Raw genomic sequence first — 549,436 nt, forward strand, 5'->3', positions numbered from 1 at the left:
AGGCAAACTGGAGTTAACTAGGTAATTAAGGTTTGAAGAGGTGTAACCGGGGTCCCAGTGGGAGCCAGCTGAGATCACTCAATTAGGGTGAACTGAAAAGAATGGGGCAGATAATCCCCAAAGCTGGTGGATATTTTCAATACTTAGATTTACCAAGACAGCATAAAACAGCTTCTTTATTACCTCGCTGGTTGCCCAATAACACAGTTCCCTTGAAGTAGCCCAGCCTCAGGCCTCCATCCAGGTACCCAAGTCAAATATGAAGATTTCTGAAAATCTTATTTCATCATATAAAAGAAAAGGTTCTACAAATCACAAAGGATCGGACACATTGCCTCCCAGGTTAATGAATATTCCAGATCTTACCCAAATACACACTACGGCCTATTCTTATTAACTAAACTAAAATCTATTAAAAAAGAAACAAGAGAAAGTATGGTTAAAAGATCAATGTGCATACAGACATGAGTTCAATTCTTGAGGTTCAGATACACAGCAGAGATGGTGAGCTTTGTAGTTGCAAAGAGTTCTTTCAGAAATAGTCCATAGGTTAGATTTCAAATCTTTATATTTCCAGTCAGAACTGGGATCTCAGTCCTTGTGGCTTAGGCTTCCCCTGCGTGAAAGCTCCAGCAGATCTGAGATAAATAGGATCAGGATCTTTTATATAATTTCAGGTTTTCTTTGACAAGTTGGAGTTCCTTGGGGAACAATAGATAATCAGGGCATCTTTTGAAATGGGTCCATCACCGGTACTTAGCTATATGAATTAACATAAGACAATTGCTTGTTCCTCCACCATTCACCGATGATTTGCTATACATTTCAAAGAGAGATGAATACTGAGATATTGCATGTTTAAAATTCATTTAAATGCTAGGATGTTCTTTTGATCTCTGAATGATCAGAATCAGCATAGACAGGGATTGTTGACTACTACCCACATATATGTAAATACACAAAAACACAAACATTATCTCCCCACATGTCTTTAAGGGTTGAATTTGAGTCATTTATTTTGCAGGATGTTTAAACCTTTTCTGACCATGCATCACAAGCGGATATTGGAAATTGATCGGCACCTCCACTTACGATGTCCCATAGCGTGAACAAGTCCTCAATGGGTGAAGCTAATGAGAGCTGCTCAGATAGGCTGGTAGGAGCAATGTAAGAACCTAGAAAGAGGAACTCAAAGTCATTCAGAACAAAGAACAACCCCTCAGACTGTATAGTTGGCCTGCGGAGTCCACTCCTGCAGGAGGTGGAGTCAGATACTGTAGCTGGATTGAAAGGCTGGCTATTGCTGTCCTCCCTCTCCTTCCCTTTTTTTAGATCTGGAAAACTCCCACATACTGACTCTGTTTTCCCTGTAACCCTGCTTTGCAGGCAAGGGCTGTGAATGCAGCTCTGATGACATCTGGGAGCAGAAGTGATTAAGAGAGTGCCCAGGGGTAAAGCAGTCAGGGGAGTACCAGCTGTTGCTAGGGTGGAACACTGTTTGTGGGAAGTTACAAGGTCTCTGCTTCCTTCACCTCCAAAGCAGCCAGTGCGGTGAAGTGGGGGGACTTCTGCAGCCCAGCTGCTGCCAGAGCCCACTCCTCGTCTCATCTCCAAGTTTATCATGGTACTTTGGATGGTTGGTTGCCTGCCTCTGAGGTACAGTGATACTCTGAAGTTTCAGACATACAGCTGGCTATAGGAGGCAGGACACCAAATCGGATGGACCATTCATCTCAACTAAGTTGTCAAATCCTGTGTTCCTTATGAATGGTACAGAGCACAGAACCCTGGTTCTAACACATTGTGCGCACATGACTAGCTGAGATGGTGCATGCTCACCTTGAATTTGTAGGGCGATGGGGTTAGTAGCCTGCCTGCCCGTGGACAGAGGCAGCAGGTTTGATGAGAAGCAATTAACATCTTCAAACTGTTGTGCAGTTAACTAAGCCTTGCTTCACCCTGGTGAGATAATGGAGCACCACTAGCCCCATTGTACGGATGGGGAAACCAAAGATACAGAGAAGTTAAATTTTCTACCCAAAGTCACACAGAGTCAGTGGCAAAAACAGTGCTAGAATTCAGGAGTTCCTTTCTCCCAAGATCACATCATAATCCTTAGATTTGCTTCCTCTATGGATTTTTTTTCTTCTTGTAACCTTACACTTCTGGTTTTTCTTCCTAGATTTCGTTAATTATTTGAAGTGTTTGATTATGCATTTGTTTCAAAGAAATGCAGTCAATTTTAAAAATTTCATCCTGCTGTTGATTTAATTTACCATTTGCAGTATTAAGACTGCTTCATTAAAGTGATTTATAAGTGTCTCTTTCAGAATCCAGATTCAGCAACCGATCATCTTGTAAAGTTTAAACTTAAAACCCTAAAGAATGGTTTAAAATAAAACGAAACTGCCAGGAAATTGAAATTGCCCATGAAAACAAACTTGATTAATGAACGTAAGAACATCTAATCTATTGTGAGATCTTGGGCAAGGCACCTATGGTCTCTTGGCTTCAGAGAGTCTGCATGGCACAGGCAGGAATTAAACCTGGATTTCCTGATTCTTACTCCTGTGCTTCAAAGGGACACTCTCAATGTGAATATTTTCAAATTGACTGTTTTTTTAATACTCCATGTTTTGAGCAAGCAATATATAAATAGTATGTCCTGGCGATTAAAAATCAACCAACCAACCTATGTAAGGATTTTAATTGCTTCCCTGTAAATGTTTATAAGGATCTGTTCAGTGAGGGACAAACTGATAAAAGTAACTAATTACAAAGAAGAAACAAGTGGCCTTAATTTTCAAAAGTGACGAATGATCTTGAATGCCTTCGGTTTTGGGTGCCCAACCTGAGACACTCAAAAAGAGACCTGATTTTCAGAAAGCGTGGTGCAAACAACCTCTGAAAATCAGTCCCCTCTTTAGGTGTCTCCTGTTGGGCACCCAAGATCACTAGTCACCTCTGAAATTTTAGGGCCCTGACTAGTCACAATGCGCTGCCAAATGCACAAATAAACAGACTGTTTCTCCATTCAGTCTTTTGCAAACTGCTTTAAGTTAGTTGTGTTGGCTGTTACTTGCAACTACAGCAGGTATAACATTTTCACACCGAAATGTGACATTTCAAGTTGACCGTGTCCTTTGACAACAAGGCTGTTTTTCCTCCATATAAATATATTGCTCACGAAAGCCCACTTACTTCACCACCTTTTGACAGAGTCCAGATCTGTTGACCATCAGGCTGTGCTGCAAAGCCTCTCTATTTATCCAGGTTTTTGTGGAGGGGAGTGGGTTAAAGAGGGATTGTCTTTCTTAGGTCTGATTCTGCAAACACTTGTGCATGTGCATAAATTGACTCAGGTGCACAGTCCCATTCAGTAGAATAGGACTACTCACTTGAGTAAAATTAATCATGTGCATAACTCTGGCAGGATCGGGACCTTAGTGTTTGAGGAGTCTGGACATAACCTTATTACCAGTAGGTGAATATTGGAAATTTTTTTGCCTGAGATTGTGAAGGCTCAGTGCTGTTGGGCAGGCTAATTTTTTATAAATTGATCACAGATAAGAATAGAGGGTCCTCCCCCCTCCACCCCAAGTTACTTTAATCTAACAAAAATATTTACCAACCCAGGCAATAAGCTGAATGTAAGTTGACTTTATTACCTTTAGTGACGTGAAATGATTGGTTGCTGGGTGACCTTGCTTCTGATTTTATGGTCTAGACTAGCTCTAAGAGCAGAGGGGTGTGGCTACACTCTTGAATTAGTACTGAGTTGTCAAGTTTCTCTTGAAGTGACCAGCGGTCCAGTGTCAGTGCTGTGGGAGTACTGGAGGAGCAATAATCTGATGATAAGCATTTCCCATTTGTTATGAGAGAGATCTTACTTGCAGCTCAAGGCTGAGGAGATAAATACCTGACAACAGGAGCTGTCAAATCCTGAGAAAGAAAAGGCCGTGCTTCCCTGCCCCTTAGCAAACCTGTGAAAACCTGCAAGGAACCATGATCTGAAATCTTGGATTACACCAAGTGAACATAAAAAGCTTGTGTGCTACTTACTGAAATGCTTTCCCAGACTGGAACACCATAGTCTGAATGGAGTGGTTTGGTTTTGTGCAGAGGGTTATTTGAAGTGTTTTCGGTGGAAATCAAAGCTTGTCAACTAAGAAGACATGGAAGAGAATGAAGAAGTGGGTACTTTGAAAAGCAGCTCTGTCTCTAATGGTCCTTGGTGCAAGGTGAGGAAAATAACTTATTTGTTTAATTAAAGAAAATACTCTATCCTTGTGGTGTTTACAAGTGACTTCAGCAGACCAATACCATTTAAATTAAACACACAACCTCTGTACTGGCCATTCTAAACAACTGGGAAAAAAATTCCTTGGAGGAAGGCTGTGCTAAACTTTAGAAATACAAATTAAATGGTGAAGTTTGTTGTTACACTGGAAGCTTCAAATATCTGAGTACCTGTTTTTGTGCTACAGAAATTAATGAAACTGTTTTTCCAGGTGTCTGAACTCCAGGAAGCTCTCACAATTATAGCAAAGCTGCTCTTTGGCACTTGCAGGTCAAATACGTTAAGTAAAATCCCAGAGAGCATAAAGTAACATATGCATTACTAATGCAAACAAGTCGACTACTTAACTTCATGTCTGAGAGCAAACTTCTAATATTCTACCAAAGTTCCCTAGACACAATTAACTTTACTGGTGAGAACAGCTGGGCTTCTTGTCAAATCTTGTACAAAGACATTCTGAGATTGTGTTGTTTGGTTGTATTTGTAATTTGATAGCATGTAACAACATTGTCCTCAGTTCACATATAACCATAGCAGTAATGTTGACATCCTGCTTTGCTCCTTTATATTTAAAAAAAAAAAAAAAAAAAGAAAAGTCTTGTTTCCTGTGTTTGAAATTTGACAGATTTCCAATTTGGACAGGTGAATGCATTTATATTAATCTCATCCTGTTCCATGAGATTCAAAGATTAAGGCTTCAGGCGCTGGGCATTCAATCTTGATTCTGGTTTCCTGTAAAATATTGATTTTGTCGTCATCGTTGTTGCCGTCCTTTAAGAGTCTTCAGGGGGCTAAATATGCTTGGAGTGACTCATGGTTGAGCAGGGAAAAAATATGAGCTTAGGGTATTGACTTGTTAGGAAGTCACAGCCCAATGCATTCACAGGGTGTGAGATGGGGGGGATCGGTGACGTAGTGTCGCTGCAATTTTTTGAGAAAATATTAACTAGTGTGACACTCATTCTTGCATAGTCCTATATATCTAGTTTTGACTCCAGTGCAAAATGGCATCAAGATACTTTTCCTGGTGGTAGTATTAAAGATTTTGAGAGAATGTATCTGGGAAGCTTGGACCCCAAAGAGTATTTTTGGTATTTGATACCGCCTTCAAAATGTTCGTATTGAAAACAGAAGCTGACTTTTAAAAGGAAAGGTCTCACTTCTACACCTGGTCAAATAGTTAAGAAACAGTATTGACATACATTCATTCCCATTCTGAACAGCTGTTTGATTTGATCATCTTGTGTGTGTGTGTGTGTCTGTATGCAGTCTTCAGGTTTTTGTTCTCATGAGTTTTTAAGGAATGACTGCTCTTCAGGAGAATCCCCATATTTACGTGCAAACAAGTATTTGTTGTTGTTGCCATTTACTGCTCATTATTCCTTACTTTCCTGTTTAAACAGCTTGATATCCAATTAGGGAGCAGAAACAAAACTATGTGACTTAGGAGACCAGTCACAAACTACAAACAGAGAATAGGGACTAATCAAAGTGAGCAATATTCAAACACACAGCTGAAAATTGTTCATCCGAACTATTTGGCAAACAAGTTACAGATAAAAATATGTTCACAGAAATTGGGATCGGTTTGCAAACAGAAAAAAGTCTGTATTCAGTGGATAACTTATTCACCAGCACTCCTGATATCTAAAGAAAATCTTAGGGTAATAAATGAATTAACTATTTTGAAGGCAACCTAATAGGTCATTCTGCATCTGTCCCTCTTTCTCAGTAAGATTTTTTTTGCGTACGCTCTTAGACTATCGGGAGCCTTTTAGGAAGGAAAAATTGAGTGCCTGGGAGCCTCAGCTAGATGCAAGATTGCAGTAGGAGTGAATATACTGAATAGTAATAGAGTGTTTTACAGGTCTGCAAGTTTGGAAAGCAGGTCAAGTTTTACATACTCCTATTTGTGACCTTTAAAATATGACAGTCCCCTCTAAAAGTTATGGATTTTTATACATTTCCATGAAAAATAAATGAGAAAAACCTAGATGACGTTTTCAACTCTAGTTAAGATGTACTATGGTCTTATTAATTTTTCATAAATGTTACCGCACATTTTCTAACTAAACGTTGACCTTACTAGCTCTTTAAGACCTGATTTTCAGTTCTAGCCTTCACCTGTAGGGGCAATTTTGCACCTGCAAATAACGGTCTGCAAATTGTTACTAATTAGACATCTACTTGTTTGTAACCCAAAGTCAAGTAGTTAAAGATCTGTCTACTAAATTTTCACCCACAATTCATTATGGTTGCAAAAATGAATACAAGTGTTTTATAGGCACAAAATTGCACCCTGGAAACTGGAGGCTGGGTTATGGCCCGATGTAAAACATGCCCCTGTATCTGCCAGTGTGCTCGTCACTGTATAAGATGCTCCGAAAGATGCTCTCAGGAGCTGATAGTCTAAAACATTGATTGAACAAGATGCACTGGGAGACGGTACATATTCCCTTTCCTCCCAGTTCATATACTGTTAGTGCAGGGAGGCCATTTTGATTCCTGTTTGTGGGCCTTGCACAGAAATGAGTCTTGAGGGGTAATTTGAATGACAAACTCGGACTGGAAAGTTGTTTCATGGTATGGAGGAGCTATTGAGTCTGGCATTACAAGGCAGATGAAAGAAGATGATCTGACACGTAGGTTGAGAAGATTAAGATGGGCCCGGGGAAACCAGTGAAGTGATTCTAAAGAGGGGGGTGCTGTGGTCTGATCAGGCAAGGGTAGTAGATCACACACTTTAATATTGCCAATGGATACATTTCATGGAGCTAGATATGATCAGAGAGGTAAGGATCATGATATTTTCATGAACTGGCCTTTTGGCTTTGGAGACAGAAGTTCAAATCCTGTTTCAAGTCACAAGTGAAAATCAGTGTGTTGGTCTTTTACTGGTCCTTATTTGTGCTTATTGTAAGACCATCAGATAATCAGGTAAACTGTCAATCTCCGCTCCAGAGAGATTTAGGGGAAGGGTTTTTGCAAGCTTGAATGGCTGTGATTTGGACCGCATGCATGGAGAAGCGTACACAGTATCTGGCTCAAGCCGGTGTTGTTAGTACCTCCATTTTATACATACTAAATGCACTTGCAGATTTTTAAATAAAAAGAAGCTGGCCATTTATTAACTCACTGAAATATCTGATTTTTAGGGAACAACAGATTACAAAACAAACTGGATTTTCAGTCTACTCAAGGGTGAACAGCAAGCTTGTTTTCAGGCATAGTTAACTTTCTTGTTACATCTCATTGCAGGGTGTTTGGGCCATAGTTCACTTAATTTTGTTTTCACCTTTAAATACTTCAAATGCACATTAATTAATACTTTGGAGTGAGTGTTAATTTGACACAAGTACACAATGGTCTTGGCAACATAGCTGAAGGCTGGAAAGATTAGCTTGCTAAACACCTTGCACATGCTCTTGAGGAAACTCTTCAAACATGAGCTCTGGTGCTTAATTAAATACTTACACTTTGCCATTCTGTCTCAGCTCAGATGGAAGCAATAGCACCTACTGTGTTAGCTGCTTCACAGAATATCTTCCATATGAAACTGGTATAGTAGAAAAAACTTTGTGGGGGAAATGATTGTTTTCTCTCCCTGTTGTTGTTAATGAAGAATAAATGTGCATAGTAATGTTGTTCCTGTAAGCTGCTAGACTGAAAAAGTAACTACGTAACATGATTGTCCACTGGGCAGCACTACTAAACAGATGTTTACCACACCACTGTAATTCCCTTTCCTGTGGCATTCATGGTGCTCCTGACACTTAGAAGGGAAACCCATTTTTGAGGGTCGTATGACAAATATTCCAACCCCATGCAGTATCTTCGGGGGAATGTGCGATTGTGTTGTTCTCCATGGGGGAGGGTTCTCACAGCTCCTCCAGGAACTAAAAGCAGTGGGGGATGAGCTAGGCTAGTTGCTGAAACTCTAAACAATTCCAGAGAGCGAGATCCCCTGCCCTGGGTGATTTGCATATACTGGTTCAAACTGGGTTTCCCAGAGACTAACAGACAAAGGCCTTTTGGTATAAAAAGCATGAGTTTACACTGACGCTGAGCTTTCTTATCTAGCAAACGGATCCAAGGCAGCCCCAATCCTGCTGAAGTGTTGGAAGGAATTTGGCCTACTAGGACCCCATAAGATGATGGATGTTTCCATGTACCTTTAGTGTGCATTTAAATCTGTTTATTGTTGGGGGGGAGGTTACATGTTTTCTCTCTAATGCTTTTACCTTAAATAAAGGTACTGCTGAGAAACCTGTGTGGTGGCTTGTAGTGGCTGGCACACGCTGTTCATAGCTATGGGAGAGAAAGCAGCACACAGGTGCTAGCCATTAGGGAGATTGGCTTGCTGGGGATATCTCAGTGTATGATAGGGAGCTGCACAGCTTTAAACCCCCTGGTCAGAAGGGAGTGGGACAAGGATCCCTATCCAGAGACAAGTAATGGCTGGAGGCCTGAGATCCGACTGGGTGGTCCTGGAGTGGACGAATACAGAGGCAGTTTACCCTGCAGGGATTTTCAGTACTGCTCACTGTTGGTCTAACTCTGCTCCCATTGACTTAAATCAGGCTTACATTGATTTCAGTGGAAGCAATAGCAATGCTGAGTGCTATTGAAAATTCCATCCTAGGAGTCTGATCTGTGAGGTGCCGAGCAGCCTCCCCTCCAACCACTTCCTAGGTGCCCAGTGACTGGCAGGATCAAATCCTCACTTACTGGTGGTGTTAAATATCCCAGGTTTAACGGCGCCCTTTGTCACAGTAAGAAAATACTCAGTTCTGATGATAGCTCTGTTCCTTGTAATGCTGAATTGAAGTCACTACACTCAATCCAAGCTGCCATTCTATGGGAATTCGGTTTTGGACCTGTACTAACAGTCATGAGTAAGAAAAGTGAAGGAGTTTTGGGGACCTGACATGAAATCCTAACTAGAATGGAGGAGTTCTTGTTTTGCCAGCTCCATTGGAGATGGGGATGGTCGGTCATATAAAGGACTCTGGTCTTGCAACTAGGGTGTGCATTGAGCTTATACAGGCTGTGCCATCAAGAAGCCACCTGAGAGAGGAGCTGGCTTGTTCTCCAGAATCAAAAAGTTCACTCTTTTCAATGAAAGCCTCTAGCTGTTCGGGGTGTTGAGAGAGCCTTGAACGCATGCACTGAGTGTAACTGATGCAGCGACATCTCTCTCACTCTCTCTCACACACACACACACACACACACACACACACACACACACACGTACGTCACCTGCCCAGTCAAGAAGGAGCCAAACCCAATGAGTCTATCGGAGTTCATCAGATCATCTGAGGCCCCTCCCCTCCCAAAGGGGAGCCAAGTTCAAAAAGTCAAACTCCAGGAGCCCAGCAGAGCCCATGGGTGCATTTGAACCTGGAGGAGAAGCTGAGCCAGTGGCTCTGGGACACTTTTTATAGTTGCGGGGAGGGGGTGCTGAGAGCCAGCTAATGAAAATTGTAAACCAGCTGTGTTCAAAAGCAATGGGGAAAAACGCAATTCCCGCTCGCACCACACGGGTGCAGCATAGCTCCCGGTTTCTCAAGAATTGCAAAATAATGTTAGCTTTGTTCTGATGGCACCAGCAAACATTTCACAGTAAAGCCTAGGGGGTGCTGCAGCACCCCCTGCACCCCTAGTTCCCATGCCTATGAGGTGAGCCCAGACAGCAGGTGTGATTATATTTTGAAATCTCTACAATCTGCTGAGGGTGGTCTCATGGGTGGGGCTTATTTTGTAGGTGGAGTTTGGAAAAGTACCATACTTCTCTCCCCCGCATCCCAATCTTTGCCACTATATAAAACAAGTTTAAATTGGAAGTTACAGTATCATCTGCAGCATAGCCACTTGCCTTTCCTCACCAGTCAGCGGCCAGAGCCCAGATATTCCTTATGGTCCTTTCAGTCATTCATGTCATTTTAAAATGAGAGCAAGTGAAACCCCATCCCTTCTGAAGAGAGACAGCTCCTCCCTTCAAACAGTTGGTAGATAAGTGTGGCATGACACCTTCAGGTTTATTGAAAACTACTGGCAGAAACACTGAAGCCCTGCACCAGGGGTCTAACTTTACAGCTTAAGAGGGAGAATTTCCTTGTGCTTAGCTCTTGCCGTGAATCCTCTGTGGAAGGACAGGCAACTTCCAATGTACACATGTGTATTAGACATAAATAGCCATATGCAGAGAAGCTGGTGGAGTCTGACCAAGTGTCTACTCCAGGGGTGGGTAAACTTTTTGGGCTGAGGGCCACATTGGCAAATAAAAATTGTATGCTCAGAAAAATTAGGGTTGGGGTGTGGGAGGGGGTGAGGGCTCTGGTTGGGGGTGTGGGCTCAGGGGTCGGGCTGGGGATGAGGAGTTTGGGGTGTAGGAGGGTGCTCTGGGATGGGACCGAGGGGTTCAGAGGGTGGGAGGGGGATCAGGGCTGGGGCAGGGGTGTGGGAAGGGGTGCAGGTTCTGGCTGGGGGTGCAGGCTTTGGGGTGGGGCTGGGCATGAGTTTTGGGGTGCAGGAGGGTGCTCTGTGCTGGGATCGAGGGGTTTGGAGAGCGGGAGGGGGTCAGGGCTGGGGTAGGGGGTTGGGGCATGGGGAGAGGCTCAGGGGTGCAAGTTCAGAGCAGTGCTTACCTCAAGTGGCTCCCGGACACAGTGGCATGTTCCTTCTCTGGCTCCTATGCGTGGAGTGGCCGCTGACCCTGCTGGCACCGGAGTGGGGCCATGCGGCTGCTTCCGGGAACCCCGTGGTGCGGCCCCAACCTGGCGCCCCAGCCGCATGGTGCAGCCCCCGACCCGGCGCCCTGGCTGGAGCACCGGAGCGGGACAAGCCCCAGACCCTGCTCCCCAGCGTGAGCTCACGCGCCAGCTTAAAATGGCTCTTGGGCCATAGTTTGCCCACCCCGATCTACTCTAAAGATAGAATTCAGCTCCAGGTATGGGGCAGCTAGTTCTTTAGACTGTGAGAGAAGGGAGCAAAATATATATTGCCCAGAACATGCCTTTCTCTGCACTGGACCTGAGCAAAGCACTTCCACGTGTGCCTAGCTTGATGCATCTGAGTACTTCTGTTGAAGTCAATGGCCCTACTCATGTGCTTACATTCTTTGCTGGACTGGGGTCTGGTTCTATCCGCCCATAAGCAGTAGTGACAGCTCTGATGTAATCTCATCAGTGCTGAGGCCACTTTAAATTCCCTTACTGGGAGAGGTGGGCCTGAGCTATAAAATTTGGATTTGAACTTTCCCAAAGCTTTGTTGGGTCTGGATTGGGCCCATCTCTCAAGGCTGTGCATCCCTCAATGCATTTACCTGCACTGTTGTGTACGCCATAAAATCTTCCCAACACACTAATATTTGACAAATGCATAAGCCCAGGCCCTATCCAGAGGTCTATATTCAGGTAAAGTTCTCCGAGACAGCCAAGAGATTTTTGCCTGAGCAAGGATTGCAGGATTGGGCCCCCATCAAGAAAGCAGCACCACAGACAGATGTTTCTTTATCTGGGTAATGCATCTTCTGACTAGGTGGAGAAAATGCTCTCTATCTTCTCCCCTGTACTTCATCTCTGAAGTCAATAGGAGCCGGTATGCAGCACTCTGAAAACCAGGCACAAGTTGTCTCGCATTGAGCGCGCAAAATCTGTGGCCACTTGTCACTTCATCCCCCGTGCCTCAGTTTCCTTGTCTGTACAACAGGCACAATGAGGCTTACCTGCTTTGTAAAGCTCTTTGAGATCTACAAATGAAAAGTGCTATATTAGAGTTGGGGATTCTTAATATTAGATTTTAATGTGAATTTTAGCTGCGTTAGCCCTTCGGTGTCACGAGATTTTCTTTTCCCACCCATTGAAATCTCTCTCTCCAAGGGCTTGGCAGTAAAATAATAAAGACTTAAAAACAACATTCTTATAAATTCAAAATATGCAACTACATGACCTCATCCAATTAAAAATATTAGAGCAGAAACTGTGCACTTAGTCATACAATGTTACGCACAACTATGGAGAGCTATTAATCTCACAGGCAAGACAGGGCTGTCAAAATGAATGATAGAACCTAGTGTAAATAACTCTTCCTGCTTGTCAAGGTCTTTCTTACAGTATCTGCATTTCTCTTATCCCTTGTAATTCCACCACATTCACTACAGGAGGGGCTTCTGCACTGCTGACTGTCGACATCCGGCTGGGAGACTGACTCACATGAAAGCCTTGCCTAATCAGCAACTAGGCGAGGAGGGTACAAAAGTAGCTGGTTTCATTCCCTTTCTTGATAGCAGCCACTGGTTTTCTCCTTGAAAATAAGCAAGGAACCCTTTTACAATTACTCTTGTTTCATAAAGCCAGGCAGGGATTCACAGATGTATACTTTTAATGCATCTCTTACCAGATTTGACAGATAAAACGTTCATCACTTTTTATGATGGGTGTTTATGCAAAGGCATAGAAAGGAACAGAAGTTTCATTTATAACAAGGTGGTCTGTATTTCTTTCACTGCTTCAATATCCTAGAGATGTGACTTGAGACAAATAGTCATTACTAAACCAAATGCACTTAATAGCTTTAGATAAAACCCAGACTGTAATTAATTTCCTGCACGGTCATATTTCTGCCATTGGCTACTGTGTTCACAAATTTGTATCTGCCAAATTTTAGCAAAAATAGATATAACCATTGAGAAATGAGCCAAGAACATATTAAACTGGACTTTAAAAAAGACTAAAGCTCCATGGAGTCACTATCTGTCTTGCTGACTTCGAGTCTTGGCTGACTTGGTCAGTAATCTCTCCACAGACACCTGTTGAACAGGCCAGCAATGTAATGTAAGATCTGACCATGCTGGCAGTCGTCATACCAGTCTCTTTTTTTCCCCTTTCTTTCTTACTTAAATAGTGCCTTCATCCTCTGTGGGTGCAGACTGGCGCATTACCTGATATGGTCTGGGAGGATCAAGATATTTCTGTAGTGCCAATAGAGAAGTGGGAAAAGACTAGAGCTAAGTAACAGATTAACAGAAGAGCTAGGGAAGAAGTGAAGCATAGGGGATGGGGTGGAGAGAAGGGGACGGGGGGAGAAGAAATATAGTGAGAATCCAGCTGAAAGATCTGATCAGATATCCACACTCTCTCTCTGCATTGAGTGTATGAAGTGGTTGAATTGCTGCCAGGCCTGTCATAATTTTTTTAAATTAAAAATCAGCCTTCAGGGAGTAAATCCTTCTTTCTGACCATAGTTAGGCCCAGATCCTCAAAGATACATCCATGTTGCTCTGCTCAGTGCTGCAACACCTAACCCAAATGGACTGATGCCTAGTAGAAGTCTCAGCCCTGAGGGAGGCAGCCAGGTTCCCCTATAATGCATGGGGAGAGTTCAGAACCTAAGGCAGGGATTTTTCAGAAGCCAGCAAGCTGAGCAGGGAGCCACCTAAACTAGCCAGGAACAAAATGCTGAGGGGGGCCCTCAGGTGCCTAAGCAGCTGACCTGGTGCATTTGGATGATGGGGCACTTATGGGCTTAGACAACAGCTAAAATGTCAGTGGCAACTAAATATTGTTTGTGGATCTAAGCCATAGTTCTGGGAAAGGGTTACTTGGCTCAAGGAGGTGGTGGGGATGGTACTAACGTGGGTGTTTATGTAACTTGAGGTAGAGATGAAGGCTCGCAGTCATAACTGCTAGAAGAAGGCATTAGGATCATTCAGCCTAGGCCCTAGTTACATATACAGTCAGTCACCCATCCATCTTCAAGTAGGAATATTTATATCCATGACTGGTTAGATCTGTGCCTATGGTTTCCCAGATGGCTCTGGATTACCTGTAATTGTTTATGTACATTCAGATCTTTCAAACGTTTGATCATAATTTAGGGGGGTTAATATCATTACTTTTAAATTTATCCCCTGTAATAAAACTGTGCCTATTCAAGGCACCCATCCCTTACTGAAATTCAGCTCAAACTGTGCATCTAACTCGTCCGAGCACCTCTGAAAACCCCACCCCAAAATCCCATCCACTAACTTTTTGAGGTTGGAAATTGTGCTTCATGAAACTTGTTGCTCTGTATAACTCTACAAAATCTGGTTCTCATGTTTAAGATAAACTGATCGCCCAGAGGGAGCTGGACTGCTGCCGTGTTTGAGCTGTGGGATGTTGCTGTCATCACTTAAGGGAAAAACATTTCAAAAATGCAAGATTCCTGTTGATCCAAACCAATAAACTGACGTATTCTGAACTGGCCTTGCAAGATATGGGGAACTTCTAAACATCCAGCTATCAGCCTGCCCATTCCATTCCACTCTACAGTAGCACACAAGTCTTTCTGCAAGTATATGGGCACCAGGATATCACAAAAAGAAAAGGAGTACTTGTGGCACCTTAGAGACTAACCAATTTATTTGAGCATGAGCTTTCGTGAGCTACAGCTCACATACATCTGATGAAGTGAGCTGTAGCTCACGAAAGCTCATGCTCAAATAAATTGGTTAGTCTCTAAGGTGCCACAAGTACTCCTTTTCTTTTTGCGAATACAGACTAACACGGCTGTTCCTCTGAAACAGGATATCACAGCTCTTCTGTTTTGTGGGGAATCCTGACTGTGCAGCATCTGTGAATGTTACAGCTGTGTATTGCTGAAGATGTGTAAAGTAGCACAAGTAACACATTTAGCAGAAAATGGAGCATAAGGCGGTCTGATGACTTCAGCACTCAGTGGTGGTTTCACAGCCAAAGATGGCCATAGGATGTCCCGATTATCACTAGCTATTGCACCAGTCTTGATTGCTGTAGTTAGACAAGGAGTTCTACTTGATTCCTAGTAACGTTCCATGCAAAACCTAGCAATAGCGCTGAACTGGAGTCCCGAATCTGATCATTCTCAAATCTGCATCTGAATTTCATAGTTAAGGGATGGCTCTACAATGAGCAAAATTTAAATACAAATCTGAAAATCTCTGGATTATGGGGTAGAGGCTTTTTGGAATCGAGACTGGAATTCAGATCAAAATTTTGTGATTAGGCCCTAGATGCTAACAGGCCAAAGTGGAACCTTGAATTGAACACACTGAGCTCTGTGATGTGTGGGATTCATGATCTGAATCTGTTTTGTCACATTAACTAATGTCTAGGCAAAACTATGTTTATGGCTGGACGCTTAACTGCTGTAAAGTCAGTACATTCTGAGTTATGGTTTCCACAGTGGTCTTAACTTGGCACGATGTGTGTCTGTTTATGTATTTATATTATATATAGGTGTAAAATATATATTATAAAATAACTTCTGTGTTTGGATTTAAGTTTAATGCTCACATGAAGTATGGCTAAGTAATGGTTGCTGTGGAAATCATAACTCTGAATTTTCTAACTCTTGCATGATTAAAATGAAAAGGAGTACTTGTGGCACCTTAGAGACTAACCAATTTAAAATAAATTGGTTAGTCTCTAAGGTGCCACAAGTACTCCTTTTCTTTTTGCGAATACAGACTAACACAGCTGTTACTCTGAAACCTATGATTAAAATGCTGACCTTAATTTTGCATTAATCTTTTTTTTTATTTCCTTGTTTTTATAGAATGAGTAAAGGATAAAGCCATGTATTTCACTAGCTTGCATGTTGTATTTCTATGCATCGGCATTTTGAATATTCAATCCTCAAAAAGATTCACTTTTTTTTTAAATGGTATGATGAACAGCACACGAGTCTGAGAGATGACATGTCTGAGAGCTATGTGAGTCACTTGGACTTACAACTGGATTCTTTGGAACTGAGTCCCCACTGCATAGTTCCCATGGTCAATGCTCCTTTTGATTTTACTTGGGCTTTGTTCATGGGGCCTAATCCTGAGGGAGCAGCCCCATCTCTGAAGGGTGAAGCCCAGGCTGCCCTTATTCAAAACAAAACCCCCAAACCCAACCCTACGGTAATCTATACTAATAGCCCCAACTCCTGCAATGTCACAATGGCAATCTGTGACCTTAGAAGTGGAGGAGAACAGGATCTTAGGGCTGTGGGAGCAGACTGGCCCTTGGATGGACAATCGATCCATTAGGCTACCATCATTGTCTGATTTTTGTAGCTGGGGATCTCAGGAGCCTTTTCCACCTCCAGGGCAATGGTGGTGTCCGCTGGCAAAGGTTATAGATTTATACTGTCTAGATTTTAAGATCCTCAAAGTAGTGACTGCCTTTTTATTGAGTTCATAGAGTGCCCAGCACAATGGGACCCTGATTAGAGTCCCTGTGCACTTCCACAGCATGAATAAAAATGGTAAAGGCAGACAGTCAAACTGTCTACTGGATACTCCTTTTGAAAATCTCAAAAAGAATCTGGTGGGTTCTTGGAGCTACTAGCGCTCAGCACTTCCATAATAAGACCCATAGAAAGAGTTTTATGGGAGTTTCAAGGTCTGTACTATGCTGATAGCCATTTTCCCCACATCTTAACAAACCATGTGGCCCAGGTTCCGAAACCCCAGTCTTCCAGAAAACAACATAAAATAATATTGAAATGGCAACCACAAGCTATAAAAACATACCCCTGGCTGGGACGTAAAATGAATAAGTAGCTGTTACATGCAAAGTGAAAAGATATAAAAGGACAGTGGAAGACTTTTTGCTTTTTAGTCTAAAGTGTTCTATAAATAAAATTAGGTTGCTAGGTATTGACAAAACTGGTCACCCCTAATTTAAGCCATATCCTCGGCAAAGGAATAAGCGGCCTGTAGATCTGACTAATGTGGATGGAAATAGAGAGTAATTTGGGGACGTCATGATATAATGTTGTGCTTGTCACTGCAGAGCCTGCTAGCTGCACGTCCGTTCATGCTGTCAGTTCAATAGCACTTTCCTCCAATAGCCATGTGTGGTGATTAAAGTTGATTATCTGACACTGTTTACTGTGAGGTCACGATAATTAAAGCTAGAGTGTCATCCATGTTGTAATTAATGTGCCTCAGTGCCTAATTCATTGTGACAGCATAGATTAATGATGGTAAATGGTCAAAAAGATTTTATCATGAGATGACTTTCTGCATGACAAGCGGCCTCAGACAATTACAGGAAGCAATTGTTAAGTTTAGGCTATTGTCATGGTGTAATGTGCATGCTAACTCATAGCTTTGTGTGTTGGAGTAAAGCTAATCTAAAAGGCTCAATAAAGACTTGGTTATGGCCCCTAAGGGTACATCTACACACATCTGGGAGCCAGCCTTCCAGCCCAGGTGGACAGACTTATGTAGCCAAGCTCGCACTTGCATGCTAGAAATAGCTGTGTAGACATTGCCTGAGCCACACCAGTAAGAGGGAAGCAAATACAATGCCCAGGCAGCAGTGCTGGAAGCGTTGTTGCCCTGATGATTTTTTTCCAAAGATACTAAGTGCTCACACAGCGCCTGTCGAGGTCAATAGGAGCTGGGATCGTTCAGCTTTTCTGGAAATCAGAGCAATGGTGCCTTTGTAAGACAAAAGGCTGTCAGAAGCTCAGCTGTGCAGTGAGACTTGCTGTACCATAGAAATGGTGTAACCGATACTTGCCCCATGCTCTTTGGGGCCAAATAACAACGTTGGCAGCTAACCACCTTGCTTCTGTGCTCCTGAGTGCAGTCACCAGTGTTATAGTGGCCTCCTACCTTTGTGTTCTGGGAAGGAATGAACTCGCTGCACTCTCCTTTCTCTCAAGTGCCTCTGTGTAGGACCCACGATAATGTAACCCTAAGGGTACACCTGCACTGCAATGAAAGACCCATGGCATGGCCATGGTTGGCCCAGGTCAGCTGACTCAGGCTCATGGGGCTAAGGGTATGGGGGGTATAAAATTGCAGGGTAGATGTTTGGGCTCAGGCTGGAGTCTAAACGCTGAGACCCTATGAGGGGGGTGGGTCTCAGAGTCCAGGCTCCAGCCCAAGCCTGAACGTCTCACAGTGCTGTATTTAGCCCTGCAGCCCGAGCCCTGCAATCCCAAGTCAGCTGACTCTCTCTCTTGTTGCAAGATTTGTGGATCTAAATGACCTCAAACAATGTCTACAAAGACTGGTCTTTAAACTTGATCCAGCACTAAAACCAACGAATAACCAATAAAACCAGTTCAAAATGCTCCCAAGAAACTGTAGATCTGAGAACAGTCTGAGCTTAGAAGCAAGAAGATATTTTTTCCAGAGTCTTTGACTCTCCAGGACCACATAGGTAATCTTGACTTTCAAGCTAAACAGGTCCATGCTAGCTAGACAATAACATGTCCTACTGCACAAACAGCAATGATCAATGTTACAAATGCAGTTAAATTTTCCAAAACACACCTGACACTCAAATCTTTGGTTAGTTCTTGCAAAATGTAATTTCATCATCCTCTTACTTATAATAGCTTCCTTGTGTATGTAAGTACTTAACCGGGCTTATTGAAACTGCGTCACATATTGCTGCAAGACTGCTTGATTAACTGAGATGTTGAAAATGTACAGTGCCTTGTGTCAGGCAACAGGAATTAATATGCAGTAGTATAGTCCAAAAAAGTCTGATTAGAGTGCAAATTTAGTCTCTTTTCCTTGAATTTTGATGTGTGAATAAATAAGGATTAATAGTGGAACCCCGGTTCTATTCTCTGCTCCTCCACAGAGTTGCTGTGTATGACTTTGGGCAGGCCTTTTTCTCCCTATCCTGTTTTTCCCCATTGGATGATGAGATTGCTGACATATCTCACAGGGTTGTTGTGAAGTTTAAATTTTTTGAGATCATTAGATAGAAGCTGTAGCAGTCAGTTGGTGGTGGTAGTGGTATCATACAAGTACACATCAAACATGTTTTAATGCCAGCAGGTACTTGATAAGACGAAGGATTGGAGGACCCTTTTGCTGAACAATTTACAGGTTATATCCTGAGAGTCCTGATGGAAATCAACCCTGGAAGCCGGAACTGGACATTAGTCATATTCTGGTTAAGACCATTAATAAGGATTGGCAAAAAGGTCCGATGAAGTGGGTTTTAACCCACGAAAGCTTATGCTCAAATATATTTGTTAGTGTCTAAGGTGCCACAAGTACTCCTGTTCTTTTTGTGGATACAGACTAACACAGCTGCTACTCTGAAATAAGGATTGGGGCATCTCAGTTTGGGTTGATCACACAGACAAGCAGAAATGTTTTCCTATTGCCTCTACTCACAGCAGAGAGCCATGTACCAGCTTGGTTCTCCTTGTAGCATAGACGGGCTGTAAGTCATCTAGCATTCTTATTTCTAGAAGCTTTAGGTGTCGAACTCGTCTCATTGCTCTTGGGGCAACATGCAGACCAAACATCACCCACTCCAATGTGGCAGCAATCTGTTCCAGTGTGGATACTGAGGAAACATTTTGCTAAACTCTATTTCACCAACAGGAGGCTCTGTTACCTGCTTGTCAGAATGTCCATGTGGAACAGCTGGGCAACTATTAACTAACTTAGCAGTTTTAGATTTCAACTGGGAGAATAACTCTTTATGGCCCCCATTAAAGTCACTTTGATTGTGTTACAGATAACACATGCCTAATTGATGTCCATCCATGGAGTACCATGCAGCTGAACTAAAAAGGCACCTTTGTCTTTGAGAGGCGCATGTAGTATATTTTGCCAAAAAATGTGAAATTATTTTTAAAATCTTTTTTTCAGAATTTCTCAAATAAAATCATTCTGGTGGGGGAGATAAACCACTTTCACTTTTTAACCTCTCCCCCTCCATTTATTCCCCCCACACATACACCCAGGAAAGGAAGGGAGTGGGTTTTTTAAAAAAAGTGAATGGGATTTTTCTCACCAAAACAAAATGAGAATTTTTGAGTTTGAAATTTTCTTTGAAAATGATTTTTTTTTTTGACAAAATGGAAAATTGCTTGCAAAAATGTCAATTTTGGTTGGAAAAAACCCACATTTTTTTATCGACCAAATGGCTGGATGAAAATATTTGGACCAGTTGTAGTTGCAAGTGATTGAAATAGCAAGCACAGGTGCTTGAACTAGGGGTGCTGAGGATACTGTCACACCCCCTGGTTTGAAGTGGTTTCCATTATATATATAGCTTACAGTTTGGTTGAATGGCTCTCAGCACCCCTTCTCCCCCCCCACCCGGCCTCATAAAAATTGTTCCAGCACCCCTGATGGCAAGGGCAGGCTGAGGACCCAAGCTAGCAACTCCAGAGGCACTGTCTCCTAGGGCTTTAAATATCTGAACTTGCAAACCTGTATTCCACATCTGCTTACCTTTGAGAGAGATCTGGCATGGAGGTGGAGCTTTACGTTGAGAGAAGTTTGGGCTGATTGATAAGTGAGAGACCATTTCAGAGTCTCTCAGGGCTCCTGGACTCATCTTTATTTAAGAAGTAAGTTTTAAAGAAGTGAATCTTTGGGCAGCACTGGAACTTGCATCTCCATGATCCCAAATGTGCTCTGCGTTTGTGTGTGTGTAATATGACAGATTTATCTGCCTGTCCCCACACTCTTTATTGCAGTGGATACATCGTACTATTTCCAGATCTATGGGTGTTAACCTGGAGAGGACCTCCGAACACAATGGCCTGCATGGACCCATGTTGTCTAAGTGCATAGAAGTATGGCAACATAAGTCTAGTTGCACAGAACATGTGTGTGTTCATGTTCTTCTCCTAACCGCTACTCCAGGAAGAAGAGCATTATTTCTCTCTGAACTTCCAGCCTTTGATCTTACCACTGGCAATGCCACAACAGACCAGAGGGAAGGGTTTGACTGAACAGGCTTAAACTAGCAGTAGGCCAGTGTTATAAAGACCAGGCACTGGTGATTAACTACTTAGCTAACTTCCCTTCCATTCATGCAGGTGGTGAGTAAATCAGATCTGTTATTTGCCTATGACTGTTGCAGGTGAAAGTTTTGGGGAACCGTTTGAAAAAGAATCAGAGTATCCCCGGTGTCTGCTTAGACCTCTGGCAGGATTGATTAAGGAATGGTTTTTGCCAGTGGTGGTTGCAAGTGCATTTCAGACTGGAGTTTATCTATTTTAAATGGATTCTAGTTATTCCCTGGGATGTGTGCTCTGCCAGTGACATGTACAATAGATCACTGGGCCAGTATCAACCCGGGGAATGGGCCATTAATTCAAGGTCTCTTTCAGAGAGCCTTCTTTGCTCCACTTCCTCCACTGCTGCACTGAGACATTAACTTTGTCCTGGCTGCTGATGAATTGGGCATGATGTATGCCATGTTACGTCTACTTTGTAATGGGTTCATAGCAACGATCATACAGGGTTATGAATAAGTAGCTGAGAATGGGCCACAAAGACAAAGTGAAATGGAGGGAAAAGAAGGAGCAGAAAACCCATTTTTAGCATCCAATCTGTTCAAGAGAGGGCATATCTGAGCTATCGAGCACCTTTTCCCAACTTCGGAGAATCAACTCCATGTGTTTTGAGTCTTAGGCAGATTTGGATGGGGAGGAGGATGTGGCTGAGGGGGAGTTGCTCTCTGGGGCGTCATTCCCTAGTAAAAGGATTTTCTTGTCACACCAGTGTTGATCCTACAAATTTTATTTGCATGGACTCAACCTCTGGCCCTTCAAACCTCCCAAAGGAGCCGGGATGGGATGGGCCAGCACGGTAGGCAATTTAAAGTCTGTGCAATGTTTCCCTTGTGGAGCAAAGAACATCCACAGGTTGGGAGTCCCACATCCTCTCCCTGCTAGGGTGGCTTCTCTACCCCCTCAGCTCCCCAATTGTAGATACCTCAACTTTCCAGTGTTTTTTTCAAAGTATCTTGCCTTCCCCTTTTCATAGACATGCCCCTCCCAAGAGGACAATTTCTGGCCCTATATCTGCATGTTACTGTAGATTTCTTGCCCATGACCTGAAAAATTTTAGACACTCATGGAGGTAATAACGCAATGTTTGTTATGGAAACTGGGAATATGCTGTCTGCTTGGCTTCCAACTTGCTTCCCTAAATAACAGGATAGTTGTCTTATGTCTGCCAATAATTTGCGAAAGGGATGAGATAATGAATCTGTCATTTACATAGTAACTTTTTTGGCTGAGTAAAAAATTCTGATGTGAGATGTAGAGCAGCTGGTGACCAACAAACATTAATTACTGGGATCTCTCTGGTTTTAGGCTTGGATATGCCTAGAGGTTTATGCCATGGGTGTTTTAATTAAAAAGGCTGCATTGGGAAAGTAGACTCAGTGGTGACCCAGACAAGCTTGTTATTGTGCAGAATGTGGTTTGTACTGCAATACACTTACACTAGAAGGCAGTTTTAATATCCTAGAATCATAGAATATCAGGGTTGGAAGGGACCTCAGGAGGTCATCTAGTCCAAACCCCTGCTCAAAGCAGGGCCAATCCCCAATTTTTGCCCCCTTCAGGATTGAACTCACAACCCTGGGTTTAGCAGGCCAATGCTTGAACCACTGAGCTATGCCTCCCCCGCTGTGTCCATGCTGCTAGTTACCAAACTGCTTATTTTTTATGGTAACTGGCATTATTTGCACATCAGCTCTTTGTATTACTAAATATGACATGGGCAGTAAAATTGGTTTTGATAAGTTTATAACCCTGAGGCTTTACAGACTGGCTTGAGCAGTGGTTTTACTTCTAGCCAATTTGAGTGCACCGATGTAAAAGTCAAAATCTGCTCATGCTCTAAAGCACAGCTGACTCCTTGTTTGATTTGGCCTTGCTGGAAGAGCATAAAAACAATGTTTCTTAAAAAAACAAAAACAAAAACCATCCCACTTTATTTTGGAGTTCTCCAACAAAGTTTGTTTTTTCTTATAATTGATACAAATAGGGCATAACTCAGGTCCGGATCTTCAAGAGAGCTCAGCTGCTAACTAGGCACCTGAATGACAGGGCCAGATTTTCGTAAATGCTCCAGCCACTTCATTGAGGTGCAGAAGTGGAGCAGAGCTCTTTCGTAAACCTGATCCTAAGAATATATCTGAGCACAGTGCATTTTGGTACAGTTTGGAAGATCCAACATTCTCTCATTATTGTGCAGCCACTAGTTCTCGAGGTTTTCTAATTTCTCACCTCAAAAATTAATCTCTCTTTAGTTAAAATAGCAACAGTTTCCAACTGCTTTGTTCTATTTTTGTCACCTGTTCTCTCTTCTTCTTCCCCTGTGTGACTGTTTATCTTCTTTGCCTCCGCTTGAAGCAATTTATTCTTCCATCCATCCATTTTCTCCTACCCTGATGTCTTTATTTCCCTGACAGATTGCTTTATGAATGTCATATATTGAAGGAACTCTGTTATCTGCAGTCTCCTGTGTTGGGAAGTGTGTTGTATCAAATCAGCACAAGGCAATTTGGCACTTACCATCCAGTTTTCCTATACTAATCTCCACATCCTTTCATCATGTTCATTATCTATAGCTGCTACTACTAAACACTAAGGTTTTTTTTGTTTAAATTAGCATAAACTCAGGTTGCCAAATTAACTCATTTAAAGTGCATGGTGACTATGTAAAAATGGTACTTTCCTCACCAGATCTGCTCCTAGTGTCTATTTGGAGTCCTAGCATTTTAGTGACAAAAATAAGTTTTCATAGAATATTAGGGTTGGAAGAGACCGCAGGAGGTCCAATCCCTTGCTCAAAGCAGGACCAACACCAACTAAATCATCCCAGCCAGGGCTTTGTCAAGCCAGGCCTTAAAAACCTCTAAGGATGGAGATTCCACCCCCTATTCCAGTGCTTTACCACCCTCCTGGTGAAATAGTGTTTCCTAATATCCAGCCTAGACCTCCCCGCACTGCAACTTGAGACCATTGATTCTTGTTCTGTAATCTGCCAACACTGAGAACAGCCTAGCTCCATCCTCTTTGGAACCCCCCTTCAGGTAGTTGAAGGCTGCTATCAAATCCCCCCTCACTCTTCTCTTCTGCAGACTAAATAACTGCAGTTCTCTCAGCCTCTCCTCATAAGTCATGTCCCCCAGCCCCCTAATCATTTTCGTTGCCCTCCGCTGGACTCTCTCCAACTTGTCCCCATCCCTTCTGTAGTGGGAAAACTGGACACAATACTCCAGATGTGGCCTCACCAGTGCCGAATAGAATTTTACTGCTTTTTATTCCTGTCAGCTTTGTAGGATTGTATTTTGCCATTTACAGTTGCCTGGATTTGTATCTTTTTATCGCATACACACTACTGCTACATAATCTTGTTTTGTACATCTTTAGTTGAACCAAATTTATTCAGCCTTTGATCCCTTCCCCTATACAAGATTCACACACCGATCACATTTTTGATCAGTGTATACAGGAGATGCACATTATTATTATTTGACACATGCAAGAGCTCAAAAAGGGCTGAATGGATATTGCTGAAACTTGTCCAGAAAAATTTACCTCTGGGCGGAGACCAAGAATGGAAAATTTCAGCCTAAAAAGACTATGCTTGAGACAAATACAAGTAATTTAATAAGTGAGGTTATACTGGAAACTGCCTTCCAACCTTAGCTGGAGTAGTCACTTCTGCTGTAGTTCATACTGTGCTTTGTGAGAGGAGAAGGGCTTGCCAGTAGCCCCAAAGCTGTAAACATTTTTGTCCAGAAGTCGGATGCATAAAACTACATTTTCCCCAGAATCCATGCCAAACGACTAATCTTGGACTCTTTCAGGCATTTCAGCACGTCTGGTGAATGGTTACTGTCAGGTTTCCTTCCCCACTCTGGGGTACAGATGTGGGGACCTGCATGAAAGACCCCCTCAGCTTATTCTTACCAGCTTAGGTTAAAAACTTCCCCAAGGTACAAACTTTGCCTTGTCCTTGAACAGTATGCTGCCACCACCAAGCGTTTTAAACAAAGAACAGGGAAAGAGAACACTTGGAGATGTCTTCCCCCCAAGCCCTACATACCCCCTTTCCTGGGGAGGCTTGAGAATAATATCCTAACCAATTGGTTACAAAATCATCAAAGACCCAAACCCCTGGATCTTGGAACAATGGAAAAATCAGTCAGGTTCTTAAAAGAAGAATTTTATTAAAAAAAAGAAAGCTAAAAATTATCTCTGTAAAATCAGGATGGAAAATACTTTACAGGGTATTCAGATTCAAAACACAGAGGATCTGCCTCTTGGCAAAACCTTAAAGTTTCAGAAATCAGGAATAAACCTCCCTCTTAACACAGGGAAAAGTCACATAAAGCAAAAGATAAATGAATCCGCCTTGCCTGGCTTACCTATGCTGGTTGCAGTATTGGAGACTTGGATTAGGATGGGTTGGAGAAGATGGATTTCTGTCTGACCTCTGTCAGTCCCAAGAGAGAACAACCAAGTAATCAAAGAGCACAAAACAAAAGCCTCCCCCCACGCCCAAGATTTGAAAGTATATTGTCCTCTTATTGGTCCTTTGGGTCAGGTGCCAGGCAGGTTAGCTGAGCTTCTTAACCCTTTACAGGTAGCAGGGTGTTGCCTCTGGCCAGGAGGGATTTTATAGCACTGTATACAGAAAGGTGGTTACCCTTCCCTTTATATTTATGACAGTTACTCACTAGCCATCCCTAACGGGTTTTGAGGAACCAAATATTTTGAACATTAAAGCAAGGTTCATGTTATGCAGAGGGAGTGTCTACTGCATTTCAGTAGAGTTACTAGCCAGGATGCAGTGGTTTTATACCTAGGATAGCTTTATAAAGAAAGAGCATTGCATGTGTATTTACAGGCAGAGTTGTAGGTAAATTATATACCATTTGATCTCTTCTTTAGAGGTTACTAAAGGGTTGGGCTGAAAGGAAGATTTTTTTTTCAGCATTGAGTGAATTAGGCCATGACTACACATACACTGTACCGATGCAGCTACGCCGCTGCAGTGTGTGTGGTGAAGACGCTCTCCCATCAGCAGAGCGCTCGCCCATCGGCATAATAAAGCCGCCTCCGCGAGTGGCAGAAGCTATGTTGGCAGGAGAAGCTCTCCCGCCAACATAGTACTGTGCACATGAGCTCTTATGCTGGTGAAACTTATTTCCCTCAGGGAGGTGGTTTCTTCACCTCTCCCACCCCCCCCGAGTGACATAAATTATGCTGGCATAAGCTGTAGTGTAGACATAGCCTTAGTTAATTCATTAACTTCAGGTTTTCTTTTCCATGTAAGGCCAGGGCTACATCTAAAACATAGGTCTCTGGGGATGTGAAAAATTCACATCCCTGAGAGTGGCAGTGAAGCTGACCTAACCCCCAGGGTAGATCCTGCTAGGTCGAGAGAAGAACATCCCCTCTGGAGGGGGCGGATTTACTACAGTGATTGGAAAAAAAACCCTTCCATCACAGTAGCAAGTATCTAAGCTACTGAGGTGTAGCTGCAGCTGTGCCACTGTAACACTTGTGTTTGTAAACATACCCAAAGTGATGACCTGTTATACTCCATAAGCTAACCAGACTCTAAGCTGTAGTAAGCCGCTTCTCAGATAAGTATCAAACTACTTCCAGTAAAAAAGAGCTTGCAACAGCCTGGATGAGCCTGATGAAGGGGAAGGGAACTTGGTAAGTGTGTTTATATTTAAAGATGGCACCCAGCCCATCCCCAAGTGGCCATGACACAGGTACCCACTTTTCATTGTTTTACTTGTATGAGAAGAGGTAGAGGTAAAACAAATAGAGGTAGAGTTGGCATCTGCTTTTCATTCCCCAGGTTGGTGGGGGGCATGCAGAGCACTTTGTTTATGTATGTTGGGATGTCCCTTGTATCCTCCTGAGAGATCTCGAGGAAAATTTCATGGAGGTACTCTACAGTCCTCTCCCAAAGGTCTCTAGGGATGGCTGTTTTATTTCTTCCTCTCTGCAATGAGTTCGACTGGCACCATTGCAATAAACTGGCTACTGGCATAAAGGTTTGGGAGAGTTCAGGATGCCCATAGCAGCTGTGCTCTCTGTGCCTTTGTTATTCTCAGGAGTGAGATATTATCAGGACACAACAGGGAGCTATAAGCATTGGGATATTTTTTTCTCACTGACATCCAATCTGGTAAGTAAACACCACCAGCATCCCTTCAATCTATCAAAAGCACATTCAACTGTCATCCTGCACATGCTGAGCCAGAAGTGCTGTCAAGATGGCCAGCATATGGCTTCATGAGCCACGGGTGGGCTAGGTCCCCCAGAATCACTATTGTCATTTAGTCGTTGCCAATGGTATTCCCTAAGTCAGGAAAGACTGTCCCTGTTTGCCACTTTCTGGACAGCCCTGTGTTCTTAATGATGTGAGTGTCATGCATCTTCCCTGACCAGTTCATACTGATACTGGCGAAGTGTCCCCAGTGATCCACCAACACTTGCATAACCATAGAAAAGTAGCCCTTTCTGTTAAGGTACTCGGTGGCAAGGTGCCAAAATAGGGGTATGTGTGCCCTCTGTCACCCTGCTGCAATTCAGGAACTCCATTGCTGGAAGTCCATCCACTATGTCCTGCATGTTGCTCAGAGTCACAGTCTTGCATAGCAGGAGACAAGTAATGGCCCTACACACTTGAATGACAACAGCCCCCACTGGGAATTTTCTGTGGGTTTCTGTAGTGTAGTGGTTATCAGGTTCACCTAACACATGAAAAGATCCTGGTTCGAAACCAGGCAGAAACACATGCCATGGCTTTTGCCAAGATGGTCAAGGATATAACCCCATGCTCCTGGTGTCCCTAATCCTCCAACTGCTAGAAGCTGAGAATGGATGACAGGAAATGGATCACTCAAAATTTCCCTGTTCTGTTCATTCCTCTGAAGCATCTGGCACTGGCCATTGTCAGAAGATGGGATACGGGGCTAGATGGGCCATTGGTCTGACCCCGTATGGCCGTTCTTACGCTCATATGGATTTTCCAGCTACCAAATGATTCCTTGCTGGCTGGTAGCAATCCAGTGTTTCAAACTTCCAGAGTGCGATCGCTACTTGCTTCTCCACTGTCAATGCAGTTCTCATTCTGGTGTCCATGCACTGGAGGGCTGCAGTGAGCTCGGCACACAGATCCAGGATTCTAGCCTTTCAAATCCAAAAATTATGCAGCCACTGCTCATCATCCCAACCCTGCATTATGATACGATCCCACCAGTCAGTGCTCATTTCTCAGGCTCAGAAACAGCGCTCCACCATCTGCAGCTGTTATGTGAATGCCACCAACAATCTTTAAATTGCTGGCGGACATAGTGAAAAAACAAATTGTCCTCCAATAAATCATCATCCATTTTAAATTTTATCAAAATTGGTTGATAAATAAAGTAGATATGGGGAAAAGAAGATTCTCTCTAAATATAGACATTTTCGTTCAAATATGACAAAAATACAGTATACACATCTGGCTACACAAATACCCTTCCACTACCCTCACCCTTCACTAATTGTTCATTATTGACAGGCGGGAGGCCAGGGCTGAGAAAAAAAATGATAAATTGCACTTGTAAAATTAGTATTTCTACGAGTAAGTCTGCTATCAGTCTCCTAAAGCAGTGTCTTGTTGCCCAGATGCCACTGGTAAAATTCTGACCGTGCCTTCGTGATTCATTTAAACAAATAAATAATCTCACTGCTGATAAAATTGGGGGAAAATATGAGGTCGGAGACGGCAGTGTTGTGAAGCAATCCTGCCAAGCTTATACTCGTATGTTAGTGTGTTTTCTTCTTTTGACCTGTACATACGTACAACTGTGTATTTTATTGTTCATGCCGCTTTCAGCTTCATATGCTATCCATGCTTCACATGATTGAGTTTGCAGGTGATCAATCATCTTACGGACTTGGGTCGAGTGGATCTTGAGGAGAATAAATTTATGTTGGCTTCCCTCCGTCAGTTTCGGGAACCTTCACAGTAAACAGAGAATGCTGACGAAAGGGTAAATAGAGGGTTTTGAGAGAAGTGAAGGAAGATATACAGATGTAAGCAGAGTCAGGATGAGCTCTACCCTGACATCTGGTGGCGAGTCATGGTGGGTTGTGGAAAAGAACTTCAGGGGCTGATCTCAGTTGCATAGGCACACCCATCCTGCCTAGATGGTCACTTTGGCTGCTGTGGGAGCCCCAGTTTCTCTGTTATTGGGGCATTGGGCCATCTCCACCCAGGTTGGGAGGTAAAACTCTGCAGATAAACTTTTGAACTCTGGGGCTGCCCTGACCAGGGACAGAGACTTTTGAGTTGTTGGACTTTTGGGACCTCAGGTGATTTTGGGTTGCTGGATTCAAGAACCAAAGGGAAAGGACACACCCCAATTTGCTTGGGGTGGGTTTTTTTGCTCATGGGTTGTGTTATGAATCCTGTTGGTGGTGTTTCCCCAACATAATGCCACATTGTTTCTCTCTGTTATTAAAAGGCTTTTTGCTACACTCAGACTCTGTGCTTGCGAGAGGGGAAGTATTGCCTCTTGGAGGCGCCCAGCGGGGGTGGTACATATTTGTCCCAGGTCACTGAGTGGGGGCTCGAGCTGGTTTTGCATTGTGTTATTGGAATGGAACCCCTAGATACTGAACCCGGCCCTTGTTGCTGCCAACTCTGACGGGCAGAAGGGTTACACATATATATCAAAATATTCTGAGTACTTATGGTGAGCAAGTTATTGCAAACTATGTGCATATATGATTTATAGGCTATTAAAGCCTATAATATTCATTATATTTGCTTGAGTATAGTTAATTTTTCTCACTTTCTCAATACCAGTCAAGAGATTACCAGTCTTTTTTCTGGTAAATTATTTCTTTCTCTTTCATGCATATAGCTTGTTGTCACTCTGTATGTCCGAGGTGTTTACTCTAGATTAATTAGTGGTCCTGGGGGAGACAGAGGATAGAGAAGCAAATACAAAGAGAGATGTTTGCCTAGAAAAACGACTGGTGGTTTCTCCTCGGTGGGTTTGGAGCGCACAAGATAATATTTTATTATAGGTAGTATGCTATGTAAAAATTCCTATATAGACTTATAAATCTCATATCATATGTATAATACATTGTGTTTATATAGTATGGCAAACGAAAAATCCCAACAATTCATTGTTTCACAGCAAAAATTAAATCGGAATAAACATTTTTAAATATATTTTAATTATAGTCTGGATAAACGCTGTATTTCCCTAACAAAATTAATCAAACATTTTTTCCTTTATTCATATGAAAAGAAGGATAATTTTCCTTTTTCATGGTGTAAAAAAAAATTAGATATCCTCTCTTGTTTTCCTTTGAGAACACAGACAAAATAGCACTAACTTTCACAGAAATATCCTGGTAAAATAACACCTATTTTTGGCACACATATATATTAATAAAATATTATTTGTTGTATCGATATATAAATCTCAATATTTATAACATAAAATTAAATTTTTTACTGGTTTCAAAAAACCTTTCTGCTACTAATTTTAGTACCAATATTAAGTAATTCAGCATAACCTTCTATAAAAACAAAACAAATCATTTTATTGGAAAAATACAACCTGCATACAATTTTCTGATGGTTTGCTTATTACCTGGGGGTAATTCATAGCAATATAACTAATAGTTGAGCTTTAAGCTTGTGGGTTATCCGCATCCTATATCCTCTATTGCCTCTTGTATCCTCTATTGCCATCTTATATCCTCTAAGAGTCCCATTGCATATTCAGACAAGGAATTCCACAATTTAGATGCCCCAACAGAGAAGAAAAATGCCCTGAGAACTTTTCTAGTAAATTGTATTATTTACTGTAAATTTTTTTGTTTTGTATTTTTTATATTGTATTTACTTACTTACATATGCAATTAGTTCAAAGAATTTGTCTAAAATTTGTTTCTGTCATGATGTCATTACAGAGACGGCTGCTGAAAATGAAGATTGTTATTCTATTTTTACAACTTCGCCTTTGTATATATGCAGATATAAAGCTTTGGTGTTTATATATTCAATATCCTTTCTGTGAAAGTAATAAATTCATTTTTTTAGGCTATCGGGCCTCTTACACTTGACATAATTAGGGCCTCAGAATGTCATAATCCAGCCCTGGTTATAACGCTGTAGTGCTCAAATATTGTTATAGCACAGGTTAATCTTGCCTGCATAGATAGCACCAAATCTTGTTATAACTATATTATTTAAGTTTTCAGCTTATAACAAAAAGAAAAGGAGTACTCTGAAACCAGCTTATAACAGTTTTTGATCCCTGCTACACAGGAAATAATGTGTTACACCAGGATCAGGGGTTACTTTCATGTTATAACGTGATCCCCCTAACATGGTATATTTTCCCATATAGAAAGATCCCTACAAGGCCTTTAAACTCTGTTGTAAATCCCATCTACACTGGCTGGTTAAATCAGTAACTGATTTAGTGTGAAATGGTCTTAAAGTGTTTTCTTAAAGCCAGATCAGTTAACACAGGGTTTAAAGGGGGCCTAAATATCTGAGTGTCCACAGCCAGATTTCTTACTATCTATCCTGAATTTGTAAGGATTGAGAATCCTCTCTGAAAGGGGTAAAACTGCATGTATTAAAACTAGCTTCTGCAGCCACGCAGAGAGCCTTTCTGGTCCACTTTGAATTGGGCAACATTGTGTGTGTGTCACCACCACAAGCATTCTGCTGCAGGAGGGGGGAGGGGAGCATTCTAATGTAATATCCGCCCCTTTTGTCTCCCCGCAGGAGGCCCTTGAAGTATAGAGCAAAATAAATTCCCTCAACCCTAGCAATTTTCTCCACAGTAGATTAGCAGGCTGCAGACCTATGTTCTCTGGCTTTCTTTGGGCTTGTGCAAGCACACTGAGTTGCATAACATTTTGGATGACTATATTCTGAAGACATGACTCTGTCATTTTGCTGTGCCCACAAAGTGAAATCTGAAAGATGTATCAGAAGGCCAGATTCATCCCCGGTGGCTTCTGTAGAGTTGCATTTGATTACAGGAGTGCTCAGCAAATCCCACTGCAGGGAGTTTTTTATTCTCAGTCCACTAGACCAGCCAGTTTCTCATGCTGTTGAGCTGACTTTCCAAGTGAAAAACAGGCACGCTGGCTGTTCAGCAGAGAAGCCTTCTCTTCCCAGCAGCAATAAGCAAGCTGGGAGGGAACTTGTGGTGGCTCAAGGGCCATCGGGGGCACCCTGGGCAACACTCCTGCTCCTGTGCCCCTTCAATACCATTGATCTAACCCAAAGTCAAGGGGCATGTGTCCATGTCTTTCACAGATGGTCAAAGGCCACAGATGGTCAAAGGCCAGTTATGGTTGAACATAAGGGAGACCATGAATACATCTTCCAAAGTCCCCTCCATAAGAAAAGGGCTAGAAATGTACTTTTTCTTAAATAAAAGCCTGAGATTCTCCCTTAAATTTTGAGGCTCACCAAACTAAGAGGAACCTCTGGCCATAGGTTTCACAGGCTTCAAATGCCAGCTTCACATCCAGCAGATCTCTTATGGGGTCTCTGGATGTATATACCCACTATTTTTGTGTCCATTCCTCCTCCCCCATAAATACAGCTGTTTCCTTCTCTCTTTCTTTAGAAAAAGATTCTAGCTTTTATCTTGATCGCAAAACCAACCAAACAAAAATATAAAATCTTTAAAACCAGCACAGTTAAGAAAATAAACAGAGATAGGAAATTTTTCCTGGTACAATGCTGGTCAGCTTCACAGTAGGTTTGAAATTCCTCTGAACTGTTGGCTTATACAGGTATATCCTAAATAAGAATCTGGCTACAGGTCTACATGGACTATAGAATAGCCACTCCAATAACTCTAAAACAGTAGGATATTCCTTTGTGGTAGTTACACTATTACACTGGCACTTTGCTTCCCCCCCCCCTCATTAAATATTACTTTGATATTTGAAGGTTTTAGTGGGTTAACCTCAAAAGACGTGTAGTTTCAAATAACTACCCGATGGTTCTGCTCTTTATAGCTTATTCAGTTATTATCAGACTGATTAAGCAATTGGAAATATGTTGGTTTATATCTTTTTTGATGCCAGCCATTTTGTGAAACCAACTCAGAAATTCTTCGTATATAGCTGAGCTGTAGCCACATTTCTGTAATGGATGCATTATCCTATGCGAAAAATACAATAAAAAGTTCAGAATGGGGCAAGTACCTTTTTAACCATTTTAAACATTTTATTTGCTTAGACACATCTATAGTTTACAAAGGATGATCTTGTGTTTAAAGGACTAGGTAGAACTGGATTCAATTCCTTCCCATGCCAAAGACCTCCTAGATGACCTAGGACAAGTCACTTAATTTATATGGGCCTCATTTCCCTTTTATGAATTGTAAAGTAATCAATGTTTCTGATGTGTTCTGTTCTGACTGGGGAGGGGCATATAGGTACCTAGATGGGTAAATGGCTTTCTAGTTCATTTTTGCTTGTACATGCTATTCACAAGTAACCCGTTACTATGACTTGTAGAAAAGGAATATAGCAACAGCTTGATCCACTTTTCTAGAAGAAACTCAGGGTTTCTATAATATACATTTTGAAACTTTTCTATCAAATTGGTTAATAAGGCCTGGATGGCACAGGCATATTGTAACTGTAATGTGTATAATTCAGTACAGCAGTTAACATTCTTTTAATTATGTGGCTGCCGCTCGTCTGTTTTTGTACAGGTTGTTTTTTCCCCCCACAGCTCAACTGCATGGTTGTTCCTTTTAGCCACAGTCACCTAAGGTCAAGCTGTACCCTGCTAGGGAGATGAATTGCAAACAAGTCTGGCTAAACCATGTGACTTCAATTTGTCCCTGTTATTAATCCTCCAAAGTTCTGGGTCTGGAGTCTGGCAGTGCGCATAACAGTAAACTTTATATCTCATAAGTTCATGTTCTCCCCAGCTGGAGGATGAGCGTCTGGTTAACCCCTGCTATCTCTTAGGAGAATATAATATAGAAGCCACATAAGATTTATTTGCATGATGCAAGGCTGCAACCTTCTGTAGAAGACTGACTGACTGACTGTTTTCTGCAAACCTTAATTTAAGCTGATTGAATTCCAGTACTTGTAATGAAAGGTTCTTCATTTTACTCTTATTAATAGATACTATTTCTGTCACAATTAGTATTGGCATGGGCCTGATTTTGCTCTCTTAAGTCTCTGAGAATTTTGCTGGTGTACTTGCAAATTTTTCTTTGGTAGGCAACTGGTCTGGTTCTCCAGGAGCGGGGGGAGTCGGGTGGTGTCTGAAATCTATCAACTATCTGAAGAATGTTTATTCTTGTTTCAGTCTCTGCTTCTAGTTAATTTTCTTCCTCTCCCTCTTACATTTTCACAACACTCAGCTTCTATATTGGCCTGCTGTTGGTAAACTACACTGGATGGAAGCAGGGTACGGCAAATTCAGATAACCCAGTTGGAACCAAAAGAAATGTAGATAAAAACAAACTCTGGCTTCAGTTCTGCAATCTGATCCATACAGGCAGATCCCTACACCAGTGTGAAACCCCCACTGACTGCAGGCGGACTCCATGTGGACATAAAGGTCTGCCATGCAGCTTCCCACGGAAATCAATGAGGGCGGGACTCAGAGTCTGCCTGTGTAGATCAGAAGGCAGAATCAGATAGGGCCTCAGATGGGAAAATGCAATATGATTATTAATGTATTGATGCTACACACTTACATTTGTCATTTAATGCTTCATAATTGCACAGTATCAATATAATGAAACTGGACACAGATAGTCATGTTACAGTGAGGGTGACAAAACCAGCTCATTATCACGGATTCTATTCTTGGTAATGCAGCTCTTTCATTCTATTGTTTTACAAACACTTTTGAATAGGGGAAGTTTTAAATAGATCTCCTTCCTGACAGGGCTATGTGTCTTTGCTATAGTAAAATCCCCATGAACGATTTAATACATAACAAAGCCACTGGGGTGGACAAAGTACAGCTGTGAAACAAACTTACTTAAAAAAAAACTAGCAAAATTTCATCTTTTATAGCAAATGTAAAACTGATTCCAAAAAATGGTCTGGAAATGCTTGATTTACAGCTGAAAGATGCCTGTCAGTTATTTTTGAAGGAGGGGAATGGGACGAGGTATTGAAATAGGATTTATTTTATTTTTTGCCTGAAAACAGGAAGCTCCGATGAATATTTCTGATTAATTTTTTTTCTGCACAGTACTGGTAGTTGTCTCTCAGATTGTATGTAACTCAAGTGTCTAGGAGCATGCATCTCTTAGCAGATCAAGAGTGTTAACCTCCCACATTTTGTTACCGAGAACTGCAAAAATAACTGGTTCTCTTGCCTTAAAAACCTGAACTGACTTTTAAACCCCCCTAATGTTACATTATTTGGATATTCTGTCTCTCTTGTTGCGATCTTTTTTCTCATTAGAACATTTATAAATAAATTATTTGTGAAAAAGAAGGCAAACAAACATGTTAATAAGATCAGCCCTAGTCCATAGCAGATAAATGTTTTAAAATATCCATTCCCACCCTCCCGCTTTCATTACTGCAGATGTATAGTCTAGCTGCCATTTATTTGTGTGTATATTTGTAAGAGTACAAATCTCAACCTGGGAGGATGACACTCCTGTATCTATTGACATATGTGACTTTTCCTCTGCTCACTTTACAGGGAAGACGTGTTTCAAAACAGTCACTCATATTAAATGTAAACAAATGAAACGCTTAGTGAAACTGGCAGCAATAAAAACCCCCAAAGTCAAGAAATTCAGAAGTTATTGTTTGCATGGAAACATTAGCTTGGCTGTATTGGACATCTTGCACAATTATGGTAGACATTTAATAACACAAACAATAGCATATTAAGCTACACAGAGAGAAAACCAGGAATAAATACTACCACACAAGTGCAGTGTGGACAAGCTACGGTTGCACTGGAAACCTTAACTCTTGCATTTTCTGTCCTTCAGTCAGTGCAACATTAATTTTACCCTAACTCCTTCTGCATTTTATCTTTCTTTTAAAGATAAGAGGAAACCCACAGGCATGCACTTTAGGAGACAGAACTATGTTTCCTGTAACTTTCACACTGATACCTCTATGAAGCACATGCTCCTTTAACTAGATTAATACATATGCACATGAACATGTGTGTACTTAATAGACACTGGGGCAGTATTTACAAAAACCACCCCAGCAGAGATAGATTAAGGTTTCCCAGGGCCCTGTGCCAGAGAAAGTGGGAGGGCCCCTCCCCAGCCCTTCCGCCTGCAGACCCGCCCCATTCATAACTTCAGGCCAGATCATCTTCTCCCATGGAATAACTTGGGGGGATGAGGGGAGAGGAGGGGCAGTAGAACTCTGGAGGGCTCCTTGTGGAGTTTCCTGCTCAGCATTCCCTGAAGGAGGAGAGGTCTGAGGAGGGCATCTGAGTTTCCAGGAGTCAAAGCTTCCCAGCCATGGGGAATGCTGACAATCCATGCAGAAGAAAACCCCTCCCAGATCCCCTGAGCAGATCCTGATTGCAGAGACAGCTCTGGTCTTTGTGCTGCTCTGCTGCTCAGCTCCAGCACAGCCATTGGCTGAGCCCCATGGGGCTGCTTAGGTGCAGACCCAGACTTTTATAAATGTAAAACGGATTCCAAAGGAAGCTTTTAAAGCACTATTACCTCCCTCCTGGATTTCCTTGCAGAAATGTAGGAACTGAGCAGGGAATGGTATTGTGAATACAGCCAGTCCCTTGCTCTACCACTTGCTGCCCTAACTCTGCCCTCCCAATCAGCTCTCCTGCCCCCTGCACCTCCTTCCCTATGGAGGCACAGCAGAGGCCCTTCCATGGAGTCCTCAGAAGGGGAGGAGCAGTAAGGGAGAACAGTCCCTTAGAACAGCAGAATCCCCTTCCATGTAGACAAGGAGAGATTGACCACAAACGGTCCCCTACTTGTGCATACGTTGTCACCTGTGGGTGATCGCTATAACACAGTACAAGTTGTTGCCCTAGGGGATCTTTCCTACTGCCTTTTCCCTAGGAGTGCTTAATAATTTTTACAAATAATCACTTTGTATTTATGTTAGTGTCAATAGGCCCCAGCTGAGATTGTAGGCACTGTACATACACATAATAAGAGACAAGCTCTGGCCCAAAGAGATTACAATCTAGACAAGAGGTGACACACAGGAAGACAGATGTGAAGTGACTTGTCCGCATGACAGCAAGTCAGCATAGGAGATGGGAATGGAACATGCTTCCTGACTCTCAGGAGCCTTGATCATTGGATCATGCTGCTTCCTAGGAGGGAAAAAAAGAGAGGCTAATGTGTACCTAATTACATGAGATGACTCAGCTTTTCAAATTGGCTTTTATAGTTTAACACCACAAAAGCCATAATGGAAACACATCTCAAGTCAGAACAGATCCTATAGGCCCCAACTGAGAGTTACAGGCAAACCATATTTTCCAAACAACTTTCTAAAAAGGGATATTATAATAATCAAGTATTTGAATGTAAATTAGTAATGTCCAAAACCAAATAGAAAAGACCAGTGTTTGTCCACCAGTGAGAGAGGAGGCTGAAGAAAGCACCTACTGTAGACTAGAGGTATGACAGCTAGATACAGTGGTGCACAGCCCACGACATCTCAGTTGCTTAGAAATTCCCACACCACCGTTCATCTGCAAGAAAAAGACATCTAAATATAATTTCCAAAGCCGTCTTCATACCTAACTGGTTTTCCACGAGCACTTACATTGCTCTCCTCCACTTTAATGAACAAGAATCACAAGATTCATAGAAACATAGATTCAGAAATTTTTAAAAAGTGTAAAAGAATCCCAAACATGCCACTCTTGTATGTAAACTGAATATCGCATCCTTGTGCTAAGGCATGAGAACCCCAAAGTGAAACTGATTAGAAAATAATCAGTAAACAAAAGTGACTAGTCCAAATTAATTGTCCACACTGAGGAAAATCCAAAAACGAAATCAGCAGTTAGAGAATAAGAAGTAAATTAGATTTTTGAATAATTTCAGTTTTAATCATTATTGTTTGTAACACGCACAAGGAAATATTAAAAGAGCTACTGGGTGATAACCTGACTCCCTTGACGTCAATGGTACAGCGTATTGACTTCAGTGGGAGCAAGAATTTTACCTGTTATTTTTATCTTGGCCGTGGTGCTGTAAGCATCCCAGAATCCCACACTGATGCCTATCCAGCCCTGCTTTGGATCCATCATCACTGTTGCCTACTTTGATTTCCTCCAGTAAACACAGCTGAGTTGTTATCCCCAACAATATTCAGACGTTTACATTTTCCAACTTTGTTTCCTGATGATTTATAAACATGGGTACAACATCCCCTAGAAAACTGGGAAGCAAGACAAAATGGGTGGGATTATTTGGTGTTCAAGGTTTTAAAAAGAGTAAAAAATAGAGCTGATTAGGAAAAAATAGGGTTTTTTTTAATGGAAAACATATTTTTGTGAAGCAGTGTCCCTCTGTTTAACCAGCTCTAAAAATGTGTAAATTATGGAGGACTTGATCCAGCAAATTGCTGGGAACTCCTGTGAGGATGATAAGCACCCTCCACTCCGTTAATGTTCATGGGAGTAAAGGATCTCAGCACCTTGCAGAAGCAAGTCCTGAGGTCTTAATCCTGCACCGGGATCTGCCAGTGAAGACCTCTGCACCGGTTTGGAGTCCTGACTGGCGTCATGGATCCCTGTGCCCAAGTAGAGTTTCACTGACTACTGAAGAAGATCCTGATGCAAGATTGGAGTTAATCATGGTGCAAGGTAATTTACATCTCACTAAGTCAGTTTTCAGTGACAATTTCTTCCTCACACAACACTAGAAGATTTAAGTGGCAATCATTGCAGTGTGCCAGCATAAAAAAGATGTGCTATAAAAAGATAATAGAAATGAGAATTCTAGCTGTGTGTGTGTGTGAGAGAGAGGCCTTTATCAGGGTAAGTAATGTTGCATGTAACCCTCTTAGAAATGTTTGTCTTTGAACTGCTGCTACAGGTTAAAAGAAAAGGAGTACTTGTGGCACCTTAGAGACTAACCAATTTATTTGAGCATAAGCTTGTAGCTCACGAAAGCTTATGCTCAAATAAATTGGTTAGTCTCTAAGGTGCCACAAGTCCTCCTTTTCTTTTTGTGAATACAGACTAACACGGCTGTTACTCTGAAACCTGCTACAGGTTAGTATCTTTTATTTAATTGATATGTGCACAGCACATTTTGTACCTGTTGAAGAAAATGTACATTTCTCTCCCTCTCTCTTTCCATTCCTCTCTCCAATTCATATTTTTTAATAGTCCTTTATGGACAAAGTTGGGATATTTCAACTACACTCTAAGCCCGTTGTCTGTATGTGTGTGTGTATATCTAGCTAGCTAGCTATAATAGGTATTTCCTAGTGTAGTGTTTCTAAACAGTCCTAACATGCCTATTTGTATATATTGAGTCTAATACTGATAAAAACCTGCATACAAATGCTGTGAGGAGTGGGATTTGGTTTTCTTGCCTTTTGTTTGGCTGAGTTTTTGGGTTGGGTTTTTTGTTGTTGTTTTTTTGGTGAAGAGAAATCTTTACCACACAATTAGGGTTATAGTTTCTATTGGAAGACGACTCCAGCTATTTGAAGTCTCTTACCAGCTTATTGGTAACGTCCTCTTGGGTTGTGGCAAAAGGCTGAGGAAATCAGTAATTTTTAAAAAGAGAAATGGAAATCTTGTGCAACAATGAGACCTGATGCTACATCCTTCCATTGAAGACTATGGAAACTTAGAGTTGCAGGAAAATCGAGTTTGGGTTCCTTGTTACTGAGTTAAATATTGCCTAAAAGTCCTCTAAATCTAGAGAGCTGGATTGTCTCTATTGTGCTGGGGGTTGGTGGAACCAATGGAAATGTTATGCGTTATATGCAGATTATGCCAGGTTCAAGTCCTGCTTAATCTGTCACTGAAGTGGTGAAAATCCTCTCTAAGGAAAACCCTCAGGCAAAGCCAAGAATTTCCCAGTATTTGTCTCATACAGCTTTCTGGAAAGCCTTACCTTGATGGACAGGGGAGTGCCAGTATTGGGGGGGCTCGCCCTTTGGGGAGATCCAGAGCAATATGTGAGCTGGTTGTTGTGGTTGAGTGTGGAATTGTTTCACCTTTTGGGTGTCTTGTTTGGGTTATTATTTTAAGTACATTTATCATATTAACATGTGGGGCCCTCTCCAGCATTCCTGATGTACTCAGAACTTCCAGTGAAGTCAACCCAGCATGGCTGCACATGGCAACACGCTCTGCTGAGAGTTACTCCTGTAGTGGCGGGGGGGGGGGGGGAAAGCTGGTCCTCCCAACATTAACTCCCATGGTTCTTTGACATGGAATTTTCTTGTGAGCCCCAATGGTTCAGGCCATATAAGGTAGATGCTAACATATCTGCTCTTAATTTCTGAGCCCAACCTTGCAGAGGGCTTAAGGAGGCTCAGGGCAGGGAGAAGCATATGACAGACCTATGCTGTGTAACTCATGCAACCCCCACCCAATTTGCATCTGCTTTTGCCCTGTTTGCCAGTGCAGGTGGATGTGAGCATCAGGCCCAGGAAGAGTTCTGCCACCCAAACTCCTGATGAATAGTATCTGCCTCCATTGGGACTGCTTATGAAGTGAATGAGTAAGATTGGCAGGATCTGGCTCTAAAGGAGATGGGTTATATATTTAAGCATTGAACGCAATCTAGTATTCATAACTCAATAGCTATTTTGTTATTGTGGGGGAACGAAAATCAGAGATTGACTCCAGGCTACTGAAAGGCAGTGGTGCAGATCATTGCGGCAGGTCATAGTATTGTGCCACGCTGCCCGCAAATCTGGCTTTATTGACAAAAAATTAGAGGTTATGTGTATATCATGTCCGCACCACACAAGGGAGATTATTCTTTGTCACTCTGTGGCGTAATGAGTCCTGCAAGAGCTTCTTGCATAACTGTTTCATGTACAAGTTCGACCTGCTCTGGGTAGGATTAATTTAGGCAGTTGAGTCTTGCCAGCTTTTTTCTTCCATACCTGTACTTTGTCCCCAGTGAAAGCTCACTAACTCTACCGGGACTTCCTATCCCTCTGGAAAGCAAGTACGGCTGTGCTGGGAGAAGGCCTTGTTAAGGACATTATTCGGAGCATTTTAATAAGGCTGTTATGTACTAGCACTTCTTAAAAATGCCCAGCAGGCTTCTTCCAAGTAAACCAATAGAAATCTGTAGCAATATATAGCCATCCCTTTTAAAAGATGGCTAGTCCCTTAGGGTCAGATTCCAAGTGCTCAGCGCCCAGCAACTCTTTTTTATGGCCAGATTCTTAGGTGCTCAGCACCCAATGCCTTGAGCTCTTTGGAAAATCTGGCCACTTGGTGTCCAAATGGAAGCTGAGCTTTTTTTGAAAATCTGCCCCTTCCTGTACGGCAGGAGGTCCTGTAACACCATGATGCCAATACTAATGTGGAATTTCAGAATGCAGAGGGCACCATTGCCATGATTATAGTCTTTATGAGTGATGATTAAATAAACCTTAACAAGTATATTTCACCCCCATTTATGCTGTTTACTTTCTAGTTTCACTGGTATTTATAAAGAGCTTTACTTTTTCTGCTTCTACTGACTTAGCACAGTGCCACATGCTGGTCTTTGAACTTCCAGCACATCAGAGAAATATTTAAATCTCCATCTCTTGGCTTCCCTCCCCACATGCCAGCAGAACTACCATCATGGTTTGTCTTTATCCTGGCAAGAGATGGGACCTAGAAATTGTGTTGGACCAGATCTACTATTGGGTGCAGGGTTACTATTTTTCACCATGCCACCTGCAGGTGCTGGGTATAGAATGTTCATGTTTCTCTGACGGTGTAGTGCCAGGTTCCTGTGCCACCCTCCTCCCTTCTGCCAGCACAGGGGGCGTGGCCAGGAAGCACTTATGCAGTACTAGTTCCCTGCTCTGACTCTCCTTAAAGGGGACTAGTAGGGTTGCCAATGGTCCTGCATTATAATGGATGTCCCTTATTTAAGTAAAATATTATCTGTCCCATACTAAATCAGTGCAGGACACCTTTCATCCCATATTTCAACCAGGGTAGTACCACTGGTTGGCAACTTGACCTGTTGCACAGGGTTGCACTGCCGCTCAGTTTTGGCCCAGCCACCCCTCCATCATGCCTAAGTGGCCCCTGAACCTCTGGGTTTCTCTCGTAGTTTTGAATTACAGTGCTGGCAACCCTAGGGGCTAGCCACAGGGGCAGATGTAGCCTCCTGATTCAAAAGGATCAGGGGATGGGGGGGTTTCAGAGCACCCAGGCCTGTGAGGTCACTGCCATCCCCTGGCAGCAAAGCTTGTTAAATAAGAACTATAGTCACATAAAAATTGTGTTCACTTAATTTTGCTTCCTCCTGGCAGTGTACTCCTCTCTGCCAATAATCTCTTAAAATGAGAGAGAGAGCGAGAGCGCGTGTGCATGTGTGTGTGAATTAAGCAAGTAACTGTGCTATGAGGATGTTAAGTGTAAAAATACTTTGTAATGGAATAATTTTTTGAAATTTGACATTCTCAAAAGTCAAGAAGCTCGCATTTATGTTTCCCACAGCCACCATAAATTGCCCCTTTGTGCGTACGTATCACTTTCTATAACTGTTCCCGGCAATCACTTTTCTATTCTAAAGGTATCCTTCAAAGAGCTGGCGATGGTATTTAGTTTAGTTTTATAATCCTATCATTATAGGTTGGCCCATCATATACATTATTCTGAATTTACTTTTTTAAAACCATGTCATGCAATTAAAAAGCAAATTGCCTCTTATGTGAGCTTCTGTGGGAAGGTGAGATAAGTGCCCAGAAATCAGCAAGGAATATGATATTCCTTAATGTGCATGCACAGTATGTTAATTCCACTGGCTAAATTCCATAGCATCTTTCATATGTGCCCCATGAGCAGTAAATAAATGATTCAGGGGTCCCAGTAACTCTATTCCCCTCATCTGCTTACAAGACCGTTAAAAGTTGTATCTGGTCTAAAGCCTTGAACAGCCCAGGGTTTTAACTTTGTTGCCAGCATATGGGTAATGTCCTGTGTCTACTGTGACTTTCCCTGTGTTTATAACAAGAACTACTGACACAGATGCAGCACAAGGAATTCCTCACTGAGAACTAGGACTGCCAAGTCTGAACTATAAATAGGCTTGGAAGAATCAGACTTTTATCAGTAAATATCTATTTCTCTATTTACATCCACAAACCTATGAAAGAATATTTCCATTGATAACTGAAACGTACAGATAGGCAAAGAAAGAAAAATGCTGCTTGAGAACGTTAGAGTTTGATTTAAGGATATTTACTTTGTATATTTTGACAATTTGTGTTTTAATGGTTAGGTCTTGAATCTGAACATCATTAAATAATTATTGGGTGACATCCCCCCATAATCTCTCAAGTGTGAAAACCTAGAGATAAAAATTGGGAAAAAATGCTTAAAAATAAACATTTGATGTTATATGTTGACATGATAAAGAAATAAAACTCTGATTCTGCCAAGCCTCACTATAAAGCAATATCAGAGCACCAAGAGCCCAGCTTTGGGAGGTGCTAGGTACCCAACTCTAATTGGCACCCTTGGGAGCCCAGCACCTCACTATATTGGGTCCTCTCTTTGGGCCCCACCCTAGGAGGAGGTTTGAGGCTAGAGGAAATCTCTGGTAGCAATAGCTGCTTCTTTTCAGTGCCTCACACAGCTCAGCCCCTCTCACTTCTTGGTCACACTGCAGCCAGTTTCTGCAGGCGCCTGTTTCTGCCTAACCCTGGATTGAGGCATAGTTTGCTGCTTTCTGTGCCCAGCCCAGTGAGGCATTGCTGCGGTTGCAGTTGCCCTAGCCTCAGTGGCTAAAGTATGCTGAAACAGGAGAGGGAGCTCTCCTCATGCCAACCAAACAGGAGAGTGATGTGTGCAGAAGCACGGCTTACCTCAGCCAGGGAGAGAAAAGGAAGGTTCCCTCTGCTGTAAGCAAAGGAGCGGGATCTATGCTCCCCCTGAACCTCTGCATAACCTCCTGGGGATGAAGGAGTGAATGTGCTTGTTCCATGACCCTGGAAGGAGATGGGAATTGCAAGCATGTGTAAATATTGGGGTGGAGTTGGGATGAGCCTTCCTAGCCAACACTGGCTGGGTTTTTTTAAGAAACACCCAAACTTATTTTTAAGTCTGTCCACACTAAGGATGAAAACCACTTTTGAATTCTGTTCTTCCCAAACCACACGGATGGGGAATTCTTGAAGATAATTTTGGCTAACCTGGCTGTATATTACAAAGCCCTGAAAACTGCTGGAGCATCAAACTGTGCTAAATACAACTATATTTAAAAATACTACACACGCTATTCTGCTTAATATCATAAACACTTACTTGAGAACCAGTCTGCAGTATAGCTAGCATGGTTTAGAGGAGTGGTGCCAATGTGGACAGAGATGTGGGTTAGCTCCTGCACATCATCTATAATCAGAAGACTGACTTCACACACATCCTGAGATAGCTATAAAAATGGAGATTCTCCCCATCATACATTTTATATGATCTTGCACCTCCACCTAATCTGAACGTGTTCTCTCCTTATCCCTCGCCCAAGCTGTCCTCTTCTTTTGCAGTTCTTATATTGCTCTTCCTGCTGCTCGGCTCCATGCGCTGACAGCTGAGAGAGGAAATTAACAAGAATCATGATCTGTGAGTGCTCTGCCATGGCACTTGAGAGGTCAGGATTCTTGTAAATTTCTCTTTACAGCTGTCAGCACATGGAGCAAAGTGCAGTCCAGTGGCAGAGAGAGTAACTTCTCTGGCGGCCGCTATTGTATCTGAAATAAAATGTGAATAATCATGTGAATCACAAATGGACTTTACTAGCAAAGCGTGACTCCACTGAAAGAAATACCTGGACCTGAAACGTTACTTGGATTTTTTTTTTTTTTTTTTTTAAATAAGAACAACGCTAGCTCAATTGTCTCTGGCTTATCTGGTTGATGGTAGGATACACCTCTCTGGGACAATACCCATTTAATTAAATGCACAGCTTCTGATATTCAACATGAGTAAGGGTAGTGCCTTATTCCACAAGAAGTCCTAAAATCAAAGGGACTATCTGAGTAAGAAGCTGTGAACTGTGAGTAAGCATATAAGAATCTGGCCCAAAGTTAAGCAATTCACCTCAGAATCTGGTCATTGGTTAATAAGTATATGGCCTAATCCTGCCATCTTTACTTTCACATATGCATGTAGGGTGGGATTTTCAAAGTATCTAAGTGACATTTCGGGTATATAAGTAGGCATTTGGGGCTGTATAAGTAAGAGCATTGCCAGCAGATCGAGGGACGTGATCATTCCCCTATATTTGGCATTGGTGAGGCCTCATCTGGAGTACTGTGTCCAGTTTTGGGCCCCACACTACAAGAAGGATGTGGAAAAATTGGAAAGAGTCCAGCGGAGGGCAATAAAAATGATTAGGGGGCTGGAGCACATGACTTGTGGGGAGAGGCGGAGGGAACTGGGATTATTTACTCTGCAGAAGAGAAGAATGAGGGGGGATTTGATAGCTGCTTTCAAGTACCTGAAGGGGGGTTCCAAATAGGATGGAGCTAGGTTGTTCTTAGTGGTAGCAGATGACAGAACAAGGAGTAATGGTCTCAAGTTGCAGTGGGGGAGGTTTAGGTTGGATATTAGGAAAACCTTTTTCACTAGGAGGGTGGTGAAGCACTGGAGTGGGTTACCTAGGGAGGTGGTGGAATCTCCTTCCTTAGAGGTTTTTAAGGTCAGGCTTGACAAAGCCCTGGATGGGATGATTTAGTTGGGGATTGGTCCCGCTTTGAGTCGGGGTTGGACTAGATGACCTCCTGGGGTCCCTTCCAACCCTGATATTCTATGATTCTATGACATAGGTGCACAAGTCCCATTGAAAGTAAATGGGATTAGTGCTCCTATGTTCATAGTAAGTTACTATTCAGCAGAAGTAAGGTTGGAAGGATCTGGCCCTTAATCATTAACTTCAGCAACTGATGAGGGCCCACTGTCCCACAGGGACCAACCCTGTCCTTAAAAGTAGTTTTGGAGAGCTTTTGAGTTTCTTAATGCTGACATGTTACCTACATTAATTTCTATTGCCACCGAGCTGAGTGTGTGTCTGATTCTGTTCTGTTCCACTTTAATTTTGCATCTCTCCAAGCTGGCACAAGATAGCCGTGGGGTCCTGTTTGTATAAATTGATTTACAATAATCAGGGTAACCCAACATAATGGTGTGTATATATAAAATTCCCTTTTATAAACATTAAAGGAACAGAACTAATGTGGCCAAAAAATGGATAAATCAAAAGCAGCTGAAAAACATATAAAATGTAACCCCAGCTTTCTCGGACAGAGGGTCTCAAATTGCGGTGCATGTAGCCGCAGTCAGAGTAGCGAGGCTGGTTTACTTGGGGGGGATGGGAGGGGAATCTTTGATAATTGGCTCCATAAATCAAACATGTCCAGTCATGCAGAAAGGACAGGCCCATGAGGGGCTCCACATACTGAATTAAGGATAGGTTGGTATCGAGTCAATAGGAGGAGAGCAGGGGAAACTCACCAACATTAACAGAGAATTAATCCTCCGTGATCATAAGTGGCTGCATGGAATCATGGAGCAATATAGACAAAGCTGCCTTTGAAACACTGTTGTAATTATAGGAGTTGGGGGTGGGCGGGGGGAGACAACACTGACTTTGGTCTTTCCCCTCCCCACAAACGTTTGGCTGGCTGAAGGAGAGGGCTAGGCCAGTGGCTCTCAACCCTTGGCTCTCTTGCAGCCCAATCAGCACCCAGCTGTGGCCCATGTGACATCCTCAGGGCCATAGAGGTAGTGTATATATATATTGTGTGGATGCGGCCCACATAACACATACCATTGTGCCCAAAATGGTAAATAGGTTGAGAACCACTGGGCTGGGCAAAGAGAACAGTCGGAGGCTGCTTTGGGCCTCCTTAGTGCGGCTGATCAGCAGTTGGGCTGAGTAGTCAGGTAGAGAGGAGGCAGCTGCAGCGTAGTTTCCTGTCTCTAGAGAATGCTCTGGCCCGCAGCTGGGCAGGTAGGAGGCTGTACCTGGATCTTCTGTCTGGAACTGGCAGGGATAGGTATGTGGAGGTCTAGTTGCTGGCCTCCCGTAGCTGATCTCCTGGGAGGGGAGGGGATCTGGGAGACAGAGGGAAGACAGCAGGACCTTGAATGTGGTGCGGGTTCCTCTTTGCTAGGTTGTTCCAGACCCCGGGGAGGCAGGAATCACACCAGAATCAGGTCAGTGCACAGAGCTATTCTATGCACTCACTGGAAAGAGAGTTAATGAGAGTAAAACACAATCTCAGGATGGTGAAAAGGAACCGTAGCTCCATTGGTGACATGGTCTCGACTGCCCCTCCAGACTCTGTCTCTCAACTCTAGCTTCAGCCACCTCCTTCCCTTTGGGTGGTGGCCAGTCCTTACATGTGGTGAAAGCTCACAGCAACCACACCTTCACACTGCCCCCTGGGCCTATCTCCCTCCCCTGAATATTAGTTCCACTGAGGCCTGCTGTGTCTCAGCAACTGCAGCCTGCACCTAGGGTTGCCAACTCTGACTGAAGCTATTCTGGGAGATTCCCCCCAGCCCCCAACATGACCTGATGTCATTTTCTTAAAATATCCTATTAAAATTTCCTGGATTGCTTTCAATAGTCATCGGGAGATCGATTCTGATTCTGTGAGATTCCGGGCCAATCCTGGAGGGTTGGCAACCCTACCTCTGCATCCCAGGGTAAGTGGTTTCCAGAGCCAACAAAGGCTGCAGAGTAGAGAGACCTGCTCCTCCTCCCCTTCCTATCCCCTAACTGATCAGGGCTCCAGGGCAGGATTGGCTTTCACACCACTGGTGCTGGCCTGTGGCATGAGGGGTTCCACAAAAGGCAGAGAGGAGGAATGGGGACCTGGTCAGGAATGGATGAGGGGGATGTGGATGCAAGCTTTAGAGAGGCCCTGGGACAGAGGAATAGTGGAGGATGCAGAAAGGGATTGATGGGGGAGGGGCCTTGGAAGAGCACAGAGAAGAGGGATTACTGGGGGGTTCTCAGGGGACAAAAGAGAAGAGAATGGGGTTGGTACAGCTGGAGGAATGAGTCAGGAGTGTGGGGGAGGGAAAACAAGTGTTGGAGGAGTGAGTGGGGAGAGAGAAATTCTGAGGAAAGGGTTTGGGAGAAGCAGGAGACACTGAAATCTGGAAAGAGAGGGAGAAATGTTTGAGGAAAGGGAGGGTTTGGGAGAAGAGGGACTCAGAAAATCTGGAGGCAGGAGAGAAAAGAAGGCAGAGAACTATGGAGAGTGAAGGGGTTTTGAAGGAGGGAAAAGAGGAGAAGAGATGGCACTGAGTGGAGACTGGGGTGAGTGAGGATGCTAGAGAAGAGAGGTAGGAGAGACTGATAAATTTGGTGGGGAGTGGAGGAGGAGGTGAGGGTAGAGAAGGGGTGACATTGTGTAGTTGTGCTCATAGAATCAGGTGTCTCCATCCCAATGATCATTTTGTGGTTTGGTGAGTGTACTATGTAAATTATATTGCATCAAGAATCTATTCTAACTGCACCAATTAAACTGATGAAGGTGGTGCATACAACAAGTATTTTTATGTTTTCGATATAGGACTTTAGGTACTAAAGTCTGAAAATTGCTGATCTACTCTCTCTTCTGTAGCCCTCTTGGATTCTCTAGCAGTAGAGATAATTGTCTGACTCTTGCAGCAGCTACTAGTGAGCCTACAGGCCAGACTTTCAAATCAGGGTGATTTCAATTTTTAAGGCCACAGAGGAGTTATGAGATACAAAAATCTACAGTTTCTTTTATTGGGGGTTGGGGAAGGGGTGTTTTTAGGAGATCATTCTCTGAGCGGAGGACAAATCTCTGCCAGAGAAGGCTGTTTCTACCACGGTTTCAGGTCACCTCCCAGTTCCCTATTCTAGAATACTTCTACCCTGAAGTATGCAGGAATGCAACTTGAGGAACAGAGGTAGATCAGAGTAGGGTGGTATAAGGTAGTATAATCTTTTGCAAAGATCATGCGGGGAGGGGATGTCATTCTAAAGTAGATTTTGAGATGGCTTGGAAGCTGACAGAGGACAGGCAAGAAAAAACAAGACTAGACACATAGGTAACAAAAAAAACTGATTTTAATGTTTTGAAATGTAATTGCACTTTTAAATTTTAAACCTACATGTATAGTCTGTAAATGATTTGGAATGTGTTACAGCTCCCACCCATCCAGGGGTCAAACTGTTCACTTAATCATTTCAAGTTCCTTCATTGCCCTCTCTTGTACCCGGCAATCCATGATCACTCCCTCCCTCGTGAAATTCAACTTTGTGCTCTGTAAACAACCTGCCTTGTTCACCTGTCATCCCTTAAAACTAGTGAACCTCTGAGTTCTATCAACAGAACAATCTCTCCTGACTCCTCATTTACTGAGTCTATATGGACCTTATACTTTCCCCCAGTCCATTTGTCAGTGCCTACATTATATTTTCCTCTGCTCTTTTGCACTCTTTCATTCTCTCTTAAATAGCAAGGTCCACAGTTTCCTCAACTGCACTGCAGCAAGTAAACGAAAACAAGCCCCTCCCCTTCCAAAACAAAATCATCATGACACAAGGTGAAATAGCTGTGCTGTAACAGGCTAGTTCAGACAATTTTGAAACTTTTACCCATATTGTTGCAGATTCTAGATCTTGAATAGTTTTGTATTTTAAAAGCTTTGCAATTCACAACAGAGAAATTCTTAATTTATGCAAGAACAGCTGTAACAACTGTCATTGCTGTGTCTAGTACAATATCATAACACTCTGGGAACAGCAGGGAATGCTATTTCTGATATATCAGCAGCAGTTTTTTAAATAAAAATGGGAAACATGGCATGGCCACAGGTAACAAGTGCCTGAAAACCAATGCCCATGCCAATGTCTTTTGTTTAAAAAAAATATTTCCCCTCTTAGTTGGATTTTCATTGGTGCAGCGCTGCCTCAGTAGGGTTTTTCCACTCACTTTTAAAATATTAAGGTCCTAGTCATGCATTCCATGTGCATCCCAAACTCCTATTGAAAGCAAAGAGAATTCTTCTATGAAGGGCTTTTAGGGTTGGGCACTAATGTGGGAGACTTATCTTAAAAATACCTGGATTTTTTTTTTTTTTATGTAGTGCCATGGTGGGAAAAGCTTTGGAGAAAGTGGGATACTGCTGTGCTTGTGTGTGTGTCCATTTGTGTCTGTGTATATAAAGTTTGATATTCTATTGTTGTCTGTATAAATGATTCTCCTCTCCCCCCCCCCATGTTTAGGGCCCTACCAAATTCATGGTCCATTTTGGTCAATTTCGTGATCATAGGATTTTTAAAAAATCATTAATTTCATTATTTCAGCTATTTACATCTGAAATGTCATGATGTTGTAACTGTAGGGGTCCTGACCCAAAAAGCAGTTTTGTGGGGATGGCAAGGTTATTATAGGGGGCGGGGGTTGTGGTTCTGCTACCCTCACTTCTGCGCTCCAGATGGCAGTGGCGCTGCCTTCAGAGCTGGGCAGCTGGAGAGCGCTGGCTGCTGGCCGGCAGCCCAGCTCTGAAGGGAGAACCGCCATCAGCAGCAGTGCAGAAGTAGGGATGGCCTGGCATGGTCTTGCCACCCATACTTCTGTGCTGCTGCTGGTGTGGCGCTGCCTTTAGAGCTGGGTGCCCAGGCAACAGCCTCTGCCCTCTGGCTGCCCAGCTCTGAAGACAGTGCAGAAATAAGGATGGCAATATCATAACCCTCCTAAAATAACCTTGTGACCCCCCCCCCACAAACCCCTTTTGGGTCAGGACCCCCAATTTGAGAAACGCTGGTCTCCCCCATTATATCTGTGTAGTATAGGGTAAAGGCACACAAAAGACCAGATTTCACAAGGGGAGACCAGATTTCATAGTCCGTGACGCTTGTTTCATGGCCGTGAATTTGGTAGGGTCCTACCTATATTTGTCTGATTTGGACAGGCCGAGCCATCAATTCAGTAGCATTTTTCTGCTGGCAACTAAAAAAGGGCGAGCAAAGATCTATTTTTCATGTTAAAAAATCTAAGATTTTTAACTTTAAAGTCGATATAGTCAGAAAAATGACACCATGGATTTCTGCACTTATTCGATCTGTAACTTCCAGATCAAACCTGGTCAATTTATTAGTAAGAAAGTTTCACTCTAGGTGTCACCACTGCAAACTGAACTTGGATCTCTGAAAATTGTTGTGCTCCTTGTCTCCACCACCACCAGTAATAAAGATACAGTAGAAATTTAGCTGAAGGTTTTTGGTGATACATGAGAATAGAGTCTCTCTCGCTCTGCCATGACTATGGTTGTTCTGCAGTGCTAAGGGCACTAACAACTTGTTAGTAGAGCTAGCAATTACATCGTCATCTTCAAGTCCCTCTTACAACAAGACTTCAGTACATTTTAACCAATGGGACACTGTGTGTGCTAAGTTGGAGGTGGAAGAACAATGAGGACAAGATATTTCTAAAGCCCATAGATAGTTTTTGAAACGAGTACTTTTTGCCTGATCCTCAGTTATCGCTATCTGGCATCTTTGTTTGTAGAGATGCTAAAAGTCTGAATGAGCATGAAGACAGATCATCTGGCTCTAAGATGTCATAGATCAATGGTGTGGAAGAAGCTTATGCTACCACTGTGAGTGCTTGAACCTGATCTGTAAGGAAAAAAGAGAGAACTTCATTCTCCATAGATGTACGTCCGGCACCAATAAATAAATAACAGCTATTTAACCATGCAAGTAATGTAGTTATACTGGAAAGCCACACTTCTTGAAAGTGTTGACCATCAGCTTTGTGCCTCATAACCCCTCTGTCTCTGTTATAAACACATACATGCAATTGTATGTTGTTACTTACATAAATATATCAAGAGCTTTTGATTGAATTAATATATTTGCTGTTATGTTCGCCACATGCACACGCATTTTGGATTGTCTTGAAGTTTGCTGTGCCTCTTGGGGGTGCAGGATAGGGTTAGTGGTCCAAATTTGGGGTCATCTGAGCAAAGGGTTCCTCAGATACTACCTCCCTATAAAACCCCCACCCATTGACAAAATCGCCTGATTCTTCTAACTTTTTTTGTGCAGATCTGGGGCTCGAACTATGGCGCTGGTCCTCCCCAAACAATATCGACCCTTGGGATTCATCTCAGCTAGTGCACAGCACTTTGGGGAACCAATGCTGAAAAAATTGAGGGTTGGCAAGAGCTAACCTGACGTGCCTAAGAGGGTGAAATGTTCATATGCAGCAAGTTAACAGCTTGCAATCTGTTGTCACTATATAAGTGCAGGGCTGAAGGGGACATGCTGTGGTCATCGGACCTGAGCTGCACCCGTGCACTGTGAGGTGAAGCCCTGCCCGTGGCAGTTTTCAGAGAATGCTTCATGTCAGTGCTGAGTTCTGTCATTGTGTCAGTAATGGACACAATGGGTCTTCTTGCCATGGGGATTGTCAGCAGTCTGGTGGCATACATGACTGATTTCTAGGGCTTGGTGCTGGGGAAGTAAAAGCAATCTGTAGGACTCCTCAAGGCGTGGGTGAAGAGGTGGTAACATTTTACAGGTCTGGGATGACTTTTGTGGAGTAGGTTCAGTTGCTCCTGTTTGCTATACCTGACCTAAACCTACATTTTGCCTTATAATGTGAAGGTGTTAATCTTTGTCTGACAGTGCTAATCTGCTTTGTTCGCAGAGTGTTCTGTAATATCTGTAAGGGCAGAGTGCTCGTCTGTGTATTATGGGTGTGCTGGGGTATCACTTGAAGAGGTCAGAGTTAAGGTTGTGTTGTGGGGGTGATGCGTCTTTCAACTCCAGATTTCCTGGTTTTCAGAAGTTTGTTTGTATTACCCGCCTTCTCAGTTTCTTGTCTACAGAGGTTTGAGCGTAGCTGAACTCAGTGCCCTTAACGCTGCATTGACAACGTTTTGAAGGCAGTTATAGGTTCTATTTTCTGTGGCTGAAGTGTTTGTTGTTGGTTAAATAATTTTTAGGTAGTGGGTATTGGCTGTGCTGACACTTAATACTCTCCATTAGAGACAGTTGCTCTCAAGCATTTGTAGTGTGTTCTGAAACTGTCTAGCATTTGTACTGTCATAATTCACACATTGGTACCAGGTTAGTTGAACATCTGTGACCTTAAGAGAATTCTTAGAAGTTTGCATTACACTCATATAACACTTCCTTTTTTTTGTATTTAGTTACATCTATTACTTGATAAAGAGCATTTAAGCAGTTAACATTGTCTATAACATAGAATAGTACAAACATCTCAAGTTACTGCAACATTTTTTAATATGCTTAAATGCATGACATTGGTGCTCTTGGATTCATTGCCTACTTCATAGAGCCCTCCCACCACTAACAGATGTTCACAGACAGAAACTAACATTAAGATAAAGTAAGGCTGAAAGTATATATTGTAAATATAGTATAGTTAAAGGTATAAAGCATTACAGGGATTTTGTAATAATCCCCAAACCAAGCATTACAAATCCAAGAAATTCAGAATTAAGGTTAAAAAAAAATCCAAACATTTCAAGGGTATGGAAATTCATAGTTAAGGCATCTAAACAAGCTTAACTCTGCTTTATAGTGATGCCATGTGATAATTACACAATTATGATTAGTGCATACTAGTATCTAGGTTCTACATTAGATTATTGTTCTTTAAAGACACTATTCCTCTTTCCCCTCCCCTCCACCAACTCATTACCACTACCAGGCAGGGAAGGAGTGGAAGGGGCAGAGGGAAGCAAGTTTGTGGTGGTCCTCAGACAGAGGAAGTCTTGGGGGAAGAGAGCTCTTAGGAAGACAAATACTACAGAAATTGAAGAACTGGGATAGAGAGTTTAGTCCCTGAGTTAACACTTATGCTTTAAGGGCTCCTTGTATGCTCCTGTCTCAGCTCCCATGGCTGTGCTGCTTTTGGTGCGCAGTGGAGCCTTTCAAACACTGATTCCCAAGAGAGCTTGTGGCCACAAAACCTTTGATGAGCAGTGACAGTCAACTGGGCTAAGCAATGTAACAATGAGAACCTTTGACATGAGTCCTTCCTCAGGCACTGACTCATTATAACCAATAGAATTGAAACATACAAATTACTGTAGAGGAAAAGAGTTATTTCAACTGTCACCAGGGCTTCAGTTATGTCAAATCAATGACCTAAGCTCTTGGACCTCTCCATGATCATAGCTACTAGTTAAAATAGTCACTAATAACATGAGCTTTATTTCAAGTGAATTTCTTCAAATGTGCCCTATGCATGAGATTTCAGTGGGTTAATTATCTGGAAAGTTTGAAGAGTCTTAATTCCTTACTGAGATTATTCAAGACATAAAAAGATATGACACAGAGTGCTACATTTCAAAAAGACCCATTTTTAAACTAACTCAACTAGATTTAGATGTAAATTCTTAGAAAATTCTGTATGCAGCATAAGTGCTGCAATTTGGGGGAGGATATGCCATATTCTTCATATACAATATGGAGGCGGAATCCCTTCTTTAAGTACAAAACCTCAGTTTACCAGCACTCCATAATGAAGGGAGCAGACCTGGGCCAGGTCTGTCTTATTTGGCAGATTAGTTTAAAGAATCCCCCTTGTTGCTACTTAAGGAGTTTAGGGTGTTTTAATGAGACATCTGAAATCTCAATTAACAAACAAAACTGTTTTTAAATCAAGGACTCTCAGCTTGACAAAATAAAACTACACATTAGAGCAGGTGCAGAGAATAATGTATATAACAGAGCAGCTTCCATAGGGGTGGTGGTGTGTCATCCACAACGGTACTTGCGATTTACCTAGCCCCTGCCCTTAGGACAGTGGTTTTCAACCTGTGATCCACACACCCCGGTGGGTCCACAGGCTATGTCCAAGATTTCTAAAGCGGTCCATGCCACCATTTGAAATTTTGTAAGGGTCTGCAAATGAAAAAAGGTTGCAAAGCTCTGCCTTGGGTTAAGACCTTGAACCAAACAACCCCCCCTTTGGGGTAGGTGAGCGTCATCATCTCCAGTTTACAGATGAGGAGATTGAGGCCCAGCTAGGTGAAGCCCAGGTATGGGCAGACAGCTGCAGAGCTGGAAATGGAGCCAGTCGTAGCTCCCAGCCGCCCCAGGTGCAACAATGGGAAAATGCCAGGGTCCCCTTACTCTAGCCCTCAAAGGGGCTCGCACCAGGTGGCGCCGCAGCTTCCCCCCGTGAAGCTACGCCTGCTTGGTTCGCTGGCCCTGGCGTGCAGAGCCGGGAGCCAGCCCCGAGCGCGCTGCGTGCGCTAGCGGGACCAGCCCGCGGTGGGTGCGCAGGGGCTCGGCGGCGGCGGGACGAGTTTGAAATTCGCTCCCTCGCGCGGGGCCGCCTGGCTCCGGCCGTGCCGCAGCAGATTGGCCCTCGCCGGCTCATTTGCATTGACGCCAATAAAGGCTGGAGGTCAGCGCTCGCGGGTGCTTGTATTGGCTCCGCCGCGCCGCCGCCGCTGTCAAACACCGGGGCAGAATTGCAAGGGGAAGCCTGGCAAGCGGGCAGCTTTGGAGGGCGGGGAAGAGGGGGATTGCTGCTGCTGCGAAGCATCAATAAGAACAGCATCCCCAGGCACGGAGCAAGGAAAGGAGACGCCGAGGAGAGGCATTCCTCCTGCCCAGCCTCAGCTGCAGGGAGAGCAAATGCCTGGGAATTAAACCTCTCGCCATTTTAATGCATACCATGGAGATGGGACTCTAGGATAATTTTTTTTTTATGTGTGTGTGCAACGTTTTGCATCTTTTCTGTGACCACAAAACATGGAGGAGGCCCTTTGATGCCTCCGCCAGCTGAGCCGGCTCCTCCTCTGGGTCTCAGCAGCCCCCCTCCGAGTTATGCAGTATTTTTGTTAGGGTGGCTCTTCTTCTTGCCCACCCCCACCTTGCCCGACTCAACCTCTGAGCTTGCTTCCCCCGTGCCTCCCACCCAGCCGCCCCTTGCCAGGCGGCGGCGGCGGCTGCCGCTGGGCTGGTGCAGTGCAGCCGGCAGCTCGGGCTGGCTCGCCCCGCGGCGGGAGCGGTGCCCGCGGCATGGAATGTTCTGCTGGATAGAGCCCCCCTGTTTCCGAAGGGGGGAATCTTCCTTCCGAAGCCCTTGCCAAGAGGAGGCTAGCCTGTGAATGTCAATAGCCAGCCTGCGCGGCGGCGGCGGCGGCGGCTGCTGGGAAGGAGGAGGACGGAGAGGAACATGAATCGGACGGGAGCGTGATCGAGGAACATACTCTAGCTCCGGAGGGGAGTGTGGTTCCCCCCCCCCCAACAAAAAAAAAAAAAAAGAGAAGGAGAGAGGCCAGGCAACTAACAGGGTCGGTTCTTGATCTTGGTGAGCGGGATAAATCGATACGCAGCGCCCGGTGGGGGCTGTGGGAGACAAGGTGTGTGGGGGGAGAATTCCTCCCCTCCCCCCGCCTCCCGGCCCCCAAGGTTAATTTGTAACACTCCGCAAACCCGAGTGGAAAATAGTCGGTTCTGTGGGCTAGTGCTGAGAGGGAACTGTTCCAATGTTCAGGGCTCTGAGCGCTTAGTCCAAGGAGACGCTGGTGTGGCTGCCCTCCCCCCCCATCCACCCCGGTCCCTTTCCCCGGGCTGACGGAAAATCCTACCGCGATTTTGAGATGGCTTCGTCTGAAAGAGAGAACCGGTGAAAGCATGAACTCGACCAGTTCTTGAACCCCCTCCCCGCCCCGCTGCTGAGCTTGAGCTCCAAGGAGCCCTGTTTCCTGGAGGAGGAAGAGAACACACGGTTCTGGGGGGCGGGGGGTAGAAAGGACCGATGACAATGCTCCCGAGCGTGGCAGAGAAGCAGGAAGGAGATTCAACCTGTTAACAAACAAACAAACAAACAAAATTATAATAATAATAATCAAAGGGAAGAGACCCACTGGAAGGAAAAAAAATTAGAAAACGTCCCAAAGCGGTCACAAAGCATGGGCTGTGCTCCAAGCATCCACATCTCTGACAGCAGGGTGGTTTATCACAGTAGTAAAGAGTCCGAGGAGTCCAATTCCCCTCACCAGACCAACACAACCATGTCTCAGCAACAGCAAGGCAACTCCGTCCCGGGATTATTCATTAAATCCTCCAACACATCCACTTATAAGGTGAGGACTAATTCCTCCAAGAAAGACAAGAGGGCGAACAGCCAGAGCATGGAGCCAGACACCCAGACCAGCAGATCCAGCTTGAAGGTAAAAAGAGTGCTAAACATATTAGCACTATTTCTCTCAGAACAGAAGTTGTCTCCAGTGATTTGACCCAAGGAGGCTATCTGAGTAATAGATTGTTGGAAAGCTTTAATGGCTTGAGCAATTAGTTTACAAACTAATCAGTCTCATGAAACTACTTTGTCGATGTTCCCAAACCTGTTTCTTCATTCCACAGGAAGAGTTTTTGGTGTAGTGGAAAAGGAGAGCTGTTTAAATGTCCTTGTCAATCATTAGAGCAAGGCAAGCAGATAGGCCCTGTGCATTCAGCAGCAGAGAGGTATCGATGGTGGGACAGGCTTGTGTGAGCCTGTACTGCAACTAACATGTATTTATCTACATCTGTTGTTATTGACTTATCAGATATTGCTATTTGTGCTTGTCTTTTTGGGCGCAAAATACCAATGCCATATAAAACTATCTGGTAGATGGGCTAGTCACTTTAAACCCTTTCTTCCCATCAGAAAGCTGGAACAAGAGTGACAGGAATTTTTGGATAGGGTTCTGATTTACATTAACCACTTGTTGACTTTGCTTGCTTTTCTAGACAAGGTATTTTGTAGAGTATTAGTGTGTGTATACTTACATATGGCATAATGCCAGTATGCCTCACAGAAAGACACATACTGAAAAAATAAAAAAAATTGTGATTTTTAAAAAAGGTAAAATAAGTTAGGAGAACTGAAGAATTGCATTTATATTTACTTTCTGTGAGTGGCTTATATTTGTTAAGTTGCTAATATAGTTTTTGTGGTAGAGTGTTTTCTCTGTTTTTTTGCAGCATGCTGCATTTTGTAGAAATAAATAATTACAAATGAAAAGACAAGTTATGGGATGCACAGAAGCTATTATATAACATGGCTGATCCCTGGCTTACCGTGATATCGGTTAAGAGATACACATGCTGTAAATCTAAGATATAGGTATGACATACAGGAAGGAACTAACAAAAGGTCACAACATTTTGCAGCTTGCAATACCTATAATCATTTGTACAGTTTTCTGAACCTTTTACAATCTATATTAAGAATGTGTCTAGGTTATTGATTGTGAACTCCAGCAAATTGTTTCTGTGATGTGGGTGATTCTCTTAAATTACTTTCCCCCAAATATAGCAATGTCACTTCATAGAGTTGAAAAAATGTGGGATGCAAGAAGAAACTATATAGGTAATAGGATGAATAACTAAAGCAATTATATGCCAAATTAACATTTTTATTTGTGTTATAAATAAGACACAAGAAACTGAGCTATAGGGCTGCATATACACCAAGGCATACTGGTGAAATCATGGTAACCACAATAAAGAAATACAGGTTATTTATGTTGTCATCAGAACTCTGAGATTTGTTTGTGTAGCTTTTTTTTTCTTTCCGATTTTTAAGTATCTGCTTGAAGGATCTCACAGCATTTTAAACAAGGAAATACTATAATATTCACATTAAAGATGCCTTAGTCTTCTATGTGTTTACTATGTTAAATAATACCTATTGTTAGAGAATGCAGGGAAGAAGAAAACAGATTTATTTTTGTGAATACATTGCTCATTAGTGGGACTGGGACATCAGAGGTAACTCAGCTAGACATGCAGTTGATCTTAGTTCACATTCATCCTCTAATCTTGTTGATAATTGTATATAGGCTTTTCTCACAAAAAGTCGTATTTCATAGCTGTGATGCTAGGTTCCCTCTGACAACACTGCAGCAAAATGATTGTTTTTCCTAAATGGGAGTGGGTTTTTTGCAAGATCAATTTAATACTAAATGTGATTTCACCTCCATGGCTTTTTCTGTTTAAAATCCTGTGCTATCCTTCAGATATGTAAAACAGCATAGAACTGTACTTTCTCTCCTGTTTGTTATTAGCCTGTATGTTATCACATTTACTACCCTTGCTATGTTAGTTTACAACTATATTGTCACTGAAATTGTATTGTGTATGAAAGTGAATTGTACTATTGCTGTGTCACCTACTCTCAGTGATACAGTAAAGTTATTTTACAAAGAAACGAAGTACAGGAAAATTGAGACTAAGGGGCCCAGTCCTGCTTCTGTTTGGGAGTATGGTTTGCTGCAAGGGCATACAATTATACAGCTTTGAAGTTAGTAGGACTCTGACTTGAGGAGGAACTGTGGGAATGAGCATGGTACCACAAACCGTTAAACATTTGCTAAGGGCTGAGAACTTTCTCTGAAGTGCTTGGACACCTTCAGTGGCACTCAGCACTGTGCAGAAGATGGTCAGCTTCTCATGAGCTTGAGCCAATGATTATCATGTGATACTGTAGTTGGAACACCTCTCATTGTGTGTATAGCAAAGTTACCTGCCTGAGTGACATTTTTTCTCTGTCTCACAGCAATATTCACACCTGGGCCAAACTCTCCTCTGTTACATATGGAAGTCAGGAAAATCACAGTTATACAGAAGAACAAAATTTGGCCCACAGTGTGTGCATCATCTGTTTTCACTAGTATTTGTAAAAACGTTTATGATGATGTAATCCCTTTTCTTGGACCAGTATGTTGGTTATAATACATAAGATTTTCAAGTCAAAAAGCATCATACAAAAAACCAACCAAATCCAAGCTGTAAAAGAAGACTCTCTCTCCTGCTAGCTGATACTGAGATTTACTCTATATCTATTCTAGAGTGTTGTCAGATATCCATTATGATCAGATGGCAGGGAATCACTAAATGTAAAGTGTCTTCCCACTGTATTTTGTGACTCCCATCATCCATGAAATATGGCTACAAAGATTAACATTTCTTTCTTAATAAGGAAAAAAATCAAACCTTTTCCAAAGTAATCTAGCAGAATTGTTTGCGTAGTATGTGTAGGCACACATGTATGTAGCAATATTTGTATCTGGCATATATGGTTGTGGTGATATCCATGTAATAAGCCAAGAAATCGTATCATAAATAGAATTTGGTGGCTTCACCTGTCCCCATTTAACATTGCTAATCTCTGAGCAGCTTCAAATAAGTGTCACATCTTAAAAAAAAAAAAAAAAGAGAAGAAAGAACCTGCCACAAAAAACCTGCCTTTTTGCCCCCCAAATATAGAATTTTCAGTCCAAAATTATATTGGTCTGTGGGCAGGCTCTGCAATATTTAGCCCTAGAACAGTGACAAGTTTAAGGTCTGATTATCACACAACCCATCCAAACTAGCAAATGGAGCTTTATAGAGTACTATTGGAAAGCACAGATTTACAGGGTACCAATGGGATAGCACTTGCTTTTTAGCCCCAAAAGGTCCCAAGATCTTGGACTTTAAGGATGTGATCCTTAAACATACATTTTAAATGTACCAGCTGTATTTTTTCTCTCCCTCAGAAGTTTATATAATTGGACTTATGGTATGAAAATACCTGGCTTTACAGAAAGGAGGATTTTTAAAAATCCCATAAGTTTAAAAAAACTCTCTCTAAAACATTGTTAATATATTTGCTCAGTTAAAAATGTGGCATAAGCAGAGCAAATGTTGATATGGTGTAAATGTTTACTTGCACTTGTGAAGAATGACTTGCAGAGCTTGCTCATGGCATTGCTGTTTGTGAGCAATATGCTGTCCAAACATCATGTCAACGAACCCTTGTACTTCACCATGCTCTCATGCATTTGCTCTGTATTTCATGCCGCAGTTAATTTACTTGTGTAATATTTTCTTTTTCTTGTATGGCTCTTGACAAGATGTATTTTCAACAATATACGCATGCCAAGGGGTGTGTTTGTGGAACGGCCAGTAAACCAAAGGTTCTGGCATTTTAAGATAGAAGCAGATCACTTTGTAAAAGGCTGTTTGATTTATCTGCTGGTTGGGGAACAGCAGATGAAATCGAAGGCATTTAAAAACACTAAGCATTCTTAGGTCAAAATCTGTTGAACTGTCCTTTCCTGGGTTTAACAAACATGAAATAACATCTATAATAGTCCGTTAATTAATGGCTCTGTAATACTACAATATACACTGACTTTCTCATTTAATCAGATATAATCTATACGTATTTAATCACACATGATTGAGGCTACCATGCTCTCCTGCTCCTGCCCTACTTGGGCTGGGCATTCCCTCCCCTGGGAACACACGGCGGGCTCTCCCTCTCTTTGAAACTCCCACATGTAGTGTCCCCACTCCCACTGAGTCCATCCAACTCTCTTCTGATTCCTCTCTGCTCCTTCCAAAGCCAGTTCTCAATCATTCCCGTGACAACCCTCCCCACTGTCATTTCCCTCCCACTTTCACTGACATCAGCCCTCCTGTATAGAGATCCTTGCTCCCACTGAGATGATCCTTCCCACGCTGAGACACTCTAACCTTTCTCACTCCCTGCGGCTGCCAGACTCCCAGGCTGCCTTTTGATTCTGTTGTTGCAAAGGACAAACCCTTTCTTTGCCCGTGGACTGTGGATTCCTTTTGAGTTGATATGAAGCAAACTTAAATAATTAGGCCTTTGATGCGATGAGAGGTATGTTCAGTTTTAACTACAGTCAGTTTTCAGCCTTGCATGCTGACATCGAAGTGGGGGTTTTTTTTTTTTTTGATTTGATTTGATTTTGGTTTGAATAGAAGGTGGAAGAGCACCAATTCAAAGAGCAGTCCTGAGGCCACTCACAATGTATAAATTGCTCTGCTGGGAACATATCATGAGGTGTGTTGTTTTTTTTTTTTTTAAATCATTCAGACTAGCCAGAGGAGTTTGACGTAGAATAGGAACATACAAAAATTGTATCTCTGAACTTCAGTGCAGCTTCTTGTGTGGCGGAGGCAAGCAGGATTTGGCCCCGAATGTTTGGAGTGGATAATGTTAACTCCATAATGATTCTTTTCAGCTTATACCTTACTGACAGAAGTGAAACGCTCTTTTCTCTGTGCCTCCTGCAGCCATGTCCCTCATCCTCTCTGGCTGGAACTTCCTGTGTGTCCGTCTCCTGCTGGTTTCAGGCTTTGTGGCAAGTTTCTTAGCTCTTTCTCTCCTTACACCTGTGTGTGTTGATGTGGAAAGTGTTGAAAATAAACATTTATTTCCATTCTCTTTGCAGTATGTCATTTCGCTTAACACACGGTGCCTGTTGTTTTCTTAAAATCTTAGTTAACAGAGGGATGTGTAAACATATTTGGATAAATCTACAGTAAGAAACATCCTAGTGATACAATACACTTGCTCACATTTTTTTTAACCTTCCCCCAAACCCCCAATTCATCAGTAAGTTCATTATATAGTATCTTTCCCTCGCCCGCCCTCCCTCCCCAGTATTGTATGGTATGAAATTATAGTTCAAGGCACCGGTCTCCTTAGTATTTAAGGTGTCAACAGTTCAGTTTTTAAAATTTGAAGTGATAAGCACAAGTAGTAAATAATGATCATTGCTGTGAAACAGTCCCACCAGATGTAGATACTTGCTCCTGGATCATGTTCAATGACAACATTATTTCACACTATAAGCTTACAAACAATATGACTATGAAGGGCATATTGTTTCCAGCTTTTTATGTAACCAAATATTTTTTTTAAACGTTGCTCATAGCTTATTTGAAGCTATTCCATTTAGAAACCATTTTACTTTCATACGTTGCTTATGTTTTTAATAGCCATTCTTGTTCAAGTAATTATCCATATTCAGAAAACCAAGTCAGAACCTTACAGCATTACCGACTGCAATTTTTATAATATTCCGAACAGGAGTATAATAATACTTTACACTTCTAAAGTATTGTGCAGCCCAGGGCAGGGAGGAGAAGGGGCCATGTTAGTCTTCAGTGCTAAGGACTGTTTACCAGAGTAAGGGCTGTATAATTGGCCCCATTAACAATAATAATTAAGTGCCTGGATTGGTACTTTTCGTGGGCTCAAACATCCCATTGACTTCAAAATTGGCCCTCGGCTAGGAAATAAACACAATGGATAGAGAAACACAAAGCCCTTGTTTGCATCCAAAGAATAATGGAAGAAACCTAAAGCAAATATGATGAGCAGATTGAGTTCTAAACAGAATTATTTCAACAGAAATTTTTCATAAGTTTGTCGTCTGTCCCTCCCACCCCATCCCCCATTTTTTGAAGATGATCTAGTCCTATGTACTTAATAGAGTCAAATTGTAAACATATTTATTAAATATAAGTGGAGTTAAAATGTTGATAGTAAAGTTTAGAAGAGTCTTCATTAAATGTGATTTCTTGTTATCTGTCCAATTTTGAATTTTCTGTATGAATTGCATCCAGTGCTTTATAAGCCAAATTCATCCATAACTTTAATGGAGTTTGACCAAGGATTAATTTGCCTCTATGACATTCTGTATGTAACTATCTCTGGTGTAAAATAATTAGATATCATGGTTTAACCATAACTGAAACTGGTAAGGGTGACAAGATGCATACTGAATTTTTAAATATGTTTTCTAAATAATCTGACCACTCAACAAGAAAGGCTGTGATTTTTTTTTTTCTAAAGGCACCCAAGGAGGTTGTACACTCAAATCCCCTTGACTTTCAGTGAGATCTGGGCACCTAACTGCCTTAGGATCCTTTTGAAAATGCCCGCCTGAAAGCACAGTAAGTGATGTTGATCGGGTCATTACAGAAGGGGACGAAATTAAACAGTGAAGTCTCTGATGTCTGCATTCTTCCAGCTCATCCCCTTCTGCTGTGGGCTGAACTGTTGACCCTGAATCAAACTCCCAGGCCCTTTTCTCCTTTTCCTTGTAAAATCTGTAAATATGTCACTCAACATTCCATAAAAGTTTAGTGTTTTATAAACCAGTAGTTGCAGCTTCCACATGTATGTATGCCTTTCCAGAGAAAGGAAAAGTGTTAGAAAGTGACTTTTTTAATTAATTGAAATTACATCATGCTCACTACTCTCCTGTTTCAGTGTGGTTTACAAATTAATTTGAAATTCTTCTTTTTAAATAATGTTTTTAATATTGTATGTCTGTGTATTGGCACCTTTTCAACATCTAAAGACTAACAATGTGATGAGCTGCCCTTAACAAAGCAAAATATTTTGGAACAAATTGTTGTAGGATTATCAAGATTTAAAGGCAGTATTTGGGATAAAATGATGTTGCCAATTTAAAAAACAACAATAACAGAACCCCATATCTTCCATGTATGGACCCAAGAGATGCACTGGAGGATCTCAATGTTGGACTGGGCCCAGAGGAAATATGAATTTGTTTTAGTTAATTTTTATTAATTTTTATTCATTAGCTGCTACATCTTAAAGATCCTTTGTGGAGTTTTAGCTACTCAGCTCCTATTTGGCCTGATCCCATCAAAGCCAATGAGAGTTCTGTAACTAATGTCAGTAGGATCAGGATAGGGTCCATTAATTTTAATGGATGTCATTTGGCTATTAGACCCTGAATTTGGATTTTGGTTTCTTGAGTACATGTGAGAGAACACCTTAAAGATGAACGGCAAATGATTCTTGTCCCCTAAATTGGATTTGTGCCCTTTTTCATGTGTGAGAATTTGCTTGGTTTGTTCTTTAGCAATATCAGGAAGATAAAATTTGCTTTCTTTTCCCCTACTTTTATTGAAGGAACTCCTGGGTGTTTTGGACCATGGCTTGTTTCCTTTCATATTTTAGTGGAAGGGTAGAGGGTACTGAATCTCTAACAAATTTTTTTTCTTCAAAATGTCAGTGATCAAAATTAAATAGGTGTTAACAAAAATGAATGAAGTTATTATTTAAACGCTCTGAGTAAAAGTCTTTTCCCCATTCCAACTTTCACTTTCAGCTGTTGAAAGGGCCTATTTTTGCTTTTGCAGATCACCTGTATTGCTGCAGGACCTGATACTTTGAGGTGCTAAGCATTTCCTGTTAGCTGCAGAGCATTTTCAACTCCTGTTCACATAGTGGGATGTGAGGACAAAAGCAGTGTTAATATTAGCTCTTACATGAGGAGCCAGACTATAGTGTCCCCACACCGCCCCAGCACATGGGGCAAAAAATCTGCTAGGGTAGTGTGGCAGCATATGAGTTAATAAGCCTTCTGGTCCCAGGCCCTGCCCTCCCTACCTGGACAAGTGTAAACTTCAGAGTTTATGGAGGTATGGGGAACAGTCTGCAAGCCTACACCCTGCCTGGGTGCGCCTCTTCCCATGTGTACATGTGTATCAGAGGCAGCTTAATTTGACCCCTAAAAATGAGAGTGACACATTTTTGCTGGCTTAATAGCAATCATCGAATTGTTCAGATGTATATTTCATTCCTGTATGAATTTATCAGTTGTACATTTCAAATAAGTTTTTTGTTTGTTGGTATTTTGAGCTATATATAAATGGATAACTTTAAGCTGCTTTGATTTAAGTTGAGTTTTATTGTCTGTTCTTTTGTTAATAAGGAGGGGAATTCACTCTTTTAGTACAAACAAAATAACTTTAAAATGAAAGTGACAATTTTCTGGAAAATGTTTGTTTTTTACATACTTGGAAAGTTCAAACCTTTTGAAGTAACAAATATTTTTCTTTATACATTAAAACATTTTATAAAGTGGAATGAACTGATTTCTGATGAGGGGTCGGGGGGAGGAGGAACAAGGCAGCCTTGAAATCACTTCATTGTTTGTTAGAGTTCCCAGTTTCCTAAATAAATTCATACAAAGAAAACACAGAATCACTGGGCAAATATAAAAGAATGACATCCTCTACTTCCCATTGTTTTTAATTTTGAGTTAGCAGTGACCTTTAACTCCCTACTGGGGCAGTGGAAACTTTGAGGCCCTATTTTACTTGCCACTAGAAGACAATGTATTTTTAATGTTGCATATTTGCCATAACTTTCTATCTTTAACTTTGGGCTGTATCATGCTTAATAAAATTCCATCAGAGAAATAGACTTTAAAAGGACATTGCAACATAAACCTAGTTTATAAGAATTTTATTTGGGAAAAGCTATGCTTATGCTTTGTTTTTAAAAAGCAAAACAAAAGAACTCCAATTTGCTTTGGATATCATCTTTCCTATATTAAGAAGCAGATAGGAGAGTTGCCTCATCATTGAGAACACAGTTTTTACGTGTACCAAGTACCAGATACTCTCCTTTTCTGACACTTCTCAGTAGTAGCACAGAATTTCCAAATGTATGGCTTTAGTTTTAAGTTTCTAAATTGGGGTGGGCAAACTTTTTGGCCTGAGGGCCACACCTGGGTATGGAAATTGTATGGCAGGCCATGAATGCTCACAAAATTGGGGTTGGGGTACAGGAGGGGGTGAGGGCTCTGGCTGGGGGTGCAGGCTCTGGGGTGGGGCCAAAAATGAGGAGTTCAGGGTACGGGAGGGGGCAGGGGTTGGAGTGCGGTGGGGGGGGTGAGGTCTCTGGGGTGCGGCTGGGGATTTGGGGTAGAAGAGGGTGGTCCTGGCTGGGACCGAGCAGTTCAGAGGGTGGGAGGGGGATCAGGGCTGGGGCAGAGGGTTGGGGCATGGGGGGAGGTGAGGGCTCGGGCGGGGGGTGTGGGCTCTGGGGTGGGGCCAGAAATGAGGAGTTCAGGGAGTGGGAGGGGCCTCCGGGATGGGGCATGGGGTTGAGGTGCGGTGGGAGAGTTGGGGACTCCGGCTGGTGGTGCAGGCTCTGGGGTGGGGCTGGGGATGAGAGGTTCGGAGGGCGGGACGGGGATCAGGGCTGGGGCAGGGGGTTGGGGCACAGGAGGGGCTAAGCGGGGTAGGCTCTGGGTGGCGCATACCTCAAGCAGCTCCCAGAAGCAGCAGCATGTCCCCCCTCTGGCTCCTACACAGAGGCATGGCCAGGTGGCTCTCCACGCTGCCCTGTCTGCATGTGCCACCCCTGCAGCTCCCATTGGCTGCAGTTCCCAGCCAATGGGAGCTGTGGGGGCAGCGCACGGAGCCCTCTGGCTGCCTCTAAACGTAGAAGCCGGAGGTGGGACATGCCACTGCTTCCAGGAGCTGCGCAGAGCCACGCAGAGTGGCCCCCGACCTCAGGGGCGACGAGTTGTATGGGCCTGTAGTGCCCGAGCTCCAGCAATATTCAGGGCCCTGGGGCCCGGCTCCACCAATGTTTGGGGCCGGGTCTCTCAGCCAGCCCTATCTGCCACCCCCATACACCTCTCCTGAGTGTCCCCCGACCTCCACTTGCTGCCCCCCGCGCACCTTCCCTGGCCCCCCGGCGTATCCCTGCCTTTCCCCTGCAGCTCCACTCCGCTCTACTGGCTCCCAGCATCAACTGCCGCCACAAGGTCCTAGTGCTCCCTATACACTAGTGGCAGGGCAGGCTGCCCTTACTCTGCCCTTCCCCCTCAGACCCTTTCATTTTCTGGCAGGACCCTCCACCAGCACAGGGGGCCCCCCCGCCCGCAGTCACCGCTCCTGCCCCACGCTGGACAAGGGGTAGCCTCACCCCCCGTGAGGCTACTGTGAGGGGCAGCAGCAGGGGAGGATGCACACATGTGATGGCAGCCCCCCTTCTGCCCTGCACCCACCACAGGGGAGGTGAGGGGCCTTCCTGGACCTGAGAGGGGCCCTGGGAGCATGTGCAGTGACAATGGTGCGGGGTGGGTGTGCTTCTGGGGGGAAGAGGGGGCCCCCTCCCCCAGAGCTCACTGCTGCCGGCGGGGAGAGGGCTGGGGCGAGTCCTCCTCTCTGGCCCCAGCCCTGGGTCAGACTGCCTGCACCCCAAACTCATCCCCAACCCTGCCCCACCCCAGAGCCCGCACTCCCAACCAGAGCCTCACCCCCGCACCCCAACCCTCTGCCCTAGCCCTGAGCCTCTCCGACACTCCAAACCGCTCACCCCCTCCCTCCGCACCCCTTCCCAACCCCAGTCTCCCTCCCAGAGCCTGCACCCCTCACCCGCTCCTACACCCACACCCCCAGCCCAGAGCCTGCACCCAAACTCTGTCCCAGAACCTGCACCCCACCCCCTTCCCACACACCCTCTCCTGCCTCCAAACTCCTTCCCAGAGCCTGCACCCCTCACCCTCTCCTGCACTCCCCACCCCCTACCCCAGCCCGGAGCCTGCACCCCAGACCCCCTCTCACCCAAACTCCCTCCCAGAGCCCAACCTCTCACCCCTTTTGCACCCAAACTCCCTCCCAGAGCCTACACCTCTCCTGTACCCCAATCCCCTGCCCCAGCCCAGGGCCTGCATCCCAGACCTCCTCCCCCCACCCAAAGCCTTAGGCAGGTGGGGAGTGGAGTTTGGGGGAGCGGGTTCTGGGCACCACCAAAATTTCTACAAACCTGCCACCCCTGCCTGGCCCCGCTTCCTGGCTGGAGCATGGGAGCAGGGCAAGCCTCAGACCCTGCTCCCCAGTGGGAGCCCAAGGGCCAGATTAAATCACCTGGTGAACCAGATGTGGCCCACAGGCCATAGTTTGTCCACCCCTGTTCTAAATGCATAGTTTAACTGGTGCTTGATATATATGCATCCCCCTCAGGAACTTAGAGTTTGTATTCATGTGTGAGTCTTTTTTTTTCTAGACAACTGTCCATCTAGGCTTGTATGCAGTTTCCTTTCAGTATTCAGTATTTTTTTCCCCCCAAAAAAGTTGTTAGAAAGTGCACAGCTGGCTGAGGAACATCACCCATGATACTTTGGTAACTTGAAGCGGAAATACATTCCCTTTTACACTTGTATAGTTTAATTGGCTGATAAAATTGCCCTTTTTCACAAACAAGAAGCTCACCATAAATGAGCACAGTACTTAGAATAAACATGAGGGCCCAATTCTGAAGTCACTGAAAGTCCATCAAAGGTCTACCACTCACTTCTGTGATAGCAGATTGGACCTGGGTTCTGAACAATGCCTGTGTTTTTATTTGATTTTGCAAAACAAATAATACTTTTAAAATACTGAAGAGTTTTGTTGCTGTGCCACATTCTCTCTCTAGTTACAACCCCCCAGTTTACAGTAGAAGCCCATGGAAGTCACTGAGCTGTCTGGGTGTAGCTGAGGGCAGAACTTGGTCTGCGTTTGAATTTTGATGTTATATATGCTGTAGGAATTACATGTTGTTAATAGTGCAAAATGCTACATTTGTGTACTTACGTTGATAAAGATGAATCTGAAGACAAAAAATATTAGTCTTACAGGAGGAGTAGAATTGAGGGGGAATGTGTATTTTCATACTATTATATTATGCTAGCAGAGGTATTAATCTGAGCAGTCAGTATATAAGAATGGATACGTTGTTGTGACTTCAGGTCATAGGTTACATCCAAGAATTTATTGCAAATCCAGAGAAAATTGCCTTTAAAAGGCAAACTATTACTTCCTAATAGACCAGAGGAATTTTACCTCTGGATGTTCAGATATTCATAATCCTCAAGCTATACCTGTTTTTATTATTTGTCAAACTGTGTGTTACATTGCCCAGTGGTTTGTGATCATTTAAAAGACCATATTGTAACTCTGTCATTGTGGGAGGCAGCATAATCTAGTTTACAGGGTTAATGTCAGGAAAGCTGGGTTTTGTTCCTGGTTCTGCCACTGACCTGCTGTGTCACCTTGGACAAGTCACTGCATTGCTCTACTCATTGCTTAATATTAATTGTGGCTGTAAATACAGGATAAGGGCATTAATCTGTTTAGGAACTGAGGAAATGCCAGGCTGGATCAGACCCAGGGTCCACCGAGTCCAGTATTGTGTCCCCATGTTGGCCAGTACTGCCTGTTTTAGAGGAAGGGGCAGGAAATTGTATAGGTTAAAGGTTTGTTATTCCTTAATTGCTTGTCTAATTGATTTAATGTGGGCATATCCATTTAATTCTTCTTTATCACAGAGTTGAAGGTAACTTTGTCTAACAATTTTGGCATATAATATCATTTTATTAATAAAGCTCTATCTCTGTCAAGACACAGTGGGGGTGCTGCACAGATATATGCCATACAAGAATAAGACAACACTGAATGGAATTTTTTTAGTGGAGAAATTGTTTACAAATAGTGGTGTTATTGCTTGCAGTAATATCTACTGCTGGGGGAGGCATTGGGGATGTGTAGATGACCCCAATTCTGCAAACACTGTTGGCAGTGGCCGAGAATAACCCGTGATAGTTTTAAAAAGAAAACTAGTGGAACAAATTTGCTATCCTAGTAATCAATTTACAGTTAAAGAGGATCTTTATGGCCCAAAGGGCTAGACACTTACTTTATGTATAAGAAATATATACTATGTATAAAGAAGCTGAGGGTAACATTGATAGTCAGGGAGTCAAAAAAATAATAATTGGTGAACCTGTCAACGTAGGCTTTGCAAATTCAAAGAGCTGCTTTTAAAATGCTGCTGTTGATCTCCCATATGTCTGTTTGGGTCCAAGAAAAACTAGTAATGCGTAAAATAGAGTAAGACAAGCTGCTTTCATCTTACAGTGTATGGGCGTATTCTGGCTCCCACATAAGTCATTTTCAAAACTCCCATTCACTTTAGTGGTGCAGCATCAGGCCCCACTGAAGTCAATGAGAATTTTGTAAGTGACTATGTATTGTGACAAAAAGAAAAGGAGTACTTGTGGCACCTTAGAGACTAACCAATTTATTTGAGCATAAGCTTGTAGCTCACGAAAGCTTATGCTCAAGTAAATTGGTTAGTCTCTAAGGTGCCACAAGTACTCCTTTTCTTTTTGCGAATACAGACTAACACGGCTGTTACTCTGAATCCTGTTATTGTGACAAAGTTCCTCCTCTACCTTGGTGGTCTTGCGCTTATTGGCGGATTTGCTTGCCTTGGAGCTTCACGGCAGCCCTCAGTTTGGCCGTTTTCGTGAACCCACAGTCCAGGTCAACTCCTCCTGTGTCTGACCAGGAGTTGGGAGGTTTGGGGGAAACCCGGGCCCGCCCTCTACTCCGGGTTCAAGCCCAGGGCCCTGTGGAATGCAGCTGTCTAGAGTGCCTCCTGGAACAGCTGGGCGACAGCTACAACTCCCTGGGCTACTTCCCCATGGCCTCCTCCCAACACCTTCTTTATCCTCACCATAGGACCTTCCTCCTGGTGTCTGGTAATGCTTGTACTCCTCAGTCTTCCAACAGTATGCGTTCTCACTGTCAGCTCCGAGCGCCTCTTGCTCCCAGCTCCTTACATGCGCACCACAAACCGAAGTGCCCTGATTAGCCTGCGTTAATTGATTCTAGCAGCTTCTTGATTGGCTGCAGGTGTTCTAATCAGCCTGTCTGTCTTAATTGTCTCCAGAAGGTTCCTGATTGTTCTGGAACCTTCCCTGTTACCTTACTCAGAGAAAAGGGACCTACTTAACCTGGGGCTAATATATCCGCCTTCTATTACTCTCCTGTAGCCATCCGGCCCGACCCTGTCACAGTATGAACTCAGATCCTGCTATCTATTTCTTATGACTCTGTAACTTTTAATTTAATTAGCGCATCGCCCCCTTCCCCAATCCCCCGGTCACTGTTTTCACACAATCTCATTTTCTCTGTGGAAATGATACTCTTTCTGCAGAGTTGCAGATAATAGGCAGCCCTGCTTATCTAGCCTCCTTAGTTTTGTTATCGTACTTCTTCACCCTCCAGCTGTACTAGAAATGATGAGACAGTTCTTTGCCTCTTTATGCTGTGAATCTGAAACCTGTCACTAAAACAGTCCGGTCAAATTCAGTGCTGATCAGTGGTGCAAGGAGTGTGAATCAGAGCCCCCAACCCCATAGGATCAGTCCTGTGTTTCTCCCCCCTTTCCTGATGAATTATTAGCATTTGGCCTTCATCAAAGAATGGAACACTCTATTTTGGAGAGGTTATTTACTTCATTTTCATAAATATCATGGTTTGTTACAGATTTTTGAAACCAGTGTATGTGTACTAATGAATGCTAAAGGATTAGCTTGCTGGGAACTGAGCTTTCCGTTCATAAGCCAGAAAAGAGCGTGCTGCAGCCTTCTCACAGTATACTGCTGCTGGCCTTGGCATTGACCATCAACGACCAGCTTCTCAAGGGATAAGAAAGGATTTAGTTTTTATGGACCTTGTTAATAATAATAAAAAAGAAAGAACAAACTTTTTAAAAACTGGCTGAGTGTCAAGAGAACGTCACTCTCTCCATGCAAAAGAAGTTTCAAATGACTTTTGGCATTAACTGCAACTCTCTTCTCTGTTTTGAAGTTGACACATCCTTCTCACACCTGGCTTGGGTGGGAGAGGAAGGGCAGTGACTGCTCCGAAGGGCAGTCATGAGCTACAACATATTCTCTAGCTAGCAAATGTAAAATAGGCTTTTTCATTTTAAAAGAGTCTGTTTTTTTTATGTTGGTTCATAAGACTAAATGTTTATGTATTAGCTCATGATTTTTACTGAGCACCATAAATCTGCTATCACAGTTCATGTTTACAATAGTTGAAAGTAATGGGTTTTTTACCTTTGCTTTATAAAAGCACAAAATTTAGATGTTACAGATTGAAAGCTGAAGGGAAGAAGCATTGTCTAGTGGTTAGAATAAGGTATGAGGAAGTATGGAAGGCTTGAGTCCTAATCCTGGATTTGCCGCTCACTGGATTTGCAGTCACATGATGCCAAATTTTCAAAGGCGCTCAGGGCCAGACTTTCGAGTGCTCATGATTGAGGCCAGACCAGCAGCACCCACTGTGACATCTGCAGCTGGATTATCAAAAAAACTCAACACCCCATATGCTGATATCTGGCCATGTATTTCAGTGACTGGCGTGGAGCATACACTTTTCAAAATCTGGCCCTGATCTGTGAGCCATTGGAAGAGATATCTTTGGCACAAGACTGAGAAGTGTTGTGGGAAGTGGAATCTTTGTACACCTCCCTGCCCTGGGCCAGCCAAATGACCGTTTAGCCCTGACTGGAGGTTAGGGGAGCCTGAAGGCTAGTCCTAACTTGGTCTTGGATGTTGTGACTTCTAGGAGCTGTTGCAAGGTTCTGTCCCTGCCCTGTTAGGGTCATGGTACACTGCCAGCCAGCTGCTATGCCTCACTGGAGTTCTGGGGCACAGTTCCCTGTGCTCAGGTGATGAAGTTCATTTCACCCGCATAAACCTGAGGCAACAGGTACAGTTGCCATGACTATGGAAAGAAAATCAACATTACCACAACATGGGGCCAAGGCCTGGGATTGCAGTGCAGCTCTCTCCCTCATTTACTACTATTACAGCCTTTCAGCTGCAACTCCAGCCCATAGGCTTTCAGATACTACAGTGCTGGAAGGTAGGTAAATTCAATTCTCTGCTCCCCTTGCATAGAATATTAGGACTAATAGATCAACATATAGGTGGATCTCTCCTCTGATCTACTGAACTGCTCCGTCATTGCTCTCTAAGCCAACCTGTGTGGATCAAACATTGTAGACCAGTGCAGGGCTCAAGTAATGCAGAAGGGTCACATGCCGTCTGGCCCTGTGTTGACATAGGGAATGATTTTGCAGAGTAGTCTCGATTGCCCCCAGGCAAGGGAGACACCAGGAAGATCTGCACAGCAGTGTACCCTCAGTCTTACCCTTTTCCTGGGCCCACCCGTGCCCCAAGAACACCAGCGGTGTTGCTCCATTGCATTCAGTCCCCTCTACGCAGCAGAACCACACCAACTTTGCTACAGGGCTCCTTTCCAGCCAGGAAAGAGTGGCCCTAATTTGTCCTAAAATGTTGAGAAACCTCCTCAAATCTCCCTTGACTGATATGGAGATGGAGACTATCTCAGTCAGTTGTTTTTGGAAGTCTGTGTGTTTAATGATCAGGCCATCTGGCCTCTTGCTGCCTCTCCACGACTTGCTTGCAGAATTTGCTCAGGAAAGCCTGATCCTTTCAGGATGTGATCCCTTAAAAATTCTTCCCCAGCTGACTTACATTACAGCTGACAGGGTCTGAGAAGTACCCTTGAAGCAGCCGTGTTAGGACTCGCTGTGCTGGTGACATCCCTATCAATACAAATGCATTAAGAAGTTATGGTCTGTTTATCAGATCTCACCACAAAGGGGATACGTGCCCTTCTCAAAAGAGAACAGCCTCTTTGGCTGCAAAGGTTCAGCCTGACTGGCTCAAGACCCAAGCTTTTTTTTCATTGCAAACAAACCAGGCCATGTACACATATGAAATATTATCTGAGGATCTCTAAGTGTTTGACTACATTCATTTAGCCTTGCATCTCTTTGTAAGAGTTCCAGCAGTCTGCAAGGTAGCTCTGAGTATTATTACTCATGTTTTACAGAGGAACAGAAGGCCCAATTCACTCCAGCCCTCTTGGCTTTTTGCATTGGCTCTGCCAGAATAAAGGGGCCATAAAGCCAGCAGATCCAGCCCTCAGAAAGTCCCCCAAGTACGGGCTGCCTCCAGCAAGTCCAGAGTTAATATAAAGTCTCTAAGCTATCTTGCATGGCGGAGTCTAGGGGGTATTTTCAGCCTAGAAGGCGTGGCTGGAGTACCATGTCTGCTATTGTGGGCTGATTCAACAGCTGCTAGGGGCTGTGGTAGCCTGGGTCAAGTTAGGGAAGCATTTACACTGAGGTCCACTCTAGTGTAGGGATGAATTGGTCCCAGTGTTAAGGGTTTGCTTATTCTAGAGTTCTTAAACTCAGGTTCGTTGTTTGCCGCAACTCAGTTTGACTGTTGTAAGTACTTGTGTCCTGGACCAAATGTTTGTAGAGTGTCCAGTATAGCAAGTACAAATGTTTGCCAGTTAGGGTGAATTAGCTAGCAATTACTTTTAGTTTAAAAACCCATCCATATACCCGCAGGCTTTATCTAGGCTAAACTCTTAGGTTTGATGATAGCACATGCTAGCTAATATGTACTAAGGAATGGACATGTTTTAAAGTCTAGGCAAGGCACACAGTCTTTAACATGTGCTAAAATGGTGGAATTAAAAATGGGGGGGAAAAGGGAGGCTAAGTAATTTGCACTTTGTCATACATGAATGCTTGGCAGGAAGCGTAGGGCTGGGATGGTACGTTGCTGTTCTATCTGAAGCAATTTTAAGGAGCATAGATTTCCTCATCTTGCACTCTGCTATATGGCAGCTAGCAGATTTGTTCATGAAATAAAGCTGTGCATGTCCTGAGCCTGCTTCTTTGCACAAAATTATCAAACTATGACTGTTAACGAACTTTGGCTTAATTCAGCTGACAAGTTTCACAGCTGATTTGAACAATTCATTAATTGTGGGCTACAGCTTCTTTGCTGCCAAGGCCCCTCAATGCAGTATAGGAAATCCACTGATGGGCAGATGCAAGTTCCACCTTGGGCTTTGTGAGATCAGGATTGTTGCTTTTCATTACTGAAGTCGTGTTGTTACTGAAACCTAAATATTTCCTCCAGCTTAGTCCTCCTCCTCTCCATCACAGATCTTGAAAATATCTTGGTCTTTAACTCAGTGGGAATTTCTTTGCCTTTGGAAAGTCGATGGATTTTTCCAGCTGTGGAGAAATGTACACACCGCTTCACAGATTAAGGATGTGACCATTATGCTGCTAAATCAAAAGGGGGTGTTTGAAAGATCTGATCACAATGGCTGAGATAATTGCAAGCCTGATTTTATGGACTGTGGCTGCTGCCGTTGATACGGAGTCCACTGTGTGGGTGTGTGCATGGCTTTTTTTTTTTTTTTTTTTTTTTTTAGTTTTAATGATCCTATAAGTGCACTTTCTCGTTATTCAGGTTTTTTTAAAAATACAACATAGTCTAGTTCCTTTTATTCCCCTTATAAATGAATTAATCCTTTTTTAGTCTTCCTCCCTTTCTCCAGTGTATCATCTTGTTTCTGAAACATATCCTTCTTACCCTATCCTCCTTTTATGCTCCTGTATGTTGGTCCATTCCCTCTCCCCACTTTTATTCTCTGTGGTGCAAATTAAGCCTTGGCAACTGTTGGTACAAGTCCCACTGAAGTCAGTAGGAGCTGCACTTGCAGGCTGTATTTGGCTCTATGGTTCTACAAGGCTTGATGAAAAGCAAATACTTCAAAAGACACATGAGACTTTTACTGTGCTTAATAGTCTGTGCTGCTCAATAGCCCAGTCCTGAGAGATCCCAGGTGCTCAGTATCTCTCAGAAGAGACTCAGCACCTCATAGGATCAGGCACTCAACTGTTGTCATGTATGCCAACATCTGAATAATTAAGGCCTGCGTCTACATGTTACAGTTTTGCAACCGTAGCTGTGTCAGTTAGGGGTTCGATTTCTTATGGATGTGGCTATGCTGGTAAAAGCCCTCATGTAGATGAAGTCTTACTGGAATAACTGTGTTTCTATTGGTATAGCTTATGCTGGCCTCAAGAACTGGTATAAGCACTTTCATATGGCGATAACTACACTAAAAGGCTATGCCAGTTTAGCTAGAAGGGTGCAACTATCTCTGCAAAACCTCCTAGTGTAGACAAGGCCGTACTAAATCAAGGCCAAGTCTGCACTAGACACCTGTGCTGGGAAAGTAATGTCAGTTAGGGGTGGGTTTTTACAACTTTTTTTAATACCAACCAAAATCCTGGTGTAGATGCAGTTATAATAGCAGAAGAGCACTTTACTGGTATAGCTTATTTTGTTCATTATAAGCTGTCTCTACACCAGGAAGTTTTGCCAGTACAGTTATACAAGGATATCTTTTCTAGTGTAGGCTAGGCACAACTGTATAGTTCTTGAATTAGGAGAAACAAAGGGTTTTGTTCTCAATCTCCCTTGAAGTGTTATTGTGCCTTTCACTTTAGGAAAAGTTGCTTTTCAGACTTTTCCGTGCTAACCTGACTCATTGTTCTGTGAAATAACTTAAAATATTAGAGCAAAGTTGACATCTCAGTTGATGAGCTGCATCATTTTAAATATCCAATATAAAATTCATAATCAGATGAAACTTGTCTAAATCTTTATTTGAATCTAGAGTAAATTACCAGTTGTGAGAAAATCCTCGCCTAGGGCTCGTAGGGGCTATGGTTAATACAGATACTAGTAGATATGGTTTTGTGACACTGTGCAGGTAACACGGAGTTGGAATACTTTGTTCACATTTTAAAATTATACACTGGTTATGGTGGCGTTACTGCTCTCCTCTGTAACTATTGGCCTTTTGGCTGGTGCTGGTTCCTTCTCCTTGACTTGGTACTTGGTTAGACTTCATTGGCAGCCATTCTTCTAGTATTTGGTTCTGCTTTTGCATTTCCTTTCTGAACCCTCTCCTCTGAGATGTAGCCTTTACAATTAAAATATCAGGCCACTGCTCTTTTTTGTCTATGGTACCTCCCTTGTCCTGTTTCCAATATCTTTTACCCTTAACAACCATTTTTCTCCTCCTGTACATATTTTTCAACATGGTAAATAGTTTCTTCCTGCTCTTTCACTCAGCCTGTCTTGATAACCTTCATCTCACCTTCCCTCAACTAAAATCTTTGTATTTTTTGTTTTTGTTTTTTGTTTTAAATGGAAGTGCCTCTCTTGGGCAAAGGGAACATCTTCAAACAGAACTCCATCAACTCTAGCTTCCTCCAAAGCAACTTGCTTAAAACAATATATCCTTAACATGCCATGTTTTGTTTCTGAAGAGTCATAGCTGGTAAACATATCTTACATTTTAATTCTTTATTTAGCGCGCACAGTGCATTTGATGCCAAGGTCAATAGCCTTCAAAACACTGTTGTTACAGATCAATCTAATAGTAAAAAATAAACTATTTTGGTAAAAAATATAAACAAAATCATAGAAGCCAAAAGTCCATTTCACTCTAATGGCTGCTAAATACAGTAAATCTATTTCTAGGTTTAAAGCCCCGCAAATCCACGGATATCTGCTTTATATCTGTCAACCATTTTTGTGGATTGCGGATGGATGTGGATCCAAATTTTATATCTAAAGCCCTGCAAATCTGAGGATATCCGCAGATAGTTTTTGCTGATCGCGGATTGGCTGTGGATAGAAATTTTGTGTCCGTGCAAGGCTCTATCTGTGTTGTCATTTTAGAACACATTTTTTCATTGGTTTTCATAATTGTAGTGTTTTTTCCTTACTTCTAGAGTTTTTGTTTTTAAGTTTTTCTTATTGACCCTTCAGACTGTAATTTGTTCTTGTGTTGTTTTACCAGAATAAAATAAGAACCTATATTTTGAGGAAAATCTTTTGCATAGGGTAAAACAAAAATAATCAGATGGTGTGTAAACCTTGTGTTCCTTAATTACCATTTGTGTATGTGGCATTTACTTGATTTAATTATGTCATCAGTGACATTAAACATGACTCTTGGTGTTGTATTAGACAACTGATGCTGACAGATTTCGTAAAGAAAGCTTAGAGTATTAATTTGTAACATTCATCTGTCTTGCAGCCCTGGATACCTGTTGCACTAACCAGTATAATTGTGTATATATTTTTGATCAAAATTCTTAATATTGATGGGAAATGGCAAATGCCCATTATATGCGCATGGCTTTGAATTCTTCATGGCAAAATGATAATAGCTCATACACTCCTCCCATATCGATCTTTGTTTTATAGAATTTAGAATTTCCTTTGTCTGCAAAATGTTATGGTTCTTGTAGACATTGCCAGAAAACACCTAAAGCCTCACTTCGTATGTGTGGTGGATTTTTTTGGCAATTACATCTATTACAGGGACCAAAAGGTAGAAATGGGATAAAATATATAAAGGTAGAGAATAGAATCTAAGATTTAAAACACCTCTCTCACCACCACCTCTTCCCAAACACTCTTCTCAATCTCTTCTCTTTTTTGAAAAGGGCCATACTCATCAAGGCCCTTTTTCATCAACTTAATCGTTTCTCCATCTCTTTAAATTACCTCTCTGGCTTCCTCCTCTTTGATGCACTTGTACAGAGCTGTAATGTATTCAATTATTGAAAAACAGTTTACAATCTTCCACTTATTCACAGGGAGCTTCTAGGTGCTGCCCCACAGTATGTATCGTATGTCTGCTAGTCTTTAAGGTGCCACCGGACTCCTTGTTGTTTTTACTGTATGTTGTGTCATCAACCATCTCCCTTTGGTTTCTGAGAAGAATGCATGTGGGGATCTTTTTTACTGGGCCTTTCAGGAATGCTAGAGTAAATCAGGGCTTTGGTGCCATACTGTGTATGTGTTGAAGTATAAAATGTTTACAACTGTAGTAACTCTTTGGCCTTTTGCAGCTCAGCCTGTAGTCATACTAGAGCATGGATTGGTAAAAACTGTTAACTCTATACTAAACTAGCACAGAAGAACATGTTTCAACGTATTGACAAAATATCTGTCTCTTTAGACTGGAAATCCTTTTATCCGGTCACTTGTTTTGTGGATGAGACTTTTGTTGATCCACCTGTCTTATTCTTTTTGTTAAATATTTTTATTGCTATATTATGTTCTCTGCTTACATTCTACTCCGACTTTGAGATCTTCCTGTTCATCCCAAATAAAGTGAATCTAAATTATTGGCCATTTACTTTTTGTTTCCCATGACATTTGTACACCTTCCTTCAAGCCCCCTTCTTCTTCGTTTATCTAGTCGGGGTATTTTCCTTGAGCATTAGATTGTTCAGTTCTCTCTGACACCAATATCAGTGTTTTCCCACAGATTAGCTGGCAGGGGGATCTGTGAATTGCAGGGCAAACACCTTCCAACTAGAAACTGGTTGCTCCCTGTGGTGCACTCAGTCCTCATATGCCCTAGTCTGCTTTCATGCCACTCACATGATGCAAGTATCCTAGCAAGAGTCTGTTTTCATGCCACTCGCATGATGTTGCCTTACACTCAGGGTACGTCAGTGGCTCAGCACTTTTGTTTTTAAAAAAATACTTCTCTTCTAAGAAAAAGCAATTGCTGGATTCTGGCTGCCCTGATTAAAATCACAGCTTTGTCGATGTGGGCCGTGGTTAGCTATTTCTAAACTTTTCTGTTCCTCTGCTGGCCGAAACTAGCACACTAGGATTAGAAATTGCACAGCAGAAAGAAATTTATATTACAACAGCAAACATTGCACAGATAAACCAGGAGACCTGCCTATTATATGAAGTACAGAAAATATCTTTAGTGCTTTTAGCTATTCCTTTACAACCATCCAATTCCTCTTAAAACAACTTGAAATTGATTGCATTTTGCATCTATAGAAATGTTACTGCTATAAAGTGGTATTTTTTGTTAGTGCTTTGTGGGTTCACATTGTTCAGGCATAAAGATAAGATGTAAAATACAACAATGTTAACTGTTGAGTGATGTATAATGGTTAGTCAAGGCCATCCTATAGCTTGTCTGCTCAGTGAAAGATAAGTTATAGTGCAAGGACTACTTCCATTTGTTAGTTTGCAAATTCATGTCTAGCTTTGTCTAAATTAAATGAACTTTTTTTCTTTGACTAGACAGTTACTCAGGGGTTTTTTTGTTTTTTGTTTTACCTTTTATTCTGAGTACAGGGGATTTTCAATCTTGTTTCCGACAAGTACTACTCAAAGCATAATTAATGTAGTATTTAAAAGAAATGAGGACTATGTACTAGGAAAAAAGTTCTGGAAACCATTTCACATTCCAGTAGCTTGAGAATTTCAGATGTCTGTAGAAATGTTCAAGAATGAACTAACTGTACATTTAGTGCAAAATGTTGTTGTTATACATGTATAAAGCATTGTTGGAGGGGACGGAGGACAGTGGCGACTGGTTGGTGGAGGATCCCTGAGCTGGGATCAGACTGAGAAAAAAATTGTCACAGTATCTTTTTTCAGAGTAGCAGCCATGTTAGTCTGTATCCGCAAAAAGAAAAGGAGTACACTTGCAATAGCATACTTAATGGTATGATTGTCCCTCTTCTTTCTTTCCTGCTTTGATCAGAAGTGACCAGTTAATGGTGCTAAGATGTAAATAGATATTGTTTCACTAAAATGCTAACAAGAAATCTCCACACCATTTTAGATTGTCACCTCATTGGGCCAGGGACTATATTTTCCTCTATGTTTGTATTGTGTCTAGCACAGGTTGGAACTACCAGAACACACACAATGTAAAAAAGCCCAAAACCCAGTCCCAATAATGTTACCAGGAAATTAATGTCCTCTGTTTCTTTTAAGCTATATTATAAAATACATTCTCTTTATGGATAAATAAGAATTAACAGTTGTATGTGCGGTTAGAAGTCATTTAGGTCAGTGAAAGATGACTTGCTCCTCCATTGGCATGATTAATTACTTAATTAGTAGTTTCCCATTTACTGATGGTAAAAGAGAATTTAAAATTAAAATCACCAGATTCAACACGGGAAGGGAAAAAGAAGAGAAGGGTGACAGCTTGCTGCAAAAGTATGCTTTTCTCACTGATCGTGTGTGTGTGTTTTTTTGACTTTGTTTGGATTGACTGATGAATTTTTAATTTCTGGTGCCTTAAAGTGAGAGTCCAGATTATTAAGACACCCCAAATGTACTGAAGAGTATTATATTTTGAGGACCTGATTCTCAAACCTAAGTGGTACTTTTTCTCTGTGAGCAGTCCCATCTGAAATCAATGTGTATTACTTAATGCGAGTACGGCTGACACAGTTGCGATTGAGGATACATAAATGGGCCCTAATAAATTCACGGTCCATTTTGGTCAATTTCATGGGCATAGGATTTTAAAAATAGTAAATATCACGATTTCAGCTATTTAAATCTGAAAATTAAGGGTATTGTAATTGTAGGGGTCCTGACCCAAAAAAGGAGGTGGGGGGGCGGGGAAAGGGGTCATAAACGTTTATTGTAGGGGATGTTGCAGTTCTGCTACCCTTATTTTTGCACTGCTGCTGGCGGCGGCAGCGCTGCCTTCAGAGTGGGCAGCTGGAGCGCAGCGGCTGCTGGCCGGGATCCCAGCTCTGAAGGCAGAGCCGCCACCAGCAACAGCGCAGAAGTAAGGATGCCATGGCATACTCTTGCCACCCTTATTTCTGTGCTGCTGGATGCAGAGTCAGGTCCTCAGTCAGCAGTTTCTGGCTGGCCAGCTCTGAAGGCAGCAATGCAGAAGTAAGGGTGGCATGGCATGGTATTGCCACCCTTACTTCTGTGCTGCTGCTGGCGGGGTGCCGCCTTCAGAGCTGGGTGCCCGGCCATCAGCTGATGCTCTCTGGCCACCCAGCTCTGAAGGCAGCAGTGCAGAAGTAAGGGTGGCCATACCGGAGCCCCCCTAAAATAACCTTGCGACCCACCCCCCCAGCAACTCCCTTTTGGGTCAGAACCCCCAATTTGAGAAACACTGGCCTCCCCCATGAAATCTGTATAGTATAGGGTAAAAGCATGCAAAAGACCAGATTTCACAGTGGGAGACCAGATTTCACTGTCCATGACACTTTTTTCATGACCGTGAATTTGGTAGGACCCTGTACATAAACCACTCTATTAACAGAGAACTGATAGCTCAAAGGTCTTCTAGGTAGATGAGTTTATCCCTTTATTATTGTATAGTTGGGAATTTGTGACGTTGTGGCATTAAATCACAGGGGAATGAAAAGCTCTACAAAAACAAACATTCTGACGTCTGAAACTAAGGCCTTGTTTACACTATGTGGGTAAGTCTACCTAAGTTATGCAACTCCAGCTATGTGAATAATGTAGCTGGTGTCGATGTAATTTAGGTCGACTTACTGCGGTGTCTACACCACGCTGGGTCAAAGGAAGACACTCTCCTGTCTACTTATCTTACTCTTCTTGTTCCGGTGGAGTCAACGGGATAGTGATCTGCGGTCAATTTAGTGGGTCTTCACTAGACTCACTAAATCGACCCCCTCTGCATCCATCACTGCAGTGTTGATCCCCAGTAAGTGTAGACATGTCCTAAAGCTGGGGTGCTTTGGATTTTTTTGCTCCTTTAGGAGGCCCATACGTCTCCTGTGGCAGCATGAAAAGCTAAACAAAGGCTGGGTTGAAGAAGCTGACTAATTTTCCTGAAAAACCAAAACCTGGGGAACAAAACAGTGAAAAAAGTGTAAGACTGTGCTCTTTTGACACAGCTTCTGAAGCAGCTTTCCCATAATCAGCTACATGCCTTTGTGGGGCACAGCCTAATCCTCCCCCTTCCTCAATGCAATCATCCAGCTCTGCTGGTTAGTACATGTGGGGGGAGCCATTGCTTTGCTGATTCTCTGTCCATTGGGATGTATTGGGCATACAGCTCCTGCTTTCTTTGCCCCATGCCTGGAACCACAATCTGGGAAGGTCTAATGCAACTGTAGAAGCTTTGTTAGTCCACATTATGGCTATGGTTCCTAGCCATAGTTTAGCCCTTAATATTGAAGTTTGTAACAAAATTGCAACCTCCCCTTATTTATATTTTCTACTTTGATTTCTGCTCAAGTCGTCGTAGGAGATTTCAGTATACACTTCCTCCTTTAGGGTATGTAGTTCAGGAAGTACTCCCCCAGTGGACGCCAGATTCACAGAATGCAACAAGGCAAGACTGGTGGATCTAGGGAGAATGTTGTACCCCACAACATGGCAAAAATATTTCTTGTTGTAGAGACACAAGTCTAAGCCCTGGTCTACGCTACAAGTTTAGGTAGAATTTAGCAGCATTAGATCAATTTAACCCTGCACCTGTCCATATGACAAGCCATTTTTGTCGACTTAAAGGGCTCTTAAATCGATTTCTGTACTCTTCCCCAATAAGGGGATTAGTGCTGAAATCGACCTTGCTGGGTCGAATTTGGGGTAGTGTGGATGCAATTCGATGGTATTGGCCTCTGGAAGCTATCCCAGAGTGCTCAGTTGTGACCACTCTGGTCAGCACTTTAAACTCAGATGCACTAGCCAGGTACACAGGAAAAGCCCCGGGAACTTTTGAATTTCATTTCCTGTTTGGCCAGCATGGCAAGCTCATTAGCACAGGTGACCATGCAGTCCCAGAATCGCAAAAGAGCTCCAGCATGGACCGAACAGGAGGTATTGGATCTGAGTGCTATATGGGGAGATGAGTCCGTGCTATCAGAACTCCATTCCAAAAGATGAAATGCCAATATATTTGCTAAAATCTCCAAGGGCATGATGGACAGAGGCTACAACAGGGACCCGCAGCAGTGCCATGTGAAAATTAAGGCGCTCAGGCAAGCCTACCAAAAAACCAAAGAGGCAAACGGCTGTTCTGGGTCAGAGCCCCAGACATGCTGCTTCTATGATGAGCTGCATGCAATTCTAGGGGGTGCCTCTACAACTACCCCACCCCTGTCCATGGACGCCTGCAAGGGGGAAGTCTCATGCAACAAGCATGAGAATTTTGGGGACGAGGAAGATGATGATGAGGATAGTGCACAGCAGACAAGCGGAAAAACCATTCTCCCCGACAGCCAGGAACTGTTTATCACCCTGGAGTCAATGCCCTCCCAACCCTCCCAAGTCGGGCTCCCGGACCGTGAAGCCAGAGAAGGCACCTCTGGTGAGTGTACCTTTGTAAATATAATATGTGGTTTAAAAGCAAGCATGTTTAATGATTGATTTGCCCTGAAGACTTGGGATACATTAGCGGCCAGTACAGCTCCTCCTTTTAAATGGCCAACCCAACGGGTGCTTGGTATGGGAAAGGAGAGCGCTGCTGTTTGAAACCATTTCCACATGTTATGTTGAAGAAGCTGAAAGACTGTGGCTTACCGTGGCTGCCTGCAAGCCGAATTCTGTTGCCCAGCCCTGCATGTTTGATCTCTCATACCAAACCGGCAGGCCCTCAATATAAGAGGCAAAATCCAACCTTATACTGAAAGCACATGTGCTATGTAATGTTAACAGCTTGGTTCACCATGAAAGAGTCTACCCACTGATCTCTAAAATATGTCTTTTTAAATACTACTCTCCCTTTTTTTCCTCCCACAGCTGCAAATGTTTCAACGCTCCCCCTATCATCTCCGTCCCAGAGGCTAGCGCAGATAAGAAGGTGAAAAAAACGCACTCATGATGAAATGTTCTCTGAGCTCATGCAATCCTCCCGCACTGAAAGAGCTCAGCAGAATGTGTGGACGCAAACAATGTCAGAGTCCAGGAAAGCAGAAACTGAACCTGAGGACAGGAGGGACAAGCAAGATGAGAGGTGGTAGCAGCGCGATGAGAGGAGGCAGGATGCAATGCTGAGGCTACTGGGGGATCAAACTGATATGCTCTGGTGTCTGGTGGAGCCGCAGGAAAGGCAGCAGGAGCACAGACTGCCGCTGCAGCTTCTGTGTAACCGCCCACCCTCCTCCCCAAGTTCCATAGCCTCCTCACCCTCACAGGTTGGGGGAGGCTCCGAGCACCCAAGCAGTCCACCCCAGAGGACAGCCCAAGCGGTGAACGAAAGGGGGAGGGCGCTTGGCTTATAGGGAAGTAGAGTGAACCAAGGGGGCGGTTTTCATCAAGGAGAAATGAACAGAACTGTCACACCATAGCCTGGCAAGTCATGAAACTGGTTTTCAAAACTTCTCTGATGCACAGCGCGCCCTGCTGTGCTCTTCTCATTGCCCTGGTGACTGGCTGCGCGTAATCAGCAGCCGGGTGATTTGCCTCAACCTCCCACCCCGCCATAAATGTCTCCCCATTACTCTCACAGATATTGTGGAGCACACAGCAAGCAGCAATAACAATGGGAATATTGGTTTTGCTGAGGTCTAACCGAGTCAGTAAACTGCGCCAGCGTGCTTTTAAATGTCCAAATGCACATTCTGCCACCATTCTGCACTTGCTCAGCCTATAGTTGAACAGCTCCTGACTACTGTCCAGGCTGCCATGGCATTAAGGGGTAGGCTGGGTCCCCAAGGATAACTATAGGCATTTCAATATCCCCAACAGTTATTTTCTGGTCTGGGAAGTAAGTCCCTTGCTGCAGCTGTTCAAACAGACCAGAGATCCTGAAGATGCGAGCATCATGTACCTTTCCCGGCCATCCCATGTTGATGTCAGTGAAACAACCCTTGTGATCCACCAGTGCTTGCAGCACCACTGAAAAGTACCCCTTGCGGTTTATGTACTGGCTACCAAGGTGGTCCGGTCCCAAGATAGGGATATGCATTCCGTCTATCACCCCACCACAGTTAGGGAGTGCCATTGCAGCGAAGCCATCCACTATGACCTGCACATTTCCCAAATTCACTACCCTTGATAGCAGCAGCTCAGTGATTGCATTGGCTACTTGGATCACAGCAGCCCCCACAGTAGATTTGCCCACTCCAAATTGATTCCCGACTGACCGGTAGCTGTCTGGCGTTGCAAGTTTCCAGAGGGCTGTCGCCATTCACTTGTGAACTGTGAGGGCTGCTCTCATCTTGGTATTCTTGTGCTTCAGGGCAGGGGAAAGCAAGTCACAAAGTTCCATGAAAGTGCCCTTACGCATGCGAAAGTTTTGCAGCCACTTGGAATCATCCCAGACCTGCAACACTATGCAGTCCCACCAGTCTGTGCTTGTTTCCCGGGCCCAGAATCGGCATTCCATGGCATGAGCCTGCCCCATTGCCACCAGGATGTCCAAATTGCCCGTGGTTTGAGAGAAGTCTGTTTCCATGTCCTCATCACTCTCATCACCACGCTGCTGTCGCTTCCTCGCCTGCTTTTGCAGTTTCTGGTTCTGCACATACTGCAGGATAATGTGCGAGATGTTTAGAATGCTCGTAACTGCCGTGGTGATCTGAGCGGGCTCCATGCTTGCTGTGGTCTGGCGACTGCAGGAGAGCAGAGTTGCAGTGGAAGCGGTGGCTAAAGATGGATGCCACGAGAATAGATATTTATACAGAATGACGAGAGGACCTGTGAGGTGGATTCATGAGAGCAGGAGAGCAGAGTTGCAGCAGAAGCGGTGGAGGACGACAGTTAGCACCATGCACGTTTCCTGAGGAAGAACACACATACCCGGGATCTCATGACAGACAACATGGAGAAATTCGCTATTGAGACAATAGCAGCAGAGCAGAGCTGCAGTGGAAGCGGTGGATGATGACAGTTAGCAGCACCCAGGAAGACCAGAACAGATCCCCTGAGCTGCAGGAGAGCAGAGTTGAAGCGGAAGCGGTGGATGACGATGGTTAGCAGACCTACTGCACCGTCTGCTGCCAGCAGCACCCAGGACACAACAGCGGCGGTGTCGGTGAGCTGAGCCGAGCGGGCTGCACACTTGCCGTGGTATGGCCTCTGTGAGGAAAAAAGCACGAAACGATGGTCTGCCGTTGCTTTCACGGAGTGAGGGGCGACTGACAACATGTACCCAAAACCACCCACGACAATGTTTTTGCCCCATCAGGCATTGGGAGCTTAACCCAGAATTCCAATGGGTGGTGGAGACTGCGAGAACTGTGGGATACCTACCCACAGTGCACCGCTCCTTAAATCGATGCTAGCCACTGTAGTGAGGACGCACTCCGCCGACTTAATGCGCTTTGTGTGGACATATGCAATTGACTGTTCTAAAAATCGACTTCTATAATATTGACCTAATTTCGTAGTGTAGACACCCTTATGAATCAATTGTTGGGCGTTTGTGTGTGTGTTTTTTTGGGGTAGATGAAAGTCTTACTTCCATAACTAAAACTGTGATTTAGTAATCCTAATCTTACTTGACCATGCTTTGGTCAATTTTGAGCTAACTGTTACCAACTATATAACAAGCAAGATAGGCTGGTCTAAGAGCTACCTACTTCTCAAAAATCCTCTGAGCCAGAAGGAATGTAAAAGAACATTTACAGATTTTCTGGGGAGAAGGTTGAAGTGACAAGAATCTTAAAACTCAGGAGCAAGGGGAATTTGATAGCAATGAATGAAATAAAAAACTCTCTATGTTGCTAAACTATTATTTTTATTTAAAAAGGGAAGCAATACATATGAAGCACTGGTAAGATTAAGAGAACCTCTATTCCAGTAATTCTGATGATAGCAAGAGTTGGAAGCATAGAACTGAACTCTCATAATCAAAGTTCTTACATTTTTGTAGAAATCTGAATGCTTCTGAGGCAGCTTTAGCAGTTAGGAAATAAACCACCTTTTAAATTCCCTGCAACTTCCTAGATAAGATTCTGGATCTAGAGTCTGATTCTAAAATCAGAAGTTCAAGAAGGAGATAAAGGAGAAGGTAGTAGATCCTGATGGTATAGCAGCCAATAATATGACTGCCACACTTACAAAGTAGATGTTTAACTTCTCTTAAGAATCTTTCCCTTCCCAGCTGAGTGTACGAAGTCAACATCTGTTCTAAAGAATGTAGTCCCCAAAGATGTTGGGCAATTTCCTTTGTAAAAGCTGACTTTAAGATGCCCTAATGTCCTGGTATGATAAAAACTTTTGCAATGATTGATCCACAGGGATTAAGTTGGATTTGTAAGTGGCTGTGGTGAATTGAATGTTCTCTACTCAACGCAGTCAAATGCTGCACATGAAACAAATCGTTGAACCAAATGGCATTGCCACCAGGGAACCATTGGCTGTGGGAGAGATTTTTGCCTTGGATTTGGACACACTGGGTCTTCTCCATAATAGAAGTTGCATTTATAGTACCATCCATCTTCTCAGGGACCTGTAGCAGTCTCCTCATGGATCTGAAGTCCATGTGTGTGTTGGGAGGCAGACTGGTTAGTTGGGGAAGGAGTAGGCAAACGAGCACCAAAGCTGGTGAGAATGCACACCTTTCCCCTTCATGCTCCATGTATCTTAGCTAGAAAAGAGACCATGATTATGAGTGTAGTATAAGTACCTGAACAAAATGCAGTGTCCTGGAGGCAGCTGCAGTTTAGGGGAGTCCCTGGTAGTGCAGGTAGGTCACCAGAGGCCAGAGCTAATGTGGGAGCACAGCGCTCCCATATATTCCCCTAGATACATATAGATCCCTTGGAATCATCTAGGTTTGGGGTGGGAACACACTGAGGAGCTCAGCAACTTTTTGTGATGGAGTCTCTGTATATGTGCAAATTTTTGGTCTTGCACGGTGGGTACACGATGTATCATTAATAGGGTAGCAGCACATCCAGAGTACATGACCATGCAAGGTTTGTGCATTCTAGAAAGCTTTATACCTTTTCTTTCCTTTTCTTCTGGACAGAGCCCTGTATCTTCTGATCTCTTTGGTTGTTCCCATATGATTCTGTTGTATCTTATTTAAGGCCTGGAGTTCTGTAGAGCTTTTTAACTTAGTCTGCCTGTCACTCACAGTTATGCATGCATCTGTTACACATGGACTGCCTGCTTCTGTAACGAAAGCAGGTAGTCATTACCCCAATGGTGGAGAAGTTTCCAAAAGTAACTCTGTAAAAATGACAACATGGGGTTCCATATTTGTTCTCTCTCAACTACTTTCAGGTCAAACTTGCTTAGTTTACAAGTCAAAAGGTGATTTTTTTCCCCTAACAGCCAATACTGCTGTCTCTCACATCAGGACTAGAATCAAGCTGCTTTCTGCCTGCATCTTACTTCATTTCCAGTAATAAAAATTCCAGCTCATGCAACCATAGCTGTATTGGTGTTGCAGGGCTAACCATAGTAAAAGCTGGTTTTTGTCACTACATGTGGCAAACAGGTCTCAAAGAGACAACACAGACAGCAGATGTATGGGAAAGTGCTCTTTTTCTAGCGAGCCTCCCAGCTGATATCACACTGTTGAAACAAACAAGCATCTGCTGTACCTTCCATCACTCTGCATTCCCTTCCCTGGCTAAAGGGTATAGCCCATCCTTGGGAAGACTTGTAAGGCTTTATTCCAGGGGTGGGCATACTTTTTGGCCTGAGGGCCATATCGGGGAATAGAAATTGTATGCCAAGCCATGAATGCTCACAAAATTGGGGTTTGGGTGTGGGAGGGGGTGAGGGCTCTGGTTGGGGGTGTGGGCTCTGGGGTGGGGCTGGGGGCGAGGAGTTTGGGGTGTAAGAGGGTGTTCTGGGTTGGGACTAAGGGGGATCAGGGCTGGGGCGGGGCATTGGAAGGGATGCGGGAAGGGCTGCAGGTTCCGGCTCGGGGTGCGGGTCTGGGCATAAGGGGTTTGGGGTGCAGGAGGGTGCTCCAGGCTGGGATTGACGGGTTTAGAGAGCAGGAGGGGAATCAGGGCTGGGGCAGGGGTTGGGGCATGGGTAGAGGCTCAGGGGTGCAGGCTCTGAGCGGCACTTACCTCAAGCAGCTACCGGAAGCAATGGCAAGTCCCTTCTCTGGCTCCTAGGCATGGAGCAACACACGGCCCTCGGAGTGGGGCCATGTTGCAGCTTCCAGAAGCTGCAGGGTGTGGCCCCCGACCCAGCGCCCCAGCTGGAGCGCCAAAGCAGGGCTGAGCCGCGTGGTATGGCCCCCAACCCGGTGCTCTGGCTGGAGCGCTAGAGCTGGGCCGAGTTGCATAGTGCGCCCCGGCTGGAGCAGGCCAAGCCGTGTGGTGTGGCCCCTAACCCAGCTCCCCAGCGGGAGCTCAGAGTGGCTTAAAATGGCTTTCGGGCCATAGTTTGCCCACCCCTGCTTTATTCTAATCATTACCTTTGTGGTCTGTTGGCGCTCTTACTGTTGGTGAACCTACTGTCATTCCTAAAACAGCTTTCCTCTTCTTTCTTAGCTTCAGGAGCATAACTTGAACCTTTTTGCAGTTAACCAGTTTAGTATCAGCAGGAATTTTTCTCAGTCAATTTTTATGCAGAATTAACCATTGTAGCCAGCAAAGATTTTGTTTAAAACAGATGACCTGATATAGTCCATTCTTTATCATTATTTCTTTACTATGAGAACCTTATACGTTTTCTGTTGTAGTTTATTTATTAAAGCGAAGGCTTTCTTTTAAAGGAGGAAAAATGCATCTGTGTATTTCTATGTTTGTTACTTTGCATTCTGTCATCAGAATTAACCTTCTGTCTTCCCAATCCCCTGTTGTTTATTTTCCGGCCTTTATGGAGGTTGTATCAAATGCCCTTTGAACTGGGAAAATCATTTAAAAATCCACTCTGTAACACTCCTGTTAACATTAACATGTTTTCTTCTCTCTTTTCACCATTAACTTTCAAATGTGAATATTAATAAGGCAAGTATTTTCCTATAAAACACAGTCGGTCATTGATTGCTATCAGATACAATCATTTAGTATTTGAGACCTTGGTTATTTGAAGATTCAGTACAAAGTTCATCAGTAGTGTAAGGGGATGCAACTGCAATAAGTTGGCAGAGTTGCATTGGCTTCAGTAGTGACTTTGGCACTTTATATTCCTGGTCCATTGATAGCAATGGTGTGGGGAGTGCTAGTGCAGACCAGCCCTTTGCATGTTAACCAGTATGTTGCATAGCAGGTGTGCCCTGGAGACAGCATCTCTACTCCAGAACCAAATTGCCCAGCTGCAGTTAGAGAATGCCTCCCTCCAAATGCAGGTCTGGTCCGCTCTGGGACCCTTGGACTCACCTATAGCAGCAGCATTGCAGCATGGTCCAAAAATCCCCTTGCCAGAGTGGTTTAATGGCGACCACCCCAAGTTTTGAGGGTTTATTAACCAACACTGCTTGCTGTTCCTGATGCAGCCATCCTTGTACCCAGATGGTCAGACGAAGGTGGGACTGGTTATCTGGAGAAGTCCTAGATGGAGCGTCACCAATCCTGGAACAGGCTGACTCAATGCTTGGCTGCTTTGAGGACTTCATCCACTCCTTCTCGTTAACATTTGATGACCTCAGCAGAATCAGCACTGCCAGAGCAACCCTACAGTTTCTCACCGAGGTTTCACAATCTATCTCCACCTATGCAGCTCCATTCCAGCTCCTGGCTGCCTATATGGTGTCACCACTTGGAAGGCGTGTATTTCCCTGTCTAGGTATTTACCGACCACAAAAACTTGGATCACCTGCTATCTGCAAGGGCCCTCAACCAGCGCCAGATCCCCTGGTCTGTGTTTTTTTTGAGTTAATGCTACATTGTCGGCCTGGAAGCTGCAATAGCAGGCCTGACATGCTCTTCCACCAGGGGGGGTGCTTTGATAGCCCGGAAGGAGTATTGGAACCCTCCACTATCCCGAAGCCCATGGGCTAGTGAACAACAGACCTGTTAGCCCTAATGAAATCCTCTCTACCGAGCGACCAATTTGTGATTCAACAGATGTCACTTAATGCTGAACGTGACCCAGGCTTCTCTGTCAGAAATGAGAAAGACATTCTCATTTCTTCTGTTCAAAGACTGTGTTTATGCCCCCAAATCCCCACCCCCAGCTGTACCATGATTCACCTCTGGCTGGCCAGTTGGGATATTTGAAGGCCATAAAACTGATCATGTGACATTTCTTGTGCCCCAGGTTGCATACCTCCATGAGTTCATACATCGACTCATGCAAAGTATGTTGCCATATGATGGTCCCCCATATCAAACCTTGATCCCCCTACCTACTCCTTCCTGATGACCACTCCAGCCACCTGACTGTCTAGAACCCAGAGCCTGACACATTGGTAGTAACAATGGTAGTAAATTTTGGAGAAGAAGGCTCCATTGTTTTATTTCTCAATGACTCTGAATTGCGTATCTCTGAGCTTGCAGTGTGGAAGAGTTGGAGTAGGATTACAGTAGATCTCCACAGTTTTTACTGTGTCTTGTGTTCTCTAGTCAATCTTTATTCAATGTATTGCTAGTTCAAGATCAACTGGTTTTTGGACCAGACAAAATCTCTAGACTGAAAACATGAAGATCTACGATTATTCTTGGATCTCAATAAAAGTCTAATCTAGTGTCTTTGATTTGTCTCAAGAGCATGAGACAGTTCTGAGACCTTCTGACTTGCTGATTGTTGAGTCCCTGGGTATAACAATATCTCACTTTTAGAGGCAGGGTATTTGTAGGTAATGGAAAGTCTGTGTGCAAAGTTGAAATCTGTTGTAGGCACACTAGCAAAAAAAAGATGTACAATATATTGTGCGAACAATTGTTTTATGATTACTTTTTGTGCATGTCATGCTCCATGGCACCGGTGTCTGGACATGGTTTGATGATGTGGCCTCTACCTTAAAGGCTTACTCTACATATGAAAGAAAGATCACCATCTATGAAGGAAAGAGTCAAGGCTCTTGATTAGGCCTATTGTGACGTATCGTTCATTGGTTACATTTCATAACTTATTTCTCCTTTGGTGGCCCTAGCTTAAGGGTTGTCTTCTAACATCTGCCTATAGTGTCTCTCAATAACTTCTGTCTATAACGGAGTACATGGGGATCCACTAGGTAACCGAAATTAAGTGTGTGATGAAGGAGTTGGTTGTTAATTTGGTGCAAGGGTAGAAGTTTCAGGAACAGGGTTTTGTTCTCCATTTGAGGTTCCTGCTAGAGCCATTAGTACCTCCATGCTATTCTTTTGTAGTCTCCCTGAGTCTAAGAATGAGGGATTCTAGATCTCTTCTTTTGGTGGGGGATACAGTACCTCCCCCCCCCAACTGGCCTTTGGTTTGGCCCCCAAGCATCTGTCATATCTGAGCTACCTCTTCTACATCTTTACTGGAGAGCAGGCACCAGTGTATTGTTTTGGAGGCAGCATATCAATTCATTAGTGAGATATGGTAACAGTCAATTGAGGGATAAGCAACTCCTGAAGGATTATTTCAAACGTGTCTTTTTCCTGACCCTCCTCCCCACAGTCTGTTTGTTCCATTAAGAACCCGTCACCTCTTTACGAGGCTTGTGTGACATCTACTAACACTGCACATTCCGCTTGACTATCATAACTACTCTGTCCAACTGCTTATGTGAGGAAAATAAATTACAATAGACACTTATCTGTGACAGGAACTTGCTCTGAGCTGACTTTGAAACCACTTCCCAACTGCCCTCTCTTGGATCCAACTGTCTCTTTTAATTTGGAAGAAGAAGCATCACCCTGAGATTATTTTGCCCATGAAGTCTTTATTAGAGACGGTGTATCAATGTTTGCTGTTGATCCTGAACCCTGTCTGGATCAATAGAGAATACAGAAGCATAAACAAAAACCAAGTGAGATGCTGGCAGTTTGTGGTTTTTCCCCTTGTGGTTTATAGGCTCAAGCGGTGAATCAAGGGGATTTTGTTACCACAGCGATCTCCTAACCAGTCAGAAGTGTGTAATTTCTTCGACTCAACGTGGCAATTTTTGCAAGTTTGGTGAAAGAAAATTATTTGCACTGATCTAACATTGCTAGTTTCTTCTCTTTAAGATATCAGTTGAAAAGTCTCCATTTTTAGAGTTCTGAGGGAGATTTTTATTTCCCCTTGGACCAAATTCATGCAGGCACCAAGTATGATATTTCTGGATGGATAATGTGACATTTTTCTTAAGCCCGCACAAAGCAGATTCTGCCCTCGACAGTCTTCCTTTTAGAGACTCTGTTTGTTACACACAGTCGCTTTCAGTTTACATTTGTTCCATGCTTCGCAGTAAAGGCTGTTACTCTTAGTCTTCTGATATGTTTGTTTATTCCCACATATTTCTGGCATAGTTCAGTTAAAGCCTGGAGTTCAGTGAAACTCTCTGGCTCAGGCTGTGTTGTACTGTTGTGTGCGTAATCATTCCATGACTCTCACTTGGACTGACTGCCCCTCCCTTGAAAGGAAGGGGACATTGTCTGTAAGACTCTTCAGTGGTTAAAGAAACAGCCACCCGTTACCCCCTTCCTAAATCATTACAAAGTGCTTATGCTTGTAGAAGCTTCACAGGCTCCCACATCTTATGAAATAGAACAAAATCCTAATTTATAGGGTGTACCATGATCTGGACCAGTCCACTCAAGGTCATTTGACTTTTATTGAGTTAAATGTGCAGCTCCTAATGCTGATTCAGGAGATAAAATTGTCTGTGTAAAGCTGCAGCAAACTGCCAGTCTGGTGTTTCAGACCAGTTTATGTATATGCTTGTGTGGATACTTTAGAGCTGCCTTTCCAGGGGTACAGAGGTTGCCCTTAAAATGGTTTTAAGTGTCTTGGGGGAGTTAAGGCCCTCTACAGCTGACTGACAGAAAGCTAATTGATGACTGCCATCTTCAGGATCTGAAGTCATGGTGACTTCAAAGTTGCTTAAAACCTGAAGTATAGAGTGAAAAGAAAAGGAGTACTTGTGGCACCTTAGAGACTAACCAATTTATTTGAGCATGAGCTTTCGTGAGCTACAGCTCACTTCATTGGATGCATACTGTGGAAACTGCAGAAGATATTATATACACAGAGACCATGAAACAATACCTCCTCCCACCCCACTCTCCTGTGGTTTCCAGCACAAATACAGGTTTTCTCACCCCCCCACCCCCTTTTTTCAAAAAAACACACACGAAAACCTGTATTTGTGCTGGAGATGGCCCACCTTGATTATCATACACATTGTGAGGAGAATGGTCACTTTGGATAAGCTATTACCAGCAGGAGAGTGAGTTTGTGTGTGTGGTTTTTGGAGGGGGGTGGGGGGGTGAAAAACCTGGATTTGTGCTGGAAATGGCCCACCTTGATTATCATACACATTTTAAAGAGAGTGGTCACTTTGGATGGGCTATTACGAGCAGGAGAGTGAGTGTGTGTGTGTGGGGGGGGGGGGGGGCGGGGCGGAGGGTGAGAAAACCTGGATTTGTGCTGGAAATGGCCCAACTTGATGATCACTTTAGATAAGCTATTACCAGCAGGAGAGTGGGGTGGGAGGGGGTATTGTTTCATGGTCATAGAATCATAGAATATAAGGGTTGGAAGGGACCCCAGAAGGTCATCTAGTCCAACCCCCTGCTCGAAGCAGGACCAATTCCCAGTTAAATCATCCCAGCCAGGGCTTTGTCAAGCCTGACCTTAAAAACCTCTAAGGAAGGAGATTCTACCACCTCCCTAGGTAACGCATTCCAGTGTTTCACCACCCTCTTAGTGAAAAAGTTTTTCCTAATATCCAATCTAAACCTCCCCCACTGCAGCTTGAGACCATTACTCCTCGTTCTGTCATCTGATACCATTGAGAACAGTCTAGAGCCATCCTCTTTGGAACCCCCTTTCAGGTAGTTGAAAGCAGCTATCAAATCCCCCCTCATTCTTCTCTTCTGCAGGCTAAACAATCCCAGCTCCCTCAGCCTCTCCTCATAACTCATGTGTTCCAGACCCCTAATCATTTTTGTTGCCCTTCGCTGGACTCTCTCCAATTTATCCACATCCTTCTTGAAGTGTGGGGCCCAAAACTGGACACAGTACTCCAGATGAGGCCTCACCAATGTCGAATAGAGGGGAACGATCACGTCCCTCGATCTGCTCGCTATGCCCCTACTTATACATCCCAAAATGCCATTGTCCTTCTTGGCAACAAGGGCACACTGCTGACTCATATCCAGCTTCTCGTCCACTGTCACCCCTAGGTCCTTTTCCGCAGAACTGCTGCCTAGCCATTCGGTCCCTAGTCTGTAGCTGTGCATTGGGTTCTTCCGTCCTAAGTGCAGGACCCTGCACTTATCCTTATTGAACCTCATCAGATTTCTTTTGGCCCAATCCTCCAATTTGTCTAGGTCCTTCTGTATCCTATCCCTCCCCTCCAGCGTATCTACCACTCCTCCCAGTTTAGTATCATCCGCAAATTTGCTGAGAGTGCAATCCACACCATCCTCCAGATCATTTATGAAGATATTGAACAAAACCGGCCCCAGGACCGACCCTTGGGGCACTCCACTTGATACCGGCTGCCAACTAGACATGGAGCCATTGATAACTACCCGTTGAGCCCGACAATCTAGCCAGCTTTCTACCCACCTTATAGTGCATTCATCCAGCCCATACTTCCTTAACTTGCTGACAAGAATACTGTGGGAGACCGTGTCAAAAGCTTTGCTAAAGTCAAGAAACAATACATCCACTGCTTTCCCTTCATCCACAGAACCAGTAATCTCATCATAGAAGACGATTAGATTAGTCAGGCATGACCTTCCCTTGGTGAATCCATGCTGGCTGTTCCTGATCACTTTCCTCTCATGCAAGTGCTTCAGGATTGATTCTTTGAGGACCTGCTCCATGATTTTTCCAGGGACTGAAATGAGGCTGACTGGCCTGTAGTTCCCAGGATCCTCCTTCTTCCCTTTTTTAAAGATTGGCACTACATTAGCCTTTTTCCAGTCATCCGGGACTTCCCCGGTTCGCCACGAGTTTTCAAAGATAATGGCCAATGGCTCTGCAATCACAGCCGCCAGTTCCTTCAGCACTCTCGGATGCAACTCGTCCGGCCCCATGGACTTGTGCACGTCCAGCTTTTCTAAATAGTCCCTAACCACCTCTATCTCCACAGAGGGCTGTCCATCTCTTCCCCATTTTGTGATGCCCAGCGTAGCAGTCTGGGAGCTAACCTTGTTAGTGAAAACAGAGGCAAAAAAAGCATTGAGTACATTAGCTTTTTCCACATCCTCTGTCACTAGTTTGCCTCCCTCATTCAGTAAGGGGCCCACACATTCCTTGGCTTTCTTCTTGTTGCCAACATACCTGAAGAAACCCTTCTTGTTACTCTTGACATCTCTGGCTAGCTGCAGCTCCAGGTGCGATTTGGCCCTCCTGATAACATTCCTACATGCCCGAGCAATATTTTTATACTCTTCCCTGGTCATATGTCCAACCTTCCACTTCTTGTAAGCTTCTTTTTTATGTTTAAGATCCGCTAAGATTTCACCATTAAGCCAAGCTGGTCGCCTGTGTGTATATAATGTCTACTGCAGTTTCCACGGTATGCATCCGATGAAGTGAGCTGTAGCTCACGAAAGCTCATGCTCAAATAAATTGGTTAGTCTCTAAGGTGCCACTAGTACTCCTTTTCTTTTTGCGAATACAGACTAACACGGCTGTTACTCTGAAAAGTATAGAGTGAGTTGTACTATAGAACCAGTTTTTCTTGATCAAACAGAGATGAATGCTGGGCATAAAAATAAGCTGTTTTTTGTAAATGAAAGTTTCCTGCATGTTTCTAGTCACGGACATAAACATGGTTTCTGATTACATTTTAAAAAAGTCAACATTCCGGACATGGAAAAACTAATTTCTGACCCTTTTAAAGTGGACAAACTTCTGTGGTTTGTGTATGGAGCTGATTAGCATGATCCCTCTACCCATGATTGCCGGTCTGTGTCAAGCACATGTGGCTCTAAAGAAAAATGACATTCTGCAGCCAAGTCCAGCTTCTGATGAGTCACTTGGCTGGGTGTGGAGCCAAGATATGTACCCTTCAGCTATATGAAAACCACAGCCCTTTTGTGGCAAGTAGGGCCCTTTTCCTTTATGTACAGGGAGGGGAACAAAGAGGGTTTGCAAGAGTGGTATGTTTTCTAGAAAAGTGAATTTGCTTTTCAAAAATGGGCCCTGAAGAAAAAGGATTCTACTTTTAAAGAAACGTCACTGAGAAAAACTAAGGAATCTTTAGGTAACTCCAGTCTGGTTAAGTATTGGTGTACACACAAAGGAGATGAGAAATGTCAGAACATATGGTATAGCAAGGATTGATTGAAAACATTTAACTTGTATGAAAACAGGCAAAGTTGGAAAAGCCAAGCTCAGTTGTTCCAAGATAAGAAACATGTTTCCTAGTCATTGACTTTTAAAACATATAAAACGTCAATTTCAACATGGCCAAATTGATGGGGATTCATTTTATTTGTTGCAGTTAGATCTAAATAACACTATAGATGTTAAAATGATAAACTCCTGGAAAAATCAGTAAGTTGTCCTCAAAAATGACAATCTCCATCCATTTCAAAATTATATTTCTAATAATAAGCGAAGTAGGGCATCATAATATGCCAACCCTGGGGTTTGAAACAAATCCATTTTTAAATTTTCTGAGTTTGGAATAACACAAGCATCTTACACTAAAAAAAAGTATCGGGTTTTTCACAGCCCTTCAAGTTGTAAAGTGGGTGAACCAATCTAATCTTGATGAAATATTTTTTTCTGTTGTAAAACAAGAATGGAAAGCTTCACTGGAGAGGAGTACCAGTACGTTTGCGAAAAATAACTGGTTGAAAATGGAGTTTTGAACAATAATCCTTTCTTGGTCTTAACTATAGTCTAGCTAGAGCAATATGATGCAGCAGTACTGAGATGTAATAATTGACTCTTGGCCCTTTCCTGCTCTCAGTGAAATCAGTAGGAGTTTTGACTTTGATTTCAGAGGAGTGGGCCCACTGGAGTGGAGCTTTTATTTTGCAGAGTAGGAGCTCAGTGCAGCAAGAGGTGCTTGTGAGGTGCTGATTGGCTTAACTAATTTGAAATCAGTGGGAGCTGAAAGTGCTCAATGCCTCAAAGGATTGCCTGTTCTGTTCATTCCTTCTGAAGCACCTGGCACTGGCCACTGTTGGAGACAGGATACTGAGCTAGGTGGACCATTGGTTTGACCCAGTATGACCTTTCTTATAAGGCGATCAGCACCTTTCAGGATCAGGCTGTCATTTAGCAAATATGCACCCTTAATTTTATAACTAATAACCAAGTCATGGGAATCAATGTCTATCTACAGAGTGAAGCAGTATGGTCTTGGAGATCATTCGAAGTGTTTCCAGCAGCAATTACCTTTAAATTTTATGAAGATTAAATAATTAGGGAGAGTACAAATAATTTATTTTTATACAGGTTACTGAGTATTTGTGACAATTTTACCCTGAGGAGCTTTCGTTAGTTATCTTGTAGGTATATCCATAAACCAGACCTTTTAAAATTGATTTTTCCCCTTCTTATTGTGCAATAGCAATGTTAGTTTAAAAATTAAACTAGAAACAGAAGCTAATGCTACCTGCATGCAAATTACATTTTTAAATTGTAGTTTGTTTTCCTGTTGTTTCTATCTAAAGATTTGTTTTTTTTTCTTTTGTTCCATTTTTTTTCTATTTTGTACTCTTACATATTCCTATACAATCTCAACACCTTTTTCTTACTCATCTTCTGAACTATCACCAAAAAAGGTTTAAGGGCTTTCAATGAGGGTTTAAGTGGCTGGATTTAACTCTGTCTTGTTCTCTCTCTCTTTTTTTTTTTATCCAGTTGATTCTGTAATATAGGGCTTTTGGGTGCTTCATAGCAAACCCACAAACTCCCTTTTTTCTTTTAACAACAACAAAACATTTTTGAAATTGCAAATATCAAAGTTGAGTCAACATAGTGTGCTGTTTGACTTGTAGACACTTGATGATATTCTAACTCTGACCTAAGAATCTCACGGAGGTGCCAGAACTATAGTTGTTACATGTGAACTAAAAATATAATTTTATTTTTTAAAATACCCAGTTTGCAATATCACTAATATGAAGAATCCTCTTTTTTTCCCCCTCCCAATATTTTGAACCAGTCTCCACAATGAATTGGGGAGAGGAAGAGAATCTGGGATTATAGGATCCCAGAGGAGAGGGTGGGAGACGGGGACTGGCTGGGCATGGGGACTGGAAGCCGGAGAAGGATGCTTAGAGTGGGAGCTGAGGGAGAGATTGCAACTGGCTGGGCCAGGGGACTGGGAGCTGGGGCTGAGGGAGGGAAAGCGGAGATGAACTGAGATAGGATAAAGATATGAGGGTGGAGACCGGGACTGGGAGGACAAAAGGACTGGCACCGAGAGCCAGTAGGGTGAAGGAAGGAGATGTGCGGGGGAGGTGAGATAGATCTGACAGGGGTTGGGGTGTGGGAGGAGAACTGAGACTGGCTGGGCAAAGATACTCACAAGGAGCCTGAGGCACAACACAACAATTGGGTGAGGAGCTGGGGGAGGAAGATTGGAGCTGGGAGCCAGAGGGGATGGGGAACTTGGGAAGGGGGGGGGTGATAGGAGGCCAGGGGGGGGCAATTAGTTGGGTAAGGAGAAGTGGAGCATAGGACTGTCGAGGTGAGAAGATTGCAGCTGGGAGTGAGCAGCCCAGGGGTGGAAAAGAGGCAGGAGTGGGAGAGGGAAGGTAGGAAGAGATGGGCAGAAGAGTCTGTGCCCAATAGTGCACACTCCTTTCCAGAGTCTGGAACGGAATGCAACACTCCTGAGTCTCACCATTGCTTTGCTGTTAGCAGATATCTGTGAAACCCCACTGGCGAAGTGTCCCATCCCCTCTCTAATGCTAGTCCACATAGAGGGTGACAACCTACTAGTGCTATCAATTACTCCGTTAGCTCAAGTGGCGGAGGTCTGTGCAGTGGATCTAAAAGTTTCAATCTTGCTGATGAACAATATAGGGACAAGATCATACCACAAGATGGAATTTGTTTTTTTTTCAGTTTGCTTTTTAAAAAACCTATGAAATCTCGCACACAAAAATTACATTAAGAGAACATTAAAGATTGCAAACTCAAGCACTCAAAAGTTAGGAAGTGCCAGAATTAAGATTGCCTGTGCAACCTTCATTCGGTCCCCTTGTGCATGTGCATTATCATAGCCATTTGTTACATTATTTTTTTCCCACAGGACCACTGTCTCATACAGTGCATAGATGCACGGTGCTCGCTTAATTAGCAGCTCTTCAATATTTTCCTTTTTTCTTGTTCAATGTGTGCCCCCCCGACCTTATTTTCTGCACTTTAGTCACACCCTGGTTTGAATGTAGAATTATTAATTTCCTCACAGGCTTTTCTATGGTGCTCATCACTATAGTATCTGAGTGCTTCACAAGCATTAATTAATTTATTTTAACAACACCCCTGTGAGGTGAAATGGTATTATTATGGGAAACTGAAGTACAGAGTGACTAAAGTAAAAAGTATCCACTAATTTTGGGTGTCCCACTTAAGCAGCTTCGGACCTGATTTTTCAGAGTACTGAGCAATGTATCAAACCTTATATGTTCAAAGCAGAGCTCCCATTGACTTCAGCTGTGAATGCCCAGCACTTCTGCAAATCTGAATCCATGGTATCAAGTCAGGCACACAAAAAATGAGGAACACACAGCTAGTGACTCTTGCGAAATGTTGGTTTAAGTGACTTGCCCACCATCACGTAAGAACTCTTGTTGCAGAGGCAGCGACAGAATCTAGTTCTCCGGGGCAGCATTCCGCTGCCTTGAGCTGAGACTATCTGTTCTTTTTCTGCAGTCCCCTGCCTCATTCACTATGCACCTTCTGAGTTCTGCAGCAAATGAAGCAGGGGACCTAAAGAACAGTCTCCTTCACTGTACAACTCTGATTCATCCCCAGAATACTGTCTGTTCTATGTGTTGAATGAGGCTGGGGGTCCTGTGGGGAAAAAATGTGAACATGTAATTAAAGGTTGTATCAAAATGCATAGGCACAAGGGGGCCTAATTAAGGCTGCACAGGCAGCTTAAATGCTGGCATGTCCTAACTTTTAAAAGGCACTTTACTTTGCAAACTTAATGTTCTTTTAACATAACTTCTTGTATACTTGTAACAGTATCTGCTTTGATAGGACATCTATTTACTATCTATTTACTATTTTATGGGAACGGTACAAAAGAGTTGGGTACAAGTCAAGAAGGATTCGACTAGCCTGCAAAATGCATACACATTTTCTACTTTGCTGTGTTGCCTTTGATTGATTGTGTCCTTTTAAAACTCATACTGAAGTAAGACCATGGTAAGTGTCCAATTTCACGTTATATTAAGGAATAATTTTATCTTGATGAGTAGTTCTCTTTGTTAGAGTTTTAAAAAATGTAAATCTTTCCACATCTCTTCTTGTTAACAAGTGTCTTGGAAAATGGGGGGCAGGGAAGGTGGGGAAGCAATGTTAAGTACTGCAGTAGTAGGAGAAATGCTAAATTAGATTATTTTGTTAAAGAGGAAGTTGCTACATACTATACATTTCAGGAAATCCCAAATGGTACGTGGGTAGAAAGAAGAAAAGGAAAAAATAATTTAAAGAAACCAAGTTCATATCAGTTTTCACTAGTCTCTGCAGCTGGTGTGCACCATATAATTACAAAAGGGTAATATTTTAAATAATAAGTGTCTAACATAATTTCCATGATTTTGCTCAGCTTTGCATTGCAGTTAATAAAGCAATCTGAACTACTACATGTTGCATTATATAAATGTGCATTTAGAGATATTTAGTGCTACTGTATTTTCAAAGTACATTAAAAATTGCCTTTAAACAGAAAGTGATCTTTAAACATTACTAAGTCCCATGTTTTCATTGCTTAAAATTACCAAAAGAAGTTGGCTTTGCACTCCACGCTACTGGCTTATACATTTTGCTGTCTAATGCTTCCAATTTATTTTAATTGGAAGAATTAAAAATGCTGGTGTAGGATCTGACCCTTCAGTCCTTACTCAGGGTAAATGCTTAGATTTTTTTCCAAGAGTTATAAATTTCTAAAATCCTGAGTTTGTAATAGAAAGGCTGAAAGTCATTTTAAATGTAGGCTGATAATAATAATACATGATACCATCATGGATCTGTGGACTGCTTTTATCAAAAGTATGCCCATCTGGTTAAGAAAATACCAACTGGATTTATTAAAAATATTATGACTCTATTCCAGATATCATTCAACTTAAATTGGCTAACTATATTATGGAAAACTGAGCAATGACTCAGCCAGATAATCAGCTATTCTTCATATATACAGTATTTTCAGGAATGTATCTCTCCCATCCCCTCTGCTGAAAGCTACAATATGTGAAGCATTGAACTATGGAACAGTAACAGAAAGCATTGCAGCCTAGGATAAATGAAATACCTTACATCATAGTTAGTTTATTTAGAGGGGATAAACTGACTAGCATGTCACAATGAGTAGTATCTTGTTTTTGGCTGGATCCACTGTTTACCATGAACTTGTGAACTAACTACAGTGTCTTTCTTTTTAAAAAGTCAAATTCAGAAGTTTTCTGAGCTTGTGCTCCGAGAGAAAAGAGCAGTAACATTTCTAAGACCTGTTAGGCTGAAAAGAATTTGGGTGCATTCCTGCTCTCATTGCAGTTTTGCCATATACTTAAATAGGAACAGCATTTGGCCCTTATAACTTTATGCCACATGTAGCAGGCCACACTCCAGGATTCAGCTCGTAGGCCACAACCCTGTAAGGTAGTCCATTCGCGGTAGTCAAATCAGTGGGGCTCTGAGCGAGTGCAGGAGTTCATGCTAGTGGATCGCATGTAAGATTGGGGCCATAGTGAACTCAAAGAACAGACTGAGTGGTGAGGTGGGGAAGGGTGGTTCTTTCATATTTCCCTCCTCCTTGTTAATATCTTTCTTCAGATCACTTGAACATTTTAGTGAAGACCTTACAGTCTGGGTGGGACAGCAACTCCATTGAAAAATGGAGTAATAGTTGCTCTGTGGATTGGTCAGCATAAGAGCTGACATCATTCTGCATGGTTGTCTTTTCAGCATAAATATGCAGAATTTCATCTCCTATCAATTACTCCTTGCCAGAGCCCAAGGCATGGGGAGGAGAGTGATAGTTTCAGATAATACATTTTCATCTAGAACATCTGAAGTGATGCAATTTAATGAAAGGGGAGGGGGGGAAGACTTATGAGGAGAGGCTGAGGGAACTGGGATTGTTTAGTCTGCAGAAGAGAAGAATGAGGGGGGGATTTGATAGCTGCTTTCAACTACCTGAGAGGTAGTTCCAGAGAGGATGGTTCTAGAGTATTCTCAGTGGTAGAAGAGGACAGGACAAGGAGTAATGGTCTCAAGTTGCAGTGGGGGAGGTTTAGGTTGGATATTAGGAAAAACTTTTTCACTAGGAGGGTGGTGAAACACTGGAATGCGTTGCCTAGGGAGGTGGTGGAATCTCCTTCCTTAGAAGTTTTTAAGGTCAGACTTGACAAAGCCCTGGCTGGGATGATTTAATTGGGGATTGGTCCTGCTTTTGAGCAGGGGGTTGGACTAGATGACCTCCTGAGGTCCCTTCCAACCCTGATATTCTATGATTCTATGATAAGAGAGCGAGAGCATCATAATATGGCATTATTACAGTTCTTAAATTCACCCTTACTTTTTAACAAACTATTAATTTGCCTCTTACCTATGAATACAATATTTTTATTATCAGAGTTTTTGGGAAAGAATTGAGAGCAAAGAAAGTCCACAAGAACTTTTAAATTTTTTTTAAAATGTGGTGTTAATGGAAGATGCGAGTGAGATGGTAAAGGAGACTGAAGTCCTCCTCTTATGCACAGAATTGACATTACGCTGGCAGCAATGCAAGCTTCCCTTCTACTGCCCATCAGTGTTCCTCAGTTCTGTTCTGGAGTGACTAATCTCTAAGGGCCAGAAAATAGTTCCACCTCCTTTCTCATTCCATACCTGACCTCTCTGAGGAGATGTCGAGCAAGGGTGCCAGTTGTGATGGCACAGGATAGGACTGTTGTATCTCTTTAAAGGTGAATGCAAAAACTGCTGGCAAGCAGGGGGGAGGGGGAAATGTTGACAATGGTTGTTTCAGTTTAATTGGAATGATGTCTGAGTACTCAGTTGAAAAGACTAACACGTTCTCTAAAGACTAAAAATCCCTCTATTCTGACTACCATAATAGTTCTGAAAATTAAAATATCATTAATGAAAGATTTTAAACTATAAAAATCACTTGCATTATTGTGAGTGTTTGAGCTGGATCCAGGGGTGGAATTATCACATCTGTATTTTTCAGTCTTTCTATTTAAAAACGGGTTGCTTTTTTCTGATAGTTGCCATACTTATATAGTTATTAAGTAACTGACAGGATTGTGTTTGCGTTTTAGACTAAATTATTTGGATTTAGTGTAGCTGGGGATGGGATATTTTCACACAGATTAGTCCCTAACACTTAAAAAAAAAATAGTTTCAAAGGCCAGTCTTTTTTTACTGTTGACCTTTACCTTCTTAATCTCTAGGGAGAGGGAGGTTGGAAAAGCAGAGCTGACTTTTGCAGCTACGATAAACAGGCATTTATCAATAGTAGTCTGCTCAGACGCTGGATTGTGGAAGCCCACAGCATCAGATTTCAGGTGAATAGAGCCCTTGCTGAGGGCTCTATCCACCAGAAAATATTTGAGGTCTTTCAGGCTGTTGAAGCCCTGGAAGGTTGCAGATCTTAGTGCCATAGGAGGCTGATTTATGTAGGGAAAACTGTCCAGTTGTAGAAGCCCAAAAGCCCTAATCCATCAGACTGTCAACTCACTCACATTTGGATAGTGACCCCCTCAAATTCATTCCGTCAACAAAACGCTTGCCAAAATTCCCTTATCACTTGCATTTGAAAGTTACTTGGGTTTACCAGATAAAGTGGTGGATAGAAATGGAGGGAAGAGAGCCTGGGACAGACACAGGAAAGGAGGAGGGAGGGGAAAATGTTGTGGATATAAACAGAGCAAAAAAAATCAAAAAAGGCAAAATGCCTTGCAGGAAAGCCAGAAAGTGTTCTAAAGAGAAGAAAAATGAAAAGATTAGTGTCAAAGTGGATAAATCAGGACACTGGACAAGAATGATTTAAAAAAAATTAGGATACTGCAGGAAAAGTGAGGACTGGTAAGAGAAAAAGGAAGGTAGGGGAAAATCTGTGTGTGTGAGAGAGAGAGTAAATATTATATACACACTAATATTTTATAGACTGTGACTTCTAAAACCTACATAACTAGATGAGGATTTGTCTGTTTCTAGAAATAAATCTGAGTGTTTCTGGCTTTTGGTCAGGGAGGAGACCTCAGAACCTGTTTCCTTTGAATGCTACAGATCACACTCATTCTCTCTGAAGATTTGCCATGGTCAGCCCCTTTCCTCCATGTTGGCAGCTATGGAGATTCATTTTAAGATGGATTGAGACCTTAGGAAACATGCCTATAAACATGGATGATATTTATTTTAATTCTTCTAAATCTGCTTGAGTGGAATAATAGTAAAACAGACTCCTTGATTCAGAGATATATTGTTCTGTTTTGCCAAGGCTGAAAGTTATTCTAAGTTAAAGAACCGAGTTATCTAATAAGAGCAGTTGGAAAAAAGTTCAAGAAATATTTCTGGGTAGGAGTAAGAAATCTGTTTAAGAGGTGGATGGAATGAAACAGATTCAAATCAAGTACAGAATAAAAGTGCAATTACATTGCAAGTTTCTAATCACATCATAAACTGCCCAAATGAAGCATCAGTGATTAATGTGAATAGTCTTGAGAAGAATTACAACCAAGTGGTATATCAGCCTTCAAAAGTCTCATAAAAATATATGGTCTGAGCAAAAATTCTACACTCCTGCTCTTTACCGTGGTGATTGATAATGGCGAAAAAAAACTATCGATGATTTCCTTTCATGTCAAAAAAGTAACTCGCCCAAGGCGAGTGGGAAAGTAGGATTTTGCCAGGCTGCAGTATGTGCACAATTCTGGGTGAGATTTTTTTAGGAAGGTTTTTATTGTAGTTACAGGTGGTGGAGGCAGCATTTAATTTCTTTTGTTTTTCTAAATCAGAATCCAGGAGCTCATGATTTCCATGGTAGCACTATCCTCCTAGGAGGAGATACAAATAAGTAATGTGTTGCCAGGAATGTTAAAGCAAGTGTCTTGGGCTGAATATTTTGACTAAACAAAGATTAGATTGTAAGCTTCGCAGGGGAAAGGCTGTCTGTTCTGTGTTTGTGCAGCGCCTAGCACAAAAGCGTCTGGGCTGTGGCTGAAGTCCATAGGCATTGCCACAGAACAAATGACTAGTTAATAAAGTGATGATGGAGTGGGTTGGTTGCCCTGTGAGATCTCAACTCCTCTTTTGTGGATCTCGGTGTTGGAATTTCCTTGACATAAAAGCTTCTAAATGAAATACCTTTGTTTTCCTTGAGGGATTCCACTTCAGTTGCTTACAGTATCTAAGGTCTTGATCCTACAAAAGCTAAGCACAAGTGAGGGTGTTTACAGGCTCTGTGCCCGTAAGTTAATATTGACATGGTTGTCACTAACCTAAATAAAAATCCATTGCTGACTGACATCAGGTTTAAAACTTTTTCTATACTGTATATCTGCGTGGTTTTGACTATTTCTTTTTCTGGCACCTGTAAGGTTATACCTACCTTTTATTACAGTATTTTTGAACAACTCTACTTAACTCCGATGAAGTGAGCTGTAGCTCACGAAAGCTCATGCTCAAATAAATTGGTTAGTCTCTAAGGTGCCACAAGTACTCCCTTTCTTTTTGCGAATACAGACTAACACGGCTGTTACTCTGAAACCTCTACTTAACATATAAAGAAAAGGAGTACTTGTGGCACCTTAGAGACTAACCAATTTATTTGAGCATGAGCTTTCGTGAGCTACAGCTCACTTCATCAGATGTTTACCATGGAAACTGCAGCAGACTTTATATACACACAGAGAATATGAAACAATACCTCCTCCCACCCCACTGTCCTGCTGGTAATAGCTTATCTAAAGTGATCAACAGGTGGGCCATTTCCAGCACAAATCCAGGTTTTCTCACCCTCCACCCCCCCACACAAATTCACTCTCCTGCTGGTGCTAGCCCATCCAAAGTGACAACTCTTTACATAATCAAGTCGGGCTATTTCCTGCACAAATCCAGGTTTTCTCACATCCCCCCCCACCCCCATACACACACAAACTCACTCTCCTGCTGGTAATAGCTCATCTAAACTGACCACTCTCCAAGTTTAAATCCAAGTTAAACCAGAACATCTGGGGGGGGGGGGGTAGGAAAAAACAAGAGGAAACAGGCTACCTTGCATAATGACTTAGCCACTCCCAGTCTCTATTTAAGCCTAAATTAATAGTATCCAATTTGCAAATGAATTCCAATTCAGCAGTTTCTCGCTGGAGTCTGGATTTCAAATGTATGGGGGTGGGGGGGATGTGAGAAAACCTTGATCTATGCAGGAAATAGCCCGACTTGATTATGTAAAGAGTTGTCACTTTGGATGGACTAGCACCAGCAGGAGAGTGAATTTGTGTGGGGGGGTGGAGGGTGAGAAAACCTGGATTTGTGCTGGAAATGGCCCACCTGTTGATCACTTTAGATAAGCTATTACCAGCAGGACAGTGGGGTGGGAGGAGGTATTGTTTCATATTCTCTGTGTGTATATAAAGTCTGCTGCAGTTTCCATGGTAAACATCTGATGAAGTGAGCTGTAGCTCACGAAAGCTCATGCTCAAATAAATTGGTTAGTCTCTAAGGTGCCACAAGTACTCCTTTTCTTTTTGCGAATACAGACTAACACGGCTGTTCCTCTGATACTTAACATATGTTAACCCAAGCACATGCTGCCTGGTAAGAATGAAAAATGAGGACATATTTTGCTCAGCTGTGCAAAATACCCCCCAAAACCGGGCTTGTACAAGGGAGAACAATTTTGCATTCCTGTTATTACAGGTGAATGCTCTGAGCCTGCAAACACTTAATAGGTGCTTAATTTGTGTAGCACATGTGTAGTCCTTTGTAGTTAATCGTGTGCTTAAAGTTAAGCACCTACTAAGTGTTTGCATGGTCAGTGCTAACTTATTTAATTGCAAAGCTCTCTGATTTTATGTTCCCTGCAGTTTACTAAATCTCTCAATACATGTTCTACAAAATGAAAGAGATTTAGGAGTTCTGTGGTAAAGAAGCATTGATGATCAGGTGAAAGTATCTTGACATAAACTCCATAGTCTACATGGGAACATAGGAGTTGCCATACTGGGTCAGACCCAAGGTCCATCTAGTCCAGTACCCTGACAGTGGCCAGCACCAGATGCTGCAGAGGGAGGTTGTAAGAACCATGCAATAGGAAGATATGGAATAATCTGCCCCCCACATTAGGTTTTATTCTTATATTTAATAGTTAGAGATTGTATTATGCTCTGAAGCATGAGGTTTAATATGCCTTCCATAAAATCCATCATTAATTATACTCCTGGATATTCTTGATAGTCATTTGAATCCCTTCTTGGAGCAGATTGTTTTTGGCTTCAGCAGCTTCATGTGGCAATGAGTTCTACAGTCTAATCACACAGTGTCTGCACAAGTATTTCCTTTTATTAGTTTTTAATTTCATTGCCCTAGTTCTTTTGTTAGGAGACAAGGAGAATAGAAATTCTCAAGTCTTCTTTCTCTATAGACCACACGTGATTTGATATGCTTTTATCATGTCCCCTCATATTAATCACCTTTCTAAGGTGAACAATGCCAAACTTTTCAATCTCTCTTCATATGACAGTTTTTTTTTCCAGGCCCTTGATCATTCTCGTTGCCCTTCTTTGAAACCCCCTCCCCCCACACACACATTTCTTTTTTGAGATGAGGTGACAAGTATTGCATTCCCTATTCCAGGTGATGGCCAAGCCATTGACTTAAATAAATGCACAACAGTCCACATATTACTTGTCATTCCATTTGTATGCAACCCTAACACTTTTTCTTTTTTTGGGAGGCAGCTGCACATCAAGCAGAGGTCTTCACCAAGCTATCTGCCAGGACCCCTTTTTTGAATCAGTACAGTTATTTTAGACCCTTGGTAAGGCATATGAATAATTTATTTTTTCTCCCCCATGTGCCTTTATGATGATTTGGGGAATCTCTTGTTTATTTTTACACTTTTAGCTATTTGAGATCTATTTTAGTCCATCTATTTTCCCTCTTATTTATTGCCTGATCTATAACCTGCTGAAGTAAATGGGAGTATTTCTATTCACTTCGGTGGTTTATGGATCAGGCCCTTAATCCCTAGGTTAATTGATACTGCTTTCTAGGTTACTGGATATTGCTCCAGTGGAGTTAAACCAGGGAGGAATTTTTTGGCCCACGTATCTGAGAGTATTTCAGAATAAGTTCTACTGCTAGATGGATTTTTTTCTTTTTTACGAACAATATCTTCTCCCTCCCTTCCCAGACTAGGATACTGGTGTAAAAACATAATAAGACTAATGCCCAGGTTGTGTATGGGAAAACTTAACTGTATTTCTTAAGGATAGGAGTACTTGTGGCACCTTAGAGACTAACCAATTTATTTGAGCATGAGCTTTCGTGAGCTACAGCTCACTTCATCAGATGTTTGAAGTGAGCTGTAGCTCACGAAAGCTCATGCTCAAATAAATTGGTTAGTCTCTAAGGTGCCACAAGTACTCCTTTTCTTTTTGCGAATACAGACTAACACGGCTGTTCCTCTGAAACCTGTTCTTAAGGATAGGCTTTTACACTAAGTGCAGAGTTTGCCCCAAGCTTTGGGAAAGGGAAAAAGGGCACGTCTAGAGTGCCTGTCTTAAAAATTAAGAGACGTTTGGACATTTTAAAAGACAAAAGGCCTCCAAGTTACTTGTTTTGGAATTATTGCAGGATTAGGTAAATGTGGGGAAAACACTGCCAGAATGGAATGCCAGGGAGTAGAGACTGAAAAGCATGGTGGGGCCAACAACCTGTAACTCTTTGGAAGCAATGCTGCTGTGTTGTTCTGAGCTTCCTACACATTGTAAGGAGAGTGATCACTTTACATAAGCTATTACCAGCAGGAGAGTGGGGTGGGGGGAGAGAAAACCTTTTGTAGTAATAATCACCCATTTTTTCATGGTTCGTGTGTATAAAAACGTCTTCGGTACTTTCCACAGTATACATCCGATGAAGTGAGCTGTAGCTCACGAAAGCTCATGCTCAAATAAATTGGTTAGTCTCTAAGGTGCCACAAGTATTCCTTTTCTTTTTGCAAATACAGACTAACACGGCTGTTACTCTGAAACCTGTACACATTGTTATGTTTCTTAGGGATCTTTCTAACTGCATTAATACAAGCCATTGGTGGTATCTGAATGCTGTTGCAACCTTTTCCCCGTTCCAATGCAGCCTGTGATCATTGAAATAATTAATTTCCAAGTTGGTACATTATGCTATTCACTTCTAAATGTGGAATGCATTTTGACAGAAATAGGCACTAAATTCATGCTGAATGTGAACTCTAAATTCCATTATAATCTGGACATCATAGTCCCTCGTTGAGAATTAAACTAGATAATTAGAGAGGGTATTGTTCCTAATCAAAATGGCCATTTGCGTTCTATTCCAAGAAAATTAGAGACTTTCACAAGTACAGCACTTCTTACTCAACAAGGAGTTGTAAAATGTCAGTGTCTGAAATGCTCCAGGTTTTGTACTAGGAGTCTTTGTCTGATCTGTAATCAACATTTTAGGTTAAGGAAGGATAAGTGTTTGCTCTGGATAGTTAGGCCGCCTAGCCCCAGTGCAGAGTTCAAGAGAGACATTCATGAGGCAGAAGAATTTATATATGATGACTTCATTTGTTCTGGACTTTCGGAAGAGAATCCTAAGGTCAAATCTATTTTGAGTCTGAGAAATCTCTTCTCTTTAAGTGCTGGATCCTGCAGAGTGCTGAATGCCTCCTGTGGTGTGCCAAGTAACCTCATCTCTAGCACCTCTTAAAGAGGCACTCAGCATCCTGATGGGTCACTCCTGTGTCTGTTGCAGGAACTGTTTCCTCTTTCATTCTGTAGTCTGTGATTCTTGTTTTGTTTTCTCCTGCCTGCTGTACTTGTAGGACGATAACACCCTGATTGATGTACTGATAAGAGCAAAAGGGAAGTGTTGCTTCCTTCAAACTGATTTTCTCTGAGCTCTACTTCACACTTTTTCCTTTCTTGAATGGGAAGAAAATATGTGAAGGGTGCCATTCAGTGTTTGAATTTTTTCTGCTTTTGAGATCTCTTCCAGAGGGATTAAACCCGCAATGGTGCTAGGACTGCCTGCCTGGAGTAGTTAATTTATAAGTGAGAAAATGCCTTTTTGTTCATTTTGTGCCATAGCTTTGGAAGACAGGATTATGTTTCATCTTCACCAGGTTACAAAAGGCAGACTATAGGTGCTGTTCCAGACACCAAGTTCTCACTAATTCTGGGGAAAGAAGGGAGTGGGGATCGGATGGGTATGGGCAAAGAGGATCATACAATATGATCCCATTCGGGGAGGGCGGTAGGATTTATTGTCATCTTTTTCCACCCAAACACCAGCACTGGCATATCTTCTACATCCTGCAACAAGGTAATGTCAGGTTTCAGAGGAACAGCCGTGTTAGTCTGTATTCGCAAAAAGAAAAGGAGTACTTGTGGCACCTTAGAGACTAACCAATTTATTTGAGCATGAGCTTTCGTGAGCTACAGCTCACTTCATCAGATGTATACCGTGGAAACTGCAGCAGACTTTATATACACACAGAGAATATGAAACAATACCTCCTCCCACCCCACTGTCCTGCATATTACCAGCAGGACAGTGGGGTGGGAGGAGGTATTGTTTCATATTCTCTGTGTGTATATAAAGTCTGCTGCAGTTTCCACGGTAAACATCTGATGAAGTGAGCTGTAGCTCACGAAAGCTCATGCTCAAATAAATTGGTTAGTCTCTAAGGTGCCACAAGTACTCCTTTTCTTTAAGGTAATGTCAGTACTGCTTATTTCATGTTATAATCCTGGCCTCATAAATGAGTGGGAGTTTTGCCATTGATTTAAATGGGAACAGGCTGTCCCTTAAGGGAGAACTTGGAAGAACCATATTTTGATTAGAGGTCTAAAACACTTGAGTAGTGTGTTTTTAGGCAATCAATCACAAGATCATAGATATGGACTCAAAAATAATAGCGTCTAGGCTCATAACTTTTTTTTTTTAAGTGGTAGCTGGAGATTAGCATGTGGTGGAGGAAGCAGCTTTAAGTCAGAAAATTCTTTTAAGTTAGAAAATGTTGCCAGTTCTGTTGGAATTTTATTTACGCTGTACTTGATAGATGTTCTGATTGTCAAAAAAGAGTATGCTGAACACAGAGACAAGGTAATAAAAACAATCTAAGAGCTAGAGACGAATAGAAAATACCAATAAAAATATTTGAAATGCTCTTTAAACAAACAAAAGCCAAACAAGCTGCATTGCCACATAGTACAGTGTCTCGCTGATCTCTTCAGTCCAGCGATATAATGATAAATTATGGAGCGTCTGTGCCCAAAGGCCACTTCAAAGACACCCTATTCATGTTTAAAATGCTAGTGTATTTGCAGTCTACTCTGCTCCTCATCACTTTAGTTTTGGCAGAATAGCAAAGAATTGCCTGCAAACAGCCCTCACAAGATGTCACAGCAATCAGAATGTAGAGGGAAAAAACAGTAAGAAAGGAGTATTTTGGATGGAACATAAATGTGGGAAAATATATCTAATTACAGAGCACTCTTGGTTGCTGTACATTTTAAACAGCTACGACCACTGTGAGTTCTTTCCTACATTGTAAAAGCAGTTACTTAACTCGTTCCATTAACTCCCTCTCTTCCCAGACAAACTAATCAGGGTAAATGTCTTCCCCAAAATTATATTCCAGCAGGAACAGTCTCACTGGTTCTGGCTCAAACTACTGAGGGCCTGGCCTTTGTGTTTTGAAAACCTGGAAGCTCTGACGTCATGCACACCGTGAATTGCTTTGACTAAACAATCTTATTAAAAAAACGCAAAGGTAACTGAAAGCAAATCTTTTCTTTGAAGAAGCCCGATCAGTTAAGTGCTCATTTCCTTTTAAGCCTTACATTCAAGGGGCAAAGACAGGTGGTCTGATAAGAGTGAGATAAGACTTGTTGAGTCAGTTTACCAACTGATTTGGCAAAAAAGCAGTGCCTTGTTTCATGCAATTTTCCGAGCTTATATCATTTATTTTTGTTGTACGAGAGATTGGGTATATAATTATCTAATGTAATCATGAACTGGTTTTGTATGCACATGGTAAATTGATATATTTACATATTTTCCATGAATTGTAATATCACTAAGGTAAGATCTCCTCACCTACATAAACTGCTCCTGCTCATTCTAATGCTGTGTCGCAATGTAAATGGACCTCTCTTGTAATGAAAGTGAATCGAAAAAAAAGCTGCAGCTGATTTTCCAGATGTGGCAGTAGTCTATATGTTGATATTATCATAAATCATTTGTATTGCAGCAATGCCTAGGAGTCCCAGTCATAGGTCAGAACCCCAACGTGCCAGAAGTTGTACAAACACAGTACAAAAAGACGGTTGCTATGCAGTGATATACAAATAATTTTTCAGTATGTTTGCTACCATACAAATTTCTCACATTTTCTTAAGATAAATACTTGGGTAGGGCCATGTTATTGGCTTGAAGCTCCTGCATGTAGCATTAAAAACTAATTACATTGTCTCAAGAATAGGTGGCACACATCTGTCTGCTGATGAGGTACAACAATTACCTGTGTTCTCAATCCTGGCCTCCAGTTTTCTGGGAGAATTTGTATTTTGAACTGACCTTTGAAAGATGCCAAACATTCCACATGTACCCCAGGGAGAACACACCTTCTCTGCAGGTGGATGTATCGTTTTGTGTGGAAATTCCACAGACATCAGTGGAATGCTAATAGAGTGATGATGCCAGAGCTGATTAAGGAGTTAATAAAAGCGGCTACTTATTAACTCCTTAGCATATCATTTGTAGTTCAGGCCAAAATGCAGAAAACTTTTGCAATGACCAGATTTAGTGGTTACTTGAAACCCTTATAATTCAGTCACTTTCTCTGCATTTCCTACCCAGCTCATCTTGAGAGACGTTTAAATGCAATATTCTGGTTGAGAAAACAACCATGCAGCTGTCAGGAAAACAAACACTTAAGAGTCCTACAGCAGCATTATCTTGGGTATGTTGTATGTATTGGGCTAGTGTAGCAAAGCGATGACACACCAGCGCAGCACCTCCTGCTGTTTGTCTTGGGAATTAGCTCTTTTCCAGCATACAGAGCACCCTCTGCAGGCTGGTATCTTGCCTGCCATGTCCCTCCCAGACCTGATGCCCCTTTACCTTAGGGTGCTGCCCCCTGGTAGTGACCCCACACAATCTGGGTCTCCCCTCCCGCCAACCCTCTATCCCCACTTTGCCTCAGTAGCTACTGCCAGTCATCATCTAGCCCCCGCTCACTGGGGCAGACTGCAGTCTGTAAACCACTCATCACTGGCAAGGGGGGTTTTGGACCTGCTGCCTTTCCCTGCAGCCAAGTACCTCTCTTTAGGCCTTGAACAAGGCCTGCAGCCTGGGGAGTTGCCAGGCTGGAGTTCCCCAGCTCCTCTTGCCTTTCCCCAGCACTTCTCTACCCCTGGTACCCTGCTCCCAGGCAGCTAGGTACTTCTCTCTCCACTACTAGAGAGAGACTGACTCAGCTTCTGGCTCACAGCCCTTTTATAGGGCCAGCTGTGGCCTGATTGGGGCATGGCCCCAGCTGTGGCTGTTTCCCCAATCAGCCTAGCTTTTCACAGGAGCGGGGTAACTGCCCCACTACACCTAGATTCCTATGGTTCCACCCATCTGAAGACTGTAGTGGGGTTGCATGAATGTAACTGTAATTAATGATATGAAATATATATATTGTGATGTATTGGTCTGATCCTATACCTGGAAAGCCTGTCATTGATTTGACTTTAATGAGCTTTAGATAAAGCCCTAAATATACAAGACACTTTACAAAGCATAGAAAAACTATACTTAATTTTTCTGGCAAGGCCTACACCCTCAAAAAAAACCCTCCCCCAATGTTAAGACTATTAAGACTCCAAAGAAATAAAAGCAATCTGAGAGTTCACCTCCCTAACTGAGCTTTTTGTAACTGGTCAACCACAGTGCAGTACACTTGAAAGAAATATGAGGTACTGTACCATCTTCACTTGGAAAAACATGGGAGCATCTATTCCCACCCCCTCAAGCTTTCCCACCTAATTTGTGGACATGACACCTTTTTATCCCAAGAAGTCCGGAATCACCTGATTATGATAAACACCTCTAAAATCCTGGCCAAAAATCTGAAACAGCTTCAAAACTTTCCCTTACCTCCCATTTTAGAGAACTCCCAGGATTTTCTGTCGGTCAATATGACTCCAACTTTAGAAGATGGGAACAAGAAGGATCCCAACACATCCATATTTTTTTTTCATGAGAAAATAATGAGCTTTCATGAATTTAAGGATAAGTTTAAGTTTCCTTCTAGAGACTTCTGCATATATTTGCAAATGAGACAATTCTGATGTCAGTTCAGGAAAAATCTCCCCCACAAATGGAAAAAAATCTTTCCTACACTAGTAAACTTTCCTACACTGTCTACAATAGGGTAACTTTCTAAAATGTTATCAGCATTGCTAATACCATTTCCACTGGTGTTGGCAGGGTTGGGCACTGGTTTAGAAGGGGCATCCACTGTCACAGGTGTTAACACTATCTTGAGATTCTGCTCAGAGCAGGAGTAAGGGCAAAATTCTGGCCCCATTGAAGTCAAGTAGGAGTTCTGTGATTGACTTCAATGAGGTCAGGATTTCACCTTGAAGGTTACAATTACAAATCAGCTGCCTCTTCACACTAGAGCTCCCAGTGTTGCTAATGAAATTTCATACCAAAAAGTATTACATACTAATAGCCTTAGTTCCCCCCCCCTGCAAATACTATGCTATTGATACTAACTGTTGCACCAGCTTCTGTACAAAATGTGCGTCATTAAATTCAGTACTGGACTATGATGGATACAAATAAAAATGTGCAGAATCGGAAATGATTTCCTCTTTTAACAGTCTTTCTTTGTAAGATTCATTAGCAAAATATGTGCAGCACCAACCATTTCCTCTTACTTTACATGCTTCCTAGAGTGTGAAAAAATGAAATAGTAATTCACTACCTAAAACATTTTAAACTAGCATAAATATTCAAATTATTTTTCTTTTTATCATAACCATCAGGACTTGATAAGGTCATTCAACACCACCTATCCTGAGGACTAAGCCTAGTAGCCAGGTTCTAAGGTTGTGGTACTGCCACATGCCCTGCAGTTTAAAGGAATTAAACAGTTGTACAGTGTTTATTGTGTACTCCATTGTAACACTGTCAAATTGTAACTTTTGCACCTGTTCCTGTGCTATATTTTTTCATTTCACTCCTTTTTCTTCCGTTTTTTCATTCCTTATAATAGATCAGGTTGTATACAAGTCCCCCCTTTCCTCCCAAACCACCACCACCTTTTACTTTTGGCAGCTGTGGGGGAAAGAGAGGGTGTTTGGACCATCACCAAATGCTGATGCTGAACCCTGTGGAGGGCTTCATTTTTTTTTTTTTTTTTTAGTCTGGCTGTTAGGTGTCTGATAAACTTGAAGCCTCCATTGTTTCTTGGCTGCTAGATGGGAGTAGGAGTATTCTCCTGCCCCTACTTCCCACCTGTCTGCTGTGAAGATGGTGGCATTAGGTTTTAATTACCATACCCCCTTCTGGGCTCCATGTTTGGGCTTTCCTCTCCAATGAATAGATTTCAATACCTGTTTCTGCTACTGATCTTCAGAACTTTTCCCAGCCAGCAATGAAATTAAATCCGTAGTGGTGGTTGTGAGTTTCACCACTGTGACCAGTGTTACTAGTGATAACTGACAAGATCCTGGTCATTGTTTACTCTGTTGCAACTTGTGGGGAGAAAAGCTATGAGAAGCAGCAGAGGCTCTGGAGATTTTTGTTCACAGATTTAGGAAGCCAGCACTGCATCAGACTATGCTCAGTTTACATTTGGAAGGTTATCTTTATAACCGTAAGGGCTAGACCCGAGAGAGAGAGAGAGAGACCTTAGTTTCTGCAGTAGTTGATGGCACTCTCTAGGAAAGCTCCTACTTGTCCCCAGTGAATGGGCAAGTGGATTATCTAAGCCCTGAGATTCACTGTTTCACTTTTTGCATCACTTTTGGAATGCTCTTTCTGAACCCTAACCCTGTAACACATCACTAGAGCTGCACATTTCTCTTCTCTCTTCAAAAAGTTTCTAAATGTTCACACAAGGTTTAATATTGTTGATTTTCCTTTGTAGCTTAGTACAATCCTGGCTTTCTTCAGGGATATCTAGACGACGCAGTGGCCCTGAAATGTTGATTAAACTAAGCTACAAAGGAAAATACACACCTGTGTGAATACTTATAATCTACTTGGAATGCAGTGGATGGACATGCAGCTCCACTGGTACTTTTTAAAATAAAACAGGGACATTATTAATATTATGAGGAGGAGGCTGATGTGGTAATGGATCTCCAATGTCTTGGTTACTAGGAAATGGAATGCATGTATGCAAGTTTCTTCCTCAATCCTTTCCCCAGAAGTTGTGGACTAAGCCTGATAACTTATACTGAATTATATGCAGGTCCCATGTCTCCCACGCAGAAAGTGATTCTGAGATGCCTCCTCAACCCTGTTAGCATCCCTTTCCTTCCCTTCCAAAGCTGCCTGAAGTGTTTTCTGCTGGGTTGGAATCCACGTGATGGGGCAGAGCAGGGTGGGGGTAGGTCAAGCACATCATCCCCCACTAGCTCTGCAGAAATTCACTGGAAAGGTAGTAAAGGCTGGATTTGAATGAGTTATCCCTTCCCCCATCAGAGGGGGTCTTTAGAGATTGCTATGTCCAGCAGAGGCCATGGTAGAGCCTGTGTCAGGATGTGTGTGGGGAGGAAGGGCCCAGAGCTGGTTCAGAAGCACGCTCTTCCTTTGGGGCACCTCTGGGAATTTTGGGGACTGGGACCCACCACTGTGTGGTTCCAATCCCTGCCCATCAACAGAACAATGTTGGGGAATTTCCAGGAGGGGGAACCTAGGGAATTTTTCCTTCCTCCTTACCACCCTCCTGCAGGGTTTTATTGCTAGGAGGGATAATCAAGTCCTATCTATCTACACCTCTTCTAGGCACTTATCTCAGCCCATCACCATAACATGAGCAGCTCCCAAATATTTAAAGATACTTTCTCTTTTCCCAGCTGGCAGGAGAAATAGTTTAATGGCTGTGTGTCCATGTAAAGAGTTTATTGAGGAAAGACATGAGTATGTCATTTAGCTCTAACAGTGGGAGAGCCGGGGTGATTTCTATTTCTTGTAGGAGTGATAGCCATAGTGTAGGTCAGCGCTTCTCAGATGTGACCACTGGGGGCTTTTCTTGCAGCCCCAGGTGTCTCTCCTCTTGTGACAGTTCCTTCTCTTGCTCTCCCAAGCCACCTCATATATGGGTTCTCACATTTAAGATTCTAATGGAAAGTAGCTGATCTGGTAGGTCGTGGATGCAGAGGTGATTTTTGAGATAGTTAGGGCAAATCTCATGGAAGGAGTTGGGTATCAGGACAGAGATCGTGTATGAGACTTTATTTAATAGACAGGTTGCGTGTCAATGGAGCACTGAGGCGATGTGGTCATGGAGACTGTGTTGCTAAGCAGACTGGCTGTTGCCTTTTGTGGTGGCTGGAGCCGTTTGGAGTGTGTAGATTCATTCCTAGCTGTGTCTATGCATTGCAGTAACCAGCTCTGGAAGTCATGAATGTGTGGATCAGCAGGGCCATTTTGGGCTCTGATAGGTTGGGGGCTCACTCCTCTGGCTAGCTGGGATGAACTGGGTGTGTTCTGCTGCCTGGGAGTATCTGGCAGTCTAGTAGCATTGAGGAATCCAAAGGACTCCAAGGCTGCAGGCTGACTTCATCAGAAGACAGAAGCCCGTGGTAGTGAGGGGTGTTATAGAAGAGGCAAGTTCTCTGAAATGTCTACAATTTCCAACCAGTATCACCACCGCTTTGCCTGGGTTCAGCTTTAGCCAGCTGTTCTTCATTTAGGTGCTCATGTCAGCTAGGCATGGAGAGAGCTGGGAGATGGTGCTGATAACATTTGATGTAAAGGAAGTGTAGAGCTAGGTGTCTCTTATGTCCTGTTGGCTTGTCGGCCAGTTTTGACTCCACAGTTTCCCAATGGACTGAGTCAGGACTTCAAGATTTGGCTAATGGTTAAAGATTTTCAGGAAGAATAGATATCTACAATAGTATGTGATTCTCTTCATCGCCACAGTATGCATCCGATGAAGTGAGCTGTAGCTCACGAAAGCTTATGCTCAAATAAATTGGTTAGTCTCTAAGGTGCCACAAGTCCTCCTTTTCTTCTTTGTCAGTAGTTCTGTGTTCCATAGAACTGTTCTGACAGTGATGCTATCAGATTAGCAATATGTTCATCCCTGTATGCTTTAAACATGTATGTTTCTTGATCATAACTATTGTAGGTCATCTTTCGGGATATTTGCTATTTTGTACTTTCTGGCATAGTGGAAAGCTGAGGTTTTGATTCCTGTAGCTTATGGTGTATTTTGTCCTAAAATGAAATTTATTGAAAAGCAACATAATAGGAGGAGAAAAATGGTGAGATTTTTTCCGCCTCCCCCCTGCCCTAGTCTTTTCCCTATAAAAAGGAGGCAGAGGACTCTGGCTAAAAATATTCTGAAGTTTGCAGGTATCTCAGCATATTCACACACTGGAATCTTTGTCAATGAACCAGATCTTTTGCTCAATGCTGTGAAAAGAGTTTGTGTCCTATGGAATGTTTGCTACATACTGTAAATCTATGCCATCCGGTACTGGTTACATTTAGTGTTGATGGGAGGGCTTTTGTACACACACCTAGGTTTTCTTTGTGAAACAGGAGGAGACTTCACGCCTTCTGAACTTTATAAACTCCTAGTGTTATTTTTAAGTCCTAGCAAGTTTCTTTGATTTAAAAAAAAATCTTAATATCAATAGATGACCCAAAACAAATATTTTAGTTTTAAAAACTCTATACCTCCTGCATAGTAAACAAGTTATTCCTTTCCATAAAACTACTACCATCCCTGTATTGTCTTAAAACAAAAACAAACAAAAAAAACCCTTACAGATAGATTCCATAAAAATATTAGCGTAGTTAGTGGTGTTTTGCATCTTAAAATAGTTTTCACTGAGGTCATTTACTATACTATAAATATGGCAAATGAGGCGTACTCACTTTAAAGGGCCGTTCTATCATGTTGATCGAATAAGTGTTCTACTATTTACAATGCTGTATTCAGTAGGATAAAATCAGAAGCTGTTTTGTTTATTTTTCCCTCAAGGTTAAAGCTTTGAATCATGGGATAATGTGTGATAGCTCTAAGGCTTATTGAAACAGTTCAAGAACACCACGAGAGACTGTGGTTTGTGCGATATTTGCGTGGAATTTAACACCGTGTTCTTTTGGCTTACGACCAAAGATGAAGATATCAAGGAAACAGACTAACAGGGCTGCTACTCTGAAACCTGTCATTAAACTTCCCTGTGTTTTAGAACTGTAGCATAAATTATACCTCCCCAAAAGAGCTATTTTTATAATATGCTAGCTACTTTCACACCATTTTTCTCTGTACTGACTTTCCCTTACTCATGCACATCACACAGATAAAAGGAATTGAGGAAAATGCTCTTCAAGTTTAAAAACTTTCCATTCTTCAGCTAAAATTAATTATTTAAAGCAAAAAGATATTTGCAAGTGAGTTATACTGTGGAAAGTTATAATATTTAAACTGGAAAATCTTTTTCTCGTTTTAAATTATTGGATATTTAAACTGAAATCATTATTTCAATGTTTTTAATGAAAGCTGTAGATGGTTGCAGTCATTAATATGTATTGATAAAATATAAGCTTCTTGTTTTTTCAGCTCAAATGACCCATGATGAGCTATTAAGGTGAAGTTCTGCAATGTGAATTAAGCTTGTCCCCATGCTAATTACTATTTCTTGTTAAATTGCTGGATATAAGATCATACAAGTCTCCTCATACTTTTCATTAGCAAGCAAGTTAGATTTGTACTATTTAGTTTCACAGCAATATTTGATAATCTACATTTATCCCCTATTCATTTCAACTGTGTTCAGCATAATGGTAATTTTCACAGTATTCCAATGTGAATGTGATCTTATGTATCGGATTTGACTGATGGGAAGTATTTAAGGAGGAGTTGTTGTACTGGTAAGGTAAAAGAATTTAATAAAACAAACACACACACACACTCTCACTCTCTCTCTGTCTTATAAATTTGGATGTATCTGTTAATGTGATCAGTATCCACACAAGACCACTAGATTATTCTGCAGCAGCATCCAGTTGTTACAGGTCTTGTATGCAATGCCTTATATATTTAAGCACATTTGTGCCATTGGCATAAAAACAGCCAAATTTCCCATAAAGCAGTGGGGTTTACATTTGTAAGAACATTCCATTTTAAGTTCTAGGGCTAGATACTTGGCTCCACCACAGCTCCTTATGTTTCTTAATTTTTGTCATTGCTTAAATGTTCATTGTCCTTTGCTCTTAAGATAAATGTATTAATCTTGCCATTATTGCAGTTTTATTTGTTGCCTTTTAATTATTTCTGCATCTGATAAATTTGCTAGTTCTAGATATTTTAGCTACTTCTATATCTCCCATTACCATAGAACCTGAGCACCTCATAATCTTAAAGGTACTTATCCTCACAACACCCAAGTGATGCAGGGAAGTGCTATAATCTCCATTCTTCAGATGGGGAATTGAGAGAGTAAGTGACTGGCCAAGAGTTACACTGGAAGTCTGGGATCGAGCAGGACTTGATCCCTGGTTTTCCAACTCCTAGGCTAGTACCCTAATCACTGGGTGGGCCAACCGTCCTCTAATTACTGCTATGTATCAGATCACATGAGTGTCACTAAATGCATGTTGTGTTATTGGGAAGGAATTTGTTTTATAAAAATGAATATTTAGGATATATTCTGGCTGGATTAACATAGCACTGGAACCTACATATCATGTATTTAACTCTTCACTAGGTGGTGTGAGTACCTTAGGCAGACCCCATAATCCTCATCATTTCCATATCACTTTGGTTAATGGATGAAGAGCTAACTGACAAACCCAGCCTTCCTTGTCACACAATCAGGAAATTGAATTTTGGAGCATTTTAATATTCCTTCCTGACTTCCTTTTTGTTCTGCTAATTTTCTCTGTTAAAAATACACTCATAATAAAAAGAAAAGGAGTATTAGTGGCACCTTAGAGACTAAAATTTATTTGAGCATAAGCTTTTGTGCACTACAGCTCACTTCATCGGATGCATTCAGTGGAAAATACAGTGGGGAGATTTATATACATAGAGAACACGAAACAATGGGTGTTACCATACACAGTGTAACAAGAGTGATCACTTAAGGTGAGCTATTACCAGTAGGAGAGCAGGGGGAGGGGGGAACCTTTTATAGTGATAATCAAGGTGGGCCATTTCCAGAAGTTGAGAAGAACATCTGAGGAAGCCGGGAGGGGTGGGGGAGGGGGGGAAATAAACATGGGAAAATAGTTTTACTTTGTGGAATGACCCATCCACTCCCAGTCTTTATTCAAGCCTAAGTTAATTGTATCCAGTTTACAAATTAATTCCAATTCAGCAGTCTCTCGTTGGAATCTCTTTTTGAAGTTTTTTTGTTGAAGAATTGCAATGTTTAGGTCTGTAATCGAGTGACCAAAGAGATTGAAGTGTTCTCCGACTGGTTGTTGAATGTTATAATTCTTGACATCTGATTTGTGTCCATTTATTCTTTTACATAGAGACTGTCCAGTTTGACCAATGTACATGGCAGAGGGGGCATTGCTGGCATATGATGGCACATATCACATTGGTAGATGTGCAGGTGACCGAGCCTCAGATAGTGTGGCTGATGTGATTAGGCCCTATGATGGTGTCCCCTGCATAGATATGTGGACACAGCTGGCAACGGGCTTTGTTGCAAGGATAGGTTCCTGGGTTAGTGGTTCTGTTGTGTGGTGTGTGGTTGCTGGTGAGTATTTGCTTCAGGTTGGCGGGCTGTCTGTAAGCAAGGACTGGCCTGTCTCCCAAGATCTGTGAGAGTGATGGGTCGTCCTTCAGGATAGGTTGTAGATTGTTGATGATGTGTTGGAGAGGTTTTAGTTGGGGGTTGAAGGTGATGGCTAGTGGCGTTCTGTTATTTTCTTTGTTGGGCCTGTCCTGTAGTAGGTGACTTCTGGGTACTCTTCTGGCTCTGTCAATCTGTTTCTTCACTTCAGCAGGTGGGTATTGTAGTTGTAAGAATGCTTGATAGAGATCTTGTAGGTGTTTGTCTCTGTCTGAGGGGTTGGAGCAAATGAGGTTGTATCATAGAGCTTGGCTGTAGACACTGAATCGTGTGGTGTGGTCTGGATGAAAGCTGGAGGCATGTAGGTAGGAATAGCGGTCAGTAGGTTTCCGGTATAGGGTGGTGTTTATGTGACCATCGCTTATTAGCACCGTAGTGTTCAGGAAGTGGATCTCTTGTGTGGACTGGTCCAGGCTGAGGTTGATGTGGGATGGAAATTGTTGAAATCATGGTGGAATTCCTCAAGGGCTTCTTTTCCATGGGTCCAGATGATGAAGATGTCATCAATATAGCGCAAGCAGAGTAGGGGCGTTAGGGGAAGAGAGCTGAGGAAGCGTTGTTCTAAGTCAGCCATAAAAATGTTGGCATACTGTGGGGCCATGCGGGTACCCATAGCAGTGCTGCTGGTTTGAAGGTATACATTGTCCCCAAATGTGAAATACTTATGGGTGAGGACAACGTCACAAAGGTGAGCCACCAGGTTTGCCATGACATTATCGGGGATACTGTTCCTGACGGCTTGTAGTCCATCTTTGTGTGGAATGTTGGTGTAGAGGGCTTCTACATCCATAGTGGCCAAGATGGTGTTTTCAGGAAGATCACTGATAGATTGTAGTTTCCTCAGGAAGTCAGTGGTGTCTCGAAGGTAGCTGGGAGTGCTGGTAGCATAGGGCCTGAGGAGGGAGTCTACATAGCCAGACAATCCTGCTGTCAGGGTGCCAGTGCCTGAGATGATGAGGTGCCCAGGATTTCCAGGTTTGTGGATCTTGGGTAGCAGATAGAATACCCCACGTCGGAGTTCCAGGGGTGTGTCTGTGCGGATTTGTTCTTGTGCTTTGCTCTCCTCCTCCACCTTCCACTGTTCCTCAGACATTCTTGTCAACTGCTGGAAATGGTCCACCTTGATTATCACTACAAAAGCCCCCCCTCCTCCCCTTCCCTGCTCTCCTGCTGGTAATAGCTCATCTTAAGTGATAACTCTGGTTACAGTGTGTATGGTAACACCCATTGTTTCATGTTCTCTATGTATCTAAATCTCCCCACTATATTTTCCACTGAATGCATCCGATGAAGTGAGCCGTAGCTCACGAAAGCTTATGTTCAGATAAATTTGTTAGTCTCTAAGGTGCCACTAGTACTCCTTTTCTTTTTGCGAATGCAGACTAACACGGCTGCTACTCTGAAACCACTCATAATAAAGTTGCTGTTCTCATTGGTATCCCTTCTTACCCATTCGAAGACTGTCACAGGACATTTTCTGAGTGCTGGAGAGTTGTACTGGCTTACGAAGCACTGGAAACTGAAGTCCTTTATCCCTGTAACAGGCACAACATGGCTGGCAGCGTCGCAAACTTCCTCTCATTGTCAGGACAATGTGCCTCAACTCTGGCCAGAAGGGACCACACCCAGGCATGAGAGGGTCTTTCGGCCTCAGAGACTGTTCAGTCCTTGGCCTCTCATCTGAGATTGCCAACAAGGTTCCAGTGATGTTGGGAGATTTCATAATGGGAGCATGCATCTACTAAGAGCTCAACTATGACCATCAACTTAATTAGAAAAGTTACTGTGAACAGTCAGCTTCAGTCACTACCAGCTTGAGCTCAATATGAGCCAGTGATTGGCTTCATATCCATTGCCATTACCAGTCACCTTTTCTACCCCTTCCATTTCAAGAGAATGGGTGAGGTGCAATTTGGAGTAAATGATTTCTGAGATGTAAGATTCAGTACACTAGGCTGCAGAGAGAATTTAGCAATACTCTGAAGAGCAGTTCCTCAGCTGGTATAGATTGTCATAGTTCCTTTGACTTCAGTCAAAGATTATTGCTCTGGTTTTACTGCAGTTATATGACATAATTTTATATACACTCTTTCTTTATTTAAATTGTTTCAGTTAGAAAAGATCTTGTTTGAACCACTGCTAATCTCTTCTGGAAAGGCATCCAGTCATTGATCCTCACTCTAATTTGATCTTGAATTTTATAATGGATGTGAAGAAATTTGCATAATATTCTGTGTTGTTGACAGGGAATGTTTTATATATAAACTTGACATTATTGTATTAAAATGCGTTTACTACCACTCTGCACCATGTCAGGAAACCAAGGACTTCTGATACATTGAGTGACTGATACGTAGATGGAGGTCTCTCTTTCATCCTTTTGACACTACAAGTGGTGAGAGGTCAAGTGAAATATTTTGATGTTGTTTCTCTCTGGGTTTGAATTCTTTCCTTTGCAAAAACAATGTGATATTTCACAAATGTAGAAAACAAAGATAATTTTGGAAATGTGTGTTTCTAACATGTAAGAAATTATGGCTGTTTATTCTTAGATTGAGTAAAAATCAAAGTACTGTTTCTGATCTCCTGGATCCCTTTTTAGAATGCTGTCAATGTTTTCAGTGGATTTAATATACATTTGCGAGTGACAGCATGGTATTCTTAGTGATTCAATAGTTTCGTTACAGTCTTGTTGTTGTCCAAGTTAGTTTTTAAATATTTTGAAAGTTTTTTTAAAATCTTAAAATATTCTCTAGTCTCTATATACATGGATGATCAAATGAAGCCTATGATGATTAATTCTTCTAGGGTTTTTTAATGTTAGCTTATTACAACCTCCCTATTTATGAGCTGCCAGTTGTTCAAAATGCTGCATCATTCTTATTATTTTACAGTCATTTTACAACCTTGTTGTGGATAATCTTTATTGGCTCTCTTTGCCAGTGGATTGATTGTATGGTTTTACTGTTTGTTTTATATTGTTTTTTCTGGTTGTTTTTTCCCGTTAGTGATTTACTTTAGATTTAAAATAGGGCAACTTAGTATCAAGCAACTCTACTTTATTCACAATGTGTTTTTGATGTCGGAGGAGGCTGCAGAAAAACCCTAGAAATACTCTTAAAAATTCTCAGCTGTGGTAAATTGTCAAAGCTCCATTGACTTTAATAGGACTGTAACAGTTTACACCAGCTGCAGATCTGCTCCTTTTGGAAGACAGAGCAGAATGCTCCTCTGCTACTAACCTTTGCAGCTTGAATTTTTGTCTAGCTCTTTAGAAGGAGGTAGGATTTTCTAATGAAATAATAGTCTTGTTAAAAACAGAAAAGCAGATGATGAGAACGAGACATTTTATGAGGTAGCCACAGTGTGGCAAAACCCACCTACAGATAAACTGTTCTTCCCTGCTGTTCTACAGTTGGGATATAGTGCTATAATAAATTCTAAGGCCTAAAGTCCTGTACTGTTCACGTACTTAAAAAAATAACCACCTCCTCCACTTTCTTAGGACCAAATAAGGAATGTAACATAGTCTGTTGTGTTTCCAGACTATTCTGATTTCTTCATATGACTGATGAAGCATTTTTGGAATCTTCTGCTTTGCTTTGGGCCTGTATGGTAATTTTGATCACTTTAAACAATGGAGCATCAAAGTTGGTATAATTTATCCAGTGAAAGACCCTTGAGTTTTGTAGATTGACAATGAAGAGCTAATTTGAAACTAGGAATATCAGAACTTATAGCATCTCTCGTTCACAATGAGATTGTATAATGCAGGGATCGGCAACCTTTGGCACATGTCCTGCCAGGGAAAGCCCCTGGTGGGCTGGGCCGGTTTGTTTACCTGCAATGTCTGCAGGTTCGGCCAATCACAGCTCCCACTGGCCGCGGTTCGCCTTCTCAGGCTAGTGGGGGCTGCGGGAAGGGCGGCCAGCACATCCCTCGACCTGCGCCACTTCCCACAGACTCCATTGGCCTGGAGCAGCAATGTAATGCAGTCTTTATCATGAAAGTCGAACTTACAAATGTAGAATTATGTACCAAAAAACTGCATTCAAAAATAAAACAATGTAAAATTTTAGAGCCTGCAAGTCCATTCAGCCAATCACTCAGACAAACAAGTTTTTTTACATTTGCAGGAGATAATGCTGCCTGCTTCTTGTTTACGATGTCACCTGAAAGTGAGAACAAGCGTTCTCTTGGCACTGTTGTAGCCGGTGTTGCAAGATATTTACATATCAGATGTGCTAAAGATTCATATGTCCCTTCATGCTTCAGTCATCATTCCAGGGGACATGCGTCCATTCTGATTGCTGGTTCTGTTCGATAACAATCCAAAGCAGAGCGGACTGATGCATGTTGATTTTCATCATCTGAGTCAGATGCCACCAGCAGAAGGTTGATTTTCTTTTTTTGGTGGTTCGGGTTCTGTAGTTTCCACATCAGAGTGTTGCTCTTTTAGGACTTCTGAAAGCATTCTCCACACCTCGTCCCTCTCAGATTTTGGAAGGCATGAAGGGGCATGTGAATGTTTAGCATATCTGGCACATAAACAGCTTTCAATGCTGGCTACAAAAGTGCCATGCAGATGCCTGTTCTCACTTTCTGGTGACGTAAATAAGAAGAGGGCAGCATTATCCCCTGTAAATGTAAACAAACTTGTTTGTCTTAGCGATTGGCTGAACAAGTAGTAGGACTGAGTGGACTTGTAGGCTCTGAAGTTTTACATTGTTTTGTTTTTGAGTGCAGTTATATAACAAAAAAATCTACATTTGTAAGTTGCACTTTCATGACAAAGAGATTGCACTACAGTAATTGTATGAGATGAATTGACAAATACTGCTTTTCTTGTTCATCATTTTTACAATGCAAATATTTGTAATAAAAATATACACTTTGATTTCAGTTACAACACAGAATACAGTATATATATGAAAATGAAGAAAATAATCCAAAATATGTAATAAATTTCAATTGATATTTTATTGTTTAACAGTGCGATTAAAATGGTGATTAATTGTGATTGATTTTTTTTATTTAATCACATGAGTTAACTGTGATTAATTGACAGCCCTAATAAAAATACATCCACATGCAATTCCCCTTCTTCCCATACTATGTGAGTCTTGCCTCTACACAAGTAACTGACTCTATCTAAGGTACTTATATGGACTCCATCGCTTTAGGATCTGAGGGCCTGGGCCTCAGAATCTTTAATGTATTTGTCTTTGTGACACCCCTGTGAAGCAGGGAAGTACTGTAGTCCCCATTTTACAGATGTGGATCTAAGGCGCCAAGAATCTTGCCCAAGCTCACGTAGCAAGGCTGTGTCAGAGCAGGGACTTAAACCCAGGTCTCCCAAGTCTAGGCTAGTGCCCTAACCCCAGGACCAGCCTTTCTCTCTTGTATGTATAATTAGACTTATGCTGGTAAATTTTCCATGCCTCAGTCGGAGAATACACCCCAAAGATCTTTCAAACTGTATGTATTATTAAAAGACTACACTAACATGGCACTCTAGAAGAATCAAGTAAGATCTGTCCCTTTCCTTGAAGAGTTAAAACTTAATATAGACAAGACAAACAGAACCAAGACAAGAGAAAGTAGTTAAGGAAAGGGAGCTGGAGCAGCTTGTGAGGGAGGAGGTGAAGGAAGTAAGGTTTCCTGCAGGGAATGGACTTAAGATGAGTTTGAGAGAGAGGATGCTTGATGAAGAAGAACTCAAGAGACTGTTTCCAAGAGCAGGCCACAGCATGATGGGAAGCACAAAGCTGAGAATGTGGCAGTAAGCAGAGAGGACGGGGAAGAGTGAAGGGGGTACAGAGATGTAGGTGAGGCCAAGAGATTGCAGGATTTATAACTGTAGGAAAGGGACCAGAATGTGAAGTGGTAAGTGACTGGAAATCAATTGAGGTATTCAGGGACTGAAGTAATATGGGGGAGAAGAAGATGATTTTAGCAGCTGCTTTTTGAACTGAATGAAGGAGAAACAGTTGAGAAACAGGGAAATCAGACCACAAAGGTTTAAAGTAATTGAGATGAGAGTCAGTGGGCCAATGGAGAAGGGTTTTAGCTGTGAGGAAAGCGTAGAAGTGACATTAAAGATAAAGACATTAAAGAGGAAGAAGTGACAGGACACAGTTGGAGATTGGATATGGGGAAAGAAGAAAGGAGGGAAAGATTGCAACTTAGAGGCTTTAAGGATTCTGTTGCTGTTCATGGAGATATAGAAAGGAGGTGGAGAAGAGACAAGAAATTGAATTTTGGAAGGACTGAGTGAGAAATGGCAGTGGGATGTCTAAAAGAAAATGTCAGCGAGGCAATTGGACAGAGGTAGAGATGGTAGAGTAGGGAGAGAAACAGATTAGGGGATTATCTGCTTAGAGGAAGTAGCTGAACCATGGGAGCAGATGAGGTTGCCAAGAGGGAGAGTACAGAGGAGAGAATCCTGAGCAGTGTCAACAGATTGAAGGATGAGTCACAACTAAAGCAGAAATCAGAGAAGCAGTCAGGAAGGCAGCTGAAAACCCTAATTGCAACAATGAAGTCAGTGGAACTTTAGCTATTGACTTCAATGGGAGTGGATCAGGTCCCAAGTGAGCACAATTACAGAAGCCAAGATAGGAGAGAGGGAGAGTGCACAAGAGTACCAAAGGCAGAGGACTGATCAAGAAGAGTAAGGAGAGAGAAAAGTCCCTTTGATTTGTCTTGGAGAAGGTCAGGGTGTTTCTGATGGAGTAGAGAGGATGGAGGTCATCACTGGTAAGAAGTGATAGCAGTGTGAATAAACTATACTAATTGGTATGCTGGAGGCAAATGGGAGGAGGGAAAAGGGGACAAGAGTTAAAGACAGAAGCGGCTTCAAGCGAAGGGGGAAATACATAAATGTGTTTGAAGGCTCAGGGAAATGAAATGCAAAAGAGGGGGTGATTAAGTACCCAGAGATGATAGGAGGCCTGAAAGAATGGAGGAAAAGGGGTAGTATGAGAAATTAGTCATATGCTTTTGAAAATTCACTTATATTAGCAAATCCCTGCAATAGCCTTCAATTCTAAATAGCATTGTATCAGGAGTGAGAGGTTACAGTTTTACAAAAAACAAGTTAAAATACACATAATTTAGTACTGTGTAAAATACTAATGTCTCTTTTCCTAGATGCGTAAAATTAAAGTAGCTTACATGTGTGATAGTGTCAAAAGTGGATCAAACTCTTTGAACTGATCATATCTTAGATATAACAGCAATTTCATGAGTCTAGGATGGTCAGAGGTATACACAGAGCAAAGGAATTGCTTGCAAAATCTTTTTATTTAGGGCAATTTTTAGAGGTTACTGATTCATGTGCTAGATGACAGTAGAACAGTAGGTCATTAACAGTCAGCTGTAAATTTCGCTATTATTCTTTGCAATACAGAGAAGGTAAACACCACAAAGGTTGTAGTTTCATCTTCTAATCATAATAAAAAGCTTGTTTGGTTTTAGTGTCAAAATTGTAAAATCTCACTTCTTCTGAAGAAGCCCTAAATTCCCAGCCTGACCAAGTTAAGCCTGGTTTAAGAGTTAAAATCAATATATTTTAAAAGAAACTTTGCTTATTTTCTGTCATGGTCTAGGACATTGCTGAATGAAATCCAGCTAGATCATACAGAAGACTTCAGTCCTGCACACAGGTCTTCAGGAAATTTGTGCAAATATTCAGAATTATAAGAAACCATTTCTCACATTGTAAGCTAAAGTCACATATGGTTTCTGTAGATTTCCCTCCAGTTATGTAATTGTGTGCAAGTGACTGAAGAGAAGCAACACTATCGTACTAACAGGTTTCAGAGGAACAGCCGTGTTAGTCTGTATTCGCAAAAAGAAAAGGAGTACTTGTGGCACCTTAGAGACTAACCAATTTATTTGAGCATGAGCTTTCGTGAGCTACAGCTCACTTGAGCTGTAGCTCACGAAAGCTCATGCTCAAATAAATTGGTTAGTCTCTAAGGTGCCACAAGTACTCCTTTTCTTTCTATCGTACTAGATTTAGAGATTCAAATGGCCAGCCCAGCAACTAGGCAACAATGTAATGTTTGTTGACTCAGTAAAGCTGAGTACAGGAACCAACTCAAGTTTCTCATCCTGTAGAAACACTTGTGTTCAGAGGGAGAAAAGGGTACCACCTGCTAGAAAAAGGACATTATGAGAGGGGAGTATTTAGAGGGTAAAAAATGGCAGCTTGTTGGAATGGAGGCCCTAGTCAGAACACATTTAGGTTAGCCTTTCCTGGAATGCACATGGATAGGGGGACACAAATCGCTCCAAATGCCAGTGATTGTGCACATATCTCAGCACCTCTAAATAAATAAATAAATAAATAAATACAGTTTAAAAAAAAATAACCAAGATCAGTTATTTCAAAATGTAGACATTATGTTCAATAATCCACTCGATCCAACCAGATCTTGTCTTCTGAGCTCTGCACTACTGAGAGACGTGCCTTCTCCTTTAGAGCTCACTAGAAAACCAAAGTAAGCAGGGCAGACAAAAAATTGCCATTATTTGCCAAACTAGAGAGGCTCAAATTTTCAAAAGTGTCTGCCAATTTTGGAAGTCCAACCTAAGTCACCTAGGACATGTTTTTCAGAGGTGCTGAGCACCCACTTTGACTTCTTTTGGAGTCAGGGGCACTCAGCACTTCCAAAAGTCAGGCTCCAGACCTTCCAAAAATAAAGGCACCCCAAACAGTGGACCCCTTTGAAAACTGGTATCCATACTTTTTCCTGTATCAGCCATCAGGCCATTGTTACAAGTAAAACTCAAATTAATTGGATACAAATTAAGTAGACAGATTGCTTGGCCCATTGCTTCTCACTCAAGACTGTTTCTTAGTTTAGAAATATTGTAGTGTACATGAGGGCAGAAATATATATCTTTAATTTATCTGTAAATTTCCGTTCTAGAACTACTCGTGTACTTTGAACTAATTGCCTTCCTTATGATACTTCTCTCTGCTAGCAAGTTGCTTGAGAATGCGTGTGTTTTTTGGACTCCATTTAATAAAGTGGGGGGAACTCTCAACTCTGAGATTTTGAGACTGAGATGTGATGTCATCTGTTGGAATGAAGAGGTCGTAACCCAAAGAGCCGAAATGGCTGCTGTCTGAGAATTCAAAACAAAGAAATAGACTTCTTTTTTAAAAATATATCTTTACTCATTGCCTCCAGTTTTCTACCCTAGATCTCAGGTCTAAGAATTATGCTTTTAGAACATTAGCCAGGGCTATGGCTTCTCCTCATTAACTTAATATTTTTCTATTCTACTCTGAAGGGTCTTGACAGTTGCAATGAGTCATCAGGAACTGGGCAGCACCACTGCAGGATTCTAATATTCACTGTTGGGGCTGGTCAAGAGAAGAACCCCAGCACACTGTACAGCAGGCATCGGCAAACTTTGGCACGCAGCCCATCAGACAACTCCTGCTTTGTACAATGGAGTTCTTTGAGGAGGGTCAACAAGCAGGTGGACAAGGGGGATCCAGTGTATATAGTATATTTAGATTTTCAGAAATCCTTTGACAAGGTCCTTCACCAAAGGCTCTTAAGCAAAGTAAGCAGTCATGGGATAAGAGGGAAGGTCCTTTCATGGATTGGTAACTGGTTAAAAGATAGGAAACAAAGGGAAGGAATAAATGGTCAGTTTTCAGAATGGAGAGAGGTAAATAGTTGTGTCCTCCAGGGGTCTGTACTGGGACCAGTCCTATTCAACATATTCATTAATGATCTGGAAAAAGGGGTAAACAGTGAGGTGGCAAAATTTGCAGATGATACAAAACTACTCAAGATAGTTAAGTCCCAGGGAGACTGCGAAGAGCTACAAAAGGCTCTCTCAAAACTGGGTGACTGGGCAACAAAATGGCAGATGAAATTCAATGTTGATAAATGCAAAGTAATGCACGTGGGAAAACACAATCCCAACTATACATGTGAAATGATGGGGTCTAAATTAGCTGTTACTACCCAAGAAAGAGATCTTGGAGTCATTGTGGATAGTTCTCTGAAAACATCCACTCAATGTGTAGCAGCAGTTAAAAAAGTTAACAGAATGTTGGGAATCATTAAGAAAGGGATAGATAATAAGAAAATATCATGTTGCCTCTGTATAAATCTATGATATGCCCACATCTTGAATACTGTGTTCAGATGTGGTCACCCCATCTCAAAAAGATTATTGGAATTGAAAAAGGTTCAGAAAAGGGCAACAAAAATGATTAGGGGCATGTAGTGTCTCCCATATGAGGAGAGATTAATAAGATTGGGACTTTTCAGCTTGGAAAAAAGACAACTAAGGGGGGATATGATAGAGGTCTATAAAATCATGACTGGTTTGGAGAAAGTAAATAAGGAGGTGTTATTTACTCCTTCTCATAACACAAGAACTAGGGGGTCACCAAATGAAATTAATAGGCAGCAGGTTTAAAACAAACAAAAGGAAGTATTTTTTTCACACAATGCACAGTCAACCTGTGGAACTCTTTGCCAGAGGATGTTGTGAAGGCCAAGACTGTAACAGGATTCAAAAAAGAATTAGATAAATTCATGGAGGATAGGTCCATCAATGGCTATTAGCCAGGATGGGTGATGATGGTGTCCCTATTTCCCAGAAGCTGGGAATGGGCGACAGGGGATGGATCACTTGATGATTACCCGTTCTTTTCATTCCCTCTGGGGCACCTGGCATTGGCCACTTTGTTGGAAGACAGGATACTGGCATTGGCCATCTGTTGGAAGACAGGATACTGGGCTAGATGGACCTTTGGTCTTACCCAGTATGGCCGTTCTTGTGTTCTTGAGCTGATGGGAAGGACTCGCTGACAGATTTTAAAATAGAACTAAACATATTTCAGAAATGTTAACCAGAGTGTGCCATAAGATATTGCTGTTCTTATGACAGGCAGAGAATTCTATCTCTGGATACCAGGCCTTATTCGCCTCTCGTTTGACTGATGTCAATAGAATTCCTTCTTTGGGTTTTTTAATGTATAAGTTTCAATTAGGATTTTCATCATCAGAGAACAAGAAAAGGATTTCAGTCAGTTGAAACACAGAAATCAAACATCCTTTCTCCAATTACATTTTAATGCTTGGAGGCACTAAGGTCCAGATATTGAAAGGTATTTAGATGCCTAAAATGCAGGTGGAGACCTAATAGGAATTTTCAAAAGTGCCTATCTGGTACATAGGCACCGCCCATGGGATTTAGGTGCTTAGGCACTTTTTAAAATGTCTTTCTACGCTTAAATGCCTTTAAAAGTCTGGCCCTATATATGTTCAGTTAGGTCATTCCAGTTATATGGCTTAGATGTTATTCACTTTTGAATCAGCCCTAAATTCACCTAAGCCTTGAATCTAATGTCATGTCTGTACTGCAGCTGGGAGCAAGCCTCCCAGCCTGTGTATACACATGGTAGCTCTGATCAAGCTAGTGTGCTAAAAATAGCAGCGTGGATGGTACAGACTAGCTGCCTGAATACAAGCCCACCCAACCCCTGGTGCCCATGCTCAGGCAGCTGGCCTGCCCTTGCTGAGGTCCCCACTGCTATTTTTTTAGCACGCTAATGTGTGTGTGTCTACAGTGCAGTGTAGTGCAGTACACTGTACAGTGCAGTACAGCTGCAGTGTAGACATATCCTAAGCTAACATCAGTACAAATTCTGAGTAAACAACAAAGACAATTCAGGCGTTGGTAGGACAAAAACAGTTCTTTCTCTTGAGTGTTATGTTTTACTGAGTCATCTTCTGTATTGTCATACATGGTACATAGGAATTTCAACTATGATTTTTTTCTTGCAATAGTTTGTGGTGTTTTTAATAACTGTAACAATCACTTAATATTTCTTATACGCTATCAAGGACATTAATCATTAAATAACTCCACTTTATCCACAAAGGGGATTGGTGGGATTGTATACAATTGGTGCTTGTACAGAATATATAGCCACGGTCACTGCAAAGTTAAGATGTCAAGAGGTACAGGTAGTTTAATAGCTGGAGTACAAGCTTCTGAAAAACACAGTAAGAGGAGTCTCTTCACCAAGCCGAGATGCTAGTTAATAGTGGTAGAGCCTGGGATTTGTTGTGGCCAGGTTAAAATCATTCTTCTCATTATGAAAGAGCTCCAAGTGCTGGGTTTTTGTTGTGTGTCTGGAAGGAACTTTCATGGCTTCAGAGGTTCCAAGCACTTCACCGTCAAACTGAGTATAGCAGCCTTTACCATCCGTTTTGTCATGTCACTTTTTCACTCCAAATATCAGGGAGGATTTCCAGTTCATCACTGCCTGTGAATCATAGAATCATAGAATATCAGGGTTGGAAGGGACCTCAGGAGGTCATCTAGTCCAACCCCCTGCTCAAAGCAGGACCGATCCCCAACTAAATCATCCCAGCCAGGGCTTTGTCAAGCCTGACCTTAAAAACTTCTAAGGAAGGAGATTCCACCACCTCCCTAGGTAACGCATTCCAGTGTTTCACCACCCTCCTAGTGAAAAAGTTTTTCCTAATATCCAACCTAAACCTCCCCCACTGCAACTTGAGACCATTACTCCTCGTTCTGTCATCTGCTACCATTGAGAACAGTCTAGAGCCATCCTCTTTGGAACCCCCTTTCAGGTAGTTGAAAGCAGCTATCAAATCCCCCCTCATTCTTCTCTTCTGTAGACTAAACATCCCCAGTTCCCTCAGCCTCTCCTCATAAGTCATGCGTTCCAGTCCCCTAATAATTTTTGTTGCCCTCCGCTGGACTCTCTCCAATTTATCCACATCCTTCTTGAAGTGTGGGGCCCAAAACTGGACACAGTACTCCAGATGAGGCCTCACCAATGCTGAATGTAGGGGAATGATCACGTCCCTCGATCTGCTGGCAATGCCCCTACTTATACATCCCAAAATGCTATTGGCCTTCTTGGCAACAAGGGCACACTGTTGACTCATATCCAACTTCTCGTCCACTGGAACCCCTAGGTCCTTTTCTGCAGAACTGCTGCCTAGCCATTCGGTCCCTAGTCTGTAGCGGTGCATGGGATTCTTTCATCCTAAGTGCAGGACGCTGCACTTGTCCTTGTTGAACCTCATCAGATTTCTTTTGGCCCAATCCTCCAATTTGTCTAGGTCCCTCTGTATCCTATCCCTACCCTCCAGCGTATCTACCACTCCTTCCAGTTTAGTGTCATCCGCAAACTTGCTGAGGGTGCAATCCACACCATCCTCCAGATCATTTATGAAGATATTGAACAAAACCGGCCCCAGGACTGACCTTTGGGGCACTCCACTTGATACCGGCTGCCAACTAGACATGGAGCCATTGATCACTACCCGTTGAGCCCGACAATCTAGCCAGCTTTCTATCCACCTTATAGTCCATTCATCCAGCCCATACTTCTTTAACTTGCTGGCAAGAATACTGTGGGAGACCGTGTCAAAAGCTTTGCTAAAGTCAAGGAACAACATGTCCACTGCTTTCCCTTCATCCACAGAACCAGTTATCTCGTCATAGAAGGCAATTAGATTAGTCAGGCATGACTTGCCCTTGGTGAATCCATGCTGACTGTTCCTGATCACTTTCCTCTCCTACAAGTGCTTCAGAATTGACTCCTTGAGGACATGCTCCATGATTTTTCCAGGTACTGAGGTGAGGCTGACTGGTCTGTAGTTCCCAGGATCCTCCTTCTTCCCTTTTTTAAAGATTGGCACTACATTAGCCTTTTTCCAGTCATCTGGGACCTCCCCCGATCGCCATGAGTTTTCAAAGATAATGGCCAATGGCTCTGCAATCACATCTGCCAACTCCTTTAGCACTCTTGGATGCAACGCATCCGGCCCCATGGACTTGTGCATGTCCAGCTTTTCTAAATAGTCCTGAACCACTTCTTTCTTCAGAGAGGGCTGGTCACCTCCTCCCCATGCTGTGCTGCCCAGTGCAGCAGTCTGGGAGCTGACCTTGTTTGTGAAGACAGAGGCAAAAAAAGCATTGAGTACATTAGCTTTTTCCACATCCTCTGTCACTAGGTTGCCTCCCTCATTCAGTAAGGGGCCCACACTTTCCTTGACTTTCTTCTTGTTGCTAACATACCTGAAGAAACCCTTCTTGTTACTCTTAACATCTCTTGCTAGCTGCAACTCCAGGTGCAATTTGGCCTTCCTGATTTCACTCCTGCAAGCCCAAGCAATATTTTTATACTCATCCCTGGTCATTTGTCCAATCTTCCACTTCTTGTAAGCTTCTTTTTTGTATTTAAGAGCAGCAAGGATTTCACTGTTAAGCCAAGCTGGTCGCCTGCCATATTTTCTATTCTTTCTACACATCGGGATGGTTTGTCCCTGTAACCTCAATAAGGATTCTTTAAAATACAGCCAGCTCTCCTGGACCCCTTTCCCCCTCATGTTATTCTCCCAGGGGATCTTGCCCATCAGTTCCCTGAGGGAGTCAAAGTCTGCTTTTCTGAAGTCCAGGGTCTGTATTCTGCTGCTCTCCTTTCTTCCTTGTTTTTAGGATCCTGAACTCGACCATTTCATGGTGACTGCCTCCCAGGTTCCCATCCACTTTTGCTTCTCCTACTAATTCTTCCCGGTTTGTGAGCAGCAGGTCAAGCAGCAGGTCTGCCCCTAGTTGGTTCCTCCAGCACTTGCACCAGGAAATTGTCCCCTACATTTTCCAAACACTTCCTGGATTGCCTTTGCACTGCTGTATTGCTTTCCCAGCAGATATCAGGGTGATTGAAGTCTCCCGTGAGAACCAGGGCTTGCGATCTAGTAACTTCTGCGAGTTGCCGGAAGAAAGCCTCGTCCACCTCATCCCCCTGGTCTGGTGGTCTATAGTAGACTCCCACCACGACATCACCCTTGTTTCTCACACTTCTAAACTTAATCCAGAGACTCTCAGGTTTTTCTGCAGTTTCATACTTGAGCTCTGAGCAGTCATACTGCTCTCTTACATATAGTGCAACTCCCCCACCTTTTCTGCCCTTCCTGTCCTTCCTGAACAGCTTATATCCATCCATGACAGTACTCCAGTCATGTGAGTTATCCCACCAAGTCTCTGTTATTCCAATCACATCATAATTCCTTGACTGTGCCAGGACTTCCAGTTCTCTCTGCTTGTTTCCCAGGCTTCGTGCATTTGTATATAGGCACTTGAGGTAACCTGCTGATCGCCCCTCTTTCTCAATATGAGGCAGGAGCCCTCCCCTCTCATGCGCTCCTGCTTGTGCCTCCTCCCGGTATCCCACTTCCCCACTTACCTCAGGGCTTTGGTCTCCTTCCCCCGGTGAACCTAGTTTAAAGCCCTCCTCACTAGGTTAGCCAGCCTGCTTGCGAAGATGCTCTTCCCCCTCTTCGTTAGGTGGAGCTCGTCTCTGCCTAGCACTCCTGTGTGTCACTCAAAGTCCATATCCAGCTACTGGCTGGTTTTCTCAAGCTTTTCCTCTTTTACCTTTTCTACCTTCAGCCGTGTCAGGCTGTGGGAGTGTGTGTGTGTGTGTTCGGGGTTTTGTTTGTTTGTTTTTGAAGCAGTAGTCTGCTGTCACATAATACAGGTTGGATTCAGTGATTCATGAAGCCTTAATTTACCCTCCGTGGTTTTACAATGAGCCCTGAGCAAGGGTATTGTGATGGTGTGTTGTCCCTGGAGCAGAGTAGGAAGCAGATGGTGATGCAGAGTCACTAATGTTTTGAATGGGGACATGTTCCATATGGCCGTCTTTGACACACCTCTGAATACAAAGTTCATAATAAACTGCACTCAAGCTGTGGTGATGACTGATGCCTTCTCCATTTCCCCAAGGAAGGACTTTTGTGCATACCTTTCCCTCATTCCCTCTGCTATCCTTGATCCTAAGAGTCTCTTATTGCCTGAGGCATATCTGACTCTTGTTGGAGGTGGCAGTGGCTAAATCCAACACTGAGGGTCTCATTGCATTTGCATCATACAGCTCCGGAGCACCTTTAGGCCCAGATCTTGGGAATTGTTTGCTTTCAGAATGGCTTCTGCAATAGCAGATCTGGTCAGAACATTTCCATCCAAATGAAATTTCAATGAATATAAGAAAAATAATTATGAACAATCTCCTGAAACCTTTTTCAAACTCCAGTAATGATCAAGAGGTGGTGGTGGTGGTAGCTGTGACATTCTGCACTGCAGAAGTATGTAGTATTCCGAGTCTTCCTCGATGTTCAGGAAAGATATAGAACTGTAAATGTTAAAGGTTTGTTGTCTGTTGCCCAGGTAGCTCCTTTCACTTGTTCCATACACAAACATCATAACTACCTTCTTCTCCTATCTCTGTCTGTCTTACTAACGTCATCCTTCAGAATTCATTTGGCTGCTAATTTATCTTGGCTTCTCATGAACATGAAGGTAGACTGGCTTCTGCTCAACCCTGAAAATCAGGTTAACGAAAGCGATCCCTTTCCTCTTCATGAAGAAGCCCCTAGTTTAATAGGATGTTAATGTAGAACTAATGAAGTTGATAAAAACGTCCTCTTAACCTCAGATTTCTTCCATGGAAGGTGTTTCTGGGAGTGAATGAGCTCAAGGCTCTAAGGTTAATTAACCCTACATTGAGGTTTTTTGAGGGTGGGGTGGTCACCCTACCTAAGAAAACTTCCTATTCTGCATAAACATGCTGTCTGAATTCCGCCTTATTTAATTAATCATCTTGTAAATTTTTGATCCTTTGGCTTTTTGACAGAGCAGTTGGAGGATCTTAAGAATAGAACTATGCAAAATTTTCATGCAAATAATTTTTTAACTGAAAAATGCAGATTTTGGTTGACTGAAACAGTTTGTGACTTTGGTCAAATAATAATTTTTTTAAATTGCTAATGTTGAAATTGTTTGCTTTGGCATTACTGAAATGAAACATTTACACTTAATTTCAGAAAGAGGTTTTGTTTAGAAATTTCCTTAAATGTTGTTTTTTAAAAAAAATAAATAAAAAAAACCCCTTAAATGAATTGTCGGTTTTTCCCCTGATTATATTGGTTGGGCCACTAAACCGAAAAACTTATTATTTGTACAGTTCTCCTTAGGAGGTGCAGAGCTAGTTTTTAAATCACTAGTCAGGGAGACTCGATTTAATCATGGTTTTCCACATAAAACTACATTCTTGTTGTTATAACCTTAATACATGTTCTTCTCAACTCAGAGATAGATGTAGGTTTCATTTTTAGAAGGTACACACTATATATTTTTAAACAGTGATTTATTTTGAAAACTTTTCAGATTAGTTTTACAGCTATATCAGAAAATGAATGATTGGTTATTTCATTTACCAAAGGTAATTGAAGCAGATATTTATGAAGTCATTGGGAGGTGAACTATCTCCAATTCAACAGGTTAATAATTAATATTTGGAGGATTTTCTTGCCATGCTGTATTAGGAGGAGAGCATCACCAGACAGACATTTAAATTGTTTTATTTAATTAAAACGACAACGTTAAGTATTTTGGATTTTTTTCTTCAACGGCAAACATATAATATTTTAACAAAAAAGCATATGTCCTTCGCTTCTTACATTTATCTCCAGACTTCTTCTCCTTGTCCAGATCTGTTCCGCCCCCAACAATCTCCTATTCATTGAACTTTTTGAAACTTTGCACTTTTAGAGAGAGGTAAGGTATTGACTCTGTGTACACAAATTTGCAGAGGGACAATAGAGTTGAGGTCTGTTGTGTCTCACCTCTATATAATTATTTATTTAAAACATTTTTGCTGTTAACAAGCATGTTACCTCTGGAGACACAAATCCACAGTTTGAGAACTGCGAAACTAAGCATCTCTGATGGTATCTTCTAGACTGAGCACTGAGTCCCAGTGGGTAGATAGAAAGATTAACCTAAATAATCTATACAGAAGCCCCTGGAACCCTATAAAACTGGGTCCCTAATCCATGAACTATTGCAACTTATTTACAAAACTTTTCTTAAACATTACATGAATATATTGTCTCATACTATAGAATTAGAATTTATAATCCCTATTCCATAATGAGATATCTTTGAGCTATAAAGTATCTTAATTAAAACTATGGTTTAGATAGGTTTTTTCCTCAAAAAGCATTTTATCAAAAAATCCAATTTAAATTAAAAAAATCAATTTTTTTAAATCATTGATTTTTATCTACCCTGAAACCGGTGCTAGGCATAAACCAACTAAGCAATTGCTTAGGTCCCCAAGCAGCTCAAGGGGGGCTCCCTATTCGCTTTTTATTATCAGCACTTGCCTATTTTAGATGGGGAGAGGGCAAATATTCCTGCTTAGGGTCTCCAATGGGCTAGCACCGGCTCTGGAGGTGCATCTAGCTTTGTTTCTTTTGACCCTGGTAGCTTGAGCTACTGTATCTCCAAAGAAGCTGTTTAAATGGCTGGCTGAATACCTTTCTCAGTGTTTCTCTATTGGTGCAGGACTGCAGCTTCAAAGTCATACTAATGCACACACTATCGGTGTAACATACAGTGGTATGCTGGCATCTGTTGCCAGCCTCAGACCTTTTTTTTTCATTCAGGAGATTAGCAGGGTAATAATATGGGGTTCCTAACACATCTTTACAAAGGGCTGCTACTTGTAATATAAGTTTGAAGTGTGAATCAACTTTTGTCTAAATGGTGTTTGAAAACTTCTTTCCGGGTTGAGTGTGCCCCAGCTCTCCTTCAAACTAGATAATTAATTTTTGTCTAGGTTGACTTTATACTCATTTATTGGTTTGTGATATTTTTACTCCTCATAGATTTCAAAACAAAAAGGTTGTAGCTTAGTTACCTCTTCAGTGTGGTAGTTTCTCACCATTTTGCTACTCTGTAATCTGATCGTTGCATTTGTTATTTTTACTCACTAGTCTTTTATACAGACACTCTTGGAATATTTTACTCTCCAGGAGTGGGGAATATGAGTACTGTTTCTTTAAAAATATAGCAGGAAGGCAGGTCAGAGAGGGGCTGTGGAAAGTTTTAAATAGAAGCTGTACAGTGAAGCAGAGCAATGGGTTGCCATAGGTTTAGGGATAATGGTATTATTCTGATAAAATCCCTTGCTCAGTGTGAAAGTCGTTTTCTGTGGTTCTTCACCATTGTCCTGCGACATGGTGTCAGAAGTCAACTCCTTTGAACCAGTATAAAGAGGAGGAAAAGCAAATGACAAACACCAATCCTCTGCAAGACATTTAGTTTGGGAAGCCCAAGACTGACATGAGCGGAAGGAGCTTTACCAGATTTTGAACGGCAATGACACTTACTCCAGAGAGCAGCAAAATACAGGTCAGCTTATTTATTCATGTGGTGAGGAATGAGGCTGAAAAGATTTATAAATCATTTGTCTTAAGGGAAGAGAAGACATCCTCCATGTGTGTGGCTCCTAGCTCTACCCGTTTTGCACTGCACCCACAGCATAAAGGCAGAAGGAAAGCTGCTTTAACAGGGAATTTCCTTGCATGGGGAAATCCCCAGATGTATATGGTCAGTATAGATGATTCTGTGTCATCCATTCCCACCTCTGGCTTCCTGTGGAAGTAATGTGCCAGAGGTGGGGGGAGGGGGAGAGAGAGATATAGCCAGAGCATGCTACATTGTGGTAATCTTGGGCCAATGCTCAGGGTAGTGCAAATTAGAGCAGCCCTATGGTTGCACTGGCCAAACTGGCTTTCCATTGCTTCTTGATCGAAGGGGTGGAAAGTTGGGGACTGTTCCCTCTTTCAGGCCTGCCAAGCAGATATGAGCCTATCTGGGTCTCTAACCCACAGTCTCTAACTTAACTGGCGCAGCAATATTCTTGTCACTGGGTGCAGCTAGTGGATTATGGCAAGTTCCACTCCATCCTGCCAGTACTATACTGACAACTTTTAGCCACAAGACCTTCTAGCATTGTTCGGGAAATCAATATAGGTTTCCCAGAAGTATGTTGCTTGAGAATACTTATTTTGTATTACTAAAATGATCACAGCAGCTCACGTTATCCATCTTTCCTAGCTGTCTCGTTTCCCCTGCCACTCTGAATGTGGTCTTCTTGAGACCCACCCTTTATGTGTGCAAAAATTCTGCCTCTTTATCTTTTTTTTTTTTTTTAAATTCCTAGTCAGAGGGGTTGGGGAACTCAGGTAATTAATTTGATTAATGGAAGGTGCTGTCTTTAGATCATTGCTTTAGATCCAGCTCAGTTTAGGAGTACATTATCGCCTGATTCGTATAGCATATGTGCAATAAATCAGACCAGTTCCTATAAGGCAGGTCATCCACCATCAGCATTAGCTCTGTTGAGTCTCCGCATAGAGGTCCATGGTTGACTGTCTGGGAACTGAGCAACCCTCTCATCTCTAGAGGTGGCCCCTATGGGGCTGGGTTGCGGCACATTGCCAGAGCAGTGCTGGGAAGCGTGCACTGCCAACACTCATACTGTACTGGCTGTGTGGATCAATAGAAAATGTCAGTCTCTCTTCTGTCAAACTGGAAATGTAAATGAGTACTTAATTTCCTTTAAATGAACAGAATATATCCATGTCTGAACATTAGATTCTGATGGAACGTTATCTATGAACATTTATGATGTCTATGTATTATTTGTAGTATACATAATCTATATATGATCTAGTTTTTCCCCCTTGACTCTACATTTGTACATCAAAAAAAAAAACCAAAAAAACCCCCAAAACTGAAAAGGCTGCACGAGCTGATAACTCTCTCTGGGAAGAAAGAAATCTGAATGGATTCCAAGAACAAGAGACCCTCCACCCAAAAAATGGATGAGAGGGAAGAGGTGGGCATGACCAACCCTTCTTCTCCTCATCACCCCTCCGGCAGCAATGTCAACATTTCACTCCTCCCCGTTTCGAATGAGATTTTAATGAATCAAAGCTATAGAGAAGAATTGAGCCAGAGCCAAGGCCAGGCTCTGGCTTGAATCCACTAGCTAAAAATGAGCAAAGCTTTTGAGTCTGACTGGAATCTCTCTTAAAAAAACAAACAAACAAAAATCCTTCCCAAAATTCTTTTTATTTTTTTTTTAACCATCCCTTTCTTTATTTCCAGTTTTTCTAGGCTTTCTTTCTCTCCTTTTCATTCTGATCCTTTTTTTCTTTTAGATGTTTTCAGTCAGTTGTGGAAAGTGTTCCTTTTTGTGGTGTTTTCCTTGAGACAATCAGGGGCAATGTTCTTGTGGCAGTGCCAGGTCTAATACCACAGGAAGAACTGTGTCCGCTGGAAATACCACAGAAAGTACAGAACCCGCAGTATTTTCTAAAAACACAAAATGGTTTTGAAAGCAAGTCGAATACTGCAAGGTCAGCTTAAATTAATATTTTGCTTTGTTTTGTCTGTTTGTTTGTTTGTTTTTGATGGGTGCTGGGGAATCTCAGTTACATTTTAACCAGATATTGCTGTTGTACCTTTTTATTTGCAAACACTTCTGTATGTTAGTGGAAATGTAGTTTGTGCATCATCTCATACTCCTTTAGTGACATATAGTTCAACCAATAACTGACAGGAGTCAATCGAACTTGAGCTTTTGTTGACACTGTGACTTCTCATTTTCGCAACTTATATATTCCAAAGGCATCTTATATCTATGTCTCTGGTCCTGCGTGTGAGGTAGTTGTACTAAAATAAATAGGGCTGCTCACATATGTAAGTGTTTGCAGGATCAGGGCCATCGAATATAATCAAGTATGCCAAGATCAGAATGGTTACAATAATCTTGAATGTTTTTCAGTGGGGTAATGAAGATGTACAGTAAATAAGAGAGCACTTATTCCAAATATGTATATAGTGTGGCTGTTTTTTTAACTTTCCTGGCCACTGTGATCAGAGTTCAGGAAAGACTGATTTTATACTTTTACCAATCCAGAGTATTTTGTTTTTGCTAAGACTATTAAAAAGCCATAAACAAGCCTATTGAGAACTAGAAACAGATTTCACCCCTCTTTTTAAATCACAAATAGAATAGATTGGAAGGCAAGTGGTAGAGTAATCAATCTTTGGAAACACTCTTATGTTTAAGGACCAATTTTCTTTTTGCCCAGTGATGATAGCCAGCTAAAGATATTATTAAGTAAATGATTTCCCAGTGACAATGAGTTAACAATGGCTGTTACACAAAGGATAACAGATGTCCCCTGGAGTGGATACACTCATGGGCCTGGGCTGACGTTGTAAACTATGAGTGTGGCTAAAGTGGTTTGTGAACAGCATCAGAACTGCCGTGGCCAGTGCTTGTTATTGGTGAGACAGGGTACACAAACTGAACTCTCAGACATCTAGCTTTGAATGCTCAACTTTAAAATTAACTTGAACCATTTAATTTTCACTGTAAATTTTACTACCTTTGCTGATGCCAACAACATGTTATTACTGGATTATATTTAATAGAGGTTTGAATTCTGCTCTTGTTAAGTGGTCAAATACTGTCATATCCACGGACATGGCATTAGATCTATCCTTTGTATTACAGCTTGGGAGAAATCTTTAAAGAAACAGGACCTCACTTTAGAATATGTACGGCCCTCCCACGCCCTTCCACTGAAAAACACACTCATGAAGGGGACATTTTTACAATTTACTGCATGCTGTTTCTAAGGCATCATTCCCTTAGGGGAGAGGTTTGTAGCCATATTGAAAGGATAGAGGCCAAAATAACAATTGCATAAATGTCCCAAGACTTGGGGAAATCTGGATCCATCCTCCCTGTGGTTGGGACATCTGTGCAGAGAACTAATCCCCCTGCTCCTCTCCTTAAATTTGACAGGATGGCTCTCTCAGGCTGGGCTCCCATTGGCTCTCTGGAATTTGCTGGTGGATCGCTAGCCCTCCCCAGGGACATCCGTTATGGACTGGAAGTCATTGCTGCTCTTTCTGTCAATGGCCTCTGATGGGAACTGCACCCAGAATAGTGCAGATTTCCCAGGGAGCAGTGACACGTTAAGTGGCTGTTCCCTGGCTCTGACGGTCTAGCCCATCAGTCCCGCCCAGACCCCACAGGAGTCCACCGTGCTATGTTCTCACAAAGGACCCTCTGCAGGCATGGGGACTGTGCTCACTAGCTATATCTGGCCAGTATTTGTACTCATTTGATCCTGTGCTCCTTGGCGGAAGGGATGATTAGTCTCTTTAATATTTTATTAAAACCCCATTTAGCTGTCATGTATTTTCTCCACATTTTCATTCCCATAATCACTGATTAGCAAGACGCGTGTACAAGCAGCTTCTTCCTTTCTAATTAGCTTATTCCTAATGCTGGTTGATTCACTGTCATAATCCAGTTTTATGTGACCTCGCAGTCTGCTCTCTCTCTCTTTTGCCCAGCTGCTACATTGTGACCACTCCAGACAAAAAACATGAATAATGCTGTTCGCAAAACTGCATTTATTATAGATTTCAAGTTGACCTCATGTCTGCAATAAGTAACCCCCTCCCCTCCTTCTTCCCAAGGCACAGAAAATAAGACATTCTCCACTCCACCCTGCCTACCCCACCCCTCAGAGAGTCTGAGAAAACAGGCCCTGCAACCTGCCCTGAGGGTCAACGAAACAGGTTCTGCTGGACAAATTAAACCGAATGGCAGAGGTTTTCAGAATCCATATGCTAGGGAGCAGAGACAGTCTGAATGTGTGAAAATAGGCCATGCATTTCTGATGCAGCTTTCTTCAGATACCCAGGGTTTATAGATAATTATTGCTGTTTATGATTTTCTAAATAAATCCATAAACAGTGAGGCAAAGTTAGCTAAGTGAAATCAGGTTATCATGTGGCAATTTGTGAAAGTGCTAGGCAGTGAAAAAAGACCCAGTGTGCTAAGTCACAGCTTAGTCTGACTTCATAGTGGTTATTTACCACTGTGACACCACAAGTACTTTGTGCCACCAGAGCAAAGCTCCCTTTGTCTCAGTGACTTGAATCGAGGGCCCCCAGAACAAATGTGATCTAGATATGGAGAAAACTGGAAAGCTGTAGCATTCAGCCAGACTGGAATTTCATGTTTAACCTAAACAGAGAGAGTTCTCAATCTAGATCCATTTTCTATTATTAGCCTCAAATCTTTTAGGATTTCAGTGTAGTCCACAGCATCCAAGATACAAGGTGAAAATGTTGTTGCTTGTGTTTAATTCTTCCATAACAAATCCCAGCATTCATATCTTTCAAGGAGGAAAAAACACAACCCTTTGCTTTGGTAGGTTGCAGAAAATATTTTTTATTGAAAATTTAGTTATAATGATAGGAGCAATGTTTCGTTCACATTATCCTGTGTTCATTCCTGTTAAAGAAAAAGACCAAAGAGTCAATTGAAGAGCTATGAAACATTTCTGTGATTGTGGAGCCTGGGGACTGTACAAATATCAATAATAATGTATAGGCTGTTAAAAATGATTTATAATGTATTAAAAGTTTTAAGGTAGAGATGTAAGCTTTACACCAGTTTGGGTATATACGCGAAATGGTATTGTTTGTTATTCCCAGAGGCAGAGATGCTGTTTAGCTCTCAAGCAGAGGGATTATAAATAGAGGGCCAAATCATGCTGAAAGGAACAGAAAATGGGGGCAGTTATATAGCTATCGTGTCAGTGGCAGTCTGCTGCCGATCAGACAGGGGGAATCCCCGGTAAACTCTGTCTGGCTTTGCAAACAGTCAGACCCCACCTGTGCACTTCTAACCTCTGCCCTGCCCTGTGGCACTTCTCTTGTCTCATCAGAACTCCCCTGATTGCAGGCGTTCCCTCTGCAATATGGGGAGTGGGGGCATGGGGACATGCATGGAGCGGGAGTTAGGACTACTCCTAAGTTGTGGTAATGTAATGCACCATGCTAAATAATGGAAGTCTTACAAGTCTCTGTGGATGGATAACTAAAATGCTTTGTAAGTCACAACAGGCTTTGAAGGGAGCATGCCGTGAAGGCCAGCTCTTCCTGATTCTTCAAGCTGACTACATTCTCCTCAGTATGCGCTGGTGAGCTCCACAGCCATCAGGGATTGGGGGCAAAGGTGACTGTCGATGTTATAGAATAACTTTAAGGACCACCCCATGGGTAGTCAGAAACTCTTGGCAGTCCTGTGAGCGGAAAGCCTGCAGGCTACTCAGCTGGACCACTACTAGCTACAGGTCCAGCCTGGACTTTCATCCATCCTTCTGTCCAGCTCTCATCTGCCCCAGGTGGGTGCTGACTGCAGTAGGGCAGAGAGGGAGTATGGGAACAAAAGGGAGCAAAGAGTGGAAATGAAGAACTATGAGGAATGAATAAGTGAGGCAGAGAGCCTCAGGGGGAGATAAGAAGGTGAGAGCAAGGGAGGGAAGATGAAAGGAGGAAGAAGATTGAAGCACGAGGCAGGAAAAGGGAGAAAAGGTCAGAGGCAGTGAGGAAAAGAGGAAACTTAAGTATAGACCACAATGAGAGGGAGGAGTGGTCATTCTGATTTCACTCCTTGGGCCTGCTAAAAAAGTCCTCTCTGACCCCCATCAAAACAGCTCCCAATGATCTGCTCCCAATGAACCGAGGACAAAAATGAGCACAAGATATCTGCCTTCTCACTTTGACTATTCCACTCCCTCTGTCTCAGTATGTGCAGGGGTGTGAGGGCTGCCAAGACAGTCAGCATTCCATGGCCGCATACTTCCTTTTTCTTTCTTAAAGAACCAACCTCTCACCTCGTGACAGTGCTTTAGGATTTCTCATGTGTCAGTTTCCTGTGTTCTACAATTTAAAAATGGTCAAATCCTTTGGATTAAAGCTTAGGTTGTTTGTTTTTTCATAAAATGGAAATGATAGGTGTGGCTTAGGTTGCTGAAAAATGATCCGGGGGACTATATATGTGTCAAATATATAGTCTGTAGAGCATCACGCTCAGTAAACAAGCACATACGTACAAAAGGCCACGCTCATCCCTGCTGTGACCCCCTTGAGTGCACTGGAGTTAGGTGTGAATTGGATCCAAAGAACTTGCTTTTCAAATATTGAAACTGGTTTCCATGGCTTTAAAAGATTTTGCAAGAGGTTTTAGAGTCCATAGGCATTAGAAAGTTCGCAACCTCCCTGTATGCTTATGTCAGTTTCCTCCCATTTGTCTTTTGGCCTTGGGAAAGGTTCTGGCAGCATGGACTTTGCTGGGATTGCTATTGGCTCTTCTCCTTACCCTGGCTGGCTCTGGAGAATTCCCCCTCCTTCCCCCATATTTCAACACACTGGTTTCCCATTGTCAGTGGGGCTTGCAGGACCATGGCTCTGACTGACGACCTTTCATCATTAACTTTTCAAAGCTGGACCCCACAGCACATGCCTGTGTCTCCCATGGGCTTGTCTTGACCTCAGAATACACGGTTGTTCTTATTTCTGATACCTTATTAGCTCTGCAGCCTCCAGGGAAAGGACTCCACGTGCACGTCTTGAAAATGTGACCCTTCGAACACCAAACCTTCATGTTAGTTAGTTAGTTAAAGAGGTGTAACCTCCACTATGCTCAGTGCCTGGGCACTTGAGTGCCTTTTGCCAATTAAAACTACCACTGTGTTTAACAAAAAAGTCTTTCAAAATAAAATCCAATAACAAACTGCCCCTTGCTTCCTGCTCATTAAAAATAATCTAATAGTCCATTGAAAGCTTGGCTAAACAATAACATAATCTATGTAAAACTGCAACGTGGCGCTCTGTCCATACTTTGCCAGAGACTATTAATTGGGTGTCTGTTTCTGACCAGTGAGGAAGTAGGAGAGTCCTGTATGGCGTTATCTGTATGGCCTGCTGTTTGTATCACACAATCAGGTTTTCTTTAGATTCTAGAGACTTCAGTGTTTAACTTATGCTGCAGTAAAGGGAATTTCATCCTCCACTGTAAATTAGTTTCCAGCACTAAACTAGGAACACACTTTCTGTAGGGACACAGTATTTGGACTGTATGCTGCTGACCTGGGGAACAGTTCCTCGTTTTAAATACTACTAATAATAATTAATAATGCAAGAGGGTAAAGATAACCAGCTTTGAGTCAACTTGATTAAAGTGAATAGAGATACGGAGTTATTCAGACCCAAGAAAGGGTGAAAAAGCAGCACAAACTGTACCTAAGCCTCTGAGTTATCTCTCCTCTGCTGGCAAGGAATCTTTAACCCTTTAGCAGATTTAGCAGAAAATCAGTTTTCAGGTGGGACAAAATCAAGAGGAAGGTAAGCCCTTTGGGGCTGTCTAGGTGGATTGGGTGGGGAGGGAAGCATTTAAAGGGCTAATAGGGAGAGTTCCGCTGTGGTAGATTGGATGCTGAGTGAAACTTCTCCAAAGCTAGAGTGGGAGAAAAGAAGCAATGGGTCTGGGGGACCTTGTTTTTAATGGCTTGGGGTCAGAGTGCTGCTAGGACTAGAGGAGTTTAAAGCAACACAAACTATACACACATAAGAGTGCAATGGCCTACAGGAGAGACATTAGTGGATTTGGAGAATCAAAAGAGAGAATATTAATTTTTATTATTATTTGTGTTGCAGTAGCGCTTGGGGGCCCCTACCAACATCAGAGCCCCATTGTGCTAGGTGTTGCACATACACATAGGCCTGGTCTACACTACGAGTTTAGGTCGAATTTAGCAGCGTTCTCTCGATTTAACCCCGCACCCGTCCACACGACAAAGCCCTTTTTTTCGACTTAAAGGACTCTTAAAATCGATGTCTTTACTCCACCACTGACGAGGGGATTAGTGCTGAAATCGGCCTTGCCGGGTCGAATTTGGGGTACTGTGGACGCAATTCGACAGTATTGGCCTCCGGGAGCTATCCCAGAGTGCTCTATTGTGACCGCTCTGGACAGCACTCTCAACTCAGATGCACTGGCCAGGTAGACAGGAAAAGGCCTGCAAACTTTTGAATCTCATTTCCTGTCTGGCCAGCATGGCAAGCTCACCAGCACAGGTCACCGTGCAGAGCTCATCATCACAGGAGACCATGCAGTCCCAGAATCACTGAAGAGCTCCAGCATGGACTGAACGGGAGGTACGGGATCTGATCGCTGCATGGGGAGACGAATCCGTGCTGGCAGAACTCCATTCAAAAAGATGAAATGCCAAAATATTTGAAAAAATCTCCAATGGCATGAAGGACAGAGGCTATAACAGGGACCCGCAGCAGTGCTGCATGAAAATTAAGGAGCTCAGGCAAGCCTACCAAAAAAAAAAAAAAAAAAGCCAAAAAGCCGCTTCTATGATGAGCTGCATGTCATTCTAGGGGGTGCAGCCACCACTACCCCAACCCTGTGCTTTGACTCCGTCCAAGGAGTGGGAGGCAACATGGAAGCGGGTTTTGGGGGCAAGGAAGATGATGATAGCTCACATCAAGGAAGTGGAGAAACCGGTTTCCCCAACAGCCAGGATCTGTTTATCATCCTGGACCTGGACCCAGTACCCCCCGAACCCACCCAAGGTGGGCTCCCGGACCCTGAAGGCGGAGAAGGGACCTCTGGTGAGTGTACCTTTGTAAATCTTATACATGGTTTAAAAGCAAGCATGTTTAATGATTAATTTGCCCTGGCATTTGCGGCCAGTACAGCTACTGGAAAAGTCTGTTAATGTGTCTGGGGATGGAGCGGAAATCCTCCAGGGACATCTCCATAAAGCTCTCCTGGATGTACTCCCAAAGCCTTTGCAAAAGGTTTCTGGGGAGGGCAGCCTTATTCTGTCCTCCATGATAGGACACTTTTTACCACGCCAGGCCAGGAGCACATAGTCGGGAAGCATTGCAGAACGAAGCATTGCAGCGTATGGTCCCGGTGTTTGCTGGCATTCAAACAACATCTGTTCTTTATCTCTCTGTGTTACCCTCAGGAGAGTGATATCATTCATGGTCCCCTGGTTGAAATAGGGTGGTTTTAGTAAGCAGACATTCAGAGGTGTCCGTTCCTGCTGGGCTGTTTGCCTGCGGCTGAACAGAAATCTTCCCCGCTGTTAGCCACACGGGGAGGGGAAGGGGTGAAGCCATCATCCCAGGGAATTGTGTGTGTGCGCGTGGGGGGGAGTATTTGGGTTTCTGCTGCACGTGAACCCGGAAACTGCAGCCCCTCCTTTTAAATTGCCAACCCATTTTTAATGGCTAACCCAACGGCTACTTTGTATAGGAAATGATGGCGCTGCTGTTTGAAACCATTCCCACATGTTATGAAGGTTAAAGAAGCCAAAAGACTGGCTTACCATGGCTGCCTGCAAGCCAAATTCTGCTGCCTGGCCTTGCGTGAGTGATCTCTCACACCAAACCAGCATACCCTCAATAAGAGGCAAAATGCAACCTTGTAATGAAAGCACCTGTGCTATGTAATGTTAACAGTAAGGTTTACCGTGAAAGAGTGTACCCATTGTTCTATAAAATGTGTCTTTTTAACTACCACTCTCCCTTTCTTTTCCCTCCACCAACTGCATATGTTTCTCCTTCCCAGGGCAAAGGAGATTAGAAGGCGAAAAAAATGCACTCGTGATGAAATGTTCTCTGACCTCATGCTGTCCTCCCACACTGACAGAGCACAGTAAAATACGTGGAGGCAGACAATCTCAGAGTGCAGGAAAACACAATATGATTGTGCGGAGAGGTGGCGGGCTGAAGATGGAAGGTGGCGTCAGCTTGCTGAAAAAAGGCAGGAGTCAGTGCTCGGGCTGCTGGAGGATCAAACTCATATGCTCCACTGTAAGGTTGAGCTGCAGGAAAGGCAGCAGGAGCACAGACCGCCGCTACAGCCCCTGTGTAACCAACCACCCTCCTCCCCAAGTTCCATAGCCTCCTCACCCAGACGCCCAAGAACGCAGTGTGGGGGCCTCTGGCCACCCAGCCACTCCACCCCAGAGCAACAGAAGGCTGGCATTCAATAAGTTTTAAAGTTTTAAAGTGCTGTCTGGCCTTGTCCTTTCCTCCTCCACCACCCCTACCGGGCTACGTTGGCAGTTATCCCCCTATTTGTGTGATGAATAAATAAAGAATGCATGAATGTGAAGCAACAATGACTTTGTTGCCTCTGCAAGCAGTGATTGAAGGGGGGAGGGGAGGGTGCTTAGCTAACAGGAAAGTAGAGTGAAACCGGCAGGGAGGGGAGTTTCCATCAAGGAGAAACAAACAGAACTTTCACACCATAGCCTGGCCATTCCTGAAACTGGTTTTCAAAGCTTCTCTGATGCACACCATGCCCTCCTGTGCTCTTCTAACCGCCCTGGTGTCTGGCTGCATGTAATCAGCGGCCAGGTGATTTGCCTCAACCTCCTACCCCACCATAAACGTGTCTCCCTTACTCTCACAGATATTGTGGAGCGCACAGCAAGCAGGAATAACAATGGGAATATTGGTTTTGCTGAGGTCTAACCGAATCAGTAAACTGCGCAGCGTGCTTTTAAGCGCCCAAATGCACATTCTATCACCATTCTGCACTTGCTCAGCCTATAGTTGAACAGCTCCTGTCTATTGTCCAGGGTTCCTGGGTACGGCTTCATGAGCCTAGGCATCTGCCAGCACCTCGGTCCCCAAGGATAACTATAGGCATTTCAACATCCCCAACAGGTTATTTTCTGGTCTGGAAAGTAAGTCCCTTGCTGCAGCTGTTCAAACAGATGAGAGATCCTGAAGATGCAAGTGTCATGTACCTTTCCCGGCCATCCCACGTTGATGTTAGTGAAACGTCCCTTGTGATCCACCAGTGCTTGCAGCACCATTGAAAAGTACCCCTTGCGGTTTATGTACTCGCCAGCTTGGTGCTCCGGTGCCAAGATAGGGATATGGGTTCCGTCTATCGCTCCACCACAGTTAGGGAATCCCATTGCAGCAAAGCCATCCACTATGACCTGCACATTTTCCAGAGTCACTACCCTTGATATCAGTAGCTCAGTGATCGCGTTGGCTACTTGGATCACAGCAGCCCCCAAAGTAGATTTGCCCACTCCAAATTGATTCCCGACTGACCGGTAGCTGTCTGGCATTGCAAGCTTCCACAGGGCTATTGCCACTCACTTCTGAACTGTGAGGGCTGCTCTCATCTTGGTATTCTTGTGCTTCAGGGCAGGGGAAAGCAAGTCACAAAGTTCCATGAAATTGTCCTTACGCATGTGAAAGTTTCGTAGCCACTAGGAATCGTCCCAGACCTGCAACACTATGCGGTCCCACCAGTCTGTGCTTGTTTCCTGGGCCCAGAATTGGCGTTCCACGCCATGAACCTGCCCAATTGACACCATGATGTGCACATTGCAAGGGCCTGTACTTTGTGAGAAGTCTATGTCCACGTCCTCATCACTCTCGTCACCGCGCTGCAGTTGCCTCCTCCTCGCCTGGTTTCACTTTTCTTGCAGGTTATGGTTCTGCATATCCTGCTGGATAATGCACGCAGTGTTTATAATGCTCATAATTGCTGCGGTGATCTGAGTGGGCTCCATGTTCCCAGTGCTATGGCATCTGCACTGAAAAAAGGCATGAAACGATTGTCTGCCGTTGCTCTGATGGAGGGAGGAGTGACTGACAACATGGCTTACAGGGTTGGCTTACAGTGAATTAAAATCAAGATAGGGGGTGGCTTTGCGTCAAGGAGAAACAGAATGGCCCCCTCAAGGATAGAACTCAAAACCCTAGGTTTAGCAGGCCGTTGATTTCACGGAGGAAGGGAGGAGAAAATGAATACAAAACAACTCTGGTCTGTTTCTTGTTTTGATCCACTTCATCTATCTTTATACATCTTGCTGGCAGCAGACGGTGCATTACGACTGCTGACCATCGTCATCTTCAGGGTGCTCGGCAGAAGACGGTGCAGTATGACTGCTGGCCATCGTCGTCTCCTGGCTTCTCATTAGAAGATGGTGCAGTAGGACTGCTGGCAGGACTGAATCGCCATGAGACGAAACTTAAAAGGGAAATGACCTGGTTGAGTCACTCCCATGTTTGCCAAGGCGCCCCTGACCGACCTCACCGAGGTTGGTTAAAAGAGCACCCTGGAGTATGTCAACGATGGCTACCAGTCATACTGCACTGTCTGCTGCCAAAAGACAATGCAATACCGCATCTGCCAGCACCCAGGAGACATACGGTGACAGTGAGCTGAGCGGGCTCCATGCTTGCCGTGGTATAGCGTGTGCACGGGTAACCCAGGAAAAAAGGCATGAAACGATTGTCTGCCATTGCTTTCACGGAGAAAGGGAGGGAAGGGGGTGCCTGATGATATGTACCCAGAACCACCCGTGATAATGTTTTTGCCCCATCAGGCATTGGGATTTCTACCCAGAATTTAAATGGGTGGCGGAGACTGCGGGAACTGTGGGATAGCTACCCACAGTGCAACGCTCCGGAAGTCGGCGGTTGCCTCGGTACTGTGGATGCACTCCGCCGACTAAATGCACTTAGAGAATTTCTGTGGGAACACACACAATTGACAGTATAAAAACGCTTTCTACAAAACCGACTTCTGTAAATTTGATCTAATTTCGTAGTGTAGACATAGCCTATATAGTAAGAAACAGCTCCTTCCCTGAAGATCTTACAACCTAGATATATACAAGACAGACGAAGGGTATATGACAAAGAAGAAGAAGGTTGAGAAGTGAGTCACAGAGATTTAGTACCTCAGTCAGAGTCCCACTGGGAGTTTGTGACAGAGTCTGGAATTGAACCCACGTGTAGTGCGTCCCAGTTCAAGATTTTCTTGAAGTACAGTTTCTGAGGAACCAATAATTTCGTTTAGAAAGGATTCCTTTTCCTTCATTCCTAGCCTGAGGTGCTAAGAGCTGGCTGTAGTATTAGGGTGGTGCATAAGATATCTTGTCTTCATTTAGCCATAATTTAAATATGCTATGCAAGGCATAATGTGCACTGAGGGGTTTTTCACCCTTCTCTGAAATGTCAGGTATTTGCTACCACTGGAGACAGGATACCTGACTAGATGGAGCTCTGCTTGGCTGTGGTATGATCATGCACATGTTCCAAACGTGAGGGTGCATGACAAAAAAAATGTCCACAATCTTAATTGTCCATATTCTCCTCAGCAAAGCACTGTTATCGGTAGTTCCACTACTTCAACTTATTGCACTAAAATGTTGATTATTAATTCATATGAATGTTTGTTTATATCTGTGCTTAGTAAAAACCAAATGTTTCAGTGCTTTTCTATGTTGATAATAAATGAATGCCTTTGATGTGGTAACACTGTGATAAGGTTAATGTAATTATATTTATACAGTTACAAAGAAAGAATTGCATGGATGGGTATCGTTGCCAAATGTATTGCTTCATTTTCTTAGTCATTTTATAGTCTGGGTAATAACGCTCAGAAAGACACAAGAAAATAACATTCAAGGTAAAGAGTGATTTTTTTCATAATTAAAGTTAAATTAAATTTAATGGAAAACACCTTTAAAATCCCAAATCACAAACTAAATTGGGAACTACATGTAGGCTGAAGGTCAGAAATGTATTTGGATTTTAAAGTATTTGAAAATCAGTTCCTTTTCCCCTTACCTGCCAAAAGTCCAAGTTCTCTTGCACAAGAGGAGATCACAAATCCCTGAACCGGAGCAGAGAGTTGCATGGCCCTGTGTAGGTGACACGTCCAAAGAGGGTTGCTAGATAAACGACAGTGTTTTTTTAAAAAAAGACCAAAATTTTCAAAACTGGATGCCCACAGGAAAGCTCCTAATTGCATATTTAGTTGCATAGGTACACATTTTTAAAGCACACTAAGTCAAGACTTTCCCTGGGACTTAGGCTGCTGAGTGAATTAGGTGCTTTTGAAAATGGGACTAAGGCACTTTTCTGAAAATTTTACCCATAAATAATTTGGTCTGATTTTCAGAGGTGCTGAGTACCCACATTCCCACTGACATCAATGGAAACCTGGGTACTTATCACCTTTGAAAATCAACTCACTCTTAGTTGAGTGCCTAAATATGGATTTTGGAGCCTAACTTTGGGCACTTGGGTTTGAAATGTTATATAATACTCACTTGCTAGTTATAAACAGGAAGCTTTCCGTGGTAAATGAAAGGCCCAAAGTCATCAACTTCTGCAGAATCTAAATCCCATGATGCAGCACCGTGAAAAGCGACCAGATTCTTGTCCACTTTCACTGCAGCTGTTGAGTACCCCGGAGACAGGGACATTTACAAGGATCACAACAATTTTAGTCTGTTGTGTGGGTGAGCAGCAAACAGTAGGTGCACAACATCTTTGAAAATCAAGCTTTAATTGTGCACGTTGGGTACCCAAACACCAAGGGACCAAGAATTAAAGGTCATCTTCAAAAATGTGTCCCCTAATGCCTAACTAATCACTTCCGTTCTTCTAAGCCACTGGTGGGCAAACTTTTTGGGCCAAGGACCACATCTGGGTTGCGCAACTGTATGGAGGGCCAGGTAGGGAAGGCTGTGCCTCACCAAACAGCCTGGCCCCCACCCCGTATACACCCCTTCCCACTTCCCGCCCCCCCCCCCTCAGAACCCCCAACCCATCCAATGCTCCTTGTCCCCGGCCCGGCCCAACCTTCCCAGGACCCTGGTCCCTAACCACCCCCAAGGATCCCACCCCCTATCCAACGCCCCCCGCTCCCTGTCCCTCGACTGCCACGACCCCTATCCACACCCCCGCCCCTAACCGCCACCCAGGACCCCACCCCCTGTCCAGCTCCCCCTGTTCCCTGATTCCAACCGCCCCCTGTCCCCTGACTGCCCTTCGGGGCCCCCTTACCATACCAGAGCCAACTACACTGCCGCACTGCCCGACAGGAGCAGTGGGCCAGAGCGCTTCCCGCTTGGTGGTGTGATTGCAGGGAAGGGGGAACAGTGGGGGAGGGACGGGGGCTAGCCTCCCTGGCGGGAGCTCAGGGGCTAAGCAGGACAGTCCTGGAGGCTGGTTGGGGCCCGCGGGCCATAGTTTGCCCACCTCTGTTCTAAGCTCACCTTTCAGTATAGCCCTGAACTCTGCATTTGTTAGGGAAAGAGAATTAGAAAAAGCAGAACTGTAAAAACTCAGTTCTGTAAAAACTGTAGGTGATTTGTCCTTTCCCTACATTTTTGCACATACAACTCTGAGACCATAGTGCCGGCTGACACTTGTCTACTATTTTACTGAAAATCAACCCCCCCCCCCACACCTTGTGATTGCAAACTCTTTGCTTTTCTGTACAGAATGCAGACGTGTGAGAGAGGAGAGAAACTACAGTACCATGCTGTGCTTCAAGGTATGCACCTTTTCTGGGGAAAGTAGTCACTTTTTTCAAGGCCCAAAACTCACATGTAGACTTTTGAGACTGCCTTTCAGTCCAGGCATGTTTGTAATTATTTTTAATGTATTAAAGGCCTAAAGAGCCAAAGTCAATAACTTTTATGACCTGTTTAATGCCAAACATGAAACCAGAAGACTTGATTCTTCAATCACTCTTGCATTTGTTTTGATTCTGAGTTAGGAATCGTAGAATAAGAAAGTTAAACTGCACATTAGTTTTGATATCCTGACTTCTAGATTTTTTTATTAAATACTTTTTTTAGTGTACTAATACTTTTTCATGAAGTCTATCCGGCTACCCCACTGGCTAATTATAGAAAAGAAGAAGCTGAAGACACACACTCATGCAAAGGAAAAACAAAATGGGCTTTTTTTGCTTCTTTATGATATATAAAGAAGATCTGAAAGTTTTTCCCCTCTTTTTTTAATACCTTCTCTCCCCAGACAAGAGTTATTTTTTCAAATTAGAAATTCACATTTGGATTGCCACTGGGGACTCCATGCTAGGAGTGGTTTTATCCACCCTAGACAATTTTTTTTTCTGATTTTTTTTCCCCAGTGATGCTATTATTGGTGCAGTTCCACTGGTGGTAGGAATGCTAGACAAACTTGACAGTGGTGAGGCAGCTAGTGTGCTGAGTCCCCTGCCTATCATACTGACCGGTATCTTCCCATTGTTTTCTTGTATCCCCATCTGTCTTTCTCCATCTCTTGTCTTACGCTTAGTTTAGAAGCTTTGTGGGCAGGAATCATCTTTTTATTTGTACAACGCCTACCTCAGTCGGGTCCTGGTCCGTGGCAGGTGCTGTTAGGTGCTACTGCAATACAAATAATAAATAATAATAATAATAAATACCAGTGGTGTGCGAGCTGGTGTGGACAAGGTGCTCAGAGGAAGTCTACATGCTATGGTGATACGAAAGCCAGTGGCTGCTGACTCTAGGAGAGCTAGTGTTCCCAGTGTTGATACCAATGATGTGGTTGCACTATATTTTCAGAGTAAAGCCGCCTGTGGACAAGGCATTAGATGACAGGAGCACTAGTGGAATGATGACATCACAAGAGAGAAGTGACAAAGCTGGACAGCTAAGGAATGGAGGGATTTTTAGATAGATTGTTTAAAACACTTTGGTTTTGTTGTATTTTTGTTAACACGCATTTAACTTCAGTGTCCAATTAACAGTTTGGAGAGCAAACTTCTTTGTTATCATTTTAATTGCCCCATCCTTTCAATTAAGGTTAAACATTCAATTACATATGCTTTGAAACTTCTAGTAAAATGAGGGAAGACCAGGTTTGACATTCCTGATATTTGAAAAAACCTACCAGGTCTTCTTTATATATTGGAAACAGGAATAAAGAGCACAATACCAATCTTGGAAAATCCTTTGCTGATTACCATTAAGACAGAATCTTCTTCTGGATCTTCTGTGTTAACTGTCTCTTTGGGGCTTGATCTTGTGATCCTTACTTGTAGTTTCAGTGGGACTACTTGGGTGAATAAGGATTGCAGGACTGTAGACTGCAGAATCATTGTGACAGGGACTGGGTTTTCTGTAGTTTGTACACAGCATCAGCACTTAACAAATGAATATGTTACAAGAGTAATGAATAATAATAGTCACCTTGTTCAGGTCATCTTTCCTGTATGTGTTTTACGTTGTACCAGACCAGTCAATTTTCTCATCAGTTACCAGCTAGCTGATAGTAATGATTAAATAGTAATGATTAAAATAGTAATGATTAAAAACTGTCCAATCATCATGCAGTTACAAGTTTGGTTTCCACCCTTCTCCCCTCCACACAAACCATTGTTTAATTGAGTAAGTACTTTTTCAGGTCAACAGACTTCATTGATTTATTTCATGCAAGTTCATTTTTAACTGTCTGCATTATTACTATGGCAACAAAAATATAAACAGTATAAATGAGCAATAACCATAAGGAATTGTTACAGAGAACACATTTTGACTCTGTGTAAGTTTGTTGTTGAAACAAAAGAAAGGGAGGGATTCCTTCTTTCACAGAACAATGTCCAGGAAGAGATATACCGTACGAGCAAGAGGATGGGTCACCTCAGTGGCAGCCTTAGTCTCATGTATCCTGTGTAAAAGCATTGGGGCCTTGCAAAGAACTATGCAAAATTTTGGAATAAAGACCCAGAAGTGATCAGAATTAGCCTCTTTTGTAGTCTGAGCTTCTTTGCCCAACAAGCAGCCTTTCACTAGGAATTGTTTGTCTTCTGTGAAATTTTTGCTGGAATTTAACTCCCTAATTCTGTTTACCTGATTAATTTCCCTCGCTGCTCCACTGCCCTGAGAGATTCAGTGCCCCAGTAGCTTTTTCAAGCTCTCATTCTGAGGTTGTTACACTCCTCCAACCAAGACCAGAAACAATACAATGAGACTAATCACAGTCAAACCATACAGTTCACTACTGGTGAACTCTCTAATACCCACACATTCACAATCAATCCACAGAGTAAGCACTTTGGGGCAGGGACTTTCATTTATACAGTGTACAGTTTGTACAGTGCCTCACACAATGGGACCTCAACCTGTTTGGCCTCTGCAATATAAATGTTAAATAATAAGAGTTTAAAAAAGAACACCTTATGGAGTGAGTGCTAGAGGAGCCAACTAGGGGGGGCGCTTTTCTTGACCTGCTGCTCACAAACCGGGTAGAATTAGTGGGGGAAGCAAAAGTGGATGGGAATTTGGGAGACAGTGACCATGAGTTGGTTGAGTTCAGGATCCTGACGCAGGGAAGAAACCTAAGCAGCAGGATACGGACCCTGGACTTCAGGAAAGCAGACTTCGACTCCCTCAGGGAACGGATGGCCAGGATCCCCTGGGGGACTAACATGAAGGGGAAAGGAGTCCAGGAGAGCTGGCTGTATTTCAAGGAATCCCTGTTGAGGTTACAGGGACAAACCATCCCGATGAGTCGAAAGAATAGTAAATATGGCAGGCGACCAGCTTGGCTTAATGGTGAAATCCTAGCGGATCTTAAACATAAAAAAGAAGCTTACAAGAAGTGGAAGGTTGGACATATGACCAGGGAAGAGTATAAAAATATTGCTCGGGCATGTAGGAATGATATCAGGAGGGCCAAATCGCACCTGGAGCTGCAGCTAGCAAGAGATGTCAAGAGTATCAAGAAGGGTTTCTTCAGGTATGTTGGCAACAAGAAGAAAGCCAAGGAAAATGTGGGCCCCTTACTGAATGAGGGAGGCAACCTAGTGACAGAGGATGTGGAAAAAGCTAATGTACTCAATGCTTTTTTTGCCTCTGTCTTCTCCCAGGTCAGCTCCCAGACTGCTGCGCTGGGCATCACAAAATGGGGAAGAGATGGCCAGCCCTCTGTGGAGATAGAGGTGGTTAGGGACTATTTAGAAAAGCTGGACATGCACAAGTCCATGGGGCCGGACGAGTTGCATCCGAGAGTGCTGAAGGAATTGGCGGCTGTGATTGCAGAGCCATTGGCCATTATCTTTGAAAACTCGTGGTGAACGGGGGAAGTCCCGGATGACTGGAAAAAGGCTAATGTAGTGCCAATCTTTAAAAAATGGAAGAAGGAGGATCCTGGGAACTACAGGCCAGTCAGCCTCACCTCAGTCCCTGGAAAAATCATGGAGCAGGTCCTCAAAGAATCAATCCTGAAGCACTTGTATGAGAGGAAAGTGATCAGGAACAGCCAGCATGGATTCACCAAGGGAAGGTCATGCCTGAGTAATCTAATTGCCTTTTATGATGAGATTACTGGTTCTGTGGATGAAGGGAAAGCAGTGGATGTATTGTTTCTTGACTTTAGCAAAGCTTTTGACACGGTCTCCCACAGTATTCTTGTCAGCAAGTTAAGGAAGTATGGGCTGGATGAATGCACTATAAGGTGGGTAGAAAGCTGGCTAGATTGTCGGGCTCAACGGATAGTGATCAATGGCTCCATGTCTAGTTGGCAGCCGGTGTCAAGTGGAGTGCCCCAGGGGTCGGTCCTGGGGCCGGTTTTGTTCAATATCTTCATAAATGATCTGGAGGATGGTGTAGATTGCACTCTCAGCAAATTTGCGGATGATACTAAACTGGGAGGAGTGGTAGATACGTTGGAGGGGAGGGATAGGATACAGAAGGACCTAGACAAATTGGAGGATTGGGCCAAAAGAAATCTGATGAGGTTCAATAAGGATAAGTGCAGGGTCCTGCACTTAGGATGGAAGAATCCCATGCACCGCTACAGACTAGGGGCCGAATGGCTAGGCAGCAGTTCTGCGGAAAAGGACCTGTGGTGACAGTGGATGAGAAGCTGGATATGAGTCAGCAGTGTGCCCTTGTTGCCAAGAAGGCCAATGGCATTTTGGGATGTATAAGTAGGGGCATAGCGAGCAGATCGAGGGACGTGATCGTTCCCCTCTATTCGACATTGGTGAGGCCTCATCTGGAGTACTGTGTCCAGTTTTGGGCCCCACACTACAAGAAGGATGTGGCTAAATTGGAGAGAGTCCAGCGAAGGGCAACAAAAATGATTAGGGGTGTAGAACACATGACTTATGAGGAGAGGCTGAGGGAGCTGGGATTGTTTAGCCTGCAGAAGAGAAGAATGAGGGGGGATTTGATAGCTGCTTTCAACTACCTGAAAGGGGGTTCCAAAGAGGATGGCTCTAGACTGTTCTCAATGGTAGCAGATGACAGAACGAGGAGTAATGGTCTCAAGTTGCAGTGGGGGAGATTTAGATTGGATATTAGGAAAAACTTTTTCACTATGAGGGTGGTGAAACACTGGAATGCGTTACCTAGGGAGGTGGTAGAATCTCCTTCCTTAGAGGTTTTTAAGGTCAGGCTTGACAAAGCCCTGGCTGGGATGATTTAACTGGGAATTGGTCCTGCTTCGAGCAGGGGGTTGGACTAGATGACCTTCTGGGGTCCCTTCCAACCCTGATATTCTATGATTCTATGAAAATAAGAAAATGTGCCCACAGACATCTTCGATGAACAGAAAAGGATGCTAAATACATAAGGGCAGAACCTCTGCTGGTGTAAATCAGTGCAGCTTGATTGACTTCAGTGCCTCTACACTAAGAATCTGATTCCTAGAATAAGTTGTTTGCCTAGTTCCGCCAGACATTGTCAATAGTTTGTGGGAAATGCTTGGGAAATCTATTGAGATGGGTGTTGTTTTAATTCCTTCTATGAGAACCTTGAACTATTGGATAGGAATTTATTTGGTTTTCTAATACACCTACAGAGATGTGGGCAATGGAATTTATTCAAATAAGCACTGCTGGGAAAATTGTAACTCTCTATGGAATAGAACATAAAGGGCCAGCTTTTCAGTTGGTGCCAACTGACTTAGATCCATTCCAGAGGAGCAACGCTGGTTTCCACCAGCTGAGGATCTGGCCCATAACGTGATACTGGCTCCGGATACTGGCCATTTGGATTAAGGTAATAACAGAAAGTAACTTCTGGTGTATCTACAATTTACTATCTGTAAGAGATGACACTGAGATTAAATTATCCAGAAATTCAAGATAACAAGACTTAAAAGCCCCTTAAGATGGTATTCTTGGGAGGCAAATATACAATTTTAAGAGCCTGGACGTAACCCACTACCTTCCACCTTTAATAACTGGTTCCTTAATACATGGTATAATGTTAAAATGGAAAAATTAGCATCGTCTTTCCAAATAAATGGTCTGTTTTTAACAGTATAGACTATAGTGCAAATTCATCATTGGTGGAAAGAGTGCATCTGTCACTGAAGTTTGTGGGAGTGGTGCCTGTTGATGCCAGGACTGAATGTGGCTCTTTGTTTCTGGATTATCCATTTGAACACCTGAAGAAGCTGCCAAGAGAAACAATCTATGTACCAAATCTCCTGAGTGAGGTTGAGGCTAATAAGCCCCTTCTCCACAGACTTTCATGTTCCATATATTCATGCACATGTATGTGCAGAAACTTGAGGTGATTTAAAAGATGCTTACCATGGCATCTTCCCCACACTCCTCCAACCAATACACTTTTGTTGAGTTAGGGCAGAATTTTGAGCTGCCTTTATAAGAGAGGAAGGTGCTGGCAAAATATTGCCCAGGAGGATCTCTCAACTTTAGATTTCACTTGGTAGGAAATAGCCCATGTTTGCTGGCCTTCAGGATGTGCGAAAAGGCCCATGTATTTCAGCAGTTGAGGGGGATGGGGTTGTGATAAGTGAGATGGGAAGCTTTTATTTATTTATTTTAAAATTCAATTTAGGGTCTCAGTGGGGTTTAGTAGTTCTGTGGTATCTGAGATTGGGTGGTTTTGGTTATAAGACCAGACACTAGTTGTTTTGCTGGTGAGGTTTGGTCTCTGGTCTGTTGTTGCTACTGTTTTTATGGGCTGTGATTTCAGTCCCATCTCTTAGGGCATCTTGAGCCATTGGGTAGGAATTTTTGTTTCATGGTCTTATTGTGTGTTCAAAGTGAAATTAATAAATGGTTTGTTTAAACAACAATTAAGAAAATAACTTTTTTTCTGTATGGAATTTTATAGTGTGAATTTTAAAAACAACAAAGTTGCCATGATTGTGTTTACTATAATCCCTATTTCCTTATTAATGCAACAGATTTGCTATTGCATGGAAAGCAAGAGAGAAAGGAGATGGCATATGAATTTGCAGTTATCAAAGTTGCTTTTGCTCTGTTAGTTTCCTAGTCCCATTAGGACACTGACTCTGATTCCCTTGACTTACTTGAAAGTAAACAAGATTTAATACACAGTTAATTACTTTTGTGCCACAATGTTAAGCCCACAGCTTTCCACCAGAAAAGGAAATTCTGTTTTCAGAATGGTTAACGGCTTAGCTGATATTGTACAGTATGTGCACAAAGCTTTTAAAATGTTTAGTTGACTATGGGCCTAATTTGCTATTTAAGCTGTGTCATACTATGAGCCATGCCCCTGTAACAAGCCAAGATAAAAGGAGAAGCAGTTTTCCATTCTAAGCAATCATTAGGCATTACACAACAATTTCCTTTTTGCTTTTTGGTCTGCCAGAGCCTCATTCAAGTTAAATAAAATAAGTGCAGCTAGTTTATTGTTTTCTTTTCAGTTCTGAAGTAAACATTTTTTTTCTTTTGCTAATCTTTGCAAACTTCTTTAACAAGCTTATATTCTCTAGAGGTATCACTAAGGGTTGGTTTTGACTTGTGTTTCATGCTCTCCTATCCATGTGGAATATAATTATACAGAAACCCTCTCGTCCTCAGATCTCTGGTGTCTCTAATACAGTATTTAGTTAATACAAACTAAACCTATATTTCAATTCTCTTTTAAAGGCTGTCTGTCAAAGCCAGTCCTACTGTTGTCTTAAAGGCGAGATGTACTCCTATAAACCTGAGCTGATTTTACTAAATATGAATATGTAGTATCATCCTTGTGGCACATAAGCTCCAACTGAGAAAAGCACTTAAGCATATACTTAACTTTTAACTTTTTACAGATCTTGGTATTTTCTCATTCATTTATCTGGGAGTTTATATCACACACACGCAGTATTCTGTAAGCACCTCACAAGTAGTTTATAACCATACCCTGCTGCATGGCAACTGAATTATATGTGCACACAGTGCTATGTGTATGCAAAAATTCCAACGTGGACACACACATCAGGATATGTGTGTGCCTAAGAGCTTGTCTACACTACCCACTGGATTGGCGGGCAGCGATCGATCCCGCGGGGTAGTGTAGACGCGATAAATTGACCGCCGATTGCTGTCCCGTCGACTCTGGTACTCCACCAGAATGAGGAGTGCAAGCGGAGTTGAAGGGAGAACGTTAGCTCTTGACTTACCTCAGTAAAGACACCGCAGTAAATTACGCTATTCACGTAACTGAAGTTGCGTATCTTAGATCGACCCCACGTGGTAGTGTAGACAAGCCCTAAATTTGGGACATATTTGAAGATTTGGCCTATATGTTTTGAGGGATTAAAACTGCTCTCCAGCCCTTAAGATCTTCTTTGGATTCCTTAACAATAATTTAATAAGTAAAAGCTTGTTAAATCCATGAATTGCGTATAAAACATCTCAAGAAATGGGAATACATTTTCTCACACACGCGTGTGCAGTGGTCTTTCCTCGTAGGAAATGGAGACAGCTGCAGACCTGTCACTCATAGTACTCATCACAAGACAGACTTCCCAATATTTTAGAAGTTCTGCTTCTCTTTATAAGATGTCTTTGCCTTCCATATTTGGCTGTTTGAAATTTTGCTACCTAGGCAGCATTCTTGCACTGGAAGGAACAAAGTAGTCACTCTTAAGAATCAGTTTAGACCAAGAAGAATCTTATCGAGAATTGCATCGGGTCTCTCCTTAACACCCGTAAAAACAAGTGTGCATTATTTTGTGTGATCCTTTGATTACGTTAACACTGTTACTTGGTTCATGATTCTTTGCTGATTATGAAATGTAAGTTTCATAAGTTTCGTTGTTTCATTAATGATTTTCCATTCCCTCCTTTCCTTCTTCAGTTTTCTGCATTCCTCTCATAATCTGGGGTAATTCTCCCCATTTATCTAGATGTTTCCATCCCCACCTTCAGATAACCTACAATTATTTCCTAATAGGCAATTCTATCCACCCAGCCAGTAGAAATACACTGCATTGTTTTCAACATTTCCAAGCACTTCTGAAATGAAGTATTTCAAAGTATACATTCTTATTTTATGACCTCTTTGGCTATACGGTGATTATTAATCATTACAGAAGCAAGAAAGAGGAAATGACATCAGTAGATAAGATGAACTATGCAATAGCAGAAGCTTTATTCACATTGAATACACTATTCATTTACACAAAAAGATCATTTCTCAATTCAAAGAGGAATATTCTAATTTAAGGTCTAACTTCGGCCATATGTCAAAATCTCTATGGAAACAAAGCTTACTACTGTGTAGTGATCCCATAAGAAACACATTCCCCTTTGTAGATGGGCTAGTAGTAGGTGCATCTAATCTTTGGAGCTTTAGATTTATTTTTTTCCAGACAAGTACTTTTTTTTTTTTAACATCAGAAAACATTCTTTTCCTTTTTAATTTGTTTTTACGATGGTAAAGCTGAGATTTTTGGTTTTGGCCAGTTGGCTAATCTAATGTAATATGATCTAAGAATGTGTAATTTTTTAAAAAACAACAACACAAAATATTCATTTTCCTCCAGATTGGTGGATGGCTTTATGAAACTTCATCTTAGATTCTCTCTGATTATTTAAATCCATTACATGGACAAGCAATGAAACCTGTAAAGATTTCAGAATAATCAATGAAATAAAATATTTGTATATAAAATTTTCAAAATAATATAAGTGAGAATGACAAACATCTATATATAATAAATTAGAAAAGAGGAATCCATAATAGCCTATTTGGAAATAAGATGTGGGGAGATATAGCAATCTTGTTTACAACGTGTATCTCACTGCTCTGCTACTGTACAGAAAATTGGAAAATGCTTGACCATGTGCTTTTCATTTTATATCGCATCTTCAGCCAAGGATTTCAAAGTGCCTTAGAAACGTTAAATCAGCCTCACAACACCGCTGTACGTGGGTAGGTGTGTGTTCCCACCATTTTACAGATCTTAGTCTGAGGCTAAAAATGGTCGAGTGACATGCTCAAGGTCACAAAACAAGTAACTGTCAGAGCCTGTCTAGGAATAGAACCTTGGCACAGTTTCCTCTTCTCCCACCACTGGATCGCAACATCTACAATACCAGCGCTCAAGAAAAAGGATTTTTTTTTTTCTTAAGTGGAAGGGAAAATTTGAAAGCCGTTTTCCAGGAACTTTCCTCTGATTATAGCTATCTCCACTCCTTCAACTGAGATGCTTCTATAAGGGTTCAGTTTGCAGAAATTTAAAGAGGGGAGGTGGGGGAAGGAAGGTCCCTCATAATAGTTCTGACAAGAAATATTAAAAATAAAAGAGTAAACTCTTATCAACAGATTGGTCAACCCAGCCACCCACCCTTCCTTTGCTATGCTGGCCTTTGTGCTGTCAAACAATAGGATTCAGCAGCTTCCCTCATATTTAAGGTGATACACTGCCTGGCCGTAGTCACCATGTGCAACGGCCATTGAAATAAATTAGAGTTTGGTGGTTGCTAAGAGACAATGGAAGGCCCTAAATAAATACACAAAAATAGATAAGAGATCTATGGTCATCTAAAATCCAGTAGTTTTATAAAGCCATCAGATCAGAGCACAACTTCTTTCACTATCCATATATTAAAACACCAGGGCTTAAAGGCCTGAAAATAAAAGGACTATGCTAGCAAAGAATGGTGATAAGATGGCAGATACAAAAGTTTTGCAAAAAGTCAGACTTCTGATAAAACAGATTAATTTATTAGACTGGTTGACACACCCACATTAATATTATTCTCTGGTAAATATTTTGTAGTTTCTCCAGGATAATCTGCTTATTATTGGAAGATCAGCTAGCAATATTTTGTGGAATTTTATGATGTCTCCAAAGTGAAAGGAGGGTTTAGGGCACTCAACATGTCATGAGAGCATGCCCTTAATTTAGAGTGCTCTTTCTTTGTTATACTCAAAAAGATAAATGAGAGCTAACTCCACATTTGATGTAAACTGATAGAACTCAGAAGACTTTAGTGGAGCTATGTTAATTTATACCGGGGATCTTAAACTTCATTGCACTGTGACTCCCCTTCTGACAATAAAGTTATTACATGACCCCTGGGGTGTGTGTGTGTTTGGGGGGGGTCATAGCCTGAGCCCTGCTGCCCTGGGAGTGGGGAGAGGGTGCTGCAGTCTGATCCCCATTACCCCAGGTGGGGGCGAAGCTCAGGCTCAGCCCTGGGTCCCAGCAAGTCTAATGCTGGCCCTGGCGACCTCATTAAAATGTGGTCACGACCCACAGTTTGAGAATCACTGATTTATACCATCAGAGGATTTTGGCCTTGAGAATGTTATGTTTATACATACAGATGTCCATGTCATACTTAAGATTTAGCTCCACCAATGAAACTAATATGGGCTTTTTGTTACATAGCCCACACAGACTTTATTACCCACCCTCAAATATGGGAGAATTCTTGCATTTTTAATAAAATTGGAAAAAACATCAACACAAGAACAACATGCCTGGCATTTCCAGCTTTATATATGAGGCCTGTGTTAAATTCAGGGATTTTTTAAAAATCAGTGATGCTATTATTGCTGTTAGAAACTAACATCTGGGTATGACTGAGAGAAAATATGAAAACAGAGCCTGAATCGTCTCCCACTTACATGTCTAGGTCCTCTTCAGATCTGACCCAGCTCAGTAGTAGCCAAAACTTTTTTCTGTTTGACTATTCAGTGCTCAATATAAAATGCGTTGGGGGTTCTTGTTCTGATTCATAGTAAATTATTGCCCCGCTGTAGCATCAAACTTCTACCTTGGTTTGCATGAAACAGCCAGCACCCTTGTTAGCAGACTCGGCAGAGAAGCTAAGGCCTTGTCTACGCTACAGAGTTTTGTCAGTGCAAGTTATGCCCACAATCAAAAACCGGTATAATTACATCGCTTGTGCATGTTCACATAACACGTCTTCTGTCAGCAGGACACGTCCACAGTTTGTGCTCTAGCACAGGGGTTCTCACGACAAATTTTTGGTGGCCTCAGAGTGCGGCCACCAACACTTGCTGGTGGCCGCTCTGACAATTTTTCCTAAAATACTTAATTAAATTTAGGAAAAACAAATAAATATGCACAGATACATTGTAATCTATCTATGTAGGGATTTTTTCCAGACTCAGTAATATATATAGTGTACAGTTGTCTCTATTGTTTATTGGACCTAAACAGAATAGAAACACAAATAAAGTGCTTTTCATTTTTCTTATTGTTTCTTTTGCTGTTTCTGGTTGTTTTTTTAAAGACTTGCTAGCTAGTAAGTTTGCTGTGAAAAGTGATATTAACAAACATACAAGTATCACTTTTCACCACAGACTTACTCAGTCCTGGCAAGCCCCAGAGACAAATTAAGCCCTGGATGGGGAGGTAGATACAGAGACAGCAGGGGCCAGTGGTGATAGGGCACTGGGGGAGACAGTAGGGGGCAGAGGTGATGGCGGGGTGGGCTTGGGGCCAGAGCCCGTCACCATGGAGCCAGGGAATGGAGCTTGAAGCCCCACACCCAGGGGACAGAGCTCAAAGCCCCGTGGCTGGAGCCTGTCACCCAAGGGCTGAAGCCTGATCCCACTGCCCCCGGAAAGGTAGGGAACTCACTGGCTGCCTGCTCCTCCAGCTTGTCTCTCTCCAGAGGGGGTCAAGGTCCAACCACTCCTGGTCGCCCCTGGGGAGGGGCTGCTGCTTTGCCCCCCCACCCCATCACCGCCTAGGAGGCTGTGGCCGCAAGAAAAGCCCCTGGTGGCTGCATGCGGGCACAGTGGCCGCATTTGAGAAACGCTGCTCTAGCATTGACGTCGTCATTGTGGGTAGTTATCCCACTGTGCTACTCGCTACCTTCTGCAGCTAGGAGTTGTGGGAAGACAGAGTGGATTGCAGTGCATCCTGGGTGCAGGCTCAACATCCCATGATGCAGTTTTTTCTACCCCATCATTCCATGGGCTTCTGACTGTGTTTCTTGGCATTTTTCTATGGCCCGTGTTTACTGTGTGCCCATCATCTGAAAGGGTGGATCCCTCACTGTTCTCTACTGTTGTGGCCACTGTTATGAGCATGTGATAGCTGGTCATGCAGTATATCATGAAATCCCAATCTGAACAGAAATCAGAGTTGCCTGACCTGCTGTGCACCCTGGAAAGAAACAACACCAGATTACTTTTGGCATTCATAGAGCAGCTGGACACGGTGGACCGTTGCTTTTGAGCTCTGAGTGGTAGGATCGCATTGTTCTGCAGGTCTGGGATGACAAACGGTGGACGACTGGTGAAGGAAAGTTTCCTACAATGCGGGAAGGAACAAAGCAGCTTTTCCAAGGAACCTTCGGCAGAGGATTTGCGAGTACTGTACCTGCAGGAAAGTTTCCTAGAAATCTCTCTGAAGGATTCCTGTGAAATCTTGGTGTGCAGTAACACACTGTTCCGCTGCACCGCTTAGCTGCACAGGGCAATGTGGAGCACACACAAACACAGCTGGTCTTGTACCTTTCTATCCCTTCACCCACTTCTGCAATATACAGAGCAAAGGACAGCTCTGCCTCATGACCGAGCAGCATCAACTCAAAAAGTTCGCTTACCAGGGCTCTCCTCTCCTGCATCATGTGTGCCAGAGACTGGCTAGATCCCTTTGGAGTGGAAAATAGGTCCTGACTCTCTGTGCCACCGGATGACCCTGCCGTGTGCTCCACATCATCCTCCAACTTGACCTCCTCGTCCATGACTTTGTCCTCAGGCTTGAGTCCACTGTCTGTCGTCTCCAGCCCTGCAGAAGTATCCACGGAGTTCTTGGTGGTACAGGTGGGGTCGCCGCTGTGGATAGTGTCCAGCTCCTTATAGAAGCGGCACGTCTTCGGCGCAGCACCAGAGCAACGGTTTGCCTCCCCTGCCTTCTGGTATGCCTACCTCAGCTCCTTTATCTTTGCACAGCACTGATGTGTCCCCCATTCGTAGCCCTTCTCCAGCGTGCCACGAGAAATCAGACCGTAGGTATCTCAGTTCCTACAGCTGGAGCGGAGCTGAGACTGCTCAGCCTCCTCTCCCCAGCGCCAGCAGATACGACAACTCAGGTGTGCTCCAAGCAGAGAGTGCTTGCTGCATGGAGCTGCCGTGGTCAGCTGGGGAGATGCGATGTGAGCTGTCCATGCCGAGCAAACAGGAAGTGGAATTTCAAAAATTCCCGGGCCTTTAATGGTGGAGGGGTAGATGCTTGTGTACCTGGGTGCAGGGCAGCAGAGTTCAAACTGCTGACCAGAGTGTTCAGGATGGGCATTGTGGGACACCTCCTGGAGGCCATTTGCAGGGACATAACCAAGCACGGTGCCTACACTGACACTTTGTCGATATAACTTTGCTGCAAAAACTCTACACCTCTTGTCGAGGTGGTTTTATTTTGTTGACAAAGCAGGACAGTTTTGTCGGCAGAAGGAGCATTTTAGTATGTACACCTCTACTGTTTTGTCAACAAAACTGTGTAGTGTAGACAAGACCTAAGACTTGAATGAGTATAGAATTAAACTACCTCCAGAGCAGGTTGGATGGTGTGAGGAAGCTTAAACATCTGCAATCTGGTTAGAACATACCATGTTGTCAGAGGTCTTCTAACTTGGCTCCCAAGCCAGCACATTTCCCAAATACTTCTGTGAAGCTTCCCTGGTGCCCCCACTCTCCTTACTGTTGGTTGCTACATAGCATCTAGGGAGGAGAGCTAGCAAGACTGAATTGTGCTTGAACTATTGTGTTAACTCCAGATCTGAATAGGGTGACCAGATAGCAACTGTGAAAAAATGGGACAGGGGGTGGGGGGGAAACAGGTGCCTATATAAGAAAAAGTCCCAAAAAACTGGATTGTCCCTATAAAAAACAGGACATCCGGTCACCCTAGGTCTGAATGCCAAATAGGTATCCAAATGGTCTGCAGGAGAGCAATCTTCCACAGCTTCCCCCACATCCTGCCCCAGCCTCCAAATTCAGATGGAGCCATGAACTCATAGTATATCTTCCTATGCTGGTGTGTTGGATTGTAGAAGTGGATGGGGGAGGCATAATCTTCCCTCCCTCTTAATCTGGCAAAACATCTATTTTTATTGGTGGTGTAACTCCATTGAAACCACAAATTAATGGAAATAAGATAATTCCAAGGGGGGGGGGGGAGGTAAAGGATGAGTGGCAATTTGTATTTATTTATTTGTGAAGGGGCAGGCATATGTTGGTCTTTGGGTGTTCTTATTGTCTAGCTATTTGTTGTCCTGTAGCTGCTTGCCAGCATTAAGAAGAACAAAGTAAATTGAAGTCACTAGAGTTACATCAAAGATGCTTTGGGCCCAATGTGTTTGCCTTGTTGCTTGAATGCAGTGTTAACATGGCTGTTGGACTGTTTTTCTCCCTAGATCTTATATTACATTTTTCCTCTCTCGGTGGAGGAAGAGTTTGGCCAGGAGATCTGAAGAGCATCTGGCTCTTTCCTGTTGTTCCCTTTTCTTTTATTAAAAGTAAGATGATTTTCTGGACTGTTCCAAATTTAGCTGCTGATTTTTGTCTTAATTAAGCGTTTGTTCTCCTTAGACTGTGGCTATGAGCAGGCCTGTCGAGAGAAATTTAAGGCCCTGGTATATCGTGTTCACTGCCCCTACATTTCACCGCAGTTACAGATGTTTGTGTGGGAGGTCCCTTTCCTCATTCTTGTCAGCACTGGCTAAAAGGAATACCTAGATGACAGGAGAGGCCTGAAATTGTACTCACTGAATCCTTAGCCTTTTGGGAAAGGTCCCTAGGTGTTTGCTCTGAGATTCCCAAAGAGATCATAGCTTCCAGGTCTGTATCAGTTTGACAGATTAAATCTTATAACAAATAGTCAATCACTTCTCTATATTTGTTGGGCAGATATAGCTCAGTGGTAGCTAACAAGGCAGAAGAAAGGACTAGATCCAGCAACCTCTTTACCGACCATTAGCTTGTTTTGCAGGGCAAAGGAAGAGATAGGAGGATGCTGCCTTTGTTCAAAGGGGGGCGCCTTTTATTGAAACATGACGCTTGGGAAGCGGGAATAAAGCTCTGTCTTTATGCTCAATTTTTACTCTTTACAGTTACACGTTGTCTAAGCTGCTTTGACAAGTGCAGCCTGGCGTTCCATTGGAACAAAAATTCTGTACTACATATTGCCTCTGCCTGCCTAGCAGAACCTGGATTTGAGTCATCCCAACGTCTAGTTAACAGGTTATTTTTTCAGGGCCTATCTGTCATTTGCCTACAGCTGAAAGATATTAAAGCAGATTTTACAAAACAAACATTGGAATCCAGAGAGAAATCGTTCTGACCTGCTGCACTATCGCACAGTCACAGTGCTGGTCTTGTTTGATATTAAAATATTTTACTGTCATATTTTTTAAGATTGACACTATATGATGTGATCGTATTGAAATGAAACCTACATTCCTGGCATTGCTATACGTGCACTGATTGGAATTTACAATTAAATCACTTTCTAGTCAAATGAAATGTATTTGTTTAAAATTAAATATTTGGGGCTGGCTCCTCCAGCAGTGTAAATCAGCTTAGCTTCACTGATTTCAGTGGAGCTGCTCCAGTTTACACAGGCTGAGGATCTAGCCTTATATCACTGAGACACAAATTTTCATGCAAAACACACCAGACATCACAGAATTCCAGTAGTTCCGGGCCATTTGTCTGCTGCTGCTAGGAAGTTGTTTACTCTTTGTATCACTCTCTGCTGACGTCTGCTCACTGAACAATGTCATCAAATTTCCTGTTTTTTGGCCTGTGGAAAGTAGCTCCCCCACCTTATGCGAAGGCTTTGCTGCATGGAGATCCATGGAGCCGGATGCACCCAGCAGACAGGATGTAAGGTTAAATGCAGCATAGCTAAGTAAATAAAGTAGGTGTTCAGATGTGAACTATAGTTGTCTGCTTACCATGAGGATAAAACTGACAGCTTTAAACATTGAACCGGGTCATAAAAAACCCACGTTTGTTTCATTGATTTTTTTTTAAATCAGAAATATAAACTGCTTCTGTTTTTCTTTTATTGATGAAGTTTCTCTTTAAATCTTGTCAGCAGATTTCTTTCTAATATAATTTGGAATACATTACAGTTTGGTTTTGTATAATGTCACCTATATCAAGGCATTACAGAAATACTGGAAGTGCCATAGTTTTGTAGACAATGGGATTTTGTTGACAGTGGAACAGCCATATTGCAGTAATCAATATCTCACGCCCTGACTTGAACAATAGAGCCTGTCGTACTGAGAGTGGGAACGCTGGAACATTGCCTGGGGTCTTATCCCCCTCTTTTTTTTTTTGGCCAATGCCATGCGATTATTAACTTCCTCTTGGTTAGCAACCAGGAATGAGCAGAACAGACTTTGGTTCAACGTGTTCTCCAAAAGAGAATGTGGCAGCAACCCCACATCAGTAATATTAACAATGTCATCGTATTAGCCCTCTGAAATCCACCATGAAAGGCAGTTCCTTTTGGAAAAATACCCTTCTGCAAAAATAAAGCACTCAATAGACTCGACTGTGGATCTGGTTCATGCGTCCCTGTCTCTGCTGCACATGTCTTTTGCTCAAGCCAGCTCTTCCCCCACCGTTACTCTGCCCTCCCATATCCTGTTTTCTCCTTCCTCCAAAACAGCTTCTGTATTCTGCTCAGAGCAGCTCATCACTTCATGAAAGCAGTTTTTGTGAGGAGTATTTTAAAGCCCTTTCTATAAAAAGAAAAAAAGACCAAAAAAATGTTTGAAATACGTGAAGTTGCCCTGAGTTGCAGTAAGAAAGTAATTGGAGTGCAGATGAGGATTAGGCCAACGCTACTTTAAGTGGCATGAGGGAGTTGAACCGTCCTCAGCATTTTAGAGACTGTACATTAGTCATGTTTGTTTTTTCTTGTTTTGCTTAATTCTGTGTTAAGGAATAGAAAGAGCAGCTCATGGAAAACTAACATGTTGGTTTTCTTCTCCTCTTCTCTGCCTACTTCTTCTAGACTTACAACTATGTCACATTGACTCAGTAGTGGTTTTAGTGAGTGGGATTTTCAGCATTAGTGAATTACAGACTGAGCCTGAAGTATGTTCTAAAATCCCCTGAGTACCTTTCCCAGATCTGAGGAAGAGTGCTATGTAAGCTCAAAGGTCATCTCTTTCACCCACAGAAGATATTACCTCACCCACACTGTCTCTCTAAAATCTTGTGGTGTTCACCTCACTGTAATGATGGACTAACCCTTTCATTTGGATGAGGCAGAGACAGAAAACGTTGATTCCCTTTGACTAGCCCCCTCCCAAGGGAAGAAAATAAATTAACTGGCCCCCTTCCCCTTTAGGCTTCCTGGACTACTTGCACCCAATTTGGCAAGCACACAAGAATGTACTTGGCACAATATCCAAGAGATCACAGGCATCCATAGGCCACAGAGAAACACATGGCCAAGTCAAATCAGAACAAAAATGGGAAAACTTTATTGCTCCTCATTTTCTGTTGCTTTTGATCTTCATCTATGCCTCTATGCACAAGTAAATATGGTGTTGTTTCATAACTATCATTCAGTAGACTCTCTTCATTAAGGGCCTTATACAAAGCCCATTGATATCAAGGAGTATGTCCACTGATTTCAATAAGCTTTGGATCAATCCCTACATGGAATGCTCTCTGATATAGGCTGCCTGGCTAAAGCTTGGTTCTTCAGAGAAATTCAACTTAGTGTAATTAATTAAAATTATACTAGGATACCTTGCATAGGTCACAAGTGAAAATATGCTGGATGATCTAACCCTAGTTCCTAGTGGATATCTGTCTGTACCACAGAACCTTACCTTTTGCCTTGCATTTTGGAGAGATTGCGGTATTTTTTTCCCTTCTCCATATTTTTCTTCTTCTTCTTCCCTGTGGCTTCTCCCATCAGATAACAGGGTGGGGTGGGAGGTGATTCTTTTTTCCTGTGCTGGACAGCTCTCCCCTTTTGTCTGCTGTGATTCCCCATTTCTGTTCTTGTTCCACCTCTTCTGCTGTAGCTTGAGTATTTGAGTATTTCACTTTTGTATTTTTTTAAAAAAGAACTTATGGCTAGATTTTGCCCCTGTGTGTCAGCGTGGAGGATAAAGCTCCCTCTTCACCCCACCAGACAAGGGACATGGGGGTCAAAAGTTGTCTCACAACTCCCCATGAGTGAGGGGATGGGAAGTGAGCTGAGCCAGAGCTATTTTACCCCACCCTCCACTGGTCAGCAGAGCTGGCTGTACAAAATGCTGAGCCCCACAAGGGCTGAGACAACATACTTCCCTCCTCCATTGGAAAAGGGGTGCTCTGGACTGTGTCTTTGAGGTACAGTCCCTACGGGGACCCCATTGCCTAAATGCTCAATTTAGCCCTTATAATTAAATTTATTCACAACCTGACCTCATGGAAGAGATTCATATATACACAAGTGCATACTAAAATTGTTAAAAAGAGATGGTTTATTTTATTTCTGACAAATACCTTCTAAATGTTGTCCTCTGTATACTGGAGCTGCCAAATAACACTTGAGGCTATAGTTGTTCAATCTTGTGCTAGACGACAGAGTAGAGAGTAAAATGAAGAATACCACTACCACTGGTAACCAGCAGTCAAAGGAACACAGTTGAAAGAGTAGGCCTGTTTTTGCCCAACCTGGTAAAATATAGACTGTGGGAGTCATCTGTCAAGAAAATAGTCCATTCATATTGCAGTGTGAGGGGACAGGGAGAACTAAGTTAGAAAGAGTAAAAATATACTCACATCTTATGTTAGAAATAATGGATCGTGTCATAATGAAAAATGTAGAATAATGTACTTTTAAAAAATGGGTCTGTACTTTTTAGAGTTTGGTTTCCTGTACTACTTCTGAGTTGGAGTACTTTACCTTGAATAGAGTTAATTATCTAAAAATCTAGATGAGAATTTAGTTGTCAAATTCTGAGCAACAAAACACATTTTTTCATTAGTTTCAGACCGATTTATTTTTAGTTTTATGGTGCTTATTTTTTACAATGCTAATTCTACTTTAATTCTTAATTTAAAAAATCATGAAGCCATAAATCCTATACTCACTAATCCAATATTTTATCAGAAGGATGGGCTGAAAATAAAAAACAGAATCTTTGATTGTTCAAATTATTAATTGATCATAACATGAGAAATTGTAATATCATACACTGTACATAGTGGACATATAAAAACATTGCTATGTTTTACTTTTTGTTTAAATGTAAAATTAACTTTTTGGTATATGAATAGAGATCCTATATGTCTATATTATGGTATCAAAAATATTCTCAAACTTAGGATGTGATTTTTTAAAATATAAAAATCAGTCTTAACTGGCATAAACTATATTAATTTAGGACCCATCTCTGCCCCCCTCACATTGCGTAATACCTTATTCCATGGTAGCAGGATTGCATAATGAGAAGGGTCCGTGAGATGGAAATACCTAACACACCTGGTATCCAAAATCCATTTCATGTTTTAGTACTTCCAGTTACCTGAAAAAATTACCCATTTATGGCTTGTTGATTCAGCATTCAAAACCAGTTTTACAGAATGGAGACTATAAACTCAGAGTGGTGATGGAAGGAAATGTGCAGCCAAATTCGCTTAGGGTCTTTTTCAACATTTTTTATTTTGACTAAGCTAAGGAAAAGGAGGATGAACACATGGAGACAGAATTATTGCACGAAGTGCTCTTGATAATCTCTCTGGTCCATGGCTGCTAAGTAGCCTTGCAAAAGAATGAAATGGTTGAACATATGGCAAAACCACAGAAAACCATACTTGCTTCAGCCAGAAAGTATTTCTGCAGACACCCTTATTATATGGCCTGCAGATTTTGTTGATTTGTTTTGTTAAGAACACCATGTAAGCAAGTTGTGTGTAATGGGTGGTTATTTGGTGCCACCCCTAATTTTTTCTACAATCTTACAGGAGGTCGTGTATTTAAACAAGCCATTCATTGCTTTTTAACAAATTTACATTACAGAGAATAACTGGATGAAATGATGCATTTCATAACATATTTTGAAGTCACCCAGAGTATGACATATTGGCTCTAATTAAACAGGAAAAATGAAAAAGTAGTAAAAGTGCAGAGAACGTCCAAATCCCAAACTCTCAGTCAATTTGTGCTCAATGCAAATGTCTGTTGTTCCTAAAGTTTCAGGGCAGCTGTGTAGACCATACACATTACTGATTCTAATAGTTAGTCAAAATATCTGCCTGATGCAATGTAGCACTACAGAACGGAAAACAAAACCGTTCAGCAGTCCACCATCTGTTTTGTCTTGGGTAAGAAGGACAGAGAGATCAAGAAAAAACTGCCAATATCATTGGGGTCAGGACATTTCTCCTGGCTCAAAGAAACATACAAGTGCATAAAACATATTAAATGAAATTTCCTGTGATTGAAAAAAAAAAACTTTCACAACCAAAACACTGTTTCTCTCCTCTGGCTGTGATAACTATTACAGCCTTATGTTTAAAACTCCTAGCAGCAGAAGAAAAAGAGATGAGCTGGTGACCTATCTAAGCAGAATAACTTCCTAAGAGTCTCATCTAGGTAATTCCTCAACAGGTTTGTAGATACATTTTTCTTTTAATTCTTCAAAACAGCACGGGAGCTGGGCAGCCTCAACCCTTATTGGAACTGGTGATAGACTCCTTAGTCTGTCCCAGTTTTTCTGTTCCTTGACTTGTGACATTGGACTTCATTCAAGAAAGAAAACTCTTTATTTCTCCCTGATATCTGGGTAGTTCTTTCATGTTATAATTACCGTTTCCCGCAGGCTTCTTTTCCCATTAAATTGGCTTATAGGAATGCAGTAATATTTTTACTAAAACTAATGTACACTAATGGGCCTCCTTTTCTATATCCAGCTGAAGAAATGTCACATTAGGTTTTGCAGTTGTCAGGGTTCCCTCCCCACTCTGAACTCTAGGGTACAGATGTGGGGACCCGCATGAAAGACCCCCTAAGCTTATTTCTAGCAGCTTAGGTTAAAACTTCCCCAAGGCACAAATTCTTTGCCCTTGGAGGGTACGCTGCCACCACCAAGTGATTTAACAAAGAATCAGGGAAAGGACCACTTGGAGTTCCTATTCCCCCAAAATATCCCCCCAAGCCTTTACACCCCCTTTCCTGGGGAGGCTTGAGAATAATATCCTAACCAATGGGTTACAAAGTGATCACATACCCAAACCCCTGGGTCTTAGGACAATAGAGAAATCAGTCAGGTTCTTAAAAGAAGGATTTTATTTAATTAAAAAAAAAAGGTAAAAATCACCTCTGTAAAATCAGGATGGAAAATAACTTTATAGGGTAACAAAAGATTCAAAAACACAGCAGAACTTCCTCTAGACTTAGTTTCAAAATTACAAAAACCAGGAATAAACCTCCCTCCAGCAGAGAAAAAATTCACAAGCAGAACAAAAGATAATCTCACACGCCTTGCCTGGCTTTTACTTACAATTTTTGTAATATGAGAGACTTTTAGGATGGTTTATAGGAGAAGAAGTTTTCTGACCTGATGCTTCTCTGCTTCCCAAGAGAACACACACAACAAAACCTCCCCCCAAGATTTGAAAGTATCTTCTTTCCCCATTGGTCCTTTTGGTCAGGTGCCAGCCAGATTATTTGAGCTTCTTAACCCCTTACAGGTAAGGAGGAATTGTAGGCTACCCTTAGCTGTATGGTTATAACAGCAGTATGTGAAATCAGGTCTAATTCTTCATTACCCAAGAGAACTCCAATAGCCTGGATATTTTGGGAACAGAATTGCTGTAATATACCATTGCTTTAAAAGACAGAAATCAGTACAGCTGTTATCTTACTCAGCATTGCTAGAGAGAGATCTGAAAGTTTCTCCTTTTGTTGCAGGCAGATGTGAGCTGCTTTGAGTCTCCTATGTTCAGTTGGGCAGATATAACTTCTGTCTTGCCCAAGGGAAGACACTGAGGCTTTCAGTGAAACGTTTCCTGCTAAAATTTCTGGTAAAAGCTCCCTTCCAAAGCTATCAGCAGTCTGGATCACTGTCTAGGAAGAAACACTTGGTGCAGGGGAGGAAGGAGGAAATGGTGCCTGTGAACTTGTTAATGGTGTCACCAGACGGGACTTTAAAGTCTATTTTCTCTTGTTTATTCTCATACTTTGGTGTCATTCTTTCCCACTTCCAGTAGTATTCTTAGACCCACTGCATCCTGACTTTGAAAAAAATCAGCAAAGTGAGACAGTAATGATCAGTTTGGAAAAATATTTTGGATTGTCTCACAACTGATTCAAAGTTCTTCCATCTTATCAGAATATGTGCCTCAAAGGAGATGGTTGCTGGGCAGTGGCCCTCTGTCGCCGAAGCTAGACATGCATTGCATGTGTTATGTTAGCACCATTTTATGATACTCTGTGTGCTGAAGCCTCTCTTTCTCTCTAATGGCTTCTTCTCCTCCTCATTTACCATTATTTGTGCTAATTAAAACTTCATTGTTAGGCTACATGGTAGTATGGAGTTCTTTAGGACATGACAGAATTGCATAGACTTTTCCTAGCACATTGTTAAATCTGCAGTGTGAACTCTGCAGTGTGTGAGTTCTTCAGGTTTTTTAGCTATTGCATGCAAAGGAGCTTGCTTCCAAAGTCTCCTATTATGTAAAAACAGCATAAGACCCAACTTTGCAAATTTAGTAAAAGTGGTCATGAATTTTTTGTCAAAATGTTATAGTTTTAGTCAGAAAATGCTGATTTGTCAAAACTGAAACTTTTCACAGACACATTGGTTTTGACTAAACTTTAGTAGGGAAGGTTTCTCAGGTCCAGGAGGCAGTTTCTGGTCAGAGAGAGAGCTTGAACTCAGAATGGCCAGTTGTTTAGGGCACTCACTTGGGATGAGGGTTGTATTCCCCACTCCGAATCAGGCAGAGTAAAGAAATGAATGTGGTTCCACCTCCCAGGTGAGTGCCCTAAGCACTGGGCCGTTTGTTATTCTGGGGCAAATAGCTTTCTCTTTCTTGTTTTGTTGCAAAAAAAATTCAAAAGGTCTCACTTTCATCCTGATGTGGAATGAAAACAAATTCCAAAACCTTGAACTTTTTCACAGAACAGAATTCTTGTTTCTCAGCAAATGATCTTATGGACAAGATTGACAAAATTGTGCTGGTTTCAGAGTAGCAGCCCTGTCAGTCTGTATCCGCAAAAAGAACAGGCGGATTTGTGGCACCTTAGAGACTAACACATTTATCTGAGCATAGGCTTTCGTGAGCTACAGCTCACTTCATCGGATGCATGCCGTGGAAGATTGTGCTGAAAGCAGTAGGTAGTAATAACTTTAAAAAGCTGCCTTGCTGCACAAGTTTAGTCTAGGCAACGACAAGTACAAATATTACGGCCCTCCCACGGGGACAGAAAAGGCCCATTTTATAAAAATGAACAGTGTGTAGGATTTAACTCAGCCAGTTTGTTTTGAAAAGAACCTCTGGATGGTTCAGGTGGACTCACAGCTTGGAAAAGCTGATAAAGTACCTGAAGGAACCATTTCAAATGTAGCTGTGTAAATTACACAAATGGATCTTGCATTTACCTGGCTACCCTGCACACAAACACATGCTAGATATTTTGCACACCTGTATGCCTGTGCAGTTTACATGAATGCAACTAAAAATCTCTAAATTCAGTAATCCATACAATCAGTTCATCCCAGTGAAGATGCTCTACACTTCTTCATGTGCAGGGCCTGTGGCAGGTTTCTGCACCCTCTTGTTTTATTTTATTTCCTTTAACATTTTTGAATGGGATCTTCCCACCTGCACCAAGAGTCTTTATGAAGGTTCTGGCCCCACACTAGAGGCAGTCCTGAAGGTATAATGGGTGGTTATATAAGCATCTCTTCAGTAGAGATACCTCCAAATTATTCAGGCTGGAAAACTGACCTCTCTTTCCTTCATGCCTCAATGTGATGTTATATAATGGTGTAGCTGATAAGTTATATCAGTAGCGTTCAGCATATCTATATTATTTATACACTTATTGCATGTATTTACCACGGAAAACACAGCAGTAACACGTACAACAAGAAGAAAGCCAAGGAATGTGTGGGCCCCTTACTGAATGAGGGAGGCAAACTAGTGACAGAGGATGTGGAAAAAGCTAATGTACTCAATGCTTTTTTTGCCTCTGTTTTCACTAACAAGGTCAGCTCCCAGACTGCTACGCTGGGCATCACAAAATGGGGAAGAGATGGCCAGCCCTCTGTGGAGATAGAGGTGGTTAGGGACTTTTTAGAAAAGCTGGACGTGCACAAGTCCATGGGGCCGGACGAGTTGCATCCGAGAGTGCTGAAGGAACTGGCGGCTGTGATTGCAGAGCCATTGGCCATTATCTTTGAAAACTCGTGGCGAACCGGGGAAGTCCCGGATGACTGGAAAAAGGCTAATGTAGTGCCAATCTTTAAAAAAGGGAAGAAGGAGGATCCTGGGAACTACAGGCCAGTGAGCCTCACTTCAGTCCCTGGAAAAATCATGGAGCAGGTCCTCAAAGAATCAATCCTGAAGCACTTGCATGAGAGGAAAGTGATCAGGAACAGCCAGCATGGATTCACCAAGGGAAGGTCATGCCTGACTAATCTAATCGCCTTCTATGATGAGATTACTGGTTCTGTGGATGAAGGGAAAGCAGTGGATGTATTGTTTCTTGACTTTAGCAAAGCTTTTGACACGGTCTCCCACAGTATTCTTGTCAGCAAGTTAAGGAAGTATGGGCTGGATGAATACACTACAAGGTGGGTAGAAAGCTGGCTAGATTGTCGGGCTCAACGGGTAGTGATCAATGGCTCCATGTCTAGTTGGCAGCCGGTATCAAGTGGTGTGCCCCAAGGGTCGGTCCTGGGGCCGGTTTTGTTCAATATCTTCATAAATGATCTGGAGGATGGTGTGGATTGCACTCTCAGCAAATTTGCGGATGATACTAAACTGGGAGGAGTGGTAGATACGCTGGAGGGGAGGGATAGGATACAGAGGGACCTAGACAAATTGGAGGATTGGGCCAAAAGAAATCTGATGAGGTTCAATAAGGATAAGTGCAGGGTCCTGCACTTAGGACGGAAGAACCCAATGCACAGCTACAGACTAGGGACCGAATGGCTAGGCAGCAGTTCTGCGGAAAAGGACCTAGGGGTGACAGTGGACGAGAAGCTGGATATGAGTCAGCAGTGTGCCCTTGTTGCCAAGAAGGTCAATGGCATTTTGGGATGTATAAGTAGGGGCATAGCGAGCAGATCGAGGGACGTGATCGTTCCCCTCTATTCGACATTGGTGAGGCCTCATCTGGAGTACTGTGTCCAGTTTTGGGCCCCACACTTCAAGAAGGATGTGGATAAATTGGAGAGAGTCCAGCGAAGGGCAACAAAAATGATTAGGGGTCTGGAACATATGAGTTATGAGGAGAGGCTGAGGGAGCTGGGATTGTTTAGCCTGCAGAAGAGAAGAATGAGGGGGGATTTGATAGCTGTTTTCAACTACCTGAAAGGGGGTTCCAAAGAGGATGGCTCTAGACTGTTCTCAATGGTATCAGATGACAGAACGAGGAGTAATGGTCTCAAGTTACAGTGGGGGAGGTTTAGATTGGATATTAGGAAAAACTTTTTCACTATGAGGGTGGTGAAACACTGGAATGCGTTACCTAGGGAGGTGGTAGAATCTCCTTCCTTAGAGGTTTTTAAGGTCAGGCTTGACAAAGCCCTGGCTGGGATGATTTAACTGGGAATTGGTCCTGCTTTGAGCAGGGGGTTGGACTAGATGACCTTCTGGGGTCCCTTCCAACCCTTATATTCTATGATTCTATGATTCTATGACGTATAGGGGAAATCCTGGTCCTATTGCAGTCAATGGAAGTTTTGCTATTAATCAATGGTGCCAGTATTTCACCCATAATCTTTACTGATGTCTATTTGGTACTATTCAATCTTATTAGCTGAACTTGTTTTTCGGAGTACCAGTATGTAGTGTTTTAAGTTGCTGATGACTTGTTTAGTAGAAGGAGCGGTCTAGAGGGAAACTAAGTCTGCTGAGAGCTGAGTTGTTATAGATACAAGTCCTTCTGTGAGGCTTCACCAGGAGGATGGTAACATATTGGCCAGGTAGGAATTTCTGTTTATTAGAAAGAAACATGCTGAATAATGCATCATCTTACATGAATAGCCACTTCTTCTGCGGAGCCAGCAATTTTTTTGTACCAGAACATCTCTTGTATACAGAATGTACATAAACTAGTTAAGAGTCAAAAGCTACATAGCTAAAGCATTTCTTCAGCAAAGACTTTTTTAGTTTAAAAGTAGAGCATGCCTACGACAAACTCGAATAGAGTAAAATTCTGTTTATAAGAGCAGTAGAAGGAAAATCTCAAGTTGCTTTAATGTATTGAACTATGCTGACTGCAATTCTAATTATAGTGAACCTTCCCTTAAAGTGCAGGAGGATTGACATAACTGAAAATGGTATCATTATACTTTACTGAAGGTTTTGATCCCATTTATTCAGAGTGTAATATTTAACCAGCTCTGTGGGCTGGCAGAGGCATTGTGTGCTACTGTATCAGACTTGAGTACAAGACCAGTGTCCTGTTTCAAACTCCCCTGTAGTCCACAGAAATGAACAAGCATCTGCATAAGGTGAAGCTAGTAACTCAGACACAGATTTTTAAAGGTATTTAGGCATTGCTGTGCTCAACATTGTAATGCTGAACTGATGTAGCCTGCTACATCAGTAAGGCATTGCCATACTGAGTTTGGCAATGCCTAAATACCTTTAAAAATCTGACCTCTTTCCCCTGGTTAGAGAATGAGCTTCTAGCCATTCAAGGGAAGAAGAGATCCCTGTCTATCTTCTTTCTAACAACAATGCCCCATCTGGATTTGCCTGTGGTAGAACAACACTGCTGCAAACAGAAAAGATCTGCCTATTTTTGAATGAAAGGACAATTCAGAAGTACAAATAATTCTCAACTTTTTATTATATGCTTCTTTAAAAAGTCGTAGTTCTAGAGGATAATAAATCTATTCTTTAAAGTATTCTTTATTTTCCAAAGTAAATAAGCAATTATATGTTGTGCTTAGGACAGAAAAGGTAGGGTTTAATTAAACAAAAATACTGAATTTTTAAGTGTTTATTATCGCTATTTAACATTTGTATTGTGGTAGTACCTAGAGGCCAAGGAGATCTGGGCTCTGTTTGGTTAGGTGTTTTACATGCACAGCTGACAATCCCTGCCCTAAGGAGCTTACAGTTTAAAAGTCAAGGTATAGGTGGGTGAGACAAAACAAGTGAGCCAGCGAGGGAGGTAACAATATTCATAGGTTTTGTGCTGTTCTCAGCCAGTCAGGACCAGCGATCTCAGCAAGCCACCTGCCTGGCTATTAGCAGATTACAGTTTGCAGCAGGCCTTTACCAATTGGTCAGAAAATGAATTCTGTTCCCAAAGCTGTGGCCTTATGGTGCCATATACCATCATGTAGAAAACATTCAGGTTTAGACATTGGCCCGGATTGTGTCCTCCCACAGTCAAAGCCTCAGGAGGTGAATTTTTATGAAGAAATTTTCAAAGATTTCCTCATGGTGATTCCCCATGAAGTATTGTCAGGGGTGTACAGATCCCCTGGCCACCAGTGCCATCTGATCAGCGGCCCGCAAGCCCCACAAGAGCTCTGGCCCCAATAGTCCCCCACCTGGGGCAGTTTGTGTTAGACCTGTTTTTTCTATATATGGACATACCTATGTTTTTTTTTAAATGTACTGTTTACCTGCTTTTCAGATATGCCAAGTACCCATTTACTTCAATGGGTACTCAGCACCTTGGGAATCAGGTTTGTTCCTTAAATAAGAAAAGCTTCCTAGTTTAGGACAAACTAAAAAACAGCAAAAGAGCCTGGCTGACTCACAGTCAGCTTTGACCAGTATTTGCTATTTCTGCGTAGGAGCTATGTCTATCTTTCTTTCTTTTTCCTGGTTCATTTATGATTATTGCACTATTGATGCATTAAGGCATGAAAAATACACCTGGCATAGAAAAATAACTGTAAATTTCCCTCATAGACTTGAAAATGTCTTTTGTAGTCAGTGAAGCCCATTCAAGTACAAGTGCTATGACAGTGAATGCCATAGAAATGCATATAAAAATTAATAAATGAATACCTTAAAACTCACCAGGATGGTAGCAGAGGCCTTTTGTATCCTGGCAGCTCTGTGATCACCTTCAAAACAGAGCTAGCAAGTGGTCCCCAGTAGAAAGAAGAAATATAGTAGGTGGATCTGAAACAAATTAGATCTTGTTGTTGTACTCCAGGATCTTTAGGCATCTGCAGAATTACAAGAGGATAAACAGGTTTAATACTATTAAACAATAGAACTACTGTGACATATTTAAACCTCCCAGAGTGCAGTGCAGTGCAACTGTTAAAATGCAAGCAGCAAGAATTTTCCTCAGGGCCAAAAGAATGTACTGTTTGTACTGAGGGTCTGCAAAAGAAGAAGGAAAGGGCAGTTCTCAATCTGCCTGTAAAATTAATACACCTAAGGCAGTGGAAGGTGAATGAAAAGTACTGTTCCAGTTAGACAAAAGTTGAGAAAGCTCTCACTGGATTTATTCTCCACTGTTCAGAATGCCATGGTCCCAAACATCTTTAATACCCTATATTTAAAGGTTTCTTGGTTCATCACCAGCCAAAACTAAACACTAATCTCTCTTCAGTCTTCTATTCCTGTCCAGATAGTTGGGTATAGTTCCTCCTCGCCAGCAGATGGAGACAGAAGGACAGTATTTTGAAACTTTTTAGTGATGTCATCCTCCATATATAAGGGTTTGCTAGCTTCCAGAGCTCAGTTATGTGTGTCTTCACCTAGTGGGAGCCTTGAGCAGCTCTAGCCTTGTCAGATGAGGAGGAAAAAGAGAGAAGGAAGTAGGCCTTAGATGCCTATGGGAATTTCTAGCCACACACCGTTATCCAGCTGCCTCTGAAGCATTGTGTGACACTCAGACAGCTGGAGAGCTCTTGATCCAGCATGCAAAGAAAAAAACAGAGAAGGGCTCTGAGTTCCGGGAAAATAAGAGAATAGAGTTCTCAGAGAGCTAGGCAGGTTTTCCAGCGAGACACTGGTATGCAGCTTGTAAAAGATGACCTCATGATAACGGTCAACAGCTATGATTTGCTCCTGCAAGCAGCCCCTATTCACCAAAGATGCCTAGATGCTATGGAGATGAGCACGATTATAAAATAGAACTAATCTGGCGCATTCCTATCTGGCATTCTTTCAATGTGATCTAAATAAGGGGCAGGCACTCCTTCCCATAAATGTCCTTTTCTCATTTAAAATAATTACATTTCTATGTAGTGTGCATTGTTTGTTCATGTTGCCCTTACAGCTTTCTAGAGTCTTCAGAGATATTTCTTCAGAAGTTATACCCTGAAGTGTACTTGACTTTGCAGAACTCTGTAGAGCTAAAAGTGTCCTTAAGGCTGTTTTTGCATTGATAGTGACAGCTATTTCTGCAGCCTATGTATAGAAAACCATTATTATAGGGTTTTAAATTTTCTTCTAAAATACAAGACAGGTCATTGAGCTGCTGTTTCTCTCTTTAGTGCAGGATTTAACTCCAAATGCTTTTCAGCGTGGCCTGACCACATAGAAATATGTGGCCACGGTATACTAAGTATTCCAGGGATCCAGAATGTACAAAGTTCACACCCCTGTGTGTGTGTGTGTGTCTCTCTCTCTCTCACACACACACACACTTCTCAGTGGGATCCTGAATTAAGACCCCAAACTTTTGGGTTGTTCAGATCCAGATCTGAATGTTGCATGTCATGCCTGTTTCTACTTTAAATGCAACAATGTTAACTTAGAATCATAGAATATCAGGGTTGGAAGGTACCCCTGAAGGTCATCTAGTCCAACCCCCTGCTCAAAGCAGGACCAATTCCCAACTAAATCATCCCAGCCAGGGCTTTGTCAAGCCTGACCTTAAAAACCTCTAAGGAAGGAGATTCTACCACCTCCCTAGGTAACGCATTCCAGTGTTTCACCACCCTCATAGTGAAAAAGTTTTTCCTAATATCCAATCTAAACCTCCCCCACTGCAACTTGAGACCATTACTCCTTGTTCTGTCATCTGCTACCACTGAGAACAGTCTAGAGCCATCCTCTTTGGAACCCCCTTTCAGGTAGTTGAAAGCAGCTATCAAATCCCCCCTCATTCTTCTCTTCTGCAGGCTAAACAATCCCAGCTCCCTCAGCCTCTCCTCATAAGTCATGTGTTCTAGACCCCTAATCATTTTTGTTGCCCTTCGCTGGACTCTCTCCAATTTATCCACATCCTTCTTGTAGTGTGGGGCCCAAAACTGGACACAGTACTCCAGATGAGGCCTCACCAATGTCGAATAGAGGGGAACGATCACGTCCCTCGATCTGCTTGCTATGCCCCTACTTATACATCCCAAAATGCCACTGGCCTTCTTGGCAACAAGGGCACACTGCTGACTCATATCCAGCTTCTCATCCACTGTCACCCCTAGGTCCTTTTCCGCAGAACTGCTGCCTAGCCATTCGGTCCCTAGTCTGTAGCGGTGCATTGGATTCTTCCATCCTAAGTGCAGGACCCTGCACTTATCCTTATTGAACCTCATCAGATTTCTTTTGGCCCAATCCTCCAATTTGTCTAGGTCCTTCTGTATCCTATCCCTCCCCTCCAGCGTATCTACCATTCCTCCAAGTTTAGTATCATCCGCAAATTTGCTGAGAGTGCAATCCACACCATCCTCCAGATCATTTATGAAGATATTGAACAAAACCGGCCCAAGGACCGACCCTTGGGGCACTCCACTTGATACCGGCTGCCAACTAGACATGGAGCCATTGATCACTACCCGTTGAGCCCGACAATCTAGCCAGCTTTCTACCCACCTTATAGTGCATTCATCCAGCCCATACTTCCTTAACTTGCTGACAAGAATACTGTGGGCGACAGTGTCAAAAGCTTTGCTAAAGTCAAGATACAATACATCCACTGCTTTCCCTTCATCCACAGAACCAGTAATCTCATCCTAAAAGGCAATTAGATTAGTCAGGCATGACCTTCCCTTGGTGAATCCATGCTGGCTGTTCCTGATCACTTTCCTCTCATGCAAGTGCTTCAGGATTGATTCTTTGAGGACCTGCTCCATGATTTTTCCTGACCACTTGCCTAAGAAGGCAGCCCAAAAGATGGTCAGATCTCTAGAAGTGTGATCTAGCTTTTGTTTCATGTTTCTCTTGCTTTAAATTCAAAGTGCTAATGTTTAGTGGAGTGTTGTATACAGATCAGTAAAGGGCTTCCAGGTTGGGCAGATGTTGAAGCAAATCCAATATTTGATTTGAACGCTGCTTTTTGCAAGCATGCTATTCGCTGCTCAACATCCTTGCTGTTATATAGAGAGAAAATCAATGTTATTCCTTAGGGCTACCTTGTGGCTTTGGCTACATGCCCACATATAGTAAGGGAGAGTCAGAATTCCCACCAGTGTTGTGTGGGCTACCTGGATCTTGGGTCCTGGAGCACAGGAGTAAGCAGTGCTGTGTGCCTGCTTAACCGTCACTGGAGCAGAAATGTGGAAAGGAGCAGGTCCATGGCTGCACGCCCTCAATTTACTAGACTCCTGAGCTGAGTCCGTGCAGGGGATGTCATAATTTGTGGTATAGGTCAGCAGCACCATTCCAAGGGGGAAACCGGGAGGGAACTAGGAGTCTGATGGCACCTTAAAGACTAACAGGGAGGGAACTGTGCTTCCCCAGGGCATTCTGTGCACCACCCCCTTGGGCAAGGCTGAGGCTAAAAGCACAGTGTAACCCTTCGAGTTTGAAAGCACAGTGATACAGCAACTATCTTCTCAGACTTTCTGTGGAGTTTAAGAATATGGCTAAGGTGAATAATAACTCAAAGGTGGGGTTTCCATTTGAATAACCTCTCAAATAAAGGCTTGTGGTGGAAAGGGAGGTGCAGTTGATCAGACAAGTGCCTGTCAGATTTTCACTTAGATTTATTAATGGATGATTTTTTCTGGCTTGTACATTATGAATAATTATTCCATCCATGGGGTACATTAGCATGAAAGAGACCTAGTCACCTTGCTACAGGACAAATACCTAGTTACAACAGAAACATTTTGGTGATGCTGTGTATAGACACATAAATATCATCTGTGACATCTATGGATAAAGAGTGCTGTAGAGGTGCTAAGTGTTCTTTTGTTGCATTTTATTTTATGAAGTATTCTGCTGCACAACTTTACAAGTAATTGGCTTTCTAGAAACCTTCTAGCCTGCTTTGTGAAACAGTTCTTACCTTTAAATAATAAACTTTGACTGTCTTTATGAAGCGTGTCTGGTCAGCACCTAGCATAATGAGCCATTGATCCATGACTGGGACCCTAAGTGCTATCACATTACAAATAATAAGTCAGTTTGGATAGCATAATTAACTTTTCCTGACAAAAATGGAATGATTCATTTCTATTAGCTCCAAGCTTACAATGCTATAAAGAGAAAGTTCCTGAATCCACACGGAGGAAATGTATAGGGAACAAATTCAGCATTCTCAGTTTCCCAAAAGTGTACAAGAAGTGTACAAGACCCTGATTTACCATTGCATGACTCCAGCTTTGGGCTACTGTAACACTGCTGATCTCATTGGAGTGACACTGGTGTTAAACTGGAGTAGTGCAACCTGGAATCAGTCACAGAATATTTAAAAACAAACAGAAAACTTATAATAGTTAGAATGCATAAAATGCTTTACATATGGAACGTGATGTACAAGCATTGACTTACTAAAGACTTTCAATTGGACTGTCCACAATTTATTAATAAATATCTGTTAAATAGGCTTCTTAAATCATTTAGGGCCAAATTCTTGCCTCATATCCATGCACATGACTCCCACTCAGTATTCCCTCTTGGGACATTCAACAAAGCTCTGTTTCTGTTTGCCATATCACTTACTGTTAATGATGTACTAGTGTGTTGATCTGAGGCCAGACTTTGGCCCTCTTGATCTATACAAAACTAAAAGGGTCTCTGAATTGTACATAACATTTTAAAAATGGAGTAAGTGAACAGTAGTGAAAATTAAATCAAGGGCTTGTCTACACACGAAAATTAATCTGGAATAAGGTATGTATTATTTTAAAGTGGATTAACTATTTCTGATTAACTCCATGTGTGGACACTCTTATTCCAGAATAAGAGTGCCTTATTCCAAATTAGCTTAATCCACGCTGAATGTCCACACACACAGTTAATCAGGAATAGTTAATTGGGAATAACTCCTCATCTAGGCCCATATTATTCAGTTGGCTCATGCATCACCCTGCCTACATTGTCGTTTATGTTGCTAAACAGTAGTATCAGAATGTTAAATTAAGAATGATTTAAAATATATGGTATATTAAAGTGAAAAGACATTGGACCAGATCCTCAGCTGATCCTCAGATATTCAGCTGGTTTTAATTGTCATTGTTCTTTTGATGGAGCAGCGCCAACATAGACCAGATAGGGAACTGACCAAGCTAATGTAAATTCTAGATTTTATCAAAGCAAATTGTATTGTCATCTGCAAACTTGCTGAGGGTGCAATCCACACCATCCTCCAGATCATTAATGAAGAAATTGAACAAAAAAACAAAACAAAAATGTATTGATAAAAAATACAGTCTGAATATTTGAGATTCTTTATTATTTGTCTAGGTCTTTTGTGAAAGATACATGTAAGAAAGTTAAATTAAGTGCTGAAATTAACACACTTGATCTACATTGAACAGAAGTTTTCTGTAAACTAATTGCCTCTCAGGGCTGTGTCTCTGGAATTCTATTAAGAATAACTGACAGCATTCATCTTAACTCCAAGGGTTCTTCTTATCTTGGTCCTTGAATCTGTTGAGCTAAGGTAAAACAACCTGGGACTTTTTGTTCCCTTTTTGTTCTCTCTTATGAATACTGTTGCCTCAAAATAACAAAGAGAATATGTGCATGGGGGCCAGATTCTGACCTCATTTTTACAGTGGTGTAAATCTAGATTTACACTGTACTCTAGAGTGATTTCATTTTAGTCCATGAAGTTATTCTGGATTTACACTGCAGAATTCAGCCAATGTATTGTAAGGCTCCTTTTATGTTGTTAAGCACTAATGATGGTGTTTGAGAACATCAACTCTGCCAGAGTTGGCGTGCAACTTTTACTAATATTTTGTATTGTTATATTAAAAAGATATCATGTACTACAATGCACAATATTGATGTTAAATACTTAGAATGAGTACAGAAAATAATAGGACAAATCTTAAAGTCCCTACACATTCAAGTTCGATGGGAATTTTGCAAGGAATGTGTAAATGTGCAGAGTTCAGGATACGACCAGTGTACATAGGTTTCAGAAGGTGAGAAGGAAATGTTATACAGGAAAAAAATGGATTAAAATCCAGTAGTCAGAAGCTACAGCTGGTATTGACCATGGAGAACTGCTTGCCTGGAGGCGTTAGCCACAGACAGCATAACGCCTTTTCCACTTGCAGGTAAAATCCATATACTGGTGTCCTATGTAGTGTGGATCTTAGCTGTCTCGAGAGCTCCCTAATATACTGTCTTGTCAGTTGAGATCCAGGAGGGCTACTCATGTGAACAGACCCATGATGCTGAAAGTGTTGGCTGAGATTTTTGGGGGGACAGCTCTTGTCTTTGGAATTCATTTCACCCTCTTGAGTTGATAGATCCTGGATCAGTTGGCTGTCAGGGTGTGACCTGAAGTCTGTCTGTTCACTTGGGCTTTTGCTTGATGGGATGGGTATGTTTAAGCTTACTAAAGCCGGTTTAAAAAAAAGTGTAAAGAGTTCATGTAAAATTAATCCAGGTTTTTAAATCGAAAAACCAAATTTGGAACATTTGAACTGGCCCATATGCTTACATCTTAATTTTGGGATTGAATATGTATAAATTTAGATGAAATTAGTCAATTCTTATTTGTGATCATTAATAATGTACATATACACAGAGGCAATATTCAAGAGTATATTTCAAAATTAAATCAAAATATATTTATACAATTTTAAAATATCAGTAAAATGATTAATATTGCTGGCAATAGACTATTAAGACTATAAAGAAGAAATGTTATATGTGATGAATAAGTTCTGATATTGCAAGCCCACTGACTTAATATACAGTCATTTTGGATACATTTTAAAACTCTCCACTAGTAACCCTGTACATCCAGTTTGGTAAGTTTACTCACAGCATTGCTATGTTTGTGTATGAGGTAGTATAGCCTATTGTGCTCCATTAATAAACTATATTTCAATTTTGCTAGAGCAAGTCTGGTAAAACAACACATGCATGATGAAGTATTTATATTCAGAACATACTTGCTTTTAAGCACTGGAACAATTGGAACAAGGAAGAAAGGAAAGCAGCAGAATACGGACCCTGGACTTCAGAAAAGCAGACTTTGACTCCCTCAGGGAACTGATGGGCAAGATCCCCTGGGAGAATAGAGTCCAGGAGAGCTGGCTGTATTTTAAAGAATCCTTATTGAGGTTACAGGGACAAACCATTCCGATGTGTAGAAAGAATAGTAAATATGGCAGGCGACCAGCTTGGCTTAACAGTGAAATCCTTGCTGATCTTAAACACAAAAAAGAGGCTTACAGGAAGTGGAAGATTGGACAAATGACCAGGGATGAGTATAAAAATATTGCTTGGGCTTGCAGGAGTGAAACCAGGAAGGCCAAATCACACCTGGAGCTGCAGCTAGCAAGAGATGTTAGGAGTAACAAGAAGGGTTTCTTCAGGTATGTTAGCAATAAGAAGAAAGCCAAGGAAAGTGTGGGCCCCTTACTGAATGAGGGAGGCAACCTAGTGACAGAGGATGTGGAAAAAGCTAATGTACTCAATGCTTTTTTTGCCTCTGTCTTCACAAACAAGGTCAGCTCCCAGACTACTGCACTGGGCAGCACAGCATGGGGAGGAGGTGGCCAGCCCTCTGTGGAGAAAGAAGTGGTTTGGGACTATTTAGAAAAACTGGACGTGCACAAGTCCATGGGGCCGGATGCGTTGCATCCAAGAGTGCTAAAGGACTTGGCGGATGTGATTGCAGAGCCTTGGCCATTATCTTTGAAAACTCATGGCGATCGGGGGAAGTCCCAGAAGACTGGAAAAAGGCTAATGTAGTGCCAATCTTTAAAAAATGGAAGGAGGAGGATCCTGGGAACTACAGGCCAGTCAGCCTCACCTCAGTCCCTGGAAAAATCGTGGAGCATGTCCTCAAGGAATCAATCCTGAAGCACTTAGACGAGAGGAAAGTGATCAGGAACAGTCAGCATGGATTCACCAAGGGAAATTCATGCCTGACTAATCTAATTGCCTTCTATGATGAGATAACTGGTTCTGCGGATGAAGGGAAAGCAGTGGAGTTGTTATTCTGCGACTTTAGCAAAGCTTTTGACACAGTCTCCCACAGTATTCTTGTCAGCAAGTTAAAGTAGTATGGGCTGGATGGATGCACTACAAGGTGGGTAGAAAGTTGGTTAGATTGTCGGGCTCAACGGGTAGTGATCAATGGCTCCATGTCTAGTTGGCAGCCGGTATCTAGCGGAGTGCCCCAAGGGTCGGTCCTGGGGCCGGTTTTGTTCAATTTCTTCATTAATGATCTGGAGGATGGTGTGGATTGCACCCTCAGCAAGTTTGCGGATGACACTAAACTGGAAGGAGTGGTAGATACGCTGGAGGGTAGGGATAGGATACAGAGGGACCTAGACAAATTGGAGGATTGAGCCAAAAGAAATCTGATGAGGTTCAACAAGGACAAGTGCAGAGTCCTGCACTTAGGACGGAAGAATCCAATGCACCGCTACAGACTAGGGACCGAATGGCTAGGCAGCAGTTCTGCAGAGAAGGACCTAGGGGTGACAGTGGACGAAAAGCTGGATATGAGTCAACAGTGTGCCCTTGTTGCCAAGAAGGCCAATGGCATCTTGGGGTGTATAAGTAGGGGCATTGCCAGCAGATCAAGGGACGTGATTGTTCCCCTCTATTCGACACTGGTGAGGCCTCATCTGGAGTACTGTGTCCAGTTTTGGGCCCCACACTACAAGAAGGATGTGGAGAAATTGGAGAGAGTCCAGCGAAGGGCAACAAAAATGATTAGGGGTCTGGAACACATGACTTATGAAGAGAGGCTGAGGAAACTGTTTAGTCTACGGAAGAGAAGAAGGAGGGGGGATTTGATAGCTGCTTTTAACTACCTGAAAGGTGGATCCAAAGTGGATGAATCTAGACAATTCTCAGTGATAGCAGATGACAGTACAAGGAATAATGAATGGTCTCAAGTTACAGTGGGGGAGATTTAGGTTGGATATTAGGAAAAACTTTTTCACTAGGAGGGTGGTGAAACACTGGAATGCGTTACCATTCAAAAGACTGTTGGTCTTTTAAGGTGGAATCCCCTTCCTTAGAAGTTTTTAAGGTTAGGCTTGACAAAGCCCTGGCTGGGATGATTTAGTTGGGATTGGTCCTGCTCTGGGCAGCGGGTTGGACTAGATGGCCTCCAGAGGTCCCTTCCAACTCTGTTATTCTATGATTCTATGGTTCTAATTTGCCATAGTGCTGTATTTAGGAAAGACTACTTGTTAGTTGGGCATATTATACAATTAATATATTATGGTTTAGTACTAAAATACCACTCATTATTGTATCACTATCAGACATTTTAATGGGAACAAATGTTAGGCTTGAGACTTGTAGTAAAGCTTAGATGAACCAACAGTTACTTAGTGCTAAACTGTTATCAGAAATATCCTCATTATTGGCTGAATCCTAAACCCTAGGTTCCCTGTAAGCACTGCCCATATGTAGTCCATTTAATAAAAGTGGCTGCACGGTTGATAATATCGAGCAAGTGTGTCTCACTTCTTTATTCACGTAAGTAGACTGCAAAATTCTCAATAAAGGTAATCATCTAGTACCAAACCCTGCGGCTTCCCATGTGTCCTCATGAAAGCTGTGACCTTTGAGGAGGGGGAGATCAGCAGCAGTCTGGAGACTCCTGCAGAGATGAGTAGGGAGGAGAGATTACTGGTGGGCCTATGTGGTCCACAGGGACTGTGTGGGGGCAAAAAGTAACTTCCATTGGATGTGCAGCCAGTTGTTGGTGGAGAGTCTGAAAGGAAGTGATAGAGTAGTTGCAGATTGTGGCGGATTCATTTTTATGAGCACTTTTTCTCCCTACTACTCCGCTGCTCCAATACTCCCTCTCCTGAACTGGTTGGTCTGTAGCAGAGGCAGCAGCCATGCCTCTGAAGGCCATGGATACATTGGGCGAGCCAGGGGCCTGGATTAAAGCATCACACAAAAACTTCAGGAAATATTTAAAAAAAAAATCAGCCTGCAGAAGTAATATAGTTGCGTCTCTTTAACGTGAATACTGTTTGGTAGTTAATAGCCAAAGGCTTTTATTCCAGCTGACTCTGCCTCTTTTGAGGGTTAGCTCTGCCCTCCAATTAGGAATGGCAACAGAGGTATTTTAGACTCAGCCAAGATATGAGAAATCTGGTAAGCAGGAACCCTACGGCATGTAGGCACTTTTGATGTGTCCTACATTCTAACCAAGTAGTATATCACCATAACTAGCACATAGAGTTATCCTGCCATTTCTGCTCTTTGTTCTTTACGAGAAGTATTCCATGAGCAAGTTCATATTAGGGTTTTCTCTCTGTAGGAATGAAAAAACATGAGTAGGTCTTCCCTGTAGATTCTGCTCTGGCGGAGTTGTGAAGGAGGACTCATAGTAAGAAGAAATCTGAAATGTTTTAATAGGTTACATCAGGTCACCATCTAGTTGGTTGTACTTTAATCAGAGCAGTCACAGTTGTTTGGGCCAGTCTGTTTTAAGCTTATTTCAGTTGTGTGTTTACCGAACATTCACTTATTTCTGAATTATTTTACCAGCAATTTCAGTGACAGCAATTTAGGGTCCAGATTTTGCAAACCCTCCATAGCAAGCATAGTGCTTTGTAAGGCACAGAGCCCTCAGTCTAGTTCCCACTAAAGTCGATTGAAACTCTCTCACTGGTTTTAATGAATTGAAATGATTAATCAAGTTATTTGAACAGATTTCAACCAGATTAAGAATTAACCAGGCTGCGCCAAAATTTTCCAGCTGAGATGCAGAAGAGGATTTTTCTTCCACCTGGGACAGAAAGTTAACATGTAACAAGATAGTTTATCACATGCAGGTGGTGTCTGTAAGTGGAGCTTAAACATCAGTTTGGCAAAAAAGGTATTTTGTAGACTCCGCTAACTCCCTGTTGGACAACTCCTGCTTGGCTTATTGTAGTGACTAGTCCCATTGTTCTCATGAGACTATCTGTTCGAGCAGAGTGAACAGGAATTCGTTCCATGCATGCCCATTTCAAAACTACGGTGATATAGGACATAACTGATCGTGGTTGATAGTGTCTACTTAAGGGAAGTTCTGGCCTGAAATAATCAGGAGTTTCAGGTGAAATTGAGGTGATGGATTGGGAGATCTGTATGGGGAAAACTGCACAGAGCCTGCCAACACAGTTCTGACTGTGCCAGGCTCCAACCATTGCTATTAGGACCCAATCCTGCTAAGTGCAGAACACCCCCTGAGAGATGCTGGGCTTCTTTAACCCCCACAGAAGTCAACGGAAGTTGAGTGTGCCTGATTCCATGCAGGATCAGACTGTTGGTCTTTTAATGCTTCTATGAGCATTAAATTCACTCAAACTTGTAGAAGAAAGGAGCAAATGAAAGCAATAGCTGGCAGCAGTAATTGTATCTTACTGTTTAATATTAGACTTGGCATGGGTTCTAAATACCTGTAAACTTTGGGAAAGTTCAGCTCTGGTCTGAACCTTACAGCTCAAAGCCATTGTTAGTTAAAATTGAAAACACTTTCTGCTGGCAGCCTGAATGCACAAAAATAAATCTTTCAAAATGTAATGTAAAGTGTGGTTATGCTCAGAAAAGTGACTGTAAATATGGCAACTCTTCCTCTATAGATAAGGAGTACTTGTGGCACCTTAGAGACTAACCAATTTATTTGAGCATGAGCTAGCTCACGAAAGCTCATGCTCAAATAAATTGGTTAGTCTCTAAGGTGCCACAAGTACTCCTTTTCTTTTTGCGAATACAGACTAACACGGCTGTTCCTCTGAAACCTCTATAGATATTCTCCCTGTATGTCCTCCAGGCATTTCTGCTGAGTTTACTGATTAGCACCACAGTTACGGCTGTTAGCACCACAAAGCCAATAAAACGATGGCAGAGAAAGATGGATTTGCATCTGCCTCATGCATTAACAACTACAGTACCAGCTAATTTCTTAGTGTAAAATCGTTAAGTGGTGATGAGGTGAGAAACAGAACAAACCAGCTTGATTTTTCACATCCCAGGAAGAATTTTCAGTGTTTGCAATGAGAAGAATCACCTTTCGGGAGTGTTTAAAGTGAATAAATCTGATCTGGAAGTTATTGAGAAAGTAAATCTGGAACCCTCTCTATGTCGATTTTACAGTCACTGTTAAAGCCCCACTTTAATAACAAAGGCATAAACTGTTCCTGTATTGTTTTCTCAGGTGTTGCACTGGCATTTTCCTCGCCTCATATTTCTCTCTCATTTACATTTATATTGGTGATTTCCAAATTGATAAATAAAAGCTCACATGAAGAGCCTTACAGGCTATGCAATGGAGCAATAAGGTCATAGAGAGAAAAGAGCATGTAATTTTAAAAGGTTTTTATGTGGTATATGGGATGTAATGATGGTTCTTTAAAATTACTTATTGGAAAAATTCTAGACTGCAAAGGATTAAATCTGATCTTAAAGTGTGGTTTTACTCTGAAAAAAAAAAACAATGTAAAAATGCCACCTCTGTACTCAACAGATCTGTTCTTTGGGTGTATATGATCCCAAGTCCTCTTTGTTTACTACATTGCCAAAAATAAGTTTCTTCTGCTTTTTTACCCCAGTTAGCTCGGCAGCTAAGCAAGAACCAGCTGGATTTTAGTTCCCCTTTTATATCAAGAGAATTCTTTATTAATTGTTTGTGTTCTCTCTCTCAGGATACATCATCAACAGCCAAAAAAACCCCAACAACAACCGTTCGACAGTAAGTCTCAGAGCCTGGGTGAACTGACTTGGGCTTGCACTGCAGAGCTAAAAATGGCTCAGGCTGGAGACCAGGCTCTGAAACTGCGGGAGGGGGAGAGGATGGGTCTTGCAGACCAGGTTCCAGCCTGAGCCCAAACATCTACACTGCTGTTTTTAGTCCCTCAGTGAGAGCCCGAGTCAGTTCACCCCGGCGCTGAGACTTGCTGCTGCTATGTTTTGGTTTTGCTGTGTAGATGCACCCTCAGAGACCAAAAATACAAAAGGCCAGATTTTTAAAGGTATTTTGGCCCTTCAAGATGCAGATAGGTGCATAAGCACATCTGAAAATCCCACTAGGCACCTATGTACATCTTTAGGCACCTAAATACCTTTGAAAATCTAGCCCAAAGCCACTTAAGAGCCATTCCATTTACTCCTGTTCCCATCTTCAGGCAATAATGCCTAATAGTCTATAGGTTTCAGAGTAACAGCCGTGTTAGTCTGTATTCGCAAAAAGAAAAGGAGTACTTGTGGCACCTTAGAGACTAACCAATTTATTTGAGCATGAGCTTTCGTGAGCTACAGCTCACTTCATCAGATGCATACCGTGGAAACTGCAGCAGACTTTATATATACACAGAGAATATGAAACAATACCTCCTCCCACCCCACTGTCCTGCTGGTAATAGCTTATCTAAAGTGATCATCAGGTGGGCCATTTCCAGCACAAATCCAGGTTTTCTCACCCTCCACCCCCCCACACAAATTCACTCTCCTGCTGGTGCTAGCCCATCCAAAGTGACAACTCTTTACATAATCAAGTCGGGCTATTTCCTGCACAAATCCAGGTTTTCTCACATCCCCCCACCCCCATACACACACAAACTCACTCTCCTGCTGGTAATAGCTCATCTAAACTGACCACTCTCCAAGTTTAAATCCAAGTTAAACCAGAACATCTGGGGGGGGGGGGGGGTAGGAAAAAACAAGAGGAAACAGGCTACCTTGCATAATGACTTAGCCAGTCCCAGTCTCTATTTAAGCCTAAATTAATAGTATCCAATTTGCAAATGAATTCCAATTCAGCAGTTTCTCGCTGGAGTCTGGATTTGAAGTTTTTTTGTTTTAAGATAGCGACCTTCATGTCTGTGATTGCGTGACCAGAGAGATTGAAGTGTTCTCCGACTGGTTTATGAATGTTAGGTTTCAGAGGAACAGCCGTGTTAGTCTGTATTCGCAAAAAGAAAAGGAGTACTTGTGGCACCTTAGAGACTAACCAATTTATTTGAGCATGATGAAGTGAGCTGTAGCTCACGAAAGCTCATGCTCAAATAAATTGGTTAGTCTCTAAGGTGCCACAAGTACTCCTTTTCTTTTTATGAATGTTATAATTCTTGACATCTGATTTGTGTCCATTAATTCTTTTATGTAGAGACTGTCCAGTTTGACCAATGTACATGGCAGAGGGGCATTGCCCTACAGACAGCCCCTCAACCTGAAGCAAATACTCACCAACAACCACATACCACACAACAGAACCACTAACCCAGGAACTTATCCTTGCAACAAAGCCCGTTGCCAATTGTGCCCACATATCTATTCAGGGGACACCATCACAGGGCCTAATAACATCAGCCACACTATCAGAGGCTCGTTCACCTGCACATCCACCAATGTGATATATGCCATCATGTGCCAGCAATGCCCCTCTGCCATGTACATTGGTCAAACTGGACAGTCTCTACGTAAAAGAATAAATGGACCCAAATCAGATGTCAAGAATTATAACATTCATAAACCAGTCGGAGAACACTTCAATCTCTCTGGTCACGCAATCACGCAATAACATGATGGCATATATCACATTGGTGGATGTGCAGGTGAACGAGCCTCTGATAGTGTGGCTGATGTTATTAGGCCCTGTGATGGTGTCCCCTGAATAGATATGTGGGCACAATTGGCAACGGGCTTTGTTGCAAGGATAAGTTCCTGGGTTAGTGGTTCTGTTGTGTGGTATGTGGTTGTTGGTGAGTATTTGCTTCAGGTTGAGGGGCTGTCTGTAGGGCAATGCCCCTCTGCCATGTACATTGGTCAAACTGGACAGTCTCTACGTAAAAGAATAAATGGACACAAATCAGATGTCAAGAATTATAACATTCATAAACCAGTCAGAGAACACTTCAATCTCTCTGGTCACGCAATCACGCAATAACATGATGGCATATATCACATTGGTGGATGTGCAGGTGAACGAGCCTCTGATAGTGTGGCTGATGTTATTAGGCCCTGTGATGGTGTCCCCTGAATAGATATGTGGGCACAATTGGCAACGGGCTTTGTTGCAAGGATAAGTTCCTGGGTTAGTGGTTCTGTTGTGTGGTATGTGGTTGTTGGTGAGTATTTGCTTCAGGTTGAGGGGCTGTCTGTAGGGCAATGCCCCTCTGCCATGTACATTGGTCAAACTGGACAGTCTCTACGTAAAAGAATAAATGGACACAAATCAGATGTCAAGAATTATAACATTCATAAACCAGTCGGAGAACACTTCAATCTCTCTGGTCACGCAATCACAGACATGAAGGTCGCTATCTTAAAACAAAAAAACTTCAAATCCAGACTCCAGCGAGAAACTGCTGAATTGGAATTCAGTTGCAAATTGGATACTATTAATTTAGGCTTAAATAGAGACTGGGACTGGCTAAGTCATTATGCAAGGTAGCCTGTTTCCTCTTGTTTTTTCCTACCCCCCCCCCCCAGATGTTCTGGTTTAACTTGGATTTAAACTTGGAGAGTGGTCAGTTTAGATGAGCTATTACCAGCAGGAGAGTGAGTTTGTGTGTGTATGGGGGTGGGGGGGATGTGAGAAAACCTGGATTTGTGCAGGAAATAGCCCGACTTGATTATGTAAAGAGTTGTCACTTTGGATGGGCTAGCACCAGCAGGAGAGTGAATTTGTGTGGGGGGGTGGAGGGTGAGAAAACCTGGATTTGTGCTGGAAATGGCCCACCTGATGATCACTTTAGATAAGCTATTACCAGCAGGACAGTGGGGTGGGAGGAGGTATTGTTTCATATTCTCTGTGTATATATAAAGTCTGCTGCAGTTTCCACGGTATGCATCTGATGAAGTGAGCTGTAGCTCACGAAAGCTCATGCTCAAATAAATTGGTTAGTCTCTAAGGTGCCACAAGTACTCCTTTTCCTTTTCTTTTTGTTAGTAGTCTATAGTATCAAAGACAGTTAGTTAGTAGGTAGAGCTAGTAAGAGCAGCAGACACACCTGATCATCATTACTTGTAATGATGCAAGAGAAGGAAAGATCCTAGCTTGACTCTCGGATCCCAAGCTAAATTGGCACTTAGAAAAATATTCTTTTCATGTGTAATCCATACACACTCAATATGGAAATCACTGACACACAGTGTACATAGCACACCGCAGTGGCATTTTACAATCACTTTTCAGAGTAGAAGTGAATTTTAAACATACGTGCTTTTAAATACTTATCTCAGAGTTCTGCAGCCTTCAGTTTCTGAAGGCTCTCATGGTCTCCACCAGCATGGCCTTGGGAAATAATGCATCAGAGCATACTTTGGGAAGTGAAGTGTGCATATTTATTTGTACAGCTTTCAAGCTCTCCTCATTTTGTAGTGAAATCCATTACTGATAAGGTTTCTAAAGCAGAGTGTGATGGGCCACACCACTCACCACTAGTCTGGCACCTCCTCCTGGGTGCTCTGGGGATTAGCTCATCAGGTCAATGCCCATCACCACGGTCGTACCCAGTCACACTCCCTCTCTCTCAGGTCTGCAGCTCCTCTCTTGTCCCAGGAAGCACAGCGTTCTCCTCATGACTCAGCCCTCTGGGCAGGTCGCTCAGCATTTTTTCCCCTTACTGGGATATATCAAAGTCTTTCCTTCAGCAGCCCTATGCAGTATTACCATTCACTGCCTCAACTGAGCAGTTCTGGGCTTTATTCTCCCAGCCCTCATTGCTCCTTCCCTGGACTGCTTCCTACCACTCATTTCCCCCCACGATCTCTGGGTGTACTTGCTCCAAACCTTCTTCCCTCTACCCAAGGAGTGATTGCTCTTTCTCAGCAGCCCTTGTCTGTTGTCAGCTTCCTGGCTTTATAGGCCCTGCCTGTTCCTGCCCAGCTGAGCCTGCTTTCTATCAGTTCCCTGCCCTCTAGCTCTCCCTCCAGGTGCAGTCTGTGCAGTTAATTGGCCTGCCTGGTCTTCTGAACCCCTTCCAGTCCTGTGTGGGGTGGACACCCCATCACCCAGTTACATACTTTTACTTTTCTTTTGTGAATTAAATGCTTATTTACATTTTTAAAAGAAAGCTCTTTCTAAACATTTGCCTGTGTTGTGGAACAGCTTAAATAATACTGAGAATACAGAAAATTAATGAGCTGTCTAGCATACTCACAAGACTAATACACAGCTTTATGTTTCAGATGACAATAAGAAAGTGACTGTAACCTGCTCGTTGATTTGTAACCTTGTTGTTGTTACATTGAATAGGAATTTCTAAAAGCAACACAAAACCCTTATAGACAGATGGGCTGATAATGATAGCAATATATTTGTGACCCAGTGGTAAATAAGAGAGCTCTTCTTTTAGAGAGCTGATTTTCCTTCCTCCATGAGCAGGTACGTGTTAAAAAATTCTCTTCTTTTTTGTAGGCAGCAGTGACAGATGTGCAGTTTGGCCCTATGAGACTCCACCAAGATCAACTTCAGGTAACACTTTAGGAAATGCTGAAACTAAGGTGAAGTTTCATGATTATCACACTGCATTTGTCCTGTAATTTATGGTATGCACATTGATGTTCAAATAAATATTTCACAGCTCAAACCAAAGACCAAATTTTCAGCAGGGTAATGTTTGTGACTGGATTCATTTTGTGCGCACAACCCTTCCCCAGGGCATTTTGGCGTGCCAGGCAACAAGCATGTTATCTAACAGATACAGCACTCTGTAAGTTTTCCCATCCTAAAATAAATCCCCACCCTATTTCCAGCCTCTCTCCCTTCTCCCCGGCATCTCTCAACTTACTGAACATGATATCTACAACTATTTCTCCTCGTTTCTGTTCTCCACTTCCACCTATATTCCAGTCCAATCTGGTTCTCAACCACTACACTTCACTCTACTGAAACTGCTCTGAACAAGGTTGCTCTTTAATAATCCAAATGGACAAATCTCAGACCCTCTGCCCCATCCTTCATCCTCTTTGAGCTTTTGACTGCACTTAACACTGCTGAGCATAGCCTCCTTCCTGATGCCTCATCCTCTCTCAGCTTGTGCAACTCCATCCTCCCTTGGTTCTCCTCCTGCTGCTCTGGTTGTTCCATCAGTACTTCTCTTGGTGAATCCACCTCTTCACCCCCTCACCCTTTCCATGGGTATCCCATAGGGGTCCATCAATGCTCCACTCATCTTCTCCCTCTACACCCCATCTCTAAGTAATATTATCCATTCAGATGGTATCAGTTTATACTTAATAATATGGCAAAGGCTGAACTCATCTTCCCAAGTCCTTCCTACTCCCTATTTCTCTGTCAACATTGACAACACCACAGTTCTCCTTGTAACTCAAGCCTATAACCTAGTGTCATCCTGGAGTCCACTACCTCTCTTGCTGCACAGATTCATTCATAGATTCATTCATAGCTCATAAGGCCAGAAAGGACCATTGTGATCATCTAATCTGACCTCTTGCATAACCCAGGACTCTTATAGGACTTCCCTGTATTAATTACTCTTTGAATGAGATCATCTCTTTTAGAAAAAAAAAATCCAATCTTGACTGAAAAATTTCCAGTGATGGGCAATCCACCACAGCATTGGTTAATTACCCTCATTTTAAAATTTTACACCTTGTTTCAAGTTTGAATTTGCTTAGCTTCAATTTACAGCCATTGGATCCTGTTATAGTTTTATTTTCTAGAGTGAAGAGCCCTCCATTATCAGATTTCTGTTTCCCGCATAGGTACTTATAGACTTTGATCAAGTTCCCCGTAACCGTATCTTGGATGTCATGTTCTTCTATCCTTTAATCATTGCCATGGCTCTTCTCTAAAACTCTCCAGTATTTCTTGAACTATGATTCCACAACTGGACACATTATTCCCGTACTGGTCACATCGGTGCCAAATACAGAGGTAATGTAACCTTTCTACTTCTAGTCAGTATTCCCCTGTTGTTATATATCCAATGGATCACAATAGCTGTTTTGGCCACGGCATTGCAATGGGAGCTCATGTTCAACTGATTAGCCGTCAAGCCATCATGAGTCTGAAAAAGACTTGTGGGTCACCATTTTCCAGGCTAGAGTCCCCCATCCTGTAAGTATTACCTGCATTCTTAGTTCTTAGATGTATACACGTACATTTAGCTTTATTAAAACACATATTGTTTGCTTGTGTCCCTCTTACAAAGTGATCCATATCGATCGGTATCAGTGACCTGTCCTCTTCATTATTCACCACTCCCTCAATCTTTGTATATCTGCAATTTTTATCAGTAATGATGTTCTAGTTTCTTCCAGAGTCATTGATAGATATGTTAGTGTGTGGGGCCAAAAAGTGCTTCCTTTGAGATCCCACTAGAAATACATACTCTTGATAATGATTCTTCATTTCCGATAACATTTTGAGACCTATCAGTTATCTAGTTTTTAATTAATTTAATATGTGTCATGTTGATTTTGTATCTTCCTAGTTTCTTAATTAAAATGCTGTGTGGTATGAAGTCAAATGCTTTACAGAAATCGAAATATATTACATCAACACTATTACCTTTTTCAATCCAATTAATAATCTCACCAAAAAAAGATATCAAGTTAGTTTGACATGATCTGTTTTCTACAAACTCATGCTAATAGGCAATAATTATATTACACTCCTTTAATTCTTTATTGATCAAATCCTATATCAGCTGTCCTATTATTTTGCGCAGGATCAATGTCACGCTGACAGAACTACTGCCCAGGTTGTCCCATTGATCTCTTTTAAATATTGGCACTACGTTAGCTTTCTTCCAGTCCCCTGCAACTTCCTCACTGTTCCAAGACTTGTTGCAAATCTGCATTAATGGTCCAGAGAGCTCTTCAGCCATCTCTTTTAAAATGCTTGGATGCAAGTTAGCTGGACGTGCAGATTTTAAAATGTCTAATGTTCAGTAGCTGCTGTTTAACACCCTTGCTGGTTACAGTTGGACTGGAGAGTATTTCATCATCATATGACTGAATACATCATCCTGCTTTTGCCCCAAACGAGGGCAGAAATATTTCTTGCACACGTCCATCTTTTCTGCATTATTGTTGACAATTCTACCATTTCCATCTAGTAATGGTTCAATAAATCAAGCCTCATAATACCCAGGGGAGGTAGCTAAATATTATTATCCGCATTTTACAGATAGGGATACTGAGGTATAGAGAGGTTAAATGACTTCAAATCTATGGCGGAGCCAGGAATACAACCCAGATCTGCTGATGGCTGTTCTGTGCTTTTTGCTACAAAATGATCCTTCCTTTCTTAAGATTGTTATAAATTAACTTTCACTAAAAATAGCCCAAACTATTACATGTTTTTACAGAGAGTTTAGCATAAACTACTATTGGTTGCTATAAAAGGAATCTGAGTTAAATGAACACAAAGTCCTTCACTCTTACAAAAATATGCACTACATGTAACTGTTAAGATTTATTGATAGACATTCTGCCAACCGGGTCCAAAGTGTAACTACCGCTGGAATTCTTAAAATAGCCCAGAAGTATAAAGTTCAGCAGGATGTGGTGTGAGTTACAGAAGCTATACATTATTGTTTGACCAGAGTATACATATCTTACTGTAGTTTGATTAAATTACTGAAAGTTTTGGTGTTGTGTGACAATAGCCAAATTCTGAAAGTGACTTTATTGCCCCTTTCCAAAAATGGACAGACACGTTGTATTATCTGCAAAAGCAGCATTAATTAAAGGCCCGTATTCTGTCTGCAAACAGCCCAAATAAAGCCTCTTCCTCACTCCCTACACAGTGTCATCCTGATGCAAAGCCTGTTTCAGTCAATGGCAGTTTTTCTGTAGACTTTAATGACCTTTGGATCTGGCCCTCTTCAACTTCTATAGCACCTTCCATCGTGGTTATCCGAACACCATACAAACATGAAGGAATTAAGCCTCCCCACACCCATATGAAGTGGGTAAGCATTCTTATCCCCATTTCAAAGAAAAAAGAAACTGAAGCACAGAGACACTAACCTTGCCAAAGGTTACGGCATGAGTTTGTGACCAAGCCAGCCCTAGGTCCCAGAATTCCTGACTCTCAGATTTTTATTTTAACCACAGCACACTCCCTTTGGAATGAATTGCAAGGCAGATGCTGCCTAAGAGTCATAACTGGGGCAAGCTGCATGCATAGGAATACCGTCCTTGACCTCAGAACCCCATGAGCTCACCAGGACTCCCATAGTTCTTGCTAGTCACAATATTTTAGGGGAGTCAGGATGAGATGGAAGGCACAACTTGTTTTCCATCATGCCACTGCAGCATCTGTGCAGATTTCCCCACAAATTATTTAGTCTGTGATTCCAGCAGTGTTAGCAAGTGGACATCCTGTACTAAGGCCCAGTCCAGCAAAGCCCTTAAGCATTTGCCTGGGACTGCTCACATGCTTACAATGACACCCATTTTAACTGCTTTGCTGGAACGGGGTCAAAGCAAGCAAAATGAATGAAAGTTACTTGTATATCTGTAAAAGGGCATATCACAGACTATTTCTATGATAAACCATATGTTTATTCTTATTACACAAACTGTATTCTAGTTTTAATAGTGTTCCCATTAAAATATTCCTTTGGCTCTATCAAAAACAATCTTATTAAATATTGTACATAAATCTTGTAAATGGACTTCACTAAAGTTTTCATAAAGTGGTTTAGGACTTGTAGAAATAGCAGCTGTACAGTATATTTAAAGATCTTTTAAACGTGATTCACTCTGTTTCTTTGACTCAGGTACTTTTAGTGTTTGCCAAAGAAGATAACCAGAGTAACGGGTTCTGTTGGGCCTGTGAGAAGGCTGGGTTTCGGTGTAATATTGCCAGGACACCTGAATCTGCACTGGAATGTTTTCTGGATAAACAGCATGAAATTATTATTATCGACCATAGACATTCCAGATATTTTGATGCAGAAGCTCTATGCAGGTAAGTTCCATAACAATGGAATTTGAAAAATAGTGTTTTTATTATAAAGGAATAGATGGAAAACTCAGAATGTGATTATAGGCAGGAAGAATGTATAAAGTTATAGTGAATCTGTCACCACAAATTTGTCATTTATATATTAGCTTTTTGATAAAAATTTAGAAAGGTGCAAAAAGCAATGATACCTGAGGGGTGTACACAATTGCTTTGTCATTTGCAAAGCAATAAACAACTGCTGAGACTTTATTGACAAAGTGAGGCTGAAGTGCTGGAGTTTCAAACGCTTAGACCCACAGTTGCATGCCTAATTTGTACACAGAAATCTGGGAATTCCATACATAAATTCATTTAATTAGCCATTTATATGCCTAGGTGCTGGAACTGGCGGTGCTGCCACACCCCTTGGCTTAAAGTGATTTCCATTATATACTGGATGTACAGTTTGATTCAATGGCTCTCTGCACCCCCTCTATAAAAATTGTTCCAGCACCTCTGTTTGTATGCTCAATTTCTTGAAATTTCCCATGCAACTACATGTGCAAATGAGGCAATATTTTGTGTGCACAATTGCACACCTACAGTGTTTGCAGATCTGGCCTGAAATACATAATCTTTCTCAAAAGTCTTGTATTACAAATTTACTCCAAAACAACCCCCACCAACTACTATAGCACATGAATAGGGGGAGAAATATTCTTTCATAGCTCTTCAAGGTCTGAAAATGCAGCAGTGTCTTGTTTTCACTGACTTTCTAGTGAAATACTCCCTGGGAGCATGTCTAGACTAAATATCTGATAGGGATGGGGGTGCAGGGGTCAGAGTTCTGACTGCGGGTGAGTGTAGTGGGGTCAGGGCACTGGGACAAATGCTTTACTTCTTGTTAAAATAAAGGAATTAGTTTAAGATCTGTCAGGAGAAGGCAGGAGAGCACTGATGTTCCCTTGGTTAAATTTTTACCACTCAATTCTTCAGCAGAGTAAAATGCTCAATAACTGATCGAGGACAAGTCTGAAACATGCATAACTGCATGGCTTCTTTTGGAATGGAGCATTGTGAATGTAGTGTCGATATGGGTTTCATGTCATTTGTGAGGAGAAGATATTTGCTATTTCCTCACCAGGGCTTGGCCAAAATCTGGACTAATCTACAATTTGCATGTTGTTTTTTCCACTGATACTCATAAACTGCTCAACATAGTCTTCTTTTGTAATTACCAAACAAGCTGGGGACTCAGTTTTGATTTGGTTGTGGTTTTTTTAGAATTAAGCATTTAAGAAAGGGATTTTCTAAAGACACTGTAGGATTTATTGAAGATGAACTACAGAAATGTTAAGTGATCTTGTTTCTTTATTTTAAGGTCTATCAGAACAACTAAAGCCTCAGAAAATACAGTCATAATTGGTGTAGTACGAAGGTAAATTGCAAATATCTTTATTTTCCAACATAAACAATCAAATGAATGTGAATCTAATCATTGCAAATACTAGAACAATAGCTCTAAATTAGAACACTTTATTGTGTTGGTGACACTATACTTCTACTGGGTACTGTGTTCACCATCCTCTGCTGCAGGAGGGGTGTAGCCTTGCCTTTTGATTTCTGCATTGCACGAGATATTCCCTCCCTCTCCCCCATATCACTGAAACTTTTAAGAACATGATTTGACCAAAAAACATAGCACTGTGTGCCAAGCTGTGGATCCTTCTCAAGGCTGAATGTTTTACAACTCATGGAAGACCCTCCTTGTAGCTGTCAGTATCCCTAGATACTAAACTGCCCAGTAGGCCTGTCACCTCTCATCCCTTCTCCATGACCTCTTTGAGTGGATGCTTTGTTCACTGCTGTCTAGGGAGACCATTTGTCCTAGTTTGCTAGGATTACCCCTGTACTGAAGTCCTGTCCTGCTAGTCTTGCTTGTTCTCCTGAAACTAGTTTTGTTGCTGTTTCAGTGAAAGCCTCTGGGAGGGTTGTCCAGCCACCTTTACCCACCCTCTGTTCTAGTCTCTCCAACTCCTCCTCTCCACTACAGATCCAGCTCTGTTAGTATTCCTTACCTTTCTGCTGAAGTCAGGCCCAATGGCTGCCTCTGTCCCGGCCTAATGAATCACTCCCCCACTTAGACAGTCTTGATCTTGACTACTTCCTCCTCTTTTTCTCTTGTTTGATTCCACTGCACTGTGTTTGGAGTACAATCTTAGCAGAAAGAAGCATTGGCCAAAAGAAAAATAAGCTGGCAGGTGGCACTTTAGGCCACGGCAAAGGAAGCTGCTGGCAAATCTTATGACTGTGACAACTAGGTCACATACACAGCCTTGGCAGCCCTTAAAGCTGGATTGGCTTTTATGCGAGTAATTTAAAGGGGAAAAAAGAAAATAAGGGAGGGAGAGAGAGAGAGAGAGGAAACAGCGGCTCAAGAGCATCTTGTTCTTCACCCAAAAAAAAAGAAAAATATGGCACACCCTTGGCACTGCAGGCCAACTGTTCATTATTAAGGTAGGACCAATTTGAACCTGGCTTGCTAAATCACAGCCATGGTAGGAAGTTACTCAAGAGGTTTTTCTGCAGTTACTTTTTCTTTAAAAAAAAAAAAAAAAAAAAGCAGCTCACACTGTGAATGCTGTGATAAGGATAAATGCTCTTCAGGAGAAGATCTCATTAACTTAAGCTCTCTAGCCTTTCAGACCACTAAGTGTCCCAGCCTGGTGTAAAAAGCTAAGAAATAAATTTGCATTGCCCTGGGGGTATGTCTACAATGCAGTAGGAGGTGTGGCTGCACTCAGGTGGGCATACCCATGCACAGGTGCCAACTTCTACTGATGCTGGTGGGTGCTCGACCCCTCTCTGCCCCTGGCCCCACCCCGACTCCACCCCTGCCCCGGCTCCTCCCACCTCCATTCTAACCCCTTCCCCAAAGTCCCCGCCCCAACTCCGACCCCTCCCTGCCCCTATTCCGACTCCTTCCCCAAATCCCCACTCCAGCCCCGCCTCTTTCCTGCTCCTCCCCCGTCCCTCCTGGGGCTTGCTATAGCTGTTTGGCGGCGGCAAGCGCTGGGAGGTAGGTGGAGGAGCGGGGATGCGGAGCGCTCAGGGGAGGAGGTGGCGGAGGAGGAGGTGAGGTGGGGCAGGGTGGGGAGGGGAGCTTGGGTGCCAGTGGGTGTAGAGCACCCACTACTTTTTTCCCCATGGGTGCTCCAGCCCCGGAGCATGCATGGAGTCGGTGCCTATGTACCTGTGCAAGGTTTAATCTAGGAAGCCCAGCTAAAACTAGCAGGGATGTTGCAGCAGCATGGACCCTTGCACAGGCTAGCAATGCAAATATATATCCAGGGTGCGGGGCAGGCTTATACAGACCACGCTGAAGCCTGTGCTGCCAGGTCTTCACTGCTATTTTTAGCCATGCTAGCTAGATGAAAGCAAGCGTGGATATACCTTCCCAAGCTGCGGATCACCTCCTATTGCAGTGTAGACATGCCATGGGACCGATTTTCTACTGAATAGTACATTGTACGGCTGTGTCTTCACTGACCAAAGATAAAGGTGTGTTTTTACCATGGTATAACTAACACATGTTAGCTATCCCACCGTAAGAACGTGGCAAGACAAGGCACTGGACTTTTAGCGCAAGATAAACAAAGTGAGCCAGCCACAGGCAGGGAGTATAGTGCTTGACTTCGCCTAGCAACCTGACGGTAAATGCAAATGCCTTATGTCCATTTAGGATTTTACTGGGAGCTATTGATCATGTGTCAATTATCTTACTGTAGAAAAACCATTTTTGTGCCAATGAACCCCCTCCAATTTATCAGCATCCTTCTTGAATTCTGGGCACCAGAACTGAGCACATTATTCCAGCAGCTGTCTCACTGGAAGCTAAGATACCTATATCTATTCTCTAATCTGCCACTGACTCTGTCTCACCTTGGGCAAGTCCCTTAATTTTGCTATGCCTCAGTTTTCCCATCTGTAAAAGAGAGGAATTATACCCACTTAGAGTGCCCTGAGGTTTTCAAATCAGAAGAACTATTTAAATGCAAGCAATTACATCACCTGCTTCACCAGCCTCCCTTACCTCTGATATACTTTTTAACCAAACCTAAAACAATTGCCATTCCTCCAACTTCTCCCATCCCAAGATATACACATATTTTTTTTAAATATTGAAAGATTATATGGCCAAGATTTTCAAAAATAATGAGTGATTTTGGTGCCTCTTTTTATGGGCGTCCACCTTGTCACACCTTAAAGAGTCCTGATATTCAGAAAGTGCTGAGCACCTGACTTTGGAAAACCAGGCTCTACTGAATGTCCCAAGTTAGACATCCAAGATTTGAGGCACCCAAAATCACTAGTCACCTTTTGAAACCAGTTGGCCATGTCAACTTTCAATTTCCCCATATTTTCCATTAGCCAAGGGTAGCAACAACAGTAAAGAGTCGAGTATAGAAAAACATGGACTAGTCAAGCGATTTCTTAAGTCTGTTGGCATGAAGCATTGATTTTTGTGTTGCAAAAAAGTTAGGGAGCATACTTGAAAATGGAAATGATAATTTTGACGTAACATTTACTGAAAATTAAACTTAACATTCAAGATGTTTATCAAAGCACAAGAAGTGTATTTGATTTACAATAACAAAACTGTAATGCTTGGCTACATAGTGTGTGTTTTAGGCCCCAATCCTGCTAAGGATTCTTTTGTGGGACCAAGACTGAATCAGCAAAAGAAGCATTTCTGACTTTGTCGTTCTGTTTTGACAGACATAGTGATCGGGAGGAGTCATCAATATTGCCACTGATTGCAGCAGGCTTCACAAGGGTGCGTATGTATTGTCATCCCCTGGATCGTTCTGTAATGTGTGAACTATGATGTAATATGAGAAGCTGTGTTGCGGTTTGGTTTTCAGTGGTCCAGTTTGTCAGTAGTCCAGTCTGCAAAGCCTCACCTTCTGTAGTCCATTGTTCTATATTGTCTCCTCCTGAGCTAGCATATCCCAATGGAAACAGAAACATGACCACTTCCAAGATCATCCTAACTATCAGAGACTTTTTATATGCTGATTTTAAAAGAAATTTAAAAGCATTACACTTCATTTCATAAGTATATATGGGCCAGACTGACCCATTAGTAGCCATACGGTAGCAGAGCAGGGAAGTAACTTGTAGTGAACATAGAACATCCTATGGGAAATTGATGCTATCAAATACAAATTCTCACCTGTAAACTGGGTTCAAACATTGTCAGGTGCTCTTATCTATTGTTTAGAGCAGTGGTTTAGAGCAGTGGTTTGCTGCTCCAGGCCAATGGGAGCTGCTGGAAGCACCGCGGGCTGAGGGACGTACTGGCCGCCGCTTCCAGCAGCTCCCATTGGCCTGGATCAGCGAACCGCGGCCAGTGGAAGCTGCGATCGGCCGAACCTGTGGATGCGGCAGGTAAACAAACCGGCCCGGCCTGCCAGGGGCTTTCCCTGCACAAGCGGCAGAACAAGTTTGGGAACCACTGGTTTAGAGTCATCTGGAATGCATTACACTGAATCTGTTCCCTGGCAACTATCCCAATTAAGCAGGCTTGGTGCTTATTAGTGTGTAAGTTAGGTGGATTCTTCAGTACATTAAGCTGACAATGGAACAAAAAGTGCATGATTTATAGTGAGACGCATGGTGCATGTTCACTAGTTTGTTTACTACTCTGTCATAGCGCTTTTGCATCCCTGTCCTTATTTGTAGTTAGACCTCAATGCTGCAAATGCTAAAGGATGGGAGTAATTTTATGCATCTGAGTAGATCCAGTGACTTCAGAGGGACTACTCAGATAAGTAAAGTTATGCAGAGTGCTTAAGTATTTTCAGGATTAGGGGCTTGACAGCCTTGGCATTATCTTTCTAGAACCCATTCCTGCAATTCTTACTCCTCATCAACTCCCCTTGAAGTCCATGGCACTTTAGCACGCATGAAGATTCGAAGGGCTTGTCTGCACTTGGAAGTTGTTTCTGATTAACGTAGGGGATGTATTTGAAGTGCCACAGCTGTTCCTGAATAACTCCATGCATGGACAGGCTTATTCTGGAATAAGAGTTCCTTGTACCTGTTTAGTTTAACCCACTTTGGTTAAATTAAATAGGAAGATGGCACTTTTATTACAGAATATGTGTCCACCCATGGAGTTATCTGGGAACAGTTAATCAGGAGCAGCTTCATGTGTAGAAAAGCCCTTTGGCCAAACACATAAAGAGTCTGAATCAAAACCCACCAAAGTCAATGGGAGTCTTTCTGTTGACTTCCTTAGGCCTTGCATCAGGCCCAAAATGAATACACACTAGGCAAGGGCTAATATCTTGTCATGTAACAGTTTGTTTGTTTGTTTGTTTGTAACATTGTTTGTTTCTATCCAGGAAATTATGACCTAGAAAGCTAAACACCATGTAAACTTAGTGTTGAAATTTGACTTTTTTTTATTAACAATATGATTTAATTGTTATTTAAACTAAACAGCATGAAGACAAATAATTTTAACAGAAATTAGTTTGATCCTGTTTATTAACTTTGTTGATAGTCACATTGACACAGCATGCTGTTTTTATCTTGTTGTTACATTTTATTTTCTATTGCTTTTTTCAAAATGTAACACCTGGAGGAAATGTTAATGTTAGTGTTAAATCCCTGATAAAAGTTTCTAGAGCTCTTTACTTGTGAATGTGTTAATTTTATGCATCCCTGCTGTCATTCATAATTTCTTTTTTCTTTAAAACAGCATATCTTTATTGACAGAAAAGTCAACTTTCTAACTTTTCATTTACAGAGATATGTAGAAAATTCCAATATCATGGCCTGTTACAATGAGCTAATTCAGCTGGAATTTGGAGAAGTGCGGGCACAATTTAAACTAAGGTAATTGTACCAATTTCGAGAAAACATCAACAATAAAAAAGGCCAAATTTATTCTCATCCAAAAAAGAAGATTTCTTCTTACTGTATGGATGCTCATTACAGAAAGTTAGTTAGCCAAAGAAGTATGTCCCTATTAATCCCTAAAGCACAAACTCCTGCCAGAATTTGTGTTTTTTCTTTGTATGATATTTTATATAGATTGTAAGAGACACGTAAATTAAATCTAATTCATTGGGTTTTTTTCTGTCTACAAGGGCTTGTAATTCAATATTTACAGCACTCGAAAAAAGTCAAGAAGCCATTGAGATCACAAGTGAAGACCATGTGATACAGGTTTGTTCTAGTTATTTTTATAAGCATAAAATATTGTTCTGTGGGTTCACTAAATTTTATTTCATCCACAATGATATGTACTCTTTCTTTAAAAGAGGTTCAATCATCTGACCTAATAGTTCTAAACAGATGAGACGAATTCAGCTCTCATGTACAATTTCCTCAGTTTAAAATATCCTGTGTAAACCAAGTATATTTTAAAAAATAAGTAATCTTTGCGGTTATGCTGCAGATCTGGCCCTCAGTCTTTTTGTGATGCTCATTTCACATGTTGCTGATAACTGCTGGTGAACACAGCCACGGTTTTATAAACTTTCTTTTCCTAAAGTGTTGCAAATTAATTTAATTTTTCTTTAAAACCTAGCGGCAAGCAAAGCTAATTCCAAGTGCAGGCAAGGCCCCTGAGTGTAAGTTTTAGTCAAGTTTCAGCAAATGTCCCCAAGTGACTAGAATAAAATCACAAAACTCATTTCCTTGAAGCTCATTGTCCTTGAAGACTTGAATCCATCCCTCTGTACGCACTGGGGCTCAAACCTGCAAGTTGGGAGCTGCAGGGAGAGCCGCTGCTTTTACCTCTCCCTGTAGAGCTAAAGCTGCAGCCCTGCCCTGCAGCTCCCAGCTGTTTGCCAGTACCTCTCCATGCAGAGCTAATATCTGGGAGCTGCAGGGAAGGGCCGCTGAGAGTAAGAGGGGGTGGGTGCTTGGGGAGACATGACTCAAGCTGTTGGATGGGGCCAAACCTTTAAATTGTGCCCCCCGCCCATCATCAAGCACCTTCAGTTTATGGAGAAGGATTCCTGCCTCCCAGCACTCTTAGATTCCCCTTCACACAGCCCATTTTCTTGAGCTTTCTGTGGGGCCCAGAGACACCCCCGCACCCCAGTCCTTAGCTGTTTCATATAAAGAAAAGACAGAATTTAGCAACATTACTGGTTAATACTCCTCTGCCCTACAAAATCTCGTCATCCTGTTTGTGTCTTTCACAACACTGAGATTGGTCTCAGTTTGAAAGGATTAATTTTTCAAGAGTATTTGTTGTCTATAATAACTTCTTAGAAATGCAAAACTATGTTGTATTTCCATAACAAAATATATTTCCCCCTCTCTCTGCTCATGTGCGCACACAGGCTTGTTTTGTAAGAGCGCCAGGCTTCTGGACTGGATTTTTGTTTTGTTGTGCTAAAAAAATTGAAGTGTATGTTTTATGAATAATACATACAAAGATGTTTATTTCAGCTTAGTAAACATACCACTAGGTATTAACAAGGTAGGTCAAAATGCAGGTCTGTCTTGACTTTCTTCCTTTAAGTATTGTGTTTAATGAGCTTTGGTTTTATTTCACAGTACGTAAATCCTGCATTTGAAACAGCGATGGGCTATCAGATAGGTGAATTAATAGGAAAGGAATTAACTGAAGTGCCTATAAATGAAAAAAAAGCTGATTTCCTAGATACTATTAATTCCTGCATAAAGATAGGAAAGGTAAGTAGCCATATAATATCATTTATCATTCCATGATATTATTACACACTGCCTGTATGAGTGATAATTGTCCATGCATAAAACACAACAAGGAGTTTACAGGTATGTAACCTGTGTTGTTTGCTTACTCACACAAGTAATCCCGTTGAAGTCAATGAGACTAGTTGTGACTAGCAGGATTTGGCACTAACATACTAACCTGGGGTCCAATCCTCTTCCCACTGAAGTCAATCGCATTCATCTTATTGACTTCAGTGGGAGCAGGCTTAGTCTAGTCCTCTCAACTGCAATAATTATGGGCTCAATCCTGCAAGGTACAGAGGAGAGCCACATACTCTTCAACTCCCATTGGTACTTTGCTGCACTGGGTCTTGGAGCGCTGCTCCTTACTGTAGATTCTATTTTACTTGCGTTGAAAACCAATCTTGTGTGTTATCTCACTCTCATTGTTGTAACTCCAAATGCTTTAAATTGTGGGTCTGAGGGTGTGGACAATCTTACTGATGCTAAAGAAATGAATCCCACATGATTTAAATCTTCTCATTCAATTTGTGTAGGTGTGTTTGTGCGAGTACATATGTGCCCATGCGCCCTTTCATTGTATCCCATATTTGGTATGCTTAATAATGGTGAAAAACAATTAAAAGAAATCTCTGAGAACAATAAATATTCTATGTTGGTGGGAAAATTCTTATCAGCAGTAAAAAAATGTTTTTGACATTGTCAAAACATAAAGCTGTGTAATGTATAGTATAAGAAAGTGATAAGATGGAGTAATGCATTTCTAGAATGGGAACTGAACTGAGTTTAAAGAGGTTTGGATCTCATCAAGAATTACATTTTCCTTTTTGTAAAGGTTACTTTCAGTTAAGTTGCATGGAAAAGTAAGAGAGTAAAACACTCTCCTGTGTTGTTTCTATGTAGCGTGTGTTACATGTATGTGTATTACTCACTTTACATATTTGGGGCATATGCTGCATGCACCAAAAGGTGTGAAAACCTAAAAGGGAGGTGGAGAATAAGGAAAATCAGGTAACTTGATATGAAAGAACAAGTTGTCCAGTGGCCGGTAGATTAGAACAGAACCACACTCCATTTTCAACATGATACATTGTAGCTGATTAGCAAGCTCAGAATTTAGAAACCTTGGGAGAGAGGCATGTAATTGCTATCACCCTAAAGGGACATATCAGCTTCCAACTGCCAGGCTCTTTTCTTCCCCAAGAGAGGTAGTTCTCTAATGACTAAGGAACTCGCTAGTGGATTTCCATTAGAAATATTGTTGCACCAAGGAAGTGCAGGGAAGTCAGATGGCTTCAAAGTCCAGATATGGAGGTTGATAACAGAGATTTTGCAGACTGCCTCATAGCACTATGGTGTTCCTTTGACTGTATTATTGTTGTGGCACTATGTGAGTGTGCATCCGAGTATGTCTCGGAGCTGACATTTGCATCTTGACAGCAAAGCTTAAATGCCTTCTGAGGCCAGTGAAAAGATATGTCATGGTACCCTGTCTAAGGAGACACTGTTCATGGTGATAACATGAGGAATTTTCTGAATCAGATGCATTTGCAAAGATGTGCCATGGCATATACACAAGGCTGAGTCAGGGTAGCTAATTGGGTCACACTAGCTGTCTGCTGGGAAACACCACATTATTGACAGTGTGGTGAGATGTTAAAATTAATTACTAGTGTTATTTACATCTAGGCATTGATGCATCAAGACACCAGCACAAAGATGTGATTAGTCACACTGTGTACATCAAGGTAGTAACATGAGTATTCGTCTAGAAAGGCAATGATGTGTCTCTGTGCAGATGGAATGTGCATCTGAACATGAAACTGTCAAGTGTCTGGATATTGACTGGAGTGCTGGAACGGATCCAAGAGACATCCAAGGGCTAAAATGATGGTACTTCACAGTTCTGTTGCCTCTGTGAAGGTGCATCCAAATAAAGGCACGTGGTACAGGTCTGATACCATTATGTGGTGGTCATTAAGTTAAGAATACAGATCAGTTAGTTCTATTGGGCCTCATGACTACAGCATCTACTATTCAAGATATCCAATTATCACATTTTCAATTATTTTTAATGTAATAACAAAAATGCCTCTAACAGAAATGTATTTTTAGACTACTCATGGTAAAAAAACAACAACTAATACTGAGTAATATTTTCCTCTAAGTATGGAGCTGTCAAGATTTTCATGTTTTAGTATACTGATTTCAGGACACCCCTCTGTGAATATTAGGGAGATATTAAACTTTAAAGCCTGCATTTCTGGAAGGTCTTGAACTCTCCTCGATGTAGATCTGTATTTGTTACATATGTCTTCTTCTTTGCCATTGGGACACTTAACAGATTGTAATCTATTGAGATTGTAAAAATGTAGAATTTTACCTATTAACACAAAAAGAGTTCTTCCAGACAACATTTGCAGATGCAATTTTACTGTGTGGTTCAACGTTTGAAAGATCACAATACTTTGAAAGTGTTTTTATACTGAATTGTTCCAGGAGAATTTGAAACAAACTTGTGTCCGGAAGGAATAACATTCTCCAAAAAGTTTTGGTTGTGTCAAGATAAATCTGATTTGATTTATCTGTCTCCCTCCATGTTTGTGATTTCTTTGTACATATGAAAAAAGACTGCTTCCCGTTAGCAACCAAATATGTGAGCACTGTAACTTGATTACACTAGCTTACAATATACCAAGCAATTTCTCTAGCCCAGACAAAAACCCGTGCTCTGATGTTTTCTGATCATCCAGCAGACAGTAGGAGTTCTTATCTCATGATGAGACGAACCCTTTCCAGTTTGAGACTACGTGGTATGGTATCATAACAAACACAGTAACAAACCAGAATTTTTGATAGAGCTGCGCCAGAGATTTGGGGGAAATGTTTCTAGTTGTACAATGGGATCCAAGATGGATCTATGCCTGTTCATCCACACCTGTAGCATTTTAACTCCTTTGTTGAGAAACATTAATCTGTGGCCAAGTTTAGCATCTTCAAACAGTATTTGATTGGCATTTTACACAGTAAAGCAAGGGGTGTTTTAGCGAATGGACTTGGACAATCCATGTAGTATACAGTGATCAGGAAGGATATTGTAGAGCCAAGTAAAAAGATGTCTTTGATTAACATATGCTGGCTGTACTCACAAGAGACCAGCGCTATCAAAGGGCATTTTCCTTCTGTTCGAATTTAAGAAATTAAGACACAACACTTGTATATTCTTAACTCGTTGAATGAATCAAATTAGATCCACTGAGGTGAAATCTGAACCAGCTGATCACATCTGACTAGAAGTTTTGCTGCATCTGATCCCTATGATCTGGGACAAAAAAATCTTTATTTGAGATAGTTTCACTTTTCATAAAGTGAGGACAAATCTACACCACAGTGAGAGTATTTCCCACCGACATAGTGTCCCTGTGGACAGCGCTTAGATTGATGTAACTTACGTTGCTCAGGGGGATGTCTTTTTCACACCCCTGAGTGACGTAAGTTACATTGACTTAAGCGGTAGTGTAGACCAGCCCTCATGAGATACCTTTTGATAATTCAGACAAGGCACCCAATTTCTCTCACTGCTTGGAAGTTACTCCACAGAGGAATATATATCCTGCAAACTATAGGGGAAGTTATTTAGTTGTCTAAGGCAAGTGAGTAGTTTGTAAGGGTGCACACTGTGTGCAATTTTATATGAAAAATGAACCAAACTCAGTGGCCCTTCCCTGGACTCAGATCACATTGTGGAAGATTTTGTGCTTGACATTGAGCTTTGGTTTACAATGAGCTTTGGTGTCTTACTGGGTAATGAAGCATTGCCTTCCAAAGGTATCAGTAGAGCAGCAGATTATCATATCAAGGATGTTATTGATCCTTTCTTTTCTACTTACACCAGACGTTCTTAGTCTTTATTTTAACACCAGAACATTAGGCCACGCTGAAGTGACTGTGACACTGTATTTCTAGGACAGTAATTCATTCATAAGGATGAGCTCAGTTGAAGGCATATGTCGAGAGGTACATATTCTCTATTTAGCTGGCTGACAGAGGTTCTTGGAGAAAGCATATGGAGTTCTTAAAATATGTTTATGTAATATCCTTATAAGAACTTTACCTAATGGCTGGTGTTTATCTTAGACCAGAACTGAAATTCTTCTGACCCTTCTCCTCCACATGTTACCTTTCAAGGTTTTCTTGTTTTTTTCAGGCATTACAACTGTGAATTTTGCCTCTTAAATATGAAGCAAAATCCATTAGTGACTACTTCTATTCTGACATGAGGGGAAGGCACTTGCAACTCTACAATTATTCAATCCGTGCATTATGACTTCATCCCTTTATGCATATTCTGACCTTATTATCTGGGTTTAGAGATTGATTACTCTTCTCTCCCTTATCCTGGTTGTCAGGGAACTATTGCTATGTATCATTTTAATTCCAAGAGCATAGAACTGTGTAATGTTTGCTTAGTCCTCATTTATATTCCTCATGCAACATATGGGAGAAGATATTATGCTTGATTCCCAATTTGTTGTGCACAGTTCTTTTCTCAGAGAGAGGCATGGAAAAACCTTTCAGGTTTTTTTTTTTTTTTTTTTTTTTTCATTCCTCAACTTCCTCCCCACACTGCTTGTCATTATGCAGTCCTTATGCATGCTGGATTCGTTACTTGTTGGTTCTCCCTCCCCAGTGCAAAGTGCATTAAAATGTAGGGCAAATTCTACCCTCAGTTATGCCTGTGCAGTCTTGGCCCATCTGTCTATTGGTTTCTCTCCGATATAAGGATAAATGTAGGTGTGTATATACAGTATTCTGCACTGTGTGTATGTGCACATGGATTAGGGTGACCAGGTGTCCCGATTTTATAGGGACAGTCCCGATTTTTAGGTCTTTTTCTTATATAGCTCCTATTACCCCCCACCCCCCGTCCAAATTTTTCACACTTGCTATCTGGTCACCCTAACATGGATACACATATGCATAGAAAACCTGATCAATTAAAAGACTCCCTGTGACTTCACTGGGCTTTGGATGACGCCCATATACAGTAAGCAGTCAATTTGTTGTTCATTGTTGGACGCTCTTGGACCCAGATTTTCTAGACTCTTTTTCTCTTTAAATTTATGCTAGGATGGACAAACTTGTCGTTATGACTTTGAATCCACTCAGATATCATAGGTCCACAGACTGCTTCATACTGAATGTTACTGGTTTTGCATTACGCTATGGAAAAAGGAACAAAAAGAGGAGAGTGGGAGAGAAGTCAGGTGAACAGTGGAACAGAAAGCAGACAGAATGGGGACAGGGTTGTGGGAGAAGACTGACGAAAGCTACAGAGAAAGAAAAAGAATTCTACTGGACAAATATGGGATGTACAACATCTGTTTGTGCCAGTCTCACTTGTGGAGTTTCTTCTATTCCCCAATACATAGAACAGCCTCTGCTTTAAGTAGAAGTTGCTGAGTTAGATATATGAAAATAATAATAGGAGTAACTGGGTGAAATCTGCCACCTGTTATACAGGAGATCAGATAACGGTCCCTTCTGTCTTTAGAATCAATGAATAAAAAAAGATTTTTTTAACAGGATGCCCTTTAAAAATATAGGTTTAAAACAGGAGGGCAAATAGTCAGTTTCTGAAAATTGTATCCAGGGCTGACCAAAAATTTACATCTAAGCTATTTTTTGACAGAAAATTGGGTTTTCAAGTAACTGCAACCTTCACTAGAAGTTTCTGCTTTCCATAGAAATTTTTGATTATTATTTAAAAAAAACAACAACAAATCCTGAAAACCAAAAGCTTTCCATTTTTTGGATTTTTGACAAAAAGTTGAAATGTTTGGCAGAAAAAAACCCAGGCATTTTCTGACAAGCTCTACTCACCCATTAGCCTGAAACCCAAGAGTGTGGATCTATTATAACTACAATGCTAACTTCAGAGATCAAGAAGTAAGCATGTTTCAACCCCTCCAGAGTTGGACTCCTCTGGAGCCCATCAACCAGTTCACTGGTCAGTGTGCTATTATATATACAAAAAATGTCTCATGTTTTCTGTCTTTGGAATTCAGCTTCAAAATTGTGTGAAATTATTTTGGAGTTTAATTTTCTTAAATTTGTTTTTATAAATAACATACTTGGGCAAAGGGAGAGGCTGTCTGAGTTTTCTGGAGAGGTGGATAATTTCTCCAATGAGCTAAAAGAATGAGTCATTTGTAAGTGGAGTGAGAACCCTCAGCCCCAGTTGCATCTTCAGTTCCTCTTCTTTCATATTTCTTCTTTCTGCGTCCATGTTTCTCTGACACATGCATTGCCTCTACGACCCCCAAGAATGAATGTCTAGGTCTGGGATTGCAAAGCAGATTTAAATGAAAATATATCAAATTTAGATTTGTTTTTATTTTTTTCCTGACTCTCTTGGCAGTAATAAATGAAGAGGAATTTGTAAAAAATAGCCTTATGTTTGTTAATTACTTACTTGAATGTAATTATCCTTGGACTACTTTTGCAGGAATGGCAAGGAATGTATTACGCCAAAAAGAAAAATGGAGATAGCATACAACAAAATGTGAAGATAATACCTGTCATCGGACAGGGAGGGTAAGTGCAAAAGTTAAGTACCTTGTCAATATGTATTTGAGGTATGATACAATGCTCAATGAAGTCAGAAACTCCCATTGGCTTCAGTGGGTCTTGCATCAGTCTTTATTGCTTTCTAAGTGAAATTCATCCCTGCAGAGCTGGAAGCTTGCAGTGGGACAGATCCACCACTTAAGTTCTCAGGGTAAAATCCACTTTACTCACATAATGCTCTGCTAATTGCACTGTATGCAAGGGAAGTGAAATCCAAACCCCAGTGCAGAGCCAGGGTTTGGGCCAAGCTCCCTGTGACTATTATTCCAGCCTGCGGGATAGAGTGGTGCGTGCTCCCATTATGCCTTGTGTTGAGGCCACTGGAGGGGCCACATAAACCTAGAGCCTGTGTTCCCTCCCATCATCTCCATCCATGCTGGCCTATGCAAGGCTGGTGTGCAGACTGGTTCTGTGGTGCAGCGACTGGATCTGTGTAGGTCCTTTACACTTACATCCCAGGTGAACTTGGCCCAAAGGGAGCTAACATTCCTTACTCAGGCAAAATTCCCGTTTTCCAGCACTTCCATTCGGCCATTGACTGAGACGTTTAGAGCAGAATGGTAAATATTGATTATTAGAACATTTATGGTAAGTCCACCTATGCAATTTCAATAAAGAAAGGGGGACCAGCTGGCACATATTGTAGCAATCCCCAAACTCTCTGGGAATTTTCCAAACATGCACCTTACCTTATGCCTTAGTTCCTCCTATTCTACTGAAGCATCAGGCAGTCCAGTTCCTCCATTGATTATCATCACTTGCTAGTTGTGATGCTTCTTCCTAGGTGATGCCAGTGGAAAACATGCAGAGTTATTAAAATAATATGGGCTTGATGATATAAGAGTACACGTTCCTCCGGAAACCCCCAGTTTTGTATGTCCCTTCCTTCTCAGTTGATCTGTCTTACCATGAAGGAAAGGTTATATGCAACTTCTTTCCTATCCAACAAACATTATAGGTTAATTAAGTGAGCAGTGGAAACTCCACTCTTTATAGGCAGAAGAAGTGGGATGTTTTAAATTGCTGGCATCCCTCGGTAGTAATTCATACTCTCTATTCTCCATCAGTGGAGCAAAAGCATCTGGCAGCTTGTGATACAAAGCAAAGGAGATGGACCCATACTCATGTATACATTACCTGAGTACAAAGCAAATGTGGTTGGCACAGGGAGTGTCATGCCGATCTGGAGGCATTTAGGATGGTACTAGCCTAGGTGATTGCTCCACCCCTAATCCCTATAATCTGTCTGTCTGGACCTACATCATTGCAGATGCACCAGCCACATCATACACCTAAACTTCCCCCAGCAGCAGCAGAGAATGAGCCCACATAGCATGGCTATACAGCACACACATCCCACCCTCCCTCCCTCCTGCCCTCCCGTGCAGCTGAACTGCATTGGTTCCATGCCCTCACAGAGTACAATTTGTTCTGGATGGATTTATTGCTAGTATGGATCTTGTAAATTTAAAATGCCGCTAGATGTGAATCAGAGCTGGGAATTGGTGCGACAATAACGCATTGTTTTTTGCCTACAGAAAGATTAGACACTATGTGTCAATTAGTAGACTGTGCAATGACAACAATAAGGTAAGAAAAAAGGTGACTTGTCCATTTTAGTTTAAGCAGAAAATATCACAGCGTGATCAGGAAATTGATTAACTGGATTTTCTTATATTGATTTGTAGGCAGAAAGAATATGTGAACGTGTTCAGGCTGAATCTCAGACAGGTACGTGATTGCATTTTTGTCACAAGAAGCATGGGATGTATGCAGGAAAAGATTAGATAGATTCGCTAAGATCAGACTCAAACACGGGTTACAAAGCGCAGTGAAAACAATAATATTTAGATAGCAATAAAATGTATTCCTGGGGGAGACAAAATAAATGCGAGTTATCTATGCCAGGCAAATTTGTTTCAGCAGTAACATAAATCAAACAAACCTTGAAAATGTAATGTGTCTGTGTTAGAACCAAGAGTGGGTACCACATTTGGCTCTATTTCACATTCCAATCGTAGGTAGTGTAGTTGATGCAATCTCTATGACTAGATTAGAAATGTCAAGGACACCATCGAGATGGAATTACGTCATGGCTAATATAATTCATGGCATGCACCTTTTGCTTCTTTATTAAAGATCTGTTGCTTTTGCTATTTTGGGATATTGCACATGGATGGATATGATGATGAATGCACATCATTTAGGGCTTGGTCCTGCTCCCATTGAAGTTCATAGCAAAACTCTCCTGGGCTTCTATGGGCCTTAGAGTTCCAGAGTTTACAGGGTGGTTTCAATCCCAAATCAATCTGTTTATATTCTGAACAATTATGATTAGGAAACTCCCAGTTGGTTTTTTATTTAATTTAAATTAAAACCCAGATAACTGCCTCCTCCCCTTTAAAAAAAAATACTGAAGTATTCTAGCAGGATTTGCCCCAAACATTACAGCTTCCAGTAATGCCACTTCAGGATCTGGGGCAGTGCTGCAGGAGACAGCAGTACATTTTAACAAAGGTACCCATATAGCCCGTGTGCCTCTAGCCTCCTTTCCACCTGAAGCAGGAGGTGTGTGGGACCAAGTTATGCTATTCCACTTTCTGCTACAAACAGAAAAGCAGAGGGATCAAACCCACATTCCTCATGTGCCTCTGGTGGAAGCCATCTTCCATTGGAGGGTGTGGGGGAACAATGAGGTAGCTTAGGGAGTAAATCAGAAGAAATCAATACCCTAGCACTCCAGGGCGTTCTGTACAAGCAGCCACAGGGGATTTTGCTGTCTAACTCTACTCTCTCCTGCCTGGCGGTCTTCAGACACACATACCCCATCAGTGCTGGGATTTGCCCCTCCAGTATTGGCACTTTAGAGGACTTAAAATAAATCCTTTGTTCATCCTCTCCTCTCTGCCAAGCCCTTGGGCTCTGCTTATAATTCAGCTCCCCTTTTGATCTTCCCAGCCTAAACTAGTTCCTTTGAAGGGATGAAGGAGTATGTCCACCCACACTTAGAGTCCTAAACTGCAACTCTCTGTCTGCTCCTTGTTGTACTCAGCAGTAATGCCCCCATCCCCTGCCTTAGGCAATCTCAGCTCACAGACAAACATTTAACTGGTATGAGTCAATTAAAACTAAAAAACAAGCAATGGGCCAAACCCTGTCCTCGGTTATCCTTGTGTAACCACTTTCTGTGCTAATTAACCCACATGCAATGGGACTGTGCTAATTAACCCACATGCAATGGGACTGTGTGGGCCTAAATGAGCTCAGAAATTGCCCTATTGACTTAAGTCACTGTATCTGCCTTTCAGTTCCCCCATCTGTAAAACAGGGAGAACAGACTCCCTCCCATAGGCTGTTCTGAGGATTAAGTAGGTAATGTCTATACATATGTCAAGGTTGGCTTACTAAGTATTATTATTTGTACAGTCCAACAACTCTTGCATGAAGCCATTTAATGGTGATTTTCTAAGATGTGGAATATTCAGACATCGAGAACTCTTGTCTACTGAAGTTTCTATCTTGCCTTAGAGCCAAATGCTTTCTGCCTCTGGCATGAAACACATCTAGTTCAGGGGGTAGCCTTAAAGACAATGCAGACTCCGCCCGGAGTTTGAGGGGTTGGTAGGGGTGGGATAGGGAAATGATCATCAGCTTCACCACTGTGTAAACCCATAGGACCTAAGGAGGAGCTCTGTGTAGTTCGGAAGCTTGTCTCTCTCACCAACAGAAGTTGGTCCGGTAGAATGTATTACCTCACCCACCTTGTCTCTCTAGATCCGTAATGGATTTTCAGGGCCCCTCTGACTTCTGCAGCTCTATTACTGGCAGTGCTGTGGCTGAACACCATTCTGCACCAATGCAGTGGGTTAAGAGAGGACTCTCGGTGCTCTTAGATCCTCTACACAAAGGCCATATACTTTTGCATCTTTGCTTGAGGCAAGAGCAGCATTCAGAGACTATGACGTGGGAGCATCCATGGCAAGACCAGTGTGAATACAGTTCTAAGAAGCTGTTTTCCAACCAACTGTAGCATTATGCATGTTGTTCCGCTGCTACCAAGCTTTTACCTGTCTTTAGTTTCCTTTAACATATAATCTGGGAAGAGCCTTTGTTGCAGTCATTGTATAACATTGATGTCTCCACAGATATTCAGACTTGCCGACACAAAGATAGGAGGAAAGGATCGCTTGATGTCAGATCCACAACCTCAAGAGGAAGTGATGGTATGTTAGATAAGTGGATGTTTGTATATTTTTCACATGGCTTTTAAAAACCCCCAAGCCATGAATATTTCATATTTATGCAACTACCCCATGTGTTTTGCCTCTGAACAATATTTTTTATACTACTTTTTTGAAACCTTTAGAAATGAAAGGCCAGATTCCGCCACCCTTACTAACGTTGGGTAGCACTTACTGTCATGAGTAATCCCATAGAATTCATAGAGCTACTCACAAAGTAAGTTACTCTTCATCATTAGTAAAGGTAGCAGATTCTGGGGCCCCCACAAGTATTGGGGTTTGTTCTAGTTTCCCTACTTATTCTTCCCATGAAAGTCAAAGTTAAATTTCTTCTTATTTTTTGTTTGCTTTATTTGCACTGTGTTGTGTCATACATCAGGGAGTTACACTTCATCATGGCATTTTACCCTTCACATACTGCAGGGTTTTGCTGGTGTTTATAAAGCTTCTGTTAAAACGTGTATCAGTACATTCTAGGCAACGGTCAAAGTCTGGTGAAAATTTGAAGTAACAGATTTACTTCTAATTTTCACCAGACTTTGACCATTGCTACAAAAATAGCCTGGATTCTGATGCTGAAGATGTGCTCAGCACAAAGAGTAGCAGAGAAGTAGCCACATCTTACAGGTTACAAAACAGGAAGTAGCCTAGTTTGGCCTTTGCTGCCAAAAATTGCTAATTGACACAAAAGAGGTATGTTTTCCAGTCCCTGATTAATAACATCGGTTGTTACGGGCTAGAATCTCAGTTGGCATAGCTCCTCATCACTGCATTAAGTTCAAAGAACCTACACTGATTTACACCAGTTGATGATCTGACTCATTGTGTCTTGTCATGTATTACACCCTTGTAGTATTACAGGCCCCTCCTCGCCCCCCCAAAAGCAACGTACATATGGCGCTTGTGGCTGAACATTTTATAAAATATTTAAAATATAAAAACAGCAACTATCTTGCCAGGCCATTATGGCTACTTATCTCTGTTCTGTTTTGTTGGTGATTCAGCGTGCATCTATGTGGGCATCCTTATCAGCATAGCAGGACATGTGTGCATATGCATGCTGTTATAGGTGGTCCTGAAGGTCATGGCAAACGAGGAATTCTTGGCTAACTCTGGATGTCATGCATTGTCATTTCAATCAGGGTGCTCATTTTGCTTTGTTTTCTGTACAGGCAGTTCACAGAGGCGACACTCCTCAATGGCCAGGATACATTCCATGACTATTGAAGCACCCATCACCAAGGTAATGCACCATTGCTGGTGTTCATGAAGTCAGACAATCAGAATTTACTTGGATTTTTTTTCTGAAATACTATGGCAGAAACGCTCTGCACAACACCTGGCCTGAGTAGCTGGGCCACATGCAATGGCTGTAGAAGCTTATGCTGGCCCTTACACCATGTCTTCCCTTCCTCCCATCTCCCACAGTGAGTGACTGGGAAGATCCAGGAAGTGGCAAATGCTCTGTTCCCAATCCACCCTTGCCTGCCCATACTGTCCCCTGCCTGTCCCCTCTGCCTGCCACATAGGGGTGTGCACCCTCTGCATCTCTCTCCACATTCAGCTCCCACTTTAGCACAGTCACACTGGTTCTGTTGCCTGGAGGCACTCTGCCCATGCAAAGGAAGGGACTGGATTTCCCTTACATACATATTCATTGTAATGCATAGGGGCTGACTTTTATTTTTCCCTGGGGGTGCTCTGCCCTCAGGTCCTGCCCCCACTCTGCCCCCTCTCCCGAGGCCCCACTCTCACTCTGCCTCTTCCCGCTCCACTCCAACCCCTCCCCTGAGGCCCTCACCTGCCTGACACTCGCTGCTCTCTGCCCTCCCCCAGCCACCAAACAGCTGATTGGTGCTGAGCACCCACTATTTTTTTCCTGTGGATGTTCGAGCCCTGGAGCACCCACAGAGTCAGTGCCTGTGTTGTAATGTATCTCAAGAAACCAATCAAGAGACCAACAAATATCAGTTGCTTAATAAAGTGACTTTCTGATAAAGATAGAAGAGGATTGTACTGGGTCTGTTTGGAGATACTTTGGGCCAGTGTCTTAAGACAGGAAGTTGCCTAATAAGAATGGCCTCTTTAAAACCTTGATCCTCCCAAAGTCAATAAAAAAACCTCAGTGTTTCACTATTGATCCCCTAGAGATTTCACAGTAGTTCTACACGATCTGGATTAAATACTGCTATGTTTAGTAGCGATGACTTCTCATATTAGTCACTGAGAATCTCTCTTTTCTTCAATCACTTCTAAATTTCAAGAGTTTCTTATATTAACCTAGGTAATAAATATTATCAATGCTGCACAAGAAAGCAGTCCCATGCCTGTCGCAGAAGCTTTAGATCGAGTGTTGGAGATTCTAAGAACCACTGAGTTATACTCTCCACAACTTGGGACAAAAGATGAAGATCCACATACGAGTGATCTCGTTGGAGGATTAATGACAGTGAGTACATATGATGGCAAACAATTGCTGACATAAATGCTGGAGCCTGGATTCTCCGTGCACTTACTTCAGTTTACATCAGTGTAACTCCATTGATTTGAATGGAATCACTCCTGATTTACACTGTTACAAGTGAAAGGAGGATCAGGTCCCTTGATTCTTTTTATTAATGGACTACTCAAGTATACGTATTAAAGTTCTGTGCGTAAGTTGGGAGCCCAAACTGCATCATATGATGCACGCATGGGAGGCAGGGGAGATTGTGCAGGAGGTGGAGGGGGCAGGCTTCTGGGGGAGGCATAGGGTGGGTGCAGGTGCCCACAGAGGTCGGGGAGGGGGTTGTGAGGGAGGTTGGGGAGGAGTAGTGGCTGCCTGCAGGAGGTTGGAAGGCAGGGGTGCCCCAGTTCACTCTCACTCCCTGTCGGGGCCAGATGGCTGGTGCCCAGTCAACCCCACATCTTCCCTGCCAAGCCCAGTGAGACAGGAGGCTGCTCTCCATTGTCAAGTCTGGCTCTCCTGTAGTGCACACGCACAGAGGTCTCTCTGAGCCCAGCTGCCCTGCGGCCTGCCTGACCTGAACAGACTACATCAGTGTAGCTCGCACCAGCAGGATCTATATGGGGCATTAGAGCACCACACGTTAGTGCTCTCTGCACTTCGTGCCCCTGTAGACCAGTCTGCATCCCCATGTAAAATTGCTTCTCCCAGAAATCTGCCACCCTGAGGCAGTTGTCTAGTTTGCCTACAGCTTAAGTGGCCTTTGCATCTACTCTTTGAATTGGTACATATCACTGACTCATTGCTCACTTCATTCCATCTGAACCAACCTCTGCAAATGTGTGTTCTGATCCCACACAACCCTCAACGTCTGTCCATGATCATATGGCATAAGGATTCACAGAAAGTTAGTGTACCATAATATACAAAATCCTCACTGGATATAGAACAAAAACTTTTACAAGGCAAAGGGAGAGTCAGAGAAGGGATGTTTCAGAGGATGAATGTATAGTATATATTGATTTTGAAAATGATCTACAAGAAACATTTGTTCAGCAAAGGAGTTGAAGATGGAAGATTAAATTATTCCATCTCATGTACAAACGGCATTATATTGATAATCTGGCAACACAAGCAGAGGATGCAGCTGCTCATGGTGAACAAGGAACCATCTACAAAATGACACGGCTTATCCGTGGTAAATGGCAGACACCAACAAACTCTCTCATCAGGAACAAACAAGGACACCTACTAATAACCAAAGAAGAACAAGAAATGTGCTGGACAGAGCATTTCAAAGAATTGCTGAACAGGGAGTCGCCTAAAGAGGAAGCAAACATCCAGGAGGCAGAAGAAGATCTTGGTATCAACACAGACACCCCAACTAAGAAAGAGATTATTCAAGCCATCAGATCCTTAAAAAATAGGAAAGCTCCTGGCAAGGATAACTTGAATGCAGAATTGTTCAAGGTAAATCCTAAATTAGCAGTATCTATCCTGGTCCCTCTATTTACATCAGTCTGGGAAAGGGAAAAAGTGCCAGATGAGTGGACCAATGGGGTTATAGTGAAGATGCCAAAGAAAGGAACTCTCAGTGATTGTAATAACTAGCGTGGTATCACACTTTTATCTCTGCCAAGCGAAGTATGGTTGTAAGATGGATCGGCAACCTTTGGCACGCAGCCTGTCAGGGAAATCCACTGGCGGGCTGGGCTGGTTTGTTTACCCGCAGCGTCCGCAGGTTCGGCCGATCACAGCTCCCACTGGCCATGGTTCGCCGTTCCAGGCCAATGGGGGCTGCGGGAAGTGGTAGCCAGCATATCCCTCAGCCCGCGCCACTTCCCGCAGCCCCCATTGGCTTGGAACGGTGAATCACAGCCAGTGGGAGCTGCGATTGGCCGAACCTGCGGACGCTGCAGGTAAACAAACCATCCCGGCCTGTCAGCGGATTTTCCGGATGGGCCGCATGCCAAAGGTTGCCGATCCCTGGTGTAAGATCGTAGTCCAGCATATATTATAGGCAGTTGATAGTGTTCTCAGAAAAGAGCAAGCTGGTTTTCAGAAAGGGCGTGGATGCACAGACAAGATCTTCACTCTACGAAGCATAAATAGAACAGTGCTTAGAATGGCAACAGCAACTCTACATACATTTCATAGACTTTGAGAAGGCTTTTGATAGCATTCACAGGACCAGCCTATGGTTCATTCTGCAGGCATATGGAATTCCTTTCCATATAATCAATGTCATCAAATCTTCTATTTCAACTTTACATGCAGTGTTGATCGCAGTGAGCTCAGTTTTGAAGTCAAAACAGGAGTACATCAGGGGTGTGTCATGTCTGCAATCCTTTCAATATTGCCATCGACTGGGTAATGCGGTGTACAACAGAAGACATGGCAAGAGGCATTAAATGGACACTCTTTTCATCCCTTGAAGACCTGGACTTCGCTCTTCTATCACATACCCAACATGATATACAAGAAAAAACACCTTGACTCAACCCATTCAGCCAGCAAATTGGACTGAACATCAATCGCAATAAGACAGATATCATGGCCTTTAATATTGCCTCACTATCACCAGTACGGATAAAGAACTATGTTCTCACCAATGTAGAAACATTCACATACTTGGGCAGCACCATCAGCCAGGAAGGTGGAACAAGCCAGGACATCCGGAACAAAATCAATAAAGCCAGGAACACCTTCAGGTGTTTAAATACAGTCTGGAAATCAGCAAAATACAACACCAGAACCAAACTCAAGATTTATCAGAGCTGCGTACTTTCAACACTACGTTATAGTGCAGAATGCCGGGGAATGAGAAAGTCTGACATGTCCAGACTGTCTTCATTCCATACAACCTGCCTCCGAAAAATCCTCCATATCTTTCAGCCCAGAACAATCTCAAACCTAGATCTATTGACACAGTGCAGCCAAGAGGATCTGAGCACCATCGTTGCCAGGAGTCATTGGAGAATGATTGGTCATGTGCTTCGGATGGAAACTGATTCCATCACTAGAGTAGCAATAAGATGGACACCTGAAGGCAAGTGAAAACGAGGCTGCTGGAAAACAACATGGCAAAGAGCTGTGGAAGCCGAGCTGAAAAACCTGGGGCACAGCTGGGGAACCATTGAAAGACTTGCCAGAAACAGACAGGAGTGGAGGAGCTTCGTCACTGCCCTAAATGCCAGAGGCATAATAGGAATATGATGATGATCTCATCTACAAGAGACTGTCTCTGTGTGTCATTTAGGCTATTATTATTTGAATGTTATTAAACTCAATGTGGGAATGGCATTCAAAATCAGAACATAGATTTGCCAGCTGTAATCGGATCTGGTATCTCAACTGTAACAAAATCTAGCCCTTTATTCTCAAGGACACTCTGAGTCTGGTGTCTTGAATATTTGTGTCACAGCAGTGCTATTGAAGAAATGTTTAACTTGCTTTAACAGCAGGACAGCCTTCCCCATAAGTCACAAAACTCCAGACTAATTTACTTACAAACCTTAAAATAGAAACTAGATGTAATAATTCTTATAAGTGCAGACATTACACAGGTCAGATATGGCATCTAGATTTGCCTCTGTTGTACACTAGTCATATAATGTTATTAGTAAGTTAGAAAGGTGTGTTTATAAAGGGTTTTTTTTAACAACTAGTTTATACATACAGGGCCAACATTAATTCACTACATCTAAAAGATGTTGGGCTAAATCCTGCTTGCATCTGTGAAGCAAGCAGGAATTGATCCAATATTGTTAAACTGATGAGTTTAAGGGTAAATATCAAATACATAATTCTGTTTATTTTAACCACTAAGGGCAAGATTGTGCCTTTAAATACCACCCCAGAATTAAACAAGGGAGGCACTGACCCTCAGGTATATATCTCTGAGGCACATTTCCTTCCTGCTTTCTCCTTGCCCACAGTAAAATGTTGCTGGCCTGAACTAGCAGCAAGTCACAAGAGCCACTGTACTGGGCTTCCAGGAGAGGTGGGTGGAGCCAACCCTCTGCCTGTTTCCTACTACTGCTCACCCACTTGCTCTACAGGTAGTGCGTGGACACATCCAGACCCAAGGTCCAGATAGCACATACAAAAAGATGGAAGTAGATTTTTTGCTTTGGGCATATTGTCTGAAACCACAATACCGGGCTTAAGAAATTACTGCTCAGATAGAAACTAGTTAATTTTGTGATCTGCATCTTGCTATCTTCCTTCCATTATGATCTACCAAGGTGGTGAAGTATTTGTATAGGCATATCTAAAACATTTTGATCTAGACAAAGACAGACAAAGACAGATAAGATAGCTTCTAAGGCTGAAACAGGACATAGTCAAGCTTATGTAGAATCGTTGCACTATTACTTAGTGCCATGTTAGGTAACTTACACAGTACTTTACATTTGGAACAGAGAGTACATGAGAACTTTTTTGATTAATCAATTTTTATTTAACAGGATGGTTTACGAAGATTATCAGGGAATGAATACATATTGTCAGCAAAACGTAAGTTTTCTCTTTGAAGTTTTGGGGATGCTAAAAATTGTGATCTAACAGATTTCAGAAACATAGTAAATGTTTTGATCAAATGTTCCAAGGACTTTTTATTTATACGCAATTTTCTACTGCATTACAAACAGCAGCAGGGGAATTGCTCAGAATGTTTAAGGTTTTTCAGAGAAGAGAGGCCACAGTGTTTAGTAAAAGTTGTATCATAGTAAATTAATTTTATTCCCCAAATATATTCCTTAACAGAAACTCATCAGGTTCCTGGCAGTTTGATCTCCCCTATCTCCCTTAATGACATCCCACCACGGATAGCACAAGCAATGGAAAATGAAGAATACTGGGACTTTGATATCTTTGAACTGGAGGCTGCAACCCATAAAAGGTTAGTAAGGCAAAAGAATTGCCAGTTAAAGCTACCAAGAATTAGCTGCTGCTTCGTCATCATACTCAGCATTTTAATTTCTCTTTCTCTACTTTTCAAATTGGGATCCCTTTTTTCAAAAGGAGAACATGTGTAACTTCCTCATTTGCGCATGTCTCTTGCCTTCTTACTTGCTTCCCATACTTTTAAGTACCTTCTGCATTATCACAAATTTATTTTCTGAAGATTTCTACAGAGAAATACTGGCTGGATCTGAAGCCCTCATATATCTTTTGATGAGGCTTTGAAAAAAGGCAACGCCATTTTGCAAGCCTTCCCTTTTTTTTCACATTATTAGAAAAAATCTTGACAGATCTGGCTGTTGGAGTCTGGGGATCCAAATTATATCCATTTTGAACTACAAACTACGTGCAATGTCAGTTTACTGAGCTTACAGAAAGGGTTGATAGATCACACCTTATTTCTGCTCCTTGTAGCCAGAGTGTATCTATTTCTAAAAACGTTGACTTCAACTGGGAGTAGAAGAAGGGCCTCAATTCTATAAACTCAACAAACTACACTTTTGTTCATACTGCAACGTACAGACTCCTTATCTGTCATTGCAAGAGTTGTAACAGATTCTAATATACTTCAGTAGCAGCAAATGCAATAATTAACCCTATAACTTCATTATAAATCTCTGTTTTTACTTGTTGATACCTGTTAAAATTTCCCTGTGGGGCTGAAATTTTCTATGCTTTGTCTTGGCCTAAAGGTGAAATATACTTTTGGAAATCTATTACATCTGTTCTATGTTTCTTCTGATATCATTTGAGATTCCAAAAGATTATAATTTAGGGGCTAGATCCTGCAAAGTACTGATTATCTTACTTTCAGGTTGAAGCCCTTTATCTTTACCCAGGTTTATTTGAGCTCTTTTCTGCATAAGCCACACACAGAAAAATCCCCCAAAACACATCACAACAAAATTCCCCCCCCCCCCCCCCCAAAAAAACCCACCAAAATACAAACATATGCATTTGGAAAAAATCTGATGTTTTATTATTCCTTAAAATGACATTGTAACTTTATATTTTATTGCAAATGGAGAAACTTATGTCCAAAATGTTATGCCTTTTCCTTTGCCTTATGTTTCCATAAGTAAAGAGGTTACAGATACAAATACTTTTAAACAAAAGGTAGTCAGTCGATGTGAATTAATGTGTTAAATGTGAACTTTGCAGTTAATGAAGAGTTAATTATGTCACCGTCAATATGTATAGGCTAACTAGGTAGTTTCTGGTTTCAGAGTAGCAGCCGTGTTAGTCTGTATCCGCAAAAAGAAAAGGAGTAGTTGTGGCACCTTAGAGACTAACAAATGTATTAGTCTCTAAGGTGCCACAAGTACTCCTTTTCTTTTTAGGTAGTTTCTGTGTTTCTACTGGGAAAAGGCAAAAGGTGATAGATTGTTGCAGCTTTCTCTAATTAAAAGAATTATAATTTAGATTGCTCACATGTTCTTTCATATTCTTTCTACGTTTAAATAAAAGCTAACCATTTGTTAAGAAAATTCAAGTGAGCGTTCTGTGAATCACAGCTGTGAATAAGTTATTAGTGCTCTTTTTCAAGTCCAAGTAGTCATATGGAAGTGGTGCCAAGACAAAAAGCTCATTAAATCTAAACTCAGTGCTGTAAGAGTGACAGTTCCCTGATACAGAAGCATAGTGAGCTCTCTGCCTACTAATGCTATATAGTAATAACTCTCCTAGCTTCCACACATGTGAGGATAGTTTGATTTAAAGGCCAGATGTTCTAGCATGTTATGGTGATAGTATTTAAGTAGACCAAAACTTTCAAACATACCTACCGTTGGTGAGAGAGACAAGCTTTCGAGCCATACAGAGCTCTTCTTCAGGTCTGGGAAAGATGCTCCCAGCATCACAGCAAATGCAAGGGATTTGGATAGGGGGTTAGAAACTGGGGCACACTCCCTGGATGGGGGCATTGAGTGCTGGGGGGCAGTCCTTGGGGGGGATGCTGGGTGCATGGGGAGCAGTTCCTAGGTGGCGGACTGGATGCTGGAGGGGACAGTCTCTGAGGGAGCCATTCTGCCTTGGTCAGAGCACCCTATTTCTGCAGGAAAGGCAAGTGTGCCAGCCCAGTGTTGGGGCCGGTCTGGATGCCGGGGGGAAAGTCCCAGTGAGGTTGCGTGATTGGGGGAATTCCCTGGCTGGAGGGGGAGGGGGGGTTGGGGTGGAGGTGGGGAACAGTCCCTGGGTTCATGGGGAGCTGGATGCATGGTGGGGACTGGGTGCGCAGGGTCAGTCTCTGGCTGGGGGAGTACCCCCTCTTGGCAGGCGGGTTCTGAAGCTGTGCTCTCCAGGTACTCAGCCCAACAGCAGCGCAGAAGTGAGGGTGGCAATATGCCGTGCCACCCTCACAATAAACTAATTCATTTTAACAGGTAACGTTTTGACTTATTTTGCTCATTTAAAATGCTTGTGGTAGACATTTGCCAGTGTTGAAATGAAAGGTGCTATATCGATTTGAACCATATTATTGTCATATGACAAATATTAAATGTTGGGTTTTTTTTGTAGATGTGCAGGTAGTATATATATTGTGTGGATGCGGCCCACATAACACACAGGGAGCTGCATATGCAGCCCACAATGGTAAATAGGTTGAAAACCGCTGATCTAGGTACTCACAAATGAGTAAAAAGAAAAGGAGGACTTGTGGCACCTTAGAGACTAACAATTTATTTGAGCATAAGCTTTCATGAGCTACAGGAAGTGAGCTGTCGCTCATGAAAGCTTATGCTCAAATAAATTTGTTAGTCTCTAAGGTGCCACAAGTCCTCCTTTTCCTTTTGCAGATACAGACTAACACGGCTGCTACTCTGAAACCTGTCACAGATGAGTGTTTCCAGTATTTCTCCGGGTATTGAAGTTAGGCTGACAGGTCTATAATTCTCCGGGTCCTCTTTGTTCCCCTTTTTAATGCTGCAGGTACAATGTTTGCCCTTCTCCAGTCCTCTGGGACTTCACCATTCCTCCATAAGTTTGTGAATATAGTTGCTAATAGTTCCAAGATTGCTTCAGCCTGTTCCTTAGGTATCTTAGGGTGAATTTCATAAGGCCCTGCCAACTGGAATACATCTAATTTATCTAAATAGTCTTTAATTTGTTCTTTCTCTATTTTGGTTTGTGTTCCTTCCCCTTGTTAATGTTAATTCTGTTGAGTATCCGGTCATCAAGCCAAGGAAAGTGTGGGCCCCTTACTGAATGAGGGAGGCAACCTAGTGACAGAGGATGTGGAAAAAGCTAATGTACTCAATGCTTTTTTTGCCTCTGTTTTCACTAACAAGGTCAGCTCCCAGACTGCTGCGCTGGGCATCACAAAATGGGGAAGAGATGGCCAGCCCTCTGTGGAGATAGAGGTGGTTAGGGACTATTTAGAAAAGCTGGACGTGCACAAGTCCATGGGGCCGGACGAGTTGCATCCGAGAGTGCTGAAGGAATTGGCGGCTGTGATTGCAGAGCCATTGGCCATTATCTTTGAAAACTCGTGGCGAACGGGGGAAGTCCCGGATGACTGGAAAAAGGCTAATGTAGTGCCAATCTTTAAAAAAGGGAAGAAGGAGGATCCAGGGAACTACAGGCCAGTCAGCCTCACCTCAGTCCCTGGAAAAATCATGGAGCAGGTCCTCAAAGAATCAATCCTGAAGCACTTGCATGAGAGGAAAGTGATCAGGAACAGCCAGCATGGATTCACCAAGGGAAGGTCATGCCTGACTAATCTAATTGCCTTTTATGATGAGATTACTGGTTCTGTGGATGAAGGGAAAGCAGTGGATGTATTGTTTCTTGACTTTAGCAAAGCTTTTGACACGGTCTCCCACAGTATTCTTGTCAGCAAGTTAAGGAAGTATGGGCTGGATGAATGCACTATAAGGTGGGTAGAAAGCTGGCTAGATTGTCGGGCTCAACGGGTAGTGATCAATGGCTCCATGTCTAGTTGGCAGCCGGTATCAAGTGGAGTGCCCCAAGGGTCGGTCCTGGGGCCGGTTTTGTTCAATATCTTCATAAATGATCTGGAGGATGGTGTGGATTGCACTCTCAGCAAATTTGCGGATGATACTAAACTGGGAGGAGTGGTAGATACGCTGGAGGGGAGGGATAGGATACAGAAGGACCTAGACAAATTGGAGGATTGGGCCAAAAGAAATCTGATGAGGTTCAATAAGGATAAGTGCAGGGTCCTGCACTTAGGATGGAAGAATCCAGTGCACCGCTACAGACTAGGGACCGAATGGCTAGGCAGCAGTTCTGCGGAAAAGGACCTAGGGGTGACAGTGGACTAGAAGCTGGATATGAGTCAGCAGTGTGCCCTTGTTGCCAAGAAGGCCAATGGCATTTTGGGATGTATAAGTAGGGGCATAGCGAGCAGATCGAGGGACGTGATCGTTCCCCTCTATTCGACATTGGTGAGGCCTCATCTGGAGTACTGTGTCCAGTTTTGGGCCCCACACTACAAGAAGGATGTGGATAAATTGGAGAGAGTCCAGCGAAGGGCAACAAAAATTATTAGGGGTGTAGAACACATGACTTATGAGGAGAGGCTGAGGGAGCTGGGATTGTTTAGCCTGCAGAAGAGAAGAATGAGGGGGGATTTGATAGCTGCTTTCAACTACCTGAAAGGGGGTTCCAAAGAGGATGGCTCTAGACTGTTCTCAATGGTAGCAGATGACAGAATGCTCCTGCTCCTAATGTATTTAAAGAACCTCTTCTTATTGCCTTTTATGTCCCTTGCCATTTTGTGGCTTAGCCTTTCTGATTTTGTCCCTACATGCTTGTGCTATTCTTTTATATGCCTCCTTAGCAATTCGTCCATGTTTCCCCTTTTTGTAGGATTCCTTTTTGATTTTCAGGTCATTAAAGAGCACCTGATTGAGCCATATTGGCCTCTTACTGTTCTTCCTGTCTTTCTTTCAGATCATGATAGTGTGTAGTTCTGCCTTCAATATTATGTCCTTGGGAAATTGCCAGTTCTCCTGAACTTCTTTATCGCTGAGATTTTCTTCCCAGAGGACCTTACCTGCCAGTTCTCTGAGTTCATTGAAGTCTGTTTTTTGAAGTCTGCTATTCTTTGTATTCTGATTCTCCGATTCCTTCCTTTGCTTAGAATCATGAAATCTATCATTTCATGGTCACTTTTACCCAAAGTGCCTTCCACCTTGAAATTCGGAACCAGTTCCTCTCTGTTGGTTAGAATCAAGTCTCAAAAGTCTCCCCCCCGGTTACTTCCTCCATTTTCTGAAAACAAAAATTTGTCCCTGATACATTCCAAGAGCGTATTGGAAATTTCGTGTTTTGCCATATTATTTTTCCAACAGATATCTGTATAGATAATGGCCCCCATTACTATCAGGTCTTGTGTTTTGGCTCTTTCTTTTTGTTCTAGAAAGGCTTCATCCACCTCCTCTTCTTGATTTGGTAGTCTGTAATAGACCCTACCCATGACATCACCCCTATTTTGTTTCCCTTTTTATCTTTACCTAGAGAATTTCAGCTGGTTTGCCTCTCACCTTCTTTTGGACCTCAGAACATGTGTATATATTCAGGGCCATCCCTAGCCATTTTGGTGCCCTACGCAGCCCCCAGCCTCTGCGGGGGGCAGGAGCAGGCTTTGGAGGCAGGGGGAAACCGCCTCCCAGCATGAGCTGGCAGAGTGGAGTGGGTTGGGGCTGGGTCGCTCCACAGGGTCCCTGCACTCATGGGGCGGTGGGAAGTGGAGCGACCCGGCCCCAACCTGCTCCACTCTACTCCCCTGGCTCCCAGCCTTGAGACTGGGGGGGCAAGGGTAAACCGCCCCCCAGCACTCACCGGTGGCGCAGAGGGGGCTGGGGCCAGGTCCGGGTCGCTGCACTTCCCACAGCCAGTGAGTGCAGCCCGACCCTGCTGCAGTCCTCAGGGGGGTGGGGGCAGGGCTGGGGCGGAGCAGGGGTGGGGGTGGAGCAGGGGTGCGGGCCGTGGGGAAGAGGCATTGCAGGGGCTGGAGCAGCACGCAGCTGCGTACTTTGCGTATGGGTAGGGACAGCCCTGTATATATATTCTTGATGTATAATGCAACACCTCCTCCCTTCATTCTCTGTCTGGCCTTCCTGAACAGGCTGTACACCTCTATACCAATATTTCCTCTCTCTTGGATCGAAAATACTGCTTGCTCTCTGCTTTGGGATTAGACATTATTCCAGGCTGCTTTAATTGCCCTGTGATTTTTGTTCTCTAGTACAATGTGGGGCTTGATTCCTGCATTCCAGCTGTTGCTTCCTGAGCTGGCATGAGCTGGAGAAAGCGTGCTGACACTCTGACCTTGTCTGCACTGTGGTGTTAGTTTTAATCTCGATCTTCCAAATGTCCCACCTTTGCACTACCACTGCTGCAGCTCCCCCAACATTAGCAAGAGTGGGAGCTCTAACAGAAGCCAGGTACCTCTGACTGGCGGGCTCTAGCACTCCTTCTGGTGGAGCTGTAAGCCTGATACAGCAACGGTGGGATATTTGAGGAACAGTGTGAATAGACTGGAGGGGCATGAGTAGCGCCTCTTCTCCCTGAGCAGCAAGCACTGCGTCGCCTCTAGTCTCTCTCTACTGCAGGAAGTTTGATGAGCCATGGAATCTTGAGGGTAGGCTGGCGGGGGGGTACAGAGCCCTGAGAGAGGCAGAAGACCCCCTGAAACAAAAATTGCAAATGGATTTACCAGGAGGATAGAACCTGTTCAGTATTTTAATAATTCTCAGGAACTTCCAGAAGTATCAGTCCCAAACATTGTGGTTAGGCGGAAGCTTTCTACAAATCTTGAGTATATTTTTATGAACAGTTGAACTTTTATACTTAATCTGACATATCAACAGTTTAAAAATGCTTTCTCTGCTAGTCTCATTTGCTCTGTCTAGTTTTCCTTCTATCTAACTCATTTGTTTTAAAACTTTCTGTTTGTTTTTCTCTCCAGGCCTTTGGTTTATCTTGGTCTCAAAATGTTTGCTCGCTTTGGAATCTGTGAATTCCTAAACTGTTCAGAATCAACTCTGAGGTCGTGGTTACAAGTTATTGAAGCCAACTACCATTCCTCCAACTCCTATCATAATTCTACTCATTCTGCAGATGTCCTGCATGCCACTGCCTATTTCTTATCCAAAGAAAGGGTAAAGGTAAGTTTAGGGTTATAAGAAATACAGTAGAGGTGGAAAATACATGAGTGGTGGGAACATTAGCAGAAATCATCCCTAATAACTGATATATAGGGCCAGGTCTTCAGCTGATGTAAATCAGCATAGCACTTGTGAAGTCAAGGAAGCTATGCTGATTTACACCAGCTGAGGAGCTGACCTGTATTATATTAGATGAGAAATTATGTCTGGTAGTAGTTTCCAGCACCACAGAGCTGGGCTGTACTTGGAAGGAGGTAGAGAGAGCCTTCTTTTAAAAGAAAACCATCCGTTACAGTCACCCCAGCAGTGTGAAAGTCAAATGGGTGAGCAACATTTTCCCATTGGGAATACACTCTCCAATAGGTCTTTAAAATATAAGCCCATTTAAGGCTGCTTTGCACCACACCATCAGAACAAAGCAGCCTTGTTCCCTGTCTGTCCTTTCCCAGGAGGATCACCCCCATCTAGGGGATACCCAAGTGTCATGGAGAAAGCATAGCAGCTCCAACGCCAAACCTGGCCCTTTGCTATTGCGAACATAAGTGGTGTGGCAGCAAAAAAGGAAACATGTCTGGGGTTTCTTTATGCCCTGTGATCATATTGATCCACTGGGGCCTGTGATTGGGTATGTCTGACAGGGTTTGTGTGGGCCTTAGATGAGCCTGGCTGCATGTGGAGGGAAAGCCAGGCTTAACTGAACGTGAAGATCAGCTGGGCAGGAGCTGGTGACTATGAAGCCAGGATGTTCGCAGCAGAAAGGGGCTGTGGAGAGAGAGTCTGCAGTCACTCTCTGGGGGAACAGAAGAGGTAGGCAGCAGTACAAGGAGGCAGCAAGAAGTCTGAGGGAGAAGACCTTGACTTCCAGTTACAGGGTCCCTGGGCTGGAGCCCAGAGTAGAGGGTGGGCCTGGATTCCCCTACTAGCCACTGAATAAGATGAGGTGAAACCTCCTGAAGTAATGGGTGTAAGGACTGTGAAGCCCAGAGACAGGCGGAAGACCTGCTGCAAGGTCACTGGACTGCAGCTGGGTTGGACTCTTTGTTACACCAGAAGGGGTGGACTAAAGTGTAACCTGGCTGGAGGGACAAGTTGCGGGGAGAGAGACCACCACAACGACAGAGCAACTCTCAGCAGGGTGCACCTTACAGGGAGACAGCCGCTGTGCCATGTCCAGCCAGCAGAGGTGCTCCTGCGGTGAGAGAATCCTTTACAAGACCATTGGCTGCTAGTGCAATATTTTAGAACTGCTCTAAAATATACTGGGGGAACAGACTGGCATACAGCTGGCCTGGGATCTGGGGAGTGCAAAGGTAAACTAAAGCCACACTTACATACACATGCCCTGTGGCATTGGGTGCTTCTCTGCCACAGCTTTGGACCAAACTTCCTATCCTGAATTGGTCTCCCTGAGCCTATTGCTAGTGGTGGAAGCTTGCTCAAAGGGACATCATTTGTGATTGTAAACAAATTTCTAACCTCTCCTTAAAGCTGGTGCAGTATTATAACCTGGAGCTGCAGTTCATTAACCTGCTCTCCAGAGGCCAACTCTGAGGCAGTATACACCAAGGAGGAGAGAGAATTTCACTGGAAGTTTTCAATCCTCAAGTTGCCAAAGGTTTGGTTGCCTTCCCGTGAATATCTGTGACAAACAGATGTGATCAGGAATCGTCCCAATGACAAAGAAGTGTGACTGCCCTTCCCTTTTTGAAAAAGTTTTTTATTCATCTGCAGGATGCACAGGAAAAGAAAAATTGTAATAAACAAAAGCAAAGGAGATACTGCATGTATCTGAGCAGTTACAGGCTGCCCAGTTTTGTTAACAGCAATTCAAGCTTAACCTAGTAGAAGAATGCCGGATTCTGACACCCGTACTCACACTGAGTAATATCTTACTCCTTGAATAGACCTATTGAGATCATTGGGACTACATGCCAAGTCATGTGTGAATAAGGGTTGTCACTTTACTGCAGTATTTCTGGGCCAGATTCTTGATTGAGCATTAAGAAAAGTCATATCTGAGCCCCAAAATAATGAAACAGTGTTTGTAGAACTGTGTTTTCATTGGTGTGCAGTAGGGTTTAGCATGATAGAACTAAGATTAGCAATGTGACATCAATGTATGATGGACTGTAAATTCATCCAAAACTGGACAGAGCATAGCGATCTCATCAAACAAAGGGAATAAGCCTGGGACACATTGCTGTTGCCCCATAGTGTCTATAAGGGACAGTACATAGATAAAGAAAGCATCCTGGATTTCCACCTGGACTGTGTCAGCCCTGGCTACACTGTTCTTCTTCTCGCTGTATGTCCAGGTATCATGAAAGAAGTATTGCAAGCAGATGCTGGTTTGTTGATCTGAAATTTTGATAATCCAAATAAAGCTGGAGTTTATAAGCTGTTCCTGATGGCCCCAATGTGGTTGGTTTGTTGGTTTCCATAGGTTGCTGATGCAAGTACTAATTAACCTCTACAATTGGTGTGTGTCGTAGAAGGACCCGTTAACGCTAGCAATGCAAGTGGACCTGCTACAACTGAGGGCTTGTCTATACGGCCCTACAGTGTAAGTTGCAGCTCACACTAGAGTGTTGCGCTGTAACTACCCCTGTAGACCCTGCTAGCACCTAGTTCATGCTAACATAGTCCTGTTTGAAACCGTGTCAATGCAGGGCAGTTTACAGCACAAAACTTTATTGCACACTGCAGCTCTCACTCCTGTAGTCTGCACACCAGGGCCATATAGACAAACCCCAAGTTAACACATGCTTGTGTAGCTGTCAATAGAACCACATTTAATGGAGTGCATATTTCTTTGGGAAATTGTGGCTTTTTTTGTATATTGGTGGATAATTCAATGCATTGCTTTGATGGCTAATTTTTAGGACCAAATCCTGAAGTCTCTATTCAGGCTGAACTTCCATTGAAGTAAGAGAACTGAGTGAATTGTAGATATTCACACTTCCCATAAATGCCCAAAATGGGTCAAAGTGACTGCTGTACCATATGAAAGAGCACAGTGCTGAGAACATGCAGATTTCCTGCTCTCTGCTACTAAAGACCTTCTAAGGCTGAAACAAAAGCTGCACAATTTTAGACATAAAGCACAGTGGATGGTGCATCCCAAGAAGCTTGCAGATGTAAAGAGACCCAAACCCCCCAGCCTTACAGCAGGAAAAAGATCAGAACATATTAACTCCAGAAAATTCAGCCCCAGAGCCAGTGAGAAGGATTGAGGCTCCACCAGAAAATAAGGAATGTCTTGCACCTGGGCCATGGGAATGGGCTCAAAGCATCATTGAGAAAGTAATTATCTCCAGTAGTCAAAATTAACAGAGATAACTATTGCACTGCATAGCCTGCCACTTAGTCAGGCTGCTGGCCCGGCCATGGGACTGAGACTTCTCTTAGACAGGAAAGTACATCTTCACTCATCCTGCAGAACCCATCTGCCATAGCTGATTCTGAACTCAGCAAAAATGGGCCTATAGTACATGATTATTTGTTTGTTTGTTTGCCAAAAATGGGCCTGTTTTTTGTCAAAACCGAACTATTTTTGAGCAGCAACAGACCTTTTTCCAGGTCAGAATACTCATTTTTTAGTGAAGGTGGTTTCTGCCATGGCAGAACATGGAATCTCAGTTTTCCAAGTTTGATGCATTTTGTCCAAATTGTGAATAAAGTAAGATCTGGAGGGCACAAAATGTCCAAAAATGAACTTTCCATGGCTTTTTAGAACATCTATCCCTAAGCAATCTGCAGAATCCTGCCTTTTGTCTCTAAGCAGTTCAGTTTAACCTTTAAGGACCAGTGCAGGATTTCTAGTGATTCTTCCAGGAAACCTAAATGTCCCCGGCTTCTCTTTTCAGCAAACTCTGGATCCAATTGATGAGGTTGCTGCTCTCATTGCTGCCACTGTCCATGACGTGGATCACCCAGGAAGAACAAACTCCTTCCTGTGCAATGCGGGGAGTGAACTAGCAATCCTGTACAATGACACCGCGGTGCTAGAGAGCCATCATGCCGCATTGGCTTTCCAGCTCACCACACGGGATGATAAATGCAATATCTTTAAAAACATGGAGAGGTGAGTTGAAAATATGGGACATTTATCAGTCCATTAACCACAATATTCTTATTCTACATATCTTACGGCAACATAAAAAAATGCCAGAGGAAAATCACAGCTTCTGGAGGGTGGAGTTAGCCCCTTGATCGGTTTGCTCATGAAACAATACCGATCTCTCTCATACCGCAGAGAATGCCAAAATCTAAATGATAATGTTGTTGATGATGATTTGTATTGCCACAGAACCTAGGAGCCCTAGGCATGGGCCAAGACCTCACTGTCCTAGGCACCGCCCAAACACAGAACAAGGAGCTTACAATGTCACTCTCAATATGAACACTTTTCGTTGTTTTTATAGCCTTAAAATAAGGGTGAATCTGGTTGCTTGTAAATTGGTGTCAGTGCCCCTTTTAAAAACCCATTTTATGTCATTCTACATCTAGGGTCAAGCAATGGCTGACCTGTGCTCGTAGCTGGGTGGAAAGGGGAGCCCCTTCCCCTCAGCACACCAGACCAGTTGGCAGGTGTAATATGGCTGGCTGATGGCTAAATGTAGAGGCTGCTGCATTTTGGGGTGGGAGCATGGCCATAGCTCCACTCTTCCTACTCATCTAGCTGTGTTAGCAAGAAAGTGATGGGGGAAGCTTGGCTGAAGCAAGACCCTCTGCTAAGTGTGCTGCCAGAACACCATGGGAGGCATGTGCAGACATAGTGTCTCCTGGCAGCGCTGCTGAGGAGTTGGCTTCTCCTCTCCCATCCAGCATGTGCAGCTCTTAGAGAGACAAAACTGTCCCCTATGGTATATAATTCACTGCGCACCACTGTACAAAAGGAATGCATTTGTATAGCACAGATTCAGCTTACCAGCCCCTTCTCTCTGTCTCTCCCTTCCCCTACCCGTCTCTGGTATATTTGCTCTATAGTATTTTTTTCAGAGGGATTCGGTTAGTTTAAGCAAGCAGCCCTTAGTGAATGAGTCCTCATGTCTAATTGTTTCCTTTTTTAAACAGGAATGAATATCGAACCCTACGTCAAGCCATTATTGACATGGTCCTAGCAACAGAAATGACAAAGCACTTTGAGCATGTCAACAAATTTGTCAACAGCATTAATAAACCCTTGGCAGCACTAGAAGAAAATGGGGTAAGTAAAACGACAAATTCTCCTTTAATTAACAGGCAGACAAAAGGGGATTGAGGCACTCGAGCTACTGGTAACAGGATGTACCTAGACCAGAGGTGGGCAAACTACGGCCAGCGGGCCACATCCGGCCTGCGGGACCGTCCTGCCCGGCCCTTGAGCTCCCGGCCGGGGAGGCTAACCCCTGCCCCTCTCCCCCGCAGCCTCGCCTCACCGCACCACGCCACCGGCACTCTGGCCCACCGCTTCTGCCAGGCAGCGCGGCAGCGTGGCTGGCTCCAGCGGGGCTGTGAGCTCCTGCTGCTCTGAGCGGCATGGTAAGAGAGCGGGGGGGGGTTGGATAAGGGGCAGGGGGTCCCAGGGGCAGTCAGGGGACAGGGTGGTTGGATGGGGCAAAGGTTCGGGGGGGGGGTTGGTCAGGGAACGGGAGCAGGGGGGTTGGATAGACATGGGAGTCCCAGGAGGCCTGTCAGGGGGCAGGGGTGTGGATAGGGGTCGGGGCAGTCAGGGGACAGGGAGCAGGGGGGGTTGGATAGGGGGTGAGGTCCCAAGGGAGTGGTTAGGGGCGGGGGGTCCCGGGAGGGGGCAATCAGGGGACAAGGAGCAGGGGGGTTGGATGGGTCGGGCGTTCTGAGGGGGGCAGTCAGAGGGCAGATAGGGGGCAGGGGCTAGGCTGTTTGGGGAGGCACAGTTTTCCCTACCCAGCCCTACATACATTTTTGCAACCCCGATGTGGCCCTTGGGCCAAAAAGTTTGCCCACCCCTGACCTAGACAGTATGGTGATTGGCCCACTGGAAATACAGAGAGAGTCTTTCACCTCTAAGTCACTGGTCTGAATGCACAAAAGTCTAGCCCAGTCATCACATTTTTTCAGGTTAATGGGACTAATTTGGACATCACTTACACTGCAATATGGTGATGTTTTCTCAGAGCCAGCAGTGTGTTTGGGACCCATTAACGCATCAGAGTGCTTATGGGAAACAGATTTTCTTGTTAAAAAGGGGATGATTCCAGAAAAAGTGAAATGGGTGGTAATCCAAACACCTTTTGGCTACTAACATTTGATGATTGCGTAGTAACCTTTATGACAGCGGTTCTCAGCCAGGGGTCTGTGGCCCCCTGGGGGTCTGCAAGCCCTTTCGGGGGGGCCGCAGAGCCCGGCAGCTGAAATCCGGTGCTCTGAGGCCGAGAGCGGCGCAGGGCTGAATCCGGCACCTCCCCTTTCCCCAGCCGGGAGTGGTGTGGGGCTGAAGGCGGACCCCCATCCCCAAGCCCCCAAAGCCAGGAGTGACGTGGGGCTGAAGCCGGCAAACCTCCCTTCCCCAAGCTAGGAGCAGCAGGGGACTGAAGCCGGGACCCCCAGCACCCCCACCTGCCTGCTGAAGGTGGGAGCTACACTGGGAGCCCCCCTGCCTGTACACAGCCCCTAGCTACCCCCTCCCTGCACCCTGAGCCATTTTCAAACTTTTTGAACTGAGTCCCCGCTTTGAGTATTTTTTGGTTGTGTCCCCCCGTAGCCCAGACAGGCTGGGTGGCCTCCTGAGTGAGTCAGGGGGTGTAAGTGGCACTGCTTCCCTGGACCCTGCTGTGCGGAGGTGGCTCGAGCCCCGACAGCCCTTGCCCCGCCCAAAATAGAAGTAAAACTATGCCTATGCCCCAGGATCCCCTTCCACCCCCCCCGGCCTGGAGCCCCTGCTTTATGAGATATAGTGTGGGTCCCCCTCCAGCACCCAGAGGAGATGGCAAGTGTCCCTTCTGGAAAGATGGCAAGTGTCCCATCATCACAGTTGGCAGTGACTGGTATCACTGTTGGCCTTTTCTGCAAAGGGGCCAAGGACCAGGGCCGGATTTCCCATTAGGCACAGTGGGCATGTGCCATGGGGCGCCAGCATTCTAGGGGCACCTAAAATTTCAAATTTTGCTGCTCCCGGGTCCCAGCAGTGGGTGGGGCCTGTTGAGGGGGAGACAGCCCCATGTAGCCCAGCTGAAGTGCTCCTCACTCAGCCCGACGGACAGAGTGGGGCCAATGAGTGCGGCCCGGGGGCATGACTTGGGAGAGTCGGTCTCCGAGGGGGCTTGGCTGGGGGGGACTCCAGGCGGTGAGGGGGTGCGGGGTGCTGGGCAGTGGGGGATCTGTGTGGGGCACTGGGAAGTTGTAGTGGGGCTGTGTGAGGGTGCTGGGCAGTTGGGGTTCTGTGAGCAGCGGAGTACCTAAAAGTTAAAAGTGTCGGGGTACCACCGCTGCCTGCAGCGGTTAGGAGCTCTGAGACGCTGTGGGCAGCAGGGACCCCCAGAGCTCCAAGTTGCTGTGGGCAGCAAGGTAACCCTGCTGCTCCGAGCTGCCGCAGGCGGCGGGGTGGGGCTCTGAGCCCCTGCACCTAGGGGCGCCCAAGGTGTAAATCTGGCCCTGCCAAGGACTGAGTGGGAACAGAGATTGAATTACATTCTTAGAGTTGGATGCTCAGGGTCAGGATGTTGGCCCATTGTGGAGCAGTGTGGGGATGTGTATGCTGAGCTGACCACATGGCACGTGCTCTGTAGATAAAAGACAGCCGTTTTCAGTGCTGTCAGTCTGGCAGCAGTGTTGAGTCTTTTAAAGATATTTTTTTTAAAAGAAAGTGGGCAGAAGATACGATTGTGGCATTGAGTATCATATAGGCACAATCAGTAGCCAACTAGAATCCTGTGGACTCTACAAAATTGCCTGTTAGGAAATCATTCTTTAAAAAACAAAAACAAACAAACCAGTCTGAATAACAGCTGCAGCTAGTCGTTCTGTTGCCAGGGTGTGCGGAGTGCAATTTTGTTGGAATGGTTTTTGCAAAGAGAAGAGTTTCAAAAGCTCTTATATCAAAGTTTATACCCCAACAGCACAGCTGGCAAAGCCCCATTACAGTAGCTGAAATGGTTTTAAACATGTTTTCCTGATGTAGTCAGAGCAGTTTTTATAAAGCCGTAGCTGTGACCTCTGTGCTGAACAGTGGGTGCAGTGCTTCTGTGGCATAAGAGATTAGTCTGCAGAAGAGAAGAATGAGGGGGGATTTGATAGCTGCTTTCAACTACCTGAGAGGTAGTTCCAGAGAGGATGGTTCTAGACTATTCTCAGTGGTGGAAGAGGACAGGACAAGGAGTAATGGTCTCAAGTTGCAGTGGGGGAGGTTTAGGTTGGATATTAGGAAAAACTTTTTCACTAGGAGGGTGGTGAAACACTGGAATGCGTTGCCTAGGGAGGTGGTGGAATCTCCTTCCTTAGAAGTTTTTAAGGTCAGGCTTGACAAAGCCTTGGCTGGGATGATTTACTTGGGGATGGATCCTGCTTTTGAGCAGGGGGTTGGACTAGATGACCTCCTGAGGTCCCTTCCAACCCTGATATTCTATGATTAGGGGAGACACAGGTCTGGTATTCACCCATATGCTATCTGTACAGTCATGCTCTCTCTCAAGGTATTTGGAGCAAGGGGGAAGAGAGCAAGCTTTGTCGTGTGGGAGTTAGCTCTGCTCTTGGCATCCTAATGATGCAAATGGAACTGGGTGAATTTTTAGTGTGAAGCCAAAGTCTCTGTAGTATACTGCTGTCCTGAATAAAGCAGGAGAAATGCTGGTAAATCGGTATTATTCCCAGCCAGCTTACTCCGATCAATGGTGGGCTTGATCCGTTTCCCACTGAAGTCATAGAAAGACACCTAGTGATTTCAGTGGGCATTGGATCAGGCCTTATGTACTTAACAAGTTGACTGTCCATGAGCCATGTGTATCAAGATGCCTGTCTCCTGCTACCAGACCCAAGAAAAGAACAAAACTAGCTCACAGATGTATCTCAAGGGGGCCAAGTTCACATAATTTTGTGTATTTAGTTTGATCATTTCAGTAACTAAATATTTTGTAATATGGCTGCTTCTATAGATATATCACACACACAAACTGCATTAGAAGAACATGATTAAGGTTGCAAAGTCAAGCATTCAAAAGTTAAGAACTACCAGAATGCCATGACATGTACAACCTGAATTCACACATGCGACCCTTTTACGCTGTGATATGGTCTTTATTTACATAATCACATACTGGTGGGCTTTTTTCATCCAATTAGTGTTCCTCCACCACCTGGCTCCTGGTCCTAGCCTCTTTGCCCAGCCAGTCTCAATTCTTCCCTCACCCCGCATCCTGTCTCCTCATAAGATTTATCTTCCCTCGCTGCTCACTTCTTTTCACTCCATCACTGGTTCTCAGTCCCAGTTTCCTTGCCCAACCAGTTCCAATCTCCTCTGCCCTACCGTAGCTCCCAGTCCAATCGCCTTGTTCAGCGAGTCCCAGTCTCCCCCATAAACTCCCTGTCCCAGTTTCCCTCTCCCTCAACCTGCAGTCCCAAGCATAAACACCCTGGATCTTGTCCAAGCATAACCTGCCTACCCCATCCCAGACCTGGCTCTTGTCCACTCTGCATTTAAATCATGCAGCTTTCTCCTCTGCACGGCCCAGCAGGGGTGAGGAGTTGGGGTGTCATTGATAGCAGGGGAGAGGCAGGCTCCCTGCTGTCAGCTCTGGACTTGGACTTGGCATGGCCCAGAGCAGCCAGGAACTTCAATTACAAGGAAAGACCTGCTCAGCCCTAGGCTGGAGCAAGATCAGCGTAGACGGAGTCTGTGAGGAATTAAGCTGTGAAGCTCTAGCAAGTCTCTACTGAGCTTGTGTGAACAGTGATTTTTTTCAAATGCTTACAACTTGGCCAAATTTGGGCGGATTTTCACAGGGATGGCAAAGGCATATCCTTGACTCAAAGGCCACCTCTTGCCAAATTTCAAATCCCTGCTCCAAAGCATGGGGGAACTAGAGCTTCTCAAAGAAAAGGTTGCCAGAATTTTTGAATACTGGCAAAACCAACATTTTTTTCCTTTACCTTGTTTTTAGAAATGGCTGGAATTTTCCAAAACATTTCAGCCTGAACTATACACCAGCTAGGAAATATTTCAGACCAAACGATTAAAGTTTGGCAAAGTTACAAGCAACTGAAAACACAGGGTCTTATAATAGATAGCGTCAGGCAATCTTAATAATGGGCAGCAGTACCAGCCCAGGCTAAAATTATATCTTTAAACTATCAAACAGTCTCTCTTCCATTTTGCCCTTTTTGTAATTTATTTAGTAATTTATGTTTTGCACAGTGTTTTTTATCAGAACTTATATTTTACTTAGGAACTGTGGTAAGAAATAATCAAACTCTCTTTAATTGTTTTTATTTGGAAAATGCTGATAGATACTTTAATAGACATATATGGCCAGTAAAACCGATAGAGAATTTTTAGGCTAAAACCCAATCTATTCAATTCCAGGAATTTAATGAACATGAAAAAATAACTTCCATAGACTTTATGGCCAGAAGGGACCATCGTGATCATCTAGTCTTAGTTCTTGCACATTGCAGGCCAGAGAAACTTGCCCACCCACTCCTGTAATATACCCAGATCCTCTGGCAGAGTTACAGAAGTCAAAACTTTTGATAAAAGAAGCATCAAGCTGCAAAACACACTTCTGCAAATTGTTGTACAGCACAGACTAGATACTGAATATTATTTTGTTCCTCCAATAAAGGGATTATTAACATGTTTTGGGTAATTGCGGAGTATTTTTGGATAATAAAGGTAATTATAAGTAGTGCTTGGAACATAGGATCCTTTTGACACTATAAATAAAAAGATAAAGAATTTTTAAAATAATAACACAACCCCCAAGTGGATGTTAAATAAACACCTGTGAAATATAAGCCAGGCCCTTTATCTGTTAGGCTACACAATGTCCAGGTGTTATATTAGCTTAGCATCCACGAATGCAACAGAAATGTAATGAGGTTAAGGGCTAGTCTGAGGTTTTCAAGCTGCTCTGAGAAAGGAAAGTGTAGCGCACAGCTGCACGGTCCCAGTAGCAGAGCAGAGTACGAACGGACTCGACAGTCACAATTCCTCCCAGGCTGCTGCTCCTTTGCTCTGAGGAGGAGTAAAGTACTTCACACCTCTGCGTGGAGCAGCTTATTCCTTCCTGTGAGCCTCGCCCAGCAGCAAGGAGGGCAGAGCTAGGGCTCCACTTCACTCACCGCTTCTGCAGCGACAGTCACAGTCTGAGCTGGGAAGAAAGTTGTCTGGGTGGGGGGAAGGGGCTTACAATATCACACACCTCTGTGAGATCAAATGGCAGCAGTGACAAGCCCTACACACATACAGGTTAGACTGAAGTCAAACCAAGTCTAAATGCTGCCCTAGCTTACATCCTGTGCAGCCTCATTGATTTCAGGGGCAAAACCTGTGCCAAAGGGTCTGGTCTCATTCCTAGCAGTTTGACCTGCATGCACATTTTCTGGAGAAAAATAGGGCTTAATCAGCTGTTTTACTTAAATAATCAAATCAAAGTGTTTCCCTCATTCAAGCTGTGCATTTCTCCATCCTGCAGACTCCTGTAAAAACATTTGCGATGTTTGAGTGGGTAAAACCACTCATGTGCAGGGCTTGTTATTGGCAGGACACTACACTCCAGCAGATCTTCCCTTGAGTTTGGTCCTGTATTTGGTAGCAATGGCAGCGTGATTCTCTGAGCTTGGCTTTGGATCACAGCTGTGACTCAAGGGAATGTTTGTTGGCGAGCTGCCAACTGTTTGTTCCATATGGGACAGTTCCCCTTTTGTAGTCCTTTCTGTACGTGTTTGTTCAATGGGCCATGATGAGAACTTGTTAGGTTTGCTCCCTGTCTTCTTTTGTGTCATAAACTGACAAAATCCATCTCAGCTCCAGCATCCTTTATCCTCCTATTTCCCTTTATGATGTCACTTAAGCTTGTGACAGGAAGCCTAGATCTGGCCTGCAGAGACACCTCTGTTCTCTCAGCAGGACGCTGGAACTGAGCTCTGTTAGCAGAATCTATTCCCAAGACAGCCGCATCCTCTGAGTAGAACCATAGCTTTGGTTTGGACAGGTTCCAGATCATAGAAGCAAAAATCCTTTCTCAGCTCCTGGAGATGTACCTATTGATCTCTGCTGTCATTTACTGAATGATCTCTAATCGTTTTCAGGAGTTAAAAGCACCAGTGTCTAATTTTTTTAAAAGCACCAGTGTCTAATTTGGTTTTGTTGTGGTTTATCAGTGTGGCCCTGCAGGAAGAACTTTCTTCCCTGTAATTAACAATGTGCACTAGTAAAAGATCAGAACAGTGGGAAATTCAGATTTCACCCTGGCTGATCTCAACATGGTGTTTACTTTTGTGCAATGGAGTGTGGAATTCTGCCTAGTTGGTACCTCTTGTACAAATAGATGTAGGAGCTGGCTGAATTATTAGTGTTTAATTGTCACGATTACCATAATGCTAGAAGCCCCAGGAGTGGACCAGAACCCCATTGTGCTAGGCACTGTGCAAACATAGAAAAAAACAGAGAGCTTACAATCAAAATATAAGGTAAGATATAACAGATGGATGCAGATAGACAGAGAAGTAGAAGGAAACAATGTTGGTCAACATGATAGGCTATCGTCTTAGCACACTAGCAGCCTAGCCATTGTCAAGTATTTTGTAGGCATCTCAGCAAAGGAGAGAATTAAAGAGGGATGTGAAGGAAGATGTGCTACCATGCTTCACATTTGCATTCCTCACAAAGGGCCTCATCCAACTCCAGCTGAAGTCAATGGCAGTTTTTCCACTCACTTCAGCAGGGGTTGGAGTGGGCCCAAAGTAGAGTTAGATCAGTGAAGGAACAGCTGAAGTGACTACTCCATATGCAGCAGCCACACTTTGTGTTTAAAGATCAATGGAGATCAAATGAGGGCAAGGTACAAAATTAGGAAAACAGAACAAAAGCTTGTTTCTTGGGAGACATGGTGGACAAGTGAATCTGACTCTGGCCTAGGACCTATGATAACTTGGTTCTATTCCCAGTTCTGCTGTGTCACCTTGGGCAAGTCACTTCACCTTTCTGAGCCTTAATTTCCCCAGCTATCAATGGGAAATACTGTGACGTCCCTTCCTTTGTGAAGCACTTGGAGATTTATGCATGGGAAGTGATAGCTAAACATTATTATTATTATTGATGGCACGACATTTTAATCCATTATCCGCAGCTAACCCAGGGTACGTCTACACTGCAAAAAATAAAAAAGACCCACAACGGTGAGTCTCAGAACCTGAGTTAACTGACATGGGCTAGCGTTACAGGGCTAAACATTGCAATGTAGACGTTTGGGCTCCAGACAAAGCCTGAAGGTCTACACTGCTATTTTTAGCCCAGCAGTGCCAGCCCAAGTCAGTTGACCTGGGCTCTGAGATTCACTGCTGCGAGTATTTTTTTTTTTTTTTGCAGTGTAGACTTACCACCAGGCAACAGCTCAAGCTATGCTGTGCTCTTTTAGGTGGATTTTTAGGCATCTCAGCCTTGATACCCTACTCCTAGAAACAATTTTAATCAGAGCTCCACAGTAAAGGTAGCTTCAGCCCCAGCTCATAAAAGGCCGAACCAGTCTTGCAGCTGTCAATTGTGTGAACTGTCCCACAGGACAGAAACATACATAGTGCAGGCTATGCACATATTCCAAGCAAGTGTCCCTTAGCCACTCTCGCCATAACTGCAGGGTAGGAAAAAGCTAATCAAAAGCAGCATTTCTTAATTAATTTATCTGATAGCGATGAAATCAAAAAGCAGATAATTTGCATTATTGGCCAAGCAAGCCAGGGACTGGAGGGCTGACTGGAGGGAGGCGGAAGGTGCATGGGATGGGAAGTGGGAGCTGGCCCCTGGGCTCAGTACTGCTGTCACCGTAGTTTGTACTCATGATAATGAGACCTGCTAGCACTGAACCCGGGCATGCATCTAATCCTCGCCTTTTCCTAAACAGTTGGTTGCTCCACTGCTAACATGTAACTCTGTGTGTTTTTGTGGAGGTTTTTTCAATTATCATCTTAATCCTGCAATGGAAAATGATATACATCTGTCTATGTAGTTACATGGCCTTTGTACTATCCGCACATTAATGAATTTATCCTCACAGCACTCCTGAGATGGGACTGGAGCCACAGAGAGACTCAGTGACTTATCCAAGCTCACATACTAGGTCTGTGACAGTGCCAGGAATGGAACCTAGAGCTCCAGAGTCCCAGTCCAGTGCCTTAACCACACAACCATCCTTCCTCTTGATTTGATGCATTTGAGCACCCGGAATTGTCTTCAGTGAAGCATGAAAGGAATGCAGGACTGGGTCCCTGTGGTATACGCTGGAAACATTCCTGAAGTAGAAAATGTTTTAATGTCTGTTTACAGAAAATGCTGATTTGTTGTTTTTAATTTTGAAATGTTGCAGAGTAATAATGGTGATGGAGATTCAGTCAAAAACGTTCTCACGTCTCCTGAAAATCGCATACTTATCAAACGTATGTTGATAAAGTGCGCTGACATTTCCAATCCATGCAGACCTCTAGAGCAGTGCATTGAGTGGGCTGGTCGCATCTCTGAGGAGTACTTTGCACAGGTAAGATAGCTGGAGAAGGCTAGAAATTCTACCTGAGCACTTCTTTTGATAGGATGGGAGGAATCAGTAAACTGACTCTACTTATATCCAAACAAGATCTTAAGGCTACACTATTAATTTGTTTATATTTTATATTAGTTGCTCACCAATATACATTAACGCAGGGCCCCATATCTGTGAACATATGGAAGCTGACTGCACTGCAGTATAATCTGAAAAAAATTAAGTTTCTAGATTCTTCAATTTGCAATTTGTTTTGCCTAAAAATGCACTCCATTCGTGGCTTGTGGAGGAAAAGGGCCTTATGCGGGGCTCTATCTCATGGATGTTATGATAGAGTACAAGTGTTAGTGAGGGAGCACATAAGGAGACAGCAAGGAATAAAGTCATGTTGGAGCAAGCCCTTAGGAGGCTGAGGTTTTGGTGGGGATTGTCTGGTCTTCTGTCATTACAGAATTGAGGCCTGTGTTCCTCAGAAGTAAAAGAAATGTTTTGTAAGATATTTTCCTGCCTTATGGTAAGTTTGAAACTCCATTTCTGGTGGAGACTGGCAATTATGGAGCATCTTTGGCTCCAAAACAGTCATAGTTTTAAAAAAAAGTTTCAAAGTGCCACAAAACTAGCTTTGTGTATAGATCTGGAAGGTGGTAACTGTGTCACTTTGTGGGAGCCAATAGGAGGCATTGTTCAGTGTTCTGTTGCTCCTGAACATATACGTGGTTAGACTGAGTCTGTTCATACGATGCTACTCCTTTTATTAAGCAGCTGCATGCACTAGTTGGTGGCCAGCAGTCTGCTGCTAGCAGGAGTTCACTTGTATAACTTGTCAGCCAAATAATCACAAAATCTTTTCTTTGCAGACTGATGAAGAAAAAAGACAGAGTTTACCTGTGGTGATGCCTGTTTTTGACAGAAATACTTGTAGCATCCCCAAATCCCAAATATCCTTCATTGATTACTTCATCACAGATATGTTTGATGCTTGGGATGGTAAGCAAGCTTCTACAATATATTTTGTATCATAAGCCTTTGAGAGTACTATGAGATAAAACTGCTGCATTGTGACTCCAATGGAAAAAAAATATGGAAATTTGCTACATTTCAAGTAAACCCAATAGCTTAATTAATGCTAACATGTATTTTGACATTGCTATGAATAATTCTTATGACTTCATTTAATAGGTGAACTTCAGGCAAAATTTAGTTTCTTCTCAGTTATTAAATGGCTAGCTTGCTTTCCATAAAGGAACAGGGCATGTTAAGTGAGCTCACTTTGTTACCACACTATGCATATTCACCTGACCCACATATTTTTTTGAATTATTTTTAACAATTTTCTAATGCTTGAAAATGCTATAGAAAAAACAGGTTGAATTCCTTTTGAGAACTGCTTACAGTATATCAACCATTTCTTCTCCATTGCTGTCATTAGTGATTAAAAGTAGTCAGAATTATGACACACTCAGGGCATGTCTACACTTACCTCCGGAGCGATCGATCCAGCAGGGGTCAATTTATCGCGACTAGTGAAGACACGATAAATCAACTGCCGAGCGCTCTCCCGTTGACTCCAGTACCCCACCGGAGCGAGAGGCGCAGATGGAATCAACGGGGGAGCGTCAGCAGTCAACTTACCACAGTGAAGACACCGTGGTAAGTAGATCTAAGTACTTCGACTTCAGCTACGTTATTCATGTAGCTGAAATTGCGTAACTTAGATCGATTCCCCCTTCCCCCCCAGCGTAGATCAGGCCTCATAAATGGCAAATCAGCTGTGCATGTAACTGGAATTTTATTAAGCATAATAGTTACAGTCACAGTAACTATGTCCTTGATAGAAAATTGGTGCTTTCCTGATTGCAATACAATTGCTAAATATACTTATAGTATTGTTGTAACTCTCCTGGGAAGATGCAGAAGTAATGATGAGAACTGTAAGACAAGAACCATTTCAATATCAATGTAACAGATTTAAACCATCCCACTTAATACAGTTCCTCACATATTTCAAATTATATTTAAGCAAGTAGAATCATGGAACCATTTCAGTTCTGCTGGCTGACTACATTGTGTCTTTTCTTTCCTAGCATTTGCAGACCTACCAAATTTGCTGCAGCATCTGGACAATAACTTTAAATACTGGAAAGGTCTAGATGACAAAAAGCTACGGAGCGTTCGACCACCACCTGAAGAGCAATTAGACCACAGAGTGTAACTTACCTGTCCAGATGCATATTTACTCAAGCTCACTTTTGTTCATGTGATTTCAAATTAGTTTTGATCCCTTCAGTATTACAGTAAGGCTAACCCATGTGCTTATGGACCTTTCACATTCAAGAGAACATGAGGTCAGCAGCTGACTCCTGCAAACTGCCGTGTATGGACTCAAATGAAATGAACTTATCAAGCTGAATTACACTGGATTGCTGCAGTACCTGTACTGAAGAGGGTCTACTAGTGAACATATTTTTGCATTATCTTCATACCAGTACGTGAAGCTTGAAGATATCCTCATGAAAAGGGGTGTCCTATAGAAGATTTTGCTTAGTCCTCAAATCTGCAAGTGAAGAAGTATCTGTTAATAGTGACTCACAGCTTTTATGAGAAAGCTCCATGCTTTTTATAAGCACTTAAGAACAGTTACATATACCAGTCGGACATTTAAAATGCAACTCTTCATGAAGGAGTTTTTGATCTATGAAAAATAGATGTACTCTATTTTTTCACATCACAGAAGGTGCAATCATTCACTTCTGAGCACTACTGAAAGTGAGTTCTCTTAAAGAAATTTAGTAGCAAATGTAAAAAATAACACAAGAATTTTTGAAGTTGATCGTTAGCATCTATTATTAAAATATGTTTTATTTATTTTGTTAGATGTTCAATATTTTCTATGAATTTATAAATACTTAAAAGCCAAAGCCAACTTTAGATGCATTACAAATTTACATGATTCATACTCATCAATATACATTTAATTGATGTACAGACCTTTTATTTTCATAATTCAAATACAAAATACTATACAATGACACATTTTTATTGCACTGTAAGGATAGATGTGTATGTTTAAATATTGTCTGATTTTATGTTAATTAAAATAAGTTTTATTAAAAGGTCTCACTGGAGAGTAGTAAAATAAACAAGAAATGCATACTGTATAAGCACCAGAACTCCAGCAGTTCTCTCTCACTCCCTACTAGTGACCACAAGATCTTCCCAAAGTTGCTATTCTTGGTAAAATAATAATAATAATAATAATAATAAGTTGGGATGTTAATTTTTTTTCTTCCCTGTAATTTTCTAATTAAAATCCCTATCAAAAGTCTGCCTTATTTTATACAGTATTTCTACAAAGCATTCCACAGCATAGATGAGGGGGGTAAAACTAAATATTTAATGAATTTAAACCTTTTATAGCCAATATATTTTCCTCTGCGGTGAAAAAAAAACCCAAAACTTTAACTCCAGAAGTTTGTAAAGGTTGTATACCTTCACCATTTGAATGAAACATTCACAGCAAACACCAGAAAATAATAAAATGTATATTTTAAGAAGTGTCAAAGTTCTAGCAATTTTATTTGAAATATTTTCTTTCTTTCTTTCTTTCTTTTTAATTTGCACACTATCAGGTAGATATGTGAAACTAAACAATTTCTTTTAAAAGTATCACTTGCTGGGTTTGGGGGGGCGTGTTTTGTTTTGTTTTTGGCTTGCCATCTAGAGTCAGAATTTGCCATCGAGAACTGTGTGACTGAGCTGTGCCCATCACAGCTTTCTGAGAACACATGTTGTGCACATCAGTTGCTCTGTCCCTGCAGAGGACGGATTGTCCCCTCTGCTGGGTGCTCACTTGGGCAATAGAAGATCCAGGTTCAATTCTGCTCAGGTTTGGTTCGAGTGGCTGAAGGTGACAAGGTGCTGTCTGTTGGGATGCTATGAGCAATAGTGTGGATATTATCGGTGAAAGCAGGGGTGAGGTGTTGCATATGCCATGGAGAAAGGAGATAGCAGGAGTTGCAGCAATTTATGCCCAGGCAGACAGCCAAGCTTTGGTACCGGAGGCTGTGACTTACATCAATACAGTCTGCAGTGGGCACGTAGCCCAAACCAGAAATGCTTGGTGTACATGTGTTCAGTCTGCGGGCGAGGGTGGCGGGGTGCCTTTTGATCCTGATGCCGGATATAGGATATATTGCTAATTGGCTATTGCTGTTGATGGTTGGTTTAAGATGCTGTAGTTGTCTATTTCAGGTGAGGAAGGGTAAGAGGTGGGTAGAATTGGCCTGGAACACTCCGTTAGCAGGTGTTCATTTGGCAGGCAAGAGTTAATCAGGTTCTGCTGACTGAGGCAGCTCCTACCCTGCCTGAGGTAATGGAGGCAGGAGTGGTGCTGGAGAGCGTGGGCTGAGCAGTCCTGAGGGTGGCATCCTGGGAGCAGCCAGCCCTGAGAGGGAGGGGTTTGAGCTGAATTTTGTTATGTTATTGGTGACTTTGTGTTTTAGTTACTACAGTCACTGCCCAGGGAGGGGGTGAGATTTGACCCTGCCCACAGTGTGGGTGGACTCTATTTTGGAACAGGTTGGGAAAGGCTCCTGTTCACATATGCTTTTGAGGTGGGATATTTTGAGCTGCAGAGAAGTATAAAGGAGGGATCTGGCTCACTGCTCCAACCACATCACGCACCCATTTGTATGTTGCTGCTGCTCCCCCCTACCCCCCCCCCCCCCGAATCAAACACAAGTTCCTGGTCTTTGCCTTTAAGGCCCTTTGCCAGCTAGCTCCATCCTACCTAAGACATATTAACTTATCGAGCCATTGTCCTTGATGGCCCACATTCTCCTGTGCCATCCCACATGCATGAGGAAAACTCCCATCAACATTCATAGTGCCTCCACCTTGTTCTTTGTTAAATTCCACCTTAAAACCTGCCTTTGCTGTGATGCCTACAGGTCACTACCCTTAGGCACTGGCTAGGCCAGGGAAGAGCTGTGACTTCTGCTTTGCTGCTAAACTCTGCATCATTGTCACATCTTCCTCCCAGCCTACCCCTGCCTATGTGTGTTGTCCACCCATTGCATGTGTAGATTGTGAGCTGTCTGGTGCAGGGATTGTCTTCTTTGTTATATGCTTGTACAGTGCCTAGTACCAGGAGGGCCCTGAATCTTGACTGGGGTTCCTAGATGCTAATAATTATAGTGTTGAGTGATTCCGGTCCTGGTAAAACTTGCTGATGATTCCAGTTTAAGGGACAGGGATGCTTCCTGCAGAGGGATCAGGAGTTGTGCCTCTTATTATTGTCAGGAACCAAGACATCTGCAACCCCATTCATCATCTACTTTTGCATAGAAGGCCTGGAAGAGAAGGCGGCCATTCAGCTGCCAGATGACTTGTTTTCCTGGTAATATTGTGTCTTTTTTTTTCATATAAAGGTTTCTTTTGATTCTGTTGTGGTTTGTTCACGGCCCTCCCATTACATAGGGGCTCATGTGGGTGATTCAGCAAAAAGGTTCATGCTGACTACATGAGCAAAAAGATTGATAATGGCTTCATCAGATCGTCTGCAGTGGAAAGCATACGATGTGGAGGGAGTAATTGCAGTGTAATAACAAGAACAACACCTGGGTCAACAGCATCTTAACATCTAAGGGTCAGTATTTCTTCATAAGCATAGTTAAGGCACTGAGTTGTATTAACGTTTGGTAAAAATGATTAATTTGCTTTCCTGTTATAAATGTATGAGGCATCATCACTGAAATGATCTGATCAATACATTTAATTCCCTGAAATTCACACTGAGTCATTAACACCATTACCATCGTGCATGGAGCCATGCTAACCAGCCTACCGGACCAGACAGATTTACAGCCATACTGATGTACAATAATTTAATCTGATATAAAACAATCCTTCACAATCACCTAATTTGCAGCCACTGAATGCAGGTCTGTTCCTGCCTTTTCCCATCTAAGACTTACTGTCACCAGGAGTAGGTTACAGCTAAATGTGACCCACAGCCACCACTGTGTCTGACCCCTCCCCTAAAACATCTTCCCACCCCAGGCACCCACTGAATATAGTCTCCTTTCCTCGCCAGCCTGGCAGTTCACGCCTTCTCTCCGTCAACCGCAAGATTCTCTTTCACTCTGTTTCTGCAGTACCCACTCCTCTTTCCTCCCTAGCCCTACAGCCATCTCAGTCCTAAAGACCAGATGTCGAAAGCTTCCTTCAGTGCAGGGGGATGCAGCTAGAATGCTATTGCACTCCAGCAATCCCCAGCTTCTGGAGTGATCTCTTGGAGCCATATGAAGCTCAGCAAAACTTAATGCCGTCCTGAGGCTGCTCTAAAGTTGTGCCAGGAGCCCCAGGATCAAAGAGATGCGAAGATAGCACAAATCTGCATTTATCCGCCACGTCCCACACCTCCTTTCAGAACTTGTGGCAAGCACAACTCAGCCAGACCCAAGAATCGGGGCCTATGAATTGAGACTATTTCTATCTTTCAGCCCATTGCTGCCAGCTCTCTGCCCCTTCCCTCTTCAACCTCCACCCAGGGATTTTCTCCCTTGTCTGCAGCTAAGTGATCAGGAAACCCCAAGATCAGAGATGGGGCCCTTAGTTGTATTAGAAAAGAATAGATGATCCTAACTGATTCTATTGCAGTTTTGTGAATGCAGGGCAGAAGATAGCGATTGGTTAGCTCTGGAGGGGCACAGAGGAAGGTGTTGTTGGGTTTTTTTGTTTAATAAAAAAACCTGGATTCAGAAGGGGCCACGGGGCCAATTTTATTTTAATTTTTAAAAGAGTTGGGGTAAAATCAGCATCTTCCTAGTCTCAGCCTCTGTCTTTTTGGCATCTCCTTGTAGTGCTTCACTTTTCCCACCATCTCCATTTCTTTCTGGTTCTGCAGTTTAAGCCACACAATGCCAAACTCCTTTCACAAAGGGAAAAAACAATTAAATCCAGACAACTTTAACTTCAGTTCCACTCAAACAAACAGTACGTTCCTATCAGAAAACCAAAGACAAACCTACTGTCCCATAAGCCTCTGCATCCAGGGACAAACTTTCACAGAAAAGACTTCTGAGAGTTACATCATGTGTTTGCTGCTGGGGAAGCAGGTTGAGGCTCAGAGGGATGTGTGAAACATACATTGTGTAAAGCGCTTTCTGACAAATGTCTGTGTCTTATTCCTTATTGGAAGAAAAAGACGGGATTTTGTGCTGGGGAGACTCCAGGCTGACATGCAGTTGGAAGTCCTCCATGTGAAATCTCCAGCGGGTGATAACTTCCAGTCACACTCAACTGGTCTAGAACCAGTGACCTACAGGTGAAAAGCTCTGCATCCCAATGCCAGTTCCTGAGCCATCCAGTTGCCCCTTTCTTTTGTGGATTTCCCAGATTATACAACGTCATTGCAAACTCCCTGGCTTCTGGACACCTTTTCGGCTGTGACGCCACCATTCTCTTTCCTGAGTACTTTGCCATTGATGCTTGCACTGATGCTTCTCCACTGGTGGCAGGAAACATGCTGGTGTGGCAAGGCTCCAGCTGACTGTTGGTGTTTTTATCTGCCACGGGCATGTATCTACATTGGAATAAATTCAAGAACTTGTTTGAAATTATTCCCAACTATGGCTAGGCCTGCTCTGAGCAAGTTTAAATAATGCAGAGTCTGTCTACATTGAATTTTTATCCATGGTTTAGCACATGTTAATAAACACAACTAAATGTTAATGTAGACAGAACAATGAAGGGTTCTTTTTATATCTTCAGGGTTTCATGTCTTTAAACAGGATGCAGCACAAAAATTCAGTGAATAACTCACCCCTTAAGAATGATTTGCTCAGCTTGCAGGATGCAGCTTTCCAGTCTAACAACACGGCTGCTTACGCCTGTGTTAACTTTGACGAGCCACTTAAGATACCTGAGGATAATAAGGCAGAACAGGAGAAACTATTATGATCTTCCATCTTACGTAGCAAAAATATTGTATCCATCAATGAGCCAGCCTAGAGGAAAATCTCAGACTTATCAGTAGACAGATGTAGTACGGTGAGAAGTAAATTTGTTTCTTACAACAAAAGAAACAAGGCAGAAGCTGTCCAATCAAACTCTTCATTATGGACAAAACAGTCCTTTGTGCAACAATTTTTCAGTGGTTGAACATAAAATAAAAATCACCTGAAATGGAATGGATGCCTGGTTTTGCTCCATTGCCTTTCTGTGTATGTTCTACTTGTCTTAATAGACATCAGTGTTACTACGTTCGGGGAGACGTAGCGTGAGCAAGAAGGAATTCAAGCAAAAATGATGCTGCTCTTCTATAAGAAAAAGTTAATTATTATGTTTTCTTCTATCTACTAATCCACCAATGCATTGGGGGGGAGGGGGGGTGGCAGAGAAAGAAATCTGCAAGAGAATCTGCAGCCAGTCATGCTCTTCTTTTGAGGGTCGGAGGGTTTGATTCATTCTGTGAGGTGCACTGTGAAACAAAGTCTCAGAGCTAGTGACAAACTGAAAACAAATAATCTCTTTGCTGATGTGTGACATCATGCCTCCCAGGTATGGCGATCCCAGGGGCTCCTGTTAAACGATCCCAGGAACTATTGCATTTCATTCTGACAATGTTTGGGGGCAGAAAACAAGCTTTTACGTTGGTGCTGCGCTTCTGTGTGGCCTATGCTGTTGGAAAAAGGATTTCAGAGGGTTTCAGATGGTTTTGTCTTGCTGAAGCTGTGGGCCAAACACATCCCTGGTGTAACTCCACTGATTGGTATCTGCAGCTACCTGTACTGAATGTTATAAGTACAAAGCATCTCCATCAAATTAATATGAATATTTTGCCCTTATTTATCATCTTCCATCTGAGACGTTCAAAACGGCTGGCAAACCTTACTGAATTTAGCCTGTCAGCACCCTTATCAGGTAGATATGTATTATTTCCCTAGTTTACAAGTGGAGCATCTGGGATACAGAAAGTGGATTTCAGTGGGAGATAGCACCTAAATATCTTTGAGTGAGTGGGCCGAGTGACTCAGGCGGAGCCAGAGACAGAACCCAGGTCTTCTGACTTTCCAACCTGTGCCTCAGGAACAAATTTCTCCCTCAGCTTCTCTGCTTGCTATTTTTGCTTATATGACCTGATTCAACTCTGGGGAAAGACTCCCATTAACTCCAATGGGAGCTAGTCAAAGCTCAAATACCCTGGCGTTATCTTGGGTCTGAATCCTGCCATCCAGTATGTGGCACAGCCCGCTGTGTGTCTGGGGAAGTCAGTTACTAAATAGGCTGGCACAAGTGTGTTGGGTTTTTGGTTTTTATGTCCAAGCTATAGTAAGGATGGAGAAATGCCATGTACTGGGTGGGACCCTTAAACCTGGAATCTGGGGGGGAAGGGCAACTCATGAGCAGTTTATTGTCATTGGTCCGTGTGTATGTTGGGGTGGAGAGTGGGAGAGTCTTTTAAACTATCCTCGTGTATTGGATTCATGGAGGTAAATCTGAGTGAGTTGTGTATACTGATCCTTTATGATAATGTGATTGAGGGGATAATGGGGAATATTAACAAATATTGTGAACCATGGACACTTGCTGAAGTCTGATTCTGTCATAGTTTGATTTCCTCTCTTCCCCACTAGCTTTATAAGGGGAAGGCTCAATGTAACTATTATTGCTAATAATAATATAATTTAGCTTTCATTCCACAGTAATTAACAGGCATCACTTCGACCACCAATCAAACACATTTCTTCTGGAATGGACTGCATCATCTCTCAACAATGATATTGAACAGTTAAGGACAAGAAATGAAAAAGTTTGCCACCTCCATTGGAAACCAAAGAGGGAGCTTAGTAAATACTCAAGTGAGAATTTGGTCTGGTCTCGCTTTAATATTCCAAAGTGGTATTTCATGTAAATCTTTCAATGGTGTTCATTACATAAACTGTTCTCAGCTCAGCCTGCTACTTGTCCAGTACGCTGAATGCCAAGTTTCAGCCTGGAGTACAAGTGGAATGATGTCATCCTAGTCCTCACACAGTTTTCTAGCTCCTAGAAGGTGGCATATTGTGTCTTCAGCCATAAAAATCTGTCAGACTGGCTTTCCTTATTGGTAAAAGCATAAAATGCACTCGGAATATCGGTCTCTTACTGCAGCTGGGAAAGTATTATATGCCTAGAAACACATGACTCTGCCTTCTGCAGATTGTTCTGAGCGTTAGCAATTATATAGCAATCTTCAGGTGGGTAAGCAGTGTTATCCCCATTTTACAGATGGGGAAATGGAGAAACAGAGAAGTGAAGTGTCTTGCCTGAATTCACACAGTGAGTTAACGGCAGAGACAGCCCAGTGTGTTCTTCACCAAGCCATGTTGCCTCATGAAGAAAGAGGGAGAAGAGTTTTATAAGACCATTAATTTCATATTGTTTGTCACAACAGCATTACAAAGCTATGGTAAAAGCTGCAGAGAAACAAACGGTCCTTCCTGCAGCCAATATTATCTACAACAAGAATTTTGGAAGCATCAGAATTGCCTCCCCAAAACCCATAAGGGGCCCATCTAGCCCTGTATCTTATCTGCAGCAGTGGGCAGCACCAGCTATTTCAGAATGAGATGAAAGAAAGCCCAAAATTTACAATTATTGATCAGCCTGACCCTTGGGAAAATTTCTTCCTGACCCCATCAAAAAGAGTCTGGTATATGCCCTGAAGCATGAGGTTTTATATCCCTTCCAGGTTTTCAAACAAGCTATTTACCTTTGTTGATTTTTGGGGGGGAAATATTGAGAAAAAATGTTTTAACCATTTTTGACCTTAAGGTGGGGGACAGGAATGCTTTGGTAATGAAAAAGTTCTTGTAACTATGTTTAAACAATTCAATAGCTAAAACAGCTGGGATTGAATGCTGAAATTTAGCATGGAGATAACCTTAACTGAGGAGGGAGTGCCTTTAAGTATTCTGTTTACAAATGTTTTCGTTGGTTTTTTTGTGTTGTTTAAGTTATGCTGTAGCTCAAACAGCAGATGTGGACATGCTGCAAGATTCATTTGGTGAAATTCTCTGGCCTGTGTGATGCAGGAGATGATAGTGTTCCCTTCTGGCTTTAAATTTATGAGAAAACGAGACTGTAATAATGTACCTGTGAGTACAGATATCAGGAACAGAAGCAGGCAGCTCAACCTAGACAGTATTTCTGTGAAGTACAGTACATCAGAAGAACTGGCTTTTGATGTTACTTTCAGAGAAAGAAAAATCCATGTGTCCGAATAGAAAGTTTCCTGTGAAATATCACTACAGATTGAAATTTTGCTCACCACAAAATCACTGGCAGTATCAGTGTGAATCTACTGTCCTGTGTTATGACAAAAATCTGACAAGCCAAATTCAGACAAGCTCTCCCCACTCTATCATCACAGGCAGAAAGGAAAAAAACATGTATGTATTTTAAAATAAGCTGTTTAATAGCAAATGTTCTTTGAACCACATCAGAGTATCATCAGAGTATATGTCTAACTGTGTTTAGTTAGTTAAACATCAGTGACATATTTAATGCTGGCTCAGTAAATCTTAACAATGTAATATTTGTGTTGCCCCTGCTGAAACCAGAGGCTGTTGTGTTCCTAGCTGAGGGGTTGAAAAAGTTAGATCCACGTTAGAAGTACACATACAATCCCCAATTTCCCTAAGCAAAATACCTTTCCAATTATATCAGACCATATTCTGAGCTCAGTCACTTGGGGTTTAACTCCACTGATTTTAACATAGATACTCCACTTTTACAAAAAGAAAAGGAGGACCTGTGGCACCTTTCACTCACGAAAGCTTATGCTCAAATAAATTTGTTAGTCTCTAAGGTGCCACAAGTCCTCCTTTTCCTTTTGCGGATACAGACTAACATGGCCTCCACTTTTACAGCGATTTTAGCTGAGCTCAGAATCTGATTCAATGGACATTGTTACTTACCAACAGATCCATCTCTTCGATCTTTTTGGCTTCCTAGGGTAAATCTGCCATTAGACGGATCTCTGACACACAGACTCTACATTTACATAGCTCTGTCCTGAGCCTGCAAATGTCAAGGCTGAGTAAAGTTCAGACCAATCCCATACATTCCAGTTAACTTCTATGTCTTAAGGTTTGTGTTCCCAGATTTCAGAATTGGTGTTTCTCGAATCAGTCCTATTGGGAACTCATTAGGTGTGTCTTGCACATACCTGGTCTCAGAACTGTGGGACACTTTCTAGAGAAGAAAGGCCATAAAGGAACTATGAAGCCTGGTCTAGCTGAAATTATGCAGATTTTCTAAGACAATGGCTTCACCTTCAAAGATGAAGTACCTGGAATATGTGTAGCTTTACTTGACTGTCAGTTGCCTCTGTGGTATGTCTACACTTGCAGCTAGTGGACCTTTTTTAACCATTGGTGCAGCTCCTCTGATGATAGCAATAGTGTGAGACCAAGCATAGACAGGTCAGAAGTGTATTTACTGCTGTTGGTCTAACCCTGCAGCATTACAATGGTACAAACACCTGTGCTCTTTCTACTCTGGCACTTCCAACACTGATATTGCTGGTGGAGCTGCACCAATTGTGAAATATTGGTCTAACTTTTCCTATGGCAGATAAGGTCCTTTTACAAAAGGTGCCTTATTTTGTTGGTTGGTTTTTGTGTTTGCTTTTCATTTGAGAATTAGCTCCTCACTTCTTATCATACAAAAAGGGCACTGTGATCATATCACCTGTGTGTTATAACACATCCCTGAGACTATGGAAATTTTGAGATGGCTTCACATCAACAAGACACTATTTTCCATAATAAACTAGTTGTCAAGTTTTTTGTACCCCAAACAGGGGTAGACCACAGTGCTCGAGAGACTGTCTCAGAACCAGGAAAGTTTCTACCTAGGAATGTACTTTTCATGCTGTTATTACCCCCATGCAATGCTTGCTTTTGACTGTCCAAAGGTCAGGCCAGTCGTCCAATTAATATTAATCTTCCTTCTTCTCACCTAAGGCCTTTTACCATGCACAATCTGACCTTTTCATTTTTCTATTGGCTCCCATCCAGTTAATGTTTAAATGCTCCCCGATCTGCCGCCCCCATCTTCTGGAACCATTCTGTCTAATGCATGTTACCTTTGGCGAGCCATTTAAAATGCATGTTATGTGGCAATAATTAATATCAACAAACAAAACAAAGGGGCAGCAACAGGGCTTATGACTAGGGCTTCTAGGTGCTACGGTATATAAATAATAAGGTATCTTTTTTCTCCAAAATTGTCTATAAAAGTACATGTGTATATACAAGTTTAACTCTTTGCTCTTGCTACAAATAAAGGTGACAGCAGTTGGAGCCTTCTACGAGAGCTTGAAATACAGCTATTATTTCACCCATAACCAAAAAGGCTATTATGTTAGGGATCCAAACACTGGCCTTGGACACTGGAGTAAAGTCATGTCAAGGCACTGGGAAGATCTGAATCCCAAGTCAGTTACACAGTTTCACTCAAGACATACTGGCATCATAAAGAAGGCAACCAATCAAAGAGACATAACAGCCTCAGAAATCGTGTGTGTGATGCCTTTGTCACACATGGAAAAAGCTAAAAAGTCTACATCTATTGCTAGATAAAATAGATTGATCTATATGATGGGGTGCCCCTTTTGCCTGATGGGCATATTTAAGAATATGTATCAAATCAAGGGTTAATATAGAGATGCCTGCAGAGCAAGAGAGCAGGTTGCAGCCATCACAATGCTAGGTCTAGAAAATGGTGGTTGTAAAATTCTGGTAGACGTGAGCCAGAAACAAGTTTTCTTCTAAGACTGATGGACTGTAAGGAAGTTAGACTGCATCTGAGAGCCCTTTCTCATGTGTCGATGTGAGTGAGCTCTCTGAGCATGCTCAGAAGATTGGGGCTTAGTGGAATTGGCATAAAAATCATTGTAGGCCCTGCACTTCCATGTAAGGGAATGGGAGAGAAGTGACCTTTTCCCCCATGCTCATGAGGGGGTGTTGCTGAAGAACAAAGTTCAAGCTCTGAGGGATCAGAGTGGAAAAAGCTGTAACTCATAAATCAGACTTAAGCTTCAGTGAAGTCAGGCCACTGAAGTTACATTGAGGGTCTGCAGACAAAACGGACAGATTTTATCTGCAAGCAGCGTCATCACCGGTCAATACTGTGGCCTCTTTCTCTTCTTTAAAGCTTTAATATCAGAGCAGTCAAAGCCCCTGACCACCCCCCTCAAATTGCTGCAAGTTAATAATAGAACAGTCAATAGTTAGCACAGGCTTGAAAGAGCCTTTGCTCTTTGATAGCCTAGCATGTGGGGTGGGAAGCAAAGTGTTTATTGTATCAGGTTTCAGCAGCATTTGGAGCAATAGTCATTTTCCAGAAGGCTGATGGCCAACTCTCCTTTTCTGCAGGTGCAATTTGCTTATACCAGGGACTGGGGCAATCGGCACAGAACCTAAGTTAGCCTAGCTCACTGAAGTTACTCTGTACACACTGGTGCTGCACTCACCTGTGTGTGTCAGTAGGACTTCAGGGGGTATATCCAGTGATGAGCTGTCAAAATCTTAACAACCGGTTCCCTCTTCACCCCAGGAGGGGGTCGTGGCCCACCCCCTGGGACCCCTGCCACATCCACTCCCACCCCTGTCTCCTTACTGCCCCCAGAACCAGGCAGGAGGGTCTCGTGGGCCACCGTAGTGGGTGCCCATCACGCCCTACCCCTAAGAGCCAGAGGGACCTGTCGGGGGGCGAGGTGGGGAGTCCCAGCGGTGCTTACCTGGGGTGGCTCCCAGGAAACATCCGGCAGGTCCCTCTGGCTCCTAGGGGTGGGGGAGCAGCCGCTCCCCCCACCGATCACATCAAAAGTGGCACCTTAGGCACCAACTCCGTGGGCGCTCCAGGGATGGAGCACCCACAGGGAAAATTTGATTAAACAGAGCACCCACCGGCAGTTCCCCGCCCTGTGCCTGGCCCCAGCTCACCTCTGCTCCGCCTCCTCCCCTGAACGCGCCTGCCCCGACCCCCCCAGTTTCTCGCAAATCAGCTGTTCGGTGGGAAGCCTGCGAGGGCTGAGAAGCAAGTGGTGGCTTCGCGCTCAGGCCCAGGGCGGCGGAGGTGAGCTAGGACACAAAGCGGTTGCCCTGCGCACCCCCCTGGTTACCTGCTCCGGCGCAGACGGCCCTCCTCGCGCCCCCTTGCCCCCCTCTGCTCTGCCTCCTCCTCCCTGGGCCTGAGTGTGAAGCTGCCGCTTGCTTCTCAGCCCTCCCAGACTTTCCGCACAAACAGCTGATTCACAGGAAGCGGGGGGGGGGGGCGGCGGGCAGAGAAGCAGAGTGGGGTGGTGCGTTCAGGGGAGAAGGCAGAGGCGGAGCGGGGTGAGGTGAGCTGGGGCCAGGCGAGGAGCTGTCGGTGGGTGCTCTGCACCCACCAAATTCTCCCCGTGAGTGCTCCAGCCCCGGAGCACCCACGGAGGTGGGGCCTAAGGCGCCACTTTTGGCCGGTTGTTAAATTTAGAAGCCTTTTTAGAACAGGTTGTCCCTCGCAGGACAACAGGTTCTAAAAGGGCTTCTAAATTTAACAGCCAGCTCCAGCTCACCACTGGGTATATCCCATAGTTGTTTTGTGCTCATTAAGCTGACCTGCCCTTTGATTCTTTTCTAGTGAACTGTGGGAGCACTTGTTTGTCTTCTGGGCACACAGGGAATTGTGGGAAGACACTGAAGGAGTATCAGCACTCAAGTGATTTAGCCTGCATCCTCATTCCAAAGTGGGCAAGTTACTAGCCCAAATGAAAGCAGAACTGGGGTTCTAACCCGTATTCCCACCTGGGCCAGCTAGTGAAGACGTACCCCCAAGGCTCAGTCTGTTCAGATTTATCTAAGCACTACGCCCTCCTCCCTTTCACTGTTTGCTTCAGTTGGCTCTGCACTGCCCAGCGGATTTCAAAATGAAACTTTCTGAGTTCATGAATTTCTCTTTGTAGTGGAGCTGGTGGCAGAATAAAACAGCACAGGAGAACTGGGAAGAGCAGCTCTGCTACTGACCCCTACTAAAAGGAAGTTTTACAAATCCAGACTATAAATAGACAAGCACAATGCTTATGGGACATATTTATTTGAACAAGAGTTTTATAACATAGGAAATCATGAAATATTTCTGACTCTGCACCAGCACAATATATGAATGGATTTATTGCTACCATCTACGTGCAGTTCAGCATCAAAGCAAAGATTTAAAGTGACTCTCTGCAATTTTATGACAAAGAAAATACTGTAAATATAATAAGGGAATTATTCTCTAGGGATCTAAAAGTATCTTGAAAAGAAAGGTTTGTGGGTGTATTCACAAAAGAAAAGTTACCCAAAGTTTAGAAACAAAATCAAAATGGTCTTTAGCACCCAATCCACCTGAAACTGTCAGCAGTCTTGGACGCTGTAGTTACTGGTTTTGAAGCCACAAAAAGCTTGGCCTGCCAGGGAAACGAAGATCAGGAACTCCACCAGTAGGTGCAGAAATAAGAATCTGGATTTGTCTAACTCATAGTTCCCTCTCTGCTTGAACCTGCACTATCCTTGAAGAACTGTCTGTGTGACTGCCCTTTGGCTTTCTCCAAATTCTAAACTTAGCTGCCTCTTCCTTTGCAGTCAGAGATTGCCGCTGTGCTCCACTATAAATCAACTTTTCTAATTACTGGTTGTGGTGTCTGAACAGTAGCAATTTGTTACGTGGGCCCTGGCAGCCTCCCACAGAATGTGATAAAGGAGGAAGGAGTGAGATCTAAGCAGATGCTTATCAGAAAGCCAGTGACGGTGCCACCATTGAGAATTGGCATGAAATGTATAATTATCCTGTCTTGGGGAATGTTTTACTTTAGTTATGGGGCCGTACGGATGCCTCTCTCTGAAAATACATGTGAGCAGCAGTTGTAATGTTCCTTCCCACGACAGGATCTCATTAACTACGGTTAAGCCCCTGTGAGGTTTGTAGACAAAGGGCTAAAACACCAAAAGACCCATACAAGGAAATTGTGGCTGCCAAAAAGGTAGGCTCTTCTGACAAAATCTAAGCTCCTGTATTAAGTTTAATCAAATGCTCAGTGTAAACTGTTCTACCTTTGCCCTGGTGTTGCAACCTGGCCAGACAAACTGCAGCAGCAAAGGTGAGAATGAAAACGATCTAGCTACCCAGGTCCATCTACTGCTGTCCATCTGAGCACCCTTCCCACCCAGCTCTATTTATTTAGAGCAAAAATGTCAAACCTGGGTCCCTAAAATTAGGCTCCTAGGCCAACATTTTCAAAGGTGACTAGTGATGTTGGGTGTCTAACCTGAAACACCTCAAAAGATGCTGATTTGCAGAGGGTGGGTCCTTAACAAGGCCCATGTGGCCCTCTAATTGTAACATCCTAAATCCCTAGGTGCGTTTTGAAAAATGTGCCCTCAATCCGTATTTAAGTCTCCTCTAGCCTGTTTATTTTGCACTTGCATAAAATTAAACGTGTGTTTTCGGGGTTTGTCGCATCCGGGCCTGAGGAACCTAGACCAAGGGCCCGTTTCTCAAAGGGCTGCGTATGCAGTTCCCCTGGAAGTTAATCACAGCTGTGTGTGGTCAGCACCTTTGAAAAATTTCCGGCGGCACTCAAGTTTAGAAATCTTGGCGGCGGTGCAGGCATTTACAGTGATTTACAACTAACCCGAACACAACCCCGAGAAGCTGCACTTTTTTAAAGTCACCACAGTGTGTAAAACGAACAAAAACAGCTTCCCCCACACCCGGGATCACGGCTAACGCGCCAACCCAAACAGTGCCCCGCACGCTGCCTCGGCCCTGGGGGGCTTTAGGGACAAAATTCCCACGGGCGCTAGCGCTCCGGCAGGCAACAGGCTGCTGCGGGGGGGTTCATATTCCCCACCTCCCCTCCCAAGTCGCGGCTTGGCGGACCAGGCTGTTGCAGGCAGGGGTGGGGAATGGGTCACGCCCCGAGTCAAGGCTCTGTCGCATCCCCCCTCCCCCCGGGAGCGGCCGCGTGCGGCTCCCGCCTGAGCTCCGCCGCTGCTGGAGGGGGGCGGCTGCCGGGCGAGCGCGCGAGGCCCGGCGGCGGGAAGCCGGAAGTCGCTGCAGCGCGCGGCGCCTTTGCAGCCGGCCGCGCGTGCAGGAGCGAGCGGAGCCGGCCCCCGTAAGTGCCCCCGCGTCTCCCCCACCGGCGGCGGTGACGGGGCTGCGGCAGCAGGGACGGGCTCCGGCCCGGCCGCGCTCTGGAGCCGCGGGGCTGCGCGTCTCCGCCCCGGCACGGGAGCCACCCCCCCCGCGAGTGGGGCAGCCCCGCGGAGCGCCCGTGGCGGTGGCTCCGGACCCCCCGGGTGCCAGGCCGCGCTGCAGCTAAGTCCTGGGCCTCCCGCTCTGCGCAGCCCCGCGGGCGGCTGAGCAGCTGCACAAAGGCCTCGCCTCTGGCCCTGGCCACGAGGGGAGGCCTCGGGCCCCAGGCTCCCGCAGACCCGAGGCCAGGCGGGATCGAGGTACGGGAGGGGCCGGCTGGGGGCCTGCCCCGGAGATCGACACCGACGGGGGCGAAAGCGTGGCCCCACCTCTGCGCAGGGGGGTATTTTTGGCCTCGCATGTGCTGGGCGTTAGGTCGCTGGTATTTTATCCGCTGGAGAGCAGCTGCCCCTTCGCTGGGTGAGCTCGGAGGAGCCGCCTGGCCCTTGCAGCTCGGCCCTGGCGTAACGGAGCCTTCTCGCCTTGGGGGGCGGCCATGTGAGCGGGCTGGGGCGGCCTGGCCCTCCCGTGGCTGCGCGCCGTTCAGGAGCGTGGTTCTAGCTGGTGTTGTGCTCGCAGAGGTCAGGGCAGTATTGCTTAATGTGGGCCCTTGAAACGGTTAATTTGAAGGTGTAGACAGTTGCTAGGGAGGCGGGAAATCTACCTGGATCGTGGTAGTTCTGTGTGTAGCTTTCACGGGGTCTTGTCTTATTTTTAAATTTTTTTTTTGTCCATGCTCTTAGTTTCACAGTGACACTCAGGCCTTGTCTTCACTGGGGTTTTCTTCCCTAGAATTCACCGTCAGTGGACACTGGACGTAGTACAAAGGTGGGCGCTCTGGTACAGCAGCTCACAATGCTGGAGGCCCCCTGGACTGCGACTCCTGGAAAGACCAGCATGCAATCTCAGCTGAAAAGTGCTGAGTGAAAGTGTGAATAAGTGTTCCTGTTTGAGTCAGTCTTCGTAATCTGCAGCCAGACACTGTCTTGAGTTAGGGTTTGAATGAAGTCATGCAGGCAACCAGAAGGTCCAGAAATGTGTGGGTGGTTTTTTTTTTTTTTTTTTTTTTTTTTTAGATTTTGAAATAAGCAATGAAAAGACTGGGCTCTGCTTCACCACAAGTCTGATAATGGCAGTGTATGGCTATCTAGCATGCATAGGTGCATCTATATTCTAATATGTAGTTCTGTTTGTCCTATTAAAGGCGCATATTTAAGAAATTGTGTGTTCCGGCCAAAGAGTATAATTTTGAGAAGTGCCTAAGTGACTTAGGTGCCTAATTCGTATTTTCAGATGTCACTTGGGAGCCTGAGTCCCACTGACTTTCAGTAAGACTTATGCTCCTAAATCATAGAAAATGTTACCTTATGTCACAACAGCATCTGTCTTAACTCTGCAGAGGTGGCGTAATCTCTTGTTCCAGGTGATTGCCTATCCATAACAAACGTGTAGGATTTATCAGGCATGGAGTGGGTTTAATTATGGGGGTAGTCTCAGCAACCTGGGCATAAACTGATCATAGGAAACATTTTGTGCTAATTTTACTAGAAAATTAATAGGGCAGCAAGGCACATAGAGGATCATCCCAGTAATTACTGTCTTATCCTGACAGGTTTCAGAGGAACAGCCGTGTTAGTCTGTATTCGCAAAAAGAAAAGGAGTACTTGTGGCACCTTAGAGACTAACCAATTTATTTGAGCATGAGCTTTCGTGAGCTACAGCTGATGAAGTGAGCTGTAGCTCACGAAAGCTCATGCTCAAATAAATTGGTTAGTCTCTAAGGTGCCACAAGTACTCCTTTTCTTTTTGTCTTATCCTGGAACAGGGAAAAATAAACTTGGTCAGGATTTTTTTTTTTAAACTCTTCTTTCTATCAAAAACCAACAAAATGTGTATGTTTTCCTTAAGCATGACTGAAACTGGCTAGAAATAAAATGACCTTAAAGATAGTGATGACAAGAAGCAGCCTTGAATCTTCTGCCGAGCAACTTCTGTCACCTGGGGAAGGTCCACAGGAAAGTAATAGCAGGCGCACAGCAACACAGTAAAAATTGTGGGCTCTCTTCATTTTTCCCAGGCAGAAGTGAATTATGGGCCGATTAGAGGAAGGAAGAGGCATGGGCGGGGCCTGCACCTCAACAATTCTGCACCTTGCAAAGTCACAGAGGGACCATTGAAGGAGGAGCTCAACTGAGAGATGGACCAGCCCCCCAGCTATAGAATAAGGGTGGTGCAAACCATCTCATTCTGTCCCTTCCAGCACAGGAATGAATATGCCTCTTTTGAACTTATCCACCCATCACTCTCTGCTAGCAAAACTAATCCCTGTATGAGCTACAGAAATAAATGCAGTTTTGCAAGTCGGTCTACCACCATAAAAGAGCTTGAAAAAGAACCACGCTTTGTAAGTCAAATTAATTCTGCTTAAAGGTTTGGCCTTTTAATAGCAATAAAACTGCATTCATCTTGAGACAGATGGTGACTGCTGCTCAGTCTCTAGCACCCTCTTGTGTGGTAAAGAGGCTGTGTGTGATTGTTAAGTTTGCTGTATAGTAAGACTTAGAATACCTTCTTATTTGTAACTGTCTGTCTTTATGGTATACATTCATTCTAGGCGCATCAATTGATGCGATCTGCCCGCATGACTTGTAGACACGCTGGACAAATCCCTTCTGTCACTTCAATGTCTCTGCATTGCTTCCAACAGTGGCTGCACTGGGCCCCTTGCCAGCTAGTATAGAAGCTTCTCTGACCTCACTGTTTTCTCAAATTGGAAAGGTAAGTGCTGCAGGAGCCAATTATTCTTCATAATGTCTATTGGGTTCTTGCTGTTGGGGGTGCATTGGTCCAGAAAAGCACTCATAAAGACCGAAGCAATGTCAAGGGGACGCTCAGACTGGCTTGGTGTCCATGCAGCCATCACTGCACCGTCTCAGGTGTTACAGTTCACACTAAGTTCACGCTTGTGTCCACACAGGCTTTTGTGAAACTCTCATGCTGTAGGACTAGCTCCATTCCAGCTCCACTTGTGGTAGCAATGCAGTGCACTAGTAAAAACCGGCCAGTGGAGGTTTAACCACCATAACCATGGCTATAACTCCTACAGCATGTGTTGGTGATGCAGTAGGGAAAACACCTGAGCCCTGTATACACTCCTTCTAGCACCAGTGGAGCTACGCTAGTGTTAATTCAACTGTAAGAGGGCAAAAACTTCTGTGTAGACAGGGCCTTTCCAATGACCGTGAAACCAGTTCAGTGAAATTTATGTGGTCAGCTGTTAGTGGGATGCAGACTATGGGTTAAATCTGAATATTAAATAAGAGTTTGTTCCGTTACTATGGTGCCTTCTGCACAGTTTATGTCTGTTTTAATATATCTCTCCAAAGCATAATACTGTAATATGGTTATCGGTGGTAAATATTATTGATCAAGTGAGTATAAAAATGCCTATGGGCTTCAAACCTATTGATTCTTTTATAGAAAAAAGGAGGATTAAGCAGCAGCTCCCAAGGGGAGTGTGGAAGGCAAGTGAGTTATGGCGCTGGCCTCTGATGCAGGAGAGCTGGATTCAATTCCTGGATCTGCTCTGAGGAGTTTCTTACTGATGTTCACTGGGAGGACTAAGAAAGAAGAGCCAGTGAAGTCATGTTGACTCTACTGATACTATCCTCCTAAATCAAATGGTAGAAGAACAGGGCCTGTCTCGGAGATGGAGTCAGGACCTACTTAAGCTACCAACAGTGACTGTTCACTTTATTTTGGAAATTCTTATGGCAGTTAAAGCGATGCTGCCAAGTAAAACATCAAGTATTGTAAAGAAAGTGCCCTTGTGTGTGTCTGTAAGAACTAATTATCTTGTTAAAACAGAAGGAATTTTAAAATTCCATTTACCTTTCACCAGTGGCATTGTGTTTTAAGCCTGTCACATTGCACGTTGTTAAATTTACACTATTGGCCTTTTGTATGTTGTGTAACCTGGATTTGTTTGCTTGTAGCATTCTAGAGCCCTTTAATCCAGGCTCCTCATCTGACTGGATGGTGACAGAAATGGGACAGAAAAAAGATTAACCAGTTGCAAGCTGTAATTGTTTCCTTAGTAGCCTTGGTTGGTGACTGTCTCTTGGACTTGAGATTCGTGCTGTATGTCCACAAAATGCAGTCTTTTAAAACAGCATCATTTGATGCCCTCAAGCGACGTTGTGTACTGGTGCTTTGAATTAGCAGTGGACAATTCAGATGAAATAGCAACAGTTACTGTAGATTGACTGGCACTAAATATTTGGTACCATTGGTAACAAAAATACCTAGCGCCTTAACCCTGGTCTACACGGGGGGGTTGATCTAAGTTAGGCAACTTCAGCTATGTGAATAACGTAGCTGAAGTCGACGTACTTAGATCGACTTACCGTGGTGTCTCCACCACCCTGAGTCGACTGCAGCCGCTCCCTGTCGACTCTGCCTGCGCCTCTCGCGGCACTGGAGTACAGGAGTCAACGGGAGAGCGCTCGGGGGGGTCGATTTATCGTGTCTAGACGGGTAGTGAAGACATACCCTTAGTGTGCTCAATCAGGGAGGAAGGAGACTCTTGCAGTTAAGGCACTGTTCTGAGATTCATGAGATCTGGAGTTAATCCCCTGCTCTGCCATAGACTCCCTGTATGACCCTGGGTAATTTATTTATCATTATTATTTGTATTATTGTAATGCCTAGGACCTCTGTGTATCTCGGTTTTCCCATCTGTAAAATGGTGTTGGTCTTACCTTACCATGGAGGGTAGTGTGGGGGTAAATTTGTTAATATGTGTGAAGTACTCAAATATTACAATGATGAGGAGGTGCTATTAAAAAAAAATTGAGCCACTTCAGGGGATAGATTTTTAGAAAAGAGATCCCCCTCCATCTGTTGGTTATAAATATGCTTTCTCAGTAACCTAATCCCATATTGTTGATCACATCCTTGTCATTCTAGAGTAATAGAGTAAAATATCCCTGTGAAGAACTGTGAAGAGAAATCTAAAAAGTAAAATTATTTTGACATTCTCTAAAATCCTAACACAAATTTAGTCCAAACACCAGCCCAGAGAGTCATGTGCTCAACAGAGCATTTATTGCATTTAAAGCGAGAATGAATCCAGCCTGCTCTTTAGCAATTACAGGAAGCTTGTAATCTAGTCAATTAAAGAATAAAGGAGTAGCTTTGGGTATTATCCCTGTTTCTCAGCCTCCTGCCAGGGTTTGTGGCCTTACTGTCATTTTCCTGCTCATCAAAATGGGTTTTTTCCTCCCCTCTTGCTCTGCAGAGACCCCCTCATGAACCAAAAGAGGAAGCTAACTGAGTATACAGTGACACTTCCTAGCCATAAAGGGCCACGGTCAGTGTTGTCCTACAGTCTTTTGCAGCTGCTATGCTTGCCCAAAGGGGCTGTACCTCTTGCCCCTGATAAACAGCACCAGCACAGGAGCCTCTGGGCTTCCCTGGAAGAAGTTCCCAGTCCAGGGACATTCTGGGGTGGATCTGGGGCAGGTCAGAGGTGGGAAGAGCTGGGGTGGTTGTACATGCTGGCAATTCCTTCCTGCTATATTACCAGGAATACAAGTTAGGGTAGCCTTTGGGGTTGAGCCTAGCCTATGCGGGGGGCTGCACCATCTCCTAAACAGGAAGGGCACAAACCACCTTCCTTCAGTGCTGCACTTGTGTGAGGATGAATTTGGTTTTGTGCTGTCAAATGCACAAAGTAAATTGAGGCTGTAAAGAAAATACCGACGGAGCTCAGGAGATATTAGCCTTGGGTGGTGATGTAAGAGAAGTGAGCAAGCCGTTTTCAGAGAGAAGCACGGCTTGTTTTAAATTTGCTGGTGTTTTTACATTGGCTATTCTGACAGTGAGCCAAACTTTCATTAGCCAGTCCAGAGGGGAGAATTGGTTTTGCTTTATTCAAATAATCTTCCTGCCCAAAGGAATGGTTCGGGCACTTAAATCAATAAGTAAGCAAATGTTCTAACAGTACCATTCTTCTATCAAATAAACCTGAATGGCGGTGTTATTAGTCTTCTGTGGGACTGCCATGGTTAACAAGTAAAAACCCATTCTAGCTCCAGTAGGAACCTCATCCATTATTTTCAAATGCAGGTTTCAGTCTGTAGGGGGGCGAGCCCTCATTATCTTGTGTAAAGATGCACTGAACTGTCTCTTCTGCAGCGAGCACATGTGCAAAAACTCTGGGCTGGTGAAACTTCCTAGAGCTCAATAGATCTTGTAATGGAAATGGTGTCTTAAATACAGAGGGACGTGTTTAAAGATTACTCATAGTGGCAGCTGGTTTTAAAAAACTCAGGTTGCTTCTGCCTCTTCTTCTGCTTTATAAATATTTAAGCAAGCAACAAGCTTTGGATTCCTGAGAAAGATGCTTGGGCTACAGCCACCCGCTGACGTTTTTATTAAGCAAAACTCAGCAAGTTCATCTCCTCTGTTGTTGGTAACCTGGTAGCTAATTGTTGTGTATTTGTTCTTTTTTAGATGTTTCTGTGGCTGTCTTTGCCAGTCGTGTGCCATCCCCTATAGTGAACACAGAATCTTATTGTGCTCAGCATCCAATTCAATAGTAAACCAGCAGGCTTGCTCCATCCTGCAGAGTCATAAAGCAAGCAACACGATGACCTAGGTACTGTACTTCCCCAGGCCCCCATTGCCAGAGCAATCTGAGCCCCTCACAAAGATGAATCCTGGGGAGGTAGGGAAGTGTTATGGACTCTGATGACTGCTTACCAGCTGGAATATGTTCTGGGCCAGGTTCTTGATTGCTGTGGACTAAAGAATACACGGATGGTGCAAGAAAGTAGATCTGGATGAAAGACTCCTTAGGATGTAAAGCTGTTAGTGGTGAGTGGCATCATTCGAGCCTAGGACAAGGAGAACACCTGTGTCTGGATGGAAGCCAGCAGTCATTTAGTAGGCCTATTTTGGGAAAGCGTCTCCTTCTGCCTTAAGTGACATGGTTAATGCTGCCTCCTTAATACGTCTCGTATGTTGTCTTTTGTTTTGTTTTTCTCCTTCCAGATTTTGATTAGTTTTTCCTTCAACATGGGAGAAGATGTCTGATTGTGGAGGACTCTTAAATTTGGCGGATAGGAGCATAACAAGGTCCAATGGCTGGAAGTTGAAGCTGGACAAATTCAAACTGGAAATGACGCACTTTTTTAAGTGAGGGTAATTAGCTATTGGAAGAGCTTTCCAAGGGATGTGATGGAGACCCCATCACTTGAAGTCTTTAAATCAAGATTTAAGAGACAGATTCTCAGCTGGTGTAAATTATCATAGCTCTGAAATCAATGGAACGAAGACAGCTTGCACCAGCTACGAATCTGGACCTGGATGTCTTTCTAAAATATGTGCTCTTGGCCAACCGCAAATTATTTGGCTTAATGCCAGAATTACTAGGTGAAATTCTCCAGCCGTGTTATACAGGAAATCAGATGATCACAATGGTCCCTTCTGACCTTAGAATCTGTGGGTTGTTGCTAGGATAAATGCTAAAAGGTGATACTGTGCCTAGATAGATTAGTATTACCAGACATCTTCAGAGAGGAGCTAGCAGCAGTCATTGCCTTCATCTTAAATTGTCAGCACCCATCTGAATTGTTTCTCTAACTCCTGTAATGCTGGTATCTGGTTTTTCAAGGTGTATATTTATTCCTATGGAATGTGTATTTTACAGACTTGTTTCATTCTTGGAGCATTCTCTGGTATGTAAAGCTGTACCAATTATTTTGTAATATGAATACTAAACAAATCTGCATTACTGCATCTCAGCTAATTATTCTTGATTTATTGTAAATGGCTTTGATGCACTTGTGAAGCTACCTAAAGCTGGAATCCCTCCAGGTCTGACAGCTGGAATATAGAAAGCACACTTTAAGGTACTGGAAGGCCTGATGTTATTCCTAAGTGAAGTCCAAACAAATAAATTGCAACTGAAATCAAATGTTGGGTCAGAGTATTTCAAACCTGGGTTGGGGAGCCCTCACACCAAGGGCACAACATCAAAGACAAGCTCCTCGATTCTATTCCCCCTTGCTGCAGTTGTGAGGTGTGTAAGTAAGAATAGATTTGTGAGTGGCAGTACAGTTGGCATCTAAGGATGAGTGTGGCTAGGTAGCGCATGCTAAAAATGATGCCTGCGGCTTTTATTTGCAGGCAGCATAGTGCCATGAAGTGCTAGTCTGCAGTTTTGCTGAAAAACTGAATGAGAAGCATGGGCATTTTGTAAAATGTTTAATGACTGAGCGTATAATGCATGGTTGATTATTTCACAAGGCCTCAGTTAGAGGCAAAAGCTGCCGATTCACTTGAGAGTGAGACATATTTGATTATCTTGTTTCATAGACTTCATGCAGCTGCAAAATACTTGACTTTAAGATTAGCTTTATGGTATTTGTGTAAATTATGAGCATGTTTGGCTTCATCTGACAACTGTGTGGTGATTAACCCCTTTGCTTTTCTGGTCATCTTTGTACAGCTCTTTCCTAGCTCTTTGTTAAACATAAACAAGAATAGAAATCACTTGCTTTTGTGTAAGAAACGATCGTCAAAAGATACTGGAGTTCCTTGTGCATAAAAGCAATGCAGACTGCCATCCTCACTCTGGGTACCTCTGCATTTTAGCTGGTAGGTGTGCATGCATTGATGTAGCAGGGGTAACACGGATGGTGCCTCAGGCTAGCCACCTCATGACATACCCAGAGTGTCTGGGTGGGTGTGTACTTGAGTGTCAAGCCTGAGTCGCCGCCCGTGCTCCCCCAGCTATCCTGCTATGTTTTAGTGAGTTAGCATGGATATATCTACACGAATAGGGGGTCAAAGCTCAGCTCATGCGATCACCTCTAGAAAGGTCAAGGAAGGTAAATCTCCATGCCTGTTTAGAGATTGCTGACAATGGAGCTAAGTGTGATGGCTCTTGTGATCTGAATTTTTCTCCACTAAGAACAGGGCTGACCCTACTGACTAACTTCCCATTGACCAACTGCTTGTCATTATTAGCTTGGGCTGGATTCAAACCAGTGCCTTTAAAAGGAAGAGACTTCCGTTTCCCAGGATCTCAATCCCTGGAGCTATTTCCTCTCTTTCTGTGAACAATCACAAGCTTATAAGGGTATGTCTACACTACAGGTGGGACTGAGCTCCCAGCTCAGGTAGAAATATTCCTGCTACCTAGACCTGAGAGCATGAGCTCCAGCCCAAGCCACAGTGTCCACACTGCTATTTTTAGTGTGCTAGCAGGAGCCTGTCCTCCTCCAGTGAGTGAGAAACTTTCTGAGCTTATGAAGCCTCTGAATGACATAGGACAGATATCGCGGTCTGCAGGCTTGATTCTGCAAGCCTTCAGCTGATGGTGCCTTCCATAGGAGTTCTGCATGCAGTATTGGGCCTTTAATTATTCGCTGAAGCATAAACAGTATGTACATAAAAGGGTGAAAGTGATTTTGATATAAGGCTTTTGTCAGTTTGTTACGCACAGATGTGCCATGCTCAGCAGCTGCCACTCAAGCCATAGATCATAAAAGAGTAATAGATGTGGGCATCGCAATGCCATTACATATCCTTAGGAACCCAGGCTTTTCTAAAGCAAAACAGGGGTGCACGTAATGTTGGAAGTGACTGTTGAATGTATAAAGGTGCTGTGCAATATCCAGATTAAAAAAAGACAGTTTCCAGTTGTCGTAGTCCAGCAGAATGCCAATCCTCTTGGGGGGAATTGTAATCCTAATGTCTGGCGTTGTCCCACTGTGCAAAAATTCATACTTGTGCCTGCAAATTAAAATAGGAAGAAATGAACAATTGTCTGCACCCTGCCCCTTGTAGAGGGAAGCTGCTTCCCACAGTGTATGTACAGCCCTGCCTCACCCACAATGTACAGACAGCCCTGCACCACCATCCCATTCTGCCCACAGGATAGCTGTGGGCAGCCCCACCCCACAATGTATGGACCGTCCCTCCTTGCACACTGTGGGTAGAGCAGGGCTGTACATACACTATGTACAGACTGTCTCACCCCACCCACAGCATGAACAGTCTCTTTAAAATTGCAGACCTATATAGTTATCCGCTGCAATCTTACAATCTTTACACAGGCCCAGATTCTCCCCATCTGGGAAAAATCAAGGTGGGGGGCTATGACCTCTGATGTTTTTCCCCCATCCCTACTAAATGCGCAGGGGTTTGGCCTCAAATGAGCGGCTGACCTGAGGTGCAATAGGCATGTGTACAACTTCAGAAGCCGCCCCCTCCATACAGGAGTTATGCGGTACCAGCTACTTTTCCTTCCAGCTGCACAGTAGAATCCACTAGAAGTTAATCTTGCTTAGAGCAGCTTTATCCCCTGCTCAGCTCTGCAGTTGGATAGCTGCAGGCTCTGGCAAGGAGCATGGTCTAAAGAACCACTGTTGTGCTACTCCACCCTCTCTAGATCCAGCCCTATTATCCCCAGATCCCAAGTCCTGTAGAAGGTGCTCCAGGGATGTAGATGATGCTGAACTATGTTCCCTGCTCCTTTGGGGGTACTGATATTGCTCGCTCCTATTAGCAGATGGAGGAATTTCGCCCACTGAGCAAAGATTGTCTAATTTAGTGGAGGGGTTGATGGCATCCAAAGTAACTAGCTCTGGTTGTAAAGCTGTATTTTCTAAATTGCATCTCTGGCCACTTGTCCCAAAAGAACTCCTAATTTAACCAGAATGGTGCTGCTGAGAAAACCCACTCAGTTCTAGCTGTGCATATTCATTTACTAGATGATGATCTCTTTAAGTCATGACTCCTGAGATACAACTAAAAATCACAAGCAAATGGTGTTCTGATTTCAGTGCTTACTGAGTCAGGTGTTTGTAACGAAGTCAGACCTTTTCTCCTCCATTAAGTCACATTCAAATAAAGGAGACTTCCTTTAACAGCTGCTCAGACACTTGTATATCAGACCCCCAGTGCAGAGCGCTGCACCCAGAAACACAGGCCTTTTAACTGTCGAGATTGAGAGCACGCAGCCTTTGTTCCTGTGGGAGTACTTTGGAGTGAAATGGGAACTGTTTTTCAGTAGCAGCAGTGAAGTGATGCAGCATTTCAGAAGGGACAGCTTCTTCTCTCACCACCCGCTCCTCCCAGCCCATTCTCGAAGGCAGCCTGCTTTCCCTAAGTGTTCCCAGAAGCAGGGCCTGGAAGTGACTCAGAAAGAGCCTTGCCCATGTCAGTTTATCTTCCCACCCCCTAAAGTCTTTATTCATGAGATTCCTCCAGAGTCACTAACTGCACGTATTAGCCACATTTAGCAGGGAAAATCAAACTAGCCTCCTTGCAGGAGCAGAAGAGGTAATTTGGTAGGTCTGGCCTAAGAGTGAGCAGCAGCCCTTTCTGTGTGAGAGGTGCTCGCCTAGCTGGGGTCCAAATCAAGCTTCTTGTTCCATTGAATGGTGGTGAGCACGGGCACTCCCTCAGCAGTGGTGCCCTGGGCGAGGCACGCAGGGGGAATGCCTCAGGGAGTGCTCTTTACGCTTGCTGCAGACCAGTGCAGTGTGCTGCATCTCCCACCTGCTCATCGGGAAGCAAGGGTCTTGGGGATGATTTATGGAACCTGTTTATGACTTATGAATTCTGGTTGCTATGGCAAAGTTAAGTCTCAGAGTAACAGCCGTGTTAGTCTGTATTCGCAAAAAGAAAAGGAGTACTTGTGGTACCTTAGAGACTAACCAATTTATTTGAGCATAAGCTTTCGTGAGCTACAGCTCACTTCATCGGATGCATACTGTGGAAAGTGTAGAAGATCTTTTTATATACACACAAAGCATGAAAAAATACCTCCTCCCACCCCACTCTTCTGCTGCTAATAGCTTATCTAAAGTGATTACTCTCCTTACAATGTGTATGATAATCAAGGTGGGCCATTTCCAGCACAAATCCAGGGTTTAACAAGAACGTCGGGGGGGGGGGGGGGTAGGAAAAAACAAGGGGAAATAGGTTACCTTGCATAATGGACACAAATCAGATGTCAAGAATTATAACATTCATAAACCAGTCAGAGAACACTTCAATCTCTCTGGTCACGCGATTACAGACATGAAAGTTGTGATATTATAACAAAAAAACTTCAAATCCAGACTCCAGCAAGAAACTGTTGATTGGAATTCATTTGCAAATTTGATACAATTAACTTAGGCTTGAATAGAGACTGGGAGTGGCTAAGTCATTATGCAAGGTAACCTATTTTCCCTTGTTTTTTCCTACCCCCCCACCCCCTCCCCTGGCTGAAGCGAGTGGGGGAGTAGAGAGAGTTGAAATTCCCCAAGCAGCACAAAGAGAGAGAGAGAGAGAGGTCCCAAAGCAGGAGGTGATAGAAGGTCTTGCTGGGGGAAGACTCAGAGAGACACACAGAGGAAGTTTAGGGGCAGGAGAGGGGAAGGGGACAGACTGGCCAGTCGGAATAGGCAAGCTGGGGGTAGAAAGCTCTATGTTTTGGAGTCCAAGCCATGCACTGCAACAGAAGAACCCTGGATGGCCCCAGCCCAAAGAATGCTCTGGACTGGTGAGTAAAATGAGGCAGGGAAATGTGCGTAAATTTTATTATTTTTATATAGATCTGCCTGTTTCTCATGCTATTAAGGAGCAAAAGTGCATGGATTCCTGTGCAAAGTGTCTGTTTATTATATGCTATGCCTGTCATGTGCTGCCTTGAAGAAGAGGTAAACCAGAAAGCTCACACCTTCAGGTGGATTCTGGGAGACTCTGTGTTTACTCTATGGGGTGAGGATGTGTCTGGGGTGGATTCCATGGTTGCAACTCTCATGAGGATGTGCTAGATAGAGGATCTCCACCCTGAGAGCATGCCTAGGGACCTCAAGAAATGGACAGTGCCTGGGCTCTGCTGAGACTCCAGAGGCTTTGAATACATGGGGAGCTAGCGGCTGGATCCCCTTACAGCAGTTTGGTGAGTGGCCCAAAGGAGGCACTAGACTACAGCTGTCACAGCCTCCTTGGAGCCATGTTATACCACTGGAAGCGCTACCCAGGCAATGGTCCTTGTGCTCAGGAGCACTCTGGGTTCTCTCTGGGTCCTGATCTGCAGGCTTAGCTGAGGAGCAGGAAAGACACCTTGCATCTAGTTATGTCCATTAAGTGCCTCAGGAGGGGAGGCGGGGGAAACGAATCAAATAAATTTTGTACTTCTGGGTTTAGCCAAATACCTGCATCTTTTACAGTTTAAATGGATCCGTCACCTGGGCTCTTTCCAGTTGGGGTTTGAATAACCTAAAAGGGGGTCTGTGACAAACTTTTACAGCACAGGTTTTGTTTGGATTTAAATGTGGGATGGCCCACTTCGTGGAGAGGTGGCTGCTGATGACTAGAACCATTAAGCAGCTTAAAAGACCTTTGTATAAAGTTTCCAAAATATCGTTCCATTACTGGTTCACAGAGCCAAAGATGGAAATTCACAACCACGCTGTTCAAGGGCTGGCTTAGGCTTCTTTTAATCTGCCCATCACTGGATGCCACATACAACTTTCTTTGCTATGGCTCCTGAAGGATCTGGAATGATGCAGCCTAGAGTGTTTACCTTGCTGGTGTAACAATATGCCTCATGCACCAGGAGGAGCTGTTTGCCCCCAGGTATCCGTGTCTGTGAGTATTTTCAAAAGCCACGCCAACCCTGTATTCCATATTTTCATCAACTTTCACCTCCCAGTAATGTTTCCCTTGGAATGGTATCATGCTTCCCAGGATAGCGATACATCTGGGGAAGGAAAATCGGAGCATGTGGTTTTATATGCATACCATTTAAAATGCTTAACTCTTCCGCACAAATATTAAATATTTACAAATAAAAGTGGATCCAACTGACTTGTCAACAAAGTGGGTTAGCTCCTCAGCGAGCATAAACCGATACAGCTCTCCTGAAGTCAGTGGAACTATTCCAGTTTACACCGGCTGAGGATCTGGCACAGAGAATACAAAGGAAGTATTTACTCATCCTATTAAACCTTTAACATTTCATTAGATGTATGTCTATGTTTTATAGCATACAATAAAAGTGTATGCTGAAATCTTACAGGAAGAGAGAGAACAGCAGCATATATTTTTTTGGTTGTAGGCCAAATAGTAATTTGCTAGAAACAGAGACCCAAGATACAGGTTGCACACACCGTTGTTTTACCAGAGTGAACATGATGGAGTTTAACATGCCATAACTAAAAGGCCAGATAAATCAGGCTTGTGTGAGAGACTGTTTTAGCAATAAGCTTCAGTTTCTGTTCACTGTGCGTTCATTTCCAGGAGCGCATACAGCAAGCAGCATCGAGCCAGACAAATGTGCTTTCGTGGGGTCTTGATCTTGCACTCATTGAAGTCAATACCAAAACTCCCTTTGACTGTAGTGGTGCAGGATCACGTTTTATAAGAGCCACAGTTCCATCAGGGTGTTTTTTAGCTAAAAATTCCACAGGCTGGTTATTGTAGTAAAGGTAAAATCCACAGAAACCCAGGGTCTAATCCTCTAGTATGGCACAGCCACGTTGTGCCACACTGCCAGCAGAATCAAGTCCAACATCTGCTTAACTGGCCCAGAGCAGTCATAATCTGCTTGTAGTCTGGAAGCAAGATTGGGGCCCTTCCAATATAATCCTTGCTGTCAGTGTAGCAGGGAAAAGGGGACGTGGCCAAGCTAACCCTTAGCTACAAATGTGTATTTCTTCCCATGCAGCCAGGGCTTTACTGTTACCTTCCAGTTCACTCACTCACTCACTCACACAACACACACTCACTCTAGAAGTAATGGGGCTATTTAATGAATAGGATAAGACTCAGTGAGAGTCAGAGTGACAGACTCTAACCCCATATTTGTATGCAGAGCAGAATGGGTGTCAAAACTGCCTCTGAATTTGTTCCCTCTTAAACTTGTCATTATATCTCATTGGCCCATGGGGCCTCTACACAGAGGCCCCGTTAATTTGTTTAGTGCCTTTAGCAATGTGTATTTTACTTAAACTTCTCAACTACACTTAATCAAGGGCGATGAGTCCTGAAGGGCTAGCCAACTGTATTCAGTCTTCCCCTGGAAAGATCAATGTTGTATCCCACTTCATGTCAATGTCACAGAGCAGAGCTAGTGATAAATCACACAAATAAGTTTTAATTGCGGATTTGGAGGCTGGGTTTTTATTTTATGGAAGTAAATTACAAAGACAAAGGGCTTAGCTGGCAAAAGTACAGAACTCAGCTGCTTCTAGGCATGATTAAAATCCCGGCATGCTGGGAGCTTAATGAATGAAGAGGGGCATAAGCCGTGAGAGAGATTCCTAGGCCATGCAACACCTAAGCAGCAACCACTTAAAGCAGTTCTCTAGTTCATTAGAAGCTCAAGTAAATGCCTCAAGACCAGAGAAAGACTGTTGAAATTTGACTTCAGATAAGTATTCTTGCTCCTGCATTTTGTATGAGTTTGGGAGTGGGGGAGGGGAGAAAGGGAGGACATGCCAAAAAAGATGTGTAAGCACCTGGGAACAACATATTACCATGGTAATTCAGGTTGAGAAGCCAGCATGGCAAGCCCGTCTGATGTAGAGGGTTAGGACATGCATTATTTGGTTTCAGATTACATAAACTTTCAGAAAAAAGTTTGCTGCGTAATTTCCTTACAGCATTTGTATTAGTGATTTTGGCACAGGCGCCATTTCCAGTATCCTGGCATAATAAAGGGTTTGGAGAGTTCACAGCAGCTTCCAAAACTCAGTCTCAGAGTTCAGAATTATTAATGTGCGAGAGCCAGCTGTTTATGTGCAGCATAAAAGAGCCCCTTGGATGATGTCTGAACTCGCATTCAGAATCATCAGATTGACTTTAATGGAGAGAATCTTCTAGCTCCTTGCATAATGACAGGTGTCAGAGTAGCAGCCGTGTTAGTCTGTATCCGCAAAAAGAACAGGGGTACTTGTGGCACCTTAGAGACTAACAAATTTATTTGAGCATAAGCTTTCATGGGCTACAGCCCACTTCATCGGATACATAGAAGCCCTCTACACCAACATTCCACACAAAATTGGACTACAGGCTATCAGGAACAGTATCCCCGATAATGTCACGGCAAACCTGGTGGCTCACCTTTGTGACTTTGTCCTCCCCCACAACTATTTCACATTTGGAGACAATATATACCTTCAAGTCAGCGGCACTGCTACAGGTACCCACGTGGTCCCACAGTATGCCAACATTTTTATGGCTGACTTAGAACAATGCTTCCTCAGCTCTCGTCCCCTAACACCTCTACTCTACTTGTGCTACGTTGATGACATCTTCATCATCTGGACCCATGGAAAAGAAGCCCTTGAGGAATTCCACTATGATTTCAACAATTTCCATCCCACCATCAATCTCAGCCTAGACCAATCCACACAAGCAGTCCATTTCCTGGACACTACTGTGCTAATAAGCGATGGTCACATAAACACCACCCTATACCAGAAACCTACGGACCGCTATATTTACCTACATGCCTCCAGCTTCCATCCAGGACACACCACACGGTCCATTGTCTACAGCCAAGCTCTAAGATACAACCACAAATGCTCCAATCCCTCAGACAGAGACAAACACCTACAAGATCTCTATCAAGCATTCTTACAACTACAATACCCACCTGCTGAAGTGAAGAAACAGATTGACAGAGCCAGAAGAGTAGGCAGAAGTCACCTAGTACAGGACAGGCCCAACAAAGAAAATAACAGAACGCCACTAGCTGTCACCTTCAGCCCCCAACTAAAATCTCTCCAGCGCATCATCAAAGATCTACAAGCTATCCTGAAAAATGATCCCTCACTCTCACAGATCTTGAGAGACAGATCAGTTCTCACTTACAGACAACCCCCCAACCTGAAGCAAATACTCAACAAAACTCAATACAACAAAAACACTAACCCAGGAACCTATCCTTGCAACAAAGCCCAATGCCAACTCTGTCCACATATTTATTCAAGTGACACCATTATAGGACCTAATCACATTAGCCACGCCATCAGGGGCTCTACCAATGTGATATATGCCATTGTGAGCCAGCAATGCCCCTCTGCCATGTACATTGGCCAAACCGGACAGTCTCTACGCAAAAGAATAAATGGACCCAAACCTGACATCAGGAATCATAACATTCAAAAACCGGTAGGAGAACACTTCAACCTCTCTGGTCAGTCAGTCAGTAACAGACTTAAAGGTGGCAATTTTGCAACAGAAAAGCTTCAAAAACAGACTCCAACGAGAAACTGCTGAGCTTGAATTAATATGCAAACTAGATACCATTAACTTGGGTTTGAATAGAGACTGGGAGTGGCTGGGTCATTACACATATTGAATCTATTTCCCCATGTTAAGTATCCTCACACCTTCTTGTCAACTGTCTAAATGGGCCATCTTGATTATCACTACAAAAGTTTTTTTTTTCTCCTGATAATAGCTCATCTTAATTAATTAACCTCTTTCAGTTGGTATGGCTACTTCCACCTTTTCATGTTCTCTGTATGTGTGTATATATATATATAAGTAGCCATACCAACTGAAAGAGGCTAATTAATTAAGATGAGCTATTATCAGGAGAAAAAAAACCCTCTCTCTTCTTACTATATGTTCCATTCTATGCATCCGATGAAGTGAGCTGTAGCCCACAAAAGCTTATGCTCTAATAAATTTGTTAGTCGCTAAGGTGCCACAAGTACTCCTGTTCTTTTTTCTAGCTCCTAGTTCCTTTACCATTGTGCCATCTAGTTACACACTCATCTATGGGCAAAAAGACCTGATATTTTCTATAAAAGGGCTAAGTTTTGTGCTTCCACCCCCAGTACTAATGCAGTGTCCAAACTGCTTCTGTGATATTTATTTACCTGACAGTTCCTGGAAATGGACTCTGTATGGCTGTACCAAATGCATGCTTCACATGGGCAATGGTGGGTTGGTTCTTTTAAATATAAAAAGACCTAATTTTTGGCTCGAAATCAAAACACTGAGGTCCAAATTCTCTGGGCTAACTACTGTTCTGCACATGGGAGGAGGGTGCTAGGATGGGGGGGCCCTCACATAGGCATAGGCACATGGGAATTCCCATACTGGACCAGACCAGTGATTCGTATAGTCTAATATCCTGCCTCTGAGAGTGGCCAGTGACACATCTTTCAGATTTGGCCTAGCACTCCGGACTCCTGATTGGGCTGAGTTGAAATGCTAAGACTAATGTCATTTAAATGAATGCCTCTAGATTCCAGTTTTTAAAAACGAATCTCAGAATTATTAATAAAAATGGATATTTTGGGCTGTAGTTTAAGCAAGAGGGGAACAATTGGAGCCTGAATCCCATTTTCAGAAGTACTTAGGCCCAGATCTTCAAATGTATTTAGGTGGTCAACTCGACTGAAACCAAGGGAGACAGGCACCTAACTCCTATTGAAAAAAAACAAGGAGTCCTTGTGGGACAGTATGGGGAAATTAATTTTTGTAATGACTCATCCCTCTACTGCTACTCACACCTTCTTGTCAACTGTTTGAAATGGGCCACCCTCATTACCACTACAAAATGATTTTTCCTCCTGTGGTATTCTTCTATTAATTGAATTGTCTCGTTAGCACTGACCCTGTACTTGGTAAGGCAACTCCCATCTTTTCATGTACTGTGTATATATGCCTGCTACTGTATTTTCCACTCCATACATCTGATGAAGTGAGTTTTAGCCCATGAAAGCTTATGCCCAAATACATTTGTTAGTCTCTAAGGTGCCACAAGGACTCCTCGTTGTTTTTTGCTGATACAGACTAACACAGCTACCACTCTGAACCCTAACTCCAGTTGAAAATTCCCAATCTGCTTAAGCACATTTGTCAGTCCCTCTGGGCACCTATCTTCATCTGTAGGTGCCTAAATACCTTTGTAAATCTGGCCCTTAGGCTACTAAATTGCACAAATTTTCAATAAATCTTAGGTTCCTAAGGACCAGATTTTAAAATATATTTAGGCACCTAAAGATGTTGAAATCAGTGGGAGTTAGACACCTCTGCACTTTTGAAAATTCTACTAGGGGCACCTCTGTATCTTTAGGCAACTTAATACCTTTAAAAATCTGGCCCTAATGCATCTGAATACCTGTGAGGATCTGGGCCTTAGTACCTAAGTCAGTGTTGAAAATGAGATTTAGGCTCCTATGTCAATTGGGTATTTTTGAGAATTTTAGGCATAGTTAATCATTAGTAAGAAGCAGGTTAGGTGTTTTCCTTTCAATAGCAACAGATAAAAACAGCCCCAAATATCACTATCCATGAAAAGCAAGAATGAGGACTCATAGACACATCTCTGTGTTCCATTACGTGAGAGGTGGCATTGCCATGGCAACTTTGGCAGTGTTTAGTAATAGGGGAGGGAGGAAGGGAACTCCCACTACCTCTTGAAGCCTATGAAGTGTGCAAATGTTGGATCACTGTATTCAAAAAAAATCTAGTAATTATGCTAATTTTCAAATCCCACTGCTGTCGGATTAAGAGCGTATGATTTTGAGTAGTTTCTGTGACATTCATCTTTGGGCTTTGGGCTCTGTGCAGAATTAAAAGGGAAATGAGTTTCAAGGCAAGAGATCAGTCTCGGTGCGCAAGTGTCATGCAATGAGAAGGATGATATAATTTATATAACACAAGCTGAAGCAATCACAGAGGAAATTCTAATGATGCTACAAAATGAACAGCAAGCAAAAAAATGTGAAGTTCAATAACAACGTCCCTCTGAATGGCTGGGGCAGAGAAACAGAGCCTGGAAGCCGTTTAAAGGAGTTCTGCTCTGAAAAGGGACTAAGTCCAAAAATTCGGGCTTTTTGAGAATGTCTGAGGGTCAGAGTCTCAGTTCCCAAGCTATGCTCAGCCCATGCATGGTGTAGAGGCAAAGGTGGCTTGACACTACCTGTCTCCCCTATTCTGGGCGTGCTGGAGAGCTAACACTGAAGTGAGTTTAAAACAATTTTGTTTTTGATTTTGTGGTTCACAGGCAAGTCCATAAAATCGAAACAAACATTTATTTCATGTTGAATCAATAATGACATTTTTTGAAATGTTCAGCAAATCGAAAAATCAGAAGAAATTGCCTTTCGGGTTGAATGAAATATTTTGTTTTGACAAAATCTTGTTAAAGATTTTTTTTTAAATTTTGACCATTTGTAACCGTTGTTATTGTTTTTTAAATATAACTAAAGGAGATTTTAAACTCAAAGTTGTTTCTAACTGAAAAAAATCAGTGTTTTGTTTTGAAAATATCTAAACTAAATGGTTTCATTTGTATTTACTGTGACAATTCTGTGCAATCCACATTAATTTACTAGATGCTTCAGTGTTGCTGAATCTGCATTTTATACTTGAAAAAAAGTTGTGTGATAAGTTTCACCCACCACTGGCTCTTATTCACCACGTTCCAAAGTGACTAGTGATTTTGGTGGCCCAATTTGAAATGCCATAAAGGGACCTAATTTTCAAAGAGCAAGTGCTCAGCACTGAAAAATCTGGCCCCTCTAAGGTGCCTTGCGTTTGGAACCCAAAAATGGAGGCATCTATTGGCACTTTTGAAAAATGAGACCACTATACATTATATACACAGCGCTAAAAGAGCAACATGCAGCCCTGAGGCTTTCATTTGGCATGGCAGAGGTTAATCTGTGCCTAATTTGAACATAAAAAGGGATATCAAGTCAGTAAGCCCTTTGAAGAGAATTTAAAATGATTGCAAGTAAACAGAAACAACCAGCTATGAAAAAAGTACATCTACTGTGAGTGCTAAATTCCTACATGTACCTTGTAAAACCGTTATCACGGAAGGGCAAATCACATTCCAGGTTTTCTATTTCACTGCAAGCAATTGTTAATCCATCTTCTAGAACAGACAGCAAAGGATGGGCAGTGTCCTCATTAAGATAAAAGTAAGTGCCTACAAGAGAGCAGAATGGTTGTAATTTATTTGTCTCAACACCTAGAAATTGCATTAAGTAACATATACATAAACTAGCACCAGGCTAGAGAGCAGTGTCTGGATCCAGGTTAGGGTTAATTAGGGAACTGGAAATGGGTCAGAGGCTGATCTTGTGAGTTTCCTCCATTACGGGCCAAAAGCTTATCAACACATCTCTGTCCACAGCCACCCTGATACCGAAAACAGGCCTCATCTGGCCTAGGACCGAAAGCCAGGATTTGGGTTGAGAACCGAGTATTAAGATGTTACACCCTCTCAGAAATACAGTGGAGTGGGTTTTGCAGTTCCAGTTTTGGCTCATCTCCATCATAATCCAAAAGGTATTTTTTAAAAATATTGACTTGGGAAAGAGGTTTAAATTATTCACCTTAGTATGGCCTCAATCCTCAACTGCTACCTGTAAGTGCTGGTTGCAGAAATTGCAGTGGAGCCATTTGAAACTCCCCAGTTCAGGGTCTTTTCGGCCCCTAATGTAGGATTGCTCCAAACTAGTCCTCACTGAGTATGGCCCCAATGGGTCAGTGTGCCAGCAGGGGATCACCAGAGCACAATGCATTTGCTGTCCTATTTCTGGGAATCTGGAGCTAGACGGTGCACTGGACCACCTAGGAATTCCCCTATGCAAGGAGAATCTCCTGCTGGGGAGATCCACAAACAGCACAGAGAGGCCCAAGCAGGGCTCAGAAATTCACAGTAGGGTTAAGAACTTTTTGCATTAGAATCTTACTGTAGGCAGCAGGTAAGACCTGCTGGGTCACTGCCACTGCACAGATGACACACTAACAAAACTGAGCAAATCTGAAGCTGCCCATCCAGCAGAAACAAAAGGATGCTTTTCTGTATTTATTTTAATGCTGTTATAACCAGCAGAGAAAGAGAGAAACATGGGGCCCAGTTCATTTTTGCAGTGCAGCTACTGTACATTGGTTCCACTGGTGTGAAGTGGCTATCCAACAATGGTAGGTGCTTCCCGGGGAACTCCTACCTGCGGGGGAGGGAGGGGAAAGGAGGTTCACTGGCAATTGCGGAGAAGGCTTAGCTGGCTGCAGGAACACTCAGGGCAAGGGGTATGCCAGGATATTTTAGGGAGTATGGAGGGATGGTGAAGGCTGCTGAGCTCCAGTTACTCCTAACTACCACCATGGCACCTAGAGTTTGTAGTAGGGTTGCCAGTTTTGGTTGGACATTTTCCTGGAGGTTTTATCACTTGACATAATCTTTAATTAAAGATTAATCTTTAATTCCTGGAGACTCCAGGACAATGTCTAGTTTATAGGCAACTGGATGTAAGTTAGAGTAGTCCTCAGGCTGCTTTAACCTGATCAGGGGCCAAAGCAGCTTTTGGCCAGCCCAGCAAAGGGGAAGCGCATAAGTAGCATAAAACAACCTTTGTCCCTGTCTCCCATGAGCCAGCCCCTGATCCTGGCACTGGTGCAGCAGGGATGCTTTGTGTCCAAGGCATGCTGGAGAAGAGCAACATGTGTTGCAGGGGTAATAATGAAAGTGTTTGTTTCATCCCTAGCAAAAGCACTTTCTGATAATAACCTTGGGAATCCATTTTCACTGCTAATGACATTGCTAGCATTCCAATTTTGTGTTTCCAGTTTCCAGTAATATCAGGAGTTTGCATAATGTAGACTTTGTGAAGATAAATCTCTTGGCACTAATCCCAAGAGAAATCAGCATAATCAAAATGCAGTTACTTCAATGCATATACAATACAAGCAACAGCATGGCAATTATTGGTATGTGTTACTGAAAGCAAACACGCAGCGCAAACAGACGTCAAGCCTAGATTGATTTATAGAGGTTGAAATGCCACACACTTGAAAATAACATGATTACGATTGTGGAGTAAAGGGAACCAGACCACATAATCATCCTCATGGCCAATAATAGAAATTCTGTGCAGGAGGGATTTGCGTAACTATTATGAAAAGTACTGATTGACTGATTCTTCCGTAATTCCCAGAAGTGCCATTTTTATGAGGCAGTAACTTTAGGCGTGAAGTAAAATTACCAACTAGCCCTCCTGGTTTGTCTGCATGTCAACATTTGACATGGTGTAGGTTCATGGATAGTTGGGCAATACCCAGGGTCACTGGGTTGATCTAGTCTCTCAGCAGCATTTTAAAACCTCCGTAATTTTAAAGCAACAAATATAATCCACAAACATCATTTTGAAATGTAGAGTTAAAATGATATGTTTACTATTACAAGAAATTCAGTTCACAAGAATTACCAGAAGTGTAACTAGCCGCAAGAGATTTAGGGCCTGATCCATAGCCTGTTGAAATCAGTGGCAATCTTTCCATTGATTTCAGTGGGCTTTGGATCAGGCTCTTAAAGCTAATTAGAGATTTATCACAGCACCTGTGGTGTGGATAGAGCCAGGTTCACTTCTCTCACTGGGACCACCCATGTTTACAGCTCTTACAGAGATAATATAACTTTGTCCTGGCTCCAGCTGAATTAGAGCTTCACAATTAGGAATTCCAACAATAGATCTGTAGAAAATAAATAAATGGAAAATTATAAGATGCAAAATAAAGGTAAATTCTTTTGAAGCTATTTTCCAAAAAATACAATTAAATGGTTAGCTTCTCTTTAAACCTAGAACCATTTATTTTACTCTTTCCAGCATAGCTGCTACCAAAGTGAATATAGGAGGGGGAAATGCCTGTTTATTCAGATTTTAAAATTACTGCACTTCACCCACATTCTAATCCCTTGTAAATTCACTTTGCATAGACATTTGTGCAATCAACTTTACCAACGTCACAGAAAGTGACTCCTCTCTTCTATGGAAAGCAAATTTTAAGTTTGCTTTCTGTATGTGTTCACACCAAAATACTAATAGGCGTAGAATTTATCCAGTCAGGGAACACGCTCATGATTCTCCAACGCTTGTGCTGTGCATCATCCACTCGTATATTTCAGGGTATATTGTCTCATCTTTTCAACCTAAAAGTGCTTTGAAATATACTGCATGCCATATGACAAGGGATTGTTTCATATCCCCAGTCTGTGTGATAGATGGCTGACTCACTCTGTAATGATATCTCCATTCTCTCCATTTGTTAGTTTGGACAATTCAACTGTGTAGGAGTCAACAGGATTCATGTTTCCAGATTCCCAGCACACCAGTGCTGCATTTTCACAGCTTCGGCTCTCTTTTCTTTTAATGATAGGAGGTGAAGGAGCTAAAATGTAAATAAAATAAATTCTAATCCATTTTGTTACGGGATTTTCTATAAACATGCTGTGTAAATAACACTCTTAGGTTGTTGTTTAATTTCCACAGAATTGATATTAAATGCTAAAAGAAACTCATTCATGACCTCCCCAATGTACAGAAAACTCTCGGGTAGATAAATGCTGGTGCTAGTCAGAAGCGTTCTTTGACCTGTTAAAGTTATGATAACAACCACGAAACAACTGATCAGAAAGAAATGTGAATGCTCGCTGGTCCAGCACTCCTGTTCTTTTTCATGTTGGTTTATCCTTGCCATTGTCCTTTATCTTCACTGCATGGATTATTAATTTAAAACAACAGAGCATCAGCCAGCTATCCTAAGGTCCTAGGAGATCTTCTGGAGAGAGGACTTCTCGCTCTAAATTACTCTTGGGGAGTTAGACGCCAATGTGTTAGGAAACAGAACAGCAAACCAGGGACTGTGCTTGATTCTGATGCATTTCAGATTTTATGAGGCATTACACAGACTCTACTTAAATTGCCTCTAGTCTGACAGCGTTGCCTATTCAAAACTGCTCCTTGCACTCACGTTTACTTTTAAAAAAATGTTTAAATTAAACCTAAGCACTCCTGAATTTTGGTGGAGTTAGGAGCTAAATCCAGCTATTATGACTGGCTGCCTCACTCTACGATGGGCTGAACCAAAACCCTGGACCTGAACATACCAATATTTAGGGATGCTCAGATCTGGATCTGAACGTTGTGGCTCTGTCTCATCGCTAATCAAAATCTACCTTACTGCCCTGCAATTACAAAGTGTGACTTGATGGACAAAATGGCAAACATTTTACAAACCTGTAAAGAGAGAGTAGCATTGTCCATTACTTAGATGTAGGAATCAGCAGAGCTGGGTTCCATTCTCAGCTTAGCCAATACCTTGTTTTGTGTATTTGAATAAGTCATTTAACCTCTGAGCTTCAGTTTTCTGTCTCTAAAATGAGTATAATGGGCCTCATGCTTATTCTCTATTATTCTAGTGTAAATCAGGAGTAACGGCTCTGAAGCCAATGGAGTTACACCGCTCTAAAGGCACCAAGCCAGCAGAATCCTTTTGAATAAAGTATTATTATTATTATTATTATTATAAAGTCCAAAGAGTTGTCATTAACTTCAATACTAAAGTCATTTACTCATATTATAGTCATGAAGTACATTTACCTGTCACGTAAACTGCTCTTTCACTCACTGGGCTGACGCCGGCGGTATTTAAAGCACTGACCCAAAATTCATATTGTGTATTTGGCACCAGGTTAGTTACTGTGCAGTATGTTTCTTTCACCTTTAGCATAAGCTCTGAAATGAAAAACACCAGGTATTCATGCAGTTCCTTTACACAGACAATCATCCTTCTGAACCACCGCCCCGACTGCTGGAAAACATTGCTTTTTATTGTGCCTCTGAGCTGCGTGTCACACCATCCTTCGGTCTTGTTCGTTCAACTAGCTCTGAGATCACATTGCTAACTCAGTCATGGTACAGTTGTTGGTGCCCTCATCCATCTATCATATATGGGTACATTAATGCAATGAAATATCATCTTCTCTAGTATTAATACTACTCAAACAAAACAAAAATTAATGGCTAAAGATGAAGGTCTCTCACTGGTCACTGGAGCTTCTTCAGAGTGGACTGTACACATTCCCATGCACTGTCAATTTATCCGAACAGTGGAAATGTGCAGAGGCCATTCAAAGAATGTTGTTTTCGTAATTTGGATCTTGTAAAGTTTACATGGGTTTGTCTTTCCTTTCTAAACAGCCCATTCAGCACTCTCAGGCCTCCATCTATGCTGGAAAATTGACAGTGCTCTGGAACAGTTTTTGACAAGTGGTCTTACCAACAGTATTAGCTAAAGCAGTTTTGTAACTGGGGTGGCTGGGCAGGAGGGGAGAGTTGCAGCTTATTGCTGGTATTGAGCTAAACTGCAAAATGATTGTGGGTTTTTAAGTTGACACATAGATAATCTGGTGATCTGTGCTCTAAAATACCTCAAGTTAGATCAGCTACCCATCCCCGGAGCACTAGCAGCAGCAGGTAGAGCTGTGTTGACTTAAACCATTTTTGAGACTGGTGTAGAAAATAGTTTCAGAAGCCACTTGCTTTCTGAACTGGAATCTACATGTGTCCCATCTTACCAGCTTGCTCCTCACTAGGTGTGTCGTCACTGACTTGTTTATAATATAGCTGGTAGAATTCGACAGTGTCATCTGAGAATAGGCCCCAGCATACTCTCACAGAGGTGCCAGTCGCTGAGTTGAGAGCTTGGGGATTTATCACCGGAGCAGAAGGAGCTGAAATGAAGACAGATATATCAGTTTATGAACACAAAACAGTGATGAGAGGAACAGGATCTTTCCCTCTTTAACATTAAATGGCATGAGGGTACTTTCCCTCTGTGGAAGCATGGTATGTTACTAACAGAGAAAAACCAAAAAGGTACCTAGTGTGCATTGACATAGTCCCATTTCAAACAGTACTGTATTGATGAGGGAACATTTCAGAGCCCATCAGCAGGGTCTACACGGAACTGTTAGAGTGCAACACTTAGAACGTGCTACAGTTTACACACACACACACTCACCTGCACAGCATAAACCAGCCCCATGTTAACACAGAGCCCTGACTCTGATTAGAGTCTACATACACTGGGCCTGATTCTACCCTCACAGAGGGTATGTCTACACTACCCGCCAGATCGGAGGGCAGCAATCGATCCAGCGGGGATCGATTCATCGCGTCTAGTCTAGACGTGATAAATCGACCCCCGAGCGCTCCCCCGTCGACTCCTGTACTCCACTGCCGCGAGAGGCGCAGGCGGAGTCGACGGGGGAGCGGCAGCAGTCGACTCACCGCGGTGAGGACACCACGGTACGTCAGTCTAAGTACATTATTCACGTAGCTGAAGTTGCGTTACTTAGATCAATTCCCCCCCCCCCCAATGTAGACCAGGGCTAACATTGGTGTGCATCATACGTAACACCATTAAAGTCGGTGTGTAAAACTAGTGGGAATGAGAACCAGGCCCCTAGTGTTTGGTCCAAACTCGCCCACTTCCTGGGATTTGCTTTAAATCAACAAAAACATAAACCTCAGCCAAAGGCAGCTCCCTAAACTTGGTTGTCTCAGGCATTAGCCTGAGAGCCGCTGGGCCTGTGCATATAGGTGAATTTTACTCTTAGTGAAAAAGGGAGGGAAAACTGGAAGCTGTCTCATACCACACAGGATGCAGAGCTAACAGGATGAAGGATGCTGCAGCAGAGAAGTCTGTAGTGATCTGCACAGATAAAGCTTTTAGTTCCGGTATTTAGGAGCCTCTGGAGGTAATGTTGAATGCACAAATGTGAGGGAACATGTCAAACACTTGGCTTGCATAATGCTCAAGGGCAAACAGGTTACATGACAAACATTTCAATAAAACTTTTTAAAGGTGACCAGCAAAAAGAAAAAAAAAGGGCCATGCCTTTTCTGACTCTTTATGATATATAAAGAAGGCCTGAAAGATCTTATTTTCAAAGGGGATTTTTTTTTAATCATTAGAAAGTCAAACCTTATGGACCCTGTTTTCCTTTGTGAAGTCCAGGGATGACTGGAGAACTACAGGGTAACATCAGGAGAGCAGGCAACTGATATCTGATTAATTGAGAGAAGTGGTTCAGACCGTTTTAAACTTTTGCTTTTTGTTTTTTTATTAATCTCCATTTAGTACAATGAGCTAGAAGGAAAGACAAGTTTGTTACAGAGTCAGCACCACTGCTACTTCAAGGAAAGGCTGAGAAAACTCTGAACCCACTTCTCAGGGGATGCAGGAGGGGGGCAGGGTGCAGCAGGGGGCTCAGGGCAGGGGGTTCAGGTGCAGGAGGGGTGTGGGGTGTAGCAGGGGGCTCAGGGCAGGGGGTCGGAGTGCAGGAGGGGTGTGGCAGGGGGTTCGGCTGCAGGAGGGGTTCAGGGGGTCCAGCCCGGTGCACACTGGGGCAGGGCAGGCTCCCCGCCTGCCCGCCCTGCCCCCACGCCACTCTGGAAAGCGGCTGGAACCTTGCGAAGGGCGGGGGCACAGGGGTCTATGTGTTGTCCTGGCCGCACCTCCAGGCACTGTCCCCCGCAGCTCCCATTGGCTGGGAACGGGGAACCACGGCCAATGGGAGCTTTGGGGGAGGTATCTGGAGGAGCGGCCAGGGCAACACACAGACCCCTGTGCCCCCTCTCAGGTCCTGGCCGCTTCCCAGAGCGGCGCAGGGGCAGGGCGGGGAGCCTGCCCTGCCCCTGGTGCGCACCGGGCCAGAGCTGCTCTAGGTAAATGCTGGAGGGGCACGGGGAGCTGTCAGGCCGCGAAAATAACCCCGCGAGCCGCATATTTGAGACCCCTGTTCTAATTATTAGTCAACCAATATATACAGCCATATGCTCACTGTTACATCATAGGCAACTGAAGAGCAAGTGAGGGCTGGGGATCAAACTCACAATTTATACTGGCAACTGACCATCTCCAAAAAGGTCAATAGAAAACAGTTCATGGAGCACATTTTTTTCAGTGCAAAAATTTAGACCAGTTCTAATCACTAAAGCAGCATAAGGCTATACTGTCCTTTACAATAAAGCTCCTTTACACCAATCTGACAATGTAAAGGAGCCTTGAAATTTTTACACCTGTTTTATACTCCTGAGGGAATTCACTACGAACAATGGGAACAATTCACGAAGCAGACAGGCTGCTACATTCTCCTCTGCCTGAGAGAACAGAGCCTGCCCCATACCTACCATAGCCTGTCTCTCTCTCACACACGACTGCCCAGCCCTACCCCCCGCACCGAGGTGGTGATTTATGTGTCTGCTCTAGGTGCCCAAACCAACCTGTCTGCACTGCCAGGGAATGGGCGCATGACTGCTCTTGCAGCTTCCCTTTGCTTCCCCATCAGAAGTCATTCTTCTGCGGGCAAGCAAAGAAATCTGCGGGGGCCATGAATTCTGCCCATGCGCAGTGATGCAGAATTCCCCCAGGAGTAAATAATAGGCTTCCATTCAACATGACATTGATAATGAGTTTTAAATAGGATTGAAATAAGGATCAAATAGAATGCATACCTGCGATGGTATTAATGGAATCCATTAGTTGCTGAACATCAGAGAAATCTATGACTGTGTCTTCAAAGTCTGGCAGTGTTGAAAGTTCTAAATCCATATCTTTTTTTAAAAATTCTCTCAGCCTGTAAGGGTAAAAGAGTCTAATTCCTGTAAGATGATAGTACCATCCTCTCTGAGAGATCCTTCAGGCTACAACATCAATGTTAACAAGAAGAGAGAGCTCTTTATTTTACCATTCAATAAAGAAGCTGCCTTATCTGACACACTTAAAAGAGAGCAAAGTCCTTTCTTAAATAATATCTAGATGGTTGCACAAGACATACCTTGGCTTCCATTTGTCATTTGCTCACATCATGTATTCAGAAATGTATTCTTGAACCTGCATAAGATTAGTGCTCACATTTCGTTATATCCAAATTGGGCCAAATCCTGCAGCTCGTTCTTACAGTCCATCCCCTTGTCATTCTTGGTCTTGCATTGGTTTGGCTGGCATGCTCGATAGGGTGGTCCCAGTAAGCAGGTGATAGAGAACATTTTCCACTAAAGCTCTAATTCTGAAGGAAGCGAGCTGTTGCCTCCAAAAACTGCATTCTTGCTTATTATTCATATTACAGTAGCCAGGACAGGGCCTCATTGGACTAGGTGGTATACAATTGTTAAAAAGAAGAAGGCGACCCTTTTTTCTTCTACTTGTTTTTATGATGGACTGAAATGAATTAAAACATACATTTCGCAATTGATTTGGCATATCCCAGGGCTCTTTTCTGACCATTACTATATTTCATGCTATCAGTTTTGAGCACCCCGGCTGCATTTACTAAACCTCCTTATTAATGTATAAATAAGCTTGTTACTAATCTGTGTATGTAGAGAGCCCAGTTTAGGCAGATTTTGTATCCAGAGCATTTCTGTAAGACTTGAGCAATCCTGTTTTTCAGTCATTGCAATCAGTTTTCTATCACTAAAGCAAAGTGACACTGATTTAGTTATGCTATGTCTCTTATAGATGTGCTTTATTAAATTAGTTCAGAATCAGTTTCAAGCTGTTAATCTTGTTTTGGAGACTTTTCCAGCAGCAGTTTAAACTAGAATGATGAAAGATTTGCAGACCTCTAACTCCGAGCTTCAGTAACATTCAGTGCACCCTTACCAAAGATAGAGCGTTGTCACAAAATCAGTAAATACTTGAGAACACAGGATGCCCAACATTAGCATTTTCAGAAGATTATTTTGGAAGAGAAGGAGTGAAAAGCAAAACAAAATACTACTGATATTACCTGTCCACCACGGGTACTGCAGCCTATAAAAAAGAGAGAGAAAAAGAGAAAGTCTTCCACGGATGCAGGACCAATTTAGCTTATTAACCCAAATGCAGACTATACAACACCAGATTCGTCTGACTGATTTTGTTCTAAATGCTGCCACATAGAACTATAGAGCTTGTTTTCTCATAACACTTCTGATCCCAAGAATGAAGTTCAGGCTTACTCTTATTTTCAGCTGACCAGATCCTGAGCTAGTTTGCAGTAGGATTGCATGGGATGTAAATCAGCACCAACCAACCTCCGTCCCCACATACCCAGCTTCTACTAAATCAAGACTTGCTATCATGCCCACAGATTGTCTCAAGCAGGAACAAGCAGCATCTTGGAGGTGAAAGGGAAAATCTGTGGAGAGATCTGGATGTTCTTTGCAGATATGAAGGGAAGATACATTTGTTGAACGATCTGTCTCCTTTTCCCGTAGAAATAACAATGTTCCCCACTCCCTGTGATGGACACTTATTTGATGGAGACTGAGTACCACCCATTAATATAAGACAAAGCTGCCCAAACTTTGCCTAACTGAGGGCAGGCTGGTGATTTTCCAGGAGTCTGAGGGCCACCCTGATTTGAATTCAGTGAGGCAGGCTGTGGCCACTCTCATCTATAATATAGAGATGCAGCCCAGGGAGGTTCCAGGTCACAGCATGTGCTGCTCATCTCGATCTGAGCAGCATGCCTGAACCTGCTGGCTGCATGAGCTTGTGATCAACATCGATTTCCTCCCCTCCACGCTACATAAGGGGAGCATGCTGACCTCAGAAGAGACTGAAAAAATGGTTACTAGGGCCAACGCAAAACTGCTTCAGGCTATTCTCAATGAAGCAGCAGAAAAGGGGAATGTCAGATCATGAAAAGCGCTCAATAAGCCAGATCAAAATGATCAAAATAGAAGAGATCCATGAGGTTGGACTTCAAGTGATATATGGTTAGAGGAGGAGCACCTGTCAAAGAAAAATATTTCTCTAAGTTGCTTCAACGGCAGGTTTCATTAATCATTTTGCAGGAGTCCCTAGTGTGTGCAGTTGGGGCCTCCTATTTAACTGCATATTTGAACTTCCTGGCAAAATGAGCAAAACAGAGTGAGGGGGAACAACATCCTACTGAAGCATTAATCTGGCTCTGTGAGCCCAAACTAGAGCTAGAAAGCTAAGACTGCATGCTGCAATGAACACTGCTAAGCACTTCAAAAGTTTTCTAAGTAGTTAGACCTGGAGAACAAACAGTATTTTCCCCAAGTCAGAATGATACTCATGAATCATTGAGTTTACCAGTGACAGACCTCTGCTGATGCATGTTAGTAATGTTGAATTTATCATGATTAAGTTAGTACCATGTGCAAAGCACCTGGAGCACTCACATCATCATAAAACTGGCAAGTAGAGTGCATGACCAGCTTTGAATGTTCTATGGAAAGTCAATCACTCATGATCTTAGTGCTGGAGCCTTCGACTCTTGACTAGACAGAATTGTGAGGAAATAGACCATCCTTAAGGGGTCATGCCAGTTTAATTACTTTACCTTTATAAAATCAGCTTTCTCCTTGTCCTTGCACAGCTCCTGAATTGTTTCCATCAGCTCCTTACAGGTGTCAAGATTTTCTCCACAACTGACCAGTTGCCCATACAAGGCTTCTAGCTTCTGTTTCTTCTCTTCCCCAAGGCCTTCTACCTTTTCTTCATATCTCTGAGTTAGCGTTTGCATCACTTCATTGTAATGCATCTCGAAGTTCTGCTCTTGGCGCCCAAAATTCTCCTGGAAGTCATTTGGGTTTTATTTTATTCATCTAAAGCCCGAGCCAAAGCCCACTGAGGTCAGTAAGAAGGAAAATCTTGCTGGTATCAAATCAAAGTGATTGTTACAATGGAGACAATTTTGTTACAGATAAATAGTTACTAGACTGTAATATTATCATTAGATTATAAATAATGACCATATTTTATAACCGCTATTTATTAAACTCCCTCACCCCCGACAATGCACTGGGGATGTTAGACATTCATTCCAGATATAATACAAACATAGGAAAGTATAATAAAAATAATACAAAAAATATAATAAAACTAGCCTCTAAAATAAAAACTAGAAACACAAATAGGTGCACATTCCAGTTATAATAAGTAGGTGTTTCCACCTATATGTTTGTACTGGGGGGAACCGAAGCACCCCATTGGGGATTCATGCATTCACTCTAGGGGAGCTGAGCAGCTAATGCTTGTATCCTTACCCTCCTGAAGTGGGGGGTCCAGTAGGAGGGAAGATTTAAGTGGAAATCTGGGCTTCCTTGCCAGCAGCTTTTTACTGTTTAGGCAGCGCTGCCTGGCTGTAGCCACCCTCAGCTACCTTGTGCTACTGCAACCTCCCTTCACTCAGATTTTCCACTGTCGGGGCCAGGCACCCTGGGATGTGCTGGAATAAGCCAGGATACTGCAGTGCATTGTATCATGTTACATTTTGTGCTCGGTAACCATGGCCTCTATTGCTGTAATTACTCATCCTGTATAAAAGTGAACACTGCAGTCTTGTCAAAGCAGCTGTGTACTCAGTTGGTCCCACATTGTGGAGTTAACCAAAGAGCAAATTGCTTACCTCTACAGTGATGAAAATTTCCTCCAAGTGACTGGCAAAGTTTTCCATTTCAGTAACCTGTTCTTCTAATTTACACATGTTTTTCTGAATCTCCTCCTACCAAACCAAGCATCGTTATTAATAGGCTTGAATACTATTTAATAGATATGCAGAATAATGGAAGAGACCACTTGGATAATTCTTACCTTTGCACTTTCCACTGCATTGGCAAGCTGGGTCACCTCATGGTCCTTATGGTCACCAAACAATTTGTCAAAGGCTCTAATTGGAATCTTGCAGGTAGCACAATAAATATCAGCAGCTTCCTCTTCACTGTTTGGCTGAATACTTTTCTCATCTTGCCAGCCATCCCTCCTAAGCTCTTCTTCGGAATGTTCATGATTATGCAACTCATCATACACTTTCCCATTGTGTAGGTGTTGAGATTCATCTTCAGAATCATGGCCAAGACATTCCTGTTCCTCTGTGCTTTCCATATGTTTTTTATGCTGAGAGCCGTTTACTGGTGAACTGCTCTTTGGTGCATTATATGTGGAGTCATATGATCCTGCTGCTACGCCTTCCTTGTGAGCTGGTGTCTCTTTGCTCTCTAAAATCCCAGACGTAGCTATATTCCCACCAAGAAGCTCCTGCTCTATTTCTTTATCCTCATCAAGTCCATATAGTTTTGTTAGTTCATCAACTTCCTTTTCCAAGTCATATGCACTTTGGTCAGAACTGCAAAAATCTTCCCCTGGCCCTGTTGACTCTTGGCTGGTTTCGCCCAGAGCCCCATCTCCACTTCCAGCTGGCTCTTCTGGAAAGATTTCTAATCTTCCATTTGATTCATAGAGATCCATGTGATAAAACGTTAAGCCTTCAGGCTCATTTTCATTAGATTCTGGAAACATCATGGACTCTGATGGATCAGTGGCTGGATCTAAAGCTGCTGTATCACTACTGAAAACAATTTCATTCTCCATTGCAATGGCAGGGCTGAATGACAGCAGTACTGTATCCCCAATAAGGCCTTCCAGATGACCAGATGAAATGTGTTTTAGTCCTTCAGAATAAAAAGAAAAGAATTAGTCAGGTGTTTGCTTTAAAACTCACAGACAGAAGAGGTTGTGTTTAGGACTGCTGTTGATCTGGACCTAGGCCCTGCCTGGAAAATACCAGAGTTAGTAGATGGATTTCCCAGCAGGGCTCCACTTTTCTCAATGGATCTGCCATGGCTGATCCAAAACACACCTAAGGCCTCTTGTTTGCATGGGGACAGAAAGAAAAAATGGAGAAAGATGTTCTGCAGAAGTGGCTAGTGGCAACCAGAGTTTCCAGCAGAACAGGGGGAAGAACAGCTGAGTCAAGGTGACATGCAGGAGTGACACAATACGAACATCTTGAAAAGCAGTTTTGTCACATCCTTCTGTTATTATATTGGATAATGGTAAAGTGTCAGTTGCCAGGTGGGGCCAATACCAGGGACTAAACTGGGGGACCTCCAGAGCTAAAAGTGTAACTCCACAGTTTGTGCTAATGAACCAACGTGTCAAGCAGAGAACTGTAAGACATGCTCCGTAGACTTCTTAGATTTTAACAACTAAATGCCCATCTGCACTGGGCATGCTCCAGCCTGGGGCTGAGAGGAATTTCCCTGCAATTGCAGCTGTGGGCTGCTGTGAAGCGCACCAGCTCTATGCCCCTGAACTGAGTGCATGGAGGGAACTTGTCTCTCCTTGCTCTCGGTGACCCCCGTGCTGGGTCCAGGCAGCTCAAAGGAGAAAACTGCCTGAATCAAATGCAGAGAGGACAAAAGATGGACCTGTGAGGATGAAGGAAGGAGTAGATTTGTACAAAGAGACTGGGATTGGCTGGGCAAGGAGACTGGACTGGGAGCCATGGAGGGAAGCCATGGGGGGACTACGAGCCAGTAGTTGGGAGTGGGATGGGGAGGGGTAGATGAGGTGCCTGGAGGAGACTGGGACTGAGAATCTGTGGGGCAAGGGGAAAGAAGTGAAGGGGAAGGCGAGACAGACCTAATAAGGAGCCAGAGTGCAATGGGAAAACTGGGACTGGCTGGGCAAAGAGACTGGGACAAAGAGCTAGAGGGGACATACTGAAATTGGACAAGGAGCCTGGGGATTGATCTTGGAACTGGGAAGCAGTGCAGATAAAGAATGCGAGCAAGTGGTGGGATGACCAGAGGCCAGGGTGGTGAAGAGAGACAGACTGCATGAAGAACCAGGAAGGGAGAACTGGGATGAGAAGCCTGTGGAGTGGAATTGTCTGGGTGGAGGAAAGACAGGCCTGGGACAGAGACATACTGAAGAAGACTGCGTAGAAGGGGGTTGTGTTTGGAGGAAATGGGCAGAAGAGTCCGTGCCCACCAGAGCACACTACCCACCAGAGCCTTGAATGGAACCCAAGATTCCTGAGTCTCAGCATCCCTCTGCTGTCAGCAAATATCTAGCAAAGAGTGTCTCACCCACCTCTAGTGCTGGTCCGCCCAGAGGTTGACTTTTGAGTGCTTGACTTTACAACCTGCATAATGTTCTTTTAACATAGGGTTTTTTGGGGGGTTGGAGGAATTGCATGTAATTTAAGTATAATTTTCTAAATACATTTGTATAGATTCCTACATATGTATCAAACTATTTCTGTATCTATAGACACGTAGAGGCATGGAGACACCCAATTACTGAAGCTGTATGTACATGTTGTTCATCATGGCATAAAAGCATCCTGTTTTACTGAAGTAATGCACTCCACCTCACACACTCCTACTGTGTTTTGCAAAAGTCCTCTCATCTTTTATTGAACAGTCCCCACCCCTGGTCTTCTAGCAAGCCTGGAATTAATATCATAATAAGAATTTATGTTAATATTCAGAGAACATTTGGTGTGCTCTGTCAGGTTTGAAAATTCACTATAACACCATGCAGCTCATCAGCACTAATAAGATCATGGCCATGGAGAGCATAAATACTTTTGTTTTTGTCTCCAGCAGTTTATTGATATGGTTAAAGAGTTCATAGAAATGCTTCAAGTGTTAGTTCAAACATTTCCATTGCATGTTAATGAACATATATCACAGTTACATTCTCTATCTAGTCACACCTCAATTAGGCATTTTAAGGCTCCTAAAATGACAATGTGGGTTTCTTCCTCTCACAGAAAGAATCAAAACTGTCAGTCATCATCAAGCTTATTGAAGCCATTTTAGAAGCTTGCATAATGACAGGTTTCAGAGTAGCAGCCGTGTTAGTCTGTATCCGCAAAAAGAAAAGGAGAACTTGTGGCACCTTAGAGACTAACAAATTTATTTGAGCATAAGTTTTCGTGAGCTACAGCCCACTTCATCGGATGCATGCAGTGGAAAATACAGTGGGGAGATTTTATATACACAGAGAACATGAAACAATGGGTGATCAGGTAAGGTGAGCTATTACCAGCAGGAGAGAAAAAAAACCTTTTGTAGTGATAATCAAGGTGGGCTATTTCCAGCAGTTGACAAGAACGTGTGAGGAACAGTGTGGGCGCAGGGAAATAAACATGGGGAAATAGTTTTACTTTGTGTAATGACACATCCACTCCCAGTCTTTATTCAAGCCTAATTTAATGGTGTCCAGTTTGCAAATTAATTCCAATTCAGCAGTCTCTCGTTGGAGTCTGTTTTTGAAGTGTTTTTGTTGAAGAATTGCCACTTTTAGGTCTGTAATTGAGTGACCAGAGAGATTGAAGTGTTATCACTACAAAAGGTTTTTTTTCTCTCCTGCTGGTAATAGCTTACCTTACCTGATCACTCTCATTACAGTGTGTATAGTAACACCCATTGTTTCATGTTCTTTGTGTATATAAAATCCCCCTACTGTATTTTCTACTGCATGCATCCGATGAAGTGAGCTGTAGCTCATGAAAGCTTATGCTCAAATAAATTTGTTAGTCTCCAAGGTGCCACAAGTACTGTTCTTTTAGAAGCTACAACCTTTGGGAGGTTTCCAAATTGCCATTTAAAGCTCTTACAGTTTCCATTAGCTCCTATTCCTTCACATTTTTTTCTGTGATTTTATTGATTTCCTGGCAGTTAATTGGCTAACAATGTTTTATTAAGACTTTTTTTCTCTGCTTTTGTGAGAGATTAAATTTTCCCTTTTAAAACATGTATCATGGAATAACAGCCAATTCCCAGCAAAATGATTGGTTCACAGGGATCTTGGCTTAATAGACATTAAATATTACTATCACTTTAGAGGTGAACTGGTGAGAATTTCTGTGGAAAATATTCCATTCTCCAGAGTTACGTTGGTGTAACTGAGAACATAGTCTAGCCTCTGCTTTTATACACAAACACAGTCATTGAAGATATGAAAGTTGAACTTTGACTTAACACATTTTACGGTACCTAAAAATATTGATAAAAGGCAGACCATATTATATATGGCACAGGCAATAAAATAAATCACATTTATATCTTGGGAGTCATGCAATATTAAAATATTAAACAGGACAATAGTTTTGAAATATATTGAGAAGTCTAACTTCTGCAAAGGTTTTTCATAATTTAACAACCAAACATTCTGTTTTACAAACTATAAATTATCTGCTGCTAAATCCAAAACCAAAATAGCAAGTATTTTGCCTAGTATGTTGTAATTCAATTACATAAATTAAAACAAGTATAATTAAAAGTGTCTGGAACTCTCCTGCCAAAAAACTTTCTGGATTATGTGGTTTGCTCAATTTACAAACATAGATACAATTACAGTGCAGTATGTTTAAAGTCCTTGAGGTTCAACAATACAAAACTTATAAGAAAAGATGAACTCTTACTACCTAAAAACTTGCCTTCTTATCTTAAGAATCCATAAATTCTTCTTATAACCGAGATGAACCAAACATCACATCTATTTTTCCTAGCAAAAATTTATTCACATGAAGGTAATTCCCTGCCAGCTTCCTGTGACTGCAGCTGGAAGACATATTAAAGTAATTCTAGACAGTTTCTCAAATGACATGTCAGCTATGAGCAACAGTGACAAATATAGGTCTGCCCCAGCTGTCATTCAGCTGCACACTACTCAAGTGTCACCAGGAAGAATGTCATACACTGAAAAAATGACTCCAAAAATTTTGTGGGGTACCCAGGCTTGAAGTACTTTAAACAATTATGCAATGCTCCCTTAAAAATAGAGAACTCTGCTGATATTATTAAAAGTGTCTGAGATGTCTGTCGGTGAACCTAGACATGTTTTACAAGGTAGTGAGTCAAGAGTAAGTAACATTTCTTATACCTTATGTAGGGAACATATATTCTCTCTCTCTCTCACACACACACACTCATGCACGCATGCACTGACCTCGTTAAGTTTAAATATCTGTTAGCTTCTTTATAAAAGTTTAAAAGGCACAATCCTGCTCCCACTTCAGCCAGTAGAAGTACTGCCATTTAGTTCAATGGGAAGCAAGATCAGATCTTAGAAAACATTATGGTACAAGTAATTAATTTGTATATATATTTTTAAATACATTTATTTCTATTAATACTGTACCAATACATACATCTTAAGACTATCTGGAGGCTGAAAATGACAAAGAAAACAGCTGCTAGATAGGTAAGTGGAGTGCACTGGCATATCTGATCAAAGAACAGCCCCTATATCATTAATAATAATTATTAGAAATTATTTAGATTGCAGTAGCCCTTGTGACTTATGTGTCCAAACAAATCAACTGAAACTGAAGTATGTAATACTCTGTAGCTTGCAGACAAGCTACAGAGCAAACATTAATTGCAGACGTTCTTGAATGCCTCGCAAATTATTTACCCATTTCCTCTCTTGTATAAGCCTTGAGCGACTGGCAGTTTTGTGTTTAAAAGGACAGTGCAGTTATTGTAGCCTCAGAAATATCTATTTTGTGTTTCACTGGCCACACAGGCTCACAAAGGAGAATTCTCTACTTCACATTATTTTTGTGTTTCTTCCTCTCATTCTTCCTCTCACTCCTGCTGTTTATCCACTAAGTGATGAATTATGAACTGACTCCCAGTGTGGCGAGGCTCATTCTGCATAGACTCCTGGCATCTCCTCTGGTATTTTTGAAGTCAGAGAGGAAATATTTCCACATTAATGGTGCAGCCTTAGTTGCAGCCATTCTCAGTATTTTGTCAAGATTGTCTGTATTAATTTTCAGATTAGAACCAAATTTTGCTCTTGGTTATCTTGTGAAAATCTGGAGTAACCCCCTTAGGGTCATCCTGATGCAAAACTGGCACTCATGGCGCATGCCGTTATTTTGGAAGGCCACAACAGAATATTTGCTGAAATTCACCAGTGTACAGTGCCTGCAGCAGGGCTCTGTACTACCTAAGTCCTACTTAACCTTTTAAAAAAGGAGCTGTAAGTGGGAGTTAAGCCTTGTGCTTACCCTCTGCACAGAGCTGCCTTTGACCCGCACTCACTCTGGTTCATTTTTTGCGTACTTCAAATTACTCAGTTTGGAGGGAAATGTGTTTTGTTGATGAGGTAAATGTATCCATTCGAAAGTAGGCAAGTTCTATACTTGCTCTTCTCACTTGATCCTGTCACTGTTTTGTGTCAATGATCACAAATGGTCAGGCCTCAGTACAGGGCTCAGACTGAGTTTTTATGCATTTTTTATGAGTTTTTTTATGAGTATTTTTATGAGTTTTTATGGTGTGCTACACCGGCACTTTCCTAGTGACCCCGTAAGTTTCTCTATAATTTGTGCTTCCCTTTTAAATTATGACGGCTGAGACAATCTTCAGACTTTGAACTGATGCAGTGCTGTTTCGGTCTACAGAACGGTAGATAGGGACACTAGCTTTAAGAGAGGTGTGGGTTTCCTCCTTTTACATCAAAGGGGTATTAATGCTGAATGCTAATGATGACAATTTAAATATCAACATTGTTAACTCTTTTGCTGCTGATTTTTGCAGAAACATTTAGCAGCTCTGGGATTGGGGGCAAAGTACTATCACCCTTTCCGTCATTCTGACCCCAGCCCAGTATTATCTTTCATCCAAAAATTACCATTTCTAGTAGCAGCATCCTCTTAATACCATGCTGAGACATTCAGGTTGAGAGAACATACTGCCGAATTGCAACTACATCATTGACAGGTTTCAGAGTAACAGCCGTGTTAGTCTGTATTCACAAAAAGAAAAGGAGTATGTGTGGCACCTTAGAGACTAACCAATTTATTTGAGCAAAGCTTTCGTGAGCTAGAGCTCACTTCGTCAGATGCATACTGTCGAAAATACAGAAGATGTTTTTATACACACAGACCATGAAAAAAAATCCAAGTGGGTGGGTGGGGGGGGAAACCTGGATTTTTGCTGGAAATGGCCCACCTTGATTATCATACACATTGTAAGGAGAGTGATCACTTTCAATAAGCTATTACCAGCAGGAGAGTGGGGTGGGGGGAGAGAAAACCTTTTGTAGTGATAAACACCCATTTTTTTCATGGTCTGTGTGTATAAAAAGATCTTCTACACTTTCCACAGTATGCATCCGATGAAGTGAGCTGTAGCTCACGAAAGCTTAAGTTTCCTTATTTCCTCGTGTGGGTATTGTAATAAATTGGTTAGTCTCTAAGGTGCCACAAGTACTCCTTTTCTAACTACATCATTGTAATCTCCCGTCCATCAAATGAACCTGCCCTATCCGCCTTAATTTATAGGAGCTGATAACTTCACAACAGTGTTGTATGACTGCAACTGAAGATCATAACCTTCTAAACATTTTCACATGTGAGCAATTGTACTCACCTAACTAGCTATACACTTCTATACCACTTTATATTTTCTCTTCTATGTCTAAAAGACAATGCATTTTGAATTAGTGATTTTTATTAATAAAGTATCAGTTATCTATGCAATTATATTTATCACATATCCTGGGTAAAGTGTATTGATCTCTCTCCATTACTGACTTCACAATTGCTATTGATTTTATATGGAAAGCAATCAGGCCCAGCTCCTCAATGGTATCTAGTTGCCTAACTACCATTGAAATCAATGAGGGAGAGAAGGTGAGTCAAGTATCAGAGGGGTAGCCATGTTAGTCTGGTTCTGTAAAAGTGGCAAAGAGTCCTATGGCACCTTATAGTCTAACAGACATATTGGAGCATGAGCTTTCGTGGGTGAATACCCACTTCGTCGGATTCATGTAGTGGAAATTTCCAGAGGCAGGTATAAATATGTAAGCAAGAATCAGGCTAGGGGTAACGAGGTTAGTTCAATCAGGGAGGATGAGGCCCTCTTCTAGCAGTTGAGGCGTGAACACCAAGGGAGGAGAAACTGCTTTTGTAGGTGGCGAGCCATTCACAGTCTTTGTTTAATCCTGAGCTGATGGTGTCAAATTTGCAAAAGAACTGAAGCTCAGCAGTTTCTCTTTGAAGTCTGGTCCTGAAGTTTTTTTGCTGCAGGATGGTTACCTTTAAATCTGCTATTGTGTGTCCAGGGAGGTTGAAGTGTTCTCTTACAGGTTTTTATATATTGCCATTCCTAATATCTGATTTGTGTCCATTTATCCTTTTACGTAGGGACTGTCCAGTTTGGCTGATGTACATAGCAGAGGGGCATTGCTGGCACATGAGGGCGTAGATTACATTGGTGGACGTGCAGGTGAATGAACCGGTGATGGTGTGGCTGATCTGGTTAGGTCCTGTAATGGTGTCACTGTGTAGATATGTGGGCAGAGTTGGCATCGAGGTTTGTTGAATGGATTGGTTCCTGAGTTAGAGTTACTATGGTGCGGTGTGTAGTTGCTGGTGAGAATATGCTTCAGGTTGGCGGGTTGTCTGTGGGCAAGGACTGGCCTGCTCCCAAGACCTGTGAAAGTGAGAGATCGTTGTCCAGGATGGGTTGTAGATCACTGATGATGTGTTGGAGAGGTTTTAGCTGAGGACTGTATGTGATGGCCAGTGGAGTTCTGTTGGTTTCTTTCTTGGGCTTGTCTTGCAGCAGGAGGCTTCTGGGTACATGTCTGGCTCTGTTGATCTGTTTCCTTATTTCCTCGTGTGGGTATTGTAGTTTTGAGAATGCTTGGTGAAGATCTTGTAGGTGTTGGTCTCTGTCTGAGGGGTTGGAGCAAATGTGGTTGTACCTCAGCGCTTGGTTGTAGACAATGGATCGTGTGGTGTGTCCAGGATGGAAGCTGGAGGCATGAAGGTAGGCATAGCGGTCGGTGGGTTTTCGGTATAGGGTGGTGTTAATGTGACCATCACTTATTTGCACCGTGGTGTCTAGGAAGTGGACCTCCCTTGTAGATTGGTCCAGGCTGAGGTTGATGGTGGGGTGGAAGCTATTGAAATCATGGTGGAATTCTTCCAGGGTTTCCTTCCCATGGGTCCAGATATTCCAGTCAAGTAATATCTTTTACTGGACCATCTTCTGTTGGTGGAAGAGACAAGCTTTCAGGTTTAGGATTATTCTTTAGGATTAGCTCAAAAACTTGTCTATTCCACCACCAGAAGTTGGTCCAGTTAGAGATATTACCTGACCCACCTAGTATCTCATATCCTGGGCCAACATGGCTACAACAACGTTAAAAGCAAGAGGAATTAGGTATCTAAATATATTTGAGGATCTGGGTCTCAAATGCTACAGTGATTGGCAAACAGATTACATAGTTTCTGCTGAAAGGCCTACTACTTGTGTCACAGGGAAAGATGGTAGTATACTAGAGAGGAAGACAGTCAGGTGACAATTCGAGAAGAAACTGAGGCAGTGGGTGAGCCCAGAACCAGAGATGGCTGTGTTTCAACTATGGGCAAACTAATTCTAAGATGCTGTGAAAGTGGAAGTGACTATGTATTTCATGATTCTTGATTGAGCATAATTTCTCAATATTACATTAACGTAATTCTCTATGACACACTCGTTCACAATGCATAGCATGAAAATCTCTCTGTTTCCTAAACTGAGTATCGTTTGTGCTATCTGTGCTATATGTTTGTGCTATAGTGACTGTACCATGGAACTGCAGGTGCTTGCATTATCTTTAGGGTGGCCAGATGTCCCATTTTTAAAGGGACAGCCCTGTATTTAAGCACTCCTGCAAGTGTCCCAACTTTTTCTTAAAAACAGGCAAATTGTCCCATATTTTCTCTGTACCTCCTCACCCCCCCAATCAGTACTGGCAGGTCCTGCTGCTGGCCGGATCCCTGCTTGCCAGTTGCCCGCCCAACAGTGGTGAGTGGGGGGTCCAGTGGCTGACAATGGGGGTGGGTGTGCAAGGCTGGTGGCAGGGCAAAGCTGCAGCATGTGGGACCAGCTGCTCCCCCTGCTGGTCCACCAGCGCAGCCCCCACTGTGTGCCGGCTCTCAGCCAGCAGGGTCCCGCCCAGTGGTGAGCTGGAGCCGGTTCGCTGGAACAAGTTCGCTGGAACCGGTTGTTAAATTTAGAAGCCCTTTCAGAACTGGTTGTTCCTTGAGGGACAACTGGTTCTAAAAGGGCTTCTAAATTTAACTGGCCAAAAGTGGCGCCTTAGGCGCCAACTCCATGGGTGCTCCAGGAAAATTTGGGAAATTTTGGTGGGTGCAGAGCACCCACCGGCAGCTCCCCGGCCCCAGCTCACCTCCACTCCGCCTCCTCCCCTGAACGCGCCACCTCGCTCTGCTTCTCCACCCCCCCAGGCTTCCTGCGAATCAGCTGTTCGTGCGGGAAGCCGGGACAGGCTGAGAAGCAAGCGGCAGCTTCGCACTCAGGCCCAGGGAGGCGGAGGTGAGATGAGGCAGGGGGCGCGAGGAGGGCTGCCCACGCCGCAGCAGGTAACCCGGGGGGGGGGGCAGGGACCGCGCAGGAGAATCGCTCTCCACCCCAGCTCACCTCATGGAGTCAGCGCCTAAGGCACCACTTTTAATGTGATCAGTGAGGGGAGCATCTGCTCCCCCGCTAGCTACGCTCTCCCACCACTAGGAACCAGAGGGACCTGCCGGATGCTTCCTGGGAGCTGCCCCAGGTAAGCACTGCCGGGACTCCCCACCTCGCCCCCCAGCAGGTCCCTCTGGCTCTTAGGGATGGGGTGGGCACCCACTACGGTGGTTCATGAGACCCTCCTGCCCTGTTCTGGGGCCAGTCAGGGGACAGCGGAGGGGGGTGGATGGGGCTGGGGTCTGGGGGGGGCATCAAGGAATGCGGGGGGTTGGATGGGGCAGAAGTCTGGGGGCGGGGGTGGACAACGACCCCCTTGTGGGGCGAGGAGGGAACCGGTTGTTAAGATTTTGGCATCTCATCACTGGCACCGCCCCCATCCCGTTTCTGGCCAGCACTGGCTGCTGCCCACCCATCGACCCTTTATGTGCTCCCTCTCTAGCTGTCCTCTCCCGGCTTTGCCCCTTCGTCCCCCCGCCCCCATCCCTGCTGTTCCTCTATATCGCCCCCTCCCCCTCCCCGGCATGGTGCATCCTGCTCCCAGCGCTCATCAACAGGCTGGCCGGCAGGCTCCTTCCTTCCCTCATTGCCTCTGGCTGGGCTGGCACCCTGGGAAAGCCCAAGACCCTCTGTCCCGAGGCACTGGCCAGGAGGAGCCAAGTCCAGCATGTGCCAAAGTCCCGCACAGTGCTGGGATGGGGAAGCCTCTCCAGCCCTCAGCTAAGCTCTGGAGTGTCGGGGGAGGGGGGGATTTCCAGCCTGTTCACACCCCAAACCTGCAAGCTCCACAGCAGTCCCCCCAGGCAGGGGCTTATTACCCTCTTCACCTGTTCCCTCACCCCCCCGCCCACTCCCTGGGTCCTGCCCCCAGGGAGCCCGGGGCTGCTCCATCCCCTAGGCACCATCCCCTGCTGAGCCACCCCTCTGGCCAGGTTTGCTGAAGCCCCTGCAGTCAGGTTCCTTGGGCCTTGGTGCACAATGCATTCTTAGGGCTTAACCCTTTCCTGCCCATGCTGTAGCCAGGGGACAGGAGGTGGCTGGGTTGTGTCAGTGGCCAGCAGCAGCCTGGAGGTGTTAGCTACCTTTCCACACTGTGTGGGCAGGAAGAGACAAGCTGCTTCCAGTCACAAGGGTTGGGGAGAGAAGAGATGAGCTCTGCAAAGACATGGGCGAGGTCATCCCTTCCCTCCATCTCCCCTGCAGCCTGGAAGCAGCTCCTGTCCCTTCCCTCCTGCATAGTGCCGAAAGGCTGCTGCTGGCCACATTCTGGTGTGAACCCTGGCAGAAATCTGGGCGGGGGCATGTGACCCTATGTGCCCACACACACACATGTTGCCCTGGGAAGACGTGGCGCCAGGTACCAGGAGAGGCAGGTCTAGAGTGACCAGATGTCCCGATTTTGTAGGGACAGTCCCAATATTTGGGACTTTTTCTTAGAGAGGCTCCTATTACCCCCCCACCCCCTGTACCGATTTTTCACACTTGCTATGTGGTCAGCCTAAGCAGGTCTGTCCCAGGGGCCCAGCCAGGTACGGAGAATAGAGAGCGCCAGGCAGGGAGGGTCGAGTTGGTCTGTCACTCCCCCTGCGTGAGGGAGGAGTACAGGAGTGTTTGCGTGTAACCGCTCCCTGTGTGTGTGAGGTGTGTAGATGTGTGTGTGTCACCCCTCCTCTTTTGAACCCTAAAGCCTTACAGATAAGAAGGTAAATAAAAAGAATCCAATTACACAGTATTTCTTTTTGGCAGGGGCTCAGTCAACTTGATGTTAATTTGAACGTTTCTACTGCATAGTTCTGATTGATTGCCATTGAACTCACTTGAATACCAGTAATTTTACCCGGTGTCCCATATTTAGCATAGGGAAATATGGTCACCCTAATTATTCATATCAACTGCAATTTTGATTCTGGTTTAAATCAGGGAATGTGAACTACATTTAAGAGGGAGGAGTGTGTGCAGGCCTGCGTGTTTATTTTTTTTTTTCAAGTGGGACCAATTATCCCAGCCTCGCAGCCCCTCCTTTTAAAGGGCACGGGCTGACTAGGAGCATCTCCTTTTTCAATGGGCTCCACTTCCTAGGGCAACTCTTTGGCTCCTCCCCCAGGCCAAGAAACCAATCAAAAGCAGCGGCTCCGGTGACGTCTATCCCTCCCGCATACTTCTCCCCCCTCCCCGCGCTGCCCTTTAAGAAATGCCACTTTCTGTTTCGCTCCGGGTGATACAAAGTAGCGGGGGGCGGAACGTTGGGGCCCGCTGGCGGGGGCAGCGAGAGGAGCCCGCGGGCGGCGGTTCTGGCAGCCTGGCCGGGCTCTGAGCCGCCTGCCCCGGGCTGGGCCATGGCGGCCGAGCCGCAGCCCGACAGCCTGGAGGGCTGGGTGGCCATCCGGGAGAACGCGTTCGCCGAGCCAGAGCCGCACAAGCTGCGCTTCCTCGTGGGCTGGAACGAGGTCGAGAGCAAGTTTGCGGTGACCTGCCACAACCGCACCCTGCAGGAGCAGCAGCGCGGGGCGGCCGGCCGGGCAGCCGGGGAAGGGGGCGAGGAGACGCCGGCTCGCGAGCAGCAGCAGAGCTGGGCCGGCCTGTTCTCGGCGCAGGCCCTGCTGGGCGTGCACCAGCAGCTGGCGGCGCTGAGCGAGCGGCTGGAGCCCTGCTTCCCCCAGCTGCCCCCAGTGCTGCCCGGCCAGAGCAGCGGCAGCCTGTGGACGCTGCTCTTCCCCAGCGGGCCGGAGCTGGAGGAGGCCGAGCTGGAGGCGCTGTGCCGCGGGCTGGAGCGCTACCTGGGGTGGGCGCTGGAGCTGTGCGGCCGCAGGGTGGTGCTGGACTCGCTCTTCGCCCAGGACCAGCAGCAGGAGGCCGAGTACTTCGAGAACCTGCACGAGTTCCGCAGGAAGGCCCTGAAGGGGCACCTGCTTGGGGCCAAGGAGGCCCTGCGGAGGGTACAGACTCCTGGGCTGGGTGTTTGGGGGTGGGGGTGATGGGACCCTGAGTGGCTGGCACTGGGACCCCCAGGGTAGGTGCCCAAGCAGGCCTGGGAATTTCTCAATGCCATTGGTATGGCACGTGCCTTTGGGGCTGTGGCACTTTCCCAGCTCCGAAGTTACCATTGGTAACCTGGTCACAGGCGCGTGGGTGAAGCCTGAACACATGGGCAACCCAGACTCTCCAGTAGGCCCCCCATGGTACGGCCTTTGGGCTGGAGGGACTAGGGGCCACACCACACGTGGTGGTTTTGGTAGGGTTAGTACAAGCCACTTGCACTCAGGGCTAGATGGACCTTTGGTCTGACGTTCACTTTCGTTTGGATTTCAGGCTAAAACTGACCAATAGCCAGAACTGCCATTTTGGTTGTTTTTTGGGTGGGGAACATGTGAAATTCAATGGCTTTTGCTTGATCACTATCCGAAGCCATGAAACACAACCATGTGGCCTGAAAGGGACTGAGTGACTTCAGCAGTGCCTGGCAGGCTTAGCCTGATTTTGAACATAATTTTACACCTCTCTAGACCAATATCCTAATGCACTACATGGCTCTGAGCTCTACTTCTTTTTACATAGCATTTTTCAGCCCCAATGTGCCTTTACAAGTTGATATACAGATGGGTCACTTATACCGCATGTCATGGTGGCTTTCACTGGAGACTAAAATGCAGTAGCTGTCTGCATGAGGCAAGGATCAGTAATACCACTGGTGGAACCTGTTCGTGTGCCCTTTTGGGCTCCTAAGAGAATGTTATATGTCTGCATGAATGTGTGATGTCACTATAAGAGCAGCCACTGAAGGAGATTCATGTATTTTTGATTAGTTAGTTAACATGTCCATGAAAGACCCACACTGTTCAGTTCTTTTGGGGTGCTTCAGTTGGATCCCAACCCTTCAAATTTGGACATAGTGTAAATTTACTCCTATCCCGTAGCACTATTGATTCAATCACACCCTCCTGAAGATGCCATTTTCCTAGGCTGTGCTTCGTCAGTCAATATATACATTGTTTTAGTAGATCTTTTAAATTATGACGACTTCCTCATTGAATCAGTAACGCATCCTCTTCCATACTGTCATCTAGTCTGATGCTAGAACGAAGTTTTAGAGTATGCAAATATGTGGATGTGACACTGTGGAATATTGGACCAGCGTTAAGCTTTGAGTTTACATGAGTAAACACTTCTATATCCAGAAATAGCTAAGCCACCAAGCTCAGGTATTCTGAATATTTGTCAGTCATTCCAAAGGCCATATCTATAAGAATATGGAATGAAAATGAGTTTCAAGTGTCCTATAATAAGTATTGTGCAAGATGCTCAAAGTTTTATATTTTTAAAATATGCCTCAGCTAAGAAAATCTACCACCTGTGCCTATAGAACATACAATAATGTCTACCAAAAATAAGAGTACAAAATAATGTTGTGAACTAATTGCCCCATAATCTTAAAACTATGTCCTCACCAAAAAGTCTGTGAACATCTAATTTGTGTATAATACCAACTGGTACATGCACGCAACTGAAGATTTTACAGTTTGTATCTAAGTGGCCTTGTGCCTGTGCCAAATACCTGATTTATGGATGCCTAAGTGAGAGATTTTGGGCTAGTTGGTGCACAAACTAATGGTGATACAAGTTCTTACTTCCTATACGTATAAAAGCACCTTCTGAAAAACTGCCAACTATGATTCATGAACAGACAATTAAAACAACAAAAAAAGATACTTATCTACTTCAAAGCAATATTATTGAAACTCTGTTCCTTATTATGTTAGGGTCATGTTTATATTTTCAGCAGTGTTAAGAAATCACTTTTTAAAAAATGGTTCCTAGTAACCTAGATGCAGATGGGGTATAACTCTTAAAATAGCCTTTAAAAATAATTTTCAAGACTAATTATGCTGCATCCACACAACCGTGTTTGCAGTAACTAAATTCCACTTCCTAACAGCAATAACATATGGGGGTTTTAGGACAATTACTATACTTTTTAGATGGTTAAAACAATGAGCTTTTGGCCTCATTTTTCACACAGCCTAGTGCATCATTGTTTACACAATAATTTAGATTTTTCCAGAATGACAAAGAATGTTTGTGCATTCTCCTCACAGGAGATGCTGTTTACATTTTAATAAGTAAAAAGGACTGTAACTGGATCACCAGAATCAACCTATCTGCCTCCTGACCCAATTAAAGCACAGTTGAGTCTTTCTGTTAAGTTGGAGCAAACACTGTATAAATCTGTTTCTGAACCATGCAACAGCCTTGGACTTTGGCAGGCCTTTAGCATGCTTTGGGAACATGATGAAACCATGGCTCAGTTGCACCTATACTGTAATCTGAGACAATAATTTAGCCATGTCAGGGGATGCCTTAAACAGCACTGTTGTCTCTAGTGGCCTCACAAATTAATGCAACTGTGGGATGGGTTGTTTATACGCATTTTAGAGGGAAGGAAATTGAGGTTCTGTTATTTTCCCCCAGGTAACAGCGGACCCCTGAAGCAGAGCCGTCAATAAAACTCTCTTCTCCTGGCTTGTCTTAAATGCAAGAGCATCCTTCTCGTGTTATAGCCAAGTCTTCCCGTTAATGGTGGCAGTTCTAGTGTAGGTGGAACTAGAAGCAAGAGTAAATATATCCTGCTTCTGTCTGCTGCGCCAGTCGGAGCTGTAATACCGTCCTTTCCCCTGTACAATGGGCCTAGCAAAGACACATGGAAATATATAGAAACTTCATCTATTTTTGTTCCAAAGTGGAGTTCCTGCAATTGTAGCAATGCCAACTGAACCGTTATAGCTAACAGTCAGCCAGACTCTATTAAAAGAAAATTAGGTCTTATAACTGGAGGGTTTTACAAAACTTAAGATGAACTAAAATGTTCTCATGAGTAGTCTTTAATATTCACTGATTATTTCCTCCCAATTATAAATGTTCACCATCAGCGACATGAAACTCCATCTCCCCCACGTTGTACGTGAGAATCAGAAATGAAGGTAACCACTGTGCTTTCATTCCAACTTTGTTGTACACTTGGCTAGGACAACAGAAAAAACAGATCATTAAATTGCCAAAAGTCACTTGTGGGGAATCTGTCTTAGTTACAGCGGCCTCGTGGGGCAGCCCTATGATCTCCAACACTGTCTGGAATCTCAGCGGTACTGTGTGGCCTTGCCCCTAACATGCCCCTCCTGTGTCAGGACATGTGAGGTGTGCATTGGGGCAATTATTTCCTGTCTGAAACTGGGGCTTTTAGGGCCCTTTGAAGCCTCTCCACCCCTTTTACCCAGAATAAAGTAGCCAGAACAGAGTGAGGATTTTCACCTTTTTCAATAGTAACGTGATCAGGTCCACATTTTCCATTTATTTTTCCTCCCTGCATAGAAGACTTCATTTCCCTGTCACATTCCTGAGTATCTCCTCTTTTTTCCTCCTTTCCACACTTTGAGGCTTGGTATCACAACCAGCATCCTTCTAGGTAAGGATGATGGTTCCCTGTGGAGCCGGTCTTAGTTTAATTGGCACACAGACTGGGCTGTTGTCAGGTTCTCTCTTGCAACACGCACAACTGTCAAAAACATCGGTGGTCTTTTGCCCAAACATCCTGAAATAAGAAAAATAAATGGGGGTTACATTGTGTCATGCAAATGTCATGATTTTGTTTCTATTTTGTGAATAGTGACTAATATGCAGTGATCTATTGGCATTCTATTAAATTTTCAGTAGCACTTAAAGGCCTTAAATGAGACTGGGCTGCACATTACAGACATGTAGGAGGAGGAAGTCCCTCCCTAAAAGAATTAAAAATCAAAATACATATTATTGGCATAGTTAAGATTAAGTTAAAGGTTCATACATGCCATTCTGATACTGCAGCTTTAGGAATATAACTATAATATGCTCCAGAAGTTATCAGGAATAAAAGCCTGTATTTTTAAATGAAAGTTTGTATCTTTATGTCTGGAGTCAGATCTCTGGATACAAAATCCACTTCTTGTTAGTAGGAGTTTAGTAGTCTTGAGGAAGGAGGGGAAGATATCCCTTATTTGTCCTTTGTGTACATGGTGTCTCATCTACTTACTGTGCAAGCCATCCATATTTATAATAGGCAATGACAAAATCATCTGTGAAAATTTAGAATTTTTTTACAATAACAAGTAAAATGTCCTAGGCACCATTGTATAGTTATTCTTCTAATGTAACGTTCAGCAATTAGTGCCCTTACGAGTTTGTCCTTGGTGATATTTCCTGCTGGATGTAATTGCTGAATGCCTTGAGTACCTCTTTTGTAAGTGGAATTTTTGACTATTTCATCTAATGATAAGTGACACATTCTTTCCACTCACGTGTGTCAATGGTGACAATACACACACACAGACAGACAAAATGCAGGCTCTGAGGTATAGCAGTGGTGCTCCATCTGTCCATTCTCCCAATAAATGTGCATGTACTGTGGCTAATGCTAACTTACAAACCTTTTATCCATTAGGTTCTACAGAAGCATAAAAATGCTGACACAATGGTGGCTTTAATGAAGGTTTATGAAGAAGAAGATGAAGCTTATCAGGAATTAGTTACCATGGCAACACAATTCTACCAATATTTACTGCAGCCATTTAGAGATATGCGAGAACTGGCAACATTATACAGACTGGAAATCCTGGTAGGTTTTCCTTTAAGAGATCAAACTTCCTGGCATGTGATATACTCCATCTGCCTCAGTGCAATTTAGGCTATGAATTACTCAAGTATGTCCAAGATTTATATTCATTGGCTTTATTCCCAAGTTCATCAACTTGTGAGTAATGTGATAAAAACCTGAAAAATTCAAAGTTAAAGCTGACTTGTTGTTGTCAGTAGTCTGTATAAGATCCATGTGCTAAAGGCTTGAATAGCATCTCATCCACTGGCTTCCGCCAGCTTTAACTTAATGCTCTGTTTAGTTTCCTCCACTGTGGGTGTGGTGGCGGGGGTTTTTTTGTTTTTGTTTTTTTTAAAGCAAAAAAACCTTCAGCTCTGTGGCATTTTTCCTGGTATTCTGAGTTTACAGGGACTTCAGCGACAAAAGAACACCAGTTGTATTAATTTTCAGAAGGACTTGTGCTCTTTATTCACTTTTGAAAATTCCAACTAATGTTAGTATTTTGTGTTTTTGTATCAGATGTGTCCTGAAATTGTATTATACTTTGAAGGAAGGCAATCGTGCATTGCTTTGATTTTGCATTTTAATACACTGTTAAAGAAATGTTAAAATAATGTTTTAGGTGGAACTAACAGGAGCAAAGTAATGCTGAGTTAAGGCTATAACATCATGATTAATTCATCATATTGGGCCTGCAAATTAAAAGTCTAAGATCAATGCACAAGGTGTTGCAGTTTCCAATGTGCTGCTTTATTTATGGTGAGATAAGTGAAGACTGCAGTTCACGGACCAAACTCTGGAAAAAAAAATTTGTTCTGTTTATGTTAAAATCTTAAATGGAATATTAGACTAGATTTCAATTGTTTTTAAAGTATTTTCAGGTTCTACACTTACACTTTTCCCCTGCCAATTTTTATGGATTTTACAAATGCACTTTCCTGCTTCTTAAATCTTCCTGTGTACCCTGTTGCTGTGTGAAAGATCCTCACAAACAGATAAGAGTGCAAAGCGCTGTCAAATGCATGAAGTAAACACGTGAGGAGAAAATAGAAAATATCACTGTAACTGAAATAGAACAGAATATATTTGAGTTATTCTTGGTCACAGATAAACATTTTCAGACAGAAGTAACTTTTTTTTAAGATGAAGGTGAACATTAAGAAATAAATGAATCCAATGTTTTTCTAACTAGCAATGCACAAGCCATTGTTATAGAACAAAGGTGGCTCTTTGGCAATGAGAACAAAAAATAGGGTAGCTTCGATTAATGAGTAGTGACTCACTTCACTACAGTAGACGTAGAGGTCATGACAACCGTCATGGCCTGCCTTTGCACAATTTCCACTGTATTGTACAGGCTGAGTTACAACACTGTCATGATTGACATTTGGTTGAAGAATAACCTCTCTTTGTAGAAATCCTTACAGATTGATAGGCTGGGCCCTAAAAGAATAGAAGCCTTGCAAAAAGAAGCTGAAGACTGGACCGAGCAAGCTGAAGAAGCGGTGTGTTCCATTCAGGACATCACTGTGAGCTACTTCAAAGAAACTGTAATGGCACTGGCAGGTAATGAGGGAGAACTTACTGAAGAGTTGTCTTTAAGGCACATATGCCCTAGTGTGACTGAGCTGTGTTCAGTACAAGACAGCAGATAGGAAGAGAACACCCTTGAACCACTTTGCAGTCCCTCCCAGCTGCACATCTTGGAGCCAGCAAGAGCCAGTCTCCAGCATAAGTAATAAAAGTGTCTGCATGATAACTTGCACCAGTTTGACTAAATTGGTTTAAACCTCACCACTGGTTAAAGCAGTGCAAGTTTGTTTGTAGGCTGGGCCTGAGATTTACAGCTGACAAGCTTCTCAACAAACAACACCTCTTACAAATATTTACTCTAATTTTTTTCGGTGCAGAGTATTAAGGATTTCATCCTGTTAATTAAATCAGAGGTTTTTTTAATGCTGTATTTAATCATGTGCATGGTGGAACTTGTGACCAAAACGTTAGACCTTTATTTATAATACAATGATTTCAGCTTTTCTAGTCCTATAAATTCAAAATAGCACAGTCAATTCATAAGTAATTCCCTCAAAATATTGAATACCATGCAGAGTTCATGCGCTCCACTGAAGACCTGAAGAAAGTTATTAGTGCCACAGCATTTATAATGCTTTGTTGCAACCCTTTAATCTGGCAGCAATGCACAAACAGATGGAACAAGATCAGAAGAGATTTGGCCAAGCCACCTGGGCGTCTGCTTCTCCAAGACTAGATCACCTGAAGTATATGTTAGCAAAAGAGACTCTTCAGCACATGAGAGCGAGAGAACTGTGCCTGAATCACAAGAGAGCTGACATCCGGAAAAATGTAAGACCCTAGCAAAGAGTGACTTGAATTCTTTTCTGTTACTCCAATGTAAGGACCTCATCCAAAGCCCATTGTAATCAGTGGCAGATGTTTAGGGTCAAAAGGCCAATTTCCGCAGAGTGGTGAAGTGCCGTGCTGAATGGTAGAACTTTTAAAAATACCAAACCAACCATTGTTGCCTCAAACAATTTTGTGTGGGGAACCTCCCCCTTCCCCTCCCCCCAACTTATTTGACAAATTTTTAGTTGTTGTTGTTGTTTTAAATTGAAACAAAAAAGGCTCACCTCCCCCTTTTTTATTTTCAAAACTTCTTGTTTTGAAATTGTGGAGAAACGCACACTTCCTCCCGGTTTTTTTGTTTTGTTTTTTGTTTTAATTACTACTCCCCCACCAAGTGTGCATGGGATGGGGGAAGAGGCGTGCTTAGAAGAAAGTTACAAATTAAAGTGTTGTTTTTACCTTTTTAAAAGAACTTTCACTTTTCAATGTTAAGATTGAGAAGTGACGTATTTTCAGAGAGGAATAACTTATAATAATTCACGATATATTAATAGCACTGCATCAGAAATGGAAAATTTTGTGCCTTTACTAATATAAAAATTCAAAATGATACTGTCTCTAACTACTACAGTTCTCCAACTTTTTTTTATTTTCCAAGTGTAATATACTACACTGTCTCCAGTTGTTCTTAAGACCAATGCATTTGTGTTTTATAAAAGGTCCTTTATAATAGATTTCTGCATAGTGGAGAACTGTTGTTAGCCTTATTAGAGAGGGGGGGAAATTATAAATGGCACAATATTCTATTAATTTAAAAAAATATTTGTGATGCAGAGTCATGCATACCGGGTGGTATTTTTATTGGGCAGAGCTTTTCATCAGTAAAATCCACAATAGACCACTGGAAATAATTAACTACTATTGTATTATCTCTGATCAGTGTGTGGAGCACTGATTCACAGCACTTGTTTGGCCATTTTTGTTGTATTTCGTTTTGAAATAACACAGGCTTTGGGTTTCAGTCCTTGATCTTGATTCTGTCTTGTAAAATCAAATGCTGCACATGCATGTCCAAGCAAGCAATGCGATACAGGCCCTTGTGACTGGAGGTCATGTACAGACCTTTAAAATTCAAAGCTTTGCTTTTTAAGGACCCGATCAAAAGACTCACCTTGACTTTGATACATTTTGCATGAGGCCCTAAGAGATTTTTTTCTTTAAATGAATGGTTAACAGGAACTCCTGGTTAATGAGATTCTATTTTACCTCTTTCAGTTTCTGCTTCAAAAAACCAACCATCTCTGTCTAAAGCATTTGTTGTGCCCATCGCTCTGGTAGCTAAGCACATGTCATTGTGGTCAGAATTTTTGCACGTGACTGTGCCCAGTCATGTCCCTTAGATCTACACACAAAGCAGCTGTGTTTAGTAGGCATTGGAGTTAAAGAAGTGTTAACGAAAACAAAACATATACAAAAAGTGATGAACAGTCCAACTAAACATACCTTAATTGCTCATCATTCAGTCTCTTGGAACTTGTGATGTCATCATTTCTCTAGCTCTCCAGTTGCCATAGAGAGTTGTCCTGGGAAGATTTTAATTACTAAAGGAGAAAAAACAAGCTGGAAAAAAACCTGTTTAGGTTGGTGGGATTTTTTTATCTATATAATAAGATTCCAGGATTGTCACTGTGTCTCTCTGAAACCTAAAATGTCTGTTGAGTCAGTCAGTGAGAAGCAATGAAACAGCTACAAGCATGGCTGAGAGTTCTTTTAGTTCAGAGTATACCAGATTTAATCACCACTGGGATTTGTGGTTTGTTACTGTCCAATTTTTAAGTTCTCAGCCATTTTCAACTCTTTTTTACACACGACTTGACAAATTCCACCCATGCAACAGCACAGGCTTTCAGCTATAGTTTATTTATACATTGCACACAGTTCTTTCAGTTGGTCTTCATTCATTCATAAATAAGTGACAAAAAAAGGGCCCAGAGCTATGTCTCATGTCTCCCTTTTGCTGGCCACCTTTAGAATCAACCATCTGTTCTCAGTTGAAATGACTAAGTAGTCAGTCTGTTGTTTTTACTCCTGCTGTTTTCATCTGCATGTTAGCGTATAAAGCTAACCTTGGAGTGTGTCTGTGTGTATTCTTTCCCTGATTCTTTGTTTTTTTTCTCTTGTTCGGAAACATACAGATGGAAAACCTTGATGAACAAGAGGAGAATATAGCTCTAGTAGAGAAGCTGGAAATAGAGTATTATGAAACCCAACTGGAATTGTATGATGTACAATTTGAGATACTTAAACATGAAGAAATGCTGCTTATTACACAGCTGGACACTTTAAGGAGACAGATAAAAGGTAAGAAAGAAAATCATGGTTTAAAGAAAAGCAGAAAGCCAAACGTTCTAACACAGAGGTGCACACATCCTATTAAAAAATAACAGATCACCCTTACTTGGCTCTTGATTCCAAGGGAGCATTACTGGATTTTCTTGGTGCTGAAGCAACTTTTGATTTGTTGCCTTAATAAGCAAATTTGGTAACACTTTTTGATAAATAGACATTAAGGGCCCACATTGACAACTTACCGTCTTAACTGCCTCTGTGTTGTGTGTGCGCATCTGTTTTGCATGTATAAAACAAGTAACTGTATGTGCATGTGTGTCTCTGGTCCTACAATTACCTGTTTTGTGCGTACAGACTGACAAAATTAAGGAAACCCATTAACAATTGGGTCCTAATATTGAAAGTGTCGAACTGCAGCTGAATTACAGTAAATCTGCAAAACACAAAATATTAAAACCAAAAAGAAGTGATAATAATTTGATACTTCTCAAGTACTGATGCATTCTTGTTGTTTTTGTAAACTACTGTATATGTTTGACACACCGTGTTAGACATTTCTCATGTTCATACCAATCCATGTTAAGTATTCTCCATTATTTGTAAGTACAGCATCAGGTGAAATAATGTTGTCCATTGTTGTTTAGTAGTAGAATCAACTGCTTAATGTTTTGTCTCATGACACTTGTTAGTTTGCCACGAGACTCCAATCAGTGAATGAAAAGTTTTACACGTTATCCTAAAAAAGAAGACATTTTAAATAGGAAACCAAGTGATGGCAAGAGTGGGAGCATAAGCTTGATCCTGCAAACACGAGTAGCTTTACTCATGGGAGTCAAGTGACATGTGTGCATTAAGTGTTTGCAGGATCAAGTTGAATATATATAAGAGTACTCCGCTTTGTTTAAAATTGTTCTGTCTAACAAATTACTTCTTGTCTTTTACAATGGCTTTTAAGGTGTCATTAGCTCTCGAAGTATTTAAACATTTAAGGAACTCTGGAGTTCTCTTTTCTTTTTTTAAATGCTGACTGCCTTTCTAGAGAAACAGGATGAAGTTGTTTACTATGATACCTGTGAAAATCCTGAGGAGCTCCAGGTCATTGAGCAGACAGTGGGACAACATTGTGCTTGCTCATCAGAAATCTCTAAGCTGAGGCTGAAGACTCAGCGGCTGGAGGCTAAACGTGGGACTATCTGTGCGAGACGAGCCTACCTCAGGAACAAAAAAGTAAATGTGCTCCTGGAGCTGTGCAGTTTCTTTAGTTCATGCCACAAGTCCTGCTTGCTGAGGAATAGATAGAAAACAATGAGGGAAGCTTTGGGAGGAGGAGTATACAGGACAGTATGTGACTAGGTACTGGGTCTCGTCAGGAGGCAGGGGTTTGAGACCGCTTCATGCTCCACTGATCCTGGGTCAGCTCTGGGACAGTCTCCCATGATACGTTAGAGTTGCTCTAACTTACACTGGCTGCTGATGACCCCAAGGGGTTGATAGACACCTGAAGTTACTAGAGTGCAGTGAAGTCCCGGCCAGATCCCTTGCCAGACGATGGAAGGAGTATGGGCTAAGAGCAGTCACCAGAGGATCCACCTACATGGGGGAGAATCCTCCCTTGGCTGGCTATGCCAGGTTTAGGCTGCTTGTTCCCTGGCAGTATGGCAGAAAGCAGCCAAAGGGCAGGAGAGAATCTGGCCCAGACTGTCAAGACTGCAGGTACAAACAACAAATGCAGTGCCGTGGTTCCTTCTTTAGCTTTGAGGGCGATGGTCATTCGGAAGGGAGTTGCTGCTGCAAATCTGTCCAGCCTTTTCATTTCGGTGGGTTTTTTGTTCACTCACTGTTTCACTGACAGTGGCTAGTGCCAGGTGCCCCAGAGGGAGCGAACCTAACAGGTAATGATCAAGTGATCTCTCTCCTGCCATCCATCTCCACCCTCTGACAAACAGAGGCTAGGGACACCATTCCATACCCATCCTGGCTAATAGTCATTAATGGACTTAACCTCCATGAATTTATCTAGTTCTCTTTTAAAGAAGAGCTAGAAGAATCTCATTAGAGATACGTCTGGAAAACAGCATCTCTTGTGACCACTTCCTTGGCAAAGAACATATTTTGCTTCTGTTTTCATTCACTTAATTGCTCTCTTTCTGTTGTTTAACATTGAGGCCAAACCCCAGCTGATTTGTGAATGCCTAACTGACCGCATGGATAAAATCCTCCATGTGGACAGTGACAAATAAATGACTGAATGGTGAATCGGGCAGAATATAATGAACCTGTGTCTTCTCTGACCTGTTCCTGTTGAAGAGTATTGTACCGTTAAACGTTCCCTGTGCTATATGTGCATGATTCATCTGTAATTTTATATATAAGAAATGTCGCGAGGCGGGGTGTCAAGTGGAGGGAAATAGAGGGAGTTTCCATGTAACTTATAATCCCGATTCCTTCCGTGTGTCTCCTCCCTCACATCTCCGCCATCCCTCTGGCTGAGGCCAGGTGGATACAGTTTCTTCAGCGCTCATCAGTGCTGTTTTTGAATGGATTGCAGGGGAGAGAAGCAATGTAAGATGCCCCCCTCCCATGAAAGGCTGAACATGCTTCCTCTGTAGCATTCCTTAGCCCAGTCTGCCAGCTCAGGGCAGTGAAAGACTAAGACCCTGATCCAAACTCCACTGAAGTCAGTGCAAAGATTCCTACAGACTTCCATTCTTAGGGCCTGATGCATTGTCTGCTGAACTTGGGACTCCTACATGGCAGGACAAGGCAAGGCCCTATGTAATGGACCTTTCAACTCCTCTGGTAGCACACACGCACTTCTTAAGTGAACTATCTAAGGTTTGCCTGCGTTATGCTGTTCCACCAGGATCAGTGCGAAGAGAGCCACCGGTTTAGACTACAGCAGGCACAAGAAAACACAAAACGCTTCCATCAGCATCACAGCATCCAGCTAGTGAGTACAAAAAAAGGAACATTTCTTGCAGAGACTGTGTAGCTGCACATTTGCATGCATACCTGTTTACTTGCTTGTCTTTAAATGCAGAAAAGAGACAAGATGAAAGAGGAAGAGAAAAAGAAAAAAGCTTGGATAAGCCAGGAACGCCAGAAAACACTGGAGAGGCTAAAAACATTCAAAGAGGCAAGTACTGTAAATAACGTACTAACATGTTAAAAAGAGATGTATGACTATGAAGACGCCATGTAAGTTAATGTGAGTGGGCAGGGGAGGGAAAGAGGCCTTCCTCTTAAATATAGTTTAGTCACTAGTCCTTTACAACATTCTTTAAATATCATTGAGCCGCTTTTGGAACACTATCGTGGACTCTCGTACTTTACCCCGGAGAGGGTAAGAATAGTATTGCAGTGGCTTTTTCTCACTATGAACAGAATTTCAGGCAACAGCTTTTCCTTTCTTCCTCCTACCCCCTAAGAAAACCTCCACAATCACTTATCTGCATCTTTGCTTAAGAAATAGCCTTATAGGGAGGGTTAAGCTGTTCTCAGGAGGCATGTGTCATTCCCATACATGCCAATGGGCACTCGGCAGATGGAGTGGAGACCTGACCCTTAGTGAAGACAGTAAAGTTGATACAGTTGTGGAGAATTCAGGTGTTAAGAAGAAATGTGGCACATGTATCTCAATATTTGATTTTCATGTTCTGGTGCACACATAAGCCTGATTTGTGTGTATGCACTGGGCACACAAAAGTGGGCATGTGAGTTTGAAAATCTGGACTAAAATGTCTTGCGTATCTTGTGATGGTAACCACAATTGACATAGGACACGTCTGAAGCTATAAATGTTTGCTATTACCTATACCTCTATTCTGTTCAGTGACTAGTATGCAGAAGTACAGTAAACTGTTTACTGAGTTGTAAGTTAAGGACTTCTAAACCCCTGGCTTTCAGTGTTTAAATGGACAATCTGAGAGAAGAACATGTCTGTAGGATAGTAGTGGATGGTCTTTAGCATTTCTGACCATTGAATACTGAGTGAAATCATTAAGAATTAATCCATCATGATCCATTTGCTGAGTTAGGTGAAGAATAAAACATATACATATATATGTATGCACACACATTCTTGCAGTTAAGCGTGAATTAAGGTACATCTCACTTTGTTGAGTTTTTTGTTTTGTTTTTACTTAAGAAAGCTAATCATTAGAGTTTTCCTTTCTTGTAAGAACCTGAAATCTCATCTTCTCACCCTCCAGATGGAACCATCTCACATTGTTACCCTTTTAAGTAGTTTGCCTATGGTTATGTAAAGCCTAGCAAAGAGAAGATAGTCTTCCCCATTTTGTTTAATTAGAATACGTGGAACATACTCCTTTCTCCCACTTATGGGAGGCTAGGCTGGAAATCAGGCTCGGTATCTAATTTAAATCTCACTCCTTTTAAAACTGTAAACACGTCTGCTTATTTTTACAGGAAAGACAAAACCTCTTGTTTGTGACACCCACATTAGTTTCCATAGCAAGGATTTTTGCTATCAAAGTGGTTATTTTAGTCCACTTGTATAAGTTAGCCCCAGGTTGAGAGAGGAGGGCCAGAGAACCTGTGACAAGCACTAGTGTTGTAAAGCAGTGGCTGTCAACCTCTCCAGACTGCTGTGCCCCTTTCAGGAGTCTTATTTGTCTTGCGTACCCCCAAGATACACCTCACTTAAAAACTACTTGTTTACGCAATCAGATATAAAAATACAAAGGTGTGTCAGCACGCTATTACTGAAAAATTGCTGACAGTCTCATTTTTACCATACAATTATAAAATAAATTAATTGGAATGTAAATATTGTACTTACATTTCAGTGTATAGGTTTCAGAGTAGCAGCCATGTTAGTCTGTATCCGCAAAAAGAAAGGGAGTACTTGTGGCACCCTAGAGACTAACTTCACGAAACCTTATGCTCAAATAAATTTGTTAGTCTCTAAGGTGCCACAAGTACTCCTTTTCTTATTTCAGTGTATCGTATATAGAGCAGTATAAACAAGTCATTGTATGACATTTTAATTTATACTGACTTTGCTGGTCCTTTTATGTAGCCTGTTGTAAAACTAGGTAAATATCTAGATGAGTTGAGTACTCCCTGGAAGACCTCTGCGTACCCCCAGAGGTACATGTACCTCTGGTTGAGAACCTCAGTTGTAAAGGGATGCAACATTATTAAGTCAAGAGAGCAGACCCACCCTGACTGTGGTCCCATCTCCCAAGGCTTCCCATCTCAATTGCAACAATGTTTGTTCTTTAGTCACCTCCCTGCTTTATCCCAAAGTGTGACTAATCAAAAAAACAAGGTTTTTCTCTTGCATGGCTTGTGTGTCTCATATTGGCCCCTGCATGCAGTCTTTTCCTCGGCATACATTGTTTTTACCAATACGATGGGGATGTTAACTCCTGACTTCTCATTTTCTTTGCAGAAGTGTCCAGCTGAGTTTGTGCTAAAAACATCTCTGTCGCAGCCTCACATCCCCAAGCAGCCACAAGGTATTTCCCGTCCGACTCCAGCGCTGTCCCCTCAGCCTGTATCAATAACTCGCGCATCCCCAAAGCAGCTGAAAAGCACTCGGCCAGCACAAGCCAGAGGTTTAAAAGCAGCATGTGGGAATATCCCAGCAGACATCCCTGTCCAGATTTTTGTTCCTGCCGGTGACCCAAAGCAACAAAAGCAGAATGAGGGGCTGATTCTACCACCACCTCCACCACTGCCGCCTCCTCCTCCTCCTCCACTTCCGGTCTGCCAGCCTCTGCCCTTAAAGACACCAGTGACAACCAGAGACCAGCTGCTTCCCCTCAACAGGGAGGGCTCTGTGGAGAGTGCCGCAGCACGGAGACTAGATGACTCATCCAAAAGATCTGTAAATAATTGTACAGGTAACTACACTAATGCTGACTGATCTTTTCCTCCTCCTTTGGCATTCTGACCTCTCGCCCAGCCTCTTGAAGTAAGGAGTATTGTTGCAGGAAGCAGAGGTTCTCCACAACTACTGTCTCTGCTGTGGGCTAGGAAAATCTTCAATAACTCTGCTCCCAGAGACAAGGGCCATTACCATGGACCTCTCAATGAACCAGCTGTCAATATATGCGTTTCTCCTGCACTTGTCCACCCACGCCAAGATTTTCAGCAGTGACTAGTGATTTTGAGGCATCTCAAAGGGACCTGACTTTCAGAGGATGGGTGCTCAGTGCTTTCTGGAAATCACTGTCAAAAGTTGGGCTCCCAAGATCACTGGTTACTTGAAAATGATGTTGGCTTCAGTCTCTGCTAAAATGACAGTTCCACTCTTGCTTCCCATGCCAGAAGTGTAACTATTAACAGCTTCTTTTAAAAATTAATATAAACAATTCTTATTGCCAGTTCTGCAGTTCAGATATAATGATCCAAATTCACCACCTGCTCTTCCTTTCATATGAACCCAAACTCCCATTGACTTCTGGGGAGTGGTTCTGGATCTACAGTGGCACTTTTAGCATCGTACGTTGGGCAGAACCCTTTTCTCCCAAACAAGCTCTTGCCATAATCTTAGGAGAAGGCATGTGTGTGTTAAGATTCGTGACACACTCAGGCAGACTGCAGCATTGGGCAGCTTTGTATTCCCAGTAATCCTGCACTTTAACGTTGACTGTTTATGCAATATGAATGTTTACTGTACTCTGATGTTACCCAAACTCTGAGCTTATGGGGTTCCATGTTTGTGTGACCAGTTGAGATTTGCTTGGCTTCCAAGTAAGGGTTACTGTAAGTGGTTCTGTACAAACTTCACCCAGGGTCTGAAAGTCAAGTTGTCTGTTTTTCTAGATCGTTCATTGGTCACAGGAAAAGTTCCTGCAATCAAGTTCTGCTCAGGTGTAACCAAAGGCTGACTTTTGCTGTTGGAACTTAATTAACAGTTCTGACCAATGTCTGAGAACATAACTCAGCAAACCCCCATAACTCTGTTGGACACTTTTTGCGAACAGGCTTATTTTTGTAACTAAAGTAAGTAGATACGATATTTTGAGTACTCCCAGGGAACAGATGTAAGTAGGAAGACAGCAGTTCTACAATGACGCTTTACAGACCTGCACTGCACTTCCAGTGAAGCAATTCCTTAAATGTGGTGCACACCTTTCCTTTTTCAAAATATTCACAATACATCTGTCCAACCATTGTAATCACTCAGTTCACCACAGGCAGGACTGCCTGTTCAGTGTCTTCAGTTCTTCCAAGGTGCTGTGAAAAGTTGTCTTAGCTGCAGGTCCATAGACCAGTAGGGTAAGACTTCAGTCAGTAATGTCATGGGATAAATGCTGCCCATAGATGCATGCATGTGGCTGTGATTGGCATCAAGAATTGCATGCAAGAGAAGAATTTTGATCTTTTTCTATAGGAACTGCTTTGCTAAAATCATTCACAGCTAATAATGCTCTATTATTTTTGCATAAACAAAGCCTTGGGTTTTCCAGCTTTAACTACTCAAACTATACATTTTTGATACGTTCAAAAATTAAAATTCAGAAAAGTTGTAGCTTAGAAGTTGTTTAATCTTACATTTCTTTAAAGAAAAAAGCCAGCATTTTAATTGCTGTAATAGTATCCAAATGAACACTGGGGCATTCTGATAAGGTCGCACTAGCAACTTGTTTATGAAGCTCCACTTAGCTATTCAAAACCTTTGCATGTAAAATATGCCTGCATAGATTCTTAATATGGAAGGCTTTCATACAATTTAATTCAGATTTTTGGAAGAGTACAGTATTTAGTATTTGTATGCAGCACATATGATATTTGGACTCTCACAAATTAGCTCTAAAGTATTAGCATACTTTCCTTTTAAAATGCTAACAGTAAAATGAGCACCTGTCTTAACATTATCAATCTAAAAGGCCTTTTTAATCAGGCAGTGTATCTTCATCAGCAGACTTAGTTTAAATTTGACTTAGAAGGGTGTGTATGAAGAAAAATTAGTTTTTGCTGAGTCCTTACCTGGCATCTGCAGTTCAGTGTCCCAAAGGACTGCACAGAGTTCAGTACTGTATTACATTCTCAGTACAGTGTGTGAAGAATTAGTCACACAGCCTTCATTGTAGTGCACATGAAGAAGTACTCCCGACTGTGAGCAGCTCAGCAGAGGGCTTGGGCCTATTGATGTACGGAGACTGCCTCTCTTGAGTGCTAGAAAAGGAGACCTCCCCCTTGCTGATTGAGTCTGAGGTCATCAACAAAAAGTCCAACAAAAGAAGAGAAACACGAGCTGATGCCAGAGTACTAAGAAAATAGGAGAGAAGTATGTAGCCAGAAACTTGCACAATGTGATCCTTAAGTTCAGAAACTAACACTCAGCATTTAAACCATGTTTTCACTCAGATCTGAGTTATTTTCAAAATTAACACACAAAAGATCCCCCTGCTTGCTTAGAACCTGATCCAGCTCCCACTGGGGTCAATGGCAGTACTCCCATGACCTTCACAAGTGCAGGAGGATCGAGCCCTTATGCTGTAACCTTCATCTGTTTTTTTATCTTCCTTGAGGAAAAACACAATTGGCAGTTACAGCAGGCATCAAAGCAAGCAGGGGGAAACTAGATTGGTTCTCGTACAGAATAGCTTTTTTGTGTTCAGCAATATTATTTTTAAAACATGTAGACGTAAAACTGTAATGAAAAATGTGTCTTCCGTTGTGTATAATTTCTCCTCAGGCACAGCACACGAGCTTGTGTACTGACGAAGGGGGCTAGATTCTCAACTCAAGAGCTTTAGCTGCCCAATTCCAAATATTGTGAGTGACATGGTTGAAGCCCAGGACAATCTATGCCAGAACTGACAGTACTTTCCCCTTAAATCTCTGCTAGAGAAAAAAGAAAATAACGTAAACAGTCTTACAGGGTTTCATATCCCCCACGCTAGCTATTTTTGTCCTTCTGAGTATAATAATTTGATTTGATCTGTCATAGGATCCATGGATGAAGTTTTGGCTTCTTTAAAACGTGGTGAAGTTCTTCTTCGTAAAGTGGAACAGCCCAGTTTGTCACCTTCAGATGCCTCTATAAAAGACAGCATCCTCTCTGCTATACGGCAAGGAGTTAAGCTAAGGAAAGTGAATCAAGATTCCAAGAAAGCTATCAGTAAAGGATCCGACAATGAACTGGAGAGAAGCATAAAGGCAGCCATCCAGAGAATTAAAAAAGTGTCTGCTGACTCTGAAGAGGATGAAAATAGTGATCACAATAATGGAGAATGGGACAGTTAACTGATTTAGAGCAAGAGATGTATTGACTGGAATGTTGTCTTCATCAGTTTGCACACTTTAGAAGCTGCATTCTGTCTTTGGAAAAATGAATGCGTGCGCATGCACAGGAGAACTAATCCCATGATAGTTCAAAAGCTCCTGTATATTATTTTAAACAGTCCTGTTGATTCTTTGCAGAGGTTAAGTATTTTTTGTTGATACAGGCAAAGCATAGGTTTAAAATATATTCTCATGTCTTAACAAGAGATTCCAGCTCACTCAGGCAGACTGAGAGTTCTTCAGTGTAGCTACAGGGAGCTAAATCCAGGAACACAATCTCCAGATTACTTTGTGGTGCTGACTACTGCATAGTCAATAAAAAAGCGACCGCAAACTTTTTTTAATAATGAAAATTAACAGAAAATCTACTTCAGACTCAAAAAAGAAAAAAAAATCCTGGCATTGAAAAGGCAAAAACAAATCCAGAGAGATCATTTTAAAGCAGTTCGAAATTCTTCACATTGTTATCTCCAGAGCCTGTTTTCCTTGAACTCTGTATTGTCCATAATACAGATTACTCTCAACATTTGTGAATAAGGGCTTTGCTACTCATTAGTAAATAACAATTTACCATGACATTATAAGGCCTGCACTAGGGAAGGACTCAGTACTCATGATTAAGGCTGCGAGTCTGTCACGGAATCATGGATTCTGTGAATTTCCAGGACCTCTGTGACTTCTGCAGTGGCATGTGCAGTTGGCCTGGGGACCACCTGGGCAGCTCGGCTGGTCCCTGGACCAGCCACACCAGCTGGGGCAGTCTTGGGCCATGGTGCCCCTCCTCCCCCAGCAACAGCAGCAGGAGTTTTTTGGAGGGGGCTCACGGCTGAGGCAGGGGTTTGGGGTGCAGAAGGGGTGAGGGCTCTGGGTGGCGCTTTCTTGGGGGGGGGCTCATAGGCAGAGGCACGGCCAGGTGGCTCCATGCACTGCCTTCCGCCCATAGGCGCTGTCCCTGCAGCTCCCATTGGCAGCGGTTCCCGGCCAATGGGAGCTGCAGCACAGGCGCTCAGGGCAGGGGCAGCGTGCAAAGCTCCCCTGGCCACGCTTCCACCTAGGGGCCACAGGGACATGCCGGCTGCTTCCAGGACCCGAGCCAGCCCCTCTCCCGCAGCACCCAAGTTTTAGTCAGGGATATATAGTACAAGTCATGGACAGGTAACAGGCTGTGAATTTTTGTTTACTGCCAATGACCTGTCCATGACTTTTACTAAAAATACCGTGACTAAAACGTAGCCTTACTCATGGTTGTAAAGAGGAATGTTGGATATTGAAATAAGCACTACTGTATTAAATTACTGAAAGTTTGTTTCAGCAATGAGCTAAGAAAATAATGTGCTTTCAAACGTACATGATTGTGTTTCTTTTTAATGCTTAAAGTGTTTTGAAGCACAGTGTTTTTAATACTCCAGCAATCATAGTGAATTGTTGGCATAGGAGAGGATGCCAAAATATTTTATGTACTGCGTTTTCTGGGATCCGGAAGTGTAATACGGTGCTGTTGCACTTCTGTGTGGGGAAAATGAGACTTTTTATATCTGTGCTTATAATTTTATAGTAGTTGATACAGCCTTATAATAAGTGGCAAGTATTTACATTATGCCTGGAACCCAACTATTAAAAAAATACAACTAAACTATATTTGTAGACCTTATTTTATCTTGGGTTGATGATGATACGTACAAATGAATCAAGTTTTGTTCTTGGGGCTTCTACTGGACTTTGATTAAAAGCAAAACCTTACACTACAGATGGGATATCGTTTATCCTCATTTTTAAAACTACTGATAGTTTCGTGTAAGTTACTGATTCCTTATTTCCTTCAATGCAAAGCTTTAAGCCTGGTGCCTCAAAATTTTTGACAACTGCCTTTTTTGTAGTAAGTGGCAACCTTACAATGATTGTGCTGTGCCACAATAAGGGCAGCTAAATGCCCTTGCTTTCTCAAAGATTTTTGTATTGTAATTTGGTGGCAAATGCGGAAGGATGGTAGCCTTAACTCCTTGTTCTTGTGCCATGGTGACTGGTGATGTAGCTCTGAACAAGAGCCACAGGACACCACGTTAATGGAAGCTGTTGACGATTCAGCAAGGCAAAACTACTGCAGTTGGGGTGAAGAGGAGGGGAGTGGGATCTTCAATAAGGATGTTGAGGGGGGGAAAGCTAAAGAAGTTTGACGTTTCACAAATCTCTTGCATTTTTCAAAAAGTTCTTAGAGTCTAGGTGGCTTTTGAAAAACAGCTTATAAAATTTTCTCCTTTTTTTTATAAAGTTAAAAGCATTTGAGTTATATCCCATTATGCCCTAGAAGGTTCTAAATCTGGGTTGAGGCATCATGTGACTGCAAGAGATGCCGGCTTTGTGAAATCTAGGCCTGTATATACTAAGCAGCAAACAACAGCTTGGTGGAGGGGGAACTACTAAAGGCAACTGGTAATGACTCCAGCTGATGAAAATATTGGCATGCCACATCTATGCAGATGAGTTGATTTGTTTTTCAGTATTATTATGGCGGACAAAAAGGTACCAGCTTCAGCTTAATTTGTTGTTTTTAAACAAAGAATATCAAAGGCATTGTTAGGAGCAACAGAATCTCCCACTCTGGAAAGGTTCTTTTATCAAAACAAGTCACTTACACACTTTGGATCATAGATGTAGCTGGTGTGAATGGATGTAACCCCACTTGATTTCAATGCAGCTATCTGATTTGCAGGTAGCTGGGGATCTGGTCCTTTGCTTTTCTTATTAATCTAACAACTGTGAAAGTTACTCCAGTCAATGGTTAACAGTCATATCCTCTTGTCATACCTTCTCCCTTTCACTTTGTTATAGCAAGCACAAACTTACATAAAGGGAGGTGCCTCACTTAAGCTTGTGTCCTACTCTAGGGTCTGGTGTTGCTTTAGAACTTGCATCTGTAATATTGCACTGTCCTTTATTTTGAGTGTAGTTCTTCATGGAAAACAGAGGAAGCTATACCTGTATTATTACTTTTATACTGATATAACTGCATCCACACTAGTGGGATTTAGCAGTATAACTATACTGGTACAACGTGTGTGTGTGTGTAGACATGACCTAAGTATTATTGAAACTCAATGGGGTTTAGGCGCCAAAGTCAATTTTAGGCACTTTTGAAAGTTTTTCCCCTTGAATCACAAAGATGGACTTTATTAACTAATTGCAGTTAACAGTAGTACCAGCTCTTCCATTCTGAAGTCATAGAATGTAGTACCCAAAATTCACTCAAAGCATCCACTGCCCACTTGGGGTTATGTTTCCATTTAGTGGACAGTCCAATCTGGGAGTGAGAGAAAACACAGTTACTTTTTTACAGTGGGCACAGCTGGAAGACCATAGCTGACACTTATAGTAATGCTCCATTGTTTGTTTGTGAAGTTTGTGGGCATGTGAGGATGTTTGTGTCTAAAATAAAAATGTGTCATGTTCAAAAGCCCAGCGTTTAAGTTTTACAGGCCAAATCCTGATCTGAGTTATGCAAGTGTAAATCATGAATAATTCCACTGACAAAAAGCAGCCGTAGAATTAGCAACAGAACTCTAATGGAACATTAGATGGGTCAGTGGAGTTGCTGCTGATTTAGGCTGCTACCATGATAGCTAAGTACTGTTCAAATTTATGAAGTGCGCACGTAAGATATTTCTCTTTCTCCCATCCAGTAAGCAGATGGTATCTGTGGTGTGTCTTACGAAAAGGCTAGAGTGAAGAAATGGGCTTAGCAATTTTGTCTAAAAGTGCTGAGGTTCTTGATCTCTTCCAGGAGTGAGATCCAGCTTCACTAGCATGTGCAGAGAGATCTAGTGGTTGCTGACACAAGTTTTACTCTTGAGGTTGGTTGGTAGCTCTGTTAGTCTGTGGAACACAGCTAGCCTGGAAGGCCATAATCACAGAGTCAGGCAGGCCCTTGCACCTTCCTGATGTACAAGATGAGGATCAAGGTGTTCTCAACCATTTATCACCACCAGCTGCATTGGAAACACCACCATTTATATCCACCTTTATCTGACACCAGTAATGCAATATTAGAGCTGGGCCAAGTTTTCCAGTCACAGTTTATTTGCCGAAACATACACTAAAACAAAATTTTGGGGGAAACTTAGCTCGAAGTTTTGTAAATGGTGCCTCACTGGTTAACGCTCTCACTCAGGATGTCAAGTCCCTCCTCCTGATCATCTGTAAAAGGGAGGGGAACTTGTCCCACAGTCCAGGAGACGACCCTAGCCACTGTCCTATGGGATATCCTCATGTCGGGGAAGGGTGTCTCTCCTGTTGAAGCTGTTCCCCTCTGTATAATAATCACTGGAGCACAGACTTGGACTTAGATCTCCCACGCCCATGGTGAGTGTTCTAATCACCAGGCTATCGCATGATTCTCAGAATCTTTCCTGGCACAATGACTGTTCATTGTCATTCATAATGGTCATTCATTCATTCTTTCGAGCAGTCACCTCTTATACAATTCTCTCACTGTCGGACTGAGCCTTACATTGCAGTCCCCTGTGTATCAACTGTGGCTTATGTCCAGACCCTGCAATTCCATTCTTTCTGGTGGCAATAACAGTAGTAATCAAACAGATTGTGAATGCTTTGCAATCTACTGCTGAAAAGTATTATATAAGACCTAGGTATTATTTCAGTGAAAAGAGATTGTAAATAATAAAACAGACTGTATCTAGCTTTTTCCTATGGCTTACCAGTCCCTGGATCTGGGAAAGCCCTACCGCTTAGAGTCCTTTTGCAGTCTCTCTGAGTCAGCCCTTCTCTCCACTAACGGTCTCTCCTGGGAATGGCTTTTAACGCATTCATGTTCTTTTGAGCGCTAACCTCTCCATCTTTAGCAACATAAACTTGCACCCTATTGGCGACCAAAGACAGGGGTCATGATACTAACAGCATGACACATTGTCTTTCAAGTGCAGGCATTGTGTTGTTTCCTGTTACCATGATCTGCTTCAGTTGGGTGCTGTAGGAAGACCAATCAGACAGGAAATTCTAATAACCCAATAGCAAAAGCTTCCCCTTGCTGGCCAGGTCACACTCAATGGTTACACCTCAATATTGATAACTATTATATAGGGTCTGTCACACCAAGGACCATCACAAATCTCTCCATACCTGCTCCACATGCATTTCTTAGACTGCCTTTGCTAACAAACACATGCATAGCAAGTGTCAATGAAAATGAAACAAAACATGCACCGTTCTCCTGCCAGGGAGTGGATGATGGAGCAAGTGGCGTACAGTTAGCAGATGTTAGTCACATTGTTTAATGCACTGCAGGACGGTGTGCTGATACTCCAGCAATGGCATAAGAACCTGTATAAAACAGCTTTTGAGGCTTGGTGGTTTCGTAGTTATATGGCACATAAACTGAATGGTTCGGTTCGCTTCAATTACAGCATGGTCTTCTGACATTTCTCCCCCCCCCCCCCCCCGGCATGTGTTGAAGACCTTATTTCTGACATGCTTAATCAGCTCCTCCTATCCCATTATTATAGAAAATATTGCCATTAGAATAAATGGGTTTTAACCTCTTCTTTGTGCAACACCCTAGGTACAGCTGGGACAAGCACGCTGCTAGTGTGACTGGCTAGCACCAATATGTGGTTCCCAGCTGCCAGCTGCTGCAGGGGCTTGTGCAGCCTGGCAGCAATAAAAGTTAATATTCTGTCACCCTGCTGTGTGGCCTGTTAGCGCACATTCTACTAGGGGCAAAGTGAACTCAATGTTAATCCAAAGACCTATGAAGTGCCAGTAGAAATGTAAGTATAATCGCTTGCATGTCGCCACTTAACTGCTGGCACCACTTGCTGTGCAGAGCCAGAAAATGCTATGGCTCAATTTAATCCTGCTTTTTTCATCATTTCATTGGGTAAAAACAAAAGCGCTCATCCACCCGTCCCGAGGTGGCAGCAGTAACTCTGGGTTTATGCAACTCTGCTAGTAACAGCTTTAAGTTGATTCCTCTTAAAGTAGGGCTATAGTTGGCCATTGGTGTTTGTCAACAGTAGAGCTAGGTCGCCGAACCTTTGCCTGCCTAATTACATACATGCGCTCTCCCTGTCCTCCCACACACACCTTTTCCCCCTTTCAATGCTTCCCTCCTCGTTTGATTTTTTGTCTGGTTCTAGGGTTTCCATGCCCTACTCCTCCCCTTGCTGCCTGTGGTCCCACCCGTGCTGGGCGAGTTCTGTGCCTGCAAACACTCCCCAGCAGCACTTTGCCCGTGCCCTGGCCAGTACATGGTGTCTCACGATGTTGTAAGTTAAGTAGCGTGGCCGAGTGGGTGCAGCATGAAGCAAGCCATGTGGGTGGGGTGCTTGTGTATGAGTTTGCCCCATCTTTAGAGGTAATGTGCACATTCAAACTCAGAGGGTCTGCTATGCCTGTTTGCTGTAGGATCTGTCACACTGTTGCTTTAAATAACTGCTCTTTTAAAAGGCATCCTGTGCCAGGGGTTAATTTCAGAACAATGTCAGAGTCTTGCATGCTTGTGTTACGAAGAGAGACTCCCTCAGCTGTAATGGTAGGAAATAACGCTGCTATTTAAAATGCAGATGGGGCAGCCTGACTGCAGTTCCCCCCTACAGCCAAACCCTTTGCAGGTTGAACGTCAGCAATTGTACCCAGTAACAGCAGCCAGAGTAAGAAAGATATCAGCCAATTACGGTGTAATCCTGAGCATTCTTTGGCAATCTTTTCTAATGCTCAGGTTCTGATAGAAAATGCTATTGCAAAACATCATCAACCTAACTGTGGTGGCAGCAGATATTAAAAACAAATATTTTTTGTTAAAACCTGCTCAGCGAACATGATTATATTCCAAAGCTCATCTCTCATTTTCATTTGCTGGGCACCTGTTGGCAAGAGGATTCCCATATGAAACACTAATTTGCTATTAAGACTGATACTAGCTTTTGGAAAAGGCTATCAAACAGCCTTATCAACTGATTCGTGTGTTAAAGCCCAAAGCCTGCAATAGGAACTGCAGGTGGGCAATGTGCCCTTGGGAATTTCAGGTGAGCACCCAAAAATGGATTCACCCTACACTTCAAAAAAAGCAGGGTGAAATTTCCCAAGGGGGCTGACCCATTAAACTCCTGCTCAACAATGGAATCAACAGATGCTCAGTGGCATGATTCTTCGCTCTCTGTGTATTGCAAGGCTAATGCACACGCTGCAAAAGAGTGGATGGCTGCATTGCTGATGAACAGCTCTGTTGGAGCAGGTTAATATTAATTTCCATATCTTCTGTGTGACAGTATTTTGCAATTTAACACCCAGCTATGTATCACAACCAGGGCTAGTAAATGAACCTGTTTGCATGAACTGTGCATTTGCATTCAATTTTTCTTTAACACCAGGAAAACCCAACCACACAGCACTACAGCATTAATACTGTCCACAAAGATATCTGGTTTACTAGGTAATGAGGTTAAAAAGGCCAATTTATGTTTCAGCAGCTGCCCTGGGTGCTTGCAATCCCTCTAATTAGGAGTGGGCAGTACAGCACTTAGCTGACAATTTGGGGCGGGGGAGTAGCTTAAAGTTAATATATTCAAAGACTGTTTCGTTTGACTAAGATAATGTCACTTTGAAAGCTGAATGCTTTTCTCGCAGTCAGGGAAGCATCACTAGTTTCACTGAAAAGAAACATGCACTTGTCCAAGTGTCACCACGATGTTCCTCTCCACAGGAAACGAAAACCAAAGCCATCTCTACTCAAATTACAGCCTCTTTCTTTTCCCCAGGTGTTCGCTGCAAGACATTTCAAATAGGATTAGCAGATGTCAGGTTTTCGACTGACACGTCTGGTTGAACAGGGAACCTGGCAGTGTCCGGGCAGCACAGCTGACCGGACACTAAAAGGCCAGTTGGCCGCAGTAACTGGCCTCCGCCACGGGGCGAGGGGAAGCAGCAGCTGGAGCCACGTGGAGGAGTTGCTCTCTGCTCAGCGGCTGACGTCTGACAGTGGCTGGCTTCTGGACTGGGCTCCAAGAGGTAGGCGCTGCCTCTCCAGAGTGTGTGTGTGTGTGTGTGTGGGAATCTTGGCCATCCTCCCTTCTTCCCCATGGAGCCCCAATTGCCCTGGCCCCTTACTGCAGGGACCAACCCCTCTCCACCCCGGTCCCTTGCACTGGGGATTGACTCCTCACTGTGTCCCAAATGGGCAGGCTCCTCCCCGCCTGGCTCTGCAGGCAGCAGGTGAGTCCCAGGATGGGGAAGAGAAAGAGTGGAAAGTGAGCAACAGAGGGAGGGGGAGAGGCGTGAGCGGGGTGGGGGCAGGGCTTTGGGGGAAGTGGTGGGACAAGGTGTTCAGTTGTCAGCAATTACTAAATTGGTAACTGTAACGCCCAATTAGAACATTCGGTGATTTGTTTATTTTCGTCTCTGGACAACTGACTAAACAGCACAAGAACAACCGATGTGGCAAAGCCTAATTATTATCATCTACCAGTGCTTGCTGGGCATGTGGTATGTGTTACAATATGAACAAAGGCTGCTACTTTTCCACATATTGCCATATACAATGGAGGCAAAACTAAATTTCGGTACTAAAATAGCCATTTGCCTTTTGGCTGGCATTAAACCCAACAGAAACTGCATTAAAATAACCGTAAGGGGCTGACAGAAGTCAAGCTTGCATTTGGTTCTTGTAGCTTGGGTGTCGTGGTAATGTCACACCTCCAACTAAGCTTTGCAAGGAAGGGACTTTTTTTCCAGTGGAAATAATTATATAAATACATAGGAAAGCAAAGCAGGAACTAGTGGGCGTGGCTTGCAATCTCCTTTAGCAATGGCTGGTGTTTGTGGTTTGCATTGACAATGCTGCACTGTGCACACACGCAACATCTCCCCCATCGGCCTGTCGGTTACTAGCATGCAAATCACCTCATTTGCATGTTTGTCAATGGGAAGGGGAAGCAGGCTAGGTACTGCATTTCCTAACATCACACGGTCAGGAGCCCGCCCCCTCCCTTTCACCTCTCCCCCAAGCGATTATGAAGGAGGTAGGGTTCGAAGGGGTGGAGGTGGGGTAGGAGAACAGAGCTGGTAACCCAGTAAGGGGCACAAATATGTTTGCTCACCCCAGGTGCTAAAATGCCTAGTTTTAGGCATTTTACAACTCTGCTTGTAGGCCTGTTACAGAAGCAGCCTTAGTTCCCACTGAAGCCAACACAGAGACAGCAGTCACCACCTTGATCTATCAGTGCATACCCAACTACAGTAGCTCTCAGGCTCTCTCAGTGAAAGGCTATTTAGAGTTTATTACAGGTGACTGATTAATAGGCCTGGAAGAGCCAGAAGTACCCACAAAACACGTCTAGCATGGACAGTGGCAGTAAAAGGTTCCCCACACTGCCCTGCAGCTACACCTCAACCCTGAGTTGGAGGATACCAGCTGTCTGGAAGAGTTATGCTCCGCATTCTTTCAGTTTCTGGCCTCTGTGCTGAGATTACCAGCAAAGCAAGGTCATCAGGTAGAACCGACCCTCATGCCAGCCCCCGTCAATCAGTACTGGACTGAGACCACCAACTTCTTTCAGAGCGGTCACTGACCACCTATGTGAGTTTAAAAGATAAATCAACTTGGCTGAATTTGAAGTGGCGAGCTGGAGGTGAAAGGTTCTGTGTCCCAGATCAATCCCCTATGCCCATCCCTGTTCTGTCTTGTGTCCACTTTTGAATTTTCTTCCGTCTAAAAAAAGAAAAATAATGAATTGAGGTGATAAAAACAGTGTGTATGTGTGTTGTATCCTTGAAGAACAGAAACAAAGATGATCAAAATGAATGTATTCAGTAGAGTGAGAAAAATAAAAAAAGGGATTGTGTTTGTTTTGGGGTTTTGGGTTTTTTTAAGTCCTGCGCTATAAATAGGAGCTCAATAGATAAACACACCCATGTTTGAAAAAAGGACACGTAAGATTTCGTATTCTCTAGCATGGGGAGCACTTTTTGTTTTTTTAAAACAGAGGGAACTGTACACAATATCGTGATAATATAGTGTTCAGAAGAAGGCTCTTATTATTTCAGCTAAATCCATAGTTACCAAGAAAGGTGAAGGGTATTGCAGGAATTTTTTTTAAAATAACACTGAAAACATTGGTAGCAAGTACAAATTTACCACAATATGTGAAGACTCCCTAGAGCAAACACGTGAAAGAAGTTTATTCAGCGAGTGAAGAGAGAATGCTCGCTGGTTCCAGGCATTAAAGTAGCCCAGCTGCATGTCTATGAAAGCACATTGCAAATGTTTGGCCATAGCAAACTACAGACTTAGTGATGGAAACTGAAAAAGGTTCAGAAACTATGGATACCCCATGTGGCCACATCATCCTCTGTCCCCATGCAGTTCCCTTCTTCCCAACTGGCCCTGTGCTAGACCATCCTCCAACACCTTACTTGAAGGTATCATCTGCCAGAAAGTCCTGGTGGCCGGTTATCTCTGCTGGCTTCATGGTGGATGAACCACTCCCAATCTGGTGTCTTCAGCATGCTGCTAGGAATGGTTAATAGCCCCCTAAAAACTAAGGCACTTGATAAACAGCCCTCCTGCTCTGTAGCACAATGACATGAAGCCACTTCTTGCTAGTGCTGCCAGGTTGGGTTTTTTTATTTTTTGTGGGTTTTTTTCCTGGCTGGCTCAGAAAGGGCACTTAATGTATGGATATGCAATCTGAGAAAATACATCCAAATGGCTTCTACTAGCCAGCCCAATCAACCTGGGGATAGGCTCAGCCAATCAGGGAACTAGAACCACTACCATGTGACTAGCCACAACTAACCCCACTCAAAATTTGATAAAAGGGCAACTGAAAAAAGAATAAACAGCAAATTTCAGTCATCCGAGTAAAAACAGAGGGGGAAAAAAGGATGAATAAAATGTTATGACAACACTTTGTAAATTGGCTCCAATTCTGAACATTTTGTGAGCTCAAAACCAAGGAAATTGCAACGAGAGAACATTTAGCTACGCATATTGCTCCAGCTCTACGTGATGCCTTTGCACTTTGCACAAACATAATTGTGCCCAGGCTACAAACTAGTGCTGTAGGGTGCAAATAGTTGCCGGACGAAGGTATTCACAGACCCTTTCTTCTCTTCTATTCCAGTGTAAGGTTATTTTTTATGTTGTTAATTAATAGGAGACTGTATACTGATCTGTTGACTCTGCCACAAACAATTTTGCTTTAAGAACAAAAATCACAGGTTTTCCATCATGTTCCCCACTGGAATTAGTTGGGCAGGATAATTAAAACCCACTTCAAACTGGTGAGGCGGGAAAGAAACCAGCCCCGGAAGCTGTATGCCATAGCTCCATGTGGGTGTAACCAATACAAATGGTTGGATGGGGAAACCAATTTGTTCTGCGCCTAAAAACATAGCGACAGTTTTATAGCTGGAACCTGTGCTAATCAACATTCATTTGGGAATGAGTCACTGCCATTTCCCAGGTCTCTATTCGCTAGGCCAAGGTGGTTGTAGAAAAGGATTGATAAGCTGCTAGCGCCTACATTTGTCTTCACCCGCAAAGAAACCCTTCACCATCTAGTTCCTACAGCGAATGCTCAGTTAAACGAGCATTAAAAATGGCAAAGGGTGCACACAGAGAAACACTGCAATACAGCAACATTCACAATACAGCAGCCTGGCTGTGTTTAACGAAGAGCTTTGCATGTGTGTTATACACAGTGCATTTGCAGGGAAATGGGCTGTATGATGTGTCAGGTCTTTTCTGTATCTAAAAGGTCATGTTGTTATTTTTGTATTCCTTATGAAAGGTCTTTGACTGAAAGTCAGCAGAAAGCCCAGTCCTTTGTTTATCCACAGAACTGGTACAGCATGGGCAGCATTAGTACAAGCTGCCCTGTGTGACCGCACCAGGGCCTCTCAGTACTGGTTTAGACGGGTGGGGAGCATTATTCAGCCTTTGTGGCTCATTCAAGCCTTCATCGCTCTGGAGTGACTACCAACCGAAGTGTCAATGTATTGCAATTATGAAATGAAGAGCTGTCTGCTAGGGACTGGCCAGGTTATTTCGCATAAGCCTCCAAAAAGTTGTCAGCTGTCCCTCAGTTTTAGTCACTAGGCACCTGGACAGAACTGAACCAGTCGCCTAGAGGCCAAAGGCTCGTGTTCCACATTATGAGTCCCTGAGTTGTCCAGGCCCCATGCTGGCCATTTCTAGTGTAGCAGGTGTACGATGCAGTGTGGATACTGCTTTTCATTTTTATTCAGTTCTGTACAAATGAAACACACACAAAATAGCTGTCTACATAACAAGGCCTTGCACTAGACTTACCTATGAAGACAAACTTAATCTTTCATTTGACTCTTGGTGATATTCAAATTAGATGGTTTTATTATTTATTTTGAGTAGGGGCAGTAATCTACTCTGTCCTCTGGCTGTATTATCTGTTCAGTGGCACACTGGGACTTATCAATGGAAGATGGAGTGGTTGAAAGCCAGCATACATTTTAAAAGTATTTAAATGTTCTTATTGAGTCTAGCAATAACTTGGATACCAAACCACTTTCCCCCCCCCTCAATAAAAATTCCATCCCCCACTAAGTTCCATTTCTGAGCTACTGTAAAAGGACAGACATGAAACCATGGAGGAGAACACAGTAGTTCACACGTATCCGTTCTGCTAAGGTGACATGCAGTTTAGTTTCATGGGTTGTCAAATACTCTGAATGCTAACATCTTCCTAATGCAAGAGCAGTGTTGTATGAGACATGGAAAGAGCCTTTGAGGAATGTAAATGGAAACTTCAGAAAGTGGATCCAACTCACAGATACAACTGCAGAGCTGATGGAATCCTAGCAACCAGTGTTACCATGGATCCAACAGTGCAGTGATGGTAGCCTACAGTAACATCTCTGCAACACATACCTAATTGTATTATACCAAATCACCCACTCAAAATAAAGACAGCTTGAAATGGTTTGACAGAATTGTGCTTCCAGACAACTCTGAGAATAAGCCAGAAGGCATTCTGTTAGCACATACACTCTTCACACACATCACTAGTTCTCTGTGTGTCTGGTGCAGATAAGATATCATACACATATAAACAAACGTATGTAAGTACGTAAGAGGCTGCACACATTTTTCATGTTCTATTTTAAAGGACAGCAAACTATTTAGGTGTTCTGTAATTCTGCATGCAGAAACTCTTGGGGAGCAAGTTAAGGCCATTCAGCCAATGTAGGCAGTGGGAAATAGCCTCAGGAAAACGATTTAGAGCTTATTAAAAATTAACTGCAATTATTTTTCGGGCTGTCCATTAATCGCAGTTAACTTGCGCAATTAACTAAAAAAATTAATTGCGATTAATCACATGGTTAAACAATAGAATACAATTGAAATATATTAAATATTTTTGGATGTGTTTCTACATTTTCAAATATATTGATTTCAGTTACAACATAGAATACGTGTACAGTGTTCACTTTATATTATTTTTATTACAAATATTTGCACTGTAAAAATGATAAATGGTATTTTTCAGTTCACCTAATACAAGTACTGTTGTGCAATCTCTTTATCATGAAAGTGTAACTTACAAATGTAGATTTTCTTTTGTTATATAACTGCACTCAAAAACAAAATAACGTAAGCTTTAGCACCCTCAAGTCCACTCAGTCCTACTTCTTGTTCAGCCAATTGCTAAAACAAACAAGTTTTTTTACATTTACAGGAGATAATGCTGCCTGCTTCTTATTTACGTCACCTGAAAGTGAGAACAGGTGTTCGTTCGCATGGCACTTTTGTAGCCGGTGTTGCAAGGTATTTACATGCCAGATATGCTAAACATTCATATGTCCCTTCATGCTTCAGCCAGCAATCCAGAGGACATACTTCCATGCTGATAATGCTTGTTAAAACAATAATGCATTAATTAAATTTGTGACTGAACTCCTTGGGGGAGAATTGTATGTCTCCTGTTCTGTTTTACCCACATTTTGACATATATTTCATGTTATAGCAGTCTCAGATGGTGACCCAGCACATGTCTTGTTTTAAGAACACTTTCACAGCAGGTTTGACAAAATGCAAAGAAGGAACCAATGTGAGATTTCTAAATATAGCTACAGCACTCGACCCGAGGTTTAAGAATCTGCAGTGCCTTCCAAGATCTGAGAGGGATGAGGTGTGGAGAATGCTTTCAGAAGTCTTAAAAGAGCAACACTGCAATGCGGAAACTACAGAACCCAAACCACCAAAAGAGAAAATCAACCTTCTGCTGAGGGTGTCTGACTCAGATGATGAGGACATGCGATGGTCCACTCTGCTTTGGATCGTTATCAAGCAGAACCTGTCATCAGCACGGACGCATGTCCTCTGGAATGGTGATTGAAGCATGAAGGGACATATGAATTTTTAGTGCATCTGGCACGTTAATATCATGCAACGCCAAATACAACAACGCCTGTTCTCACTTTCAGGTGACATTGTAAACAAGAAGCAGGCAGCATTAGCTCCTGTAACTTCTGGGTGTCAGAGACTGTCTGAACAAGAAGTAGGACTGAGTGGACTTGTAGGCACTAAAGTTTTACATTGTTTTATTTTTGAATGCAGTTATTTTTTGTACATAATTCTACATTTGTAAATTACACTTTCACAATAAAGAGATTGTACTATAGTACTTGTATTAGGTGAATTGAAAATTCCTGTTTATTTTGTTTTTTTACAGTGCAAATATTTGTAATAAAAATAAATATAAAGTGAGCACTATATACTTTGTATTCTGTATTATAATTGAAATCAATATATTTGAAAATGTAGAAAACACGCAAAATATTTAAATAAATGGTATTCTATTGTTGTTTAACAGCATGATTAATCGTGATTAATTTTTTTAATCATTTGAGAGCCCTAATTATTTCTCTTTAATCTCAAACACATTGATATAAGATACCAAAGCAAGAAAAATTATACAGAGCCATTGTTTGAAAATGAAAGGAGAAGTTTTGTCACCTTCCAGAGAGATTGAGACACTGGAGCTATAGACGACTTTCCTCTGCTACAGTAAATCACATCCCAATTACAGAAAACAATGGTTTATAGGACTCAACCCACAGTACAATACCACCTTGTTTCATTCCCTTTGTTTGTGGCACCTGTGGTAATTCTTACTCAGGGCCTGACACTACTCCCAATGAAGAAAGTTTTTTGTTCATTTTTACACAAGTTGGATCGAACCCCCTGTGTAGACAAACCAGGAAGGGGAGAGGTCAGATTTCTCAGGACAAGGAGGTTGTACTTATTTCAAATTTTGTTCACACAGAGCAGTCCACTTCCTTGGGAACCTCACCTCAATGTGGCGGGAAGGCTTGTGTGTTCCATGATGCCAATAGATATGCTGGCAGGAGTTTTAACTCCTCATAGTGGGTCACCCAAGATGGACAGGTCAAAGGATAGGGAGCAGATGAAGAGCAGTCCACTGGTTCTCCAGGTTAAGGGTTGAGCAATATGTCAACAACCTATCCCCATAAAACAGTTAAGTGATTAAAAAAACCTGGCAAACAGCATGCCCTAGGAATGGACTCTGTCAGCAGAAATAATGAGTCTGGGTGAAAGCATCAGGAAGCAGAGACTGTAAGAAGTTCTTTACTAAAGGTAAAACAAACTAAGAGTAGGTGTTTAAAACATTAGAACAATGGCTGCAACAACAAAAGCTGTGCAAGTGATGAGAGATATAGACAAAGAGGGGGTTACTCACCTGTGCACTAAATGACATTCTTCGAGAGGTGTCCCTGCGGGTGCTCCACTCTAAGTGTCAGTGCGCCCCTGCGCTGTTTTTCGGAGATTTTTACAGCAGTTCCCATATTGGTCGCACATGCGCGGAGCCTGTCTCACAGACCAGTCTTGTCTTAATGTTGCGCGTGCGCAGCCGAACTCCTCAGTTCCTTCTCTACAATGGAGGCCGCCCAGCTGCGAAGTAGAGGGGAGGAGGGTGAGGAGTGGAGCACCCACAGGAACACTCATCTCGAAGAACATCAGTTACTGCACAGGTGAGTAACTTCCTCTTCTTCTTTGAGGGGTGTCCCTCTGGGTGCTCCACTGTAGGTGACTGAAAAGCAGTCTCTCTCAAGGAGATAGGGACTTTGGATCTGGGAGGAATGCAGTAGATAGAACAGCTCTGCCCACATGCGTATTGGTGATGGGTCCCTGTGTAAGAGCATAATGTTTTGCAAACATATTTTCAAAAGCCCAAATGCCAGCTCTGGAAATGTCCTTAAAGGGGGATGTTATGTAGAATGGCCACTGAGGCCGCCATGGATCTGGTGGCGTGAGTCCTGATAAAGGTAGGAAGAGTCACGTTCTGTAGTTGATAACAGAGATAATTGCAACTCGAGATCCAGTTGGAAAGCCACTGGTTAGAGATAAATGAGCCCTTAGAGCGTTCTGCAATGGGGACCAATAGCTTGTCAGAACGCCTAAAGGTTTTAGTCCTGTTGAAGTAGAAGGACAAAGCTCTGCGCATGTCCAAAGTGTGCATTGTAAATTCAAAGGAATTTGCATGTGGTTTTGGAAAAGGTAGGGAAATGGATAGGCTCATTGACATGGAAAGATGAGTGCACCTTCAGGGAATTTCGGGGAGTAAGCATAGGGTGACTTTGTCCTTAAAAGTATGGTGCATGGCGGATCTGCCATGAGTGCTGCAATTTCTCCTGTGCGTCTCACACAGGCAATCGCTACCAGAAAAGCAGTTTTCATAGAGAGATGTAGGAGGGAACATGTGGCTAATGGTTCAAATGGTTTTGGTTTAGGCATGTTAAGACTAAGGGGAGGTCCCAAAATGGATTAGGTGGTTTGATGTGTGGGTATAGAGTTTGGGGTCCCTTAAGGAATCACTTAGTAATGGGATGAGCAAAGATAGTCCTATCATCGATGGCATCATAGAACACTGTAATTGCAGCCAAGTGGAGTTTGATGGGACTCAGGGAGAGTCCAGATAATTTAATCTCACATTGATAGTCGAGGATTAGCGGGAGAGGCACAGAAAAAAGGAGTGGTGTTTGTGACAGCCCACCAGGGTGTAAATCTTGTCCAGTTATAAAGGCAGGTGGTGCATGTAGAATTCGTTGTGTTATGAAGGAGTACATTTTGAACCTGCTCCGAGCAAGTTTGCTCGGCCTGAGAGAACCATGAAGGAGCCAAACCTTGAGGTGTAACATGGTTAAATTGGGGTCGAGTAGTAGACCCTGTTGTTGGGACAAGAGATTCAGGCGGAGGGTAGTGGGATGGATGTGGAAAGAGACATCGTGGTATGGAAAGGGTATCATGCCTATCTGGGCCATGTGGGGCTATCATTATGACCCTGACTTGGTATATTTTTATCAACAATTTGTGTATGAGTGGTATCAGGGAAATGCATCCATTAGGTCGGTGTTCCATGGGAACATGAACGCATCCCCCAAGGAGTGTTTGCCTAGTCCCGCTCTGGAACAAAATCTTAGGCATTTCTTGTTTGCTGCCATTGCAAAAAGGTCTGTGGTTGGGTATCCCCATGTGTGGAATATGTCTATTACTATCGCCTCGTTGAGTTCCCATTCGTGGTCTATGGGAAATCTTCTGCTGAGGTCGTCGCGGTGGTATTGAGAGAGCCAGGTAAGTATGCAGCTGATATTCAGACATTGTGTCTGAGACACCAATTCCATCGCTTCATCTCTTCTGTACAAAAGGAGTGGGATCACGCCCCTCGCTTCCCTGTTTACATAGAAGATGTAGGCAATGTTATTGGTCATTATCCTGACATGTTGGTTTTGTATGAAAGGAGGAATTGGAGGCAGGTGTTGCGTATCGTTCAGAGTTCTAGACATTGATGTGAAGGGACATCTCGGCATGAGACAAAAGACCCTGGGTAGTGTATTGGGCACGTGTACTCCCTATGCCATAAGAGATGCGTCTGTAGTTAAGACAACCAATGGGATGCCCTGTAGAAAGGGGACCCATAGCAAAGGTTGTGAGGCAATGTCCACCAGTGGAGAGAGTCCTAGACTCTGGGAGGTATGTATAAAAGTTTGTTTAGACCATGGACATTCGGTCTGTAGACAGTGGAATCCAGCTTTGGAAACACCTCATGAAGAGGCGAGTGTTCCTGACTACAAAACTGCAAGAGGCCATGTGGCCTCAGAGTTGTAGGCAAGCTTGTGCAGCCCCTTGTGGACTGTTGCACAGCTTGGGAACAAAAAAGGTTGATAGTGTTAAAAAGGTGGAGTGGGAGAGATGCTATTCTTTTGCATGAGTCGAAATGTGCTGCTATGAACTTCAGTTGTTGAGTAGGAGTGAGTGAAGATTTATTTTGTTCATTTGCAGGCCAAGAGCATGGAAACATTGGACTGTCTGTTGTGTGGACTGAATGGCTTCTTGGAGGGTCCTGACTTTGAAAAGGCAGTTGTCGAGGTAAGTAAAAATTATGATTCTCTGCCTTCTGAGATGAGCTGTTAAGATTGCGAGGAGTTTGGAAAAGACACGAGGCGCAGTCAAGAGGCCGAAAGGTAGGACTCTGTACTGGTAGTGTTGTGAGCCCAGAACGAAGCGAATAAAACATCTGTGGGCAGGATGTGTGGTCACAGGAACATAAGCATCCTGCAGGTTGAGGGCTGAAAATCCAATCTCTCTGCTCCAGTGCTGGAATTATGGTTGCAAGAGTCACCATTTTTTTATTATTATTTTTTTAAATTTTATTTAACAAATTTATTGAGGCATCTGAGGTTGAGACTGGGTCGCCATCCCCCAGTTTTCTTTTGTGTTAAAAAGTAATGGGAGTAGAACCCTTTTCCTCTGTGTTGGTCAGGCGCTGGTTGTACTGCTCCTAATTGGAGGAGGTGATGCACCTCTTGGTGGAACAGTTGTTCGTGAGAGGGGTCCCTGAAAAAGGGGGAGAGTGGGGGGGAATGGGCACTGAAGTAGGGATGATGTTTTCTATATCATCAGTCACATCTTCAAATTTGCTTATTAGTGGGAAGGGGTTGACATGGAGCCGATGAATTGGTGCGGCAACACTGATATCTTGGTCATGGGCATTGTTGTTCATATGGTCTACGACTTTGTTGAGTGTACATTGGGTAGCATGGATGTTGATAAGGTTGGTATCTATATTGTCTCTTCCTATTTGCAGGGGTTTGGTTACCGAGAAACCGTAACGTCACTCTCGAGTCCTTCATGGAGTGAAGCACATCGTTGGTGTTACTGGCAATTAGCTTTTCACCATCAAAAGGGAGATCTTCTATGGTATTCTGAACTTCGCAAAGAAAAGAAGACGATGAAAGCCATGAAGCTTGACGCATCATGACTGCTGTAGCAGTGGACCTTGCAGCTGTGTTAGCAACACGTAGTGTGGTACGAGAGATGATTTGTCAGAGACTATGGCTTTAAACTGATGGGTTCCCCCCCCCCCCGGAATGTCATCAATAAAGTCCATGAGTTTCTCATAATTTCTGTGGTCAGATTTTGCCAGAACGGCTGCATAATTAGATATCCAGAATTGTAATGTGGACAAAGCATACACTGTACAACCAAGCAGGTCCAGCCTTTTACTTTCTTTATCAGTTGGGGTAGACCTTGGAACTGGTGTTTTTTCTTTTGGTTAGCTACCTCTACTACCAATGAGTTTGGCACTGCGTGAGTAAAAAAATTCAGACCCTTTGGAAGGAATAAAATATTTCCAGTTAGCTCTCTAACAGGTAGGTCTGCTAGTAGCTGGTGTCTGCCATATGGTTATGGCAGGATCCATAATGGCTGGATTTATAGGCAAGGCAATCTTGGATGTGGAGGAAGGTTGCGGGATGTCCGTCAACTCATGCTGGTTTGCAGAAAACTTCCTCCAGATTAATCCTCAACTCATTGGTGACTCTTTTGAAGAGGTTTTGAAATTTTAAGAAATCATCCAACAGTGTTGGTGGGGAGGCAGTATAGCCTCATCCTGTAGGCTCCACAAGGGTTGGGGAAGCATGTGTAGCGTGTTCATCGAAGTGTGGAGTAACAGCTTGTTGTTGTGTCTCATTCGTAGCCGTATGCACTGGTGGTGATGAGGTGGCATTGCTCTTATTTTTGTCATCTTGGCAATCATAGTGGAATCGCTTATATGGTGCTCATGGACTGCGTATTGCCACTGACCAGGGAAAGGCATAGGTGGTTTGTATACCAGGGAGGGAGGTCTTTGATGAACGAAGACCTAGATTTTCTGTGACCAGTCCTGATTTGGCTCTGTGACTGGAAGAATTGGTATGGTGAAAAGTCTCCCTTCACTATGGCTTCCTCATCACTAGAAAAGTGAGATACAGCCGGAGACAGGTGTCCGGACCGCATGTGAATGTCCGGAGAAAAATAGGTGTCAAGTAGAGGGAACTGTGGGTTAGGTGACACCTGTAGGTCCTGTGAATTAATGGACTGCGGTGCCGGAGAGCCTACGTGAGAGAAACCCTCTGTCAGGAGCACCTGCGGCACTGGAGGGTCGTTCAGCACCGACATTCTCTGCACCATAGCATTCAGTGCATGCGCTGAGGTTGGTGGTGCCGGGAAGGGAAGCGCAGCCCGGGTCTGTTCCGGCAAGATCCTCTATGAACCATGTCCATTGCGGTGCCAGACGGTGCCATGAGAGAGGCAGGCAACTTGAAGCCTGAAGCCTCGGCACAGGGGGCTTGCGCTGTCACCGCAGCCAGAGGTGGGATTAGCGTGATGCCGGGGGAACCAGCACGCCAAAGGTGCTGAGCTGAGAAAACGTCTGCACAGAAGAAGTAGACCTGCTCCGCAACCTTTTTGCTTGCAATGTTTCCCTGGGGTGAAGGAGACAGGCATTTTCTTTTTTTGTCCTTTTTGGAGGCGGGAGGGCTGTGGTTCACGGAGGAGCCCATACCTGGGTGAGAAGCAGGTCCGAGTGACTTCTGCCCAAGAATCATTTTCAGGCAGAGTTCTCTATCTTTATGTGCCCTGGATTTTAATTTGGAACAATGGGCACATTTTTGAGGAATGAGGGACTCCCCCAGGCATTTTATACACTGGGCGTGACCATCCAACATAGGGATGGTGTCCCTGTACGTAGTGCACCGCTTAAATCCTGGGGAGCCAGGCATATTAGTGTCAGCTGGAGGCTGAGAGGAACAAGCAGGAAAGACATTTTTTTTCAAAGGGTTGAACTTATCTAGTAACTAGAGTGCTAAAGTAACGAGGGAAAGGATGTAGAATGGGTAAGAGAAAAAGTTTTAACGAGTCTGCTATAGGTCCAACTCAGGCTGGGGTTGGTAGAGAAGGAACTGAGGAGTTCGGCCGAGCATGCACACTATTAAGACAAGATTGGTATGTGAGGCAGGCTCCGCGCATGCGCGACCAATACGGGTACCACTGTAAAAATCTCTGAACAACGGCGCAGGGGTGCACTGACACGTACAGTGGAACACCCACAGGGACACCTCTCAAAGAAGAATATAATCTTGTTGTCTTTTGAGTAAGTGAATGTTGATGCCCAGGAGCTGATAAAAAGTAAAATAAAAATGAAAATAAAGTCATAATATATTCATAGGCAAGATGGCTACCACTCAGATGGTGTAGCATTAATCATTACTTCTAAACCTGAAAAATCACTTATAAACTGGGACCCAATTACTCAACAGTATAGGTTCCATATGTATTACATGAAAATGAAAATTATACAATGCTATGCACCAACAGACAACTATGATGAGACCACAGATCAATTCTACAGTTGCCTACAAACTGTGATTGGCTATATTTCCAAGCATGACATTTGCTTAGTAATTGGGGACTTGAATACCAAGGTTGGGAATGACAACAATTTAGTAGACAAAGCAATGGGCAAACAGCTTTGGTTCCCAGAATAAGAATGGTGACAGGCACATAGAACTTTTCCAGTGTTAGTGGAACTCTATTCCTGCACAAACGTGTCCATAAAAGTAACTTGGAGTTCTACAGATGGAGTCACCAGGAACCAGACTACGTACTGGAAGGAATCTTCCAGGAGGTCAGAGTATGTCAGAGGAGCTGACATCAGAAGTGACCATAATGTATGGCAAGACTGAAGATTCAAACTTAAGAAAAACAAAACCCCATAAAAGAAAAGTGATACATAGTAAGTCTAAGGGGAAAAACGATAGAAGACAGTTGGCAGTTTCAGAGAGACATTATTAAGGACACAAGAGCAAACTATCCCACTGTGTAGGAAAGATAGGAAGTATGGCAAGAGGCTACCCTGGCTTAACCAGGGGATCTTCAGTGATCTAAAAATCAAAAAAGAGTCTTACAAAAAGTGGAAACTAGGTCAAATTACAAAGGATGAATATAAACAAATAAAACAAGTATGTAGGGACAAAATTAGAAAGGCCAAGGTACAAAACGAGATCAAACTAGCTAGAGATATGAAGGGTAACAAGAAAATGTTCTACAAATACATTAGAAGTAAGAGGAAGAACAAGGTCAGGGTAGGCCCATTACCCAATGAGGAGGGAAAAATAATAGCAGAAAATGTGAACATGTTAGAGGTACTTAATGACTTTGTTTCAGTTTTCACCAAGAAGGTTGGTGGTGATTGGATGTCTAACATAGTGAATACGAGTGAAAGTGAGGCAGGATCAGAAGAGGCTAAAATAGGAAAAGAACAAGTTAAAAATTATTTAGACAAATTAGAAGTCTTTAAATCACCAGGGCTTGATGAAATGCATCTTAGAATACTCAAGGAGCTGACTGAGTAGATATCTGAGCCATTATCTTTGAAAAGTCATGGAAGACAGGAGAGATTCTAGAAGACTGGAAAAGGGCAAATATAGTGCCAATCTATAAAAAGGGAAATAAGGACAACCCGGGGAATTACAGACCAATCATCTTAACTTCTGTACCCGGAAAGATAATGGAGCAAATAATTAAGCAATCAGTTTGCAAACATCTAGAAGATAATAAGGTGATAAGTAACAGTCAGCATGGATTTGTCAAGAACAAATCACGTCATACTAATCTGATAGCTTTCTTTGACAGGGTAATAAACCTTGTGGATGGGGGGGAAGTGGTAGACGTGGTATATCTTGACTTTAGTAAAGCTTCTGATACCGTTGCACATGACCTTCTCATAAACAATCTAGGGAACTGCAACCTAGATGGAGCTACAATAAGATAGGTGCAAAACTGGTTGGAAAACCATTCCCAGAGAGTAGTTATCAGTGGTTCACAGTCATGGTGGAAGGACATAACGAGTGGGGTCCCTCAGGGATCAGTTCTGGGTTCAGCTTTGTTCAATAACTTCGTCAATAATTCAGATCAGTGGTCTCCAAACTGGGGTGCGTGCACCCCAGGGGGTGCGCAAGATGATCCCTGGGGGTGCATGGCAGGAGGAGCGCCACCGGATGGCACTCTACCATTTTTTTTCTTCGGTGGCAGCTCTGCACGTCCACGGCTGGTGTTCCCCTCTGGCGGCCTGCCTGCAGTAAGTCTTCCATTCTTCTTCTGTCAGCGGCACGTCTGCAGCAGGTCTTCTAGTCTTCACCCTGGGGGTGTGTGAGCCAAAATGTTTGGAGACCACTGATTTAGATAATGGCATAAAGAGTACACTTATAAAGTTTGCAGATGATACCAAGCTGGGGGAGGAGTGCTTTGGAGGACAGGATTAAAATTCAAAATGATCTAGACAAACTGAAGAAATGGTCTGAAGTAAATAGGATGAAATTCAATCAGAAGAAATGCAAAGTACTCCATTTAGGAAGGAACAATCAGTTGAACACATACAAAATGGGAAATAACTGCCTAAGAAGGAGTACTGTGGAAAGGGATCTGTGGGTCATAGTGGACCACAAGCTAAATATGAGCCAACAGTGTAACGATGTTGCAAAAATAGCGAACATAATTCTGGGATGTATTAGCAGGAGTGTTGTAAGCAAAACACAAGAAGTAATTCTTCCGCTCTAATCAGGCCTCGACTAGAGTACTGTGTCCAGTTCTGGGTGCCACATTTTAGGAAAGATGTGGACACACTGGAGAAGGTCCAGAGAAGAGTAACAAAAATGATTAAAGGTCTAGAAAACATGACCTATGAGGGAAGATTGAAAAAATTGGGTTTGTTTAGTCTGGAAAAGAGAAGACAGAAGGGGAATGATAACGGTTTTCAAGTACAAAAAAGATTGTTACAAGGAGGAGGGAGAAGAATTTGTTCTTCTTAACCTTTGAGGATAGAAAGTTTTTCCTAATATCCAGCCTAAACCTCCCTTGCTGTAATTTAAGCCCATTGCTTCTTGTCCTAACTGTCAGGGTGGTTAAGCACTGGAATAAATTGCCTAGGGAGGTTGTGGAATCTCCATCATTGGAGATTTTTAAGAGCAAGTAAGACAAACACCTGTCAGGAATGGTCTATATAATACTTAGTCCTGCCATGAGTGCAGGGGACTGGACTAGATGACCTCTTGAAGTCCCTTCCAGTCCTATGATTCTATGAAAAGGGCTAAGAGAGAAACATTACAGCAGCAATTTCAAACTGAACTGAAGGACAGATTTCAGGTGCTACAAGATTTAGATCCACCACAGGAAGTCAAGATTGACATGTCATGGTCCTCTCAGCCTGACAGTATCACAGATGCTGCAATAACTGTAGTTAGTTTCCAGACAAGTAAACCTAAGTTTGAATAAGTGATGTTACATGGAACTGTGTGAAAGAAAGGAAGCAAGTCAAAGCAAACTCTTCCTCAAAAATACCTCCAGAAAAGTAAGCAGCAAAAAACCTGTATAAAACAGAGGACAAAGCAGTAAACAGCAATACAAGAAGAGGAAATACATCGATAACATCATGAAACAAGTTAAGGTGTTTTACATTCAGCAGCAGTTTCATCAACTCAATAAGCTTCTAACTGACAAGTTTACACCAGTTTGAGGGCCTGTTAAGGATAAACAAGGAAAGACCTTAACAGCAAAACAAAACAAAGAGAGCTATAGGCAGAGCACTTTCTAGAAGTGCTGAACAGCCCAATACCTATTGACTTTGAATAACAAACACCCAGACTAGATACCCTAATATGTCACATCACAAAGAAGTGAAAGATGCAATAAACAGTTAAAACTTAGAAAGCTTCAGGTGCAGACCAAATCACTGGGGAAATATTGAAATCTTGTGATAATGAGACCATCGATGAAATCACCAAACTTTTCAACAAAGTATGGGACCAGGAAAAACCTCTAAATGAGAAAAAGGCATGATAGTCAAAATACCAAAAAAAAAAAGGTGACCTGTTGTGATAATTGGGCCTACACATTTACCTAATTGTGAGCTCAACTGTAAAAAGTGAAAGTTCATAAACTGTCACAATAATCTACAACAACAAATGTTGATGGGAAAAGTTATGAAAGGGAGACAGACTGATATAACTCAAGGAATGTGGTAAGATCATGCCTGGTAAACAAGAGAACTTGAGGACCAAAAATTAATAAACCAAAATTGGTCTGTCAGATATGAGGCCTAATTGGGGGACAAAATAATGAGGGGGATGAGCTTTTGGGGTCCTTAAGAAAGAAACTCTGGGGAGAAAACTGGGGTACTGGAGTGAGCTCACTATTGTGGCTGCCACCCCCACCATCTTCTGAGAGGCTGGGCCTTTATCATGCGAATCCTGAAAGACGTCCTGACCAGATGTGCTAACGAGAGGGAGCCAGATAACATCACCAACTCGACTGGCTCTTGCTGAATCCTGACCACGACCTGGGACGTGAGATTTTGTTCCTCCTCTCATGGGTCCTTTTCTTTCCCCTCCTTACGTCTTCTCTTTCAGATCCCTCTCCTTTTTCCTTCTGTCTAATAAGAGAGTTTGACTTGACTGGCCAACACTATATATTTTGCAACACCACTGTAAGCCTGTGACCAGAAAGAGGCAGCTAAAAGCAATGACCTAAACAACCTGATGCTTGTATAAGTTTGCCAGGTCTTGGAATAGCTGGTAAGACCATGTGCTGTGCCTGTGTTTCTCCAGCAATGAGGTTGCAAGTGAAAGTCAACACCAGAGACAGAAGCTGCATTTTGTATCTTTGCTATTCTTTTCTCTCCCTTTTTGTGTGTGTTTTCTTGTTTTATCTTCTAGAAAACAGAATCTACCTTTAGCACCAATGACAGCTCCAGCCCATTGTGACACTGCTTCCCATATTTTCCATAATAATATTATATGATATGATTGTAACATAATCATAATGCATTTTATGCAAGATAGGCCATGTGAAGTATCACTGGAAAGGTTATGATTTACTGAATATTATCATATTTGTATGCATGTATCATTTTTGTATCTGAAGTTAGGAATAGTGTCTATGCACCTATTACGACTGTTTGCACCTGGGGGATGCCCACTAGACAGAATGTAATCAGTCTAGATGGGTAGCTGGGAACAAATCAATGGACCATTAGGGAGAACAACAGATCTTAGAAGATGCTAATCTCTCTACAGTGAGCCTTCCTGGTAAGCCTTCCTATGAATGCTGCAAACAGACTTTGAGTTGTGGCTGCAGGGTCATGTGATCATGTCACCTGATACTGGACTCCACAATAAAATTAGTACTTCACTGCGTGGGGTGGAGTGGGGCATAGGGTAGGGAGACCCACACTGGAAAACAAAGGGTTCATGCCATATGTAAAACCTATTTAAGGCACAAGAGTGATTTAATCAGTGGTCATTCTTCATTAAATCCCCACCCAGGATGACTGCTGTGAACATCTAAGAAACAAAGACAAAGCAGGGGGAGAAGGAATGAGCCCAGGCTGGAAAGGTGTCTGGACTGTGAAAGAAATGGCTGGAGTTTTAAGCTGCAAGCAAGAGCAGCTCACCTTCAAGAACCTCTACAATCTGCCTAAAACAACATTTAAAATGAGAAATTACTACGTGTAACAATTTCTGTAGTATCTTAAGTTTATATTGCATTTTTGTTTTATTTGCTGGATAATCTGCTTTGATCTGTTTGCTATCCCTTATAATCTATCTTTTGTAGCTAATAAACTTGTTTTTGTTTTCTCTAAAACCAGTTTGTGGAATTCATAACTGGGAGGGGCAAAAAGCTGTGCATATCTTCCTCCACATTGAGGGAGGGGGTGAATTTCAATGAGCTTACACTGTATAGTTCTCTGTGCAGCGCAAGACTATATGATTTTGGGTTTACACTCCAGAGGGGGTGTGCACTTGAGTGCTGGGCAATACCTTAGCTGAGTCCTCCCATGCAGGGTTGATTTCAGCATCTGTGTCCTTTTGCAGCTGGGTGTGTCCCTATTAGTGTGTGTGCTGGAGGAGGTTTGAGAGCCTGGCTCAGTGTAAGAGAACCCATGCTGGTGGAACAGGCAGGCTCAGTGGTACCCCAGTACATCAGGGGGCACTCCGGATGGGGGTTAACCTGTCACACGCATCCTAACTAACTTCTTCTCTTTTCCCCAGGAAGGATAATTATTACCATCTTTGATACCATCAAAAAGACTGTGAAACAAGAGGTTTTTTTCCTTCTCAAAATTCTGTCCAGCTAAAGGGAAAGGAAACAAAGGATGCTATTAAAATGAAAGCCTCTCTTAATGCTTTACATTTCAAATCTTTAACTGTTTTTCCTTCTTTTCTGTATCTTTAATAAAAGATTGAAAGTATTTTCCATGGTCCTAAGCAGGCTGAGGTCTCTGAATGCCAACCTCAAATCCTTTCTAAAATTGTTTAATGCTTGACAGTGACTGGATGATATATTCCATTTTAATTAATTCAACAGATTTCAGTGATCATAATAGTAACACTCCTTTTGGTGACAGGGAATGTCTTCTGCAGTATCGTTTTAAGCAGAATAAAGGAAGCAGTTGAGGCAAAGTTAAGGGTGGATTTCAACCCAGAAGATCATGTCAACCAGATTTTCATCCTAAAAATAGTTATCAATGAGAGAATGACAAAAAACATTCATCATCAGATTTTAAGAAAGCATCTGACAGCCTCCATTGTGATTCACCGTGGCACACCTTGAAGTGTTATGATATGCCTATAAAAATTATGAACATGAAAGCTTGCACAGTTAAAGTAAATGCAGACTTAAACCATTCACTCAACAAATACTAGTGTCACAGAAGGATGTATTCTGTTACCTCTCCTGTTTGGCATTGCCATTGAGTTCATTATGAGAAAAAGTGTAGACTGATACAGCACAAACATTGCATGGTTTAACAACAGTGTACGAGAAGATCTAGATTTTGCTGATGACATAGCACTTCTAAGTGTCAGTTCAACCAACATGCAAGCAAAGACTGAAAGACTATCCAGCATTTCAAAAAAGATGTGGTTAATAATCAGTTATGAAAATAAATCTGATAACCCCAGGAATACAAGAGATGAGTCAATTCACATACCTTGGCAGTAACATGCAAGCCAACAGGGAGATCCAGAAGTAAATAATGTCATGAACTGCTAAGGTGGCAGCTGCGTTTGCCAGCTTAAACAAAATTTGCTCTTCAAAGATATACAACTTAAAGACCAAGCTACAAATCTTCAACTCAAATGGTAGTTCCATCATATTATATGGATGTGAAAGCTGGAAATCCACCAAAGGTAGAGACAGACATTTTAATGCCTTTGAAAGCAAATGCCTCAGAAAGAATGGAATTAATTTATAACAACTTCTGAGATTCATTAGTGAGTTCAACAATGTCTTATCTCCAAAGTTATCCAGAAAAGAAGATGGAATTATCTGGGACATGTGTACGGAATAAAGGCAAACCATCTGCCATGGGCCATGCCAATGGGCAACTGAAGGGACATATTAAAAGAATTCCTCCATAGAACAGTATTAAGAGAAAAATTATGGGCTTAATTTAGAGGGCATTCAAAGAGCAGCCCAGGACAGACAGGAATGGCTGAGGTTTGTTTGTGTCTTCAACACAGGCTGGCACAGGAAAGATTCAGATAGTGGTGACAATTACATTTTCAAAACCAGACACAGACTATGTTCCTTTTTTGTAATCTTGTATTCTATTTAAATTAAAAAAAAGTCCAGCAAACTTTTGCAGTTCATCTTTAAGCCAGCAAACAATGCTAAAATGAGCTTCTGGGGAAGGGAAGCCTACTACTAGCATTGGTGGTAAGATAAAGGACAAGAGCTTAAAATTGGACATCTTTAAAAAACTGAATATGACAAGGTGCCATAAATAAGGCTACAGGTAATTGTGCTATTTGCAATTCCCTGGATGTCCAAAATCCCTTTATAGCATGTATCAAACAAACCCAATCCAGAACATACACAACAAACCAAACCCAATGATAACAATCTGGGAAAATGTGAGTTGTCATTGATTCTTGATCACAATAAAGCACAGTTCAGATTTATTTTTTTCACAGCTTGCCAGTGTTAATCAAAGGTCATAAGGGAAAGAGAAAAAAATTCCAGTAATAGAATTAAAAAGGTTTGATTTAATATGTTCCATGTACCATAAGTTGTGCCTACTTATAAATTTGACTAATTACCTGCACACCAGAATCAGGGAATTTTGTTGAGGACATTTAACTCCTGAGGTGAGATGCCTGTTGTATACCAATCATATAGGGAGACATAGAACTGAAGAGCTACATGACATTTAACACTGTGAGTTATTAAATACAAAGGTATAGCAAATGTCTACAAGGACCCATGTGTTTATATGCAGAAACACTTTTTGTGTCAACAGAAGAACAAACCATAAAGCTATAGCTTGAACAGGACTGACAGTACAATATATGTAGCTGCTACTGCTATGCTTAAATGCGGCCGCCATGGCCACCTCATCGGCAGTGATGGGGGGGGGGAGAGGTGGCAAAGCATTCACCCCTTTCCTGCGGCACGAGTAAGGGTTGAGCCCTGCCCCACTCTGGAGCCACAAACAACACCAGAGGAGCAGGCAGCCAGTGTGAGTTTCCCCTTTCCCAAGGGTAGTGGGGCTTGGGCTTCCAGCTTCTGCCCTAGGGCATTGGGTGGCAGGCTCCGGCCATGGGGCTTCAGGTTCCAGCCTCAGGGCTTCGGTCTCTGGCCCCAGGCTCACTCCCCCATCATTGCCCCGGTCCCTGCTGCCTCCCTACCCACCTCTCCAAGAGCTTAATATGTGACCCGGCTTGCCAGGGCTGAGTAAGTCTGCTATGAAAAGCGATAACAAACCTACAAATATCAGTTTTCACAGGTGCAGACTTACTAGCTAGTAAGGCTAAAAAAACCCCAAAAAAATCAGCAACCAAAAAACCAAAAGAAACAACAACAAAAAATGACAGGAACATGGAAAGCACCTTATTTTGTTTCTATTCTGTTTAGGTCCAGCAAAGAATAGACACAACTGTACATTATTTTTATTATTGAGTCTGAAAAAAAAAACCCTACATAAATAAATTACAATGACTTGGACATGTATCTGTGCATATTTATTTGTTTTTCCTAAAGTTAATTAAGTATTTTAGAAAAAATTCTCAGAGCAGTCACCAGCAAGAGTTGGTGGCTGCAATCTAAGGCCACCAAAAATTTTCTTGTGGGAACCCCAGCTCTAGGGGCCTGATCCAAAGCCCATTGAAGTCAATGGACAGATGTCCAAGCCCTAGACTGGCACAACAGAGAAGCACCAGAAGAAATGGACAGAGAATTTATGCATCTATTTCATCCCATTGCTTTCAGCCCACACAGGTAAGTGAATGGGGGTCATTTGATCTGATACTTCTCCTAAATAGCTATTGAAATCTCTTTAATTTTAAGAAGAATGTGTTCTGCAGAACCTATAAACACAAGCATTAGACATTAAAGCCAGAGGGAAAAAGACAGTAGAACCAACCAAACATAGGATTTCTCGCCCAAAAATTCACATGACAAGCTTAAGAGTAGTGCTCCTGAGCCTGTGATGATTTGCAAAGTGTTCCCTGCAATGCATTATGTTATTAACATTATGGGGCTTGTCTTGGAAAGAGATCCAGGCTTTTTGTAATTTACCATAACTAAGATCTCTACTTCCTGAGAAGGCCACATAGCTGTCCTTCTCTGATAAGTGCTAAGTAACAAAATCAAAATGCACCTTTGAGGCAGCTGTATTGGGCTTTGGTAGAGCTGGCATAGGAGTCTTCTAAAGGCAACTTTCGATGTTGCTAATTGAAACTCAATTTGGCTGGGTGGTTTGCTGATGGTTCCTCATAAACCAGGAGGAGGGATAGCTTAGTGGTTTGAGCATTAGCCTGCTAAACCCAAGGTTGTGAGTTTAATCCTTGAGGGGGCCATTTAGGGATCAGGGGCAAAAATTGGGGATTGGTCCTGCTTTGAGCAGGGGGTTGGACTTGATGACCTCCTGAGGTTCCTTCCAAGCCTGATATGCTATGGAGTAGTACACATTTTTCTTCTATTAATCCTATATCTGAAATATACCTGATCCACAGCAATGGGCTCTGAATAGGGCCCAAACTGGTTCCTACCTTTGCTTTCAAAGATCAGATATATGCATCTATGATTTCCATGTTATTTTTTTGCATATGCTTACGTATTGGTCTAATTTGTGTAGCTGATATGCTCGAAGAGGCTCTGGGTTGTAATGGCTATTATAGGAAGGATATTTCACATTGCTTGTAATTTTTAATATTTATTTACAAGCCCCTAGCATTCAGCAAAGTACTTTTTATCAGTGAAAAAATAGATATGCACACACATTCCTCTACGTGTCATAGATAGGGCCAACCTCAGGCTGTATTGAAGTCAACAGCAAAGCTTCAGTGGACTTCACCAGGATCGATATTTAGGCTAGAAATAATACAGGATCTTTCTTATGACATTTTTTGTTTCCAAATGAGGAGAGAAAGGGGAATTCATAATTAAGTTCTTGGTTCTCAGATCTCTTAACAAATGAAGATAAAGCTAAGAGATTCACCACTGCATATAATTAAAATATACTTTTTTTCTCCCATTGTCTTCAGCACAGACATGCCTTTAGATAACAGAACATTAAAAGTGCTTGGAATACGTGAGAATACAATAATGTTAAACTTTATAAAACAACTGTCACCAGTGATGTGTGTTAAACAGAAAAGGGCACAGTATATACATGCACATCTCTCTCTCTCTCTGAGACACACACACTTCAATGGAAAGGGCAACGAATTAGGCTCTAGCTTTTCCTTTTTTAAAATAGAGTATTATAAATTATCCACAGATAAACCACACATATTGTAGGTTCCTTTGGAACTTCTGATTACACTTAAAAATATATTGCAGCTTCCCCCATTTTTAGTCTAAATGGTCACTAGAAATCCTGGAGTGGGGATATTTTATATTGTATACCTGGATAAAAAATGGACTAATAAAGAGAAAAGTAAGAAACTACAGAAATACAAACCAAGCTTATAATTCCATTGAAGTGTTCTAATAGAAAACCATTAGAATACAAAGATTAAGGTATTAAGAACATGAGTTTCAAGATGAAATTTCCTTGATTATATTGTTCATGGGTTGTTTCTACCAAGTTAGAATGTTTGTTTTTGAATGTGTTTATATCCCACATTCCGAAAAGCTGTTGTATCGATAGCATTTCGCAAGCACCAGTTTTACTATCAGTGGTGAAAACAACATTGATATGAATGTGGTTGTCTGCTGGTCAATGGCAGTTTTCACAAGTTATGCATATACAAAATATCAAGCTATGTGTAACCATTGGAATGAGAGAATTTCATCCTCCACTGGAGAGAAATACCCTAATGAGTAAACTGTAGTGTGGAAATCCTTGCACCTTTTCTATTTGACATTTCCTATGTTATGGGGTTTGGGTTTCAGTGAATGAGGCTGGGGTTGAATGAGGTTTAGGCTGATTGTATGATTTTAATTTTGTGATGGGGTCTATTTAGGGGTAATTGTTAGAACCCTGCACTGATACAAAATTTGTATCCACATCTGATTTGCAAAAATGATCCGCAGATATCTGCATCCATATCTGAGGATGAGGATCTCTGTGGATATAAAGCTGATATCCGCAGACTTGCGGGGATCTAGATACAAAATTTGTATCTGCATCCAATCCAAAATCCGCAAAAATGGTCTGTGGATATCTGCGTGCATGCAGATATCCAAGGCTATAAGGTGGATATCCACAGATTTCCAGGGCTCTAGTAATGGTATGATTTTAAATTTTTGATTATGGGCGCTTAGTAAATTTCTCTAATGTGTCAATAACTTTTGCTAAGAATTCAGAATCACTGAAGAGTGGAAAAGATGTGTTTGTTTCAATTTGCTATCCTATCTATGAATCACTTGTGATTTTGTTGATGGTTTAGAAACTATAATAGAATTCGATTAGTTATGTGTCTGAGATACAGACAATTTCAAGTGTAGAGGTTTATGTATAGGTCAGAAAAAGACACACAGGACAATTTGAGAGCTTGCAACTTGTAATAAAAAGCCACACTGAACTTTATATATTTAAAAACTCTTCTTATAAACTCATTAATTCTAGTTGGAAAGACTATGTTGGTACAAGAATAATATTTTAAAAGTGAAGCAGCGTTGGTGCAAATGAGATCAAATGTTGAAAGTACCAGTAAGTATGTACTAAAGAGACGTACTACAGAGACATGTTTCTCCAATTGGGCTTATCCTCAAACTTTTATGCATCTGATGAAGTGAGCTGTAGCTCATGAAAGCTTATGCTCAGATAAATTGGTTAGTCTCTAAGGTGCCACAAGTACTCCTTTTCTTTTTGCGAATACAGACTAACACGGCTGCTACTCTGAAACCTCAAACTAATGGTGCTTAGAGTAATTCTAGTAAAGACCCTGTCAGGTGAAACTGACAGATGCAGAAAAGACTATGTCAAAACAAGGGACTATTATTAACAATTGTCATATGTTTACCCAGAATAGTTCTAATTTCAAAATAGAAAGTTATTTTTGAGTCTTTGTCCGCATCTTCAAAGAGAAATTCAGAGCTTCTCTGCCTGCCACCAGGGGATGCTCTATCAGTTGTGAACATTATGCGTAGCTTTTTTTGCTAGTGGGAATCCATGGAAAATAAGAACCTGAAGACAGTTCTTAAAAAAGTCTTCCTCTAAAGAAAATCCTTTTCTCACACTGAGCAAAAAGCACAGCTGAAGGTCCCAATCCTGCAAGCACCTACATATGGGTTTAGCTTTAAGCATATTTGTATGTGTCTGTAGGATCAGGGCCTTATAAAAAGATTTCTAGGTGCTGTTTTTCAAGTTTAATGCATACATTTAGGACCCAGTCCTGCGTACACGTATACACCTGCTTAATTTTACTGATTTCAGTGGGACTAGTTATGGTAGTAAAATTAAGCAAGAATGTAAGAGTTTGCAGAATCAGGGTCTTACACCCTCATCTGCTATAGAGTACTTTTTAGCCATAATTCACCAGTGGTGCAACTCCACTGGAGGTAAGAATGGTAGGAGCTGCAGTGTAGATAGGTATTTTTGCCACCATGTCATCTTATAGAGCAGAAACTTACCACAGTGTAATTCCCTGCAGATACGCACAGATGCATAAATCCAAACCAAGCTCTTATTTTCAATGAAAAACTTCCCTACATTTAAATTCTTAATGACAAGATTATGCAACTGAGATAAAGGATGCTCATTATTATAAGTTAGACAGATTTTTTTTAAACTATATATTTTTACATAAAACAAATGTATATGATACAATAAAATCAGATAAAAACAACAAAGCTATAAGTTCATAAAGAAAAATCTATTTTAATATATAAAAAACACCATTGACTGCTCCTAGGAGAGAGTCCAAATGTTCACATTTATCATTTACCTTTGATTTTAAAAAGTACTTGTTCACAGTAGACAGAATGACGAGGTCAGACATATTTTTACAACAAAATGTAGTAAACACTTCAGCTCAATTAATCATAAATTAAATCAGGATAAAAATACACATTTAAAGCATCGCAGTGTTTTCCCATAGTTGTATATCAATAGAATTGTCAGTCATTCACAAAACCTTACTTGAAACAGTAAAAACAGTTTGTGTGTATAGCTTTATTACTAAAGACTCATCATACTTCTAAATATTTTGGTATAGTAGACCACACTAAAAACACTCCCATAATTGTTAACTACAACTAAGGGATATATTTAAATTTGAGTTAAAAAATGATGTACTCCATCATATAGATGAGTTTTATAGTAGATTATGCATTTGTGACTATTAGGCAAATAAAATAAAAACATCTAAATCCTGCAAGATACTTTTTTTTATTGAGCATATCTCCACTTTCAGCCCACACCAGATGATCAATGTACTGCACATTTAGCAGAACTGTTCACAATTCTTTTTCAGTATCAGTCTTCTTGGCTGGTATATGGCTAAAATAATTATTGCTGACCAGTGGTAAAAACAGAAAATACAAGAGCAGAGATAGATTTTTCTCTTGAGTGCCTAGGTTTTATGTGCCATCAGAATTTGTTAATTAACAAGTGACTAGAAGGGGAAAAACGCTATTTCAAAACATGCATATAAAATTTTTGGATGTATAGGCACTGTCATTTGAAAGTATTTAGTTTAAACAGTTTTCCAAAAACTAGTGCTAACACAAAACATAGCAGAAGGTCAAATTGTTTAGACATCTCAAAAAATCCCAATTACATAAGCAAATATTTCTTAGTCTAGCAGCATCAGTCCTATTCCTCAGCCTGCAAAAGAACAAAGCGTTTTCGGGGAAACACATTCTTAAAATTCTGCAATACATTCCTTACGGTATATTTCACTCAAGGTATGTTGTTACTGAATACAGAGTACGATATTTAAGACATGCAAACTTTTCACATAAAACTGTTGAGTTTATATCCTAAAAGGAATACAAAATATGGACACAAGCCTCAAGTTGCAAGACTCTGCGAATGTGCAATTCATTTCTGTATCAGTTAATGGTGGTTCTCTCCATTTTAGGGTGGATCTGGATCAATAGCTTGTGACTTGCTATTGCTGTGATTGATGCTTTAGTTGATTGTTTAACACAATTCAAAAAGTTACTTTGCGGTAGTTGTGTGTGTTACAGCCTCTACGTCATGCCTATAATAAGATTCTATAACAGCCCCACCTACTAGGAAGCAGAGGCAAAAATAATTGCAAACATAAGTAGTATAAGCAAAGCCTAGTGTTCTTCCCTGGTAAGCTGGACCTAAATTACGCTGCATTATTTCTGTTGTAGCAGACTACAAATTTAGTAGCAGCTTCATTTACATTTTTTTATCTGCAGCTTTTTACTAAATGTGAAAATGTACTATTCAATCTGTACAGTAACCTCCGTGTTATTTTTGTGTGGATAATAAATTCAATTTATTTTACTCAGTGCTCACATTCAGTTTTTTGATATGCCAAAGATTTTTGTATTTATAACTCATAACTGCATCACAGAAACAGGGACAAAGTTGGAGGTTTTGGCAGTTGAGTAGGGGATAACTGGGACTTTGGACCCATCAGTAGGTATGCAAGACTTGTCTGGGACTGCGGGAAGATCACGTTAGTTGACATTTCTGCTGAAACAGTCAGCAATGGAACAGTTAAATGTTAACATTTAAATTGTCATCTTTAGAATTCAGTAATAACAACTCACTGAGACGAATTGGGCAGTTCAGCCCCTGGAAAGCTTTTGTTTCAGGCTGTCTGCAGACTCAGGAAGACAATATGGCATTAGCTTACAAATCATTCATGGTTTCGAGACTTTTGCAACCATAAGGGCTAGAAACACGTTAAAGAAAAAAAAAAAGAGCTTGAATTCTGAAACACAATCCTGTACCCAAGGGAAAAAATCCACACCTGTGAATCATGGAACACACAGGACTCTGAGCATAAACAGGCAGGTTCCACCAATTTCCCCGGACAGCGAAGACAGTAAACAGTCATGAGGGCAAAAAGCCAGAAAAGCAGGATGGATGCAGAGAATGAAAAGAATGACTAGTAAACAATTTTACATTGTTGTGCAGTCCTGCTTCCATCCAGTAAGATTCCATAAATGCAACTTGTAAAGCAGTGTGAAAAGGCAGACACGGGCTTACCTTGACTAGCAGCCAAGAGTATTGGGACCAAAGGCATATTTAGGCCTGACAGAAGCCTGCTGTGGATTTTAAGAACCTGTTCTGATAACATTTAAAGGTGTAAGAATAAATAGAACTGTGTACGTGTAAGAAATTGCAGAATAATCATATTTAGTGTTGTGCATGTGTAAGAAACTGCAGAGCAATCATGTTTGTGAGAATAAGAAAAGATAAAGTAACTAAAAAGCTAAAAAATACTGGTGTGAACTAACACTAAGCCTGTACTGATGGGGGTGGAGAGATCTTATGGAATGATGAGATTGTCCTCATGGGCTTCCCACTCATAACTGATCACTACTCAGTGTTTTGCCTTAATAAATATTTGTTAGACCAGTCTGCTGAGTGAGTGAACCTCAATCCAACAAAGAGAATGCTGACCAAGATCATCTTTGGTATCATCTGGTATTGAGCAATAAAGGAACGAGTGTAGGGGCAAACAGCTGCCACAATACAGTACAGTAGTTAATGCTTAGGTCCGCACTCTTCATAAATAATAGCAATATTTCACAGACAGACAGCAGTGAAGAACTGTAGAAACTCTTCATATTGCCTTTAATCCACTGAGCAATAGTGGCTTTAGAAGCTTCATTCTAAATTTTAGACATGGAATCAAAAATATATATATTTTTAAAAACACAATCAAAAGGCGTTATCTAGCCTACATAAAACACGGCAACCCACTATCTGTTTTCTGGGCATAGGAGTAGCTGGAGTAAAAGGATTAAGAAAAATAGGAAATTTTGAATGATAATAAACTGAAAGTGAGAGATGAAATTTGAAATCCTTACAGACAATGCAGCTCTATTCCAGTGAACTCACTGATTCATCACTTGGCAAAGGAGATACCAATTAAAAAGGCTACTATGGCAGAAAACAAAAGAAAGACTCTTTCCCCAGGTCTCAAAGGAGGCCGATATAGCATCTTTAAACAGAGGGCCATTCCTGATGATGAAATAGAATTCTGAAAGTCAAGTCTACAAATCAAATGCTCCATAAAGAAAACCTAACAGGAAAGGGGTCTGATGCAAAGGTACTATCTACAGGACCTCAGGAAGTGGAAATGACAGCCATTCATGCTCAGAGCGCTGAGCACAAGACGATATTAACAAGACACTCCAAATACAAGATCAAGTGATTGATTAGCCACTTTAGGTGAGAAACCTACATCCACAAAGACAGGTTCCAGAGTAGCCACCCTGTTAGTCTGTATCCGCAAAAAAGAACAGGAGTACTTGTGGCATCTTAGAGACTAACAAATTTATTAGAACACACTTTCATGGGCTACAGCCCACTTCATCGGATGCACAGAATGGAACATATAGTAAGAAGATATATATATACACATACAGAGAAGTTGGAAGTTTCCATACAAACTGTAAGAGGCTAATTAGTTAAGATGAGCTATTATCAGCATGAGAAAAAAACTTTTGTAGTGATAATCAAGATGGCCCATTTATACAGGTTTCAGAATAGCAGCCGTGTTAGTCTGTATTCGCAAAAAGAAAAGGAGTACTTGTGGCACCTTAGAGACTAACAAATTTATTTGAGCATAAGCTTTCGGGAGCTACAGATCACTTCATCGGATGCATCACAAAAGCTTATGCTCAAATTTGTTAGTCTCTAAGGTGCCATAAGTACTCCTTTTCTTTTTGCCCATTTAGACAGTTGACAAGAAGTTGACACCTTCTTGTCAACTGTCTAAATGGGCCATCTTGATTATCAGTACAAAAGTTTTTTTCTCCTGCTGATAATAGCTCATCTTAACTAATTAGCCTCTCACAGTTTGTATGGCAACTTCCACTTTCTCTGTATGTGTGTGTATATATCTTCTTACTATATGTTCCATTCTATGCATCCGATGAAGTGGGCTGTAGCCCACGAAAGCTTATGCTCCAGTAAATTTGTTAGTCTCTAAGATGCCACAAGTACTCCTGTTCTTTCTACATCCACAAACTGAACCTTTACATCTTCCAAGCTTAGAGTCAGTACTTGCTTGCATGGGGAAATCCATGTGTGTCTCCAACGTAGACGTAATGCAAAGTGAAAACTAACCAACATCAGAGGGGTGCTGAAAATTCATGTTTGTAAATCGTTACTAATAAGCAAAAACATCTGCAGACTGAGGTATGGGGGCTGAAATTAGTGCTTTCAGGACTGTTTGGACTCAGATCCCTCTTTGGTCACCTTGGGATTTTCCTGGAACAAATTAGAGCCCTGGAGGGGCAGGGGTACAAACATTAATTCAGTTTGAGCAGGATTAACCCCTTGAGTCAAACATGTTTGACCTTCCATGGCTATCCCCATATACAGCTCAGCAGTCAAAAAGTGCATCACTGAGATAGACAGTAACTTTGCTATTTATGGAGGGGCCTGAGCTCTGCAGATATCAAAATCAGGAGAGATGGGCCAGCACTAATGGCACAGCCCTGGTAAAAAAAAAAAAAAATAATAATAATAAAAAAAAATGCAGCATTAAGTAGCACTTTCCTATAAACAGCATAAAGAGGAGAAGTCATGGAATCAACAGAGATCACTATCTTAGAGACCTCACATATTTCCACTGCAACTTTATATAATACACAATACTTAGTGGGCGTAATTGAGATATGACTAAGCCTCTGTCAAACAGACCCCATTCCCAAGATGCAAATGTCTTGAAAAAAAACATGAGGGAAGGGTGCATTGTTGTGATCAGGGAGTCTCTCCAAAATATCCACCTTGTACCCTGACAGTGGAAATATTTTCCAGCAGAGGGCAGCCTCCAGATTTAGGGGGCTCTGAATAAGAATCACCAGTCAGATTCCCCCTGCAGGAAGTCACCCTCACATATCATGAAGTTTTCATTCTGCAGGAGCAGTGTCACAGAATCATCCCTCCCCCAAACAAACTTGAGCCTGTGGCCAAAGGACTGGAAGGGTGTGTGTGTGTGTGTCTGTGTGTAAAAGGAAGCCAGAATGCAAGACTGATTGGGCAATGTATTCCTGTCTGAGGGAGGCAGGCATTGAAAGGACACCAGATAATGGGTTAAGGACCACATACAGGTCTCTTATGGTGACCAAACAGCCTTAATAGCTAAGGAGGGATCTTTATGGCAGGAAGCCTACTGAAAGCTCTCCAGGTTGCTTAGACAGCACGGCAGAAGTGAAACAGCAGAAAATGGAGGGAAAACCTGATACTGAAGAAACCAACTACAGCTTGAGGGAGAGTTCAGCAGTTGTTACCTCAGAAATAGAGGGTTTGGATTCTCAGGGCCCAGTACCTACAGAAAGATGAAGGTGGGCTAGAGAAAGCATAAATGCTAGATCCTTACTACTACCTGAGAATTGCCCACAAAGAGAATGCTTGGTTTCCCAAGGCCCTGTACTCACGGTTTGTTGGAGGAAGGGAAGAGAGGAGAGTTTTTTGTACCCCACCAAGTCCCTGAGGAGCTAATAAGGTTCACATATCTGGCATTGTGAGATGACTGATGGGCTGCAACAGAAGTTCAATTATAAATAAAGTATTTTGCAGTCATATCATTTTTCATGCTAGGAACTCAATGTGCTTTACCAACATGGATTTACCCTCACAACAGCCATGTGACATAGGTACGTATCAGCCGCTCTTAATGAAAGAACCTATCCAGTAGGGATCAAGATTCAAGGAAGAAATGCCTGTAGGTATCCAAGATACAGAGGTATTAAGTTCCTGTGGACTGGGAGCTTGCAACATTTATAATCTCCTCTAATTACTAGAAGAAGACAGAGTGGCAAAGATGAGAGAAGACCAATTTGCATAATCCTTACAGGTAACAAATAGGGCCTTGAATCCCAGGACCCAGTATTTACATTTTGTTACAGGAAAAAGAGAGAGCAGAAATTAATTAGACCGGGCTGTCAATCCTGTGGAGGATGCAGACAGCCAGAATGTCTGAGCCTGCAAATTGTGTGCTGAGCTCCCCCAGAGCCTCAACCATGTAAGAACTGAATACACCTGCCAAAGAAGGAAGGAATGTGAACACTGGGGTCCTGACTACAGGAGAGAGAACAGAGATTGCTCAAAGGGTATCCGCCTTGTTCCCCTGGTTTCTCAGAAGTATGCAGCACAAGTAGCAGGTCCAGAAATAAATGCTTTTCTTTCTAGACTCTGCCTCCACACCTTCCCTCTTATCCTTATTTCTTCTTTATGAGGCCTTGTCTACATCAGAAAATTGTACAGGTTTTACTTGTCAGTTTTTAAATTAATTTAGTTAAACCAATGCAACCCTGTGTGTGGACCCTCTTATTTCAGTTTAAGAGTGGCTTATTTCGTTTATTTTAATCTGATTCCTAAATGGTTTAAGATAAACTGAAATAACTGGATGAACACAAAATAATTCTGGATTAAACCAAAATAAGAGTGTTTGCACAGCCCTTTGCACCTATTTAACTACATACATTTAAAAATCACACCTTAAGTTAAACCAATACAACTCTCTCATGATGACAAGCCCTAAGACTCGCTAGTAGTGAAAAAAAGAAAAAGAAAAGAAACAGAAGATTGAGCAAGGCTCTCAGTACGAAGGAGGTAAAAGCATTAATGGGAAGCAGAGTAGGGAGCCTGGCAATGTATACTGTTTGTGACAGACAATTGTTTTACTTCCTTGCTTCACAGTTGGTGCAGCTAACCTGAAGACTAGGATGGGAGTAGAGGAGAAGTAGGTCATCTGCCTTTTTGATGATTCTTTATTCAAAGTGAACTATATAGATGCAAACTAAATACTGAAATTATTTGTTCAGAAAATACACTGTGTATCCTTTGTCACTTTCAATTTTGAGTAGTCGGATCACATTATCTAACCCCACATTATGTTACACATGTATATTCTGCACTGGTGAAAGCTTATTTTCACATGCCTACATTCTACATTATGTTTCCAAGTACCTGATATTTTTTTTTATTTTATTTTTTTTAATACTGGCACTCTACAACAATTTTTATAAAGACCACCATACACCGAAATAGTCTAGCTTCATAATATCAGTTGTATAAAAGGATTACAAAGCACACATACAAAAAAGGCAAGGCTAGATAGCCAATACTTCAGTGGTAGATGCAATCTAAAATTAAAGAACTATTGCAGATAGAGTATCTCTACAGACTTCCAGCATCTGGATTATTAGATCTGTGTGCAAAGGTATTCAATGTACTCTTCACTTAAAATATTTAAATGACCAAAAACCCCTTGATTATAGCTTTATTAAGAACTAGAAATCTAATTTGTAATATGTGAAATGAATGTTGTGACATGGCCACTCTAGTCCGTCCTGTTGGAACATATTAATTTCACACTTCAGTAGCCTTTTCCAGATTAAAAAAAAGAGGCAATACCATCAATGTATCGGACATAAACAGAACTTCTTGCCCAAATTCTATTTGCACGGGCTTTCAGAATAACTTCAGAGCAGGCTATTGCCTAATATTTATTAAAAAAATAAAAACAAAAACAAAAAAGCCCATGAAAGTAGTTACGGAGACAAAAGCAGAGTTAGATTGAATTCTGAACCAGTGTTGCTGTTTATGTCACCGCCTGTAGTGAAGTAAGCTTGCATCTTATTTTCATGCTCCTGGAATCCCAAGCATTCTCTTGTTTTACTCAGAATGTGTTTAGAGCTGCTGAATAATCAAATACGAGTTACAATGTCTTTCTGCAATGCCTTTCTTTTTGTCATTCTAAATGGGCAATTTGGTTTCTAACTCATCCCCTTTAATATGTCATAAGATCGGAAAGTATACTTCAAAGAAAAGGGTTTTGCTTTCATGCTACCTCAACTCTGGATGTCTCCTGAACAGAAACTTGCATTTGTACAAAACTGTCCTCAGCGGTTCTGTGAAATGAACTAATGTTTTTTAGATTAACGGCTTTGAAATCACTTCAGTGGATGTTCACAGCAGTTATTAAGTTACACAGATAATTAGAGGGCCCAGACCTATATGTGAAACAATAACCTATCCCTATTGCTGTATATCTGGTCCCAGGAAGAGAGTGTGGTTTTTTCTAAAGAGGTTTTGATTAACTTAATTATATGAATTTAAACACCAGGGCTGAGGAAAAAGATGCTCTTGTTAAACAAGAAGTTCTCATCAGCTGTTGTACGATTTATATGAAGTACAAGAGCTGAGACCGACTGCAACTTTGCAGATTATGTGCTGTATGTGCACATACATTTACATGGTAAACCCTGTATCAGAGGTCACACAAGTATAAAATCGGTTGGTTTCTTTCTGTGAATTAGGCTTTATTGATTTGTTCCTAAGGATCTTAATATCTACTTAGAGGGATTTGCTACACTTGACTGCAGCTCAACTCAGACACATTTTACCCAACTGATTTACACATGGCAGGAGCCCCCTCTAATCTTAACTCCACTCCACTCAACAAAAGAAATAAAATTGCAAGTTGCTAGGAGTATTGATAGTATTGTTTTCTGTTTCTATGGTTGCAACAGCCCTTAAGAAAGATATAAATTTCCCTGCAACAACTAACTGCATATTCATATAAGGTAGATCTAGTTCCAGATTCCTGAGACAGAATCTTCCACCTCTTCACAAACCCAGAGCAGCCATATAAATCATTTCTCTTCTCAACAGAATTCAGTGAGCAGCACAACTGGTTTGAAAAAACACACCAAAATTTCAGCCTGCATGTACAGAAACAATACCAACAAGTGGAACATTCTAGTCAAATTTTGTAAAATACACATTTGGGATCAACAAAACACCAAACATTCAGACCCTAGATTACAAAAATCTGTTGCCGTCTAGTTGTCAACTCCCAGTTTAGACAGTCCTTGTCGGAAGTCATGTAGTTCATCTATCTTCCCATCTAGTATGTCTAAAAAATTCTTTAATTCAGTTTTAAGGCTGTTCTGTCTCTGTTTGTTCTCTTCAACATCTGTCCTTAGTGTTCTGACTTTCTCCTCCAGGTCTCTGTTCTTTTTCTCAGCAGCCTTAAAAAAAGAATAGAAAGAAAAAACAACATGCATCTTAGAGAAGATGGATGAACATTTACTAGAGCAAAGCAACAATACCACGCAGACTTTAAATGTTTTGCTTTGACTTTCTATTAGTCTGCCTAATACAAACACCTCTGGAAGCAATTTTAACATGATATTTTTTTTTTAAATCTGACTAATGCAGGGAAGGATACAGATTAAGTGGAAAAGATGCTTTGCATTAGATTTTGTCATTTGGTTGATATCTTTAAATTCTGCTGGATTTAAATTGTGGACTGTGCATACATTGCTACAGTTGCAAAATTAGTCTCTGTGCCACAAAATTATCTATGGTGGTTTAGCTTTGAAAAATAAGCTTTTACAAACATCCCCTGAGAAATAATGTCGCTTTATTAGGTTCTGCAGGATTTCTTTTAAACTCCTTGGCTGAATACTTAAGCATATAGTCAGTGAAAACAACTTAATGCTCTCCCACACTGCAGTTTGCTTTTTCTTTTAGAAAACCATGTTCTCTTATTTCATTAGCTTTCCTTTTGCTTTTCCTCATTTCAGGACAGTGTACATATCTAAACTTAAGTCTTCTTAAAACTTTAAATAATGAGCTTTACCATGTAGAAATGGCCTATGTTAATATCTTATTCCCACAGCTCACACTTCCCTCCCACCTCTTCAATAGTCTTTCCACTATTTTCACCTAGATGACCTTGTTTCATTTATTCTTTTTTCATGTGTTATGTTTATGGCGGTTTAAGCTTGTGAAAGTGTCAGACTGACAGCCTCAGAGTCCAAAGACCTTTATTTATACCCAGAACAGATATAGCACAAGCAGGGAACAGCTCCCAACACACACCTTACCAAGGTGCCTCAGCCATAAGTAATCATTTCCAAGTGAGAGGGTAGTTCAGTTTCCATGCCCTTGCAGTTCTTGATTTTGCTGCTCAGGGTGGTAATTATGATGGTGACTTGGACTCAAATGAAAGCACTCACTTGTATAGCACAGGCCAAAACAACCATCAACTTGCAATGCCTTCTTGGTCACTACCACCCTATACCAAACCCATACCAGTTATCTAGACACTTCCTATCTCAAACCCTGGAACTATAAAGTGCCTCTGGTTCTTACTTTTTCCGGTATATTTACCCCTTAGCCACTGTTCCTTTTGTTGTGAGCTCTGCTAAGCTTGCCTCCACCACCACTGAACTGATACCAAGAGGGATGAGTATCCTTCCATAAAAGCAAAATCTATTCAAGAAAGGCCAACACACAAAAGACTCAGCTGAAGTATTAGTTCAGTGCATAAGCCATTTCTCCAGTTAAATATTCAAGACGACAACAGATTTGGTGTTTTAGACTTTCCTCTACATTCTGTACAGGGCTAAGCACTGAGGGTGACTGATGAATCAAAAATTAATATCATTGAACAGATTAGACACAAATAACTAACTACAAAGTGAGATTTCACTATTAAAAATGTTTCTCCACTCTTTGTTCAAACAAGAACAAAACTGACCTCCTCTTCCACACTTTCCTTATCCATATTTACAGGGAGTGTCAAATGTTGAAAAATAATTCATTGCTGAAAACATGGCCACATGCTTTTTAGTTTTACTGTCCCAAATATTCATAAAATCTGGACATAGTATGTTTAACCAGGGAACCATACCGCTGTCTCTGAGCTCAACAAAGAAGCTGGAGGCATTGAAGAATATAAAGAGATGTGGGGAAAAGGGAGAAACTCTTTAGCTAAATCAATTCTAAACAGAGTCTTTTACTCACCCCTCCCTTTAGATCCTCACATCTAGGCCATGTGTAGATCTTGCCACCTCTTCCTGTATAATACCTCTAAGATCTGACTTCTCTTCTCCCTCAAAACAGCTCCATTTTTCATTCACTGCTCAACTACTGCAACCTCCTCTCCAGCTTTGACATGTCCCATCTCACCTCACTTATATCCATTCAGAACTGTTGCAAAAATCATTTCCCCAGATTGTCGCTTCGACCACATTACCCCTCTCTTTGCATCCCCCTATAGGCTCTCCCATCCCTGCAGCATAAACACAAATTACTAGTCTTGCTTTTAAGGTTCTACACAGTTGATCCCTGCCCTATCGATCATCTCTTACATGCTACTGAGCTGTCGAATCTGGAATCTGCTCCACCAGTGATGCCAGTCTTCATCACCCATTTGTTTAAGTTTTGAACACGTGTGCGTAGAGGGAGCTTCCCATAAACATTCACAAAGGTCACTTCATCCTACTTCAAATCTCTCCTTAAAACCTTCCCTGGCCATTTCCTTTGCCAAAATGATTATGGTTAGATAGCTGATGTACTGTTACCTCTGTTTATCAGACTGATCAGTATTGTCTCACTGTTTTCTTGTGTTTCCCCCATGTGCTTGTTGCATCCTTGATTTAGTCCTATTTGGAACACAAGATTTGGTTCAAGAGATAACGATACCTAAATCACTTGGTAATGGTCACCATAATATAATTAAATTTAACATCCTTGTACAGGGGTGCAGGAAGTAGGGGCTCTGGGGGGTACGGTAGCTTGAAGTGGTTTCCATCATATACAAGGTTTACAGTTTTATTCAATGGCTTTCAGCATCCCCACTATAAAAACTGCTCCAATGCCACTGTCCTTGTAGGGCAGAAAAATACCCCAAAAATTCCACTACAGTAACATTTAACTTAAAAAAGGGAACTACACAAAAATTAGGACACTTATTAGACGTAAATTAAAGGAAGCTGTCACATGGTTTAAATGCCTGCAAGCAGCACGGGGACTATTTAAAAACACTATATTAGAGACTCAGACTCAATGCATACTCCAAATCAAAAAAGACAATAAGAGGACCAAAAGAATGCCACCATGGCTCAAAGCAGAGTAATGAAGGCTATCAGAGGCAAAAAGGCATCCTTTAAAATTTGGAAGTCAAATCCTAGTGAGAGCAACAGGAAGGTGCTCAAACTGGCGGATGAAGTGTAAGAGTATAAAAAGGCAGACCAAGAAAGCATTTGAGAAGCAATCTGCAATAGATGCAAAAACTAACAGTAAGAATTTTTTAAGTACATCAGAAGCAGGAAGCCTCATGAACAGTCACTGGGGCCTCTGGACAACCAAGGTGTTAATGGGGAACTCAAGGAAAACAAGGCCACTGCAGAGAAGCTAAATGAATTCTTTGCATCAGTCTTTTCTGTAGAGGATGTAAGGGAGATGTCAAGAAGGATATCTCTGATGTGGGTAATATATCTGAAGAACTGCCCCACCCTGACGTGTCAAAAGAAGAGGTTTTAAAACAAACTGATAAATTAAACAGTAATAAGTCACCAGGACCAGATGGTATTCACACAAGAGTTCTGAAGGAACTCAAATGTGAAACTGCAGAACTACTAACTGTAGTCTGTAACCTATCATTTAAATCAGCTTCTGTACCAAATGACTGGAAGGTAGATAATGTAACACCAATTTTAAAAAGTGCTCCAGAGGCAATCCTGCCAATTACAGGCCAGGGAGTCTAACTTCAGTCCCAAGCAATTGAAACTACAATAAAGAACAGAATTATCACACACAAATAAACATGATTTGTTAGGGAAGAGTCAACACAGCTTTTGTAAAGGGAAGATATGCCTCACCAATGTAATAGATTTCTTTGAGGGAATCAACAAGCATGTGGACAAGGGTGATCCAGTGGATGTAGCGGACTTGAATTTTCAGAAAGCCTTTGACAAGGTCCTTCACCAAAAGCTCTTAAAGGAAACTAACCAGTCATGGGATATGAGGGAAGATTCTTTCATGGATCAGTAACTGGTTAAAAGATAGGAAACAAAGGGTAGGAATAATGGTCAGTTTTCACAATGGAGAGAAGTAAACAACAGGGTCCCTCAAGGACCTATACTGGGACCTGTGCTGGTCAACATAATCATTAATAATCTGGAAAAGGGAATAAACAGTGATGTGGCAAAGTTCATAGATGACACAAAATTATTCAAGATAGTTAAGTCATGGGCGGTGGGTGAGCCCCCATTTTGGGGAAGCTAACCTACCGTCCCCATCCCGCCACATGTTGGAGCCCTAAAACCTGCCCATAACAGGAGGAGTCCTGAGGGGCCCACTCCACCACGACCAGAACAGCCATGGCTAGCCCACCCCAGGCCGGTCCCCCCAACCCCAGCGCCAGGCCGAGCCACTCCCCCCGCGAGCACCGGGCCAAGTCGCCCCCTGCCTGAGTGCCAGGCAGAGGCAGCGACCTCTACCCCTGTCCAGCTGGTGGCTCCAGTGCCCACTGGTTGCTCGCAGCATCCCTCCTCACTCCTCCACCAGACCCCCGCGCCCGCCGCTTGCTCGCAGCATCCCTCCTCACTCCCCCACCCCTGAGGAGAAGCAACGCAGCGAGCAGCATGGACCGGGGGGGCGGGGAGGTGGAGTGCATGTAGGTAGGGGTGGTTGTGCCAGGGAAGGCCAAGCCCTTCCTTGGCCTATTATACCCACTGCCCAAGAGTTAAGTCCAAAGCAGACTGTGAAGAGCTACAGGAGGATTTCAGAAAACTGGGTGAGTGGGCAACAAAATGCTAGATGAAAATCAACATTGGTAGGTGAAAAGTAATGCACACTGGAAAAAATAATCTGAACTACACATAAATAAAGATGGGTTCTAAATGAGCTGTTACCACATAAAGATCTTGGAGTCACTGTGGATTGTTCTCTGAAAATTTCCACTCAATGAGCAGCAGTGGTCAAAAAAGGCTAGGATCTATTAGGAAATGGATAGAAAAGATGACAGAAAATACCATAATGCCACTACATAAATCCATGGTGAGCCCACAACTTGAATACTGTGTCCAGTTCTGTTTGCCCCATCTCAAAAAGGATATAGTGGAACTGGAAAAGTTTCAGAGATGGGCAACAAAGATGAAGAAGGGTATGGAGTGGCTTCCATATAAGGAAAGACTAAAAAGATTAGGGCTATTCACCTTCGAAAAGAGATGACTAGGAGGTGATATTATAGGAAGTCTATAAAATGAATGATGGGAGAAGTGTTATTCACCCCCTTCCCGCAGTGCAAACACCAGCATCACCTGATAAAATTAACAGGCAGCAGATTTAATACAAACAAGGAGGAAGTAGTTTTTCCACACAATGCACAATTAACCTGTGGAAGTCATTGCCCTGGGATGTTGTGATGGCCAAAGCATAACTAGGTTCAAAAAAGAAATAGGTAAGTTCATGAAGGGTAAGTCCATCAATGGCCATTAGCCAAGATGGCCAGGGATGCAACCCCATGCTTGGGTGACCCTAAACCTCTGATTCCCAGAAGCTAGGAGGGGGAAGATGGGGAAGACAACTGCCCTGTTCTGTACACTCTCCCTGAAACTTTGGTACTTGCCATGGCTGGAGACAGAATACTGGCCTAGATGGACTATTGGTCTGACCCAGTATGGCTGTTCTTATATACCTGTTGTTTGAATTCATACTTTTATTGTACAGGGCAGGGACTGTCTCTTTGTTCTGTGTTAGTATGGTACATACCATACTGAGGCCCAATCCATGACGGGGACCCCCCAGGTCCAAATTCTTGAATGCATCATTTTGATATATACAGTCAGAGTTCAAAAGCTTTAAAACCAACCAGATTCAAATACTTTGGTGATAGGGGGCTATATAAATATCTACATAAAAATACAGACAATGTATTGTGTTGAAAAAGGCTACCCACCATATAAATACCTTTTGTATTAACTTCTCCCCAACATTACGTAACTTAGTTGTTGGTTTTTTTTAAACAAATAACTTTTCTTCTTTTCTCTTTCTTTTATAATAATTAGCTTGAGCTGCCATCATGATGTTAGTTTAACGGACTTGACTACTCAAAATGGCCGTTTGGAAGGAGACTGGTGAATGCTTGCCAGCTCTTGTAGGTGAAGCAGTCACTTCTAGTAGCACTGCATATGAGGCAATGCAAGGCAAGGGCGGCATAAAATGCTGGATATAGAATATCCTGGAGTCTGCCAGGTGACAGTTGCAACATGATCCCAGAGTAGCAACTTCTTCAGATAACCAGGCAGAGATAGAAGCTATCTATAATTACTTCTAATTCTGTGGCAGCCACAGTACATTTTGTATGTAATCAGCATTAACTTTTATGAATTGGGGGTCTCTTTATCAGTTAAGTTACAAACAGGTAAAAATATATAAACATGAGAAATACAAAACAAAATGTCCCTTCCACTGTATTTAGATCAATTTCTTTGCTGAACTGTACCTGTAATTTCTGAGATACAGATTCACATTCTGTCATTAGCTGGGGTATAATTTCACCCTGTTTTCGAAGATCCTCCAATTCCTATTAAAAAAAAAAAAGGAAAATTATAACAAGCTTCAATTTAGAAAAAAGGTAATTTGAAGCTGTGAAATTACTTTGCACAAGTATATTGTATGCCACACAACATTGGGATTTAAAAATAACTGAAAATAATGTTTTGGCTTTATAAATGGCAGTTGTTAATTTAATAAATTAAATATAATAATATTCATTTTTGCAACACATTTAATCCATCATTTCTTGACTACATAGTTTCAACATCTGAACATAATCTAATCTCCAGCTAGTTATGTTTATGAATTCTCACTACACATAGACACATACTCAATGAGACAGGGAAATCTGAAACGCAATAATGCTAAAAAGAGACCTAGCAGACAGCAAATTAGATACGAGTTTGCAATGGTATATGGCAGTGAAAAAGGTCACTGGAATTTTAAGCTGTAAATGTAAAACATCACAGAGCACGGAGATAACAGACCTAAGCATATACATATATAGCTCTGAGCAACACCACCTGGGATACTGAATTCAACTCTGAGCGTCACATTACCAGAATAATATGGACAAACAGAAAGGAGTTAGAAATGAGCAACAAGACACATAGGTGACTACAGAGATGGATTGAAGAGGAAAGTTAAAAAGAGTTTGTTGCTCTGCTAACAGCAAAGGCAGTGGTGACGTGGGGAACATATTTGAAGAATGTAAATACCAAGGGCCAAATCATCCCCCTCCCTCATTTAAAGCTGCAGAAATGGACTTTGAGTGAAAATACCCACAAAGATCTGCTCCTGGAGATTTCCCCTAGAGTCCAGGAGGAGGCAGGCTGCAATCTGTGGAGCAGGCTACAGGATCTGCCTCCAAACATGTCTTTTATTTCCTCAAATATTCTAAAAAAATAAATAAAGATAAAACGTGTCCAGCCTCATCAGTTCTCGGTCTAGTTTGATATAGGATAGCCAAGCCATATCACACATCACAAGTAGAGTTGTGGGATATGTGACATCTTGTCTTCCAGGTACTGGTGATCTCACAGCAGAATAAGAGTATATGTATCCCACACTCTACCATAAAATTATGCAACAAAAAACATTTCCTCAATATCTCCAGATTTTGTTCCCCCAGGTACTATACCATTTCTCAAATTTCAGTTCCAACCCAACTTTTAAAAGAATCTGGTCTATTCCACAGTGTTTTTTTTTATTTGCTTCCAAAATTTTTGCCAAAAATACCACTACACAGAGACATTGAGCTTTCTCGATGAGCGATTCTGGTATCCAGGACATCTCCAATATTCTGTGTGTTCTTCTCCAACTTTGTGACCATTACTTTACAGTATTAACTTAAAGGCTCAAATTGCTTGTTAGCATGGCCTGTTTCTGACCATCACATTGAAATCAATTAAAAGAGGCTTCTAATGCAAGCGTAGCAGGCACTGACCCAGATATGCAAAAAAGCTGCTAACTGTGACACAGAGGCTCTACTACGGTGTGTCAACAAGTCTTGTCAGGCCTGACATAATCACTACACCTCCCACAGTGGGGTCACGATATTGATTTAAAAGATGACATATAATAGATTGTTTGAAATCTAACAGCACAACGGCTATTACAGTCATGGTGAACGCTTTGTAACAACTCTGTAGATGAAATTATGGATACTCTCTGATATTATGTCCTGGAAACTGTAAACAAAGATGACAAAACAGGTTTTTTAAATATAAAGGATAATGAAAATATGGCGGCAGATGCCCTGTCAGGGAAGAGGACTCTGACCTGCTGCATCTGGGCAGCCAGTGGCTAGCCCTGCTGCAGCTTTGTAAGGGGGGAAGTGTGACCCTACGAGCATCCAGGGCCAGAGGGCAAGGATTTGTGTTGGTATCAGGTGATGAGTTTCAGTTGACCTGACCAATTCAGTGTTCCCCAACTCTAGTTATAATCTGTATCTAAAACGTGTCAAGTAATAGGTCATTGGAAAACGAACACCACACTGATCATTAATATACTTGTGTGATGGATATATACAGTGTGTATTAAGAGTTATAGATATATGTTGGAATGATTACTAAAATATGTTTAAGCCAGGCATGTCAGGGGTAGTTGGTAAACAAGTCTGTCCCAGACAAAGGAATGTTTGCTTCTCTGACCAGCCCCATCATCAAACACAATGAAGGTCCAATTTACATATTAGATAAAGAAAGCTATCAAGGTAACAAATAGGGGAGGAGACAGCATGGCATCTACACCCAGCAGGAAAAAAGCGTGGTCCAGGATTTATTTTTCAAAGAATACACTGCAAAGATTTACTGGTTTATAAAGACAAGGGGTCTGAACCTCACATGATAACCAACTGAATTAACTGATTGTAAACAATATCACTGTACTATAAAAGTTTATCAAGTGAGGTATTTTATTGAAGCCTAAGATTCACTGATGATTAATATTATCGTAAAAATGTATGTATTAACACTATATATGGATACTTATTGATATTAGGCCTTACAGTATGTCCAAACAAAGGGAGAAACACAGGTCTTTCCCAGACAGGAGGGAACATAGCAGCTATTTACCTGTCTCCTATGTAAATTAAGCAAATCAATAGAAGCCTTATATACATGCCAGGAAGTGGGAAGCCCCACAGCATGAGGTCATCCTGCCTCTTTAAGCAAGATTGTTGAGCTTTGGAAGTTATAAGCAAAGACAGAAGCCATCTTTAGCATCCATCACTAGATGGACACAAGAACTCTTGCGAAATGAGAAAGATGTGTCCTTCTACCAAGGAGGGGTTGAAGTCTCTAGGAACTGAATATGAGTGAGAAATCTGCTTAGGCAAAGATCTTTCACCAAGGAAGACAAGGGAAGCCAGCATCTTGTACTTCTGTAAAAGGTCCGGATGGAAGGAAAGTCAGCCCTGGCTGAAAAGAAGGAAGACTGGTGACAGAAACCATCTTGAACAAAGCCTGTACTTTTCTAGTTTAAGTTTTTTGAGTTTTAGGTGCAGATTTTCACTTTTATTTGCTTGTGACCCTTTCCAAATTTATTCCTTTTACTTGGTATCAGTTAACCTATGTCTTGTTGTTAATAAATTTGCTTTATTTTTACCATAAATTAACTCAGTGCTGTGTTTGAAAGAAAGGTGAATTTACCTCAGTTAATAAACTGTAATGTGCTTTTATCTCTTTAAAGGAGAAACAAACCTTATTTCTCTGAGCTGTCCAGGAGAGGGCTAGATACTTCAAAACGCACACGGTTTTGGGGAAATATGGGACTAGGAGTGTGATGGGGTCACCTTGTTGTTGTAAGCAAGGCTGGTGGAAGCCAGAGGGGGCTGCAGGGTGGTAGACAGGTTGGGGCGAGAGCTGCTGAACTAGGGATGTCTAGCACACAGACACTTAGGGTGTGACCTGCATACTTGTAGGTTGGCTGTGAGCATCTGAGACTGGAAGCTACAGAAGCAAAGCATTGTGAGGCACCCAAGGGTTGTAGAGCAAGTAGTGACAACTCAGAGTTCTAGGGTGTAACCCAGATCAGCGTGACAGTAACTCCCTATGTTTATTTTGAGATGTGAACCCCTATACATCTTTAAGCATTCTGATTTTTCCCAATGCCTCTGCGCCTCTTTCCATCCCTTCATTTTTCTCTCCTCCCTTTATTGTTCCTCAAATGGACAGAATTTCAGAGGTGCTTCTTTTATGCCTGCATTTGTGAGCAGGCTCCATGCTGGTTTGCCTTGCAAAGCCAAGAGCAGCTTGTTTAGGGTGGTTTAGAGCTAATCAGAAATCCACTAATGTAAGAAATAGTCTGAAATCAGGCTGGTGCAGTTCATTCTCAAAAATGAATGGAAGCTAGGCCTGTAATATTCATGAGTCAGTCAATTCTCTGGTTGATGTGGTGTCTGGAGAATGTGAACTTCAAGGAAAATGCTAGCACAAAGTAGGGGTTATTACATATGCTATTAGAGCAGAAAGGTTGGGAAAAAAGCATGACATTTTCCTTTGAAACTTGGTGCTGAAAACTACATTATATTTTTAACGGCGCATTAAAATCCATCTCCCTAACCTATCTCCTTGTACCATCTTAAAACTCCTTAATAGCACTGCTCTTTAGGAGTACCAGCTGAGAAGTTATAATGGCGCTAGACACACTTCACTACATCTGCTGTCTGCGTTTGCTCTTGAGTCAGCACAGAACATTTGGTTTCTACTATGGGGGGCGGGGGAGAACCTCAAAGATTCCATTATTTTTCCCCCTAGTCAGGGGCTATACGTTTCCAACATCATTCATCTTAGCAAAATGAATACCCTCTTGTCAAGGTTCCTTCCCCACTCTGAACGCTAGGGTACAGATGTGGGGACCTGCATGAAAACCTCCTAAGCTTACTTTTACCAGCTTAGGTTAAAACTTCCCCAAGGTACAAACTATTTTACCGTTTGCCCTTGGACTTTCGCTGCCACCACCAAACGTCTAACACTGGTATTATTATTATTATTAGGAAAGAGTTCGTTTGGAAACGTCTTCCCCCCCAAAATCCTCCCAAATCTTACCCCCTTTTTTCTGGGGAAGGTTTGATAAAAATCCTCACCAATTTGCATAGGTGACCACAGACCCAAACCCTTGGATCTTAAGAACAATGAAAAAAGCATTCAGTTTCTTAAAAGAAAAAGTAAAAAAGAATCACCTCTGTAAAATCAGGATGGTAAATACCTTACAGGGTAATTAGATTCAAAACATAGAGAATCCCTCTAGGCAAAACCTTAAGTTACAAAAAGACACAAAAACAGGAATATACATTCCATTCAGCACAGCTTATTTTCTCAGCCATTTAAACCAACAGAATCTAACGCATATCTAGCTAGATTACTTACTAAGTTCTAAGACGCCATTCTTGTTCTGTCCCCGGCAAAAGCATCACACAGACAGACCCAGACCCTTTGTTTCTCCCCCCCCTCCAGCTTTGAAAGTATCTTGTCTCCTCATTGGTCATTTTGGTCGGGTTCCAGCGAGGTTATCCTAGCTTCTTAACCCTTTACAGGTGAAAGGGTTTTTCCTCTGGCCAGGAGGGATTTTAAAGGTGTTTACCCTTCCCTTTATATTTATGACACCTCTAAACTAAGATGAGAGATTTAGGAATTCTGAATGAAACTGTCAGTAACATCCTCTAATTTTAATCTCCATCTTGGACTTAATTCTTAAAATCAGAAGGTATGGGTGACAAAATGGTAAAATATAAGACTCCACAGAAAGAGAGCCTCCCCTGTCTTAACAAAGATACTAAAAACTCTCTTGTAAGGGATGTTTTTTTACTGACAAACACCTGAAAGTCAACAGCTCCCCTCCTCCCATATGGTAAAGCGATTGGAGTAGGGGACTGAACAGTGATTCCGAGATTCTATTCTCAACTCACTTGCTGTGTGACTATGAAGGTACTATTACTTACCTGTCTCAGCAGGTGTTATGCTGTTTAACCAATTAATGGTTTTAAGGGGCACTGAGATCCTCAGAAGTGTAAAGTATAATTTTTGTTAACGATTGTCAAACTCAAATGCCAAATCAGATTAAAAATTCAGAACCTACAGTGTTGTAAACGAGTGATTAGGGGACACGACTGACCTAGGAGGTCTAAAGAGTCTTACAGCAGCTAGAAAGAGCAGTAACTTTAAACGCTGGACTCCCTTTGACTGTGGTGACACATTGTATGTGTTGCTTTGTGTAGTCAAAAGCAGATGGGGCCACTCTGACTTTAAAGAATTTGTGCCATTTCTAAGTTTATTTTACTTACTAGTTCTTTGTCTTGAAGTTCTGATTCCAGTTCCTGGAGGCGCCTGTTCAGCTGTGCATTTCTTTCCTTCTCTTTATTTATTTCATTGCATTGTTCCTCCAGCTCTTCAATCTTTAACAAAAGATCATAGCAAACTCCAATTCTCTGCAAATCTAGGGGCAGATCCTCAGCTGGTGTAAACTGTCCCAGCTCCACTGGAATCAACGGAGGTACGACAATTCACATGAGCTAGGATCTGCCCCCCTAGAATATACCAGTTAGTACAACAGTTCAAAGTTACCACTGTTATATTTAAAATTAAGAACAACAAAGTAACCCAATTACACACACTCTAGGGAGCCTCATAGGGTGCATTTATTGTATCTCACGTAATGCCTTATGTAATTACATAGGACTGTGCAAAGCATTGGAATGTCATAATTAGTAATGAAGAGCAACGGATGGGCATAAATTTGCACTTCCATTTTTATGCAAGTATGAGCCAGTAATCTATGGGTTTTTTCAAATATGGTATGAGGAAGTAAGCTCTCTAGAGTTCCCAACATCATCTCCTCAGGGCCTGTCTATTATTCCAGGAGGAATAAGAGGGCTGGATACAGCATTAAAACTTAGCCAGAAGGATTAGTACAGTGTGACAGATGGTGCTTTGTTCTCTCACGCAGGAAATGAGCTTGCTGATTCCACACTTCTTCTAGCCATCTCTGGACTCAGATCTTGTGTGCTGCACTGCTCCTAGGCCACCAGGCTCTCTCATTAACATATTTTTAATTCTCAGCGTTGGGTTACTCTGGGACTGTACTTGGCATCATTTTAAGGTAGATCAATGTGCAAAACTGTCTAACTCAATTAACACAGGAGAGAGAATTTCCCAGCACCCCATGCTTGGTGCAGCACCAATGCCTATTCAGAAACCTACTTGAGAGAAGAGAAAGAGAAGAATCTCTCTCTCGGCAGGAAGATCAATGACACCATATGCAGACAGTGGGGCTATATGAACCACAGAAAGCATCTGACAGTTGGGCTATAGGTACCTTAACCACTGCGCCAGAATAAGGAAGCATTTTGTGAACCTGCTCATTTTTGACTACACTTAGAGAGAAGTGGCACGTTTGCACCTGGTCATGTTAATGAAAGGAACTTTTTCCGATGTAACATTACACAAAAGCAAATGCTGAGTAAATAATTTTTGTTGCATGATATGCTATTTAACTGTAATCTACCATTTTGATCAGCTATTTCTCCCTTATACATAAAAGAGACCTTCACTGCTAGCCTTAACAATGAACGATTAACTCTTTGCTCTGGGAACCTGATTTATCTAACAACCTAATATTACCTTGATGCTAACAATTAGTTTCAGGCAATCTTGACACCCAGCATGGGTTAAGTCGTAGTCTAAATACAGGGAAAGCTTGTTGTGAAGCACTGATTTGCTCTATTGGAATTATCTCCACATTCTGACAGTGACATCCTCAAACTGCACACTAACAGACATAAAATCTCCATCTTGCAAAGACAGAGTGAATTCCAATAGGCATTTTAGTGCCCTGACAGACAGGTAAATCAGGTTACATCTGCCTATCAGTGGCACTCCCACCAGCTACGACATTCTTCACCTGGAGCCAAGTGGCATGCTAAAAGGAATGAAAGTCATACCTACTCCTGAAAACAATCGAAAATCAAAAATCACTTGCAATCTGCTCTGTACATTGAATGCCCCAGTCATCTGTATGAGTGAGAGGCAAAAACAGCAGCAACAACAGGACCCACCTTTTTGGAAAGTAACTTAAGATCAATAGGCTGAAATTATCACTACAAGCATTATTCACAGAAACTGAATTCCCACTGTATTCAGCAGACTTGTACTAGTGCGTGGGCCAATTACAAGCTTTTGATAGATAGCATCATATTATTTTAGAGACAGTACAAGCTACTATTCTAAGCTAGGGTTTTTAAAAATCTAAATTTACATTTCCCAAGTGTTCTCTCTTGTGGTTCACATTCAATCCCTGTACTACAGTGCTGTGAAATTACACGCTCAGTAAGGAAGGGAAAAAGGCTTTTGGCAACAATCTCCAACAGGCTTATGGAGTTGAAATACGCTGCTTTGAAGGTGGTGGGCCTGATTCGCAGCCTGGCTCCTCCTCCTCCCTTTTTGTGTTTACAATATTGTGGGTACAACTCATGTCATCACTTAGCTGTCTGATTTTGAGATTTAATTAGCATTATTGAATGGTTTAAACCAGCTAACTTACTACAATGAGTGAGCACAAGGCCTCAATATGCTTTAGCTAAAAAACTTATAAGAAGAGTACACTACGGTAATTGTCTTCATTGCAGTTCTCTTTCTTCTCATCCTACCCAACAGCACGGACAGACAGTATTATAGCTCCACCAACCAGGGAGCATGGACTCCTGGGTGATATGTAAATTGGCTCCCAGTTCTTTGCCTCCTGCATCCTGGAAGCAAGGAGAAGTAGCCATCTCCATCTCCTCTACTCCATTCTTCCTCTCTTTTTGCTTTCTAGCACAAGGAAAGACGATGAAGCAGCAGAGTAGACAGAGAAGAAGAACATGAGTACAAAAGAGATGCCACTGCTGTCTCTGTTCTGCCTAGGCTGAGAGAAGAGGAACATCAGAAAAGGTTTAGAAAGAACTAGATTATGGATTTTTAAACTTAATTAATAATATTACAATAAATATATATTTCAAAATGATCATTCAAAGAGTTTGGGTCTGGATTTTATAACTGGTGGGAATCTGAACTTTGTTTTTTGCTTCTGACCCTTGGTGCTGCTGCTGACTGCCCTCCTCCACTTTGTTCAGTGCTTGGCTGCAGACTCCTCAGTAGCTTCTGGTGAGTATTTGGACAACCTAGTACTGCTGGTTATGTTTGTAAATATCATACAGCCTGGGCTGTTTGTGAGGACATTGGCTTGGGGCAAGGAAAGAGAAATAGGAGAGGAGTCTCCAAGCCAGGGTTCTCTGGCATTTCAACTGGTGCTCTAGGGTTCATTTTATTCTGTCCAACCCACTCATGTTACCTTGTTCCTGAGTTGATCATTCTCTTCCTTGCATTCTGAAAACTGTTTTTTCCAGTGTTCTACACTGGCAACAGATTCTTGGAGTGCAGAAGTCAGCCTGGCATTGCTCTCCCTCAGAGTCTGCAGTTCTGTTTCCCATTTCTTTACATTGGAAGAACTGAAAACAACGAACTAGAGTTAGAGTCACTAATGCTTTAGTTCCATTTATTACTCTGTGAGAACACCTGATTGCAATGGTGGGTGGCAAGCTGAATTAGATACAGTATTCTAGTGCAATGCCCACTGCACATTGACCCTCTGTCACAGAGAATATCAGACCTACTCAAGTGTATATGATTACTTATCTCTAATGAACAGCCCACAGACAATACAAGTCCTAGAGCTACTACATCTAGCGTAACAGATGCTCTGTTAATTCAAGTTGGAGGAGCTTGTGCTTTTGATTCCAAAAGCACAAGCTCCTCCAACTTGAATTAACAGAGCATCTGTTATGCTAGATGTAGTAGCTCTAGGACTTGTATTGTCTGTGGGGATGTGAGGTTTAGTTTAGATGTGTGGTGTCTGCTGTTTGTAGTCATGAATTTTTACAGCATTCTTTACTTCCTGTCCTAAGCTGTACTGAAGTGTAGCTGTGAATTGTTAAACAGTGGCTGCATTTCAGGTGGTACCAGCACATAGTGTACATATCAGTTTATAAAGCATGTTGGGATCTTTCAGGATGAAAGATAATACTATAGTATTTTATATAGTAAGCCAAGAAAAATATATATACTCTGTAGGTAAAATACACTTTCACTTCTTTTCTTTGATTTTAAATATCTATATAGCTTTAAAAATATTACTATTGAAGAACTAAACATCCTAGGACCTTCCAAGCTCCTGAAGTAAAGGGTGGGTGATGTGCCTTTTAAAGAGGTGAGGGACAATGGATGGAGAAAACTGAAAGCTTCTAGTATCTGAGTTACTAGCCTGTAGAAGTGACTACAGCCAGTAGGAATAAAAAAATTATCCTATTAAAAATTAAAAGGAGGGTTGATGTACTTCACCTGTCGGGAATGGTCTAGATCAGGGGTCAGCAACCTACGGCATGTGTGCCAAAGGCGGCACGCTAGCTGATTTTTAGTGGCACTCTGCTGTCAGCCAGGGTCCCGGCTGCTGGCCCCACTCAGCCCGCTGCCAGCCTGGATGGACGGAAGCCTGGGCCGGCAGCAGGCTGAGCGGGGTGGGACTCCGGCTGGCAGAGGCCAGTGGACGGAACCCCAGACTGGCAGCGCGGGCTGAGTGGCTCTGGGGTTCTGTCCGCCAGCCCCTGCCAGCCGGGGTCCTGGCCACCAGCCCAGGTCAGTCTGCTGCGGGCCCAGGGTTCCGTCCACCCAGGCCGGCAGTGGGCTGAGCGAGGCTGGTGGCTGGGACCCCAGACCGGCAGCGCGGGCGGCAGACGGAACCCCAGACTGACAGTAGGCTGAGCCACTCATCCCACTGCCGGTCTGGGGTTCTGTCTGCCGCCCACACTGCAGGTCTGCGGTTCCGTCCGCTGGCTCCTGCCAGCCAGGGTCCTGGCTGCCAGCACCGCTCAGCCCGCTGCCAGTCTAGGGTTCCATCAGGGGGCCCCTGTAAATGTAAAATTTATTACTGGCACGCAAAACCTTAATTTAATGAAAACTTGGCACACCACTTCTCAAAGGTTGCTGACCCCTGGTCTAGATAATACTTAGTCCTGCCATGAGTGCAGGGGACTGGACTAGATGACCTCTCAAGGTCCCTTCCAGTCCTATGATTCTATGATTCATACTGTATGCAACCTTTGAATTGCTTATCACAGGGGTCAGCAACCTTGGGCACGTGGCCCATCAGGGTAATCCACTGCTGGGCCGCAAGACATTGTATTTACTTTGACTGTCTGCAGGCACGGCCCCCCGCAGCTTCCAGTGGCCATGGTTCACCGTTCCCTCACAATGGGAGCTGCGGGAAGTGGCGGCCAGCACACCAGCGGGACTTGTGGAGGGGTGGGGGGTGCCTGCAGATGGTCAACGTAAACAAAATGTCTCGCGGCCCACAAGCAGATTACCCTGATGGGCCGCGTGCCGAAGGTTGCTGATCCTTGGCTTATTGTATCATATGGCTTAAAAAAAAAAACTTTAAAAAGCAACAAGTGACCCTGATATTTTTTTCCTTTTTCACTCATGGGCATATTCATATGCTAGAGGCAGATGTGGCAAATAAGTTCCAAGAAGAGAATTATGGCATATTAATGTCACTGCTTAGAACATTCCAACTTTTTATTTTACTATGGCTACAAATTACCATGATTTGCCTTTTCAAATAATTTATTAAATCAAATGATACAAAATGTGATTTCAAGGCACACAGGGCACATTTTTAAAGTGGTGCTCAAAGTTTTTTAGAAAGCTACGTAAAGTTAAATTTTTTTCATTAATTTTTTATGATGAACTAATAATTATCTTTTGTTATTTTAAATACCCTCACCTGTTTTCACAGCTAAAGTACACCCACTGAAACTGAAGAGAAGAGAAAATTGGCTTCACACAATATCAGAAGTACTTGCTCCCCTTTGGCCTAAATGTTATCTGCATTCTTAAACCCACATATCGATGGTTGGCAATTGAGCTGGTATCACTAGCTAAAAGAGTTTATCTCATCATGCACCAAATCAGAAAGAAATGAAATGGTAAATCTCCCAATTTGACAAAAGTAGTACCTACTAAAGTCAGCTAATTCAATCATCTAATATGTGGTTTTAAATTGATGCAATAACATTTGAATAATTTCTGCTAATACTATTAACCTAGATATTGTAAGCTATGACTATTTAATATTCAGTGGTCTAAATTTTGTAAGCAAACCTTTGAGGATTATTAATGTAAATGAAAAATATATACATTTTAAACCTTTAAAGAGCAGACATTTTAGCAGTATATCAAAACGCCTCCCAATCTGTCAGCAATTTAAAGTTCACACGTGAAACAAAGCTTTTTTTTAGGAACACAAGTAAATTAGAATTCATGAAGAGGTTTGCGAGCCACACGCAGTTCACTCTGGTACGTGTATACCCCTGTCCTATCCCTGTGGCACCTACCCCACACTGGGCTCTAAAGGGTTAATAGAGCCCTAGGGAGGTTGCACAGGAGGCAGCCAATCAGAGAAGGGCTGAAGGGAGCAGCCAATCAGGGCCAAGCAGGCCCATATAGAAAGGGAGCTACAGGGCAGAGGAGGGCAGTTCTCTGCTGGGAGCCCAGGGAGGAAGGATTGTGTCTCTGTAGGGCTGAGAAACAGCACTCTGGACAGAGCAGTGCTACTAGCAGGGACCAGAGGAGAGAGAGTCATCTCCTGGCTGGCTGATGGGGTTTTCAGGCTGAGGCCCTGAGGCAAGAGCAAAGAGGATGCTGGGGCCACAAGGAAGTGGCCAGACAATTCACTAAAGTAGCCACTAGGAGAAGTGGTAGAACAACGGACTGCAGGTCCCCGGAGGGCTGTGTCGCTGAAGAGGACACCGCGGTCCTTGGAGAGACGTAGGTCCTAGAGCAGGAGTGACTGCGGTGAGGCACTGCCCGAAAAGGGCACACTAACATGCAGACCTAATTCCCATGACAGCCAGCAGGAGGTGCCAGAGTGGTGAGTGAACCCTGTTACAAGTCCCTTATTGCTACAGAAACAACACATGACTATATGGGCTATGCTAAAATAGGACACATTTTTATTTCCCTTTACAATGATGTGGGTAATAGGCAGGCAATAACACAGATCCTATTACCACTTTTTTTGATCGCCTTCCCATTTTTTATGTAAGCTGTTCCTGTATCTACCTTGGTATTTGCCTTTTAACATGTATAGTAATTATTAGGTCAGATAGCGGTTTCCTTATTGAACCATCCCTGGATATGTATATGTAACCACTCCCAAAGAGTCACTCCACAGGCATTCAGTGCAATTTAGATATTACAAGAGATTCACCTTTGGGCTAGAGCAATTTTCAGTTTGTCATTCTCACTTTTCAGATGTGCATCAGCAGAGCCACCATGAGATGCCTTCTCATCATCTGTTCCATTTATGCTGGATGCCCGAGTAGAAGATGGTGTTTCACGTCCAGATTCCTGTAGCACAATCCACAGATTAGTGTTAACAAAGTCATGGAAATGTAGGGCTGGAAGGGTCCTCAAGAGTTTATCAAGTCCAGGCCCCTGTGCTGAGGCAGGACCACTTAAACATAGACCATCCCTCACAGGTGTTTGTCCAACCTGTTCTTAAAAATCTGCAACGAGAGGGATTCCACAATCTGCTGGAAGCCTATTCCAGAGCTTACCAGACTACCCTTATAGTTAGAAAGTTTGTCCTAGTAATTAACCTAAGTTTGTCCTAGTAATTAACCTAAGTCTCCCTCGCTGCAGAGGAAGCCCATTACTTCTTGACCTGCCTTTTGTGGACATGGAAAACAACTGATCTCTGAGTCTATCCTCTTTATAACAGCCCTTAACATATCTGAAGACTCAACAGACCCCTCTTCAAGCTTCTTTTTCAAGAGTAAGCATGCCCAGTGTGACCGAAAAACCTCTTGGTGCCAACTGGCAGAGGGTACATGGATGTTTATAGAGTTTTACCAGGATCCCCTGTGGCAGATGTATGTATATTCAATATACCAGAAGGTGGCATGTGAGAGATATACCACGGACCAAGAGCCCACTGGTCATTATAATAACTGTGAAATGTATGTATGTATAATGTTTAAGGAATTGCGTATCAGTACTGAAAATTTTCATCGTAAGGTATGTGAGTTAAGGCACATCACCAGAAGGTGATAAAACAAGCTTCTGTCATGTAGGAGGGAAAAAAGATGCTTCTCTCTCTCTCTGGCTGGTCATGTGTCTATTCTGTATCGTCCGCTTTGCAGTGGAGGCCTATTTGCATTACTGAGCCTGATGCTAAGCAGAAGATTGCAGATTCAACAAGAGAGGAAAGCTGCAGGAAAACACAAAAAAGCAAGAGGGTATCCCGTTTACAAGTAAAGACAGTGGATGTTTGGGGCATAACTGGAGGTACTGAGATACATTCCAGATCCTTCACCAAGGAGAAAAACTGTCAGTATGTTCTGCCTTGTGAAAGGAGGGTCATGGCCAACCTGGCTGGAAAATTTAATTAGAACAATATCTTGGTAGTTAAATCTAGGATTTAAAATGCATGTTATGATTTTATTTTACAGTTAACCATTTGTTTCCAATATTTTACTTGCTACTTCTCAAATCTCTATACTTCATTAAGTAAATTCTTACTAGTATTCACTGTAAACGTTATCTAACTGTTGTGTGTCAAATGGAGTGGTGACCTGAAGGGAAGCTAGTAAGCTGGTGTGGACTGCTTCATTGGGAGCAGCAAATCTGTGAATCCTGTGTGTAGTGGACCAGTGGCTGGTCACTCCAGGGGGACTCTTTGAGAGCTTGAGTCTTAGAGTGTGCCTAACCCTAAGAGAGAGAGCAGGGCCTGTGTTGCCCATGGCCCCTGGAGTTGGGGAGCTGACCCCAGCATGCACAGACAAGCCTGCCTCACACTAAGGGCAGGTAGTAATGAGGAACTTTGCAATCCTGGGAACCCCCAGGGAACTGTGTCTCACAGCTTTTTTTAAATTTTTCCTCATACATCAGGCTTTCTAACCCATTTATTATTTTTGTTACTCTCCTCTGGACTTGCTCCAATTTATCCACATCCTTCCTGAAGTGTGGTGCCCAGAACAGCACACAGTCCTCCAGCTGTTGCCTCACCAGTATCGAGTAGAGTGGGACAATTACCTCCCAGGTCTAACAAATGACAGTCCTGTTAATGCACCCTAGAATGAAACTGGCCTTTTTTGTAACTGCACCACAGTGTTGACTTGTATTCAATTTGTGACCTACTGTAACCCCCAGAATCCTTTTTAGCCGCACTACCACCTAGTTATTCCCTATTTTGAAGTTGTGCATTTAATTTTTCCTTCCCAACTGTATGTAGTAGTTGGCACTCCTCTTTACTGAATTTCATCTTGTTGATTTTAGACAAATTCTTCAATTTGTCAAGGTCATTTTCAATTCTAATCCTGTCCTCCAAAGAGCTTGCAACCTCTCTCAGCTTGATGTCATCTGAAAATTTTAGAAGCATTCTCTCTACTCCATTATCCAAGTAACTAATGAAAATACTGAATAGTACCAGACCCAGTGGGAACCCACTAGGGATGCCCTACCAGTTTGTCAGCAAACCACTGATAACTACCTCTGAGTACAGTCTTTCAACCAGCTGTGCACCCACTAATTTGATCTAGCTCACATTTCCCTAGTTTGCTTATGAGAATGTCAAAAACCTTACTAAAATCAAGATATATAACATCTACTTCTTTCCCCTATCCACTAGGCCAGTCACCCTGTCAAAGAAGGAAATCAGATGGTTTGGCATGATTAGTTCTTGACAAATCCATGCTGGCTATTCCTTATAACCCTATTATCCCTCTAGGTACTTACAAACTGATTGTTTCATAATTGGTTCCAGTATCTTTCCAGGTATCGAAGTTAGGCTGACTGGTCTATAATCGCCCCTCCCCCCCAGCATCTTTGTTCCCCTTTTAAAACATATGCCTACTTCCCTACCCCCCTCAAAAAAACCTCAGTGCCACTGAAAGGAAGTAAGCATTTACTTTTGTGACATAACATACTAGGTATGTGACACAAAATGCAATGGCAGATTACCTGGCATAGCCTATTTGAGGTAATGCTGTTGTCTGGGATGCCACTGTTTGTGGCCCAGACAAAGTAGTAAAAAAGTTTCTCTTCTTGTCAATCAAAATGCAGTCCTATCTTTATCTTCACATTGACTTTATCGGTACAAGTAAATACAGGTATCATAAGAGGTCATATTATATACCATGTCGTGTTATATATTTGCACTAAGCAAGAACATTTCTGATTCCCTTTAAGTAATGACAGATAGCTCCTTATCTGAGCCTAGTGATTCCCCCAGTGTGCACCAGTAGCCACTGGGACTGGTGAATAGTGACCCTCACATCTGTGCTATTTGTAACCTTGTCCCATGTCAAGTCAGTGAGACCAGGAAATAAAGACCAGTCTCTTATCAGCTCTCACATGCATCACATCTTCATGGCATACTAGACTATACACAGATTGTAACAGTAAATGTAATATTTAAAGAAGAACATTTAAAACACAGAACAGTAATAAAAAAAACTATCACAATGAAGTGCCCTGGGGGCAAAAGGCAGCCTCTTTTCAAAGAGAAAAAATATAATTTACAAAGTTTGCAAAATTTTCCAGAAGAATATTTTAAAATCAGTTTAAGCTACTGGAGCAAAGAAATACTACTGGAAGTTGTGAAGTACCCCAAAAAAAAAAAAAAAAGACACTTTCCTACTCCCAAGAGATTAACATCACACACTTTTTACCAGTGGTCAATTAACTTCCTTTGCTTTACATTAGACTCAATGGCCACAATTTTTTTTTTTAAAAGCATCTAATGTCAGGCTTCTAAGTCTGGTTTAGGGATCTAAACAAGGGGATTGATTTTCAGAAGAAATGAACACTAAGCAGTCTCACTGATGTCATAAAGGCTCTTCTGATTGTGTAGTTGAAGTAATCACTAAATAGAAGTTATTCTAACTTTCCTCCAAACCAACACTTTTATGCAAAACACAATGAATGAATTCCCATTAAACAAGGATTAATTCTTAGCTAGCTGTAGACTTCATGCAATTATAATGAATTATTGTAAGGGACTGTGATAAAACAATTATTGTAAGGGACTGTGATATCTCCACTTGTGATAAAACTTGATTTCATCATATTCTAACGTAAACAATTAACACTGGGTATAGTGGCATCTTTCTAAACCAAACTGTCCCAGACAGGTGTACTCCATGGACATACATTATAAACTCCCTTTCCACCAGTCACCGTGAGTAATGGATGGTAAAGCCTCACCTGCAGACAAACTATAATCACCCAACATCTCTGGATCACCCAACTTGGACAATGAAATACATGAGAACTCAAATTACACTAGCTATGTGACATTGTACAAACTGATCTCTAATACAGCCCCAACCAAACAAAAAAATGGGTTAGGCAACTGGCATAAGCAAGTGTTACAACAGATTCCATTTATTTATTGCTGAAATACTGTAGTGAGGCAAAAAGAAAAGGAGGACTTGTGGCACCTTAGAGACTAACAAATTTATCTGACCATAAGCTTTCGTGAGCTAACTTCATCAGATGCATTCAGGCAAAGTCCCCAGTGGCCACCACAATGAAGAACTATATCAAAGAATATATGGATGACCTTGTTATTTTTTCACTAACTTCCTGAAAAGACTATTATATGTAAGTGAGAAAGAGAAGGAGAGCGAGCACACAAGAAAAAGAATATTCCTCCAGCAATGTTAAAGACCAATAGTTAACAATGATATTTAACCATCTTCTTTGTTGACACTTTAAACTAGCTGCCAGAAGCAGGTATATTCCACTGCTGAATCTAGTCTCAAATAATTTTTCCTGCATATGTGTGTGTGTGTACATATATTACAGATAATTGACTTACCTGGGAATGATTGCTTGAGGTCTCAATTTTCTCTTGAGATCTGTCTCTTGCTAGTTTGGCAGCTTCTTTTACTTCCTGGAATTTCTCTGCAAACTGCCAAATGCATGAAAGATATTTATTAAAATCATTTAGGACACATTAACTGTTCAGAATAGAATCTTTATATGGTTTCTTTGTAGTCCGCAAACACCCATGACCATACAATCGCTTATGGCAATTTTTAAATTTTAGATATGAAACATTAAGTGTGTGCTTGATTTGAATTAAAAACAGATTCCCTTGGAAGGGATGGTAGTAACTCTGTTTTGAAAGCAAGGCAATATCTCCATAGTTTCTTTAGAAATTACTAATAATTATTTATTGCTGAAGAAAGAAAAAGTCTGGGGGGAAAAGTGAACGTGATTTAAAAAAAAATGTTCATCTATTAAAGTTTGAGGATAAAAGAAGTAGGTTTAGATTAACGGTTATCAAATGTCTTTTGTTCTGAAGGGAAAGGCAATTGAAAGAAAGAATATAAATGAGCTCGTGAGACCTTTGAGGGATTGAGGACAGGGTGTCATGAAGGAGCAGGAAGGTGAAATTAAGGTAACCCTCCACCCCAAAAATAAAGCGGAATGTGGGAGAAGATGGCCTCTCTCTTAAAAGTCTCATTATCTTATAGCTGTTAAAAATAAAGATATTAGACAATGTTTGAAGACTGAAAAGCTTTGGCTGTTTCTGTTCACATAAAATGTTCATTCAAATCACCAGGGAAAAAATGCAGTAAAGCTTCTATAGTTAAATCTAAAGATGGGATTTTCAAAACCAAGTTCCAGTAGGCTTTGTGCTTATGAAAGGCCCATCCTAAGGCCATGTAAATTGAAGGCCTCATTCTGCTGTTCTGGTCTTATATGCAAACCCCAATCATTATATGCAAACCCCAATCATTTAATTTTGTGGATCCTACCCCCAAAACACAGGTTCAAGGGGTGGGCAAGGGAGGCATCTAAATAAAAAGCATTCAGTATGAGGGTGGGTGTCTGTAACACTTCGAATGAGTCCTTCACTTCTACCAAAGGCAGTTCAAACGTACATGAATTTATTGTGGAGAAATTTCCAATATTGGAAAGGGAAGACAACATGAAACTTGCTCAACAGTCAGCCATATTTCCTTCCAGACAGGTATATTCCCTTCCCTAAATAGCATCCAACATGTAGAAGCCACATTTTATTACTTCAGGGTAGCTCATTCCCCCTCCTTCCAATATTGATTTTTTTAAAAAATCATCTGAATAGATCAATTTATTAAGCACCTCTCCACTGAAACAATTGGGCATGGCAGAATGATGGTTGAGAATATATATAATTAAAAACAATAAATAAATAGAACACAACACAACAAACATTCAAATGTGATAAAAACTACACTTACACTAAAATCCAGGAACAGAAGGGAGAACTACATCCGAGAAAGGGACAAGGGAAGAGTTAGCGGGCGTGGGAGGGAAGGGTTGTCACAATAAAAATATATCTTGAAAAGAAAGACATTTACAGATGTTGTTCAAAGGAGGAGAGGGATGGACTGAGATGGATTATAAAGAGGGAGTACCAAAGTGAAATCTCAGTCATCTGTTAAGTACAATGGTGAAATCCCTAAAAAGTGGGTGTCAAAACAAAAGCACCCCTCAGGAAGAAGGTCAAAAGATGCTCAAATATAGCCTTAGACTACACCACTAATAAAACCACATGATTCAACTCTTCAAAATTATATCGAGTCTATCCAAAGCCATTACACTGGTTAACACTCGGCACTTATCACACATTCCATCCAAAGATCTCCAAGTCCTTGCATACATTCATGAATTCAGTCACACAACACAGGTAAGTAAGTACTCTCATCACCTCAAATTTACAAGCATGGTAGCTGAGGCAGAGAGAGAGATGACTTGTTCAAGACCACATAGTGATTTGATACATGCTTCAGCAGCTGACACATTTACTATGGGGTTCTTACACCTTTCTCTGGTAGTGCCCATTGTCAGAGACAGGATTACCCTGAACAACATTCTATTATGTATATACACATTTGATTATATATATATATATATACACACACACATACACACACACACACGCAGATTGCTGCTAGAACATTGCAAGATCATTAGTTTTATCGATTACCATAATTCAGCTCTTACGCATGCCAAATTTCAGCCCTAAATGTAAAACTCTGAGAACGTCAGTAACCACAGACCCTTTTTAGAACAGAACCAAGTAGGTGGCCAGAACTACAGGCGTTGCTCTGTATGCCATCTATAAATAAGAAACCTAGATAAAACTACATCAGTAGATAACATATTATATAACACACACACACAGAGTGGAAATTACCATTAAACATATGTCATCACGGGATTCCGTTGGATGGGCATGCATGTGCTTAAAGCCATGGGGAATTTTAGATATAATATAGAGAGGGTTGCGAATATGATCTGTGAAGGTACATATTAAAACTCTGAACTCCAGAGTCCAGTCACCTTCAGCTGGAGTTGCATATGAAAAGTGTTTACTATTTGAAGGAATGTACAGGTCGTATACATGTGATTCCACTATATCTGGAGACCTATAAAATGCACTGAATACAACTGCACTATATTTTGTCCTTGAGTCATGAAACCCTGACCTTTCTAGGTAAAATACATTTTATGTTGCAACTGTTGTTACCAAAACATGTATAACAAGCAGATTATTTCTAGCATATTGTGTCAAAAATAAGCTCCAAACTTGGGTATCTTTAAGTCAGCATAGAGTATATATTAATGTTATATTGAGTCACTCTCTTACAATAAATCTTATGTATCAAAATTCCCATGAGTCTAAGTGCACTAGAAAAAAGATGAAAAACTGGAAAAAAGTAATCTTTCAAATTTGATTTCTGAAACTATCCTCATAATGGACACAGATGACCGCTCTGAAAAATAATGTGCGCTGTGAAGAGAACATTTTCCACCGTTCCATATAAAAAATTATATATGAACCCCCCCACTTCCCCCGACATTCTTTAACATATAACCAACAATGATCTCAGTCTGTTGTGTGATTTTAGTCAAAGCTAAAGTTTACTAATGCATTTTATTTAAATAAATGTGCTTCTAGCAGCAAAGACCAACAAAGGAATTGTCCACCAACTTAAAGGGACATCTTCACTTTAAAAACAGTCACATTTCTGAATTATGTTTACCCAATATTGTGGCTAGAGTTAGAGATTATTGCAACTGAAATTATAATGAAAAGTATTGTCTATTTGTTCAGTTTGTTACTTTATGCACTGAATGCTAACAAATGCATAAACAGTTTTGATGTTTCCTCTTTAGAAATGTCTTTTTTCTGCCTAATTTACACCTGTTGGATTCCACTAAACAATCTCTGCTTTCCACGGTTTGATAGGTGCACTTAGCTCTTGTGAGAAATGAAAGACTAACACCTGACTGTTCTTCTAACTGTGTAGCCATCGTAGTGGCAGACTAAATGTCTGCACCATTTCCAGTGCCAATTGCTACTTCAGCAACAGACAAGACATTTCTGAGGGAGGTTACAGAGTGTCTATGGAACTTTTGTGGCATTGGTAATATATATAAACCCAATCCACCATTGGCTGCAGAATCACAGGGATCCTATTTTCTGAGAATTCTTAATATATTATGCCCCCTGACCACAGCCCATTGGTATTAAAACCTGTATGTCACTTCTGTGATCTAGATAGGCCATGAGTTATTAAACCAGCATAACCGCTGGTTGCTTTTAATGTGTACTTTGTAATTAAAATGGCTAATTGTAAGTTCAGTAAGATCCTACTAAAATATTTTTAAAAATAAAGAAATGTAAGCAGAAAGTGATATTTTCTTGAGGGTGGAGGTATGTTTAGTTATTTAAAGTCTTTCAAAAAGTAGCCTCATTCCTCATCCTCACTCTTCTTTTCCCCTACTTCCACTGCTCTGGCTATTTCAAACGAACTCTTTTGGGCTGACAAACCTACCCAAAATTAGCAAAGGAAGGGAGAAAGGGGAGGAGATAGAAGGAAGGGAAAACAGCAACTAATCATTGCTGCAGGTTTGAAAGTACATTTCAGAGCCAGCCCCAGCTTCTGCAGCCAGTTATGAATTATATATGACATCTCACAGCAGTCCAGTAAACTGTGGGCACAGGCTGTATTAAAGGAAGGATTTGTTGCTACCAAATCTTGACAAGCGTTTTTGGTCTTGAGAAGGTGTATCATACAAATGCTATATTTGGTTATGAATCTCCCCTGCTGATATTTAATGAGGAATTGAAAGTGCTAATAAGTGTCACATAATATGAATTATTTGAAAGTAACTTGAATCTTCAGAAAGTTATTCACAGAAATATATATTTTAGTAGACCTTACATTTTACATGTTTAGGTTTTACATTTCTGGTGTTATGTTTTATTCCTCCTAAGCACAAGTTGCTCCAGTGCCAGAGCTATAAAACAGCTGCTACCCCCACCCCCCCAACCAGTCTCATTTATATTTAATTGCCAGCTCATTTTGCAGGAAGCTCTTGGAAACTAGGCTGTACGAAATTTGCCATTTATGTTTTATGAATGAGTTAAGATAATGGCCCACAATTAATGACTGGCTCATTCTGGCCATTCTCTTTGATATACCAGTTCAGGCACGCCATGTCACATCTCTGTCATCAAATGGATTGGTAGAAAAGTTAGGAGAAACAGCAAAGCATTCAATTAAAAAAAGCTGTGGTGGGCAGAAGAAACACACCTCACTATGGTTCTTTATGGAGATCACCATCTTAGAAACTACCAAAAACCTATTGCCAATAAGCTTCTTAGGCAAACAATTAACCCCGAAGTAGTGACAAGAGAGCTGTATATCAGGAAACGAGAACTGAAGCAGCTCTACAATAAGAACAACAAAGTTATGCAGATGGCAAGAATATCAGATTCCAAACAAAGTAGCTGATTATTTACACAAAAGCAACAGTTACACTATCCACCCCAAACTCATATGACCTAATCCATGCCTGAAAGCCTGTCTTACAGGAGGAACAAAAGATGGCTAAACAAAAGCAGAGGACAATGACTCTGTTTTTTGACAGCTAACCTAAGTCAGTGGCCACCGATAGGGTTGCCAACTTCTAATCACACAAAACCAAACTCTTGCCTCGCCCCCTGCCCAGAGGCCCCACTCCCGCTCTGGCTCGGGGTGGGGCTAGAAATGAAGGGTTCAGAGTGCAGGAGGAGGGGGTTAGGGCTCTGGGGTGGGGATGGAGATGAAGGGTTTTGGGTACAGGAGGGGGGCTCTGGGCTAAGGCCAAGGGGTTTGGAGTGCGGAAGGGGGCTCAGGGCTGGGGCAGAGGCTTGGGGTGTGGGTTTCAGTGTGGGGTGGGGGATGAGGAGTTTGGGGTACAGGAGGGGGCTCAGGGCTGGGGCAGGTGGTTGGGGTGCAGGAGGGGGTGAGGACTCCAGCTGGGGGGTGTGGGCTCTGGGATGCTGGAGGGGGCTGAGGGCTGGGGTGCAGGAGAGGGTTCGGGTTGCGGGCTCCAGCCGGGTGGCGCTTACCTCAGGCGGCTCCCGGAAGCAGCCGGCTTGTCCAGGTCCTAGGCAGAGGGGCCAGGGGCTATGCACGCCCCCTTGCCCACAGGTGCCACCCCTGCAGCTACCATTGGCCCTGATTCCCAGCTAATGGGAGCTGCGGAGCCTGGCCACACCTGTGCCTAGGAGCCAGACGTGCTGTCTGCTTCCAGGAGTTGCGCAAAGCCAGGGGGCCTGCTTTAGCCGCGCTGTGCGCCAACCGGTCTTTTAGCAGCCCGGTCATCATTACTCATCAGAGCTGCCAGGGTCCCTGCTCAACTGGGCATTCCAGTTGAAAACTGGACGCCTGGCAACCCTAGACACTGACCCCTGTCATGTGACAGGTTTATTAAAAACTTTTGTAACTGTGGCCTATTGTCAGGTGATTGGGGCCAAGAAATAAAAAACAGTTTCTTATCAGCTCTTTCTTGTCACCCCTTTATGACAAGGTCCACATGCAAAAAAGTGTACATGCATGGGAGGAGTATAGCTGCATGCTCAATAACTCTACTGTGTTCCACAAATAAGGTATGGAATCTTACTCTCTCTTTATTAAAAAGAGATAGGCCTATACGATGCTGGATTGGATAAGTGTTGTTTGGTTTAGGTATCAGAACTACATCTGTGTGTTAGAAGGTGCCCAGTAAGGACTTTGTTGCCTCAGAAGACTGAAGTGCACTTGCTAGTAAGGGAGTTACCGGTGTTTTAATATTTTATAGAATTCAGTGGTACCTCCTTCCAGCCCAGGACTCCTCCCTGATTTTAATGAAAAAATCACTTGTGGCCTACTAGTTAGAGCACTGGCCTGGGACTCAGGGGACTGGGTTTTATTCTCAGCTTGGCCACTGGCCTGTTGGGTGACCTTGGGTGAGTCACTTTACCTTTGTGTCTCAGTTTCTCCATCTGAAAAGTGCTGCATAAGAGCTAGGTACTTTTATTATTTCTTCCTATGCTATTGGGCCATCTAGTACTTCCCTTTCACTCTGTGTCAGTCTGGGCATTTTAATATCTTGCAGTATGTTTCCTCCCACATCTTCCACTTTACATATCTGCTAGTGTATCTCACTTGGAAATAGAATGCTAGTACTTTATTGATCCCTTTGTTTGCTTGCTTTGGAGTACCCCATTTTTGTCCTTAAAGTATGGTACGGCTGCTGTGGGTCTTCTGTTAGAGAGCAGTCTGGCATGTAATCTGCCTGATTTGTTCCCCAATTCATAGAGCCTTTGGCAAACGAGTGAGTTGCCTGTTTGTTTTTTATTGTTGTCAGTACTTCTAATGCTATTTTCGCATTCTTAATCTCTTTGACTAAGTCTACATTATTAGACACATTGCTTCTGCAAAATTTGTTCCTCTAACTCTTCCCGGTTTTGCCGATGTCTTTTTTCCCTATAACTATGGCATGAGATAGTATGTCCCCTTATTACTGCTTTAAATGCTTCCCATCTAGCTCCCAGGGTATATCCTGTGAGCTACTGTCCTTAATATAATTATCAATTATCCATTTCATTCACAAAGTTTGGGTCTTTTAACAAAACTTACTTATATATTACTAAACTTATATATTACTAAATCTCCAGCTTTTAATAATCCTGAACTGGACTTTATTTTCATGAAGACAGGAACAGGGTCAGAGATATTCCATTCAAATAAGATTTCATGTAGGAAACCTTTAGATATTGAAATTAAATCTATTCTAGTAAGTGTTTTTCGCAGTTTCAGAGAAAAAAAGGCAAAATCCAAATCTCCATTGTGTCCTGTTCTTTATATACTAGTTCCAGCATTTGAGCTTCTTTAGATGGACCTTGTCTCATTGGTAGTTTATCCCACATTGTGGCCAGACAGCTATTGAAGTCACCTGCCACTATTACCTTTGAATTCTGGACCATTGCCATCACTCCAAAATTATTTCTGAAGAAATGTATATTCCACACTCGGTGCATGTTTGTCCTCTGCACGCCCAACAACCACCTCATCTGCCTTCTGGATAGGTTTTAATCCTTTTACATTCCCATTCTACTTAATACACACACCTCTCTCTCATGGGAGCCGAAAGATACTCCATGGTACACATTCCTTTTAAGACTGATTCTTCTGTTTTGAGATAAGTTTCCTGAAGCATTGCCACAGATACATTCTCTTTTTTTTAAAGCAGGTAATATTTTTTCATTTTACTGAATGACTTAGTCCTATAAACATTCCAGGAGAACCAGATGGTTACCAGGACACTTTTCTAGTCACCCCAAGAGTGAAAACAATTTTGCATGATCATTTTTGCAAATGTGAAATATTTGCAAAAAATGCAGTCGTGTGGAAAATGCATGAACTCAGTAAGACCAATTTAACAAAAATAAGTTCACGTAGAATTCAGTCACCCAATTGACTGAAAGTAAACACATTACATCCAACAGGCTTTTCCTTTCCCTACAATGGTCAGTCTTTGCTGTTTCAGACCCAAGAAGCAGCTTTTAAAATTTCAACACTAGTACCTCTCAGACCAAAACATGCAAGAAGACAAAAGGAGAGTAATGGAGACTGTTTGGAATGCCCAAGGACGTGATATTTGGTTAACTGATAACACAGTGCCAATAAGGGTTGAGTGTTCATGCTTAAAACATCAACTATGTGTTAGATAAGTACCTTCTTTTATTGTGAGAACAAACATTCTGGTTGCTTGACTTGCGTTTGAAAAGTATTAATCGAATCACTGTGAGAGGTATTGTTTACACTACTAGTTATTCATTACCAGAGTTGGCTGGATATTTTACAAGCCTTCATTGTAACCTGTTCTGCAGACAAGTGACATAGGGGAGCTAGAACTAGAATCCTCAGCCTTCTGCTCCAAAAGCACAGGCTTACCCCAGCTGAGATAAAGGACAACTTTTCTTTATAGTCACTTGTAGTAATAGTCCCCTTAACATCAAAGGGCCAGCCACTATGGGTCAAATTCACTCATCAACACACAAACCAGTACACCACTACACTACATCCAAGGCCATATGTACTTCATAGGAAGACAATTTTGGATTCTAAATAAGCCTATTAGTTGGATGTCTGTTAAAATAATAGAGACTTCTCTGCAACATAGATGTAGAGTTAAGCATGCATAGGCAGCCTTAACGTTGGCATTTTCTGACATTTTAGTGCTTCACTTTGTATCCTTAATGTTCTTTTGATGTAGTTTTTGTATAAAATTAGCACGTAGTCTAGGAAAAGAGATGCCAAGAAACCGCTTAGACTGTATTTGAGAACATCTAAAAAACTAAGCTTCAAAATCTCATAGCCTTTTGTTTTTATAGAGGGCCACAGGTGATCAAATTAAAATGTATCCTTGTATCAGTGAACTTTGTAACCTTCACTGAGGCTCTATAAGCAACCACTGGATAGTTAGGAGTTTAACAACTTGCACATAGAGAAGAAGAGATAATTAATGAGCTACCGATAAATTCAATTTGTGAGACTCCTACCAGATTGGTACCGACAGTGCAGCAGTTCCCTAATTCACAAGAACCACAGCTGCTGTTTCAGAAATAAAATGAGCCCAGTTACCTTTGTTAGCTGCTGTTCAGAGGAAAAACCCAAACCAAACACAGTGTTTGCTCTGCTGTCCGCCCACTGACCAAACTTCTGCGATGTTTTCGTAAAGGTCATATTAGGTGTGATTGTGCTGTTTATAATCACCTGTTTTAAAAAAGTTGAAAAAAGAATTAGATACGGAAGCAACACCTGAAATGCATATTCTAGCAACATCATTATTCAGAATGATTAGCAGGTTCCCAGTCTAAATTTGGAGTTTGCGGTAGGCATGAAGGATTTTACTTATGAAATATTTTAATACCTTGACTGTCACTTGATTCACATGCTCAATAACTTTTTATTTAAAAAAATGCCACTGTGGTCCCACAGCTTACTACTCCTGCACTATTTCATTGAAATTAGAACTCTGTCATAGTCAAAGAGGAAGTAGATTACTTTAGCAATGATAGGAGTGAAAATGTTTTTCCTCTGTAATCCACTACTATTAAAAGAGAGCTCACAGAGCATCAGGAAAATGCTTCCTTTGAGGAGCTGAAATACTGATTGAATGCTGGGCTGGCAATGTTGAGAATTACAGGAAAAATCTTTGGACATAAAAATAATTAATACAAGGAAAAAATACAAAATTAGTCCATGCAATTTCTATAGGAATGTTACAGATTCAAGACAGAGATGTCTTTTTTCTATTCTCCTCTCTTGCTAACTTCATTTTGTTAGGATTTTTTCTGCAATCTTCCAATTTCCAGGAATTTCTTTTGACCAATGTATTTTGCCATATTTTGTTTTATCATCTTCTTTGTAAATGGCTGTAGTTGTAAATGAATGTATTTATTAGATGCTCCCATAAAACTTTCAGTAAGCATTATAATAAATGGCCAGTCAAAAACACCTCTACATACTCTTTTAACAGCTTCCAATACCTGGTGTGAGGGCCAGGCACATCCAAGGCCAAGAGTTCTGGGCTGAAGGGCAGGGTCTTTGTTGGGAACTCACAGCAGCACTTCCATTTTTAGCATTTCATAGGCACTAGGAACCTAATTCTCTGCTGCTTAGCACCTTGTGTAGCCATTTACCTACTTAGCACATGTATAAATGACCATACAAGGAGCTAGGCTGGTGAAAGTCAGGCACCAGGGCTGGGAAGGATGTACTTTGTAGGGACTGTTTTTTTTTTTTTATAAACACACACACACACACACACACAAAATATGAAAATATTTTGATTGTCATTTTTCTCTCTCCTTTCCCACCTTGTTGTTTTTCTCCTCCCCACCATTTCTGAACTCTTCTCTCTCCCATTGTCTTTATGTTTTCCCTTCTGTTCCCTGTCCTTCCTTGTCCCCTTCTTCTCAATGACTCCCTGGCTCTTTTTCCCTCCATCTGCAAGCATGCTCGCTGCCCCATTGGTGGTTCTCTCATTCCTCCTTTGTCCTGGTTGCCTCTGTCCTGCAGTGAACCGCTCCTGCAGCATTTGATCTCTGCTGCTGAAGCATCTGGGCAGAGTAGGCCACAGAATACCAATCAGAAAAGCATTCTCCACAGGTAGGCAGAGCAAGGAACTGCCTTCTGATCAGCGCTCTGCTCCCCACTATGTCACTTCAGGCAGACATGCAAGCTGATCCAGAGGTGCTAAGGGGGTTAACTCCAGAGGAGGGAGCCCCAAATGAGCAGCACAGCCGTGCTTAATTTCAGGACTGTCCCAGGTGATCTGGGAGAGTTGTGAACTGTAGCATCAATAACTGTATATAATGATATCTTCAAGAGCCAGATTCTGCCTCTTTTGCTCAGTTTGATTAGTACCTTAAGCAATGGGGCATCTCATGAAATAAGGTACTATTTTACAAGAGGAAAGCTATCAAAGGGGGATCTGGAAAAGAATGTACTGGCGCTAGCATAAAATACCATCTTACTATGCAGGTTTTATATACATCAGTTCATTAGGACAGATCTTAATCATGTGGTTGCAAAAAGAAAATATAGTTATGTCTAAAGACTTTTTTCCCCCTTGAAAATGTATCCGAATACAACGGTCTATTAGTAGAAGAGGAGCTTTCTTTAGGAACATGCACCATTGTGTCCAATATGCAAATTATATGCTAATTAAGCTATATCTGCAGGACAGTTTAATTAACACGATCAGGAAGTATCCTGGCAACACCATCTATGATGTATTTCAAGCAGAATTTTTTTCTAAACTATAATTTATATTGAGCAAAAAGTGTTTTATGCAATTCACAATATGATTCCTCCTCCCCCCTCCTTTCTTAACTTTTATGACCTTTCAGAGTAGCAGCCGTGTTAGTCTGTATCCGCAAAAAGAAAAGGAGGACTTGTGGCACCTTAGAGACAAATAAATTTGTTAGAGCATAAGCTTTCGTGAGCTACAGCATGCATCCGATGAAGTGAGCTGTAGCTCACGGAAGCTTATGCTCAAATAAATTGGTTAGTCTCTAAGGTGCCACTAGTCCTCCTGTTCTTTTTATGACCTTGCCATTAGTGCTCCTATTTTTTTCTTATAATCCAGTCAACTTTACTCTTTCCCTCTTTCTACTATTTCCTCTTCTGAATACATACCATAATGCTTTGCGATATGCATAGATATATTTATCACCTCACTTCATGGCATGCGATTTGCGACAAAATTAGTTTTAAAAAAGAAGTGCACAGCAATACAGATCCAAATAGCAACCAAACACAAATGTGCTTGAAGATATTCCCCTGCATTTTGACAAACGAACTAAAATAGACGGGGGCAGGGGGATGTTACTCTTCTGAAGCTTTTTTTGTTTTGTTTTAAAAGAATCAGAATGGCAGAGGCAGTGGCTAATATACATAGTATGTAACTGATCTTTCATACTACATTTTTCTGAATGGCTGACTCAGAGGTTCAAATATAAACAGATTTCCAGATACACTCTTCTCTACCACAGAAATAGCAAAGGAAATAGCAGCTGCAATTCAAAAGAAAATCCAAGTGTAATGTGAGATATTCAAGCCTTTACATCTAAATGCAAAGAAGAGCAAAACCCTAAGGATTTTAGTTAAGTGATCTATATAACTAATTGTCAATGCAATATGAATATGCCATCTTGATGAGAGGATACTGAATAGGACCATTGGAAGGCCACGAAAGCCACCATTTCTAAACTGCTTATGGGAAATAGTTTTTTTTTTTTTAAATAAAACATTTATGTTAAGTGGTTAAACCAACTACAAATGAAATCAAGTTTTTTCAATTATAAAATTTACTTCAGAATTTAGAAATGCTCAACATTTCCAAGGCTTTCAAGTGGTTAAAACTATTCTTTGAATCCTAATCTGCATCTTAAACTGGGCTCCCATAGGAAAATATTCATAAAATGGCAGCCATTACTGACAGACAATGGCCCCACTCACTGGACAGAAACTGAAAGAGCAATAAAATTTTTCAAAAAGCTACTTTGAAAAGATCCTTCAATAAATATTTACATTTCTTAGAACTATAAAGCTAGATGTATCATTTATGATAATGTGTAATAAGCTATAAAGGGACTAAGACAGTGAGTTGTAGACACGTAACAACACCTGCTTGGGAAAGGAAGTGAAAAACATTAGGTGCTATCTGTTAAACATGGCAAAGTTTAGCTTTTTTGGCAGCCAAAATGCAAGGAAATGTTGCACAGTGATCAGATATCTTCAAGGAACTGACAGTTCATCTATTTTTTATAAGCTGCAATTAAGAAACTACCAGTGAGCTGGCTCTAACTGTTACTCCCTAGTCTGCCAATTACTTAATTAAGATTTCTTTTTGTGCACAGGAAAGTAAGAGAATAAAAGGTGTAAGAGACTAAACTAGAAATGCACTAAATTGGTTCAGAGAAGTTAGGGGCCATTTTAACCATATCTATAATATTTTACTACCTGCCTGTTCTTCCTACCCATCTCCATCTAGTCAGGTAATTGGACAAACAGGGGGAAGGATTCTGATAGGAAAACAATCAGGAAAAGTCCACTTTCGAAGAGACTGCTGTGTTAAAGCACCTAAGAATATTCAGCATACAGGTTCACTCAATTATCTGAACATTCTTCCGTTTTTTTGAAAGCAGAGATGCTTTTACCTGTAATGAACTATCCAGTGTGCTATGGATATGGAGAGAGAGAGAGGGGAGAGGAAGCAGGCACAAGGCCTTACGTATTCACAAATACATAATACAAAACAGCTCCATCTTAGTGTCCCTGCATTACTAACTTGCTTAAAGCAAGAGTGGTTGTGTCCAAACTGTTCTGCCACTACACTAATAGCACGCAACGCACAGCTGGGACCAACATTTTGTATATTCGTTATTTATCTCTATTGGAAAAACAGATTTAAAAGACAGTTAATTCTATTGGGTTTTGAAATAAAAGTGGGAACTGGAATTTGAATGTTACATGCAGGAGGGAAATTGTGTTTATTTAAGATGTTGCTCACTAAGATAACCTCATGAGATACCCAGCTTGTTTTTAACATGGTTCCCAAAGGAGCAGCAGTCATGTAATAGCGCTCCAACATTACTTGGTACCATACAATACATCATAGGACACAATTTCAAACAGCAGACAATCCTTCCATTCTTTTTGCATAGAACAGGTTTGTTAGGAGAAGAGAGTCAAAAATCTCTTAAATCCAGACATTGCCGCTAACAGCTGCAGTATCATATAGTTAAACAAAAAGCTAACAAGTAAAAAAAACCCACAACCCTGGAAAATCCTGTCATTTAATATTTAGAGATGAAAAACACCTCTAATTTCTATGTTTCTGTAGCCTATAAATATTTGAAGACTGTAAACACTAAGAATAGAAAGGACAGAGAGACACAAGGTTATAAGAAAGAATAAGAGGCGCGCATTAAAAAGATAAATTTAGAATGAATATCAGGAAAATCTGTCTGACCGTTCGCTCCATTAGTCTGTGGAATCGTCTCCGAAGGGAAGTGATGGAAACGTCTTTGCTTGGGACTCAAAACTAAATTATACACTAGATTAGCAAATTCACTTCAATAAAAACTTCTGCAATGGACAGAATAATCTGACAGGACTTCTCCATCTGTAACTTCCTGGATCTGTTATTCTATTTCTGTAAGAAAAGATGACCCAGCAAATCCAACAGACACATGTAATAATTTTGGATTTGGGCTGCACTAATATAATACAAGCACTAGATGCAATTATGACTGTACCAGAAACTTGAATAATCTTTCAACCTTTAATCCAGAATTGAAGGTTCAATGGTCATAGAGCTTCTTGGCAGAATAATCTAATCAAATATGATCAAGACCAGAGATAGTTAGTGAGTTTTCCTTAGAGACGGGGCAGAGGAGAAAGTAATGTAATAAGCACCCTTAAAGAATAATAAACTCATTTATCACACAAACTAAGTTCTGTATGTGTGGTAAAAGAAAGAATCACTCTTTACTTTGACATCTATACTAAGTGTATCGATAGTTATTGTTCCTGAAATGTCTATATAAAACAATTTATATTAATCGCACCTCCTTCAGCAAGAGAGAAAACCCTAATGGATATCCTGTATAATAAAAATAATTAAAAAAACATGATGCAACCCATCTCAGTACAAGCTTAGTGCTACAATGCCCAGACAGCAAGTTCTCAAAGTGATATTTGACTCTAGATACTTTAACAGAATGGCCTGAAAAAGGGAATGTTTGTTGGATAAAAGTTAACATAAATATGCTGGAAGCTATGAAGACACATATACAGCAGATGACATCTATGGTAAAGCCTTCATGCAGAGAGACTCAGCCAAATAAGTAAATTGTATAGGCTACAAGAAAGCATAAACCTGTAGAAAAAGAGAGAGAAACTATGGGTGATGTAAGTTGTCAAAATGCTTGTGAGATGCACAGAGACTTTTTTAAAGTTGTAGGACTTTGGCATCTAAGAAGTCTGAGGTTTGAGGTCTGTGTGATAGCACTGCACTGGGCAGAAAGTGGCTCTCTTGATTCACAGATGTATTACTCATGTACAACTTGCAGAACCAGTACAAAAATGCCAGCATGCTTCCCAAAAGCAAGGGTAAAGGAAAAAAATAGAGATATTTGTGAATCACTCATTACATTACATATTGTCACCATTTCACGAAGTCATGGATAGGGCAGGGGATTTAAAAACAGCACAATTGTCAGTCAGCTGAAGATCAACAGAATGGAGCTAAGGGATCTTTGGGATTTAGGTTTCTTTAGGTTGGCCTGGTGCTGAACAGATGCCCTGTGGCATCAGGCACTGCTTGCCAGACGAGCACTCCTCCCTGCTCCTCTAAAATAAGGGAGGAGTAAAGATCCCAGAGGCTCAACTCCAAAAGGAAGAGGAAAAAGACCCCACCGGGATCTTGGCAGAGCGGTAGGCATACCTATATGGTGTGGCAACTCGCAAGCAGGACATATTCCAAGGTAATAATATTTCCTATACACAAGAACCTTCTGCAAGAATATCCACCAGGTCTGAATATCATCCAATTTACCTGCTCCAACCAAGAACTTCTCTACATGTGGAAATTAAATGGAATAACTGCTGCAAAGTTCCTTTCCAAATGCAAACAGATGGACATCATACCAAAAGGAGTGAAGGTAAAAAATCCATTACAATCTACATACCACACAGACTATGCTGACAGCTTGTGCCACGCACTCTCAAAGAAACTGCGGAACCACCTGATCAACATCCTCTACAGCAAACAGGGAAAGATTAAGAATGAGCTCTCAAAACTGGATACTCTCATAAAAAAACAACCTTCCACACAAACTTCCTCGTGGTTGGACTTTACAAAAACTAGACAAGCCATTTACAACACACACTTTGCTTCTCTACAAAAGAAAAAGGACACTAAACTATCTAAACTACTACATGCCACAAGGGGCCACAGCAATGGTTCCCTTAACCCACCCAGCAATATTGTTAATCTATCCAACTATATTCTTAGCCCAGCAGAAGAATCTGTCCTATCTTGGGGTCTCTCCTTCTGCCTCTCCACCCCCGCAAACATGATACAGTTCTGTAGTGACCTAGAATCCTATTTTCGACGTCTCTGACTCAAGGAATATTTCCAACACACCTCTGAACAACATACTAATCCACAGAGACCTCCCTACCAACACTACAAAAAGAAGGATTCTAGGTGGACTCCTCCTGAAGGTCGAAACAACAGACTGGACTTCTACATAGAATGCTTCCGCCGACGTGCATGGGCTGAAATTGTGGAAAAGCAGCATCACTTGCCCCACAACCTCAGCCGTGCAGAACACAATGCCATCCACAGCCTCAGAAACAACTCTGACATCATAATCAAAAAGGCTGACAAAGGAGGTGCTGTCGTCATCATGAATAGGTCGGAATATGAACAAGAGGCTGCTAGGCACTCTGCAACACCACTTTCTACAAGCCGTTACTCTCTGATCCCACTGAGGGTTACCAAAAGAAACTACAGCATTTGCTCAAGAAACTCCCTGAAAAAGCACAAGAACAAATCCGCACAGACACACCCCTGGAGCCCCGACCTGGGATATTCTACTACCCAAGAATCCATAAACCCAAGAATCCATAAAGAATCTATACTACCCAAGATCCATAAACCTGGAAATCCTGGATGCCCCATCCTCTCAGGCATTGGCACCCTGAGAGCAGGATTGTCTGGCTATGTAGACTCCCTCCTCAGCCCCTATGCTACCAGCACTCCCAGCTATCTTCGGGACACCACTGACTTCCTGAGGTAACTACAATCCATCGGTGATCTTCCTGAAAACACCATCCTGGCCACTATGGATGTAGAAGCCCTCTACACCAACATTCCACACAAAGATGGACTACAAGCTGTCAGGAACAGTATCCCCGCTAATGTCACGGCAAACCTGGTGGCTGAACTTTGTGACTTTGTCCTCACCCATAACTATTTCACATTTGGGGACAATGTATACCTTCAAACCAGCAGCACTGCTATGGGTACACGCATGGCCCCACAGTATGCCAACATTTTTATGGCTGACTTAGAACAATGCTTCCTCAGCTCTTGTCCCCTAATGCCCCTGCTCTACTTGCGCTATATTGATGACATCTTCATCATCTGGACCCATGGAAAAGAAGCCCTTGAGGAATTCCACCATGATTTCAACAATTTCCATCCCACCATCAACCTCAGATGCCTGGACCAGTCCACACAAGAGATCCACTTCCTGGACACTACTGTGCTAATAAGCGATGGTCACAAACACCACCCTATACCGGAAACTACTGACCTCTATTCCTACCTACATGCCTCCAGCTTTCACCCAGATCACACCACACGATCCATTGTCTACAGCCAAGCTCTACGATACAACCGCATTTGCGCCAACCCCTCAGACAGAGACAAACACCTACAAGATCTCTATCAAGCATTCTTACAACTACAATACCCACCTGCTGAAGTGAAGAAACAGATTGACACAGCCAGAAGAGTACCCAGAAGTCACTTACTACAGGACAGGCCCAACAAAGAAAATAACAGAACGCCACTAGCCATCACCTTCAGCCCCCAACTAAAACCTCTCCAACACATCATCAACAATCTACAACCTATCCTGAAGGACGACCCATCACTCTCACAGATCTTGGGAGACAGGCCAGTCCTTGCTTATAGACAGCCCCCAACCTGAAGCAAATACTCACCAACAACTACACACCACACAACAGAACCACTAACCCAGGAACCTATCCTTGCAACAAAGCCCGTTGCCAACTGTGTCCACATATCTATTCAGGGGACACCATCATAGGGCCTAATCACATCAGCCACACTATCAGAGGCTCGTTCACCTGCACATCTACCAATGTGATATGTGCCAGCAATGCCCCTCTGCCATGTACATTGGTCAAACTGGACAGTCTCTACGTAGAAGAATAAATGGACACAAATCAGATGTCAAGAATTATAACATTCATAAACCAGTCGGAGAACACTTCAGTCTCTCTGGTCACTAGATTACAGACCTAAAAGTCACAATATTACAACAAAAAGACTTCAAAAACAGACTCCAACGAGAGACTGCTGAATTGGAATTAATTTGCAAACTGGATACAATTAACTTAGGCTTGAATAGAGACTGGGAGTGGATGGGTCATTACACAAAGTAAAACTATTTCCCCATGTTTATTCCCTGCCACCCCTACCGTTCCTCAGACGTTCTTGTCAACTGCTGGAAATGGCCCACCTTGATTACCACTACAAAAGGTTTTCTTCCCCTCTCCCCCGCTGACATTAGCTCATCTTAAGTGATCACTCTCCTTACAGTGTGTATGATAACACCCATTGTTTTGTGTTCTCTGTGTATATGAATCTCCCCACTGTATTTTCCACTGAATGCATCTGATGAAGTGAGCTGTAGCTCACTAAAGCTTATGCTCAAATAAATTGGTTAGTCTCTAAGGTGCCACAAGTACTCCTTTTCTTTTTGCTGCAAAGTAGCTAGTCCTTTAGCCAGTATATTTTGGAAGTTGATTAAGCTAAACTGGAAAAAGGCACTAAGAGTACCCACACAGGAGTTAACACAGAATAGCTCTTGCATTTTAAATTCATATCCTTAATCTGGAATAACTTCCCCACATGGACTGTAGGCCTGGCTTGACATGAGTAACTGGAAATGGGGGTGGCCTTATTTTATGAGAGACAGAATTAGGCAGGTAAATGGATCAGCAGGCTGAAAACAGAATGTCTATAAAAGATACGATAAGAGGAAACACACAGGGAACAATTTACAATGGCTAAGATAACAATGGCTAAAATAAGCCTGGAACATAAATTGAGGTAAGGAGTAAATTGTGCGTGGACAGAGCCTGCTGTACAGCTTCTTACAACCCAATCCAAAAATATGTGATGCAATGTATGGCAAATGCAATGTAATGTCTAAATGTAGATAAAGGGAGAGGTCTGCTGTGTAACTTTGGATGTGTGTTATGCCCTGTTCCCACCCTCTATGCTTGAGCCTGACCAACTCAGCGTAGCTTTCCTGTATGCCAAATAAAGGAACCACAGTGATGAGACTGGAGTCAAACTGAGCTTTTGTAGAACCAAGTGGAAGAGGTCTAGAGGAACCCTAATATGGACATGCCCAAAATAACGAAGCCAAGGTAACTGACCATTAAGTCAGTCATTAAGGTTACCTAAACAAGCTACTAATAATTTCTCAGTTATGCTCTCAAAGGTGTGAAGCTGAATGTGTGTGTGTGCCCCTCAACTGAAATTTCATTTCCCCAGCCCTCTAGGCTGCACGTCTGCAATAAGGGCAAGTCTCAGGGCTTGTCTAGACTAGGGGTCGGCAACCTTTTAGAAGTGGTGTGCTGAGTCTTCATTTATTTACTTTAATTTAAGGTTTTACATGCCAATAATACATTTTAACATTTTTTAGAAGGTCTCTCTCTAGAAGTCTATATATCAGGGGTCGGCAAGCTTTCCCCTCCCCTCCGCCCTGCAAGGAGAGAGCGGTCGGCGGGGGGCGGAGAAGAGCGGGCCGCGCAGGGCAGGATTTTTAATAGCAGGCTGCTGTCTGCTGGGGTAGGCAGACAGCAGCGTGCCATTAAAAATTGGCTCGCGTGCCATCTTTGGCACACGTGCCATAGGTTACTGACCCCTGATCTCGAGTATTCTTCCTTGTCTATGGTCCACCAAAAATATATATATTTTAAAAAAAGCTTTGTTAATCAAGACTGCTATGAAAAGAAACAAAACACAGGAGTAGAGCAAAGAAACAATCCAATAGCAACTAAGGAGTCAGAAATTGAGAACAGTACTCTGGCTCAAGCAATGAGCCTGTAATGCAGGCGGATTAATTATAGTTGTTATAATCACTACCAGTGAATGTAATCAAGTTTCCCCCCCCCCCTTTCTGCCAAGTCTTTGTGGGAGATGCTTCTAAAAATTGTGAGTGCTGCTACACCCTGAGAAATACAATCTGACACACCCATTCGCTGGAAATTGAATGTAGTAGCTGTGTGCATGCATTGGTCTTGATTCATCTGCACAACCTGCCACGTACCACTTGCTTTAATTTGGATGAGTTGAAGATAAGGATGTATTAGATAGAGATGTGTCATAATTCAAAGAAGAGCTTTATAATTCTTCTCTCTTCATGTTCCTCTTTGCTCCTCTACATCACTTATGCACGATTGAGGGGCTTAGAGTGTTGGTGGGACAATACTTGAGACCAGACCTGATTTTATCACCAGATAATTAGTTACAGGTGCCGAACAAAAGACCAGCATTTTAGCCCCATGTATCTGACAAGGCTGGTTATTTGCAGGGACTTCTGTTGTACGTGCAACTAGCCCAGCAGGTTTGGTATTTCAATACTGATTATTCTTCACATCCCTTTGCCCTATGGATCTACTTTGCAGCCAGCCAAAATAGTCAAGTTGAGTGATGGGGGTGTGTTTTTAAACCCCAAGTTAAAACAAATCAAACAAAACCCATATATGATTTACATCTGGAAATGGCTCCTAACCCATTTTATGAATAGATGTAAAAGTACTAAAAAAAAAAAAAAGACTAAGCAGTCTTCCACTGAGAAAATAATTCTGTGATGAAGTCCCTACTGAGAAACCTGTCTAAATGCAATGAAAAAATGTTCCTGCTTTATGTGAATTCTACTAGGTAATTTTGCAGCTACACCTACTCCAAATATATCATCTTTCAAGGTAATTAACATCGCCACTGGTTTGGGTAGGCTTTTTCGGGGGAGGGTCCAATCTAAATCTCAAATGTCTGCTTTGACAGCTAATTTTTTTTTCCCTTGAAGGCACAGTGCACACATCCAGCCACCCACACTATTCAAAAGCCTGAGTACTGTTTCATGTAGGAAATCTACAGCCTGTCTTTCCAAGCACTTTTAATCATTTGATATGAACTGTTATTTATAGATTTAATGTAATTTTTATAAGGAATATAAACAAAGTTTTCTGTATTGTTTTTACTTGCTAGGAAGGGAGCCTTCTAATTTGTCCATGGGGTGTACACAATGGATACTTGGGGCTAGATCTGTAAAGGAATTTAGGTGCCCAAATCCAAAATTTAGAACCTCAAAACCCTCACTTAGCTGCCACCAGATCCTGTAGGTGCCAACATTCCCATAAATAAAGCCCCAAAGATGCCTACATTTCTGCTGGTGGGCACCGGCAGAGCCTAAACCTCAGTGAGATTCACAAACTAGGAGTTTCCCAGCCTAATGGATCAGGCCCTGCATAAAACACAGCCGTATATTCTTTAGCCCAGTGCTTAGATCAGTCATGGAGAATGTGGGCCACCCAGGTTCCAATCCCCACTCTGCCTGAGAGTAGCAGGGACCTGAACCCAGGTATCCCACCTGTGAGGGAGTGTCCTACTCACGAGGCTATGGGGTATTTTGGGTGGGGGCTCTCCCAAGCTCTCCTGTTGAAGCTGTTCCACTTTATAAAATAATAGACTATTCACTGGACTAGAATGAGTCCATGATCCAGTGGCTAGGGCACCCACTGGGATGTGGGAGAGCCACATTCAAGTCTGTATTCCTTTTTTGCAAAAAAAAAAAAAAAAGAAAAGCCTGATCCAGCTTAGGTGCTGAACTCCAGAAGAGGGTTTGTGACTGTGAATCCCAGGTGGAGATAGGCACCTAATTCCCTTTGAAGGGCAGGGCTTAGGCCACACCCCTCTCCTCAGCATTTCCCACTGGCTAGCTCTGCCTAGCTCAGCACACAGTCTTTTGTGGATCCCATTCTTAGGTGCCTAACTGTTCCCATGCATTGTATAGGGTGCCTGGGTGACCAACTGGGGCGGTGAATTCCACTGGTTGGCAGGGCACCTAGAGTCCAGCATTCTAACACTGAGCCTAAGTTTCCTTTGTGGAGCTAACCCTTTAAGATTTTCCTGGTGACTGGAAATGAGAACATGAAAACACTATAATTATACGTCACAAAAATAGTTTGTGGTTACATAATGCCCACATTTTCTGTACCTAATAAAAGCACATTGTCTTTTGTGCAGCCACCATATTACAGACAAACACTTGTATGAAGTCTTATAAAATCTCTAACATTTTCTACACCCCTGTAACGACATTACTGAAGCCTCAGGACGAAGGCCTCACGTTGCAGTCCTAAACATTCCTATCTTGGGACAGACATGGCCAAGTAGGCATAGAATCACAGAATATCAGGGTTGGAAGGGACCTCAGGAAGCCATCTAGTCCAACCCCCGCTCAAAGCAGGACCAATTCCCAACTAAATCATCCCAGTCAGGGCTTTGTCAAGCCTGACCTTGAAAACCTCTAAGGAAGGAGATTCCACCACCTCCCTAGGTACCGATGCTTCACCACCCTCCTAGTGAAAAAGGTTTTTCCTAATATCCAACCTAAACCTTCCCCACTGCAACTTGAGACCATTACTGCTTGTTCTGTCATCTACTACCACTGAGAACAGTCTAGATCAGTGGTTCCCAGACTTGTTCCACCACTTGTGCAGGGAAAGCCCCTGGCAGGCGGATCAGTTTGTATACCTGCTGCATCCGCAGATTCAGCCGATCGTGGCTCCCAGTGGCCGTGGTTCGCTGCTCCAGGCCAATGGGAGCTCCAGTACGTCTCTCAGCCCATGCCGCTTCCAGCGGCTTCCATTGGCCTGGAGCAGCGAACTGCGGCCACTGGGAGCTGCAATCAGCCGAACCTGCGGACGTGACAAGTAAACATACCGGCCCAGCCCGCCAGGGGCTTTCCCTGCACAAGCAGCAGAACAAGTCTGGGAACCACTGGTAAAAATCCCTCCTCTTTAGAGCCCCCTTTCAGGTAGTTGAAAGCAGTTATCAAATCCCCCCTCATTCTTCTCTTCTGCAGACTAAACAATCCCATTTCCCTCAGCCTCTCCTCATAACTCATGTTCCAAACCCCTAATCATTTTTGTTGCCCTCCGCTCGACTCTTTCCAATTTTTCCACATCCTTCTTGTTGTGTGGGGCCTAAAACTGGACACAGTACTCCAGATGAGGCTTCACCAATGTCGAATAAAGGAGAATGATCACGTCCCTCGATCTGCTGGCAATGCCCCTACTTATACATCCCAAAATGCCATTAGCCTTCTTGGCAACAAGGGCACACTGTTGACTCTCATCCAGCTTCTCGTCCACTGTAACCCCTAGGTCCTTTTCTGCAGAACTGCTGCCTAGCCATTCGGTCCCTAGTCTGTAGCGGTGCATGGGATTCTTCCGCCCTAAGTGCAGGACTCTGCACTTGTCTTTTTTGAACCTCACCAGATTTCTTTTGGCCCAATCCTCCAATTTGTCTAGGTCCTTCTGTATCCTATCCCTCCCCTCCAGCATATCTACCACTCCTCCCAGTTTAGTGTCATCTGCAAACTTGCTGAGGGTGCAGCCCACGCCATCCTCTAGATCATAAATGAAGATATTGAACAAAACCGGCCCCAGGACTGACCCTTGGGGCACTCCGCTTGATACCGACTGCCAACTAGACATGGAGCCATTGATCACTACCCATTGAGCCCGACGATCTAGCCAGCTTTCTAGCCACCTTATAGTCCATTCATCCAGCCCATACCTCTTTAACTTGCTGGTAAGCATACTGTGGGAGACTGTATCAAAAGCTTTGCTAAAGTCAAGGAATAACACATCCACTGCTTTCCCCTCATCCACAGAGCCAGTTATCTCATCATAGAAGGCAATTAGGTACTACAGAGAGTCCAATCTGCACAGGCTCTCCCTACCTACTTGGTTGTTTATGGTCATAAACTTTTCATACTGATCACATGGGCTGGAACCAGAGAGGGGAAGCAGGTATAATTAGGGGGCATGAGCTAATTTAGTTATCACTGTATTGTTAAGCCTGCTCTAGTGCAGCAATAAATCCACATCTCCACTGCACATATAAAAGAGAAAAATCCTGTTCTGAGCTCTTACACATAATTATATTTTTAATTTATGTTACTATTTCTTCCTCTTTCCCCACCCCCAAGCTCATGACACCCTTCTTCTGTTAGAGGAAGATTAACTGGAACTCCTTTTGAAGCGATTCACGATAGAGTGATCGATGCAACTTACTCTCCGCCCCCGAAAGGCTGAACTTATAATCACATTCTACTAAAAAGACTATCTGTGTTGCAAAAGTCATACTGCTGGGTAGATAATTGATATCTGATAGAGGAAGGAACATGGACAAGTTATTTACAGGCGATGAGAATGTCTCCTGGCCATTTTCCTCGGAAGCATCTGGTCTGGCTACAGTAACATGGAAGGCTCACTGGTCTGATCCAGCCTGGCAATTTCTACATCCACACAGCCGAAGGCATATGCCTCTGTGTATACACGTATACATCTATAGGATTGTGTAAAATAATATCTCTGTGCTCCATGGATGAAAATCATTTCTATTCTACATGTTTTTCCTCTTTTAAAAAATAATATGCACCAAATTACGTTTGATGCACAAATTTTAAGGAGTGCATGTTATAATAGTTTATTTATAAATTGCATCTGGCACTGTTGACTTGATTAGAATGGCTGAAACGTTAACTCTCAGATTGTTTTAGTGGTTGTGTGGGGATTTCCAAACAGACACCATCAGCAGTACAGCAAGGGGAAAAAGAGAAACTAACGATGTAAATTAGCTGTTCCATTGGACAAGCAATCCTTAGAGCTTTAAAAAGCGTCACAGCTTACATCAATTATTCCTTATTACTTTCAGTGGCTGAACTAAAAAAAATGGGTTAAAGCAAAAATGCCCTGTTTGAAGGGAGGAAGGCTTATGTAATAAAGCATTTGCTGATTCATCAAGGAAACCTCTGGGAATAAACTGCAAGGTATCTGGCTTTTATTCCTGTTACAAAAGAAGGGCTGGATAGGACCATGCAGAATCCATGCATGATGACAAGTGTTCCCATAGTCAATGAATTCTAGCAAGCAGAAGCAAGGGACTTTAACCACTAGTGCTATATGACACTCATCTTCATCAGTTCACACCCGTGCAAGCTTTGCTTTGAAATCTAACAAAGCCAAAAACCCCAGCACACCCCACCAAGTTGTGCCTGGTTTCACGACCCCAGCAACAGCCTCTGAGCTGTTTGTGATTTTTCACTTGATGCCACATACCAGCTCATGCTCATCGGAGACCTGGCCAGGATTTTCTGAAAGATCCACTAACCTCACTGAGCCTGGCCTGAGTTTAGGAGAATGTAACAAAAATCAGATGCGCTTTGCCTGGTTTCAGGTTTCATTATCAGAACATCACACAGTTTGGATGACCACCTGGTGCCAGTGGTCTTGGCACATTCCAATGCCCAGGGTAACACTTGAAGCTAGTGCTCAAAATCTATAAGAGGTGATTATGAATTGTCATTAGTTTTTCCATTATTAAAGTATAGGCGTTTCCATCAATTAAAATGTGATCTTCGGCTTGAGCAAACAATTTTCTTATTAATTGGAAAATGGTGCCGTTTAAATGTGTCTGTAGGGCACAACGCTTTGTGACCAAATACTCCACAAACTGGATCTGAAAAGTGGTTTTTGCAGCACCAATCTGCTGGATGCAATTCTGGGTGCTCTTTTCACAAAGTCAGTGAGAAGCAGCTGGGCTGTCCACAGGAACATAATCAAATGTGGAGCTGGACCAGCTCACTTTTACCACCAAGCAGCTGCTGCCAATAATTTGTCACCTATGTCTGACTAGGTTTACAAGTTTGCTTTTGAAGAATTTATATCCTGCGAGTCAAAGGAAGGGATGTGGGATCTTGCACTTGGATTTTAATAATGTGAAAAGAGATTACAGTAGAAATGATCAATCCATTCAAATCACAAAGCTCCACATGATGACATTTTATTCCGAAATAACGTCTTGCACAGATGTCGGGACTCCTAGTTAATACACACAGAGTCTCAAAGGACCCATCAAGTTTCTTGAAGCCAAATCAGGACACAACAGAGCTCATTCTGTTTCATATCCCAGTTCTAACCAATTTTCTGTTCCCTTCACAGCCTCACGTCTTGTTTATGCCAAAAATGTTCTTCAAAATTTCCCTCCATTCCCTACACTAGTTCAGCTCAACCAGTATTTGCAATTCTGGGAGCCCTTGTGTAGACAGACTGCTGCAATTATTTCAAGTCCCAATTGGTGGTAGCAGCCAAAGACCTGTAATAGTTATGCTTAACTTTAACAGCTAGAGAGCGCTTGTCATAAATATAAAGGGAAGGGTAAACCCCTTTGAAATCCCTCCTGGCCAAGGGAAAGCTCCTCTCACCTGTAAAGGGTTAAGAAGCTAAAGGTAACCTCGCTGGCACCTGACCAAAATGACCAATGAGGAGACAAGATACTTTCAAAAGCTGGGAGGAGGGAGACAAACAAAGGGCCTGTGTGTCTGTCTTTATTCTGTTTTTGCCAGGGATAGACCAGGAATGGAGTCTTAGAACTTTTAGTAAGTAATCTAGCTAGGTACGTGTTAGATTATGATTTCTTTAAATGGCTGAGAAAAGAACTGTGCTGAATAGAATAACTATTTCTGTCTGTGTATCTTTTTTGTAACTTAAGGTTTTGCCTAGAGGGGTTCTCTATGTTTGAATCTAATTACCCTGTAAGGTATCTACCATCCTGATTTTACAGGGGGGATTTCTTTATTTCTATTTACTTCTATTTTTATTAAAAGTCTTCTTGTAAGAAAACTGAATGCTTTTTCATTGTTCTCAGATCCAAGGGGTCTGTGGTCACCTATGCAAATTGGTGAGGCTTTTTATCCAACATTTCCCAGGAAAGGGGGGGTGCAAGTGTTGGGAAGATTGTTCATTGTTCTTAAGATCCAAGGGTCTGGGTCTGTAGTCACCCAGGCAAATTGGTGAGGCTTTTTACCAAACCTTGTCCAGGAAGTGGGGTGCAAGGTTTTGGGAAGTATTTTGGGGGGAAAGACGTTTCCAAACAGCTCTTCCCCAGTAACCAGTATCTGTTTGGTGGTGGTAGCAGCCAATCCAAGGACAAAGGGTGGAATATTTTGTACCTTGGGGAAGTTTTGACCTAAGCTGGTAAAGATAAGCTTAGGAGGTTTTTCATGCAGGTCCCCACATCTGTACCCTAGAGTTCAGAGTGGGGGAGGAACCTTGACAGCGCTCAAGCTATTTTAGGTTACCATACCATTTAATACGGTTATACCACAAATACAGACAACCTTAAGCTACTACTAACCCAATGCAGAACTAGAATAATAGATTTTAAGGCCAGAAGGGATCAATGCAATCATCTGATCTGACCTCCTGCATAACACAGGCTAAAGATTTTCACCCAGTGACTCCTGTGTCAAGCTACTGGGTGAAATGTAATGTACCTTTTAGCAAGACATCATATCTTGATGACCTTCTGAGATGGAGAATCACCTTAAGACCTCATGTGATGGAGAATAGGGTACATCCCTTGATAGGTTGTTCCAATGCTTAATTGCCCTCACTGCTGAAAATCTGTCCTTTATTTCCAGTTTCAATTTGTCCAGCTTCAACTTCTAGCCATTGCCAAGTTTGTTATGCCTTTGTATGCTAGATTAAAGAGCCCCCTACTATCAGAAATCTTCTCCTGTGCAGGTACTCAGACTGTGATCTGGTCACCTCTTAACCTTCTCTTTGATAAAACCTCTTCTTAAACCTCTCACTGTAAGGCAGATTCTTAATAAGTTGCATCATTCTTGTGACTCTTCTGAGCCCTTTCCAATTTCAATATCCTTTCAAAAGAAGTTTGCACCCCAGAACTACTAGTCAGTGTCTTCCAGTGACCTCACAAAGTGCATATTAGAACCAGTCTTCTGCAGATTTCATTCATTATAACTTATTCCACTATTCCAGTGTAATTAGAAAATAAGGTTAAAAAACAGCGGGATGGTGGTAACAGACTCTGCCTCAGATGTAGGACAAATATTCCCCTTCATTCGATTTGTTCATCATGCAAAATGAAGGAGAACTTCACAACAAAACCAGCAGCTACCTCTCAAACTGAAGCCCAATCCATTTTCATTATTTACAAAGGAAAAAGACTGCAAGAAGCAACTCCAGATAGCTTTTACAAGTACATTATTTAAACTGCCACTGCTACTAGGACACAGATCTTTATATTCAAGCATTTTTCTTTAACCTATGCTAGGACATCTCAAGCTACGACCGTCTAAGTTACAGCTGTCTCAAAGAACAAAACTGCTTGTTCTGATGAGTCTGAGTAAGGGCTGATTACAATGATAAGAAAAAGTGTGGGCTTCCAGCAGCTTAACCTATCAGTTTCTAAACCCAAACAATATTTACAGTGCATGCATCACTATACACACTAGAAAACCTCAGCTAATATGCATGAATTCAATGGCTGATTCTCCAATATAAAAATAAAATGTTAATAATAATAGACATAGGGATGCATGATACACATTGGAGGACAGAACTGAGTTCTACAATTACACTTTATATAGAGTCTTTAAAGTTCCAGCCATGCTGTTTTTACCCCATGCTGTTTTCCTTCGTTAGGAATTCCTTTTGAAAACATATTAGAATCATAAAGCAGACGAAGTTCTGTGTCTATAACCATGTCAAAGTTAGTAGTTTTGATATTTCATGGGTAAAGAGAATAAGTTGATCAAATATATTCAACTTCCTAAACTGCAGCACCTCAACTTCTCCAGCCCTGGGAGTTTCTGCTCAAGAGAATTGTGCTGAGGTTTCTCCGTTGTGAACAAATCTGCATAGGAGTCTAGGAAAACCAGTCAACCTTCATTTGAACTTAGGTGCCCAGAGGAAAAAGCAATTGACCTTATCACTGAGCCATACTATCTTGATTCACCTTACAGTTAACCTTCAAAAAGTTTTATGCAATATAAAAAAGGCCTGAAGTGTTTTCTTTCTGCTGAATTTATGTTAAAAATGGAAGTGGTATCAAGTCAATTTTTTCTTTTTTTGCTGGAGGTCTTACTTGGAGGACTCAAACGTGGACTGGAATCTCTCTCCAGCTCAGCTCCTACCCGAAGGGGTGGGAAGGAGTGCTGTAGGGAACATTCTCACCTGCCAAACTGTTTATTCAGACATTTGAGTTGTTGGACCAAAAAAATAAAAAAAGGTTTTAAAAAGTCTGAACCATTTTCTGCTCACTTGATCAGGTTTCACTGGCACAAGTTGTCTGGATGTCACAATCCTACTGGTTCTACTGTCGCTAATGGATCTTTAGGGCAGGGACCATGTCATCCTCCACAATTGCAGAGTGCACTGCACAATAGGACCTTGACCAGCACTCCGGGTGCTACCATAATATAAACAGCCAACAACAAATAAATAATGACAGCAAATAAAATCCAGCTAGAAAAAACCTGAATTTCTAACGTAAAAAACCCAGGAAACAGAACCCTCTCCATGCGCATGCCCCTACCCATCTCTTTCTGAATATTTTTCCAGGCCTTCTTTATACATTATAAAAACGAGCAAAAAAAGGCAAAGCACCACAGTTTTCAGATCACTTTTGAAGACTCCTGAGCTGCTTTCTCCTCCTCCTCTGCATTTCATGACCATAAAATATCTGCTGGTTATTTAACTGTATAGCTAACGGAACAGGAAATTTAGGTTTGACAAAGGTGAGTCTCCAATTACAAGCATATAGGTTTTGTTTTTAGTAGATGACATGACCAAAAACATAGACAAAACGTGCAGTCACTGTACAACATATAATTGCAGCTAACACACATTTCCCTTAGGGTCCATAAGTCAGCAGGAGCAAAAGCAGGGGTGGGAAGCCATTTGCCTCCCAGCAATCTGTTCACAATGGAGTTAAATGCTGTGAAATCTATAAAGGGCATGGAAAAGTAGGACTTCTTGCATGTCAGTACTGTCATAGTCACAGCAGCAGGGAGTAGCAGGGGAGGAATCCATTAGCAATTCCCACAGATATGTTTAGCCATACTATATATATCCCCAGCTAATTAATCTGCTAAATCAGGATATCACTACATGTTCACTTGGAATATGCTCACAAGAAATAGAAATAATTGCAACCAAATCATGCATTATATTTGCTACAAATCAGACCCCCCAATTCTCAGATATAAAGTTAAGTGCTATGGTGAATGTGCAAGCATCTAGCAAAGTATTTTCATAGCATGTGGTCTGAAGTCTTTATTTGGTGCCAAAAAATGTAGCAGTATGGAACTGCTTCTCAGCGTCACGCTAAATATTTCTCTTAAAAAGATTCAATACTGTTCTAATAATGGAAATTAGGGCAAAGAAAAAGGTATAAAAGCCAAAACAAAATCTAGAGAAAGGCATGTTTCTCTCAGACCCTCTGACAGCACTAACTGCAAATTCTTCAAATCTGAACACACACCTTTTGGCAGAACATCCCAAACCGTTAAAACAAACAAAAACAAAAAAGTGTCCATGCTTTCACAACCAATTAACTTTCATCCACAAAGAAAAGTATGCGGATAGTTTCCTTGAAAGTGGTAGCTCTAGAGTTCAGGTTCCTAAATCCACCCCATTCACTGAGTAAATATTCAACAAAGAAATGTATGTTCTGTGCAGATGTGCTGAGCTACTGTATTAACTAGTAATGCAGACTGGTGAAAGGATTAGAAAAACAAACCCTGAAGGAATCCAAGCATCATTCTATCATCTTCAGCAGTAGAAATTTCCTTTTCAACATGTGCTATTTTTTACTAATCTCTCATATGACAGGATATGCAATTTAAGGCCAAGTATTTTGCAGAGAGGCTTATTCAGTTTATTCTATTCACTCTGAGGAATATATCCCACAGACCTGATTCTGCCACCCTTATTCACACAGAGTTGCGCTTTACTCCACGAATAGGCCCATTGACTTTGATCCACAGGTCTGCCAGATAACAAAACATTGTATCCTGGGACTCTTCCTTACTATATATATTATTTTAACAAGGTTATCAGCTTGGCCATTGCCAGTTAATTTTCAAGGTAACTTATGCTGTATGTTGTTTTATAGCACGTGGAAACAAACTTGGGCTCTGCAAATGAATGGTCACTCTGCAGTTGAAATGAACGCTTTCCTTAAAGCACTAAAGGTTATCATTTCTGTAGCATATATTTACTAGAGCCAGTTTTGCAACATGCTGGTCTTTTCCTTCTGTGATCTTGCTTCATTTCTCTTCTCTCTGCCCATCTGCCTGATCGTCCTCATAGAAATATCTTCTCCAGTTTGTCACAATCACAACATGAGATGTCAGGTTTCTCTGCTGGACTGGTCTCAAAATATCTGTTCCATCCCAAACTATCACTGGATTTTAATTCTCGGGGTAATTTTTTTTCGCCAAGGACAGAATAGAATTGTTTCTCAAAAGATTAACTGGTGCAGTTGTAACCCACACACCTCCTGGGTGTGGTGTTCTGTCCCATCTAATGGCACTGAGACCACTTAGAGAGATTAATGAGTCTGCTCTAGAGCCTTAGCTAGGGGCCCTATGGCTTTTAACTCATGCAGTAAAGGCTTATGCATTTAGCTCCAGATGCCTCAGGTTCAATCCTGCCTGCCAACAATCGGGGTCTGTTGATGTTACAAGTGGGGGCTCGTCCGGGATTTCAGCTGGGACGTACCTCCTCAGGCTAGGGGAAGTATGCAACCCACACACCTCGTTGGTTTGGTGTTCTGTCCCATCTAGTGGTATCGAGACCACTTAGAGAGACAGAGAGAGATTAATGAGTCTGCTCTACAGCCTTAACTCGAGACCATATGGCTTTTAGTTCATAAAGTAGAGGTTCATGCACTAAGCTCCAGAGGCCCCAGGTTCAATCCCACACACCAACGACTGTGGTCTATCAGCCTTACACAGGGTCAATAGATTGAAATGGGGGGGGGGGGGAGGGAGGGGAAGAGACCTAGCCCTTGCTTATTGTCATGACTGCACTGCCCCCATATTTGGAGGGGGCTGAAAATAACAACAGTTTTAATTCTCAGGTTCTCTATGGAAATATGTTAGGTTCCTATTTTTCCAACCTCAGTTTTCCTTCTTAACAAATATTTACAACTTGAAGGGTTTTTTTTGTTTTAAAATCAATCCAGGCAGTACCATGCATAACTCCAAAGGGTGATGGAGGTTATTGCTCTGTTTAATTCGCAATCTTTCAGCTCTCTGTGTTTCTAAAGGTAGAATAATATAGATTGATTTTAATGAGGAGTCTGGCCTATGCTTTCCCCCGCACACTGCACAGTAACCAGCCACTTTTATTAGCTCATGTTTTTTCCCCAGTTTAAGTCACACTCTGACTTTTGCCTAAAACACTAGGGGTTTTCCTATGGCGGAGCCAATGGTCACCTCATTAAATCTGGAACATTCCAAGCCCTATTTGTCAATATTACTTCCTTTAGCGTTCTGTATCTTCGTGTTTAGACGGACTCTGGCGAATGACTCCTCCAAGAATTATGATTAAATTACTTTCTTGAAAAAGTTACAAAGTTCCTTTGTTATTATGTAATTAAAAGACATATTGCTCTGTTCCTTTCCTTGGTAATGTTATCTTGGAAAAGATTCTTATGTTCACACTTGATATAAATACTAACAGCCTATCCAGAAAGGGGAATGTGTCAGCTGTTTTTTCTGTGAGAGGTTACATCAAAGACACTACCCTGGTCTCTGGTGGCTAAGGTTTGTGAGAGTGTCTTCGGATCACTGATCCACCACGTAGTTTAACTCATCTATGCCATCCTTATAGTTGATACATTACCTCTAGTAACCATTCTGCTGGAAAGACAAATGCTGGTCAGACAGCCAGAGATACCTACTATTCACGTTTCTTTCTCCAACCTGTTTTACTTCATGTTTTCTTAACTGCATATGTTCTCTATAAATGTACAATGCATTTCCACACAGAGAAAACTGCATAGCCCTCTACAGACACATCAAGTGCTCCCTAAACACTCAGTAATTATTAGGGGGAAAAACATGATTTTCCTAACAAACCACTCTTTCAAGGAGCAAGACCTGTCAAACTAGTGACACATCAGAAGGGTAACAAATATTCATTTAGTATTATGCAGCCAGTCCCTGACTTTATGAATGACAACAGTAAAGGGGTGAGAGTGACCCTACATTCTTTTCCATATTTGCAATTCAACATGTAGCTCCAGAGGAACAATGAAAGCTTTAAAAAAAAAATGAAGCTTACACAACCAAACCACCACCAATGTGGAATGAATTGCACTGCACTCTAGAGAGTTTTCATAACATTTTATTGCTGCTACATAGTGTCAGCGTGATGTGGTAAAACTACAGCAAATGCGCTGAAGTGGGATTTCAATGCGATTTTTATGCAAGTGTCTCAGCATGTCCTACACTGACTTGTCTAAGCAAAGCAGTGGCCTATAAGGAGGGAGGTTTTGCAGTTAAGGCATAAAATGGAGAGTCATGAAATCTAAGTTGTTTTCACCATAGACTTCCTCACTCAACTAGTTTAATCTAGCCATACTTCAGTTTGCCCATCTTTAAAATGGGGATAACAGCACTTACTCACAGGCTAAGTTATGAAGCTAAATTAACTGATATTAGTAAATGTGTTGAGATTCTTGGATGGAAAAAAGGTGCTAGAAAAGTGAAGCATACTGGCTGAATCTGGCAGCACAATACCAGAGCTTCCTTTTCCAGCCTATATTCCCAAACAGGGGGATGCCCAGCATGGAAGGACTCACAGAAGGGGTAATGAAGAACTCCAAAGAAGCCAGCGTAAACACTATGTTGCTTCTCAGCTAGCACAGGCCTACTATTCTGGAAAGAGGAAGGACAATCCAGAGGCTGGTGAACAATTCATTCTCTGCTGAACGTATCTCAGGAGATTTTTAATTTCAAATGACTCAGATTGATTTCGTGCATGTGCACCCTAATGCTGACAGTTTTTTTGCTCTCTTTTTTAATGTCTTTTGGTAGAATATACCAAGGCTCCTCTCAAAGCGCACTGAGCATGACAAAGAAGCACACAAGCATCAAGAGATGTACTCCACCCCAAACATAGTAACTGAAATGTTTATTTGCTTCTATTAAGTCCAAATAAAACTCTAATTTGTACTCTATTTTAGAGAGAGAAATAATTTACATAAAATAGTCACTGAAGTTGGTCTACTGAAGGCTAATGAACTCTGCCTTGCTAACATTAACCACTGAATTAAGTGGTAAACTGAAGCTGTTCCAGTTTAGACCTTTACAAAGGAAACATGCAAGGGGTAAATTCTGCCCTCAAATGCACATCTGGGGCTCCCACTGAATCAATGTAGACATTCTTCCAAGGGCAGAATTTGGCCTTAACTAGTCATTATCGGAAACAATAAAAACTAATTAAAGGAGGGGGGCGCAAGAGAAGGGCTGCAGCATTGTGGAGTTTCTTCACTTTTTCACTGTGCTAGAGGAATGTTGCATGGGGTTGCGAATTACAATAGCAGACTATGTCTTGCAGACTGAAAAAAATGACCAGCAACGTGACAGTCTATCAAGGTGCAGGCAGGAGGGCATAATTACTCACTGAAGACATATTATTTTATCCCAAGGAGTGGGCAATCCTTTCTCTTCAAAACTAATAGTTCCAGTCCGAGCGTGCACCTCTCCCATTGTACCGTTTAAAAATAGGTTTTTGCCACAAAAATTCAGATGTACCTTTAATGGACAATATTTTAAGACACAATCAGCCAAATACTCGCCAAAACTTGACACTAAGAACTACTGGCCTGCCAAGATGTCAATATTATTAAGCTATCCTAAATTGATATAGTCTTGCCTCCACATGTATAATTGTGTTCAGAAAGCCACTTGTTATTACACACACACACACTTACTTCTGCACTCGAAGCTTTCACAGTACAAATAAACAGAGTGGATTACATACAAATTAAGTATTTATTCAATTATCTCTGTAGGCTGGCCCATCCATATCTATTACCAGTTAATGGTGAGCAGCATCACACGATGCTCTCCAATCAATAAGCATGCCAGATGTATCTGTCAACCTCCTACCTTGGCTCCATCCACACTGATAATCCGATAGCTGTTTCTTGTGCTGTCATAGAAGTAGGAAACAGTTACAGCCTGCTTGCTTGCAGGAACCCAGTTCTTCTTGGTGCTGGGGTCAATTTGGAAGACATGTGCTCTGGTGGTGAAGATGGGCTGTTCTCTGGAATAGGGAGGGACAGGAGAAATGGATGCATGAGTTTGTGGAAGATGAAATGTTGCAGAAGTCCGCTCTTGATCAACCATGTTGAAAACAGCAGACCTAAACCTCACAGTTCAAATGAGATAACCCTGGAATTCTAAATGGAAAAACAGTGCACTAAAATTACTATCTGAATCAACACTCCAGCGTTCTATACCTATTCTTAGCCTTACCATGTGACATTTAGCTTCCTGAACTCACTGACCTTCTTCCCTTCTTGGGCCACCAGTACAAATGCAATTTTAGTTCCCATGTTGCTATAACTGGACACTGTTAAAACATTAGCACCTTCTTCCTCAAATTAGCACATCATTTCAATTAAATTACATTGACACACATCTTTGCCAAATCCACCTGCTTTTTCTAAAACCACACAGCTTTCCTTCCTCATACCACTCAGCCATATGAATCATTACTTAGAGACAGAACTCACTGCAGATACTCCTTACAATTTTATCAAACCAAATGCCCAGTGTCACTATTTACATACTAAAATCTCAGTCCTTCCGTTCATTCTGTTCTATGGATGTGCACGAAAATTTAATCAGCTGCAAAGTAGCTAACCACGATGAAAAAAGATTGTATTACATTTTAGTTCAACAAGCTGTATTTATGGGTGAAGTATTTGGGGTCCCAACCCACAGCTTCATTTCCTAACTATAGTACTGTCAATTCACAGACAATTTTACCCAACATGAGAATTCCACACAAAGTACAGGTTTGTTTGTTTTTAAAGATGACAGTATAAACAACATGAGAGCAGAGAAGAAGCAGGGTTAGAAAAACAATACATGTGATAAACATGAAGTTATTTGGATTGAAGACTACAGTTAGGATTTATTAAGGCAGTAATGTCAGTAAATATTCTATTTCCACTTCAAATTGTACCTTCCATCCAAGTTAAATTTTAAAGTGTAAAGAAAACTCTACTATATTTATATAATTTTTTATTCCCTGAGTCTGAGGGCTAACTGATTATATAAAATAGTGAACATTACATGACATTACCACTCAACATAACACATTTAGAATATTATATAATTAAGACATTATCTTGACATAATTATGATAGGATGCTGAAATGTCAGTTTATTCCAATACAACCCACCATATCAGCCTCAGAGAAATAGAATGTTTACAACACACAAACTGAAGAGGCTGCTAGAAGGTGTTTTGCACAAGGCTAATTAATGTCTAGGTAGAACACCAGTGGGAATCTCGGATATTTGTTTTATAAATATTTTTATTTACCCACCTCAAAACCATCAATCTGTGTACATATCTGGCCTCCACGTTTTCCATTATGTTCAATCCTTTGCTCCTCCCAGCTGATTGTTACATCCACTTGTTGTGTTATCTTAGGCCATGGCTACACCTGGAGCTGGAAGAGTAATTTCCAGCTTGAGGAGACAAACCCACCACACTAAAAATAGAAATGTAGCTGCCATGGTGAGAGAGGTAGGAAGCGCTAACAGCCCTGAGTACACAGCTAGCATCTCAGAGTTCTACTCCAGGCGGCTAGCCCCTCCCACTGCTGCAGCTACCCTTCTATTTTTAGCGCCCTAGCTCAATCAGAGCTAGTGAGGGTGTGCGTCCTCGAGTTGGAAATTACACTTCCAACTCAAAGTGCTGATATACCTCTAGGCCGTAAGATCTTCAGGGCAGGGACTGTGTTCTGCTCTGTTTGGGTAACATCTAGCACAAACCGGCCCTGATCCTGATTGAGGTCTCTAGGTGCTAGAGAATACATGATCATACAAATCAAATTGAATTTACTAACATTGGGCATATCTGATACTCTAATTGTAGAATTAACTTGGCAAAGGTGGTTTGCTGGTGAAAAACCTAATGAGGCCTAAAAATGAAAAAAAACAACAACATGCAGGTGCAGTAGTAATGTTTTTTCCTTGTAAGATATCTGCATGGTTTTAAATTTTTCAGGAGCTGTTGAGTACATTTCTGGATGGATGGCTGTGCCAAATTCAATAAATTCAATACTCATGTGGAAGACACTTCAAATACAATGGAACTTTCTCACTATGTTGGTAAAGATATATAAATTATTCCAGTTATTCCTTAACAGTAGCTCTGTGAGACTGATGTTATATGCAGTCCCAGGTATGTGAATTTGGCTCTCATTTCAAATGCTAATATTTGTGCAGCACTTAGCTAGAAAAAAGGGGCATTTCTCTACATATACATAGACCACTTCAACCATAAAATACTCAGCTTAAGAGGCCTAAAGCCCACTTACATGTCAAGTTTTTATTACGCAAATACATGTGAGTCTATGCCAATAATTACCTTCAAATTAAAACATATCAGAATGCCACCTGAGTAAGCAGCTACGGTAATTCCCCATAATGGGGAAGTCAGAGAAATTTCCCCTTTAAAGTACTTGCTCTTGGGCTCTTACAAAAAAATACCAAATAGCTCTGCAGCCAGGGAATAGATATCTTCTCCCCTTTCCCCCATTTGCTTGCTCTGTATTTTTTGTGGGCATAACATAACATAGTCATCCTGAGTCTGGAGACTGACAGTTCCAGTACCTCTGCTGCGGCCTGTAGCTTTGCCAGTCTTGCCTACTGCTATTCAGAACCCTCTGGGGAGCAGTCAAACTAGCAAGACTCAGTCTTCTTTTGCAGCTTGGGAAAGTCTTGCGCACAGGCGGACACTGGAATTGTTTACTGAAAAGGTAAACCCCCAAAACAGAGTCTTGAGGTTGCTGGGAATCTTTGGGTGGGAGGGAAAGCCTAGAGAGAAAACTCCTTCTCCAGCACCCAGGATGTTATGTGTGTGTGGTGGTGGCGGCAGTGACAGATTGAGTTTGGGAGGGGACATTCCAATTTACTCAAAACACTTACACCAGCTGGCATCTACAAAAATAAATGGAGCTGCCAAATAATATTCAGGGGCAGCAACCTGGTAGGAATCCAGCCACTGCGGTGATGGGTAAGGTCGTGCCTTTTCAAGTGGTATTGACTTCTGAGCAGTGAGACCCTCACTGCAGTTTTGTCCTCTGCATATCAAGATGCCTGGTGCTCCATGGAAGAGGGTGTGTATGCAACATTAAGTCAGGGTTGTTGGTGTGTAAAAAGGTGGATGTTGGGGTGGGGGGAGGAAGAGATTGACTGGCCAATTCAGAAAACAGAATTAAGGGAAATATTCTGGGGAAAGACCTGGAAGATACAGAAATAAAGGGGATAGGTACATAAGAATGGCCATACTGGCTCAGACCAATAGTCTATCTAGTCTAATATCCTGTCTCCAACAGCAGTCAATACAAGAGCTCCAGGGAGACCCTACAGAACAGGGTAATTCTGGAGTGATCCACCACTATCTTCCACTTCCAACTTCTTGCAGAGGTTAAGAGCTGTATTGGGCAAGGGGCTTCATACTGACCCTCTTAAGCTAATAACCACTGATGGACTGGTCCTCCGTGAACTTAACTAGTTCTTTTTTGAACCCAGTTTTACATTTGGCCTTCACACCATCCCACAGCAATGAGTTCCACAGGTTGATTGTGTGTTGCATGAAAAAGTAGTTCCTCTTGTTTGTATTAAACCTTCTGCCTATTAATTTCATTAGGTGACCCCTAGTTTTAATTTTGTGGGTAAAGCACACAATGAAGGAAAAGAAAAAAAAGAGGAGATATAGAGAAGTGCAAGAACTGACAAAGAGAAGAGGAAACAGACACTGAAAACAATGCATCTTCCCCAATGAATGTTTTAATTTCTAATTGGCACCATCAAGTAAAAGCCACATTCACAACCAGCCAGTCAAATTTGGAGTACACCGGGAGGGCCAAATTCTGCTCTTACTTACACCCATAACACCGCTTCAAAAGATGTAAGAGAATAATTCAGTCCCATTATAAATTAAACACACCCCCCCACACAGATTTTCCATTAATATTTAATGTGTATTAGTCACATTTCAAGTGCAAATGCCCTGCAACTGACATAGAATAATAATGTGCAAAACCAAGATCTGTTTTATTTCAACATATTGTAGTTTATAGAGACACCATTTTACCAAACACCAGGCTGGGGTGTAATGTAGTTATTTTATGTGCCCTACAAAATGCTTCCAACAGCAGAGTGCAGCATTGGCACTCACTACTGCACAGTATGAGGAAGACGTCTCTAAGACATGTCATTTAGTGTTGATTTGCCATCTTTGGCCCCTGATTATTAAAAACGGAATGGGTATGTTAAGTCAAGATGTGCAGCCCCTCCAAACTCCAGCAGTGGCTGGTGACATCTGAAAGCGTACAAAAGCTCCAGGTATTATCGCTGTTTTCAGTGGAGCGTAACCCTTTCCTTTTTGTCTCACTGCAAGGTTTGCTAAGATCACCGGGAGCAGAGGGAGAGAAGCAAGCACAGTCCATCCTTCCTGCCTTGTAACAGTCACACCTGCCAAACTTATTTCCATATCAAAATGGCAGAGCTTTCATTTTACAAGATACATGCCTATTAATAAGTAGCTAAAGCACTACAATATTCTAATCCTCTAATTCACACTTAACAGTCGCAGAACGACCAAACACAAAGCTACACCATATCTTCACTCTCACCAGTTTAATTTTGCACAGCTTAATGGTTTTTAATTCCAAAGAATTTCAACACCGCTACACATTTATTGTGTGTAAATTATTAAATACACTCCCAAGACTAAATATGCTAGGTCACTCACTTTCAAATTTCAATTTCCGTAGCACATATTGTAATGTAAATGAAACCTCATATACCTCCAAGATAGAAACAACTTCTTGTTGTTTTATAATGTTGTGTTGTTGTTTAAAATCTCTCTCCATACTTCATGAAATCCGATGCGTTTGCTTTCTGCATGCTTTATTTATTTACAGGCACAGCAACACATACTAATACACAGATGATGGAATAAATACTCTATTCATGTACACTAGTTATTTGGAATAACATGAGCCATATTCATAATAATGGCATTCAGAACAAAATTACAATATAACTAAACACACCCCAGGGAATTATGAACCATGCACGCTGTGGGAGCAGAATCAAATCAAGTGAATAAATGACCAAATCTGCATTAAATAATTGGCATTTTTTGAATACTTTCTGGACACAGACTTGACCACAGCTCTGGGCTCAGCACGATCATGGGTATCAAGTCCTTCCATGTGTACGGATATGTGCCCTTGAAAGAATTCCAGAGATGGCTCTATTTGCAATCAGATATAAGGAAACAGTTGTGAATACTGTAGATGCATAACCCAGCAATTCATGATAAACTGCTCAGCCAGAAGGTTCTTATGCAGTAGATAGCTGTGATCACTGTAACTGCACCCTTCATTCATGAACTATAAATGAACAAACAAGTGCAAAAATAGTAGGGGTATTGGTGGGGGGATTCTACAGTTATGGATGATTTATTCATTGTCAGGAATGTTGCCGTTATTAAAAATTTGAATACAAGCAACAGGATTGCTATCTCTCGTGATTCTATAGAGAGTCCTCCTGTGATATCTGGTTTTTCTCTTAAAGCCCCTGTGCATGATTATGTGAAAATGACCACTTTCATTAAAAAATATATTTCTAACCATCATGGTCATGGAGAAAACCCTGAAGAACGCAAATGTTAAAACCTCAAAAAACAGAAGGCTAAAAGATGCTAAAATTATAAGAGTCTCATGAACTTTAAATCACCATAATGGCTTTTATGGGCCTTCTGAATGTTTAGGGTTGGTAAGAACACAAGAATGGCCAACTGGGCCAGACCAGTGATCCATCTAACCCACCATCATGTCTTCTGACAGTGTCCAGTGCCAAATGTTTCACAAGGAATGAACAGAACAGGGCAATTACTGAGTGATCCATCCCCTCTTGTCCAGCTCCGTTTCTGCCAGTCAGGGTTTAGGAACACCCACAGCATGGGTTTGCATCCCTGACCATCTGGGCTAATAGCCATTGATGGACCTATCATCCATGAACTTATCTAATTCTTTTTTTAATCCAGTTATATTTTTGGCCTAAACAACATCCCCTGGTAATAAGTTCCACAGGTTGACTGTGCATTGTGTGAAGTAGTACTTCCTTATGTTTGTTCTAAACCTGCTGCCTATTAATTTCATTGTCTTATGTGAAGAGGTAAATAACACTTCCCTATACCATTCATGATTTTATTACCTCTATTATGCCCCCGCTTCTTAGTCTCTTATCTCTCCTCATGTGGATGCTGTTTCATATCCCTAATAATTTTACGTGCCTTTCTCTATGCCTTTTCCAATTCTAATATATTTTTATTGAGATGGAGTGACCAGAACTGCATGCAGTGTTCAAGGTGTGAGCGTACCATGGATTTATACAGTGACATTGTGATTTTTTCTATTGTTTTATCTAACCCTTTCCTAATGGTAATACTGAAATAGTGCAAACTGTGGTTTTATTTCGTGTACAGAAGCTGAAAACAAAGCCCCATTCCCACAACTGATTCTACATGTGGTGACAACAAATTGCTGTGCCCCTGGGGACCGCATTGACTTGCCTGGCTACAGGGAGTCACCTTCAGGTTCAGGCCCTTGATCATGCAAACACTTAAAGTTTTGAGTACTCTTACACACATGAACTCAATAAGGCTCCTCATGTGAAAAGTTTCAGAGTAACAGCCGTGTTAGTCTGTATTCGCAAAAAGAAAAGGAGTACTTGTGGCACCTTAGAGACTAACCAATTTATTTGAGCATAAGCTTTCGTGAGCTACAGCTCACTTCATCGGATGCATACTGTGGAAAGTACAGAAGATCTTTTTATACACACAAACCATGAAAAAATGGGTGTTTACCACTACAAAAGGTTTTCTCTCCCCCCACCCCACTCTCCTGCTGGTAATAGCTTATCTAAAGTGATCACAGCTGCATTAAAGGAGCCCTAAAGCTAACAGCATATCAGGGATTCATGTGTGTAGTCATGACTGCAAAAAATGAAATAAAAACACACCGCACTTCAAAACCCACATGGTAATTTTTTTCTTAGTAATGATTTCTGGCACCTGAATCAAGAATCAATTTTACCAGAATTGCAAATGGAAGAACAGTTAATGTTCTGCTGAGGATTCTTTAAATAAAATGCACATTGCAAGGCATGACAGTTCGCTGTGGTATGCTCAATATAAAACTATAAAAGCATTATATAACAAGGAGTGTTCAAGAAAAGTTATTTTCTAAAGGACATCCATTTAAAATGGGAGTCTCTTTTATACTGCTGAAATAGAATACTGGATGGGCAAAGAGATTTCCTCAGTACTACATGGGATCCTGTGGTTTTGTGACTGAGACAATCCTAAAAATGAGTATATTACCCTCTTTTAGAACCAATTTATAAAAAGGAATTTGTTAGAGATATTTGAGCACAAAGGTGCTACATTTACGGTCACTACTCAGACTGGAAGTACTGTACATATGGGTATGTTTAAACTCCAACTGGGAGTGTTCCTCCCAGCCCAGCAGACAGACATAAGCTAGCTCTGCTTGACCTAGCATGCCAGAAATATCAGTGTGGACGTTGTGTCTTGGGCAATGGGATGGGTTAGACACTTGAGTATGGATCCAGAGGGTCAGGTGGACTTGTACTCAGGCAGTTAGCTCATGCCACCTCCTGAGCTGCTAGTCTTAGCACGCTAGCTAACACACAGCCAGCACATGCCAGTTTAGCCGGGCTGCGAGGCATGCTCCCAGCTGCAGTGTAGATGTGCCCTAAGTGTCTTCCAGTAGTACTTGCTGGTGTGTAGAAAATCATGCCCTATAGCTCCAACCTGCAAGCCTCATTACAACCATTTCTTCCCCCCCCCTTTTTTTTTTGTTCTCCTAATAAGATTTAGAAGGATTCATGTTTACTTTTAAGTATTTTACATGGCCATTAAATGTTACCATGAAAACTATCATATAAAGCGTAAGACCATAACTAATGATGTCCTCACTCCCCATTCTTATGTCAAAGGATGTTTGTGAAAAATCAAGCCTCATTTCCTATTCTGCAGCAGTATGTGGCAGGACGAGAGGGAAGGCAAGCTCAATCAGATTTACTTTTGGGGAGAAATTTGAAGTTCATGCTAATGAAAGTGAGACTCACTGTGGACTGATTAGTTCAGCAGATTGGTAATGGTATATTATAGCTCTTCACAGCTAGGTCACCAGCTTAAGTCAGTCCCTGGTCAACTATAAAGGAAAGGTATTGTTATCCAATAATGGTCTGATGGCCTATGTCAACGGTGGGCAAACTATGGCCCACAAGCCATTTTAATCTGGCCCTCGAGCTCCCGCTGGGCCGTGGGGTCTCAGGCTTGCCCCATTCCAGCGCTCCAGCTGGGGAGCAGGGTTCGGGGCCACTCCATGTGGCTCCCAGAAGCAGTGGCATGTCCCCTCTCTGGCTCCTACACAGGTGGGTAACCAGAGGGATCCGCTCTGCATACTGCCCCCACCCCAAGTGCTGCCCCCACAGCTCCCATTGGCTGCTGTCAGCCAATGGGAGCTGCAGGGATGGCGCCTGCAGGTAGGACAGCCTGGCCATGCCTCTACATAGGAGCCAGAAGGCGGACATGTTGCTGCTTCCAGGAGCTGCTTGAGGTAAGCACCACCTGGAGCATGCACCACTGACCCCCTCCTGGGCTCCAACCCCCTACCCCAGCCCTGATCCCCCTCTCATCCTCCGAACCCATTGGTCCCATCCAGGAGGACCCTCCTATATCCCAAACCCCTCATCCCCAGCCCCACCCCAGAGTCCGACCCCCCCCATCTGGAGCCCTCATATCCCCCCGCACCCTATCCCATCTGCCCTAACTCAGAGCCCCCTCCCGCACCCCAGCATGAATTTTGTGAGCATTTATGGCCCGCCATACAATTTCTATACCCAGATGTGGCCCTCGGACCAAAAGGTTTGCCCACCCCTGGCCTATGTGAAATTAACTTCTGGCCTCAATGCAGTGGCTAGTGGACAGGTGTTCATATCTCACAGCCCCACAAGATTCCCCACCATAATTGACATTATGGCACAAGCTTATTGGCTGCCTCAGCCAAGAGGCCAAAGGTTGATTGGACACATGAAGAATGACTACCTTTTCATCCTAAGAAGTGGCTCTTCCAGATCTGGAGAGAAGTATATTTGCAGATAGAATTAGGAGTCTTGGACTGCCCATACAGCATACGTTATGTGGAGTTTGGGGTGGGTTTTTTTTTTTTTTTTTTAAGTTCTGTCAAATCACCTCCATTCACAAGCACCACATTCACTACAGAATTATTTTGAGTGTGTGTCTTTCCTTGAAGAAAATTAACGATATATTAATTTAGCAACATCATCAATTGCTATTGATCTTTTTCAACAGTCACATCTTTACTGACCACTTTCCCAGAAAATTAGTGTAGGAAGCAAATATTTGTGCAAGATAAATCTTTTCCCACAGAATGTAATCTAGGCTGTATCTATAGAGAAAGTGAAAACAATGGAGATAAAGTAGATCTTGACACAGCCACCTTCTTATTCAATAAGAATGTCGCTTTGTTTAGAGATTGACGAGCAAGGAAATGTTTCCTGGTAAACATGTCATGTGTGTTTATTCCTTTCTCACTGAAGCTTCTGCAGTGTATTTTAAAGCAATATAGCAAGGAATATCTTTGAACATTGGACTTCACATGTTCTTCACAGTACGCAAATAAACAGCACCTGTTGTTCAAAGACTATATTTTAGATGTTATTGGTAATTGTCACTAAAGCGAAGAAATAATTAGATAACATATGTGATACACAAATCCTTTAATTCAGAAATCTGCATGGCAGAGAAAACATAATTACAGGTTATATGGGTTCTAAGGTGATTTCCTAATTTCTTCTCTCTCTTTTCTGGGGAGAGGGCATTCTGACAGCAAACAAAGGCCTAAATCAGGTAAGGGGCCTTATTATGTAAGGCTCTATACAAACACATAAAAATACCATTTCCACATCATCCCGCTGAACACCACCATCCCTATCCAGTTCAGATTTCTGTATATAAGAAACTACTGCCATTTGAAACTCAGATAATCATATCAGCACTCCTGATTAGCACCTTGCAAAATCAAAATTTAGCTGAAAAACCTTTTATAGTACTCGGTTGTAGTATTTCAGAACACTTGCCCACTAGTCAAATTTATTATGAAGTATATAGATATAGGCATGGCAAATTCTTACACAAGTAATCCCAACCTATTTCATTTCTTCACTCTGAAATAGGACGATAAAACCCTGACTACCAGTTCTGGAACATAATTTGCTGTGTCTGGCCCAGTCCTGCAAATTGTTGCTTGCAGGCAGAATGCGGCACGCATATGGAACCCACCAAAATCAGTCAGGCTGCACATGGCTGCAGTAATCCACCCATGCATAACAAGCTCCAGGACTGAAGCCTAAAAGTATTAATTTACCCAGCTGTTAACACAGAACCATAGGCAACCATGGTAAGCAGGACTTGTAGGGTTGATTGTCTTAATTCATGTGCTTACCTACTACAAAGGTTGTTGATCTGGTAAGGTGATTCAGGAAAATGTCAGACTGCACCAACATTAAATCACCATTAAGGCATAAAATCTGACCCGGATTGATGCTGACCACCACTCCCCTCAATTTAAAAACTGCAGCAATTTGTGTAATATTTTGTAGAGAACAACAAACAATTTGTTCAAAGAAAAATGTAATATCCTAGAAATGCAGTGTTCTGACCTCAGTGACTATCTCTTATCTATGTTTGAACAGTGCCCAGTAGGAGGCCCCATTCTCAATTCCCTGTCAACGTATCCAGAATTATAATAATGAAGAGGTCAGAAAATAACAAACCTTCCAGCCAAATCATTTGTAAGTGTCTCTCTCTCTCTCCAAAATAACTGTGTGTTGTTTTTGCGAAGAATATGAAGTGTCCAACCACGCACTGCATACAGCTCTGTTATCCAGCTCTGCATACTGACTGCCTTGCATGCCTGTTCAGCTGGTGAACAGCTGTTAAACAAAAGCCTCTAGTTTCCATCCCAGGCTTCCTTGGCACTATGAGCCCCTGAAGAGCTAAGTGGGGAGGCGGGTTAATGCATCAGCTTCTATATCTTTGGCTACTTCAATCTCCTTATATCAAACACTAAGTTGGACAAATATCCACACACAATGATATATTTTCAGGACTCGTTCAGACATATTTCACCTAGGCATAATCATCTGTGTCTCTGTGTACAGATGCAATGTTCCCATACACACATACCCACCCTCCGCTACCAGTTATAATGATTTTTTTTTAAAAGATCAAAGCACGGACCCTAACACAGTTGCTTTAGAGGAGAACTACAACTTGTTTTTTTACACAAGGCATTCTGCACACTGGCTGAAGTTTATCTAAAACTTTAATCATTGTTCAAAAGAAAGAGATCATCCATCATTTTTCAATCTCCGACTACAGTTAAGAAATGGTGCAAGCCTTTTCACTGGTTCTTATGGTGCAGTGAAGAAATGCACTAAATAGTCTTCAGCCAGGGTTGAAGGGCCCAGCTCTAATCTTAGTGAAATCATTAGTGAAACTGCTACTTGCTTTCTAAGACAGCAAGATCAACCTATGCCATAGGTCATGAATTAAATAGGTTTAATGGTCCTCATGGATATTATGAATGCAACACACAATGTGGTACCACAACTATCTGTTTACTGCCAAAGATTAGACAAGCAGGAAGTGTGTCAGGTTAGTATGCAGATATACTGGAAAGGATATGTGGGAAAACCTATGGTTGCTCCCTCCTGAAGTTCATAAATCCACAACAAAGCTCTTCACTGGAGAACAACAAAACGGGGGTAGGAGTAGGGTTGCCAACCCTGCAGGATTGGCCTGGAATCTCCAGGAATTAAAGATTAATCTTTAATGAAAGATGTCATGTGATAAAATCTCCAGGAATACATCCAACCAAAATTGGCAACCCTAGGTAGTAGAAGGAAGAGAGTCTTACTTAACCTGATTATTTGACAGATTTGGGAGACTTTTTTTTTTTTTTTTTTAATATCTGACATCACACCTTGAAGAGACTCAGCTATCCAATGTCTAAACTAAATTGTATTTTAAAATATGTAATATTTTGGATTAAACATGAAAAAGATCACTAGAATTAAGTGTAAGATTTTTTTTAAGTTCCATAATGCAAAATGCAGCAACATAATGACAAACTTTTGAAATCTATACACTTCACACCAGGAATAACAGCATGCAGGCATTATGAAAGTAAACAGCTTGTTACCAGCCCCAAACTGGCACACACTAATTAAGTCAGCTCAGTCAGATTCCATCAGATTCTTCATGCAAGTTACACAGTCTGCTGACAGGATGTTTACCAATCAAAAGTGAAATGCATGTTTAAACCCGTGAGTAAGATTGCAAAATATTCTATGGCACAGAATAAGAAGAACAGTCAAGGACATAGGATGGGTGGGACAAATGTGAAACACACCTTTAATTTCATTTCAAAGCACTTAAATGTTGGTAATATCTCCATTGTACATGTGGGAAAAAAGACAAGAGTGGTGAAATTACCGGCTCAGGGTAACAAAGAGAATCAGTGGCAAGGCTGGAAATACAACTCAGGTATCCCAATTCCTTGGTAATACTTACTAAGGTTACAGGCCAACTTTTAAACAAAAGTTTCCCTAAACCAGGAAAATGTTTGTCTGTGTTAATTTAACAGAGACTAAAGCACCATTCGTGGTTCTTTTCCTTTAATCTTTGTCTAACTCACTTGGTGGTGACAGTGAATACCGTCCACGGACAAGAAGGGATTTGTGCCTAAGATGGTAGAAATAAGCTTGGGGGGGGTCTTTCATGTGGGTCCCCACATCTGTACCCCAGACTTCAGTGGGGAGGGAACCCTGACACAAGCCTTGAGAGAGAATATTTGAATAGTGTATGGAAAAAGTATATCAATAATTACATGCATGGGTTCATGCACCAAAGTACATCTTTGTTTAAGGCTCTGTTTAGTTTTATGGCATTTGAAATCGTTAAGCATTTGATTATGCTATTTTGCAATAGCAATGCTTTGATTGTATTACTGATTAAAGTCAAATTTTCAGGTTCATTTATACAAAGGCAACATCTTCTAACGTTTTAACTTTTAATATGCAAAGGAACTAAAAAATTCCAAACATCAACATGTTGCCTTGGGAACATCAGTGGATTTGTCCTCTGTCAACTGCTCCCTCCCCACACATATTAATTTTTCAGACTTCATAAATGTTAGTAATATTTTTGGGTTCTGTTCTGAAGTTTAATCTGGCTTTTGTTTGGCTTTTTAATAAACACCAAACAGTACATACAATCTGCAAACATTCCCTGCCTCCATGCAGAGCACTGAGCATTCATCCAATTGGCTCAGCAAGCCTCCGGAAGGACATTCATGGTGTTTAATGATGGCAAGACATAATATTCTGTGCCTATACTAGCCTTTTACTTTAAAAGTTTCCTACCATTGCTAACATCAGTGCAGCTCTACCAGTGGTAGTAATGGTGAGTGTGCAGACAAGGGTCTAGGTGTTTAAATTGTCTCAACCTGCGCTGAGCTGGTCTGCACACCATTGTAGTAAAAATACTGGCAGTCACCGCACCTTGTCTACCCCAGCACTTCCACCATAGTTAACCACCACAGAAAATTTTTAGAAAAAAAATATAGTTATAGGCAAGGCCCTGGAAGGACTTTGAACTTCTATTGCTCTGCTTAGTGGAGACGAAGTGGCAAGTGCTGTGAGAGATTTTAGATATGTGTCTCAGGCTGCTCAGCCCCTGTATTTGTGCCTAAAAAAGTCCCAGGTGTGCCTGCATTCTAAAGATTCCATAAGGGATGAGAGCCTAAACATTTGTATGGACTTGGTTACCCTGTTTGGACATGTCATTCCTAATCTTAAGGAGATGTGAGTGAGCTATGTTTACAGAAGTTAGTAAATCACAAATCTACAAAAACTAGCTTGCTATTTGTCTGGGTTTTTTGGTTTTGTTTTGTTTTGTTTGGGGAGGAAGGATATTACCAAGGGAAATTACTTGTTGTTCACTTGTTAAGTGAGGTTTATTGCAACGCTGAAACATAGGCCCAGACTCTCACCCCGGTTCTGGTCTCTTTGTGCTGCTCTAACAATATAAAAAGAGTTGGAATTTGGATGACTGGTCAACTGAGAATTTCCCTGTCATAGCGCAGTTCCCAAATGGCATGAAGCAGCCTGCAAGGTGGAGAATTCATGGACTGGAAATAAGATATCCTCATCCCACAAATTAGTAATCCTGACAGATCATGGCTTTTATTTAGTGCATGCAATCAGCCTGCTGAGCCAAAAGAGTTGTGGAAGGTAGCAAAGGGATGCTTTCTGGATTCTGTTTGGCTAGGGTTGTCTTAGCATCACAGCATCAATTACAATTAAAAGCTAGGTTCCATCCCTTTTACCTCCTTGTGATATCCGGTCAAGATTTCATACTTCTAATTAACAAAAAAAATGCCCTGCAGTGAAATGTGACAATAGAAACAGTACCTTAAACATCACAGTGCCACAAATGAGGCTGAAAACTTTGAGGACTGAGCACATCTAATAGACGTGAACATGGTTGCCCACCTACCATGGAATTGCAGATGCTCCTTGGAGTCCCCTAACATGTTAACAGGGCCTCAGTTGCTATATATGACAATCTTGGTAGAGGACTCTGTATCTGCACTAACACAAAGAGGGAAGGCAACTGTAAAGCCTAATCCCTTCTTCCTCAGCTCTTTGGAGTTTGAGTTTGTCTCCCATGTCAATGGAAGGTTGTGTGAAGATTCCACAGATCTGTACCAGTGAACCAAATTTTAGAGCTTTTAAAGCAGTAGTTTGTCTTCTCAAGGTTATAAACATATTGTGCCTGAAAGATACACACAACAATTTCACAGGCTTGTTCACCAAGTAATAAAAATACTTGACAATTTTTTGCTGCCACAGACTGCACTTATTTTTTATTACAGGGAATCACATCTGTAGAGGATTGCTTTAGTTTCCTTTCAGCTCAGCTCCTCTTATTCGTATATATAATTTCTGATACGATCTATTCATAGGGCTGAAAAATTAATAACGGTGTTAGAGATGTTTTCATAATTAAGCCAGTATATGAATTAAGATGTTGACATTGAACTGTGTGTTTGAAGCAGGACGTCACCATGCAGTGAGATCAGATGCTGCCATGGTTTTCACCCTCTGATGATTTTTATCCTGAAGAACTGTGCTTGCGGATAGATTAAAAAAAAAATCAGCTACTAACTTAAAATGCATTTGATGACCATTACTTGCTTTACCAGTACACTCCTCTTTAGCTCACCCGGCTTTTCTCTTTCTATATTATTTCTTGCCTCTACCTTAGTACCAGATGGAGCTATTACAGTTCCTACGCGTGCAAGGAGCTCCTATGCTAATTTCCTTCCCTCTGTTACAATGGATCTGTGTAAATGGGTTTTTTGCATGGGTTTAATATCTTCAGCATACTAGTTAATAGCAATTATAATATTATAAAATGGATTCTAAAGAATTCTGGATTGTGGTTATTTTAACCAGTCGTATGACCCTGCAGTTAATGAACACTATTAGTGTGTTCAGAACTTCTTTTTAAGTAGGTAACCTCATTGCCATCATTAATAAGCATATAGATCAATGCTGGAGATGCACTTGAATTTCAGCAGCTGAAAAAGTCACAAATAGGGACTTTCAAATAATTTTGAATTAAAATAATGAAAAAGTAGGTCCCACCGCTTCCCCTTTTCTGTGTATTGTGTACCCCCTCTGCTTGCGGCCTTGATTTTTTTTCAAAAGCACCTAAACTTGCCCTCCAATTTTGCACCAATTGTGCAAATGTGCCATTGTGGGCACACTTTATAGCACATAAATATCTAAGAACCTGTTTGCATTCACAAATCATGTACTTGAATGTCTGTGTGCTATAAAATGCACTTTCAATATTGAGCTTGCATTTGTTTGTGGAGACAAAACTTGAGGCTGAAAATAGGCCCTATTTTTTCATTTTCGCCTTAACTGGTTGAGAGACAGACTCTTCCCATTCTCCTCCCGAATTCTTCATGTCGCACAGGTATAGAGTACATCCTTCCCCTTTTTCACTCCCCATTCCCCCTGCTTAAGTTTTCTTTTTCCTTCCTCTCCTGCTTTGCTCAGGATTGATTCTCTCTCTCCTCCTAGGCTACGCTTTTTTGTTATGTAAAACTCAAATGGGAGATTGGTCAAGTTTTCAGACCAAACAGAATCTAATTGGGTCAGGGGGAAGAGCCTGCTGGGGAAGTACTGGAGGGAGCTGCAGCCTGACAAGAAAACTTGAAGGAAGGAAAAAGAGGTTGTCTAAAAATGTTCGGTTTCAGAGTATCACAAGGGGGTGGCAGCCCCCAGTAGGGGGCCCAGGTCCACCCAACTCCACTGGGCCTGGGCCCCCCTGGGCAATTATCAGTCATTACTAATCTGGGCCATATTTAAACCAGACCACCTAGAACCGAGAAGCTCCATATCCCATCAACAACCCAGGGCCCTGCCAGCAGCGGAGCAGTCCGCCACAGGGTCAGCAGGGAATCCTACCAAAACACACTGACCTCATAAGGGTGGGAGGTACCATTCCCTTAGTGTCCTGGCCAGTCATAGGTAAACTGCTCACCTCCCCCACTTCCCCTCTGCCTGATCACAGTTTCTTTGCTTTGAATAAATCATGCTGGAATAAACACTAAAGCTGCTGATTAGTAAAGTCTTATTTGTCAAGTTTTTTCGTTGTTTGGGTGGGGAACATTCTAATGGTAGAAGAATCCTGCTATTTGCAGCCTTATTAGAACCAGGCTAGTTACAGTTCAGCCATGTGTAAATAGGGCTGCAACTAGCAGGATTCTTCTAGCACACCTTAACTAGAGGACAAAAATCACTGAAAATAATGTACACAAAACCATACCAAAGGGGGAGGGGAGAGCAAAGCCCTGGATACACTACACATACAGCCATGCTCCTCGGCACTCGCCAGACCTGGTTACAAAATGCATGGTTATGTCCACAAAACAGCTTCCCCCCCCCCCCCACACACACACACACAATTCCTGTGTCAGACCCATTTGTGCATCTGCATCTACCAAGCTGCCAAACTGCACTTGCATCAATGCTTTCTAGGGAAATCTGGGCAGCAGTCCCCAAGTGCCTCAGCAGGTGAAAAAGAGTGCCTAAAGGACAGAGGCCAGCGGAACCAACAATATATGAAGCAACATACTCAGGGGTGTTTTACCACATGGAGAGCTGGGAGGAAGGAGAGCCAGCCATAGACACAGTTAGGAGTTCCCATTCATACAGCAAAAAAAGCAATTTACAACATTTCACTCTATTTACAGAAGATGGATCTTTTTTTTCCCCTGCTAGATATTTAAAAAAATATGGCTTGAAGTTTCAAGCTGCTAGACATTAGCTTATTCATCAAAGATGATAAACTTTAAAAATGTAAGACCATCTGGTACCATCAGATCTGCACTGCAGAGTTCTAAAATGTGGATTTATTTATGAGTATAAAGGACTGTCAACAGCATTTGCACATAACTGTGGGTCCTCTGGCATTCTCCTGACCTCCAGAAAGAATGGGTTGTCAGATGTGCAAGATTTCCATGCCTATGCTGGTAGAGTCTCACTGTGACTTGACAGAAAATTTGTAGAACAAAAGACATTAATTTGTATTATACCAACTAACAGAGTTAGGTGTATCGTAGAGAAAACTGAGAGCACAAGTTACAGTATTATTAGAAATGCATATTATCCATCAGAAATCCAACCCAAGATTTTTTTTTAAATTTTGATTTTGGGTGCCCAACTTAGACACCGAAAAGGTATGTCTACACTGTAGCTGGGAGCTGTAATCCCCGCATGGATAGACAGATGCTTACTCGCTTAGCTCGAGCTAGTGCACTAAAAATAGCAATGTGGATATTACATCACAGGCAGCTGCTTGGGCCTGCGTGAGTCTGTCCATCCACACAGGGAATCATACCACCCAGCTACAGTGTAGACTTACCCAAAGGGACCTGATTTTCAGCACTTTCTGAAAATCAGACCACTCTAAGATGTCTCAAGTGGGGCAACAATATCACTAGTCGCAAAAAGAAAAGGAGTACTTGTGGCACCTTAGAGACTAACCAATTTATTTGAGCATGAGCTTTCGTGAGCCACATCTCACTTCATCAGCTGTGGCTCACGAAAGCTCATGCTCAAATAAATTGGTTAGTCTCTAAGGTGCCACAAGTACTCCTTTTCTTTTTGCGAATACAGACTAACACGGCTGTTCCTCTGAAAAATATCACTAGTCGTTTCTCTTAACCCTTGGCCCTAGTTCTTCACAGGTAAATATGCTTAAAAAAATAGTTGAGCATATTCTTCTGGTAAAGATCAGTGTACTTCATGTAAGAAAATAAGGGCTCTGTTCCGTGTTTAAAACCCAAACAAGGCACCTTGAAGGACTGAAACAAGCTTAAATATAACCCTAGATATATGATGCCACTGACCATGTGTTTCCAACCTGTGGATTTTCAAATTTGATTCATGCATGTAACAGGGCAGAATCTATTATTAAATTCTGTTGTTCTATAGAGCACAGAGACCTGCTGATAATTTCTTGGCTGTGAACTTTAAGTTGAAAATAAAGTTAGGATTTGTTTTATAAAATAGAAATGCATTAGCACAAACAAAGATTGAGGAGTGTCAGCATTTCAATATTTCATCAAGACCTTTTACATGTATACAGATTTTTTTCCCCCTTCGGGCTAAGGTGAAGGACATGGCTGTAGGAATTTTCTCCATTTCATTTACATATTGATTGTAATAGGGACAGACAGGTAGGCCAATGAAAACTTGTATACTATCAGCAACCAGCATTACTAGGACTTTGAATATTGTCACTTATAGATTGATAAACACACTACACAGACTAACTGTCTGAGTACATTTGGACAGATGGCAAATTTTATAGCCATATGGTAATTATTTCCATTCTGCTGAAAGTATATTAACATCCAAAAATGTTTAAAATGAGATGATCTAAAATAATTTTTCCATGAAACACAGAATAAATGAAACATTAAAGAGCTAAGATGAGCACACCTTCTGCACACTAGAAATGACTGTTTCCCCCCAGCGTTAGTGTGGACTCCATGGCCCTAAAGCAACAAACTGTTATTGATCCAACTGGCTTTGTGCATTGGGTCCTCAGCTGGAGTACAATAGTGGTGATGCAGCCAGAAGATAACGTTGCCTCATTTTTACCACTGATGCCTTGCCTTTGGTTTAGCTGCCACATTTACTACACGGTGTTTATGCTGTCCTCTGACGGCTGCACATTTATATTCTCTTCCTGAGAATTCTTTCTAAATCCTTCTCTGATCTTGAACTGGATTTAAAACTCAACCCAAATTATTTCAGTCCTGTTACTCTTTTTAAAAGCGCTAAGGGCCAAATCTGCAGCATGGATATGCTGCTTCGGCAGGGCAAAGGTGATGGAAAGCTGGCTTGAACAGCCAGCTGGGAATTCCTCTTGCATGGGGGTCTCCATTTCATCTGCCCCTGTCCCCACTGCCACCTCCAGCACAGGAGCCGAGCAAGAGGGTACGGTACTGTGTTCTAGCAATCCTAGGCCAGTGAAACAGTCTCTAGTTGGGTATTACTGCCAGCATAAGCTAAATCAGCCACTCTATGGAATCAAGCTGGCACCTGATGTCTTCAGGTTCAGGGGGCCAGAAGGGTGGCAAAAAGCAACCTATGCCTGCCTCTCTTCTTCAAGTGCTGCTCAGGCACACCTCCATATCTGTACACAGCAGAATTGATAAGCCACAGAACTACTTCAGCATTAAGAGTTTTCCTTATCATATTACCAAAAGCAAAGTGTTCCTGGATAATAAATCAGGGTGATAGTCATTCCAAATGAGATGACCTGCATAAGACCTTATCTATGATTTTATGCTTTTATTGTGGGGCTTGTAGAGTGCATAGGACATTTTACATGCCTCATGCACCCAGATGAATTTAACCCCTAAACACAAGAGAGAGCTAAACAAACAAACAGGGCCTGATTCTCCTCTCGCATCAGCTTTCCACAGTTGTACCTCAATTCATTACAGTTACTTATTTACACCAGTGTACATGGATGCAGAGTCAGGCCCACAAATTCTAAATAGGGATTGTTTTATGCTAAAATAGTAAAGCCATGTTATACAAGAGAATTTCCATGTAACGTTTTAGAACAAACTTTTGCTTGCTTCATTTTTCTGAAACAGATTTGGAAATTCCACAAGTCCTGTGTAACAACAATGATCTGATTGGAAAGTGCCGAGCATATACAAGAATCGTTGCCACTTAATCAACAAGTGGCAGCAGATGTTTCTCTTTGTCAGGAGAGGCAAAGTTTATACACCATTTTCCCTCATCTTCCATGAGTAAATTCTATCAAACCACGAGCTAAAATCTGTACTCGTCATAGTCACTATGGTCTAAAATTAGTGCCTGGTGTTAGAATGCAATTACACAGTCACTGAAGACGAAGCACCGATTGCTGAGAAATTCTTACTGTGCTTTTGAAAGTTCACTCTTTGGCACCACAACTAAGACTTAAAGGAAGACGAAAAACATGGAAATGAATGGTCCTGTGCATTCAGACTTTTAGTCCTCTACCATTACAAACCATTACCTGCCTTTTAGGTGGATTGCATTACTCTTGAAAGGTGTCAACCAGACTCAATGGCCTCTACCTCCCCATCCTCCCACTGGATACATACAACATGGGCAGTCACAGTACCTGTTTCCCCACACCATCCTAATGATGTGCCTCAGTCCTATCCTCGAGAGATGGGGCCGCCTCTACAAATATGAGGGTTGTCAGTCTCTGTAGCCCATTCAGTCTTTGGCTTCTCTGCTGGAATTGCTAACAAAATGGCAGTCATGATGTGGACACATCCATTAGGAAATTAACTAAGATCTCAAAATCACGTTGTAGGCACACCACAGACGGTGGCAGTTATCAGTCATTACTAATCTGGGCCACATTTAAACCAGACCACCTAGAACCGAGAATCTCCATACCCCATCAACAATTCTTGGAGCTATCCAGGCACTATCCCAGAACAAATGTGTTAATTTATTTGCAATGGTCACTAGTAACACTATAGGGGGCTATATAGATTTTTTTTTTAAATGAAATAAGACTAAATATTTTTAAAACCTTCTCCTCATAGCTCTCCTCCCTCAAGCTGCCCACTCTCCGAATCATCAGGGATTTTGGGTCTATTTGTGGATCACCATCCCAGTGGCCTCAACTTTCCTTCATGTTGACAATATTGCATATAACACTGAGCACCAGGTTCAGATTTCAGTTATACTAGCATCTGTCAAGAGTAATTCCAGTTAAATCAATGGAATTACGCTGTCATAACATTTGTGTATAGTGAGAGGAGAATCAAACTCTTGGTGTTATTAGCAAAATGTTTTCTCTCACCTACCAAGTTCCAAACAGGTTCTCTTCCACACCCCAGTTGCTTTCAGACACATGCTCTGGCTTGCATGACGCAGAAAGTAACACCTAGTGTCATTAGCATATTGAAAATGCCTCAACCCACACCTCCTCACTAACCCTCCCACTGGTCCACAGACACATTGAAGAGAAGGGGTGATAAGTTGGAATCTTGTGGGGGAGAATCCTTAGGAGAGGAAAAGCAATTACCCAAAACTACCTTTTAGGATCTCTCTGCTAGAATAATACTAATAGAAGCACAGCAAGGCAGCCCTGCAGAAAGAGCCAAGTTGGTGTAGGAAATCTTTCTAAGATTTTGGACCCTGCTATACTAGTCTGCTTGCATCAGGAATGTCTTTGGGATCAGAATGTCTAAAACTTCATATGTATGAAACCATATTTTAGACCATCTAGTATACTAATTAATGGAGCCTATTCATGACATCAAAAAACAACAGGCAATGTTTTTAAGTAGATATTTACCAATCCATCTTACATTATTTCTAATAGTTATGTGTCTATTTTGCTTTGCTGACAAATAATTTAGAGGTCATGCAATAGAGCATCCTGACCTCTTTCCATTACAGTCCTGTGTCATACTCTGTCATTTATGCTGTGTTAATAGGTATTTGAAAAGGCATTGCTAAGCGCTGCAATGTAACATTTACAATTCACATGAGAAGTCTTTTATGGGTTACACAGAGTTTCTGTACTTCCTTCAGACAGATAAATTTCAATTAAAAATTCAAGTGAAGGAGGTCTGGCAGGGAATGCAAAATGAACCCGACATTTCATTTCAGCTTCTTACTCTGGTGCCCTAATATGAAGTTTAAAATATAAACTATTCCTCCAAAAGAATTTGAAATTTTCTTCTCTAAAGCCATGGAGAAAAGTTCCAAGATGTGATAAATCTAAAATATAGTCATGCAAGCTTACTGCATTAAGAGGGAAAAACTCATAACAGATCCACTCAGCGGAGGAAAGCAGCCAGTAGCCATGATGGCATGGAAGAGGAGCTGCCAGACCTCAAGAGGTTTATTTACAACAATCTTTTTGAAAGAAGTTAAAGTACCCCGGTTCTGAACTAGCGGATGTTAAAAGCTCTTCTGAAAGCTAGATAGTTTCGAGAAGAGGTTTGGGGTGGCCGTGCGCTGTATTAGACATCTGGAGAGCCAGAGCTGCTGTTTGAACAGGATCTTAATTCAGCATCTGAAAGCTGATATATTAGCTTTCCTACTGAATCAGTCTGAGGATCCTGGGAGTAGATGCTCAGGTCTAACTTGCGGTTGGGGGGAGTCCCCAAAGATCCAAACATGAAGATATTTGTGTAGAAATGTCTCAGGCAACATTCAAGGAGAATCCAGAATATCCTGTCTATGAACCCTAGAGAGCACATGGGGATTTTAGGCTTAAACTTGGCTAAGCCCTGAGCTACTGATTCACCAGTAAGACATCTGTCCTTCAAGCTTCTCAAAAAAGCTACAGCATGGAACTGCAGAACATTCACAAAGACATTACCCCAGGAACCTTGAGCACAGGAGAAAGTGGAACAGGCACAAGGAACCATGAAGAAGCTTAGATTCCAAAGGGCAGAAGCTTTCCCTGATCAGTTAACGTCTGTCTATGAAGGGCAAAGAATAGGTTTTGAAACTCTGATGTAGTTGCAATTTTTTTTTCTTTTGAAAGACTTTCCCAAACAAGGGCTCAATTCCTGAACACTCAAGGAGCATCAAGTCTGATACCTACTTCATTATTATTTCACTTATTTTTAGATGGAGATGGGACAGAGGTTCAAGTTCAGATCTGACCTTCCCTGAATTTGGAGGGTGTCACATCTAGTTTGGGGTCAAGCCCATTCTGTTTTTGGCTTGAAAGCGACAGTTTCCACTTTCAGCACTTGTTAATACAGTCTGTTTGGAAATTTTTAGAAAATCCCTTTAAGTACATTTTCTAAGGGTTTTTCAGTTCTCTCATTGATGTTTATAAGGGTGTTTTCAATAAGGGAATAACTAACTCCCATGATGGGATACACATAGGAAACAATGAATATGACAGAGGGCTGCCAAATGCATGAAGTAAAGAAACTGGAAAAAATAGAGAAAAATATTTTTCTGCTAACTTCTTTAAGTCAAGTCACCTTAGGTGTGGCTTATAACGATGGATGGTACTAAATTTGGGACTAATACGAGTTTTATGTTGGCAGTGTCACTTTAACTGCAATAATCAACACTCATTCCTGGTGATTAAAGTAAAGCTTATCAGAGGGTACTAAACCTCCAGCTACGTAACAGCATAGAGCGCACACATTTGGTTAGGTTTCAGAGTAACAGCCGTGTTAGTCTGTATTCGCAAAAAGAAAAGGAGTACTTGTGGCACCTTAGAGACTAACCAATTTATTTGAACATAAGCTTTCGTGAGCTACAGCTTACTTCATCGGATGCATACTGTGGAAAATACAGAAGATGTTTTTATACACACAGATCATGAAAAAATGGGTGTTTATCACTACAAAAGGTTTTCTCTCCCCCCACCCCACTCTCCTGCTGGTAATAGCTTATCTAAAGTATAAAAACATCTTCTGTATTTTCCACAGTATGCATCCGATGAAGTGAGCTGTAGCTCACGAAAGCTTATGCTCAAATAAATTGGTTAGTCTCTAAGGTGCCACAAGTACATTTGAGTAGGTGCTGTATAGGTCTAAATCAATTAAATCCCTTTGGTCCTTTAGTTTAAGGAGAATACAATTCTGATGGGTGAAGGAAGTGAAGGAATCATTACTACAAATACTGAATTTTTTAAAGGCCGCCAGGAACATATTTTATATAGACCTACATCTTCCCCCAAGTGACCAGTGGGATCACATCCCTCCCACCCCTAAAACATACTAGGTGATACCTTGCCTGTTCTGTAGCTCCTCAATAGACAAGTGAGAAATGTCTCAGCTTTCTTCTCGCCAGTGATTTTCCCTTAATGGAGTTGTGTAATTTTTTAAATAAAAGTTGTGGCATACTGCCAAACACCTCTCCTGGAAGGGCAGGCCACCAGTGGGGAATGTATGAGTCATGTTCTCCCTGTGGTGAGAGGTAAAGTGGATAAGATAGGGTTAGTGAGGAAGCAGAAAGGTCGAATGCTGAAAGCCCTCTGAAGCAAGGGCCATCCTAGTAGTATTTGCCTACACACTACAGTCCTTATCCCTGACTGGGGTCTTTAGATGTTCCCACAATTGAAATGATATGTAATAATGATATGCAGGATTTCTCCCCCATTTTCAGCTTCATAACTTAAAAAAAAAAATTCTGCAGTTCCTAATGAAGCAGTACTCCCACTGGCTTCACTAAGAGTTTTGCTCAGTTAAAGGCTGAAGAATTTGGGTCAAAATATTTTTTCTCCTTTTTCAAATGATGATATAGATATTTTGCAAAATCACAAAACAGGACACAGACTCCTAGCTTAATGACTGTCGATAGACATCTTTAGATATGTGTAACACATTCCTACTGAGAAGCAGAACTACAGGTATCTGGATAAGAAAAAGGGCACGGGACTAAGTAAAGGAGATAAACTGCTCAAGTTGTGTGTGTGGTTAGATTATAGTGTAACTTCCCAAAAGCAAAGATTCAATTTCATGGAACTTTAGTGAAAGTGAACAAGAGCGTGTGGATTCTACTTTGTTGGAAGAATACTTTTTCATAGAAAAAGGCTTAATACACTGAATACTCCCCACTCTTACCACACTTCCTGTCCTATCTCGGAGGATAAATCAATCAAGAATAAGTATAGAACACAAAAATAAATACTCTCTACTGCCAAATAATAAACCTAGTGGTTTCCTTTTAGACTACACGCTAGTTCTAAAGCATATAGTGTTGAAAAAGGTATATTGCTCTATATGAGGACATTTGATTCCACTTGCAGCTATACATCTGCTTCACCACATTGCATAAACAAGTATTTGTCCAATTTTAAAAAAAACCCCACAAATCTTAATCAGGGACATAACATTGCAACGGTCCATATCCAGGAATCCAGAACAAGAGTGGGGATAGCCTATGAAAATATGTTGTACAAGATGGCTATATATTTTCGAACCCGTTCCAAAAAGGCCTTTGCTGCCTGAATTACTTTTCTTTTTTTTTTTTCTTTTTTTTTTTTATTTTAAGCCTGGTCTTGTCAGAATAGGTTGCAGAACCACTGTTACTATTGTTTGTCCTTTGTTTTATAGCAACGCCTAGCAGCCCGAGTTGGGAATCAGGGTCCCCTTGTGCTAGGTCATGTGCGGACATGAAAGCTGGGCTTTTCCAGTGAGTTAGGCACTCAACTCTTAGTGAATTTCAGTGGGGTTTGAGCCCTGTTGTACTAATTTACATGGCATAAATGGGCCCAAAGAGTCAAAGGTGTTAACATAACCCAGTCACTGTCCAATGTTAAAAAGTGTTAAACCTGGTTTGGTATACAGAGATCTCAGCTTGCTTAGGACCAGAGCAAATACACCACTAAAAATCCTTTCAACCTTTTATTAAAGATACAGAGAAGAAAGAAAAGCAGTTTAAGTCTTTGAAATGCAAGATCCCATTTCCAGGAAGACAAGACAAAACACACAAAAGGGGAAAGAAAAGAACAGCTAAGATAGAAAATGCAATTTCTGTCTCTGCTGTTGACTCATATGCAATCTCACAGCTGGAAAAACACAGGCACAGCACACGGTCTTATCAGCCACTCAGATACATCGTGCTGTTTAGGGCATTGCTTTTAGCTGCCACTGTCTGGTTACAGGCTTACAACAGTGTTGCAAAAATCCAGTCTTTGACAGCTAAGGCAGACTCTTATTAGACAGAAGGAAAAAGGAGAGGGATTGGAAAGAGAAGAAATAAGGTGGAGGAAGGAAAAGAACACATGGGGGGAGGGTGGAGAACAAAGTCTTACATCACAAGTGATGTTCAGGATTCAGCCAGAGCTGGTAAAGGTGTCAGCAGCATCTGGGTCCCTTTCTCTGCTCAGGACATCTCTCAGGATTAAGACGAAGAAGAGTGTCCCAAGAGATGGTGGGGGTGGCAGGAGGATTACCACCTTTAAAATGCAAACAAGTCGGCACACACACCCACACAACCCACAAGGACAGACCATCGCAACCCCAACCACAAAGCAACTCCGCAGCTCCCACCCTCCAACAGCCACTTATAGCATCTAGAGAGACAACACATATAGACAAGATTGATAACATGCACATCTCCTCAATCCTGGGTGATTCAAACCCTCTCGCTCTCTCTCTCTCTCGTGCGCACACACACACACACACAGTGCGCTTGCATGTTAGTTAGCTGCTGTATTTCCAACAGTTTTGATCTGTTATCACAAACTGTGGAAATGGGAACACTACAGCATCTTTAGCCAGACACTGAAACTTTTAACATTAGATATCCCAATACATTGGGATAATAATGCAAATCATTAGACTAGGGATCTGCAACCTTTGGTACACCCATGGCGGGCCAGGCCAGTTTGTTTACCTGCAGCTTCTGCAGGTTCAGCCTATCGCAGCTCCCACTGGCCGCGGTTCACCATCCCAGGCCAATGGGCATTGCAAGAAGCAGCGCGGGCCAAGGGATGTGCTGGCCACCCTTCCTGCAGCCCCCATTGACAGCTTTCCCTGTCAAAGCTTGCTGATCCCTGCATTAGACCCACATAAAAAAAGACAGCAGATTAAATTATTTTTCTGGCAACCAGTAAATCCATAAAAAAACTGGCCAGGCTGGTCAAATACAAGTCAGTCAGTAATCCTAGGTGGCAGCCATGATAGAGAAGCTTGTTCCTATAGACAAATTTTCTCCCCAAAGTCTCTTCCTTTATGGGATTGATGGGTGGAATAGCCCATCCCCTTGTTATTTTGTCTACCAGTGAAGCCTAATTCCAGCCACACCAATTTTGGTTCATTGATTTTTGATCTCACACTTCTCTTGTTTACCAGGCATGACCTTAACACAGTCCTTGAGTTATATCAGTAGGCCTTTTGGTTTGGACTAATCCAGTCCATTTCCCTTTTGAACCTTTTCCCACCAACATTTGTTCTTATAGATTATTGTGACGTTTTAGAACATTTGACTAATGTCTTACAGTTGAATTCACAATCTCACAATAGGGTACCTTTGTAGGCCCAATTATCACAACAGCCCCTAATTCCCGTAGGCTCCTTTGAAAGCTCCGGACAAAATAAAAATAAAAACAATTGAAAAAACAGTTCGGCAAAAATGCTTAAAATCTTGTATTTTGACAAGTCACAACAAATGGCTGAAAGCAATCAGACTTAGACTGAGGGGGATTTAGAAGGGAAAAGGAAGATGAGTTAACAGTGAAATGAGCGAGTTTTGGCATGGTAAGCAGCAGCCCCTTTTGAACCTGCCTTCATAGTCAGACACTGTTTTTCTGTTTTAAATCCACTCCCTCTTCACCATGATAAACCTGTCATTATTTTCCAGCTAAAGCTCCCAGTCCTGCCAGCTTTAAGCATGAAAGGATAAAATTACCATCAAACTTGCAAATCCTACACACCTACACAGCAGAGCTGGTTCTCTCATCTGAGTCATCAAGGCAGACCAGCAACAGTGATGTAATCCACCAACACCTCTTTTTAAAAAAACACCAACATTCATAAATGTGGATTATTACAAATATTTTGCTTCCTTTTAATCCTGATCCCAGTAATAATACTAACCTTACAAAATAACTCTGAATGATGCAGTGGGCACAGTGGTCCTTAACAGTTTCAACCTCAGCGATAAGGTCAGAGGTAAGCAGAAGGCTACTAGCATCACACGTGCTAAGCAGTGTGACTTTGCAGCAGGCAGCACTGAAGAAACCTTCATTCTACAGCAGGTAGAGAACAGCAAGCGTAAGTCATAGAAAATATCATCAGAAAAGACCAACTGCATCATCCAATGTAATCATCTACAGTTTGCAGGAGTATTACACATAATCCCTACTCATGCCTTACATAGCCTGTTCTCAATGATGTGCAGCGATGATGCTTCAATAACCTTCCTTGGTACTAACAGCCTGTGTTCCCTCAAGCACATTTACATCCCAACAAGCGAATTCCAAAATACAATTCAACTCACACACTGTATCTGCAGAAAGGACACCCATAGCCACAAACATGACTAACAGTACTCAAGGGAGAAAAAGAGTTGGAGATTTGATCATTTATTTAGCGGCCTTCAGAAAACCGAAGAACTTCCCACACAACAGCAGCTGTTTCAAAAATATGTATATTTCATAAATTTAATTTCATGGCTAAGGCTATTTATTCTAGCTATTACAGTAATGTTTATATCTGAACATAATATAGAATGATAAAGAAAATCCATAAACAGAAACAGACTAATATCATCTTATCCTGATTTCTCTCCAAATTAATTGCTGCACTTTGCCCAAGTTGGTCATAGAGAGACTATACTTTGAGAAATTAAAGTGACATTGTCAAAGCTTGACCTAGTTTAAAACTGTTTTCTGCCGAAAGGAATGCTTTAATATTTTAAATGGCCACTTGTCTTCAGCATTTCATTCTGGGTTTCATTTCTGTCAGAGGCCCATCTCACTTCCATCCTTTTACACGTGGGGAGAGATTTAAGGGATATTCCATCTTTTGGGGAGGATATTTTATTTAGGAGCTACTTTCAGGTATCAATCAAACTAACAGTGGTAATTAATTAGCTTGGTAGCTGAAAAACTCAGTTGTGATCTCTTCTCTAAAATTAAATTATATCTCAATTGCTCTCTTCATTCTTTTTCTATGGCCTTGTCTATACTAGTGGGAATATTTGCTGAACTCCCACCAATGCAGTGGAATCAGTGGTACCAGCAGTGGGAATTCTTTGCTGAAATTCTCTACTGCAGACGCTGCCTACGGTTCTCTCTCTACTCTGCCCTCCCTGTGCCTCCTCCTGTCTCTGAATAGCATGCAGTCACTCCCTTTCACTTGTTTCTGTTCATTTTCTGCTTTCTTGTTTCAACATCTGCCCAATTTCAGGTTTCTCCTTCACTTAGAGCTTATCTACACTGAGGATTTTTGCACTTGTATAGCAACATCAGTGTAGCTGCACAACCACAAACTCTGAATGTAGATGTGCTGCACTGGTGCAAACAGTAGCCTGCACTGGAAAGAAGAGTAAACCACACTAGTGCAAGTCAGTTTTCACTTTGGTGCAATGCATCTGCACTAGGGGTTTTCACAAATGCAGCTACCCTGAGGTAACTACACCAGTGCCAAAATCCCAAATGTAGACAAGCCCATGCTAAGGCTTTCCTGTTTCCCTCTCTACCAACTCTTTTTTTAAAAGCCATTTTAATGTTTCTGAAAGATGTATAATCCTGGGGTGAAATTCTGGGCCCCAGGAGTTTTCCCATTCATTCAATGGAGATAGGAATTTACCCCTAGAGATTACAGTTCTCTGAGCCTGATTCTCCACTGGTCTGCTCTTTGTGTAAGTTATTTATATCTGTGCAAAGTGTGTGTAAAATGCTCAATATCAGAATGGCAGGAGTTCGGGCCCACTTTGCACAGATGCAAATGACTATGCAAGATGCAAGGCTATGGACAATCAGATCCACTATTCACATAAGACAGGGTGGGCAAACTTTTTGGCCCGAGGGCCACATCGGGGTTGCCAAACTGTATGGAGGGCCGGGTAGGGAAGGCTGTGCCTCCCCAAACAGCCTGGCCCCTGCCCCCTCACTGCCCCTGTCAGAACCCCCAACCCATCCAACTGCCCCTGCTCCTGGTCCTGACCACCCCCTCTCAGAACCTCCTGCCTCTAACTGCCCCCCAGGAACCCCACCCCCTATCCAACCCCACCCGCTCCTTCTCCCCTAACCGCCCCCCCGGGACTCCACCCCCTATCCAACCCACCCTGCTCCCTGTCCCCTGACTGCCCTATCCACACCCCGGCCCCCTGACAGGCCCCCCCCAGGACTCCCATGCCTATCCAAACCCCCCGTTCCCCATCCCCTGACCGTCCCCCCCCCCCGAACCTCTGCCCCATCCAACCACCCCTTGCTCCCTGTCCCATGACTGCCCCCCAGGATCCCCTGCCCCTTATCCAACCCCTCCCCCCCCTGCTCCCTGCCCCCTTACCAGCCGGAGCCAGCCACGTTGCCCGGCAGGAGCTTGCAGCCGCACCACCCACAGCATTGCGGCACAGTGAGCTGAGGCTGCAGGGGAGGTGCTGGGGGCTAGCCTCCCCGGCCAGGAGCTCAAAGGCCAAGCAGGACCATCCCAAGGGCCATAGTTTGCCCACCTCTGACATAAGAGGCGCAGTATAGGTAGTAAGGTCTCCACAGCACCCACCAGCATGCCTCTATTCTGATCTAAAAACGACATCCCAAATCAGAGAGTAATTCAGATTCAATATCTACTCTATCCTCAGTCCCTTTGTTGAGGCTGCCAATAAGAACACCACCTGGGATGACATTTGATGCAAACTGGACTTGTGAGAACTGACAGGCCCTGAACCAAAACCACCAGTTCACTTCCCATAGGCCAGTGAGCCATCAGATCACTCATTACCAGCTTGGGCTGGATTTGAGCACACACTGACGTTCCTTCTCCATCAAAGGAAGTCTAGATGTGGCTCCTTCAAGAGCCACTCCATGCTGCTCTGTCATTTGGCCAGAGAACACTGCTCAAGAGTGATGCAAGGTGCTCTCTCCGACATCGATGGATGGCCCAATCTAGTTCCTAATGAAGTAAAAAAAAAAAAAAAAGTCTCCAATTGACTTTAGTTGGAGCTAAACTAGGGCCAAAGTGAATTTCCGCTGCAATACCCTACTAACGTGGCACAGCAGCACCAATATAATTAAGATTGCTTCACTACATCAGTGTAAAGGTTGACATTTCTAAGCCTCTAAAATTGACATGCTTGGTCGGATTCCTTTTAAATCTGGTGTGCCCCCGGAGGATGCAGGATCAGGTGGGTGTCCCAAGCTTGGGGTCATTTGAGTTAGGGGTTGTGAAGATAAGAGGCATTTTTTAAAGTTTCTAGGTGGGTTTTTGCGTGTGCAGAGCGAGGGATCAAACTATTAGTGATATGCAGGTCAAAGTTGTCTCAATCTGTCTATTTTTACCCCAGGTAGTTCATGGCACACACTAAATCTTTGGGGGATCCAAATTGAGAATGGTATTTAAGAACATGTTCACTTCTTCACTTGCACAGATGTGCAGTCTGGAGGGATTACAGTGTCCATATACAATAAAGAAAAAAAAGCCACATGAAAAGGTTTCTATGCGGCCCCTTTATGCTTGCCTGGGTAGATCAGGGAAATGTGTCAACTCATGTTGCTTGCTACAAGTTGTCTCTGTTATAATGTGTTATTTATGGGGAGGTTTACTGTGAACACAGCAGAATAATCATCAGGCAGCGTAACCAAAATTTCTGTTATATCGGGTGGGTAGGAGCCAGAAACAGATGACTGTGTGGAGAGGTGTGGCGGAAGGCCTGGGAGTACGGGAAGAGGGGTTGCAGCTGCGGAGGGGACAGGAAATTAGGACAATTAGTAGGCAAGCCTTGGATTGCTTGTTTGAGAAAATCTGTATTTTACTAGCCTCCAGGTGGGGGGAAGGGGGAAAATGGTTCCTTCCTTACCTCAATGCAGATTAATGTGGTGTTTCCAAGGAGACGTAGTGGAAAGTTTTGGAACCCACAGCACGGGCACCTTGACTATTGAGGGGAAAGAAATATGTGTAATGCCAAGGTTGCCAACATGTGGATCCTGTGGGATTCTTGGATCACAAGGTTGCAAAAGTTTGTGGGAGAGCAAGGAGTAGACCATGACATGGAGATTCCATGGAGATTCCACCCAAACGACCCTGTAGTGAGCAGAGTGGTGGCCTGCACTGGCATCAAGTTTTGCTCACTCTGCAATGCCTAACCCGCTGACTTTTTTTAGAACATGCCACTTCCCTCCATTCTGCTGGCATTCTTTAAGATGTTATGATCTACTGGACATTGTAGTGATTCACTTGGGTGGAAATGATTTGGGCCTTATTCCTGGCATACACTTCATACAGATTTGGACTGCATCAGAGATCTGTGTCCAGGAACTGATAGTTTTCTTGGATTTGGCTGAGCATCTGAATAACTGCTACAGCAACAATATGAAAGCTATTAAGTGCTGGAAGAACATTAATCATTGGAGAATTCACTGGAGGGTTCTGGTCTGGCTGACCAGCAATTTTTACTGTATGCCATAGAAACAAGCTCTGATACCTCACTGTTTCTTGGAAGTGGAGTACATCTATTGAATAAAGATCTGAGGATCTTTCTCTCAAAATGTAAAACTGTCAGCATTTTGGAACAGAAACCAGTTTGTGATTTCTCTCACATGCTCTGCCACAAACTCTACCCTCCAACCATAAGAACGGCCAGACTAATCAGACCAAAGCTCCATCTAGCCCAGTATCCTGTCTTCTGACAGTGGCCGATGCTTCAGAGGAAATGATCACAACAATTATCGAGTGATCTATCCCCTGCTGCCCACATGCTGGCAGTCAGATATGAGGAACGCCCAGAGCATGGGGTTGCACCCCATAGCATCTCTTGGCTAATAGCCACTGATGGATCTCTCTTCCATGAACTTATCTAGTTCTTTTTTGAACCCCATAGTTTTGGCCTTCACAACATCCCAGGCAATGAGTTCAGCAGGTTGACTGTGCATTGTGTGAAGTACTTCCTTTGGTTTGTTTTAAACCTGCTGCCTATTAATTTCATTGGGTGACCTCTGATTCTTGTATTATGTGAAAGAGTAAAACAACACTTCCTTATTCACTCTCTCCACAGCATTCATGATTTTATAGACCACTATCATATGCCCCCTGAGTGGTGTCTTGTCCAAGCTGAAAAGTCCCAGTCTTTTTCATCTCTCCTCATACGGAAGCTGTTCCGTACCCCTAATAATTTTTGTTGCCCTTTTCTGTAACTTTTCAATTTATATCTTTTTACAACCTATTCACTCTCACCCACAGGATTCCATCCAACACTATTAAAGGACAACAAGGAAAGAAGAAGAAGGTGGCTGCCCGTGCCACTTCCCTCCATTCTGCTGGCATTCTTTAATCAGTTAAAGAACAATTTAGGAGAAAGATGTAAGAGCATATTGCTAGCAGAGGGCAAAAAGGCAGATCACTTCACAGTGTCCTTAAAACGTCATCACATAATGGAAAAAAAACAGGACCAAATTGTACCCTCTTACAGATGTACCAACAAGACTGGGAGAGATGTCAAAAACTAGATGAGCGTTGCCTGTTGGAGTTTCCAGCTAGTTATCCTCTGAAGTGGGAGGGGGCTTTTGAGGAGCAGGAAAAGGGCAAGAGGTACCATATCCCAACCTCACAAAACCAGGGGATCTTCAGGGAACCAGAATTTACATTAAGTCCCATTGATGGTAGACCCATGTAGAGATGGGGAAATTATTATTTTCTGAAATGGCCAGACAACCAAAAAATCAGTTGTTTCAGGTTGACCCAAAACAAAACAAAATTCAAAATATATGGTGATTAAGAGTCGAAAAAATTGTTTGGGGTTGAAAAAAACATTTCATTTAGATTGAGAATTTTTTATACTTAACATTTTAATGAAATTGAAGGAAATTTAAAATGAAAATTTTTTTCAAATCAAAATCAAATGGTTTCATTTCAAAAATGTAGAAACAGAACATTTTGAATTTTTCAGAGCATTTTTGAAAAGTACTTTTTCCTGCACAAAACAATTTGGTGAAATTGATACAAAGTCACAAAATGTTTTGATTGACCCAAATCTGCACATTTTGCACACAAAAAATTGGTTGAAAAATTTCACCCAGCTCTAGACATCAACCCTCTTACTCCTCCGACCTCCTCAGCCATGGCAGTATGGCTCTCTCCACTGGCCAGACACCCCAGACTCTCTCTCCCAGATGGGTGCAGGCATGGAGCCCATATTAATACAGCTTCAAGCAGCATTACTTAGGCACAGATATCTGCTTGAATATCAGTGGACTTTGGAGAGGAGCATACTGTGAAGAATAGCTCCCTCCTGAATAAATGCAACCTGGCCTCCATTCACCTCCACAGCCCCACTGATCTCAGTCCACAAAGAGTTTCAACAGAGGGACTGCCACAAGGTTCCAGAGGTGGGGGAAGAAAGAAGAATTGGCACTCTTCCTTCCTGCTTCACCCCTACGCAAAATCCAACCCCTCAGTCCGCAGAAGTGGGTATAACAAGTAGTTCCATATTAACTAAACTACATTAATTCACACAATAATACAATTCACCATTTATTTTGTATGTTCATTTTTTGCATTTAATTTGTATGGTGTTTCCTTGTGGTGTGTTTTAATATTTGGATGGTTAATTTTCATTTTGATACAAATGCTTTATTAAAAAGGGCTTTAAAATTATGTTTCATTGCTAATAGGTGTTTAGACTAGTTGAATTTTAATCCAACAAATATGAACAACATCTTCAACGGCAAAGAATCGATGTACAACTCTAATCCAAACTGGGTATTTGCCACTTCTCTACTAACGAGCAACATTTTGTAATTGAGGGATATGAAAAATTAAAGGGAACTGCAAGTGTATTGTGGAAATTAAAATGGTAAAAAGAGTCTTAGCTACATTTTCCCCTTTCTGTAATCTAATTCCTTTTAAAATCATTTTAATAAATAAAACTGCCATCTTTACAATAGCATGTTAGCTTTTGTTGTTAAAAAAAATTGAGGTCAAATTGAAACAGGTATTCTTTGTTAGATTAGCAGATATAGCTCAGAAATCTGAGCAACTGATGAGCTAGCCGTTTTCTTTGTTTGTTAGTTCTTTGCTGAAGTGTGAAAAGACATAACTCAGGATGTATGTTTTAGATTTAAAAAAAAAAAGTCTTGGAAATTGGAAGTCTGATATACAGTGTTTTGGGAATAGTTAACATTTATTGGCCAGACTATTGAGATAATAGTACCACAGCTGTAGGACTGCAAGGGTGGGGAGTTAGCCCTGGGGAAAAAAGAACTATTTTTCTTCAACATAAGCAACATTAGCGCCAGATCCAAAGCCCATGGAAATCAACAAGACTTGACTTTGCATTGACTTTGGAGTCAAGCTCTCTTTGTTTAGGAGACATTTTATACAAGAGCAGCATTCTCATGACTAGCTGAATATACATTTTTAGTAATTTTGTAAAATTTGGAAAAAGTATTGCAGTATAGTAAGCTGAACTGCATCATCACATGCTTCTTTAGAGCTCTCATTTCACAGGAGATTTACACGAATGACCTGAATAACTAGTTTTACACAGTTCAGGTAGCTGTCAGTTTTCATACTTCTGTACTGTTACTCAGTGCCAAACCCAGGGACAGTACATATTAATAATGGCCAACCACACAAAAACTATTTTAAGTGCTGAGCCAAATTCTTCCCACACTTTACACTTGAGGAACTAGAGGTGGAGGATCCAGGTGGCGAGATGGGGCTAGTACCCTCGCAATCAAAATATTGGGGGAGCAGACAATGTGTGTTTCAACCACCACCACCCCCAGGTTTTTTGCCCTCACACTACCTCACAGAGGTGAGAGTGGGACCCAGAGGAAGGGCTGGAGCGGCCATGGTGGCAGCACACAAGATCAGGATGGCAGGAAATAAAACCTCTGCTCTACCCACCTTCCAGACACTCTGGCAAGACACTGGATCAGGGAGGGGCAGGAGCATGTGCACCGGCCGCCAGGGCGGGGGACAAGGCTCTAGCACCTGATCAAGTCTCAGTAGCTCCCTTCATTCCCCTTCCTACCCATCCCTCCCCCATTCACAGCAAGCTTCCACCTGCTGTGTGGAGCCTCCATACAATCCTGACTAGGTCCCATGTAAATTTATCAAAACCTGCCATGTTACTGGATGTAGCCGGAACAACTAGTGCCTGAAGCACTTAAAGTTTGTTCTTGAACCACAGACAGAACTGAAAAGTATTCTCAAACCAGACTGTCTATAACCCTGATAAACAGCAAGGCAATTCTTTGCACTTTTATATTGGAAAAATGTACGTCTCAAAGCACTTTACAAAAATGGATAAGCATTAATATGTCCAGTATCAGGGGGTAGCCGTGCTAGTCTGTATCCACAAAAAAACAACAAGGAGTCCGGTGGCACCTTAAAGGCTAAGATTTATTTGGGCATAAGCTTCCGTGGGTAAAAAACCATTTCTTCAGATCCATGGAGTGAAAATTACAGATGCAGGCATTATATAATGACACATGAAGCAAAGGGAGTTACCTCACAAGTGGAGAACCAGTCCCTATTCAAGCCCAAAATTTGCTGGACTGGGAGTGGCTGGCTCATTACAAAAGCAGCTTTACCTCTCCTGGAATTGACACCTCCTCATCTATTATTGGGAGTGGACTACATCCACCCTGATCGAATTGGCCCTGTCAACACTGGTTCTCCACTTGTGAGGTAACTCCCTTTGCTTCATGTGTCATTATATAATGCCTGCATCTGTAATTTTCACTCCATGCATCTGAAGAAGTGGGGTTTTACCCACGAAAGCTTATGCCCAAATAAATCTGTTAGTCTTTAAGGTGCCACCGGACTCCTTGTCATTAATATGTCCATTTTCCAGATGGAGAAATTGAGAAACAGAGCTGTTAAATGATTTGCTCAAGGTCACTCAATATGCCAGTGACAGAACTGGGAATAAAATCAAAGTATCTTCACTCCCAAGCCTGTGTTTATTTCACTAGACCTGCATTTCCTAAATTGTGGATTGTGACCCCCTAGGGTTTCACAAGACCATTTTGCTTTGACCCACAAAACCCCCTGTCCTGAGCGAAGTAACTGCTGTCCCACAGAGCTGAGTAAGCTCGGCTCCCAACTGCAGGCATTAGAACCTAGCCCCAGGTGCATGGAGTCGCAGAGCCACTCAGGTTTGGGCTGGCCCTTCTGATGCGGGGGGCGCGGCGAAGGGAAATGAACAGGCCAGATCTGAGTGGCCAGAGGCCAGGTTGCAATGCCCAGAGCAGGGAGCTGAGCCCAGCCAGCCCTTCAGGACAAGAGCCACAAAAGCACCACTGAGCGTGAACGCAAAGTGGGCTCAGTCTGCAATTCCCCCACTCCCCTGGGCCTCCCAGAACTTGGAACTTTCATTCCACCCAGGCCCAATGGGCATTGCAGCATGAAAAAGTTCGGGAACCACTGCTAAAGCAGCTGTGGCATAGTGCATTATTTGTAACATGGTTCAATCCTGTCTACGCTACAAAAGTGAACTGAAGTGTATCTGTGAGAGGCCCTACTACGGTATAACTATATCCATGACAGTGGGTTTTGATAATATAGATGGAATCTTCAGCCCACAAACACTATGAAAACATAGAATTGGGGGCTTGATTCACCTCTTACGAGATAAGCCTGAAGTAACTTCACTGGCGTAAACTGAGATGCATTGGTGTAAGAATGGGTGGAGAATCAGGCACACTGGTGAAGTCACCTTGTATTTACGTAGGCTTGTGGAAGAATAAACTCAAGTCTTCGCTCTTAGGTTGGTTGCAACATGTCAGAGGTAGTTTATTCTCAAGCAATTGCAAAAGGGGGAGAGTACACAATGGCAGGTCTCCCAAAAGATAAACAATTAAGGCTAGCATTTATACCTTTTGTTACATCCAGTAATGATCAACAACTGCATTTTGTTTATACATATTCCTTCCTGATATCTTACTTTTCTCAGCAGTTCTTGCTATAGTCTGCGTTCCATTCTTATCTAACACAAGGTCAAAGCAACCTCTCTTACAGTTCTTTTCCACTCACCCAGGCCCTGCCTGGAAGTCTCGCGTTATTAGCCTGACTCTTGCTCTTCCTAGAAGAATAAGATGTCTGCGCTTTTTTCCACTTCCACACTCCCCCGTGTTGTGTTTCCAGCACAACTATCAATCTTAAACCTCCATTTTCATTAAACCTTGTATTGCAGACTCTGCATCAGATGCTTCAACCTCATGGGTTTTGATTGGACGCAATGACAATGCATGGTTAGTATGGACATGAAAACTGTTATTATTACGTCTTTTACAACAACAACATAATCCTAAACTAAACAACAATAAAAGCAGTAATATTCCCTTGGTAATAATATGATGGGGTTGTTATACAGTTTTAGTCACAAAGCACAGTACATCATTCTTAGTACATAAATAAAGAATTATACACTGGCAGGAACCAAAAAAAAAGCCAATGTTATGTGGTAACCAGGGTAAGCCAATGTGTGGCTTAGGTCAGACCTATGTGAGTTGAGGGGTTGTGGTGACGCCCTCAGATTAGAACACAGGTGTATTCAGTCCGGACGGAGGAGTTGTGGTGATGCCCTCAGGGTTAAAAAAAAGACAACCAAAAACAAAATAAAAAACTGATGCATTGTGGTATGAAGGAACAGAGGCCTTGGGTGTGAGAGAGGGTGAATGAGGGTCACAGGAAGACACCCAGAGCTCTCTGCGAAGCCCACAAGCTCGTGACTGGAGATGTCTCTAATGCAAGCCCTGTGACCGCACCTAATGGACTAGTAAAAGGTCCTGACCAAGGCAGGCCGACTGCATGGCATGACTGGGAAGGGGCCTGTCTGAGTCTAGGGTTGTGTGACCCTATCCTTTTCCTGTCCTCGGACAGTCCATGTCCGTTTTCTTGACATCTTTCCTCCCTCTCTCCTCCCCACCTGAAGGCAGGTTATGAGCCACTGACTGGTCTGACCATCTCACCGAAAGAAATCGGAGTAAGTGGTGTTGTTCTCTCTGAGACAAGACGACGCTCTTTGCAAAAGGGGGGGTAGGAAGGTCGTGGACATCCTCGATAAACCTTTCCTGTGTAAGTGACCCGAGTGGAAAATAGGAGGTGGTGTGATAATTTTAGCTTCATGAGCCGCTACCTCAGCAGACAGGGCACTCCTGTGTGATTGGAAAATGGGTGGGGGTCAGTTTAAGACTGTTCCTGTGCCACTGAAGGGCACACCTGCTTATTATATGTATGTGTATTATAGTTCTAGGATTTGTAGGGATTTAGAAAATTGGAATTTTTACACACGTGATGATCCATCTAAACAATTCCCACTAGAAGGTACCTTCGATTTAGATAAAATCATACACCGCAGAGAAAGGGACTCCATGAGTCTCGAGTGTGGAGTCTGAAGGACTCCCAGGCAAAATTAAAACTCAAATGCAGGATTTAAAATGAAATGTAAAGCATCTGGATGCCTCCCTACCCAAACTATTTTGTTAACCCCTTCGACTTCTTTATATTCCCAATAAGTTAAGGCTGAAGTCAAGGAGAGAAAGGAATGGGTTAATTTGAAAAGTTAGCTTGGCCTAGAGATAAGGAGAAAGCTGCTTTGCGTTCAAGGTCAAGAATCGACACAGACCATGCCAAGCACAAAAACACTGCTTTCAGCCCCAGCTGGCTGTGAAGAAAATATAGACAGAGGTAAAACAAAGGCAAATAAGTTGCAGGACTGAGATTACATTTGCGAAGGTTGGCCACCTGGTGAGACCCAACAGTCTGCTTTGCAACCCTGGACCCGGTGTGGTTTGGGGATGCTGAAGAAGCCACAGGCAGCCGGCCTGGACTGAAATACCTCCCAAGAGCAGAAGCAAGTTGGAAATTTTTACAGCGTATCTCTGGACAGTCTGTGCACAGAATAACCTCCCATCCGTCTCTCTCTGTCTCTCCTACCCCCCGGGCCTGGCAAGCCCAGGAAGCATGTTTGTGAGTATAAAAGGGGGTCAGGGTTTAACATTAACGTTTTTTCTTCCCTTGAGTGATGAGGGAGCATTCCCAATATTCTTTGCTGTTATTTCATTAATTAATGCTTTAAATTCAGTCACATGGTGTGTTGTCTTCATCTCCGCCCTACGATCCTGTGGTCTTAGCCTGATCAACTAAGGCACAGGCAGATTGGTAATGAAAATCTGTCACAGTTTTAGTGGAAAATTGAGGAGTGGGAGAACCCTGCAGAGTGCATACCATCTATCTATTTTGCCCTTGATATTTCACATTTGCTTTGTTTGGCACAGTTGGTATTACATGTTAAGAATTGCATGATTAAAGGTGAGCCCCACTCTCAGCCACAGTAGGTCTGAGAACCAGATAAGGGTTTAGCATTCTTCTCTCCACCCCAGTCGGTGGTGATAGAGTGCAAATGGGTGTACTCCTGGTTGTAGAAGTCCAGGATTATGGAGGGGAGGACTCGGGGAGTCTCGCTCCATGCATATAATCCTTGGTGCATACGACCTTAGCCGTAGCATGCCTGGGGTACAAATAGGAGTTGGGGATAAGGAAAGATGTGTAACTGACAGCTAGAATTGAGCAATTAAAAGCATAGATTATGAACAGGCAGCAACTCAAACCTACACCCAGGACAAGTTGCAAGCCTTGAGACAGGACTTCCAGGCAGAAAAAGCAGAACACACCCACCTGGAAGTACTGACTAAGTACCAGTCCTTCAGAGACTTGTCAAAATTTAACCATTTGTGCTCAGCATACGCTGTAACATTGTAAGGAGAGTGATCACTTTATATAAGCTATTACCAGCAGGAGAGTGGGGTGGGGGGAGAGAAAACCTTTTGTAGTGATAAACACCCATTTTTTCCATGATTTGTGTGTATAAAAACATCTTCTGTATTTTCCACAGTATGTATCCGATGAAGTGAGCTATAGCTCACGAAAGCTTATGCTCAAATAAATTGGTTTGTCTCTAATGTGCCACAAGTCCTCCTTTTCTTTTTGCGAATACAGACTAACACGGCTGTTACTCTGAAACCTGTAACAGCAGTGTGTCTGCCATAAGAGGAAACTGAATAGTTAAAACGCCAATTGGCCGTGCGTTCTGTCCAGGTGACAAGCCTCACGGGGTAGGACTCGGGTAGCCCTAGTGACTGAGAATGCTTAAAAGAAGAGACTTGGAGGGGTGGGGGCTAGTTGAGAAGTCCACCCTCCTTGCTAATTGGTAGTGGGACAAGTTGGTGCCCATGGAAAGAACCGATCAGCAAGAAAAAAAAAAGGATCAGGCCCAGGCAGGCAACAGATAGAGAGATTTGGAAACTCTGAGGGCATGGTGGAAACAGGAAAGAAAGAGAGGGTTTAAGTGCAGCCATTTTAATTTGTTAGAAACAGAGCAACTGTTGTGCTAAGTCTTAGCCTAATAGCGTGGGACCTGTAGAAGCAGGGCTCAAGTCAGAAGCAGGTGGGAAAACAGCAGCGCAGAGTCAGTGTGACCTTGCCTTGAGATAACAATGTTTTGAGAAGTGAAAGTGAGAAAATGCTGGATTAGACAGGATATAATATAAACAAAATGTGCATGTTTTCAATTAATGCATGCCACAGAAAAGTATAAATGCTTGTGTGATATTGCTTGTATTTTGGAGAAACTGAGACAGCTCTCTGTCAGCTGTATTCTTCCCTTAATTACTCGAATAAAGTTGTCTCTGATTTTGTTGCTTCCAACCTAAGAGTGAAGACTGTTTTCTTCCACAGGCTTGCCTAAAGCAAAATAGCCTAGATAATATCATAAATACACAAGAAGTACAAATAGGACTCTGCAAGCGGATCAGTGGACTTCAAATCCTTTGGAACTTTTAAAGAATAGATTTCTGTGGAATAGGACTTCCATGTTTCCAGGTCAGACTGTTTTTTTTAAAAGATGTTTTTCTAATTTCTATTCAAGCTCTCATCCCAGAATAGCTAAAAATATTCTGCTAGTTAGTTAACAAGGATGACAGTGAAAATATTGTTTGGTCACCCAATTGAGATGAATGGGGCAGTTCTTCAGACCCATTTTTCTGTCCATCTATAGATGCAATGAGACAGCATTGCATCAGTTCATATTCTGAAACTTACTTTTATAAATTTGAAAGGCAAGATGCTGTCTTGTTTTTAAATGAATGCTTATTTAATGAAGAAACTGATGAGCCCATCAGAGATGTTCTGGTGTGGCATGCTGGTCAATATCCACTTATATCACCCCATACCTATTTCCTCCGCCCACCTTCTTTCCGAAAGTTCTCTGCATCAAAATTAGGCACATTCATTGCATTTTTAAATTGTTCATGTTTATATAATTTACCTTTAGCATACCTGTTGCAAATTATGCCACTTCAGTGATACTGTAATAAATTCTGTAGTGGGAGCTTGCATAGTTACAAAATGGCATAAGTAAACTGAGAAATTAAAGAATGATCCCTCACCACATGGGGGTGAGAAGAGGAAAGATGTAAGAGAATATACAGTAAATATAGCAAATTAAATGATGTGTGGGTTTTGGAATCCCCCCAGCATACCACCTTCCAGGCTTGTTAAGAAGATTTCAAGTCTATCCATAGTTTACACTGAAAATATATGCTTTTTTTTAAAAAAAAAAAATCTTGTTTTCTAAGGTTTTAGTTTACAAATTCCTTAAACCACAGTATTTACCTTCTTCCCTCTTGTTCAAATTACAAGATATGAAAAAAAAAGTACTATTAGTTTCTCTGAACTAGCAAACTGAATTGTCCAGTGGGGCATGTTCTCAGACCAAAATCTTGTACATTTAAACAGAGAAAACTTTCAGAAACAATTATCTAAATATAACAAACAATAACGTTTGGATAAGTTTATTGCCTGCTTTCGGTGACTCAGTGCTCTGACTGAATTACAACACAGAGTCACTGAAAAGAAATCCTCTGCTTTTAAGGGTATGTCTACACTACGGAATAAGGTCGAATTTATAGAAGTCGGTTTTTTAGAAATCGGTTTTATAAATTCGAGTGTGTGTGTCCCCACAGAAAATGCTCTAAGTGCATTAAGTGCATTAACTCGGCGGAGCGCTTCCACAGTACCGAGGCAAGCGTCGACTTCCGGAGCGTTGCACTGTGGGTAGCTATCCCACAGTTCCCGCAGTCTCCGCTGCCCATTGGAATTCTGGGTTGAGATCCCAATGCCTGATGGGGCTAAAACATTGTCGCGGGTGGTTCTGGGTACATATCGTCAGCCTCCCGTTCCCTCCCTCCCCCCGTGAAAGCAAGGGCAGACAATCATTTCGCGCCTTTTTTCCTGAGTTACCTGTGCAGACGCCATACCACAGCAAGCATGGAGCCCGCTCAGGTAACCGTCACCCTATGTCTCCTGGGTGCTGGCAGACGCGGTACGGCTTTGCTGCACAGTAGCAGTAACCCCTTGCCTTCTGGCAGCAGACGGTGCAATACGACTGGTAGTCGTCCTCATCGTGTCCGAGGTGCTCCTGGCCGCGTCGGCTGGGAGCGCCTGGGCAGACATGGGCGCAGGGACTACATTTGGAGTGACTTGACCAGGTCATTCTCTTTAGTCCTGCAGTCAGTCCTATTGAACCGTCTTATGGTGAGCAGGCAGGCGATACGGACTGCTAGCAGTCGTACTGTACCATCTTCTGCCAGGCAGGCAAGAGATGAGGATTGCTAGCAGTCGTATTGCACCATCTTCTGCCAGGCAGGCAAGAGATGGGGATGGCTAGCAGGCGTACTGTACCATCTTCTGCCGAGCAGCCATGAGATGTGGATGGCATGCAGTCCTTCTGCACCGTCTGCTGCCAGCCAAAGATGTAAAAGATAGATGGAGTGGGTCAAAACAAGAAATAGACCAGATTTGTTTTGTACTCATTTGCCTCCTCCCCTGTCTAGGGGACTCATTCCTCTAGGTCACACTGCAGTCACTCACAGAGAAGGTGCAGCGAGGTAAATCTAGCCATGTATCAATCAGAGGCCAGGCTAACCTCCTTGTTCCAATAACAACGATAACTTAGGTGCACCATTTCTTATTGGAACCCTCCGTGCAGTCCTGCCTGAAATACTCCTTGATGTACAGGCACCCCCTTTGTTGATTTTAGCTCCCTGAAGCCAACCCTGTAAGCCGTGTCGTCAGTCGCCCCTCCCTCCGTCAGAGCAACGGCAGACAATCGTTCCGCGCCTTTTTTCTGTGCGGACGCCATACCACGGCAAGCATGGAGCCCGCTCAGCTCACTTTGGCAATTAGGAGCACATTAACCACCACACGCATTATTCAGCAGTATATGCAGCACCAGAACATGGCAACGCGATACCGGGCGAGGAGGCGACGTCAGCGCGGTCCCGTGAGTGATCAGGACATGGACACAGATTTCTCTGAAAGCATGGGCCCTGCCAATGCATGCATCATGGTGCTAATGGGGCAGGTTCATGCTGTGGAACGCCGATTCTGGGCTCGGGAAACAAGCACAGACTGGTGGGACCGCATAGTGTTGCAGGTCTGGGACGATTCCCAGTGGCTACGAAACTTTCGCATGCGTAAGGGCACTTTCATGGAACTTTGTGACTTGCTTTCCCCTGTCCTGAAGCGCATGAATACCAAGATGAGAGCAGCCCTCACAGTTGAGAAGCGAGTGGCGATAGCCCTGTGGAAGCTTGCAACGCCAGACAGCTACCGGTCAGTTGGGAATCAATTTGGAGTGGGCAAATCTACTGTGGGGGCTGCTGTGATGCAAGTAGCCCACGCAATCAAAGATCTGCTGATATCAAGGGTAGTGACCCTGGGAAATGTGCAGGTCATAGTGGATGGCTTTGCTGCAATGGGATTCCCTAACTGTGGTGGGGCTATAGATGGAACCCATATCCCTATCTTGGCACCGGAGCACCAAGCCGCCGAGTACATAAACCGCAAGGGGTACTTTTCGATAGTGCTGCAAGCTCTGGTGGATCACAAGGGACGTTTCACCAACATCAACGTGGGATGGCCGGGAAAGGTGCATGATGCTCGCATCTTCAGGAACTCTGGTCTGTTTCAAAAGCTGCAGGAAGGGACTTTATTCCCAGACCAGAAAATAACTGTTGGGGATGTTGAAATGCCTATATGTATCCTTGGGGACCCAGCCTACCCCTTAATGCCATGGCTCATGAAGCCGTACACAGGCAGCCTGGACAGTGGTCAGGAGCTGTTCAACTACAGGCTGAGCAAGTGCAGAATGGTGGTAGAATGTGCATTTGGACGTTTAAAGGCGCGCTGGCGCAGTTTATTGACTCGCTTAGACCTCAGCGAAACCAATATTCCCACTGTTATTACTGCTTGCTGTGTGCTCCACAATATCTGTGAGAGTAAGGGGGAGACGTTTATGGCGGGGTGGGAGGTTGAGGCAAATCGCCTGGCTGCTGGTTACGCGCAGCCAGACACCAGGGCGGTTAGAAGAGCACAGGAGGGCGCGGTACGCATCAGAGAAGCTTTGAAAAACAGTTTCATGACTGGCCAGGCTACAGTGTGAAAGTTCTGTTTGTTTCTCCTTGATGAACCCCCCCGCCCCTTGGTTCACTCTACTTCCCTGTAAGCTAACCACCCTCCCCTCCTCCCTTTAATCATTGCTTGCAGAGCCAATAAAGTCATTGCTGCTTCACAGTCATGCATTCGTTATTCATTCATCACACAAATAGGGGGATGACTACCAAGGTATCCCAGGAGGGGTGGTGGAGGAGGGAAGGAAAATGCCACACAGCACTTTAAGCACAGCACTTTAAAAGTTTACAACTTTAAAATTTATTGAATGACAGCCTTCTTTTTTTTGGGCAATCCTCTGTGGGGGAATGGCTGGTTGGCCGGAGGCCTCCCCACCGTGTTCTTGGGCGTCTGGGTGTGGAGGCTATGGAACTTGGGGAGGAGGGCGGTTGGTTACAGAGGGGCTGCAGTGGCAGTCTGTGCTCCAGCTGCCTTTGCTGCAGCTCAACCATACACTGGAGCATACTGGTTTGGTCCTGCAGCAGCCTCAGCATTGAATCCTGCCTCCTCTCATCACGCTGCCGCCACATTTGAGCTTCAGCCCTGTCTTCAGCCCGCCACTTACTCTCTTCAGCCCGCCACTTACTCTCTTCAGCCCTCCACCTCTCCTCCCGGTCATTTTGTGCTTTCCTGCACTCTGACATTATTTGCCTCCACGCATTCGTCTGTGCTCTGTCAGTGTGGGAGGACAGCATGAGCTCGGAGAACATTTCATCGCGAGTGCGTTTTTTTTTCTTTCTAAGCTTCACTAGCCTCTGGGAAGGAGAAGATCCTGTGATCATTGAAACACATGCAGCTGGTGGAGAAAAAAAAAGGGACAGCGGTATTTAAAAAGACACATTTTATAAAACAGTGGCTACACTCTTTCAGGGTAAACCTTGAAAGTTAACATTACATACATAGCACATGTGCTTTCGTTACAAGGTCGCATTTTGCCTCCTCCCACCGCGTGAACGGATTTTGGTTGAATGCCAGCAAACATACACTGCAATGCTTTGTTCTACAGTGATTCCCCAGTACGTGTTGCTGGCCTGGAGTGGTAAAGTGTCCTACCATGAAGGACGAAATAAGGCTGCCCTCCCCAGAAACCTTTTGCAAAGGCAGAACCGCAAATGCCAGGGCAAAGTAATCCTTTCACATGCTTGCTTTTAAACCATGTATAGCATTTTAAAAGGTACACTCACCAGAGGTCCCTTCTCCGCCTGCTGAGTCCAGGAGGCAGCCTTGGGTGGGTTCGGGGGGTACTGGCTCCAGGTCTAGGGTGAGAAACAGTTCCTGGCTGTCGGGAAAACCGGTTTCTCCGCTTGCTTGCTGTGAGCTATCTACAACCTCCTCATCATCATCTTCTTCGTCCCCAAAACCTACTTCTGTATTGCCTCCATCTCCATTGAAGGAGTCAAACAACACGGCTGGGGTAGTGGTGGCTGAACCCCCTAAAATGGCATGCAGCTCATCATAGAAGCGGCATGTTTGGGGCTCTGACCCAGAGCGGCCGTTCGCCTCTCTGGTTTTCTGGTAGGCTTGCCTCAGCTCCTTCAGTTTCACGCGGCACTGCTTCGGGTCCCTGTTATGGCCTCTGTCCTTCATGCCCTGGGAGATTTTCAGAAAGGTTTTGGCATTTCGAAAACTGGAACGGAGTTCTGATAGCACGGATTCCTCTCCCCAAACAGCGATCAGATCCCGTACCTCCCGTTCAGTCCATGCTGGAGCTCTTTTGCGATTCTGGGACTCCATCATGGTCACCTCTGCTGATGAGCTCTGCATGGTCACCTGCAGCTTGCCACGCTGGCCAAACAGGAAATGAGATTCAAAAGTTCGCGGTTCTTTTCCTGTCTACCTGGCCAGTGCATCTGAGTTGAGAGCGCTGTCCAGAGCGGTCAGAATGGAGCACTCTGGGATAGCTCCCGGAGGCCAATACCATCGAATTGTGTCCACAGTACCCCAAATTCGAGCCGGCAACGTCGATTTAAGCGCTAATCCACTTGTCAGGGGTGGAGTAAGGAAATCGATTTTAAGAGCCCTTTAAGTCGAAATAAAGGGCTTCATTGTGTGGACGGGTGCAGGTTTAAATCGATTTAACGCTGCTAAATTCGATCTAAAGTCCTAGTGTAGACCAGGGCTAAGTGAGTTTATACAAATGAACAGATTACTCATTTCAAGATTGGAATCTTTCACATTGTATCTGAGGCACTTGTTCAGTCATTTTAGCCATTTAAATCATACCTCCGTGTTTATCTGCTACAAGGACATTTCTGCACACTTCAAGTTTTATTCTACAGCTAACAGCAAAGCTTATTATCTTCACATTTTAAAAAACGTTGCCCCCTTTCTTACATTTATGAATATTTTTTGGTTATCCATATTATTTGTACAAGATCCTATTTTGCCACTACAGCATGAAAATCAATTAACTACATTTAAAACCATTAAACTGAATAATAATACTTTGCACATCAGAAGATCTCAAAGCACTTCATGAACGTGTTTTACTGAACTAAAAGGCTTTTTTTTTAAAAATAGTCTTCAAATGTAACAACCAACAACAGAGAAAGACTCGTATCCTGGGAGCAACAGGGCAACAACCACACTGCACATACATTTTAATTACGAACTCTCATACGAAGGCCTCGAGAACCTTAACCAATATAACTAACAAGACAGGAACCAAAAAGAAACCACGACTCAAGACAAGTCCTAAAACTAGTGTAAACGCCCCCGAACCAGGTTAAATCCACCAGCCATCCAACAGCCGGAAATTAATCTTTGCTGCGCTACTTCAGCCACAACCACCAAACCCCGAAGCCAGAGCGCACAAAGTACTCGGGACCTGCTCGTGCTCCGTCCAGCCCCACTCAGTCTCCCACGGCTGGGCTCCTCCGCTCGCTCTGGCGTTTGCCGAGCTGCGCCTTTCCCCGCTCGTTCAGCGGGCACCCGAGTCCCGTCCGAGCCGGGCAAGCTCCCCTAGCCCTCGCTCCTCTCCAGCCCCGTGGGTGCAAACGGCACTGTCCGTGGCAGAGCCGGGCTCCATCCCTGGCGAGCCCCCTCCAGCTGCCCAGTGCCGTGGAGTGACTCAGCCCCCCAGCTGGAGAGGAGCTCGGAACAGCGCTGCCCCCGGGTTAGCCGGGCAGGGTGGCTGCTCGGAGCCAGGCGCAGGAGCCCCGGATACAAACTGCCCGAGGCAGTACAGCGCCCCGCGGCACCCGGGAGCGGGGTCTGGCCGCGCCCCGGGCTGCAAGTTCAACACGCCCCCAGCCGAGCCCCAAGCGGCTCGCTAGAGACCCGCCGGCGAAGCGGCGGCAGCTGGGCAGAGCCCGACCTGAGCCCCCGGGGCGGGAGGGAAGGCAGTGGCCGTGGGCTCCCGGGGACACTCACCCCATTTCTCGGTACTTGTCCCCAGCTGCGCCCGCAGCCTGCAGCCCCGCCGGGCCCCCGGGGTTCTCGCCTCTGTCCCCGGCGGGCGCGGGGCGAGTCCCAACTTCGCACATGCGGCCGCCGGCTGCTAGCGCGCTCAGCTCCTGCGCATCCCGGGCCGGCCGTGCCGGCGGCGGCGGCAGCAGCAGCAACTCTCCCGAGAGCCGGGCTGGCGGGCGGCGGCGGCGGCTTCTCCCTGTGCCCGCTCGGCGGCAGCCGTCCTGCTCCTCCTCCTCCTCCTCCTCCCCTTACATAACCTCCTCTCCCAGCGGCGGGGGCAGCCACCAGCCTCCCGCAGACCCCGCGCCGGGCAGGAGGCGGGAGCTGGGGGGTTCTCCCGGGAGCTCCCTCGCACCGCGGAGCCAGGGAAGGCGGCGGCGAGTCCCCACCTGCTTCGCGCAGCCGCCTCCCACTGGCAGGGCCACACGCTGCTGCCCGTGCTGCCCGCGCTCCCCCGGCAGCGGCCGGGCAGGGCGCCTTCCCCGGGACTCGGCAGGACTCCCCCTGCCGCCAAACATGCCCCTCCCCTGAGTCCTCACCCTGCCCGCTTAGTGCCTGGCGGATGTGGGCTTGGACCAAAGGAAACGGGGGCAAATCGACTCCAGAGCCGAACTTTGTGGGGGGAGCCCAGGCGGAGATCCGCCTAGGCCCATCCGTGGCCCCAGCACCCCAAGACTCTGGGTGAGATCCACTCTGCAGCCCTACGCGCCAGCTCCGCCATATGAGCCAACCCCGATCTCTGACCCCAGGGTTTGGAGCCTCCGCGAATGCCACCAGCTCCCACACACTCGGCTCCGTGCACCCCAACGTTTGGGAACGGTCCCCTCTGGTTCTGAACGTTGCGGCCTTTCCACGAGCTGTACCAACAGACACACCAAACTCCTGCAACCAAACACCACAGATTTGGGGGAAGTTTCAGCTCCATCTCTAAGCAGGCAGGTTGGTCTCTAAATTCAGGGAATGTGGTTTGAGCTGTGAAGACTATTCTCACAGATGGGGAAGCTAAAGTAGGTATAGGCTAAGTGCTTATTAATTAGTCAGTGAGTGACAAGAGCTGATACCATGGTCCAAATTGATCCTTCATGATCCTTCATCCAATTGCACTTATTTCCACTTGGCTCCAGGTTTCTGGAGTCCCACTAAGGTGATGACTCCCAGTCTTTCCGAGTTTTGCACAGCTCTAGCTGTGTCAATCCCTTCCTCTCTATATTTGTCCTTTCAGAGTGCTGTTGTGAGTTTGACTGTCATTTCATAATATAGTCTGATGAAATTGTGCCAAACTGTCATCAAGATGCAAAATCACAATATGATGATCTTTTGCAGGCCCTGAAACAGCTTTGGGATGGCTTGTGAGACACACAATCACCTTGTTAAAATCAAGACAGTCCCAAAAATACACAACCCTGCTTGAATTACCATTTACTAATTATATTATGCTAGATACTTTAATTACCTGTGTCTGTCTTTCTGTGACCATAATGTGACTTCTGTTCTCCAGTACTTGCCTCCCCATCACCACATAAACACACTACTGTCTATGAATTCCATAAATATATGTTCACTTTGCAAATGTAAGTTTGCAAATATGTTCTGAAGCTAATTTTCTCTGTTTATCCCACTTCCTTTTTTTGTCACTGTGTTCCACACATACATTGTTGTTATGCTGGGGAAACAATGTGACAATTGGGTTTTAACTTCCCCTCTCATTCAAAATTACAATTGATTGGACAACTTAGATATACACTGTTGTCAAGAATGACTACCTTCAACATTTTATTACTGAACATTAATTTATATTTTTTTTAAAAAAAAAAAAAAACCTAAAGATTGGAGCTGTGGATAAATTATTTAAATTTACTTGGTTTGGTACTCTGTATGGTAGCTGTATTGTAAATGCTGATCTGGCATTAACTAGAAACCAATTAAAGAAGAAAAATTTAGCCAATGACATAAGGAACAATGTCTCAACTGTACAAAACAAGGCTGACATTCCATCTAGGGGTACTAGTGATATCATAAACCACTCAAGTGAAACTTGAGTCATTTATTAATGTCATTAAAACCCTGTGATGGAATTACAGCCGTATAAGCCTCTTTCTAAGACGTTTCCAGCATTCAAAAAAATGGAAAAGGACATTTTTAAAAAATTTAAGAGCAAATTTTAAAAATGTCATGAAGATAAGCAGCTGTATCATTCTAAACTTCAGGATTGCTGTACTCCAAAGGATTTTCTCACTGTCATGAGATTTGTTATAATGACAGCCAAATGTACTACTGTAGATTTTAAGTTGTGTTTTACCAGTTTGCAAGGGCCAGATACTAAACTTGCTTGAAGGAGATTTAATAGGAAAGCCATACACCTCTTTATTTGACAGCTAAAGCCTAAAAACATCCTATCTCCTTTTCTGCACTCTCTCTTTTTCTCTTCATTCCCAATCTCAGATTAAAAGAAACCCTCTAGTTCCTCCTGGGTAATCAAGAAGACAGTATTAGACTTTTTAAATTCATCTTGGTATTCAGCTTTCACCACAGTTCAAGGTTAGGTTTGAGATTCTTGTCTCACAATTTATTTTTTAAACCTTCAACTCATATCCCTCCTGCCCTGAACAATCCTGCAGATGATAGAAGCAATGCAGTCATACACCCTCCCTATTCAAAGAGTTTGTTTCAGTGAACAGTTACACTTCATGGGCTACTGATATAAGTGGCTTAATGGGAACTTTTACAGATTTCCAATGGAATTCAGATTTATTAAAGTAGAGTAAGGCTTTACGTGTTTCACTATTAAAAGGAAACTGGAATTGCATTTGTCTTAATGTAAAATTATCACCTTTTCTAACCTGTCATCTCATACAATATAAGGTGTGAAGCTGGTACTACTGCACTACAGTAAAAAATGTAAAGGCCACACAAGCAAATTTAGCAAAGGGATGGGTGTGACAATATAACTGACTGGTGAGTGTGTTTTACAGGTGCCAATCTGTAGAGAATTCCTGGTGTGTTAGCCAAAAGGGCAGCCACTGCCAGGCCCTCTCAGAGGTCCAGAGAGGCTTGGGCCATTTCCAGCTTTTGAGGGCCCAGCCATAATAAAAATAAAAAATGACGACACATAAAAACAAAATAAGGCACCAAAAAAAGAGTGAGTCATAATTTGAATATTTTTTATTTTAAAAATGCTTTTCTAGCCTTTTTCTGTGCAAATGCACTAATTATTGAGGAAAAATCTAGCTTTCGTGCAATATCACAGTTGATATTAAGCATTGCGAGCCCATTCAAATGCTCTTGTCCCATAGTTGAACGGTGATAGTTCTTCACTTGCTTCAACACATTGAAGGTGTGTTCACCTGAAGCCACTGATGCAGGCACGCTGACAAAAATACACAACATGTAGCCAACCATATTTGAAATGTTCTGCTGTAAATAAGTAGCTTATCCACACTTGAAATGCTCTACTGTAAATAAGTAGCCTATTTACACCTGAAATGTTCTAAAGTAAATATGTAGCCTATCCACACTTGAAATATTCTACTGTAAATAAGTAGCTTATCTACACTTGAAATCTTCTACTGTATATATGTACATAAATGCTGAATGGTACACAAATGCTGGAAAGACTTAAAACAAATTAAGAACACAAAATGAAACAGTCAGACTAGTTATTATCCTTATCACTGAATCAAACCTCAAGCACACAAGGTATAATATAACAGGCTGAGCTGAAGACAAAGGGATGACATATACATAGTAAACACAGACACAGATACAGACAGAGGGATAACGTCAAAATTTCAAATTTGTGTGTCCTCACGAAACTCACCGTACAAGAGTTCCTCACAAATTTTCACCTTGAATCTGGGCCTATAGACTATGAAAGCCGATGATGATGGCCAAGCTACCAACCTAGGGCTCAACCTACCAACCAGTCACCTCTTTTAGCTACCATATGAAGATAATAATGAGGAATTCTCACACATAAATAATTCCTTAATCAACTAGATGCAAAACTATAAAGACACGAAAACGTAACAATTCTCTACCTTTCAACACACACTTGATCCAGCACCAGCCACTAGTAGTGGTTTGTTTATATAATCAGCTGATCTGAGAGGATACGGTCTAATCTTGTGTTCATCACGGTCTAATCTTGTGCCATCAGAACCAATATATTTTTATTAATAGTTATGAACATTTTAAACTCTTGAATATGGCAAAATCTATATCAGTTAACAAAAACATTATGTCTTTTACCAAATCACATCTCTTATTTGCTTAAATTTGCAGCTCTAAGATGAGAGAGCGTGTCACATTTTGGTCCGATAGGCATGCACATAAAAACAAGTTGCGAAACTTATCAAATGCCAAATAATTAACAAGTGTCTAAATTTGAGGCCCCCTTTGAGCTTGAGGCCCAGGCCAAATGGCCCTCCTGCACCACCACCCCCCCCCCGGCCCGATTGGCCCTGGCCATTACAAGTCATCATAATGGTAGCAAGTGTACTGTATATTACTGGGTTTGAGGAGACCTCCCCCACTATGAAGCTTTATTTGTGGTAAGAGTTCAGACCCCTCTTTTGGAAGAGATATAAAACTGTGGTTCTGACTTTTCAAAGGTCCGATGACACATATTGCTTGAGAGGGGAAATTAACTCCAGCATTCTGGCCAAATTTAAGTTTGGGATATTGCATTATCTTTCCCTGAAATTCTTTCTGTCATTCTAATTGGATAAAATATTCTTGCTTTCCTGTCCTAAACTGTCATATTGTAATTTTGCCCTGTAAAACACACAGAGTGAAATCCTGGCTCTATTGAAGTAAATGGCAAAACTCCCATTTATTTCAGTGGGGCTTGGATTTCACCTGAAATGTTTAACCCAGAGGTGGCTACATTTCAGTGCTGAATTAAATAATTTCTCTATATAGGGCCTAATCCTGCATCCCTTTACTCATCTGAATAGTCCTTAACTACATGAAGTTCCATTGACAAATTGCTTTCATGAGTAAAGACCACTCACATGAGGAGGAGTCTGCAGAATTGGGCCCATAGTTCTTAAAGCACTTTGGGATCTCTTGGAATAAGGACTATAAATCTGCTGTCATAATTAATTAGTTCCTCAGCTTTCACCTAGGACACAAAATTTCTCTTCTGATACAGCTCCTATACAGGATGGAGATAATTCAGTCATGATATATTATTAATAAGAGTGTCCTTTACTACTGTGGCAAGATTCAAGAAAACTCCAAGTGCTGAAAAGTGGAGAAGCCCCCTGCACTATCCAACCTGTGAAACAAATTCATTCTATCAGTGTATCTGCAAATGGAAAGTAAAGTAACTATTGTTCCTGGGAGCCTGTAAAATATATTATTCCTGATTCCTGTAAACCAAGATAAATATGTCCTTCGCACAAGACTGTCCTAGCAAAAATAAGTATATGTAGTCAGTCTGCATTCCACAGAGCTCAAAGATGGCTCATCCCTTCCTACCTCTCTTTGTTTTACTCTCCTTTTTGTTTAGCTTTCGCTATTGCCATATTTTACTGTTTTGCTTTATTTTATTTTACTTCACATGTATATTTTTATGCCATAAAAGGTGCTGTTAAGACTTTTTAATCTATTTATGTATTTGTTTGGTGACAAATGTTCTCATTATTTCCCAAGATAAACAACTTAATATTAAATAAAATATTGTGTGCTTTCACTTTTTTTAAAAACTAGAGTTATAAGATTTGTATTTTTCACCATGTCAAGAGCCATGCCTTTTCTGATTTTTTGTGATGACAAATAACCAACCTTATTTATGATGTATAAATATGGCCTGAAAGATTTAGTCAAAAAGGTTTTGGTGAGGAGTTCTTGTGTTTTATGTCAGAAACTGAGTTCTTGTCTCCCCTAGAAGATTCTTTGGTGACTGAAGAACAAGTTAAATTACTACATCACAAGAAACAAAAGACTGAAAGCTAAGCAACTGAGAAAGAAAAGGATTTTAAATCAGATAGTTTTAAACACTTTGGTTTATGATTGGTTTTGTTAATATTTATTTAATCCAATGACTAATAAATATTTTGGACAAAGGATGTATTTGTTAAAGATTCAACAGTCTTGTCCTTTCAATTAAAACGTCAGAGCTCACACTAAACAGCTGAGACCTTCAATGAGTCCTATAGCAAAAGCAGAGAAAACCAGACCTGACATCCCAGAGATTGCTAAGGTAAAAACAAGCAGGAAAAAAACCACCCCACTTTAAAAAACAAACCAATTATTCAGGCCTACTATAAAAGGAAAATAAAATAAATAAATAAATAAATAAAAACCCTGTTTCTTAAAAGCCCTTTGCAGGTCATTCTTAAAAGAGCAAATTAAAGACTAATTGTGTTGTGAAATTTAATCTAATCTTTTTTTGTCAGAGTTCAGGGACCCTGGAGTAGAGATTGATTATTAATTGAGGAGATTCTTTCATTATTCTTCAGATCTTATCTTTTGTATAAAATCATCTGGCACCAGGCGTTTCCTGATTCAGAGTGCTACCACAAAGTGGTTTCCAGCTCTGTTCAAAAGATAATGTTGGAAAATGTACAAATATGCAAATATCAGCTCAAAGCAGTTTTATGTAAATATAAAGAACTACAGTCACCCCCTGGGGCCCTATGCATTTGCAGTGAAGGAAAATCTATGACCAAAAAAAAGTGAGCTCTTCAAAACAAAAAAAGACACACACACACACATAAAATAATCCAGTAAAGCCAGAATAATGCCAGATTGTCCAACACAGGTCTTTAAACCCTAGAGTGAAACTACACAGTACAGTGTTAGAGACTGCCAAAATATCTAATAATTCTAGTATAGTCAGAGAGCAGCTGTCAGCATTAATAAACAATTCAATACAGGTCTTCCAGGCATTCTCCATACTTTGGCCTGAAAGAAATCCAGACTAAATCATATCATAGAGTACATGCTGAACCTAGTAAGTCTGAAACTGGATTGCCACAATTTTCTCTACTGTTTTACTTTAAAAAAGATGCTACAGAAACGCCAGATACAATATTTTCAAATAGAGTTTTTATCGCTATGAAATGTATCCTCTTTTACGATAACATGAACATTGCTTAAGTTTTACTATTTGAACATTTGGGGAAGGTTGGGGGAAAAGGACCAGTTCTTCTGATCAAGATTCCTGACAAAATGAGAGCAAGCAAAGCATACTAAATGTGCAATATATCTACATATAAACAGTTCTACAATACACTGTTCCCGGTGCTGAAAAAATCAATAAAGAGCATTTTAAAAAGCGGTCCCCTACGTAGACAAAGCATTGTGCCTTGAACTTGACTGTCTCACTCTGCATGCGGTTTATGCTCATATGCCAGAGATGGGTGCACTACAGTACAGATAGATGAGGTCAGAGAGAGAGTTTCCGAGCTTCTTGTCAAGTCATTTCTTCTTTATAAGCTCTGTACAATGAAAAATTTGTTGTGTATCAATGTTACTGTTATGCTACTTTCCAAAGTCAGCAGAGAAGGCTGTTGGCATCTGAAAGTGAGTAGGCAAAACCAATAGGCAAAGACATGCTCTGAACCTATTTTTAAAGATACTATTGTATTTGACTCAGAAACAGGGGAGCCAATGCACTCCTGTCCTTGGCTATCCTGAGGAGCCTCCATGCAAGGGTAGTAATAAATATATTAGCTATCAAATTCAGCTCTTTGTTTGTTCAACATCTGAAGTATCATTTGAAAGTACATAGTGTTTACCAAATTATTTGGTCCATCTTCAGATGTTGCTCCCAGAGGATTTTGATTCAAGGGTTAGTCTGAGTGCTTTGCATTTGAAATGACTCATGCAGCTCCTATTATTTCTTTCGTAACACAGGAATTGCCATAATGCCTCAGATCCATGGTCCAATTAGTCCAGTATTCTGTCTCTGGCAGTGGCACCTTCAGAGGAAGGTGCAAAAAACACCACAGTAGGTAGATGTGGCATAATCTGCCTCCATGAATGTCTCATCCTAATCCCTAATCATCAGAGATTAATTTGAAACCTGATACGTGAGATCTAATAACCTTCTTCAAAAAATCATTCAGATTAACTATTATAACACTAGAGTTTTTGATCCATATAAATGTCCAGTTCCTCTTTGAATATTGCTAAATACTTGGTCTCAACAACATAATGTGGCAGTGAGTTCCACAGTCTAATCATATGTTGTATAAAGGTATTTCCTTTTACCAGTTTTGAATTTTCCACCTTTTAATTTAATTGAATGTCCCCTTGTTCTTGTGTGTTGAGAACAGAAGCTCCTCATCTATCTTCTCTATACCATTCATTATTTTATATTCTTTTATCAATACTCCACTTTACCCATAGTCTCCTTTCTGAGGTAAACAATCCCAACCTTTTCAATCTCTCTTCATATGAGAGATTGTCCATGCCCCTACTCATTCTTGTCACCCTTCTCTGAACTCTAATTCTGCAACATTCTTTTTGAGATAGGGTGACTAGTACTGCACACTGTATGTCAGATGAGGTTGCAACACTGATCTATGTAATGGCATTATAATATTATCCATATTATTCTCCATTTGTTCCTTATGCTTCCTAACATCTTGCTTGCTTTTTTGACAACTACTTCACGTTGAGCAGAGGTCTTTATTGAGCTGTCCACAAGGATGCCCAGGTACTTCTCCTGAGTTGATACACTTAATTTAGAACCCTGTAAGGTGTATGAGTAGTTCAATTTTTTCCTCCCAAACATGAATTATTTCACATTTTATATTTTCATGTGTCATTTTTAAGCTGTCAGCATTTTTATTCTAAGTTTATTTTGGTTACTTTATTTTCAAATCCACAGAAATAGCCCCTCCACCCCCACCCCCCAAAAAGGTTACAGTTAGCATTTTGAGTTCCATTCTCAGTCATCTCAATTGTATAATCATGTGACTCCATTTACTTTAGAGGAAGTATTTCTGATTTACACCAATATAAGTTAGGGCAGAGTTAGACACTAGCTCTTCAGCTGGTGTAGTATAGTTTTCTTTTTAACTTAGTTGAGATCACATTTTTGGCCCTGTCAGAACAAACTGTATTATAAGTCAAAATCAAAATGTAACAGCCAATATATTCTGATGTTGTGTATTGTAAACAGACCCCTAGTATTGTGGAGTTACTGTGATGGTGTCAGAGCCAGGGCTACAAATAGAATTCATAGGACTGGACGGGACCTCAAGAAGTCATCTAATCCAGTCCCCTGCACTCAAGGCAGGACTAAGTATTATCTAGACCATCCCTGACAGGTGTTTGTCTAACTTGCTCTTTAAAATCTCCAATGATGGAGATTCCACAACCTCCCTAGACAATTTATTCCAGTGCTTAACTACCCTGGTAGTTAGGAAGTTTTTCCTAATGTTAATGTCCAACATAAACTGCCCTTACTGCAAGAAGCCCATTGCTCTTGTCCTATCCTCAGAGGTTAAGGAGAACAATTTTTCTCCCTCCTCCTTGTAACAACCTTTTAAATACTTGAAAACTGTTATGTCCCCTCTCAGTCTTCTCTTCTCCAGACTAAACAAACTAAATTTTTTCAATCTTCCCTCATAGGTCATGTTTTCTAGACTTTTAATAATTTTCTTGCTCTTCTCTGAATTTTCTCCAATTTGTCCACGTTTCCTGAAATGTGGTGCACAGAACTGGACACAATACTCCAGTTGAGGCCTAAGCAGCGTGGAGTGAAGTGGAGTGGAAGAATTACTTCTCATGTCTTGTTTACAACGCTCCTGCCAATACATCCCAGAATTATGTTTGCTTTTTTCGCAACAGAGTTACACTGTTCACTCACTCATTTTTAGCTTGTGATACACTATGACCCCCAGATCCCCTTCCACAGAACTCCACCTTAGGCAGTCATTTCCCATTTTGTATGTATGCAACTGATTGTTTTTTCCTAAGTGGAGTACTTTGCATTTGTCTTTATTGAATTTCATCCTATTTACTTCAGACCAATTCTCCAGTTTGTCCAGATCATTTTGAATTTTAATCCTATCCTCCAAAGCACTTGCAACCCTTCCCAGCTTGGTATCATCCGCAAACTTTATAAGTGTACTCTCTATGCCATTATCTAAATCATTGATATTGATATTGAACAGAATCAGACCCAGAACCGATCCCTGAGGAACCCCACTTGATACGCTCTTCCAGCTTGACTCTGAACCACTGATAACTACTCTCTGGGAACAGTTTTCCACCAGCTATGCACCCACCTTATAGTAGCTCCATCTAGGTTGTATTTCCGTAGTTTGTTTATGAGGAGGTTCATGTGAGACTGTATCAAAAGCCTAACTGAAATAAAGACTTTAGTGAAGTCTTAAAGTCACAAAGACTTAGTGAAATAATGAGATAGAGAATACTACGGAAAGAGAAAGATGTTCACATTTTCGGTACAAGCAGCTTAATTTTCAAACACATGAATTTCAGGATCATTCATTTCAATAAAACATTTTTCTCACATGTAAATTTTCATGTAACTCAAATGTTTTTAATTCTCAGACCTCACCACCATCTGTAACTCAGTCTCTATTTCTTAAAAAATTGCAGACATCTGTTTAAATATCCATCTCTTTCATCACACAGAATTTTAGATTCAAAAACTAATCTCTAACATAATACCAAAGTTGGGTTACATTTCCAAGCAACCAAGAGAGACTGGCATTTAAAATTCTGTTGTGTTGGCTGCACTGGACTCCGTGCTGCATTAGGCATTGTCTAATTGATATCAAATATTAATATTTAATTAAATAGTCAAGTAATCTTTTAATTTTTTGTTAACATTGAGATGTTCAGAGAGAGTGATGGCCAAACCCCAGTTTCAGTCACGTTTTGGTCCACAGCTTTGAGCAGTCAGTCAGTTTTTTAAAGGCCATTAATTTGCTCAAGTGTACGCTACAGTACCTACTGGGTAAGGGGTCCAAAGTTACGCACTTTTATCCTCCAACACTCTTCAGATGGCTGCATTTGTGGGGATGATTTATATCACACACCCATGCTGGTGCAAAACATTTTCTGTTAGGTTCTCTCTGCAGGGTTTTTTTCCAGTTCTTCCACAAGTGGAGGTGGACTTTGACCCCACTTTCCTCCCTGCCTCCCTCACAGAAAAAGAATGGCATCCCCATGGATTCATTAAGGGCCAGAACCCTCTACCTCAAGGCCCTGTGCCTTTGTACTGGCTCCTGTAGCTATCTCCAGACTCTCTGGCAGTGGTAACATGTTTTTCCTTGTAGGCAGTGGCACCTGGAACCCTCCATTAAGGGACCAGTCTGTATCAACTCCTGAATGGATTCCCTGCAGGATTAGATGATGCATGCGAAGTGCCATGGGAAAATGAGACGATGACCAGGATTTTTCAATGTTGGCTTTAAAAATCCATATTGAGACACCTGCCTGTTTTTCAAAGGTAGTCAGCACCCAACAGCTCAGATTAAAGTCAATGGGGATGTGACTGGACCCTCAGCATGAAAAGATGACTCTCCCCTCTTGGACAGTCTGAGAAGCCATTTTTGGCTTCTCAGACTGTCCAAGAGGGGAAAGTCATCAAGTTCGGGAATATCTGGAGGTTAATAGCCTCCATGCATAGGAATAACTCCTGTTTGTAAGGTTAAATATTGCCTTGGACATTAATACCCTCCATGCATAGGAATAACTCCTGTTTGTAAGGTTAAATACTGCCTTGGACGTTAATACCCTCCATGCAGAGGAATAACTCCTGTTTGTAAGGTTAAATACTGCCTTGGACATTAATACCCTCCATGCAGAGGAATAACTCGGATTTGTAAGGTTAAGTACTGCCTTACTATGGGATCCACGCTATTCACCATTCTTTGAAGAAGAGCTTGATTTTTGATTTTTCACAATCAAATAATAGAATACTTTACACTCGTCACCAACAGATAAGCACTCATTTTAAAAAATTATGTAGGGAACCATACATCTGACTTCCCTCTTCAACCTGCTGCTTCGCTAAATTTATGAACATAGTATCAAAAGAAGTTTTAGAGCCATCCTTTGATACTGAAGACAAAGATGCTATTCAGAGCACAAAACCTCAAAGTCCTTGCCTTAGATAGCTTCCTTGTTGAATTTTACCAAACATGTGTAGACCAAGAGAACTTCTTCCTATGTTCTAAATGGCCCTGATTACTGTCTTATTAAAGCCAGATGATCCTGCAAGATACGGCAAAAGTCTTGTCATGAAGGCTAGAAATTACTCTGCTTAATATCAGTCACCCTAACCAAGAGTGATTTGTCGACAACATATACAATTCAAGCACTTACCTCCAACCTCATTGCTCTGATGATTCTATACCAAGACTCTGTTGACCCATTCATTAGTAAATCAGTTGATGCCGAAGAAGCACTCAATAAGGTGGGCTAGGATTTCCCTTTCTTTGGCTTGGAGAAATATGGGTTCACTACTTACTTTGAATCCTGTCTAAAACTATGTACAGGACCCAAGTCATCCATCAGAACAAGTAGCCTCTTCTCAAATATTTTTCCCCAAGCTGTGTCATGCAACAGAGGTGGTTTCTTCTTATGTATACTTTATATTGCCCGAGTCCCTGCCTATGGTGCCTCATGCCCACCTATACATACATATAACATATACATATAACTGAAATAAAAATCCATCAGTGTGAACACAGAACAATGATATCTGGTAAGATCGATCCCCTCACAATTTCTTTACAGGTATTTGAAGCAGTGTCAGGATTTAAAACTAATTGGGACAAATCTGATATTCCCCTAATTTCTAGGAGAATGCTGAAGTATATTTTTATTAGATGGGAATTCCAATGGCCTAATAACTAAGTCAGATATCTGGGAATCATAATACCTAGAAAAACAGACCTAATAATCAGTAGCTCCAGTTCATCTATTTATTGGGGGAGGAGTGGGACAAATTCCAGTCCCGTCAGGGACCCTTTTCTGGTCTTTGCAGATCCTGTCTCTCCCTCAGCTGGGGAGACTCCCCTCTCTCTTGCCCACATGGTGCACAAGCCAGTGCTACCAGGAGTCGAGTTCTCAGTGGACTCCCCTGCTCTCTGCTATACCAACAGAGGTGCCCCGTGTACCAAACTGTAATACCATTGTGACTGTCTGTCCTTCTGTCTGAACAGCATGAGAGGTCCTGGGTTCAAATCCCAAACAAGTCCTTGCAAAAGCCTGATTTTGTCCTCTACTTTTACATTTTTGGGCTACCTTTGCCTGCTCGTTTTTCAAAAAATAGCATGGAATGGTTGTTGCACTGCATTCAAATATGGTTTGTTGATCTAGGGGTATGAATCTTGTTTCAGGTTTGAGCAGGTCCTGTTCCAAATCCCAGACAAGTCTTCACATGTCTGGTTTGTTGCTGTAGACTTACAATTTTTGCACTAGTTTTGCCTGTGTTTTTTTCAAAAGTCATGTGAAATGGTGCTCACCCAGTCACCTGAAAGTGGCTTGTTGCCTAGTGGTATGATTTTCATTTCAGATCTGCAAGTCTCAGTATTCAAATTCCTGTAGAGGCTGGTATTTGTCCTGTATATTACAAATCTGGGACTACTTTTGCCTGTGTTTCTGTCCCCCCCCCCCCCCCCCCCAAAAAAAAAAATCACATAGAATGATGGTCACAGTAGGGTCTGAATATGACTTACTTTTTTGGGGGAAGGAGCAGCTCCACTTCCAGTTCCTCCCAGATGGCTGCAATCTCAGGTGGTGGAGGTGAGAGCTCTGCCTTCCTTCCTCTCTCTCTTTCTCTGGGTGACTATAATGTCCTGGACAGCCTATCTGTGGCAGAACGCCAGGAATATTTGGAGCTTTTGTTTCTTATCAAGGGCTCCTTCCTGAAGTGGAAAAGTCTTTCCAAAAGATAATCACCCTGCCTGGATATGGGTTCTCAAAATCAGTTTAGCTGAAGCAACTCTAAATTTCTCCCACTTCTCAAAGGGCGAGTGGTGCGAAGAACTTCCCAAAACATCCCACCTGAATCTGGGGGAGGAAGAAACAGCTAAGCAAGGGAGAAGCCAATTGACGGGCGGAGGGGAGGAATGGTAACCCGTCTATAAAAGGAAACCTGCTCGAACTGCTCATAAAAGCAGAGCAATGTGGATCTCACAACCCGCCCATTAGAGACCTGGACAATGTGAGAACCTACCAAAAAGAACATTTCTTTCTTTCTTTCTCTCTCTCTCACACACACACACAGACAATTATCTCCCTATGTACAAAGGAAGTTTTTGCTTTCCTAATTCAGGCACATAATATTACTCATTTCTTCAGATGCAAGCAATATTTTGATGTCAGAAAACCAAGTAACCTCCCCACATGGGTTCATATTGAACAAAAACTATTATATCTCACCCCAATCTTTTGCTATTTAGGATTCATTTATTATAGGCATTCTAATGCCCAGTTTCCTGCTGTTGTAGCTATTAGACAAGTAGGGTCACATACCTAACCACCAAACTTAAATTTCATGCTTCTGTTTTATGGGGAAATTACATACTTTGTATTCAGAATAAACCCTTACTTTTGAAAAAACTGGGAAGGGAGAGGGAATTATTACTTTGTCACAATTAATCCACCACAATGTCATTAAATCACTTGCAGATGTACAAGATTCAAAGTCATTAAGCCTTCTGCAAATGTCCAAGAGCTGCTTTCTGGATATGTTTGTAGCTGAAGTGTCTGACTGAGCATCATTTTGGCCCCATTGTGCTTACTCACATTTTAAGAGAGAGAGAAAAATAAGACAGGTCAGCAGAGGTCATGTATTAATATCTTATGAAACTTTCTGAAGAGAACTTAGCTGACTCAAGGTTTCTTTGGGAGAGTGACCCTGGAACATCCATACACTTCACAATGTAATACCATAGGACACAACCCTAAGCCATCAGCTATGGATCAGCATTGAAGATCCGATCCAACTCCCACTGAAATCAATAGAAAGATTCTCACTGAAATCAGTGGGAACAGGATCAGAGTCCTATGTTAGATCCAGCAAAAGCTTTAAATTGTACAAGAACCCATCCTGCTTACATAAAATAGGTACAAAAAGTGATGATAAATGCTGGCTTTCCAGGAAGACCTTAGGCTCCTTGATTAACATGATTTCCCCCAAAGTAAAAGGGCTTTTTGAAGGATGTACGTTATTATAGTCAATTTCATTTTGCATACAAATATGTTGTTAAGATCTGAGATGGCTTCCTACTGGCTGAAATTCATCCCAGCACAGGGCCAATGCACCGGTTATGTCCCAATCATATTTTGAAGTCTTGGATAGACTGACTATGCTGCCACACCAGTTTTAAGTTGACATTATTCCCTCAAAGTCAATGGAGTCAGACCAGTATAAAAATAGTGTTGATAAGCACTGGTAATCACACACCAGTAAAACTCAAATGGTGAATCAGCCTCACACAGGTCATGTTCGCAGGTTGAAGGGCACCCACTGGGACTAACATAAGTAAAAATGGGCCTCATGGAATAGAAACTTTGGATACTTCAAGCAAAGTTTATGGCTAAGTTTCTAGCTTTATAAAGAGAGAAATCCAAAAGAGTTGTCTCCACCTATCTGTTATGTCTTGTCTTTTAGATTGTAAGTGCTTTGGGACGGGGTCTGTTCCTGTATGTATTGTATCACACCTAGCACAGTGGACCTCAACATAGTTGGCTTCTAGGTGCTACCACAATATCTGTCCTCATTCCTAAATAATAATAAATAAATAATAGTCTCAAAACATGGAGGACTGGTACAATGGTCTAGTAAATATGAGGCTACCATATAAGCAATGAGAAGAACTTGTGAAGTTCCACATAGTCATGCTTTTCTTCCTCATTAGTTTCCTGCTGTCTTGTTTCCCATATCTTGCTCCTGTCTTCTCCCTTCCTCTAATGTGGAAAAATTATATGCATTATTATCCAATAGGATGGTTTTATCCTCTCCTAGATTTCTAGATTGTTATGGGTTTTCTATTCTTTTTCTGCTGACTATATAAAAAAAGTTTCAAAAACTCAATAAAACATTAATTTACATACACAAAAGGACACACATTCTAGAAATTCGAGAACAGAATAGAATTAGAATAAATATTCTAGAATATATCTTCCATTCTTCAGAAGCCCTGTATCTGTGTTTTTTTTCTGCTGGACAGAAGTGCAAGTTTATGGCATCATAAGAATCTCATAGTCCAGGGGTGGCCAACCCTCTGGTTCCTGAGCCACATGCGGCTCTTCAGAGGTTAACATGCAGCTCCTTACCTAGAAATGGATTCCGGGGCTGGAGCTATAGATGCTAACTTTCCAATGTGCTAGAGGGTGCTCACTGCTCAACCCCCTCTGCCCCAAGCCCTGCCCCCACTCCACCCCTTCCCTCAAGGCACCTGCCTCCTGAGCCTGCTATGCCCTCACTCCTCCCGCCCACAGCCTCCTGCGCATGTGAAACAGCTGATTGCAGGGGGAGGGGAGAGTAGGTGCTGATTGGTGGGGGTTGCCGGCAGGCAGGCAGGAGGCGCTGAGGGCTGGGGAGCGGATGTGGGGGCTGCTGACATATTACTGTGGCTCTTTGGCAATGTACATTGGTAAATTCTAGCTCATTCTCAGGCTCAGGTTGGCCGCCCCTGCCATAGTCAGTGCGCCCAGTCAATCATGGGACAATGTTTTTGTTTTAACACCAGGCAATAACTAGTTTATTGGGTCATTGTAATAGCCAGAGATGGAGTCATACTCTGCATTAAGCAGGCCAAATTTGATGCTAACTTACCTCTACCATGCAAGCCAAGTGAAGCCAGTTGGATTGCATGAGGTGTGAGGGCTGAATTTCAGTTGACTCAGAGTATCTCAGCTATAGTAGCCCTTTCCCAGAATGGGCAGCAAAACTTGAGGGTTTCCCCTTTAAAAGAGAGACTAGAAGAGCTATTTTTAGAATGCTGAATGTGCCACTCAAAAGCTGCCTTTGATCAAAGAGACAATTCATATATTAGGGTCATATCTAGCACTCCCCACTCAGGCAAAACTCCCATTGAGTCTGCATATTTACACTCATATAAATCTGGAGTAACTCTATTTACTTTTCCATTTAGTATTCCTCCAGATTTACATCAGCGTACCAGAAAATTTTTGGTCTCGAATAAACAATAAGTAAGAAAAGGAGAATACGGCTTTTGCTTTTTTCTAAGATTCCTTCTCAGTACAACTGAAATTTTTAATCAACTAGTTAAACTTCTCTTTATGACCAACATTGGCAAAAGATATATACAATTCTATAGCACAATATAAATTTAACAACATTTCAACTTTTTTGCTTTAAATTAATCCTTATTCAATGGAGTAATATTCAGACACATTAACTGAAAATCTTTCTTAGATACTTACAAGGGTGAGAGTAACATGACTCTATTTTATAAGGCATGAATGTCACATTCTTCTTTAAGGGAAAATTATACAAAAATATAGGGTATCTGATTATTGTATGCACTGACATTTTTGTAAGTTTAATTTGATATTTTTTCCCCCAGGAATAGACTAACCTTTACTAAGACTCACCTTTAAGAATGTTCATTCCAGCTCTTCTGTCCATCTGGTGGCTGCCTGGCTTTTCCCTCCTATTGCTATGTCCGTCTGGCTAGCATTTTTTCCCCAAAATACTACAGGATCATTTTTTTCTAAGTTTGTATGGAAGAAGCTAGACCACCCTTTAAAATCTCTATTTCAAGGATATAACTTGTACCCTCATGTCAGCAGATCTAAAATCTCAAGTGGTATATCACAAGTCATAAATGGCATGTGACAGAAGTAGTAAGCAAGGAATATATTATATTCTCCTCACATATCTAGCCAAAGTCTGTCAGAGTTAGAGGATCTGGTTGTTTTCCAGATATTTTTTTCTCCCAGAGGGATTCACCTTTACTTAATCTAAGAGAACAAGCCTGACAGCCATAATTGTTTACTATTTAGCTTTCTGAGAATATGTAAGGCCATCGTTTCTGTTGGTGTTACTTCAATGATGTCAAGAGTTACACCAGCAGAGAATTTAGCTTCTCGGATATGATCTGACAGCATCAACTTCAATGAGACAAGATCAGTAGCAGACCCTTAAACTGCAACACGAATCATCATTTGAATGCATAACACATGCAAAGCCAAAACAGTAGTCCAATCAACATCAGTTCTTTAAAGCTTGATTCCAAGATCTCTGATTTCCTCACTGATTGTCCTGGGCCATGTGACAAATATTTATCAAATACTTTGGGGACAAAATCCTCTAGGGTGCCATGTAGTGTCTAGCTAAAGAAATTCTAATTATACACCCACTTGCACAAAGTCACAGACCAGGGGTGGGTGGCCAAACTTACTGACCCTCTGAGCCACATACGATAATCTTCAGAAGTTCAAGAGCTGGGCACACCTCCTGTGGCTCGGGGTTTCTGCCTTGCAGCAGGGTGGTGGGTTTAGGGGCTTCTGACCTGCACGGAGGAGTGTCTCGGGGCTTCAACCCTGTGGGAGGTGCCTGCTGTGGCTCAGGGCTTCAGCGGAGAATGGAGGCATGGGCTGGGCGTGAGCTGCACTATAACTGTAAAAGAGCCACATGCGGCTCATAAACCGTGGTTTGGATACCCCTGTCATAGATGGTATGTTGATCTGGTAACACTGCAGCACGATACCTCTCATCATAGAATGAACGTTTTACACATACGCAGGGCTAATCCTGCTCCCACTGATGCCAATGGAAAAACATCCCATTGACTTCAACAGGATCAGGCTTCACCCATAATTAATTAAGCCTCATGTCATTCCTGTGAGACAGATAAGGGATATATAGAGATCACTTCACCCACCTCTGCAAAGTATCTGCCTCTGAAAAATATCACCGTTCCAAAATACACATGAACACAACAGTTTAGAACAGGATGTGGTGGCAAATACCATAGCCAATGGAAACAATAGAGGGAATGCTGATAGCCAGAGTGGAATTACGCAAAATAGAATCTGGCCAGGACACCAGGATTAACGGCTCCACTTTTACAAAATGTGCCATGGATCTTTAATAACCATAAATGGTCAAGACCTTGTTTTTTTGTCTCCAATTGGAAAGATGACACTGCTAGCAGTAAAGCATCTGCTCACACCATGCTGTTGTATCATTTCACGGCTGAATCACCAACATCACTTCCAGCAACACCTAATTGTTCTGTGCTTTTATCCAAGTCCAGTGCCAGGGGGAATTCCCAACTCCATTGAAATAAATGTCAAAACTCCCATTGACTTCAAGAGGGCCAAGAATTTCACTCCCAACATGTAGCTTGTAAGATCAGACAGTAACTTTTCTCATCTGACAGGAACGGTGAGATCTTGGTCATTTTTTTAGTAACTGAGATCCTTAAATAAAATTTATAACTAGTTTATAACATTTTTTCCAATTTAATTAGAATCTTGCTTCATTGTTCAGGTTGGCAAAGTCTTTTCTTTGTAATATGCTGTAGATGCTAGTGCTCTGAGATTTGCTTTCTAACTGAAGTGTTTACTCAGGAAGTTTGCAATACTCCCAAAGCAGCATTTAAGATAAAAGTTCCTGTATTATTTTTAGAATAAGCAGCTACAGCATAATCCAAAGGAGCAATCACACTCAAAGCATCACCAAAACTCCAGTATATAGATTTTGTGTGTGCGTGCACTTTTGTCTGCTTGTTTTTTAATGAAGTCAGCTCCATCAGGACTTCACTGCTTGTGCTCAAATGTAGAGTTACATCTTTTTACAAACTTAGTGCTCTACTTAGTACAAAATACCTAGGTTCTGTTAGAAGTGATGATCTGCAGTTCAATGGAAGCCTCACAGGCTTCTCTGCAGCTCAGTCGATATGTTTATATAATCCCTAACACAGAGAGGTCTCAGTCCTGACTGGTGCCTCTGGAGAGTACTGTAATACAAACATGGTATTTTTTTTAATGGTGTTACTTCAGATTCAGAAGACACTTAGCTCTCCTTAGCTACACCAGCTCAACTTCAGCTCTCTTATTATTTTTATAAAATTAGAGGGACTCCGTGGAAATGCTCAGGAAGTCTCCCTCAAATGCATACAGAGGGAAGAGCAAAAAGAACCTGGTAAATTCTTATGCTTACAATATTTGCCAAAAAAGTCTGCTGGAGAAGGTGATGTTTACTTGTTAGTGTAGGCAGCTTTATTCAAGCAAATGTTGATTCCAATTCTACACCCATTTAAGGCCCTGATTCAGTTAAACTCTTAAGAATGTGCTCAAGTCTCATTGTGTTCAACTTAAGCATGTGATTAAGTATTTAGTGGGGTTAGAGCCTATATTAGTTTGGAGCAGGCTCATAACTAATCTTGCTACTCAACTAGCTGTAGGGCCTATTTTCAAAGAGGGGGTCCCTTAATACAATGGTCAAAAACAACATTTGAATCCTCAGATCAACGCTTTGGTGGATAAAAAATGTTTTTAAGCAGTGGAGTGAAAATCTGAGGGTAAACTGGGTGATTTGGACGTCCTCTTAAGTGATTGATATTCAGGCTCTGTGTCTGAGGGAACTGATTGATGTCCAGTACATAAATTTCTAATGTATCTGAACTAGGAACAAGGACAGACATTTATGAATGATCCTGTTTATTAAGCAAATGTAGTTTCAGCTGACACAAAAAGAAATGGAATATAAATAACTGTTGCTGGGACATTAAAATACCAAAGTGAGAATAACAACTTAAAATTTTACTTTAAAAGTAAGACAAATGCAGCTAAATTCAAGTGCACATGGCAGCTAGTCCTCTGTCATGCCACGGAGAGTACAGTCTGGCCGTAAGAGTAGAGGACTGGAACCCAGGTCTCGTGGGTTATATATTCCTGGCCCTGCCATCGGTTCACTGTGTTGCTGGGAAAGTCACTTTAACCACTCTCAGTTCTGCTTTCAGGTTTAATAAATTCATTTAATGTAGGTGAAGTCCTTTATGATGTATGAAAATTATGATAATATAAAGTATAATTATCATCATCTGAGAGTTCCTATATTCCAAAACAGGTAAGTAGGACCTTTTGTTAGGATCTGAGTGACATAGGCCAGGACATTGCTGGTCAGGCCTAGTGGTCAGAGCAGAAGCTAGGAAGTAGAGATCAAAGAGGTCAGAGCCAAGGGTCAGAGACACAGTCAGGAATCAAGCCAAAGGTTGGAGCCAGAGTCAGTAGCCAGGGGTGGGGCATAAATGCAGATATCTGGAACAAGGCAGGAATCTAGATCAGGACAGGACAGGAGGAATAAGGAGTCAGGTGAGAAGGCAGGGTCCAATGTGGCAGCCATCCAGGAACTCAACTAATTTCTCAGATAACTTCCTGTGCCTCCTTCTGGCTTAAATAGTGAGCCTGAGCCAACTGGAGTGGCTGGGTGTCGCCTATGATTGGCAGTGTTGTGGGTGGTGCCTCTGGTCAGCTATGGTCCACCAGTCCACACCCCCTGTTAGTATTAGCAAGCTGCTGGCTCATGGCTGAAGTCTGAGGCCTACCTGTAGAGCCACAGAACTGGGCTCATGAGCCCTCCCACTCAGTTTCTCATTCAAATACCAGCAGCCTTCTTAAAGTATATGGGAAGATTTTCTCTATATACTCACATTCTATGCAGACTGAAACTATCAATCTGGCTCTAACAGAAATGTCAGTATTTCCATATTCTAACAGAGCTGGCAGATTATTAGATTGGATATGAACATTACCGACAAGCCCAAACTAAAATCAACACTCCAAAAAAACCCAAATATTGGGCAAGAACAAAATCTGAATCCAGATACCTTTCAAATGTCTTCTATCTTTATAATGGGCTGATCCAATATCATGATCATCCAAAAAACTTTGGGTTTCCTGAAATCTAATCTGCAACTGGATTTTGATTTTTGGAACTTGAGCAAATCTCTGACAAATCTGGTAAGTCTGGTTTGTGGACATGCTACCTCATATCCTAACTTTCAAACAATTCTGCATAATACTTACATGAATATCTGAATGCTTCTCCCACTCAGTTTCATTTGGACTATCAACACAAAAGAATAAATGTACACAAATCTGACATCAGGAATTATAACATTCAAAAACCAGTGGGAGAGCACTTCAATCTTCCTGGTCACTCAATAACAGACCTAAAAGTGGCAATGCTTCAACAAAAAAACTTCAAAAACAGACTCCAATGTGAAACTGCAGAACTGGAATTAACTTGTAAACTGGACACCATCACATTTTAGGCCTGTATTAAGACTGGGAGTGGCTGGGTCATTACAAAACCTAAACCTAAGTTCCCCCTACTGTTACTCACACCTTCTTGTCAACTGTTTGAAATGGGCCACTCTCATTACCAGTACAAAAGTTATTTTTCCTCTCTTGGTATCCTACTGTTAATTGAATTGTCTCATTAGACTGACCTCACATTTGGTAAGGCAACTCCCATCTTTTCATGTATTTATACCTGCTCCTGTATTTTCCACTCCATGCAACTGATGAAGTGGGTTCTAGCCCATGAAAGCTTACACCCAAATAAATTTGTTAGTCTCTAAGGTGCCACAAAGACTCCTCGTTGTTATATCTATCTGTTTCATGAAGTGTGCACCAGATTTGCTATGGTGAATGCTTCTTCTTATCCTTCAGACACAGCGTGCATATCAGCACTGGCTGCACTGGATCTAATCTACCTCCCTCTCAAATGAGCAACATATGGAGCAGGGATGCTGTTTGAACTAGGTTCTTTCTGTCAAAGACCCATCTTCTTGCCCTTGTCTTCACGGGTCCACTGAGTAATGATGAGAAAAGAATTTAACATTTGGAAAAGTCTCATAGGAGCAAATTCAACTGTAGTGTAACTCCACTGAAACCACTGATATTACGTCAGAGATTAAACTGGCACTATAATATTTAGAAAAAATAAGACAGTGTGCTGCAGTATGTAATTACTGTCTTAGAAAGCAAAAATAATAAAAATGAATCATTCTTAAAGAACCAGGAGGGCACAGTTGGCTTAGTCATCTTAAAGGTGAAAATTAGACATGGCAGTAAGACTTTGGTGATATTCATAAAAAACTGACAGCAAGGAAAGGCCACCCTTGCAATAGTACCAGAAACAAGATGCTAGAAATATAATTTCATGATGGTATTTTAGAAAAGACTGATAAAGAAAAAAGCACTTCTGAAGCTGAAGGGACTTATCCTTCTCTCAAATCAGTGTAAATCAGCAGTAACTTCACTGCAAGTCAAGAATTATACTGATGTAAAGCTAGTGTAAGAGGAATCAGTCCCCTCAAAAGTCTAAATGGGTACTTTGTAACAAAAGCTGACATCAGGAATTGCTTTGCGTGTGTCCGCGCACGTGTGTATTTTTTACTATAAAGGCAACTTTTTTAAAGGCAATTAACATCTAAAAGGCCATTGTTAAGGGAAGGAAGTGCTCTTTTAGAAATATTCTTGTGCTGAGCATAGTTGATGGGAATCGTGCATTCTGTTCCTTTGGGTGCTCCACATTACAATCTCACATGGAGGTGAGGAAAGAACATTTTTAAACACACGGAGACAATGTAGCGATCTGATAGAATTACTACACAGACTTTAACACATCTGTCAGTAACATCTGCCATATCTCAGCTTTTCTTGTTACTTAAATGAGAATCATCCAGGCAAAGATCCTCTCTAGCCAAGGGAATAACATCCAACAATGAGAACCAATTTTGTAAGTGCAGAAGGCTCTAAAGAAAGAATACAATTCTGAATATTTTTATGGTATTGAGCTACAAAATAGCCTTACTACTACTGTCTTTCATTGTCACTGTGTGATGCTAACCAATAACTTATTGTCATTTACATTCACTGAGGTGCCCTCTGGTCTTCTTATGGTATCTCATGTGAAGAAACTCAGCTCATAATCAGCAAGAAGTTGTCACTCCCACCTCTTTTACCTGCCTCTGGCCAGAGCACAAGGTCATGCTCTCTTTAACATGTCAAAAGAAAAGGAGTACTTGTGGCACCTTAGAGACTAACCAATTTATTTGAGCATAAGCTGTCGTGAGCTACAGCTCACTTCATCGGATGCATACAGCTGTAGCTCACGAAAGCTTATGCTCAAATAAATTGGTTAGTCTCTAAGGTGCCACAAGTACTCCTTTTCTTTTTGAGAATACAGACTAACACGGCTGTTACTCTGAAACCTTTAACATGTCAGACACTACCCTTTCCCACAGTAAAATAATTTGAGCAGTCCATTTTTGATTTTACAAAAAAGAGAAAACTTTTAATATCAGATAGACTACAACAGAGAAAAAGAAAATGAAAGCATTCAAACAACTAACATGAAATCTGTGAAAAGATTTGGAAAGCAAGAGAATATCTTAGTTTTCATAATAAATAAACTTACGATAAAGTAATGTTTGATAGAAGAAAATGCTTTTTCTTTCTCCTTCTCATACCAACATGATCTATGATGCTCTCCTTGGAGGACTCTCTGCCTGCATAGACTTTGCCCATATATAAGCAAATTCTCCTTTGGTCAGAGTGGACACAATTGCAAGTCATGTTAATTCTTTAGTTCAGTGTTTCCCAAACTTGGGATGCCACTTGTTCAGGGAAAGCCCTGGTGGGCTGGGCGGGTTTGTTTCCCTGCCGCGTCCTCAGGTTCTGCCGATCGCGGCTCCCACTAGCCGCCGTTTGCTGCTCCAGGCCAATGGGAGCTGCTGGAAGCGGCGGCTGGTACATCCCTTGGCCCACGCCGCTTCCCACAGCCCCCATTGGCCTGCAGTGGCAAACTATGGACAGTGGGAGCCGCGATCGGCTGAACCTGCGGACGCAGCACGGAAACAAACCGGCCCGGCCCGCCAGGGGCTTTCCCTGAACAAGCGGCATCCCAAGTCTGGGAAACACTGCTTTAGTTGATTTCTCAGAGTACCTATGAGCCTTGATTAAAAGGACTCCTCCTGTTGGAAGTTAAAGAAATATACAAAAATTGCAATTTCCTTTTTCCTGGTACCATGTCAACATTTCATTAAAATGCCTGTCCTAACCATCCCAATTGTTCCAAATCAGGAGCCAGGTTCCCAAAACTTATGAGATTGGCATAACAATTATGAGATTTTAAACAAATAACATTTTCAGTCAAATTTCAGGGTCTTTTTATTTGCCTCTTAGTTTTTGAGCCATCACGTCACACTTAGGTCACATTTTCAAGATTTTCTCCACGAGCATGAGAGTTAAAAACTTAGTTTTTCTTTTAAATGAAAACTGAAATTCTCATGAAATCACATGATTCCAGAAGCTGGGCCTTTAAGAGGATCACCAGATATTATAAGACTCATGATAAAATAGCAAGAGTTAACAACACTCGGCATTCTATGAAATATTTTTCCTCCCCATTATTTTCCGGATAAACTAAACTATTAATTTTTTTTACAGTGTATGTTCCTCTGTTTAGTCAAAGGGCATTTAACACCTTTCTGTAAGAGTTCATTAAGCACAGATGGACTGAAGGGAAGAGTTCTTAGTTAAAGTTTAGAAGAGAATAACATTATTACTATTTGATGTGCTAAAATTCATTCGAAGAATAGTCAGGAATGATGGGAGCTTTGTCACATGGTAGTGTTGTACCAATAAATTAAAAACCAGCAGGATCTTATTAAAGAGGAAAAGGCAAAATACCACATTTATTGTGAATACAGAAAGAATCATAGTAAGCAGTTAGTTATAGTTATAACATTCCATTCAATCTAATATTTATTCACTCATACACACACACACACACAGAGGTTCTGCAAGGTTGTTATCATAGTTATCAGCCTTAGAGTTGCTCATGCCAAGCCTCTGGCCAGGTGGCCTGGACATGAGGAGGGAGCAGGGCCTTGTCAGATGCTCATCTGATGCTCCTGGAAGTTGGTTTGTAGAATCAGACCCTGAAGTTCTCACTTTCTAGAGTCCATTTTTATAGGAATTTCTTCCTATGCCAGTCTATGGGAATTGCTTCATCATGCTGTTGCTGAATCAATCAGCAGATAGCACATTCCTGACGGCTCCGTGCTGCTTGACGTTATCTTGTTCTTTGGTTCTCCCATTCTTGAGGCTGTTGGGTGGATTCCAGTCTGCCCTCCGGGGGGTCCTCTGGTTATTTCCACTTGACGCCTTCTTCAGCGGATGGACACTGGATTCCTAGGCTGGCACCTCCCTGATCATTCAGTTATTATCCGCACCAAGCATCCATCCACATACATCCTCTATCTCTATTTTAATCACAATTGTTAATACAACAAAAGGACGGGGAGTCTCTGGGTGCTGTTTCTGTTGTTACAGAGTATTGCTTTGAGTCTCTCTCTGTGTGAATTGCTTTGAGAACAGTCTTAGAATGTACTAACGCAATTAGCAGCTTGAAAGTTTCACACCTAGAGGGAGAGAAACAGTACCAAAAACCAAGAGACCTCTTAATTAGTAATACCCTGGAATTTAGAATCATAGAATATCAGAGTTGGAAGGGACCTCAGGAGGTCATCTAGTCCAACCCCCTGCTCAAAGCAGGACCAGTCCCCAGTGTTTGCTCCAGATCCCTAAATGGCCCCCTCAAGGATTGAACTCACAACCCTGGGTTTAGCAGGCCAATGCTCAAACCACTGAGCTATCCCTCCCCCCCAAACTATGGGGAATCAAACTCATTTGTGATTTTAATACGGAACTTCTTTAATATGATCCAACAGTAGTACAAGAATCAGAATTGCTGATTAGGTGAGGTTGATTGTAAAGAGAGAACACACAGGCTATTTAGAGACAACTACAGTGAAGAAGGCAGTAGCAGGAATGGAAAGAGAATTGCCAAGGGCCTGATACTGAAAACACTTTAGGGTCAGATTTTTAAAAGTATTTAGACACCTCAAGATGCACACAGATGCCTAGTTAGATTTGGAAAAGTGCCTAGGTATCTAACTTCCATTGAGTTAGGCACCTTCATGATTTTAAAAATGCCAGTCAACATGTATAGGCACCTAGATACCTTTAAAATATGGCCCTTAAACCTTGTCTATGTTCAGCTTGAGCATCAGTATCGTGTATTTATCTAAGGTATTTCTAAGGTGCCTGCTGCCACCTTGATCACATCTGCTATGTCCATTCTCATGGATTCTTGTAGCCTGAAGAACAAGACCACATGAAGCGCAGATTCAACCACAAATGCCCAACTACATACAACACAAAGTGTTAAAATATTGGTGCTATCCTGATCTATCCCATCATCTGTATGTTTTCTCCTGTATGGAGATGGGTTAATCAGGGTTAGTTAGTACCCATTACACCTCTGGCATTTAGGGCAGCGATGAAGCTCCTCCACTCCTGTCTGTTTCTGGCAAGTTTTTCAATGGTTCCCCAACTGTGCCCCAAGTCTGTTGTTTTTAGGCAGCCTCGTTTTCGCTTGCCTTCAGGTGTCCATCTTATTGCTATTCCGGTGATGGAATCAGTTTCCTTCCAAAGCACATGGCCAATCCATCTCCAACGCCTCCTGGTAATGATGGTGTTCATATCTTCTTGGCTGCACTGTGTGAATAGATCTTGGTTTGAGATTGTTCTGGGACAAAAGATAGGGAAGATTTTTCTGAGGCAGCTTCTATGGAATGAAGACAGTTTGGACATGTCATACTTGGTCAATCTCCAGCATTCTGCACTATAAAGTACTGTTGAAAGTACGCATCTCTGATAAATCCTGAGTTTGGTTTTGGTGTTGTATTTTGATTATTTCCAGTCTGTATTTAAACTCCTGAAGGTGTTCCTGGCTTTACTGATTTTGTTCCGGATGTCCTGGCTTGTTCCACCTTCCTGGCTGATGGTGCTGCCTAAGTATGTGAATGTTTCTACATTGGTGAGAACATGATCCTCTATCCCTACTGGTGATGGTGAGGCAATATTAAAGGTCTTGATATCTGTTTTACCGCGATTGATTTTCAGTCCAATTTGCTGGCTGAATATGTTAAGTCCAGTTGTTTTTTCTTGTATATGGTGTTGGGTATGTGATAGGAGAGCAAGATCATCTGTGAAGTCCATGTCTTCAAGTTAATCAGGGTGTCCTGGCCAAACTCTAATTTGGGTATTTATATTCTGACTACAATATTAACAATTCCCCCAGTAATTTCATTTGGATTAGGTATTCTTTTCTTTCCCTTTGCTCTTATGCAGTTGCCATGTTTTACCCAGGAGGAGGCTATACTTCAGAGGCAGGCAAAGACTGTGATTCCAGTACCGGGCTTTGACTTTCACCCTGTGCAAACCTGCTAACTATACTCTGGCTGCATGTTATTCCATGCAGAATGTTGTCTCTATGCCCTGATCTTGCAGGGAGTTTCATGCAGGCAGACTTCAGTGCTCATGCAGAGCCCCACTGAAGTCAATAGGGTCCACCCAAATAGGGCTTCTTGCAGGATGGGTCCATAGGCTATGACCCAAAAAAGCAGTAAGCACATGCCTAACTTTAAACATGTGAACGATTCCATTCACTTCAAAGGAACTACATACATATGTTCTCAAAATTAAGCATGCGCTTAAGTGTTTTGCTGGACTGGGATCGTCATTTGTAAACTGCTTTAGGATCCTATGTGATAAAAAGTTCTATATCAAGGTAAATCATTGCACTTTAATGAAAGCCCTCAGTTACCACTGAACACCTTCTAAGGGCCTATAGGAAGAAAATAATCGCTTTGCTTTTTTGTTAAAGACCATCTTACAATTTTTCTACACAAAATGTCCTCTGTTTATACTTGTAGCTATAATATCCCTTGGTTCAAGTGAAAGATGTACAGAGAGGAAATAAAAGCCTCAGTGATTTCTGCCCATTTAAAAGGGCAGCCACTAGAGTAAGGATATAATCTTTCAGATTCAAATGAAAATTCATCTTGCTTAGAACCAGAGACCCCAGACTAAGATATCTGCAGTAGGCTATGTGGATCCTGGTCATCCATTTTATTCTGTGACTGAGAGCAAAATCCTTCTTTGGTGCATGCAGGACAGCAACATGTGATATTTCTGTTTACATCAAACCATGAACAGTTTTACTACCGATCTTTCTGGAGGATAGGAGGCAATATCATTGTCGCTGAAGACTTTTTAAAGTGCTATATGTTACTGTGAATTTTTGTGCTTTACTACTGTGTGTGAGCAATAAAGAAAAGTGTCAAGTATAAGACTCTTGGGTGTATAAACTTATAAAAATCATTGCTTTTTTTCTAACTGGGTCCTAGAAAAAAAACCCCACACTTTATCATATGGAGCATGAGACGGGGAGGGGGGAGGAATCTGGACTCAAGAATTATGACTAATAATAAGCACTGAAAATGCTCTAAGAGTTTGTGTATTATAATGGTCAGAATGACGTGGAGAACAGTGAAACGGGCACAATTTCTTGTGTCTTACAGTCTCAATTAAATCACATGCTTAAAAGATGGGAGCAAAATCAGACCACTACATTGCAAACTCTTAGGGACAGGAAGCGATGATCATTATGGCAGTGACCTACTGTTGTACAGTCCAGTGTCAATTTATGGCAGTTCATAAACCAGTAATAATAACTTTACTTGAACTGCAGCTAGTCAATAAGAGAAGGCTTAACTTTCTGCCTGAAATATTTATGCATTTAGGACGCAATTCAGGAAGGTACTTAAGCAGGTGTCTAACTTTAAGTACATTGAAGTCAATGCAGCTCTCACAATGCTCAACTTTAGGTTGTTGTGCAAGTAACTTGTTAAAGTAGGGCCATATACACAACACAAAGAAGAGACCCTTCTGTACTAACACAAAATTAGTCATAAAACAGAAATCACACTTCACACAATTTCAAAAACTTTTATATATAAAGCAATCAAGTTGCCTTTGAACTCTGTAGGATTGAGCAAAATGATCAACTTTTTAAAGATATGTAGTTAGATAGAACTGGTATAAGTAAGCACAAAGTGTGCTGTGTGAATTTTATCAATTTGAATATTGTTCTTCTGTTAAAGCTCAAGTATTTTATATTACCCTTTAAATAAAATATACTTTAATAGTCCCTGAAAAAACTCACATATCTCTGATTCCTACTTGTACTTCATTGGGGTTTCAGATCAGGCCCATAATGTATAAAGTGCAACACATACATAAATCTTTGCAAGATTGGGGGCTATCTCCCAATTCTGTAAAGTTACTCCTGTGAGTAGTTACTCCCACGCAGAGTCCCATTAACTTCAATAGGACTCCTTGTGTGGGTAACAACTGTGATCAAGGGCATAACTGTTTGCAGGATTTGGCTCCAGTTATTTTTCCCCCTTCACTTAGTGTGATTTCAAAACATGTCAAGACAATGAATATTGCAGTATTTTCCTCTAGACTTTACATGATAAGTCACTTCATCCCACCTTAGCCTCAAATATGTATTAATTCTCTGAAAATAGTAATGAATGTCCTTTGGTGTAATTTGAGATACTAAGAAGGGTTAGCCTCAAAAATTCTCAGCTTAGAGAACTACAAAGCAGAGTTGAAAAATACTGGTATCTTCTTATGCATTACTTTTTGTTTATAACATTGTTACTATTTTACAGAAGAGAAGCACACACACTAATGCTACACTGATGTAAGCAGCATACTGCATCCTACACTAAATAAAAGCCATGCATTAAAATACAGAGGAGGTTACATGTACAGTACCCAGTGAGCTCGGACAGCGAAAACTACTTTTCCTGAAGAGTATGTAAAGTTGCTCATATCAGTTCTAGCCTTCTCATGCGGGAAACACACTTGGTTGAACGGGCATGAGAAATTCCACATCCTAGAGATCTAGAGGAAGAGTAAACAACTAAGGAGTTCTGTGTCTTTAAGAAAGATTTATCCTGGGAGGTAAAGCTCAGCAGAGGCAGATGCTGATCTAGCTTAGGTGCCCTGACTGAATAATAATCAACACCTCGAATGGCAAAGAAAGTCTTTAGCAACTGCAAACACTTATGCCCGTCAGGAACTCCATGCACGTTAGCACTGCGCCACCTCTCTCTCCCACTCACCTGCACAGGTGTTTGCAGACTAAGGACGCTAGGAACTAGAGACGGGGCTTGGGCTGTGTCCCGAACCAGGGGCCTTTTAACCTTCCTTGAATGACCTACGCTTCTGTGCACACCTTGCTAGGGGCACATCGCGCGCTGGCGCGGGGCGCAGAGGCCCAGCCCCGGGAGAACATTGCTCTGCCCAGCCTCGCGCCCCCGTTTGGCCCGGCCCAGCCCCTGAGCCCGGCGCTCCTTAGCGGTCACAGCCTCCCCCGCCCCGCCCCTGCCGCGCTTCTGCGGCGCCCCCTCCCCCCAAGGCGGTGGCGGCGGCGGCGGAAGCTGGAAGCCGAGGGGGCGAGGCCCGGGCCCGGAAGAGGAAGGGCTTGAGCTGCGGGAAGGCTTTGGACTGTGGTTGCTGCGGGTTCTGGGTGAGGGGGGGGACGCTGTGCGAGGGGGAGGAGGCTTGGGGTGGGGGGGGGACATGCGGCGTCTATGGGGGCTGTGGAAGGGCGGGAGGCTGTGTCCATGGGGACTGGAGGGGGCGGGGGCTGTGGAAGGGCGGGGGGATATGTGTGGCGTTGGAGGGGGTGTCTGTGGGGACTGGAGGGGGTGGGGGCTGTGGAAGGGCGGGGGGATATGTGTGGCGTTGGAGGGGGCGTCTGTGGGGACTGGAGGAGGCCGGGCCTGTGTCCATGGGGACTGGAGGGGGCGGGGGCTGTGGAAGGGCGGGGGGATATGTGTGGCGTTGGAGGGGGCGTCTGTGGGGACTGGAGGAGGCCGGGCCTGTGTCTATGGGGACTGGAGGGGGTGGGGGCTGTGGAAGGGCGGGGGGATATGTGTGGCGTTGGAGGGGGTGTCTGTGGGGACTGGAGGAGGCCGGGCCTGTGTCCGGGACTGGAAGGGGCGGGGGGCTGTGGAAGGGCGCGGGGAACGGTGTCTATTGGGGCTGGGGGCTGTGTGTGGAGTTGGAGGGGCTGTGTCTGTGGGGACTGTAGGGGTCGGGGGCTGTGTCTGGGATTGGAGGGGGTTGGGGGCTGTGTGTGGGGACGGAGGGGCTGTGTCTATGGGGACTGGAGAGGTGGCGGGGGGGGGCCTCTGTGTGCGGCTGGAGGGGGGTGTCTACCAGTGCCCAAAGCTCTACTGTTAGTTTATATGCCCTGTGCATTGCTGTCTGTCTCTCAGCTTGACTCCTGTCCTCCCCCCTTTCCCCCCACCTAAAACAAATCTCCCTTGCTGTGGGCAGGTCACACACTGATGCCTGTCCACCAATTGTTCCCAAGTGGCCCTCAGAGGGAAATGTGAGGCCTTTATTTGACTGATTGTAATACAGCCCAGGTCAGAAGTGACCTAAACATAATTGCTTATAATAGCTGTCTCTGTTAGCAAAAAGAAAAGGAGTACTTGTGGCACCTTAGAGACTAAGGTGCCACAAGTATGCATCCGATGAAGTGAGCTGTAGCTCACGAAAGCTTATGCTCAAATAAATTGGTTAGTCTCTAAGGTGCCACAAGTACTCCTTTTCTTTTTGCGAATACAGACTAACACGGCTGTTACTCTGAAACCTGTCTCTGTTACGTGTCTGAGGTGTAATAAGTTGATGGTTTCAGTTCAGTTTCTAGTAGACAGGTGTCTCTCAGAAACCTCCCATTACATTTTGACTATCTGGTGGCAATCCCACTGTAGGTGTCAAAGATTGTAAACACATGGAGACAGGAGTACTTTTTCTGTTTTAGAAGTGGTCCAGTACAAAGTTGAGGCAGTGAAAGGAAATTAGTTAGTACTTACCTGAATCTTCATTTACAGAATAGTTAAGACAGTATCAGGATTGTCAGTCCAATACGTAACTAATAATTTAAAATGTAACACTTCATTACCTCAATTTTCACTAAGTGGATTTAGTAGCTGTCCTTTTCATGTCTTTTTTTTAAGCTACTGCAACTGTATTTTATGCTAATAGTATTTCAGAATGACTTCCTCGCTCGAAGTTCCTCTGAATTATGAAGAGATGTTTTCTCATCGATTCACATCAGGAGATGAGGAATATCAAGAGTATTTAAAACACCCAGCAGATCCACCTCCTCTAGTAGAAGAATGGAAAAACAGATCTGGTGGTAACCAAAGAAATAGAGATCGGTACTGATTTTTTAAATCTTTGTTAGTTTCACAAACACATATTGATGTCATAGCTAGCACTCTAAAATGTTTGTCGGCTTTAGAATAAAGAGAAGTAGGTTTGCTGTATGCTCCCCATTATTTGGTAGGTTTCTTGATTTGAAAGAAATTCACCTCTCTCCAGGGTAAAAGACAGGATTTCTCTAAATTAATACTGACTGTTTTTTCATTTGATAGAAGAGTATGAAGCAAACTGCTATTCTCTAAAGAATGAGCTGGAACCACTTAAATCATTGCCCTTGGGGCCCACTGCTGCTCGGCCATGAACTGATTTTTTTTTTTTAAAGGGGAAAGATCAGAGGTTTGTCTGCTAAACCACAAACAGCTTGTCTTTGGAAGCATAACTGTCAACAGAAAACTGACTCTGCCAAGTAGCAGAGTGACATGATGACTCTTTTAATGTACAACTAGCAAAAAATATAATTTGCAACCCAGATAACATTTGACATATTGTGACTAGGCTAGATTGCATTTCTTTTGTCTATTTGTAAGGACCATAGAATATATCTCCCCCTCACAAGTGCACTGGAAGATCATATTATATGCCTACCAAAACTGTTTTGAATTATATTGTTTTTCTCCAGGCTGGGAGTGTTGCTCCCTTAATCTTGGATACGGACACTTGATTTTTGGAACTGAAAAAAGGAATATGCCTGCATTTCATGCCCAAGCAATTTTTTTTTTTCCTTTTAGTATTGCTGGGACTGGATTTCATATTAAGTTACTTAGGCTCCAGGCCTGCAAACACAGACACACAACTAGAATTTTCTCATATGCATAAAGTTAAGAAGGTGTGTAAGTGCTTTCTGGGTTGGGGCTTTGTTCTTCTAAAAATAAACAATTCCAACATTTTCATCATTCTACAAACTTGTCAGTAACTTCACACTTAAGTTGTAAATTACAATTTACCAACAATGACTGTTGAGGAAGTTGTTCTTTAAAAATCTGTTTTACGAATTTATTATGTGAATTTTTAAGCTAAATTTTAGGTTTCAGAGTAGCAGCCATGTTAGTCTATATCTGCAAAAAGAAAAGGAGGACTTGTGGCACCTTAAAGACTAACAAATTTATTTGAGCATAAGCTTTCATGAGCTACAGCTCACTTCATCGGATGCATGCAGTGGAAAATACAGTGGGGAGATTTTATATACACAGAGAACAGTGTGTATGGTAACACCCATTGTTTCATTTTTTCTGTGTATATAAAATCTCCCCACTGTATTTTCCACTGCATGCATCAGATGAAGTAAGCTGTAGCTCACGAAAGCTTATGCTCAAATAAATGTTAGTCTCTAAGCTAAATTTTAGTAATTCATTCCTTTTATTTCATTTTGAATGGTTTGTGCAAAGGCTGAAATTTTTTCCCTTGTAAGACAGCCAGTAGTTTGTTGCGTAGCAGTAAGTAGTTGACCTACCTTGGGTCCAAGAACAGATTTGAATAATCACATCTTTGACATGTATTTTGCCCTAAAAAAGGATTAGCGGTTGTTTGTGTGTTTAAATAACTGGAGCCAGATTTTAGGAGTACACTAAAATAGTTTGTTTGTGAAAGAGTTCAAAACCTTCCCTCTTTAAAATCTCAGAGCTGGTGTTTATACAAATTTCTTTTTATTACAGGTTTCAAGATGGCAGGCAGTTTAGAGGCAGAGGTGACAGGCACGACTGGCAAGGTGGTAATAGATCTAATCAGTGGCCAGGAAGAAGCTGGGGTAACAGCTACCAACAGCACAGACAAGGACAGTCTTACTACCCCCAGTATGAATATGGCTACAACTCCTACAATCCAAGGCCTCATTACGGCCGTTATTAATATGATATTTTGCTGTTAAGTATCCACTAAAACCATTTAACTTGAATGCCAGATTTTGGGTTTTGTTTTGCTCAATTTTCTTGTATTTTCTATGTAACTCTAGGTAATGGATATTGGCTTTAGAGAGCCTGTTGATGTCATTTTTGTAATGCAAATTAACACAGATGTGACCTTTGTTGTGAGTAATAAAATTCTATAAACAATCTCTAGTGAGCCCACAGATAACATGATTAAGTTTCTCCCTCCAATTCTTTTTTGCTAGGTGCATATTAGAACATTGTTTTCCCCCACCCTGTCCCTGACATTATCCCACTATATTATAGCTAGAAAAAAATCAGTAGTTCAGGGAAACAGAAGTTTGCTTTGTCTCTGAAGCACATTCAGTGACTATGCATACATGCCAGGGTGTTCTTGAAATTCTGATGCAAATTGTGTCCCTTGCTTGCGAGGAGTGTTGCTTATTGTGGTCATCCATAATGGAAGAAAAGCATGCAATCTGGGTGGGATTTGTTTTTGAACTACTATTCCTACTGAGCTAGCTGAGGCTGCTGGAGTTCATGAAAGTTCAAGAAAGACATTGCTGTCTGTGTTTTAACTAATCATAGAATATCAGGGTTGTAGAAACCTCAGGAGGTCATCCAGTCCAACCCCCTGGTCAAAGCAGGACCAATCCCCAAATAAATCATCCCAGCCAGGGCTTTGTCAAGCCTGACCTTAAAACCTTCTAAGGAAGGAGATTCCACCACCTTCCTAGGTAACACATTTTAGTGTTTCACCACCCTCGTAGTGAAAAAGCTTTTCCTAATATCCAACCTAAACCTCCTCCACTGCAACTTGAGACCATTACTCCTCGTTCTGTCATCTGCTACCACTGAGAACAGTCTAGATCCATCCTCTTTGGAACCCCCTTTCAGGTAGTTGAAAGCAGCTGTCAAATCCCTCCTCATTTTTCTCTTCCTCAGACTAAACAATCCCAGTTCCCTCAGCCTCTCCTCATAAGTCATGTGTTCCAGTCCCCTAATCATTTTTGTTGCCCTCCGCTGGACGTTTTCCAATTTTTTCACATCCTTCTTGTAGTGTGGGGCCCAAAACTGGACACAGTACTCCAGATGAGGCTGGATGACTCACCAATGTCGAATAGAGAGGAACGATCACATCCCTTGATCTGCTGGCAATGCCCCTTCTTATAGAGCCCAAAATGCCATTGGCCTTCTTGGCAACAGCAGCACACTGTTGACTCATATCCAGCTTTTCATCCACTGTAACTCCTAGTCCTTTTCTGCAGGTCCTTTTCTGCAGAACTGCTGCCTAGCCATTCAGTCCCTAGGCTGTAGCGGTGCATGGGATTCTTCCGTCCTAAGTGCAGGACTCTGCACTTGTCCTTCTTGAACCTCATCAGATTTCTTTTGGCCCAATCCTCTAATTTGTCTAGGTCCTCCTATCCCTACCCTTCAGCGTATCTGCCTCTCCTCCCAGTTTAGTGTCATCTGCAAACTTGCTGAGGGTGCAATCCACACCATCCTCCAGATCATTAATGAAGATATTGAACAAAACCAGCCCGAGGACCGACCCTTGGGGCATGCTGCTTGATACTGACTGCCAACTAGACATGGAGCCATTGATCACTACCCGTTGAGCCCGACGATCTAGCCAGCTTTCTATCCACCTTATAGTCCATTCATCCAGCCCATACTTCTTTAACTTGCTGGCAAGAATACTGTGGGAGACTGTGTCAAAAGCTTTGCTAAAGTCAAGGAACAACATGTCCACTGCTTTCCCTTCATCCACAGAGCCAGTTATCTCGTCACAGAAGGCAATTAGATTAGTCAGGCATGACTTGCCCTTGGTGAATCCATGCTGACTGTTCCTGATCTCTTTCCTCTAAGTGCTTCAGAATTGATTCCTTGAGGATCTACTCCATGATTTTTCCAGGGACTGAGGTGAGGCTGACTGGCCTGTAGTTCCCCGGATCCCCCTCCTTCCCTTTTTTAAAGATGGGCACTACATTAGCCTTTTTCCAGTCATCCGGGACCTCCCCCAATCACCATGAGTTTTCAAAGATAATTGCCAATGGCTCTGCAAGCACATCCGGCAACTCCTTTAGCACTCTCGGATGCAGCGCATCCGGCCCCATGGACTTGTGCTCGTCCAGCTTTTCTAAATAGTCCCGAACCACTTCTTTCTTCACAGAGGGCTGGTCGCCTTCTCCCTATGCTGTGCTGCCCAGTGCAGCAGTCTGGGAGCTGACCTTGTTCGTGAAGACAGAGGCAAAAAAAGCATTGAGTACATTAGCTTTTTCCACATCCTCTGTTACTAGATTGCCTCCCTCATTCAGTAACGGGCACACACTTTCCTTAACTTTCTTCTTGTTGCTAACATACCTGAAGAAACCTTTCTTGTAACTCTTAACATCTCTTGCTAGCTGCAACTCCAGGTGTGATTTGGCCTTCCTGATTTCACTCCTGCATGCCCGAGCAATATCTTTATACTCTTCCCTGGTTATTTGTCCAATCTTCCACTTCTTGCAAGCTTCTTTTTTGTGTTTAGGATCAGCAAGGATTTCACTGTTAAGCCAAGCTGGTCGCCTGCCATATTTACTATTCTTTCTATAGGTTTGTCCCTGTAACCTCAGTAAGAATTCTTGAAAATACAGCCAGCTGTCCTGGACTCCTTTCCCCTTCATGTTATTCTCCCAGGGGATCCTGCCCATCAGTTCCCTGAGGTTGTCAAAGTCTGTTTTTCTGAAGTCCAGGGTCCGTATTCTGCTGCTCTCCTTTCTTCCCTGTGTCAGGATCCTGTTGACCAAAAAAGCAAAGCAGAGGAAGAATTGTAAAAGATGTGAAGTAAGACTCTTATACAAAAAGAAAAGGAGTACTTGTGGCACCTTAGAGACTAACCAATTTATTTGAGCATGAGCTTTCGTGAGCTACAGCTCACTTCATCTGATGAAGTGAGCTGTAGCTCACGAAAGCTCATGCTCAAATAAATTGGTTAGTCTCTAAGGTGCCACAAGTACTCCTTTTCTTTTTGCGAATACAGACTAACACGGCTGTTCCTCTGACTCTTATACAAGATGTATTTCTCCCTGCTGAATGCATGGCTTAAATTTGTAGCCTGTTTTCCCCTGTCTTTTTTTAAAGCACTACTACATTCCTGTAATATTCTTTTGTTTGACAGCTCTTCTTACAGCACCCTGAGGGACAAAATTCATGGACCTAAAAATCCAGTTCCATTTCAACCTTTGTTATAGATTAGGACATTTTCTTCAAAAGCATCCTAAGATGTGAAATGAAATAACTCGGGTTGTTTGCTCGTTCCAATAGATCATTACTAAACTATTTTTACTTGCACTTAGAAGTGACACGTGAAGAATGAGTTTACATCTTTTTAAAATAAACTCACTAGGTACACAATTCTCTTCGGGAGTCCTGTTTCCCTCAGTGCCAGCTATAGGTTTGTGATGGCTATTTTAATTTTTTTCTTTATAGGAAATACTTATGTGATTCTTAGCACTCTTATGTCTGTTCTTGGTAGTTTTCTTTTATGATTGTATATAGTCTTTTGCATGAGAAAAAAGCAAATACAATACATAGAAGTATGCTTATTAAACCTTTTAATTTTTTATGAATTGAGCTCTTGTATTTGCTGAAAGAAATGGATTATAACAACAAAATAAACACATTATTGAAGATTTAGGAACTGCTGTGAATAATATTTATGAAACCTGCTCTTAGAATGCTGTTATGTTGTAACACTGGCATTTTAGGTTGACAGCTACACAAGAAGTGACATTTACTGATAAATGTTTCATATTGGGCAGCTGTTCACTGAAAGGAATGGTCTACACAACTAAGGCAGACTTACTGTTAAGAGGATAAGACATAATTGATTATAAGTCTGGAGTGTTAATCCATTCCCTTACCCTCTACTATAATAGGGTCACAGCCCTTCAGTTTTCCTGATAAGCACATGTGTGTTAGGAGAAGAGGGCATTTCCTTTAGTTAACATTTTGTTGAGCTATTCTGCAGAGTACAAATCCAGCCAGACCCCTCTACTATAATACCAAGATACACTGCCATGTGACTACATCATGATATTCAGTAACAGGAAACAAAATATTAATGCATCTTGATTATAACGAAGAAATGCATAATTCATATTAGCAGAAAAGTCATGCTTTTCAAATTCTTTATATTTTAAAGGTAATTTTATTTTTGGTCTCTGTATTTTATAAACATGAGCTGTGGGTGGTTTTTATATAATCTGAGGTGGAAAGAAGCTATGAAGCTCAAATGTCTAGCCACTTACCTAGCAAGCATTTATTTTTATTTATATTTTATTCCTCTGTCTTTTTCCTTGTGATAGCTTCTGGTTCAAATTTATAGTCTAGTCCCCATAATAATTAGTTTGAGTTTGTTTCTGCTTGTTTAAGTTCTGTAGCATCCAATTTATGAACAGGGCTGAGGTGTAAAATAAAAGTATTTCAGAGGGTAAAATTCACCCATATGTGGCCTCCACAAAATCCTTCTCAACACTAAAGCATCACAGCTCCCAGTGGAGCAGTTGTATGGGAAAGGGGCAGGGGCAGGGAAAATAAGTGGAACAACCTTGCTCTCTGCATGCTGCAGTTAAGGTCTCAGCATTGGTCCTGGAGATCAACAGCCATACCATAGGATTCACAGTTATGCAGACTCATCTCCTGCAAGATGCTTGACATCCAGAACTCCAAGTCAATGGGAACTAAGATGCCCCTCATCTGGCAGGACCAGGCCCACATAGTGCAAGTTATGCAGAGGAAGCAAGAGTGGGCCAGGCTACTCTTCCATTTCATAGCTTGGAATGGTGTGTCCAGGGGGAGACTCTGCAGCCTGAGTGGAGGGAGTGGATTTTGCTTTGTCTGTTTGTCTGAGGCCCATCCACTTTATTAGATAGATTTATCCAATTTCACTCATAGCGAATAAAAAAATTGGGTAGGGAAAACTAGGTAGCTATGACCCAGTTTCAGAGTAACAGCCGTGTTAGTCTGTATTCGCAAAAAGAAAAGGAGTACTTGTGGCACCTTAGAGACTAACCAATTTATTTGAGCATGAGCTTTCGTGAGCTACAGCTCACTTCATCGGATGCATGCCGTGGACAGTTTCCACGGCATGCATCCGATGAAGTGAGCTGTAGCTCACGAAAGCTCACGCTCAAATAAATTGGTTAGTCTCTAAGGTGCCACAAGTACTCCTTTTCTTTTTATGACCCAGTTGTAGGTGTAATTAGCTCAACCTTTTATTATTATTATTTTATTTTAGTGGAAGTCTGTTTTGATTTTAAAAGATTAGTAAGCCTTTTAGTAACAATTTTAAGCCAGTAGTTATTTGGTTGAAAAGTGTTTTAATAAACCCTTTCACTGGATACAGGTGCCAGTTACTTTTTTTTTTTTACCATTTATAGAATGGTTCTGCCAATAATCCCTATGCACATGAACAGCCAGGCTGTAAATATGTTTAAATATTTCAAACTTGACTCAGTGTGTCACACCAGCTAAGACCTCAGGCCAAACAGCCTCATCGGGGGTAAATGGATGTTCTGATACTTACCACATTTAGGTTGTGTCCAGTGATCAGGTTGTCAATATAGAATGCTCTGAAGAACTGATAGTGCTTTACATCTTCAAACTGTTATACAAACAGTTAACCCCTTACAATATTCCCTATTAACTAGGTAGGTAGGTAGGTAGCTGCTATTACCCTATTTTATAAATGGGGAAACAGTCAGAGAGACTTGGTTAAAATCTCACAGTAAACCACTGGCTGAGCTCAGGAGTTCCTGGGCATAGGACTGAGATCCAAGCCTCTAGATCCTGTTGTCTCTTTGTTCTTGTTTTTACAGGTCTGAATAGTGTTATTTGTATAACTTGCTTCAGCATTAAAGCTCTTGCTGTGTTTCAGAAGTCAGGGTAGAGAGTAAATGTCTGTGTGCTTTGAAAAGCTTCTGTAGAAAAATAGTAGTGCTGAAACTCAATTTTGTGCATGAATAAAACATTTCAGAACAAATACAGGCCAGCCTCAACTGAACCGAAATATAATTGGGCCGCATCTAGGCCTTCGCATCTTGAGATTAGTTTATTGGCAGCAGGGCCCCTAACATGAGTGAACGTTTGTGACAGAATGCAGTCTCTCATTTCAGGTTTCAGAGTAACAGCCGTGTTAGTCTGTATTCGCAAAAAGAAAAGGAGTACTTGTGGCACCTTAGAGACTAACCAATTTATTTGAGCATAAGCTTTCGTGAGCTACAGCTCACTTCATCGGATGCATACTGTGGAAAGTATAGAAGATCTTTTTATACACACAAAGCATGAAAAAATACCTCCCCCCACCCCACTCTCCTCCTGGTAATAGCTTATCTAAAGTGATCACTCTCCTTACAATGTGTATGATAATCAAGGTGGGCCATTTCCAGTACAAATCCAGGGTTTAACAAGAAGGTCGGGGGGGGGGGGTAGGCGAAAACAAGGGGAAATAGGTTACCTTGCATAATGACTTAGCCACTCCCAGTCTCTATTCAAGCCTAAGTTAATTGTATCCAATTTGCAAATGAATTCCAATTCAACAGTTTCTCGCTGGAGTCTGGATTTGAAGTTTTTTTGTTGTAATATCACAACTTTCATGTCTGTAATCGCGTGACCAGAGAGATTGAAGTGTTCTCTGTCTGGTTTATGAATGTTATAATTCTTGACATCTGATTTGTGTCCATTTATTCTTTTACGTAGAGACTGTCCAGTCTGACCAATGTACATGGCAGAGGGGCATTGCTGACACATGATGGCATATATCACATTGGTGGATGTGCAGGTGAACGAGCCTCTGATAGTGTGGCTGATGTTATTAGGCCCTGTGATGGTGTCCCCTGAATAGATATGTGGGCACAGTTGACAACGGGCTTTGTTGCAAGGATAGGTTCCTGGGTTAGTGGTTCTGTTGTGTGGTATGTGGTTGCTGGTGAGTATTTGCTTCAGGTTGCGGGGCTGTCTGTAGGCAAGGACTGGCCTGTCTCCCAAGATTTGTGAGAGTGTTGGGTCATCCTTCAGGATAGGTTGTAGATCCTTAATAATGCGTTGGAGGGGTTTTAGTTGGGGGCTGAAGGTGACGGCTAGCAGCGTTCTGTTATTTTCTTTGTTAGGCCTGTCCTGTAGTAGGTGACTTCTGGGAACTCTTCGGGCTCTGTCAATCTGTTTCTTCACTTCCGCAGGTGGGTATTGTAGTTGTAAGAATGCTTGATAGAGATCTTGTAGGTGTTTGTCTCTGTCTGAGGGGTTGGAGCAAATGTGGTTGTATCACAGAGCTTGGCTGTAGACGAGCTATTACCAGCAGGAGAGTGGGTTTGTGTGTGTGGGGTGGGGGGTGAGAAAACGTGGATTTGTGCTGGAAATGGCCCAACTTGATTATCATACACATTGTAAGGAGAGTGATCACTTTAGATAAGCTATTACCAGGAGGAGAGTGGGGTGGGGGGAGGTATTTTTTCATGCTTCTGTGTATAAAAAGATCTTCTACACTTTCCACAGTATGCATCTGATGAAGTGAGCTGTAGCTCACGAAAGCTTATGCTCAGATAAATTGGTTAGTCTCTAAGGTGCCACAAGTACTCCAGTCTCTCATTGTTTTCTTTCTCTATCACATTAGATACATCTAAGAAGTTTGCATTGTGACACGAGCATTTCTTCCCCCTCTGCTTAGGTTATGTTACTGCAGATGAACTCGGGACTGGCATTTTTTAACATGTCTGGCAACTTCAGATCCTAAAGATAAACAGTGATAATTAGTGTTTGTATAACACATTGCCTTAACTATGCCATAGGGTAAACCTGAGATACCAAAATAAAGAAAAAGCAAACACTTATATGTAAATGTATATGTTTAGTGCAAATGACCTAATGCCATATTATACTCAAGAATTTAGACACAAAAGGCTGGACGTTCAAACTATGGCTCCTACAGCAGTTGAATCATAGAATATCAAGAGGTTGGAGGGAACCTCAGGAGGTCATCTGGTCCAACCCCCTGCTCAAAGCAGGACCAATCCCCAATATTTGCCCCAGATCCCTAAATGGCCCCCTCAAGGATGGAACTCACAACCCTGGGTTTAGCAGGCAAATGCTCAAACCACTGAGCTATCCCTCCTCTGGAATGTAGTAATTGGAAAATATTTATTCTCCAAAATACTGAAGAACCGCCATGGTGCCCTATTATAGGTGCTGTGGGAACTATAACATTGACTTCTCCATTTTTTGTATGTTTCAGTTGTTGACAGTAATATTAAAGATGAAACATGCCTTCAAAGCTCTTCCAAGCTGGAAGAAACTGAAAGGCAAGAGAAGGCTTGTAGGTGTAGAGTTTCCATTGTGCTTTGAGAGCTAGAATTATACAAGTGTTCTTTGATATTTAGCTTCTGTTGCTTTTATATTCTTTGGATTAATTCTGCAAGTGGCTGTGGTAATATGCAGACATGCCTGGGAAGTTTAGCTAGAAGTTGACGTACTTTTAAGGGACACTTTAGCAAAGATTTCAGATATGGATGCTGGAAGTCATTTTTGTTCCACTCATAGTTTCTATGTAAGGATACACTTCAACTCCTAGTCCACAAAAATGTATTTGAATTTTACACTAGAATCGTTAGTTTGCTGATTAAGTGTTCCCTTGTCAGTGTGTTTATTGGTTAGCTTACTATCCAGAAAATTTTACTCTCTTTCATTGGACAGGTTGGGGGAGGAGGACTATTTGTTTATATAAAGTTGAAGTTAATTTAAGATAAATTGTGCTGCTTTTCTAGTTCTTTAATAAAGAAAAGGGATTCCCTGGATGTTTTTAAAGGCTCTTCAAAAATATTCTAAGTCCCAGATAAAATGAATTTTCATGTAAAATATCCCTACAAGCCAGCATGCAAGTACTGATCTACAAATAGCTGTTTCCTGGCTACTCACAGACAGAAGGCTTTTAGTCTTTGTGGAAAAGTTGCAATGCTACTTCTAGGAATAAGTAAAGGAAATTCTCTTGTGAATGAAATCCTTAATTTGTGTTATTCTTCACAGTGAGAAGTTGGGTGATGCCTATGCAGTTTAGAATTTGCATAATGAAATTGACAACAACACCAAAATTACCTTCATTGTGGAAAAACAGAATAAAGAGTTTATGAAAATTAATTTGATTGGCCAATAGACAAATGAACACCTAGTTCTTGTATTCAGAGGTGTAGCTGAAATTAAGCAGTATGTAAGTCAGCCCACCACTATCATCATTAGCACTGTTACAGTTCTAACTATGCAGCTACAATGGATAATAACTTAATGTTCCTTGGTGATCAAGAAAATATGCTATATCCTGCCCTCATGTCCGTTTTAAAGCAGAGAGCTGCATAACCCCCTGTTTAAATTATGTATATCCGTTATTCTGCCAGTCACCAAATAAGAAAGATTATTGGGCAGATTAGGTGTCCTTCAGAGTGCCTAGGAAATATGCAGCCTGATCCAGGACACAGGCACATAAATCCAAGAGATCAAAACAAGGTCCACTGCCTCTGAAACTGTCACTATTATCATGGCAACTTTAGTACAATGATGCATAATGGTCTTTTTCCTCTCAAGAGGATTATTTTTTCATTATGCCTTGCAGACCTGAATTTATTTTAATATTTACCATAGAATAAAAACCATGCCAGAGCATTGACTCTTGGTTGTCAGTACTCATTTTGTTCCACTTAATGCAGATGCCAAAAATGCTATTTTTATACAACTGATCCTTTGACTTCTGTTCTATTAAATGCAAATTTACTAAAAAGGATGGTGAAAATTGTTCAAACACATTTGCCTTTTGTCTGCTCATAGCACAAACTAGTATAAACCAGTATTTTCTCTGTCTGGTAACATTTGGTTTTATAGTCCTCTTTTGGAAGAGGAATATAAATTTTATGCTTTGTTTTCCTTAAAGTACAGTTTGTTAATTTTGTTTTAATAATTCAGCTACATGACATTTTTCTAAAATAGTCTCCTTTCATTTTTCATAATTTGCCTAAATAATCCCAAACTTTCTTCACTAATTAAAATAAAAGATGACATAGTATTTCAGCACGTACTCTTGTTCATCATAATATGAGAAAGATAAGCTAATTATTTAAATAAAGTGAAATTAAAAAATTAAAGTAACTGCTGAGTAATTTCATAGAGAAACCCAAAGAATAAAATCTAAAGATTAAAAAAAGACTTGTAACAAAACAAGTAAGGGGATACGGGTGGGAAAGGAGAGAGAGGATTTCAATTAAAATACAATGCAAGATAGACTACTAATTAGGATATTAATCTCTTTCAAAACATCTTGTCAACTACATATACAGCAAGACTTAAGATTTAAATTAGTGTTCTGTTTGGATAAGGATTAATACAAGACATTCAAACAAATATACTATATGATTTGTTTATATAAAGTGGAACATCACCCTCCAAATGTTGAAGTGTACAACAAATATTAGAGCTGGTTAGAAAAATTGATATTTTTCTCATAGAAAGTTTAGAGTTTTAATTTGAAAAGTTAATGTTTTGTTTTGTGTTTCGCTGACAATCTACTTTTTTTTTAATTATTAAAAGTCCAAATTTTCTGCAGAAAGCAGACACTTTCTGTGAAAACTTGTTTAATTACAAAAAAAATTCAGCCAGCCCATATAAATATATAAAACACCTATTTTACAGGTTAAAATATTTAATATAACATTTCCCCGCCTATTTTTAAAGAGTCCTTTATTAGGGGAAAATGAAGCCATTGAACCAAAATAAGCTTGCCTGTCCAGGTTTTAGAAAGCGTTTTCAGGATGCATTTGGTAAACATGAATTTATCTTTAAGTATTCATCATTTTATAGCTACTACCTGATTTCTTTTCAATTTGGCTTGATTTATAGAGCTCATAGATACCTAAAAATTAAGTTAAGCCTGAAGAATATTGTTTCAGTAGGTTTAAGGGCATGCCTATTTAAATTCAGCAACTGGAAACCTTTGGGTGTTTAAATCTGCACTGGGGGCTGCAGCTAAACTGCTCTAAGAGGCTTAACCTTGCACTGCTATCAAGGGCAAATCATATTTCTCCCACCTTGTGGTTGCAGAGGGTACTCCCTGCAATGGAATTATGGTAGTTTTGTTTAGGGGTCATGGCACTCAACTGGGTTTGGGAGACCCAGGGTCTAGTCCTTGCTCTGCCCAGTTTGGAGTAGGGATTTGAACCTGGCCTACATCCCACTGGGCTATAGAAACAGTGGAGCTGTTCCACTTTTTATAAAAAGTCATTGGGCCAGAGAGAAAAAGAGAGACTGACTCTATAGGCCAGCAGTTAGGGCACTAGCCTACCATGAGGAAGACTCAGGTTCAAGCCCCTGTTCCAAATCAGGTAGAGCAGGGCCTAGAGGTTGAGTGTTTCCCAGCTCAGGGGAGTGCCCTAGTCACTGAGCTATTGGCTATTCTGGACAGAGATGCATTTGCTCTGTCATCCATATCCTGGACCTGAGAGACATCCAGCAAAAGTTTCAGTACTGTGGAGATAAACAGGCATTTTAAAGTTCATGCAAGTGCTTTGTTCTTCCTGCATGATATGCAGCCCAGCTAAGTGAGAATTTTGGGGGCGGAAGGACGGGAAAAAGTCCCGTGGCCATTTCTTCTGGCACCCTGAGCCCTTCAAGAGAGTGCAGTGTCGGAAACTGGGTTAGTGTCCATCAAGTGACTTTACTGCCACGCCACAGCCTGTGGGAGGAAGGAGAGATTACTTTCCGCTCCACTGACTCCAAGGAAATCCCTAACCTGCAGCCCATCTCTGCACTGAGGGCAGGATTTGGGCCTAAAGACTTTGGAGCAGTTAAGCAGGGAGCTTTTTGTTTGACTTGCAGAGTTAACAAGGCCTTCCATAAGGGTGGATGGGCACAGGGGATGGATAGACAAATAGCTACAGATGACAGAATTTAAAAGCTCTCCAGTCTGAATAGGTTCAATTGAAAGACTCTCCATAAATTTCACTAGCAGAGCTTGAGAGCTCTGCAAGCAAAATAATTAGAATGTGACCTATTTACCCCTTTAAAAAAATAGGGGAATTAATGCACCAAACTTGTCAGTGCAACATTATTGCTGGGAATGAGGGAAGCCACTAATGATGTAACGAATGCTTAGCTTAACCCTGCCTCCCTTTTGTACATGCTTTAAAATATATCGGGCTAATTTAAAACTCTAAAAAGAAGACTTCATAACACTACAAGTTATCCCTATTGTATAAAAGGCTCAGACAGAAAGAATGATAATGTGGTAAAAGCACTGGACTGGGGAATCTAGGTTTATTCCCAGTTCAGCCACAGAGTTTCTGTATGACCTTGGTCAGGTCACGTAATGCCTTTTTGTCTCAGCTTCCCGTAAGTAAAATGTTAATAATCCTTCTTTTTCCCACCCTTTGTCTGTCTTCTCTAGTTGGACTGTCAATTCTTTGGGACAGCGACTGTCAAAGGTACATGTACAGAGCCTACTACAATTGGTCTCAAATACTAATTAGGGCCTTTAGGCTCCACCATAATACCAGGAGGAAAATTTTGGGGGAAAAATTGCTACTCTATATTTCTTATCTCCTACCTGAATGCAAAACAATGATTTGATCTAAATGCAGTCTGTCTTACACAATAGTACAGCATGTAACTTACAGCATGTGCATGGCAGATAAGGGCTTGTGCCTCCATGATTCTGTAGCCAGTGAATTTATTGCCGAATGCACCACTTCCTGCAGAACTGTGCCACTGAACTAGGCTTTCATTAAAAAATAACTGTGCAAATAACTTAAAAATCCAGAGAGTAAATCAGTGCAGGGCTGTCTTCAGGCATCTGCAGACAGCTTAAACAGTAGCTGAGAGGCTGGAATGGACACACTGGTGGTTAACTGAAAACTAAAGCTAGGGGTTTGTGTCAACATTGACTATATTTCACTGCTGGTCATTTTAGCAGAAACATCGTAGTAGTGTGAATATCCCAGAAACTGAAATTGTCTCCCCAGGTGCCAGAAGTCCTGAACTGCCAAACCTCTGCCTTAGCTTCTCCTCTTCATTCCCTCCAATGAAGAGGCGAAGGCATAGTGGCTACTCGGATTCAATTCAGCATTGTCAATACAAACAAGTGTGGCATAATACAGACTGAAAATGTGACTGGCATAAACAAACTGACATTAATAGCAATGGAAATAACAAAGCTTATTGAATCGATGCTACTATTCATTTAAAATTTATATGATGCTGCTGCAAACTCTACAGTCCTTGCCACTGAGTTTAGTTCCAACTTGTTGCAGAGTTCACGAGGCCTTGACTATAATATATATAACTTCCTGCCTGTATTGCATTATTATGACAATTTTAGGTAATTAGATGCAAAAAAGCATGCTAACGCAACATGTTAAGTTTGCACAGTTAAGCACTCAGGTGTCGCAGTGTGAAAATTAAGACTGACCCTTGGCAAGTAGAGGGAAGAGTTAATCTGGTGGGTGAGGGAAGAATTGTTTAGAGAAGAGGGGAGGGAAATGAAAAACAGGAGACGAGAAGGGGAGAGAGTAGGGTGATGGAGATCCAGCACAGCAGAAAAACTGCCTCTTGCCAGAAAGAGAAAAAGCCCTGCCTCTGGGAGAGTCTATTGCAAGGTCAAAGATGTGTCAGGAGCAGTGGGGACCGTGGAATCATCTGACTGAATGTAAAATACAAATTTGTTTAAAAGCCAGATATGAGAATTGGAAGAGAGAGGGATGGCATCTTAGTGCCTTGGCATGAAAACCCTTCCAGATTGCATCTATTTTTCATGAATGCTCTGGGGGAGATTCCTAGACTTCTCACCTGTTCCCACTGTGACTTGGGATTCAAAACCATCCACAAATTCAGCTGCTCTTTGGCACATCTCCACCTTCATCTCTCTCTCACCTCATACACACACACATACACAGCATATGTCAGTGACACAGGATAAAGCTAAGGTTGTTCAAATGACCTTAAATGCCCATTTCCATATTTGCAGACCCTACACATTTTCAAAGGCAGTAGCCTGTGAATATTCCTGGGGCTTCATAGCTATGTGAATCTCCCAGTACATGCCCCAGGGAGTCTGCTGGAGACCAAGCAGGGCTCCTAGTGTTTGTATAAACACTGCAGTTAATAACTAGAAAAAGTTCACAAAAAAGGAAACTTCAAACAAGCTGATATTTTGGATTCATGTGTCCCAAATTATGTCTCAAGGTCTCCAGAACATTTCTAATCTGGAGTAAAATCCAGCCTGTAACTTTCAGGTGCCTTCATTTAGTTTGGCAAAGGTAGTGCAGGAATTTTTTTTTTCCATTTAAAAAAAGCTTATATTCAAAAGCTTGCCGGACACACAGAGAGAGACTACACACAGAGAGTAACTTCTAGTCAGTGATGGACTGGGCTAATTGGCTCACTCACTAACAGAAAATTTAAGTCAGTTTAAAGATGTGACTTTAAAACAATTTAGTTCAACCTGCAAAAGGCTGAGTGTAGGCTATTATTTTGGTTTAAACCAAATGTCTCATGTCCTCCAGTGGATTTCACTTTTTTAAAAATTAGGTTTACTTCCTTGCAGTTAAAAATTACTGGTGTTCTAACCCCTGCAGCAGACTGATTTGGAGTGAAAAGGCATTTTCGTAGTTCTGGGTTTTTTTCTCCCAGTGTACAGGGGCCACAATATGACACAGAATTGTCTTCTTTCAGAGTAGCAGCCGTGTTAGTTGTCTTCTGTCTGACTGCTCCTCCCAGAGGAAAGTAGGAAGGCTGCCTCCTTAACACATCATATTCACTGCTTTATAAATACAGAATAGTTTTTATTTGCTGCAGCTGGGTCCAGTCTTCCCCTTTGCATTCTCTGCAATAAAATAAATCTCTGAAGTAAAGTACTGCTTGCATCTCAGGTTGGCTCTATTGCAGATCTCCTCAGACAGGGAAGAAGGAGGTGTTCATAGGTTCTTGCAGTTGTATAGCACTAAATCTAAAGTTGCTGGACACAGCACTAAAAAGAAAATAAAAAAATTGAAGCGACAGAAGCTTGAAGCTACTGAAGCCTAAAGAAAAAAAATTCTGCCTAAAATTTTCCTCTGTCTTTTTAATGTTCTTAAGCACCTTAGTTTTATGAGCCTAAAGGTGTTTGTTTAAAGTCAAACGAAAATGGCTGAAGAAAATACCACTACTATATCAATGAGATTTGTCTGGAATTCACATTGGTGGCAGCTGAGAAACCATCTGTTTCTAATGTTCCCATCACAATGGTGTCTGTGTGTTAAGAAAACCCAGAGTGGTCTAAGTAACCCAGAAGTGGCCAATTTACCTTCACTATGCTCTCCATTACTGCAGGAACATTGTGCTCATGTTCTCAACTATTTGTTTCCTCACTACACAGTCTCGGTTTCTTCAGTCTTTCCTCAGAGGGAAGGCTCTTCATGCCTCTTATTTTTGTTGCCAGTGTCAGCAACACAGAATTAGAAAGAGTCCAAAGTGCAGAATTTTATTATTTTAATTCTGATGATGGGTTAAATTGCTACATGACATTTTTCAGGAAGGCTAGAACTTAAATATATACTACTGAAGCCAATCAGTCCAATGCGGCCAGTAGTTTCTAAATGAACATTACAATGCACAAGATTACAACAGGCTCTCGAGCAGTGGTTCCCAAACTTGTTCCACCATTTGTGCAGGGAAAGCCCCTGGCGAGCCGGGCCGGTTTGTTTATCTGCCGTGTCCCCAGGTTCAGCCGATCTCGGCTCCCAGTGGCCATGGTTCACTGTTCCAGGCCAATGGCAGCTGCTGGAAGCGGCGGCCAGTACGTCCCTCGGCGAACCGCAGCCACTGGGAGCCACAATCAGCCAAACCTGCGGACACGGCAGGTAAACAAACCAGCCCAGCCCACCAGGGGCTTTCCCTGCACTCGCGGTGGAACAAGTTTGGGAACCACTGCTCTAGATCCATCACCCTTGCCTGGCTTCCAGGCTCCGCTGAGATTGTCCCACCCCCAACTTCATCATGAAGCTGTAGGACTACATACAACCAGGCTGGCTGCCTGCCTGCGTTGTTCGACCATCTCCCAATATTGTCAGCCCTTCAGCAAACCACTTTATCACACTGTCAGGCTACCTTGTCCCGCCATTCACTCTGGGCAGCTTGGAATGTAATCTTAAGAGCGTTATTGAAGGGAAAATGGCCTGGCTCATTGCGCAAGGCTACAAGTAATAGCAGCATCTTGCAAAACATATGTTCAAGGCTTTGACATAGTTTATCAGTCTTGGGTCCAGGCAAAACAATTTCCACTCCATCCATATGGAATCTCGTGTGTATTTCATAGAATAGCTGCATCACAGAGTTGGGGAGTGCCATGCGGGCACTGCCCTCTTACTCAGACCAGTGATGGCGTTGCTCACCTGTCTGATGCTGATGGCTGGGAGGCAGCCCTGTTGACTGAAGTATTATGTAATGGGGCCAATTATCTGCGAGATGAAGCTAAATGCAGAATTCCAATGCAATACGGGCAACTCCTTAGATTTTAAGTTTATGGTCTAGAAAAACATTTTAATAGAATGCTGTTTATTTTTATGATTTTATTTAATGAAAGAAATTATACTTCATTTTCTGTCCTTGACTTACAACACTAGGAAGCTGAAACTGGGTATTACATCACCTGTATTACAGCCTGAACACTGGTAAGTGCTAGAATGGGGTTAAATGAATAAATTACTTTTTAATTCCTCTCCATTGGCCCACTGCCATGAAACTCAACTGTCAAAAATTGAAGAGGAGGGGAACTAAAACCCAGCAATATTTAGAAAACCAAACCTGTACACCACATGTTTGGAGGAGCCATTATAATGGGCATTTTTAATGAATAGAGGTAACCTCCAGGGAACCCTGAAGCATGGGCTTTAAAAAATATTTGGGCTTTAAATAATATTTGTTTTGATCAACAGTCTTTTCTCCTTAGGAAGTGTATTAATGGGCAACGAAAAAAATGGAAGGAAACTAAAATAGCATTTTTCATGTTGGCCATGAGGCTGCACTTTAACTGTGCAGTGCAAGACGTGTGCAACATTTATAACATGCTGCTGTCCTATGGAGACTGTTTCAGTTGAGCATTACAGGATCAGGTATCCATATTTTCGTTCTTATAAGAAGCCTTGCTCATGGATGGAGGCGGGAAGCATTTCACTACACGTTCTGTAGAACAAGGGCCTGATCTAGGCTATACAATACGGATGGCCTGTGGTCTACTCAAGATAGGCCCCATAGGATGATGCTAGCTTTGAAATAGGCTGAACTGTCCAAGGAAAATCTCATCCTTAGAGAGGATACCGCCCATAGAAACCCACCACTTCCACAGAAGAGGTGCAGAGGGAAAGGATACAGCAGCTTCTGCTGATTTTCAGACATCTGCCTCCTGGCACCAAATCTGGGAGTGCATGTCCTGCAGGAATTGCATTGCTTCTAGCACCCGACAACAGGCCTGAGTGGCATGCTGGGGAGTTCCTGGAGAGCCTTGGAGCCAGTAGTTTCTTTCATTTTAAAGAGGGGGAAAATCCCCTTTCTGGGTGTGCATGTGAATTTAGAACTCACAACAGACTTACCAGACTGAACTGCTGCCATGGAAGGAACACCCCTGGTACTAAAAGCAGCTCAGTGACTTCATACCACAACCATTCCTTGGCTCCTCTTGTGCAATTGCAAACAAGGGTGCCAATTAATTCATCTTTTCTGGAGCAGCAGGTTTTGTGAGGTAGACACAGAGAACTGGATTGAGACCAAAAAACCATTGCAGTGGCCATATGGACAGCTACCAAGAAAAATTATTTTTGGTCATTACCAGCTCGGGATGTATTTGAACCGGAGCCTCGAGGTAAAAGGCTTTATATCCTATCACCAACCACTTGAACTGGCCAGTCCCCCAGGTTAGAAACCATCCACTTTAATATCTGGCTTCTCTCATCCAGGAACATCAGCCTGTGTGTACTGGGGGATTGGGTGAAGCTGCTGTT

General features: G+C 42.4%; 5 protein-coding genes, 3 long non-coding RNA genes and 1 other non-coding gene across 17 annotated transcripts; 6 read left to right on the plus strand and 3 right to left on the minus strand.

Moving 5' to 3' along the window:
- Positions 1-4,218: 4,218 nt before the first annotated feature.
- Positions 4,219-263,590, plus strand: PDE8A (phosphodiesterase 8A). 3 transcript variants are annotated; one of them, XM_075133133.1, is made up of 22 exons: positions 4,219-4,241; positions 206,666-206,722; positions 211,005-211,195; positions 212,553-212,609; positions 215,951-216,008; positions 217,989-218,077; positions 218,332-218,410; positions 219,755-219,892; positions 226,422-226,510; positions 228,082-228,133; positions 228,232-228,274; positions 230,689-230,766; positions 231,957-232,027; positions 233,069-233,233; positions 237,700-237,748; positions 237,998-238,133; positions 245,130-245,328; positions 249,195-249,412; positions 250,405-250,537; positions 259,866-260,033; positions 260,894-261,023; positions 262,121-263,590. In XM_075133133.1, exons 2-22 carry the CDS (start codon positions 206,696-206,698, stop codon positions 262,246-262,248), a joined length of 2,298 nt encoding a protein of 765 aa, XP_074989234.1. In that variant the 5' UTR covers positions 4,219-4,241; positions 206,666-206,695; the 3' UTR covers positions 262,249-263,590. The 3 variants fall into 3 exon arrangements, with proteins under 3 accessions (XP_074989234.1, XP_048722891.1, XP_074989235.1); XM_048866934.2 differs by lacking the exon at positions 4,219-4,241 and adding an exon at positions 55,458-57,488; XM_075133134.1 differs by lacking the exon at positions 4,219-4,241 and adding an exon at positions 160,041-160,064.
- Positions 263,591-278,007: 14,417 nt separating this feature from the next.
- On the plus strand, positions 278,008-286,109 carry LOC125643906 (uncharacterized). 7 transcript variants are annotated; one of them, XR_007358864.2, is made up of 5 exons: positions 278,008-278,226; positions 279,050-279,345; positions 280,384-280,710; positions 280,921-281,084; positions 284,823-286,109. It is a non-coding gene; the product is annotated as an uncharacterized LOC125643906 (long non-coding RNA). The 7 variants fall into 7 exon arrangements; XR_007358863.2 differs by having other exon boundaries at positions 278,015-278,226; positions 279,099-279,345; XR_007358866.2 differs by lacking the exon at positions 278,008-278,226 and adding an exon at positions 278,242-278,566.
- LOC125644459 (small Cajal body-specific RNA 15) lies at positions 281,919-282,049 on the plus strand. Its single transcript, XR_007359021.1, has one exon.
- A 485-nt stretch (positions 286,110-286,594) lies between the features above and the next one.
- Positions 286,595-312,571, minus strand: FSD2 (fibronectin type III and SPRY domain containing 2). The gene is made up of 12 exons (XM_048867010.2): positions 311,751-312,571; positions 311,566-311,661; positions 310,498-310,731; positions 308,932-308,954; positions 307,655-307,776; positions 304,711-304,866; positions 303,734-303,868; positions 302,369-302,522; positions 301,693-301,826; positions 299,145-299,277; positions 291,901-292,077; positions 286,595-288,110 (listed from the first exon to the last, which is right to left on the minus strand). The coding sequence occupies exons 1-12, from the start codon at positions 312,525-312,527 to the stop codon at positions 287,858-287,860; spliced, it is 2,394 nt and encodes a 797-aa protein (XP_048722967.2). The 5' UTR covers positions 312,528-312,571; the 3' UTR covers positions 286,595-287,857.
- Positions 312,572-324,623: 12,052 nt separating this feature from the next.
- Positions 324,624-345,675, plus strand: WHAMM (WASP homolog associated with actin, golgi membranes and microtubules). The gene is made up of 10 exons (XM_048866621.2): positions 324,624-325,380; positions 329,913-330,086; positions 331,481-331,631; positions 332,260-332,429; positions 334,625-334,790; positions 335,818-336,005; positions 337,642-337,728; positions 337,819-337,914; positions 340,195-340,648; positions 343,708-345,675. Exons 1-10 carry the CDS (start codon positions 324,781-324,783, stop codon positions 344,001-344,003), a joined length of 2,382 nt encoding a protein of 793 aa, XP_048722578.1. The 5' UTR covers positions 324,624-324,780; the 3' UTR covers positions 344,004-345,675.
- LOC125643635 (uncharacterized) lies at positions 328,612-342,855 on the minus strand. Its single transcript, XR_007358775.2, has 3 exons — positions 342,741-342,855; positions 333,933-334,030; positions 328,612-329,027 (listed from the first exon to the last, which is right to left on the minus strand). It is a non-coding gene; the product is annotated as an uncharacterized LOC125643635 (long non-coding RNA).
- A 40,337-nt stretch (positions 345,676-386,012) lies between the features above and the next one.
- HOMER2 (homer scaffold protein 2) lies at positions 386,013-496,747 on the minus strand. The gene is made up of 9 exons (XM_048867321.2): positions 496,342-496,747; positions 446,933-447,089; positions 420,948-421,079; positions 411,812-411,904; positions 407,198-407,337; positions 403,226-403,382; positions 400,182-400,292; positions 394,344-394,424; positions 386,013-388,074 (listed from the first exon to the last, which is right to left on the minus strand). Exons 1-9 carry the CDS (start codon positions 496,452-496,454, stop codon positions 387,886-387,888), a joined length of 1,173 nt encoding a protein of 390 aa, XP_048723278.1. The 5' UTR covers positions 496,455-496,747; the 3' UTR covers positions 386,013-387,885.
- Positions 487,088-502,464, plus strand: LOC125643972 (uncharacterized). Its single transcript, XR_007358880.2, has 3 exons — positions 487,088-487,428; positions 489,196-489,339; positions 497,704-502,464. It is a non-coding gene; the product is annotated as an uncharacterized LOC125643972 (long non-coding RNA).
- Positions 502,465-527,681: 25,217 nt separating this feature from the next.
- On the plus strand, positions 527,682-531,580 carry RAMAC (RNA guanine-7 methyltransferase activating subunit). The gene is made up of 3 exons (XM_048867221.2): positions 527,682-527,821; positions 529,351-529,526; positions 531,183-531,580. Exons 2-3 carry the CDS (start codon positions 529,360-529,362, stop codon positions 531,373-531,375), a joined length of 360 nt encoding a protein of 119 aa, XP_048723178.1. The 5' UTR covers positions 527,682-527,821; positions 529,351-529,359; the 3' UTR covers positions 531,376-531,580.
- The last annotated feature ends 17,856 nt before the right edge of the window (positions 531,581-549,436 follow it).

This window comes from Caretta caretta, chromosome 10, assembly GCF_965140235.1.
Source record: "Caretta caretta isolate rCarCar2 chromosome 10, rCarCar1.hap1, whole genome shotgun sequence".
In the NCBI taxonomy this organism is placed as follows: Eukaryota; Metazoa; Chordata; order Testudines; family Cheloniidae; genus Caretta; species Caretta caretta.

Bases quoted from the DNA above. Each gene is read 5' to 3' on its own strand.
- RAMAC (XM_048867221.2), top strand. From the start codon at position 529,360: ATGACTTCCTCGCTCGAAGTTCCTCTGAATTATGAAGAGATGTTTTCT. The intron at 529,527-531,182 runs GTACTGATTTTT...TTTTTATTACAG, and splicing joins AACCAAAGAAATAGAGATCG to GTTTCAAGATGGCAGGCAGT.
- PDE8A (XM_048866934.2), top strand. From the start codon at position 57,228: ATGGGCTGTGCTCCAAGCATCCACATCTCTGACAGCAGGGTGGTTTAT. The intron at 233,234-237,699 runs GTGAGTACATAT...TTTATTTAACAG, and splicing joins TCGTTGGAGGATTAATGACA to GATGGTTTACGAAGATTATC. The intron at 260,034-260,893 runs GTAAGATAGCTG...TTTTCTTTGCAG, and splicing joins CTGAGGAGTACTTTGCACAG to ACTGATGAAGAAAAAAGACA.
- FSD2 (XM_048867010.2), bottom strand. From the start codon at position 312,527: ATGGAGAATGAAATTGTTTTCAGTAGTGATACAGCAGCTTTAGATCCA. The intron at 308,955-310,497 runs GTAAAGTAATTA...TCTTTTTTATAG, and splicing joins AGAAAGCTGATTTTATAAAG to GCTGCAGTACCCGTGGTGGA. The intron at 292,078-299,144 runs GTACATGTAGGA...TTCCTTCCCCAG, and splicing joins CGTGATAACGGTTTTACAAG to ATGTATCGCTATCCTGGGAA.
- HOMER2 (XM_048867321.2), bottom strand. From the start codon at position 496,454: ATGTGCGAAGTTGGGACTCGCCCCGCGCCCGCCGGGGACAGAGGCGAG. The intron at 421,080-446,932 runs GTAGGAGGTTGA...TTTTTAAAACAG, and splicing joins TCAGTGTGGATGGAGCCAAG to GTGATTATAAACAGCACAAT. The intron at 411,905-420,947 runs GTAACTGGGCTC...TGCATTTGGCAG, and splicing joins CTGAACAGCAGCTAACAAAG to TTTGCAGAGAAATTCCAGGA.
- WHAMM (XM_048866621.2), top strand. From the start codon at position 324,781: ATGGCGGCCGAGCCGCAGCCCGACAGCCTGGAGGGCTGGGTGGCCATC. The intron at 334,791-335,817 runs GTAAGAAAGAAA...CTGCCTTTCTAG, and splicing joins TTTAAGGAGACAGATAAAAG to AGAAACAGGATGAAGTTGTT. The intron at 340,649-343,707 runs GTAACTACACTA...GATCTGTCATAG, and splicing joins ATCTGTAAATAATTGTACAG to GATCCATGGATGAAGTTTTG.